This window comes from Athene noctua, chromosome 24 (assembly GCF_965140245.1).
Source record: "Athene noctua chromosome 24, bAthNoc1.hap1.1, whole genome shotgun sequence".
NCBI lineage: Eukaryota > Metazoa > Chordata > Aves > Strigiformes > Strigidae > Athene > Athene noctua.
The window spans coordinates 2,906,957-3,449,703 of NC_134060.1; the positions used below are offsets into that span (position 1 = coordinate 2,906,957).

Sequence of the window (542,747 nt, forward strand, 5' to 3'; positions counted from 1 at the left end):
GCTGAGCTGCTGGAATTAGCCTTGCCTCCCGGTTAATTAAGCCGGCAGCGCGCTGATTTATGGTAACCACGCGAAGGGAATAGAAGCCGTTTCCCCAGCTCGGTGACCGGCTGCCAAACCGTGTGTCGTGGGATGAGGGGACCCTGCTCCGGCCACCACGGCCTCTTCCGACCCCTCCTCTGCGCCACGAGCCCTCCTGCCCCCGTGAGGGTTCAGCCACGATGGCCTTGGGTGGCTCCACCAGCTCCGGTAGCCACAGGACAGGGACTGCAGGTCCCAGTACACACCGATGGGTCTGACTGGGAGCACTGGGGCCACACTGCGGGTGGGAGGTGGCGGGGTCTGGGCCGTGCGTCTGGGCGGCATCGCTCACTCGCTGTCTGTCCAGGCTGGGTGTTTATTTGCTGTCACCTTCCAGGGAGCCCGGCGTGGCCTGTGGGCTCCCAGCGGCGGCAGCAGCGGGATCCTCCCTCGCCGAGCCTGGTCCCCACGGTTTGGTTCATGGACTGGTGGTTTCTCTCCGTTCTGCACCAGCCGTGGCCACAGAACGGTGCTGGGCAAAGCGGAGAGAATTGGGACTGGATCGGGTGTGATGGGCCCAGCCTCGGCTCTTGCCTTCCCGCCCTCCCGCAGTGGCGCTGGGCACCCTCCGGCCGTGGTTGTGCTTGTGGATCACAGTGAGAGCTGGGGTGTCCCTGAGGGGCCCCCTCACCGCGGGGAGATCCCGCAGAGCTGCCGGCGTCTCCCCATGAACCGAAGCCCCTTCGCGGAGAAGCGACAGGCACCCACGGCACGAGAAAGACCAGAAATCCTCCGCTAGAGCCAGGAGACAGCCCTGTCCTGCCACATCCCAGCCCTGCATCGTGCCTCCGCTCTCTTTCCTCAGCTGGAGACGATGACAATTCCCAGCGCCGTGCCCGTGTCACAGTGCCAGGGCCGTGCCCGTGCTGCACCCACCGCAGGGCCGGAGTGCTCGGCTGCAGCCAGCTGCATCCCGGGGAAGTGCCCTTCATCCCCTGCCTGGCAGTAGATTAAAATTTCATCACTTCAGCGGTGGATAAGGTGCAAGGGGGGGAGCAGAACCCCCAGGCTGGCGATGGGGCTCAGCCCCTCGCCGGAGCAGCCTGCGCTGAGCTTGGTGCACACTCCAAATCCAGGCACACGTGGCTGGGCTCAGCTGGTGGAGCTGAGATTGGGGCGCAGCCAGGCAGGGGGGGCTGCAGGCTGGGCTCCTGCTTCCCCTGGGCCTTCCCTCGCCGGAGCACGAGGCTGGGCAAGAGGCTCTGCCAGGCCCTGGGCTCCTGTCGGCGCTTCCTCCGTGGGCTGCACACCCAGAGCGGGACCACAAGACCCCGGCTCCAAGCGCAGCCGAAGCGGCCTCAGCTGCGGGCAGAAACGCAAAGCCAAGGTCGTGCCTCCATGCTGCCGGCAGCAGCATTTCCCTGCCTCCGTACGGGGAGTCACAAATCCCCCGGCAGCCGCGAGATGGAGGGATTGTCACATAAAACCAGTAACTCCCCGCAGCTGAACTGCCCGGCCGAGCCTCAGGAAGGTGCTGCCTGGGCTGGTCCCTGTCCTGGGCCGACAACGGGCCACAGCCGGGCCCCGGCACACGGGACGGCCGGTGTTTTGCCCCAGTTGCTCCTGGCAGATGGGAGAGGATGGGTCCTTGTCACCACGCTACCTCCCAGGCTCCCACAAGAGGGTTTTTGATGTGTTCTGGTATTTTTTCCGGAGGCTGAACACAATTAACATCCTAATTCCCGGGTTTTAACTTTCCCCCTTTCCAAAAAAAGGGGAAACATTTGCTCTTTTCCAGTCCCGTGATGTTCCTCGGGACATCACCAACAGCACTGAGGTCCCTGCGGGGGGCTCAGGTCCCGGCTGTCCCCGCATGCGTGTCCCTTCCCTGTCCCTTCTCCTTTCCCACCATTGCCAAGGCCTTTTGGGGTGTCCTGACCCCCCCCAGTCCCCTCTGGGCTCCCGTTGCCTCCCTGTGCATTGCAGAGCCTCCTCCACCTCCCCAGCCTGTACCAGCACATCACTATTCAAGTCACGCGACGCCCATCGCGCGTCCCCAATGTGCCAATTAAGTCACAGCTTTAATTACGCACTTAGGCTCGCCAGTCGCTCGTCTTCCCTCTCGCATCACCAGACGGACACCTGGGAGGCTGCCAGCCACCCCCCTCCTTACACCCAGCCCCTGTTTTCTCCCACTTCACCCCAAATATGCTGGGCCGGGCTCTAGCAGGAGCCGAGCACCCAGACCACGGCCCCATGGCATGGAAAACTCCCCAAATCAGCGCTGTGGGGCCGTTGTGGGGGTCTCATTTTGGCCCAGGCTGCCTCCCCTGCAACCCGTGAGGGAAATGGATGTGGTGTGTGGAGTCACCACAGATGTCCCCCAAGAGGGACAGCCCAGCCCTGGGGTCCCCAAGGGTCGATGGTGGGACGGTGGGATGTTGGCAGATCCAGGGGACCCTCTGCTGTGGCTCCCCAGGAGATTCTGTGCCCCCCCCCCCCTCCGAGCTGTACTTGTGCCCCAGGTGCTGTTTGGTCACCCCACTCCTCCCTTGCAGCACCCCAAGCCCTCGGGGTGAAGGCGCCCTGCACCCCATCACTGAGCTCACCCCAGAACTGCTCCGCGGCCCCTGCCAACCCCCCCTGGCCCCCAGAGGCTCCTGCCTGGATGCCCATAACCACGGGGGGATGCTGGGTGTTGGGGGGACACTGCACTTTGGAGGGGCTCTACATGTTGGAGGGGTCACATGTGAAAGGGGGCAGGGCCGAGGGGGGGCTGGGTGCAGGGGAGAGCTGCACAGGGTGCTGCATGGGGAGCTGGGAGGTGGGGGGGGGCTGTGGGGGGGGTACCAGGGTGTGGTGCTGAGCAGATGGAGCTGTGGGGTGCAGGGGGGTGGTGTCTGGGTACAGAGAGTGCTGTGGGGGGCAGAGGGTGCTGTGTAGGGTGCAGAGGGGATGGTGGGTGCTGGGTGCCAAGCTGGCAGGGTGCTGCAGGGTGAAGGAGGTGCTGTCTGGGTGCCGGAGGTGCTGGGTGCCAGGCTGGCGGGGTGCTGGGGGTGCTGGGGTGCGGGCTGGCAAGGTGCTGTGGGGTGCGGTGGGTGCTCTCTGGGTGCCGGAGCTGCCAAGGGTGCCGGGGGTGCTGGGTGACAGGCTGGGAGGGTTCCGGGGGTGCGGGGTTCGGGGTGCCGGGCTGTGCCGGTCCCGGTGCCCGGCGCTGCCGAAGGTCGTTGCTGCCACCTGCCGACACCCCGCGGCGGGCCCGGCCCCGCACATCGCCGGGGGGGGCACAGCCAGGACACCCCCCTGCACCCTAATCCCTACGGGCCCCCCCAGGAACGGCCCCACACCCCGGCCCCACGTCCAGACGCGTCCCGCGGGGTCCTGCCGCAGGGGGCTGGGGATGCCCCCCCCGGCTCGGAGCCCCCCACCGGGGGTGTGTGTGTGTGTGTGTGTGTGTGTCCCGGACCCACTGTCCCGGCTGCCCCCCCCCGGTCCCCGCGGCTCCTCCGTCACCCCCTGAGACGGGCGAGATGCCGCGAGAGGGAGCCCGGGGCTCGCGTGTGGCCGTGGCACTGGTGGCACTGGTGACACTGGTGGCAGTGGCGGTGGCGTTTAACCCCTCCGGCCCTTGGGGAACGCGGGGGGACAAGGGTCAAGGTTGAGTCCGGACCCCTCTGGGCGCCCTCCCCGTCGCCCCAAAGCCAGACACCCCCCCCAGTCTCACCGGTGCCCACCTCAACAGGGCCGTGACTTCCCCGGGACAGCGGTGTCACCTCCGCAGCCCTCGAGCCCCGTGGTGGGACACAGCAGGGACGAGCTGCAGCCCCCCAGCCAGCTCTGGGCACGTCCAGTGGCCTCAGATCCTCAGGCGGGACAAGCTGGGGCAGGCTCTGGCCATGGGCCCTCCCCGCCACAGCTCAGGGAGCCCTGGGACCCCCCCGGACACGGTGGCAAACTGCCTCTGTGGCAAGGAAACCCCTCAGGGTTTTGCTCTGCTGCAGACGCTGCCAGGGAAGGTGGCAGCAAGAAAAAAAACTGGGCACCAAGATGCCCACAGCACATCTTCCCTCCCTGAGCTCTGCTGCAGCCCCCCCCACCCCCCCACCCCCACCCCCGGCCATTTATACACCTGCTTGTGCCCAAACTGCCCCCAAATCCATCCCAGCTCCGTGTCACGACGCTGCTGAACACACGGGTCCAGGTGCCAACAGGCCTGTGTCCCACTTGGACCTGGACCCGTGTCCCCAGGAGCCCTGACCTTGGCTGCCTGGGCAAGGTGAGCCGTACGTGCTGCGGGGTGGCAGCGGGGGTGTCACGGGGACGTGGGGACACACACGGGGACGCGGGATGGAACCGCTCCGTTACGAAACCTCCCTGCATCCCCGCGGTGCGCAGGCAAGGTTTAGCGAGCGAGAGGCTCCTGATCCAGATGAGATCGGGCATCACAAAGGGCTTTGTATTCCAGGAAGCCTATTAGAGATTTAAATTATACAAATGGGCTTTTTACCAAAGATCCTCATTATCTGGGAATTTGCTTTTAATCCTCGGCTATTCCTGCAGCCCCTGCCCCACGCCCCCGCCGCGGCACCGCTTACCTTCACCGTGTCCTCCGTGGGGCCGTGCAGGGCGTGGGGACAAGGGACAAGCTCTGGGTCACTGTGGGTTGATGGGGAGGGGGGTCTGCAGGGTATCGGGGAGACCCTGGCTGGGTTTGGGGATACAGCCAGGGCTGAGCCCCTCTTGCTTTGCCCTCGCCCCTCCCAGTTCATTCCAGCAGGCTGCGGGGACGGCATCTGTTTGTCTGACGGGCACTAACCCCCCTTAGGGCACGGGCACGGGGCACCCACGGCCACCCCGGCGTGCCTGGGCTCCTCCTGTGCCACCCCGGCTGCATTGGCACACGTGAGGGTGCTCCCACGGGCACGTGGGGCCAGCGAGGCCGGGGCGGCTGGTGGCCAAATCACCAAAACCCCTGAACGTCCCGCCGTGGTGTGCCCAGCCCTCGCACCCCCGGAACTGTTGAGCCACCCCAGGTTGGGGACAGCAGCCAGGGCCACGCCGAAGCTGACACCAACACACGCTGCCCGTGTGCACACGTGTGTGTGTGGCGGCCACAAGGACGCGGTGATGTGTCCCCCTGCCTCGAGAAGGTCTTCCCTGTAGCCCCATCCCACCCTGGCCTGCTACAGAGAAGCCTCAGGGGCTTCATGGCTGCTATGGCAACGCAGGAAATTCCCGCAGAAATCCCTTCCAGGAGGAGGAGGAGGAGAAGAAGGAGGAGGAGAAGAAGGAGGAGGAAGAGGAGGAGGAATCTCCCAGCCAGGACATGGCCAACACCCCACATCTCTCCAGCAGCCATTTCAGCATCCTCCTGGCAGCATCTCTGCCACAGGCTTGGCCACAAGGCTGGGGCCAGTGGGAGCCAGCTCTGAGCCAGCCCTGCTCCCCCAGGAGAGGGTCCTGCTCCCCGTGACACCACTGCTCCCCCAGAACAGTGGGTGAGAGCATGAGCCAGTGTGCCTGGCCCCCCTGCAAGGAGCAAGGGGTGAAGGAGGGGGCTGCATGCTGAAAAAACACCAGGTTTTGGGGTGGAGGGTGTGGGAGCCGGCAGGGGTGGGCTGGGGGACATTTGCCCCCAGTTCCAGGGGCCCCGTAAATCACTTCATGTCTGACGGCAGAGCAGGGCCCTGCCCGCGCCCCCCGCGCCCCGCATTATCCTCTCTCGCCTTCCTGCAATCCATTCCAGTGTGGGGGATTAGGTGGGTTTAGGGCCGGGTTTGAGTCGGAAATGGGATGCTTTCAAATCAGCCTGCGTCACTTGTGCCCTCTGTCACTCATGCAGAGGGGGATTAAAATAGATATGAAGATTATCGGAGGGGAAATGGCACCCCCACCTTGGGGGCCTGACTCTTCCCCCCAGCCTCAGCACTGCTGCGGGGGGGGGCATCACCCAGCTCAGGGGGTGCCCGGCTCCGGCCCCCCGGGATGCCTTCAGCCCCAAGGGCACAAATCCTTCCCTTTTCTTTCTGTTTCTGCTCACCCCAAGGCCCCAGTCCCAGTCCGCACCCCATACCCCTCCCCAAACATCTTTCCTAGGTGGGATGGGGGGACACACGGCCGCAGCAGCTCCCATCACCGGGTCCCCTGTTTCCAGCTCAATCCCATTCCCAAAACACCCCTTTGGGGTCCTGTGGGAGACCCCTGCCCGGACCCCACGGAGCTGCTGGCCCCTCACGGCTGCTGCAACGTGAGGGGCGAGAAGGGATCGATGGGGAGATGGAGGAGGAGGAGGAGGAGGCTCAGCACCGAGAGGTGCCGGGCAAGGGCAGGAAGGATCCTCTGTGGGTCTCTCTGCTCCTCCAGCAACAGGCAAGGACATTGTACCGCCACGAGGCTGTTAAGAAAAGGGGGGAAAACCCACGATGAGAGACCAGTATTGCCTTTATTATTAATAACTGCTTGTTCCTGCGGTACAACAAGGTCCCTGTGGTCCTCACGGGCCAGCACCTCACGGCAGTGGTTGGGGCGAGCGCTGCCCATCGGTGTTTCAGCTTGTGCCTGTGGATTTTGGCCACTTTTGGGCTAGTCCCTGTCTCCTGCCCTGCTTCAGGTTGGTGTTTTAGGCCTGGAGGTGCCACGTCTCCCTCAACGGGCACCTGCAGCCCCTCGGCCTCACTGATCTCTGCACCCAGCAGATTTTGGGATGAGTTAGCCTGGGTCTCTCAAGCAGTCCTCCCCCCCCCAGCCCCAGCCCCCTGTTCCACAGCAGCCACCCCGGTCCCTTCCCCGTTCCCCCCAGACCAGCGGCAGGGCTGTGGGTTTAATCACTTTATGCGTGTTTGTTTGTGTAATTCGGAGGAGAGTGCCTCTCCCTCCCATCTGCCCCTGCCATCTGCTCCCCGCGGCATTGCTGAACAATCCTGGGCTTTGCAAATGGATGGAGCTGGTGCAGGAACGCAGGAAAACCTGCCGGGAATGGCACCTCCTTAGAGCAAGCATCTGGCTCCACCGGAGCCTTTTCCCAGCGCTCGGAGCAGCTACAGAAAGCTGCTTTGCTCCAGCCCCTGGAACCACCGGGCAGGACACCACATCAGCCCCCGGCTGCGTGCTGGGGATGCTCAACCCAAAATGTCCCCTTCTAGCCCCAAAATGCCTGGCCTGGCACTTTTTTGGGGCTGGTGGGAAGGTGAGGGCTAAGCCCAGGAGCTGGGGGTGCCCAAGTCATGCACAGGGGGGGGTCCCCACGGCCCCTGGCTCACACTGTCCCTGCGGGGACCACCCTGGCCTGTGCCTTGGGCTCTTTCCGAGGGGACAGGGTGGGGACAGGTGTGACAGCAGGAGTGGCACACAGAGACCGTGCTCCCCAGTTCGGTGCGTGCACGGGGATGCGCGTGGGGGTGTTTACACCCCCCCTTAGGCTTCCCCATCCCACCCGCCCCGTGGCAGGATGACACCCCACAGAGGGGACAAGTGACATCGAGGACAGAGCCCTTGAAGACCCAACCAGGGGCACGTCGTGTCCCCCCAGCTCTGCAGGCAGCCTGACACCCGGCGTGCTCCCAGTGCTCCCAGTGCCCCCCAAGACCTCCCAGCCCTCCCAGAACTGCCCCAGCCCTTGCCAGTGCAAGAGGGACACCCCCCCGCCCCAACCCCTCCCTGAGCCTCAGGTCCCGGCTGCGGGGGGACCAGGGGTAGTGCCCCGGGGAGGGGGGGGGGTGGGGGGTGCGTGGGGCCCGGGGGCGGGTGGAGGATCCCGGTGGGGGTTGCTACCGGTGCCTCCGGTGCCCGCCGGTGCCGGTGCCCCCCCCGCAGCCCGGCGCTGCGGCGGGCACAACCGGCGGGCGCTCCCGGGCTGCGTTGGCGCACGGCGGCGGCGGCGGCAGCTCGTCCCCGGGCAGGTAAGAGGCGGCGGGGAGAGATAGGGGGGACACCCGGGGTGGGGGGGACACGACCACACTGGGATCCACTGGGGGACCGGGGAGACCAGGGCACGGGCACGGACCCAGCCCCCGGGCACGTCTCTCTCCGCCGGCGGCTGCAGAGCATCCCCCCCCCCCCCCCCTCCGCCCCACCGCATCTTGCAGAGGGTGTCTGGTACACACCCCCCCCCCAGCCCCCTGAGGGGACCTTTCCTTGGGTGTGTCCTCGGCAGCCCCTCTCTCTCCGGGGGTGTCCGGTTTTGGGGGGAATCCCCTGTAGCCCCCCTGCCCTGGAAGTATCCTCCCTGGGGGTGCACGATCACACTTCCAGGGGTGCCCGCTTTGGGGGGGGTCCTTGAAAACCCCTCTCTGGGTGCTGAGCCCCCCACGGGCTCCCCTCCCAGCAGTGGGAGCTGTCCTGGGAAGTGAGGAGGGGGCACAGCCCCCCCCCCCCCGGGGCAATGGGGCTGGGTATCGTGCAAGCCCCGGGGGGGCCCCGACTGGGACCCCTGAGTGGGGTGGGGACACACAGACCCTCCCCCGGGCTGCTGGAGTGGGGATGAAGCTGGGGTGGGGGGTGATGGACACTGTGGGGTCCCAGCCTCCCCTTGACTGGGGGCTGAGGGGGGGTTCCAGCCCTACTGGGCTGCTTCTCCTGGGGAGTCCTGCTTGCCCTGTGATCCCGAAGGACGGGGGGGATGGGGGATGCTGAGCCCCCTCCCTGTGTTGGGTAGGACAGCAGCTGCTCCAGGCACTGAAGCCCCCCGCCCACCCAGGAAGCCCCCTGTGCCCATCCTCTCCCCACACAGGGGTCACAACACAGCCTGGGGTGGGGGCAGATGCTGGGCACCCACCCTGACCCCCTCCCGGCCCCTCCGCGCTCCTCGGGGTGACCCTGGCGGGATGGGGTGCGCTCGCTGGGTCCCCCAAGGGTGTGGGCACCCTGAAGTGGGGAGGGGGCCCTGAGGAGAGAGTCCTGTGGCCCCCAGCCCTCCCCGGGGCTCCAGAGCCATCAAATATTAACGGAGGCAGCAGAGGAGCTGAAAATATCCCTCCCTCCAAGGGAGCTGACCCAGATCCGGCCAGCCCCAAAGCTGGGCTGGACCCAGACCCCCAGCCAGCACCCGGCCAGGGCCCAATCCGGCCCCTTCCCCTCCTCCAGGCTGCTCTGCCCTCCTGCTGCCAGCTATGTATCCCCTATATATTATGCAAATGAGCTATAAGGGCTTATTACGCAAACGCGAGGGGGCTGGCGCTGCCCAACGCTGGGTGGTCCCCGGGGCTGGCCCCGAGGGCTCAGAGAGGACAGAGGGGATGGAGGGGGCTGCATCGGCGTCCACCCTGGTGTCGGGGGGCTGCCAGCGAGCGCTGCCCCATCCCTCTCCCCTCCTGTAGTGCAGAGGGACCCCCCCCACCCCGAGCCAGGCCAGGCACCTGCCCCGCTCCAGCGCTCGCCCCCTCCCCGGGACGGCCGGCGTGTCCCAGCAGCATGGGGAAGCAGAACAGCAAACTGCGGCCTGAGATGCTCCAGGACCTGCGGGAAAACACCGAGTTCTCCGACCTGGAGCTGCAGGGCTGGTACAAGGGCTTCCTGAAGGACTGTCCCTCCGGCATCCTCAACGTGGAGGAGTTCAAGAAGATCTACGCCAACTTCTTCCCCTACGGCGACGCCTCCAAGTTCGCCGAGCACGTCTTCCGCACCTTCGACACCAACGGCGACGGCACCATCGACTTCCGAGAGTTCATCATCGCCCTGAGCGTCACCTCCCGCGGGAAGCTGGAGCAGAAGCTCATGTGGGCCTTCAGCATGTACGACCTGGATGGCAACGGCTACATCAGCCGGGAGGAAATGCTGGAGATCGTGCAGGTACCGGGTTCCCTTGCGCCGCTGCAACTCCCAGTCTGTGGTCCTGTGTCACCCTGGTGTGGCGGTGGCCGTCCTCTCCCGGGTTGGGAACACGCACCCTGCGTTACCCCCGGCACAGGGCTTGGCAGTTCCTGGGACAGAGCCTGTTGCTGTCTGTGGAGCCGCTCGCTGAGCTCTGTGGCTGCGGGGATCAGCCTATCCCAGGCATCCCCTGCTCCTTCCCTGTCCTGGGGACATCCCCTTGTCCCGGGGCGCGTCCCGCTGGCCCCACTCACCCTGCTCCCGGGGAGGGCTGGGGGCACGCAGCCGTCCCCGAGCACCCCGGGGCAGAGGGACAGTGGTTGGCAGAGCGACGGGAGATGTTCTCCTTGCCCAGACCCCAGCCAGGTGGCATCGGCAGCAGCGGGGCGACTCGTGAAGCCATTGCGGTGACATCTCGGTGGCATCTCCTCCCATCTGCCTCCTGCTGCCGCGTTCTTCCCGCAGGGCTGCCGCTTGCATCCGCCCTGGCTGTGCTGGGAGCTGAAGCTCCCCGGAGCCTGAGCGCATGGGGAGGGTGTTAAACACCAGCCCCGCTCCCAGGGCAGCGAAGCCCAGAGCTCTGTCCCCCGTTTCGGGTGAGCGATGGCAGGCGCCCACCTTGCACCCACCCTCATCCCCATCTCCCTCTCCCAGGCCATCTACAAAATGGTCTCCTCCGTGATGAACATGCCCGAAGACGAATCGACTCCAGAGAAAAGAACGGAAAAAATCTTCCAACAGATGGATACTAATAACGATGGTAAATGAGAGGAGATGGAGGGGATTAAGGGAAAGGTCTCACGACTAAATCCGGGGGTCTTAGAAGGAGCCGCACGCACGCTGATTAAATGGCTCGTGTCTGCTAGGGTGGCCGGGGGGGAGCCCCAGCAGCCGGAGGGGCTCAGGGTGTCCCCGCACCCCGGGAAGGGAGCCCAGGGGTGCTCATCCCGGGCAGGCGGGTGTCTGTGGTGTGTGCCGGAAGGTCTCCGGTCCCGTCAGCGCAGCCGGGATGGGGTGGAGGCCACCAGGCTGAGCTGTGTCCCCCCCCCGTCCTCCACAGGCAAGCTCTCGCTGGAGGAGTTCATCAAAGGTGCCAAGAGTGACCCGTCCATCGTGCGCCTGCTGCAGTGTGACCCCAGCAGCACCGTGCAGCTCTGAGCCCCGCGGACCCCCGCAGCCCCCCCACGGCCCCACAGCACCCCTTGACCCTGCAGCCGGCCACTGCCCACTGTCCCTTGCCCGGCCCCCGCGGTCCCCACCACCGTGTCCCCACAGCCCCTCGCGGGGAGAGAGCTGGAGCCTGGTGGAGGCTGGGGCAAGGGGGAGCCCAGGGGGGACAGTCCCCATTGCTGGGGGGCTCCTGCACTGGCTCTCGACTGGGGGAAGGATGGAGGCAGGGTCTGCCCCGAGCGAGGACGCTTCCCCTCAGCACCGGGGGCTCGGAGCAGGGGGACAACCCAGCCCGGCAAAGCCACCGCTGCATCTCCAGTGGGCACGGGGACCCGGCCCAGGGGACAAAGACCCGGTGGCTCAGGGGCCTCCCAGCACCCCCCACGCATGCACACACTGCCACGGCCGTGGGGTCTGGCCAGCCCCTTCACCACGGCCGGCGCAGGGGTGGGGGCCGTGGGGAGGGGCCGCGCTTCTGGTCTTTTAATACCTGCAGAATAAAGTTTGTGTCAGTGCAGTCAGTGGTGGGAAAGGGGCCATCGACGCCGAGGGGGAAGTTCCTCCCTGCAGGGTTTGGACCCAGCTCAGTCGCCTCCCTCGCTGCAGCCCCAGGTGACCCGAGGCCACGGGGATGGGCTCATGTGCCTTGGCTGGTGGCATCCAGGGGACATGTCCACCTGATCAGCGGCCTGGGGGTCCCACTGTGGGGCTGTGTGTGGGGATGGGTCCTGTGGGGCTGTGTCCTGGGATGGGTCAGGGATCCCCGGGGCACATCCACAGGGTCAGCCCTCAGGCCCTGCTCAGAGCCAGGCTGTTTCCACACTGTCCAGCCGCTGCAGGCCCAGGAACTGCCTGGGGGGGTCGGGGCTCTCCGCAGGCACTGCCTGCAAGGAGACCTGCAAACCAGAGAGGGTGGTGAGAAAGAGACTGGGGAGACGAGAGCTTCGGGTTGGCAAGTCTTATTCCAATCCCGGAGTCCCCGAGCCCAGCCAGGTCCGTCCCAGGCCAGCATGGGAACGGGTGGGTGCTGAGCCCGGGGACTGGGAGTCACCTTCCTCCGGCGCACCCTGCGGCAGCAGCGACCGAGGCGGAGGAGGTCGATGATGAGCAGGAGGCAGCGGATGCCAAAGACAATCTCCATCAAGTCAAGCAGGAGGGAGATGACCCAGAGGGACAACGTGGAGCTCTGCGGGGACACAGGGTGTCGGGTCCTCAACGCTTCACCCAGCCCCAGCCCACAGCCCACTGGGGACTCACGTAGACACGAGTGGGATCGAAGGGGCACTCGCGGGAGGTGGGGACGGTGCAGGGGGCCAGCAGTGCCCGGCCCCGGCTGCCCAGTGTCAGCCCGATGGAGACGGCCAGCCCCAGCAGGCAGGACAGGCAGCCCAGGCTGCTGCAGGCAGTCAGGGTGAAAACCCCCCATTTCTGCAGGAGGGGAGAGAAGAGGCAGCGCGGCGAGCCCAGGGCTGGGCACGGCCGGGTTCCTTCCCCGAGCTGTGCACGCTCCGTGGGATGGCTGCAGCCTGCTGGGTGCTGGGAGAGGGGCTGCGGGTGCTTACGAGGGTGGTGGGGGTGAGGTAGCGGGACAGCACGATGGCAGCTATTCCACAGGAGATGGTCTGCGAGGAAGCATGGGGACATCAGCCCCAGGGACATCAGCCCCTGTTCCCTGTTGACATTGTCCCTGAAAGCTCATCTGGCCAGTTTGGCATCACGAGGGGGGGCCTATGCTTTGTCTCCCCCAATCTCCACCCAGTAACAAGTCCCTGTGCATTTAACCCCCCTGGTTTTGGGGTAGAACAGCTTATTTAGAGCAGGGAAGGGGAGACAGAGCAGCGTCCATCCCACATCCCACCTCCTGCCCACCCTGCATCCACACCACACCCATCCCGCATCCTCCTGCATCCCACCTCCTACCCTCCCCTCATACATCTGCATCCACCCCAGATGCACCCCCCACCCCCCCCCACCCCGCACCCCGCGGTACCAGCAGCGCGGAGACGACGGAGGCGGTGTTGGCGACGGCATACTGCAGGGACACGGCGTCCCGGGGGTTGACCACAAAGCGGAGGACGATGCCGTGGACGAGGGCGCCGGTGATGAAGTTGAGGTGCCCGATGATGAGGAGGATGAGGCCCGTTTTCATGAGGACCCTTTGGTGGCTGCTGGGATCGAGGTGGCCTGGGATGGCGGGGAGAAGAGGGCTGGGCAAGGACGCTGCACGGTGTGGCGTGGCCGGCGCTGAGCCGTCCCTCCTGCCCTTACACCATGCTCAGCACAGTCACGGGGCAGTTGGGGACACCCCAGAGGACGTGCCCCGTGCTGGCTGGGGGACAAGCAGGAGGTGATGGGGAGGGAGGCAGCCGCAGGCAGCCCAGGTATGCAAACCGCGGCTCCAGCCGGCTCTGCTGGGACCGGGGCGGCAGCGTGGGGCCAGCAGCTGCGGAGATGGGGGACCCTGATGGGGCTGGGAAGGGCCGGGGCTCCCCGGAGCGATGAGGGAGCTCTGGGGGGAGCAGCTGCCTGTAAACGGCAGCTCCAGCGCTGGGTTTTGGCACCTGAGTGGCCACAGCAGCAGCTGTGCTGTGCTGGGCTGTTCCCCCATCAGGACCCACCCCAGGGCTGCTCTCCTCATGCACCCGCCATCACCCAGCTCCGGCCCTGAGCCCATCCAAACCCCCCGGCTTGCCCCCCTCCCTGCCTCCGTTTCCATGCAGGAGGGCAGTGCTGGAGCCGCGGGCAGGGCCGGGCCACCCTCCCACTGCAATCCCCACGCCATACCCAGACTCACCCACTCGACACATCTTCACCAGGCGGGGATCAGGCCCCCAGAGCCCCTCGATGTCCCCGGGCTGGCAGCTGGGACCTGCGTGTCCAGGCTGGGACTGGGACCAGGACCAGGCCACCAGAGCTGCTCACCTGCTGCACCCCACTGCTACTCCAATTCCTGTCGGACCAGCTCCCCGGGATGGACAGAGGGGTAACTCCACCTTCACCTGCCTCCGCCGAGGGGAACCACAACCCCGTCCCCACCCCTGCGCTCCCCTTGCTGCCGTGGGGATACACCACATCCACTTCTCCGTCCGTCCGATCCCTCTCCACCTCCCCAGCACGCTCAGGTCAGTCCACGCTAAAGCGATGGCAGCAGGCTGGGATCCAGCCAGGCACATCCAAGGCCACGGGCAGAGGGTCTGGGAGGGGGATGCTGCTGGACCACGGGGCAGAGGTGAGCACCGTCAGGGACCGGGGATCAACCTGCAGAGAGAGGGAAAAGCAGAGGGGTCAGGGGAGCCCTCCCTTGCTCAGAGATCCTCGCTAAGCAACACTGAAAAAGCTCATTGCAGACATGAGGCATCAACAATTCCAGGGACAGCAACACAGCCCTGGCTCCTAGGGCTTGTTCCCGGCCTCTCACCTGAATAATAATGTCCCACCCGAGCCCCCAGGCCAGACCTTGGCCCCCGCAGATCCCTCACACCTCGCAACACTGGGAAGTTGGCTCAGCACAGCGGGAATCCCCCTCCTTTCCCCCCCATAACCTGTGCAGCGAGCACAGGGAACACTCCCAGCCCTGCCACAGCTTCAGGACAAGGCAGGTCCAGCCCCAGCAGCCACAGGTGACACACACCCTGTCCCCACGGCCACTGCAGGCAGAACAAGGCTGTCACACCCCCCTTTCTGCCAGAAGAGGAGATGTCTCCCTTTCCCCCACGCCTTGGGCTTGGGCAGTGTTCACAAACGCTTGAGCAAAGGCAGCTGGAGGATTTCACCGAACATCGTCGGAAAGGACGAGCTGGATGCGAGTCGAATGACAACCAGAGTCTTTATTCAAATAGTCCCTTAGGATGTTTGCAGACATACAGACACACGTACATATTTACACTCTTACACACCTCACAGAGCTTGAACCAATAAATTAAAACAAAAAGAGGGCGGGGGATTTTTTTTTTTTTTTTCCTTTTTCTTTTTTGTCACGTAAGAAACAGCAACTCCCCGAGGCGAGGCTGGGGAACCAGCTGGAGAATCGCAAACAGAAGCCAACACGGACACAACCCTGCCCCCCAAAAAAATGCAACGACAGCGAGTGTGCTTTTCAGCAGGAGGCCATTTCATACTCTGGCTTCGATGCACTCCAGTTTGACTATTTCCTCCAGCCTGCAGCCCTCGGCTTGGGCACAGTGGCTCAGGGGGGCACTTGGGCTCTCGGCACCTCTAGACTTGGGGGTCTGTGGGCAGGCTGCCGCAGTCTGAGGGTGGGGGGACTCGCACTCATCCGAGGTAATGTCTGGCACGTCGTCCGACTGACTGTCGGAGCTCTCCAGGTCGCTCCGTATGCTCTCAGGCTGGGCCAGGGTGATGTCCCAGGTTTTGCTGGCCATGCAGTCCTTTTGCTCACAGCTTTGGTGTTTGCACATCTGCTCCTGCTCGCCGTCCTCCTCCTCTTCGTCGTCGTCATCCTCCTTCTCTTCTTCATTCTCTGCCATTTGGGTGTGGACATGCAGAGAGTCCTCTGTACTGCTGCCGCTGGCCAGCTGGTAGTGACTTGGTTTGGCTTCGATGTCCACCTGGATCTCCATGTTATTGCACTCCCTGCAAAAACAAGCACCCCTGAGTTACTGGGTACAGTTACTGGGTTCAACTGGGTTACCACGGGGCACTGCATCACTGCACCGGGAGGATCACGTTTCCCAAACATCAGCAAGATGCTGCTCATCATCCCACAGCATCTGGGAAACAGCAGCACTCGCTGCTCTGCTTGAGTCCTCTTAAGGGCAGCCAAATCGTCCCCAGGCTGAGCCAGGAACTCAACTGCGAAACCACCAGAGTCCCCACGAGCAGCCAGGAACAGACCTTGAGAGTCCTGGGCTGCAGATCCCCCTCCTCATCCTCCACACTGCACATGGAAGCTGCTCCCAAATTGTCCCCAGTTGTCCTCGTGTGCAAGTAAAAGGATCAATCCACTGCACCAGCTCTGCAGCTGGCAAACTACAGTCATCTCACCACCCACAGCAGCACCTTGCAGAGCAGATTTTTGCAGGACACCCACTACCAACACTCTTTTCACCACCACACGTCCTCCTACCTGTCCTGGGGGTTGTAGGAGCTGATGATGGAACCAGCCATGGCTCGAGTGCTGGCGTTGTCGCTGATAGCCCCCAAGCTGACCGAGTCTTTGGGGAAAATCTCCTTCTGGACATCTGCCTGAACTTCCAGCCTGCAGGAAAGAAAAGGATTCCTCAGAAATGTCAGAGGGGCACTAAACAGTTGCTGTTCATCATGGGAAAGCAAGAGGCCCTCTGTGCTGGCCCAGCTCAGCATGACAGAGTTTAACCCCAATGGTTCCTCTCATTTAGTCTCAATTTTGGCTCCGTTTAGGTAAACCCATTCTGTTTTCCATGACGAATGTAAAATTGTGTTGATATCTATGACTCATGCAATTCCTGCGAAGAACAGGATTCCACAGATCTAGCACACAGCCATGATTATATCCTGGCTGCCATATCAACTCGTGTCTCTAATTACCCAGCGAACTGACTCACAGGCAAGTTTAGAGGAAAAGTGTGGTGTAACCTCCTGACTTGGAAAGCAGCAACCCTGCTTGCTATGGGCCACTGGAGAACAGGAAACATCAGGGCCTCTGGGCTGAGATCAGAGGACTGGAAGATCTTTAAGGCCACGCAGGCATCTCTGCGCTGTTCCCAGTTATGCTGAAGCATCAGCTCTGCACTTTCAAGGAGCTCAGTAGGGACAGAAACTTATCTCTTGTCCTCCTTGTAAGAACCAGCCTAGCACTGACTCCAGAAGTAACCTGGTCTGCTGGGACTGGTTATTCTACAACAGACCAAGACACAAAAATACTAGGACACAACTCTCAGGTCCACGAAGGGCCACTCACAGTCCTGGAAAGCTCCCTAAAATAAGCCTGCTCAGCCAACAAACACAGGCCTTGGGAGCCTCTGCCCTTTGCTGGCTGCGCCCATCAGTTCAGTTACCTGCTGTACTTCCCCTTGCCTCCCGAGAGGACCCCGCCGCTGAGGGTGCCTCCTGAGAGGGCAGCAAAGCTGGCTGTCTCGCTGTAGTTGCCCTGCATCACGCTGAGCCCGTCGGTGGGGCTGCCGCTGGTGCTCAGCACACTGGTCAGCCCCTCGATGCTGCTTTCGCCAATGCTGGGGTTCTTCAGTGCCCGCCAGGCATCAGCCACTGCGGGGAAGAGAGCACGGGAATCAGAATCAGCCAGAGAACTGTTGGGCTGCCACGGCGCTGGCAGAGCTGGGGGCTAGACAGCAGGTGCCTCGTCTCTGACTGCCTCCCTGCCTCCTCCTGGGCGAGGAAGGGCTGAGATTTTGCTTTGAGAGCTACACAGCTGCTTCCGCACTAACTGCTTCCAGGCAAACCCAGGTAAAAACAGATGTTCAGAGCTGGGAAATGCTAAGATCCCCTACGCTTCATTAGAGGAGGCAGCGACAGGGTCATGCTTCATCCTCTTCCCTTCACCAGTTATCACGTTACCTGTGATTGGTCCATCATCTTCATCAAACTCGATTTTCACACCCTTTCCGTTGGCAGTGCTGACTCCACAGCCCCCGCCTCGGCACAGCGAGATCGGCACCACACCATAGACGTAAGCCAGCATGATGGGGACTCCAATACCTGGAGAGGAGGACATGCCGAGATAAGAGGAGCTTAAAGTTGAGTGTGTTGGGCACACAGAAAGGACTCTTCAGGGTAGGGACTCTTTTAGTTGTCTTTACGCTGCTTTTAAAGGTCCTAGTTGGTAACAGCTAGAGGAGGAGCCCTTTGTGCTGCTACAGTGCAGAATGAGGGAACCCCAAGAGCGCAGACAGCCTCAGCTGAACCCCCGAGACATCAGCCACCAAATGAGTCCATGGGTAAGAGACAGCTCCGTGTGTCAAGGGACTCCACTAGGGGCTGTGGCACCTGTGCTGGCTAGAGGCCAACTCAAGCACACGAAGATGTGCAGCCTGGATGTGAAACGGAGGGATGCGCCCAGAAAATGCACACAGCAGCAGTCTGCAAACTGTCCTTTGGCCACCCCATCTCACAGGGCTGGGCTACCCACTTGTCTCAGTGACTACTGGCCCACCAGAAGGGAAAGGGACTGCGCCCACTTACCAACACTGACAGCAGCGATGACGGGAGAGGCGATGACAGACAAGGTGACCCCACCAGTAATGGCCAAGTTTCTCTTGTGCTTAGAGGTTTTCTTTCCCTCATACCTGCTGTGGATCTGACGAAAGGAGAAGCACCAGGTGAGAACAGAGCCTGGCCGTGGGCAAACACCAGCAGAAGACATTAATAAGCTTGTGATTTTACAGCCTCGTCAGCTGCATTAGCCCTTAAAGAACCTTATCTTGACCACAGATCAGATCTAGCAGGTGGGTCTGTGTTTAAGAAGCAGCTACAAATATAGCGCTGACGTGCCATTTCTTCCCTCTCAACGCCTCCTTATCAGCACAGACACACAACATTATCCCACAGTTTGGGTCAACAGGTCAGCATCAAAATACGAGTGACTTACACAAGCCACAGCGTGGTGCTCGGGGGCCAGCCACTGTCCCACCATCACAGGGTGTGTTAAAAAGCCCAAAGATAAGCCAAGGTTTAGAAGAGACAACTGAATTTTGGTTCTATGAAATGAGCCACCCCCCATATCAGTTCTAAATCTCTGGTCAGATGCCTCGAGTACAGAGAACGCCCCCAAAGCCCCGAATCCCTCAGCTCCAATCTTGTGTTCTCCACACTTACCTTCCTCCCGACATACACGGGGATGCCAATGACCATCGCAGGAATGGCAATGCCAGCGATGAGGGAAATGCCTACAGGAGCACCAATCAACGTGCCCAGCTGCCAGAGAATCTTCTTTTTACGACTCCATGGCTTTTTGCCCCAGAATGTACAGCCAGAGGGGCTTAATGGAAGGAAAAAAAAAAAAAAAAAAAAAAATTACATTAACACCACAGCAATTCCTAAGTGTTCCTGAGAACCCCAAGTTCCAACTTCCACATGAATAAACCACAAAACTTAGGAAGCGGATAGACAACACAAAAAAATGTTTCCCTCTTTTTTTTTATTTCCCCCCATCAAGATTAATCTGCTCATCCAGGTGATCATCACGCTACTGGGACTATGTTTAATATTTGGCATGCTAAGAACTCTCAAATGCAACTGCATCAAGAGAAGCTTTGCTTGGCGTGGAAGAGCATCCTCCCCCTACAGCGTGGGGAGAAAGTTCAGATCTTTGGGTCAGCGAAGAAAATTTTTCTGTCTGATTGGAGAGGCAGGAGGATGAAAAAGGCAAACACACGGACCGAACTCCTGCGAGCAGCTTCAGGGAAGCGCGTGCTGCTCCCCTCCTCACCTGAGGTAATGCAGATCCGAGATCTCCTTCATACAGAGCCAGCAGAACTCGCAGCCACACACCGCGCACGTCATGTGGTTACAGCTCCCGTCGTTCATCTTGATGATGTAAGCGCTGCAGCGCGGGCACGGCTTGATGTCATCAGCTACGGGGAGGAAGCACGGGGTTCAGTTGGACTCTGCTGCGAGCATGAAGCCTCAATGAGGGGGAATCTCGAATCTCGTTACGAATTGAAACCTTTCTGTGCCGGCTGGACACCTTTGCTAATCACAGATAAAGCGGGGATGGCTGTAGCTTTAGTTTATCTTCAGAGCAAGAAGATAATATTGATGAGACAGATCCCACCAAAGCCATTTGCCTGGACAGCAGGGACTGAGAACAACACTCACTTTAAGAGCTTATTCTAGCCTTGAACAGGATGTATTCCAGAACATGTTTAAATGCTGGGAACAAGTCATACCTGCCCTGTGCTAGCCAAGGCAACAGCGTAAGAACAAACCATTACTAAATTGCTCCACTGAGGTGATTCATAAGCCAAGAATGACAGAGTAATTGGGGGAACAAGGCATCGGAGAAACTCCAAACCTGGCCTTCAAAAGCAGCCAAAAGGGGAACGGGGCCTGCAGCCACACAGGGAGCCCAGTGCAGGGCCTGCCCAGTGCCCAGTTTGCGGCTGGCAGCGCAGGACGAGGGTCCCTCATCTCATCCTTAATTCAAGCATCATCTGATCACAGTTATGCAATGGCTGTGCAGTGGTTCAGGGCTTTGCTGGCAGCCTCCACAACGCTCCACAATATGAAATCCAGCTGCTGAGGCCAGCTCGCACCTTATTAATCACTATGTTGAATCCAGCAAGAACAGGGTGGGGAAAAACCACTGTCTCAAGAACCTCCCTTTCAGTGGGTAAGTGCTAAGCTCTTCCTGGCAGGGATCTGCTTTAAAAGGATGAAAAAACTCAGGAACTATATTTTGCTTGCTGGTTTGTACCACAGGCTGTGGCAGTATTTATGCTGTCCATTATCAGGGCCCTCTAACTGGGGCGTGTTGAACCTTGACATACCACTAAGCCACCTCTGAACCACCCACGACAGCTCCGTTCTAAGTAAGCGCATTAACATTTAAACTCCTGACATAGAAGGAAAAGCAGGGCGTTTTGTTTGGGGGTAGGGTGGGACTTTACGAAACGGCCTTACTGCCCACTTCCAGAGTCAATACAGTTATTTTTAACGAACCCTAGCTCCGTAGACACAGCAGCTCCTACCAGGCAGCGCAGGAGTCTGTGGGTTGGCATTTTTTCTGTACCCGGTATTACTAACAGTGCACAGAGCAAGGCTCCCCACTCTCAGCTAGGCACAAATGCTACTCTTTACTACTGCAGCAGGCAAATTTGAAGTTGCAAGGCTAAAAACTGCCTGTTTGTTCCGGGTTTAGATCAGCCAGAAGTGAAAACATTCAAGATCAAAACAGCCACAAGCCTAGCTGGGGTGGATGAGGGGAGCTGCCGTGACGCGGAAGGACCCAAAGCACATCGTCACCCACTGATCTGTTTTGCGTTCTTGGAAGAACCCACCAGGTTTGTTCTAACACACATGAGAAGGGGAAACGACTCTGAGTTTCTCAGCTGTTCTCACCCGTGGCTGCTGGAGACCCTCAGCTGTGCAGCGTTCCCCGCAGGGCACTAACACTCCCCTGCTTTGACGGGACGGGGTTTTGCACACAGGTGGCTCTTTTTCAGCTTCACAGGCATAACTGCAGCACTGAGTAACCAAAAAAACCAACCGTGTGGATCCATACCCGGCCCGGATTCTTGTCCGTAACTGAGGCCCGACGTGTGCTTGGTCCGTACTCGGAGCGTCTGTGCCCGCTGCTGGCGGGCCATGTCGCAGGTTTGGTTGGGATGCCATATCTGTTTGCAGTGATAGCAGAACTCCGTCTGGCAGCCGTCCCTCTCGCAGGTCAGCTTGGGGCAGCTGGCACAGCCGTAGGCAATAACCGCGTAACTGGAGAAGGAAGACACCGGGTGAATTAGTAAAAGACAAAGTTATCAAGTGACAGTCCAGTGAGCCTGTTAATTCAGGCTGCCCAGGGGTGGCACGGGGGGCTGTCGCTGTCCGAGCTGCCCTGCTCAAAGCAGCTGGGAGAAGAGCTGGGGCGGCGAGCCCGCAGGCTACGCCGAGGACATGTGCTTTGGCCCCCGGAGCCTGCAGAAACGTTGCCCTGCGGGACAGGGCAGCCGGTGCAGTCGCTCAGCCCACTGCTCCCATCTCATTTCTTTCATCTTATTTCTGATCCCTGTCTGCTCAGCAGCCTCCACGCTAGACAAATTCCTGCTCTCTCCAGTCCTGTGGCTTGCGCTGCAGGGCCTGAAATTAAGTCATGCTAATTGGGTTACTTGGGGCAGATACCTTTTATACAGACAGTTTACAATATGGAATTCTCTCCTCAGTAACTGCTGGCAGTTCTCACTGTCAATTCACACAGACCAGATCTCTCTTGCCCGGTATGTCCCCTGCTAACAGCTTGTTTCTGCCGATCCAGGCTCCTAGGAAAGGCTCAAGCTGCTCTTTCCAGTCACCTGTGGCTAAACACACATACCCCAGTTCCTTAGGACTGGTATGGGTGGATGCTACGTGGCCCGGAGGAGTCTAGGAAAGCTGAGGTTGTCCTGGGCACTTCTATCAACCAAATAATTCTAAAAAGGGGATCAGCAGGGGTTTCCACATGCATCTATCTCGAGATAGCTGCATGTGGAAATCAACACCTTGTTCTCCACAGAATTTCCTTTTTTAAAGAGCAGTGAAGAACAAAGCTCTGCCTCTGGAGTAAGGCAAAACTGGAGTAAAACCAACTGACTGTGCAAGAGAGGGAGGCCAGGTTCAACCAGCTCACTTTTCTGATGGTAGTGTGACACTTCCAGGAGGAAGCGTGCTGTGTACACACAAGTCTAAGCAGCACCACCAAGCACTGCTGCAGGAAAGCTGACTTACAGTCATCTTAGGATGCGGCTGTTTCCACTGACAGGGGCTGAACTCAGCAATTCCAGAAGCACCTTCCCGTTCTGTGACACCAGTGTGGCAAAGGGTATTTTTGTTGTTCATCCTCAATATTGTTAGCGGTCAGAGGAGAAGAACTCCTATTTAAGGTTTTATATTTAGAGCTTGTGTAGCTCAAGTTGTATTGCCTCTTCTCAGAGGCAGCAGCGTGAGAACCGCTGAATGTGTCATACCACAATGATTCATATCCCGTGGGAGTTTGAGCAACTTCATCTTGCCAGTGTACGACATGATCGCCAAAGAAACAACATCTCTGCGCCGAGCGCGGGGCCGGGAGGCACGACTACAGGGTCTCCACGTGCATCAACGGCTGCACGCTCCTGCACGTGAAGCCAATGTTCAAGGAGAGGCAAGATAGAGATGGCCTAAGGGTTTGGGAGGGACAAACCTGGCCCATGTTGGCTCCTTGTGCATCTTGTCTAGGGAAAATCCCACTAAGCATCCTTACCCTTCAACTATCACACAGCCAAAGAGCTACCCCTGGCAAAAAAAAAAAAAAAAAAAAAAAAAGAAGTGAGCTTTATCTGACCAGCTGTGTTACGACACACTGCTGTTTCAAACCGTAACAGCAGGCTAGGAAAGCTCAGTGTAATATATTAAGCAACCCCATGCTTCAAATTAACCCCTCACTAGAGGCGTAGGGTTTTTAAGACACTGGAACAAATCCTATCAGAAGTTAAAACCGTCACCATTATATTTTATACCTAGAGCTGAAATGACAAATATCACAAACAAGCCCACAGCTGTGGGGAAACAAGCTACACGGCTGTCTATTAGGGAAAGAAAGAACATCTCTCTGAATTGAAGGTCAGCTAGAAAAAAGCTGTTGAAGTGATGTGCCTAGGATTAGCCACGGCAGGATCTGGATGGCCAGCACGTGCCCCCTCTTCACCTGACCTCAGACACATCGCTGTGTTAATCAGCCACTTCCAGGCTCAACCCCAGCAGACCAAAAGGGAAACTCTGACTTTTTCCCCACACAGCAACGACAGCGAGTGTCTTCCTGAGACCCCAGGAATCGCACAGCTCTGCTTCCAGCCCACTCCTTGGATGGCTGCAAGTTGCCTCCGTCCCTCCTCTGGCTGCTCTGCGGGAGTCAGAGCCTCCAGCCTCATTCACTGAGCTCAGCCCACACAGCTCTTTAAAGGTTCTGTTATTCTCCCAAGCTTCTAGGAGATGCAGTGTGACAAACACTAGACAGTGATGCCACCTGATTGTAGCAAGGGGGGGGGGGCGGGGGGGAGAAAAAACTGCAAACATAGAAAATGATTTGTATTGCGATTGATGGCGCATCAATTGACCGGGGTTTCCACGGCAACACGCACAGTGTTGTGTTGGTCCTCCTCCTCCTCTCTGGCAGCTCAGCCTGGCTCTTTCATTTACGAAAGACTGCGGTACGCGTGGAAGGCACAGGATGCTGCGTGCCACGCACACCCAGGGTTTTGTCTGCCATCGCCCAAGCAGCCCCTTGCTGCCGTCACCTCTGCGGTGGGTGACACCCAGTGCCGAGCATCCCTGTGCCCCCAGCCCCTCTGCTCACCACTACTGTGGGAAAGCCCGCTGTAAATAATTCATACGCTGACTTTACATAAGCACAGCGACACCAGCTCGCTGGGAAGAATGAATAGGGTGATTAATTTCTCTCCCCGGCCGGAGGGCTGATTCCAACAGCCTTTGTTCGAGTGCTACAGACACACCAGCAGCACTGGTCCAGAGCTGCCTGGTCTCCAACAGCCCCAGGGTCGCTTCTTGCTTCTGCCGGGCAGCTCAGAGGAGGAGGACACGTCGCCTGGCTCACCCGGCTAAGCGGGGAGGAGGCTTTTGCTCACACAAAGAGCCGTGTGTGACACCAGTCCGCCCAAAGCAACGGTCGGATCAGACTCAGGCTGGGTTACTGTCAAAGAGGCAACGCCCTCCGGGCCGTGCTGCGGCCAGCTCCTTCCAACCAGACAGCCTGGGTGACGTACGTCGCATTTACACCTTGTCCTGAGTGCAGATAAATATCCCAGCAGCCAAAGAGCTGAGATTTGGTAAGCAGGAACTGGATTTTCTCTAGCTGGTTAGCAGCAAGGGCATTCCCTCTGGTACAACCTGCTCTATCTCCTTGATCTTATCCCCAGCACTACTGAAATATCAAAATCTAGCTCTCAATTTTGCTTTAGAAAGGAGCAAAACTGCTGTTTGCTATTAATGTTGCTCTCTGAAGAAACAAGCCCTTATACAGTGATGCTCAGAGGCCATGAAATGGGTAACCTGAGCCAGGTTAACCGATTTGCATAGGAAGGCTATTACAATGCTCTGATTAAATCTTCACAACCCTCCCACCACGCTTTCCATTCTGACTACTAGGTCAGACTTTCCTTTCATGTTCTTGCTACCCAGAACTGCAATCCAAGCTGAGTTGTAGCTAAACTTCGCAGCACTTCTCTAAGTTTCCCGAACAAAGCCCTTTTCCAGGCAGCTTTGGCTTATGCTCAAATAGAAACCTAACAGAGTTCGTTTGAAGGAAAAGAGAAGAGAAAATGAAAGCAACATGCAGATAACTATAAAGTCATCAAGCTTGGCCAGATGATGTCTGGAGAGACAGACATTTCCTCACTTAGGCAATGGGTAATGAGTCAACATCACTCCCTGGTGCCATGGATTCACATCTTCTCCGGGAAAAAGTGACCGTTTACGGTTCCTTCTCCCCCACCATGGCAGCTGCAGGGTGTCTCCACACACTGACCCCACGGCTCGCAGTGATACATGTGGCTGGGAAACTCCACGCTTCCCATTTGTGCAGAAAATAAGCTTTCTTTTAAATTAGGGAAACAACGGCTCAGCTAAAACCCCCTTTGAGTCCTACCACTCATACCCAATTTGTCAGTATTTCCACAATCCCCAAGGTCAAATCCCAGTGCTCTAGCAAGATAGTAGGGACAGACAGAGTGTTATTTTGGTACCCAAGGCCCATCAACTGTCCTGAAGAGACTGCTGACAAGCAAGAGAAGCACCCCTACAACGAGGGTTCTTCGTGAGCCTTGGTAGGGACAGAAGCGTTAAGGCCACCAGCAGCACCCCACTGGGAGTGAGCTGCCCCTCCCTGTGCCGTCCTGGGACCCAGGTGGGGACAGCCAGCACCCCAGCAGGACAGTGGGCGGGATACCATCCCCAGGACCTGCTGGGGACAAGGAACATCCCACTGGGACAGTGGGCCCAGGACCATCCTAGCTGGGATGCCACCCCCAGCTGCCCCAGGAGCTGATGGGGACACACAGCACCCTATGGGGACAGCAGGTCCCCCCCCCTCCCCCAGGCTGTCCCAGGACAGAGGGGGCAGCATCCCACAGGGACAGGAGGTCCCACCTCACCCAGCTGTCCCAGGATCTGCTAGAAACACACAGCACCCCACCAGGGTGGGGGTCTCTTTTCCCCAAATCATCCCAGGACAGATAGATGGGGCAGCACCCTATGGGGACAGCGGGTCTCCCCCTCCCCGGGCTGTCCCAGGACAGAGGGGACAGCACCCTATGGGGACAGCGGTTCGCCCCCGTCCCCAGGCTGTCCCCGGGCGGAGGGGGCAGCACCCCACCGGGCCCCCGTGTCCCCGCCGTCACTCACCCGCAGTCGGGGGCCGGGCACCAGCGGCAGTCGGGGTCGGCGGCGAGGCAGCGGCGCAGCATGAACTCCTCGTACTTGGCGACGAGGTGCGGGGAGTCGCGGAGGAGGCGGCGGATGTCGGCGGGGTTGAGGCGCTCGCTGCACTCGGGGCAGCAGATGTTGACGCGGGACTCGGTGATCTCGATGCGCAGGTACTGCCGCAGGCAGGCCCCGCACGACCGGTGCGGGCACGACAGCAGCCGCGGGGCGTTTTCCGCCGGCTGCCGCACCAGGCACAGCGGGCACTCCAGCTCCTCTTCGCCGCCACCCTCCGGGACCACCGGCGCTTCCTCGGGGGGCGGCGGAGGTGGCGGCGGGGGGGGCGGCGGGGCCGGCGGGGCGGCGGGAGGCGGTGGCGGGGCGGCGGGAGGCGGCTCGGCCTTGGCACGGCGGCGGCCGCCCGCGGCGGAGGCGGCGGCGGCGGAGAAGACGCTCTGGAAGGAGAGGCGGCGGCGGCGGCCGGGCTTCGGGCACTTGGCGGCGGCCGAGTGGATGGAGGAGGAGCGCGGCGACTCGGAGTCCCGCTCGGAGCCCATGGCTGCCGGGGCGGCGGTCGCCAATCGACGCTGTCCGGACGCGACGGGGATCGTCCCGAGGACGAAGAGACTCCGGACACCGCGTCCCACCGGGCGCTGCCTCCGCCGCGCTGCAACGACAGCGGCCCCGGCGCCGTGAGAGCGGCCCCGCCCCGCCCCGCCCACTGCGCAGGCGCCCCGCCCCGCCCCGCCCACTGCGCAGGCGCCCCGCCCGTCAGCGGGCGCGGGCGCCGCCGCCGCCATTTTGGTTGCGGGCAGCATCCCCGGGCAGGCCCGAAGCCTGCGGGCCCTGGGAAGGTGGCGGCGGGCCCCGGCCCGCGGTAGCGGTGGCCCGAGTGGCTCTGAAGCATCTCAGCGGCATGAGGCGGCGCGGTAGTGCTGCACACCCCGCGCTGGGGCCTGGTCCCCCTCAATGCCCCGCCTCCCCTCAGCCACCCTGGTCCCCCTCAGGTGCTCCCCAGCTCCCCTCAGCCACCCTGGCTCCCCTCAGCTGCTCCCCAGCTCCCCACAGCCACCCTGGCTCCCCTCAGCTGCTCCCCAGCTCCTCTCAGCAACCCTGCCCCCCCTCAGCTGCTCCCCAGCTCCCCTCAGCTGCTCCCCGGCTCCCCTCAGGTGCTCCCCAGCTCCTCTCAGCTGCCCTGGCCCCCCTCAGCTGCTCCCCAGCTCCCCTCAGCTGCCCTGTCTCCCCTCAGCTGCTCCCCAGCTCCCCTCAGCTGCCCTGTCTCCCCTCAGCTGCTCCCCAGCTCCCCTCAGCTGCTCCCCGGCTCCTCTCAGCTGCCCTGGCCCCCCTCAGCTGCTCCCCAGCTCCCCTCAGCTGCCCTGTCTCCCCTCAGCTGCTCCCCGGCTCCTCTCAGCTGCCCTGGCCCCCCTCAGCTGCTCCCCAGCTCCCCTGGCTCCCCTCAGCATCCCGCCTTCGGCACTGACAGGGCCGCAGGACTTGCCTGGAGCATTGTCGCCCACCCTAGGTGGGCCATCATGGCCTGCTGGCCTCACCTGGCCAGAGGCTTCACCCCCATCCCAAGCCTGACGCTAATGGTGGGTTGTGAAGGAGCCTGGCACTCTGCTGGGGGTGAGTGGACGGCTGTTCTGCAGCAATTTGGTTTTTAACATGTCTCTTGTTGGAGTGGGGGGTCTATAATGGCAAGGAGGCACCTCTGAATTTATTCATGCTGCTGGGGCATCTTGTCCTGGACCACATGGCCCTCCATTGTAATATTTGCAAAGAGTCGTGTGGAGATGTACTCACCCAGAAACTCTTCCCCGAGTGCAGGGTTTAGCCTCTTTCATACACTGACAGTACAACCCACATTCTTACAGCAGTCATGCAGAAATTGAAAAGCCTCCGTTTCCTTCCAGGGTTCCCCCGTGCCCACAGGGGTCTGCCAACCTCATCTCCCCTTCAAAGGCAGATAAGCTAACGGGAAGGACACTGCCTCTTATTATGCAGGGGAGGCGAAGCAGAAATATCTGTGGTGTCTATGAAGTGCATGTTAAATCGGCACTGAAAGGGCTGCTTTCCCCGTAGACTGTCAGCTTCAGACTGGACAGACTGTAGTTATTCATGTGACAAGACAAGTGTAGCTTCATCACTGTCTCCCAGCTATCACCATTCCTGAAATAATTTCTCTCAGCAAAGCCTATTTGCATAGTTATTACCAGGCTCCTTCCCAGCTGCGGAGGGCCTGGTTCAATGCCTCTGGGGTGGAGAACGAGGTTTAACGAACCGAACCCAGGCTGACAGTCGAAAGCACCTGGGTTTCGGTGCTCACGCTGCCTGACTTGCTGTAGGCAAAGACCCCGTGCCTGTCTGTGCAGCAGGGATAATGATGATGCTTCCCCATTTGATGGGTGGGTGAATGAAGGCACAGAGGGAGTAAGAGCACACAAATGAAGCTTCCTCCTCTGCTAATACCCTTCAGCTCTTCTGTTACCTTCCCTGTATTTTCCTTCATTAATTCTATGCCTGCCATACACCCTCACTTAGTCGCTATCCCAAGATGCCTGCTGCACCCGAGTCCTTCCCTAGAGCTTATGTTCCCCAGACAGTTGCCACCTCTCCCTCACCTCTGCTGCACTCTGGCACTCCGGCCACAAAACACATGGCTTTGGCCGAGCTGGAAGTTTTGAACCACACTTAGGATTGGCCTCAGAGTGTTAAATCCCCACCTGGGATCAGGTACCCTGTTATTAGCAAACAAATTTAGCAAGGGACCCAAACAGTTCTTCTCCGAGAGAGGCAGGGATGCTGCAAGGGTGTCTGTGGAGCGCGTTGCCCCTGAGCAGTGTGAGTGGCTGAGCTCTGGTCCCTGGCAGGCCATGGGCAGGCATGAAGATGCTCAGCATTTCTCTGACACTTCTGATGTGGAGCCCCCAGAGTGAAATGGCCCTCTCCCCATTTCACTGGTGGGAAAGGAAGGCCAGAGAAAGAAAGATGTTGTACTGGTGTAAAACAAGATTATATTGAAATCAGCTATTCTTGTCCAAAACGAGCCAGGTATGAGGCATCTTTAAATGGCTGTCGCTACCCATCTGTAGCAGAGACTGTCTCGGTTTGATGATTTCACTAGAAAAATCACACTCCTGACTGAAATAGAGAAACCTGAACAGGACTTGTGTGTGGGTCGGATCTCCCAGACAGCGCTCTGACAGCTCAGCCCTACGTCCTTTGCAGCGCAAGAGCACAGACTGTAACTAATTGTGGGAAGGTTTCATCTCAAAAGCTAATGTGAGACAGGCCTGAATTACCAGTAGTGCAGACACAAACAGAGAGACAGAGAGCAAAACCATCTGGAGTCCCTGGGAAAGGCATCAGCTTGCAACGTGCTGATAGGGCAGAAATGACTCTTCATTCCCTTATATGAGGAATCACGATACAAACAGGACTGGGGGAGGCCAGGGTAAATCTGAGGGGCTCATGCTGACTTCAGAGCCATCTTCCTCACTCCTGAGCTGCTCAGACCTCTTGCCAGTCTTTATAAGTTTACAGAAATTCAGTTCTTTTATGGAGCTCAGAGATAAACTTCTAACTGTCCTGACCCTGCCACAGTCCAGACATACCATCTACTTGAAAACAGCTCTCCGTGGCCAAGATGTTTCTCCGTGGCGAGTTTCTGTAGTCCTTGCCAGGAGCAGAGACTCTTACTCAGTGTGTTCCTGACTAGGGAGCAGTTTGAACCCGGTAGTTTGTTTTGATTCAAACTGGAAAAAAAAACCCAACAGCCAGAACCTGGGGCTGGGAAGGAGAGGGCACGGAAGCAGACTGACGGGGAGGGGAGGAAAGAGACTGATTGGAAAGTTGGTGGATTGGGAGTGAGATCAGATCAGCCCCTCCCTGGGGCTGCAGGGAAACTGTCACCAGTCTGACCGTTTAACTGAGCGATATTTGAAAAGCTAAACAAAAAACAAAAAGAAAACATAGAGGGGGGCGGAATTCAAACGCTTCAGTGAACCGCTCCGCAAATCCCAGCTCCAGTAGGCAAATTTGCTCTTGCTTACGCTGGCAGAAAGCTGGAAGACTGCTGACTTCTGACCCTGCTGCTTAAATCAGGGCAGGATTTGGCACAGACGACTTTTAAAGCTGCCTGAAAATGCCGTATGTCCAGGAAGGCTTCCAGCAGCAGTGTGGGACAGGCTGTGTCCAGGCACAACTTGGAGCCAACCTGCACTGCCCGGTCCTGTTCCCGGCATGGACGGAGCAGCTGGGGAGACTGGGCTGGGCAGGAGGCACAGGGCCACTTTCCAGAGAAATACCCCAGCCACCCACACCCCAAAAACCCCCTGCAAAGTAGAGTGACGGCTCTGTCACTGGCTTCAAGGAGGAAGAACTTCTGGTGATGTAATGAAAACTCCCCTTCGTAATTCAGAGAGTGAAAGCAGAGGCTGGCTGCTGGGAAGGGATTGTGAAACTCAGCTCTCAGACTGGGAGGATTTGCATGGAGGAACTGGGGTGTGTCGTGGCCGGGAATATTGCTGTGGTGGGGCGCTGGCAGGCGGGCATGCCAGCTTTAGTTTGCAGCCAATAAAATAGAAACTCCGACTCCTACCATGTCCCCTTGGCCCACCTCCCCCTTTCCTGGTTACCCAGATATCACAGATGGTAAATGCCTGCCTGCTCCTCTCCTTCCTGGCCCGCAGGACACAGGGGATGTTGAAACAGTTATTTTGGGACACGCAAAGATTCAATCTGCCTGAAACCTGCAGGTCATCCTGGCGCTGAGGTGTGAACTTCTGCCTGGAACAGACTTTCTCTAGAAGTACATGGATCTCCCAGGGGTTTCTCCCTCTTTACCCAGGCAGGGATGGGCAGTTATTTATGGGTCCCAGGCTGCGTTGCAGAGCAGATAGAGTTCACAGGAAATCCAGCTCACGTTGCTGCTTTCAGAAACAGCCACAGACACGATGAAATGGGGGAAGGAAGGGAACAGCTTTATGCCAGGAATTCTTCCTTATTGTCGGGCAGGGGCACTCTGGAATGACTCAGCTCTGGTCTTGCTGGTCAGTTTGAAACCTTTGGCTCGGGTGGGACAGCCAGGGATGTTAAAGGGATCCAGCTGCAGCAGGATTCACCAGTGCCAAAATGCAGATGAGACTCTCAGGGGTCTGTCTCCTGAGAACCCACCAAGGGGCACAGCCAGATCTGTGCTGCAACACCTTGCAGACAAACCCGAGGGGCTGCTGTAGTCACAGCACCTAGAGGAAGGTGAGAGGGGCAGACAGACCCACGTAGTACAAAGGTAGCGTTAAACCTCTCCGAGGTGCAGTGGGGGGGCTCAGCCCAGCTCCCTGCCCTGAAGAGCCGTGCCAGGAGCACATGGGCTCCCCTTACTCCTCTTCTGGGGGCCCCAGGTCCCCTGTGTGCAGAGAGGGGGTGGCAGTCTTGGTTTGTCAGAGAGGTTCAGCGAAGCTTAACCCTGAGAGCTTTGCGATCTGTGGTGAGGGATACTTTGCAGTCGTGAGGTAGCAGCTGTGTATTCAAGAACTGAAGCTCACTGGGGTCGTTTTCTGCCAGGGCCCCGGGGAAACCCTGGTCTGTAACGACAGGCCCTCTGATCATTTCTGAGATGGAGATGTCATTAGCAGTCGTTTATGTCTCTCCAGGGAAGACACCAGTGGCTGAGGAGGGCTCTCCCCAGTGTGCAAATCTGCACAGACTTTCTGGGTTGATCTAGTTAGTTCACGTTCTGTTTGCCTCTCGTGGTCCCCTGAGATGTGTTTGGGGAAGGAAGAGATGATTCTGATTGACTCCCTTTTTCTCTGCTGGACTGAACAAGGATTGATGTTCTTTTAAATGAAGAGCAAAAGGCAGGAGATGGGAGCCCTGGGATCAGAAATTGAAGGTTCTTCAGAGAGGATTGTTCTGGTTTACTCTGCGGTTACACCTCCCCTCCATCTCCCCATCCCACTCTGCTCCCTCCTAACACCCACGTGCACAGCACAGCAATCTTCCACTCCCTGCTGTGACTTTCTGGGGAAGATGCTGTCATGTGAAATCCTGGGAGAGAGTTACCACATGGAGCTCTCTGAAAGCATCGTGCGTCCCTTGCAGAACAGGCCTGCAGACGCTGCGCTCCCCCTCCTCGAAACCCTGAACGTGCTTGGGGATGGAGGTGGGGGGAGCAGGGAATCATCTCGTAATCTTGGGAGACGCCTACACGCATGGCAAGGCTTGTCAGCGGCTGATAAAAGAGGTGGGAGGTGGGGAGATTTTGAGGGGGAAGAACTTGGAGGCTCGCATGTCCACGTCGCTCACCACCCTGTCTCCTCCAGGGCTCAGCCAACCGGCAGGGTCACGGGCTTGGCTCCGTTGCTGACACACGTGTCTTGAAAGGAGACCCCGAACAGGGATGCAGAGATAACTGCCATCTACTTCAGCAGTGACGTAAAGGTAGGGAGCATTAAGCAATTACTTATAATAGTAATCTGACATGCTTTCTCCTCTACAAAAGCAGCATTTCCTTTTGTAATAAAAGCACAGGCTGTTCCGATTTCTTTATATACCTGCTATCCTGCACACTCACTGTACAGCTTTGGTAATAAAAGTAACAATGATCTCCCATCTCAGTTCACTCTTACTGGTGACCTGCTATCCCTAATGATAGGGGATTTATAACTGAGAAGGTTTAGCACGGTTGGGTGCTGCCATCAGGAAAGTGCTCCTCTGATCCCTACAGTATGAGGAAGCAGCCAGACTCCCTCCTCACCCGAGTTGTTAAACAGACAATTATGTGTTTGGTGTTGGCATTAAACACAGGCAAATTAGTCACTGGAGAAAACCCCAGTGCCTGCGACAGCTGGTTGTGGCTAGAATAAGGTGCAGCTGCCTGTCTGGGGCACACTGTGCTGGGCTGGTGGTGGCCAGGCACGCAGCGGGGACGGCCAGGTGCCACCAGGCAGAGGCACGGAGATGGTGTGGCAGGGCAGGAACCTAGCACGGGCTCTGGAGGCTCTCCTCTCTCCTCACTCCCTGATGGCAGCTGGTTTTTGGGGTGCTCAGCATCTTGCAGGATGCGAGCAAACCTGGCAGCAGCAAAGGCAGCGAGGCTGAAGGTGAAATCTTCAGGAGGACCATGCGCAGAGAACTGAGGAAGGGCTTGTTCTACCCTCAGGAGAGCAGATGCAGAGAAGCTAAAGCACTGGCACGGGGCTTGATTTCTGCAAGGAGAACAGAGTGAGGCACTGGCCTGGTTTCCAGGAAAGGAGAACAGTGTGTCACAGAGAAGGCATTGAAAAGACCTGAGGCTTCTGCCTTAGCTTTCTGTCTCACTCCTGCAGACACGTGGGTGCTTGGGAGTTCAAAAGGCTGAGCTGGAGGCTGTCCTGCAGCTGGTGCAGGACAGGAAGCTGTGGGCTTCTCCTGCACAGACCACAGACGGTGTCCCCAGCTCCGCTGGACACCCCTGTGTGGTTCAGCATCTTTGTCCCTGCAGCACTGACTTTTGCAGTGGGAGTGTGGAAACCAGAGCTGGACGGAAAGGTGTGGTACAAGGCACTTGCTCTAGTGCCCAGACCCCAAAAGAGGCACTGGCAGCCCCTCAGCAGCATCTCAAAACCTCACAGGATCTTGTGACATCCTCTCCAGCTGCTGCATCCTACAGACACAAGTAGGGCTGAGCACACCCCACGTTTCCTCCATCCGACACTCCCATTTCCTATTTTCTGCAGACATGACAACTAGTGAGTTAATCCTGCAGGCCATAAACTAAGCTGTATTAGCAGACACCATCTGTCCTTTTTCATTTGCTGATGCACAACCTATTTTGCTGTGTAGTGGAGCAGGCGCTGCAGTTTTGGGGCTTGCATGTTGCAGTGTCCCTGTTGCCAGGGTATAATCCACTGCTCACAGTGACCTGCTAACAGGAGAAGGCTCCAGTGAACTGAGCACCAGAGGGACCTGCTGTCATGGGCTGAAGCCTGTCCCCATGGCTGCGTGGCCTCGAAGGAGGTTTGAGCCCCAGTCCCACTAAGCACCACTTAACACCTGGGAAGAGAAAGGTCTCAGCAGAACTCCCAAGGACGGGAGCATGACTATGCTCAGCAGGGCCTCTCCTTACCTGGAGCCCCTTCAGCAGTGGCCATGGGAAGGTTGTTGTGAAATAACATCCTCTTAGATCCACCACCCAACCTCCACAGCCCTGCACTGAGGCTGGGGACAGTAAAAACAAAATAAGAAAAGCAAAGAGGACTGTTTTCATCTTGGTAGGGGAAGGGACACATCCACACTCCTTCGCTTGCCAGGAGTTCACTGCCATCATGGGGAGAGTCCTGAACCTCTCAGGTCTTGTCAGGAGCATGTGGGAGAACATTAGCATGGGGCTTAAACCCTGTGTCTGCCCCTGAGGACACAGATGTACTTCTTCTTTCCTCTGAGTAACACTGTCTTGGAGGCAAAGTTTCCAAAACACCACCTCAGCACCTCCAGAAGTGCCGTAACACAGAGATCTTTCTCGTGCCAAAGTGGGGTTCATGGGAGCAGGCTATGTGGTGTGCTCAGCACTCTGGCCATGCTGCTCTGGCCTCAGGTAATTCCTGTGCATTGCAGAAACTGAGCAACGGCAATCACAACAGGACAGGGAATGGCAGGAGAATTCTTTGCTGATCTCTCTAAGAGAATCTGGTCATGTCTTGGAGCAGTCTGGTGACCCTTGTCTGGGTACAGAAGTACGGACATTATTAAAGGTCATAAAACCATCAGGATATTTCCAAGCTGGTCATTATATTCGACTTAACCAACTCTCAGAGCAATTCCAAAGGTTAGCACCTTGCTGCATGAAGCTGCATTTTGTCCTGAATTTACCAAGTTTTTATTTAACTCAGTGCTGGTGGCAGAAATTTTCCCCAAGCTCTGAAATAAAGAGCATGGAAATTCTGTCATTGTGTGCCCTTAGGAGTCAGAGAGGGAACTGAGCACAGGGGGCTCGGTGCTAACACCCTCGTCTATTAACGCAGAACCAGGACGGTCGCTGACCTCTGCCTGGGGTCCCAAAATCAGCTGGGGAGTTTTCAGCTTCCAGCCTCACCACACAACAAAAGTGGAAGGAGTTATTCAGACTGACCTTGGCATTAACCAGACAACTTCTGAATTAGCTCAGTTGCACCATTTGGGCTTTCCGAGGAACTTCTGTGCCATTGGTGGCCTCTGAGTAGCCACTGCTGGCTGCTGCAAGGACAATGCAAGTAAGCTCGTGTGGAGTCACTTCCCTTTCCTGCTAGTTCTGCTCTTTTCTCTTAAAAACTGACTTAAGCTCTGAACCCCGGTGTTTCTTATCCTGTTACAACTGTAATCGGTGGTGACTTCTGCACAGTCTCGCTGCCTACAGAGATGCTTGACCCCTTTGTAAATCTTTCTAAGCTTTGGACACCCACAGCTTCCAGTGGCAGTAAGCCCTGCTGTCTCCTGCTTGTCTTCGCTAAGCTTTGCCCAGCATTCCCTTGTCCGTGCTGTGGACACTCACTTGGTCTCTCCATCAGATGTGACAAGAAATAATGACTTTTCTGCAAGATGCCATCCTGTCCCAGCCGCTCTCCTGCAAGGTGTGATCTCCATCCTGCACTGCGGGGAGAGGGGGTGGTGACCGATGTGAGGATCTGTGCTGGGAATGAGGTTTACTTGCAGACTGACAGCTCAGGGTATAAATCCCCACAGCAGGACTGCTCTCAGTGTTTCTTAGTTCTTTCTTTGTGCTTTGGAAAGAGAATTGACTCAAGAATTGTATTGATCTGAGGCCAAGGAACAAACAGCCTCCCTTCACAGGCCACAGCCACGGGCCTTTCCTGTGCGCCAGGTGAGGAAGAGGAGTGGGGAAGGGCAGTGCTTCACCAAAACTAGAACGTACCCAAATCTGTGACTACCATCAGGAGGTGGGAAGAGGAAGAAACAGCCCACGCGGTCAGCCCTGGAAAGGGCAGTTCCTGCTGAGAACTGGCTGGGGAACATTCCCATTTTCATAACCAGCAACAGCTGTCGAAAAGGGAAAGAAGAGGGATTCTGGACCCCGCCAGCAGCACCTCTCGCCTGCAGCCGGGCCGGGAGAGCAGCAGAGTGCTCCCAGCACAGCCCTCTGGCCCCGCAGCAAGGAAAACGTGTGTCATTTTCCAGAGGGCTGAGCCAGCGCTAACCAGGTGGAAAATGTATGAGTGTCTCACTCTGAAAATCAGCTTGATCAGGGTTCCCTCATCTCAGATGAGATCTTTCCCCAGCCTGAGCCTCGTCTGCCAAGCCCCTGCCCACAGCCTGGTTCAGTCTAGGGCTGTTCCCCCAGTGCTCTGTTCTCTCTGCAGCAGAACAAGGTGGGAAGGGGGAGAGGGGAGCTGTAGTTTGGTTCCTCCTTCATTCCTGGGCCAGCATGGAAAGGTAAACCAGGTTTGTTCTGCTGGGGGTTGCTGCTGACCCACCGCTTCCTTCCCCAGCCTGAAAGCCTCTAACTTCTCCTCAAGCAGAGCCCACCTTTACTGTAGCCAGGAAATTCCTCTTCTCCCTCCCTCCTCTCCCTCACCCCTTCACCATCGTGAGAAACCCTCTTCCCTCTCCGGTGCTGATGTCATCTGTGGGTTGCCTTAGCCAGTGTTTAAGCAAACTAGCCCCTGTGCTGCCTGTGGAGGCTGGCCTGTGCGCAGCAGAAAATTGAGCAGGAATTTTCTGGGGTGACCAGCGTGCACCGAGACCTCAAATGCTTCCCTGGAATCAGGCCCTGCTGTTGCTCCATAGCATCCTTCTAGCAGGGAGGCAGCAGCGATGACTGTTTCTCATCTGCCCAGCTCTGCTCTCTCTGATCCAGCTGCCATCCCAGTTTCCCTGAGCACCAGGAAAAATCCAGTGCCTGCCTCTGTAACAGCAGTAGCTGCCTCCCAGCTGCCTCCGAGTTACAGGATCCCTCCCCAGCATAAGCCCTGCAGTCTCTCAGGGGGCAACTGTTGGCAATAACAGCCCTGTTTAAACAAAGCAGAGACAGCCTGGCTTTACACGGCCTCCTCTGCCTTTCCTTGCCCCCCTGCCATCATGCATATTTGGGGAAAAGCCTCTCAAGACAGCGCTGACTCCTGCGCTTCCCACTGTACGTGCAGCTCAGCCACAGCCACATGCTGGGGTTCACGTAGCTCTGGGTCCTGCTCCAGCTATTCCCGCCCACTTTCCGTGGATCTCCTGCAGGAATCACAGCCCAGCACCCAGGGGTGCTGCCCATCCTTAGACACGTAAGAACAGTGCTCTCAGCATGGGATGAACACCAAAATTGCAGCTGGAGAACCTGGCAGTGGACATGGAGCAGAGCCCTGTCCCCGGGCTGAGGACCAAGAATGCTTCTTTCCCATCTGACAAGCCAAGGCTTTGAGCCCTGCCAAACCCCAGTGTTTGTTCCTGCATTTGGCAAGCGAGAGATGGCAACAAAAGCATGTGCAAGGCAGAAAGAGGAGTTCCAGTGAAGGAGGGAAGTGGGTTTCTCTTGGGTCTCTGTGACCTTTTCTGGTTTAGAAATAACAGAGATGTGCAGAGATGCTAACAATGCACAGCGAGGGTGTTTCAACTGCCCCAGCAGCAGAACAAGCCCTGTGGTCTCCTTCAGTCAGAGGAAACTGGAGCTCAGAGCCACAGCCCAGCTTTTGGCTGCTGGGATGGAACCAGTGGAAATCCAGCTCCAGGGAGTCGGTGCCTTTGCCTGTTTGCAAGAAAAATTTATTTGCAGCCGTGGAGCCTTACTATGGGCACCTTGTCTTCCAGCCCTGGTTCTCTGGGATACAGGTCCTGCTGTGCAATGGGAACAGTTTTTCTTCTGCTGGCAGCAGCTGAGCCAAGTTGTCTTGGAGCCTGTAGACTGGGAGTTATATCAGCAATGCCCTTGGCCGTGAGGATCCCATTGACTCTGTCCTCACCGCCCTCCTTACAGAAGCGAGCACAGGGAATGAGCTGTTGGGGCAGAGCCAAGAGAGGGACTGAGACTGAAGAGTCAAATGGCTCCAGCAATTTCCCCGTGTGCTTCCAGCTCTTCTTGCTTAACCTCAGAGAGGAAAAGCTACTCTGGCAGGAGGAGAGAAAAGGAGCCAGGTTCTGCACAGGTAGGTCAGGAATGCACCTAGATCCCCCCAGAGATGAGAATTAAGACCAGATTTATAGCAAAAATAGAAATGCTGATTTGGCCAAAGGAGTAACATTTCTGTTGGGAAACAGAGAACTATTGATTACTCAAGTAACCTCAGCTATTAAACAAATAGCTACCTCAGCAGAAGGAAATGTCAGCCTGGGTTTCGGGAGAGGACGGAGAGGACGCCAGGGTGGCCAAGGCAGTGGTGGGAACACACCAACCCGCTCTCCTTGACTCAGCTGCCGCCCTGCCTGCGCTCAGTGGTACCAGATAAGGAGGGAAAGCAAACACAAGGTAGGTGCCTGTGAGTGCCTGCGTGTGCCGCTGCAAAAGGAACAGGAAAACATTCACTGCAGGGGAGTCACGGCCAAGATAGACTGGGGAACAGGAAGGATTAAAATGTCTCACAGGACCTGGCTCAGCTCCCAGAGCCCTCTCTGGACACTGGCACAAGGGCAGCTCCTCCCGGTGCCCAAGGCCTCTGCAGAGGCTTGCAAGTTCTCAGCCCTCTTTTGGCAGGAGGGCTTGTGTGGCAGGCTGGGTACCACACCCAGCAGAGCACAAGTTCCCATTTATTGTATTTCTGTTATTCTGTAGATCTAGCAGTGCTAGGCCATGGTAGGGACCAACACACAGGTAATACAGCACGGCCGTGGAACAGGATCGCATGAAGGCGCTAGGAGCATGTCAGAGACTCGGCTACTTCAGCTGATGTGCAGATGCCAGGCTGTGTAATATTCACATGATCAGCCCTTTTGCAGTGTAGGCAAGTATAGGGGGAAAAGCAAGGAGAGCCAGCTGAGCAGTGGAGAAGGTCAAGGACTAAGAGGGTTGGCTTGGCCTTTCTGCTTGTACGAGGTCCTGGTGCTAATCCCTCACTAAATTTTAGATAACTTTAAAAAAATCAAGTTGAAACAGGACTTAGAAGCAGTCCTAGCTGCGTTCGCAGCTGGCCATGCAGAACTGAAACCTCAGGGACTGAAACTGCAGGAAAGCAGCGTTAACTCCTCCCAGCATGCTTCCCAAACTGCTCCCGGGAGCCTGGTTCAGGCTGTGCCGGGCACAATCTCATCTGGGAGCACCTGGGCCCATCCAGAGCCAGCTCCCTGCCACGACAGCTGCCCTGTGCAGCACTGAGGGCTGGCACAGAGAGCTGCTAGCAGGTCCTCTCCTCCCCTGCCCACCCACATCCAAGGCATGAAAGGCAGCTGGCCACACAGCCACCTGGGTGACACCACCTCAGCCTGTTCCTAAAAGCCTCCAAGCGTGGGGTCTCTGACCCAGAAGTCCCACACAGCAGCACCAGCTGTTGCTGTTTGCTGAGTTACCATAAAATAAGCAGCACTGTGGCCACCCTGGGCCACTCCTGAACGCTCCCTATAGACCCAGCATCTGTGTCTTCATGGGGGAAGATCATGCATCTTGCAGCCTTCCCTAATCAAAGCATATATTTATGCTCATTATTACAATTCTGCTCTCTCATGTACTCTCAAGCATTCCTGGCTGCATCTACTCTGTGCCCCCAGCCCTTTAAATTACACGTGCAATGCGTGAAAGTTATTTCAGCAAAATGGTTGTGACAGGAGCGTCGGCCTCTCCCTGTTCTTAGGTTTCAAACAAGGTTTCTTCAGCCCTACTGAGTTTTGCTTTATGCCTCTTCCACCTCCACCCCAGTACTGGTTTCCCACAACCCACAGGGGTTACCAGCAATGGGCTTCTGACCCCACATGTACTTTCCTCAGTCAGATACACACTGAGGATCCTGATGGGTGAAAGTCACCTACACACAGATTGAGTGGGTGCTAATGAACTCACTTTCCAATTTGCTCAGGTACTGCAGGACACTGCTGCCCAGCCTGTGTGTAGGTGTAGAGTCTGTACACCCTCCTGCTGCGGAACGGGAGCTGTAAGCCCACCCGCTTTTTCACACGTTAAACAACGAGCCCAGCTTTTGGATTCGGAAGAGAGATAAAATTCACCCCAGGGCCACGGGCCAGCACAGCACATCGGTACCGCTGGGATGCTGCAGGGCACGGAGGTGACCGTCACCCCTCGCTCTCTCCGCTAGCAGATCGGATCCCGTTATGCAACCGTTAGGCTAAAAGGCAACATGACATCCAGAGCGGTTTCAAGGACTTTGTTATTTTTCTTTCAGGTCTGCAGATCCCCAGAATCCAAGTCCAGAGAGCTCCCGGCAATAACTGTGCACCTGGCTGCCTTCCCCAGAACTATTGCTTCCTGCACAGGCAGGGTGAGTGCTGATTCTGCTGGGGATGGGGATTTTAGGATTCCCACCCCAAACGCATGCTGCTGGGCTCGGTCCCAGTGCACCAGCTCTGCTTACAGCCTCCTATTAACTAGATGTGGCTTAGGGGGACCAGGTCTCCAAACTTCTTGCTGTCATTCATTGATGATTTGTGCTCCAGCCCTGAGGGAACTCTGGTCCCCTTCTCCAGAGAGGGACCACAGCTGCTCCCCAGTCCCTCCAGCCCATCCTGGAGGCGCAGGTACCCCTGGCTCTTGCCAGCGCAGTGTCAGTGACACTCACTGGTATCCTGGGGGGACACATTTGCTGTTTGTGCACCAGCCAGCCAGGCTGTCACCCAGTCTCACTGTCCAAGAACCAAGCCCTGCCGTGCCAGGCTCTTAGGGCATTGTATAATACTGCTGCTGCCCGAGAGCCATCCCACAGCAGCCAGCCAGATGCCGAGGCAGGCTCTGACCCGGCCGCCGCTCGCAGAGCCCACCCTGACCAGCTGCCCCCGGCGCGTCTCTTACCTCTCCCTGGAGCCCACTCCCGATGCAGCTCTCTTCCCTCCGCAGTCTCCCTCCTGGCTCTCCCTTTCCCACTCCCCTTCCCTCTGCGCCACCTCCCCGGCATGATGTCAGCGCAGCCCTGCCTCCGCAGCCTCCCCATCACACCCCTCCACAGCCACGCAGCCGCCCATCACACCCCACTGCTGCTTCCCTTTCCAACAGTTGCCACAGCGACAGGAGGGGGAATCCCATCCTCCCGTCCTCCACCTCCCAGGGCCTCGCTTGGTATCACCCACTGCAGCTCTTCCTAAAGACCCTGGAGACCACGGGAAGGACAGGGCGACAACTGGGAGCAGCAGCAAAGGCCAGTGATACCAGTACGGCCTTGGGGGAAGCCGTGGCTCAACATACCTAGAAGGGAAGGGAGAGCAGAGCAGTTGTGGGAAGCAGGCTCAGACAAAACAGGCACTCACCTTCTCCGCAGCCATCACCACCCACGTCCCCAGCACTGTGCCCACGCTCTTCCCACTTTTCCATCCCCTTCCCATCTTTCCACCCGCTCCGTTCATTGCTCTCAGCCAGTTCTTTGTTCCCCAGCCCCATGTGCTCTTTGTTTCAGGGCTGTGCACATGTACCACGATCATACACTGTCTACAGACCAGGGATTTGTGCTACTTGCCCACAGCATGCACTCTGTAGTGACTTCTTGCTCCCAGGTCAAGGTCAGAGATCAAGTATCCATCAGAAACTTAAGCCCAGCTCCAAACCAGATAATCAAGAGTCAGTGGACTCATTATTACTAACCACAAATCCACAGTGAAAGGTTTTTCTGCAATCTCTCTTTCGCAGATGGTTTCATCAGGAAGAGAGAAGGGCAGATACTGTATTTTTAGGACTGCAGCACATTTTTAATGGAAAGAGATGGCCCAGGGCTTTTCATCCCTCCCCCCCATCCAAGATGCTGCTTCTTTTCAGCAGAAATATTGCTGCATTAGAGAACAGGTCACTTCCTCTATCAGTGAGAATTCAGTGTCCTATTTGATGCTGGTCCTTGTGCTATAAATAGGATTTTTCCCCTTTTATAGTTGCTGAATAATTGTGTGTATGAAATATGAACAGTTTTCAAAAGAGTGCCTGATAAGCAGCTTGCTGGAATGAAATGGTTGAACAGAAGGAATTTACAGCACCTGCAGAGCATCACGTTCTGTGGAAAACATTCAAGGTCAACGTGACAGAGACAGGTCACAGAACAGATCCAGCTACAGAGGATGTAGGCTTGGGCTAACCAGCCTCCCCACAGCAGCCTTTCCCACAGCACCCCAACAATTCCTTTCACACTCCACACTTAGGCAAGGATCAAACGGAAGAAGCCCAGCTCAGAGGAGTCAAGACTTCTCCATCCCACATACTAGAAAGCCAGGAGGAGCAGGCAGAACAGGTTTGTAAGACAACAGCAGGCAGGTAGGAGAGGACACAATCCCAAACAACGAGGAAGAGCAGAGTTTAACATCCATCATCAAAGGAAATAAGGGAAGAACACCACAAACGCCAGAGAGGCACAAGCTTGCCTTCAAAAGAGAGGGAATGCTAATGGGAGGTACAGAGAGGCAATAAAACCACCAGAGCACAGGGAGACTGAATGGCGGAGGAGGGAGAGCGCCCAATTATGCTGGAGAAACCAGTCATTTCTGGAGGAAACTGTGCATGCAGCCTGACCCTTTGTGGTGCCTGTCCACAGTGCCAAAACCAAAGCCCAGAACACAAGCAGGGCTGCAAGGGTGGTACAACCCCTCCCTCAGCACATCCTGAACAGCCTCCCTCTGAGATACCTCAGAGCACCGGGCAGGGTCCTGTGAGGCAGGACAGAGGCCAGGAAATGCTCCTTGTTCCCTGCGTTAGATTCTGCTCTGTATATTTAGAGAGAAGGTATGAAAGGCAGAAAGCAAATGAGCAGAAACAGAAGGCACAATATGTGGCTTCCAGTTGCTGCAGGAGGAGAGGAAATAACATCAGCTCCTCTACACACTGGGGATGCAAAGAGAGGAGGGAAATGGCTAGGAATGACATCACTTAAAAACACCTGAAAGGAGCTCTGGCCAGAAAGGGTCAGGATACACAGGGGCTCAATGCTTTCAGCATCACACGTGAAGAAACGAGAGAGAAAACCAGCCAAAGACACCATTGCTATGGTGATACAAACCACCAGAACACACTCAGCAAGGAAGAGAGAGATAAAAGGAATTACAAGCCACATTTTCAGCCGCACAGAACAACATCCCCGAGATAGGATCAGGCCCGAGGATCCACCCAGCTCAATTGTTAGTTGGCTGTGCTGTCATCTGCCTCTCATCTTCCACGCTGTCTGCAGGTCAAAGAGGACACAGCAACAGATACAAAATGTAAAGGGGTTATTTTATTATTGATTCAGAGGTTAGACAAGGCACCATTTAATCTAAAAAGAAATGCAAAAAAAACCAATTAAGGGTTATTTTTGCAGTCAATTAAGAAAGTCTCTTTTGCATTTCTTCAGCATTTTGTGTAAATTCCAGCTTGGTCAAGATCACAGAAAAGCCACCCCCATTGCCAAGTAAGGCAGGCTTGGACTAGCGCCGTGGCCCCTCTGTTCAGCAGCAGAGAAACGTTGAGGAGTCTCTATGCCGGGGTTTAGGAATGCAGCAGAACAAGAAAAACAAAACTTCCAGGAAAAGACCATGGCATCTTTTTTTTTTTTTTAACTTTCCATTTCAGAAATGATGAATCATTTGTTCATTTTGGTCCTCGCTGACAGGAAGGAACTTTAGAAAACTAATCACAGCAAACCTTGCAGTGCCCTCAGAGTACTACGAGCCCATGAGACAAGCCTGGAACAGCACCTAGTCCTACCCTAACAGGTCAAGGACCTGCCTCTGAATGCTGGCAGAGATGTTTCACTCTGTACAATTGTTTTTGCCTCCCCAAACAGTGATTTCTAAGGAGAAGACCATCTCCTCTTCACAATGATTCTGCTGAATAAGAAATCCAAACAAAACCCAAACAAATCAGCCCCCAAGCTCCTTGTCTACCACCTCCTTTTACCCCCTCCCATCAATCATAACCCCCTCCCTGCCTCCCCTGCCCCCAGGGGAGGGCTGCAATGGGTGATGTAGCAGAGTGTGCAGCATTTGATGGTGTTTCATCTGGTTCACGGAGTCACTCAGCTGGAATAAATGGGAACAAAGAGAAAAAAAAATAGATTTAGGGAAAAAAAATTCAAAATTAATCATGGTTTATGGCAGAAAAAGACTGGTGAGCTAGATGCAAAGTGAACACAAGCAGGTAGAATAAAAGAAAATTATTCCTGCCATGGAGCACAACTTGACCAAATCCAGAAACACCAACTGACCGGAACCTTTCCTGCCATTACAGCAGGACACACGGGGCTGCAGCTCTCTGACTCTCTCAAGATAAAAGCTCCTTCCACTCAGAATTTCTTTACAGTCACCGAGATGCCAGAGCAGCTCTAACACATGCACTTTCCTCTCCATTTCCCTGGAGCACAGCAGTCCTATGCTAAACATTATCCCGACCTCCCAGCACGTTAACACCACGCGCCGGGGCTGCCCCTTCACAGGAAAAGCAGACAATCGACAAGGCACCGGCCATCTGGGGGACCTCAGGGGACTGCAGGCTGCTGACGAAACCAGCACCGTTTACTTTCAAACCCTCTCTCCCCGCAGTCACGTGCTTTCAAGTACAACAAGTCAACTGCTTTCAGTTCCTGGTGTTATTTTCAGTTTGCTGGAAGGGAAGAGGTTGTTTCCCTGGAAAGGAGGTACAAGGACAGAGAGCGGTTTCCCGACAAAAGAGAAATTATCAAGAAAAAGAGCAAAGGATTCCTGAGGATTAGGCATCTGCTCTGAACACCCAGCCCACAGCAGCTCAGCGCACAGGAGGGAGAGAGGCCATCTCCTTCAAACAGGAGGGTACTCAATAACACTAAATCAGTAAACATACATGAAAGGCCAAAGGACAAAGTTTCATCTGGGCCAATCTGCATTTACAGAGGGGTCCTCTAGGAAGGGCTGGAATCCTGCACGGACAAAGGTCATCACCAGCCTCGCAGGGTCACCGTATAGCAGTGTAACAGCCCCGAGAAGCCGGGGCATTAACCACACCACACATGGTGTCCTCAAATGGGCAGCCCCACAGCTGTTTGATTTGCTCAAGAAACAAGCACATTTCCATGATCTCATAACGAAAGTCATTGGCTCAAGGGCACACGAAGCCGGTGGTTAATAATGCTGTCTCTCAGGCCTTGAAAAATTATTTGTTTTGGAGTAAGGCTTTATTTAGACTTTGGGATCAGGAGAAGCTCAACACATCTTCATCTCCTCGGCCAAAGCCAAGGCAAGAGTGAAGAGATAAAAGCCAAGTCCTTTTTTTGTTCTCAGGAGATCCCAACTTGCCACACACAGTGACTGTCAGACTCTGAGCAGAGACTTCATATTGTTAAAAGCAAACAAAAAAAAAAAAAGCAAAAAGCATCTCACTAATATTTTCTATATTGGGGTTTGCAAATGAGGAGAGCCTGAAAACCCCCCAGCTCTCACACACCCTCTTTCTGCCCCACAAGCCCCATCAGGAAGAAGACAGGCTGTGCTCTCAGGTAACCTGCCATCCCACAGAGAATAAAACACACAGAACAGGAACAAGTTCTGACCCAGCCCCAGGCAGCGGGCAGCTGCACTCACAGGCACAGCCAAGCCAACACACGCCAACCCCCGTGTTTCATCTCCTGCAGCCGACAAAGAGCACCTATCCAGTGCTCTGGGAAGGTCCTTCCCCCCACTGCTCAGTCCTGATCTCCGACCTTCCACTAGTTCCCTGTGGAGCAGCCAGGAGGAGCTGAAAGTACAGCTCTTTCCAGGGAGCTACAGCTCTGGAACAAAACAAAAGCTTTTTGACCCAAAGTGGTGCAAATCCCATTTCTGGCAGCGGGCGGCTGGTGCTCGGGCTCGCTGCGACCTCTAGGGGCCAAATCTCCAGCATCCACAGACAGACAGACGTTCACATATACCGAGATAGAGACCGTTAACAGCTTCTTTAATAGTGAATTAGCACAGCCCTGCCTCGGGCTGCAGTGTCTGGTCCTCTCCTCTTCTACCCTGCTTAGCTCTTCACCCTCCCTGGCCCCAGAGAGACAGAGATGGAGAGACAGAGAGAGAGAGAAAAGGGAGAGCTCCGTCCTGGGACAGAGCCCTAAATGAACATAACCAGGTCTTTACATGTTGCTCTTGAGAAGGCTGCCAGGATGCTAGCAAACACCACGTCGGGAGACTGGGAGGCGTCCACCGCCGCGTGGATCCCTCGCTTGCTGTAGTAGGAGACCAGGGGAGAGGTCTGCGTGTGATAGGCCTTCAGGCGGGTTTTCAAGGCTGTTTCGTTATCATCCGAACGGCGGATCAGGGGCTCTCCAGTGACCTGGGAGAAGCAAGGGGACAGTCTCCAGCTAGCTGCAGCCTGGCACACTCCCCCCTTCTCTCCGCAGCTACGACAACCCCTGCTCCCCTCCTCCACGACAGGCTACAAGGTGGAGCTGCAGAGGCGATCCCCAGGTCCGCAGGGCAGCGCGGGGCGAACCCAGGGCAGCCGAACCAAATCCCAGAGCAGTCACTGAAGAGAGAAGGATTCAGCATCGTGGTCTTTTCCCCCCATACACCACTCTGCTTGCTGTAAGGAGCCTCAAGAGCAGACACCAGCTACCAGTTGCTCCCCAAGAGGGAAACCAGTCACAACCCACTGCAACTTGGACAGAGTCCAACAAGTTCTGAGGCTGGCAAGAGCCCGGGCCGGCTCTGCAGAACGGCCATACCCTTCACTCATCCCTCCAGGCCTCGCTCCCCGCAGTGCCGTCGGCTCAGGCTGCCCAGGCAGTTCCCCACGCTCCCCAGAAAGCCAGGACAGGAGGTACGAGAGAAGGAAAGAAATTAGTTTTTCCAGGAATGCTGAAAAGCATTAGCTAAACCCAAAGCAACGTAAGCTGTGGCCTTGGGAGCTCACATACATCGTCCTTCATGTGCTCTTTTGGGGGTCTGAACTCCTCGTGGTAAGAGCGGCCACTCGCGGGATGAATCAGCCTAAGACAGAAAGCAAGTGTCAGCAAAGGAGCCCAGTGCCAGGACAAGGTCTCCTGAAGCTGCCACTCACCAGCAGATATTACAGAAACATCTGCAATAGCAACCCGATTCGCCTCTCTCTCAATTAAGAAAAATCTCTTCTAGTTATTTCTGTACCAAGGGCCTCTTCAGGCATTTGAAAAAAACAACTGCACTAGGAGATGGAGAAGGGATTTTTATTTTAGGGTTTACTGGGGAAGGGGGCTGGCTCCTGGGGGCGTGAGGGTGACACAGCCCAAGAGCAAACAGCGGGGGACGGCTGTGCCTGCACGGCCACAGCTGAGCCTGGACGGGGCGCTCAGCAGTGCCCTGCACGAGGGAGTGGAAACAGCTCCAGAGAAGCAAGAGCAGAGACATTAACTCTCGGACAGCAGGCCTAAAGGCTGAGCTGGGTCACCAAGGGCACTGATTGGTGTCAGCAACCCCTATTTATAGGGCAACAAAGGGGCTATGATCAAGGCTGGCCCAAGCACGGGAGAGCAGGCAAGGGATCAGGGCAGGAAGGCTCGAACAGAGCAGAAAACTAAGAGAGAGCAGCCCTGCCGCTAGCCTGGAGCATGGTGAGAACGAGCTGGGATCTGAAACTGGGATAAGGAAACCCCAGCCCATGCACCGGGTGTTTGGGAGGGAAGAATTACCGTCCGGTGATTCTCCGGATCAGCAAGGAGTCAGGGATGCTGAACTCGATGACGGAGTCCAGCTTCTCCCTCCTCTTCTCCAGGAGCTCATCCAGCTGCAACAGAAAACACCCAACTCAGAGGGGCACCGAGGGACGCGTGTCCAGGGAGGGAGGAGATGTCAGAGCAGTCCCCAAGTGGGAGCCCATGTACCATTTCAGCCTGTTTCACCGTGCGTGGGAAGCCGTCCAGCAGGAAGCCGTTCTTGCAGGGAGGAGAGTCGAGGTTGTTCTCGATCAGCTCCACCACCATCTCGTCGCTCACCTGCGGAGAGATGGACACACGCTCAGGAGGGACACCCCGAATTTACACAGCTGCTGGACCCACGCCAGCGCCAGGGCTGCACCGGAGCCTTTTCACGGCCGTTGCTGGTCCCAGAGGCAGCAGCCACAGCGCAGGGTGCTGCTGTTAACTGGGTCAAAGCCACGTGTTCAGACCTGCCCTCCTCAGAGGAGCTCTCCCTGCCGTGGGTGTCAACACCAAGATGTTGCTAATGAGCCACTTCACACTGGGGACACCAAGGCCTGCGCAGGGCCTCGGACCAGCGCCGTGACCTCCCCGTTACAAAGGTTGCTATATTTCAAAGGAGACTGTCAGCTTGAAGACAAACTCCTCAGATTTATTTATTTTTTTTAAAACCAATTCATGATACAAAATATCAACGTAATCTTTATTTCCTGTTACTTTGTACCTTCACCCGGGCATCCCCCTCAGTAGGCAGGCCTGGCCAGGAAGGGCAAAGCAGGTGAGTTGCTCATTGATTCACATAAACCTTGTGTGAAGGTAAATGCCCAACAGCTGCTGACAAGCTCTGGCCTCACTGAATAGTTTTTTCCCATATGACAATCTTAGCATACTGCTGGGATGAGTGCCTTTTCTACACTGCAGCATTTAGAAAGTACCAACAGATGCTGCAGCCCTGACAATAACTGTTTATTTGAGAGTAATTCTCCTCAGCAGTGCGTTTTTCTCCAGCACACCCAGCTGGGAATCAGCAGGATTGGGGACCAGACTGTGACAACACACGTAAACAAGAGTCCTGGAGCAGGAAGCATACAGGCATGGGGCAGATTGGGTAAAGCAGCAAGTCACTTCTGCACTTCCCTGATTACCTCTTTCAGAGAAAGGGGTCCTGCGTTGTAATCAAGCACAAAAACCCACCCAGAACTCAGCTGTGCTCGCAGTGGGGTTATCGCAGAGCCAGAGCACGCTGCTGGGATACACCTGCGGAGCAGCCCGGTGCCGGCTGCCACACGCACACGTGGCAGATCCCACCAGTCTTACCAGATAACGTCCCTATCTTTCATAACCAGCTGGGATATCGCTGGCTCGGTGTTGCAATACAAGCTTTGAGCGAAAGCTGGAGATAAGCCACATCGCTCTTCCCACCTGGGGCCTGCAGACTCTCCGGGGGGTGTTATGAGTCCGTGACAGGCAGCAGCGATGCTCAAGATCTGCCCCACACCGCTTAACTTTGGGGCGAGTCACTACAATTTGCTGTCCCTCAAGTTTCCCCGAGATATTTTAGTTATTTTCGCAAGATCAGTAGACCTTCAGAAAATTAATGTGTCAGAGATCCTAACTCTTGTCTCTTGGGGATCCAAAGCATCTGTCTTGCACAGCAGTTATTCAACACCCACTGCAACTACTACAGCAACACCCCTAAATCTATTTTCACCTCACAGATGGCATTTATTCAAGAGCTGGGACGCAGATGAACCCTCTGAACAAAATCTTTTACCCCACAGGAGTGAGTCCAGGCATCATGTGAAGAGATATAGGAGTCACAAAGCACAGCTGTAACATCCTGCAGCTCCAGGAATAAACCTTTAACTCAAACAGCATTCCAGAGCCACAAAATCAGGCAGCCTGCCTGCACCCCGGGACCATAAAACCACCGTCGCAAAGACCCAACCCACGGACACAGGCTGCTGGTAAGCAAGGAGCAATTTTGAAGAGGAAGGATGATTTTTAGGGGATGTTTTTCCTGCAGGATAACAGCTCCCCACCCCAGCCTCTGCTTTCACCCTGCAACCTGCCTTCTCCCACTAATTGGATTTTATCACTGAGGCTTCTAATTACGAGGTGGATTTTCCCCGCTCGCATTCCAGGTGCTGCCAGACCATCTCCCCTCCCAGCACATCTCCCCGCTACCCACCAGCTTCCCCGAATCCATCGTCTCTTTGAGCCGCTTGCCCAGCTCAGACCCCGAGGCCACCATGGCCCGCAGCATGTCCCCAGTTGCCAGGTGGCAAACGCAGTAGGTCTCAGCCAGCTTCGGAGCCTGCGGGAGAGCACGGACACGAGGTGAGCTCGCTGTGAGGGTTTCAGAGCCAGGAGCTCGGGAACCGAGGCCCAGCCGGGGTTTGGGCCCCACCGTCCCGGTGAGGCCTCGTCCCTACTCGTAGCAGCGGGATGATCTGCGACCGGCCAGCACGTGGCCAGGCCGGGCACACACAGCCCTGAGGGCCCGGTGCTCCGGGAACCGGGCCAGGGCACCAGAGCCCCGCGGCCGGGCCTGGAGAGGGGGACCGGGACAAAGGGCCCCGGCGTCCGGGCCCCTGAGGGCGCCCGCCGTCCCGGAGGAAGGGGAGGCCCGGGGCACTCCGGAGCGGGGGCAGGCCGTACGCCCCAAGCCCTCGGCGGGGGAAGGGAGACCGGACACCCGGGGGTGGGGAGGGCCGGTCGGCCCGGTCCCGCCGGTCGCTCCTGGAAGGCGTCCCGGGACTCCCGCGCCTCTTCTGCGAAGGGGCCCGCATGCCCCGCCTCCCCGTACCCCCTCACCTGCGTGCCCTTGCCGGCGCCGGGCGGGCCCAGCAGCACGGCGCGGATGCCCTGCCGGAGCCCCGGGGCCGGGGCCGGGGCCTGCCCGCGGCCGCCCCCCGCCTGCGCGCTCGGAGCCATGGCCGCCGCCGACTGCCGCCCGCCCCGCGCCCGGGGGGCGGCGCCACGCTGGGGCCGCGCACCGCGTGGGCGGGGACACGCCGTTGGAGGGCGTGGCTTCCAGGGGGGGTGTAGTGGGCGGGGCGACGTGGGTGGGCGTGGTTTCGCAAGGACTGGACAGGGTTTCGTAGGGAGGGGCGGGGTGTCGCGGCTTGGGGCGGAATTTAGCCAATAGCAGGCGGGATTTCACGTGAAGGGGCGGGGTTCCGCTGGGAGTAGGCAGGGTTTGGCGGGTAGAAGGCGGGGTTGTGTGCGTAGGGGCGGGGTTTCACGTGAAGTGGGCGGGGTTTTGTAGGTGGGGCGGGCTTTTTCCTGTCGGAGTGGGCGGGGTTTGGCGGGGAGTGGGCGGGGTTAGGCTGCCCCGCATGTGTGGATGGCGCCCAGCCGGCAGCGAGCCGCGCTTGCCCTGGCTCCGCGTGGGTCGCCCGGCTCCGCGTGGGCTGTGCGTCAGGGCTCTGCTCTGCACCACACTGCCCTCCTCCCGGCGCTGTGCTCTGCGCATGGCTGCCCCCCGTCCTGCACGGCACAGTCCAGGGCTGGGTGCTGGGCCAGAGCACCGGGAGAACCGGCCAGGATCTCAGAGGAGACAAGAGCTTCCTCGGCCCTGGTTGCCAGGAGAGTCCATGGCAAAGCCAAGACCACAGTGTTGAATCGAGGAACCCGGGATATATCAGTCCCTCTCACCTCCTCAGCAGGGGCAGCTACCCTTCCATACACAGAACACTGTCTCCTCAGCGACATCAGGGAGGGAATTAAAAATTAATAATAACAAGCAAAAAAAAATTCCCCCCTCAGCCTGTGGCATTTGTGGGATGGAGCAGTGGAACTGTCTCCAAGTGCACAGGACTGACTGACCAGATAGGGCATCTGCAGCTATGGCAGAGCTGGGTCTGCTGCCGGGGAACCCACCAAAACTGGCAGCAGCACAACAAGGGCAGAAAATCAATCCCTGACATCTTCCCGACTACCTCCCCCGGCTGGTGTCCCAGCCAAACAGGCGCTGCTCAGCCTTTAATCTGCAGGAAGCCTCGTTTCCCTGGCAGCAGTATTTCAGAGGTATTTTTGGCTCTTTTTCCCCCAAGGGTCCCTGCGCACACGATGCACACGCAGCCACGAGTGCCCTCGCACCAGGGCCGGGCTGCAGGCAGGCTCGCAGCGCTCCGCACTGCCAGGCTGGGGATGAGCTGCTGGCGCGGCAGGGACTCGGTGAGAACCTGGGGTGTCTGCTGGGAAGGGGGTGTGCGAGGCGGGGAGCATTCCCCAAAAGGGATGAAGGATGCTCGGAGGCAGCTCAGCCAATGGGGTGGCTGGGTTTGGTTGCCATGGCCATGGTTGTGAGGCAGAGCAGGGAAGGGGGTGCTGGGATACAAGGGGTGCAGAGGCCCCCCCACTCTCTGCAGGGGTAGCTGATCCAAGGGCTCGGAGCAGGCAGGGAACAGCCGCTGCTGGGGGCAATTCTTCCTCTTTTCTCTGGGAGACCCATGGGCATAATCTGTTTAAATGCTTTCTAAGGTAACGGGTGGGGGGGACTGTGTGGGGCTGCTGGGGAAGCCTGTCAGGGTGAGGAGGGGGCTGCTGAGGGATGTCTGCAGATGCTGAATTTCAGGAATGGTGGGTGGAGGGTGTCCTGCTGTCAGTGCCCCTTGCTAACCCTTGCACTGCCTCTCCCCAGAAACCTTGGACCCCCAGCAACAGCTACTCCTCGGGGTGCTGCAGGAGCTCGGTGTTCCTCGGGGGGCCCCCCCGACAGCACGCCTAGACCCCCCAGAGCGAGGCGTTGGACCTTGGTAAGGAGGGAGGGTCCGAGGCTGGCGCTCCTTTGCCCAGGGCTGGCAGGAATGACCCATTTAATTGCTCATCGTTTCTGTGCCCAACCAGCACAGGATGGGTGCTGATTAGTGATGTCTTTGGGAAATGAAGGGTAAGGCTGGAGGAGTTGCTCTTCTTTCCTGAGTATAAAGCTCTAAGAGCTTTAAAACCTGGGTTTTTTTCTCCTCATTCCACATCTCTGGAGTTTGCTGGCGGTGGTTGCTCAATGCATTACAACACCCTGCTGCTCCGGGGTCAGCGTGGTCTTTCTCCTAGTGACCACCCGAAATGTCGTAAGTAGGTCTCTGCGGAGGAGGAGGAGGTGTGCAGCTCTGAAAAAACAAAACCTCTGCCTCCCACTCACTTCAGATCAGAGAGACTGTGTTCCTGTAAGAGCCCTGGAGCTAGACCTGGATTATTGGAGTGGAAATGTTTCCTGTCAGCTTGTGCCAGGTTGTCAGTGACCTGGGTTATGGGGTGGGCTGGATCCAAGGGAGATTGTTAAAACTAAGTGTGCAAGCTTAAAGCCAAAGCTCTGCTAAGCGTGCAAGCCAGGAAACACAGTGCAGCTTAACTTGTCCCCTTGTTCTACACCCCATGTTATGGGAGAGACGTGAAACTGGAACTGCAGCATGGATCGAGACCGGTGTCAGTGAGTGGCCTGTGCCGTGCTCTTTAAAGATGCCTCCCTCTTCATGGGGCTCGTGTGCTTGGGAAGGTGGATCTGTGAGACTTCAGCTATTTGAAAACTGCAAGGGAATTCACCCTGTGCAACACACAGCAGATTTAGCTACATGCCAGAGCGTGAAGGGACACGTTCTGGCATATATAGGCCATCCGCTTTGCAGTAAAGTTGCCTTTGTTAACTGCGTTGGTGCCTGAACTGCTGCTGAGGAACACAGGGCTGCTGTGTGCCAAAACAAAGCTTTGAGCTGCAGAGAAATGGGCCTCCTCCCCCTGGAGAAGATGCTTTCACCCACGGTAGGGCTCTCAGCTGAGGCGCTGGTTTGGAGGAGAGCAGCAGAGAGCTCTGCCCAGGGCAGGGCTGCCACGTACGGCCTGCAGGGGGGACGGGGAGCACCCTGGGGTGCAGGCTGGGTGATCTACGCTGGTAGAGCTTCTGCAGCCCTGCCTCTAACATTCCCTTTCTTTTTTTCCAGTGTGTTGCATGCTTAGAAGCTATACCCTACTCGAGGAGGCTTTAAACTAGCGTTATCCCACCTTGACCATGAATGGATACTTGAATGAATCCAACTTCATGATGGTGGAGGAGGGCTTCACCACCAGAGACCTCCTGGAGACCCTCCTCATGGAGCTGTGCCCGGCGGTGAGGGCTGGTGGCTCTGCTGCTCCCCGGCAGCCAGCACCCCCACGGCAGAGGCAGGCGTGGGGAGGCGACTGCTGCTCACTCCAGCTTTCTCCTAGAGCGAGCAGCAAGCCTTCTTCCTGGCAGACCTCGGAGATATTGTGAAGAAACATCTGCGTTTCCTGAAGGCCTTGCCCCGTGTGAAACCCTACTTCCCTGTTAAGTGCAACGGCAGTGAGGGAGTGATTCGGCTGCTGGCGGAGCTGGGCGCAGGCTTTGCCTGTACCAACAAGGTAGGGCTGTGGGAGGACAGCTCAGGATGACCATTCTTGGAGCATTTGTGGGAGATTGGCAGAGCTCACCCTCTTTTCCCAAGTTTCTCCTCATCAAATGACATGAGCATCCTGTGGGAATTCGTGGGAGACTGGCAGAGCTCACCCTCTTTTCCCAAGTTTCTACTGTTAAATGACATTTATAGGGGCAGGAGTCTCCCCCTGCTGTCAAAACCCTCCTGACACAGCCTAGAAATCCCCATCCCCGTTCCCTTTGACCAGCATTCCTGTCTCTGGAGCTGGTGTCCAGGCTGGCAGCCTGGCCCGTGGCAAGGCACGTCCCTGGGGTGCCACTGCCACAGCCATCCAACTCTTGGTGGCTTTAAGGCTGAGCCTAAAGCTCCCCAGCTCCCTCCTGCTTGTCATTTGCAATGCCAGATTTCCAGGCAGGGACCAAAGCTAAGCCACTTACTTGTATGTAATTTAATAAGACGTGTTACCAGGAGGAGAAAGTGCAAAGAGCAGCTCAGAGCAGCACCCGCGGGACACACGCACCAAACCCACACCTGCTAAACCCACTTGTTTCCTCTCCTCCTGGTCTCATCTTGTAAAGATCTTGCCCCAAGCTACCCCTGCCAGGACAAAGTCCGCTATGATCCCTTTGAGCTCTTGCAGATTTTCCCTGGACAAGCCCAGACTGCAAATGCTGGCGGTTTGCCCTCCGCAGTGCCGCAGGCTGGCCGGGGCCCAGGGCTGAGCGGGGGCAGCGCCGGTCCCCAGGACCTGCCCGCACGTGTGTCCTTTCCCCGCAGGCAGAGATCACCCGTGTTGAAAGCATCGGAGTCCCGGCTGACAAGATCTTCTACAGCAGCCCCTGCAAGCAGATTGCCCACATCAAATACGCAGCCAGCCACGGTGTGCAGCTGATGACCTTTGACAACGAGGTGGAGCTGAGCAAGGTGGCCAGGAGCCACCCTCATGCCAGGTGGGTGTCTGGCAGCATCGTTGGAGTGTGGGGCTGGAGTAGGAGCTGGCTGTGGGGTGATAGAAGGCCTGAAGACCCCTAAATGCAGTGTGGCTTTGCTCTGCAGGATGTTGTTGGGTATTACTGCTGATTCCAGCCCCGCTCCCCGTCTGAGCATGACGTTTGGGACCACGCTCGAGGCCTGCCGGCACCTGCTAGAGGCAGCGAAGGAGCAGGCTGTGGAGGTTGTTGGTGTCAGGTACAGCACAAGGTCCTTTTTCCATAGGGGTGCTCAGGTCACGTGGGAGGGGACTGTGGGGAGCTCTGCTGTCCCGAAACAACGCAGGGATCCACGGAGCCACCGGCTGATCTGCTGGGAGTGGGGTCAAAGCAGGGACCTGGGGAGATTGACTCTTGTTGGGTCTGATTTGAGACAGGTTTAGCCCTCAGAGAGGGTCTGGGGGGCTCTGCAGGGCTACAGGCAGTCTGGCTTGGGATGGCAGGTGGGAAGCGCAGAGCTGCCCCCAGTGAGGGATAATCCCGGTGCCGTGTCCCCTCGCTGCTCTCTGGGGACGGGCGAGTCCTGCTGAAACAGGGACTGTGCCCTCAGCTTTCACCTTGGGAGCGGCGGTCTGGAGCCCCAGGCCTTCGCTCAGTCGGTGGCTGCGGCGCAGCTGGCCTTCGAGGTGGGCACAGAGCTGGGCTACCGGATGCACCTCCTGGACATCGGAGGGGGATTCCCTGGCACCGAGGACACCAGAGCCCGCTTTGAAGAGGTACACGGCTCCCGACGCCGGCACTCAGCAGGCAGAGAGCGAGGCTGGAGCGTGTCTCTGGGTCTGGCTGCTCGCAGAGGGGCTGAGCTAACCCAGGGGGAATATCTTCTTCCCATCCAGATCGCTGCCGTGATAAACTCTGCCTTGGATTTGTATTTCCCAGACGGCTGCGGGGTGGAGATCGTCGCGACACCCGGGCGATACTACGTCACATCTGCGTTCACCTTCGCTGCCAACATCACGGCCAGGGACGAGGCTCCCGCGGAGCAGCCCGGCTCCGACGGTAGGTGGGACGGTGGGGACGGGCCCTCCTGTGTGCCCGAGCCCCCCCCCGAGCCCTCTCCCTGCTGCCCTCCAGAGGAAGAGTCTGGCAGCAAGAAGAGCCTCGTGTATCACCTCAGCGACGGTGTCTACGGCGCTTTCAGCTGCCTCCTGTTCGACAGCCCCTGCCCCAGGCCTCAGCTGCGCAAGGTGAGGCTCTGGCCCGGTTCAAGGGGAGCCCGGCGGGTCCCTCCTGTTGTGTGGCCTTGTCACAGCCGACCCTGCTCTCCCTTGCGTCGTGGCTGGGCTCAGGCTCCGTGCCAGAGAGCAGAGGCTGTGGGGAAGAGGCTGTGGTAATGTAAGGAATGATGTAAGGAAGAAATTCTTCCCTGTGAGGGGGGTGAGGCCCTGGCACAGGCTGCCCAGAGAAGCTGTGGCTGCCCCCTCCCTGGAAGGGTTCAAGGCCAGGTTGGACGGGGCTTTGGGCAACCTGGGCTAGTGGAAGGTGGCCCTGCCCGGGGCAGGGAGGTGGAACTGGATGATCTTTAAGATCCTCCCCAACCTAAACCAGTCTGTGAATTCACGCACCAGCAGAGCTGTAGACACAGTCCGTGGGCTCCTCGGGTGGGACCTTCAGGGCATGTGGAGACAAGACAAGTCACTGTGGCCCTGGGGCACCCTCATCCCCTGCCACTGCTCCATCTCTCCCCCACAGAGACCCTGCCCAGACCCCCCCTCGCGCAGCAGCTCTCTCCGGGGCCCCCCAGGACACGCAGGGGGTCGCATCGCCGATGGCCTGGAGCTGCCTGAGCTGCAGGTCGGGGACTGGCTGATTTTCGAGGACATGGGTGCCTACACCATCGCAAGTTCATCCTCGCTTGTGGGGTGTCCCCAGCCACAGATCACCTACGCCATGTCCCGCGTGGCCTGGTAAGAGACAGTCCGGGTGAGCAGGGTCAGGGGGCGGAGCTGAATCCCCTGGGAGATGCTGCTTTTCCCTCCACCCAGGCCCTTTGCCTGAGGGAGAAAGTCAAATCAGAGCCCTAGAACCTGGAGACTGAGGGTTAAAATCCTGACCTCAGAGGCAAAAACCTGGCTTCAGAGACAAAACTCATATTTTTTGTAACGCTGACACACTCGAGGCAGTTTTTCACAGCGGAAGCGGCACCTCTGGGTGCACAGATGGGGGATGTGAGACCCTCTGAACCCCCTTTTCCCCAGACCCATCGCGCAGCATTTCTCGAGGGTCCTCTCCCCGCTTTTCTCCCCCTCGGGTGTCTCCCGTTTGCAGGAAAGCCATCCAGCTCCTCCAAGGAAAACCACCACAAACAGAAGACGACCGCGAGAGCGTCTGCGCCCGGCTGTCCTGCGGCTGGGAGATGGCGGAGACGCTCTGCGTCACCCCGGCCTGCGCTCCCGCCGGCATCATCTGAGCCGCTCCCGCCCCGCCGGCATCGCCCCGCTCCGCTCTCACGGGGGGGACTCGCGTCCAGGGCTTTGAAGTTTGAGCCACGAATCCCGTTCCTCCTGCTCGTGCGCTGTGCTGCGCCTACCAAAGGGGTTTGGCGGGTGGCGCCGAGCAGGTTTGGGTTCTTTTTTTTTTTTAAGAGTTATGGTAATAAATGGTTGTCCAGCGCGGCTCGCGGTTTCGTGTGAAGAAGGCCCCGGTTCTTCCTCCCCGCCCTGCGCCGGAGGTGGTGGGGAATCGCCCTGCAATAAGCAGCTGCGTAACGAGGTTTTTGCTCGTTAGGGAAATTGGGGCTGTTCCCCTGAACCTTGGATGCTGTTCAGGCATCCGGAGGGACCCCTGGGATTTTGGGGGGGGATGGAAATAGGGGGGTGGGTTCTGGGATGTGGCTGTTACTGGGGGGAAGGCCCCAGCCTGGTGGTGTCTCCTTGGTCCCCTAATGAAGCCCCCAGCCCCTGGGGTGCGTGTGGGGGTCCCACACACCGCGGTGGGGGGGAGGTGGTGACCAGAAGGCCGTCAGTGAGAAGAACAGGGCGAGTGCCTGTTAGCCAGGGACTGGGGGAACTGGGGGGCGCTGGGAGGACCCTGCAGCGTAAGGGTGAGGTGCGCTGGAAGCAATGGGACGCTGCGGGGACACTGGGTGGGGGCGCTGGGAGCACTGGGAGGACACTGGGAATCCGGGGGGAGCCTCGCGGGTTGCCGCAGCGGCCGGCAGGGGGCGCTGGGGCGCGGCGGGCGGCCTGTCCTCCGACCGCCAGGGGGCGCTGCGGCGGGGAGGGCCGCTCGTGCCTCCCCTCTCGCTTCCTCTCAGCCGTAAAGCGCGATGTGGGAGTCGCGCTGTCGGTCGCGCTTGACGGCAGGCAGCGTCGTGAAAGGCCCGTGAAGGACAGCGGTGGGTCCGTGAGGCGCGACCGGTCTCGGGGAGGGGTGTCAGTGTCGCGACAGCGCCCGTGTCGCGAGGAGCCATGCCGTTCTGGGACCTGCAGCGCCAGCTGGGCATCGATGTGGACCGGTGGATGGTGCGGCAGAGCATGCCGCAGCCCTACGGCAAGGCCGCGGCCTGCCACGCCTTCGAGCGGGAGTGGGTGGAGTGTGGGCACGGCCTGGGCCAGACCCGCGCCCGCCGCGAGTGCCAGCCCGAGTACGAGGATTTCATGGAGTGCATGCACCGCACCAAGCTGGTGAGCGCCGCCGGCGGGGCCCTGGGGGAAGCAGAGGGGCCCTGGGGGGTGCAGGGGGGACTCTGGGGGGAGCAGAGGGGCTCTGGGAGGTGCAGGGGGGGTACAGGAGGGCCCTGGGGGGGTGCAGGGGTGGCCCTGGGGCACCGGGGAGGGGCTGGGAACACCCGAGGCGCAGAGCCAGGCTGAGAGGGTGCTGAGGGTGCAGGGCAAGCTCCTGGGAAGGTGTGAGGGCTCCAGCCCGGGCTGGGGAGGGGGATTCAGGTTGGGGAGCGCTGCCAGGGGTGTTCCTGGTCGTTAGGCTGGCATCGGGCAGGCAGCATGTGTGAGCTGCCTGGCCCTGCGGCAGCTCCTTACCCGAGGGGTGGTGTGGGCTGTGGTAGCAGCAGGGCTCTGTCCTCTGCAGTCCCTTCCTCCCTGCCTGCATAGTCCTCCTCCTCCCCAGCAGCAGCTGCATCCTCAGCTGCAGCAGCGATGGCAGAAAATACCTCCCAATGTGAAAAGCTCCAATTATCACTAGTGGTAAAATGTGTTGCAACAGCCTGAAAGGCCCAAAGTCTTTGGCAAGAGGCTCAAACCTGTGTGAGGAGCCCGAGGGCAGGGTTAGTGTGGGTGCCACACGCACATGGCTTCTGGGGGGCTGCCAGGACCCGCACTAGGGCCCACCTAAGTGCTCCCCCGACTGCTGCGACCCTGTTGTGTGTCTGCCGCGACCCTCTCGTGTGCGCTTTGCCAGGCTGTGCGTCTGAGAACCATCCTGGAGCAGAGGGAGAAGTTGATCAAGGAAGGGAAGTACACGCCGCCCGACTACCACAAGGGTAAAGAGGAGTCACGGCCTTGATTCGCAGGGGACGTGGCTGTTGGTCACCTGTAGAATTGTTGACGTGGAATTCCTCTGGGAAGAAAACCTGTGGCACAACGGAGTTCTGTAGTGGAGTCTGCGTGGGGACTCTACTGAAGGGGAGTGACCCCACGTCGGGCATCACTTGGGCTAGTAAATGTCCCCTTCAGAACAGCGTTTGGCTCTGTCTTGTTTTTCTTTCTGAATAAAGCATGGCTTGAGGGGCTCTCTCTGTAGCAGTGCTGCCAGGGGAGCTTTTGAGACACCCTAAAACACAGCAGTGGCACTGGGGACGTGCTCTTGAGGAGATCAGATGCTCCAGGAGCTGGAGCCACAGGCCAGCGCAAGTTCTCCTTTTGTGCTGGCAGCTTGTCCCTCCCGCTGACCTGTGGACAGGCCTCCCAGGCAGCAATCGCTGCTGGAAACGAGAGGAATAATTTTAAACTGAAAGAGTTTAAAAAGCAATCCGAGCTTGTCCTGCAGAATTTCATCTTACAGCCAGCACACAGGACTGGTGTGTGCTGGGCCGTTCCCAGTGGCTCTCCAGCTGGAGGTAGTGAAGTATGAGTTGAAAACCTGTTTAAAGCAACACATTTCCTCCCGGGTTCGGTTTCTCTCCTGCCCTTTCAGTGTGTTGGAGGCAGATCTCCTCGCTGGGGGCTTTGCTCTGAAATCCCGTGTGTCAGCGGGATCCATTGAGCTCTGGGCCCTGCTGACGGCGGCTGGCGGGCGGCCCTGGGTGGTTTGTCCCTCGGCGCCGGGCCCTGGCAGTGGGTGTTTTCCCCCCGTTCCCTCCAAATCCAGCGTGGTTTTGTAACAGCATTAGAGCAGGTGAGTACCTGGAAATAGAGAGGGGACATCTCTTCGCTTTAATCCATGTTTTTAATACCGGTGATTGTGGGTTTAATGCTTAATCTTTGATGCAGGTGGAGCTTCTGAGTTTCCTGATCCTCGCAAATCCCCACGCTGGGATGAGAAACGCTGACCCGAGCGTGGTGTAACCTCGGGCAGGCAGAGGCGGCCGGTGCCCAGCGCCGAGGGGCCGTCGCAGATGCAGGTCTCAAAACTCCACCAGCGCCTTTGTCCGTGGAGCAGCAGCACTTCAGACACACGGCTCTGCGTTGGCCTCCATCTGGGAAGAGGTGTCCTCTCCGAGGGCCGAAGGCGGCCGTGGCAGAGCTCCTCTGTCCCCAGACACCTTGTGAATGATTAACCAGGTGGGGGAGAAAGGCCTCTTCAATGAGTGGTCTGTTTAGATAGTGTATGCCTGAAATTTGAGGGTTTGAGGTTAAAGTATCACCTAACGTGGACTGTGACAGGAGCAAAACCCCAAACTCTCCCATCTGGGACCCTTCCCCTGCCCGCAGAGAGGGAACCGCCGCCGCTGTCAGCTCCCCGGGGCCTGGACCCCGCCGGGGGCACACGGGGAAAAGGCTCCCAGAGCCCTGACTCTGTGCGTGGACCCTGGAGAGCTGTGCCTCGGATATGAGGGGCCACAGCTGGGTGCTCTGTGTTTTTAGGGCGCTCTGCCCTGTCCTTGCATCATTCTGGGGGACCTGGAGCACTGGAAGAAACACTTCCCTGGGTTTCACCCCAGTTCCACACGCGCTGCGGCAGCGACGGTCTCGTAGGTGCCATCCCAGCAGGGTTTGGCCTTTGTAGGATTTCTGCTGCTCCTCATCTTGCTCCTCTCCTGCAGCTCCCTCCGAACCAGCCTCTCCGAGTGCCTCTGGGAGGTTTCTCCCTTCCCCCAGACCCAGATGGATCGATTACTACGGCCCAGATGGGTTCCCTGCGCACGGGCTGATTCACGGCTGCCGTCATCCCGGCGTGTGGGATGGAGCCACGTTTCTCCCTGGCAGGGGCAGGTTCTGGGGGAGGGCGACATCGGAGAGCCCCAAAATCTGGGTCTGTATCCAGTGAGGCCCTGGGGCTGCCGGAGCCGGGGAGCTGCTCTCCCTGCGTGTAACGGGCTGATAATCCTCAGGGATTTTGTTTGGCGCTTTCAAATATGAAAACTCTTTGGTGGTGATTAGTTTCAGCAGAGGAAAACTTGCGTAACGATGCCAACACTCAGGTGGATTACAGCGTTTTGGCTATAAAAGCAGGCGAGGGGGAGCTTCCTGGACAGCAGTGGAGGGAAACACCAGAAAGATGTGAGAGCAGCACAAAGAAACGGGCAGAAATGTGAAGGGTTTCAGGTGAAAACGCCCTGGGAGGCTCCTGGCACAAAGGCTGTGGGCTCTGCAGGGCTGGGGGGGGGTGCTGGTGGAGCTGCCAGAACTAATAAATAATGAACAGAGAGAAAACTGCGCCTGGGGATAGAAATTGAACAGTGCTGCGTGAGCCATTGACCGCTGAGTGGGTTTTCTGGGCAGCAGAGAGCTGTCTGGGGGGGCTCTGGGGAGAAGGAGGGGGCAGAGGGGCTGGGGCTGCGCCTTGGGGGATGTGGGGACCAACAGTGCAGCTCCGAGCTGGCCTGAGCTGTGCCGGCACGACAGGGAGCCCCCACACTCGAGGGGCTGATCCCCCCCCTAAACTGGACCACAAAATTCCCCTGGTATCAGCCCTGGGGTTCCAACCAAAGATGGAAATTTGGGGAGTGGGGCGAGCCAGGCAGTTAAATCTGCACCCCACCATTGCAGTGGCTCGTTACGGATGGTGATTAATTATCTTCCTCTTTCCTGAGAGGTGTATGAGGGGACGTGGAGGCGGCTTTGGGGAGGCAGCAGGTTCTCAGGGCTGATATTTGGCCCCACAAACGACTCTTCTGGTGGCAGCTTGGCTGCGAGGTTCATTAGCTCGGCAGCGTTGCAAAGCCCTCGCGGGCAGGCGGCGAAGGCTGGCAGCACCCGGGAACTGCTGGTTTGCAAAAAAGATTTAAAAAAAAAAATATGCTGTGAAAGGGAAGGGTTGCTTTTCCAGGGAGAGGGGAGGGGAAAAAAAAAAAAAGGGTTCAGCAAAAAACCCAGCAAGTTGCTGGTGTGTTGAGAGTGACTCATCTCATCGAGCTGTCCAGATGTCGGAGGAAATATTGAAATGTATCTAAACACTTCTGGCTCCCGAGTGGCTCTTTAGAGGAATCCAAAATCTAATTGCTCTGGCGATAGATGTTAACACAGCCAAGGGCAAGCGGTGAAATAGGAGGGACTGGGAGAAGCGGGTCTGTTTGTTGTAGTTAAAAGCTCTATTAAAATTTCAGCCCATAAGGAAAATAACCAAAGACTTGATGAAAACGATCAAATTCATTGAGAGATTTAAAAAAAAAAAAAAAAGAAAAAAAAAGCACCTCCTAGCTCTGGTGGGAGGAGAGCGTGGCCGAGGCTCTGGCCAAGCAGCAGCGATCGAAAATGAGTCTGATCATCCCAACCGAGTTCCCCTGGGCGAAAGGGATTTGGAGCATCCTCAGCTCCTGAATGTAGTTCACCACAACGCCCCGAACAAGATTCATTTCCAGCCTGTAGCAGAGCCAAATTTATATTTTTGCCGTTTGCTTTATTTTTTTTTTGTCATTTTTTTGGCGCGGGGCGAAGCCACGTCCTGGCTGGAGGGGAGGTCTGCGCCGGGCAGGGGCTGGCGAGGGCAGCTCCCGCATTGCTCCCCGACTGCTTTCCCAGCAGCTTGCTTTCCCCCAGCTCCCTCATTCTCATTTTCCTGTGACCCTCAGGCGCCCAGGAGCGGGAGCTGGGGTGCAGGGAGTGCGTGAGCCCCCACCTCCTGCAGCTCCCACAGCCCCGGATGTGCCAGGAGCCTCCAGCAGCATCTGCAGCTCCTCTCTGCCTGGGAAAAGGGGAATAAACAACTCTCAGGAGATGAATAATTTATCAAAAGTCAAGGGAAAAGGCAGGTTTCATCTGCGGGCTTGGGCAAAGGTTTTAATGAGGGAGAGGGGAGAGATCCTGGGGCAAAACCACCGCATGCTGACGGATTTGCACCGGTGGAGACGCCTCCCTGTGCCCCCGCGGGCGCCGGGCTGGACCCCGAGGTCTTGGCACCCTCCTGGGGTGGGTGCAGGGAGGGGGATCCCCATGGTCCTGCTGCACAACGCAGGAACGGGGAGATGAAATGATTTAGAGAGGAGCCCCCCCGCCCGCCTCCCCCCTTCCTCCTGAAATAACGATTCCCCGTCCCCACGTAGGCAAAACCGCGCACGATCTTAACCCAGATTCGCAGCACAAATAATCCAGCGCCGCCGGGCGCTGCGAGGGATTGCTGGAAAGGCGTTTCGGGTGTGAAATCCACGCAGGCTGGAACAGGCACCGTCTCCCGGCCGCCCTCGCTCCTCCGGGGATCAGCACGGCTCCGAGGGCACCGCGAGGGAGGAGGCCGGAGCGCGGCCGGTGGCACCGAGGATGGGGTGACGAGGGGACACGTCACCCTGCGGCCGGCGCCGGGGCCTGCGCTGAGCCCTGTGCTCTGCACCCTGAGGGCGAGCAGAGCCCGGCCGCGACGGGTGGGAACGGGGGCTGCGGGGGCCATCGCAGCCATCGCCCCGGCGGGGGTCGGGGGCCTCTGCACAGCCCAAATTGGCGTCGGAGCCGCCCAACCCGTCCGGGAGCTTTGGGAACGGCGCGAGCGGCGTCTGGCTCTCGGGGCACTTTCCTCCTCCCAGCGCCTCTGAGGTTGCCGGCCCCGGCAGGACAAACCCTCTGTGCTTCCCCCAAACGGATTTTGGGGTTCCTGGGGGTGCCGGGACCCACCGTTCCCACTTGAACACGGTGTTTATCCATCAGTGTCCAGCACGGACACAACCGCGCGCTCAAGGGAGGGAAGAGAAAGCGGTGCCGGGGCGGGGGGGCTGGCGGGGGGGCTGGGGCTGGCCCATGAGGACGCCATTTCCCGCTCCGGCCTTTACTCTGCCCGCGGTGCCCCAGCAGCAGCGCTACTGGGGGGTCCGGGGTGCCCTCGTTACCAGCCGGTGCTTGTGTCTGCGAGGCCTCGGCCGCCGCGTCCTCATCCCCGGCCGCGGCCTGGCAGGGCTGCAGGGCGACACGTGCTCGCTCCCAGCCACGACCCGAGTGTCCAGGAGCCGAGTGTCACCACACCCCACGCCCTGTCCTCCGCCGCGTCCCACCCCCTCGCTGCAGGTACTCGGAACACGACTGCTGGGGAGCCCAGGGACGCGTGGTTGGGATGAGATCCGCGAACTGGTGCTGGAGAGATGCCCACGGGGCAACCGGCTGCGCCGAGACCCCGGCGGGACCGGGGAGATGCCGGGCTTGGCCCGGCCACGTGGGCCGCCGTGGGAGCCGCCGTGCTGGCCCGAGGCTGGGCCCCGACGCCGCCGCCGCTGCTCGCCGGGTCCCGCCGTCGGTGCGGGGCGGGTGGATTTGCCGTCAGCCGGAGCGGTTTATCCTGCTTCAGTCCTGCCGAGCCGCTGGGGCTGTCGTGCGGCTCCGCCACCCCTGCGGGCTGGTGCTGGTGTCCCTGCCCCCCCCGCGCCTGGTGCCGCCGCCGATTCGGCGGGGGCCGGGATGTCTCTGTGCCCCCCAGGTGAGGCCCTGGGCAGCCCACGGCTTCTCCCGCGCAGCCCTGTGGCCCTTTCCACGGCTCACGCCCCCCGCCCCGCGCCCCACTCATGTCCCCCCCATCCGGCCCCCCCCCACCCCGCTCTGTGCTGGCCCCAATCTATGGGGGCTCTAATTACCCTGGGGGGGTCCAGAGGATGGGGGGGGGGGAGTGGGGTGCCCGGGGGGGGTTGTGTGGACTGTGGGGAGCTGCTGGGTGATTTGGGGGACCCCCCCTGAGCGATGGGTGGCTGTGCAGGCTGGGGGGTGCAGGGTGGGGTAGGGGCAGCCCCCGGGGGGTGCTACAGGCATCGGGGTGCCCTGGGGAGCGCAGGGGTAGGTTGGGGGGCGCAGGGTGGGGTGAGGGGGAGAGCGGGTTGGGCTGGCGCAGGGGCGGGCACCGGGGCCGGTCCCCCGGAGCTGCGCGGGGCGGGAGGCGGCCGGGACCCCCCCGCCGCTCCGGGCCGCCCCGGTGGGCAGGGCCGGGCCGGGCCGGGGGAGGCGCCGCGGCGGCGGGAGCGCACGGCGGGGCCGGGACCGGGAGCGGCTGCGGGACCGGGAGCGCCGCGTCCTGCCCGCACCGAGCCGCCGGGAGCGCGACCGGGGCCGGAGCATCGCCGGGGGGGGGTGAGCGGGACCGGGGCTGCGGGCCTGCGGGAGGGGGGGTGCGCACCGGGGAGGGACCGGGGAAGGGCGGCGGATGGAGCGGGGCTGGGCCGGGGCTGGAGCGGCAGGAGGCGGCGATGGAGCGGGGCTGGAGCGGGGCTGGAGCGGCGGCGGAGGGAAATGGGGATGGAGCGGGGAGGGGGGGGCCGGGCAGCGGCCCCCGGGGCTGCGGGCACCGGAGGGCGCCGGGGGGGGGGGGGCAGGACCGGCCCCTTGTGCCCCCGCAGTGCCGTGCCCGCACCCCGCTGCCTCCCGCACCTGCTGCCCCCCCCCCAAACCCGGGCTGCAGCCCCCGGCCCTGCCTCGCCCTGGGCACCGAGCCCCCTCCCTCCCCTCGCCCACCCGCAGCTCCCCCCCCCCCTCCCCCAGCCCCGCACCCGCGGGTGCCCCAAAACCAGGGCGAGGGCTGAGCCCCTCGGTGCGGGTGTCGGGGCTGCCGGGGGAGACGCGGTTTTGGGCCGCGATTCATTTTTTGCAGCTTTTCAATGGGGGGTGAATGACTCATGGAATCCTTTCTCCCTTTCTTTCAATGTTTTTTTGGGTCTCTTTGTTCCTGTTTTGCTGATTAAATGATGATAATAAGGAAAGGCTCCGCGCGATGGAGGCGGCTCCTCTGCCGCGGCACATCGGTTGTAGGAGTCTCAGTCATTTCATGTACATTTTTCCTGGTCGAGCTAGAGGACACAATGAGAATTATTTTAAATATGTCTCATGCAAGGTGCTTATTTGCCCAGCGTGTGTACGCAGCACAGCTCCCTCCCCGTGCGCTACAGAAAGCCCGACCATTTTCCCCTACCACGATTAATAGGATTTTTAAATCTGTTCCCACTCGGAGAGGGGCGAAAAACTGCCGGTACAAAGGGCAGTGCCGATCTGATGGCTTCTGCTTGTACCGAGCACAAAGAAATCAAACCCAAAAGGTTGGACTTTGCTTTGTGGGAGTGAGCCGGTGACGGGGATGCCGGTGTGGGCTTTGCTGGTGGAGTGGTGGCCGTGCCACTGTCCCCCTCCCCAGGATCCCCAACCGTCAGACCAGCAAAAGGGAAACTGAGGCAGTGTTTAGGAGCTCCAGGAGGGCTGATTCACCTGCCCGAGAGGGTGCTTGGGCACAGGCAAGAGGACAGAGTCATCTGTGGCGGGACAGTCCTCTCTCCATCACCCCCAGCACCCGTGGCGAGGAGAGGCCCGCGGCCGGCGGCCTGGCGTCACGCGCTCTTTGCTCCTGCAGGCTGCTGCCCGCGGGGACGTCCTGCCTGCCCTCCTGCCCGTCCTCCTGCCCGTCCTCCTGCCCGCGCCCTGGGCCATGTCGTCCTCCGATGAGGAGACCCTCAGCGAGCGGTCGTGCCGGAGCGAGCGGTCATGCCGGAGCGAGCGCTCCTACCGCAGCGAGCGCTCGGGCAGCCTCTCCCCCTGCCCCCCCGGGGACACCTTGCCCTGGAATTTACCCCTCCACGAGCAGAGGAAGCGCAAGAGCCAGGACTCGGTGCTGGACCCGGCCGAGAGGGCTGTCGTCAGGGTGGCAGGTAAGGCAGCGCCCTGTTGTGCAGCGGGTGTCCCCCCCCCCCCAGGGAGGGGCAGACAGGACTCCCCCGCGGTGGCTGAGATGGTCTCGGGGTCACCCCTGTCCCCCGCTGCTCCCGAGGGAGCCTGGGGGTGGGTGGGATGGGGAGGGGAGGGCTGGAGGTGCCTCTTGGTGGCTGAGGACCAGGGTGGCGGTTCGGCGCTGTGATGGCTTTGTCCTGGCTCGTCGTGGGTTGTTCCAACCCTCAGCTGGGGTTAAGGGATGACCCGTCACCTCCAATGCTGGCTGGGTGACATTAAAATACCTAATTAAGGACTAAATGGCTTCTTGGTGGAACAATGCCCTTGGCCAGGCTCCGGGGAGGAATTTGCCCCGGGAGGTTTGTGCTTCCCACCCGGCTCCAGGGCTGCTCCCATCGGCCGCCCCATCGCTGTGGTCACTGGGACACCCCGGTGTCCCCGCGCTGCTGTGGTGGAGGGGACACTGCCCTGGGCGTCCCCTCGCCGGCTGCTGTCACACCCCGGGGGGAGGGACAGGGATGGGAAGGAGAAACAAAGACGGGGATGGTCCCACCGTGGCTGATGGCTCCTTCTCCAAGCGCTGGCTGGCGGGGTCCCCACTCCGGGGCTGCCGGGGACGGAGGCTGGAGGAGCTTTGCTCAGGGTGGTGGCCCCGGGTGCTGGAGGCAGGATTTGCTTCTTCACCCCGGACAAACGGCTGCTGGGGGCTTTGATCTGCAGCTGTGGGGGTCTGGGCCCTTCTCCCCACACCCCGGGGCCTTTGATCTGCTCCTGCTGGAGCAAACGGGGGTTTGGGGCCGTGCCCAGGGGCCCTCGCCGAGCCCTGGCCGCGCTGTTCCCGGCTGTCCCAAGAAGGGAACCGCGGCTTTCATTTCTCTGGTGGAGCCAACACGAGGGTGGTGAGCTCCAGAGGCGCCCGCTCTGCCCTGCCAGCCCCTGCCAGCCCCCAGCCGATGGGCAAATCGGCCCCAGCACTGGGCTCTGCCCCGTCTGGGGACTCAAACTGGGAGCACTGGGAAGCGGTGGGAGCTGGGTCCCCACGTGTCTGCAGCACCCGGCACATGGGCAGGTCTCACTGGGCTATGCTCCCTGCCTGCGCTCCCTGCCTGCCCTCCCTGCCTGCGCTCCCTGCCTGCCCTCCCTGCCTGCCCTCCCTGCCTGCGCTCCCTGCCTGCCCTCCCTGCCTGCGCTCCCTGCCTGCGCTCCCTGCCTGCCCTCCCTGCCTGCGCTCCCTGCCTGCGCTCCCTGCCTGCCCGGCGAGGGCACGGCGGGGTGCGTGTGGCTCTGGCCGTGCCGTGGTGCCGCTCAGGCGGGTTGTGCCGTCCCAGCTCGCGGCATCTTGGGGCAGGAAGAACCAGTTGATTCAAATGATGGTTCTTGAACGCGCTGTCTGGGGCTGGGGGAAACAAACGCGCCGGGTGCGGCCGGCTCTGCCCCAAACACCAGCACCGCCGAGGCTGCGAGACGGTTCGGCTACCAGGACCCCAACGCGGCTCATGGAGCAGCTCTGCCCCCAAAGTCCCATCCTGCTGGGTGCTGAGCACCCTCCCGTGGCCCGGCGCCGGACCCAGCCAAGGCACAGCCATTTCCCCAGCTGCGTTTCTCCCTGCCTGCCCGGGATGCCGAGCGCTTGTCGTCATGCTGGCTGGATCCAGCCCGTGATTAAAGACAGGGGGATGTCACAAAATCTGGTCTCATGCAGATTCCCCATTAAAAATAACTCGCGAGGTGCAGGGAGACGGCGCTGAGCCGGGAAGAAAGAGTTTGGAGACAGTTTTGTGTCACCAGGTTTGAAAATGAGCTGAAATATTGATTCAGATCCTTGCATTATTCAGCGGGACCGTCTGCAGCGCGCCGGCCGCCCCGGTGCCTGTCCCTGCCGCCGGGTTTGGGGTCCCCGCGGGGTTGGGGACGGGGGACAGCGGCTGCTGGAACGTGCCCCGGTGGGTGCTGGGGAGGGGGACAGGGCTCAGCACCCGGCAACCCCCGAGAAGGGGCACTGGGGACCCAGCCAGGGGGGTCGGAGCCTGGGCATCGCCTGGGGCCGGGGAGCCCCGTTCCATGCGGGGCCGTGGTCCTTGCAGAGGTGGTGCGGGAGCACCTCGGTGGTTTTGGGGTGACGCAGGGAGCTGGGGTGCTCTCCCTCCTCACCCTGTGGGGTCTGGCGGTCTCTGCATTCCCTCCTGGGCAAGGAGAGGAGGATGTGGCTGTGCCCAGGGAGGGGATGCGCCAGCCAGGACCTCGCGGGAACGGCGCCGGGGGGCTGGAACACGCTGCTCCCCCCCTGCGCTGTGTCTGCGTTTTGGGTGTCCCCCCAACCCCCCCGGGCTGCGCCGGGTCCCCTGGAGCCGTTCCCTGCTTTGCTGGCAGGCAGGGGGGAGGCTGAGGAGGAGCGGGATGAGGAGGGCTCAGAGTCCGGCCCTTGGCCCCTCGTCGCTCCAGCCGCTGGGCAGAGGCCGAGGGAGGTGACAGGGACACACAGACAGACAGACAGACACACACAGACACACACAGACACACACACACACACAGACACACACAGAGACACACACACAGAGACACACACACAGACGCTGCTTTTGGAAGAAAAGGCTCTTTGATCCTAAACCTGTTTGTATTTAATCCTGCTGGGGGGTTGTGATCAGCTGGGGTGACGCTGGGGTGACAACTGGGTGATGCTGGGGTGACACTGGGGTGAAACTGGGGTGACACTGGGTGATGCTGGGGTGACACTGGGGTGAAACTGGGGTGACGCTGGGTGGTGCTGGGGTGACACTGGTGTGGTGCTGGGGTGATGCTGGGGTGATACTGTGGTGACGCTGGGGTGACGCTGGGGCAGGAGGACCCGGCGTGTGGGGGGCCACAAGGGTGCGAGGGGTGAGGAGGCAACAGAGGCGTCGCGGGGGCTTGGCGAGGGCGGCGTGAAAAGGCTCCTGGGAGCCCTTTGTCCCTCGGGAGCGTCACCGGGGCCGCGGGCAGCGGCGGCCTCGGCTGGGCCGGGGGGGGCCGCGGGAACAAGCCCCCTGGCTCCGCGCCGCCCCGGGAGCAGAATCGCGCCCGCGCCGCGGGCCGGGGCGGTTTTTGAGCCGCTCTCCCCCGTGGCCCAGGAGGAATTACTCGGTGCCAACTGGCCGGCGCAGATTTTCCCGTTCCCTGGGGAACGTGGCTGGTTTTTGGGTCAGCCCCCCCCTTCCCCTCACCCCCGGGACGGACGGACGGACGGACAGACGGACGCCTCGGCACAAAGGCGGCCGCGCCACGAGGCCGCGCCGGCTGCCCGGATTTAAACCCTCCTCCCCACGGAGGCACCGCGCCGTGTTAATTACTTCTCCTAATTAAGGCACCACGGTGAAGGGGAGATGCTCCCCAAGCTGGGGTGAAGGGGGTGATTTGTGTAACACCCCCCCCCCCCCAGGCTGGGGGCTGTGAGAGGAGGAGGAGGAGGAAGAGGAGGAGGAGGAGGATGACGGTGGTGGGTCACGGTGGCCCCCCGCCCTTCGCTGGAGGGATGTGGGGTGCAGCCCCCCCCCCCCCCCGGGTGTCACCGGGAGGTTTGGGGGCCCCTGGGTGATAGTGGGGGAGACCCACGATGTCTGCGCTGAGCTGGATGGGGCTTTTCTCGTTGCCATGGTTACCCAGCTGGCGGAGCCTGGCCCTCCGGTTGCCATGGAAACGGCGCAGCCAGGGTGAAAAAGCAACATTTTGCCTTGGCCAAAAAAGGCTGGGATTTGCCCCAACGGGTGTGGGGGGGGGGCCAGGGCTGCCTGGAGGCCCCGGGGGGGGGGGCGCGCTGGGTCCCTGGCCTTGCCTCATGGTGAGGGGGTGCCCTGGGGGCTGAGCGGGGGGACTGGGGTGTCCCCTGGCCTGGGGGGCGCCACCCAGTGCCCCCGTAATGGTCGTTTCTGTGGGAGGTTTCGCTCTGCCATGTCGAGTTACCGCGAGGGCTGAGGTTCGGGGGGGCTGCGTGCGGGTATGGGGGTGCCAGGCTCCGCACCCTTTGCCCCTGACCCTACTCTGCCCCTCTGTGGGGTCTTCCCGCTCCCTCCAACACCCCCAGGTGACGCTGAGGGTGCCCCCCCATTCCCTTCCAGCCACCCCAAACAATTCCGGGGGGGGCGGGGGGGCTGGCTCGCTCTGTGCACCCCCTGCACCCCCATTTCTGCCCTGGTGGGAGCCTGCGGGGACCAGAGGTGGCACCCGGGGACAGACCCCGACCTGGGAGCCCCCCCCGGGGAACAGACCCCAGGGGCTAAATCCCCGCCAGGCTCGGCCTCAAATCAAAGATTTTGCAAAGCAGAGTTGGGGGGGGTCCTCCCGTGCGCCCCATCCCCTGCAGTGTCCGACCCCCCCCCCCGGCCTTCGCCTGCGCGAGGTGCTGGGTTAAAGGACCCCTGGGGGGGGTGATGGCACCCGGCACCCCCCCGAGTGGCTCCAGCCGGGGTCACGGCCACGGGGGGCCCCTCTCACAGCCCCCCCGCCCCCCCCCAGCTGTTCTGGTGCTGGAGGCAGATTTGGGGCGCGGGGGCCCCAGCGTTTGGTGTCGGTGTCTGAAGCGGCCGCTCACCCGGTGGCCTCGGGCACGGGGTGGGAGCGGGACCCCCCGGCCTGGGGAGCAGCTGGTGGTCCCCAGCTTGGGTGCACTGGGATGTGCTGGGATTCACTGGGATGCGCTGGGATGGACTGGGATTCACTGGGATGTGCTGGGATGCGCTGGGATGAACTGAGATGTACTGGGATTCACTGGGATGTGCTGGGATACAGTGCTCTGGTCTTACTGGGTTGCACTGGGATGCACTGGGATTTGCTGGGATGCTCTGGCATGTGCTGGGATGTACTGGCATTCACTGGGATGTGCTGGGATACGATGCACTGGGATGTGCTGGAATTCACTGGAATGCTCTGGGATGTACTGGGATGCGCTGGGATATGCTGGGATTCACTGGGACGTGCTGGGATGCACTGGGATGCAGTGCTCTGGTCTCACTGGGGTGCACTGGGACACACTGGGATGTAGTGCTCTGATCTCACTGGGATGCGCTGGGATGCGCTGGGAAGCAGTGCTCTGGGCACAGTGGGAAGCAGTGCTTTGGGTGCAAAGCACACTGGGTGCACTGGGAGGTAATGCTCTCGTTGCACTGGGAGATACTGGGATGCACTGGGATGTGCTTTGGTTGTACTGGGTGCGGTGGGAGGTAATGGCCTTGTTGCACCTGAGGGCATTGGGATGCAGTGCTCTGGTCTTACTGGGCTGCAGTGGGCTGCAGTGCTCTTTTACTGGGATGTAGCACTCTGGTCTCACTGGGATGCACTGGGACGTAGCACTCTGGTCTCACTGGGATGCACTGGGATGTAGTGCTCTGCTTTTACTGGGATGCACTGGGATGTAGCGCTCTGGTCTCACTGGGATGCACTGGGACACACTGGGATGTACTCTGGTCTCACTGGGATGCACTGGGACGTAGCGCTCTGGTCTCACTGGGATGCACTGGGATGTAGTGCTCTGCTTTTACTGGGATGCACTGGGATGTAGCGCTCTGGTCTCACTGGAATGCACTGGGATGCACTGGGATGCAGTGCCCTGGTCTCACTGGGACGCACTGGGGGGCACTGGGACGCACTGGGGGGGCGGCGCTAGGTGCAGCGCTGGCTCTGGGAGGCTCCGGCATCACGAGTGGCACTGCCTGGGCGGTGTCACGTCCCGGTGTCACCTCCGGGTGTCAGTCAGTCACCTCCGGGTGTCACCTCCGGCTGGCTGTCAATCACCGCCCGGTGGCCCCGCCCCTCCCGCCGGGGCTGCCCCGCGCCGCCGCCAGGGGTCGCGGCGAGGCCGGGGCGGGTACCAGGGGGCGGGGCCGCTGCCGGGAGGGGGCGTGTCCGCCGGTAAGGGGCGGGGCCGTCAGGGGGCGTGTCCGCCGCTGTGGGCGGGGCCGGCGGGCGGCGGCGCGGGCGGAAGCGCTGTGGGCCCAGACCGGCCCTGGCCGCCGCGCCGGCAGCTGCCCCAGGCCGCCGGCACAAAGGCCGCCATGGCCGGGTACGTGCCGGGGCTGCTCCCGGCCAACCGCAGCCAGGAGAAGGAGTTCGTCCAGGCCTACGAGGACGTGCTGGAGCGTTACAAAGGTACCGCCGGGCCGGCGGGGCCCGCTGTGGGGCCTGGAGCGCGGCGGGGGCCGCCCTGCGCCGCGGGGTGAGGGGGCAGCCCGAGCCGGCGCCGTCCCCGTCCCCACGGTTGGGTCACGGAGGGGGGTTCCCGTGGGGTGTCCCCGTGCGCCCCGCTTGGGCGGGATGGTCGGTGTGAGCATCCCCGGGGAGGCTCAGCGGCCCTGCGTGAGGTGCCTGAGGGACAAGTGTCCCCCCGCGTGGGGTCCCCGGGCTCTCGGTGTCCCTGGGGTCCCTCTGCGTGGGGTCCCCGGGCTCTCGGTGTCCCTGGGGTCCCTCTGCGTGGGGTCCCCGGCCTCCCGGTGTCCCTCGTATCCCTCTGCGTGGGGTCCCCGGCCTCCCGGTGTCCCTCGTATCCCTCTGCGTGGGGTCCCCGGCCTCCCGGTGTCCCTCGTATCCCTCTGCGTGGGGTCCCCGGCCTCCCGGTGTCCCTCGTATCCCTTGCGTGGGGTCCCCGGGGCCGGAGTGTCCCCCTGTGTGCGGTGCCCAGGGGGAGGCTGTGACTCTGTGGGGTGCGGGGGCTCGGAGTGTCCCCAGATCTGAACTGCGTGGGGTGCCCGAGGGATAAGTGATCCTGGTGTCCCCCGAGTGGGCTGCCCGGGGCCTCAGCATCCCTGTGTGGGGCTCCTGGGGTCCCTTTGTCCCCTGCGTGGGCATCCTGGGCTCCCTGTGCCCCCCACATGGGTTGCCTGGCATCCCAGCGCCCCACCTTGCCGCTCAGAGCACCACAACCTCCATCATCCCTGTGCGCTCACCCCGGGCTGGCGGAAGGTACGTGGGGACCCACCGGCCCCCATCTCCGCTCCGGCTGCCCCGGTGTCCCCGTAACCCCCTGTGGGGCCGGGCTCCCTCTCCCTGGGCTGCAGCCGGGGCAGGGACGAAGGGTCGATGCTCTCTCAAGGCCGCCGTGTTGGCGGCTCTGCCGGTGTCGGTACCGGCAGTGAGTGTGCAGTTTTGATGTCAGTGGCTCATCTCTGGGAGTTGCGTTCGTTTCCATTCTTATTATTATTTTTTTTTCCTCCTTGCTGCAGAGATAGACTTGTCTTGGAGCCCAGATTTCAGCCCCACAGGGTTCCTAGTGCTCTGTTTTGTAAGTTTAGCAGCCAAGTCTCTTTTAAAATGCAGTGGCCGAGTCGAGAGGAGCCAGGCGCTCGCGGCGCCTGTTTCCTTTTCCTTTCTGCCTGCAGAGAAAGGGGAATAATGGATTCCCCGGCTCCCCGATTCAGGGGGTGCCACTCAAACCTCCCAGAGGTGGGAGAAAGGCGCAGCCTCGCACCGCTTTCATAAGGAGCCGGGAATAAAAGCTTCTTCGGGTGCCTTGGAAAGGCGCGGGATAACGTGACTCGGGCTCGTCCAAGTACTTGACAAACTTTTATTAATAAAAAGCCCCTTTGATGTAGTTGGGTTCAGCGTGGTGACGCGGAGGAAACGGTGCGGCGGGTGCCAGCGGCTGGCATGGAAAGAGCTGTCGTTTGCATTGGTTTTGCTTTGTTCCAAAAAAGAAATTGAAATTACAGTGCCTGTCCGTGCTGGTCCAGCTGCAGCTGCGCCGGCTGGCGGTGCCGGGCTGGACTCCCCCCGTCGCCCACCCCTTGCTCCTGCTGTCGGTGCCTTTGCTGAGCCACCAGGTTCCCCCCAGGAAGGGGAGAGTTTTTTGGGTAATGCCTCATTTCTACACCGGTTTATGGTAGAAAGCTGGTAGCTGCTTAAAAATACCCTGCTGGGTGTTGTTTGGTCTTGTTTGTGGTGTCTGTTTGGTGCAGGGGAAATGAGTGTTTATTCTCTAGGAAAGCTTTGCTTTGCCTTTGACCCTTTCCCAGCTCCTCACCCCTCCCGGGACATCCCACCCTGCGCTGTGAGTGCTGACTGGGAGCCTCCAGTTTGGGTTGCTGGGCTCTGAGCTGGTGGACGTGTAGCCTCTTCCCTGCTTTCCCCCATTGCAGCTCCTGTAAATGGTTTGGTTTTTCCTGTCCGGAACAAGTTTTCCACCAGTTCATCCCCTCCCCCTCTTAATCCTGCAAAAATGGAGAGTTTTTACTGAAATGTGACTGATGGGGTCTGAGCCACCTGGGGACATCTGTGGGGCTGGTGGTCACCCTGTACCCAGGACCCAACGCTGCTGGCACCAGCTCATGCCATCGGAGGGCAAGGAGGACGCTTGGTGCCGCCGAAGCTGGGATTGCAAATGCCTCTCTGCATTTCTATGAGACAGCTCCACTTTATTTTAAATAGAAAATAGCCTAGAAAAAAATCAATCGTAGCAGCGGGGCCTCTGTCATCAAGCAAGCCGGGACAGGTCCGGAGGCAGGGAGGTCGGCGCTACGGGAAGGGTCCCAGAGCCGGTGCGGTGAGCTGCGAATCCTGCCTTTCTCCGACGAGCAGGGGTTAACCAGCCGGCAGATCCCCGTGATTTCTTTCTTTATAAAAACACCCACCTTCGGCAGAGGAGAGCTGCCTGCGCGGAGGGGCCGGGGTGTCGGGTAGGTGTGCCGCATCGCTGCGGCGCCGGTGCTCGCCGGGATGCTCCCCCCTCCCGCTCCCAGGCGTGCTGGGGGAGGAGGTTTGCATCAACGCCGGGAGCTGGCGTGGGTGCTGCGGGGGCACCCGTCCCTGCTGCTGGTGGACCCAGGATTGGGTGCTGCGTGGTGATCCTGAGTGGGTTGGTAGAGCAAGGGGATGGGGCTCAAGGAGGAGGTTTGGGGGGTGTAGGTGCTTAGAGCGTGGCAGAGCTGCCCTGACTGTGGCTTCCTACATCCTTGGGGGGCACAGCACCCTCCAGCACCAAGGCCGTCCCCAGTCTGGCCCAGGTGAAAGCCAGTTTCCCAGGGCTGTGCTGGGGAGGGACGGTGTGGGGTGGCTTCCAGCCCCCTCTTGCCTCACTGCTGGATCGTGGTGCCGCGGCACATGCCGGGACGTGCAGCGCTGCTGCTGCTGCCGCGGGTGCCGGTGAGAATGACGGCAGCAGCGCGGGGGGTGACGGCGAAGCTTTTGGGTACCCCTCTGGGTGCTGCCGACATGGCAGAGCTGCCTGTCAGAGGCGTCTGGGCAGGAAGGGAAGGGTCCACCCTCCCCAGGGTGCATGGCACGATGAGTGGGGCTCGGCGGCTGAGGGCTGCTCTCCATTCCTATGGCGTGTACCCCCTGTCATCTCCTGGGGGGCTGCTGACACTCGCTGTTCCCTTGGGAAAGCAGGAGCTGGCATGTGGCTGAGTGTGGGTGCAGGCAGCACGTGGGTGCAGGCAGTGCGAGGGTGCAGGCAGCGCTGCTGGGCTCCACTCAGAGCACAGGTCACCCTTTCCCTGTTCAGAACACTGTAAACATTAACTAATCGATCTCGGTGAAATCCTGGCTTTTAGATCATTAACTCTTTCCGTGACTGGGGGTGGAAACCTGGAGCTGTGGTGTCTGAGAAGCATTTTCTCACACCCGGTGCGGTCTCTGCCTGCGCCGTGGTGCCCGGCACGTGGCCTGGCTTGTTTGAACTGGGACAGCACGGGGTGGCTTGTCACCTTGTCCACCTCACCTGAGTCGGTGTGAGGGAGGGGACGACCTTCCTGGGGACTGGAGAAGCAGGAGAGCTGTGGGACCCTTGTATAAAAGATGTGGAGCACGTCGGACCCCGCCTCGAGGGACTGGAGCCTTCCTGGTGGTGGGCAGCAGTCCTGGCCATGCCTATCTGTAAAGAAAACTTTTCTTCCCTTGTCTTCTGCTGTAAGAAATACAACTAGAGATGTCTGGACCCTGGCGCTGGGGTCTTGGGGCTCGAAGACCCGTTGCTGCAGGTGCCCGGTTGCTGCAGCTGAGCGGCTGTGCCCCGCTGCCGCCGGGGTTCATCCTGCGAGGATGACTGTGGTTCCTGGGTGGTGCTGAGCAGCTGCACGAGGCCTCTGCGGGCTGCAGGAGTGCTGACGGGACCGACGGCATGGCAGTGACTCCTCGCCAGGGAGAGGAAGCCCTTCTTCCTCTTCATCGCCGGGGAGGAGGGGTGGCTCGAGAGCCGTTGGAGCGGAGAGTCCCTGGCTCTGGGAGGCTGGGCTGGAAGCCATCAGGCTTTCCATCATCAGGCTGATTTTTGTAGGATTCCTGTGGGAGTCACTGATTTCCCTGGCACAGGGTGGGACACCAGAGATCAAGGGGGTCTCAAGAAGGCGGCAGGAGCTCTGAGGTGCCACTGGGGATGGCCGGACCCGGGTGTCCGAGGTGGAGCCTGAGCGCATGGTGGAAGCTGCTGTTTTGCTCGTGTTTGTTTTGGCCAACAGGGAAATGAAGTTGGTGGTTTTTCAGGTGAGAGGATCCACCCCGCCTCGCCCGGCCGGCTTTCTGCTGCCTTCACGGTGGAGTCATCACCATCCCAAGCACCCGAGGGTGCCTCCCGGGCTGGGCTCGCCTCGCCAAGAGGCACATACTTCCCCCCCCCATCACAAAATCGGCGATTGGCATCGTCGTCCTGACGCTCTATTAATGAACCAGCACCGTGGCTGAGCCCGACTCTCAGGTCCTGGGGCTGTCAGCTGCTGCTCCTCACTTCTGTGTGCTTCTGGTGCAGAGAAAAGCCCCTGGGGGAGCTGCGGGGTGGTGGGTGCCCGTGCAAGGTGACCGCAACTGCAGAACCTCCCTGACACTGGCACCAGGACGTGGCCTGACTCCCGCCGGTGTACGGTGCCGTGCCGGAAAGCTTTGATCTCGTTTCAGCAGCCAGTTCGTTGCTGAGCGCCTGGAAAGGACTCGCGCTGTTCTCTCGCTCCTCTCGGCACTGCCTGCACACGTTCTCGTCGAAGCCTTTTCCTTCCCGACTCATTCTTCGGGGCGAGACCAGAGTCTTTGACCTCCGTCTGCTGGTTTCTGGCCAATCTCCTTTCCAGGCTTGTCTCGCTTGTGTCAGCTAAGTTTAGACTGCTGTGGACATACCGTGGCTGATGCCAGTGGCAAGAAACCTCCCAGAGGGAAGTAGAAAAAGAGGGTTTATTTAAATTTAAAGTGTCTTAACACTGCTGTTTGAATACCAAGGTGATAAGTCCTTTTATATGCACCTAAAACAGATAAATGCAGACTGTGGAAGTAGCAGGGCACTTCAGTTTCCAGTTTCTCCTGTCTTGGTGCAGGGAGAAACTGCACCGGAGCTGGTGGTGGGTGTGAAGAAGCTGCTCCACGCTGGGGCTGCCCGAGTAAAGCTCCAGCTCTCCTGCGCGGAGGGGCTGTGAGCCCTTCCCGGGGCTGTGGGCTCAGCCCAGGCGGTTCCTGCATGGAGCAATGTTTCGCTGCCGGCTGGAGCGTGAGGGCCGGGCCAGGTGTGGGAGAGTGGGGAGGATGCACTGAGCGATGTGGCTCTTCCCGGGGCTCTGCTCAGCCAGGGAAGCCCTGGAAGGGCCCACGCTCCCCCTGAGCTCAAATCCAGCCCTTCCCCGCTCCTCTCTGCAGCTCAGCCCTTCCCAGGGCGTCGGTGCCTGGGGAAGCTCTGTGCTTTTGGACTGATTCTGGCAACGCCAGCTGAGTTTTCCAGGGCAGATGAGGCAATCACTGCCTGTGGGGCGAGGTGGTGCAGCGGTGGGTGTTGATGGCACACCTGGGATGGGGATGGTAGCCGGCTGCGGTGGGAGTCCTAATTTCTGGGGCTGGTGGTGGCCATCAGCCACGACGTGCCTCCCTGCCCGGCACGGTGGTGAGGAGCCAGTCTCTGTGGGCAGGACCTACAAACCGGCTCCTCTCTGCACCCCGACTGGTTGCTCACGCCTTTCCCAGTCTGCGGGTGGGGTGGGAACCAGTGGAGCCGCTGCTGGGTGGTGGTGGGAGAGCAGGGGGTGGAGGCAGGTGCCAGTCTCCCCGGCGCGGGGAGGAGAGTGGCTTCCTGGTGTCTTTTGCCTGCTGCCCGCAGGTGCTGACCTTGCCAGCAGCGGGCTCCCCTGCCTGGGCAGACCCTTTCCCGCATCCCAAGCGACCGGGCTTGCAGCATCCTTGCTGGATGCTGACCTGAGAGTCCCCCTTTTCCTTCCAGATGCTTTCTCGAGGCTTATCGGAAGCTCCAGATTTAACATCTCGGCACTGCTGTTCTCTGGGGGCTTGGGCCCACTGCTGGGGTTTGGGGGTGTTCAAACAGCCTCCAGCTCACAGAGGGAAACCGCTGAGGAAGTCCCCTGCACGGCAGTGTTTGTAAAGCACAGAGGGTGCTTGTGTTAATAAGCTGGGAAGTATCATTTCCAAGCTCGTGTTGTGGATTTTTGTGCATCTGAATGGATCCCACCCAGTTTGGCAGCTGGGGAGGAGGATCCTCCAGCGTCAGCTTCCCCAAGGAGGACGTGTGCGGTGGGGCTGGGAGGCTGGGTGATCAGATTTGGTCTATGTCTGGCTGCGGACATGGTAAAACGAGTCCTCGGATGTGATCCGAGATGTGTGCCCTGTCTCTGGGTCAGATAAGCCCAGCGATTCCTGGAAAGAGGGAAGGGGGGGGGGGGGGGGGGGGGGGATGTTGGGCAAAGATGGTTTGGGAGTTTTGGGGTGAGAAGCGGTATGCTGATCCCGGCAGGAGGGCTGGCAGGATGCACTGGGGCTCCCTTTGCCCTGTCGGAGCAGGCTCTGATGGTGCTGATGGGAGCGTGGGTCCATCGGGACTGGCAGTGGTGGGACAAGTCGGTCTGCAACGAGTGTCTTGTGCTCGTGCCTGGTCCCTGCGCCGTGGCCTCGCCATGCTGGGAGCATCCCTCTGTGCCCCCCCCCCCGGGTTTATCAGCAATCTGGGCCAGTGAGTTCTGGGTGCTGCAAGGACACAATCCTGTTTGTTGTTTCCCTGTGCGTGATATGCTGCATTTCCATTTTTCATTTCCTGTTGGACCCTGTTTCCCTCCAAGCCTGCCGCCCTGGACTGCGGTGCCGGTGCTTGCAGCAGCCGCCTGCTCTCCTCTGCTCAGACTGTTTTTTACTGACACCAGGGGAAGCTTTGCCCGTCTCCCATGGGTGATGGGTGCTGTTGTGCACCTCTACAGTGCCTACGTGGGTCTTAGCCTCTCCCAGACTCTGCTGCTGCCCACATTGAGTTTTTCTGGGACCCTTGTCCCCTTCCTCGAGCTCTGCTGGGACTGCTGCCCAGGGCGAGGGCAGAGTCTTGGCACGGTTGGGGCCAGAGCCAGCCCTGCCCTGTTCTGCTCCCAGTCCCTTCCTCTGCCCTTGCTGGCTCCCAGCTGGCTGCCCCGCTCCTGCGCAGCCATGGAGCTGTGCCTCGGTCCCGGTGGGATGTTTGTGCTGACTTGTGGTTGTGTCAAATAAGGGTGTAACTTCTGTCTTGGCTTTTATTTATCACTATTCAGGTCCATTGTGGCCTTTCAGAAGTGCTTTTGCCAGCAGCTTATTTTTTCCCTGCAGGAAACTGTATACAAGGGCTCCCGTGGTAGTGAGATTCGTGTTGACCTTGGGCAGTTTTGCTACAAGAGCCGTCCTGGTAAAACTATCCAGTGGGAGCGACTCCTTTCCATGCAGAGCAGGGCCAGGCCGTCTCCCCAGCTGGGCAGTCCCACACTGCGCATGCTGCCAGCAGCTGTCCCACCAGCTAATTAGCATGAATTAGCAGCCCCTGCACCACCTCCCTGGTTCCAACACCGTTCGGTTGATCCGAGGATTGAGTGATGCTGGGGACAGCTGGTGTGGCTGTGGCCATCGCTGTGTCCCCGCTGGGGGCTCGCTGGAGCAGTGATGGTGCAGCCGTGGTGGTGAGGCTCTCCTAAAATAAATGCATCCTGCACCACAGGCTCGCTCCTGCTGCTGCTGGGGGTCACACGTCTGTGCCCTGGCTCTGCCAACATCCTTGGCACGGCGTGACCAGCTTCTGCCCTGCTGCTGGCGATGATGGGCAAGGGCAGCGTGGCCCCCTGCCATCCCCCCGACTTGTGTGTGCATGTCAGGGAGCAAAACCCCCCCCGTGGGGCACTGCCCCGGAGCGAGCGTGGCTGGGACAGCCGTGGCGCAGGAGGTTTTATTGCAGGCGGCTCCAGACGCTGCACGTGGAGATATTTCATCCTCGCCGGCTGTTTGGGATGTTTCTCGTTCTTGCTGCGGAGGGCAGTTGCTGGGCTGGGAGATGTTGGGATTCCTCAGCCGGCCGGGTACACAGTGGCCGTCCTGGGAGCTGGGGGCTCCCCCCGACTCCCCCCAGCCCTGATGTGATCGAGCCAGCTGGAGTGATCCTCCCTGCACTGGGAATTCCTGGCGTTCCCAGGGGGGAGAGGGAGCCGGGATGCTTGTGGATGGGGTCTGGCGGCATCAGACCTGCTTCCCCTTAACCCCCTCGGGATGGGAGGAGGGAAGCGCCCTTCTCCCCATCTCTGTGGAGTTTGGGGGGGCCTGGCGAGTGTCAGGCTGCCTTCCCACCCCCCTGGCCTGCTTTGGTGTTGGGGAGTGGGGCAGGAGGGGAGGCACCAAAACCTACAAGTCTGGGGTTACCCCTCTGACCCTGTGGTGAGCCATGGTGGGTGCTGGGGGGAGAGCTGGGGTGCCGGGGGCTCCGGACTTACCCGGGGCACTTGTGTCTCCCTCCTGCTGTTGTAATTTCAGAGCAGTTGCCATGTCCGAGGGCCATCCCAGCAGTGCCTGGTCTCTCCCCTTTGCTGGGAAGGGGAGGATGAAGATAAAACGGGGACGCTGGCGGTGCTGCCCACTCCCCCGCGCGGGGCTCAGCTCCTTCCACCCGCACAAGGCCGGCTCCTGGCGCGGGGGTGGCGGAGGGGGCGAAGATGGTGTCCCCGTGCCCCTTCCATGGGGCTGTTCCTCCCTTCCTTCTCACAGCCCCTTTGTCAGCAAGAAGCAGGGGTTTTTTTTGTTTTGTTTTTTTTTTTTTTTTCTTTAGAGGAAAATTCCATTGTGCTATTTTTAGTGGTGACAACTTGGCTTCTCGCAACAACTTTATTCTGCTGCCGGCTCTGCCGGCGGGCGCGGGGGGGTGTCTGCGGGAGCGGCCCCGCGATGCCGGGGCTGCAGCCTGGCTGCTCATCAGTCCTCGACAGACGCCGGCACAACCGTGTGGCCGCTCACCGGCAATGGGCTCAGCTCCCTCTCACCGGGATGAACGGATCCCATCCTCCAGCTTCTGTGCACCCATGCGTCCCCCCGGCGCTGGGGCAGCTCCTTTCGATGGCAGCGGGTGCTCTGGGTGTCACCTCATCCCACCCGAGCCTGGCAGGGGGTGGGCAGAGGGCCCTGGTGTAACTGGAGCGTGGCGGGGAGGCACCTTGCCACCTGCCCCCCTTTCCCCCCTCGGAGCTCCTGGAGTGATTTTGACTCCCCGGTTCCCAGGCAGACAGCTGTCAGGGGCATGAGCAGCAACTGGCCTGTGGGGTTTGCTCTGCTCATGAAGGAAAACGATATCCCCCGGTGTGTGTCTGTCCCCAGAGCGGTGTCCGTCTGTCTGCAGGGTGGCTTGGATGAGCAGGCTGGTTTTATTAACGTTTTTGTGGCTAGCGTGGGGCACTGCCGTGGGATGCTGCTCGCTTTGGGACGGGGTGGACCTGCTCCCCCAGCACACGGCGAAGGATTTATGTGCCGGTACCTGTGGACAAGGGGAATCTTCTCGCCCCGCTGAGACGTGGGGAGCTGCCATCCCTGGTTTCTGGGGGGTGATTTGGCTCCTGAAGCTCATCCCCGCTCTGGTTCCTCTCCTCGCCCTCCGGCAAAGCTCAGATGTCGTGTGGCTGTGCCAGGACGGCTCTGCCGGGAGGTGCCGGCTGTGCCGAAGCCCAGGCAGGCAGTTCCTGCACTGTGCGGTGGGTCCTGCTTGATCTGCTGAGATCTTCCTGGAGAGGCAGGGAGGTGATACAGGGAGAGCGTGATCTGCCTCCATGACAAGCACATTTCAACACTGCTGATGATATTATTTGATTTTAACAGAAGTCTGAGGACGTGCCTGGTGGACTCCAGTCCTGCCGAAGGGCAGCAATGAGCAGAGCGGGCGTTCAGATCTCCTTGGATCACGCTGGGCTGGTTCCTGCTGCCAAAAATTCCTTTAAAACCAGTAAATCTCCTTTTCAGCTTTGTAAGTGCCTTACTGCCAGTGTGGGGCTGAGCACGTGGTGAGCAGGGGGGGCAAAAGCAGGACCCAGCCCCCATCTGCTCCTGGGTCTCACCTTTTTTCCAGAATTTTATGGCACTTTTCTGGTGGCTTCTCCCAGGCTGGTGGCCTGGTGTCAGAGTCACCTTAGTGTCTTTTCCCATGAAGATGGGGACCTTGTGCTCTGCCTGCTGACTGTGGGTTTTTTTCCCCATCTTCTGCCTGTTGGACTTAAATCCTGCTGGTTTTTTTCCTTCCCCTCCCAATTCCCTCAAACGTGCTCCTTGCTGGAAATATCCCCAGGACATACAATCCCTGAAACCTCCGGCGTGGAGGGGGGGGATAAGGGATGCCGAGAGCCCTGGTGGTGTGGGGCACTTGCTGTTAGAGCTGGGCTCATATGCAAAAAAGGGGGGTGGCCTCAGCCATGGGAGGTTTTTATGTGCTTCATCAAATAAGGAAACACGAGGGCCGAGCTGCAGCTGGGCTCGCTGTTGGTCAAAGGGCAACTGCTGGTGGGGCCAGTGGGGCTGAGGAGCTGGTGACGGCGGCTGGGGCTTGTGGATGCCCTGATGCCACCCAGCTGAGGAGCGGGGTGGACTCGGCTGGAAAATGAACTTGGAGAAGTACAAGAAGTTCCTAGATGGACTCGGCACCCTGAAAGGTATTTTTTCCCCCTCCGCGGTGTGGATGTGCAGCGGGGAAGGAGGCTGAGGCGCCCCGGCGTCGCCTCCTCCCCAGGCTCCAGCAGAGTCTGACCATCTGCCATCGATTGCTGATCGAGGCAAATCGAGTACCCCCGGGACGTTGAGGAGTCGCCGGCTTCCCATGGAGGCAGCTGGGAGGGGTGGTGCTTTCCATGGCTCTGCTTCACTTCCCTCTTTTGTCTTTTATTTGGATTTCGAGCGGTGTGTCTGGGCACAAAGCGAGCGCTGGGGCAGCAGCTAACCCAGCCCCGTAAGTAACGCAGGGAGGCAGGGGAAGCTGCCTTGCAAATCACAGTTGGAAAAGAAATTGAGCTCCAAATCCTGCTAAAGGAAGAGGAGCTGGGGGCTGATGTGGCTCCGATGAGGGTGTTTTCTGCATGGGTCCCTCCAGCCACGGGCGCACCGGGGTGCAGATCGGTGCTTTTCCCCTGCGCCAGCTTCTTTCCAAAACTCCTTCCCGCTGCTCTGCCTCTCCCGCCTCGCCGGCTGTCCCCGGAGAGCCGGCTGTGACACCCGATCGTGCTGGGCCTCCCCTGGCAGGTGGCTGGAGGCAGGCAGCCCTTGTCCCTGCTGCGGCCCTTGTCCCCGCTGCAGCCGGCAGCGAGCCCGGGCTGCGGGCACAGGGGCAGCAGGAGTGCAGCTCGCTTTACCTGGTGCTCCGGCTGCAGCAGGAGAGGATGCTTCCCTTGCTTTTTCCCCCTTTTCTTAATTTTTTTCCCTTCCTGCTGTCAGAGCAGCTTTTTGCTCTGGGACTCCCAGCCAGCCTCATCCTGCTGCAGACAGCTCTCGGGATTCGCCTGCTGGAAGGAAGGTGGGGGGGAAAGCAGAAGGCGCCCGGGATGCCATCGCCTGTCATCTAATAACACTCTTATTGATTCGCCCGTTTTTGCAGCCCTGCCTCGGCACGGCTGGGCTCCACCAGCTGATCCCGCTGTATAACAAAGGTGAATCAATTCAATGTTTAATTTAGCAAGGAGCCAAGGGAGTTGTCACCCGGCGGGCTGGCGGCCTCCCCACCCTCCCGTGCCGCTGCCGGGGCTGACGCGAAGGGTTAATCCCGCAGCTCTGTGGCTGACAGCTGCCCTGAATTATCGCGTCCGGGAGTAATATAATTCACTTTCTTATGCTGGCGTGGTGTCCATCATAAATTTTTCCTGAGCCTCACTGCAGCTGGCACTGGGAATCAATGTAAAAAGAGCCCCCAGTCACTGTGTGCCGTGATGGGGGTGGTGGCCGGCTCCGTCCCGTGGCCGTGCTCATCCCCGTGTCTGCAGCCCCCAGCAGCCAGAACACGGGTGGACGCTGGGCTTGGGTGCCAGTGATCCCCCCCTCTGCGTTTTGGGGCTGCTGCTAAGGTGCTCGTGCAGGGGTTTTGGGCCCCGTCTCCAGCTGCAGCTTGGCAAATTCCCCTTCTGCCTGGGAGAACGAGGTGTGAGGAGCCGCGATGACATTATTCGTAGCGTTTACAAGGTGACTGGTTGCAGGAGTTGCTCTGGCAGCCTTCCCCTCTCCAGGTGCTGCCCGCAGCCCTGCCTGGAGCTCTTGCTGGCTGCCTGTGCTGGCTCCCACATCCCAGCGCTGCTGGCACTTTCCGCTCTAACGGGAACACAAAAATATGGGTGGCAAGTCCCCAAGTAACCAAATCTGCAGTTTTTGGTCTGTTTTGCTGCCTCTAGCCTGAGCGATGCCGACTTGTTGGCTGTCACCAGCTGTGTTTACCGCAGCCCTTTGTGGCTTTAATTCAGAAAGTGGGGCAGGCAGGGAGATGGAGGAAACCGCGCTGTGGGCAGGGGAGACAGTGAGAGGGCAGGGGGTGCTTGGGGGAGGCGAGACGGCTCTTTGAGCGGGCACAGCCGCCCCTTCCGTGCTGCTGGGTGCTTCCCCATGGCAGCCCCACGGATGGAGAAGGGGTGCCTGCCTTTGCGGGTGGTTATGGTTAGCTGTGCCGTGCGTCTCGCTGTCGCCGTTTGGCATTTGCCGTGTAGCTAAGTGAGCTCTTCAGCGCTGAAAGCAGCCTCAGCCAGCCTGCCCTTGAGCTGCGGGGCTGGACAAAGCTGGAGGGAAGGAAGGTTTTATTGCTGGAGAGGTTGTTGTGGTTGGTTTTTTTCTCCCCTCTTCCCCCACTCATCTCTATTCATCTCCCCAGGGAGGTGGAGGCAGCAGCGGATATTGGAGCTGGGAGCATTTCATATGTAAATGCCCGTGTGTGTAAGTCCAGGCCCCTGACCCCCGGCGCGGTGCCAGCATCCATCGCTGTCAGCCCTGCCAGGTCCGAGCGAGGGGCTTGGAGAGCATCTCGGTGCCCTGTGCCCAACCCGGCTGGGATGGGGCTGGAGGCCCTGCCGGATCCCTGCCTCTGGGCTGGGGACGAAGGCCTCTGCTCCGGGATGGACCCTGTCCCACCAGCCGCTGCCCCGGTGGGTTCAGGGTCACCCGGCCTTTCCACACAGTCTCCATCTCGGGTTTCCCGGGGCAGCGGCTGTCACGGCCACGAGGCGACGAGAGCTGCTCAGGAAACCCATTTGATTACAAATTTATTGCTGGGTTAATTTTACCAGTGGCACGAGGACGCTTGGTTTCACTTTCTGAGGAGTTTGTTGTTTACTCAGCAGCCGGATAAAATCCAGCATCTTCTCGGCCTTCTCCTGCACATGCCGGTTAATCTCCAGGCTTCATCTGACCTTGTCACTGCCACGTGTTTTCCCCAAGGGAACCAAGCTCAGATTTTCTCCGTGACCAAGCAGCCACGAGTGGGTCCCTGCTTGTTCCTACCACATCATGCATGCGCCCAGCTCTGCTGAGTTTCTGCTGTTAAAAAAGGGGTTTTCAGATGTAACCTCCTGGCCCTGCTGCTGGAGGGAAGCGGGCGATGGGAGCTGGAGGCAGGAGCAACGTCCTGCCCTGGCGCCTGCCGCGGGGTCGGTGCTGGAGCGGTGCCGCAGCTCGTCCCTGTGCGCCGCCGTCGCCGTTTGCTTTCGTGCCCTCATGTGATGACTTCCCCGAGGAGCAGCCCCGGCCGGGGCTGCCCAAGGTGGCTGAGTGTGATAAGAGACCCAGGGCCGCCATCTGTCCTGGCCAGCGCGGGCGGAGGCCCTGGTGGCTTTTGGTTCCTCTGGCACAGGGCTTTCCCAGCCTTGTGTCCCCACACAGGGGAAGGAGGATGCGGCCAGTTGCTCCCGGGGAAGGGTGGGCACCTCTCGTCCAGCACATCCATTCCGTGAAGTGTCCCCTGGGGAGCATGGCCAGCTGGGGGGACTCACGGGCTGTGACCTAACTGAGGGTCCCCGGTGATTTACAGCTCTCCCACCACAGCCTTGCAGTGCCAGAGATCGTTTTTACTTCATAAAGGTCCATCTCAGCCTTCCTAAGAGCATCTGCTGGGCTTGGGCCAGGCTGGTGGGATCCAACAGATCTGGTACTGCACTGGTGCTTGATCGAAGCAGGCAGAGCAACGTTAGCAACTGGATTATTTCATTTGTTTTTTAGTGGGGATTAAGTTTCTCTGCAGGAGAGCGGGTCTCTAGGGAACAGAGGTTTCAGGCTCCTGCCTTTCCCTGTTTGGTTTGTTTTGTTTTTTATTTAATCCCAAATTCCTTTCTGCTGCTGCACACCAAGGCCAGGCTGGCCAGGAGCTGGTGGTAGCAGCTGGGGATGAAGCATCAGTTGAGAGCAAGGCACAGCCATGAGCAAAGCCCTGGCTCAGCCCAGGGGTATGACCCCCCAGGAGTGTTCATGCTCCGGGCAGATAAGCGTGGAAGGACCAGGGGCAGGTGCAGGACACGATGGGGAGGGAGCTGGGGGTGCCCTGCTCCCCAGCCCTGGTTTCCTCAGGGGGCCAGGACCCCCCATTTTTTGGTCAAAGGGTGCTGGGGCAGGCTGCCACCCCTTTGCCTGCCTCCCGGATGGTGCTAATCGGGTTTCACACTGCGTAGTTTGGGACATCTAATGAGATCAGGGCTCAAGGTCGCCTGCCTGCCCTCCATTTCCAGAGGAAAATGAGAATCGGCTGCTTGCTTCTCTTTGACCTCCATTTCTAAGACAGAGCTTTGCACATCTCCTGTCCCGAGCAGGCTGAGGGGATTGCAGGTCCACCAGGCATCTTTGCATCATGGTGAGGCCAGTTGAACCCTGAGCTGCTTTGTGGGGGACATCTAGGGGGTTGAAGGCAGCAAAAGAGGGGGACACACCTTCCTACTGGGACCCTGGGGCGCACGCTTGGGCTGCGGGGTGTGTGCTTGGGCTGTGAGATCCCCTCACCTTCCCTCTTGCCGTTTTGCATCGCTGTTTGCAGGGAGCAGGGCTCGGGGCTCGGGGGCCATGCCCGGGCAGCCCGGCTGGGGGGAGCCGGGCCCCGATGCCCCCACGCTGCGTGGAGCCTGTGCAAACACAGCGCCCAAGCACGCCCCAAACAAAGCGCAGCCAGTTCCCACTAGCCTAACGTTTTCCTATTTCTCCCGCTGCCAAGCAGCCTTTGGTTGGCGTTGGAATAACAAGCCTCTTTGCAGAGACACCGGGCCTTTTGTTAGCTGGTAGAAAAGGAGTTTTGATGCCGGCAGTCCCTCCGCGCCCCCCCCGGCTTTCCTGCTCCCTAAGCCGCTGCTGTGGGAAGTGCAAAGCTTGGCCTTGAGCAGCCCAAGATGATCCCAGCTCCGCGGCTCCGACCCGGGGCTCAGCTGTGCTGGGGTGCAGCTCCACACCCCAGCCGGCCACGCTGTCACAGGGTCCGGCTCCTCTGAGAGGGGATGGGGACTTATTTTGGGGGATTTTTCCAGGTTGCAGGGCACTTACTGGTGCTCAGCTCCTGTGCAGGAGGTGGGAGCGGGTGCAGGATGCGGCCAGGGCTTGGGCTGCTCTCCTGCACAGGGCTCTGCCTCTTGCCTTTGCCAGAGCTTCCATCAAAACTTGTGGTGGAGGTTTTTTGGTGGTTTTTTGGTTTGTTTTTGCATGGCTTTCTCCCCACTGAGGTGCTGTTGGGGCGTGCTGGGAATTACAGAGCGGGTGTTTACCCAGCCGTCGAGAAGGCAGCTCTGTGGAGGTGTGCGGCGTTGTCCCGGTGGCCGGAGGGGCAGGGAGGGACCTGGAGATGGCATCACCTTCCTCCTCCTCCCCCAGCTTGGGAAAGGTGCCACCTCGCCGTGTCAGCACAGGCCCCTGGAAGAGTGTGCAGACGTGTGTGTCCTCTTGCACATGGGTGTGCGAGCAAACCTTCCTCCGTGTCCAGACCTGGGCTGAGATTGTTCGCTCCCAAAAAGCCGGAGAGTTTTCTGCCAGGAGACCTTTGCTGTTCTTCCCTCTGTGCATCCCCATCCTGCTCACCTCCCGCACTGCTTCACCTCCTCCCTCTCACCCGGCAGCTCCACGTGCATTGAGAGCTGCCCTCGCTGCTGGGCCGTCTGCCTCCTGACCTGCAGCTTTTGTGTTTTTATGGTGTCCAGCTGCCCCTTGTCCAGCTGCCCCTTGTCCCCTGCTCCCTCCTCACCTTTCCTTGCAGGGCAATGCTACCGAGTTGATGCTGGCCCAGTGGGGTTCAGCGTTTTCCCAGAGCCCGGGCTGCATGGCCACGAGTTTAATGGCATCATTTAATGAGCAAGCGCGGTTCGGCTCCCTGCCAGCATCCTCGCAAGGGTGACAAACCCGGGGAGGCTTCTGAGAAGCGGGAAGCGATGAAATAATGCCTGAACCACTGCGTCAGCAAAACCCCAATGGCCTCGGCAGTCATCTGGGGAGGCTGCCGGGCAGGCGGGTGGATTGATGGAAGTTTTTAACACCGGGAAAGAAGCGGTGAGATCACCCTCAGCACCTCTTCAGTGTGACGTGCTTGGTTTACTGCTGAGAGGGAGGGTTCAAAAGCCCGGGCGGTGTTAGAGAGGCTCTGAATGGGACGTGTCTAGGATGGCATTGCGTGCGCGGTGAAGCGTGAAGGGATCCACCGGGGTCTGTGTTGCAGGAGAGGAGGGTTTTGGGGTTGCTCTGGGGGACACGTGGAGGAGAGGTAACCTCCCTGTGCTGGGGCAGCAGGGCCGGCAGCGCTGATGGCTACAGACACTCCTGGAAAAGGGGCTCAATCCGGGGCACCAAACATTGAGCCCCACCGAGGAGGGGAGGCTGGAGTTCCAGGCTGGTGCCCTTGGGGACACCGGCTGTTCTTCCTGCGGGAGTTGTAGGGGGTCGGGCGAGCCTCCCTGCTGGTTCTGCGAAGGGAAACGGTCTCCTTTTGGGTTATTTTGGAGATTCTTCAGGCCCTGGGCCCTCCTGTTGGCTCCGTCCGTCCCCTTGGATGGCTGTAGTTGGGATGTCACATTCCTGTAGAGCCCGTAACTGCTGGGAGATTTCCCCTCCTCCTGCCCAGGAGCTGGAGTTAAAGCTGAGCTGGGAATGATTAAACCATGAGCAGGTGGCAGTCCAGCTCAGCTGTTTGCTTTGCAGAATGAAAAAGGGCAGGAATGATCTTTGCTTCCAGCCTTACCTCGAACCATCTTATCTCTGCCGTCCGACTCCATCTCCCAGCAGCAAGGTGATCCTCAGGGTCCTGTCCTGTGTCCCCCCTCGCCGCCCCGAAGCAGCACTGGCCGCAGGGCGGCAGCTCTGCTATGGGAAAGGAAGTACTTTTTTTTTTTTTTTTTAAAGATATTCTTATTTTGGTGCCCAGACATCTGCTAAGAAAGGGGAACATCTCCATTCTTATCATCACCGCTTCCTTCCCCTGGTTCCTCGGAGCTCAGATTTTACTGCTGATGGTGGCGGGGGGATCTGAGGCTCCCCCCATGCAGCCCCTATTGCTTTACTGTGTTCAACTGACCTTTGGCAGCGTGGGCAGCACCTCTGCTGAGAGATTTGTGGTTAAATATTCACTTGTGCTGCCCTTTCGGTTCAGATGTTGGTCTGGGGCGGGGGGGCGGCAGGGGCTGGTACAGAACAGCCCCAAAGCCTGGGCTGGACGGGGCTGTCCTGGTTGTTACAGCTAAGCCTGGCTTGAGTTCCCCATGCAAACGTGGAGGGTGACGATGAGGCACTCGGAGGCTCAGCCCTCCACAGACACTTCTGGGCCAAAACCCCTATTTCCACAAAAACGCGATGTTGGGGAGGTTGGTTTTTCCAGTGCTACAAGGAGCGGAGCTGCCCGGGAGGTTTCACAGTCCCATTTTTTTCAGACATTTTGCAGCACTGGAGTTCAGCGGCGATGCCGAGGGGGCTAGCGTGTGACCCTGCAGCCTTGTCCCCATCCCTCCTGGCAGGGCCACGGCTGCTTGGGGATGATGAAAGCCAGAACGAAATGTTTGATGCGGGGAATGCACCCGCTCTGCCAGGAGCCGGAGGCACGCGGGCAGGGCCCGGCGTCGGGGCCCGTCGGATGGCGCGGGGATCGGCGCCTTTGCCCGCACACGCACGGGCAGGTGATTCACTGGCAGAAGGAGAAGTTTTGCAGTCGAAGCGGGGGAGCTCGTTTCGCGGGGATGTGCTGGGCAGCGCCAGGAGCCGCGACCTGCCTCGTTCCACCTTGTTTTTAATAGTCCGGATCATAAGAAACGTCATCTTTGTTCTCGCTTTCCTTTCCCATGGCTCCTGGCGCCGCGGGCAGGGTGGAGCGAGCCCCCGCGCCCCGGCAGGGCCCTGCCTGTGCTTGCCGGGAGAAGGGGGTGCGCCGGCAAAGAGGAGGTGCCCCGGCACGTGCGGAGGCTCTCGGCAGCTGGGGATGCGTCTTGCTGAGCTGTCTGTCTGTCCGTGGCAGCGTTTGCTGCTGTGTGTAAGGAGGGTGTGATGCTGCGGGTTTAGCCGGGTTCTGGGAGCAGCCTCCCGAGGTTTTGCAGGGGGAAAAAAAAAAAGTGGTCCGGGGGAAATGTTGGCCCCAGCTGAGTGTCGGTGCAGGGCGTGCGCTCAGTCACCCGGAGTGGGGTTAGGGGTGCAGTGGCTTTGCTTGTGCCCCCCATCCAGCCTCCACGGAGGCCAGAGCCCCACTCCAGAGCGGGTGACGTGTGTCTGCACTTTACCCGGGCATCTCTGATCCAAACCCCGGGGTCTCCTTCCCTTCCTTGGCAATTCTCAGCCGCTGCCAGAAGCGACTGAGATTTGCCCTCAAAGCTCCCAGAAAGGAGGAAAAAACAACAGAAAGGGGAAAGCCTCGCAGAGGAAGTGCAGCAGGAAACGTGGCTCCTGTACTGCAGTCACGAGTTTGTGCGTGCTCAGCACCGCTGCTGGATGGGCCCTTTACTCCATGGTGAGGAGCAAGGTTGGGGGGACTTCGCTTCCCGTTTGGGGCAGAGAAGCCCCACTGTAAACCCCCCCCCCCAGCGTCTCTGGTGTGCTCACAGCTGCTTCCCTGTGTAGTGGTGCCTGCTGCAGGTGATGGAGGGACTTCAGGGGTTGCTGATCTGCCCTGGGCACAGGGGGGGGCGGGCAGAGCCCTGAAAAGACGCTTCACCCCAGTTCGGTGCTGCCAGCGCTGGCTCTGGCCGCTATCCCCAGCACCGTCCAGTGCCGCCTGCTCCGGCGTTTCCACAGTGCCACCTGGCTGCCACCTCCCGGGGCTGGGACACGTGTCCCTGGCCCGAGCCTGTGGGGCCTCGGCTGCGTCCTGCAAGGCCACAGCACCCAGGGGACAGAGGAGCATCCCTGGGGCATCGCCCATCCCGATATTGGGGTGTCTGCACCCCCCCGAGCGGTGCCGGGGCGGCGTGGGCTGTGCCCAGCTTCCGTGCGCCGCTGCCCCGCAGCTTCCCCGGTCATATAAGGAGATGCCGGGGCTGGCGGCGGCGGCTGGGCCGTGGCGGCTGAGCATTACTCACCGGGGAGGCGCATGGCGGGGGGGGATCAGCCCCGGACACGAAACACTTGGCCGGAGCAGGGATGACTCAGCTCTGGCATGGCTGGAGCGAGGCAGGAGGGGTGGAGGGGGGGCCAGGGCAGGCTGTGTCCCCAGAGCTGCCCTGTGGGGTACCCGAAAATCAAGGGGGGGAGCAGGGGCAGAAGTGGGGGTAACACTGTTTTGGGTGATGCACAGGGCACCTTGTGAAACAGGGGGGTGTCCTGCAAGGGGGGACACCCCCCCACCCACTCTGCGGGGGGGCCATGGTCTCTCCACTCCCCAGATTTCTGTGCAGGCGGGAGATGTGTGTCCTCTCCCCACCCCTTTCCTTTCCGGGCAGAGGTGACGGTTGACACTGAAAAAGCCGCCTTGCAAGGAACTGAAATGAGCTGTTTGTGTTTCGGGTGTGCAGGGGGGGGGCAGCCTCATCCTGCGGGTGAACTAGCGGGGGGGGGTGGCAGATGCATTCGGGGCTGGGCAGCCCCCAGAGCCCCACCGGGTCACCCCAAACCCCACGGTTGGCTCCTTACGCTCCGGATCTGGCACCTCCTGCAGCCGTTATCGGCTTCCTGCAGCGGCGAGAGGCGGCCGGGTTGGCTTGTGCCGGGCGTGAGGTGGCAAAAGGGGGGGAGCAGCATTAAACTGAGTGGGATGAAGTGGGGGACCAGCAGCGTGTCCTGGTGTAAGGGAGAGATGTGTTTATATATAAAAATATGAATTGTTTATATCGAAAAATATGAATTATTTATATATAAGTTTATATATGTAGATATATATATATATTTATCTATATTTATATATTATTATATATGTTTAAAGAGTTTCTTTTACCCCAAGGCTTGTCTGGCTGGAGCAGCGGGCAGTGCCCAGTGCATTTTATTGGGCTGGGAAGCACAGGAGCGGGCGAGCCCCCATGGGTGCAGTCAGGGCGAGGGGATGGGGAAACCCAGCTCCTGCTTCCCAAAGCCTTTTTTGCCACCACGTCCCAGCGCCATCCCAGCAGCCCTCCGCCTCGCAGGACACTATTTACCCTGCTCGAGGTGGACCACGGGCCCATTTATGGTGGCCTCGTGCTTGCCGGCAGGTCATTGCTCCTGCAGCGCTTCCCCTGCCTTAACAGAAAGCAGATTGCTTTAGATGAAAACTATGCCGGGATATTTTTCATCTGGGTAGGGCTGAAGCTCTGGAAAATATATTGCAACAGCGTTGAGCCCTGGGGTAACTCTCTGTTTTCTGTCACCTGGCTTATTGGCCCGAGCAGCGTTAGGGGTGGTGGGTGGTGCAGGTGCCCCGTGGGGCGGTGCAGTGTTTGGATCTATCCAATTTTTCTCCATGTGGTTTTCTTGGTGGGCTTGACCAGCTTCTGGCTGTTGGGTTTGGGATGCTGCTCGGGGTTATAAATATAATTTAAATCTCTGCTTGCATCTGGGTGACACCCTGGACCTTGTGTGCTGTCACTGTTCCCGTGCTGCGGAGCCGGTGCTGCTGGACGGTGTCTGGTCCGGCTGGTGCTGCTGGGTGGTGGCCGGTCCAGCACTGGCCACGCGTGAGCCCTGGGCTCCTGGCTCTTTCCGTCAGCAAAGCCTGAGCCCAGCTGAGGTTTCACAGGCTGTCTTCACCTTAATGCCTCTCCCCTTTGCTGCTGAGCACTGGCAGGTGAACAGCCCTCTCTTATCTGAGCCCTTCTGGGAAGGTAAAGACAAAAATTGAGTATTTAATTCTGTACAACTTTCTATCTAAGACCAAGTTTCCTCCTCCAGGAGCTGGTGGAGGGACCCGGCACATGATGAGCTCTGAAATCAAAACAGGCTTTGTAAGGAGGGTTTTCATCTGGTTTGCTTGTGGTTCCAACGGCCAGCGGTGCCGCAGCAGGGCTTGGTGCTCTCGGTTTCCCTGTGCCGTTTCTGTACCTCTGCTGCTGGAAACGCTTCTGAAAAGAAGCGAAACTCCCGGAGTAACGCTCAGCACAGCACTAACTGTAAATAAATGGGGTCGGGCTGCAAAGTCTCACTGTGCCCTATGTGGTGCTGCTGATGAGAGGGGGGCACCTGGCTGCGGGGGGGGGCCAGGAGGTGGATGAACCGTTCATTTTGTGGTAGAGCATCTTTTGTGGGCTCTGGGGGTGTCCTGGCAATTAATACTTTTATCTACAAGCATCCAGGGAAACATGTTTGGGGTACCTGACTCGCAGAAACCCAAATTTGGTCGCCTTTACTTTCACCCCTCTTGCTGGGCAGAAGGTTTCCTGCAAACAGGCTGGCAGCGGGTCCAACCCAGCACACTGAGCCGGCAGCAGGCAGCTGCCTGCTCTGCCCACATCTCCCAGCCGCTCCCCCCTTAATCCCAGCTGCCCTTAACGTGTTGGCATCGCTGGGCAGCCGACTGTCACCCGCTGGGAGGGGCCCAAAGTGTCGTGCCGCTCCCAAGCCCCCCACGAGGAGCGGGGTGTTGCGGGGATGCCGGCGCAGCAGCTGCTCCCACCGATCCCCCCTCACCGCAGCCGCCCTTCCAGCGGGGCTGGGAATGGAAATCGAGGAGATGACGTCTCTCCCCCCGGAACGGGGGGGGATGAAGTTTGGCCGCGTGAACACCGAAGAAAGATGTTTGAGCCGGCCTGACGCTTGCTTTCTCCCTTTACCCACCCCCTCCCTGAGCTCCCAAATATCCCTGGCCCCATTCCGGCGACGCTGGCTGTCCCTGAGCCCTGCCAGCTCCGGGGACGCTCCGGGGGTGCAGCCAGAAGCGCAGGCAGGAAGTTTCGGAAGTTTCTACAGGCAGCGGCTCGGCCCCCTGTCGTCCCCCCCCCATCCCCTCGCCCTCCCAGCGATGCTGGGCTCTGGCAGCAGCAGCCTTGGGAGAAAGAAATTCAGAGCTGGGCTCAAGATAACGGGGTGGGAGTAGGAGACGATGCCTCTCTCGGAGAGCTCCTATCTGCCGCCCGCCGCCTTTGTCCTCAGCCACGTCCTGGGCATCGCCGGCGTCCTGTACTGGAGGAGCCGGAGCAGAGAAGGTAGGGGCAGCCCCCGCGGGGGGGGAGGCACTAAGATGGCCGGCGTGCCGCCGGTGAGGGTCACGGCTTGTTTTCCTTCCCCAAGAGCTGCGGTAGCAGCACGGGTAGGACAGACGTGGCCAGCGGGGAGGAGGGAGGAGGACACGGTGGTGGGGATCCTCCCAGTGGCCTTGGTCCCCACTGGGGGTGTGTGTAGAGGTTTCGGTGCCTAAATTTGGTCTTGCCACCCGTTCCCGGCCCAGGCGGGGATGGGAGCGGCTGGGATAGGGGATGTCTCGCTGGGGACGAGGCCGCTTTTTGTCTCAGCACAAGCCCACGACACGTGGCTGGTGTTCTGCCTCCCGGCTCCTGCCCCGGCACAGACGAGCGTCCCTCCCGCCCCTCGCCGTGACAGCAGCGTCTCCGTTAGCCATCGGCAGTGGCAAGACGTGGCCCCGGGAGCTCCTCTCAGTGCTGGCACAGGCTCGCTGAGCAGCTGGGGCTGACCCTGCCTCAGTTTCCCAAAATAGGGCTTGCACATGACCGCCGCCCGAGGAGGGCGAGGATTCTTTGTGGGGATGTGCGATAGCTCTGGGCCATGGACAAGGACTCAGCTCCTTCTCCGTCCCGACCTCTTCCTCCTGGGATTTGTTTGTTTTGATTCCTCCCTCTTTTTTCCAGCAGGGCTTGTTCTCTCCTGTGCCTCTGCATGGAGCCTTTTCCCTGTGTCTGTTACCAATTCCTCCTTTTCTTTGGCTTTTTCTATGTAGAGGAGCAGGACTGCAGAGCCGGGGCAGTGTGCAGGGAATTTGCCCCAAATACTGCTTTGGGATACTTTTCTCCCTCAAAACTACCGCGAGAAAGATACCGAGTTGCACAAACATGCCACCATGCAGAAATGCACCCTTTTACCCATTAAACCCAGCCTTGCTGCAATTCCTCCTGTTGACCCGCCGTCTCCTGGGCTCTTAATTAATCTCAGTGTCCGGGCAGTGTTGTTCAGCGACGTGCTCAGCTCCAACTAGGGACCTCCCGGCCGCTTCCCAGCACGACCATCTCCTCCCAACCCCTCGCCCCCTGTACCGCACCGACCCACCGCTTCATCCTACAGAAATCCATCCCTTTTGGAAAAAATCCTGGCGCCAGTGTTGCGAGTATTTTCAATATCTGTTTCCTTTCATCACTCCTTCCCAGTAAAGGTCAGCTAATACCCACCCCAGGGGCGCAGCATCCTGGAAGACGAGGGTCATCTTGCAGCAGGTTTTGGTTTTTGCTGCCCCATGATGCTTGCCCAGCTCTGCTGAGCAGCCACGAGGGTTTCCTTTGCATCACCACTTCTCAGGTGTCTCCCTCATTAAATATCTGGGTGCTGGATAGTTTTTCACCACAGGTATCTCTTGTGCATTCTTCCAGGCTGAATCAGGCACCGTTTCCTTTCCCTGTTTCGAAAGGCTCTGTAAATCCTGCCCGGTTGGCTCTGTTGTCATGATGGATTATGTCAGCCTCCGAGTTGGCAGCCGGCACATTTTAAATACCTCGTGCTCCTGAGCCAGCCAGGGTTTGTTCATATCCCCCATCTTAAAAGTACCGCGTTAAAAAAAAAAAAAAAAAGCGCGTTCCCATTCTCTGCTTGCCTTGAAGGAGTTCAAAGTGAAAGCGGGGGGTTTTGACACTTTAAAAATTTGTTTCTAGGCATTTATGTGTAACAAAACGCTCCTTCACCCCAGGGCTGATCCCCGCACAGAGCCACCCTCACGCTGAGTGTGGCCTTGGAGATGTCCCCAAGATCTCTGTGAGCTCATCCAGTGCCGTGCCCTGTGTGACATCTCCTGTATTACTTTGGTTTTAGCAGGAATTCATGAGCAGGAGCAGAAGGATTGGGAGCTGCTTCCAGGCTTTATTCCAGCAGGCTGAAGGAGCTGGTGGGGGCCAGTGAAACCCCCCCGGGTGCCAGAGGGACGGAGGGTGCCTGGCCAGGGTTGGGGACCGGGGCTGGGGCCGCGCTCTTGCAGCAGCAGCAGGAGGTGAACGGTGATGGAGTCTGGCAGCGAGTGAGGCCAGCGAGGATGGAGGAGGGATCCTGGGGGGAGCGGCAGCTCCCAACTCCCAGCTGGACGTGCTGGGAGCTGCTGGGGACAGGCAGGCTGCCAGCACCGCGGCTGCCGCAGGCAAATGGGGAGGGGGAATTGTCTGTGCAGGGTGTTGTGGTGATGGTGGGAGGGTCTCTGGCACCCGGTGTCTGTGGGAGCCCCCCCTGTGCTGATGGCGAGTGCCAGGGGACCCTGGAGTCTGAGGGGACAGTGAGTGGGAGTTTTTCTTCCCATGCTGAGCTGATGCCCCCAGTTTTGGGGTGCTGTAAACCAGCTGTGGGGCAGGATGGTGTTTCCCGTTCCCCCTTACTAGCTGGGTTTGCTTGGGGGACTGACAGCAGTGGGAAAACCTCAAAACTCCCCTTCCCCACCTGCGGCTGCCTCTGCTCCTTGGTCCTTGCTGCTCCTGGCCCCTCTGCGGGAGATTCACGCTGCCGTGGTGGGGGGCAGATGGTGCCCTGGTGCCTTTGGGATCCCCATTTCTGGGGATGCAGTGGACTGTGTGACAGGGGGAGAGGAGGTGGGGAGGAAATTAAACAGCACTCATGGTCCTGCAGAGGTTGAGGTACTGGCAGCTGGACCCTACTCCTGGCTTGCACTGGTATGTGGATGGCTACAGAACCATTGCACAATCGAAAGCCTAAACCAAACCAAACAAAAATAGGCAGGTCAGGGAGCAGCTGGGGCAGGTTTCAGAGCCCTGCGGTGGTCCCTGCGCCTCGGGGCTGGGCTCTGCCTGGGCAGGGATGGAGACGGGGCTGGCATGGCTGTGGCTCACCTGGGCTTAGGCTGGGTTGTTGCCTGGCTCGTCTGGGTTTTCATCTCTCCGCGTCTGACCTGTCCTGGGAAAGCAGCAACATGAAAGCACTTCGCTGCTGGGAGCATCCGTGTGGCTCCGATAACATCAGCGGCGCTGGAAACCGTTGAAGGGTTGTGTGGCACGTGGGCATGTCCAGTTACAGTGTGGTTTTCACTGGTGCTGCTGGCAGCAGGCTCGCCGTTTGCCACCGATGTTCCCTGTGTCACCGCCACCAGCCTTTGCTCTGTGCCCTGTGTGTGAGGGGACGCTCCGCAGTCGGCCTCTCCTGCTGCTGGCTTGTCTTTGGAGTGGTGCAGATTTCCTCTAGCCCCTGTTGCCTTCCCTCTGGCTGTGTCCTGCCTGCCCACTGCCGGGCCGTTGCCTCTGCACCCTGTCCCTGCCTGGTGACAGGGTGGTTCTTGGTGGCTGGGGCCAGAAAACTGCTGGTAAACAGGGGAGAGAACAAGCACAGGGGGGTTGCAACAAGTTGCTTATGGAGATGGCTCTGGAAAAGATTACCCAGGGAAAGATAAGCTTGCAGTCCCTTAATGGTGTTAGTAAGCGGTAACTGGGCGTTATTATTAGCTCGGATGATAGCGTGGGTACGGGGTAGGGAGGTGTAATCTGGTTAGAGCTCAGGAACCACCCAAGGGTGGTGGGACAGCGGGGGAAAAAAAAAAAAAAAAGAGAGGAAACCTCCTATTTCTGCAGGAGATGGGAAGAGGGAACACGCTGAGAAGCTGCTGGCCTGCTGGCACCCCCTGGATCCGGCGCTGGAGGTGCCTTGCTGCAGATTTTCCGTGTGGGACTCGGTGACGTGCCTCCATCCCCGCGTGCTCCCTGCGATGCTTGGTGACACGCTCCCGCCTTCCCCCGGCAGCAGCCCAGCTCCTCTCGCCCTCGCGGCCGGGGCGGCAGGGCTCCTGCCGGCAGAAGGTCTGCAGGGGGATTATATTTAGAAGAAAAGGAAGAGAGGTGGTGATAAGGAGGCCACCGTTATCTCCCCGCGTGCCGAGCGGGGCTGCGCCCGGGTCCTGGCTCCGGCGCTTCGGACCTGGGAAATGATTTGGGAAGAAGCTGCAAGCGGGCAGGCAGGAGCGGGGAGAACAGCCTGGCATTGTCCTTCCCGTCCCTGGTGCAATTAACTGGAAAACAAGCCACGGGAAAACAAGCCAAGAGCCTGTTGGCGGGGCAGTGCCCAGCTCCACGGGGCGAGTTTGCGTCCGCGCCCCCAGCCCGACGGCTGCGCTCTGCACCGCGCTCTGCACCGCTTCTTGCTCGCTTGCAGGAGGGAGCAGCTCTGCCTTTCCTTGCCGGGAGCTTTCCAAGCGGCTTTGCCGGCCATTGGGACCACGGGCCGGGGAGGATTTTGCTGGCACCTGTGGCTGGGAGCACCCAGAGAAGCGCGAGGAGCCGTGGAAACGCGAAGCAGCCGTTGCCATCGCGGTGGGGTTTGTGACGATGCCCCTGACGATGAGCGGCCGTTGGGAGCAGCGGGTGTAGGAAGTGGTGCGGTGGGAGGAGCCGCCACTGGGGAGTCACCCACCCGCTTTGGGGCCAAGGTCAGGGAGCGGGTGGTACCGCCAGAAGACCCTTCCCCAAGAACCGGGAGGCAGCCACCGCTTTGCCCGCGACCCAGCGCTCCCCATCCCAGGCTCGGGCGATGGAGAGGCAGGAGCTCTCCGGGGAGAAGTGGCGGCTCAGCGCCTGCCTGGCGTGCCAGATGTGCTGTCTGGGTTTGTACCCGCTGCCCTCCCCTTCCCAGCGTGCAGGCAGCCCCCACCATGCTGCCCGAGGAGCGGCTCAAGCTTTATCCACCCCGAATTAATGCCGGGTTTGGGAAGGGACCCGGCACCGCGGCTCCAGGGGGGGTTGGGTACAGGAAAGATCCCTAAAACCACGTAGGGGTGACGCAGCTTCCGTGGCTTGGCCGTGTGGCCCCACCATGCCGATGCCTGGCGGGGAGGGGAGGGAGGGTACCCATGGTTGAACTGGTGGGTCGTTTTTGGCACCTGGGTGCCTGCCCTGGCCGGGGGACAGAGCGGGACACAGGGGAGGTGGCGTGCCGGCCGCGTGGTTTAGTGCCGTGCTTTCCGATGGGGGAAGCTGTGGGGTGGATGAGGAGGATGGGTGTTAGATGTTAGATGGTGCTTTCAAATCTGCATGGATTGAGACATGGGGAGGTTTTCTGAGGGTCCCTGGGGCCATGGCTGGGTGGCCAGTGCAGGGACCCCCCCAGTGACCCCAGGAAGGGGGGTGTGGGGCCATGCAGGCAGGACACGCAGCCCGGGCCGAGAGCTGCTGCCTTTCTCCCTTTTCTTGATTTTTGGCTTAAAACTACAGCAAGGTGTGCTTCTGCATAGTGGACCGTGCTGTCAGAGGAATGTCTTGGGGTAGCAGGGCTCATCTGTTCGCACTCTCTCCCAGGGATGGGGAGCCTGGGGTCGCGTGCCGTGGGTCGGTGCTGAGGCACTCGCTTTCCTCTAGGATGATGTTAAAACCAGGCGATCCCATTCGGCACAGGGCTGACTGCTGGGCTTGCCCTGAGCCCTCCATGCTGCCCAGGCTTGGGGAGATGGGGGCTGAACAGGACCCCGCTGTGCCCTGTGGGACCCTCCAGCAGTGTGCTCCCATCTCACGTCCTCTCATTTCACCTTGTTTGCCTTTGATTTTCGTGTGGTATTATATTTTGCACCAAGAACAGGGCAAAGCCTGCCGCCAGGTCCCCCATCCCTCATCACTCTTTGGCATCACCACGAATCTCCCATCCTGTCACCCCATGGGGCTGGTGGTCACCCCTGCTGCTCCCTGGGGACGTTGTCACCCTGTGCCACTGGCATTCAGAGCTCCCAGCGTCTGGCTGGGGCCGTCTCAGCTGAGCCCTGGGACAGAAATAAACATTAAATCCTGACAATCCAATGAACCAAAAATACAGCGACGGAGTAAGCTGCTAATTGCACATGCTGCTAGTGCCCAGCAGAGGCCTGTTACGGGACATCTGTGGGATTTATATAATGTGTTAAAGCCTTTTGGGAGCGGACAGGGGAGGGGGACACCCTCCTAAAGTGGGGGGGCTCAGGCAGACCCCACCTCCCTCCCTGCACTGCCTCCAGTGGGGACGAGGAGGCATGGGGCTCCCATCCAGGGGGACGCATTTTGGGGGTTCATTTACCACTGCCAGCTGCAGCTATACCCATCCTAATCATCCACGCTGCTTTTGTTCGAATAACGCTATTCTCCCCCAAAAAAAGCAGCGTATTTGGTTCTAGCTCTGTGGATGCTCCTACCTCCCTGCTTGAGTGAGACACTGGAGCCGCGTGAATGGCCCCGTCCCGCGCTAGCCCGGGAATAAGCAGCCTCTGTTCCCCTGTCCGGGCGCAGGATCCATCCCGTGGTCCTGGCACTGGCGGCGATTCCTTCGTCTCTTCCCCTCATTTTAAAGTCATTTGAGTTTCTGCATGAGAAACACTGACCAAGAGCTGCCTTTGTCTTCTCTTGACAGATGAACGGGACAGAGTCCAAAAGAAAACTTTCACTAAATGGGTCAATAAACACTTGATGAAGGTAAGAGTCATGTATTTTATTATAAACCTGGTTAAATGACTGTCTGTCTGTCTGTTCTGGCTCAGGACTGGCAGATAAATGCCTTTTAAATTTTTTTTATTTTTTTAATTATTTTTTTTTTGTCTGGGAATTTTTGCATTGGTTTTGAATCTTCATACGTATCTGTACTCAGAGTGGAGCCCGTTGTGGTGGAAATGTGCCGGTGCCTATTGAGGGCACTGTAACATCACCACACAGCCCTTTTATTACATTTCCCTCCTGAGCACCCTGTCCTGGCTTTAACCCCAGCTTTGTGCATCCTCCCACCTGGGTTGTGGGCAGCCGGGTGAGCGAGGGGATCCCAGCGTGGGGCTGCAGCCCCCTCGCATCCCTCTTGCCAGGGCAAAGGGGTTTTTCATCTTTTGAGGGATGTTTCTGCATGGAGAGGAGCCTCAAAGTATGTGAAAGGAGCTGCTTGCAGCCGTAGCTAAGCAGGATTAACATAGCACCGCAAGGTTCCTCCTGCTTGGTTAATGCCGAGTGGTTTTTAATTAATTTTACATTTGCCAAAAAACAAAGAAGAAAAAAAGCTATTTCATCATCAGGTGTCACAGCTGTATTTTCCTGCCAGCTTTGACTCTGTGTCAAGCTTTTGGCTGTTTTCTAAATCTTACAAAGGAGGGAAAAAGGATAAATTCTGAGGCTGCTGTGGGAAAACATCTGAAAGTTTCCAGCTGAGTAAAACACCAGGACGAGGTCTGGGTGTCCGGGGGAAGAGCAGGTACAGAGGCTGCGCGAGGTCAGGCTGCTCTCACAGCCACGCTGCCCCGCAGAAGCCTCCTCTGTGCCCAGAGGGAAGCGAGGTGTAGTAGTTAAGAACTGTCAGTGTTGGCTTAATGGTTGGACCAGGTGGTCTTCTTTTCCAGCCTAGATGATTCTGTGATTCTGTGAGGTGCCGTGTTTTGGGGGTGCTCTGGGGTAGTACGAGCAATTAAACCACCGCCCCGGGACTGAGCTGCCCTTTCTGCAGAGGCCTGTGTGCAGGGTGATGGGATTGCCTGCACTATGGATGGTTTTAACAGTTTGATTTCGTGTGTAAAATTGGCAGCAGCTTCTCCCAGGTCGTTTGGGAGCCGGGAGGCTGCTTTCCTTAGCAATAGCTCTGGAATAACCATTTTAAATGGATGTGGCTCGAGGATGCTCCCGTCCTCCTGCGCTCTTGCCAACATGCCGGAGGGCGAGTGAGTCTGATGGCTTTTCCTGCCCGGCCCCTGCAGGTGCGCAAGCACATCAACGACCTCTACGAGGACTTGCGAGATGGCCACAACCTCATCTCCCTTCTGGAGGTGCTGTCAGGAGTGAAGCTGGTAAGTCCCCAGGGCTGGGCAGTGACCCCAAGCCCCCTCCATCCTCCCCCCTGCTCCCCTCCGCTCCCAGCTGTCAGCTGTCATTTCTTATGCCATAGTTTTGTTTTCAAATGTCTGTCATTGTTTCTTTTATTATTATTACTATTATTATTTCTTCTTACTATTATTTTATTTATTTTCACTCAAACCCTTATTCCCCAGGCTGGTCTCTTGGATACCACCAAAACATGTGATTAAAGCCACTGGCTTATGGTTCCCTGGGCAGAGCTCTCTTTTTGTCAAGGCTTGCACGCCTTCATCTTCTCGATTTGGCTCCATATTTAAAATAACGGATAATAGTGACTTTGACTAAAACTGTTTCTGTGACAGTGTGCCCAGCAGTTTAGCTCAGATTTAACACTCCTGCCCTGTGCTCGGCTCCCGCACGAGCTGGATTTGTAGCAGTCGGTGGTGTGCAAACCTCTTCTTGCATCTTGAGCATCGTAGAGTTCCCCCCTCCTTCTCCTCCTCCTCCTTCTCAGACTGACACATTCGCTCAGCTCTGGGAAGATCCCGATTGCTGCAACAGGGTAGCACAGCAGGAATTATTTTAGTTTTTCCCTAAAATAGGATCTGGGCAAAGATCTCCTAACTCTCTCCGTTACCCTCCAGAGATGCCAAATCAATTTTTGTGGGGGCTGAAAAATTGGATCAAGCTACTTGTGATCCAGACAGCTTCCTTCGCTTCGGCTTTCAAAGCCGGGGGAAAATTTCTGTGCTTGAGCCCAGAGTGTGCTCAGATCCAGCTGCTTTCGTCCCCGCTCTCTTTTTTTTTTTCCTTTTACCTGGGTGTTGCATTTTGGTTTCCATTCTGTCTCCCTGTTGTGTCACCCTCCCATCGCCGCTGTCCCTCCCGTCCTTGTTAGCAAATAGAGCCGCCAGCTCAGAGGAGCCTTCGCCTGGTGAGAGCGCCGGCCTGGTGCCGTGCAAGCAGCGAAGAGCGTGAGGAGGAAGATGATGATGATGAAGAAGTAGGTTGAGTCTGCCCCGGCCGCAGCGTATCCCTGGCAGACACTGGAGTGCCGTCAGATAGTCCAGTGCAGCCCAGCGTCGCTGGGGCTCCGACCTTCCCCTCGCTTCGGTTTTAGCCGAGGTTTTGGATAAAACTCGCCCGGGGTGGTCGCCCTGTGGAGGGGAAGCTGTGAGAGCAGAGAGGCACCCGACGCCGTGGTCCTCGTTACCGGGCTGTGTTCCCGTTAACTGGATTATCTGGGCGTGCGCTACAGTGTCGGCCCGCAGGCAGGGCACGCCACCCACCCGGTGTGACAGCATGTGTCCCCCCCACGGGGCGGGAGGGGACAGGGACGGGTCCTGCACACTGCTCCTGGCTGGCCCCCCCCTCCCCAAGCCTGCTCGGCCCTCGGGGGGGGCCCGCTGTGGCGGCTGTTCACCTCGCACTGCATGGACAGGCTCTGGGCACAGGCACCTTCTTGGGGCGGGGAGGGGGTGGCTGGTGCCACTGTGGGGTCCCGGGAGTGTCCGACAACCCCGTGCATGTGAGTGGAGGTGGGAGTCAGCCCAGCCCAGCCCTAGCTGAGGGTTACCCCGAAGTGGCTGGACCCCAAAACCTTGTTGAGGTGTAAGAGAGGGTGTGTTTTCCAGCCCTCTTGCTCTGTCTGGGTGACATTCCCTTGTGCCTGGTGTCACCTCCCACCTGGAGCAGCGCAGGAGTTGCTGGGGCTGTAGCACCTTCCCACCGACCTCCGATCCCCTGCAGCCCTGGAGATGTTCCCTGTGCAGGGACAGCTCTTCTCCTTCAGGCTGGGGAAGGGAGGGGACTCGGAGGACTTGGGGTGTCCTAGGAGTTCAGAGCATCCTGGTGATGCCTCATGTTGAGGCTGGGAACAGGATTTGGGCATTGATCCTCCCCCTCCTGCTGATTCAAAGCAGACCCAGCATCCCATACCCTTCCCCTGGCCACAGCTCAGCTGCAGGGCACCTCAGAAAATCCCCTGGCATGAGCACAGCCCAGGGTGCCTCATTTCTCCCCTCCCCAGGGGTTCAGAGATGGTACCTGGAGCAGCAGCCCCTGCCCGCATGCGGGAGGAGCTGAGCTGGGTCTGCAGGGGCCGATGCTGAGGTTGGGGTTTCTCTGCCATCAGTGGGGACCCGCGGCTGGTCCCTGCCTGGTCCCCATGTCCTGCTGCAGAGCAGACATCCCTCTGATTCCACCCAGAGGGGTCGGACTCTGTACTCTCTGCTCAAGTAAATCTCCCTTTGCTGAGCCCTCTTCCCAGCTTGTCTGCCTGACAGTGGGGTGGGTGAGATCCTGCTCAGGCATCTCAGAGGCTGAGCCAGTCCTGCCTGCAGAGCACGGCCTGGACACAGACCCTCAGGGTCTGCGAGGAGATCGAGATCCCACCTCCGTGCCCCACCGTGGCCTTTTGGCCCTCTTTCAGCAGGATTGTGTGGAGCAATGACATTATTTGCCTCCGGAGCAAGAAGATAGAGCAGGATGTGTGGAGTGCACGGGGAGGGGGGGGTCACAGCAGCACGCTGAGTGCGAGGGGGCTGCCACAAACAGCTCCTGGGGGCATGTGGGGGGTGGCTGTGCATGCGGGGGGGCTGCTGGCCCAGCCCCGTGTGAACCTGACCTGAAACTGCGGCTTCTCTCTTGCAGCCGCGTGAGAAGGGGCGGATGCGTTTCCACCGGCTGCAGAACGTGCAGATTGCCCTGGATTTCCTGAAGCAGCGCCAGGTAAGGGCTGATTTAGGCTCATCCAGAAGCAGAGCTGGGTGATTTGCTGTTCTCTCTCCTGGCCAGGGCTCAGGAATGGTGTCGAGAAGCAGCATCAGCCTGTGCTGGGGCGTGCCTGTCCCTGCGGTGCTGGTGCTGCTGCGGCTGTCAGGGGACTTCCCCTGTAGGCGTTGCGCACCCTCAGAACCACCCAAGCGGTGCAAAAGCTAGTATCAAAATGAGGGACTGGACTCCAGTTCTGGGAAGGCGTTTGCAGATGTCACAGACACTCACTTCTGCACCCCGAAAGCCTCACTTGGGGCTCTCTAACAGATCCCAGCAGCAGAGACGGGTGGCTGTGACACATCCAGACCTTCCCACCAGCTTTGGGGGAGACGTGGCAGCTGGCTTGTACCCAGCCCCACGCAGCCGTGGCCTTGGTGCTGGCACAGCCGGGTGCCTCTTTGTGTGGCATCACCCCCCTGGATGGCAGCATGGACATATCGTCCTCCCACGCCGCCCCTGGGCACCTTCGGCTTTCAGCGGGCAGGTTCCCTCCGCTGGGATTTTGGGGGGGTGCTGGCCCCGCAGTGCCTGTGCAGCTGGCAGAGCCCAGGAATCTTCCACAGTCCAGAGCAGATCCTGCCCGGAGCAGTGGGATACATCCCGAGACTTGTTGGTGAAACCCCCGCAGCCCCGGGGCCGGGTGTCCTGTTCCGCCTGTTGGGTCGGGTCTCCCCACCATGTTGCTCCCCAGATATGCCAAGATGATGATAAATTGTACCAGTTTGTGCTGAAGCAGAGAGTTTTCTCTCTCTCTGGTAGCCTGAGGGCAATGAAGAAATTTGAGCACGTGCCCCACTCCTGGGAGGGTGAGCTGCTTCCAGCCCCCCCGCTCTCCTCCCCAGCCCCCTGATACAGACATTTTGCCAGGGGGCTCCTGGGAGCTTGTTTCTCTACTTGGATGAAACAGTTTTTTTCCTTTGAAGCGTGATGGCCTGGTGGCAGTGGCCTTGCTGGGACATCTTACCCCAGACGCTTCTGCTAGAGACAGATTGTGGGGTCCCGTTGAGTGTTGGGGAGCGGGGAGTCCCCCAGGGGGAGAGGAACCCAAAGCAGGAGCAGCTCTGGGGAACGTGGCTGCCCGCAGAGCGGGAGCAGCACCACTCCTGTTTGCATCTGCTGGAAGCATCGAGACCAGCGCTTCTGGTGCTGCATCTCCGAGCAGTTCAGGGACTGCGTGTGCATTTAAACCAGCCCCAGAGCAAAGCAGCCGGGGGGGAGCAGCTCTGGGACTGCGTGGGGCCGGATTCTGCCAGGACGGGTGCTTTTGGTGGGTGCTGGGTGAGGACCCTCGGTGAGGGCAGCGCTGGTGTCCCGGCCTTTGTTAGGGCTGATTGGTTAGCAGCTTGGTTTTGAACCCAGGAGGGAATTAATAAAGCTTGCCCATCCTTTTTTAACTGTGCTGTGGTCTGTAGCTATTAAATTATGCAGTAGTGCTGAGGGCTTCGGGGACGAGGCGCTTCTCTGGGTGAGCTGAAATAAAGCCATTAAGCACCGGGAAAGCACTTCTGAATGGAGAGTGCTAGAGATGTGAAAAATTCTTCCTTCCTGAGCTGTGGCACAGGGCGGCCTCGCTGCTTTGTTGGGAAATGCTGGGGTCTTGCATGTCCACTCCCTGCTGGGAACTGCTCGGGGTGACCCTGGGGACAGCGTGGTCAGGGACGTGTCCTCCGTGGGTGAGGCTGATGGGGAGCTTTGATCCTGTTGTTTCTCTTCCAGGTGAAACTGGTGAATATCCGCAATGATGACATTACGGATGGCAACCCCAAGCTCACCCTGGGGCTCATATGGACAATCATCCTCCACTTCCAGGTCTGTCATCAGAGTTTCTTGCTGATGGACGCGGGGCGGGAGTGCATTGTCTCCCCGGGGGTGCTGGCATCTCTCTCTGCGTGTTTCGTGGCGATGCTGGCACGCAGATTGGGCCGGAGGATCGACACACGTTGCAGTGTCATGGAGACTGGTGTCAGAGAATAGCAACACCCGTTTCTCATCATTTACATAATGAAATCATTAATGATGGGTTGTGTGCAGTGGCCTCCTGGTTGGCACCAGGGTTGTTGTTGGTAGCTATTTGCTCAGCTGAAGCCTCTGGAGGAGAAGAGCAAATTCAGAGGGACTGTGGGGGGGCAGGCTGAGCTCCCACCCACACAGGGCTGTTATCCCGAGGTGCTCCCGGCCCTTTGGGTGGTCAGCGCAGCCACGGGATCTCTCTTTGGGATGAAAAATGTCAACTGCCTGACGGTGGTTCAGGACAGGGGTGGGAGAAGCTCTCTGACCCAGCTGGGGTGCTGAGGAACGCACTTCGGACCGTCTCCAGCAATCGTGTGCTGTAGATGCTCGTGCAAAACAGGGTCTTGGGTCTTTAATAGCCTCAAATTATCCCATTGTAGCTTTGGTGTCCTCAGAGGATGATGTGGGACCCCTCATGCCACCAGTTCATTGGCATGTGGGCCTTGCTGAGTGACGCTGCTGTCAGCAGCTCGTTAGCGACGTGACATTAGCTCTGGGGCCGCGGTGGGAGCTGCTGTGTCCTGGCTCCCTCCCGTAGCCCTGCTGGCATCTTCCAGACGAGACTACCGCTGGCTTTGAGACCCCATAAGAAAGATTTTCGTTTTTGGAGAGGCATCTGGGGGGAGCATGGGGATAAATCGGATGTAAGTCCGCTGACGAGGCGCTCAGCTGGTGTTTTGGCCCTGGGGAAGCAGCCCGGGTCAAGCAGGGTCTGGATGCTGATGAGTCACCATCAGCTCCAGTGAGGCCCTGGCTGGTGGCATCCTGTCCCCACTGTCCTCGGGGTGGCCCTGCCCAGGTGCAGGAGACCAGGGAAGGGAGATCAGGAGGTCCTGGGTCACCTCTGTGCCCAGCTGGGAGGGGACACTGCCACCCTGCCTTGGGGGGCCCCCAAGGGAGCTGAGCTGGTGCCGGTGAGCCTGTGCATCCTCCTCCCGCTTGCGCTAACGGGATTTTTTCTGGGGTTGTAGCTCCATTGTGAACCTCTTAATCTCCCGTGTCCCAGTGCCGCTGCCCGGGGGCAGGCGGCTGGGAGAGCCCCGGGGAGAGGTTTGGGCTGAGCTGGTGCTGGTGCAGAGCCCTGGGCAAGGTGAAGGCGTGGGGGCTGCCCCCCCGTGTCCTGGGAGCTCTTGGGGTCACTGTGTCCCTTCATCATCTCCCGTGTTGCTCCTCATTGTGGGTTTCTCCCCTCCCATCCCTGTTTGCTGGGGTTGAGTTCACTGTCCCCATTTTTATGATCCTGCTCCCCGTTTTCTGTCTCACCCTCGCTTTCGGTGCGTGTTACCCTGCTGTGGTCCCTCTGAGCTGGCGAGCACAGTTGGGGTGCTGGATGCTCCCCAAGCCCTGCCCTTGTGGCAGGAGAGAGGGAGGGCATGGGGCTGGACTGGGACGGGGAGCATCGGCGCTGCCGTAGCCTGTGGGACCCCGCGACTGCGGCTCCCTGAGGTGATGCCGGGTCCCCGGGGCACCTTGGGCTGCCCCTCTGTGCCCTGAGCTGGGTGGGCACGTGAGCCGGTCTCTTGGGGTTCTTGGCATTAAGAATTAAGGAGCAAACCTCTCGAATTGGAGAGAAACACCCCTGCGGGAGCCGGCGCGGCGGCTCCGCGTCCCCGTTGGTGTGCATGCAGAGCTGCTCTGACTCCTCCCTGCTTTTTTTTTTTTTTCCCCATTTCTCTCCCACCCCTTCCTTTATGCTACCTTTACCAACCTTCCCCGGGTTTTGTGTTTTTTATCCCCCTGTTCCCCACCCTCTCCCATCTCCCTCCCCACTCCGCTGCCTGATTGCTGCTCCCTGTTTGTGTTGGCGAGGGCCGTGCTCCAATTACCTCATATTTGGAGAGAAGGACGCCGCAGCCAATCCCCGCTCCCTCTGCTTTTAGGTCAAGTGATTTCTGAACTGCAGTGAGATGCTTTGAATTTGTCTTCTCGCAGCGCCCAGGCTGTAAGATGGCTGTCTGGAGCGGCGGCGGTGGCGGCGGCAGGGCTGGCGGGAGGGAGCGGCGGCGAGGGGCACTCCGCGGCACGCTGTGTGGCCTGTGTTTGATCCGATGAAGCCCAGCTCGGAATTTATTCGGGAGCCGGCGACTCGCTTAGCTGCGTTACTGCCGGCACTGAGGAGGAGGAGGAGGAGGAGATGGGGAATTCTCTGGGCTGCGTTAAAGAGCCGAAGGAAAAAGCTGTGGGAAAGGCACCCCTGTCTCCCAAAAAAAGGGTCCGCTTTAAACGGCGGCGGAGGGGGAAGAGGAGAGCGATGCCGGAGGCAGCTCCACAGGAGGAGCCCCCAGCCCTGGAGGTGGCTGAGGATGAGGAGGCACCGAAGTCGCAGGCAGCCCCCCGGCAGGAGGGAGGTGAGGAGCCGGCCGGGAGCTGGCCCGGCGGAGGGGACCCCAACGCGGCGGCCCTGCAGCCCGGGCTCATCGTGCAGGTGAAGGAGCGGTTCCAGGGGGAGGTGCAGAAAGCTCGCCTGGTGCTGGAGCCGCAGCGGCGGGGCGCGGCGAGGGCTTCCCCGGAGGAAGGCACCACCGTCATCGCTCGCTTGCTGGAGAACCCGGCCGAGAAGGACTGTGAGAAGGCAGTGAGCCGGCTGGTCGAGCTACAGAGGAGCGGCGCGGGCAGCTGCCGGGCCGTGCTGCTGCCGCTGCGCGGGGGGAGCGCCGGCCGTGCCCAGGGGCTCGTGTCCCCGGCAAGCGCCGTGGTCGGCGAGGAGCCAGCGAAGAGCCGGGAGCCGGGGGCCGGCAGCGCCCTGGATGCCTGGAGGAAAGGAGGCAGCAACGATCCCGGTTCCAGCACCACATGGACTTGCTCCTCCGCCGCAGAGCCGGGCACCATTTCGGAGCTGTCTACGCCGTCCCCCATGGTGGAGCAGCTGGAAAACCCCAGCGTGGGGAGAAGCTCAGGGTTGCCATCGTATCGGGCCGGGGAGGGAGACGGGCAGGGACTGCCGGCCTCCCGCAGCCCCTCCACCTTCAGCGGGCGCAGCGGCGGCGCGGCCCGGAGCTCCTCGGGGTACGGCAGCGACCCGGCACGGCGGCCGGCCAAGGGCGCCGGAGCTGCTGGGACCACGGCGTCTCCCTCTGAAGGTGGCCGCAGGCTCGCTGCTGAGGGCTGGGCTTGGAGGGGGAGCTCGGGGACAGCCGGAGGAATGGTCAGTGTCTGCGTGTAACCTCACCCCCTTTTTGGAGCGGGGTGGGGGGGACCTGGTTCAGTGACCCTCTGGGGCCTCTGGTGGCCTCTGGGGACGGTCCTGTCAGCGAGGCTGAGTGCGGGACGAAGGACTCTGGTTCATAAAGCTCCCAAAGCCTTTTCCCTTCCGAGCATCTCCACCAGGAAAACATCTCCTGGGGACTGACGTGTCCTGTCCTCTGCTCCTGGCACAGGCGGCCAGAGAGCAGCTCTCGCCGGAACCGGTGGGGGCAGCTGGTCGTCACCCGGGCTTTCGGTGCCGTTGCATTTGCCATCAGCAGTGTGTTTGCTGTTGCTGGTGGCACATGTGTCCTTGGGTGCAAGTTTGGGGTGTCACCTTCCTTCTGCCCACACTCAGCTCCCAGGCGGGCGGCAGCGGGTGAACGTGGAGGTGTCGGGGCTCTGCCTGCTCCGAGGAGGCTCCGAGAGGAAGAGCAGGGGATGATGCTGTGTTTTGGAGCCGGTTGTTGCTGTTTGGAGGCCGCTCCTTGGGGGTGACTGGGTGGGCTGAAGGTGCCCCTGGGTTTGGCCAAGCTCTGCACGCCCCAGGACATGCGTGTGGTCGGAGGGGCAGGAAGGGGGTTGTGGCCCCTAATACCTTTGCTGGGTTGGGACCAGTGTCACAGCCACCACCTGGCCTTCAGCATCCTGCCACCAGTTGCTTGATGTGCGAGGCTGATGTTGATGGGGTTTGGAAGGGGCTGGACCCAAGTCCTGCGAGTTTCCGCTCTCTCTTCTCTCCTGTGCCTCCCTAAATCTTTGTCCTGACACAGACATGTGAAGAAAGAAGGGTGGAGCTGGTGCCGCATCCTGCACCTCCGTAAGTGCATCTCTAGGAGGGTCTCCTGCAAGGATGCCCTTGGGGAAAGGCCCAGCGGTTGGAGAACCCCAGTGCTGTGTGAATGATTTAAAAATAAAGGATTTCTCTGAGCTGGGGTGCTGTGAGGAGCTCCCTGATGGGCAGTGGTGCCGGACAGCCCCGGTGGGGCGCAGCCGATGGGTGGGTTCACAGAAGGTGGCATTCAGCTCTAATTAAAAGCTGCTGGGTGATCAATAAGGGGGTGCTGAGCAGGTGGATGTTTGTGGGTCCTTCCCTGCTCCCTGCAGGCGTGGAGGGTCCCATCCTGCTGCTCACCCAGCACATCGCTCTATCCATCCTGACTCAGGTGCCGGGTCCTGGAATCCCAAAGGAAACCCGGCCCCGGGGCTGGAGGAGTTAAAGGCAGCGCCGGCGGTGTGGCAGCGGCTGACAAAGAGCAGTTTTGTGTGTGATGAGCGTATCAGGCTGGGGAGAGAGAGGTGAGCTGCAGAATACCAATTACACCGTGGCTCGCCGAGCCTCGGCAGCATCCTCCCCGCCGGCGGGAGCGGCGGCTCAGCCCGCAGGTCCCTGCATCCAAAGAGATCTCCGGCAGCTGAGACCTGTGTGATGCCAGCACCCAACGGGGTGTATTGGGGGGGGGGGGATAAAGGAACTGGGTGTTTTCAGGACGGAGGGGGCTTGGAGGGGCGATGGGCAGGGCTGGGTCCTGGCACACCTTCTCCCTGCAGTGCCGGGGAGGAGGAATCCAGCGAGCAAACAGCCTGCGTTGCCTTTCCACAGGCGCCCCGGAAAATCTGAGCAGCTCACATCCTCCCCTTTGTCTGCCCCTTAATTAAGGGGGGGTAATTGTACTAATTGGGGAGCTGAGGGCGGGGGGGATGGGCGAGGAAGAAGCTGTGCCAATCAGAAATATGCTGGCATGTGGAGACACGTGCATTTTGTCACGTGCGAGTCTGGGATTCGCAGTCAGTCCTGTGTGTCTGTCTAAGAGGGGTCTGTGACTGTCGGTCTCTTTTGTTGGGGAAGTGGGTCACAGCACCCCTGCCCCCAGCACCCCCTGGCACCTGCCTTTCCAGGCACGGGGAGGCAGAATTGGGGATGCGAGAGCCTTCTCTCCATCCTCTCCTTTCCCCCAGGATGGAGGCAGTGGCCCCGCTCTAAGCGGCTCCGCTGGCTGGAGGTTGGGGAGAGGCCTCTGCCCCACATGTCCTCTCAAACAGCAATTCCAAGGGCTCTTTCCTGCTTCTTACGTTGGTATTTTTTTTACGATGTGATGCTCCAGATGGAGCATCCCCTGCCGCGCGGCAGCCCCGGAGAGGGATGGCATCTCTTGGGTGCTCCCTTGCTGCCGAGCCGTGGGTGCTGCAGGGCGGTTCCTGCCTGAGCCCTGGGTGTCTGAGGGTGCCGGGGCTCCTCGCAGCAGGTGCTGGGCAGGAGTGGGCAGCAGAGCGGGTTTGTACAGGACAGGAGGGTGCATGGGCATTGCTGGGGGGGGCAGTGCTGGTGTAACGTGCTGGTGTGTGCCGTGGGCTGCTCGGAGCACGTGTGGCAGGAGCGGCTCTGGTGAGCTCGGCTGTGGCTGGAAGGTAGGGTGCAGCTCCTGTCCAGCTGGGCTGAGCTTGGCTGGGCTGGGCTGGGCTGCACGTGTGCCCAAGCAAAACCTCGTGCCCCTGTGAAGTGGGCTCGGCAAACGGCCGTGCCTCCCCCTCTGCCTGGATCTCCAGCCTGCCCAAACTGTGCCACACCTCAGCACTCTCCTGCAGGTCCGTTCCCGTGTCTGTTGGCTGGGGGGGGGTCCCCTTTGCCCCACAGTGACCCCGAGTTTCCTCCTGCCCTTCCTGGCAGCTGCCAGATCTTGGACAAATTCACAGAAACTGGACATGCCTGGTGGAGCCTTTTCTGTGCTGCTTCCTTACAGATCTCCGACATCTACATCAGCGGGGAGTCGGGGGATATGTCAGCCAAGGAGAAGCTGCTTCTGTGGACACAGAAGGTGACAGCGGGTTACATTGGGGTGAAGTGCACCAACTTCTCCTCGTGCTGGAGCGATGGGAAGATGTTCAACGCGCTCATCCACAGATACAGGTAGGCAGGGTGGAGCAGCGGGGAGCATCTGGGTGGGAGGAAGGGCTGGGGATGTCTCGGGGGTCCCTGCCCACCGCCGTGGTTGGTGATGGTCTGGAGTGCTTGGAGGTGTGGGTGAGGCTTTGCAGGGAGCAGGGTCTCTTTTACCTGGAAATCATCTCTTCTCCCAGATAGCTGGGGGGTGAATGCTTGGAAAGAGCAACAAATATAAGAAAAAAACATTTTTGAATGAGGCTGGGGAGAGAGGCAAAAAAGAAAAGCTTTTAAACTGAGAGTGCTGCAGTGTTTTACGTGTTTGTGCTGCCCTTTCTGCTCTCTGAATAGTAGCACTTTCATCCACGGATCTCAGAGCTCTCCGGAGCAGCAATGAAACCTCTCACTGTTCCTTGAGAGACAGCACAGCTCCACATGCCTCCCGCCCGCTCAGCGCAGGCAGCGAGTCAGAGCTGGGGCCAACAGGGCCGGCTTCTGCCCTGGCTACTTGGTCAAGGGCACTTGGCACAGCCTTGAGAGCCTGCAAAGGCCCCGTGAGAAAGCATCTGGAAAATAACCCTCCCTTCCTGCGCTGCCTGGGGCTCGCTCGTGGCTGGGAGGAGCGGGCAGGGTTCAGCAGGGAAGGACACACCAGGCTCCTGCAGGCAGGAGCAGGCAGGAGATGCTCTGCCCCGGCTGCCTTGCTCTGTTTGCCAGTGTTGTGACTCTGGTGCATGTCTTGCAGGCCAGATCTGGTGGACATGGAGAGGGTGCAGATCCAGAGTAACCGGGAGAACTTGGAGCAAGCCTTTGAGATCGCCGAGCGGCTGGGAGTCACGCGGCTGCTGGATGCCGAAGGTGGGCGGCCGGGGGACGCGGCTGGTGCAGGGAGATGCTGACCTCTCTGCCTGCTCCCGTTCCTCACTGCCTTTCTGCTTCCCCCTTGTCAGACGTGGACGTCCCCTCTCCGGATGAGAAATCCGTGATAACTTATGTGTCTTCAATCTACGATGCCTTTCCCAAAGTCCCTGAGGGAGGAGAAGGGATCAGCGCTATCGTAAGCATCACTGCGGGTTGGGAGGCTGGGACGGCGGTTTGGGGGGCAGCTGGTTGTTGTGGGAAGGGTTTGGAGGTTCCTTGTCCATCGTAGCAGACGGTTGGTGGGTGAAAGAGGCTCAGAGGGAGGAAGGAGCTTCTCCATTAGCGTGTTTGCCCTGTGAACTGCCGGTGTGCCGCAGCGTTCTGCAGGTTCTGCCGTGGGTTTTGAGCTCAGGAAAGCCTAGCTGGCTTCCAGGGAAGCAGCTTGCAAGGGGGATCCTCCTCCTCCTCCTCCTCCTCCTCCTCCTCCTCCTCCTCCTTCCTGTACCTGGGGTGGCATCACAGCAGGGAGGGACAGGCAAAGGATCCACTCTGTAGCTGTGACCTCGGTTCCCTGTGGGCTCTTCTCGGCCAAGCCAGGCTTTGCCTCTCCCCCACGGAGACCTGCCCTTCAGCAGTGCCCTGCAAGCGTTCTCTCGCCCCACAGGAGGTGGATTCAAGGTGGCTGGAGTACCAGAGCCGCGTGGAGTCCCTCATCTCCTGGATCAAGCAGCACACGATACTCATGTCAGATAAATCCTTCCCCCAGAACCCTGTAGAGCTAAAGGTAGGTCCTGGACAAGGTCCATCCGCAGTGTCCCGTGCGCTCGGTGCTGAGAGCTGGGTGGGGGCATCCCCAGGGTGGTTTCTGATGAGCTTTTCTCATCCCAGGCACTTTATAACCAGTACATACACTTCAAAGAAACTGAAATCCCAGCAAAAGAGCAGGAAAAAGGAAGGATAGAGGAGCTCTACAAACTGTTAGAGGCAAGTATCATCATGGCTACCTGGAGGCTTGTAGGTGGGAGCGTTGTGCTTTTAGCAAGACTGAAGTGTGCTCAGTTCAGGTTTATTTTGGAATGGAGAAGTGGAAATAACCCTCAGGGTGAATGATGGAGAAGCGACAGGCTGCAGGAGCGGAGGCAGAGCTGCTGCCTTGTAGCCCCACTTTCCTTGCTTTAATCTCTCTCCAGCCAGCTGGGGGAGGAGGGAGGGAATGCCATTCTGTTGATGTTTTTCCCAGGTCTGGATTGAATTTGGACGCATCAAGTTGCCCCAGGGCTACCACCCCAACGACGTGGAGGAGGAGTGGGGCAAGCTCATCATAGAGATGCTGGAGCGCGAGAAGCTCCTGCGGCCGGCGGTGGAGAGGTCGGTGCTCTGCCCGCAGCAGGCGGAGTCCCTGGTGGGGACATCCCCCGCTCCCCTGCCTGAAGGGACACCCCAAAACCTGCCTCTCATTCTCTGTCATCACAGGCTGGAATTGCTGCTACAAATCGCTAACAAAATCCAGAATGGTGCTCTGAGCTGTGAAGAAAAACTCACTCTTGCAAAGAACACGCTGCAGGCTGTGAGTGGGGGGGTGTGATTTTTTTTTTTTTTTTTCCCCTTGTAATTTTTTAAGTTATGTTTTTGTTTTCCTGCCTCTTCTTTTATGCCCATTTCTTCCCCTCTCTTCTGCATGGGGTGGTGGGCTCTCCTGGACAGGTTTTCCTTCTCTCCTGACATTGAGCCTATCCCAGAGGGGCCATAGGGGTGGTGGTGGGTACCCGGTGATCCGTGGCACGAGGACCGTGGGGACAGCAGGGCACGGGAGCGTGCAGCAGGCTGCCCCTGGGGAGGCAGCGAGTGAGGTTGGATTTCTGAAGAGATGCTGGTTTGGCGGAGAGCTGCAGTTCTGGGAAAGCTTGTTGTATAATGAGTCTTAAAAACCCCAAAATCTGTTTTATTTGTCTGAAAGACTGGTAGAAAGGACTCAGTTGCAGACTGTAGCTATCTGGGTAGGGAGTAGATTTATGAAGAGAGGTATTTTGTTCTGGGAGAAAGAGATGTAAGGGTTGGGAGCTAAAAATGGTTAAACCCAAGCGAAAAATGAGACGCGCATTCAAGTGTCTGTCCACGGGACTAACCGCAGGCATCACTAAAAGCTTTCAGTTCATCTGCGGGAGCTTTTCAAAGGGGGATGTTCTGGGTGTGGGGTGAGTGACGAACTCATGTGCTTCTGTTCAAGTCAAGGCTTGTGGATCAAAAGGTTTTTTTGGTCTTAAAGTTGGTGCTGGGCTGGTGTCGTGCTCTCTGTGCCCATGTGCCTGGGCTGAGGGGACCCAGCCCTCAGTCTCCTCTCTCTCGGCGCAGGACGCTGCTCACCTGGAGTCAGGCCAGCCCGTGCAGTACGAATCCGACGTGGTCGTGTATCTGCAGGAGTGTGAGGGGCTCATCCGCCAGCTCCAGGTGGATGTGCAGATCCTCCGGGATGAGAATTACTACCAGCTGGAGGAGCTGGTATTCAGGTGAGAGGGCCATGTCCGAGATGGTCTGTGGATGGAGAAATGCGATCAGGGGCTGATGCACGGGGCTCCTCTGCTCCGCTGTGGGGAAGGAGGGAGTGGGTGTGTGTCTTCTCACCCATTCCTTCACTTGTTCCTCTAGGATCATGCGGCTGCAAGATGAGCTGGTGACGCTGAGGCTAGAATGCACTAACCTGTACAGAAAAGGCCACTTCTCTACCCTGGAGCTGGTGCCCACTTCCACGCTGAGCACGACGCACTTGAAGGGCGAGTCCCTGACCAAGGGGCTGCACACCTCCTCCGCCTCCTGGTTCCGGAAGCCCATGACCAGGACAGAGCTGGTGGCCATCTCCTCTTCTGAAGATGAAGGCAGCCTCCGGTTTGTGTACGAGCTGCTGGCCTGGGTGGAGGAAATGCAGGTGAGCGCTGGCTCTCTGGCTCTGCCTCTGCTCACACTGATGCGGGAAGGCAGGAAGCTGGTCGGGGCTTTTTCCTGCCTTTATCTGTGAATAATTGCTTTGGTGGTTCAGTGTTTCCAGAGAGCACAGATGCTTTTATCTTGAGTTGGGTTTTCTCTCGTGATCTCGCTGCTCAGTGGGTGTCAGAAGTTCCTTTCAAAGCTGGAAGCAAATCTGTCCTGTTGCGGTCAGTCCTTTGGTTTTATGTGGGCGTGAAGCCTGTGTGGGTTGTCCCAGAAATCATTCAGTGTTGGAGCACTGGCTTAGGGCCTTCTACCAGGACTGGCATGGTGTTTGTTCCCTCTTGAGTGACCTAGGAGGTTTCCTTGCCCTCGTGTCCTTTTGAGATACGCTCCTGCAGATGAGGAGTGCTGACTTGGACCTCTTGGCCTGTTTCAGATGAGACTAGAGCGGGCAGAGTGGGGCACTGACCTGCCGAGTGTGGAAACTCAGCTGGAGACCCAGCGGCACGTCCATACCAGCGTGGAGGACCTGGGCTCCAGCGTAAAGGAGGCCAGGATGTACGAGGTACAGTGGCCACGGGCTGGGTGACACAGTGTGCGGCACAATGTGTGCGGGAAGGGATCAGCTCTTGGGGGTAAGGGTGCCTGGGGCAGAGGTATTTTTTAATCACAGAGCTTCTGAATTGCTGGGCCGGTGCAAGAGGCTGCTGCCCTGAGGCATCCTCTCCACCTCCTCTTGCTCACACAGAGCTGGGGCAAAAGATTTGGAGATGGGGGTTTCCAGTGATGCCACCCTGTGGCAGGTAACAGGAGCATTTTTTCATCCTTCAGGGTAAAATGTCTCAGAATTTCCGTGCTAGCTACACGGAGACGCTCGGCAAGCTGGAGACACAGTACTGCAAGCTGATGGTGAGTGGGCTTCTGGCACTGCCCGGGGGGCCACCCTGCTCCTGAGCATCCTGCTCCTGAGCATCCCTGCTCTGCTGCTGGGGAGGTGGGAAGAAAGTGGTCACCTTTAGAGCAGGGAAGAGGAATCACGCTGCGTTTTGTCTTCAGGAAACCTCGAGCTTCCGCCTGAGACACCTCCAGAGCTTGCACGGGTTTGTGTCTCGGGCCACTGTGGAGCTGATTTGGCTAAATGAGAAGGAGGAGGAGGAACTGGCCTATGACTGGAGTGACAACAACCCTAACATTGCAGCCAAGAAAAACTACTTCTCGGTGAGTGACCCCGGGGCAGGGCTGGTGGAGTGGATGCTCTCTTGGTTGTGCTGCTGCTGCTGCTTTTGATCCACTGTGGGACCCTCAGCTACCAACAGACCTGAAGTCCCCAGAGGTTGGCTGCTCCCTCCCTCCTTGTAGTGAGTGCCACTGATGAAAGAGCTCTCCCTAGAGCAGAAAGTGCAAAAACTTGTTTGTTCAATAGAGTTTCAATCGAAAAGGCATCAAAAGATGTCTTTATAATGCTATTTGCAATGAAAGGCATCTTTAACTAGTGGGGGGGAAAAAAAAAAAGTCTGAGATAAAGAGGAAAATTTATTCCCCTTTAAAGCAGTATAAATAAATTGCTCTTTCCTTAATTGCGCTGTCTGGAATTGAAAGGTGCCCAGGCAGGTTTTCAGTATCTCTGTTCTATCTGCCCCGTGTGTTTGGTGCCCTGGAGGTATCCTGATGGCACTCAGCTCTGGTGCTCCCCTAAGCTGTGCTGGTCTCCCTGAGACCCACTGGTTTTTACCGCGGCACTTCCATGCTGGACGCGTTGGACACGCGCTCCAGGGAGGCTCCTCCCCACAGCTGAGGTTTGGACTTTGCTTGTGTCCTTCGTGCAGGAGCTGACAACGGAGCTGGAGGAGAAGCAGGATGTCTTCCGTTCCCTCCAAGACACGGCCGAGCTGCTCTCCCTGGAAAATCACCCGGCCAAGCAGACCGTAGAGGTGAGTGGGTACATGGAGGAGCTGGGACGAGCCCCGAGGATCAGCTGGCAGCAAATCTTCTCACCTGGGATTGGGAAACTTGCACTTCCATCCCATAGTGACAGCCAGGACTGATAAAATGTTTTATGGTGTTTTATCAGTGCAGTGATAGAGCTGTTTTATTCTGGGGAGTGCAATGAGAACCTTGAGGTCATTCCCAAATAATCCCCATCTCAAATTAAGACACAGATACATTTGTACAGAGCACGAGGCTCTCCTACAGCGAGGTGAAGCAGGGAATGGCCTCGGCTCCCTTGGGGCTTGCAGGAAAACAGTGGTGGTGGTGAAGCAAAGGGCTGTGGGGACGTGTTTCTCCCTGGTGTTTCTCTCTGGGGTGGGAGAAAGCAAACGTGGTATTGCTGGTCCAGGTCTGCCATCTCCTGCTCTTTGTGCCTGTGTCCAAACCCTCCTGGTTGCAGCCAGATCTTACCCATTTATAAATGTCCCTCCAGCCAGAGCTGTGTCCTTCCGGGGACCCTCCTTGGCTGGGAAATCCTCGTTATTCATCGCCGTTTGGTGCGTGTGTTTCCCAGGCCTACAGCGCTGCCGTGCAGAGTCAGTGGCAGTGGATTAAGCAGCTCTGCCTGTGCGTGGAACAGCACGTGAAGGAGAACGCTGCCTATTTCCAGGTACTTGGGAGGGGCAGCCCAGATTTCTCTGGTCACCATCCACTGCATGAGCTTCCGACACTGCTGCTGCCTTTGGGGGAGAGGGAAGGAGGGATTTGTGGTGCTCATGGGGGCTGCTTTCTCCAGAATGAACTCCTTCTCCTTAGCTGCTCTCTGGGGATTTCTCGCTAGGGCAAAAGGGATCAACTTCCACGTAGTTCTGGCCATCCATGCTCGCTGCCTTTGCAGCCCTAAGGCCAGAACAGCAGCGGGAGCTGCTGGGTGAGATGTTGGGGTGGTCCCTCGCCACGCTGCCGGCTGCTGGGTGGACTCATGCAGGTTTCTGTGACCCTCTTTGCCTTTGCAGTTCTTCAGCGACGCCCGGGAGTCCGAGACCTACCTGCGCAACCTGCAGGACTCCATCAAAAGGAAGTATTCTTGTGACCATAACACGAGCCTGACGCGGCTGGAGGACCTGCTGCAGGACTCCATGGTGGGTTTTCTGACATCCCCACCACCCTGAGCACGCGATGGGTGGCCTTGCTCCAGTCTGGCAGCACTGCTTGGGGCACCTCTTGCTTCCCAGGGAAAACTGGGCTCATTTTATTCCCGCAGCGACGTGTAATGTGGTTTTTTTCCCCATCTTGGTTAATGCTCTGCTCTTCGTTAAAGCTGCTGTTTGTAGGCAGCTGTGGGATGCAGGCTGGGGGTGACCCCAGCTGCGTGGGGGGAACGCTGCTGGGGGTAGCTGGATCTTGGTTGTTGCAACAGCCGATGGGTTGCTTTTCTTTAGAGGCACCGTCCAGCATCTTTTTGGTGTCCTCTGGGTGAAGAGCAGGCAGCGTGTGCCGTCTGTGCAAACTCACAGCTTGACGTGTGAGCTGGTTCTTCCCCATCGGTGCCCGTCGCACCATCCGGGTCTGCACGGAGCCGGTTGGGTTCTGCTGACAGGGGTGTCACTCAGAGCCTGTAGGATGCTCCAGTTTCTGCTTTTGAGCTGTTGGGATGCAGAGAAACACCCCTGCTTTATCCAGACCAAATCCTGTGCTAATCCATCGTGCTGTGCCGGTGGGGGGAGAGCCAGGGCAGCCCAGCTGTGTGTGGGGACGGGGGCTCGGGGGCTCGGCACTGCTGATCTCCGGACACGTGGCCTGGCTTAGCTGTGGCGTAGCAGAAAGCAGACAACGGGCAATCACGCTGTGACCTTGTCTGAATTGACCTGAAAAAAAAAACCCAACCAAAACCCAAGGAGCAAAGCATCAGATAGTGTTTGAAACCAGGGACGGGGGAGGATTTGGGTTGTGGGTTAACCGCTGAGCCGCGGGTGGAAGTGCCAGGAGGTGACATTTGAGTGTGTGGAGGCAGGTGGCTGCTTCGGCTTCGCTCTTAGTGCACAGCGCCGATCTCCGGCGTGTCCCCAGTGGGGCTGGGATGCCGTTACGAGATGGGCTAGGGCTCTTGCTGTCTTCTCTCCTGGAGGCCTGGGGGCTCCCATCCTCTCTGTCATGCTCTCGGGGTTGTCCTGGGCTGTTCTCCAGCTCTACCAGGCCACGGAGCAGCCGGCCTGGCTCCTGGGGTCTGTGTTTGCGAGCTCTGCAGCACCAGGGGTCTGGCAGGCGCCGTCCGGGGTGGGAGAGGCTCGTCCGGGCAGCTGGAGAGTGGCCACGATCTCAGGACTGGGGCAGCTGCCCTGAGCTCAGCTATATTACTCTTTCTTACCTAATAAGTTAAAGTTGTATTTCTTCCAATCATGCTCCCTGGGACAGGCACAGGTAGTTTATTTAATCATTTATTCTTTTATTTTTCTTTATTTTTTTACCATTAAATTATCCTTCACTGTTGTTAGCACACTAACCAACCCCCAGAGTACCAAGCATGAGGGAGAACATTTTTCTGGGATCCTTTATAAACTTTTGCAGCCAGAATGGGTTGAGCTGCCACTAATCACATGAGCTGCCAGTGTCGTGATCCGCACACGTCTCCATCAGTGCCGGAGGCTGTTCCAGGGAAGCTTTGCCACCAGTCCCCTGGGTTGTCCCATCACTGAACCCAGCAGGGACTTGTGGGAATCAATTATGCAGCATCTTCTTCCAACTGGCAAATTTCTGCCCAAACCCAGAGACCTGTGCGATCACTCCACCACTAGCCCCTTCTCCTGAGATGTTTTATCTGCATAATTCATCGTATCCTCATTCCAGTCATTGGTTTAAACATGCCTTCATCCTTTGCTTTAGGAAAGGGAGCATGCTTCTGTGGTCTCGCCTCCAGACAACTAAATGTCCCTGGCTTTGGGGTAGAGCTTGTCCTGCTCTTGGCCCCTTAAACTTCCCGGGACTTTAAGTTTGGTGTATGCTGTGTTCTCTTTTTTCCCCTCGTTCAAAATAAAGTGTTTTCTTGTCCTAACAGCAAAAGAGCCAGAGCTGTGCATGTGGCTTTGCAGGGCAGTGGGAGTTAGTGAAGAGGTCCCACCCTGACTTCAAGTCTGTTCTCCCTTCCATCCCATCTCCTGACCCTTCTTCCCATCCCGTTAGGGCAGCAGGATCCTCCTGATGTATTTGTTCAGCCCTTGAGATCCCAGCGTAGGTCTTGCAGGGCAGTGTTGGGGTGGGGGGTGCCGAGATGCCTGGGAGACACCTCCTCAACCCTGCCTCGAGCAACCCCTCCTTCATCCTTCTTCCTGCCAGGACGAGAAGGAGCAGCTCATTCAGTCGAAGAGCTCCGTCGCCAGCCTGGTGGGACGGTCCAAAACCATCGTTCAGCTCCGGCCCAGGAACCCGGAGCACCTTGTGAAGAGCACGATCCCCATTAAGGCTGTTTGCGACTATCGGCAGATCGAGGTGAGGGCTGCAAGGGCGTTGGTGTAGCTTCAAAAGGGGAGGCAGGGACGAGGCAGGGGAGCAACGCCCGCGGTGGTTCAGGCTGAACTTCACGGTGTCTGTCGGGGGAAAGCGGGAACGGAGTGGGAAGACAGAAGGAGGGAAATAGCACGGCTGTTTTTCCTGGAGCAGATTTCCATGTCTCAGATTTATTCTGGGCAGGAGCTAAAGTCCTGTTCCCCAAGGAGGACGGGCTTCACCAGCCTCAGCCAAATAAGTACGTGGGTGGTAGCCAACTCCGTTTAACTTCCTTGTCCCTTCCTCTCCAGACATGAGTGTGCTGCTCTGCTTGGCACTATACCAGGCTTTTGCTTGATTCAAATATATACATATTTATATATGTATTTATGGAAGCTGGCTCGCCCCCAGGAGGGAAGCCGGCAGCGAGGGCAGCGTGTGCAGCCCTGCTGCTGGTTTCTGACGGGCCGGGTGGTGTCGATGCCCCTGCAGATCACCATCTGCAGGAACGACGAGTGTGTCCTGGAGGACAATTCCCAGAGGACCAAGTGGAAGGTGATCAGTCCCACGGGGAATGAGGCCATGGTGCCTTCTGTCTGCTTCCTGATCCCCCCGCCCAACAAAGAAGCCATCGAGATGGCCAACAGGTAATTTGCTGGTTTCTGCTGCAGGGGGGGTCCCAGAGGTGCGGTGGCAAGGAGATGGGGACAGGGGGTTGGTGGCACAGGCGGGGACAGATTGGGGTGGGAATGGGAGAGGAGCTGGGGTGAAGGAACAGGAGAGGGTGGCACAGCTGATTTGGGGCAAGGGAAGGAATCCTTCATGGTTATCCTGCTGCAGACTCCGTCACAGCAATTGTTACAGTTGTTTGCAAAAGAGAAAACGATGATTTGGGAGGGGGGAACCCTCCAGGGCTCTCTGACACTCAACAGCAGGAGCACTGCTGGCTGCGGGCCACCGGGCTGGGATCGCTGGCCTGACAGGCTGCTGGCTACCAGCGATGGTTCGTGGGCTAACGGGGTCAGGGCTGAGCGTGCCGGGGAGACCCAGGGCTGACGGATCCGCTCCTTCCCCTTGCAGGGTAGAACAGTTGTACCAGAAAGTGATGGCTCTCTGGCACCAGCTCCACATGAACACAAAGAGCCTCATCTCCTGGAACTATCTGCGGAAGGACATAGCCCTGGTGCAAAGCTTCAGCATGGAAAAGGTACAGTAGGAACTTTCCTGCCTGGCTCTGGGGTTGTGTTGGTCACTGTCCAGGCCCCCTCATGTGGCTGAGGAGGAAGAGCAGAGACTGCAGGGATGGGGGAGTCAAGAGTCTTTGCACCGTGAACTGTGGGAAAACCTGACCTTGGGGGTTCTGTGCAAAATGATTGCAGTTTTTCCCAACAGAGAGAGAATCAGCAGTTTGCTGCTGAACTGTGATAAGATTGTGGCCTTAGTGTTTCATTAAGGAGTGAGTGAGGCTGGAGGGAGGCGTGAGGCTGACACGGAAGAGCTTGCCTCTTCTCCTCTAAAGAGAAAATCCTCACTTGGCACAGGAAGGTCGTTAAGCTGAGGAGGGTGCCTTCAGGTGGTGTGTAGGAAGTCGTTCCCCGTGGTTAGATGTGCTGCGTTTCCACTTGCAGCTCAGATCCTTAGCACAAGGGGAGTGCCAGCAAGCCATGAAGAGCCTCCAGGCACACTACGAGGACTTCCTGCAGGACAGCCGGGACTCGGAGCTCTTCTCCGTGTCGGACCGGCTACGCCTGGAGGAGGAAGTGGAGTCTTCCAAGGAACACATCCGGCACCTGCTGGAGTCCATGGAGAACGGTGAGCTTCAAAGGCCTGATGGATTAACCAGGAGCTGTGGGGACTCATAAACAAAGGATTTATGGGATGGCTTCATTTTTGGTTTGGGTTTTTTTTTTTTTTTTCTGAGCTAGCTACTTGATGGTGTGAGCAGCTGCTCTCCTTAATTCTCCATCCATTCAAGCGTTCAGCCTTTGTGCAACGATGTTCCTGCAGAGAGGGCTTGGCTCTGCAGCTTCAGCTTAACTGCTGAGTCCTCTTGCCCTAATATTGTTGGAGATGGGTTTAGTCATTAGGATGCTTTCTGAGCAAGGAGTTCTTCCTGCATTTAATCTTTAAGAAAATATACGTGGTGGTGATGCGTGTGACCCAGCAGCACTGTGAGTCTCACTGTGACCAAGGGCTCCAGCTTCGTCATGTGCCGTGCCCTGTGGCTGGACTCATTCTCAGCTGTGTTTGAGTGAGATGGTTTTATTTTAACTTATTTTCTGTCTGAACAGAGACCCTGGTGTCTTGATGTCAGCACGATGCCGCACTCGGCTCTGGGGCTGCCAGCAGGTCCCATTTGGGTCAGGGTTGTTTGAGCTGCTGTTTTGGTTTGTCTGTGACTTGCAGAAGACAAGGATGAGACCGTTGCCAGGACGTATCTCTCCGAGCTCAAGAACATCCGTATGCGCCTGGAGGAGTGTGAGCAGAGGCTAGTGGGCCGAATCCAGTCCCCGAGCAGCGCCCGAGCAGATGGTGACACTATCCAGGAAAACACCATCCGCATTGCAGAGCAGGAGGTCAGTCCTGCTGCTGTGAGATGTGGAGGGGAGGGAGGTGGCGGCTGCTGGTCGTTAGCATGTGCCAAAAATACCTTTAGCATCTCTGGGGTGAATGTGTGGGTGGTGGGTGCGTGACTGTGCGGAGTTTGAGGGGATCTTCCTGCACAGAAAGTAGCAGGAAACCTCTCCAGTGGGCTCCCTGCTTCTTTTCATAGCATCTCTGCTTTTTCTCTGCCTGCCCCTGCTTGGGCTCTCAAGTTCTTTCCCTCCTTCCCGTAGCACATGCAGGAGGATCTGCAGCGGCTGCAGTCAGACCTGCGGTTTGTTTCTGAGAGATGCTACAGCTTCCTCAACAAGGCGCCCGCGGGGCCCAGCACGCCCCACTTGCGTTCTGAACTTGACTTGGTGGTGAACAAGATGGACCAGATGCATGGGTTGTCTTCCATCTACTTGGACAAGTGAGTCGGGACGTGCCTCTGTTGCCAGATACCTTTCTGAATCTGCCCAGTTTTGCTAAAGACCTTTCTTCTGGCCTCAAACACACCCTGTGCTGGGCTGCAACAGCTCCATCCCTCTGTGGTGTACGGTACGAGCAGCCTTGCGACCAAAAGGATCACTGCCAAATCTTGGATGTCATTGTGCTGCCTCTGTTTGATTTGCCAGGTTGAAGACGGTTGATGTTATTATTCGGAACACTCAAGGAGCAGAATCTCTGGTCAAAGGGTACGAGGTGAAGCTGAGCCAAGAGGAGGCAGTGCCTGCTGACCTGGCAGCTATCCAGTCTCACAGAGCAGCCTTACAGGTTGGTGCTGTTCACTTCCCAGGGTGGGCCAGCAGAAACCAGAGCTTTGGCATTAGTCAAGCAGACTCCTTCTCTATTTCTGTGGAATTTGCACTGTGTGCCATTTTCCTTGCCTTGATGTAGCTGCTGGGAGGATTTTTTGCTGTTTATGTGATGCCTTATTGCTTTGTAAAGGAAGAGGAGCTGCTGTGGCTTGTGCTTTTGATTGTAGGGCACGTGCTGGCACAAGGGAGCATTTTGGAAGCTACATGTCCTGTCGCTGCAAGGACAGGGGCTGAATCAATCTGACTCGCTCCAGGCTGATAACGTGGTCTCATCCATTTTACACCTCCTATAATCAGCCGGTTCTTTGCAGGTTAAGGAAAGTGGGAAGATAAACCCCTTCTCAGGCTTGTCAGCTGCGGGCAAGAGGGCATCTCTGACTTAACGTGCCTTTTGCTTTCTGTGGCGTTGAACCGGTGCCGTCTCTTGCTGGTTTTGCAGCAGTGGCTCGGGGAAGTGAGTGACAAGAGCTCTGTCTTCTCCACGCTGGAGGAGGAGATGGCCAAGGCGAAGGCAGTGGGAGAGCAGCTGTACAGGCTGAGGCAAGAGCGCAGCATCGACCTCGAGCGCTATCAGGAGAAGGGAAGCCAGCTGTGGGATCGCTGGCAGCGAGTCTGCGCCCAGATCGAGACCCGGTGAGAAACCTTCTGCCTCTTCACAGATTTACCTCCATGCTTCAGCTGAGAGCTTGGGCAGGGAGGTTTTTTCAGATGGGATTCCTGCTGGTGACTGGGACGTCCCTGTAGCCTATGGTGGCATTTCGCCCTCTTCTTACTTGTCTTGGTTCTTCTCTCAGGCACGTGGAGCTGGAGAGCATCCAGGAGGTGCTGGGTGATTACAGGCAGTGCCACAGTGCCCTAATCCAGTGGATCGAGGAGATCACGGTGCAGCAGGAGCTGATGAAGCCCGGGCAGGCAGAGGACAGCCGGGTACTGTCGGAGCAGCTGAGCCAGCAGACGGTAAGGCAGGACCTGGTGAGGTCTCGATAGCACAGTTGCTGCAGTGACTGTGTTGCCTCTTTTACTAAAAATCCTTTCATGTGCGAGTTTGAAATGATGAAACACGGTGGGAAGAGGCTGCAGGCCTGAGCTGGGTGTCTGAGAAGTGAAAAAACTCTGCTTAGCTTGAGGTGGAGATGAGGCCTTGCATAAAAAATTGAAGAGGATAAAGGGGAGGGGTGGGGGCTGAAATTCAGCTCGCCACCCGCAGCAGCTGTCCTGACAACATTTTTTGCTTTGTGTTTTGTTGAAGGCTTTGGCTGCAGAAATCGAGAAAAATCAAGCCAAACTGGACCAATGTCAGAAATTCTCCCAGCAATACTCAGCTTCTGTCAAGGTACGGGTCCCCTCCTGCACCTAGATATGGCCGGCTGGGCAGAGCCAGCCCCAGCACAGTTTGCATCCTGCATGCTCCGTGTTTTTCCCCCTCTGGTTGCGTTTGCAGGACTACGAGTTGCAGCTCATGACGTACAGGGCGTTTGTGGAGTCGCAGCAGAAGTCTCCCATGAAGCGCCGGCGCATGCTCTCGTCCTCGGATGCCATCACGCAGGAGGTAGGATCCCCCCCCCCCCCGACCCTGTGCAGGGGGTCCTTCGATGCCGAGTGGCCTTTGGGAAATGAATTCCTTTCTGCTGAACTCTTGTATAAATAAAATTTCCATCCTCACCGTTTTTTCCAATAGCCGGAGGGGATGGCTTAGTGCTCTAAGCACCGGGAATGAAATATCTCGACTCCTGGGAACCCCCTGGGTCAAATCCAGCGGGGTTGGCTCAGCCCCTCAGCCCTGCGTGGTGAATAACCAGAGTGCCAGGCAGCGTTACTGTGTGTGGGTCTTGGGGAGGAGACCTTTTGGGACACAAGGAACGTCCTGTTTGCTCCGTGTGGATACTAAAGATCCTGGTAGCCCTCTTGTAAGAGTTGAGCACCCAGCCCAGTGTCCGTGAGCGGAGCCTCCCCTTCTCTCCAGTGCTGTGCACCACGCCGTGTGTGGCCACGACCCTCCCCGTCAGACTGTTTCACTGATGCCAGAGTGGGTCTGCGAGGAGCCTGGGGGGGCTTCCCAAGCGAGAGATGGTGCATCCGTGTCATCTGCTGTAAAGTCCCTCACTCCGGATCTATGGGGCGTGACTGATGTGGCCGTTTCTCCCTGTCTCCCTTTGCAGTTCATGGATTTGCGGACTCGTTATACAGCTCTCGTGACATTAACCACGCAGCACGTCAAGTACATCAGCGATGCTCTCCGGCGGCTGGAGGAGGAGGAGGTAAGGGGGTTGGATGGAGCTGAACTCTGTTCAGAACGTGCAGGCTCATTTCCCAGCATGGCCTGGGGTGCTGCTCCATGTCGAGGTTACATCTCGAGTGCTGCTCCTGAGAGCCTCTCCCCCTCTTTGGAAATCTGAGAGCCCTTTGACGTGGTTATCTTCTTTTCTCCTTTGTTTGTAGAAAGTAGTGGAGGAGGAGAGGCAGGAGCATGTGGACAAGGTGAAGGAACTCCTGGGCTGGGCCCTGGGCTTGAAGCAGAGTGTGCAAGGCAGGATGGCTGCTGCTGGGAGCAGAGAGCTGGGTGACCTCGAGAAATCCATCTCGGAGCAGCAGGTAAGCTAGGGACAACTGTCAGACAGTTTGTTACTTCTGCTCTTTTTCCGTAGCTGAATTAAGCCTCTTTCTTTTTTATCAACAGGCCCTGAATGAGGAGCTGGCTGCAAAGAAGGAGCAGGTCTCTGAGGCCATCAAAACTTCACAAATCTTCCTGGCAAAACACAGCCACAAGTGAGTGTGGCCCAAGGAGGGGATGGTCAGTGGGGGGAGATGAGATACCTCAGAGCTGGTATTCCTGGGTTCCAGTGCCCTACTCCTATTAAAACTAGCGATGAGCTGCACGTGACAGTTGTCATCTTTCTTATCTGCAGCAAGAGCTATGAAATATGCAACCCATTTATGCTGTTGGGGCAGTACTAATCCCCATTATCAACGATCCAGCCCTGTATATTTGGGGATTTAATCGTTACAATGCAGGCTGGCCTTTGCTGAGCACAATTACCCTTGCTGGTTTTAGCTGAGTGAGAGGAGAGGACTCACGGTGGGTTTGGCTTTTTCGTTCGCCAGCCAAACATGTTAATTCCGCAGAGCTGGGAGCTGGTCTGTGCAGTTTCCCTGAGAAATTTCCTCTTCCCTTTGCAGACTTTCCCACCCGGAGAAGGAACAGATTTCTGCTCAGATCGGTGCCCTCAAGGAGACCTACCAGGCACTCTGCAGCGACTCCATGGAGCAGCTCCAGCAGCTCCAGAGCCAGCTGGCCCAGGAGACAGAGCACAAGGTACTGGTCCCCACTCGGTCCCACGGCTGTGCGGACACGGGGCACTCCTCAGAGTGTGGAAAGGGTTTTGCTTGGTTGTGTGTCTCATGGCTACCAGCCACTTGCAGCCCGTCGACTTTCTTACTTGCACGTGGTTGCCCTCCCTTCTCTTCTGTCCATGCGTGACCCGAAACATCCAGGCTGGCGTGGTCCCTGGAGGTCAAGCAGGAGCCGTGTCCCTGCTGCCTCCCCGGCCAGTGGCAGAATTGTTCTTTGCAGTGGTTTTCATCAGAGCTCCGCTCTGTGCACAAGGGTTGGCTTGCTCACGCTTGGTGGGCAAGGATGTAGGTGCACCTCTGTCCTGGAAACGGTCCCCTTAGCAAATCTGTGTCCTCTGAGCCGTGCCGTCGCAGTGCCTTAACCACAGACAGCTCCATCTCGCAGCTGCCTGCGCTCAGGAGATGCGAGGAGGTGGGTGTGTGCAGAAGGGCATTTGCCCGTGCGCTCTCAGATCTCAGGCTCTGGGTGCGAGGTTGGTCTCAGCTGTGTCCGGATGAAGTTGCTCTCCCACTGGAAGGCGACTGCATCGTCCAGGCCCTCGGCTGACCTGGGGGACCGTCACCACCCGCAGCTGGACCCATTCACATCCCCCAGCGCTCCCGTCAGCCCCGTCCTCGTTTTGCTGGATAGGGAGGGCTGAAAGCGCGTCCTTATTGCCTGTTACCAGCTGTCCTGGGTCAGTCACAGATATACGTGTACGTGTTCTATAAGTGTATATACATGTGTCGATGGATATATTTGTGTGTTTGCTTGCTGGCTCCCTGTACTCTGAAGCACTGGCCCGCTCAGATCTGGATGTGTGATGCAGGATTTGGCTGTCGGGTCTGTGAGTGAAGCCCTGTTCGAGCCGCTCATGGGAAGAGGGCGACGGGGCTGCTTGTTTGAAATCTGCCTGTCCAGCTTTCACCTAAACATAGTGTTTCTCTCCAAATTGGACTTTATAGCACACTTCAGGTGTCTAAGTGCAGTTAAACACTTTCGATTGCAAGCCCTTTAGCCCTGGTGCTGGCAGCAGAAAGTGATTAAACCGACTCGTTAGTCAGCACTAAGCCATCACAGCTTTGATGCTCCTGCTGCTGCTGCCAGGAGAGCAGCTGAGAGCAGCCTGCCTGTGGAAAGGATGTTTTCTCCTTTCCCTATTCCTCCCTCCTGGGCAGGAAAATGACTTTATAGCAAAAGCCTTCTCCAGGGCTTGCCGGGCTGTTTTTTTTTTACAGCATGAGCACGCTTTGGGGCTCAGGCTAGAACAGTTTTCACTCACTCTCTCGACGAAGCCCAGGAAACAAAACGAGATGGCAGTGGGGCTTCACCGTAGATCCCCGTCTACGAGATGATCCCCGCAGCTCTTGTGCGGTGCAGTTGCTTCACTGTAGAGGGAGCATGAGGAACTCTTTTAACATTTGCTTGCTGGAAACATCCAACTGTCAGAGAGAAGTTATAAAAGACAAAAATGCAAAGCAGAACGCGCTAAATTGAGCATGATGTGTCCCTGTACAGTTTGTGTTTCATGTCAACTGTTTTTAAGATTAACTGACATCCTTGCTTACAAGTTTAACTAACCCTCCGGGATTTAAAACAAACAAAACACATAAAAGTGAAAGAGGACGACCTGTGTGTGGGGTTCTTTTTGCAAACAAAACAGTCGCATGCTGGACGCTAACACCAAGCTTTACACTGTGTGTGATACGGCTGAACTGCTCCATAAGGCTCTGTCTTTAACTGCTCAAGGCACACCCTGCAACTCGGGTAAGTAAAAGCCTTTTACTCCCCTCCCTCCCATCTCCTTTTTTCTTTCTCCTTTTTTCCCCCTCCCCTTCTCTGTCTTTCCATGGCTTGTTCATCTCTGAACGTGCATGTCAGAGTCTGGTGACGGTGGTGGCGAGCTTAGGTTTTCCCAGCAGGTTCACCCTGTCTGCAGGCAGAAGGCAGTGAGGGGATCTGAAACCAGAGTGGTGCAGGCTGTATCCTCTGCTGAGCCATAACCGAGCTGTGGGCAGCTACAAACCCTCCCAGCTGCCTCTGCTGTTAGAGTCACCGATAAAAAAAAATCTGGGAGTCTTGGCGATGCAAAAGGAAATCATTCCATGCTCCAGATTCCCTCCTCCCTGTCCCCACAAAAATCTTTCAGTGCTTGCACCAACCTTATACCAAATGGGACAGGGAGAAGAAACCCAAACATCCAAATAGTTGTTAGTCTTTATTATCCTAATTATCACCCTCCCTGTGGGGATAGCAGCAAGAAGAGAAAAGTCCCTCCAGAAGCACCAAAGTAAATGGTCTGTTCCCAGTCTCTCACTGTTTCCACGCTGGGACCTCCAACTTCTTCTGTGCCTCCCCTTGCCCTGAGCATGGCTCCTCCGAGGTGCCGGAGCCGGGCAGAGCAGGTGCTGGTGGTTGTGCTCAGGGAGCTGCCCTGCATGCAGCACTCCTGCCCTGGTGCATGGCCGGTCTGTGTGGCTGGCGAGCTGCTCTGTGGCACAGCAGGTCTGTGGTGGTCCCCGGCTGTCCTGGCACTGGAGATCTGCTTGGGGATGTGGGATTTAAAGCATGGCAGGAGTCAGTGTGGAAGCTGCGCTGCGAGAGAGTCCTAGATACCCTGAAGTGGACATTTTTGTTTTTTTTTTTTCTCTTCTATGAGTACACAGTGGGATTTGTGTGTTATCTTTACTTTATAAAATTGGAGTTGTTGAATGGCTTTGGTGTGCTTGTTGGTCTCCTTCCCTCTGTTTCTCCATGGAGCATTAGGAGCACTTCTGGGTTTTGCTGCTTGCTGCTTTGCTGCGTTACTGTTGGTGGATGTTGGAAGCATCTCAGTGCTGCTGGTGGTGGACTCGAGGAGCATTAAAACTTGCTGGCAATGTGCAAGCTAGCAAATGCACCAGTTTGCGTGCTATGATGCCTTTGGAGTTGCATTTCAAACACTTTGGGACTCCTTTCTAGCCTGTTTAGGGGTTTTTAACTTTTTTTTTGAAACTGAGACCTCCCTGGAACTCATTCAATCTGAGTGCTGGAAATGCTCTATTTTGGTTTAATTCTTCTTCTTCTCTTTCTGTTCTAGGGGAGCGAAGCAGTGGCAGGAGTGATCGATCTTGGCACAGTAGAAATATTCCCTGTCTTTGGTGCCATGCAGAGAGGTCTTATAGATCAGGACACTGGCCTTGTCCTCTTGGAGGCCCAGGTTATCACATCTGACTTAGTTGTTCCAGAGACCAATGAGAAACTCTCCTTGGAGAAAGGCCTGGCAAGAAATATCATCGATCTCAGGACGTTCCGGGTGCTGCAGGAGTTGAAGGATGCTCTCCACCGGGTGGAAGAAGTCAGCTGTGAAAGGAGGCAGCTCCTACCTGTCGTTGCTGCGATAGAAGAGGGGAGGATCAGTGAGAGCATTGGGCTAAAGATTCTTGAAGCTGAGCTTGTCACTGGGGGTTTTAAAGTCCATCAGGGCAGAATCAGCATGGAGACAGCGGTGCAAGAAAAGCTTCTTACCCCCCAGCTTTATTCCAGACTTCTGTCTCACCTGGAGAGCAGCAAGGATTTGATTGACCCCAACACTGCTGAGAAAATCAGTCTGCCCGAGCTCATGCACCGATGCATCATCCACCAAGAGACTGGACTGAGGCTGCTCCCCATCAAGCAGCTGGCGGGTGGGATGGTGAGCCTGAAATCAGGCAGAAAAGTCAGCATCTTCCGTGCTGTCCAGGAAGGGCTGATAGACAGGCAGGTGACGGTCAGGTTGCTGGAAGCCCACCTCTTTGCTGGTGGCATTGTTGACCCCAGGACAGGGCACAGGCTGACTGTGGATGAGGCTGTGAGACATAATTTAATTGACCAGGATTTGGCATGCACGCTTCTTATCCGGCAGCTTCAGACAGGTGGCATCATCGATACTGTCACCGGAGAGAGGCTGACAATCGATGAAGCTGTAAGGAAAGAGTTGGTAGCACCAAGGATTGCACTGGTGGTCCTGGAATCCCTGTGGTCCTTCATGGGGCTCCTGTGGCCAGAGACAGGGGAGATCATCCCAGTTGCTGATGCTTTAGAGCAAGGAATCCTGTCCACAGAGTTGGCTTACAAGATTCTCAGCAAGAGGCAGCTCGTTAAGGCTGTCTTTATACCAGAAACCACTGAGGTGTTGTCCTGGAAGAAAGCAGTTGAACACGGCATCTTGGAGAGAGATGTGGCGAAGAAGCTGAAGTCAACAGCCATACCTGATGTCATGGCCGGCGTGCGGCTTGCTGGCTCTCCAGGCAGAAGCAGGCATGGCCAGAGCTCTTCTGAAAGGAGTCCCACAGGTCACAAAGAGCCAAGTGAGCCTCTGCTAAGCAGTGAAGATGAAAGGCTGATGTTCCACTTGATGACCCACAGCTACATCAACATCCATGATGGCCAGAAGCTGCTCTTAGTGGATGGCGAGTTGAACAACCTCACTAAAGCCCTCATCCAAACCCGAGAAAATGGGTCCCGTGCACACACGTTGGAAGGCAGTGAAGACTTTGAGGAGACAAAGGCAAATGCAACTCTTGAAAGAGAGCCGTGCAATGACTTGGCTTTGCAGCAGCTTGAGTTTCAGTTTTTTCCTTCAAAAGAACAAAGCGAAAAGGTCCTGCTACCTGGAACTGCTTTGGAGAATGGGGAGGTGGTGATGGGACCTGAAAGCCTTCTGTTAGAGGATGGAGAAGATATCCTGCTTGTGGAGGAGCAAGAGGAGATTTACATCCAACAGGCCACCATCAAAAGTGAAACTGATGCTGGATTTGGAAGAGAGCAAGTAGCTCCTACAAGCCAGCACAAACATCAGGACAAACATCAGGTAAAATTATCAATGCCAGGACATCCCGGTGACCTTGGTAGTGGATTCAGAGAAACAGAGGATATCATGATTGAGGCAGAAGAAGAGTCCAAGCCTACTCCAGTAGGTGGAGTGGAAAATACTGAAGATGAGAAGAGGGCATCGGAAAGTGGGACAGTTGTTGTGAAAAGTGAAATCTGCACATTGGTGGATGTTTCAGAAAGTAGAGATAGACTGGAAATCATGGCAGAGAGATCTCAGGGTGTGGAGGAACCTCAACTAGAGGCAGAAGATGTTAGAGATATTTATTTGTTAAACGAGGAAACAGTTGAGAATGGCATGCTGGGAGGAGAGGAGGCTGTGCTCCCTAAAACCAGAGAGGCAGAGCAAGCAGAGAGGCAAAGTGGAAGCATCAAAAGTGTATTGGAAGTGCAAGAAGGAGAAGAGGAAGAAGTATTAAATGATGAGAGTGTTGATGAAATGTTCCTGCCAACCCCTGCAGAGCGGGAGGCGGAGGACACTTTGGAAATGCTGTTGATGCAGCTCCGAAGTGGTGGCATAATCCACGAGCAGACAGGGAAGACTCTTCTTCTGAACGAAGCAGTAGCCCATGGAGTGGTGCCCAGCCACACGGCTGTGAAACTAATGGAGAAGATGAAGATGTTCAGTGGCTTCTTTGACTCTCATACATGTGAATCATTAACCACTGAGGACGTCGTTGAAGAAGGTCTGATGGATGAGAACCTTCTCCAGAAGGTACTCGCGTCTGACAAAGCAATAAGTGGTGTTCTTGACCCAGGCAATAACTTTGTCTACTCTATCAAGGATGCTGCTGCCGTTGGCCTTCTGGACAAGGAAACAGCAATGAGGATCTTGGAAGGGCAAGTGGTTACTGGAGGGATCGTTGACTTGAAACGTGGCAAAAAAATATCGGTCACTTTGGCTTCAAATCTGGGCCTCATAGAGCCAACAAGTCAGAAAGAGCTGGTCAAGCTGGAAAAGGCTTCCAAAGGGAAAGGCACTGATGAGGTGACCAGACAGAAGCTCATTAGCTTACAAGCTGAGACCAGTGGAATTGTGGATCCTAAAACCAAGCAGCCTTTGACTGTCGCACAGTCTGTTGAAAAAGGGCTCCTGAAAAAGGAAAAAGCTTTTCAGCTCTTGACCAAGCAGGTTGCTGATGGGGGAATCATCCATCACGTGTCTGGAATGAGGCTTTCCGTAAAGGATGCACTGAAACATGGTTTGATCGATCAAGATTTATGTAACGAACTCAGGAAAGCTGAAAGCGTGTGCCTGCAGGACTATGTTCATCCAGTTACACAGGAGAAGCTGCCCTTGCTTCAGGCGGTGTCGTTAGGGCTTCTTAGTCCAGACTTCCAGAGGAAAGTCCAAGAAATACAGGCTGGGAGTGGAAGCATTTTTGATCCTGCTTCAGGCCAGAGACTGGCACTCTGTCAAGCGGTAAAGGAGGGTCTGCTGCCCGAGCAGGTTGTGGAGAAAGTCCTGTCATCTTCGGAAATGAAAGAAGGAATTGTAGATCCTGAGACCTGCATGGTCGTTCCCTACTCAGAGTTCATAAAGAAGTGTAAAATTGACATTGAATCTGGCCAGAGGTACCTGGAGGTCCATCCCTTCAGAGCCATCCAGGATGAGGAGACAGGGAAGAAGCTGACGTGTGCCGAGGCAGTGAGGCAGGGGAAGGTGGACCCTCTGCCCACTCTGCGGCTGCTGCAGGCTCAGGCAGACGGCGGGGGGGTGGTGGGGGGTACTGTCAGCAAGAGGCTCTCCCTGAGGGCTGCTGTGGAGCAAGGGCTGCTGGATGAGGAGATGGCCAAAGTCATCGCCACCAACCAGATGAGGAGTGGGGGAATTGTTGATGCTAGCAGTGGGAAAAGATTGGCTTTAAAGGAAGCTGTTGAAAAAGAACTGATTAGCCAAAAAATAGCTGCCACTCTTCAGGAGGCACAAATATCCGAAGACAAATATGGTCCTGAGGTCTGCAAAGTAGATAAACCACACCTTTTCCAGGAAAAAATGGAGAAATTATCTCCCAAAGAGGAAGATGTCATCATCTCTACCAGTGCTGCTAAGAAGTCTGATGGTGCTGAGCCCGGAGGTGGATCTGAAGCCGTGAGCTACGACACGGCTGGAGGTGCAGCCTCTGCCACCAAGAGATCCCCAACAACACCGACAGAAGGGAAATCAAAACCTCAACAAACTTCAGAGGATGGTCTAACACATCAGCCCCGAGAAAAGGTTGAACTGACTCCAGAATACCCCTCAGTGTTAGGTACAGCATCTCTCCCTGAAGAGACGGTGGTAGTGAGAGCTATGGAAAAAGGGGCTGCAAAAAGCAGCTTCCAGGTGAGAGCAGCGTGGAGGAAGGAATCCAGGAGGGAAGAAGTAGATGGAGGGACAGAGAAAGTGTCGGAATTGGGATCGGCAGAAGAGAAGTCCATGCTGGACATGGAGATGCATCACAGTGCGGAGGAGAGTGAGGAGAGCAGGAGGAGAGGGTTTGTAAGTGCAGAGGGAGTTGTGGCAGGTGAAGAAGGTGCCCTGGTGGCTTCTGAGCAAGGAGAGCGAGCGGGCAGCCCGGGTGGGGTAACACCAGCAGCCCCGAGGGTGTCTGTTAGTGCGGGTCGAGGGAAGGGACAGGTGGGTGCTGCAGAGTCGGGAGAACCCCCAGAGGGTGACATCCCTGTGGAGCCTGCAGGAGACGAGCCTGCAGGTAAAAAAGCAGTCAAGCACATCGAAGGAGAAACCCTGAGACTGGGTGCAGAAGGTCCAGTTGGTCCAGAAAAAACAAGTGAAACTGAGCTAAAACCTACCCAAAAACAGAAAAGCAAGAAAAAGAAAGCGAAGCAGATTGGTATCCCAGGAGACCGCGCTCAGCTGGAGAAATCTGTGGAAAAGCAGTCCTTTTCTTTTCCGATGTCCAGAGATATTCCAGGGAAGGAGGAGGAGGACTTTGTCTCAAACACACCAGAACCAAAACTTGAAACCGCCACCAGGATTACTGCTGGCTTGGTGAGGGACGCAGCCGGGCGCACGGGGAGCAGCAGGGATGGAAAGGCGATTTCTGAGAGAGGTGAAGGAAACCTCGCTGGGGGTCAGGTGTTCCCTGTTCCCCCAGGACAAGGGGAAGCTCGAGAGGTGATGAAAGGTGGGATCAGAAATGGTCACGACTCCTCAGTAACATCAAGGCTGGAGCAGGGGGTGATGCAGGAAGGCACCAAGGTGGAACCCACCAGTGACGTGTCCGTGGCAGCCCCTGCAGCAGATGAACTGCCCGATGAATTAATTATCAGAGAGGAACCCAGAGAAGTTCAGGAAATCTCTGCAGTTCTTGAGCTCAGAGAAGAGACACAGCAAGAGCAAACTGTGGAGATCAGCACAGGCCAAGGAGGTGCCCCTGTTCCCCCAAAATCCCAAGGAGAAACACCCCAGGAGAGGACCAGGCAGCTGCCTCCGGGCGAGCGGGGCTTGCTCTTGCCTGTGATAGTGGAGGGGGAGCTGCTGGAAACCTCGAGAGAATCCACGAGACCAGCCCAGGTAAATTGATGCTTTTTGCTATTTTGACATTTTTTTATGAGCTATTTGTGTAGGTTTGATGATAAATGTGTCCGAGGTCCTCAGCAGAGAGGACAGCCAGAACACGAGGAGGGGATGTGTGAGCTTGATGTTACAGCATCAGCTGCAATGGATTTGGCAAAGGACCCGGTGATGTATGACTGAAAACACTCAAGGCTTAGTTGTGGCTTCTTTTTGCTAGAGCATTACTTATAAATGACTAATAAGTAGGACTCTCTTTTTGGCACTTTTCTTGTAACACCAGAGATCTCTTGCCATTTATAAGCTTATGTTGGAAAAAGAGCCATGTGTTCTATTTTTCCTGTAGTAAATCTTGTAGATAAGACTAGCGAGTGGAAAGTCCCTGAAATGGAATGTTGTTAACAAATTTCTTCTTTGAAAAAAAGAATAATACGTAATCCTTTGTTTTCTTTTCTGTCTAAATCTGAGGTTTTGTTTTACTGTTTGATTCTGTAGATCATGTTCAGCAAGAAGATGTGTCTGGAGCACGATGAGAAGCTGATATCGTATCTCTCCATGCTCCGAGATATCGAGATGAGAATCAAACGGGTACAGCCAGCAGAGCAGAATTTGGCAGCCCTGCACGACCTGCTGCAGCAGGCAGAGGTGAGCGAGGCTGGGCCAGGCTTAGCTAGGCTTGGCTGGTGTTTGGAGGACAGGGCTCATCCCCCTCTCCCCAGCTTCGTGCACAGCCGTTGCACCTCCTCCCTGCTTCTGGGAGCCAGCCAGGGAGGGTAGTCTCAGGTTTAACAGGCATTTAGATGCAAACCCCATCCCTCCCCGCTCTGGCACTGCCTCTGGCTCACCTTCTCCTCCCTGCTTAGACAATAACCTAAGCTTGGCTGAAATGAATTTTACAGCCTAGAGAAAGACAGGGGAGTGCTGGCAGCTGAGCAGGGCTGGAGGATGGTGATGAATCTTTCTAGCAGATAGACGCAGTGTTTGGAGCTGGGTCTCCAAAACCTCTTCTCAGTTTTGGCAGCGGGAAGATGAAGTCACCGTGTCTTAGACATAACGATGCTGTCTTGCCTCAGGCCCTGGGCGCTGAGCTGCAGGAGCTGAGCTTCCCAGTGAATCAGGAGTTGGATGCTGTGAAGTGGATTGTGGCCAACCCCCCTGAAGAAGTCCCTGAGCAATTACTGAAGGCTTTGGAGAAGGATGCCAAGAACCTCCAGAAGTCTCTGAGCTCTGCGAGTGATGTCCTGGAGTCCCGGCTGCAAAACCTTCGTGGGGCAGCAGAAAACGAAAAGGTAGACCTGGCAGCTGTCCCCGCTGCCTGCTGCGCCCCGAGCAACCCAACGCTTCTTCCCCGGAGCGCTCTGCTCCTTCTTTAAATGATGCATTTCTGCTTTTAAGGCTAAAATCCTGGCTCATCACGAGACTCTGCAGGGCAGGCTCCAGGAGCTGCTGAGCTGGGTCTCTGGCACCGCAGAGTCTCTGGACAGCAGCGATTACCACCACGCGACTGATGCCAACAGCTTGAGTCGCTGCCTGCAACACTACAAGGTAACCATGGCAATGACCCTAATCCTGCCTGATGAAGTTGCTGTCCTCTGTGCAAAGGAGCAGCTTTTAATCCTGCTTCCTTCCTGGAGCCTACCAAGAGTTTGCCCTCATGCTTTGTTGCAGGAGGAGCAACGATATTGTACTTGCTCCAAAGTCCTTTGTTTGCACAATACACAAACCATCTGCTTGGGCCATTTGGGGAATGGGCTCAAATACAGGTGTGTGGGGGGGGCTGAGTGACCAGGAGGGATTCCCGTCAGGCTGTTGAGCAGAGAGCTGCTTCCTCCTCTGAGAGCCCCCTCCATCACACCCGCCCTGGCCTCCAGCAACTGTATGAGGAGCCCCAGCTCCCCTCCACATTTGTTCATCATCTCTTGGTAGCTCTCAGGCCTCGGCCAGTTCAGCATCTCCAGTTTGCTGGTAGCACCTTGGCATGGAGGTCAGGGGATTGAAGGCTTTGAGAGGTGGTGGTGGCACAGGGAGTCACCAGGGATGCACAGGGATGTTGGCAGCTCCAGGTCTGGGTCATCTTCAGACCCAAGGGCAGCCCTACACGCAGGGTCCAAGCAACCTTTTGGCGAGGTGCTGGAGGTGCAGAGGAGCATAGGAAAAGTGCTGCGGTGAGATGCTGTCCCCTCGGTGCTGAGCGTGCTGCTGGGAGCATTTGACGTTTCTGGAATATATTCTGGTGACAGAGAACTTATTCTGGGTGCACGCTGCTGCCTGCCCGTGTGTCCTGTCTGAAGCTGGCAGTGCAGGAGAGCACTGGCTGCCGAGTCATTTTGCCTGACAGGTCTTTTCTCTCCCGTTCAGGAGCTGAAAGAGCCCCTCGCTGACACCAAGTCTCAGCTCGATGCCACTGCCTTCGACATCCAGTTCCTTATCTCAGAGCACGCCCAGGACTTAACCCCTCAGCAGAGCAGGCAGCTGCTGAGGTTGCTCAATGAGCTGCAGAAAGCTTTCCGGGACCTGTCGGAGCGCGTGACGGCGCGGGTGGAGGTTCTGCAGGTCTGTCTCCAGCAAGTGGAGCAGACGGATCAGGTGAAGGTTGTGAGACATCTGCTTCCTGGCTGCAGTTGGCTCGCTGAAGCGCTTCCCAGCCACAAGAACGTGCGCTGAGACACCTCGTAGCTGGGATTTCATGTGCATGCTACTCACAGTTTATGACTTCTCATTGCACATCATGAGCTTCCTCTAAAGTCTTTCTTCTTCCTACCACGTAACTCCCAGGTGGAAAGTCACTTTCCTCCCAAAAGATGAAGCCCACCCAAGCTCTGGGTAGCACAGCCGGGCAGTCCTCTGCTAGACATCAAGTTGCTTTGGGCTGGGTGGAATTACCCCTGATCTCTGTAACCCCACCAGAAAATCCCTGTGCAGCGGGGCCACCACAGACACCTGGCAGTTTTAATGTCTTTATTTCCACTGCACGAGTCAGGTATCAGTGTCCCAGAGAAACAGCTGATGATGTATCAAGGCAGGTGGCAGCTACAAAAGCAAGTCCTCCAGTCTGCTGTGTCGCTGCAGCACCCATCACTGCATGGATCCTCTTATCCAAGACAGGATTAATGTGGTTTTTATTAACAGTTGCTCTCTGTAACTCTTGCTTGTCCTCTCTGGAGTGTGTGTGTATATTAACCAGTTTGCTTTGCTTTTTCAGATTGAGTGTGCGCCCATCCTAACCCAGGAAGAACTCGCTTTGCAGCTGAAGAGCTCTTAGGAAGGCTCTTTCAATATGCTTCTGTTGTTTATCTTATGACTGGGAGAAACACAGTGTTTTGCACAAGTTTGTACCTCACCTTGCTGAAATGCCCAGTGAAACTCAAAAAGCCTTTATCTCCCTTGGGACAGGGGAACAGGAAAATGTTGCAGGGACTCTCAGGTCACATCATGCTCAATTGCTCAAACAGGCGCTTCTGTATTGTGCTCTGGCAGCAAAACAGAGAAGCTGGATCAGCTACAGAAACGTTTTCTCTCTCCCAGGCTCCCTCTCCAACCCCAGGATCAAAAAAACCCAGCCTACTTAGGTTGTTTGGGGCTCCACAGTGGTGCTACCTGACCTCAGGTTGTTGTTGCCTCTCATTTGATGAGTTTCTGCTGCAGTTTTAATGTTTGAAAGTTTGAACGGAAAAGGCAGAGAAACTTGTGGTTGAGCTCTCCCGAGAGAGGAGCGCGTGACCTGGAGCGTAGCTCCACGTTGGAGCTCAACGGCCTTCTGGCAGAGAAACCTGCTGGAATGGTGGCAAACATGCAGGGAGCAGCCTCTGCTCGGCAGGGACTCGGCACCTCGGCCCCTTCCCGCAGCGTGTGAGCCTGAGAGGGAGAGGGAGCACGTGGAGAGCTGCAAAAGCCGTTTTCTGTGCTGCATCCTCATCTTCAGGAGATGCTCCAGCTGTAACCTCTCGCCTTGCTTTTCAGCGATGTGTGTGACCGCGGGTGCCCCCGGCACTAACTGTCCCCTCTCCCCTCCCCTCTGCCCGCAGACGCTGCAGGAGCAGCAGGCAGCCCGGGCGCAGAGCCTGGCCGAGCTGAGCCGCTGGCTGTGCCAGGCAGAGGACACGCTGGCAGAGCAGCAGAGAGCAGCCAGCGAAGGGGACCTGTCTGCCTTGCAGCAGAGGCAAAGCGACGTTAAGGTCAGTGCTTTAAAAAATGGGGGGCAGGAGGCAGAGAGGCTCAGTGCTGCCTCAGGAGCGTGTGGAGCCTGACAGCGTTCTCTGCCTAGGAGCTGCAGAGGAACATGCACACCCGAGCTGCCTCCTTTGCCAGCGTCCTGAAAAGCACAGAGGAGTTTTTGGAGGAGAACAAGGCGAAGATGGAGCCTGGAGAGCTGGCAGCGCTGCAAGAGAAGCTCCAGCGTGCCAAGGAGCAGTACCGGTCCTTGCAGGAGAGGACGGAGATGGCCCAGAAGGAGCTGGAGAGTGCTGTGACTGCTGCAGTGCAGCAGGAGACTGAAAAGGTGACGTGCAAAGAGCTTAGCCCCCGGGCTCTGCTTGAGGTGGACAGTGAGGTCCAGTCAGCGCAGATTCATTTTGGGTCGTGGTATTCATCTGGGTCATGTGGGGTAAAGAAATTTGGTTGGATTAAATGATCTTCAAGGTCTTTTCCAACCCAGATGATTCCGTGATTCTGTGAAATTTACAGTTCCTCTCTGTCCCCTGGGTGAGGTGGGGTACTGACGCTGTGCCCCCTCGTGAAATGCTTTGAGAGCTGCAGCTGAGCTGGTTGTGGAGGAAATGGGGGAGTAAAAGGCACCTTGCTCTGCCCTCGGGCTGACCTTTAGTGCGAGCGTGAGCATCGGGCACCTCCGTGCTGGTGGGGACGGTGATGCTCACACCACTGCATGTGGAGTTGCAGCCCTTCGGGGCAGAGACCCTGGGTTAGATCAGGGTGAGAAATGCAACGTAGCAGAGAGGTTGAGTTTATTCACAGCTTCTCTGCACCTTCCCTCCTTCTGGAGAGCCACGAAGTGTTTTGGAGGTCTGTGAGCATCTCAGCCATTTGCTGTGGCTGGAAAATTGTTTGGGTTTTTTCTTTGGTTGATTTTTGTCTCCCTCCCCCATGCAGCAGTTTGCTGAACATGCAGAAAATGGGTCATTCTCATCTGGAGCCTTTGCACTTTCAGGTGAAAGCTGCCAAAGAGCTGCAGGAGAACAGCAATAAGATCGATTCCCTTTTGAACTGGGTGGCATCGCTGGAGCAGAAGGGAGGGCTCCTGGAGTACAGAGCACACCCCATTGAGCAAGCGCCAAGGGCACGAGCTGGGACGGGCACTCGGGACGTCCCCGATGGCCACATCGTGGGAGCGGACAGCGCTGCCGAGAGCCTGGATGAGCAGTACGAGAGGCTGAAGGTCAGGGCTGACACCTCGTCCCTCTCAAAGCTTTCTGCCTGACACACTCCCCCTGCCTCTGGCTGCTGACGCAGCTGGGAGCAGGACGGGGTGTTGGATGGGTCTGGCCTCCGAAACACGTGTTCAGGGTGATTTTCCCTATGGAAAGGGAAAGGGACTTGGGAAGTCCCTGCTTGGCTTCCTGGAGGAAGCCCTCTCTGTTGGGAGGTGGGTGGCACGGCATGGTGCAATCAGGGTAACGAGAGAAGGTGCCCCTCCTGGTCAGAAAGGGGTTACCCTGCTGTGGGCAGAGCCCCAGCCTTGGGGTGTTCCCCCACCTCCCTGGCGCTGCTGGGGGGCGCAGCGGCTCAGCCACATGCGTGGCCGGTGAGCAGAGACCCTCGGTCACAAGCATCCCCTTTGCTTGCCGGCATCTTTCAGGCCCAGCACCAGGAGCTGCTGTCGCAGCAGCAGGATGTCATCCTGGCCACGCAGTCGGCGCAGGCTTTCCTGGACAAGCACGGCCACAGCCTGGCTGGAGAGGAGCGGGACCAGCTCCGGGGCCGGCTGGCAGAGCTGAAGGACCAGTATGCAGCTTCCCTCTCGCAGTCAGAAACGCGGCTGAAGCGAGTGCAAGTCCTGCGGGATGAGCTCCAGAAATTCTTACGGGATCACGGGGAGTTCGAGGCGTGGCTGAAGCAAGCGGAGCAGGATCTGGAGGGGATGTACAAGGGGGACAGCGACCCCGCAGCCCTCCGGCAGCTGCTCGTGAGGCAGGGGAGCTTCTCAGAAGACGTGATCTCCCACAAAGGCGACCTGCGGTTCGTTACCATGTCAGGGCAGAAGGTGCTGGATGTGGAGGGAGCTGCTGGGGACGCGGGGTCCCAGCCGCCGGTGTCTGGGAGTGTGGTCAGGAGCAAGCTGGAGGATGCGACGCAGCGATACACCACGCTACACTCTAAGGTACAGGAAGGGCTTTGCAAAGCTGCAACTTGAACCCTGGGAGCTGTTTTCCTCCTGTGCACGTAAAACGAGCAGGAATGGCAGAGGGACCTTTCTCTTGAGTGTCTGGCTGGACTTCTAGCACATATATAGATTGTAGGACAGGGATTGTCTTCTTCAGGGCTTGGGCAGGAGTAACACCCTCTGTTTTGGTGTTGCTCTACATGTTGCCTCCTGTAATTCCTTTAACACATATGGCAAGATCATTATTTTAATTTTTTTCTTTCTTGATGATTTTTGTGCGTTTTTTGCTGGTGCCCAGGTTGCTCTGTGCTCTGTTCATCCTCCCGTTACATCTTGTTGCTCCTTTGCAGTGCACCAAGCTTGGCTCCCACCTGAACACCTTGCTGGATCACTACCAGCAGTTCCAGGAGGTGGCAGAGTCTCTCAGGACGTGGCTGCAGGAGAGCGAAGCTGCTGTTGGGAAGCTGCTATCGGAGATGGTTTCTTCAGATCCAGCCATTCTGCAAAAGCAACTCGCCAGCACTAAGGTTCGAGGTCCCTGGGCGATCTCCCTGGGGGGGAGTGTTGGAGCCTGTTTGGGAATTTGACCGAGCAGTCAGCAGCAGGAAGGAGACTCGGCCCGTTCACTTTTTTAGCTGCTTGAGTGCAAAGATGAACCTGCAGGCTCAGCAGGTCCTGGTGCTGTGAATCAGGTGGAGCCAGACTCTTCTGAGAGGTGCTCAGAGCAAGGGCAAGGAGCTGGGTCACAGACTGCCACAGGGGACATCCCAGCAGGACATGGTGGGGACATTCCTCCCCATGAGGGTGGCTCGGTGCTGAGACTGCCCAGATCTCCTGATCCAGCTCTGCCTGCAGTGTGGGGTTGGACCTTCCAACCTATATTATTATTTTTCTTAATGATTTAATTCAGTCTGGAGAAGAGGAGGCTGAGGGGAGACCTCCTGGCCCTCTGCAACTCCCTGCCAGGAGGGGGCAGAGAGGGGGGATGAGTCTCTGGAGCCAAGGCCCCAGCGCCAGGCCCCGAGGGAATGGCCTCAAGCTGCCCAGGGCAGGGTCAGGCTGGCTCTGAGGAAGGATTTCTGTGCAGAAGGGGCTGTTGGGCGTTGGAATGGGCTGCCCAGGGCAGGGGGGAGTCCCCGGGATCCCTGGAGGGGTTGAAGAGTCGGGCTGAGCCAGCGCTGAGGGATCTGGGGGAGTTGGGAACGGTCAGGGTGAGGGTCATGGTTGGGCTAGAGGAGCTTCAGGGGCTTTTCCAGCCAAGATAATTCTGTGATTTTGTGATTGAGTGAACAGGATCCCTCAGCAGGGTTTAAATGGAGCCCTGAGCTCCCCATGTGTGACCCACCACTGATTTTGCCTTGTCTCGTGTCAAAGCAGCAGCTGCAGGGAGACCTCGCTGAGCATCAGGTGCCAGTGGAGAAGCTCCAGAAAGCAGCTCGGTCCCTGCTGGAGGTTCAAGGGGAGCCGGCCCCAGACCACGGGCACATTCAGGAAACAACAGGTACAGAGCAAAGCAGCCAGCGGTGTCAGCAGGGGTGGCTGGGGAGAGTGTGAAAACAAACCAGGGAGGGTTGAAAGATGAATTGGGGAGAAGGTGGGGCGAAGGCACACAGGAGGGCTGGTGTTTGCACGTGGCCGTGATCCAGGTTGGCTGTTCATTGGGTTCCCTGTCTCCCTGCTGAGTTTGGACATGGGGATTAGTGGCCAGTGAGAGTTTGGCGGGAGCCAAAGGAAATTCTCGCCGCTCTCTGAGCACCAGGCAAGAAGCTCTTTGCCGCTGACTCTTCTCTGCGCTGAACTCTGCAGATGCCATCGTGAGCCGCTTCCAGAGCCTCTCCCAGCAGATGGCCGAGCGCTCGGACCTGCTGCAGAAATCCATCGCCCAGTCCCAGAGCGTCCAGGAGAGCCTGGAGAGCCTCCTCCAGTCGGTGGCTGAGATCGAGAAGAACCTGGAGAGAGAGCAGCCAGCCGCGCTCTCCTCCGCCTCCATCCAGGACTCGCTTGCCACGAGCGCGGTAAGGCTGGTCCCTGAGCCCCCTCGCCTCTGATCTGAACCCTGCAGGCAGTTGGAGGGGGTGTTAGCTACAGTGTTCTAAAAGCACAAAAAAGCCCTAAAAAGTGATGTGAAGAGAATCTTTACTTAATTTCATTAAGCCAGAGCACAGACCTGTTGAAAAGTCTCCTTTCTTCTTTGCTAACAAGCAGAGTGTGGATATCAGGCACAGGGGGGATAGGCAGAGCAGGTTGGGGAGAGCAGAAAGGAAAGAAAAACTGGGATAGAAAACTATTCCTGCCCGACCCTGGTTGTCTTTAAAATGTGCGCTGCTGTTCCCAAGAGCGGCCCAGCCTCTTCGTGTCAGTTCAGTTTTGCTCAAGAGCCTTCCTAAAATGGCATCCCTTCCTCTGTGTGCTTACCACAGAAGCTGAAGCAGGACATTGCCAGGCAGAAGAGCTGCCTGGAAGCCACCCGCGAGATGGTGACACGGTTCATGGAGGCGGCAGACAGCCCCACGGCCTCTGCCCTGCAGGGCAAGCTGGCGGAGGTGACGGAGCATTTCGGCAGGCTGTGCCAGCAGCAGCGGGAGAGGGAGGACGTGCTGAAGGGCCTCCTCCCCAAGGTCGAGCAGTACGAGCAGCTCTCGGAGAAGTTGCAGCAGTTTACGGAGAGCAGAGCGCGGATGTTGGCGTCTGGGAATCAGCCGGACCGGGACATCGCTCGCTTCTCCCAGCACGTCCAGGTGAGATGCAGGGGGAGAAGCCTCCGCCTGCCTCAGGGTTTGGGGAAAGGGCCTTTTTGCAGTCATTTCTTCCCAAGCAAACAGACCCAAGTTTGTTCCCAGGCTGGCAGGAGCCGCAGGCCCTGTGCTGGCTCTTTGCTTGGGGAAGGGAGCGTGGCCGGAGCGGCTGAAGCTGTTTCTGGCAGTGAGAGAGGGAAATGGCTTTTCCCTGGAGCCAGGCTGGTTTTCAGAAGGGATCTTTAGCCAAGCTCTTGGAGGCCAGTCCACATACAGCAATGTTTTACCAATTAAAGACTCCATGGGGTTAATACAACAAAAATCCCGAGTGCTGGCAGCAGGCACAGTGCGGGATGTGACAAAGCCCTCGGAGATGCCGTGGGTCGTGCTGGCTGGTCACGGCTGCGCGAGATTCCTCCCTCTGGCTTCCTACGAGTGCTCTGATCTGGGGGGTGGTTTGGCCACAGCCTCAGAAATGCTCCAAGCTGGCATAAAACCCGACACTTGTGCTGGGGGGCGGGTTGATTTGGCTTGTCCAGGGCCCCCCAACCCATTCACTGTGTGGCTTTACACCAGCACCGGGGAAGGTGGAACTTGCTCCTGCAGCTGCTTAAATTATTTGCTGAGCCAGAGCTGGAGGAGCAGGTGGGACTGGGCCGTGCCCACCAGTTTGCTACTGGTGCAGTTCATGGTGCTGCCCACAGAGGGTCTCTCCAGCTCGCCAGGACTCAGGGCTGTCTGGTTCATCCCCTCTGCCCGAGTCTGCTGGCAGGAGCACGGTCGGCATCTCCCTTTGCTCTTGGCAGGAGCTGAATTCGGAGCTGAGGCAGCACCAGGAGGATCTGGCCACCCTGGAGCACCTCGCTGCAGAGCTGGGCTCCTTCGGCTTTGCCCCTGGCACCTCCCAGCAGCAGGAGAAGCTGCAGAGCCTGAAGAAAGACTTCCTGCAGCTGCAGAAGGTGGCAAAAGAGAGGTGAGTCCCAGGGACCTGGCCACTCCCTGGGGACGTGAGTTTGGGGGTGACTTCGTGGTCAGAGCAAGACCCTGTGGAGATCTCCTTTCCACGGCAGGGCACGGGCGAACTCTTCCTGCCTCTCTCCTCCCACGCCAGGTGACGTAAGGCAGCTCACTCCAGCTGACACTTTAAAAAAAGCCTTGGCTGGGGGCGTTGTGAAAAATTCCTGGTGCTGCAGGAGCTGGCGTTGGTGCGTTTCCCGGCGTGTGGGCTGCCACAGCTCCATCCCAGAGCATCTTGCCGGAGGGGAGCGGGGTGCTGGCAGAGGATCGGGAGCCTGCCCCAGGCGTGCTCTCTGGGAGGTGACAGAGCAGAGCAGCCTGTCCCCAGAGTCCCCCTAAAGTGGGGATAAAGCGGAGCTTTAGCAGCAGCTTGAGCTCAAATCAGCCATGGCCGCTTGGCCAGGAGTAGGGTGAAAGCTCGCCTGTGTCCCCAGGGGGGGTCACACCTCGCAGGCTCATATCTCCAAACTCCCTAGGGAATCCAGGGAAGGTGATGAGGAAAAGCAGATGAATCTCATAATAATCCCCAGTAATTCAGCCCCACGCAGAGAGCTGCCTCCGGCCAGCCCCGTGCAGGCTGCTCGCAGCTGCGGCCAGCGAGTGTGAGCCGGAGGGGCCCGTGGCTCCTGTCCGGGGGCTGCCTTGTCCCTCCAGGATGGGCTGAATAGATGGGAGCTGCGGTTGGGGAGGAGGGGCAGCACGGCCGGGCCTCCCCGGGGCTGCAGCTGGCTGGGGCGAGTCGACATGAATGAGCCTTGTCTTCCCGAAAGCTTCGCATCCCTCAGGACAAAGAGCCCGGTGCAGAGCCAGCACAGGTTGGCCATGGTGGTCCCGTGGCTGTTGGCTACCGTGGTGGTGCTGGAACGGCCCCCAAAGTGCCCCTGACTGCAGCTTGAGGGGGGCAGCAGCAGTGAGGGGCAAGCTGCAGCGTGCACCCCACTTTGGCTGGCACTGCGTGCGCCGTTCCTAAGCAACATCTAATAATAATAATAAAAAGGGCTCCTGCAGACACAACTGTGCTACATTCAGGCGGGGGTAATTGCAAGGCAAAGCACGAGCTCTGACTCTCTGAAACCTTTTCACTCTCAGAGAAAAGGATGCGTCGTCCTGCCAGGAGCAACTGGATGAATTTCGGAAGCTGGTCGGGGCCGTGAGGAAGTGGCTGAGGGAGAGCGAAGGCAAAATGCCGCCTGCTGAGACCTCCCTGGGCACCCAGGAGCTGCACCAGCACAGGCAGCAGATCCAGGTGGGCAGAGGGAGCCGGAACCAAACTGGGAAAGTTGGCAATTGGTGTGAACGTGCTGGAATGTGGAATAAATCCCAGAAAGCAGATTTCTGGGAGGTGTTTTATGGTCTCAGGAATCCTGGGCTCCCCTGTACTTGCTGTGGGGCTGCAGCCCCTGGGGTGTGTGCAGCCAGTGGTCCCTGGCTTGCAGAGAAGGGAGCAGTGTGAAGGTCCCCTTGGGCCCTGCCTGGTTTCCCTTCCCTCCCCACTGCCTGCTCTGGGCGGGATTTGGGAGCGGGAGACCCCGAACACGCTCGTTTTCGCTGAGTGTTTCCCCTTGCTAGACGTGGAAGGTGGCCTGCTGTCATCTGAGCCCCCGCTCCTCTCTGGCACCGTGATGGTTTAAATCAGGATATGCCAAGGGTTTGACTCAGAGGCAGAGCAGCGTCTGCTGAGTCACCCGCAGCCCTCGCACCCCACGGCACGGCGCCGGGCTCCCGCATGCTGCCAAAACCTGCCAGAAGCTGCGGGGACTGGACTAGCACGCGGCTGGGGGGGTGCAGAGAGGAGGAGGGAGGTCCCTGAAATGACAGGAGGAAGAAGAAGGTTTCCTTCAACAGACCCACTAGTTAGGGAAGAGCTTTTCCTCCCCGACAAAAATAAATGTAAAGTCACCCACTTTCCCGGCGCAGTCTGCGCCGGTTCCCTGGGTTCTGTGTCCCCGAGTCACCGCGGGGGTGATGGGCGAGGGAAGGAGGGAGGGCTGCGGCCAGGCAAGCACGGCCTCCAGTCCCGGCCTTTGCTTCTGAGCAGGATCTGCTGGAGGAGTGGGAGGGGAAGGGGGCCCAGGTGGAGGAGATCGGCCGCAGAGGGACCCTCCTGGAGAACCTGATCGTGGAGATTACAGCCCCCGACACCCCGTCCAAGGCAGGTGAGTCGCAGCTCGCTCTCCCGACGATGCCTCTTTCCTCATCACTCTGTTTGCTCTCACCACTGCAACTTCTCTGAGCCTGCCTCAAGCAAAAAATGGGGTTATTTCCCCCTTTTAACAAACTTCAGAGGACCCGTGGTGGTCTGAGTGTCGCGGGGCTCAGCCCTGTGGTCAGGTCACCGATGCTCATTGCATTTATGCATCAGCTGAGCGCTCAGAGCCCGCCAACTTGGCTTAATTTGCTGTAGCGTAACGAGCACTAAATTACCCTGTGTTTGCCATGAGCCCAGCGTGGGGACACGTACTGCTGCTCCAATGGAGCAGGGGAGCTTCTCCAGGCTCTTGGCCCCGCAGGGAGCTCATGGAGGTGACTTCTGCTTTCTCTTGGTGATGTGCTTCAGCCTCCTGAGGGATGAGTGTTTTGATGAAACTCCAGTATTTGGGTTTCCTATCTGGATGAAATTTAAGGCTGCGATATTCAGACGTGATTTACAAGTTGCCTTTTTGGCTTCAAGTCGGTGAAGCAGTGAGATTATGTCTGGTTCGTTTGGAAACCAACTAAAAGATGTCTTCCAGCTTGTGAGAACAAGTCCCTGGGCTCTCATCACTGATGGGCATTTATGGGAATTCATAGTCTAGATAGGTTTGTTAGGCTTAATTTGAGCAGTTCAGTGGCAAACCTCCAAGAGAATTGGGGAGAGGCTTCTTGTGGGTGACCCACATGGTCACCCACGTGGGGTGACCGAAGCTGCAGCCCCTCACAGCCGTGAAAGCTTTTAAATGTGTGGTTAGAAAGAAAGAGACCCGATGATGTTTCTGATGAATCCTCCTTCAGCTGTGAGCGTAGCTGCGATATCTGCTGTCCAAGGAGAGGATGCTGGCGCATCCCGCGTGGAGCCTCTTGGCAAAGAGAGCGTGTCTGTGCACCAAGGCGGGTTTAAATAGATTCATCCCATTAGAAAAGGAGAATATGGGGGAGTTAATCTCTTTCAGAGGAGTTAATCTCTTTCAGGGGAGGCATTTAGCCATCTCACTTGATACTCTAATTCCCAAAATCATGCTCAGGGTAGCAGCTTTCCAGATGTGGAGAGATGGCCAGTGGTCACCAGTGTGACAGTCCACTCAGGAGCCACATCCAACCCTGGTCTCTGGGCGAGGTTGGGGTGGGTGCCCAGCTCCAGGCAGCTTCAGCTCTTCTGCTTTTGGTCCAGCCAGGCAGGAGGAGCTCCCACAAAACGAGGGCTGCAGGTGTGTCAGGAGGAGGAGAAATAAACAGACTCCAAATCGTTGGCGATTGCTCAGCGCCGAGCCGTGGGCTCACCAGTGCCGGGCGGGCTGGGCCCGTGGAGACGCTGCGTCTGTGCTTGGTGGCCAGTGTGGTCCGTGTCGTGGAGGGCCGTTCATCGCTTGCTGTCTGCATTCCTAACGTGTCTGTCTTGTCCCTCTGTCTGTCTCCGTCCCCTCTGCTCAGGTGCCGCGCTGCCCGCTCCGGGAGGGTCGGTAGGCAGCGTGAACGGATACCACACGTGCAAAGGTGAGCTCGCTGTCACCGCTGTGCCGGCACACGCGTGCCGAGGCCGCCTCGCCAGCTCTTTGTCCGTTTTTGTCTGTGCATTTCCATCCGTGAGAATATAAACCACCGTGTGACACCCTCAGCAGCCCGCCGCAAGGGAAACGAGCTTGCCAAATAAGCTGATGGATTCTCAGCCGTGCCGCGGGACGGGCAGGCGGTGATGGAGGATGTAGGTCAGGCTGAAGGACGGAGAGGGGCAGCTTTGGGGAGTGACAGCACCCTGACACCCCATCAGGTGGTGTTGAGCTGATAAATGGGAGATCGTTTTAAGGCCTGCAATTAAATTTATTGGTTCTAAGGGATTATAATGGCATCCAACCCTTCAGTTTGAAGAGCAATTTTAATTATTGCCCGTTATCTGCTGTTAGTTTGTCGGTTCAACGAGATAATAGGTGCATAAAAATGGCTTTATATTTTGGTGTCAGGTTATTTAACACTGTATTAGCAGTGACATTGTGAAAGGGGGGCTCAGCTTGCATCAGTCTCACGAACATGAAGGCATTTGCTTTGTTTGCAAACTGTCAACATGCATCCGCGGTGCAGCTGGAAGGGCCCCTCTGAATGAGAGGTGAGGATGATCTGCCATGGCTCTGCAAGCAGACGGATGGCAGCGTGGCCTCTTGCTCCTCATGCTTGGCTGACTCTGGCTGCCCGGGGATAGATTAGTGCCTGATAGTCCAGGTTAGGACGGGCAGCGCAGTCAGCCGTCCTCAGCTCAGGCTGTTTTTTGGAAACAGATCTGACCGAGATCCAGTGCGATGTGTCGGACGTGACCCGGCAGTACCAGGGCCTTGGCGTGGCGCTGCAGGAACGCCAGCAGCAGCTCTCGGCTATGCTGGAGAAGATGCAAGAAGTGCAGGAGGAGGCCAGCTCCATGCTGAAGTGGCTGGAGTCGAAGGAACGAACGTTGTCGGAGCTGGACGCCTCCTCCTCACCCACCAAGACGGAGACAATGAGAGCGCAGGCTGAGCACAACAAGGTAATTTCTCTTCCAGAGCAAAAAACCAGGGATTAGAGCGTCTCCTCCCAAAGGAGCTCAGAGATGTGCTTTAATGCAGCAAGACTAGAAGGATTAGCAACAAGGATCTGCCCTAGGTTAAGGAAGGGTTTTTCTCAGAAGGGATCGCGGGCAGGTCTGTGGAGCAGGAGCCCACGCGCTGTGCTCGACCTCTTTGCTTCTAGACCTGCTGCTTTCAGGCATTTGGCTCAGCAGAAAGGAGCTTAACTATAGCCCTTGTTGCTGGGTCACTCAACTTCTCCTGGAAAGCAATTCCTACCCTTCCCCTGCTCTTGGAGCCAAGTTAGCTCACAGTATTGCTAAAGAACAAAAATATTGCAAAGGACAGAAATCGTCCAACTCCAGCTTGTAGCTGCTCCTTCATTCCTACTTGGTGACTTCATTCTTTTGCCCTATATCTGAAAAAGTTCAAATTATTATTTTTCAGGCATTTCTGGCTGAATTGGAACAGAATTCAGGGAAGATCCAGAAGGTAAAGGAAGAGCTTTCTGGCTTGCTGGAGAAATATCCAGATTCTCCAGAAGCAGCGAACTGGAAGAAGATGCAGGAAGACCTGAGTAAGTGCCTGAAGCACTTAGTGAAGCTTCTGTCTTGAAACATCGCATTAGAAGCGGTTCAGGATTGCAGGGCAATTCCAAAGTCACAGCAGAGCAGAGTCACTTCTGATTAAAATTCAGTAAATAACAAACTGATCTCCAAGCTGTCTGGTGTACAAGGTGTTCCTGAGACGAGCACTGTCGTGATTAATGAAATCTCTGTGATGGATGTATATTTTAAAGACTTGCCTCCTTAAATTACTTCTTAAAAAAAAAAAAAAAAAGAAAAAAGAAAAAAAAAGCATTAGCAACATGAGTTGATTATTTTGATTAAAAGCCTCACTGCTTGATATAAAATTCTAGTCATTAGTAAGGCTATCCTAGGTAATTAAATGTTGACTAAACAAGACTGTGTATTTAAAAAGAAGCCCAGAGATTCTCTTCTTTGAAATAGCAGGAACGTGTTTACGGAGTTCTCCGTCCAGGAGATCTGAATGTGCTGTTTGAGGACTGATACACATGAGAGTATCCTCATTTATCGAGCCAGGCATGTGAGATGGCTCACCCAAGGTCAGACCAGCTCGTGGCAGTAGTGACTTAGAGCGCAGAAATCCTGCTTGCAAGGTTTTTTTTTACTATGAGCTTCAAGACTATGTAGCCATTAGAAATGGGTAACGGCTTATTAGATGGAGAGTGACTAGAGCCATGGTAGTTTTATTGAAAAGCTGAGGAGATTTCCCATCGGGGAAACCATGGGGAGGGTAAAAAAAAAACAAAAACAAAAACAAAACACCTCAATGAAGGGGTGGGCTGGCTGGGAGCACGACCAGCGCCAACGCAGCCGGTGCTTCAGATTGCAGGTGGGAAAGAGCCAGCCAGGCGACGGCCGAGCGGCAGCAGAAGCTGGAGGAGTCGGCGAACCAGCTGGCCACCTTCCAGGCTGCTGAAGCCCAGCTGCGCCCTTGGCTCATGGAGAAGGAGCTGATGATGAGCGTGCTGGGACCCCTCTCCATCGACCCGAACATGCTGAACGCACAGAAGCAGCAGGTCCAGGTGAGCTGGGAGATGTGTAGGACATCTCCATGGTGGGTTCAGAGCAAGGAGGGGGTGAGGGGGTGTCACATCCAGTACGGGGAGGTGGAAGATTGCACGCGGGGTTATTTGTCTTGCAAGTGCTCTGCCATGCAGCGAGTGTTGGGAGACCTTGTGGCTCCTCTCCCAAGTCCTCCAAACCCCGCTGAGTGCAAACTACTGTGAATAACTTGAAACGGGTGCAGCGCTCGAGCTCGCTTCCCCGCACTGGATTGACTCATCAATGAATCACTTGGCCCCTCTTGGAGAGTGAAATTGCTTTAAACAAGACCTGGGCTGACGCTCTGCAGGACTTATTAATGCTGCCCCTCTGCCTGGCAGCCTGCCCTTTCCGTACCTCCTACTTCCAAATCCTACTAAGTCTGTAACCGGCCACATCATAAAATAAAATGCCCCAGTTAACATAATTAGATTTCCTTCTCATCTAACTGGTTTATGTTACATTACACAGCAGTAGGACAAATAAGAGAGAGAGCAAAGTCCTGGAGTCGCAGACCTCTCCCAGCTTTTTTAATTGCAAGGTCACAGTAAATCGTGGTCTACCCAACCCTATTGCCATCCCACCCCTGGCCTTGTTCCTCCTGGTGCTGTGGGCTGGATAAAGCCCCTGAAGGTCTGGTTTGTTTTGACTGTGTGTATTCGGAGCTGTCAGTTTTGTGCAAACATTTTTATGTTATTTCTGTTTCAGTTTATGCTGAAGGAATTTGAAGCTCGCAGACAACAGCACGAGCAGCTCAACCAGGCAGCTCAGAGCATCTTGACTGGCCCTGGAGATGTGTCTCCATCCACTAACCAGGTGCGGGAAGAACTCCAAGGGGTTAATCAGAAATGGTCTGAGCTAATGGAACGCCTCAACTCCCGCTCCAGCCAAATTGACCAAGCCATAGTAAAGAGCACCCAGTACCAGGAGCTGCTCCAGGGCCTCTCCGAGAAGGTGAAGGCGGTTGGGCAGCGCCTGAGCAGCCAGTCTGCCATCAGCACGCAGCCCGACGCCGTGAAACAGCAGCTGGAGGAAACCAGTGAGATCCGCTCGGACCTGGAGCAGCTGGAAGAGGAGATTGCAGAGGCTCAGACCCTCTGTGATGACCTCTCCGTCCTGATCGGCGAGCAGTATCTCAAAGATGAGTTAAGGAAACGTCTGGAGACGGTGGCGCTTCCTCTCAAAGGGCTGGAAGACCTGGCAGGTGAGACAGCAGACAGGTTGCTTAAGAGATGTCGGGGTGTCAGACTCCACCCCTGCTTTTTGCCAAAGGGCTCTTCTACCACTGGGTGTCTAAGAATAGTAGGGGAAGCACCATTTATCATTTTTTAGGGTGCTTCACGGGTGTTTTAGATGGGACTAAGCAGAGGAGAGTTCACACTCCAGACATATCCGAGTCTGGAGAGTGAGCAGAGATGTTCATTCCCACTGATGTGGCTCTTCAAGAAGCCTGCCTGGCTTGCAGCAGCATGGCATGTGCTGTGCTTGGGAAAAACCAGCTGGTTCCTTCTTAATTTTGCCGCATTCTGAAGAGAAGACCCAGTGGCCACCTTCTAATCTTGGGAAGCCTCTTCTGGTTTCTGAGAGGTTGCATTTCAAGACTGGTCAGGAGAACTGAGACTACTGCGTCATCATTGCCTGTTACTACTTAAGAAATTTATGAATCAGTGAGCAAAAAAGCTACTGATGCAATGGAACACTCCTTCCTGTTAATCAAAACACAGTTGGTGCATCTGAGATGATTTTAAATAATTGCACTTTGCTTATTTGATTTCAGCTTAATTGTTGCATTCTAATCTTATTTCCGTTTCAGCCGACCGGATGAACCGACTGCAGACTGCGCTTGCAAGTTCCCAGCAGTTCCAGCATATGTTTGATGAACTCAGGACCTGGCTAGATGACAAACTGTGCCAGCAAGCTCGGAACCAACCTATTTCTGCTAAACTGGAGAGGCTACAGAGCCAAATTCAGGAACAAGAAGAGTTCCAGAAGAGCCTCAACCAACACAGTGGCTCCTACGAGATGATTGTAGCTGAGGGAGAATCTTTGCTGCTTTCTGTCCAGCCTGGGGAGGAGAAGACCACTCTGCAAAACCAATTGGTCAGCCTCAAAACGCACTGGGAAGAGCTCAGCAAGCAGGCTGCTGATAGACACTCTAAGCTCAAGGACTGTTTGCAGAAAGCTCAGAAGTACCAACGGCACACGGAGGATCTCCTGCCTTGGGTGGAGGACTGCAAGGCAAAGATGTCAGAGCTGGAAGTAACTCTGGATCCGGTGCAGCTGGAGGCGACTCTTCTGAGATCAAAGGCTTTGCTGAGTGACGTGGAGAAGCGCCGCTCCTTGCTGGAGATGCTGAACAGTGCTGCCGACATCCTGATCGACGCTTCTCAGACCGACGAGGACGACATTCGGGATGAGAAGGCCGGCATCAATCAGAAGATGGATGCTATCACAGAAGAGCTGCAAGCCAAGACTGGCTCCATTGAAGAAATGTCACAGAGGCTCAAGGAGTTTCAGGAGAGCTTCAAGAACATTGAGAAGAAGCTGGAAGGGGCGAAGCACCAGCTGGAGATCTACGATGCGCTCGGGCCACAAGCCTGCAGCAACAAGAATTTGGAGAAGCTCAGGGCACAGCAGGAGGTGCTGCAGGCCCTGGAGCCACAAGTGGATTATCTGAAAAACTTCACTCAAGGTCTAGTAGAAGATGCCCCAGATGGGTCTGACTGTTCCCAGCTCTTAAGCCAAGCTGAGGTGGCTCAGCAGGACTTCAAAGCTGTGAAGCAGAAAGTAAATGACTGCTGTACGCTCATGGAAAACAAGCTTGAGGGGATCGGCCAATTCAATAATCGGGTCAGGGAGATGTTCTCCCAGCTGGCGGATCTCGATGACGAGCTGGACAGCATGGGCCCCATCGGGAGGGACACCGACAGCCTTCAGTCCCAAGCAGAGGACGTTCGCACGTTCCTGGGCAAACTGCACAGGCTGAAGTCTGACATTGAAGCTTCTGAAAGTGAATGTAAGAAGATGCTGGAGGACGAAGGGAGCCCCGATTTATTAGGACTGAAACGTGAGTTGGAGACGCTGAATAAACAGTGCAGCAAACTGACGGAGAGAGGCAAGAACCGTCAGGAGCAGGTGGAAACGACGCTGTCTCGTGTCGAGGACTTTTACGGCCGCCTGAAGGAGCTGACCCACATGACAACCGCGGCGGAGGAGAACGAGGCGTTGCAGTGGGTGGTGGGAACAGAGGTGGAAACCATCAACCAGCAGTTGGCAGACTTCAAGGTAAGTCTTTATGCTTATAACGTTTCTTAAGTGGTATTTGGTGTTTGAAGGTCTGTCTCGTGTTGTCGCCTCTTATGTAGAACCTCTGGTCTTCAAGTTCTCGCGGCTTCATTGTTTGTTGCTGTGTGTCAGCATTTTCGGCGTAGTAAAATATCCTGGCTCTGGAGAACAGAAGATCAACTGCTGGACTTGATAGACTGCGGTGAAAAGGCGCAGAAAGATTTTGTGATTGGGAGGAAAAAACCTTTTCGCTGTTCTCCTTGTGATATGTAATGTTGGTGTGCCAGTACCCCGTGGGCCTGTAGAGGTGGTTGGCATTTCAGTTTGGGGGGAGGGAAGGATGTTTTTGAGTCCATCTGACTGTAAGTTGTCATCATCTGAGTCAGATCAGACCATCCTGCAGGTCTTTTTACCCGGCCCACCATTCCTGCTTGTTGTTCACTTCATCTGGGCCACACATGATACCCATTCTGGGGTCCTTGGGTACAAATAAAGCCATAGATAAACTGTGGGACGAGGGGTACGCACAGGGAATAAAACCAAGGCAGAGTTTTGCTGTGGGCTGTTCGTGATTCTAGCAAAGAGCTGATGGAGACGGTCATGGCTTGCATGAAATGCTGAGAGAGGGAAGAGTTGGAGTGTGATATTTTTTTATACAGTATTACGGTGCTGGGTCATGCTGTTACACTACATTAATTATATTAATACTGCTTAGAAATTCTCTTGCTGTGAAACTTCTATTACTGATGTGCTCGGTAGCTGATGATTGGGCTGATTTACATCTGGCTGCTCGTTTCCTGGTGTTAATGGGGGGGTGGGAGGGGGAAGCGTTTTTACAGCCATTTACTTTTCATCTCATGGTTAATTGATCCCGTTCCACCACTTGATAGCTCTGTGAAACCTTCACCAGGACAAGGTACTTCTGTTTCAGGCGTTGCCGATCCGAAAAAAAAAAGAGCTTGGAAGTGTTATTTATGGGGCAAACTCAAACTCACCTGATCGTGTTGCTGTTAACTCTCGTGTTGGGCAGTGTTTGGGCTTGAGCTTATATTGATGGAAGGGATTTAACTTCAGCATTAAACACCACACAATCATTTGGAACAAATATATCCAAAAAGGAGTTTCTAGTCCTGAAAACGAGTAAAACTTTCCTGTAGAGCAAGGGATTATTCCCGGCTGAGCAGCTCTCCTTAGAAACAATGACGAAACCCAGCGTTGGTGCTTGGTTGGCGGGGCTGGTGAGCGGGGCTGGCAGGCGCAGCTTAACCCATCGTAGTGCTTCCAAATGGTTTGTATCTCAGTGACCTTGAGAAGGACCCTTTTCAGGCAGCGGTGGCCTGGCCTGCTTGAGCCAAGGGTGCTTTGGGGGTGACGTGTCCTTACCAGGAGTCATTTGTTGGCCATCGAGGGCATGCGGTGTAGCTGGGGTCTTTGTTTGTGGAAAAAGAAAAGCTGCAGCAGCGATGGTCGGGTTTTACCGTGTAATGGCTGAGAGGAAAATGGGGGAGAAGCAAGAAGGGTGGATGGAGCAGGGGCAGCTATGCAGCAGCATTCCTCCCGTGCACAGTTCATCCAGACAACGAGCGTTTTTGCACAAATCGTCCACGTTGCAGAGCAGATCTTTGCAAAGCCTCACCTTACGGTTCTGTCTAAGGGCAAATGCAAGCCCAGATATTGATCTGCACGTGGAAGAGCATCGCAGCATGCGGGCAGAGACCGTCTGTACTCCGTACATGCAGGAGGGAGAGCCGGGGAGAAGTCTGGTTTGGGCACTGGGGGGAAGCAGGGAGCACCAGGGGCTTTTCTTGGTTGCACCAGGCTTTTATTTCTCAGCCCCTAAAACAATATCACAGCTGTCTCCCTTCTTGGATTGTGAACAAGCTGCATGCCCGGTGTGTCCGGGGGGACCGGAGGCAGCTCCTCAGCTGGGAATTGCTCCCCAGGGCAGTGGGGGGACGATGCAGCTGGGCGTGGGGAGGAGGATGGGGTGACTGGGGCTCTCCAGGAGCGGTCGCGGTCCGTCTGTCCAGAAGGCTCAAGTGCAGGCAGATATTATGTCTTAAGGCATTAATTTTAATGAACATCTGTGTAAATGAGATGCAAATTAGGCATGGCCTCCGGGCTGCAGGCAAGTTGCCAATGCAGCCCTGACAAAGGTGGGCACTTCTGGACTCATTGTGTCCAGATTTTAATAAAGAAGATATATTGAAAGCTCTGACGGAGGCCGTGAACAGATGACTTCTGAAGCAGCTTGCACTTGAAGCTTCCCATATATTTTTCTTTTCCTGCCTGCGAACACCCCTCAAACTCGCCCCAAAAGGTCACAACCTACAACAACCGCGTAACTTTTGGAGAACTACCACTCGTGCAATTCCCCTCTCCCCCCCAGCCCCTTTCCCAGGTCACAGAGGGACTAATCCTGGCTACGGGAGGGGTGAGCCCTCTCCCACTCTAAGTGCTCCTCCTGGCCGGGCTTCTCAGAGGCGAGAGGCTGGGAAGCAGCTGCCGGATCTTGCTCTGGGGGGGAAGCTTTGTTTGCAGGAGGTGTTTCGGTTCAGCGAGCGGGTGTGAGGGTGGGGATGGCTACACCAAGGGGCTGAGCCCACACCGGCTCCCGTGACAGTGGGAAGCCAGGATGGAGATGTGGAGTGGACCTGGCCTTCAGCAGGTGGGGGAAGACCAGGTAGGGCCTGGTTCAGAGCAGCACGTTGCTAGAGGATTGTAAGAAACCCGTCTGAAAGTGACTTTAAGGGGTCATCTTGTTCAGTCCCTGGTTTTATGGTGAGATCAAGTGCAGCTGAAAGGCATTTCTGCGGTTTGGAGTCTGTGCTTATATGGACATCCTGATGGATCGCTTCAGATACAGCTATGCTGCAAAAGAAATAGCTTGGGTTTAGCTTATGTTAAGCTGTCAGAGCAAAGGAACCTCATCTTTAACTCCTGGTCTTCAGCATGAGTTTAGCCCAAGTGCCTGTCTTTCCATTGCTGCCTCTCTGAGGAGCCCCTTTTTTTGTGTAAAAGGGTACTAAAAGTTGGAAGAATCTTTCTGTGCTGTGGCTCCACGAGCATCACACGGCTGAGTCGGGCTCTTGGGCACAAGGGACAAGTGACAGCCACCAGCTCTTCCCCTCCGCTCTCTCTGCTGTCAGCTCAGGTTTCTCAAAGCTTACGCTAATATTAAATTTTAATGACTGGAATCAAATGAGCTACAGTTGAAATGTTACTAAACATAACAGCTATGTTGATTCAGTTTAGCAAACAGCAGAATTCCCCGGGGAAGCGATTCCCCAGGTACAGGAGGGTCACACAGAGACAAAGGGGCTTTCTCCATCGTGTGCTCTCCAGCATCAGCAACCCCTGAGCTAGAAGACCCTGAATTACAACCCTTCCTCCCAAAGATTAGGAAACTAACGCTGTACTTCAGATAAAACAAGGGGCTGATCTACCTTTACATGCTCAAGAAGCAGAGATGAAGTGTGCTGGTTTGGAGTGACGGTGCCAGAAAGCCCCAGGCACGGGCTCGTCCCGTCTGGCCAAAGATCATCCACAGCCTGGGCTGCGGAGAGCTGATGGAATCAAATTCTTTGGTGTTTTTTGGGAAGACGTGTGCGCTGGGGGGTGGTTTGGCCTCCTGGCTAAGTGAGCTCAAGCCTGGGTTTTGTTTACTTTATCTTTTATACAGTGGATTTTGAACTTGGGTTTCAAAGCCTGGCTCGTACTTAGCGTTGGCAATTCTGAGCTGGGACCCTTTTTGATTCACCATGTTGTTTTTGGACAAGCTCTAACGTTGCCATATTTCACCTACAAAGCAAAGTGTAACGCTCAGCCCTGGGTCAGAGGCACTAGCAGAGATTTTTTAGGCTTGCTGCAGTGCAGAGTGATGCTTGGGACTGGAAGGGTGAAGTTGCCTCCTCAGTTGTATCATGCCAGAGTGGTTTTGCTTTGCTGGGGACACTTTCCTCTCTGTGATAAAGCCGAGAGCAGGAACGGGACAGCCTGCCCTTTCCAGTTGTGCCCAACGGCCAGAAAGGATTTCTGCAAAACTCTGGAGAACTTGACCCAAAACGAAACGCAAGGAAAAGCATCGAAGTCGATGTGACCAAACGGTCGCCGTCGCGTTCAAATCGGTGCAGGGAAGAGGCGCGGCGACCCCTCTGAGTGTGGCTGGACCTCCATCGACTCGCCGGCCCCCTCCTGATGCCGGGCAGCCCCCCCTGCGCCCCCCGTCACCGCAGCTGCCCTTCGCCCCACGTCTGCTGGCGGCGTTGGGGCACGGCGGAGGAATGCCGGCGAGCCGGGACCTGCCGCAGCTGGCACAGGCCGCGCCGCTTATCCAGCATCTTGCCTCCGAGTATTAATTAAACCCCACCCTTGCCCCAGCTGGAGAGCGGGGAGGGGGGAGCAGGAGGGGGTCTGCTGCGTCCGATCCTTGCAGGCAACGGCTTTGCCGGGGCAGGTCATGGGGAGCGGAGGGATTTTGGGCTCCTGCCTCTCCTCCTGCGGCGGGTTTTTGGGGAGGTTATTTGAAACCGGAGTTGCTCAATGCAGGGAACTCGGGCACTGCTCCTCCACACCAATAAAAGTTTTATGCTGGAGGATGGAAAGGGGGAGGGAGGATCCCTAGACAGCAATAACTGAAGCTGCACTCCCATTTTATTTTAGAGTGGGTCAGGTCATCCGGGGCCCACAGAGCCCTTGTGCCTCCAGCACCCTCTTTGTCTGCTTAAATAAAAAAAGAAATCAGGAAAGAAATCCCAGGAGGGGTGATGCAGTGAGTGAGTAAAGCCCTACGCAGCATTACTCACCCTGCCATTCAGATGCTGCTCTGTCTAACCCTGCTCCAAGTCCTCCCCGCTTCCCCCTAAATAAAAGCAGCAATTAGCCAGGGCTCGTTACAAGCCCGCGCGCGCTCCTGCGCCCTCCCTGCCGCTGCCCCCTTTGCAGCAGGAGGATGTCGGCTTTCTTCGGCGCTCTATTTATGACTCTCTTCATTCCCCCAACCTTTCAGACAGGGAGCTGACTCAACGGCGCTATCACCAATGTCGCTGTTGCTAATAACTGTTTGCCTCGTGCCCGCTGTCCCTGGGTTCCTCCTGGGTGCCACTGCCCGAGGGTGCTGCTTCTCAGGAGAGGGGGCTGCCAGCAGCACGTGGCCTTGGGGGGTACGAGGGGCATCGCATCCCCCACGTGAGCTGTTGTCGTTGCATGGGGCTTCGGTGACAGGGACAGATGTGGGATGGGGTGTCTCACGGGGGTTGTTTTGCAGGAGGACTGAAATGGGTGGTTTCCTCCCAGAAGTTTATCCCATTTATGTTGGCTGGGGACAAGCACGGTCCCTGATTGCACAAGGGGTGTTTTGTGATTTTCCTTTGTAACATGCACGTGTGATGATCTTAGGGGTCTCTTCCAACCGAAATGACTCTGTGATTTTATCCCTGGGACCGGCAGCTCTGCTCCTCCTGCCACAGAGCTGCTCTTGAGGATGGGCAGCGGAAAACCAGCGTCCTACCTCGGGATCGCGGGGCTGAACCGGAGCGCAGGAGCAAAGCTGTGTGCTGATGAGGCAGGGTGTTTGCACCAAAGCATTTACACACCGAGCCTTCATTTCTCGAGACTTGTTAGCAGGTGATGCCCAAGCACCCAGCCTGTGCCTCTGAGGGAGCTTTTTTGGTAACTGATACAGCCAGAGACCCCGTAGCCTGCGGGGGCTTCAGGGCTGACTGGGAGAAGGGAGGTGGGTTTCTGGGATGGGATGGGGCAGGGAAGGGACACACTGCCACTTGCTGTGCCCCAGCCTGGCCCAGGGTATTTTTAACCCTTCTGTGCCCCCGGAGGAATGCGTGCGGCTCCCGACAGTCGTCCAGTTGGGAGCAGCTGGGTGGGACTGGGCTGGGAGCAGGGACAGGCTGCACGACGGTGTCTTCTCGTTGAACGCTTTCCAGACCTACTTAAAGTATCTCTGGCTAGTATTTTCAGCATCAGCAACACACGCAAAAATGCCTCCTCTCTGACAGCTGTTAAGCTGCCTTAAAGGCACCATCTCCCCTCGTTGGAGAAGAGGATGATAAATGGGGGGTGATAAGCGCGGGCTGTGCCGGGTGACGGGGCTGTCACCAAACCTGGCTGAGGCGAGTGGCCCAAGCGGAGCTGCAAAGCCTTGGTGGTGTTTGGTGGACTTTTAACCTGGTAATCTGGGGGGAAGGTGTAAATAAACATGTTAGCATAAGAGGCACTTGAGCGCAAGTGGCCCCTGCAGCCTCCTTGTGCATCGGAAATAAATTTTATTGCAAAGGGAAGAGCAAACGTGCCGCCGGAGCTTGTCCTCCCCGGACAGAGCGTTGCTGGTCACTTGTTCCTCAGCGAGCTGCGGATGGGTTTGACCTTGACTTGTCAGCAGACAGGCACTGCCCTGATCCTGAGCAAGCTGAGAACAAGAGCAAATTAAGCCAAGAGCTGCTGAGACCGACCAAATCATAGCAAGGCTTTTTCTTTTTTTTTCATTGACCATAAAACAATTAGGCTGTGATCAAATGGTCCCTTTAGGAGCCAGCTTAGGTCACTGCTCCAAAGCCACCCACTTGCAGATGCTTTGGTGACCCTGCCAGGTCTCAGCTGAGGGAGGTGGCCGTAGGAATGTCCTCTCACAGGAGCACTCGTTAGCTGGTGGTGGTGACACTTTGCAGCGTTTCCAGGAGATACTAAAAATACCAGCTTTGCATAAGATCGGGAGAGCTGAGGATCCGAGGGAGGAGGAGATGGGAAGCTTTTTGTCTGTAAGGGCTGAGCAGAGGAGGGAGAGGAGCCTGGTCCCGGTGGGACGCAGCCGTGGAGCGGGGGATCCGTGGGGAACCGCGTGTGGAGCGGACACGGGATTTTCCCATCACCCACCGCATCCCAGCGCGTCACCGTTCGCTGACGGTGAAGGGAGCGACTCTGGCCGCTGGGTCTGGAGCAGACGGGGGCTTCTCTGGGGAAAGGCTCGGGCTTGGATTAGTCACCGCAGCGTTTCAAGAACAATTGCCAATTCTTCTGCCGAAGGAGTGGTTTAAAATTCTCCCATCCAGAGGATTCTCTGGATGATAACACGCTTACCTCACTTCCTAAAGAGCCTCTGGAGCAGTTTATTAATCACCCTATCCCTCGGCTCTCCCTGCTGTCCCCAATTACTCTGACACTGGCTGAGGAGCAGCTCCTGCAGTTTTCCATTTCCCCAGGGTGGGCAGTGGGGTGGCACCACCCTGCCATGGGTGCTGGGTCACTGACAGCATGAAGTGAGACGGCCAGAGAGCCCAAGATGCTTCATCCACTCTTGTGCAGCACCAGAGCAAAGCCTGGCAGCCACGGAGGGGTATTTGCAGGAAAACTGAGCACAAAAATGGGGCATTTCAGCAGGTTGCACCTCCTGTGCCCAGCCAGGCTCCCAGCTGCGAGGACCCTGGCACGTGGCTCTACGCTCGCAGCCCCAGCTCAGGTTGCTGCCGGGCTGTTTTGGGGTGCTTTGTGCACACAGACGGGGTCCTAGGGGGGCCCCAGGCTCCGCAGCGATTGAGCACTGAATGCCACGGTGTGGGGCTGTGCCTGAGCACCGCTGGAACACGTGGGCTCCAGGCTTCGTTTGGGAGAATTATTTATACCAACATCTATATGAGCTGCCTTGCAGGGCAAGCACTACAGTGCAGCTCCTGAACCCGTGGCAAAAATAAAATAAATTTTTAAATGCAGTGCTCACTGCATCTGTACATCCAAACTGCAGAACGTTTCTCCAGGAGTTTGGTTTTTAGCCTCTTTCTAAAACTTTTCCCGTGGAGATACAGACCCCTGTGGAGCCCACTGAGGTTTCCTTCTGCAACGCCGCGGAGGAGAGTCCCGAATAAACGGGCTCCACGTTGCAAATTGCTGCTTGAAAGGCTCCCTGCATCCCCAACAGCCGTAGCCTTTGAAGAGAGTCATTGAGTGGTGGCAGAGCCCGACATGAAATCAGTTTGAAGTCAGCTGTAAGCCAGGGGAGCACCCAGCCCGGCACGGTGGGATGGGATTAGCCCCGGAGCTCTTGCCGGGAAGAGGCTGGGAGCTCGGGGCTTGCCCACGCGGCACCGAATCGGCAAAGATTTGGCAAAAGGAACAAGTTTAGGAGGGCAACAGCACTGAAAGGGAGATAAAGAAATCCCTCTGACCGTCTGACAAGTGCAGCAAAAGCTTTAAAAAGCATGAATCCTCTAGTAAAAATGCTTGGACTAGATGATCTTCAAGGTCTTTTCAACCTAGATGATTCTGTGACTCTGCGATTCTGTGAAAACGCCAGCAAAACCTAAAAAGCAGTTTCTAAGGCAGATTTTGGGTGTGCGTGGTTTGGCTTTGTGCTTTTATTGCAGTGTCCGAGGGAGGCTGAAACCTGCCCCAAGTCTCTCCGTTGGGCTGGAGGCACCTGGGGTTAATCCCCTCTGTCTTGCTTGGACATGGCCACATGTCCCAGCCCAGGTCCCTCCTGCCACCACCATCTCAGTGACCCTCACCGAGTCAGATATGGGGGACATGGTGACCTAGACAGAGTCAGGGGGATACGGTCAGCAAGACCTGTAGGGATAAAGCTCGTGGTGCAAAGACAGGAGCTCTCCTGCACCCACCTTTGGCCAGGTTGGGTCAGGCCAGGCTGCCTTCCTGCCCCAGGCACCAAGGTGAGGATTAAGGAAGGTCTGAGGATGAAGAAGTCCCTTGGTTGTACCCTGGGCTCATCAGTGACGTGTCCATCAGAGATCCTGAGTTGTCTCGGGGCTCTCTTGCCCGTCACATAACACAGGTCTCTCATTTCCAGCTGCAGAGATGCATTAAAAGAAAGCTAAAAATATATTGGTTTCCAAATACTGCTTTCCCATGTAAACAGTGGTGGCAGCGGCGGGCTGGATGTAGTGCAGGCGTAAACAGGGTGACATCACCCCGTGACGGGGAAGGCACACGTCCCCGCAGGCCGGGGCCGCTGGCCATATGAGGAAAGCTTGAAACCTTCGGCTCTGGGAGGCAACCGGGGATGTCTCTACTTGGAGCAAGTCTGGGGAAATCTCTTGGGTGGGTTTTAACTGAGGGTCTTTATCTGCAGGACGTGGCCGGGGTGGCTTCGGGGCAGGGTCTGGGCTGGTGTTTGGTCCTTCCCTGCAGCGGGCTGGCTGCTGGAGCACGGGCATCCCGGCGCCGAGCGCATCATCCGCAGCCGTGAACCTCAACTTGGGTTTGGCCCAAACGTGCTGGTAATGAGGCAGGCAAGAGGAGGTTTGGTGACTGAACAAAAGCCAGATGAGGGGTCCTGGTGGTCCGTTCTGCCACCTGGCGAGCTGCGAAGCGAGCAGGTGTGCTCTCCCAAGCTCAGGCCTGTGGCTCCGGAGCTCTGTTAGCCCTTTATTTCAGTCCTGGCACTTGCTGTTGGCAGGGCTCTGCGTGCCGGAGACACCTGAAAGGACAAAATTTCAGACAGTTCCTTCACATCCTGCCCTGTCCGTCCCTCGCACCACCACCAAGCTCAAATGAAGCCCTGAAATTGGAATTCCCAGCACCCTTTGGCTTCTGTCCCCATCACTGAGGTGGCACTTGGTGGCTTAAAGCTGTGACTTGGGGAACCTGTAAGAGCTCCGGCTGGGATCTTCAGGCCAGGCACAGCAGGTTTTTAATTGGCTTTAGTACTTGCCGAATATTTCCCTAATGGTTTTAGAGACAGGGGGGATGTGTTGGAGGAAGACTTGGCTTGCTTTTGACACGTGACTCGGTGAGGAAATTGGAAAAGAATTTCTGGCTGTGAAACGGCAGCTCCACGTCGAGATCGCTCCTTCTTCTTCACAGTGGAACAAAAAGCCTCCGCGCCCCAGCCCGGATGCCTGGGATTCCTCACGGAGGGGCCCGGGAGCAGTAACGGTCCTGCTGCTGCCCTGCCAGCTCCCGGCCAAGGTGGTAGCGGGGTGGCCGGGGGCAGCTTTGCCGGGGCGCTGGCACAGTGCAGCCCCCCTGCCCCTGTTGTTTCAGCTGTGCTGGATTAATAACAGGGACCTGTGTCCCCCGCCAAGTGTAAAAATCTGCGGTTTGGGACACTCCTGCAGTGCTGGCAGCCAGGGCCGGAGGAGGCGGCGGGGCCAGCCCTGACTGTCCGTCTGTCTGTCCGTAGGGTTGGGGGGGATGAGGAGGGGTAAAGGGGCTCCTGGGGGCTGCTTGGGCTCCCCCTCACGCAGTGCGGGGCTGTGGGGGGGTGCTGCTCGTACACCCCTCTCCCATCCCCGCTCTGGCTTTTTCCCGTGGTCATATTTAATGACGGAAATAAGACGAGGAGTTTCCAAAGCTTTCCCGGTGCGCAGCCAGCCCTGCCGAGCGCTTCGTGGCCCCAAACCCACCCCTTCCCCTCTCTCCCAGAGGAAAAAGTCTCTCGGGGTACACGTTGCGGGAGCTTCTGCATGTGTGATTGGTGCCGAGACCCTCGGGAACAAAAACTCTGAGGCCTTGGGGACGGGGGAGACGGGCCCCCACCGTAGCCGTGCCACGACCTTGGCCGAGCCCCAGGGTTTTTCGGAGACAGCAGGCACCTGCAGCGCGTCCAAAAAAAATCAGGCTTTTCATCTCCCTTGGCTTCAACCTCTTGGCTGTAGCACAGCCACGGCTGGGGGGGGGGAAGGCTTTTGGTGAGGCTGGGGCACAGCAAAGCGCAGGCCGAGGTCCCAGTCCCGGCGTTGGCACTCCTGGGATGCACGGCGCAGGCTTTTATGTCTTAAAGCACCTGCCCAGCCTCTCGTATTTTTATCCCAGTGCTATAATCCATCCCCAAAGTAGCAGGCCGGGTGGCTGGTGGGGTGGGTTGTTGCCTGGAGATGCGTGGAGGCTGTTTCGAGCCCTCCTGTTTTCTCTTCCCAAGTCTGTGACTTCCCTCAGCATCACTTCGCAGCGGTGATTCACGCCGGCGCTGCCTCCCTCTCCCATCCCCACCGCAGCCGCTTTAAACGTTCCCCCATCTTTTAACCCCAAATCGCGAGGGAGGGGGACGGGACGGAGCTGGGGATGGGGAGGGGGGGGGGGGAGAGCGTGATGCTGACCCAGAACTGGGGCTGCAAAAATGAGTTTTTGAGGCAAAGGAGCCTGCAGCGGGCGAGCCGTGCGGTGGCGAGTTGCGGGTGGGTTTTTTGGCAGAGCGGTTGGTGGTGCCGGCAAAAATGGTACTTTGGGGTTTGGGTTGGGTGTTGTTTGTTTTTTTTTTTTTGGGGGGGGGGGTGTTTGGGGATTTAATAACTCAGTTCTTTGTGCAAGGGGTGGGGGTGAGGAGAAATGGGGACCCTGGGGGGGGGGGGGGGGGACACGACAGCAGGCCCCCTCCCGGCGCGGGGCTCGGGCTGGGAAGCGCCGTATCGGGGGGAAGCGGGGGCCGGGCCGCGGACAAAGGGCCGGGGGGGAGCGCGGCTCGGCGGGGCCGGTGCGCGGGGGGAGCCGGAGCCGGAGCCGCCGCCGAGCCAGGGCGTTGCTGCTCTTTGTCGGGGGCTGCCGCCTCCCCCCCCCGGAGGAGGGGCCAGCCCCGGCGGGGCGGGGAAGGGGCCAGTCCCGGGCTGCTACCGGCCGCGGAGACACCCCCCCACCCCCCAGCCCCCCTCCCCGCGCCCCGGTTGGGCTCCGGTATCCCCTTCCCGGGGCCGGGGGGAAGAACGGGGGGGGGGCGGGGGGGGGCGCGGTGCCCGGGGGGGAGGGGGCGGCCCCGTTGCTCCCCGCCCCGCTCCGCCCCGCGGTGCCGCCCCCCCCGCCCGCCCCCGCCTCCCCCCGCCCTCCGCCGGGGCTGGCAGCTCCGCGGGAGCCCGGTGCTGGCGGCGAGCGGCGGCGGCGGGGCCGGGGCTGCGCGGCTCGGCCTTTTGTTCCGCCGGCGGGAAGGCGAACGGGCGGCGGAGGAAGAGGAAGAGGAGGAGGAGGAGGAGGAGGAGGAGGAAGAGGAGGAGGAGGAGGAGGAGGAGGAGGAGGAGGAGGAGGAAGGCAGCGGCCCGCCATGCATCCCGCCGCGCCGGCCGGGGGCTGCCCGCGGGAGCGACGCGGAGCCCCCCGCCCCCGGCCCGGCCGCTGAGCCGCGCACAAAAGGGGCGAGAGCGGCGGGGAAGGACGGGCAGGGCGGCCCCGGTGTGTCTGTGTGGCCCCCGCCGCGCCGCGGGCACCGGCCCCCGCCGACCTCCCCCCCGCCCTCCCCATCCCCGCCATGGCCGGGCCCCCCGGCGGCGCGGAGCCGCCGCAGCCCGCCACCGGCCGCCGGGAAAGTTAGTGCGAGCGGGAGGAGGAGGAGGAGGAGGAGGAGGAGGAAGAAGCAGCAGCAGCCGCCTCCGGTCGCGGCTGCTCTCCGTCCCCCCCGCCGGCTCCCGGCAACTTGGGGGATTTTTGTGCCGCTCCGTCCCCTTGCCATTTTTGGATGCGTTTTATAGCCAATTTTTTTTTTTTCCTGGGGAGAAAGAGAAAAAAAAAAAGCGAAGACCCAGCAGCCTTCCTCCACCGCAGGACTCTGCCACGCACCGACCGGCTGGATTTGGGGGTTTCGGTGGCCCCGAGCATCACGGCGGGGTGACGGGAACAACAATGCCATCATGTTTTTGAGACAGGAAACCTCCGAGTTTGCCCTGAATGAAGAACTTCCTGTGTTTAAACTTGTACGAATATCCGCTGACAAGCTCGGTTCAAATGAAAACACGAGAGTCGGGGGGAGAGGCTAATTCAGACCAGCTGGACTTCCACGGGACTCAGAGCTGGGCAGAAAATGCGAGGAGCCGCTCGCCGCTCCGGCTGCGATACGTGAGCGGCCGGGACAAGCAGTGCCTTTGTTACTAAAGAAGGACGGACGGGAGAATTTAAAAGCTTCAAACTCTTCCACGGTTTCCGTCGCAAACGGCGATTGGGAATATTTTATCGAAGCTGTGGGGTTTGGCTGGTTTTTGCTGATGGATGGGGGTTTTTTAGGGGGGTCGGGGGGATGAGATGGGGCGTTTCACCGCTCGGGACCGCCGGTCGGGCTGCTGAGCACCCTCCCGTCCCCGTAGTGTTGCTGTTTTGGGATTAAGAGTCTGCCACGGCGGGGTTGGGACCTGCTGGCCGTGTGATGCTTCCTGCGGTGGCGGGCAAAAGGTTGCCGGCACGGTTTCATCCGTAAGGACGAGAGCATGGGCAAACCACTGAGCCGGCCAGACTGTTTACGGCAGAACCGCACTTGCCTGGGGAAGGGCGAGGAGGAGGATGGTTATATAGAGGATTGCTACGTGCCCCAGAGGTCGATATACGACACGATGAGGATTAACGAGCAAATCGATCAGGGATCGAAGCTCAACCAGCTTTCCAAGAGCACCCTCGGCAAGGGGGATGGCAGCACCATATCCAGCAACGGGACCCTGGGAGCTGCCAACGTCTTCGAGTCCAGGGCACCAGAAACGAAGAAGTTGGACGAGCGAGTCATCTTCGACGCGCTGAAACTCAGCAGCGACGTCTCTAAGCCAGCACCGGCTCCACCGAGGAGACGACCAAACCCTGAGAGGAAGGAGAACGTCAACCGGCGGTCATGGAAATCCTTCATGCCGCCCAACTTCACCGAATTTGCAGAAAGGATGGGGGCTTCGCTGAGCGAGGTGTCCGAAGCGGGTGCTTCCAACCCTTCCCTGCGGGATAAGCGGGAGTCGAGTGCCATGCTCACCGAGCGCCCCGGCCAGCCCGATCATGGTGAGCCCATGACCGAGTCTCTCACCTTGGAGCACGTCTCCAAGTCATCCGGCGTGGCGGAGGCTCTGACGGCCAAGCAGTTTGGCGCAGATGGCTACGGCGGTCCCCGGGATGAGCACCAGACCCTGCTGAATGCCGGCAACGGCCGCGGTCGCGTCAGGGACCTGGCCAGGGCTCACCGGCTCCCCAGTGCCACCTGGCCACGAGCCAGGAAGAATTTCATCAAGGGAAGCCTCAGCGATGGGCACCAGGAGACCCTGGAGGCCTCCGGGTCGGACTGTACAGTGGAGAATGTCAACCTCTCTCCGTGCCTTAGCGAAGAGCTGCTGGATGCAGGACTGGATATTCTCATCACCTCCAATCTCAGGGAGAAAACGGAGTCTGAGCTGAGATTTGAGGAGGACGAGCGCTGGGTGATGATGGAGGAGTGGGAGGAGGCGACGCTGTCAGAGAGAGGAAAGGCTGTTCTGGTGGCAGAGGAGAAAAAGAGCTGTTGCTTGGCAGATATTTCTGAAGAAAGGGAACAATTCACTGTTCCAGCGGATGGCTCTGCCCCCAGCCCAGGGACCTCCCAGTCCTGCCTGACCCCGGGGGGTGCTGGCAGCCCCCTCGCCGGCAGCATGTGCTGTACCGAGGACGCGGCGGTGCAGTGCGAGGCCGAGGACTTTGCTCCGGGTTCGGAGCGCTCGACCAGCCCTGTGGTCCCCGAGTTGTCTGACACAGACTCGGTGCAGATGTTCCTGGAGCTGGAAGAGCAGTGCCTGAACGAGAATGAGGGCGATGGGGCTGTCCCTGGCCATGCAGACATTCAGGTCTCTCCGATGGACTCGGAGGGACTGGACCCAGATTCGGCCAAACTGGCCGGGGTGGTGGTCGAGGCGTGCCAGCGTAGGGCCCCTTTGGACATCAGCGCTGCGGACTCTGCCGTCGTGTCGGATCTGGAGGACTTTGATGTCACCTGCAGCTCACAGGTGCTGAGCACGCTGGAGCCGGCAACGGAGCCCTTTTCGGAAAGGGACACCTCAGCCATCACCCCGACAGACTCGGACGGAGGGGCCTCACCCAGCCCCGTGGCTGCGGCGGGGCCGGGCTCCTTCCAGCAGTGCTCTCTGGCACCGGAGGAGGAGGAGGAGAATGAACCTGACCCACAGGTGGACGTGGAGCTCGTGGACAGTTGCGCGGTGGCAGTGCTGGTGGCTGGTGGGATGCCGTCTCCTGAGACAGGCACTCGTCCAGCTTCTGGGTTGGAGGGAGCTGGTTACCCCAGCGCTCCGGTGGGGTGGGGTGAAGATGACCAAGACTTCCTGGTCTCTGATGGTGAAGTATCACAATTTCCCGAGGAGACCTGTCCCGGCCAAGCGTCCCCGGCTGGGCTGTCCCCCTGCCAGCACCACGTTCCCGACACAGTGGCGGAGGAGCTGGGGTCCCCCTCCCAGCACGAGGGCAGTGGTGAGGGGACGGATCCATTTGGGACCCATCACCTTCTGCCTGGAAGGACAGAGCTCACCAACTGGGATATCCCAGAACTGGTTTCTGAGGATGAAGCCACAGATTTTGGGTCAGAGAGTTACGGAGCTGAGGGCCAGACTCCTCCGGCAGAAAGCGGGGATGTTCACTGCGCTTCTCTGCCACCTTTCCACGCCGGCTCTGCATCAGAGCCGGGCTCCGAGGCTCCGATCACATCCCCGGCGCCTGCTGAGGGACTCCCATGGGAAACGGTTCCCCTGGGCCAGGGCTCGGCTCTGGAAGGGGCTTCCCATGCCGAGGGGTCCCCAGTGGAGGTGGCTCTCGGGCGTGGGGAGGCTCCAGCAGCCGTCCTGCAGCCGGGAGACCTGGACTTGCTGTTTGCCGGCGCCTGGGAGGAGCGGCTGGTGGCACGGTGCTGCGCCGCGGTGCTGGCCGAGGGGATCCCACGTGCTGCCAGCCCCACCACCACAGAGGAGCCTCCCAGCATGTCACCTGCTGTGGGGCAGCCTACTCCTGATGCCACCCCATGGGATGTTGGGGGGCTTTCTGCTCCAACCGACCCGCCAGCACCAGGGGATGTGGCTGTCCCAGAGCCTCAGGCTCAGGAGACACCACCAGCCACTGGGGATCTTACCACGGATGCTGAGGAACCGTGTACTGAGCATCCTCCCCCAGATGCCACCACCGCTGCCACCTCCTTGGCGGTGGAAGAGCTTCTGGATGCCCCACCACCCTTTGCTGATGTGCCTGTTGCCACCGTGCCACTGCAAGCGACTGACCCTCTTGTCTCCAGTGTCGGGGATCTCGGTGGTGGCCCTGCACCGCTGGCAGCGGGGGGGCTGGTTGTGGCTTTGGGGGATACAGATGACTTTGCCAACATGGTTGACTTTGCCAACATGGTTGTACCACCCATTTTGGAGCACCTTCCCACCGAAGTGCTGGCTTTGGAGGATGACCCCGTTGCAGGAGCAGAGGTGGCAGCTTGGGACAGTGCCTGCATGCTGTCGGGCATGGAGGGTCCCCCCTTTGCCTTCCCATCCCCCCCGGAGGGACCCACCACCCCAGAGCTGCATGAGCTGCCAGATGCACCCTCTGCCAAGGCACCCAATGCACAAACCCTCCCCAGGGCCACCCTCCGTCCCCCCAGCCGTGGGGGTGCCCCTTCCCCAGCACCCGGTGAGGGAGAGGTGCCTGCGAGCACAGAGGGACGTCCCGGCACCGCTCTCCTTGCAGAAGGGCCTCCTGCTTTACCAGATGGATTCGTTCCAGATAACGAGGTATTTGTTGCTCAGGCGCTCGCAGACGGGATTTCAGGCGCAGAAATCGCTTTATTTTCTACTTGAGGGGTGGGTGGGAGATGGGAGCTCATTTGGTAACTCCCAGCCGTGATCTGCAGGGCTCAGGCTTCGAAACAGCCTTCTCCCTCCTGAGTTCAGCTTGAATTTAGCAGGCAGAAAGTTTCAGGGGGCAATTGTGTGTTTTTATAAGTAGGGGAGGCAAAAGACTATTGCTGCTTGATGACCTAAACTTTTTTGGCTTATTAAAGTACATTATGGTCACTCAAGATATAAATAACGGACTTCAGAAAAACCTTCTTGCTGACTCCTGGCAGGGTGGTTCCCATCTTTGAAGCTGAAAATATATTAGAAGAGAGAATCCTGTGAAACAAATTAAGTGCAAATAATTCCTGTCCTGTGCAGTCACCGATTTCTGTAGCCTTTTAAGTGAGCAATGAGGTGCTGAGGCTCTGAACATGCGTGGGAAGGGGGTCAAATTCTCTCTGGCGCTTGGGGATTTGCTTTACCGTGCCGTGCTAGTGGCTTTTGCCTGGAGAGACCTCGGTGGTGGAGTTCCCACAGCCGAGCGCTGATTTACTGCCATCTGGATTAGGAGAAATATCACTAAGGAGACATCAGAAGTTAGTCAGCCCCCAAAATCCCGATTCGGTAGCAATTACTCATCCTTTGGGCTGTGCCACCCGTTTATGAAATGCACGTGGAGGGGTTGGGAGAGGTGTTTTCACATGGGGGGGCACCTGGTGTGCGCCTTGGTGAGGGAAAAGCCATCACATTGTTGCCGTTGTACATCTGTTGTCTGAAATTCACTGTCCTTGCTGGTGGGACCCTTATTTTAGGTACAGCATCTCCGATCGTTAACCCCATAAATCTTCCTCTTGTTCAAACGTTGTTGAAGGCGTTGGCAGCTCCGGGGCGATGCTGGTTCTTCCCACGGTGGGGCTGGGCTCTGCGTTCGGCAGCGGTGGGGTTAAGGAGCGCGGCCGCCTGGGAGATGAGGGAAGCAGAACACGAGGGGATGCTTTGGGAAGCATTTCTGGGAGCGAGGAGGAGGTGTGGTAGAGCAGATGTCCTTCTGCTCACCAAGATGTCTGTCCAGCCTCTTCGCTCGGGCAGGACACCTCGCTCTGTGCCTTTCCCTGCCCAGCAAAGGGTGTATGTCAAATATTTGTTTCAAAGCTGAGTCACGCTGAGGTTAACGAACTAATGCACTGGAATTTTTCATGAGCAAAGAAAAACAAGTGTGTTGGACATGCTCGCTCCTGAGGCCATTAGTATGATTATCTGTAATGATCCTTGGGCAGCGTCGCACTCTGGGGCTGTACGGGTTGGGGTGTTGCAGGTAGCCGTGGTCTGATGGCCAGGATTTCTCAGGGCTCCCTCCCTGTCCAGCTGCTTCGAAGCTCTGGAGTTTGTTTTTGCAGCATGCAGAGGGCTGGGACCCAGCCCGACATGCCAGACTTATCAGCCTGGTCCTTTTGTGGGTTTGGCAGCTCTAACAGCCAACTCCATATATAAACAGTAACAGGAGAAACGTCCGGGCAATTGGTGATTTTGTGTCATCATTTATTTCTTATAACCATGGCATAATTCTCCCTGAGCAAACAGCTCTGGACGGTGTCTGCCAGCACACCCTTCGGTGCGTGTCCTGGAGCGGTGCCTCCCTGCCCTCGAGTTGCTGAGCTCTGGTGGGAAGAAAATAGCTTTTTGTTTGAAAATGGGGCAAAGAAAGTCATGGCGGCCCCTCTTGCTCAGACTGGGAACTTGGGGTGTATGTGTTTGGAGTTTGGTTTTGTGTGTTTGGGGTTTTTTTTTGCCTTGTGTTCCTTCAGAGGCACAGCGGTTGTTGGGTCCGGAGAGCTGTGCCATCCACCAGCCGCTGCTCTGCTAGGAGAGATTTTGCATCTGAGTGGGAATTTTTCAAAGCCATGAATGTTGGTTTATTCTCGGGCGCGTGAGGAGGAGGAGGCACGCTGGAGAAAGCAGGCAGCTGGCTGCAATCCCCTCGGCTGCCCAAAGAGAAAACGTTGCGACAGGGCCAAGGACGCCAATCCTGTCCAGCGCTGGGGGCAGGGTGACCCGTGCTCTGGACGGGCTCGTGGTCCAAGGCCCCAGAGTAAGCGATGAAGGAGATTCCGCTCCCTTTTTTTGGGGGCTTATGCCGTGGCTGTGGGGAAGCAGCAGCCTTGTCTCTTGGGACCGGGCTGTGCGGCCGCCCCAGCAGAGCCGGAGCGGGACCGTGCCCGGGCGGCTGCGTCAGCCGGTGGTTACAGCAGATCCACAGCTCTGATAAAGGGCACTTATTCCTTCGCGGAAACAGGATTTTCCCTGCTGCCTCTCGTTACAATGGGAAGCTTCATTCCCTCTCCTCCCCCTTTTCTATCAAATCTTTTTGGGTTTAAAAAGCTTTTCCCCGCAGGATTCCCAGGCAGGACCATGCCAAGTACGCGGTGTGGTAAACGACTGGCACATTAATTGCCTCTTGTCTTTGTCTTTCGAAATACAACTAGCTTCTCAGTGTCTGTAATTTCATGGTTAACAAAACTCATGTGATGTCAGGTCCCTGTTCTCAATGGCATCACTGTGAGAATTGCTTCGAGTTGTTCCTCAGGAGCGTTATTTCCCAATCTGGTGGCTGACCAGAGCTGATGGTCTCATTTCTTCCCCGATTTGCTCTCCCCACCTCACTCCAGTGCTTGGAAAAAAAGGGGATTTACCCATTTAAAAGCAGAGATGGATGCGTATAGATTCTGAGCTGTGCTCCACACCAGAGGATGCTTGCGACATCTGTGTTACTAGGTCAAGGCCAGGGAGGAGTTTAAACAAACTTGCACAACTCTAATAAAATCAGTGCAAGTAGCTACTGCATCTTCCTAGAGAAAAAAGTCTGTTGTAGCTATTGAATGTTGGAGGGGCTGTAAGAGCAGCTTACGGGTTATAAATACCTTTTCTCTCACACCCTTCCCATCCCCAGCTGTTCCAGAAGGAGCAAGTGGATCCCCTCCAGCTAAAACTACAGCAAGTCAATGGAGTTGGTCAAGGGCTCATCCAAAGCGCCGGGAAAAACTGTGACGTCCAAGGGTTGGAGCATGACATGGAAGAAATCAACACCCGCTGGAACACCCTCAACAAGAAGGTGGGAGTGTGGGGAGGGGCTGTAGCTGGTTTTTTTCAGCCTCATTGGGGTCTGGTAGAAGAAGGGGGTCACTGAGAGGGAGTTGAGGCTCCGGCGTTGATGCATCACCAGCCTGACGGTGCAGTGGGGTTGTGTTTGGGGTGCAGGTGGCCCAAAGAGTTGCTCAGCTGCAAGAGGCCCTGTTGCACTGCGGGAAGTTTCAGGACGCCCTGGAGCCGTTGCTGAGCTGGCTGGCGGACACCGAGGAGCTCATCTCCAACCAGAAACCTCCCTCTGCAGAGTACAAGGTGGTGAAAGCCCAGATCCAGGAGCAGAAGGTGAGCAAGCACAAGGCAACGATGGGAGGGGGAGCTCTGGACAACCAGACAAGATTTTGGGGGTCCGTCTGTAACAGCTAAGGTGTAGCTGGGATATCCACAAGCCTCCTTCTTTCCTGGTGACTCTTCTGCTGGTTCCCCACATTCTAATGTAATCAACAGGCAGCTCGTTTGCCCACATTCACTATCTCCATCATCTAAATCACCAGCGTTACTTATAGTCCCGCTGCCTCTTGAAGTTTGTTGCTGGTTTTGCTGGTCAGCCGTGTTTTTCCAGCCCTGAGTTTTGTTTGTGCTGGTAATTCTGCTGCGTCAGGAGCAAGCTGGCGTTGTAGGTACCGGTTTGGGTATTTGGACAAAACAAATGTACAAACTGTAAGAACCGACCGGAGGCGTGCTGGTGTTTGCAGAGATAACAGCCTGGGTCGGCGCCTGCCCTTGTGAGCAGGCAGATGAAAGTTCAAGTGTAGTCGGGGTAAAATATTTTAGAAATGAATTCTTACCAAGGCTTGGTCCGATGTCTTGAGACTTTGAAGAGGAAATTTATTTAAAGTGGACGTTAAAACCTGATCTTGATAAGCTGGGGGGGGGTGGTGGTGTGGGGTGATGGGGAAGTCTCTGAATACTTCTCTGGCACAAAAGTGCTTTGAATCTCTTTTAGAATAGAATATTTCAGTTGGAAGGGACCTACATCCAACTGCCTGACCGCTTCACGGCTGACCAAAAGTGAAAGCATATTACTGTATTACTATTCTTTTTTTTTGAACTGGTTTTGATGGCAGAGGCTATCATGCTGGGCTGGCTTCGGCCTCAGCCCCATGCTTATGGTGGTTTGCAGCCACAATTAGAGATTTGCTATTTCTGAGGGCTAGAAAAGGTTCTGCTGATCCAATCTGGTAACTTTTATCCTCCTTTGTTTCACTGCTGATGCTAAAGCTGCTCCAGCGACTCCTGGATGATCGCAAAGCCACCGTTGAGATGATCCAAGCGGAGGGAGGGAGGATCGCCCAGTCAGCTGAGCCTGCAGACCGGGAGAAGATCGTGGGGCAGCTGGAGAGCCTGGAGCGGCGCTGGGCAGGGCTGCTGGGCCGGGCGGCCGGCAGGTGAGGGGGGCTGTCCACTGGCCAGAACCACGGGGCCAGCTCATCCTGCGACTCACGGTGCCCCGGAGCTTGGGCTTACAACACGTGGGGAGCTGGCAGAGCTTTCTGTGCAGATACATCCTGGAAACGTGGAAACAGCTGGAAAACATGAGAAATCAAAGTCTGTTTGGGGAACTGAAGTTGATAACAGTGGTTTACAATGGCAGGGAAGAACTCAGATTAAATAAATTCCCTGCAGGGGATGGATGTTATTTTTATTCCTTTAAGCATTAACATTTAGCTTTAGCAGCGACATCCTGTTGACACCTTTCTGCTGCCTGCGTCTTGTTTACGAGTCGCTTGTTGCTACATAAGCCAATATTTGAGGTTAGGAAGTCACTTCTGAGGGCCAGATTTGACCCTCCCAGTGTTTTAAATCACTGCCAACTAGATGGGCTAGGACTTGTACCAGTGCCAGGCTGTCTTTGAACAGAAGCTCAGCAGCTCTGCAACACCGAGAGCCTGGCCGCAAGCTGAGCATGTCAGAGGATCTCCGAGATAGTGATAGGAACAGAAGAAGAGCAGCACGGGGGGGAGCCTTTCTGTCACCTCCCCAAGGGGGATAAACTGGACCCTAAAGGCACAACTGCAGGAAAAAGCTTATTTCGCAGTTTCTCCGCTTTGATTTTTGTGTCTGCCTTTGCAGCCGTGCTGTCTCACCTCGCTCTGAACAGGGCTGCTTTAGTTCCTTCTTCCTAATGCTCGAAGCTGCTTCCAATGCCGGGCTCCAGCAGGGAGCTGCTTCTTAGTGTTTTATTCCCTACTATAGGCAGAAGCAGCTGGAGGACATCTTGGTCCTGGCAAAGCAGTTCCATGAAACCACGGAGCCCGTGTCGGACTGGCTGTCGGTGACGGAGAAGAAACTGGCCAACTCTGAGCCCATCGGTACCCAGACTGCCAAAATCCAGCAGCAGATCAGTCGGCACAAGGTAGGAGCCATGCATGAACAGGAGCTGCTGATGGAGGTGGTTGGTATCAGGCCCCACTCAGGTGGTTGTTTCTGCCATGGCGAGGGGGTTTTTGGCTCGAATGAGTATTGGAGGAGTTATCCAGGCTGCTTTATGTGCAGAGAAGGCTGCAAACCCTAACCCGCCAGTGTGGGTAAATACTAAACTGATATCTTTGCACCTCGAAAGTATCTGGCTCTGGATAGAAAAACCATTCCTGTTCTTGTGTTTGTTTTAAATTTTTTTTTATTTTGCTGCAGTTTGCCCATTCACGGGTGGGTTTCATGCGTCCTTCATTCCTTCAGTTGCGTTCATTGTTTCTGTTTCCCCATTTACCTTTGTTTGTTGTTTGTTTGTTTGTTTTTTTAATCCATTTTTTTCACTCATTTTCCTTTCTGTTGTCCATTTTATCCTCCCGGCATTCAGGCTCTAGAGGAAGAGATAGAGAGCCACGCGGCCGACGTGTCTCGGGCGGTCGGTGTCGGGCAGTCCCTCTCCTCCCTGAGCTGTGCCGCTGAGCGGAGGCTGCTGGCAGAGAAATTAGACTCTCTGCAGAGCCGCTACGGCGAGGTCCACGACCGGTGCTGCCGGAAGGCAGCGCTGCTGGATCAGGCGCTCTCTAACGCCAGGCTCTTTGGGGAGGAGGAGGTGGAAGTGCTCAACTGGCTGGCTGAGGTCGAGGACAAGCTCGGCTCGGTATCCGTAAAGGATTACAAACGGGACGTCCTGCAGAAGCAGCATGCCGACCAGCTGGTATTTTCCATTTTTCTCCCATGTTTATGTTTATTTTGTTGCATTTATCCGGTTTTATTTTTGTTTCTGGGTCTGACTTTAATTTTGCAAAGTTTGTTCCACTGCTGGTTTTCTTCTAGGCTTGGAGAATTGTAAAGAGATTTCATGTGTTAAAAAACAATAATTGTGGCCCCAAAAATGGGTTTCCCGGGGTTGGAGGGGGGTGGGGGTGGGGAACTTCAAATGATTCATTTGCTTTGTGAACAATGCCTGAGCAAGCTTGGCCACCCCATGCCTTTAGAAAGCTGGATGCTGTTTCCAAGAATGAGAGCTTGAAAAGCCCAGTGGGTTTTTTGAGCCAGGCTGGCCACCGAGGAAGCCGTCTGCTTCCGCTCCCCGGGGGCCGTGCAGACTCTTTTCAAGAGTGAGGTTATGTCTGATACAAGGGCAAGTTCTCTGCTAACACGTATCCGATGGGTTGGGCTGGGTTTGCTCTAAGATTTGAGCCTTTGGGTCCCAGAAGTCCCAATAAGTCCCATAGCAGGAGGAAGCTGACTGGACAAGTATCAGATCTGTTGTCCACCCTTCCCGTGGTCGGTGAGAGCAGTTTGTGCTCTGCTTCGTGTCTCTGGCCAGCAGGACGTGGGGATCTGCCTGCAGAAGGATAACCTCGATTTGCCTTTCTGTGCAGGCCTTGAATGAGGAGATTGTGAACAGGAAAAAGAATGTGGACCAAGCCATTAGAAACGGGCAAGCTCTTCTGAAGCAAACCACAGGTAACACAAAGATCTGGGCATGCTCTGGGAACTCCCCCCCATCCTCGGCATGTTCTCCCTCAGGTCTAATTTCCTTCTGGATACTCCCAAAGTAGCTGGTTTCTATCCAGACCTGGATGCTGAGCCACACGCTCTCCAGCTTTAGCCCTTGGTTGGACTTGGTTGGTCCCAGGTACCAACCTCGCAGCTTTGTGAGCGGGTGATTCCCACCACCAGCACGGTGATGCTCGGCACTGAGCAGCCCTGCAACGCGAGGGAGGGTTTTCTCATCGCATCCAGCTGCTAAATCACATGGAAAGAGGTTAAAAATACACCCAGCCCTTTCCTAATATTGCTTTCCCATACTGAGCAGTTGTTGCTGTTGCCACGTGGGTGTGAGTTTGTGTTTACGAGTGGGAAGAAAGGTCGGGGCGATGCATTTCCTTCAGATGTGGTGTGCTCGGAGCAGATGTACAGACCTCTGTCCTTGTGGGAGACTTGTAGCAGGAAGAGTGATTACAAAGAATTTGGCTCGCAGTTTCTTGCCCTCTTGGAAATAGCAGTAAAGAGTGAACTGGACCTTTTTTCTCAGAGCTGTGACATGTTAGTTGAAAACTTGAGTTGTGGTGGCTTTGGGGCTTGTGGCAAAGCCGGGCTCCGCGACACGCTTCCTTCCTATTACAGGGAGGAGGTGGACGTTACGCTGGCTGGTAGAAAATGTCAGTTCTAAGAGTAGCTTCCTGGCTGTAAAAATAGGCTGTGAAGTTCCACTGACTTACAGAAAAGTGAGACTGAGATCAGCTATTTAAAATGGAGGGGAAGAGGGCAAGTGGCTGCTTGAACCTTCATGCAGCCCCCCCGCAGCCCAGCATCATTGCACAGAATCATCTGGGTTGGAAAAGACCTTGAAGATCATCCAGTCCAACCATTAACCTAACACTGACAGTTCCCAACTACACCAGATCCCTAAGCACTATGTCGACCAATTTGCCCCGTGCTGCTGTCTCGCAGGGGAGGAGGTGTTGCTGATCCAGGAGAAGCTGGATGGAATTAAGACCCGCTATTCGGACATCACCGCCGCCAGCTCCAAGGCTCTGCGCACGCTGGAGCAGGCTCGGCAGCTGGCCACCAAGTTCCAGTCCACGCACGAGGAGCTCGCCAGCTGGATGAGTAAAGTGGAGGACGAGCTGGCTTCTAGTGGGGGACAGTCCCCCGCCGGCGAGCAGATACCCCAATTCCAGCAGAGACAAAAGGTGGGGGCTGGCAGAGCAGTACCCGGGGGACAGGGACACGAGGGTGGGAGTCGGTGGGGGTTTGCTCGTTGTTTTGAGAGGCTGGGGAGGAGCTGGAGGGAGGTGAGCGCTGAGAGGGACACGTGTCCGTGGGTGCCTTCCACAGGAGCTGAAGAAGGAGGTGATGGAGCACAGGCTCGTCCTGGACACGGTGAACGAGGTGAGCCGAGCTCTCCTGGAGCTGGTTCCCTGGCGAGCCCGCGAAGGGCTGGATAAGCTCGTGTCAGACACCAACGAGCGCTACAAGCTGGTCAGCGACACCATCAAACTGAGGGTGGAAGAAATCGATGCTGCTATTCAGAGATCTCAACAGGTGATTTAATTACGCTGACGGGTTTTCTTGGGAGAGTGGGAGCGAGCGGCTCGGCAGCGCAATGGTGGTGGGAGGGATATAGCAAGCACAGCCCACCGGGAGGGCCAGATCCCATCAGCAATGCCAAAAAAAAAAAAGAAGAGGCCTCGCCGGCGGCGTGTGGCAGCGGGGCTAGTCTCTGACCCGTCCCACGTGTGTGGCTTGGGTCGGAGAACTCTAGTGCAGCGCCACGTTATCCTGCCAGCGGGCTTTTGCTTGCATGGGTGATGTAAGATGGTGTAAAACCAATGACAGGTGACTTTCAGGCCTGGAAAAATGTCATTCCCGGTAGTGATAGCGCAAGGATTTGTTCCAGGCGAACAGTCCTCTCAAAAAAGGCTCGTTCTGCACGGATTGGAGCCTGTGGAGTGCTGTGAATAGCTGCCCTTGCTGGCTTTCACCGCTGACTCCACGAAGCTGAACGTGCAAAATGATGGTGTAAAAGAGAGGCATCCCTTTCCCCGTGGGCAGGGAGGGTGTAGAAGGCGGCGGCTGCTCGCCGTGCCCCAGAACCAGCTGCCGGCCGTGGGACAGCGGCTGCTGCTCCTCTCGGAGGGGAGCGTGGAGTCAGAACTCTGTGTCCACCCCCATGTCCCCCTCTCCTCCCCACTTCTGTACACCCGGGTGAAGCATTTGTCCCCTGTGTCTCCCCGGCTCCCCTCACGTCTCCCACTGTCCCCAACGTGCTGTGTGCCCCATCCCTGCTGCCTGTCACTAACCTGCCTGTCCTGTCCTCCGGGTGCCAGTACGAGCAGGCGGCCGACGCCGAGCTGGCCTGGGTGGCTGAGACCAAGCGGAAGCTGATGGCCCTCGGTCCCATCCGCCTGGAGCAAGACCAGACGACGGCTCAGCTGCAGGTGCAGAAGGTACGTGCATGGCTACAGGCTTGGGGAGGGGTGCCTGGAGCTGTCTGGGAGAAAAGGATCTGGGGGTTCTAATTGACAAAGAGCTGAACATGAGCCAGCAGTGTGTCCAGGTGGCCAAGAAAGCCAACGGCATCCTGGCCAGCAATAGTGTGACCAGCAGGAGCAGGGAGGTGACAGTCCCCCTGTGCTCGGCACTGGGGAGGCCACACCTGGAGGGTTGTGTCCAGGTTTGGGCACCTCAATCCCAGAGAGATCTCGAGGGGCTGGAGCGAGGGCAGAGGAGGGCAACGAGGCTGGGGAAGGGCTGGAGAATCAATCCTGTGAGGAGCCAGGGAAGGAGCTGGGAGTGTTCAGTGTGAGGAGGAGGAGGCTGAGGGGAGCCCTCATCCCTCTCTGCAGCTCCTGACAGGACATTGCAGAGAGGCTGGGGCTGGGCTCTGCTCCCAGGGGATCAGGGACAGGACAAGAGGGAACGGCTGGAAACCGCAACAGGGGAGGGTCAGGCTGGGCAGGAGGAGAAAATGTTTCCCAGACAGAGTGGTCCGAGAGTGGAACAGGCTGCCCAGGGAGGGGGGAGTCCCCATCCCTGGGGGTGTTTAAGGGCCGTTTGGATGAGCTGTGGGGGGATGTGGGGTAGGGGAGAACTTTCTAGAGTCGGGCTGAGGGTTGGACTCGCTGATCCCGAGGGGCTTTTCCAACCTGAAGGATTCTGTGCGTGCTCGCTGCTGCAGGGGGGGCAGCGAGGAGGGATGTGGTTGGGCTGCTGTTTAGGGGGGCAGCTGTACCCTGGAGAGGCTTCTGGGGTTTGTAGCGCTGAGCACGGGGAAAGATGCAACACTTGTCCTTGGTAAGCAAAAGTCAAAAACAAGGGAGAAAGAGGATTTAGAGAATGAAAGTGTTTGGCTTCTAAAGGAAGAAGCCTCCTGTCCGTCTGCAGGAGCCAAAACCTTTGCACAGCCCTTCAGGGCTGCCTGGATGCTCTTACCTGGTCTCCCCTCGAGAGAGAGCTGCTCCTTTCAAAGCCTCTCCCTGGGGCCGCTGGAGCAAGCTCTGCCTGGGTCTGCAGGCGCTGGCAGCAGGAAGGGTTGAGAGAAATGTATATATTGATTAATGAGGGTGCTTTTACATTTGTTTTTTGCTCATTGTTCTTTGCAGTGGGGGACTCCTCGTTTCCCTCCCGCAGCCAGACGTGGAACAAAGAGACACTGGGGGTTTTTTTTATATCTTTGAGATGAGCTCATGCCTGAAAGAACGTGCACTTTAAATAAACGGCCCTTTTCTTCCTTTACCAGCCTCGGCAATCAGAGCAGCATACGGGCTTATTGGATTTTTTTAAAAAAAAGAAGAAAAAAAGAAAATAAGACATTGTTATAAAGGAGGGGGACTGAACCGTCAGGCATTAAGTTAAATTGAGCTCAGCTTGGCTTCCTGCTGTTAATCGCGTGGACTTTGGGAATGGCAAAGTTCTTGGTAGATGCAGTTCTGGAGAGCATCGTTGCAGGGCATTAACGTGTTTGCTAATGAATGGATGGTGGAGCTTTTCCTCCGGCGAGGACCCTGAGTGTGGAAGTGGACTGACACCTCATTTTAAGAGCCGTTTTCTGGCCTTCGAATGAGAGAGGTTGATGCAGATGAGTCATGAGAAAAACATGCAGTAATCTGCATTTTCAGCCAGATTTTCAGCGTGCTGCAGGACGCTGGTGCTGAGTTTCGCGTGGTCTCTGCGGCGCTGAGCTCTGCTGCCTGCTGCAGCTGGCACAGGCAGGAGGGTCCCGTGGATGGGCTGGGGGGAGAGGTTGGGCTCGGCTCTGATTTCTTTCCTTTCTTTGGCTGTTTCCTTTCTGCAGGCTTTTTCCATCGACATTATTCGACACAAAGACTCTATGGATGAACTGTTCAGCCAGCGCAATGAGATCTTTGGGACGTGTGGGGAGGAACAAAAAGCTGTTCTCCAGGTGAACCTCCCTCTGCTATTTACTGCGACGGGGGAGACAGAGAGGGGAGAGAGGCGAATGCTCAGTTCTTGCACAGCCTGAAGTAGTTTAAAATTACTCCATCTTCAGTAATTCCCACCAGCATTAGCAGAAATCTCTTTACATTTATTACTCTCCTTTATTGCATGTTTTTATTGCAGTGTTTGGGGATGGGGGTGGGGTGGGACAGTGGAGATTTCTGAGGTTGCTTTAATTGGAATTACAGCTTGCACGCGTGGAAGGCCACCAAAGGCACCTCCTGCTCTTCCAGCTCGCAGCGTGCAGCTGGCGCTTTTCCTGGGCCCTTTAACATCTCTCACTATAACTCTCCTCCCTCTTTTTTTAGGAGAAAACCGAATCCCTGGTGCAACAGTACGAAGCTGTGAGCCAGCTCAACTCAGAGCGTTACGCTCGCTTGGAGCGCGCCCAGGTCCTGGTTAACCAGTTTTGGGAGACCTACGAGGAGCTGAACCCGTGGATCGAGGAGACACAAGCCCTCATCTCCCAGCTGCCCCCTCCGGCCATCGATCACGAGCAGCTCAAGCAGCAGCAGGAGGACATGAGGGTAAGAGGATGCGGCGTTTGCACCTCCTGCGCCATCGTTTTTTCTACTTCAAACAAAAGCGCAGCACTCATAGGGGCAAGAGTGCCTTTTTACTGAATTTTTCTGATTTTTCTTCCCTTTCTCTTCTTTTTGGGGATCCTGCCTATGTAATACAAGTGTGCCACGAGCGTACCATGTGGAAATCAGTAGTTACGTTGGAGCACTTCTTGCTAAAGTACAGATTGCACCCAAGGGAGCCTGGCTGCCTTCGGATCTCCTGCCTGATTGTGGCAGGGAAAAGCACTTTGTGCTTTTAGGGTAGAGAGCTGCAACGCGAGTTTTCTCAGTGGTGTCCCCCATGGGGAGGGTCTGGAGGTGGCCGTGCCGGGCGATGTGCCGGTGCGTGCAGAGCCGTAGCCATGTTAGGAAGAGCTCAATGCCATGTGCTTGGCAGATGCTGGGTCAAGAAATCAGCGGTGTGAGTTCACTACCAGATACATTCGTTGCTCTTGGAGTGTTGCGTGAAACAAATAGGCAACAGCTTTCAACAGATTTTTAAACCAATTTTTTTTTTTTTCCCCCTCTATTCCCTAGCAACTGAGAGAGTCCATTGCTGAACATAAACCTCATATTGACAAGCTGTTGAAAATCGGACCGCAGCTCAAGGACCTCAACCCCGAGGAAGGGGAGATGGTGCAGAAAAAGTACTCGACGGCTGAGGCCATGTATGCCAAAATCAAGGAGGAGGTGTGCCAGCGGGCTCTGGCGCTCGACGAAGCCGTCTCGCAGTCCACCCAGGTAGGCTGGGGTGCAGAGGAGCCGAGTCTTCGCGTCGCAGTCCCCTGGGGAAGCCACGTGCTTTGAAATGTGGTTTTATTCTGAGCGTTATGATCGTAAAACCCTTTATAAGGCACAAAGTGGTCAGACACCTCCAGGGAGGTTTCCAGCTGCTCAGCTCTGGCTGTGAAAGCAGGGGCAAAGGCGTTTGAGTCTTGACATAGTAAATAGGGTAATAAAATTTTTACAGCCTCAATAATGAGGCAAGTTCAAAGGGGCTGTTTTGGCATCCACCCAAGGTTGGAAGGGCCCGGAGAGCCTCTTGAAAGAGCTTGGAGAGATAAGTTTCATTTCTGATAAGCTGTGTGTGCAGTGAACAGCCATGGGATCCTTTGTATGGGAGAGTTAACGGTCGTCTCCAGGGTCTGGGCATCTCCAGAGAAGGTCAGTGACTGCAGAGGCAGAGATAGGAAAGGAAAGGCAGAGGCTGTAGGTGCTAAAGTCCAGAGAGGGGGTGAAGAGTTTCTGCCGTGGAGGGTTTATGACCCCTAGTTATGTTTCATTTCACCCCGTGTTACCGTAGCACAGTTGGTTTTTGTCGTGTCTGGGTGTTTATTTTCTTTTTTTTTTTTATTCCTGTATTGTGTAGTCACTTCTCTTGGTTTGCACTTGTATTAACTCCGAGTTTTTCCCCCCACACCCCCGTCCCGTCTCATCTCTCACTCCCATTGTGGAATGTGTTATCTGTGTGTGTTGCTGCCTGTGCCCGTCCTCCCCACATGGTCCCATTTCATTCTTGTGTTGACTGCGCCCCACCATTGCAGATTACAGAGGTAAGCCCCACCACCACAGATGTTCATTTACGCTCTTTCTTTGGCCTGATTCTATTTTACACCCGGACTTTTATTTCTGGTCCGTGCACAGCCCAGCAGAACACGCTTAAAAATTAACTCCGGGGGCCTGAAATCACATTTGTGAGATGGCTGTTGTTGCGTTGCTGCCCGGTCTCGGTGGGAAGGCCGCTGGGAATGCTTCCCGCAAAGCTGAGGTTTTGCTTTCAGAGCGATTGACGCCGATGCACAGAGCTTTCTGCTCTAGCTGGACCTGCTGGTTTGCTCTTGCTTGTTGGCTGAGCCAAGCCTGCCCGGATCAACTTTGCCCTGAGAGCCCGTCTCCTCTCTGCTGCTAGAGCCTGGCACTTGGCAAACACCGGCACCGGTGCCCTGCAGAGAGGGACCAGAGCTGGCAACCAGAGCGCAGAGCTGTCCTCCTCACCAGCAGAGATGCTTTGGGATCTTTAAGGCCAAAGTTGACTTTTCTTTAAAAAAATAACGATAAACCCTGCTAGACCCGCTTCCCCTCTCACTCTTGGCTTTCTGGTTCTGCTTTTGTTGAAGCCCCAGCTCCGTGGCAGCTCGCTCCTCCCCGTGCGCATGCAGCCTGCCACCATCTCCCGCTGACCCTGCCGGGGTGGTTTTCTTGCTGGCATTGGCACCAAGCGGGAGATTTTTCCGTCAGCACCAAAACCAGGCGCTTTTCCAGCAGCGTCTTTGCACGGATGCTCAAACAACCGGGTTTTTCTTGCCACGGTGCCTGTCCTCAGGAAGCAGGACAGCGGTCAAAAAATGTGAATTTTGTAAGGTTGAATCCGGTGCCGAATCGCTGCCGCGTTTGGTTGCCGGTGCCGGCTCCGTGGGTCTGTACGGCTGACGTGGGGTTTGAGCTGATGCAGCCTGGGGCTGTTGGCAGTGAAGGAAAGCAGAGGCAGGCGTGAGCAGGAGGCTGCAGGTTTGGTTGCTGTTGCAGGCAATGTTTGTCCTCTCCGAGAGGCCGCTGGGCGCAGCGCTGAGGGCTGGCGCGCACGCAGGGAGCGCTGCGGCGTTGCTTCATCTCCTCTCGCCCGCCCTGATGGAATTGCTCTTCTCCAGTTCCACGATAAGATTGAGCCCATGCTGGAGACGCTGGAGGCCCTCTCCTCCCGCCTGCGCATGCCGCCCCTCATCCCCGCCGAGGTCGATAAGATCCGGGAGTGCATCAGCGAGAACAAAAATGCCACCGTGGAGCTGGAGAAGCTGCAGCCCTCCTTCGAGGCTCTGAAACGCCGCGGGGAAGAGCTGATCGGTCGATCGCAAGGAGCGGACAAGGACCTGGCAGCAAAAGGTATCTCCAGGTGGATTGAACGGGAGGTGCTGGCTGGGCTGGTGGCAGTGCCCAGCTTCTCCTACCCAAATCGTGGCTCCATCACTTTGATGTCCCAGGGGTGTATTTCAGAGGCTCTTCCGGCCTTTGGAGGAAGGATGAATCCTCTGTGTGGAGAGATCTGGTGGCTGCTCCAGATGGGAGCAGCCAGGGTGGCATCAGCCAGAGGAAAAAGAAGCCTTTGTGAGCTGAGCCCTCACGCTGAGCTGGTCTCTTGTGGCAACCATTGGTGGCCCCTGTGAAATGATTTGTTGGTGTCGATTCAGCATCTAATGGAGGGAAGGAACATCCCCAGCACAAAAAGTCCTGTCAACACGATTGGCACTAATTGGCACCTTTCTTGGCAGCTCAACAGCCAGCTCATGGGCTGAGTGAGCCTAGACTTCACGCTAGAGGTGGCCAGAACAGAGGTTCGTTGGAGGAGAGTGTATGGGCAAATTTGCCCTGAGCTAGCCTGCACATAAATAAAGGCTTTATTTCTGCAAGCTGGAGTTTCTCATGTCCCTCAGTATCTCTCAGAGTTAATGCTCTGATAGTCATCTGTAATCCCCATTTGAATATTCTCTTGGCTATTTCTAAGAGGAAAGTGTTTGCAAAATGCTTTTGAGTTGTAAAAAGGTTTTCTTCTTCACTGAATGTTTTTACTCCCTTCCTCAGTAATCCAGGATAAGTTGGATCAGATGGTCTTCTTCTGGGAAGACATCAAAGCTCGAGCAGAGGAACGTGAAATGAAATTCCTTGATGTCCTGGAGCTCGCAGAGAAGTTCTGGTACGACATGGCAGCCCTCCTGACTACCATCAAGGACACACAGGACATCGTCCACGACCTGGAGAGCCCAGGCATTGACCCCTCCATCATCAAGCAGCAGGTGGAAGCGGCAGAGGTGAGGACCATGGGACTGTACCTCAGCCTGGAGCTTGTCTGTACCCAGCTTGTAAGCTAAACTGGGACAGATCTCACACGTGAACGTGGCTGTAAAATAGTTTTGTAGGCAGGCAGTCGGATTATGAGATGTTTTTTCCATCGCAATTTGGAACTGCCAGGAAAAAAAAAAAACAGAATCTTATTTCACATATCCCTCCCCACCACCACCACCACCCCCTGTTCCAGACACGGAAATGATGCTTAAATCACTTTATCTGCTGCTGTTTTGGGAAGTTTATCAAGCGTGTGGCCAGAGTCGTGTGCCCACTTGTTTTGAGTGATGTGAAAGTTTGCACGGTTCTGCTCCCAGTCTGAGCCGAAGGCATCTGAGTGCTGTCTAGCGTGGGAAGTGTATATTTAGCTTTTGGTTAGACTGGAGATAAGTGTGAAGCTGGATGGGCTTGGATTTGTATGTTGTTGGTTGTTTCAGAAGTGGTGAAATCCACTTCAGGTGGATTTGACTTGACTTGGACCTGGGGGAGCAGGGATGTTTCTTTATGCTTTGCTACATTTGTCCTTGCTATTTCCTTTCTATAACCATTCTGACTCTGGTTTGCCGCTCTTGAGTCTCAAAAACCTAATTCCTGTACTGACAAAATACTCCTGTAAACAGTACATCTCCTGTAAACAGCATCCTCAGCCAGGCAGTTCAGGCACGCATCAAGGCAAATACAGATGTTCTTATTTTAGTTCCCCCGTTGCCACTGTGGGCAGAGGTGGGAGCAGACGATGGTGGGGGCGATGCTGGTGAGCAGGATGCAGCCGAGTCCCGGGACGGGCGGTCAGGGTGCAGCACACCAGAGCAGGAAGGACTCTCTGTGCTTTAGCCTTCCTGTTCAGGGGGCAATTTTGGAAGAGCATTTAGTAATAAACATTTTTCTTCGGTGACTTTGTTACATGCAGACTATTAAAGAGGAGACGGACGGCTTGCATGAAGAGCTGGAGTTCATCCGACTCCTTGGAACTGATTTGATTTTTGCCTGTGGCGAAACTGAGAAACCAGAAGTGAAAAAGAGCATTGATGAGGTAGGAAAACCCAACAGTTTTTCCTTCAGATAACATCAGGTAGGAGCAAGCGGGAGCTCCAGTTGAAGGCCTAACGAATTTTGTGGGCAATCTTGTGTTCCGCAGATGAACAACGCGTGGGAAAATCTAAACAAAACGTGGAAGGAGAGGCTTGAAAAGCTTGAAGAAGCCATGCAGTCGGCTGTGCAATACCAAGATACTCTTCAAGTAAGAGGCGGAGCTGTTTGTGTGGAGTGGGTGGACCTTGGGAACACCACTGCAAATCCTCTCCCTGGGGTGCACAAACACAAAGCAGAAAACATCTCCTGGGCGAGTGTTTGCAGCCTCTGATAGGGCTCAACAACCAGCTCCAAGGAGGAGCAGATATTTGATAGCATTTGGCTTCCCAAATCTGCTTCATTTCCCCACGAAGGGGCAGGATGAGCCTGGCTGCTGTCAGGTCCTCGTGCTGGAAGCAGGAGAGGGGAGGAAAGCACTTGCGAAGCGAGTGCTGGCCAAGCAGACACCTCTGCCCCCAAAGACAAGTTTTAGAGCCGTAGGGTTTCCCCGACCAGCGGCCGGGGAAGCACGCTTTGCCATTCCCTTTGCTCCTTGCAGGCCATGTTTGACTGGCTGGATAACGCCGTGATCAAACTCTGCAACATGTCTCCTGTCGGCACTGACCTCAACACGGTTAAGGAGCAGATGAACGAGATGAAGGTACACGGGCAGAGCGGGACCGGTTCTTGCTTTGCAGCGCAGAGCTTGTGCTCCAGTGATTCATTTTGTTCTGGTTTTTGTCCTGCTTGTTTTGGCAGGAGTTTAAAATGGAGGTTTACCAGCAGCAGATTGAGATGGAAAAGCTTAATCACCAAGGTGAACTGATGCTAAAAAAAGCTACAGATGAGACAGACAGAGACATCATAAAGGAACCACTGACAGAGCTGAAACATCTCTGGGAGAATTTGGGCGAGAAAATTGCTCACAGACAGGTAGAGAGGAGATATGGGCTTTTCGCAAGTGCGGGGCTGAAACTCGCTGGGATGCTCCCCCTGCTTCATCACTTAAACTTTCCTTTTCCATCTCTGTCCTTGCCCAGCACAAGTTAGAAGCCGCTCTCCTGGCGCTCGGGCAGTTCCAGCACGCGTTGGCAGAGCTGATGGCCTGGCTGACCCACACCGAGGAGCTGCTGGACGCACAAAAACCCATCAATGGAGACCCCAAAGTCATCGAGGTTGAACTCGCAAAGCACCATGTGAGTACTCCCACTCCAGGTCCATTTTCAGTCTATTCCTGTTGCAGGATTTTATTTCTCATGAAGGGTTCAAGTCCGTGAGAGCCTGCGGGAATTAACAGGGGGTTTTAGAGAAGCGTCCAACACATTTAGAGAGGTTTGCCCAACGCTTCTCTCGTAGGTGCTGAAGAATGATGTCCTGGCCCACCAAGCGACCGTGGAGACAGTGAACAAAGCGGGCAACGAGCTGCTGGAGTCGAGCGCAGGGGACGACGCCAGCAGCCTCCGGAACCGCCTGGAGAAGCTGAACTCCTGCTGGGAGTCGGTGCTGCAAAAGACAGAGGAGAGGGAGCAGCAGCTGCAGTCCACGCTCCAGCAGGTACACCCTGTGCAGTGGGTTGCTGCTGAGGGTCTGCTTCCCCCTTTGCTTTGGGAGGAGTTGAAGAGGAAAAGAATTAGAGAGATGCTGGAACTTTTTTATGCGAGTTTTTCACGTAACTCTTAGTCCTGGAGTGGTTCGGTGCCTGCCCAGAAGCAATGGCAGGGCCCAGGCACACCCGCGTGGTGAAGGATATGCCATGTATACCCCTCCTTAAGGCACTGGTACATCCAGCTCTGCCTTTTTATCTGATTTTGAAGCAAACACAGCGTTAACCCTGGCGCATGATCAATGGTGGCTGATGTCATCTGATCCGTGGCCGATAATATGTTCCCGAACAGGCCCAGGGTTTCCATGGTGAGATTGAAGACTTCCTCCTGTGGCTAACGAGGATGGAGAGCCAATTGTCGGCATCAAAACCCACGGGAGGTCTGCCAGAAACTGCCCGGGAACAACTCAATGCCCACATGGTAATTTCTTAGGAGAGATTTTTAATGCTTTTAATTCAGCAAGCTCCTGTCTGTCAAATACCAGCAGTAAAACTTCTCCTTTCTATATCTAATGGGAAGAAGAGTGTTTCTCTGGTCTTTTCTTAGAGATAATTTCGCACTTGATGCCTGGGACAAGCATCATGATGCTTTAACCACCTTTCTCTGCTCAAAGTGACCCACTGCTGTCACTTTGCTGCCTGCCCTGAATGTAATTTTCTCATCGCCCTGAGTCTCAGCGAGCTGTGGCCCCTCTCCGAGCTCTTCCTTTGTGTAACGTTTGGGTGATGCCTCCCTTGCAGGAGCTGTACAGCCAGCTCAAGGCCAAGGAGGACGTCTACAGTCAGCTGCTGGCCAAGGGGCGACTGATGCTGCTGAACCGCGATGACTCTGGCTCGGGCTCAAAGACGGAGCAGAGCGTAGCACTGCTGGAGCAGAAATGGTGCCTGGTCAGCACGAAGATGGAGGAGAGAAAGGTAGAGAGACACTGCCCAGCCTCACCCCGTGAGCTGCTCTGACAGCACGTGCTCCCTGCTGCACTGCTTGGCTTTCCCGGGAGGGATGGAGCCGCTCGGGGCCGAAGAGGAGGGCTGGGGGTGGTTCTTTTAGACAACCCCTCTCTTGGTTGGACAGGTTTGAGTTTGTCTTTCAGATGGTGCTGCCTGAGCGTCAAGCTGTTACTTTTTTTTTCTAGATAGTCACCAGAGTTAGTTAAATCGCACAGAAAATGAGACTGAAAATTTGCATTTTGGGTTAATTTAGAGGAAAGGTGGGAAGAAGCCTCCCGCGGGCTCTGAAAGGCAGGCTTTGTTGGTCCTCGATGAGACAGCAGGCCAAATCCTCCTCCGAGCTGACTCTATCCTAGGCTTTTGGCCGGTGATGAGATAAAACAAGGGACGCAGTGGCCTCAGCCCAGAATAAATTTGCAGCGCTGCAGCTGTTGCCATCGAAATATCATCCACCTCATTTACCGAGCTGCCCTCCCCATGGCGATCCCTTTCTTGGGCTGAGGGTGACGCAGCTGCTCGTGTGCCGATGAAGATCTCCCCTTTCAGGGATGATTCTTGTTTTGAAAGAAAGCAGTGGCTTTCACGGAAGCCCCCTCCCCTCGGTAAACAAGTCGTGTTCCCGGGCCGAGGCGATGAGGTTCCTGTTAGAGGGATGTTTCAGCAGGGACACAAAGGCTGCCTCTGTCTGCGAAACGGCGGATCGTGAGCTCTCACCCTCTGTGTTGTGGTTTTTTTTCCTCCCCCCCTTTCTCCCTCCCCGTTGCGGCAGGCAAAGCTGGAGGAGGCGCTGGCCTTGGCCACGGACTTCCAGAACTCCCTCCAGGATTTCATCAACTGGCTCACGCTGGCCGAGCAGAGCCTGAACATCGCACCCCCGGCCAGCCTTATCCTCAACGCTGTGCTGGCCCAGATCGACGAGCACAAGGTACCAGTGCCACGAGCACCCAAAGGCTCCCTGGGGTGAAGGGAGCAAGGGTGGCACCTCATCTCCCCTGCACCCACGGGCTGCTCGCAGGCCCGTCTGGCTCCCCTTACAGACACAAGGACACCTTTGCTGTTCACAGGTGTTCGCCAACGAGGTCAACGCTCATCGGGATCGGATCATCGAGCTGGATCAAACTGGGAACCAGCTGAAGTTTCTCAGTCAAAAGCAGGATGTGGTGCTGATCAAGAACCTGCTGGTGAGCGTCCAGTCCCGCTGGGAGAAGGTCGTCCAGCGCTCGGTGGAGCGGGGACGGGCTCTTGATGATGCCAGGAAACGAGCCAAGCAGGTGAGAAAAGTGGGAAAGGTGCAAGAGACCCCAAGGGCCAGCCCTGGAGGGCAGGAGGTCCTGAGACAAGAAAGGGGCTGGGGACACCACCAGTGTTAAGTTTCAGACTTACTCCTGTTTCTTTATAGTTCCACGAAGCTTGGAAGAAACTGATTGATTGGCTGGAAGATGCAGAAAATCACCTGGACTCGGAGCTGGAGATTTCCAATGATCCCGATAAAATCAAGCTCCAGCTCTCCAAACACAAGGTAGAGCTTTGCCAAAGCAAGTCTGGTGCTGGACGCTGGGTGGAAGGGTGCTGCGCTGGGAGGGGGAGCAGGGCAGCGTCTCCTCTGCCTTAGGACAGGGGAGAGGCATGTCCATGCCTACCACTGCCATGGAAAACATCCAGCTGGGGATCTTCACAAGCACCACGTGTCTTCAGAGAGCCAAGGCCAGGCTTTCTGAAGCAGTTTTGTTTTCTCTCTGGTTCCCAGGAGTTCCAGAAGACACTGGGCGGGAAGCAGCCTGTCTATGATACCACCATCAGGACAGGCAGAGCCCTCAAAGAAAAAGCCTTGCTTCCAGATGACACTCAAAAGCTGGACAATTTACTGGGAGAAGTCCGGGATAAGTGGGACACGGTGTGTGGCAAATCTGTGGAAAGGTAAGTCCAGCCCTAACATTGCACCAGCAGCACTCGTTTGCCAAGGACTTGTCAAAGGGGAGAGCAGAGCAGAGATTTCATGGGGTGGTTGGAGAAGGTCACTGGGACATGACAAAAGGAGGGGAGCTTGTTCGTGGCAGTTCACGGGGCTGTTTGCTTTGCAGGCAGCACAAGCTGGAAGAAGCCCTTTTGTTCTCTGGCCAGTTCATGGATGCGCTGCAGGCCTTGGTGGACTGGCTCTACAAGGTGGAACCCCAATTAGCTGAAGACCAACCTGTCCATGGTGACCTGGATCTGGTCATGAACCTGATGGATGCTCACAAGGTGAGAGCACCTTTTCCAGCTCTTCTCAGAGACATGAGTAGGGCTTGTCTTCCCCAGGAGCCAAAGAACAGAGGAGCCAGAGTTGGTGCCTTGCTGCAGAGCCGTGTGTCTCGCTGCTCTTCTTTGCTGTGGTGGACAAGGAGAGCAAAAACAGGGCAAAGAAGTGGGAAGAAACTTTTACGTTACTGGGAAGGTTATAGGAGCTGGAGCTCTGTCCTTTCGAGCTGCTGTCAGTCAGCTCTGTTGAGGGTTTATTCTTGAAAAGGTGCCTGAATTTATAGTCCTCTATAAACTTTGGTCTTGGCAGTTCTCTCTGGCGTGTCTTGGTCACACGTTGAAATCCCCGGGCAGGGCTTGGGCCATTCAAGACAGCCGCTGTGTTGCAGCCTGAGCAGGGACTAGAACTTGCCTGCCCCAGGTCTTGACCACTTCTGCCAGGGTGGAAAGCTGGGGCTCCTACCCCAGAACGCACTCAGGAGCTGCCTGCACTGTCCAGCTCCCTGCCTGCCTGCCCTCCCATCGCGCCGGGTTGTGGTGGATCCATGATGTGGCTGCAAATCCCATGCTCCAAACTCTTTCAGATGTTCCCTCCTGGTTTTTTTTTCCTCCCCCACATGAAACAACCTGCAGGGACTGACTAGCCCTGCTTGACTGCTGCCCTCTCTCCCTCCAGGTCTTCCAGAAAGAGCTGGGGAAGCGCACGGGGACAGTCCAGGTGCTGAAACGCTCCGGCCGGGAGCTCATCGAGAACAGCCGAGACGACACGACCTGGGTGAAGGTGCAGCTGCAGGAGCTGAGCAACCGGTGGGACACGGTGTGCAAGCTGTCCGTGTCCAAACAAACCCGCCTGGAGCAGGCCTTGAAACAGGTGAGCAGAAGGTTACGGGTAGAAACGACCTCACAGAGTTTTGCTGGACTCCAGGTTTATGCCAGGAGGTCAACACAAACAAGGCTTTGCCCAGTGACTGATCTCCTGGCCAAGCAGGACACCCCAGCCCTGCAGCAGTTACCAGTGAGAACTGCAAAGCGATGGATTGTGTCAGTTATTTATTCTTTTCCCCAAAGAAGAGCCAAAAAAGGCTGATTTGAAAAGGGAAAATGAAAAGATCTCACTGATATGCACAGCAGGAATAGAGTGGTGATCAGAGACTGTCCAGGCTGGTGTTTGCTAATGTCCAGTGCAAGAGAAAGACCCAGATTGAAGCTAATTAAAAAAAGGTGAAAGTAGTTTTTATGTCAAGCAGGCAATTTACAGAATAAACTGCCCAGGTGCCAAATTGGTCAGAGTGCAGGTAGTTCTTTTTAAAAACATTTAGTTCTTCAGTGCAGCTGACGCCGAGGGGAGGGAGGTGCCCGGCCATGGTGGGACCCATCTGCTGGTGCTGCACAAACCCAGGCCAACAGACAAGGCTTTTTCACCCCCCTTTTAAAATTTATTTATAAAGTCCCTTTCAGCCCTTTGTCTGTTCAGCTCAGCAGTGAACAGAGCGGCCCGTTTTGGGAGGAGGAGGGCTAACACCTCTGCTCTTGTGGCTGCAGGCAGAGGAGTTCAGGACGGCCGTGCAGATGCTGCTGGAGTGGCTCTCGGAGGCAGAGCAGTCCCTGCGCTTTCGGGGAGCGCTTCCCGACGACGCCGAGGCCTTGCAGTCCCTCATCGACGCGCACAAGGTAGCGGGGAGCTCTGAAAGGCAACCCGAGCAGAATTTACAGGGGTCGATACTGCAAAATAATTCATTTGGGCCTTTTTCAGGAGTTCATGAAGAAAGTGGAGGAGAAGAGAGTGGATGTGAACGCAGCGGTGGGCATGGGGGAAGTCATCCTGGCTGCCTGCCACCCCGACTGCATCACCACAATCAAACACTGGATCACCATCATCCGAGCCAGGTTTGAGGAGGTGAGTCCTTTGTTCCGGGCTGATGGCGAGAGGGGCTGGTGGACACCACCACCACCAGGGACGGCCACGGGGCGGTGGCTCCTGCGCCAGGTTTCCCACGCTGGACTGACACTGTCTCTGTGTTTCCAACAGGTCCTCACGTGGGCGAAGCAGCACCAGCAGAGGCTGGAGGCTGCGCTGTCCGAGCTGGTGGCAAACGCAGAGCTCCTGGAAGAGCTCCTGGCTTGGATCCAGTGGGCTGAGACAACCCTGATCCAGCGGGACCAGGAGCCCATGCCACAAAATATTGATCAGGTCAAAGCCCTCATCTCCGAACACCAGGTGAGCCCAGTGCTGAACGCAGCAGGCGCTCAGGAGAAGGGCAGGGGGGTGGATTTTCCTACCCCTCCGTGGAGGAGGCAGTGACTTCTCTTGGAAGTCCCTGTTCAAACAGCATGTGGCCCAACCAGACCTGTCACCTGGGAGCAAAGTCAGCCCAGGGGATGATCTCCAGCATCTGCAGATCCAAGCCACAGCTTGACCCCAAGCCCCCATCGCTTAACACTCACGTCTCTGCTTGGGCTTGGCACATCCCAGCGAGGATCTGGGGCAATGGGAGACCAAAAATATCTTGAAACTGCAAAGGTTTTCTTGTCCCTTCTGTATTTTGACAGTCCTTCATGGAGGAGATGACACGGAAACAGCCAGACGTGGACCGGGTCACAAAGACATACAAGAGGAAAGCTACTGAGCCCCCCCACGGGCCTTTCATCGAGAAGTCCCGCAGCAACAGTATGTGTCCGCTCGATGTGTCAGCTTTCAGTGAAACGTGCTACCGTGGGAGGAAATGAAACGCATAGGAAACTAATTAACTTTGATTATCAATTAACAAGGCATCCTGCATTGACGGGCACCAGGAAGGCAGTTGAAACTTGTCAGGAGGGGAAAACCCAGGTGGCATTTGCCAAAACACCCGTGCTGGGGTGTGCGGCGCCTGGGGAAGCTTGTGCTGTCACTGCTCTTTCTCTCTGCAGTTGCTTTATGATGAGGTTTTGGGGCCTTTTTTTATGTTGTTTCTCGAAGCCAGAGTCCGATGTGAATTCCCAAGTGCAAAGGGAGCGCTGGGGGTGGGAGTTGGGTGTAGAGCCATCCATCACTCCATCCTCCTACCTGGGGACGCTGCATCCCTTTGCAGAGCAGCCAGCAAGGCCGTGGGAGGTTTTCTATTTGAAAAATATAATTTATTTCATTACTCTTCTTTCCCGGACCGCTCAGACTTGCTGAACCCATCCACACCACCTCAAGCCAATTCCTTTTTTCCCTTTTTCCAGGAAAATCTTTGAGTCAGGCCGCCCCCCCCAGCATGCCCATTATCTCCCAGTCAGAAACAAAGAACCCCCGGATAAACCAGCTCTCGGCCCGCTGGCAGCAGGTCTGGCTGCTGGCGCTGGAGCGGCAGCGGAAGCTCAACGATGCCCTGGACAGGCTGGAGGAGGTAACGGCCACCGGCTGCTCAGGGCAGGGAGCGGGGAGCAGTGCTGGGGGTTGAGAAGTGTTTTAAATTCATGCTGCCTCTTGAATTGCCCGGCTCTTGCAGGTGGTTATTGCTGCCTTTCTGAAAATGCCAAAAGAAAAAAATACTCCTAAAATATTAAGGCAGAAAACTACCTTCTGTAATTAACTGCACATTAATGAACTGTTTTGTGGCCCTGCAGTCGGTATCTGTAGAGGTAATGACAGCCAGGCCTGCTTTACTCCTAGTAATTAGTTTTAACAATTACTGTCTATATCTTTTCCAAACATCTAATGTAATTTTTGTTTTTATTTATGCTTAACAAAGCAGCTATGCCCAGAAGTGAGTGTTTTTGTTTTTTGTTGCTTTTGCTGTAGGTCAGTTCAGTTTATACGTATTAATGTTTTTTCTTTGTTGCTTTGAACTCCAAGAATGTTTAGAGAGAAAGAAAAAACAAAAACAAAAAACGCTAAAAATTGTTGCATTACCTTGCTGTGAGCTGCTTGAGCTGGTGGGGTTGTGGAAGTCCTGTCAGGGGGGGATTAAATGGGAGTTAGTTTAAACTGGAGGGTGACTGGCTCGTCTGAGGCTGGTGGCAGAGGCGCAGGGCTGGGTTTTGCAGAGCTGAGATGTGCCCCAGGCACTGTCTTACCTGGAGGATGAGCAAGAAATCCCTCCTCAGCTCCTTAGATGGAAAGGGAGAGGGGAAACACGTGCCCAAAATGGGGCCAACCATGAGTATTCCTCCTGGGCAGAGCCTGGCAAGTCGTTGGGCGAAATCCCGGGTGAGGAACCATCCCCAAATGCCCGAGCAGAGACTGGGGGGGGACAAGGGGTGTGTGTGTCTGTGTGCAAGTAGCTGATATCTCTGCGTATGTGTACGTACAGCAGCGTGGGGGTTGCTGCATCCCGTGTCGATGATGCGTGGTCCCCGTGGTGGCTGTCGCCTACGCTGTGTGTCCTTCTGTTCTGGAAAGTCCATTGGAGCAGCCCCCTCGTTAACGGGGCTCGTCTGGATAAACCCCGATTAACCTTCCCGGGGGTGGGGGGGTGAGTGTTAACGCCAGGAGCTCGGGCACGGGCTGACCTGGAGGCCGGTGTTTTAGGGTGCTGTAGAGCTGGGGGTGCTGCTCCTTCGGGGATTTCCCCCGCTGACTCTCACAAATTTCCTTCCAGTTGAAGGAATTTGCAAACTTTGACTTCGATGTCTGGCGGAAGAAGTATATGCGCTGGATGAACCACAAGAAATCCCGCGTCATGGATTTCTTCCGGCGCATCGACAAAGACCAGGATGGGAAGATCACCCGGCAGGAGTTTATCGACGGCATCCTGGCCTCTAGTAAGTCCCTCTCTGCCTGAAACCAGCTCAGCAAACGGCCACCTCAGCGTGACAAGAGGTTGTCCCCGCTCGAGGACTGAGAGGCAGCTCCGACACCTCTGATACCAGAGTGAGGTCCCTGCATCAGTCACTCATTTCTCTCTTTTTCCAGAATTCCCCACCACGAAGCTGGAGATGACGGCGGTGGCTGACATCTTTGACCGTGATGGCGACGGCTACATCGATTACTATGAGTTTGTGGCTGCTCTCCATCCCAACAAGGATGCCTACCGCCCCACCACTGATGCCGACAAGATCGAAGATGAGGTAAAACACCAGAAGAGATGGGTGCTTGGGGGCGTTGGGGTGGTTCAGGCTGCGGGTTGGCAGTGGGGAGAACAAAAAGGGAAAAAAAAAAAAAAAAGGATTGTGGTGGTGCTGAGCCCAAAATATATTTGACTGGTACTGCCAGTACCTCCCATGTTTTTGAAGGAAAGGCTGCTTAGGGCTGTGCGTTATCCAAGCAGTGCCTTGTATTTGGGGGAGAATCCCGAAATCCTGAGGTAACTCTGTTGTTGGTGATGGCAGGTCACCAGGCAAGTGGCCCAGTGCAAGTGTGCCAAGAGATTTCAAGTGGAGCAGATCGGCGAGAACAAATACCGGGTAAGGCTGAGGGGGCCAAACGCTGCCCCGGCAGCACAAACCCTGCTCCCCCTTCCCACTCGGGGGGGGCTGATCACCGACGGGGTGCCCAGCCCGGCGGCAGGGGACCCCCCTGGGCTCCCCGGGGTGAGATGGAGACCTCTTCCTCCGGCTCCCGGCGGAGGTGGCTGGGCTGTGTTTGCCCAGCGTCATCCTCAGCCCCAGGGCGTTCCCCGAATCGGGAGAGCATAAAAGTGCCCCTGTTCTGGGCCCGCCGGCCCCGTGAAACGCCGCATTCACTCCGCCGCCAGCCGCCCTTGAAGTTTTCCTCGTGGATGAGTGTACCTTACGCCTGTGTTTTTCTTAGCTCGGTCCCGAAGAAGGGAGAATAATTTCCTTAAAGAATCTCTTTGTAACGAGCTCGCTGTTTATGTTTCAGATCGTTCACCGAGGTGAACTGGTGACAGGAGCTGGCAGCAGCGCTGCCGCTTTCCTGCCCGATGCTTTGGGGGCTGATGCTCCGGCTGGGAGGAGCCGAGCTGCAGCCCTCACCCCCCCCCAACCCCTGGCTGCACCAGCCCAGGCTCCCCGAGCTTCTACCCTACCCCCAAATAGCATAAACCCCACAGATTTCTAACGACCTGCAGTTAACAGTTTTCATGGTTATTGCACTGTTAATCCCATAAATGTTTTTCTTGTTTTTCTTTCCCCTCCTTTTCCTCTTGACTTTCCTTCCCCCCCGCCCCCATTCCCCATCCCTTCTCCCTCCACAACTCTTCTCTCTCCATAGTTCTTCCTCGGCAATCAGGTACAGTTTGCCTTGCAATGCTGTCTCTCACCTCTTTTTATTTTATTTTTTTTTAAAAAAACCTATAGCTTTGTGTGCCTGTGATGCTGCTCTGTCCTTTGTTGCTGTGGGAGGATGTGATCTGTGAGCACTGCTCAGCAGAGCCTGGTACAGGGGAGTGCCTGAGCTGGGAGGGCCACCCCCCAAAAAAAGACTGCACTGGGCAGAAAAAAGATAAAAGTTCCATGGAAAAAGCAGGATTTGACAAAAATGGACAGATTTTTCTCTCCATGGCTACTTTCTCGGATACACTGGGGGTGTTGATGGTAACCAGGTGAAATCGCGGGGGTACAACTACCCGCACGAGGGCTGTACCAGGCTCTGGGTGGGTTTGGATCGCAATCACCGTGGAATGAGAATGCCGAGTCCACCCTTTAATCCCCTGGGTAACGATAACTAAACCCTCATCCCTGCTACACCCACTGAGTAACTCCTAACTGGAGCAAGGCTCACAAAACCTGCATGTGTCCCCGCGACCCGGGATGAGCGGGGCAGCGTGCCTGAGTGTGGCTGGTTGGAGGGGGGGCAGAGCTATTTTATTTTATTTTATTTTATTTTATTTTATTTTATTTTATTTTATTTTATTTTATTTTATTTTATTTTATTTTTTAACGGGACTGAGGCATCAGGTGTTGTTAAGATGTGCCCACTGCCCCCGCTCGAATAGAAAAGCATCTTTTTCATGTGGAATGATGTTGCCCTACCAAAAACATGCCCAAAAAGAAACAGACTTGGATGTTGGCAGTGGATGGATCCAAGAGAGCTCTGGCTTTAATTTAGGCAGTTGATTAGAGAAACGTTTTCAACAGCAACCAAAAAATAACGTACCTGTGGCAGTGGAAATGAGAACTGACTTGTTCCTGGTGCAGAACTAGAGCCCGGAGAGAGGGAAGGCAGCTCCCCTGCCCTCTCCCTGCCCGCGGGCACCGTGGCTGTGCCCAGTGTGGCTCTTTGCTGGGACCAGCACGTTTTGGTAGGACCCCCGAGCAGGGAGAGCCCCCAGTGCCCGGCCCAGGGTCCCATCTCCCTGCGGGAAGGAGGGTCAGAGACGCTGTTACCTCCTTCCCCTCCACCTGCCATGACCCGTCTCAGCATGGCTTTGCACTCTCTGTTTTCATTTAATCTCTTGGGTTTTGCGTCCCAGGGAAAATGTTGCTGCTTTTTTTTTCTTTTTTTCTTTTTTTTCTTTTTTTTTTAATTCGTCTGAAGATGGTCTTGCTTTCAAAGCCTGGTTCCCCTGTTCTCTCATCACAGCAGGTAGACCTGGATGCAGAACTGCTACATCCGAGCCAGGTTCCCGGTGTCCTGCACCAGCTCTGCCACCTGCCCAGTGCAGACGGCAACCAGGAGCCTGGACTTGGCTGTCCAGGAGATTTAGGGAGCTTTGAAAAACAGACACGTGCTTCTGATTCAGGGTGCACTTGTTTGATATTGCAGGTGTTTAAAATCACTAATGAACATTGCAATCACTAATCAACATTGCTGCGGGATTCCTGCCTGGATTCCCATCACTCTGCACTCACCGAAACATCCTCACTGGGTGATCTCTGCAGCGGGGGCTTTCTGGCTGGTGGGGTCAAGTCTGAGGCTCAGTGAAATCCCTGGGCTTCAGACTTGATGATAAGAGGTTTCTGGCTCAGCGGTGACGCAGCACTGCTTGCCTTGCTGATTCACCAGCACTCAGGGGTCTGAATCAGCCGACTCTTTTCCACGTGGGCTGCACCAGGAGGGTGATTGCATTGCCAGCCTCTATTTCCTTCAAAATCAAAGGACAAAAATACAATTTTGGCTGGTAAAACCTATCCAAAGACCAAATTCCAAAATCTTATTTGCTGCTCTAAAAAGTTCTCCTCCCAGCTTTAAAACTAAAGCATTTGGATAGCGGCATCATCTTAAAACCGCGCAGCAGAAAAACTCCTGTAAACTGGTACTGGCCTGCGCTTATCCCAGAAGAACCTGTCTGGAGAAAATTTAGAGGTATTCAGTAGATGGATAAAAGCATTTGGTGCAGCCTGCTGTGAGAAGGAGCCAAGTGTCCCTCGTGGTGTCCCCCTTGTCTGAACCGTTTCTCGGCTCCGCAGTTCGGCGATTCCCAGCAGCTGCGGCTGGTCCGTATCCTGCGGAGCACGGTCATGGTTCGCGTCGGTGGAGGATGGATGGCCCTGGATGAATTTTTAGTGAAGAATGATCCTTGCAGAGGTAAGGCAGTTCCTGGGGTTTATACAACTGGTGTCTTCTCGCCGGGTAAGGGGAGTTTGAGAACTTGGTCTGCTGCCACTGTGAATGACCGGAGAGGGTCTGAGTTATCCAAGTAACAGGCAGGAGCTGGAGGGAACGGATCCAGAGCAAACTACAGGACTTAAAATCATGACATTTGGCAATACTGGATCAACTCTCACAGCGTTTAGCCAGGTGTCTTGGGAGCAGGAGAAGGATGGGTTGTGTTTCTTATTTTTAAGACCCCGGTGAGCGGAGCTGCACTGCCGTGCTGGGGGTCTCGGCTTCGCTTTGAAGCCATCGGTGTGTACGTGTGGCTGGGGGTGATGGAGTGAGCTTGATAAAGCTGACCTGACAGAATTCAAAAGGTTTAAAGCCAGGAGATGGTAAAATCCTGATCAGAGACACTCTGGGGAGAAGATGCTCTGGCCCAGGGTCTGTGAATCTGTGGTACTGCCCCACAGGGCTGTGACCACGGGGCACTGATGGTCCAGCTCGTCCTAGTGAATAAGGAGAATTTCTCCTGTCGCTTTGAACTACTTGATTTCTCTCTGATGTATTTCTCATACAAGTTTTCTCAGCTCATTTTGTCTTTGGAGCAGTGGCATAAGGAACTAATTTGGACACCCTGAGGTGTGCAGTACCAGGCACCTTAAACACCTGTTTGCAGCGAGAGGTGCTGCTGGTGCTGGGTCTTCTAGTGCCTTAAATTAACTTTCTTTCCCCCAGCTCTGCCCGCGAGGGTGGAATGTGGCCCCCCCTTCTTTTTTCCAGATTACCACATGTCAGATTAGAGTTGTAAAAGGGGATGCCTTCGGACATTGTTGTCTGTGGGGCTGTTCAGGGCTGGGCTGGATTTCTTTAGGGGATTTTGTGCACCACAGCCTGCTGTAAGTGTGTCAATAAGTGTCACCTTACACAAGTGTGTCCCAGAGATTGACCAGCCCAGCACTGAAAGAAAAAAGATGTTTCAGTTCAGCATTTAAACAGGAAAATTCAAGTGCAAGAAGCTCCTGGATGAACTGAGCTTAAGGAAGACGCAGCAGCACATTGGAAGGGAAGAACCACCGAAATTTTGGGATTTTAGGGCTGAGCAGGGTTTGGTGGGAGCTCGTTTGGTGGGACACGTTTGGGAGGGATGGTTGGGATAACGCAGGCTGGGGTCACATAGCGTGGGTGCAGAGAACCGGAGTTGCCTCCTTTCCAGAACCTTCTGACTTGAGGTTTTATCGTGGCCAGAGCTGGGGGCTGGAAGCGACTCTCTGCTGCGATGGGCTGAGAGTTGTGACCGGGGGACAGAGAAGGATTAGCCAGGGGGGCTGGCCGGGAGTGAAGTGCATCAGGGCTGTGTGTTTTGGAGAGCTTAGGTCTGTGCTCCATATGTCCCTGTCTCACTGGGGTCTCCGAGATGTTAATTGCTTCGGATATGTCTTCCTCAAGCTGCTGCCTACCCACTCCTTGCTGCTGCTGTCCCACGCTGTTGCTGAAAGCAGCAGGATTTACAGCCTGTGCCGCTCGCTCCGGGGAACCTCCAAGGTTTTCCTGCTCCTCCAGCCTCCCCCGTTCATGCTTTGCAGCAGATGTTTTACAGCGCTGACATCGAGGTTATTTCCATCCCTTGGTTATCTAGCGTGGTGCTTCCCTTCTCCAGTTGCTTTCTTGGCTTTCTGGTCCATCATGTATCGACTCCCATGTCCCCTAAGGGTCGGTGCATGCCCTTTGCTCTCTCTTTGAACACCGTGAGCATGAAACCCACGTCAGCTGGCCCAGGAGCTGAAGTCCACAGGCTTTCTGCCTGCTTGGTTGCCCCTTTCTTGTTGGAGGGAGACCCTCCAGCTCTCTGAGGCGTTTCGATGAAAATTTTTAAGTTGGCTTTTAATGGTGGTCACTTTTCTCTCACCTCTCCTCAAAAATTGCTGAAGAGCTGCCCAGAGCTGTGAGAGAGCAGAATCTCAACCCTTCAAAGCTGCTTTTACTATTTTTAAGCCATGTTAAAGGTGACCTTGGCCACTGTTGTAACATGGTTGTGTTTAAAGACCATCAGGATGCTTTCCCCAAGACCCAAGAGAATAATAGAGCATCCAGTATGAATTCATGGGCCTCAGGCAGCTCTTAGTTGGCCAATTTCTCCAAGAGCTGATCCATGGGAGGAGGTGGTTAGGGCAGAGCGGGGAGATGGGCTTGGGGAGACATCGGGAGGACACGTGCTCCGACCCCTGGCGCCTCCTGAGCCCTGGTAACGATGTTGGATTCGTTCAAACCTCAGGTCTCCTCTCCTTTGTCCCCTTCCAGCACGAGGACGGACCAACCTTGAACTCCGAGAGAAATTCATCTTGCCAGAAGGAGCCTCCCAGGGAATGACGCCATTCCGGTCGCGAGGCCGAAGATCAAAACCCTCCTCCCGAGCAGCCTCCCCGACGCGGTCCAGTTCCAGCGCCAGCCAGAGCAACCACAGCTGTGCCTCCATGCCATCCTCTCCCGCCACTCCGGCCAGCGGAGCCAAGGTGGGGCTCGCGCGTGGCACCTTCCTCCTCCTCTCCTTTAGAAACCAGCAGCCTCCAAACCCCTCCCAGAGAAACCAGGAGCTGCAGGTGTATGGAGGAGGAGGAGGAAGGTTGGGGCTTGATGGTTACTGCGGTCTCTAGGGGACGTTCATGGTGTCTGCAGGGAGAAGCCCGCTGTCCCTGCGGGGTGGGGGGGTGGGATGGTGCAGGACAGGTTTTCAGCCCCAGTGTGGATGCTCGTGGCTCCTCAGGAGGGTCCCCGGCGCTCGTCGTGCAGCCGAAGGCTCCTGGTCCCCAAGGCAGGGCCAGGCCACAGCCTGGCAGGACGAAGCCATCACCCATCGTCTCTCCCACCACATCATTCACCCATGCATGGCTTATTTCATCACCCTTTGGGTTTTTTCCCTTTATTTTAATTTATATATTTCCTGTTTGGTTCTCATTTCGGTTTAGTGCCGTTTTCGCCCCATTCCAAATACTTTTCCATTTCTTTCTTTTTTTTAACTCACTCCTACTTCTCCCTCCCCCCCCCCCCTCCTTGGATTTTCCATTTCACAGACTCCACATCACTTCTCTCGATGTTATGACAAACCCTGGTTGATAAACAGTAAAGCGGGCACCCCCCTGAGGGGATTCGATTATCCCGACTTCCAGCTCCCGAGCGCCGAGGTAGAGTATGGTCTCACAGCCCCAAGGACCTGCTGACAGGCCGGAGTGCCACTGGCACGGAGAAGTTCCTGCTCCCCTGCCTGTTTTAACGCTTTCCTTGTGGTAGAGCAGCGCTTGTTAGCACCGCCAGCGCTCGGACTGTTAGCGTTTTTCATGGGTTTCTAACTCGGATTAAATAAAACATAAAGCACGGTGGCTTGCAACTCACATTCACCTGCTTTCAAACAGAGAGAGCGACATTTATCCTCTTGTGCTTTAAAAAAAAAAAAAATTCCAAGCTTTAAAAGCTTTTAAGCATGGGAAAGCAGCTGTGTTTGGCTTTTAAAAAATTGAAATCCGGCAGCCGAGTTGAGACTTGAAAATCAGCTACAGCGCATGCACAGTAACCACGTCGCCTTCATTTTTATGAAGCGCTTGTTTTTATCACTGTGTTGAAGCACGTCTGGTGTGTCCGGCACTGTCACCAGCTTGATGCTCCCAGGAGGATGAATTCAGGATGAGATTTTGATCTCCCTAAAGTTTCAGCCTCCCTGTGGACTTTCCTGACCTTGTGAATCGGCGATGAGAAATACTGGGTAGATCTCGGTGATTCACTGGCAAAATAACTGCGTTTTGCTCGGGGGTGCTTTCACGCAGAAAAGGAATTCTTTTTAAATCGTCAGAAGGTCAGAAGCACTTCCCCAGTTGCTCTAAATTGCCTGCTTGCTGCTGTTAACATGTTTATAAAGTAGGATCAAGGACGAGAATCGAAACCTCCGATGGTGGACGGGGTACCTTCGCAATCACGTGTTAATGGATTTGAATTCCTGCGGTGCCCGAAGGGGAGCCCCCTGCCCGGCTGCCCCTCTCCCACCCTCCTCTCCCCCACTGCAGCTCCAGTTTCATGACATTGCAAGATTTCCCAGTTTCCCCAAAAATCCCAAAATTGCAGGGGACGGAGAGAAATCTCCCCAGCTGTTGCTTTAAAGCTCATTGGGAAATGCCCTCTGGTGTTAACGTACGTCTGTGCGGGGATGCAGCAGGGCTGGAGCTGTCCCTGCAGCGATGTCCCCGCAAGCCCCGGGGGACAGGGGACACCCCGCAGCGCTGCCCCAAACGCAAGAGCTTTGGTTGGTGTCCAGAAACTGGAGCTGCCCTTTCCAGCTGGATCCAGGTGCCCTCGCCCTGCTGGCACCTTCCCCTTCGCTTTCGTCCGCAGCGGCGGGAGCGGAGCTGCCTCTTGCGCTGCTTTCCCTGCGTTTTGCAACATCTTAAAGGTCAGGAAAAGCACCGTTTCAGGAGGCGACCGCAGCTGTGTCGCCGTGGTTTGTGTCCCTGTTTGTCACTGGTGGCCTCGCTCTTAAAATTTGTCTGCCCTTGGGTGCGTGGACCCCCCCCGGGGCCGCAGGGTGACGTCCCTCCACCTCGCAGTCACCCTGTGCTGATGCCTCCCTCCAGCGGGACGCGTTTCTCACGACACCCTGTTGCATTTGACCTTCCAAAATGGTCCTGAGCTGCTTAGATGCCAAAATACCCGTTTTTACAAGATTTCACGTTCTCTTTGTGGAGCTTTTGAACCCAGATGATGCTGTCCTCTGGCTGGATAGCAGCTTTGCTCTTACGGGGTTTTTTTTCCAACAACCAGCTGTGCATCAGCCCGCGGCGCATGAACTGCCGTTGCCCTCCGGATTTTCAGGATCCAAGCTTTTTTCTTTTTTTATTAACCGCTGCTGAAACGACAACTTGTGTTCTCCTTGACCATTAAGATGGGTGTTCCTTAAAGATCCGAAGCTTTTTTGCCGAGGTGCTGATCTCGGGCGTGATCTTGACCCGTTACAGCCCAGGTGACACCTGAAAGATGCTCTGTGTGTGCTTCCTCCCAAGGTGACCCCCTCGGCGGGCAGCAAGCTGAAGCGACCCACCTTCCACTCCAGCCGAACCTCCCTGGCTGGGGACACCAGTAACAGCTCCTCACCCGTCTCTACAGGTGCCAAAACCAGTCGGGCAGGTAAGTTAGGTGTAAAAACCAAAAAACTCCTGCCGCTGCTCTTCCTGCTTGCTTAAACTGGCAGAGAAAATAATATTTTGGGAGCTTGGAGTGAGTGGAGGGGGCTGATGGCCACTGCTGTGTCCTGCCTGGGAGAGGAGATGCTGCGGCGGTTTTGCAGCGCAGATGCTGCTGCTTTGTTAAAATCTCAGAAATGAAACAGTTCTGGTGCTGAACCCCCCGATCCAGGGGTGCTGGGGGGGCGGTTGGAAGCAGCCGCAGCGGTGCTGGGGGTTTGGGTGCCGGTCGGTCTGGGGATGGAGAGGAATCCTCCTCCTCCTCCTCAGCCTGCTCACAGCGCTCTCGGCTCCCCTCGCAGATCCTAAAAAAACAGCCAGTCGTCCCACCAGCCGCGCCGGGAGCCGCACGGGCAGCCGGGCCAGCAGCCGGCGGGGGAGCGACGCCTCCGATTTTGACCTTCTGGAAACGCAGTCGGCGTGCTCGGACACTTCGGAGAGCAGCGTGGCCGGCGGGCAGGGCAGCTCGCGCCGGGGGATGGCCAAACCCTCCAAAATCCCAACCATGTCCAAGAAAACAACCACTGCCACCCCAAAAACACCAGGCCCTAAAAGATAATACTGTACCCACGCCCTCCTGAAAGAAAGAAAATACAACCTGTGTCCAATTTTTAACCCTGCTACGTACATTGGATGTATATTTATTCTAAATGGGAGAAACTATATTGTTAAAAGTGTAAAAGAAAGTTGTGTTATGAAGCTGCCTTATTTGGGTTTTTTGTTTTGGGGTTTGGTTTTTTGTTTTTTGTTTTTTTTCCTTTTTTGTAAGTTACTATTTTCATGTGAATATTTATGTAGATAAAAATTGCCTCTCGGTGACCCCTGTTCAGAGAGGGGCCTGGAAAACTGAAATGTGGGAAAGAAAGAAAAAAAAAAAAAAAAAAAAGAAAAAAAAAAAAAAGAGGAAGCAAAAAAAAGGTCAAGATGTGAAAGTGTAAAGAAAAACTAAAATATAAATAGGATTTCTGCGCGGTGCAGGGTGTGAACCTGCTTTATCTTTTAGGATTGTTTCCTAAATGCATCTTTATAAACTTAACTTGCTGTCTCAGCAAGGTAAATTATATTTAAAAACAAAGACCTGAATCCTACAGTGTTCAAGGAACTCTCTTTTTGTAAATCACAGATACCTCAACCAGAGAAACATGAGGTGAGGGGACTTGGGGCTTATGTTTCCATTTTTTTAAAGCTATGTGGTTTTACCTTGAAGAAAGCGGAGTTTGACTTAATAAAAATTTGCACACACTACAGCGAAGGTCATGACAATTGCTGTCTCGAAAATACTGTCCCGACAACTTCGTTTGTAAAGAGCAAAGCGATGGTGATGGGTTTGGGGAGGGGGTTCACGCTGAAGCTGGCCGGAGGAGAGCGCGCGGGTGAGGTTGCAGGTCTGGATCACTCCGATACGTCCCTTAGCGGTGGTGGGGCCGACAGATTAGAGGATTCTTCTGGATTGATGGCCTGAGAGACCAAGGTGTTCCCTACAGAATCACTTATTTATCTGCATCTCTTTTTTTTCCTATTTATTATTTAACTGGTCATTCCACTTCCAACCAGGCTGAGATTGATGTGACCTCTGCTCCTAGAAGAAATCTGGACTTACACGCACAGTTGCTTGTCCTTGAAATGAGTCTCACCAGCACACTTGCTACAAGTCCTGTCTCGCTTTTGTACGCTACTTTTTCTTTGTAATAAAATCAAACTGACCAAGTGACCAGGAGACGGGCCGGGGGAGTGGGCTCTCCAGAGCTCCTGTATTTATTAAATATTGTTCCTCTCCGGTTCTGACCGTGTTGCTGTGTGATTCTCTCAATTGGTTTAAATTGAGGCAAAACTGAAGCTCTACCAATGAATTGTTTAAAAACCAGACACATTTTTGTATTAAAATTGCTTGCGGTAATAAACAATCTTGCCTCCTACTTTATTCCACAGTGTTAGCTTTTTAAGTCTGAGAGCTGGAGCTGTTTATCCCGTGCGAGGAGGCGACGGCTGCGCCAGCCCTGGGGTGTCTGCGCCCGGGTTTCCTTGCAGAACTGGAGCAGGGAACCACCAGCCCCACAATTAAAAGGCCCAGGTGGGTGGGTGGGTGCTGGCGAGGGTGCTGGGTGGGGTGGGTGCCCACCGCTGGAGTGGGTGCCCGCCGGCTGACGGATGAGGGTGGGTGTTTGCCTGCGTGGTGGGTTGGGTGTTGGTCAGGTGGGTGCTCGGTGAGGTCTGTCCGTGGGGGTGGGTGCACAGGGTGAGCACCCATTGGGGGGGTGCCCATAGGGATGGGTGCTGCTGAAATGGGTGTCTGTGAGGGTGGATGCACAGGTTGGGTGCACGTGGGTTTGGGTGCCCACAAGAGTGAACATCCGTAGGGGTGGGCGTTCATGGGTTTGGGTGCCCACGAGGGTGAACACCTGTAGGGGTGACTGCCCACGGGTTTGGGTGTCAAGGGAGGGGTGCCCACGGGTTTGGGTGTCAGTGGGGGTGAGTATCCATAGAGGTGGGTGCCCAGGGGTTTGGGTGCCCATGAGGGTGAACATCTGTAGGGGTGGGTGCCCGCGGGTTTGGGTGTCAGTGGGAGCGTACGTGCATGAGTTTGGGTGCCCACGAGGGTGAGCGTCCCTAGGGATGGGTGCCCAAGGGTTTGGGTGCTCACAAAGGTGAGCATCTGTGGGGGTGGGTGCCCGCGGGTTTGGGTCTCAGTGGGGGTGAGTGTCCATAAGGGGGGTGTTCGCGGGTTCGGGTGTCGGTAGGGGCAGGTGCCCACGGGGATGAGCATCGTTTGGGTGCTCCTAAGGGTGAGCATCCCCAGGGGTGGGTGCCAGCGGGGGTGTCTGTCTGTCCGTGGGTCCGGGTGCGCACCCCCAGGGCGTTTGCCCGCGCCTCCTCCCGCCCAGCGCTGCGCCCCGGGGCCCGCGGGGCGGGGAGGGCCGGGGCGTCCCGGAGCCGGGGCCGGGGCGGTGCCGCCGGCGTGGACCGTCCCTTTCCCTCGCCCCGCCGGGGCGGGCCGGGGCCGGGGCCGGGACCGTGCCCGTGCCCGGGGCCGTCCCGCACCGCACCGGGCTGGGGGGGGGTGTGGGGGGGGGGGGGGTGTGGGGGGGGGGGGAGGGGGGGGCGCGGCCCGGGCGGCGGCGGCGGTGCCATGGGGCCGGGGCGCGGGGCGGCGGCGGGCCGGGGTCCGTGGCGGGCCCTGGCGCTGCTCTGGGCGGCCGCGGTGCTTTGGCAGCTGGGCAACGGCAGCGTCCTCCGCCGCCGCCTCCACGCCGCCGGTTTCCTGCAGCGGCGGCTGAGCGGCGGCGAGCGGCGGGACGTGCAGCGGGAGATCCTGGCCGTGCTGGGGCTGCCCGGCCGGCCGCGGCCCCGCGCCCCCGCCGCCGCCCGCGCCCCCGCCGCCGCCGCCCCGCTCTTCATGCTGGATCTCTACCACGCCGTGGCCGGTGAGGAGGAGGCGGAGGAGGAGGAGGAGGAGGCGGCGGTGTCGCGGCCGGTGCTCACCGGGCTCAGCACCCAGAGCCCCCCGCCCGGCAGCGTCGTCAGCCGCGCCGACACCGTCGTCAGTCTCGTCAACTTGGGTGAGAGCGGCACCGGGGGGCACCGGGGCGTGCGGGGACATCGGGGAGTCGCGGGGGTATCCGGAGCTCTGGAAACACTGGAGCCTGCCGGGGGACCGGGGCTCACCGGAGGGACCGCAGCCTGTCGGGGCACTGGAGGCACCGGAGCCCGCCGGAGCACCGGGAGGGATCGGGGAGAACCGGGGAGTGCGGGGGCACCGGGACGCACCGGGAGGACCGGAGCTTCCCGGGACACTGGAGGCACCGGAGCCTGCCGAGGCACCGGGGGGATCGGGGCTTGCGGGGGGACCGGGACGCACCGGAGCGACCGGAGCCTGCTGGGGTGTGCGGGGGCACCGGAGCCTGAGGAGGCACCGGGCGGACTCGGACGTGCGGGCAGGATCTAAGCGACTTGGGCAGGACCGGGACTCACCGGGGAGACCGGAGCTGCGGGGGCACCGGGACACACGGGCAGGATCCAAACGGCTTGGGCAGGACCGGGGGCACCGGAGCGGACCAGGGCGCACGGGCAGGACCGGAGCCTGCGGGGGGGACCGGGGGGGGACCGGGTCTCACGGGCAGGACCGGAGTCCGAGCCCCGGGTCGTCACCCACAGCACCGGGGAGGCACCGGGGAGCACCGGGCAGGCATCGAGGGGGGGCACCGGGGAGCAGCACACGCAGCCCCCGCTGCCAGCCCAGCCCGGGCCACTGAACTGACCCCGAGCCAAGCCTGGCCCCTGGCCCAGCCCTTGGCCGCGGGCTGTAGCCGTTGTACCGACAGCTCCGAGCATCCCCCGGTGCCGGGGTGCTTTCTCCGTGCTCCCCTCTTGAGAAAAGCCTCTTCTGCCCAGAGCTGAGCTGAATAACCGCGGGAGGGGACACGGTGGCCCTGGGGCTGCACCCTGGGTGCGGGGAGAGAGCCGCTGCGGGCCCTGATGGAGAGCGGGGGGGGGGGGGCGTCGTGCAGCGAGGGTGGGCTGAGGGCTGGGGCCAAGCTGGGGCAACTGGGCGAGCTTGTCCCCAAGTTGCAATGAACTGGGCTGCCCCCCCCAAACGCTGTCTCCGAGGGAGGCTGCAAAGCGCCGCGGGGTCAGACGGGCTCGTCCAGCTCCAGGGAGCTGCGTCGCCCCCCCCGCACTCCCCGGTTCGGGGAACAGACGGGACTCGGTTGCGGAGCGAGCGGGAGGGGCAGGCAGGACAGCAGCGCTCTCGTGCCAGCAGCAGGGTGGACAGAATTCCCCGCGGTGGGCCACTGAATCACGGTTCAAAATAAAATCCTCAAGGTTGCTAATTATTGCTGGAATCCCGTCCAGCTGGTTACTGAGCAATGCCAGGCTCCAGCCACCGTCCTATTTCCAGGCGGTTGCGTGAGCGGCAGAGCTATTTCCAGCCAGCATCGGTGGGGACGCAAGCACTCGGGGTGCAAGGGGTCCCCTCGCCCAAAAATGCGCAGGCACTGGGGTGGCCTGAACGCAGCGGGACGCACAGACCAGGCGTTTGGATACGCAGCTTTTCCCTGCCAGTGCTCACAGCTTTAAGGGGCGTTTGGGTGTCCCTCTCCAGGCCAAGCACAAAGCTTTTGGGGAGCATCTGTGCCAAGGTTGGGGGTGTTCATAAGCTCGGGGCAGCGTCCTGGCCCGTGAGGCACAGATGGGACTGGAGTTTCAGGCTTGGGGATGCCTCTTCAGAGCAGGGCTGGGTTTGGCTGCTGCTTGGTGCCAAAGGAGAGCACCACCTCCCCTGTACCCCTCCAGGCCCCGCACGGGGTCCCCCACAGCCAGTGCTCTGAAAATGGGGAGACACCCTCCCCGGGGGTCCCAGACAGGGAGGGAACCTGCACCCTAGGGAGGAGGGAAGAGTGAGTGAGGGCTCTGACGGCGTCTCCTGAGTCCTCTCCTGCCTCCCCTCTGCCACGTGTGGGTGTAAAGGGTCCAGAGAGCTCCTGGGACAGATCCTGCTGCTCTGGGTGGTGCTCAGGGGAGCAGGCACCCAGCACCCATCTACAGCCTTTGAGGATGTGGGGGCTCAGCATCCCGGGGAAGCCGGGACCGAGGGAGGCGACGCTGAGGCACCAAATCCCAGCTCCCCTCAACACTCAAGACAACGCACGAGCACCAAAAAGTGCTTTGAAATGGCCAGGTTTGATGACAGCCAAGAGTGGGATGTTTGGGGGGGGGGGGGGGGGGGGGGGGGGCCTCCGGGGAGGGGTCGGTGCCGGCTCAGGGGTGCTGGCGCCGCTCCCCTTCCCAGTGCTCCTGGAACAGCCGGGAAAGTTGGGGCGCACAGTTCCAGCCTTCAATTTGAATGGCTTTGATTTCTGCGGCTTCGTCAGCCCCTTCATGTTAATTAAATAAATTTTTGTGGGAGAAGGCTAACTTTCATTTGCATGCATAATTTGCTGCACAATTACCCTGATGGGTCATGCAAATGGGGTAAGTCTGTGCTCCATTGGGCACTTGGACCTCGTTGCTCGCAGCCACCCCACGTAGCGCTGTGTGAGCCGGGCCGGAGCGCGGCTCCCAACGGCACACCTTTTTCCTGGGAAGAGGGAATGACAAACCTCCCCGGCGCACAAACACGTCCTGGTTCGGGCAGGCAGAGCACCCTGCCTGCCTGCTGGCCTGGGCAAGTGGTAAAGCCGGGGGCTACGAGGGCCTCCAGGCCGTGGGTGGCCACTGGGCACCTTCAGTTGGGTTTGGTGATGGTGGATCCACCCATCGCGTCCTGCTCGCTGCCTCTCGGCACGGAGATAAAACATTTCATATAAACCTGACCCGTGCTATTTCTGTGCGCTAACTGAAGGAGTCAGGTGGGTTGTATTTTTAAGCCTGGGGTTAGGATGGGCTTTGAGATTTCTACTCGGCCAGGGCTGAGCCACCGGCTGTGAGTCACGGTTATGTGCAGGGTATAATCACAGAGCAGAGAGGTTTGTAACGGGAAGGTGAGGAGGAGGCTCGCAGAGCTGCAGTGTGCCCGAGCCCCCTGTGACCACCCGCCGGCACCACAACACACTCATCCTCCCTTTCCCTCCCCAGCATCCGTCGCTGCCCCGGGATGTGGCCAAACTCCCCCCGCGGCCCATCTGGGTGAAGCCGTGGGGCAGCTCTGCCCGCAGCCTGACACCTTTCTGGCAATTCCTGGCTTCCCGGGGAGCGCTGGGACAGGAAGGCACCTTTGCAAAAAAAGCTGCAGTGCCCTGGGTGCTGTGTTGGCGCGGGGTGGGAGCTCACGGCAACCTCTTTAATTTAGCCAGGGAGTTGGGGTGTGCTGCTCCCCGCGCTGGCCTCGGCGGCCAGGCAGGCGCTCACCTTCACCCCCACACAGTCACCACCGAAATCCAACTGCTGTCAGCAGCAGGGACAGGATTTTCCCACTCTTGACTTCATTTCGCAGCCATTTGCACCTCCGGGTGTCCACGGTGGGTCTGGCACAGAGGGCGAGGGACACAAGGGAGGTGCGGCGGAGCAGGACGAGCCCATGCAGAGGTGTGGGTGCTCCCTACGCACCCGCCGCGTGTGTTTTCAATGGGGAAAGCTTCCCATTCCAGAGACACCGTGCTCTCAGCTGGCTGTTTGTAGGGCTGGGGGAGCAGGGAGGATGCAAGATGGGGGCCAAGCAGCCACATGCAGCCAGGCTGGGGTGCCCAGTGCTGAGCCCCGTGTCCTGCAGCTCCCCAGGTTCATCTCAGGAGGATGGAGGAAGCACTTGTGAGACAAAGTGGGAGCCTGGCAGAGGCTCGGCTGCATTTCACAGCCCTTCGGATAACTCCTAAATCTCTCCCCACTTCAGAAAGCCGCCGGAACTTATTTTTTCCTGCTTGCAAGCAAAGGATAGCATCTTCCTTGCATCTCCTTTAAGCCTATTTTGGGATCCAGAGCACTTGATGTGGTTGAATATCCTGGCATTTCCTTTTAATTTAGTGTCTGAAATGATCATGGGGACCATTGGGAGCAGCCAGGACCAGTAATTATGACTGATGCGCAGTTTATAGAAACAGAGACAGTTTACAATGAAAAAGTGCAGCTAAAAATAACCTGGGGAGCAGGGTGAAGGGCAGGCGGCCCCATCGCCCCATCTCTGGGAAGAGATCAGGAGCACGCAGGGGCTGGGACACACAGCAGGGCTCAGCCCAGCTGGAGCCAGGGCTTGCATGGCCCCACAGCCATTTATGTACATCTATAATATATTTTTTTTAATGATTTTTTTTTTTTTGGTGTGGTGGGAGTACGCGGCATAGTCGTGGCATTCAGCTTTGGGGAAAGATGCGGCAGCTCTTAGGGGTGAGACAGTAAATGCCAAAGGAGGGGGCAAAGAGACCAAAGAGCTTGGGTTGGGTTTTTTTAGTGTGTCTCATCCACAATCCGGATAATCCGCCCACAGATAATTGAGGGTTGGCGGCGCGGCTGAGTCAACCCTCCTCGAATCAATAGCAGCTTCCCAGGCGCGACGGGCTCGCAGCTGGGGGGGGGGCCCATCGCCCGCGCACCCCCATCACCAGCAGCACTTTCCTTGAGCACCCACTTTCCTGCCTGGGCAAAGGGTGCTGAGCGCTTTCGGGATGCGCCACGTGCTCCCTCGCTGCGCACGGTCAGTCATTTTGCAGCCGTTTATAATTTTGCCAGAAACCAGGGTGATGTGGAACCTCCTCCGACCTGCTGAGCATCACCCCGGGGTGCTGTTTGCTGAACGTGGTCAGTCCCACCCCCATCGCCCGCCTCTGCCCCAACTAACCCCACGTCGGCACCGGAGAGGACGCTTCGCCCTTGGTCCTGCCCTTCCGAGGGGGTTCCCTCTTCTGCTCCACAAAATGGGGGAGAAAGCAGGGATTCCTGCTAGGCTCTCATCTCAAATACTAGGCAGCTGGATATTAAGTCTGGATCGTTTGCTTCGTCAAGGTGCAGAGCTAATTGCCATCCCCTTTAGCCTTTCTCACTCCTGGGTGTCCCCACAAGCCCACCCCACCTCTGCCTTCAGCTTGACTCCTCCATCACATAGATGGGAAGATTTCATGACAAAGCAAAGGTTTTCACCCTTCTCCAGGGGCCAAAAATCACCCTGGTGTCTTTTTTTTCTGTGTTGGTGGGTCCCTGTGACCTCCTTGGCTCTGCCACAAAACTCCCCCCTGCCCTTCCCTGGATGAAGGTCCACCCGCAGCTTCGTTTTTGTTGAAAACACGATGATTTCTGAGCTGGTATTTGGTTGGGTCTTGCCTGATGCCGGGGAGCAAAGGGGTGACCCAGGTGTCCAAAAAAACCCAAGGGGATGCTGCTTTGACCCTTGGTCACCGCTGGATCGACTGCAGGACCTCCCACAGGGGTTTATTAAAAAAAAAAAAAGAGGTGATTCCTCTGGTTGTTTTGGGGGGATTTAAGGATTTTGCAAGAGCCGTGAGGCGTCGGTAGCTTCGGCAGCATCTTTAACAGCCCTGGAGTGTTAAACCGTTAGTGATGGGTTAGTAGAAGAAATGGAAAAGCGCAAAAGAGCCCAAGGGGCTGCAGCAGGATTGGGGGGCTGGTGTGTGTCCCCTCCAAGGGGGTGCATGGGCCAGATCCAGCTCCCGGCAGCATCGTCCTGCCCGCAGCTGGCCGCCGGCCGGGCGGCCTCCCCACGGGAGCAGGAAGCGCTCTCCGCATCCGCCCCTGCCCGCCTGGCCCCGGGCTTTTTTTATAACATAACTTGTGGTGAGCCCAGTAGCTGGAGGGAATGTGGGGTTTTAAAAAAGAAAAAAAAAAAAAAAAAAAAAAAAAAGAAAGAAGAAAAAAAAAAAAGAAAGAAGGAAAAAGAAAAGGAAAAAAGAAAGAAGAAAAAAGAAGGAAAAGAAAGAAAAAAAAAGAAAGAAAAAAAAGAAGGAAAAAAAAGAAGAAAAAAAGAGAAAAATAATAAAAAAGACCTGCAGATGCATAATTAAAATCTCAGCGTTCAGTCTGGAGGGGTGCGCTGTGCTGCTCCCCCCATCTAAATGGGGATGGCCACTTTATGGTGTATTCAATCTGGAATGTGTTTTCCCCCAGAATGGGTTAAAAATCGCATTTAAAACGTGCTCCTTCAGTTAATTAATTATTTGTTTCAAAAAGTAAGCGCTGGGTCAGATTTGTTGCATTGCTTTTGTGCCTGAAGCAGGAGGAGCTTTAATCACTTTAATTATATTCAGTCATGGCAGCTTGGAAGATTTTTAAAGAACAATTTGAAGAAAATAATTACATATTAGAGAAACTGTGTGGGGCTGCATTACTGTAAAGACAGTGGGTTTTTCTTTATGGACTTTAAAAAAAAAAAAAGAATCGCCAGATTTTTCCTTTCCTAACGTGCACTGGATTTCTGCAGAAAGTAGGTATTGTCAGTAGAAAGGGAGGTTTTATTTTTGCAGAGGGGTGACCTGACAATCCCCTCCCCGCCCTCAGTCTTGCATAGGCTGAAAATCTTTACATTTAGCAGCCCAAATCTTTACATTTCAGCAGCCCAAAGCCTGTGGGAGAGGGGACCTGTGACTCCCTGCGATGGCCCCACCAAGCCCTGGGCTGTTCAGATTTTGTTCCCCACACTCCTGCTGCCAGAAGGGTTTGCAAAATCCTCAATTCCTGCTCCAGACAGTCCCGCTGACCCCCAAAATTCGGCTTTTTGGGTGGGTTTTTCACTCTTTGGTGAAGTGCAAAGGGCTGCAGCCGCTAAACTGCAGCGTGAGGGGCAGCCTCTCTGTGCTCCCGCTGTAGCCAAGCTTTTGTGCTTTTTGTTTTATTTTTTTTTTTTAATTAATAGTAAAGAAAGAGCGCTGGAAGACTGGTGGGTTTACAGCAAAATAAAGTTTGGGGGGGATTGTGCGCATAAAAATTATGGAGAGGAGAGATGGGAGTTCGCAGCAGAGTGAGGGACCCGGAGCCAGTGGGGATTGTCCCCAAATTGGGGGAAAATTGGGTCAGTGGGACTTGGGGGGTGTCTTCAGGCTTTGACCAGCCCGTTGGGGAGGCTGGTGGTGCAGCAAAGGCCACGGCAGCCGGGCACAGCCCTCCCTGACCCCTTTGCCCCACAGTTGAGCAGGACCGGGACATCTTCTCCCCGAAGCCGTACTGGAAGGAGTTCAGGTTCGACCTGACCCAGGTGCCCACGGGCGAGTCGGTGACGGCCGCCGAGTTTCGCATCTACAAGGCGCGGGGTGTAACTCGCCATGCCAACACCACCCTCCATGTCAGCATCTACGAGATCGCCGCCGAGCACTCCAACAGGTGACGGGGACGGGGATGGGGGAGGAGACAGGGATGGCGATGAGGATGGGGATGGAGATTGTGGGGATGGGAATGAGGATGAAGATGGGGATGAGGATGAAGATATGGGGATGAAGATACGGGGATGGGGATGAAGATCATGGGGATGGGAATGAAGATCATGGAGATGAGGATGAATATATGGGGATGAGGATGAAGATATGGGGATGGAAATGAAGATCATAGGGATGGGAATGAGGATGGGGATGGGGATGAGGATGAAGATATGGGGATGAGGGTGAATATATGGGGATGAGGATGAAAATATGGGGATGGGAATGAAGATCATGGGATGGAAATGAAGATCATGGGGATGGGAATGAGGAAGGCGATGGGGATGAGGATGAAGATATGGGGATGGGAATGAAGATCATGAGGATGAGGATGAAGATCATGGGGATGGGAGTGAAGATCATAGGGATGAAGATGGGGATGGGATCCCCTGTAAGCACCAGCCCCAGCACTTTCCCCTCCCACCACCCTGCAAACGCCGAGGGCAGCAGCACCGCCGCAGCCGGCTGTTCCCACGCTTTCCCACCGGGCAATGCCACACCTCAGCTTTTCGGCCAGGGCTGGGTGGATGCTTTTCCCAGGGCAGCTGCCAGGGTGTCACCATTATGTCCAGCACAGCCGGAGGCACTGGGAGCCACCGTCCTGACCCTGTTGTGCCAGGACCTGTACAGACACAAGCACTGAGGAGTCATTTCCCTGAATTATCGCTGGTGCCCTTTGGGTACTGTTACTCACCTGCTCATTTTTTTTCCCCATTTCCACAGGGAGTCTGACCTGTTCCTGCTGGATGTCCAGGACCTGCGTGCTGGGACTGAGGGCTGGCTGGTGTTTGACGTCACGGCCGCCAGCAACCACTGGTTAGTGGATCGGAAATACAACCTGGGGCTGCGACTCTACGTGGAGACTGATGATGGTAAGCCTGCCTAACCTACCAGCAGCGTTTGGGGCCAGATGCCCAGGAACTGGAGCCCTCTTGGTGCCACAACGGGTGGGGTCCGTCTCGTTGCAATTTTAAATTTCCAGCTGTGATGGAGAATTGCGGGTGCCAGAAGTCAGTTGGGTTTGCAGGCAAGAAGCCTCCCAAAGGCGTTCATGCTAATGGGGTTCCTGGTGTGGGCTGTAATAACCCCATTAGCACTTAATGAACTCCTTACCTGGAGGGATCCTCGTGTGTGTGCGCTGGAGGATTAACCCTCTTCTCACCACGGGATCAAATCTGCTCCAGTGGTGCCTTTTGCACGTGTGCAGGCACGGTGCTGAGGGCCACAAAGAGCATCTCTGCTCCCAGGGCGGGGAGGAAGCGCAGCCATGAGTGCCCCATCCACCCCCTTCCCTCCCAGCACACCGAGCTTTCCTCCCCAGTGGCAAAAGGGGATAATCAGTCGCTTGGGGCTCACTTGGTTTAAACCCCTGACTGGCTCTGTGTGACCATCGCAGGGTGACGGCTGGGCAGGATGAGGCCGTACTGCCCCTCACGCACCCTCCTGGGGGGCAACAGCAGAATGGGAGTGCTGGGGGGGCGCCCAATCACTTGGGATGCTGAAACCACAGCTCTCTGCTGCAAATTTCCTGTATGTTTTTCTCCTTGCTTTAACGCAATGAGTTTATTCTGAGAGTAAACCACCGCGTGCTCCTGTCCCTGTAGGGCACAGCGTCGACCCGGGCTCGGCAGGGCTCTTGGGGCGCCGGGGACCCCGCTCCAAGCAGCCCTTCATGGTGACGTTTTTCCGGGCGAGCCCCGGCCCCACACGCATTACACGGGCAGCCAAGCCCCCGAGGAGGCGGCAGCCCAAGAAGACGAACGACCTCCCGCATCCAAACAAGCTGCCAGGAATTTTTGGTAAGAAAAAGAGCTTTGGCAAGAAACCATCCCTGTGGAAAACACGGGGCTCTGCTGCCACCAGGGTCAAGGGACTTTCTGTTAGTGCCTTGCCCTGTCAGAACTCCCAGTTTTGGCCCCAAGAGAAGCAGAACAAAGCACTCTGGGTTTTTAGGATTGGGGTTGTTTGCAGTTTGGGAGGTGCAGGGGGTCTGGGGCGAATGCCCTCATGGCAATGCTGTTACGTGGGGTTTTCAGAATAGCTGAATGTCAGACTTATCGCATTCTTGCTCTTGGCTTTGAAGCCACCCTGGAAGGGCATCACCCCAGGAGGGTGTCAGGCAGGAGAGGAGCAGAAAGCCCCAGCTCTCCCGAGCCCACTGAGCTTGGGAAAACCCCTTGAGGCCAATCCTCTGTGAGCAGAGCTGGGATTTAGCCATTCCCAGGCTCAATCCCCTTGTCCTGATGTGGGAACATTAAATTTTCCCTTTATCCAACAACGGAGGCTTCTCTTCTTTTGTTCCTCTGGCCTAACCCTGGTTGTACGGGTTCAATCCCACCCTTGAGCGGGGATGGCTGCGGCGGGGGGAGCGGGATGCCAACACCATGGGGCTGATGCTGCCTGTCCCCTTCTTCTGCAGACGATGTCCACACCGCGGACGGGCGGCAGGTCTGCCGGCGCCATGAGCTCTACGTCAGCTTTCAGGACCTCGGCTGGCTGGTACTTGTCTACTGGGAGAAGTAAATGAAAAAAAAAACCAACAAAAAACCAACAAAAGCCATCATCTTCCCCCCCTGGGCTCTCTCCAGCCTGGCTTCTCCTGCCCATAAAGTGATCTGCAGCCGTGCAGGGCAGCTGGGTGCGGGGAAGGCAAACATGAACTGCCACAACCCCAAACCTCACCAGTGACCCTGAACAACTCACGGCTCAGTCCGAAAAATCAACATAAACCCTTGCTGCTGGCACAGCTGCCCGGGGAGGAGCTGGCTGGGTTGTTTTTGCAGGTGGGGAATGGATGAAGGGGCACAGAAAGGGTGAAGCCCGTGGCGTAACTGGTGGAAACCCTTTTTTTTTTTTTTTTAGGACTGGGTGATCGCCCCGCAGGGGTACTCAGCCTACTACTGCGAAGGGGAGTGTGCTTTCCCGCTGGACTCCTGCATGAACGCCACCAACCATGCCATCCTGCAGTCCCTGGTCAGTGCGACGCCGATGGCAGCCCCGGGGGGGGACACTGGGGGCCCTGCGGGAGCAGTCAGAACCTGATGAAAAGCTGGATTTGGGGCTGGGCATGCCTTGGTTTGAAAGCATTCTGGTCAGAGGGTGCAGTTTAGCTCCAGCTCCCACTAAAGCCCCGGAGGGTGCATGGGATGGGTGCTGCCCTGTCCGCTGGTGGAGAAGGGCATCGTGTCACCCGTGCATCCTCCTCCTTGCCAGCCATGTGCGAGGCTTTGGTCCGAGGTCCCACGAAGCGCCGCTGCAGCTCAGCACCCAAATGTTGGGCTCAGCATATTCCAAGCAGGAAGGCTTTAATGCCCCATTTTTCCCAAACCCACCCCGCATCCCAGCCGGTGCTTTAATTTCTGGAATTTCCTGCCCTGTGAGTGTTTGATTTCCCAATGGCAGCCTCACACCAGCTCCGGTGTTCGCGGTTAATTACAGGGAGCGCCGAGTCCTTGGCCGAGCCTTTGAAGGTGTCGCCTGGCGGGGTTTAATTTTTGCATTAACGAAGCTGCCAGAGGCCCCATCCGGGGCTGGGCATGATCCTGGCAGCGGTGGGGAGGGGTCCCCTTCCCCCCTACACCCACCCATCAGCCCTCAACCCAACACTCTTCCCGAAACGGAGCCGTTTGGGCAGGATGTGAATCACCTGGCGCCTGGATCTGGCCCTTCTGGGAAGCGCCGGGGCAAACGCAGCTGGGGAGCCGTGCCAGCCCCGGCCTGTGCTGCAAATAGCAGGGTTTGACAGCAAAAACACCGGACTTCCGAACTGGGAGAGCTCGGCTGCCCCTGCAATAAATTAATCGCACATGTCGGGTAAAGCCAGCAAGGGCTGAGTCTGTCCAGCAGCCTGTGAGCCTCCCAGCTGCTGCTGTACAGCGAATTACTGGGAGAACGTGTGTCCTGAGCAGGGGATGGACAAGCCGAAGGACAGCTGTGTTCAGAGGGGTGTTGTGTGCTTAAGATTTTAGTGCGGTGTGTTAAATTTAGGGCAGCACTGAGCCCTGAAGGAGAATCTCTATTGCAACAGCATCCAGCATCCCCCACCCACACAGGAGCGAGACCCACGCTGCCCTTATTTATTTATTTTTTTTACCCGTTTGCTTATTTACAGCGAGAAAAGGGCCCAGAAATCCCAAATTAATGAAGGGGCTGCGCAGTGCCACGAGCCCCGATCCAATATAAACTGCAACGAGGACTGCCCAGAGTTTAGAATAAATATTTTTGCAAAAAGCTAGAAATAATCTCCCCATTCACCCAGGCTTTTTGCAGTTAAGAGCTGGTTGGTGCTTTTTCTTCTGCCCGGAGCCACATTCACTGGTGCTGACAGGCTCCATCCATCCCCCCAGGTCCACCTGATGAAGCCCGAGGCTGTGCCCAAGGCGTGCTGTGCCCCCACGAAGCTCAGTGCCACCTCTGTCCTCTACTACGACAGCAACAACAACGTCATCCTGAAGAAGCACCGCAACATGGTGGTGAAATCCTGCGGCTGCCACTGACGGCCGGGTCCCATGCCCATCCCATCCCCTCCCCATCCCTATCCCATCCCATCCCCACCAGAGCAATGTGACACTGGGTTTCTGCTGCGTGTGTGGAAGAGGAATTTCATGGGCTGCATCGTAGCGAAGACCATTAATAAATAGTAAGAATAAATCCCTCCCACCCCTTCCTAGAAGTGGATGTAAATAATATAAAATTTTTATTCTCTTACCACACTTAACGAGACACATACATATATACATATATATATATATAAATATAGGAAAGAGAGGATTTGTGGCTGGTTCCGTGTCTGTTTTGTTCGTGGCTGATGTGTTTTCCCCTCACGCTGCTGGCTCACAGGCTGCTGCAGTCTCCGGTGGAGGCAGTTTGGGCTGAAGGGTAATTAGGCCAAGGGAGGCGGCATCTGAGTTGCTCTGGGGTTGTTTCTAGCCATGTATGTCTAACTAACCCACCTCTACCGAGCGCTTTTAATTCCTTTAATGAAAACACCGTCGGCCAATTAAATAGCTGGCTGACTAACCCGCTCCTGTTTACGTAAAGTTCAGAAAATTCAGCCAGTTGGAAAAAAAAAAAAAAAAAAATCCATATTGAGCTACAACTCTGTTATAAAATAAACGCCTAGTTTGGAAAGTAAACACGTAGTTTCTCTTGCTCTTTGTTTTTTAATAAATGTCACGGCACAGCAGCGCTCTGTTGGGCGGACGGGATTTCGCAATGAAAAAATACACAAGGATCGGCTAAAATTGTACCTATTTGCTTGAAAACGAGCCCTGCCAAAGTGTTGTGATGTGAGTTTTAGGTCAGGCTGTGTCTCCCCAGCCAGGAGAGCGGCTGTGCTCACCGGTGGATGCTTCCTGTGGGCTCACAACAGGGCTGCGACCGCACCGGCCCCAGGCACCTTCCCTGTGCTATTTGCACAATTAAGTTACTTATTTGCTGTGATTTTAAAAGGAAACGGCCTGGCCTGCTTCTCAGCTCGGGTACCCGGGGAACCTTGCGTCACTAAACAAATAATGAACCTGGCTTGGCCAAACGCAAAGGAAAAACTCCCAATAAACCCACCAAAATAAGAAAGATCTGCTCCCTGCCGATGCCCAGCTTCCTGAGAAAAGGTCTCGCTTCTCTGGAAAGATTTTATCTGCTGACTAATTCCACATGAAATCCAGCTCAGGATGCAATCGCAGCTCCGTGCAACGTGGTGCCTTTTGCAGAGAGAAAGCCCAGGGCTTTCCTCAGCTACCCCTTGAGCGAGGGCTCTCCCTGGTTCAAGGTGTGGCTGAAGGTGTTTGCACAGACTGCCTTCAGAAATGTGAGATTTAAACAGCAAAAAGAAGGGATTGGGGGGCGGGAAGTGCTGGGTTGGTTTGTCTGTCAGGTGTCATGTCATCTCACTTTGCCCCATTTGTAGGGCAATGCACGAGCCCCAAACAGCGTGGAAAAACAGCAAGTGAATAAAAGCCACCCAGTGTTTATTATGGAAAAAAAAACCCCACCCCTCATCTGTGAGCAGCTGGGTTGGCAAAACTGAAAATCCCCAATCGCACACGCTCTTAAAAACATCCCCTACACCCCAGCGCTGCACCCTGCACCCTCCTCTCTGCCCAGGCAGCCCTCCTGCCAACGCCTGCACAAGCTCAAAACCACACATCCCTTCCTCCTCACCAACACCCGTTCCCAAAGTACCCAGTGCCACCATTTCCTAGGAAACCCCAAATCAATCACATCCCAACGCTGCAGTTACCTTCACGGGGCACAGCCAGAGCCACCCACTGACGGGAACTATAAAGAGTAGAGCTCTCCTGCTCTACAAACCACAGTTTGGAAATTAAATCCCTTCCTACAGCCTCATCTTTTTTTTTTTTCTTCCTCTATCACCCAAAGGGTTTCTTCTTTTCCTGGTTGCTTCTTGTCCAGACCTTGTTCCCCCACTTACACATCCCAGTAAACGCCCTCCCTCTCGGATGGAGATGATGGAGCAGGCTGGCTTCCCAGCACACGGCTGCCAGCAGGGACCTGCCTCCCTCTGCTGCTGGGAAAGGACACTACAGAGCTTGGGACATGCTCAAAACATCTCCACAAGATCCTGCTGTGGAAAAAAAATGAGAGATTCAGCTCTGCTCTTGTTCATTCACAGGTAACTTCCCCTGAAGCCAGGATTTAGGCACCAGGTTGGAGGAGAGCAAACGCACACAAAAAAGCATCTTTGCTCAAAAGCAAAGACTGTCCTCACACGGGGAGAATTCAACAGCCACGAGTAGGTCCTCAGTATTTTTAAAACTAGGCTTTATTTTTACCAAACATACTTTCTAGAAGACAGCAGCAGAACCAGCCCTGCCCTGCTCAGGGCAGCAGAGGGCAGGGCAGGCAGAGAAGCGATCTACCCTCCACCTCCCCTCGGGCGGGTGGGGGCCCCGCAGCGCTGCCCGCAGGCACACTCACATGAAGCTCTGCAGGGGGATTTCGACAGAAGTCGCAGGAGCTGGACACTGCGGGGGGCCCAGGGTCACCCCATCCAGCCCCCTCCAAGAGCCGAGCTCACGGGCACTCCCCGCAGTCTGAAATAATCACCTTCTGCTTCGGTTTCCCGTCTTTGGTGCCCTGAGCCTTTGGAAAAGGAGCAGCAGGAATTAAAGGCAGGAAGTGCAAGGGCAGAGAAGGAGGTTGGGCCCTGCCCAGGCCACCCCGGGGGGGGTCGGCACCTACCTCGATCTGTCGCACCACGTCCATGCCCTCCGTCACCTCCCCGAACACCACGTGCTTTCCGTCCAGCCAGTCTGTTTTATCACAAGTGATGAAGAACTGGGAGCCGTTGGTGTTTGGGCCAGAGTTTGCCATCGATAACAGCCCTGTGATCAAAAAGTGCAGTTGTTATGGCTGGAGAGGGAGCAATGAGCTCCAGCACATGAGCCATCGTTTCAACCCAAACCCACTCCCATGCCCTGCAAAACGCTGCTGGTTCTCAGAAAGTCTCTGAATATTAAACTCCACAGGAACTACTGGAAACCAATTATGTCAAGAGAGAAACACCTGCAAGCACGGAAAATGGAAAGGGGTAAAGATTGCTCATCTATTTTTAGTTGCAGTAATAGAAAAGCTGTTTGTACGGAGATAAACCTGCTTGCTTTTTGCTGCTTTTCACAGTCACACTGCGACATTCCTCCTTTAAAATCAAACAGGAAAGCAGCTTTGAAACTTTCTCCATCACATAATACTGGAAATTACCAGTGGATGGAGAGTGAACGATGCATTTCTGCTGGCTGAATGCCAGCGACACATGACAGTCTGACACGGCAGATCACACCGTGGCAGAAGCGTTTGGCCAACACAGATTATCATTCAGGGCTGCTACTATCAAGACGGTCTAGATCAGAACAGCCCAAGTGTGGCCCTTAAATGATATTGAGCCACTTTACTCTTCAGCCCCTGCCTGGGGAGATGGCTCTACCTGGCCCCGTGTGTTTGAGAATGAAGTTTTCATCATCAAACTTCTTCCCGTAGATGGATTTGCCTCCGGTGCCGTTGTGGTTGGTGAAGTCGCCAGCCTGACACATGAACTGGGGGATGATGCGGTGGAAGCTGCTCCCTTTGAAGCCGAAGCCTTTCTCGTGGGTGCAGAGGCAGCGGAAATTCTCTGTTTTGGGGGCAAGGGGGAGAGAGGTGAGAGCTGCACCGCAGCTGGAAGCCACCACGCTGGGGAGGCTGACCCTCTCCTCACCTACGGTCATGGGCACCACGTCTGAGCGCAGGAGGATCTGCAGCCGCCCCGCAGGTTTGTTTCCGATCTTGATGTCCATGTAAACCTGAGGGTTGACCCGGGATTTCTTGGCAGGAGGCTCACCCTGGGCAGGAAAAGAAAAAAAGCAAGCTGACATTCCTCTGCTCTGTCTCCATAGACAGCTGGCCCCACACTCTCAACCTTCAGGACAGCAGGATGGCTCCAGTTGTTTTTCCTACCTCCTGCACCTCTGGTTTGGGGGCTTCTGCTCCTCCCTCCTCTGTGTTTTCCTCCAAAGTCTTTCCTGAAAACTTCTTCAGCCAGTCATCATCCGACCAGACTGTGACAGCAAAAGGGAGGGTCAGAGCACGGGAACCAAACTAAAGGGCCACGTGTGAGCACACAAGGGGCTGCACGGGTCAGGGCACAGCATGGCACCGGCAGCAAGATTGCACCCAAGATGTGGGAGCACTCAGCGGGCAGCAGACTACCCCAAAAGACAGCGTGTGGGGAAAGAAAGGAGAAAGTAATCTCTTCTCCCTCCCAGAGGAGGGCAGTGCAAGCTCATGGCCTGATCCCTGCAAGTACCCCCACGCAGGTATCTTTTACAGGTATCTGCTTTTACAGATGTGGCCAGATGTGTGGGTAATTTTGCCTGACGTGTGTGTGTGTGTGTGCTGTGTCCTCTGTCAGAGGGCATGAAGGCAATTAGAAGTGCAGCCAAGAGTGTTTCCATGCAAGGACTTGAGGAGTATTTTTGGTTATTTGGTTATTAGGATGCTGCTCAGATCCTTGAGATCCACAAATGGGAGGCAGGATGCAGCCTCCGGGTCTAGGAAAGCAGAAAGGCTGATGCACAAAGCTCAGAACATCCACAGGGATGTTCTCCCCTCCTGAGCACCCACTCACCAGGCCTGGATGATCCTTCTTTAATTCTCATTGGTTTGGCCAGGTTCACACGAATTGTCCTGCCAAAGAGCTCAGACTCATTCTGCAGAGGAGAAAAGCAAAACAAAGCCCACCAAAAGGTAAAAAAAAATCACCACGTCCCCCAAACCCCTGCAGAGGTCAGAGGAAAAGAGAGCTTGCTTTCTCTGTGCAGCCCACACCACACAGGGCCTCGCTCTGTGCTACGGGAAGAGGGCAAAGCCACACATCTCCGTGGGCGAGGGGGAACGGGGTCCGTACCATGTTGTCGATAGCTGCTGCTGCATCCTGCCAAAAAAGCAAGAGAAAATTATTACTGCTGTTTCTTCTCTCCCTGCTCAGCGTACACATGATCCAGCGTTTCGCTGCAATAAAGACTGACAAAGGGCCATTTTCCTAAACCCCATCTACTCCAGGGAGGCAAGCACTGATGGATCTTGCATAAGCAACATCCAAACCAGTGTCTGGGGTTTGTCTTCCCACAACCGATCCAGTAAACCCATTTTGTGTATGATGCTTTATCGCTTACATAAAGTATTTGGGAAAAGAGATCTCGTGTATGAAACCCAGAACAGATTATAAAATGGCAAATATATGACAGCCCGTGCTGCCCACGAAGGAAAGAAACACCCCACCGCTGCTGAGCTCCAGGGGCAGCCCGGGAGCAGCGTGGGCTGGCAGTGGCCGTGCTTCAGCCCGAAGGAAAATAAGAAAAGCAAATGGGAAAACGGGAAAGGTGGAACAGCAGCTCCAGCTGCTGGAGACAGATTCGAGGCTGTGGCCGGTGAACCCGCCTGCTTCCATCAACTGCAGCGTCCCCACCGGGAAGAGGCTCCAGCCCGAAAGGGTCCGGGGAGGAAGAGGAGGGCCCCAGGATTTGCCCCTTTCTCACCTCTGCCAGCTCAAATTCAATGAAGGCGAATCCCCGGTGCTTTTCTGGAGAGAGAGAAGCGAGCGGTCACGGGCAGCAAACACACAGCGGCCCCGCGGCCCCCCGCCTCGTCCCGCTCCGCCCCGGGAGAGACCGCGGGCCCCGCGGCCCGGGCCACGCACCCGTCTCGTAGTCCAGCGGGATCTGGATGTCGGTGATGTCGCCGAAGGGGATGAAGGCGGCGTGCAGCACCTTCTCGTCCACCTCCTCCGCCAGCCCGCCTGCGGGGCGGACAGCGCTCAGCGCCGGCGGCCCCCAGCCCCGCGCGGGGCGGCCCCGGGCCCCGGCACTCACCCACGTACAGCACCCGCTTGGTGGCCGCCATCTTCCCGCCCGCCCCGGCCCGCCCCGGAACCAGCGGCGGCTGCGCCCGCCCTCACCCCCCCCGGCCCCGGGGCCGCTCCGGGCCGGGCCCAGCGGGCTCAGGCGGCCCCTCGCCGCAGGTCCGAGGGGATTCGGGCTTGGCTGAGGGGCACGGCCCGCCCTGGGGGAGCGGGGGCAGCGCTAACAGCCAGGAACCGCTCTCTGCCTCTCCCCGCAGAGCCGGAGGCTCAGCTCCACCGGGGAGCAGGTCTGGTCCCCTCAGGGTAGACACGGCGGCTTAGGGAGCCTCGTTCCTTCGGCAGAAGCATCCGCAGTGGCCAGGGCAGCTGCGCTTTTCTTTCGAATTACCGCGTGCTACAACCGTTCTGAGCCCCCGGAGGATGATCCAGAATAGTTTCACAAAGCGTTTGTCAAGCCCCCCCCCCCCGCCAAAAGGCAGCCACTTTCAGAGCATAAAACACAAGCATTAGGTGTAGAAATACAGAGAACAGCAAAGCTTCTGCTCTCCAGCTGACAAGGAAAAAGGGAGTCAAACCCCTTCTGCACTTCACCAGAAAAACCCCTCCCAAACCCTTCTGTTAGATCACCGCTTACCTGGGTTCATCACCCATTCCGATACCAACCAAAGCCAGCATATGGAGACTGTGGCATAATTTTAATACAGCTGCTTCAAAGCAGTGATTGTCCAAAATTAACAAGCAGAATCACTCCATTAAATAACAATTTTAATCTACCAATCATAGAAAAACTGCCCATCAGTTTAATTTTACTAAGCCATATCCCGTTTACTCAACTATGACAAACACACTGAAAGTTTATTCCTTTATTGATAAATGCTTTCCAGACTTTCCAAACTGGATTGTTCAGTTAAAACCAAAACCACAAAATACTTTCAACCTAAAATCCTTAAAGTCCTCCTTAGAAGACACAAAAACAGGGGTCTGTTCTGACCACAAAGGAAAAGCTTGCAAGCCCAATTCTGGTTTTGGAAATCTAGAGCTTCAGAGTTGGCTTATTTAAATAAGACCTTAAAGATTAATTTACAAAATGCAATATAACTATGTGATATGATGCGTGGCATTGAGATCTGCAGGACAGTGAAGAATCTTCAAACATCTTGAGCTGATGTCTATGAAGGGGCTATTTGGCTTCTTTGCATCCTAGAGAAAGAGGAAGACAAGTTACAGCACACCTCACCTCAGGCTAGTGAACCTTTCAGTGCTACAAACCATAAGGGCTCCCAGTTAATTCACAAGGTACAGAGGAGCTGTTGTCAGATAATCAGAAATGGGCATTATCCACGACTGTAAAGAAACTCAAACTCTTTAGCAGACAAGCCAGAAATACATGGATGAAAATAGAAGAACCCTTCACCATTCTGAGTCGCGACATCTGACCACAACAGCTTCACAGATACTGAAGATGTCAACTCCAAATAACCCACAGAAAAATGGATCATCAAAGGAGACAAGAGGCAGTCAAAAGAATCAAAAAAACTTATTCTGTAGTTAAACAGCAGGCAGCTCCAAACACAGGAGATCAGATTTGCTTGGACAGACGGATGCAGTGAAGTGACATTCCTGTCACCAGCACGTTAATAAATACTGTAGGCAGATGATTGTCAGGATATGGAATGGGCATTAGCAGCCAATTTAGCCTCGAAGTCACTAGAACATCTTGTGCCTCTCATTTTATTTCCCAGATTAGCAGTTTCACAAGACTCATCTCAATACATTACTCCTTCCTTGACATGTCAACCGCTAGGAACACTTCAGGGACTTACGCAACATCTTTCTGATGCTTAATTAAAATAAGATTTATAAGGAGTATTTCTAAAGCTTCTACAGTAAGGATTCTGTTGGAAGAAACTTGGAAGGGGTTTTTTGTTTGTTTGTTTTGTTAACAAGTGGATTAAAATCAGACAAGTGCTGCACCCAGGCCTACACAGGCCTCCTGACCAGCTGCATTCACTAACAATCCCTCTTTATTTGCTCTGATTCTGGAAGCTTTTCACTGAAGCTAGGGACCAAAACACTCACCAGTCTTCCTGGTTTAAGAGGTAGCAGCAACCACACCCACCTTCTGGGCAGCTTCCTTCTTGGCTTGGTGAGCCTGCAAGACTGCAACAGCCTCCTCCACCTTGAGGAGACAAGTTATCTAGTGAGAGCTGCTCTCTGGGCCAAAGCCACCCAGAGCCCACCCCATGTAAAGGAACAGGCCAGTCCACCTTCGAGCGGAGGGACTCTGGAGACTCCAGCATGTGCAGCAGCTCTGAGTTGTCAATCTCTAGCAGCATTCCTGTGATCTTCCCTGCAAGGCTGGGGTGCATAGCTTGAATCAGAGGGAACAAGCGTTCTCCTGGAAAAAAAACCAGCGGTTCAGCCAGCCGAGTTTCAATTAAAAAGTCATCCTGAAACCTGAGGGGATTTTCAAAGTAAAACATAATCTGTAAGAACTGGAGTTTCACTCACCCAGCATCTGTTTCTGCTCCTGGGGAGGGGCAGCAGCCAGCATGGAGGCCGTTAGTGGTTCCTGTCCCTGCACGTGTACCGCAGGTTGAGGTGCCTATAGAAGGGCAGACATGAGGGTTTTGAAGTAAGTATTGAAGCAATCAGCCTAGTAAGCAATACAGTAAGATATTCCCGCCTTCTAAAACACAATCTTTGTCAAGCCTGCATCAGACTTAAGTTTCAGAGAAGGACAGGTAAGGTGCCCTTGGTTCACAAACATGCTCCCTCCAAGTCCTGAACTCGAACCCCATAATGTCACACACGGGCACTGTAAATACCTTGCAAAAACTGGATCAAATGTTGAGAGACAAATATCACAACTGAAAAAGCAACATCCATGCCTGCTTATTTTACAACGCAGAGGTTTGTGGTAGAAGCAAATGGTGCCTTCAGTGATACCTTAGTGAGGATCTGGCAGAGATGAGTATGAATGGTTGCAAAATGGGAAAGAAAAGAGCCAAGAAAAATACCCATCCAGCAAATCTAGGTAAAAAAGGGCTTGCAAGTACAAGACATAAATCAACTAGGTTGCTCCTGGCAAAGGTACAACCGCCAGGTTTTTAAATTCCAGCTTATGATGCCTGTCTGGGTTACATAAGTAGCTTGAAGTTTCTGTAAAACACTTCAGCTGCATGTAAAACCTGTTGGACTGCAGGAACTTCCCAGCCCAGACCCCTGTGTTACCTGCAAAGGCTGTACAGCTGGGTGTGGGCTGCGGACACTTGAGGCATATTTATAAGGAGGAACTGCTCTGGGAGCAGGGGCAGCTACAGGCGGACGAGGAGCTAAATTCTGCGCTGCAGTGCCAACGCCTGCAAAAGAGAACAGAATTACAAACACCTGTAGCAACACGCAAGCAAATAAATTGGGATGTCTGATATTAACTGTTGAATTCAGACTATGCCCTGCAGAGTCTAATACTTCTTTAGAAACTGGTCTCCAAAATGCAGCTGGCTACTTTAGGAAAGGGCTGTTCTCCCTAAAACTAAAATATAGCATCCATGGTTAAGATATTTTCTAGCTATTCACTGGAATAAAATTAATTTGGATGCTCTACTCTGAAAACAATATTCGTAACCTACACAGACTTTTTTTTTTTTGAGTGGTAAATGTTGCAGAGGTGTAGAGATGAGTTCCAAACCAGCAGAAAGCAACCCATCTGGATTTCCACTGCTGTGCTGTAGCACCTACTGTCCCCAGACCTGCACTGCACAGCAAGGAACAGGAAAGATTCAGGTGCTGTCTCTGCCCCTTGCTCCAGGTGGCTTTTAGTTCTCCGTATCTGAGGACCATCTTTGGAACCAGAAATCAGGTCTCAATAGCATCCTCCTCCCTCACAGACAAGGGAAGAGCCTGGGAGGAGACACCTTACCAACTCGCTGGGCAGCAGCAGGGAGGCCACGAGAGGCCGGGGCGTTGCTGGCAGGGGCCAGATGGCGCAGTGCTGGCCGTGGTCCAGACTGGCGCATGGCATTTGGCATTCCCTGGAAGCCTAGTGGAAGAAATGAGGGGAAATCCTCAAACCAGAACCGACTGACAAGTCAGGACAGTCAGCTACAGGAAGCAGGTTGGGGTTGTGCACAGAAAGGAATGTACAGCCAAAAGGGTCACACAACCAAACCACTGTCTCTAGCATGGTCACCTTGAGGTCTTCCTCCTTGCTGCCAGCGTGGGTTGGGTCTCATCTGCGTCATTTGATTGGGTGCATAGTAAGCGGGTCTGCTCTGAGCCTGAGGAAAGATCAGACAAGCTCAGAGGCAACATCCAAGTGAATAACGAACATGGTTTACAACATGTGTTGGCAGCTGTTGCCAGGACTCAACACTCAATTCACATCAAGAGAACAGGCAGCTGGGAAGTCACAGAATTCACCCCACTGACTGCAGCCCTCCTTAGACATTATTTGCTTCTAGGCATAAGAAAGTCTCAGTGAGATCACTGCAGCTGAACCATCAAAAGACAGGTTGAAAAACCACCCCAGCTCAGCTTACCTGGGGCACAGCAGGCATGAAATACCCCCCAGCAGCAGGCTGGAACTGATTAATAATAGTGTTGGCAGGCAAGGCTCTCATCCCAGCGATGCGCTGCATGTACTGATTAGTTAAATGGGCCTTTCGCTCTTCTTTCCTTTGTGCAAGTGCAACATACAACGGCTTTGAGCCCACAATTCGCCCATTCATCTCTGTCACAGCTTTTGTAGCTTCCTCTGGAGAGGAAAAGCAGACAAAGCCAAAGCCTTTGCTCCGTCCATCTTCCAGCATCACCTGCAGTAAAGATCAATTGCTAGTGGAGTGCCATTACAAGAACTCATGCCTAAAAATCGGTATTTTTTTAAGTGTCAGATGTCAGACAGGTAGGATATAACTGTTGCAGAGGTGTAGAGACAGGTACTCGATGAATGAGTCACCTGTCTGGATTTACTCTGCTGTTCTGTAAGCACCATGTGTCCCCAGGCCCACACTGCACAGTAAGGAATGGGAAAGATTTGGTGCAGCCTCTAAATGCACGTAGGAAAACGCCATTTCATGCTTATTGGGAGTCACCTCAAACAAGCATGTCTGCCACTTCCTGCCTCCTCTTTTGATGAGGGAATGAAGCAAGTTTCCACTAAAATCCCACCAAGACACAAAGAAATCTGTATTTACTAGTCCAGATCTTCTCAGGACCACAATGACCAGAGGATGCAAGAACTGCCCTTCGGTCCCACGTCAGGTAACAGTTCCTTCTTGAGGCTTTAAAATCCAAATACCCCCAAACCCCACAATACCTTGGCACTTGTTATTGACCCGAAAGGCGAGAACTCCTTCCTCAGTTTTTCATCATCTATAGTGTCATCTAGGTTTTTAATGTATAGGTTAACACCCTAGAAGGGAAAGAACAATCAGACATTTGTAATACTAAAGAAAATCTTGAGCACGTCGACTGTTACCACCCATCTGCCAGAGCTGTAATTTATCTGAAAACTCTTAATTTAGCATAATGTTCCTTTCGTACCACCCAAAGCTGAAGGCAATAAATGTTGCAAAGGCGTAGAGACAACTCCCACGGTGGTGAAAGGGAGCTTGTCTGGATTTCCTGTGCCTTCCTGTTGCACCATGTACCCCCAGTCCAGGACTGTATTGCAAGGAGTGGGAAAGATACAGATGCGATCTCTGACATGACCCACTTTTGCCAAAAATTAGAGACAACAGTACAGGGTTTATGCTGTCTCTTTCCATCCTTCTAAGTACGTTCATTTGAAAGCAAAGGAGACTGCATGACTTCATGTCCTCCTAAACACTTTCATTGACAAGACTATGCCCCGAGGCCCCCGTTGCTCCCAAATACCATGGAGTCACCTTTACATTTTAACTCCCAGGATCTCTCATCGAACAATGACTGACTGTCAATTCTTTTCAAGTCTGCCAAGAGACAAAACGGTGCTTAAATTCAGCAAAGGAACAGACTATTCACCTGGTACCGACTGAGCCTCTCTTGTTTCAGCTGTTCAAACTTCCGTTTCAGCTCTGCCTGGCGCTCGACCTTCTTCTGTGCTCGGCCTACAAACACCATTTTCCCATTGATATCCTTTCCATTCATTTCTTCTACTGCCTGGACAGAGGGTTCAAGAAGAAACCATCAACTGCTGAAGCAAGACAGCATCTGATCCTGTTAAGAACAGGACTGTCCAAAGCTCATGTTCTATCCCTGTCTATTAGCCAATAAACCAACGTTGCCACATCACCTTTACCTTTCTTCCCTGTAACAACAGGCTAGTTAAAGACAAGCTGAAGTTATCAAGATAGACCATGCTGACATCCCCACTGTAACCATTAGTCCAGCAACTTGTGAATTTATCCCCACCCCTTCTTGCAATTAAGGCCAAATTTTAACAAGCATACTGCTTAGAGAAAACTGTTTCTAAGCAATGTTCTCACCCTAGACACCTTCCTCCTCCTTAAGCCCTGCATGTTAATCTTCAGCAATTAACGTTCCTGATTACACCACTGCATTCTGTGTGGATCTAGTAATCTGGAGAAATGCCAAGTTACCCTTGAATGTCAAGCTAGTAAGGTGCAAAAGGTTTCAAAGTTCCCACATCTAAAAGAGGTTATGCCTGAGGCAGAGTTCTCTCCCATTTTAGTAACAGGCTCCTATGATAAACCAAGTAAATTTTTCTTCTCTGAAGATGCCCAAGCAGCATAGAAATCAGTCATACCTTGTTAGCATCTTCATGCTTTTCAAAGCTTACAAAGCCAAAGCCTTTGGATTTTCCAGAGGGGTCTGTCATCACTTTAACACTCAGAGTTTTACCTGTTACCAAGGGACAGGTTTAGACAATTATTATAAAACTATTTCAAGACTACTAAACTCCATGTAATAGACCCAGCTCTCCCTCTCTCATCTGCTGGGCAGCCTCTGCCTCCTTTCCAGCACCTGGCACAACTGTTACCCACACCTCAATCCTCTGTATTCCTCAGCCTCAAAGTGACCGTGATAAACTGTTAAAATACCAGGGGTCATGAAATTCACAGCCTCATTAAAAACATTTCTGTATTTACCATATTTGCTGAAGAGCTCCTTTAGTCTTTCATCATCCATGTCATCCCCGAAGTTTTTAATATAAACATTGGTGAATTCCTTTGCCTTGGCTCCCAACTCAGCCTCCCGCTCTTTACGAGACTTGAATCTCCCAACAAATCTGTAAGAAAGAATGAAAATCCCAATAAGCAGCTTGTTTTCAGGAGCGGAAGAACAATGTGTGACTTGCGGCAAGGCAAAAAATGAGTGTGTAGAAGGAGCTGGGAATGGGGATAAGAAAGGGTGACAGCAGAAAAGAAGGACAGAGAGGCCACGGGCCATCCAGAAAAATCACCTGTCCTATGGTTGGCCAAGGACACCCACCCAGCTCTGCAGTGGAGAGAGTACTGGCCACAGACACCCACCCCAGCCCACTGGCGGAAAGACAGCAAATCAAGGCTTGGTTAGGGAAACCCACCAGGCCTGTAATGGAGGGGTAGCAGGCCATGGCTTGGGCAGGGTCACTCACCAGCCCTGTAGTGGAGAGGCAGCAGGCCAAGGCTTGGGCCAGGAGAACCAGTGCCTTGTGTGTCCCTGTTAATACCGAGATGCATCACGGTTCATGCGATCGTTGCTGCTTCTGGCTGTGACACTCACACTTTGCGGTCGTTTAGCAGCATGCCGTTCATCTTCTCGATGGCTCTATCTGCAGCATCCTGGGTCTCAAAGTGCACAAATGCGTAGCCCTTAGAGCCATTCTCATCACACACCACCTAGATATGTGGAAGGAAAACAGAATGTCAGCTCTCTGGACACGTTCTCTCCTCTGCCATGCTCAGACACAAGGCCAGCACATAAAAATGGGTTACTGCCAAGGTTCAACACTAGGAAAACATCATCTGTGTTCAGACTTGTGCACTTCATGACCAAATCTGATGTAACTTCAGCAATCCCTGACCTTTTGGCCAACGCTGCTCTGCCTTTCAGACTCCACTCCTTGCCTGGTGAAAAGTGTCCCCTTTTGCTTCCTATGTTGGATGTGTCTGATCATGTCACCACTATAACAGAATTGGACAAAGTAACCACATCTCACCTTGCAGGACAAAATATTCCCAAACGCTGAGAATGTGTCATAAAGTGCCTTGTTATCAATGGATTTGTCCAGGTTCTTAATGAAGACATTCCCAACCCCTGACTTCCTCAAGGAGGGGTCCCTCTGAGACCACATGATGCGAATGGGTTTTCCTTTGATCACATCAAAATTCATGGTATCTAGAGCACGCTCAGCTGCAAGAGAAATCAAGAACAGATTTCTGTGGTTTGTTAAAAAATTAAAGGTTTCCATCATGTGGTGATCACTTTCTCTGAATTTTGCTCAGCTTACAGAGACATTTGGGGTAATACCACAGGCAACCAATTCCAATGACTTTTTAACTTAATGTTTCAAGGGAGGTGTTTGCAGCACAGACACTAGACATGTTTAAGTATGTAACAGGTTTAGCAGACTATTTTAGGTTTATATTACAGTAACATTTTAACAACCAGAGCAAAATGAATGTCAAAATGCCTGGGGTTTATTAGTTATATTCTTTATTATTATAAAGGTAAATTGTTCCACCCAAAGACGGAAAGGAAATACAGGAAACCCTGGGGAAAAAAGGGAAGTAAAAGTTACTGGCTTGTTTGCTTTTCATGAAGCTCACATCTACCCATACTCATTTCTATTAAGAGAAAAGGATCATCTCCCTATCAGGTCAGGAAAAATGTGCACAAGCACGTGGCTGGCTGGGAAGAAGACATGAGTCAGCCTCTGTAACTTGTGGCCAAAAAATTATTTCCAAGTTGCTCAATCTAAAGATGACAGCAAGCATGGACAAAACTCTGCAAAAAAAGTCCATACACCCAATCTGATTAATAGGGAAGTGTTATCTAAACTCTAAAACCCCAGCACTGTCATTCTAACCTACACTGAAACCCCCCTCCATGATTCTATTTCTGCTACCTACTGATATATTAAAAGGATCATTACGTACACACATTAGGATCTTGTTCATAAAATTGAGATGCTTGGGACTCTTCTGTGCCAGAAAACACTCCCAGCATGGAGTGAGCAGAGAAAAAGAAAGACTGTTAATTCCCAGCATGAAGCAGGGAAAAAAGAGGGATAGATATGCATTAAAACCAAGGAATATTAACAGGGCAGAACCCAAGTTTTCCAAATTTGTTTGGCTCAGTTCTTCCAGGCCAACTCCACTGAGTGATACCTAATTAGATTTCAGGAGCAGCAAATTCAGAGAAAATGCCAATTCGAACACCTCCTTTCATGGGACTCTGCTAGTGCAGCCAGAGTAACTACTCAGCATTTCACCAAACTACCTCTAGGAACTCTAAGGGGACATTGCCTACAGAAGGCTCCTGAACTCCCTACCTCCAAAGTTAGTGTCAACTACTGCATGGAAGTTACTCAGAATTTTTCCACTTGCTTCGAAACGTTTTTGTTGTTGTTGCTTTTTAAACTGAAGTGGTGCCATTGCTATTTTCCCCAGTCCTTCACACATAAACCCCAGCTGGGAAACAAACTGCTGGATGTCATTCCTGAAGTAGCCAGGCTTGCAAAAAAAAAGAAAATGACTTAAGGAGGGAAGTTATACTTGCTAGGACTCTACTAGCTCTGTTTAGTCAAAGGTGTTACATGCAATTAACTGCCATGCTAAAATGATTCCTCAGCTGCTACTCTGAATCAATGCAACCGAGGTTCTTCCCGCAGTCCATTCCTAGTAGGCACTTCAGCAGGCGACTTGGTCCAGGCTTGTCAAATTTGGCAGTGTTTATTTATAGCAGGGAAAGGTCCTCCAGAAGTATGCATTGGAAAGGACACAAACTAGTTGTATATACCATCTGCAGCAGAAACAGAGCTCCTGCTGAAAGGCGACAAGCAGATGAAGCAGTGGCATGCAAGCAGAGGGAACTGCAAAACACTCTGCAGCGGCTACTGAGAGACTAGTTATGAACTTACCCCCAGTTCTTTCAAGCCTCCTCAGCATATACTTAAGCAGATAGTATTGCACTGCTCTTTCAATAACTTGCTAGTCTTCCACTCTATTATTATACTCTGCTTGAAATTCACTCAGACACTTCTTGTGAGCAGTGGTGTAAGAAAGCCCTAGAAGGATTCCCTGACCTGAGGAAGCTCTGCCATACCCACAGGTGGAAATGCAATCGTATTACACCAGGACCTAAGAAAACCTGTACAGGATCAGCATGAGTTATGTGAATGACTCAGACTAAGCACATCTGATTCGTGTCCTTAATCTGAGCAAACACCTTCTCATTTTCTTCTATTTAAGACACAAAGCCTCAGCCATTTCAGTTCCTGTATCTGTTTCTCTCCCACTGGTTCCTGTCATCCTTCCAGCAGACTCAACTGCAACTCATATACATTACACACACTCTCAACCCCTTTCGGGCTTCCTTTTCATTCCTCTTCGGTAGCCTTCTAGATAGGGAAAGCATATGAACACTCCTTGCAGTTTGCCTCAGGCCTCGTAGTAATTAATGTCCCTTACAGGCTCCCTGATGCAGAGCTAACACAATGCTGGAATTAGCAGCTGTGGTTGAGCAGCATAAAGACTGATAACCCCCGCCACACACACCCCCCCCAAGATTCACCCATGAGAAACTCTGCACAAGGAGTTTTATTCTCTAAAGATGGCTGCTCCACAAACCTCTGGGCTCTTGCTGACTAAAAAAGCTAAGCAAAAAAGACCTGACAACAAAAGCACATAGATCAAATTTAACCACTTATTTTTTAAAGAGAGGTTGCATACAGAACAGGTTTAAATCCCTTGATCGCTGAGGTTAGAAACAAAATGCTGCTGGCAATGAAGCATATGTAAGTAACTACTCTTCCCTTTTAACTTCACACCTGCATTTATGTTACACAGGTCTTATTTAAGGAAGAGAAGAGACAGAAAGTCTATCTATACTCTTCTACACCTTGCTTCTTCATAGACACTTATCCCAGCTTTGGGTTCCTTCTTGGTTTGGGAAATGTTATTTTCTCTGTTCTTCCAGAACAGCTTATCTCTACAGCCATTTTAAAGTTTCTCTACTTCATTATCCAAGTTGTCATGTCGTGACTGTTGTCAGTGTTATGAAACCCTGGAACGAAATTAAATTACATGAGGAACATATGAAAAAAGAAGTTCAGGTTTTCTTTCAAATGAAATGAGTTTGTTTTCTTTCCTTTCTTCACAGTCAAAAAGAATAAATATTAACGACCATAGCTGAGCCTGAACTAGTCAGAACTTTGAAGCATTTCCTTAATCTGCCTATCACAGTATGACAGATTCAGTATTCAGCATTCACTGGTTACTACACCAAAGAAGTGCAATCGAAAACAGCAGAGCTTATTTTCACTAAAAATAACCCCTCTGCAGCAGACTACATTAGACAATGCACATCCAGGAAGCAGACCCTTTGAGGGTTAAGCATCACCCCGTTAGCTAACAAAATTGTAAAGAAAAAAGCAAGCTTTGAACCAATTTGGGAACTCTGGAAGTGCAGAGCACGTTTGGGATGTGACAGCATGAGCTCCTGGTGGCCCCGCATAATGGAGATGAGTTCCGGCTACTTGACTTGCTCTGTGGACATTCTCTAGCCATAGTGACACAGTCCTATTTACCACACAAAGAAAGTTAAAACGTAGTTTTCTTTAGATTTACAAAGCACTCAGCCTTTCCACAAAAGGTGCCAGGGAAATGCAAACTATCATACATCAACTTCTTTAACACCTACTGCCACTTCAAGCATACTAATAATGAGTCCACGAGAACTTCCATAACAGTTTTCAGAGCAAAAAGATTCCTGATTACTTTAAGCGGTATTTTGTAGCATGTACTATCACCCATCCATCAAAACAGACCCCTACAGTGCTACACAACACTTGCCATCGTTTCACAGATTAAGTAAAATGAAGTCCAAATGCATTTCTGATTATGCATTCCTGGGAGAAAATACAGATCCCTCCTTCTCTCAGAAAGCCCTCGTGCAGGCAGTATTGAGTACTGCTACCTTGAAAACAAAAGCCAAATTTCTGCATTTGACAATAAGAATTATATTCTTCATGTTCAGGTCTTTGTTCCAGAGAGACCACAACACACCACCAAGTGGGCTCACCTCTCCGAAGTTACCTTTCCAAAATTATCTGTTTATGTTCTGCTGCATTACATTGAGTACAGCAGCTGTTTTTCAATTATGCAAAGTAACACATGCTGCAGTTTGCCAGACAGAAGAAATCAGGAGCATTTTAGAAGAGATCTCTTCATGACCAAGTCTGAATATTTCTCCTTCCTGATATTAACTCAATGATTAGGTTTAAATCACTTGACCTTCTCAGACCTACCAGTAACAAGACACCACTTACTTGGCAAAGTATCACTCGAAGTACTGGGACTTCGTAAAATGTCTGCTGCCTCACCAGGAGCCCAGAATGATGCAACCTCCCTCTAAATTTCTGACTACTTATCACTATAAAAGATTACCTTGAAATACTGGAAGGCCATGTCTTTGTATCAAGAGCAGAAATTTTCTGCTACAGCACGCACCAGCACCAGTGACTAGCCACTTTTCCCTTTTAACCTCAGAACTACACATATTATACAGGTCTTCTCTACTTTAAGAGAACTTTATAATCCTTGGCACCCCACCTCCCCAGCATTTATCTAATCTGAGCTCCTTCTTGGCTTTATTTCTGCTGCTTGCTTTTATTTCTCTTATCCTGCAAAATGAGATGATAGCCTAGACAAAGGCAGGTAAGCCTGGGTAACTGCACCCTTGCTTGTACAGCACATGAACGTACCAAGGTGGTTTTAGAAGAGGGAGACAAAACTGACCGAGAGGACCACATATACAGGCTCTCAGGTTCCTTCCTTCTCATTGAGAAGTCTTAAAACACAAATACATTACTTAGCCGGCATAAAAAGCACTTCTGAGAGTTCCATGAATGTGAAATTATTCACTGGGGTGGAAGCCAGGTTTTATCAGCCTAGCGAGAGAAGGGATCAGAAGTGCTCAATCAGATCAGTCCACATCCCTGGAAAAAGGACATGCAGAAGGTATTCTGACCTGGGAGAGTAGGGAAGCTAGGATGGCACATAGTCACTACAGACAGTAAAATCCAAACATTTCAGCCAACAGCTCAATCCCACAGGCTCTGATGGCTTGCAGAAATACAATTTTGTAATAACGTTTTTGTTTTCTACACAACAAATACTTTGATCTGAAGTCAATTTATTACCTTGTGCAACAAACCACTCTGCTGTCTCTAAAAACATAAAGCAGGACAAACCTACTACAGGCTAATGGAAAGTTTACTGGCTGCTGAAGCCTGTGCTGTTACGAACTGATTAAGAATTTAAGGGAAAAGTTCCCTCATCTGTCCTTTGGATGTCTCTATCGCATATAGATACTACTAAATCACAGCACAGAACAGTAAACTTGCACCAGCCGACAAGCTCTGAAAACTAGGGCAGAAAACACCGACCCATTTTTCTTCCAGAAAAGGCATGTTCCAAAATGACCTTTTCTGTCCCATCTTTCACATGCTACTGCTGCTTCAGCTCTGAAAGACCTACTTGAGCAGGAACCAAACTAAAGTACAAAAAAAAAGTCTGGCAAGAGCAAATCAACAAGGCTTCTGCATGTGAGACAGCCTGGTTTCTCACACATTGAAGAAGACAAAACATCTTTCCCAATAACACAAGAATACCACTTCCCAGACTGAGAGACCCATCCAGCTGCTTACACAAACACAGCAACCTGTAGTCCACCAGACCCCCCCCAAATACTGAGGTGAGTGAGCAGCCAGAGGCTCTGCCAGTCAAACTGAGCATTCAACCAGCGCTGACAAGTCTTTTCTGCTGGGAATGCACAGAGACCCCCACAAATAGCCCAAACCTACACAAGAACAGAAGAGAACACAGCAGAGATTATTCTCTTACGTGAGGAACAAACCCAAGTCTCCAAAGTTTAGTATCAGTAAGAGAGAAATAGGTCTATCAGGGATGGTACCAAGATGTGCATTTGCAGAGTATTTTGGAGACACCAAGTTGTAAAAAACATTCCAGCTTCACCAACAAGTGATTACTTACCCTGTAACTAACACTCCGTAGGCAGCTACATAGCAGTACACGCCCACAGCAGTGTGAATTAGCGGAAAGAAGTGAAGAAAAGTGAAGAAAAAAAAAAAAGCACAGATGTGGCTGTTTATGCCACTTACCATCGGCTGGCTGCTGGAAGTTGACGTAGGCATACCCGAGGGACCGGCGGGTGATCATATCCCTGCAGACCCGAATGGAGAGAACAGGCCCAGCGGGGCTGAACTTCTCGTAGAGCATGGCCTCGGTGACATCGGGGTGCAGGTCACCCACGTAGAGCGATGCCATCGGGTAACTGCTGGCAGCCGTGTTCATCTTCCACCCAGCACACGCTCCCACCGGGATCTAAGAGGCGTTTCTTCTTGGGAGTTTCTTTAAGTCAAGCTTTTCGTAAATATTTAAACCTGGGAGAAACTCAAAATCTTATTTAAAAGCCTCACTAAGCGGGGGCCTCCAGAAACAGCTGGGGGGGGTGGTGGGAAGCTGGCAGGAGGCCGGTGACCAGAGGGAGGGCACAGTGGGGGGGACCGGGGGACGGCTGCTCCGTCACGCCAGGCCCCGGGACAGAGGGCAGCTGAGGGGGAACGAGAGGCCTGGAAATCAGGAAAAAAAAAAAAAAAAAAGGCAAAAAGTTAAGCCTCCAGGACAGCTGCGCTCAGATATGAAGCTAAAATTTATATGCCAGCTCCTGAGCGTTTCTCCTGTCAGCTCTGGGGCAAACCCCTCCTCGATCTTCCTAAAACCACGTCCCGAATTTTGCTTTAAGAGTCTAATTTAGCCCAAGTTCGCCAGAGCAGAGGCCGTTTGATTTTCTGAGGTTAAAAAAAAAAAATTAGAAAAAATAATCCTCTCTGTAATATATATTTATACGAACCTTTCTGTTAAAATTAAGTCTTCTCTGCCAGGTTTATATTTTATATATATATAATAGATCCGGCTCTAGCGGGGCAGTAAAAACACGCGGCGGCGGCTGAGCGCCCCGAGGGGCGGCCGGGCTGACAGGAGGGAACGGGCCGGAGCCGCGCTCGCCCGGCGCCCCCGCGCTTCCCCGTGCCCTCCCTGCCCTGCGCTCCCGGCCCGGGGCGGCGCTGGGCCCGACACCGACTCACGTTCCGCGGCCCGGCGAACGGAGAGGCGGCGGCGGGCGGCGGGCGCCCCTTTATAGCCGCCGCGGCGGCGTGAGCGGGCCGCCGTGCCGCGGAGAGGAGGCGGCGAGGCCCGGCGGGGAGCGACCCCCGCCGCCCGCCGCGCCTTCGCCGCCCGCTGCAGCGACCCCAGCGGGGGGGAGGACCGGTACCGGCCCGAAGCGGGGCGGGGCCAGCCCGTGCGCCCCCGCCCGCCATTTTGGGGTCGCCGGTCGACGACCCTCCTCGGGGACATGGCGGCCCCGCAGGATTGCTCTGGCTCCGGCCTCCTCACGTCCCCCAGGGCAAGCTGGAGCCTCCATTTCTTTCCAAAACGCTCCCAGCACCAGAAATCCCAAATCCTCCGGGCGGTTCTGGCCCCTCACCTGCAGCGGGAGGGACTAGCGCCAGGCTGCCAGGGGCTCCCCTTCACACCCCAGCCCCTCGCCGCTCCTCGGCAAGCCCTGGTTTCCTCAGGCTGGCCAACAACATCTACCCCTCACCTCTCAGGGATGTCCACCTCCCCAGCAACCATCTCAATAAATAAGCACAACAGCTTCCTAATCCTTCAAATCTATGTGGTTGCCACAAAAAAATGGCACCCGGGTGGCGTTTGGGGGACAGCCGTGCAGCTCACAGCTCAGTCCACGTGCAGATCCCACGGTGGCTTGAGCAACACCAAAGTCTTGTCCCTGAATGGGGATAGTGGGCCAGATTGGGGGTGAAACAATCCTCTGCGGGTAGCTGGTGGGGACACACACCCACAGCAAGACCCCCTGGAAGTGGTGGGAAGTTTGGGGGTTTTTTTCCATCCCATCGCTATTCTCTGCATGCCAGTGTTTAATGGGGCAGCTCAGTCCCACCATGAAACAGGAGGGACGCAGGGGAGCCTCCTGGAGAGAGCGGAGCCGTGGGGCTGGGACTAAGGCAGGGAGCAGAACGAGCAGAGGAATGCACCAGGAGAGCGAATAGTTCCTCTGGGATAATTTTTTCTTGCTGCTCCAAGCTACAGTTTTGGAGGTGTTGCTGATGGTGAGATGAGGAGCAGTTGTAGCTGGAGCTGTTCCCACAGCCTCCTCCTCTTCAGAGCATAATTTTTCCTCAAATAAGTGCGAGTTCCTGCAGCAGCCCCGGCGCTGTGCCAGCTCATGTCATGGGCCACCCTGGAGCGGGACCAAGGGTCCTCGACATCTCCCCGTGGAAGCAAGCTGTCAGTCCCTCCTCCCAGGGTGAGGGCTGAACAACCTGAATGCAGAAAAAAGCCACTGGAACAAGAGAGGGATTCGCCCCCCTCCACTGTCCCACAGCTTCATGCTCATGAGATTCAGCTCCAGGGAGACCCATAATTATCTATTTCCAGCATCTTCAGCAGAGCATGAGGACACAGCAGCACAGGATTCAGTGATTCATCAGTGACCCTCAGGCACCATGGATGTCCTGTTAAGGGGGACCAAGATAGCCTACAGAGCCTAGTACCTTGTCTGCTGTGACACTTTGATTCTACATTACACTGCCTTTAATTTGCTTTAAAAGAGGATACGATGTTGTCATAAAAATGGAATACGATACCTATCCCTTCATTACAGTGGAATAATCAAGAGAAACAGAATAAAAGGTAACAACAGCAAAGTAAATTGTAATATTTTGCATTATTTTCAGTTCAGGTTATTTTCTAAAGATGCAAATCATCCTCCTCCTGAGCTCATCATCTTCTTTCCAGCAGCCGGCTGTGTTGGGAGGCAGTACTGGTACATACTGGTGGAATCACGCCTGGCACCTGCCGCTGTTTCATGGCTCAGTCCTCCACAGCCCAGCATCTCCTCATCTGGGAAACCACCCAAGAGACAAGAGTCTCGCTGTGGAAGGAGTTCGGAGCAGCTCCTGCTCTGACAGCTAAAGTCAAAACACAGCAGAGCTTGAAGAACATGTTTCCACATAAAACGCCCTTTGGCTGCAAGCAGCCGCTGTGGCTACACTGAGAATGGCTTTTATTTGAAACATATTTATTGACATTTGCATCCCCTCCCAGGGGACACCATGCAGACAACACAGTCCTGTGTCCTCCTTGGTCCTTTTCACTCCCAACACAAACTGAGAGGCTGGGGGTACCCTCTGCCCATGAGGGCCCCAAACTGCCCCAGGGACCCCACTACTCTTGGTACCCTCAACACATGAGTGCAGCTACTCCTGGTGACCAACGATGCCCAAGATCCTCCCAGCTGACCCTCTCAAGACCTTCAGCAGTGCCTGGAGCAAAGGTTACACCTTTTAATGTCTTCATCTTCACCAGTCCATCCCCATCGATGGGCACTGCTGTGAGGATCATCACCCAGAGGCCTCCCAAGCGGCTTTGCTATCCTGTGTCTGAGCTGCATCTCAGTCGCTGGTGGTCATCGTAAAAGATCTTCCATTTTTGAACACAGATGGCAAATTTTCAACCAAATGCTGACCCTGGTTTAGGATTTCTCCTCCTTAGCTTTGGGATTTTACCAGCAGAGGGCAGACCGGGATTGCACCAGGAGCAGAAAAACGCAGAATCGCAGGAGGGAGAAAGTTTCACTCAGGGCACGCAATAGCAGAACCGAGATAAGCACCATTTTCCATGCAGGGGAATTTGGGAGAGCAGGACTCGCCCACTGCTAGAGCACCTGCTGCGCAGCAAATCTCCCTCAGCCTGGAAGTGGCCTTGTCCCCTCCGAAGTAACAGGTGAAGGCTCGTTCATCCCAGCCCCATTTCGTTCCAGCCTCACCACTCTCGGAGCTGGAGTGGTGTTTAACACCACCGTCTGCCACGGAGCAACCCCAGCCGGACCGCGCTGAACGCAGCCCACGCGTTCCCATAGGCCTCTTCATTATGGCTTTTTGCCTGAAGAACAAGGATGAAGAGAGTGCGTGGAGAGTTCGGGGATTTCCCCTACAGGGTAGATCAAAAGTTGCCAGGATGTGTTAGAGGAGACGTTTAGGCTAAAAGAAAACCCTGGGAAAAAAAATGAAGCCTCAGTCCCGGGCTACCGCTCTAATCATCATGTTGCTGTGGGGAGAAAACCCCACGGGCCTGAACTGATGCCCTCCCACCCGCTCCTGCTCCTGTTTGATCAGCAGAGATCAGGAAGTGGTGGGGTTTTTTTTTCACTGTCTCTGTTTTGTTTTACCACTGTAGCCCGCGGGGCTGGTTTGTATGCCTGCCTCCCACGGAGGGTAATTTGGTTCCTCTCTCTGGCCAAGGCCACACCAGAGCACTGAGCTCCCACCGCCGCCTCCAGCCGGGTCGGGGCAGCCCAGGCACCAGCGGGGCGACCCGTCATCAATAGCCCTATTATTGCTCTTGAAGTTTCTCTCGGCTTCCAGACGGATGCTGCGTTACTCCATCACAGCTGCAGTTGCTCCCTTCCAGCAATTCCCAACGCAGCACTTAAGGCAGGGATTTATGGGCGGTTTTGAAAGGCATTTTGGAGCGAGAAGGAGTTATGGGAAAGGAAGTCAAATTCCCACCATTCCCCAGAAAATTCTCCCAGCATCTTTCACAAGAAGGATCATTTACTGGTCCTTTCCTCAGAACAGTCCTCAAACTCTCAGCTGTGGCTCTTTGTTTCGTCCGAAGCGTTTCCCAACAGCAAGATGCACCAGGGGTTATTCTGGTCCCACTTGCAAAGGGTCAGGAGACCGAGGCGAGCCCTCGGCATCTGGCTGCAAGGCTCTGCTGGACCTGATTTGTTCCCTGACATTTTTGTGGACGCTGGTAGCTAAATGAAATTATTTGTTCTCAAGCCACAGATTATCACCAATCTCAGGGCAAGCGTTGCTGACTCTCCGGATGATTTTGACTCACATAGTGGTTTGCGAAGTAAAAAGTCATGGGACTGGAGTTACCAAGAGCAGCAGCTATAAAACACCCAGCAGGGATGTTACCTTACACCCTGCATCTTACCTTTTTTGAAGCTTTTCAGGAATTCAAGCTCACCCACTGCAAACCTAGCAGTCATCCAGGCAGGCTGGATTAGCAGAAAAGATTCACATCAACACTACGTTTCACAACCAGGACGGGGGTTTGAAAGACTTTATTTGACACCTTTGCTGGATGTCACAGCTCGTGAATCTAACAGCTCTGCACAGTGTAAAGTGAGGCCGGGCTACTTGCTGTGAGCTCTAGCGTGCTGACCAGCTGCAGGAACGACCAGAGTCCGCGAGGACCTCCTCTGACTTTATTAAAAGGGAGTATGTTGTTCCTGGCTGATTCTGGCACTTCAGGACAAGGGTGAGGAGAAGTAGCGGAGGCATTTCTGTGTGTTAAGTGCGGTGACTTTCATCAAAACAACTGGGAGGGACTCACTTTCAAAACAATAGCAGATACATACATTGACATGCACATGGCAGATACAATCTGTAGGAACGCAAAAACACCAGCTCATCCACACAGTCTAACCGGCTGTGCGTTTGACCTGAGGCGTGGGGAGAGCCTCTCCCATTCAAGAGAGATTTTCTCCCTCTTTTTTACCTTTCTTTGCACTGACCTTTCCACACTTTTCTCTCTTTTCGTGTCACAGTGCTGTAGAGGTGGGCGAGACTCCTTGGGGTGGGCATGCAACTGGGTCCAGGCTATTCTGCACGTGTATCCCAGCAAGTCAAGGCACAGACGCAGGGAGCGAGGGCTGTTCAGATGAGGGGGAGCACTGGGAGACCCTGCCCTGGCCACCACAGGAGTTAGGGACATGGCACAGGAGCAGCGTGGCTTGAGAGCTTAAAGTTTCTGTTCTTTCTGCCCAAAGAAGAGAGGAGGGGAGGACAGCTGGAGGAGCAGAGGCAGATCAGTGATCTAGGGGCACACAGGCCAAGGCAGAAAAAGCTCTCGGGAATCAGGACAAGTGCAGACCCAGAGCTTGCCGAGGTCTGCAGTGAAACCTCAGTGGCTTTTGGTCCCAGCCCAGGGAGAGGGATGAGCAATGCGAGAACAAAACATGGCATTGAATAAAGAAAACAGACACATTGTGGGAGGAGAGGGTGAGGGATGCAGGGCTGAGAGAACGATGGAGGCACTTCAAACGCAGGCTGGTCTGAGCCATTGCCCCCCTCTGCAGTCACAGCTGTTCAGCAGGGGATGGAGGAGAGACAGCTCCAGCGGGGAGACTGGCAGAGGGAAAGGCTTTTTCTTCTCACTCTGGCCATCAGAGCCTTCCCCTCCTTGACAGACGTCCCTTTGAAATCCTCCGTCTTGCGTCTCTTCACACCTCAGTGCGGAGCAAGGGCTGCAGAAGCCTCCCTCTGCCCAGGCGGCCTGGCCAGCTGCTCCTGCACGGTTTGTGTGGGGACCCAGCGCAGGCCCTGCAGACCCGGCAGCGTTTTGCCTCGGCTGTGGGAACGAGCTCTGTTAAGCTGTTGCCTCACTCCACCTTAAGGGCACATAAGTGGGAAAAGCTGGTAATGCGGCAAGGAAGGCATGGGGATTAGCAGGCAGGCAGGTTGCTAAGGGAGCTGGGGGGGCTCTAGCCTGCCTTGTGGGGTGCCAGCAGTGCTGGGGAGGGGGGGGTGAGCTGCGTCCGTCCCACCACACCAAAATTAGGTGCTGCAGCTGGGGGACACATCGCAGGGAATCGGCGTGAGCAAGTCTCTGGCAGCTTTGAGTCCCCAAGGAAATAAGACAGTATTTCAGGGCTGGCTGTTTTCCAAAGGAGAGCAACGCTGGGCTCTGCAGAGGGGTTTGCTGGAGGAGGACCAGGGTTGGGATCTGCGTGTGCCCCCTCCCTTGTAGCCAGAAGGATCTGGAGTACAGCCACATGCAGACAAGTGCATCGAATTGGATGTGATTTATGTTTGCAGGCGTCACGAGGGAGAGGACGTGTGATGGTGAGGCAAGGAAGGCGTGCGAGGAGGGAGGGAAGAGTAAAGAGAATTTTCTTTATGGATCCTTGGCTTCTGCAAAGCAGGAAAGATGCCTTTTCAGCTGAGTTTGTTCTTAGGCCTGCGGGCAATGAGTGCTGAAGAATTCCTGTCTCCGAAGGGGAGGGGAGGGTCAGAAAGCCCCAATTTCAGTCGCCCAGGAGCGGCAGATCCTGGATGTCCCAACCCTGATCCCGGGTCCCTGCGTGGCAGCGCCCAAGGCAGGAGGCGCCGCGTAAGCCGGTGGGACAGGGATGCCGGCGGAGGCTGGTGAGAAGAGGAATGTTGCAATTTGGCTGCTCTTGGCCGAGCCCTCTCTCAACACGCCTGCTGGCGACGGCATCCTGGGCACGGCTGCTACGGCCGTGGACGAGCCCGCGCCTCGGGCCCTCCGGCTAGAAGAAGCCATCCTGCTGGCCAGGAAGCTTCGGCGGGACGGCAGCATGTCGCTGGGGACACGGCGCAGTGGGGCTGGCCTCACAGCAGGGCTTGGGTAAGCCAGGGAAGATGCAGTCAAAACAACCGGAGCGGGAGCAGCCTCCCTCCTGGGGATTTGCACGGGGCCAGCAGCGCTGTGGAGGAAGGACCATGGCCACGTCTGGATGGGCAGGAGGGAAGTGGCCACGGGAGAAGGCTCCATTTCTGCCACGTAATTATTCAGGTGGGAGAGGAGTCGCAGCCGGATGGGGTCGGCGGCGTTTTGGCCCTCGAGGATGCCCAGGTACCTGACAACTTCAGTGAGACATTCGCGGAAGCCGATGCTCCTGTAATCCACGGCCAGAGCTCGAGCATCTAAGAAGCCTGTAGGGAGAGGACATGGGTGACAGTAAGTCCATGGAGAGCTCAGGAATGTGCTTTGATTTCACTACCCTCTCTAATGCACAGTGTATTTCACTTGAGGCACTTTGCTGCTGTGTGATATTACTGAAGCAGATAGCCAAGTGGGTGTCCGAAAGGACTGGACGTTTGCGTGCGTGAGAATAGCATCTGCGGTTATCTCATCGGGATAAAACTGCCAGGGTCATGAAGCCTCTTACTCCAGCATGTGAGACGAGTAAGAGGTTTCATTAACTGTGCTCAGGAGGAAATTTTTCCTATTGGACTCTACCAATTAGCACTGCTGGAGACACGACTGTGGGCTAGATGGGCACTGGGTCCCTCTGTGCAAACGAACCATCCCTGGTTTTGCAGAACAGCGGGATGCTGTGTCCCCTCAGCACACACCTTAGCACCATTTTCCTCTGCCTGGATCCCAATCTTTATACTTCATGTAAACAGATGTCTGGCCGAAGGACACGGGACAGTGGCAGAACCAAAACCACTGGGCCAAGGAAGCTCAAAGCCACAGAAATCAACAAGATAAAACGCAAGCAGCGGCTGGTTTTTAGGCTTCTGTTCCCGACTTGCAGCTTCATGAGACGATAAGCAACAAAGCAGAGAATGTCACAGCACAGTGAAGCGCTGGACCACTTTGCTTGACGGGGTCTCTCGTGACAATACAGCCCTTTGTTGCAGTGCAGTCAAACTGAATATCTAAACAAATGTTCCAGACCAAGTTACAGCTCTGAACCAAAGCCTGGATGCCAGCAATGTCCCCAGCAAGCCAAAAATGGGTGGTAAGCAAGCCAGAGGCTTCTTTACTAGAGCTGTGATCTCCATCCTGTTAACTGGAACAGGACAGAGGGTCTGTACTGAGGTCTCAGTACAAATAAGACCTTTGTTGAATTTTGCACAGGGCTCTCTCTCTCTTCTTATAACAACCAAGAGACACACACACAGGAAAAAAAAAAAAAAAAAGAACAGAAAGGGAAAAAAGCCTTGTTTATTTGCAGAGTCCCCATGCAGAATCCAGCCGCTGCAGGAAATGTATCCCAGGGAGGAGGTAAAGAGTTTAATAACGTTTTTCTGGAAGCAGGCTCCATTTCTGAGCAGGACTAAGCACGTCCCTGGCTGGGCAGCTTTTAGTGGGATGTGTGACAATGACAGCGGTGCCGTCCCTGCGGGTCTGTGGGATTTGCCGTCCCACATCCCCTGGTCTGCCAAATGGATGCTGACCCATATGAAAAACAACAGGGCAGGAAATGTCCATCTGCCCTCCCTCAAAAAATATTTCCCTTGGGAAGCAGGCAGGGCAGCGTTCATTTTAGTGCTGGCTGGTGTCAGCAAGGCACAGCAGCATCAAGATACTGCTTGCTGCTGAGGCTGATGGGGAATTTTCCTTCCAGGTTTTCACCTTCACCTCACCACTGTGCTTCTAAGAGTGGTTCTTACCTGTTCCTCCCGTGGCATGAAGCATTTTTAAGTGATCTACAGTCATTTGTAGAATTTCTGCCTTCTCCAGCTTGGAAGACCCCTGTGTGTTGGGAGCAGGAAAAAAGAGCAATTCATCATTTTATGATCTAGGGTTTTGTGGCTCTCAGGGGCTGAGTTTTGCTCAGTGATGTCCTCCCCAAAACCTTCCTGAAGCCCAGGAGTGCTCGGATTGGAGCAGGACATCCATCCAGGGCACTGGCTCTGGTTTTTACATCAAGTGAGAGCTCCTCCCCAAGATCCCCTGATGCAAATTGAAAATCCCCATTTCCGTGCATCCTCATATCTGCAAAACACTTTCTGGATTGAATTTATCCTCCCCAGGGCTCCTGGATATTTGTTAATATTGTTTTACCACCCAGTTTCACCACCTACTTACTCCCTGAAGTGATGATGATAAGAAAGACCTAGCATTGCTCCAGATTTTCTCATTCTGAGAGCTCTACCCTTAATGCTGCCGAAACGTGGCTCGTGCAGGAGGATGGATGGAAATCATGGACACACGCACCTGCTTCTCAAAGGCGGTGGGCACCAGGCGCCGCAGTTCAGAGAGGCTGCTGTTGATACGGTCACGGCGCCGCTTCTCGATGATCTGCGGGAGATTTCCAAGTGGAGAGAAGAAACCACGGTCATTAAGGACCAGAGCTCGCGGGTCTAAAGCCCTCATTAACAGCTGTGGCAGGTTGAGAGAGGCGCTTTCAACAGGGCTTTATAAGTAAATGTTTTGGGTGCAAAAGCTGAGCAAAGAAACATTAACTAACTGGGGTAATAACCCCAGGTGAGATCACCCTCCTCCCCCTCTATCCTCACCCCTTTCTGACAGATTTGAGGCCAGATCTCTACAAAAAAATGGCTTTGGGGAGAGTTCTGCAGGAGATGGAGCAGGAAATGGTGTAAAGTCAATTTTGCACTGTGTCCCCTCAGTAGGGATGTGCCAGCAGGACCCCCCCACACACCCGGGGTGTCCCAGGGAGCCCTAGCACACAGCCGGGACCAGCCTGACCCCCCCGGGGACACACAGCACAGCCACCCTGGTCAACGTAGATGAGACTCACCCCTCTCCTCTTCTTCCTGGCTTGTATCTGAGATGTCGTAGTGGGAGACACAGACCTGGAAACATGGCTGGAAAGGAAGAAGAGGGAATCATTTCTTGCACTAGCTGGAGAGAAACCTCCATTGCACATATGCTTTACACACGTTTGCCATCTGCAGTTCAACACCACCCCCCCCCCCCCCCTAATATCTTCTGTCGTTCCCATCTCATTTTTACCCACAACACAGAGCTCAGGAATTGGGGACGGGGAGCCAAGCAGAGACTGGAATCCTACTCTCTCCCCTTCAAGAGTCTCCCACCAGCCGGGGACAGATTTCTGCACCAGACTGTCCATCCACTACCAGGCACACATCTCCAATCTCAGCCCATGCTGGCATCTCCACAGGGCTGGAAAAGCAGCGATCTGAGCTCTGGAGTCGTGGTCTCTTTTTTTTTTTTTTTTTTTTTCTCCATGTGCAAACCTCCTGGCTCTCGTGTCTGAGCCTGCCCTGTCTGCAGGGCTTTGCATCTCGGAGCTGCGATAGCACGAGCTTCTATCTGAGCTCCCACCCAGGGCGGCAGCAAAGGGCTGGGTGCTCCTCAGGGTGAGGCTAACAGCAGTGTTGATGTGGTTTCTGAGGGCTTCCTGCAGAGTCGCTTCACAAACCACAATTTTTGGGGTGGGCCTCAATAGTCTGAGTGCACAGACACCCCTGAACCAGACAGAGAGGGGCCAGAACCTGGGCAGGGGGAACACCCGGCAGGAGGTGACAGAGCAGGGACCCTGCCTGCTGGCTGACAGCCCCCAGGGACCAGCTCTGCTCAAGAGATGAGGGACAGGGGGGGGAGCCAGGCTAAGGAAAAGGGCCCCACAAACCATCCTCGGCCTGGTGGGCACGGGTGAGGCTAAAGACACCAAAGGTCAGCACTAAACACGCACAGGGAGGCAAAGTTCAATCCTTAGGTCCCCGCGGCGGTGAGGTCTCCATAACGATGGATCACCGGGCGTGGGAAACTCCTTGGAGCAAACCCCCTCTGCTCGGGGGGAGGTCAGCTGGGCCACCTTCCACCTGCCCCAAGTGGGGTTTCTCCCTCCAGAAAGCAGGACTGGCTCGGGGCTGTTTCTGCGCCTTACGAAACTCGGTGCAGCGCTGTTTAACACGCAGGCGAGACAGCAGTCTGCAACCCCGGCCAGCCCAGCGCTCCGGAGGGACTCGGTGACCATGCAAGACACACACAAATCTGGCAGGGGGCATTTGGGTTCACCCCATCAAATCAAAATATTTTTCAGTTTGATGAAACATTTTAATAGCAGTCTATTAAAGATGTTTCTGCCGAGACAGCGCTGTCTGCGCAGCACGCCAAAAACTAGACCAAACTCAGCCCATTAAAAATACATCGTGTTAGGCCCAAGTGAGGTGCTTTCAGAAGTGGTTTTACACAATCAGACGAAATAACACGTTCTTCTACTGACTGCTCCACTCATCTCCGTGCAGGTACCCGATTTGAATGTCTGCTGGGTGGGCTTTCTCTGGGCAGAGGTGCTGGCTGGCTCCGCAAGTATGAACACGCGTTGCCAGCACACGTAAAGGCACGGACGGCGTGAAGAGGGGCTCTGCACGGACGCTGGGCTCTTACACATGCAGGGGGTAGGCACTGAATTTGCCTGGCAGCGCAGGAATGTGGAGTACGCACTCAAGGAGTCTGCAACAGCGAATTTTGAAAGTCTCTTTGCCGAGCTGTCTGAACGCGTCGCTGTTTGTGAGCTACGGTACCAGATGTGGAAATAAAGACTTAGCTTACTGCAAAATACATTTTTAAAATACGTTTGACAGATTTGAACCACATAAAAGATACCGTAACTATATTCTCTGATGATTAAAATTTCTGCATTGCTCTTTGCTCGATTCTATAATTTACGGCGTAACTTTGGCTGTTTATTCGAAACAAAAAGCAAAAAAACCCACCACCCCAAACCAAGCAGTATCTTGCACTTCTGCAGTGACCCCGGAGTCTAAACTTGCAGCACACACTGAACCAAGCCTCACACCCGGTGTGACTCATCCCCTCGTACAGGGGAACTGGTTTGCCCAAACCACCCAACCGGTGGGTAATGGGCTGGGAACCCCGGCCAGACAGCCCGACTGCCTCCTGCTGCCCTACGCGCTCCACCTCACTCCCCACCTGGAAGTGTTTCATTTAACCCAATCCGCCAGGGTCCCGTGCAGGGCTGCCCGCCTTCCTCGGGCTGTAAGCTCGTCCTTTTGGCCATGTGTTTGTGTGACATGAGCACCAATGTACACGTACACAAATACCACCAGATCATGGCGCTGCCTGGTTCTACAACTGGCTTGAGAAGACAAACGTATTAGCAGCACCAGCGAGAGATCAAAAACTCATTGTTACTGTTCACTGAAATAAAGTGTTATGACAATTCCTTTCTTTCATCCATCGGGGTACCATAGACTTAGTGTGCTGCACTGCTGCAAAGAGGGGGGATGTATTTCACGTGCAGCAAGAAGGCAAGTTAAACGCTGATGCACTTAGAAACCGCATGGATCAGTGAATTTGTGCAGGACGTTACGTGTTGGACAAGCCCAACTCTGCTGCGACCGTATCAGTGAGAAGCAGACTCATGAATTTAATCCCATGAGAACCTGAGCTTGGCACCAGTCAGGGCAACTTCGCCCGGGATACCAAGCAGCAAAAGGGAATTAATTCATCTGGGGCCTCGCTGGACGCAGAGGGAGGGGGACGCTTGGCTACTGAAACAAGAGTTGAGAAGCAGTTGATTTTTGGATGAAAACAAATAACAGAGCCCTTCCTTCATCACGCTCAGAGCCCGGGCGTGCCCATGAAGGGCCAACACAGCATGGGAACCCGGCCGCCAGCGCAGGGGATGCCCTTTGCCAGCAGAGCCAAAGGGTGGGGGAGCGGGGCGAAGCCTGAGGACATCGCCTGGGGAACCACAAAGAGATCCTGTCCTTTCTCTTCCCCGTTTCACCAAGCAGCAAAGCTCCAGAGCCGAAACTGCAGCTCAGCAGCGATGGGATGGAGCCTGCGAACTGCGATACTGAAAGTGCACGCCTAAAGCAGGGCAGCCTTCGCGGGCCAGACCACACGGGCTCCCTCTTTAATAAAGATCAAAGCCCCAGCTGGTGCATTACAAATGCATCAGCAGAGCAGAAGCGTTTCTCATGCAAAACCTCCTTGTTTCTTCCACATTCCCCGGAGCCCTTGGATCGCTGGGACTGCAGCGGCATCCAGGCCACTGACCAGTGCCTTTGCTCTGGGGGGGGGCACTGCCCCAACTCGAGGTGCAGAGCAACCGGGCTCCTGCTCAGAAGATCAGAGCTGCCCTTCTCCCCACCAGGCAGGAGAAGGCAATCGCGCTGGCTTTAATGAGGCATTTTCTTGGTTGCCATCCGCTCGTAACGCAGCTTTACCACTTGTGCCGCGACTTGGGTCTCTCGCTGGGTCAGTCCCGACGCCAGCACACTGGATCCAGCCAACCTCCCTCCCCGTCCCGGCCCACGGCGGGACCAGCCCAGCCCGAAGGGGTTAAGCGAGGTGCCAGGGGACTCCCGGCGGGTCGGTGGCGGAGCCCGGTGCTCTCCGGTGCCAGGCAGCCGCTGCAAGCGCCGTGCCCGGAGCCGGGGACCCCCCCGCTCCTCTCCCCGCAGGATGCCGAGCTCAGCCCCGCTGCCGGGACCCCAAACCCCGACTCGGGTGGCAGCGCCGTGGGCCGGAGCCCGTCCCCGCGGGTGGGAGCTCACCTGTACTCCTCCTCCCGGCCCACGTCGATGGTGCCGTCGGACTCCGTGTCGGACGAGCTCTCCTCGCACAGCCGCTTCATCCTCGCAGGCGGCTCCGGGCAGCCCCGCGGGGCGCTGGGGGAACAAGCCGCTGGGCTCGACGAAGCTGCCCTCCACGCGTGGCCCCGGCGGGCAGCGCCGTCCTTCCCCGCCGTCCTCGGGGAAGTGCGGTCCCTCCCCGGGCTGCGCGGCGGAGCTGGCCCCAGCGCGGTGCCTGCCTCGCACGGCTCCTCCCCTGCCCGCTCGCTGCCTTTCACACCCCCGGCTCTTCCCTCGCTTCTCCTCCCAGCACGTCCCCAACCTCCCCGGTTAATGGGTTAATGAGACATCTCCCGGGAGTGACGGATTACGCGGCCGCGCCGGCGCTCCCAGGTTCCCAGGCCCCCCCCCCCCCCCCCCCCCTCCGCCTCCTCCCGCTCGCTGGTCGAAATCCCAAGTCTTCCTGTAAAAGGAACAGTCTGTGTGAACCGTCTCATGTCCCCCCCCTTCTGCCCACGGCCCCCCTTCCACCCGCTGCACATTGGCCTCAGCCCCAGTTTAAAGGGACCAGTGACCTCACTGGCAACAGAAAACCGTGGGAAAGAGATGGGACTGATAAAGCCTTGAGTTGTTTCAGGGAAAAATCAACATCCAGCCCCACACGCACACACATGTCTGCCCGGCTCTGCGCGGCGCAGGCACTTTTGGAGACTTATGATTCAGATGGAAACCAGCTTATTCGAAGCGCTGTGCTGTTTGAGGACGCCGCTCAAAGGGCCCTCGCCTGGGATTAATCAACGGCCACGGCCCAGAGCCGGGATGGCAGCGGTGGCACCGCTCTCTGAGGCGTCGGGGTGGGTTTGGCACCCCGGCACTGTGCCACGGTGGTCCCGCCAGGAGCTCGGCCCCCTGCCATGCTCCCACAGCCTTGGAGTGTCTTCAAGTGCCAGCTCATGGCACTGCCAGGGCATTTGAGACCTACCCTGTAAAACAAGCCGACCAAAGCCCAGCTTTAGGTTTTATGACACTAGGATAAATTGCTGTTTTCTTGTCTCCTTCCATAATGCTGGAAACTTTGACCCGCAGCCTGGCATCTAGAGAGCATCTCGCTCTCCCTGAGCTTGCGGGAAGGAGGTAGGAGTCTGTTTTTCAGAGCCCTGTGCTGTTCAAATCCCCCAAGGCAGCAAAAAACGTGTGCATGTGGGAGAGAGAGAGAGAGAGAGGAGGAGAGAGAGAGCTCAAGTGGAGGTTTGCAGTACAAAAATAATGCCTTTTATTTTGAAAAAAATAATCAGCGCTGAGATCTGGCAACATGTGGGTTTCCCAAAGCCTTTTTTGCAAAGACCGTGGCGGCGATAACAGCCCATCACTGCTCGGGCCAGCCAAGCCACCCCACCACCCGTCTCCGGTGCACGGAGGCCGCGTGGTCGGGTGCTCCCTATCTGCCTCAGCCATCTCCGCCAGCTCACCCGCGCTGCACCCGCCAACCCCGAGACGGTTGCGATCCCCCAGCACCGCGCAGGCAGCTCCCGTCAAAGCCAAATGCCAGCTCCCACCTGCCCTTCACCCACACGTGCCCCAGCCCAGCTCGCAGGGGCTGAGCCAGGCACGACCCCCGCCACCCATTTCTGGGACTGAACCACACCGTCCTCCCTCCCGAAGTAAAACAACAGAGACCTGAACCTGCATTGGAGGGGAAAGCTGATGTTTCAGAAGTGTTTGTAAACCCCTCAAAAATGAAAATAAAACATTTGCTTTAGGTTATAGCACTTTGTTTCTATAATTTCGATGTTTTGTTTTAATTTTCACTATAAAAAGTGGTCAAGAAACCGAGATGTTATTAGCTTACTTTTCAAAATGAAAAGTTACTTTGAACCAGAAGAATTAAAAACGTGTTATTTTAGCAGTTCTGAGACCCACTCCTCCTCCCTTTCCAAAGTGATTTCAGTTAAAAATACATACATCTCCAAACCAAACTTCTCATAAACATGTGTTTTTGAGAGATTAATACTCTTTCCACTGATAAAACCATTTAAATGGGATCCAGAGATTCAGGCTCTTGCTCATGTCACAACGAGCCTAAACCAAGCGGAGCCCAGACCTGCCACGGAGGAACACTTTTCTTCCCCATTAGAAAGGAATTCACTGTCCAGACTCCATCTTTTCTGGGCCTTGTCTAAGCATCATTATCTGGGTTCAATTGAAGTGTAATTGGCAACATGTTTTTCTAGGATTACACTTCATTATGAACAGAGCAGGGGCCCCGAAACCCACTTCTCCTGTAATTGGATCCGTTTTCCAGCCTGTGCTCCTGGAGAGTCGTTTATAATCGCCCCCAGCGAGCCCTGGGGGATTGCGAGGGCCATCTGAGCCACCCCAGGATTAGCCACGCTGTGCAGCAGCCGAAGCCCAGACCCCTCGCAGGTCGCTTCAATGGAGACAACAGGGAAGGATTAAATGGGTTTAGCTGCGTGCGAAGGAAGCCAGGTTTCAGAAAGCATCATCCACGTCTCGCAGGAGAGAGCGGACAGACCTACCCCGCTGCGGGCAAGGGGTGATGCCAGCGAGGGGGAGGTGGGGTCCAGCTGCAGAAATGGGGTTTCTGCCGCCTGTTTGCCTCTCAGGGAGCGTCCGCGCAAGCTGTTCCCATGGGACACTTTCCTGCGGTGGCAAAGCCTGGCCCCAAGTGCAGAGCCACAAACAGTGGGTGACCAACCTCTTCCCAGAGCCGGTCTGCTCTTCCCCAGAGAACTACGGGCTTTGCCACAGCCAAGCCAGGGAATTACTAGAGGAAATCTCTTCCCAAGCCCTGAATTATCAACCCTGGCCCAGCGTTCAGGGCTGGTTCCCATCCTGCACGATCTCTGGGAGCTCAGCAAGCATTGCTGCAGTGCCTGTCCCCATCCCTGGGACCCCCGTGAGACCCTCTGGGACTCCAGAGGCTGGTGAGAGCCGTCCCTCGCTAGGGCTGGCTGTGCCTCTGCGTGGTGGGAGCCGATCCCAGAGGATGGGTGTCACGAGGACGGGGCTAAGCCATCCATCACACCCAGCACTAATTGGCTCCCCTGTTTCGGAGGCCAAGGAATAAGTGAGCTGCAAAGATTGATGTCCCTTCTCTGCAGCAGGAAAAACTCTCCGGGCCAGGGCTGAGGGTGGATCCCTGCCAGGGACCTGGGATTGCCCAGGTTTGCCTGTGCCAACCCGCTCCTGGGGGGGAAGGGCTCCAGCCTGAGGTTCCCTGGGGGGGGGGGTGACGGTCAGCCCAGCCACCAGCCCCCCTCCCGTGCTGGGACCAGGGCTGCTCCCTCCCCTCCCTCCTGCTCAGCTCTGGGAAATGTCCCCGGAGAGCGGCCAGCTGTGAAAAGCTGCAGCAGCTGGAATGTGGGAGGGAGGGCAAACGCTTCTGGAAAGCCAGAGGCAGCGAAGAGCAGGACGTATCTGTTACCTCCCCGTGAACTGACACCTCTGATTTAACCCCGTGCATGCCTGGAATGCCCTGTCCTCACGTCTTCAGTCAACATCACCTCCTAACCTCAGGTCCCACCACTGGCTGCCAGATCCACAGCTGTAATTTCAAAAGCAGAGGCCTCGCAGGGATGCTGGACGGGATTCCTGGCTGCAGCGCTGTGGACAGGCTGTCTTGTTCTGTGGCTAAGCAGAGGGATTCATCACAGACGGGAGAATCATGCAGGGCTTTCGGGAGGTGATTTGGGATGAAAGCATGTAGGTACGAATACGATATCACCTCCATGTTTTGTCAGATCTGGAGCGCGGCCAGGAGAGGATTGTTTGCCGTGGCTGCGCTCCAAGCCAGAGGCACTACAATTGTTAACTCCCCCCCCAACTTCCCCGGCCCACGCAATTCAGAGCCGGCCCAGCCGACTGCTAGGGGCAGTCCAGGGGAGGGAAAAACAACATTTTCCCACAAACCCATGGCCTCACCCTTCCCCAGGCAGGGACAGGGCAGATCCTGTATCTGCTCAGGGCCCGACTGAAACTCGGCACTACCCCGGCCGCCCTGGCACGGCTGCCTGTGTCCTCACGCCTATTGCCCCGCGGCGGGTCTGTGCCCGGCCCTGCTGCCGCGGCCAGGAATGCGGCTTGGCTTGGGCAGCCCTGCAAACCCCGCAGGATGGGGCACCGGGAGGCTGCACCTGCCACGGCCGGACCACCGTGGAGGTGCTGCTGTCTCTGCAAGAGCTTCTGCCCCATAAAATGGTGGTTTTTTCCCCCTGAGCTTGTGCCCAGAACAAGGCCGGGACCCTCAGCTGTGAGTGCCAGGCATAGGACGGCTCTGTCACTGTGTCCCCAGGTCAGTGGGGCTGGAGGACGGCCAGGGGCAGGATCACCTTCCTGCTCCAGAATCAGCAGAGCATCCCAACGGTTAGCATCGGATGACGCCAGCGTTTCAGTCCTGACTGCCCTTGATATGCCTCAGTTTCCCCACCCATAATGATACTAATGTGCTGGGCACTCACTTTACAGAGAAGGAGCGATGAGTGATAATTAATATTGCACCAGCCCTGCTGACAGCTGGGGTTACTGGCTCATCCGGGAGCCCAAATCGAGGTTAGGGCTCCCCTGTGACTACACAGAGACGTCCCAGAAACTCACTGTCGGTTGCCACAGGTCTGTTCCTCTCAAGTTTTAGATCTGGGGAGGGCGATGCGGACAAGGCGAGCTGCTGCGGTACAGGATGGTCTGCACGAACGCTGCAGCCCTCCATGCTGTGGTGGGCAACTTGGCTCTGGGCTGTCAGGGGCAGTGAGCCAACCCCGGAGGTGCCAGCCCCGCTCCTGTCTCTGGGCACTGGAAGGACACGGGTGGCCTTAAGGCTGCACCCGTGCTAAAGCAACCAGAGGAGCTGGGATGGGAAAACCCACGGCTGGTGAAGCGAGGCCCTGGCCTTCCCCCGGGGCCAGTCCCCGGGGCTCCGGGGAACACAATGCCTTTGTTTGTGACTTGGCCTGCGCAAGGAGCCCTTCCCTCGCTCAGCCCCAAAACACCAACCCTTCAAAAGGCCTGTTCTCCCCCTCCCCTTCCCCCAGCAATGCTAATGTGCCAGGCCTCTTCTCATGAACCCTGGGAGAGATCAGGCTGGTAGACAGTTTCACCACTTGTTAAATGTGTGTTTAGCGATCTTGTGAGTAGACAAGAACAAATACAAACAAGCCGGGCTGGAGAGCCCCTGCCCCTCCGCCCTGCCTGGAACGCAGCAGCCCCAAAGCCTTTCTTCTCTAACCACTTCAAACTTTCATTTCTTCTGAAGCCACAACAAGGCACACTTTGTAAAGCAAATGAGTAAACAGTAACTTTCAGCTTAAAAGGAAAACAAGGGGGAGGGACTGTTTTTAATTACTGGATTTTAAAAAGGGCTTTATTCGGTTAATTGCTTTCTGTTGTAAAATGTTCTTCTGCGCACAGCCCTGGTTCTAGCTGCATTGCTGCTGGCCAGATGGCATTGCAGAGGTAATGACAGCATGTGCGTTCACTGCTTGGGTACACAAGTGCCTTTAACTCCCAGACATCCCCCCCCCCCGAGCCCTCCCAGCCTCATGGAAATGACACGAGGCACCAAGTTTTGCTCAGACATGACCAGTGGTTTGGCATGTCCAACTCACATCACTTCCAAAGGACCGGAGGAAGAGCAACCGGCACGCACAGAAAAGCCTCTGCAGCATTTCAAGTCGAGTTCCCAAGAGGGCTAATTGCCGTTGGTTGTCTTGGCTGTAGCGTGTTACCTTCCTAGTCTGGGGTAATAACTGATGTTCGTGCGAGGTGCTGTGCTCAGCTGGGTCCTGCCCAACGGGGCGTCTGTCTTCTCAAACCGGGGAGAGTGACAGTGCTGCGACGTCTGGCGCGGCAGCCAGCGTGCGTGTAGGCATGTGAACATATACGTGTGCATGTGGCTTGATGCAGCGATGGAAAACGGATTCCAACTGTATCCTTGATGATCACAACCAGCTTGGAAGATGCCCCAAGTCTCTGTGGAGACAGAAGGATTAAAAATAGAAAGCCAGCTAAGAGGTGCACAAAAGGACTTTTAGCAGAAACGCCACCAGCGCAGAGCTGTGAAGTTGTTGCTGTGCTGGGGACAGATGGCACGGGGAGGGACGGGGAGAGGAGGCAGCGGGAGACTCTTCTCCAATTGGATCGGCTTCAGGAGGGGAAGAGTAAGGAAAGGAAATGGAGCAGGAATGGCCTTGGGCTCCCAGCACATGGAGCTGCCAGGAAGCCCCTGACAGTCCCGTGGCACCCTGCTGCAGCCTGGGCACTGCTGGGGATTCCACGAGGCCTCGGTGAGCGGGTGCCTCATGGGTGGCTCAGAGTCAGCACAGGGAAAGACGGAGGCAGCCCTGTTACCAGACATGGAGCTTGTGGGAGCGTGTGCTCTCTCCTTCCTCACCAGCCTAGAAAATACCATGAGGGAGCACACACGTGCATGGGGAAATAGAGATAAGGAGGCTCCTGGTCCTCATTCAGTAGGGACAGGGATCATCTTCTGCCGCTCCACACACAGGCCAGCGTCTGCTGGCTTAGTCAGGACAAGCTTCAGGCACAGAGGAGGGGGAGTGCACATCCAAAGGACTTCCAAAGCCACCAACCCTCAGCCACAGAGGCCCCAGGCTCAGGGATTGTGCAGAGTTCAGGGCAGAGGCTGAATCTGCAGGGATTGGGCTGGCCTGGGGGGAAGCCACTGTGCTGTCATTCCCTCCAGCACCGCAAGCTCGTGGCTTTCCCTCCTTGCGTGGCTGCTCCCCGCTTTGTCCCCCCCAACCCACGCTGGCGCTTTCCAGTGTGGATGCTTTGACCAGGCAATCATCTTTCCGAAAACAACCCCAGGAGAGAACATCGACTGCAGCACAGGACCGGAGAGGAAGCATCCTGCCCTACCTAGAGGCTCTTTGGAGCAGCCCTGGCAGCCGGGCCGTGCGGGGAGCCCGCCATGCCCGCGGCAGCAGGCAGCTTTCCTGCCGATTAGAGCTTTTCCTGCGCCCGCCGCGGCGGGTGGGTCTGTTCCTGCCAGCAGCCAGCAGCTGGTGATGAATGCTCACTTTCTCTAATTGAATAGCAGGAAGTTAAATCTTGTTTCTTTGCCTTTCAGGCTGTCAGCTGGAACAATTGCCCACCTGTGGCACCACCCCGGGGATATAAATAAGGAACAAAACACAATGCTGCCAGAGGAATGGACTGCGTTCCCAGAAGATCTCCCGATACTCTATGCCATATTGTGTGCCCACACAAGAGAGAGGTATCAGTGCTGCGGCGGGCACGCAGGCAGCCCCGCGCCGTTTCCAGGCAGCCGTGCAGGCAGGGTGCTGTGGGAACGGGTTGCAGGGCGAGGGGAGTGAACACGCAGGGGCCACGCAGGGGCCACAGCCACGGCACGCGGGGAGGTGCGTGGACGAGCTGGCTGCCGCGTGTGCACCGGCTCATGCGAGCGTGTACAGCTATGCAAGCACTCTTGGGTGACACATACCGCCGCGAGATTAAGTGCCGGGTGTTTTGCAGCAGCTGGGATGACCGGTGCTCCCATCTGGCACGCTGGGTTTGTCGTGCGGCTGCCCTGTGTCTCCAGCACCCTGTGCAGGCAGGCGCAGAGGCAAGCGTGTGCTGGTGGCTGCCCCGCGTGCTTGCCTGCCAGCTCGCTTTCCCATTTCGCCAAGCGCTCTGCCAGACAGGCTGCAAAGCCGAGAGCTCCTTCCTGGAGCTTTGCCTTCCCTCCCCGCCACCCAACGTGCTTCCCCGCCACCTCCGGCACTCGCATCATCAGTTCACAGCCGGGCCCAGCGCTCCCGCCGGGATGCTCCCAAGGCAGCGGCCGTCACAGCTGGGCCGAATCTGACAGTTCCGCACAGCTGGAAGGAGCCCAGCTGAGGACAAGGATGGAGGAAGTCCGCTGCAAGCAGCGTGGACCTTCCGTGCACGGCGGGGAGAGGGGAAAACGCGGTTGGGAGGGCAGTGGGAGACACTGACACACACGCACACGCAGACGCACAGGCCAACATTGTTGCCACGAGAGGAAATTATTAATTTGCTGGGAATAAAGTCGGCAGCGAGTCAAAAACCCATCCTGCCGAAGCGCTGGAGAAAAGCCTCCCACCCTCCCCCTCGCACCCTCCCTGCGAGCAGCCCTGTCGCCTTTGTACTGAGAGACAGCCCCGACACAAGGGCGTCTGTCTGGGCACCACGTCCCCATGCCGGGATGAAACGCGGCCCAGGCTTCGCCCAGACGCCGAGAGCCCCCGCTCCCCCCCGCGGGACTCGGGGCGCCCTGACCCGGCGCTCCCGCCTCCCCGGTCCAGTGGTGGGGGGAGAGGCGGCCACCCCCCCTCCCAGAGAGCCCTTTGTCAGTCACTGTGGTAACAGCCACGGCTCAAATGCCGCTTCCCTGTTTGTTTTCCCTCTGCCTCCATCGCGGGGGCGGCCATGGCCTCCCTCCTCCTGCTCCCCGAGAGGGAGCCGGGGTATTCAGGGCTCTGCAGCCTGAATGAAGCCAGATCCCTGGACACATTCCTGTGGTTGTTTTTTTTTTTCTTCCCTTTTTCTCTTTATTCCCCCCCCCCCCCCCCCCCCTCTTCTCCCTCGCTTGGCACAAGCTGAAGGATTCAAAAGGAAGCCAGGCTTGGCAGACACAGGGGGAGGAGGGAGTGGGGAGATGAAAGAAGGCCTCTCTCCAGCTTTCTCTTCCAGTTCCCACACTCAGCCCGGCGCGGAGAGCTCCTAATGATTCCCAGCCGCACCTGGAGGAGGCCGCCCGGCCGCCGAGGAAGTGGGGGCCTGTTTATACAGCCAGCAGGAAAGGGCCCCCATCACCCTGGCCATGCCATGGGGGGTGGCCCCACAGCCCGGTCACCCCGGGTGACAAGGTGCCTGAGATGGCAGCTTTGCCGTGGTGCCCGAGATGGCACCCAAGATGGCGGCCCTGCCTCGGCACCACGGTGCTCAAGATGGTGGCTCCACCTCCGTGGCACATGGGCACTTAGGGACACAGTGCCCCATGGCGCAGATGGCACTGAGGAACACCTCTCCATTCCCATCTCGGTGGGCTTCAAGCAGCTGTCCTTCCCCATGGAGGACATACCCCATGCAGTGATGGGTTGGGGACTGCCTGGGGGCTAAGATGGCCACCTGGGCTGTGCTGAGGCGGAGACACCCGTTCACACCCTCCCCAAACCCAGGCCTGAAGGGGAAGGAGCAACAGGCAGCACCACGGAAGGTGGCGATGCCACTGGGAACACGTTGGCCCACGAAGGACGCCTGTTAGGGGGGGACACCTGGCACCATCGCACCCCCCCCCCACCGCCGCACCGCACAGCCCTTCACGCCCTCTCGTGGCACCCGCTCGGCACCACAACTGTCCCCGTCCCTGTCCCCATGGCTGTGGTGGCAGAAATGGGCCCAACCTCGGGATAAACACATCCCTGCCAGGACGGGTGTGAATTCCCAGTGCATGCGACCGCTTCCACCTGTGCACAAATTCCCGACAGATGCAGCCCCAAAAGCAAGCGCCAGCGGAGCAGGGTTTCCCTCACAGGGCAATCAGAACATGTTTTCCCTCATTTACTCTCCCCTCTGACAAGGATTCCCCAGATAAAGACTTTGCTGGTCCTCACTCAGGGCTTTACCACCTCTGAGCAGCGCTTTGTAAGGCGGTTGTTCTGGCGGTTGTGATGGGAAGCGGTTCCCATTTTGCAGGGGACGGTGTCAACTCCGCTGCCTGCAGATGCCAACTTGCACGGCCCTGACCGGGTTTGCTTTATCTTGAGGAGGAAACTGCTGGTCCCTGCTCCCTGCTGACGGCCGCGGTGACAAGGACACAGCCACAGCACGAGCGTGGGCTGGTTCCAGCTGCGGGGCTGCTCAGGGGTACCGCTGGCCGGAGGGACGTGAGCTCCCACTGAGTAAAGCTTAAAAATTCAGAGCCAGTCCTGGGCTCTGCATCCTCTTTTTGCTACAAAGAGAAGGGATAACTGTGCAATGTGCCCTAAGAGAAAACAAGTGAGAGTCTCATCCTGTGTGCAGGACTGCTGGATGCGATCCCTGAGGATTTTATTCGTATATTTTTTTTAAACACTAATGCCCACCTCAAGTCATTCAACCAGAAATTTTGGCACTGGTTGTGTCAGAGCAGCATGGGGCTGGCCATCGCTCCCTGGAGAGCCTGGCATCTGTAGCCCCAGGGCTGCGGAGACCCCCTCCTCTTCTCCTCGGTGGGATTATGTGCACAGTCCTATCCAGCGCAGCACTGGCAGCAAAGCTTTGAAGTGCAGCCCTGGTAACGAAGCTTTCGCTGCAGGAATGGGAAAACACCAGGACAGATTGATCTCCACCTCCATCACTCACTGGTCTGGGCAGAACTGGGAAAACGAAGCAGTTTTTTAAAAGGCAAGTCTCCAGGCAGGGAATGGGGTGTATTTGCTCTGCAGTTACAAGATCTTTGCCCTCTTGCATTTTGCTCCAGCCCAGTAACCGAAGGGTTATTTCCACCAGCGTGGGTAACACACAGAGCTATCCCTACAGCTACCTTAAGGACCAGCATCAAGCTGTGGAAACTGCTGGCTCCCAGACAGAGCCAGACAAGCCCCAGTTCTGGGGGGAAAGAAGCAGCGAGGTGGAAGGAGGGTCTATTTACCCCACTGACTCTTTCTGGCGAGAGGCCAGGCCTTAAACAGAAACCGTCTGGTGCATCTTCCAAGGAGCTGGCCCAGCGTGGAGCTGCCTCTTGGCAGAGGGAGACGTCGGCTTCCTCCGTCAGCGGGGTGATGAGCAGCTTCACACACGCTCCATTGAGTCACCGCTTCGTTGGTGGCCTCCCCAGCGCAGGATGAGCGAGCCCAGCCGCCCCGGGTGCACACAGGGGAACCATTTTAGGCTCCGGTGACAGAGGCATCAACGAACACTGCTATAAATAGCGGTGTCGAAGGAACGAGATGGTCAGGCTGTTCAAATCCTGGCACGGCCCCGCTAGCGCTGATAGCAAGTGCCCTTTGCTTATTCTCTTGCCGGCAGGTCCTCTTATCTATTCTTCCAACTCCGGGTGTTTCTGTCACCCTGTCACCAGGTTCCCTGCCCTGACATTTTAGCCTCCTGGGATGGCTGCAGGTCCCTGCTCACATTGGTTGGCCCCTACTCTGCACTCCAGAAAGGACATAAAATGAAATGCACTGCAGGGACAAGGTGGAGTCCCTGCCAGCACAGCCTGGGACCCCTCACGGCCAACACCACGGGGCGGTCGGGACAGCCCTGTATTTGCATGGCCCCTACACACCGGGACCTGCTGCTGGGCGTGCAGGCATCGCTGCAGAGATACAGGGTTTCACTGCACTCCTGGATTTCTGCTTTTCTTCTGCAAGGAGCTAGAGTCATCCTCCAGATCTGATTTTACCTGTGGATCATCCTGATCTCTGATACAGTGATGGGGAAATTGAAGCAGGGAGATGTCATGATTTACCCTGTGTACCAGGAGAGCAGAGTCCACACTCTGACAGACCTCCCTGTCATGCAGCTGGTCACCGGGGGTGTCACACCCTCACCAGGAAGCCCCACAAGTTCTTGGGGTTAAATCCTGGATTCGTCATGAAAAGCAGTTCTTGCTCTTCAAAGGCCATGATTACCTTGTGAACATCTGCGCTGACAATAGCTGAGTGGCAGCATAATTCTCCATCAGCTCTGCCTCCGCTTTCTCCTCCTCCATGTTCTTTATTTCAAAGCACACTCATTGCAAAGTCCTTCGATGCCTGATGAAGGAAAAAGCTCAGAAAACAGGCAACAGAAACAAAAAACTCAGGCTTGCAGCAAACCAATGACAAGACATCACAGACACAACTGCATAAATCTCCCTGTTCCCTCCCACCATGGCCTTGGACCGTATCTCTCCATGACCTGTTGGGTCCTTGGCCCCAGTGCCAACGCTGGTCCCCAGGAGTGAGTCAAGGGCTTGGGGCAGTCTTTGCCTTGATGAACATCAGAGGCAGCTCTTGGCTTCAGCATGAACATCCTGAGCTCTCAAGGCTGGGTGGGCCCACCTGGACTTTCACATGAGCCTTATCAGTGCTGGAATTTGATTTTTCCTCCAGGCATTTGGTGGAAGAACATGCAGGATCGGGGATGGGTGAGGGGGAAAGCATTCCAGCAAGCAAGGCTGCACAAGAACACTCTCTGCTGAGGGCCACCCGTCCCTTAAAACGAACACCCATAGCAGAGATGCTGCCCTAGGGCATATGGACATTCCTTGGCTATATTTGGTGAGGGATGGAGAATTTGTTGCTTCCCCTTAACGCATGTGTTCTCCTTATTTGCAGGGAGGAGCTAACACCAGAACTGCAGTGTCGCTATTCGGATAAACCCGGTACTTCAGCAGCAATAAATCTCCTCTAAAAAGCTTTTGCTGCCTCCCACCTGTTGGCTGGGAGAAGATCAAGTTGACAAAAATCTTCTGCCAAATTGTATTTTTATCCAGGACTTCATCACGATCCCAGGTTACAATAAAAGCCTGTTCACGAGGCAGAGGGAGGTAGCTGTATCACAGCACATCTCTCAACTCCGGAATCCCACCTCTCCCAGAGGTCTCCAGTTCCCAGGTAGCTGCTTTTATTACATTTTCTGAATTCCCACAAATCCCAAAAGGCCCTTTTCCTTTTCGTCACCGCCACCCCTTCACCAGGGAACCCAGACTCTCTTGCTGGCTGCACCAGGGAGCCAAAATCCCCATTGTGAGAACGGCAAAAGAGAGCCCGGCTGGGACCAACACAATTTATTACAGAAAAACACCCAGAGGGTTTTCATTAACATGGCAGTCCATTCACAAGAAAAAACCGCTGGAGGACAATGAAGCGAAACCCACAGCAACAACACACAGCAGGGAAAGTCCAGTCGTTGGCCAGCGCAGCACAAGAGGCACAACCGCACTGGCCCATCAGGGTGGGAGATGTGCCCAGTCCATGCAGCTGGTCCTGGGGACCACACTGCTCCCCCAGCCCGAGGGGGTGTCACAGATGGGCACAGGAGGAAAGTACACAAGCAGCAAATCCACATCTGCCAGTTGTAGTGATGGAGAAGGAAAAAAAAAAAAAAAGAGTAAGAGGCCATGTGGGGCCACAAAACCAAAGGGGGGCAGCTGTTGTAGGAATGGAAAATCCTCCCCACACGGAAAGGACTCAGGAGGTGCAAAGGGAGATCTACCTCACTCGGGGCCTGTTTCCTGAGCCCCACGTCTCGCAGTGAGCCCCTGGCAGCAGGAGGACCCTGAGCAGAGTCACTAAAACTCCTGCCTGCACTGTGTCCCGGCGCCCCAGCTTGCACCCAGCTCCCTGTGCATCTCAGGGCCTGGAAAGGCAGCAGTGAAAGCTGCTGAGATCCAGGGCCCTGCCCCAAAACCACAACACATTGCTTCCCTGCAGCTAACAGCACTTCCAGGCAGGGCTTCTCCTCCTGCACAGCCCCCTGATCCAAAGTGCGCATCCCCCCCAGCACCAGTGCAAGCACCTGTATGGGATGCCATCAGCACCCTGCCCCGGCTGGGGGGGGGGGTTCCTCAGGGCTTGCTGACAACCCTATTCCTCTTGCAACATCACCCCCCAGGCTGGCAGGAGGCCCCAGTGCAGCCCATTTGCGAGCTGGGCTTGGCTGGGTTTCTACAATGGGATCCTCAGGAAACACCTTGGAAATGTTTAATTGGGAGGCCAGGCTGTTCTCCCCCTCCCAGCTGCCAAACAGGTCTCGGAGATACAGTTCAGAACCCAGTATCTGGGGTTCACATTAAAAACATGAGACCTTATTATAAGCCTGTATTGAAAATGTGTTACTGAGATACTCATTTCTTTCAAGACTTTTTGTTTGTTTGGATTTTAGACCTTCCTCTAAGGTGCTCGTCACTCAGATGTGACAAATAACAGTCTGTCAAAATGAAACTTCAGGGGGGGAAAAAAAAAGTGCAATTTGCTTTTCACTGCTAGAGCAGGATTTAGTGCAATGAGAAAACAGTCTCCCGAGCCACCGAAGGCATCACTAGCTTGTTTATATATTCGTCAAAAGTGCGATAACTCCAGCTCTAGCCTCACTGTCGGGAAGGGCTGAGCTGGTTTAGCTGAAACCTCCCGGCAAAGTTAAGCCAGAGGCAGACACATACCTCAGAAAACTTCAGCCCATGGTGTTGGTGGTCTGTAGAAAACTGTCTGATAACACTGGGCATCCTTTGTGCCCAACCGTGGGGTGTACTGCCTAATAAAAAAAAAGCAACAAACAAACAAAAAAAATCCAAAAGCAAAAAAAAAAAAAAAAAAAAAAAACCAACACAAGAAATAATCTTTGTATTTTAGTTCTGTGTCCTTTGGGACAGGGCTTTGTGCAGAAATGTCAGTGTGATTTTCACACCGACTTTGGAGCAGCTCTCCAATTGATTTCTCTTCCTGTTTTTTTAATCGGAGATTTGGTTCTCTCACAGCATCACTAGCAGAGGTGTCTATTTTAGGAAACACCAGAGGTTTTAAGAAGCTGAGGAGAAAAAGATTATCAACTCATATGGGCTCAGCCTAGAAAGAGGGAAAAAAAAAAAAAATTCCTTTAATTAAAACCCCCAGGCTAAAATTCTCTGCAGATTTACCTAAATGGACTTCAAATGATGTCCCTAATATATTAAGGCCTGCTTTTAACTTAATTCAAGCCCTAGACATGTGTCTGCAGACCCTGGATGGTTCACACACACAAGAGCTGGGCTTTGGATGCCTCACTGACATTATTATTATTTTTAAGTGCTAACTTACGCAACTGTGAAACCCAAATTTTAAAACCTGGGCCAACAATACACTAGCCCAAAGCTCCAAGCAGGAAAGAGGATTATTCTTTTTTTTAACATATATTACCGTTTGTTTCTATTTTTCAAAATTTTAGTGGAAATTTTTTAGGAAAGCTGTTCAGCTGGCAAAATCTTGATGAAAGACATGAAAGATTTTCTGGTTGGAGAGCAGGGGCTGGGTCTGTGAAGGAACAATATTACAGTTTAATTTTAGTTAAAAGAAATATTTTGTTTTAAAGCTGCAAGAAGGGTTCTTGTGTGCTCCCAACTTTCCAGTTCAACAGTTCAGCCTGAACATTTGCTTCGTAAATCAAAGGCTTTGGGAATTACCCAGGATTTTAAAGAAACACCAATAGGTTAAACCTGCCTGGCACAAACAGTCCACAAAAGGCAAGATCCATCCTCGAGGAATTTTGCCTGAAGCAAGTGCAGAGCAGGAGGAACAGGGGAAAAGGCTCGTGGGGCTGCCTAACGCGGGGCAGCCTCCGGCCCCACGAGGAACGGGGACAACGCCACGACACTGCAACAAACACAGAGGCAAAACGAAGCCTTTCGTCAAGCCCCCCCCTCCATCTATGCCCCCAACACGGCTCCCGCTGGGGAAAAACCTTGCACTTGCCAGGGCAAGTGCTCTCTGCCTTGCAGACCGCAACGCAGGTCAGAGCGTGGCGCACAGGGTGAAGTCTGTGCCGGGGGCCGTGGGACCAGCCAGCTCTGCTACTTGCTGTTCGGGGTTTGTTTCTCCTGCGCTGGCCGCTTGTGCTTCTGGGCGATGCCGTAGGGGACGTGGGCAGCGACGGTGCCCATCTCCTTGGCTCCCTCCACGTGGAACATCTGGTCATCGAAGAAGATGTGAGGACGGATCTTCTTCAGCAGCGGCCCCTTGGGAGCCCCGGCCAGGAACAAAGCCTCATCCGTCTCCAGGCCCCAGCTGCGCAGAGTCTTTAGGGCTCGGGCTCCCGAGCTGGCCGCGCTCCTGGCAGTGACCAGGTAGGTGCGAATGGGACACTCCATCCTCAGCCCCTTGGAATAGAACTTCTTCTGCAGCTTCCCCAGGGCCTCCAGGAAGCCCTTCAGGGGTCCCTGCCAAAGCAAGAAAAAATTTTGCAGGTTTTCACGCTATCCCTTCCTCTGGGCACCCAGTCCCAGCAGAGCCAGACAGGCTGGCTAACCCCTTGTCCCTGTGTCCCCCAGAAATGACAGCGAGGGGCCAGTCGTACCAGGCTGCTGGCCCACCCCACCTCACACTCCACATGCTGACCCCTGACTTGTTCCCAGAGGTGAGAGCATCCCTGCGGGCTGTCTCTCTCCCAGAAGCTTTTTCTGGCTGCACCCCAGCACTACCTGTGCCAGAGGCTTGTTCTCGTGAGCCTTTTCATGCTCAAAGAACATGTCCAAGCCGTGAGCCTTCACGATCTGCTCCGACTCATCAGAGAAGAGCACGGCGTCACCATCAAACGCCACCCGCAGCTGGTTCTCCGACACCTCCAGGTCTTTGCTGGGGCTGAAGATGGTGGCTGCGGCGATCCCTGTGGAGTAAAGTGTGAGGCAAGAGGTGGCAGTTACCCAAGGACCTGGCCTCGTGGCTTATCTGTTGAGGAGCAAAGCAAAACACGATGGGCTGGAAGTAAACGCTGCAAGGAAATGCACGCACCCAGTAGCGCCTGCAGCTTGGCCCCAGGACCTTTTACAGCAAAAACAAATCCCCAGATGACAAACCTCCCTTTGCATACAAGAATTAACGGGGAAAAACAGTGCCTTTGCCTTGCAAGAGCTGTGGAGCTCGAGGAAAGCCTTATTTCAATGGAAACCAGAGGCTCTTTGGAGCACCCGGGATGGGATGTGGGACAAGGCAGATCCTAGACAGACACTGGAGCTACCACTCCTGGCACCAACCCCCTGAGGGCTCCAGGCTCCCCCCACTGCCCCCCTCCACACTGGACCCCAGACTCACCCTCTTCAATGGCCCCACTCACTTTCTCAGCATCGGAGGAGAGGTAGAGGTTGGTGTGATAGGCCTTGAGGTAACAGATGGGGCTGTTCCCTCCCGTCATGCAGAACCTCTCGATGAACAGATCTGAGGGCAGATGGACCCTGGGGTGAGCCTGACTGCCCCCCAAACAAGCCTTGATGCTGCTCCCCTGAGGCCTCCCAAGAGTCAGCAGGACAGGAGCTGATTTTGTTACTGGCGCTCAACAGCATGGCCAGCAGCCAAAGCATCCTCACCACCAGCCAACTTCCACACAAAGCCCAGGAAATTCGGGAGAAGTGGGTTCAGTGTGTGGCTTGGAGGAAGAGACAGGAGAAAGTGTCTCCTTATCCTGCTGCCAAGCAGTAACACTCTGCCCAAAAGCCATCGGCACCGCGCAAAGGATGGTTTGCTCTCAGCTTACCGTAGTGGTTGATGCTGTTGATCAAGCGAACCCCAACCTGGGCATGGTTGTTGGTCATGAGGACAATGTCGAAGAGCTCCTCGCTGTCGGGGTAGAGCTCACGCAGCTGCATGTTCACCGCTTCCAGCGCCTGCAGCACCCCAGGGCCAGGGGGGTGGGTGTCAGCGCACCCCACGCATGGCCCTGACCCCCTTCTCACTCAGCAAAACACTTCTGTTCACCAAAACAAGGGATCTGGCCCAACCCCAGCTACACCCTGAGCCAAGCTGACATCAGCAAGCAGCTTTAACTAGGGGAAAAAAAAAAAAGAGTGATTTGCGGGAAAAAAGACTCTTCTATTTTCAAACATAAAAGGTTTCAAATTTTCATCAGGAGATGAGAATAAATTAGCTCAAAAGTTACAGACAAGTGTTTTTCAAGCAATCAGAAACAGAACAAGTCTCTCCACCAAGTGGATTAGTTTATTCATTGGGAATGGGCAAGAGATTGCTTTCAGTGAGGGCCAGCATGCAGAACTGCACTAAATCCAGTGAATCTGGGGCAGAAATTGGAAAATATTTTTAAAGTTTGAAATGTCTCAGTTCAACATGTCAAAATGAGAAATTGGCCGACTCTGTAGCAAGGCTAAATACAGCCAATTTAAAAGAATAAATAAATTGTAATTAAAAAAAAAAAAAAAAAAAAAAAAGAGAGAATTCCCTAAAGGGAAACTTTAAATACGGTCCAAAGAGATGATCTCTTCAATTCTTGGGCTCAGTTGCCAATTTGGAAAATTCAGCGTTTCCTCAGTCCCGGAAGAAGCACGTCACTTGCCAGGAGGTTTATTTGACCTCTGTTTGCTCTGTGGCTACATCCCTTCTGCCACGCTGCTCATTTCCAACCCCTTCCCCACGCAAGCACCCCATAGCACTCCCCTCTCCCCAGAACTTTTGGGTCAGGACCACGGTGCTGATTCCCCGTAGGCGGGTGGATGCTCACCTTGACGAAGGGGAAGGCAGCCCCAGGGAGGAAGGGCTCGTTCTCATGGTCCAGCTGGTATTTCACGTAGGCCTCCACCCCTTGCTCGTTGTAAATCTTCTGCTCCTCCTCCATGCGGAAAAGTGCTCGCGACGACACCGCGATGGTGATGGCGTTCTCGGGCTTTGGCTGCAGGGAAAGAGGGAGAATGAGGAGGCAGCCCCTGCACCCAGCCCCGCTGCCCGAGAAGGCATCTGTTAACTTTCAACATGAAAGGCCACGGGGTGGATGACACCTCTATAGCGATTTGAAGGATAATGGGGCAGCTGCAATCCTCATCTTCCAATGCTTCAACAGATGAAGCCCTGGTGCACCGTCCCCACACATTCAGGATACCCAAGAGCCTTTTTCCACTGCTCGTGCCATGCCCAAGCACTCCCACTGCAAACAGGCCCCCAGGACCCATCCAGACCCAACGTGCTATCCGAGGAGTACCACTCAACCCCATGCAAAAGGAATTTGTGTGGCTTTCCCCCTCCCAGCCAGGAAAAACCACACGCTGCGGCTCGGCCAGATTCACGCTCCCACGATGCTGTCCAGATGTGACAAACAACTCGTGCCAGCTCAGCTTATAAAAACACTTGATATAGTTATTGTGGGCGGAAACATGACAAACAGGTGGCGCAAGCAATGATTTATGAGTCATTATTATTAATGTTCAAGAGCTTGATCCAAAATCCACTGAAGTCAACAAGAGGCCTCCAGTGGGACTTGGCAGCGAGAAAGGGGACACCAGGAAAGTCAATCTCATCTTGACCCCCACCCGCCTGCCCTCTTCCCTTGGAGGGCAGAAGGGTGTTAATCCTCGTGGATGAAAGCAAATTCATTAGTGATGGCCAACAAGAAATCCTCGCTCTTGGAACAGCAAATCCCAAGGAGGGACAGTGGCACAGGCAGCCCCGTCCCCAGCAGGCTCAGCCTGGGGAGCAGGACGGGGCCTGGGGGCTCACGCGGGGGATGCTCCCTGGGAGCAATCCCAGCCCACGCACTCTCTGGCTGCGCTCAGGGATTCATCTCCTCAGGGAGCCTGTGAAATCCACTCAGCGCTTCAGAAACACCTCAGCTCCTCTGTGATTTCCAGGATCCTCGTGTAGCACGTTGCTCCGTGAGTAATCCTCCGGCAATGCCGTTTGCCCAGGGGCAGGCGGGCGCCTTTGCCAACTGCTCCTCACACCCAGGTGCTCCAAAGTTCAAGGTCCCACCCTGCCTAGGGCTGAGCTTTACAGAAACAGCAGCCTGGCAAGGACAAGGTACCCCATCGGCACCGGGAATCCTGGCTCCCCGCAGGGCTGGGCCTGCCCTGGGACTCGCTCTGCCCCCATCCCGGCCCCGCTGATCCTGCCCAGCACGGAGACGCACCCAGGAATGAGTCAGTGGCAGCCCCCATACCATTCCCAGAACTGCACCCCCCCTGTAAGCAGCGCCCAGGGCCAGCCCTGCAGCGCAGTGGGTCCCAGACACCTCTCCAAGGCTGCTGCATCAGTACCCAAAATCCCCAGCACGCAGATTAGACAGTGGGCAATTAGGACTAGACACAGATTAGCTCAGGCTGAGAACATCACTGTGGCCAGAGGGATCCCTTTCCCATGGCATTTGCAGAGATATAAGGTCCCATTTGGAAGCTGCTCTTTTGAGAAAGCAGGTGAACAACCCCCAGGACACGCAGGATCACCCAGGTCCACGCAGAAGCTGAGCAGCGACACCAGCATCGCTCCCACTCGTCAACCACAGCCAGGTCCCCATCTTACGTTTAGCTACCCAGTGGGTGTTAGCTATTAACTTGTCATGGGCCAAGTCTTGGCACTCCAACTCATTAATTAATAACTCTGGTGTCATGGGCCATTTATTAACTGAAAATATTAATAACTATTAAAGGTCTTGGGACATCCGGCCATTAGCCTTCAGCAAGGAGTCCTGCCACCGCTCCGTGCTGCTCCCGAGTCCCCGCGGCGCTGGGTTATTTATCCGGGTGTGTAGGAGAGCTGCCGGGTGTTTGCTCCCCGCTTCTGGTCCCCCCCAGACTGCAGGGCAGAGCATCCTCCACAGCCAGATCCACCAGAGGATCCCCAGCCCAGAAAGTAGGTCAGCAGCACGCACCGCACAAAGCCACGTTCAAGGGGGTGAGATGTGTGTGCGGGGCCATAAGCCGAGCCTAGCCCGGTGTCCAGCCTGAATTTGCATCTCTATCTCCCCACGGCACACACCTTGCACCCGGAGGGTGCCCAGAGCACAGGTACCTTGCGCAACAGCAACAGGCTGCTCAAGGTCCCTTCCCTGCCATTTAAAGGCACCAGCCTCCGGGAGGTTAATTTAAGAGGCAATAAACACAGCAATAAAAATAACCATAAACTCGGGGCCTAACTCTGCCCCGGCGTGGGCTGCTGGAGCCCCGGCTGCCTGCGGGAGGGAAGCCCGGCCTCCGGGAACGGGACCTGCTGGATCCTGTTTGCTCCTGCCAAGGAAGATTTGCACCTTTGGAGCACTTTCTGCAGGAAAGTCTCACCCGGGCGCTAAGGCAGCTCCCAGCTCCGGCTGGGCTGGAACAGCCCTGCTGTTTTCTGGGAAACGCTGACATTTGTAAAAGAAGGCAATTCTGTTCTGCGAGGAAGGAGCCACATTTTGACATTTCTTTGAAGTGGAGATTTCATTTGGGAGCGTTCCCTCCTCAAGGTTGTTTGTATGCCTCTCCATCCCTACTAGTACTGCAGATGATCATTACTACATTCAAAAATGGGCTTTAAAAAGTCACAGCACCTCAGGAACCCCAGCACCTCAAATCCTCCATCGGAGCGCTGCGAACAAAGCAACAAGCCCCACTTCGCCTTGAAATGTCACAGTTTTGGGGGAAACACACCCTTTATTTTTAACAGGAACTACGTGCATGGGAGAGGTCCTGCTCCCAGTCCTCGTTGGGACATGTTTAGTCCCACGAGCTGCTGTGGAGCCTGCACAGCACCCCATCCCCACACAGCCTCCTGCTCTGGCTGCCTCTGTCCCAGAGGGTCTGGGCACTCCGAACGACAGACCCTGTTTTACCCTCAGAGCATCAGCCAAGGTCAGCCAAGGTTGATTAAAACTCCTCATCCAACATAAGCCCAGGAAGCGGCTGTGGGGCTCTGCTCAGCTGAATCCAACCCAATTTGTTGCCTGGGGATTTATGATGAGCTCCTCTCTCTTCTTCCCTTCCCATGGGAAGTTCAGACCCGACCCCATCCTGAACCATCCTGAACTTCAAGCAAGAGATGAACAATGTGTTTAACAAAAGTGTGAGCAGGGCAGCGTGGGGGAAGGTCCCATCCCAACCCCAGGTCCATCTCCGGGCTCACCCAGGCAGGAGGGATGAGCAGGGACACATCCTGCAGCCCATCCCTCTGAAGAAGAACATCAGCCAGCTCCAGGTGGTCCACGAGGTTCAAACCCCATCTCAGAAGCATAAGTGACCTTTCCAGCAGGCTCTGGCTTCATAAAGTGCAAAACCCATCCCAGATCCAAACACCCCAGTTTTGGGGTAAAGACCTATTCCGGTAATGACTGGAAATGGCACATTTTCCTCTGCAGACCCAACAGCTGGCAGGCCTTTAAATCGCCCTCCTAATCGGATGTAAATCCTAAGCAGCCCCCCAAGGATTAGGGGCAGACATTTGGAAATCCCACACGCTCCTGGGATGTGCCGCGGGGCTGTGCCCTCCACCCACGAGAGCCACAGGTGCCCACAGTGGCACCCCACACCAGTGGCTTTGTTGCCACCCCTGGAGGCCACCACTGGCTGGTGCTGAGGCAGGAGCCGCAGTGGGGACCCCATTCTGCACCCCTTGATCCTTTTGCATTGCCGAGGGCTGAATTTGCTTGAGCCACATCCATCCTAAAAATTTGGAGGAACTCTGGGCACTTCCCTGGATGCTGCAGAAGACCAAATCCTTGTGGCCAAATGAAAAATTTGGAACTGAATTTTGGTGTGAGATTTAGGCACGGAAAGGGAAGAGGAAGGGCTGGCTCCAGGGTCGAGCATGGTCCCCACCCCAGCTAAAGCACCCCAAAAATGAGGCACCCTGGTGAGCTGGGTGGGTCCCCAGGGGCGCAGGGACTGGCAGAGCAGGGGACGAGGGGGGCACCCAGGGGAGCAGAGCTCACGGGAGGCCAGCTCCCACCGACCCAGCCTCTCCTCTCCGCGCGGCGTCACTGGAGAGGCTGGGGGACATTTTCTGCATTGCTGAAGGGTGACAAGTCTCATCGCTGACCTCCCCAGCTGGCAGCAGCGAGGCCGGAGCAGACATGGGAGCCGGGGCGTGGGAAGAGCGGAGACCCCTGCAAAGCGGGGAGCCCTGTGGGCTGCGGGGATGCCCTGTTAACCCCTTTCCCAGCCAGCAACAGGCTACCCAAAAATTCCCCCCCAAAATCACGCTGCCTCTTGCCATCTTACGGCTCATTTCCAGGAGGGAGCAGCCCCCACAGCTCGTGTCTGCTCCCCCACTGGTACCTGCCCCGGCAGGCAGAGACGTTTGGCCGAGAAGCCGGACAGGGCCAGCACCTGCAAGGGCGCAGACAGACGGCAGCAAAACTCCATTTCCCTCATGCGTGAGGGAGCCCTGGGCGGCCGCGAGCCCCCTGCTCGGGATCAGATTAAAGTTCAGGGCAATGGCTGAGATATTTTTGAGTTTTCCAAACACATTATTTATAATACAGAAAAGCGCTTTGCAGCCATCTATCACGGGGCGTGACAGCTGCCTGGCAGGGCCCGGCAGCCCAGCTGTGTGCGAAGGCAGCCGAGCTGCCTGGCTGCGGGCACGGGGCCCCCAGCTTGCCCCGGCTGAGGGGCACGGGGCTGGGCAGGCACCACAGGCATCGTCCCCAGCCCCGCAGGGGTGGATGGCACAGCCTCACTTCAGGGCCCGAGTGCCTGGATCTTGGCTCTGCCACTGGCTTGCTGGGCAAGCGACCCACATCACTGCCCCGTGCCTCAGTTTCCCCAGGCCTACAGCAGAGAGGGGCGTGCTGGTCACCGAGCTCTCTGCAGGGAGAGGAAGAGGAGGAGCCTGGGCTGACATCCGCAGGAGGATGAGAGCATGGCATGAAAGATAACCAGCCACATCCCGCCACCAAGCCTGGCTGTCCCTCTCCTGCGGGAAGGATGCAGGCAGCAGCGCTGCCAGTTGGCAGCAGGTACAAGCCCGGGGGCTGCAGCCAGGCCCCCAGCGGGGAAAGCCAAGGGGCTGCTCCAAGCCGGGCTCCGCAGCGCGGGGCTTGGCCGTCTCCCCTCGCCGCAGAGGTCACACGCAGAGCTTCGCCGCGAAAGGTGCCGGCTGCCCCCGGGCTCCCGACCTCGCCGCGGGCGGCACCTCTGCCTCAGCCCCGCGCTGCAGGGGCACCGCAGCCCCGAGGGTGGCGGTGGCTGGGTGGGCTCGCAGGCTGCTAGCCCTGCCCGGCTGCCAGCCCCGCGCTGCCGCAGCTATTCCGAGATCTGGCCACGCTTCCAGGCACTCCCATGTTTAAACCCGGCAGGCTCAGCCTCGGTTAGATAACGCAGGCTTCCCCTCTAATCTCCCGGAGCAGGCGGGCCTGGCGGGGGCGACTACCCCCCCGTGACACCCCGCTGCCCCACGGCAGGGATTGGGCCCCCGGGTTGTCCCCCTGTTCTGCCACTGCCACCCCTCCTGTCCCTGGCAGGGCCTCCCGCCTTGGCGCAGGGGACAGGCAGCTCATGGGGCACGGAGCCGCTCTGCAAGGACACCTCAGCCTCGGGGGGGGACCCGGGAACACCCCGGGCACCTGCAGGAACCCACAGCGACTGGGGGGGGGGGTCCAGAGAGACCCCAGGCAACCAAGGGCAACCCAGGGATGCCATGGAGGAGCGGGGGCACCCAGAGACACCCAGAGCTTCCCCAAGGACCTGGGCAGAGACAGGGTGTCAAAATAAACCCAGAGACACCCAGGAGGAGATGGGGCACCCAGAGGGTTCCACAGGGGAACCCAGAGAAGATAAGGCACCCAGGAGGACTCCAGAGAACCTGGAAGAGATGGGGCACCCAGGGGAGACAGAACACCCGGGGGCACCCAGAGGGGCTGGCTCCCCCCGCCCCGGGGTGGGGAGCGGCTGCCCGGCTCGGTACCTCGGGAGCTCTCACCGATTTGGGTTTCTTCTTGGGGGCGAGGTTGTCGTAGAAAGCTTTCGCCTCCTCCCAGGGCCGCCCCGGCGCCCCGGCCGTGCCCGGAGGCTCCATAGCGCGGCGGCTCCGGGGCACCGGCTGGTCCGTGCGCGGCGGCGACTCTGCACGTACCGGGAGCGCCCGGAGCCGCGCCGGGCCGGCGGAGCGCGCTTTATAAGGCATCCCATGAAGCTCCGGGGTTTCAGCCCACCGGGACACGGTTTAACCTCTTCGGGACCGAGCCCGCCCCGCCGCCGGCTCCCCTCCATCGCCGCCCCCCCCCCCAATACCGGGGGGAGCGCTCCGCAGCCCCCCCCGGGCAGAGTCAGCCCCGGGCGGCGAAGGGAAGGGGCTGGGGGAGAAAAGTGCCACCAGCAGAGAGTCTCGGGAGGACCCGAGAGAGAAGGAGGTGACAGAGCACCCGCGGGAGACACCAGGTCGCTCTCGGGGGTCAGTGGGGTTTGCCCCCCCGATGCCAGGGCAGCGGGCAGAGGGAAGGGCACAAGGGTGGGCAGCACCGCGAGCTGGAGGGGAAGGATGTGGGTCACAGGCACGCTCCCACTCTGCTCCCTGCCAGGGGAACCTGTGGGCTAGAGAACGGCAGGAGTGTGGATATTCATAATTAAGGCTCTTCACTTAAACGTTCTCCCACGAGTGCTGGTGGGATGGAGTCCAGGCGCAGAGCTGTGCACAGAGCCCAGCTTTCAGCTCAGGTTGAAAGCTACACCATGACCAGCACGCACCCCCCCACCACCCTGCCCCGAGGCCCTCGGGGTGCAGGGAGTGTACCCCAGAGACCAAAACTGCTCAGCCAGGAGGGGCCAAGTGATGGAGGAGCCCACCCCGTCTCACCTGGCCCAGGGCAGCGCCCGGGAGGAGGTCACAGGGCCCCAGCGCTGAGGCCAGCAGAAGGGTTTTACCCAAGGCTCTGGGCCAGCAGCTGACCACCAATCCTCCCTAGGGACCATGGCCTCGGGGGTCCCCGTGTCCCTGCCCATGAGACCCATCAAACACAACCTCACCTGCACTGAGGTTCAACCAGGAGTGCAGAGCCAGGGGAAGCTGGGTGCTGGTGAACAGGGCTGGCTCCAGGGCTCGCCCAGCTGCCTGGATCCCAAACCCTTTGGGATGCCCTGCTGGGAATTTATCATCATTTCAGCCTCAGAGACTCCCTTTCCCCAGAGCCTTTGCTGGTCCCTCCTGGGAAATAACTAAGCTCCTTTTGAGGTAGCCCCAAGGGGAGCAGGAGCTCTGAGGGCCCCAGGATCACCGAGGCTATTCTCAGAGTCCCCTCTCAAGCTTGAGTTGCTGCCCTTTCAGCCCTGGCACATCCCCAGGCTCCCACACAGTGGTGACGACCTGCCCCGTCCCTCCTTCCCCAGGCACCGCTGAGCTGCAGACACACACACACACTCCTGGAGAGCCCAGGCGAGCACGGCCGCCAAACCCAAGGTGCAGAGTTCTCCCCTCAGCAGCACTCCTAAAAATACACACACACTTCTAACGGTTTTGGCATCCTCCCATCTCTGTGCTCAGGTGCTGGCTGCTGCAGGACAGATGAGATGTTGGTGATTTGCAGGGTGGAAGCCAAGTCACACACCTCCCCACACGCTGGAGCCAGGCGGGATGGGGGGAGCAGTTGGGCTCGCAGCCGGGAGCCAGCGCTGCCGCCCAGGAGCCAGCCCTGCCTGATTAACTACAGAGGAGTATTTAAAGTTGGTGAGAGCTCCTTAGCAACAGCCACCGTCTCTGCAGGCTGCTGATGGAGAAGAAAGGCCAGAGGAAAATATGTGCAGGGAAGATGGGGGTGGAGAAGAGGAGGCTGAGAAGAAGGACAAAGATACAGTGATAGCGGGTCCCAGTTCCTGATGGCGTGGGATGGGACCCAGGACAAATCCACCAGTCCTCCGGCTGTGCCCAGCCCTGAATGGAGGGTGCAGCCAGGGTCCAGCTCCTGGTTGACAAATTAAACCTATTTCCAGCACAGACCAGGGATGTCTGGTCCTACCTGCCCCCCAGGAGATAACATTCCCTTCCCCAGAGCTGCCTGCGTGGCTGAAGGGTCACACTTCCACCCATCTGCAAGGCTCCCCAGGCTGAGCCCCACTGTGCTGTCCCCAAGGGCTTCTCCGTCCCTCGGAGTGTCACAAGCTCAGATGAGACCCATAAAAGATGCTCAGGAGTGCAGCGTTGTCCTCTCAGTCTCCCCATAGCTGCCGCAGCCAGCTGCCCCCCAAGTCAGTCATTCAGGAGGGAACACCACACATGGGGGACAGTTTATTTTTCCATTAAAAAAATAGATAACAACATCACCATCTTCTAACGGATATTACAGTCATCAACACCACGACGTGCAGACTAAATACTGATCTGTGACAATATTCCTGTCCTGGGGCAGGAGGGATGGAGGCAGCAGGCTGGGATGGGGGGAGGAAGGAGATAAACATGTTTCTTGTGGCCTCAGAGCCTTGCCAGGAGGCTCAGCAGGTACAGGACCCATCCACACCTCTCCACAGCCCCAGTCCAGGACCCGCCAGTCCCCACACACCAGGAGCGGCACCAGAACTTGCCTTCAACAACCCACACTGCCGACCTTGCCCCAGAGATACTGGGAAACCTCTACCTTCAACTGGGGACCCCAGGTATCACCTCAATATGCAGGATGGCCAGAAACTCCACAAAGCCTCCAAGATGCTGCCAGGCCAGTTGTGGTCACCCGCTTGCTCTGCCAGCTCACACTGGTGATGGGGTGGGAGGTGGCTTCTGGAATCAGACACTGGCCACAGTCAGGGGTGGCCCTGAACACTTCTGCTCTCCCCTAAAGTCCCCTGACCAACCCTGGCTGCTCCCAGCAGCAAAAGCAGAGATGGAAAAGCTAAAGCTGGGCAGGGGGAGCCAAGGCAGCAAGCCCTCGGGGAGGGTGCAGCACCCTGCCCAAGCTCCTCAGCACCCTGGGGCCAGCCCTGGCCCCTCTGGGCAGCTTTGCAGGGAATTGCCAGTGAATGAAAGACCAGGGCCAGGACTTAGCACGTTTCAGCCTCCCTGGAGGCATCACAAGGAATGAGGGAGGGGATCAGCAGAAAGGGGAAAGAGCTGTTTTCAGTTTGGATCAGGGAATGGACCAGGCAGAGCAGTGGGGGAAAAGCAGGGAGAAAGCAGCAGGCACATGGGAACCGTTGGCCCTGGGGAGCCAGGACACTCACTGTTGGCTGCAGGGAGTCCAGCTCCAGGATGGGAGGGGGTTGATTTGGGGGTGACCTCAAGCCAAAAACACCCAGAGCAGGCTCTACCCATCGAGGGAGAGCTACAGCCCATGGAGCATGGGCTGCCCAGGGCACAGCCGGGACGGGAGGCGGGTGGGTGGCAGGAAGGTGGAGCATGGCTCACAGCTGGGGCCAAGCAGGCATGGGGGGACTCAGCAGAAAATGGGGATGGAAACCATCACAGGGAGCAGAGGTTGGCTGCAGCCAGTCCAGAGATGAACCCCCAGGGCTCTATTTCTGCATGTCACACTGCAGGAGGAGGACGATGGAGGGGTCGCTCTTTGCTGCCTCCTTGAACTCCTCCAGGGAGATCTGGTCGTCCTTGTCCTTGTCCATCTTTGTGAAGATCTTGTCAACACGCTGCTGGGGCGTCAGCCCGTCTTGGTTCATCCTCATCATGATCACAGTCCCCACCATCTTATAAATGGCCTGGAGAAAGAAGAGAAGCAAAGTACCAGAGCAGGAATGTTGGATGAGTGCAAGATCCCAGGACAAGGCAGGGGACAGGAGTGCTGCTCTACTGGGAACCAGTTAGCTGCTGGCACAAGCTATGCTGCTGCACAGCTACAATCAGGTGCACCCCAGGTACCTATCAGACAAGGCTCTAGGCAGGAAAACTCATTCTTTGATGCCAAAAGTGACCCAATAGCTGGGAAAAGCAAGTTACCCCTGCTGATTTTTATCACTGGTACCTCAATAATCTCCAGCATCTCCAAGCGCGTGATCTTCCCGTCCCCATCCAGGTCGTACATCTCAAAGGCCCAGTTGAGTTTCTGCTCAAAGGTGCCCCTGGAGGTGACAGACAGGGCACAGATGAACTCCCTGAAGTCGATGGTCCCGTCACCGTTCTTATCAAAGGTGCGGAAAGCATGCTGGGCAAACTTGGAGGCATCTCCGTAGGGGAAGAACTGCAGGGAGGAAAGAAGAGAGAGATCGAAACAGGGAGGGGGAGCTCAGCGTGGAGGCTGCACCTGAAGCAGCACCCTTGCCCCAGCAGGAGCAGGGTGCTCCAGCCCCGCAGGCAGCACTCGGACCCCCAGCTGGAGCCCACCTTGATGTAGAGCTGCTGGAACTCCTCCAGGTTGAGGATGCCAGTGGGACAGTCCTTGAGGAAGCCCTTGTACCACTGCTTCAGCTCCTGCTCACTGAACTCCGTGCTCCTCACGAGGTCATCCAGCATCTCCGGGGCCAGCTTGCTGCTGTGCTTGCCCATGGCTGCCCCTGCGAGGGGAAACACACGACTCCTACACACCAGGCATGGGGACGGCTGGTGCTCCCAGGCCCTGCTCCACGTCAATGGCTGCCAGACCCCACATCGCTCTTCCCCACACTGGAGCTGATCCACCCAGCATACGCCAGGACAGTGACTGGGGCACTGGGACATGCTTGGTGCCCACGCTCAGCTGGAGATGTGCAGGAGCTGGCCCTGGGGCAGCCCACCAGTGCAGCCAGCATCACCACCTTCAGTCCCTGCCATCTCCTAGGCTGGCTCCCTTTGGACCACAGAAAAACACTCAAAAAGCAACTGAAGACCCAGAACTCACATGACCTTTACCAGGCCATAGTGCCCAGCTGCTCTCTGTAAGGATGAGGCATAGACGAGGCAAAAAAAACCTCACTGGCACCATCTGACCTGCAGCATCCAACGGCTGCAGCGATGCCCGACCCGCTCCAAGGGGTGAGGAGGGGGTCCGTGGCCAGGCACCCCTCTGCCGTGGGGCAGCCCGCGGCACGGTGCGCCGGAGCGCTGGCAAGGCTGCAGCTGCGTGGGCACGACGCGGAGCTGCTCCGATACACGCCGTGCCCGCTCCCACGCAGCCTTGGCTACCGGCGCCGCTCAGCCCGAGCAGCAGATGGCTTGCCGAGAGCTCCTGGAGCTTCTCTCTCCAAAAGAGAAAGTTGTGTAGAAGTTCACCTGGAGCTTGACCAAGCACCATCTCCCTTCCGAGCATCTGATTTCCTGACCGTGTGGGCTGCAGGACACGGGGGCACCCTAGGACGGGCACACGCCTCCCCCCGCAGCGATGTGGGGCTCCTCGTGCTCCCGGCCAGCCCCGCTCCCAGCTAATCCCGCAGGCAGAGGCTGTTTCCTGCCCCATCATCCCACCAGCATCTGTCACCGTCTGCCGCGGCAGCGCTGAACCCACCACCCCTCGGCAGCCAGAGCCGAGGAAACATCCGGACGCCCACGAAGCACGACGCTTGCCCAACAATCCCCAGCTCGGCTGTGGAGCTGCATAAAGCCCTCCCGGAACCACAGTCCGGCTCTAAACCCGCAGGGAACGATTCATCCCCACCATGGGTCACGCTCGTGTCCTCCCGCATCTCCCACCAGCCCGCGCAGCCTCTCACCCGCACAAGGGGCGGCTTTTCCCGTGAGGGAACGGCAACACGGACCTTGGGTAGCAGCCCCACACCTCACCCTGCAAGCAAAGCCCTCGAGGAGGCCAGGACTCAAGAAGAGCATCCTTTGGACCACAGACCTCGACTCCCCCCGCACAGGCCACAGGGATGTGGCTGCTGGGGCCAGCAGCCAGAAGGGCCATCCCACGCTTGCCACGGACCACTTGGCTCAAAGCCCCGATATCATCATCGGTCACCGGCTGTTGGTCCCAAAACGGGACAGACGGGGGGGTTGCCACGGGTGTCCCCCCCACCCCGGGGCTGCACCCAGCCTCCAGCGCCACCGCGACGGATCTGCACCCTGGGGAGCGGGGAGGGGGCACAGGGCCCGGCCCCAGGGGATGGGGGGGGCGGCCGGGCTGGGGGCAGCAGCACCCGTGGGTACGGGGGCTGCTTTGCACACCCCCGGGGAGAGGGGGGGAAGCTCCGGGGCACCGGCTCCGCACCGGGGAAACCGGGTCCCAGCCCCGGGAGGGGGGCGGCTCCGGCCCCGACGGCCCTTACCTGTCGTGCGGCGAGGGCAGGCGACGGCTCGGGTTGGGGGGGGGCCGGGCGGGACACGGAGCCGGTGCCGGTACCGGAGGGGCCGCGGTCCAGCCCGCCGGCTCCACCCGCGCCGCTCCCGCCCCTCTTGTAGCCGCGGGCCGCCCGCCCCCCCGGCGGCAACGTTCGCCCATTGGCTGGGAGCGCTGCCAACCAAGCGGGAGGGGCAGCAGGGGGGGTCGAGGTGGGATACTGGGGGGGTACTGGGATGGGAAACGACACTGGGATGCTGAGGGGGGGTGGAGGGGATGCTGGGAGCGGGATGGGGGGGGATGCCGGCAGTGGGATGGGGGGGGTGCTGGGTTCAGCACCGGGGATGCTGCCGGCCCAGAGGTACCTGCCTGGTCCCCAGTCTAGAGCAGACCCCCCCCGCCCTCCCTGCTGCTGCTTCCCTGCTTCCTCCTCCTCCTCCTCCTCCCTCTGCCCCACTCACCCACCTCTGGCTCCTGTCCCTGGTGGTGGCTGATCCCAAAACACCCCAAAATCTGCTTCCCTTGGGGGGCTTTCAGGGCTGGCAGGGGCCACGCTGCCTGCATCCCCCTGCCAGGCACCCAGGGCAGGGCCCCGCTGCCTGCACCGGGGGGGCCCCGGGACACACCTCGGGCCTTGCTTGGCAGAGCCGCAGCTGAAGCGCAGCGGGAAGGGGCCGAGAAAACCGCCCTGATCTCAGAACCAAACGTGGAGCGTTTCCATGGCGATCGGTGGCGGCTCTTCCCAGTGACCTTGGCCATCCCAGTGCCACCAGTGTGTGTCCCCCCCGACCAGCAGCCCCTCCGCAGCTGGTGGCCACTGAGCTTGGATGAAGTTTCCATCCAGCCATGGGCTGGTCCCTGGGGGGTTGTGGGTGCTGTGGGGTGCTCTGCCCTTCCCCATGGCTCAGCACCCCCCGGCCCAGCGCCGCTCTTGGGGTCACCCACCCTCGCTGCATGAAGCTGCCCCAGCTGGAGGCTTTACAAAAAGACACAAATATTCGCAGCTGTGTATGTGCAGCGGGGGCTGCAGGGACCCATCACTCACCCCCCCGGGGGGCAGGAGGGCTGGGACCCCCCTGCCATGGATGGATGTGGCCATGGCCCCGCTCCGGGGCTGGGCCCCCACTCGGGGTGGGGTGATTGAGCCCCGTGATTTTCAGGTCACTCCAGCAGGCTCCGCCGGGCGCTGGGCACACGGGTCTGCCTGGCCCCAAAACCTCTCCATGACCCTCTCCAAGAGCGTGGGGGGGACAAGTTGTCATGTGTGTGTCCCCTTTCCCCCCCACCAGTGCTGGCTGGGCAACCTGCTGCTGGTTCTTACTCGCCAAAGTAGAGAAGACATCAATTAGCGCCACTGCAAACCGCCCGTGCTCAGGGTGCGCAGGGGGACTGAAAAATTAATTAAGTGCTTAATTGAGGCACCACGGCTGCCAGGGCTGAGACCGGCACAGCTCAGCTCATGGGACGGGCTGTGACAAAAGGGATGGGGCAGCTGGAAGAGATGGGGGAGCACTGGGGGGGTGGTTTGTGACAGGGATGCCCTGGAAATGGGGACAAGGGTGGCTGTGGGGTACTGGGGTGCCCAATATTTTGGGGCTGTGACATCCCAAGTCCTGGTGCTGCGGAGATGCCCGGGCTTGTGTGGGGCTGGCCACACTGGGGACCTCAAGCACACGGGCTGGAGCACCCAGATCGGGGCACCCCAAACCCCAACTTAAGCCCAAGCTCAACTGGAGTGTTGGCCCAGGGATTGCAGAGGGGACACCAGGCTGCCGGGGGGGGGACACACAACCGCCTCTGCAGGCAGCCCTGGCTCCGTGGCAGCCCTTTGCTCCCCACTCCCGCAGCAGCATCACCCCAGCTCCCTGCGCCGGGGTGCCCAGGGTGCGGAGCTGCCAGGGTCTCCCCGTTTCCTAAAATCCTCATTATCCAGTGACGCTGCCGAATGCAAAGGGCTGCAGCTTCCCCCAGCGGCTACGGGCTGCAGCAGCGCAGCTTGGGGGGCTGTGCCCAATGGGGGGGACCCCGCAGCCACAGCCCCCCACTGCCTGGGGCTGCTGCAGTCGGAGCAGCCCCCCCAGACTGTTGGGAGCCGTGGTGAGCAGGAGTCACAGCCCTCGTCCCGCTGCGCCGCCAGCGGTGACACAGTCGGTGCTCGGGGCATCGGCAGCTCAACCAGCCCCTCAGTGACCCCCAACGCTCCTCTCCCACAGTGTCCCCATGACACGGTCCTGAGCAGGACCCGTCACCCCGGGTGGGTTCAGCTGGGCAGGGCTGGGGACGCGGATGGCCCCTGTCCCTTGGGGCCAGTGCACAGCATTCGTGACCAGTCCAACCCCACAAAACCCCCCATTTTCCAGTGGCACACTGGGCAGCAGCCACATGGCCTGAGCAGAGGGTTGGTGGCCCGTGGGCACGTGCTGGGACAACGGGAGGGGCTGTGGGTGGCTTTTCCCCTGGCATAGCCCTGTCACGGGTGGCACATCCCAGGGGGAACCCTGTGCCAGCCCAGCTGTGGGCAGCATTTGGGGTTCAGCTGCGGTTTGCAGAGTTTTGGAGCAAAACGGGGGTTTCTCACTCACTTCCCCGTTTCTTTTGCTGCTCCCTCCTTTTGAGCCGTGTTTGCCAGCAGCCTCAGCCTTTCCCCAGTCACCCACCACCCCCAGAACAGGTCCCTTCGCTGCCCGCTGCACCCCAGGGCTGAGGCTGGGTGCCAGGTGCCCTGGTCGGCAGCAGGGTGCTGTAGGGTGGGCACCCCTGCAGAGCTTTGCGGTGCACAAATGCCCTTGCAAAGGAGCGAAGAGCTGCTGTCACCCCCCACACCGTGTCCCCAGGGGACACCTCCGGGTGCCACTGGGCAAGCTGGATCTGGGGTGACCACAACACTGGGGGTCCCTCTTGATTTCCCTACTGTGATGCCCTGCACTGGTCTGGGAAAAAGGGGGTGCAGGGTAGAAAAGCAGAACTGCTCCAATTTTGGGTTCCCCACCTGCTTCCCACCTCCCCCTGTGGGAACAGCTCTGTGCCAGCTGTGGCACCCAAACCCCTCCTGGCCCCAGTCCCGGGGGGGAGCCGAGGGGGGATGGATGGTGCTGCCTGGATGAAACGGGGCTCTCCATGCGTGCATCTGGTTTGGCCCCGTGGCAGCGGCAGCGGGTGGGTTTGGTGACTGTCCCCCTCCCCAGAGAGGGGACCGGGGGGGAATCGGTACCGTCCATGGGCTGGGGCAGGAGCAAAGGAATATTTGGGGCTTCCCTCCCGCTGCTCAGAGCGAGCTGCGGGTGCTCCGGCTGCTGGGGCTGAGCCGGGCTGGCTCTGATGGAGGGGGACACACACACACACACACACACACACACAGAGGCACCCTCCTAGTGTCACCACGTCCCCCCAAACCAGGGAGCATCACCCCAGCGGGACCCAGAGCCCTCGCCCAGGCAGGCCGTAGAGGTTCTCCGGCCGGCACTTAGGGGGTTAAGCGTCCCCGTCTCCCTCACACTTGAGACGTCACCGTCACCAGTGGCGTGGGGGGGGGGCTGGGGGGCTATGGTGGTCTTTGTGGTGCATTCGGCAGCTGGCGCAGGGCGGCTCACGCACACGGCGGGCGGCTCTTCCCCGACACCCCGCGCTCCGGCAGCATCCGCAGACAACCGGCAGCGGCCGCCGCCTGCCCGCGCCTCCAGCTCCACCGCCACGGTGAGCGAGGGCCGCCACGGGGCGGGGGGGGGACGGGCGACAAGGCTGCCACCAGGCCTGAGACCAGGGTGGGGGGCTCTGGCAGCCGCTGGCTGTCTCCCCGCGGGGACCCAAACCGCTAAGCAGCCCCTCGCAGGGGGTCCCTCTTGGCACCCCCAAGGCTTGCTGGGTGCAGGGCTGGGGGTGATGGGGTGGGTGCAGCTCACCCCAGCCCACCCCCCCCCGCACCCCCCCCGGGGTTGCTGCAGCCCCGCGGTGGCCCTGGGTGGGTGCGGGTGCGGGGCTGGGTGCTCGCCCGCGCCGGCTGGGTGCTGCGGCTCGGCGCCCCGGCAGCCCTGCGGTAAATCCTGCCGCTCACCCGCAGCCGCAGCACGGCAGAGGGGAGGCCCCCGGCACCCCACCGGCCCCACTCGGGGGGGGACACACACACTCAGCCTCGCGGTGGGGGTCCCACACCTCCCTCCAACCAGGGAGGTTCCCAAACCGCGGGGGGGTGACAGCCCCAAGAAGCCCCAACTCCACCCTGGGCAGGGCTGGGCGTGCTCCAGCTCCCCCTGGGGCAGGATCTGGCCCCAGCACCCTGATTCCTGGGACAAGGTGTGTGTCCCCCCCCCGCGATGAAAAATCCTTCAGGCACCGCGTGTCCGACCCTGCAGCGGCTGCGGCGGTGCCGGCGCGGCCATGGGTGGGGGGCAGCGGGCAGGAGGGGCTCGGCGGTGACGGTGGGCACCGGGCCCAGCACCCAACGGGCACCCAGCGGGTGTGGGGGGGGCGCTGTGGGATGTGGAGCCGAGCCGAGGGGAAGGGGCACCCCAATCTCCAGCTGGGGGTGCGGCGCTGCACCAGGCTGCGGTGCCCACAGCGATGCTGCGCCGGCGGCGAAGGGGCACAGCCCCAAAAACGACCCCGGGTGACATGGGGGTGGGTCTGATCGGGGGCATTGCTGCCCCTTCGGCACGGCCAGCCCAGGCTTGGGGGGGTTGCGATGCTCCTGGGTGCAGGATTTGGCCCTGCCTGGAGCAGGAGGAGGGTTTCACCCCATCAGCTGGGGTGTCCCCATGGAGGGGACAGCCGCTGCGGGGTCCCCGTGGGGCAGGGTGCTCACGGGGAGGTGGCGGGGCAGGGTGCTGAGGGGGTGCTGGAGCAGGATGGGGGTGCAGGGAGGCCACCACAAGGAGGGACACAACCCGGGGCCACCTCGGGTGTGGCTGGGGGGGGGAACCCGCTGCCTCTGGCCCTGCACCCCTCACGGGCAGCCTCCTCCGGCAGCGCACCCCCCGCGAGAGCGGTGCTGGGCTGCGGGGCCTTTCCCGTGGATTTGGGGCGCGTGGTTCCCCCAGTTCAGCTTCACAACAACGGGCAGCCCGCGCTGGGGAGAGCCCCTCGCCCTCCCCACTAGCCACCCAGGCAGGGGGACATGCCATGGCTCCCTGGGCAAAGGGCCAGCACGGGGTGTCAACACCCAGGGCCGAGGAAACGGTGCAAATCAGGCGCTGAGCCCCAAGAGGAGCCACCCCTCCATTCCAGGGGGGCTGCAGCGATCCCCACCCTCCCAGCCGGCACTGAGCCCCTGTGCCACGGCTCCGGGCTCACGCCGGGGCGTCCCCACACCAGGGACTGCGGGGACCCGTCCGTGCCCCCACCCTGGGCACAGGCAGAGTTCAGCGGTGACAAATCCCAGCCCCAAGCCACCCGTCAAGGACAACCGCGGCGCGGGCACGGGGACACCCGCACGCTGGTCACAGCACGTGTCGCAGGGGAGCGGGTGTGAGTGTCCCACCCCACCGGCTGCCCCAGGCACCCCAGGGTCACCCAGCACCACCCTGCAGGGCCCAGCACCCCTCCAAAACACCCCAGCACCCAGCAGGACAAACCCCGGGGTCACTGCGCCGGGGCCGCCTCGGGTGTCTTTACACCCCACTGTGGGGTACGAGCACCCGCCACTCGTGGGGAAACTGAGGCAGGGGGGTGCTGTGGGTGCCCTGGCTCCCCAAAGCAGCTTGAATTTTGGCATCAGGCTGGTGCATCCCATGCGGCCTCAATGTAAAGCCACCGCTTACCGGGCCTGGGAGGAGGAGGAGGAGGGGGAGGAAGGCAGAGCCATCCCTGTTGATGCCAAGGGGCTGCGCTGGGGCTGAGCTGGGAGTGCTGGGCTGGGGGGGCAGCAGCCCCATCCCGGGCACGAGGCTGCTCCATCCCTCCCCGCTGCTGCTGCCTCCCCAGCTCTCCCTCTCCCCTTCCCCAGTCACGTTAATTAAACCCAAAGGCTTAATTACGACCTGCTGCATCCCATGGCTGCTTCCTGGAGCCTGCTAACACCGTGGGGCCAACTCCAACCCCCCCACATCCCTGTAGGAAACATAGGGACCGGAGGGACCTGGGGAGCACCCCAGCGCCTGCAGGATTTGGGTTGTGGCTCAGCAGCAGCATAAAGGGATCTTCGTAACGCGTGGAAAACCCGACCAGCGGCGCCAGAAAAGTCAACCCTGGGGGTCCTGGTCTCTCTGAGGAAAGATGGGGACAGATGGCTCAGCCCCGGGGTTGTCCCCGAGCTGCTGGCAGGTCCCCCACGGGGTGCGGAGGGAAGCCCAGCGAGCGACACCGGCTGCTGGCAATAAAAAAATAACGGAGGCAAATAAGGTGAAGGCTGGCGGCAGCGTGCAGGGCTGCGAGCCGGGGCGGGGAGAGCCAGCGTCCCCCCGCGCTTCCCTGCCTGCTCACCCACCTGCGGGTCCCCAGGGTGGGGGGTGCCTGGTGGGGTGTCCTGACCCTCCCGCCCTCCTGCCCGCAGGTCCCCGCCGGCCCATGAAGTGATCCAGGCGGGTGGCACAGCCCCTGCTCCTGCCGTAGCCGCCACCGTCACACCGGGCACTGAGGTAAGGACCCAGGGCCGTGGCTGTGGGGTGGGTGGGACGCTCCGGCGCAGGCATCGGACCCCCAGATAGAGTCTGTGGGGTAGAAATCCCAACTGGGGTCTTCCCCAGTGGGGGATGCCCACCCCCGTCAATCGAGGGGGGAGTTGCCATGACCCTGTGGGGGTCACTTGGGGCAGCCCCCCATCCTCCAGCCGAGTGGGGGGGGGGGGGGGGGCCAGGGCGGGGGAACCGGGGTGCCTCGGGGGAAGCGGCGTGGCCAGGGGCACCCACAGGAAGCCCGACGCTCGCGCCCCGGCGCCCCGCTTCCCTCCCCGCCCCGGCAAACGGCAGCGGCAGAAGCGCTGGGGAGAGCCGCCGCGTTTTGGTGGGCGCTCACGCCCGTGTGCCTCGGCCAGGAGGGTGCGGGGCTGGGGACGGCAGGGCCGTGGGGTGCGGAGCCCGGCGGGACGGGCGCAGGTAGGTGCCACGGCGGCGGCCGGCGGTGGGGGCTCGGGCGTGCCGGGGTGTCCGGCCGGCGGCGCCGGTGCTGTTCCACTCTGTTCTGTTTCTCTCGCTCAGGTCTGCTGGCCATGGGCAACCTGATAAAGGTATTGGGCAAAGATTTAGAAAACTGTCCTCATTTTTTCCTGGATTTTGAAAGTAAGTCCCGTGAGCAGGGTGGGCGCGGGGAGGGGGCCGGGGCCGCCGCTGCGGCTGCTCTCCGGAAGATGGGGACAGACACGGTGTCCCCAAGCAGCCCAGTGTCCCCACATGCCTCGGGGCAGCCCCAGACGTGCCCCACAAAGGCTGAGTGGGGCAGGGGAGCAGGACCCCGAGAGACGCCCCATCCTTGGAAGCGCAGGGGGTCATTCCCAGCTGAGTGGCAGGGACTCAGGACACGTCCCAGCAGCAGGACCTGGCCCACGAGGACCTCAGGCACGTGCCCGCTGCTGTTAGTCGATGGCCCGGGTGGCCATGTGGCATGTCCCCTGCTACCGTCATGATGGGGACAGCCTGGAGGCCGGGGGGGGGCTGGGGAAGGAGGAGGGAAGGATCCGTGCTGCCTGCACTGCCACAAAGGACGGGGATCAGGGACCCCGGTTCCGCGTGGGGGACCTGCCCCTGGTTCCCACTGGCCCGGGCTAACTGGGACAGGAGAGGCTCTCAGACCTCCGGGCGGGACACGGGAGCGTGCGGGAGATGGTGGCCGCTGTGGCAGGACGCTAGACCCGGTACAGCCCCTGTGGTTCCTCCTTCCTCCCTCTCTCCCTCTTCCTCCCGCCGTGCAGCTCAGAGCAAGAGCGAGGGGGGTAAAAATAGTGCAGCAGCAACCGCTCGCCCCGGGCCCGGCCCCGGCGGGGAGAGGCCGTGCACAGCTCGCCACACCGCCTCCGGCACCGGCACATCCCAAAATAGCCGGGGCTGGGGTAACGCAGCCACCCCGCTCCCACAGCCTGGCTCCTCCTGGGTCCTTCGAGGCAGCAGAGCCTTCATCCACCTCCAGCCTCCTCCGCAGCCCCCCGGCACAGGGACGGGGCTGTGGGGGCTCCCCCAGACCCCCTGTTTTGGGGCTGGTTCAGCAGCTAGAGCAGGGGGACGCCTGTAGCCAAGACTCCGGGGACTCGCTCACCGCTTCGCCCTCCTCGCCGGAGCCCGGCGGCTCTCTCCTCCCTTTGCTCCTTCCTCTTCATCACCCCATCTGCCAGCGCTCATCACCATTGGGGGGGGGAAGAGGCTGCAGCCCAGGGCCGGCAGCAGCTGTGGGGTCACCCCCCCAGCCAGCGGGGAGCCCCCCGAGCCCCCCGGGAGCCCCCTGAGCCCCCTGGGAGCAGCGGGGGGAGGACGGGGGCTCCGGCCGCCGGCGGCCGCTGCCCGCAGCCCAGCACCTCTTCCCCGAGCACCACCTCACCATCATGCTTTTTTCCTCTTGTTTCTTCTCTTGCAGGTTTCACATGGGGAACCTTCTTAAAGTGTTGACTTATAACGAACTTGACCAAGGCCCTAATTTTTTCCTTGACTTTGAAAGTGAGATGGGATTTTTATTTTCCTTTTTTGTTTCGTACTTATTCTGAGTTCCACATCCACGCCATTTTGAGTTCTCGTACCCGTCGCCCATCGCATCGCGCCCATCCCAGACGTCCTCCCCCTACCTTTGCTGTCCGGGGGTCTCCCCGGGGAGGGGGGGGCCGTGGCCGCCGGGGCAGACCCATGGCCGGAGGCTATCGCTCCGCACCTCTTCCTCGGGGCAGTTTGAAGCCCTTTGGGGCCAGCCCAGGGCTGGGGGCTGCTCGGGGACCCCCGTGAGCAGGACCGCGGTCGCAGGGCAGCCAGGACTCACCCCCACCTGCCCCCCCCTGCTCCGCGGCTTGGCTCAAGCTTGGGCAAGGAGACGGATCAGGGGCAGAAACCCCGCCAGGAAGGGCTGCGGGCTGGCGGGAGAGCTGTGGGACGGGGTGCTGGCACCCCACCCCGGCTCTCGCCGCCCAGGGCCCCGCTCAGAGCCCTCCGGGTTTCTCTCCCCGGGGCGCTGCCCTGCAGATGCGCAGCCGACGGAGGCCGAGACGGCGGTGTGGAATCAGGTGAACGCCGTGCTGGAGGAGGCACAGGCCGTCCTGGCCGAGCTGCAGTCATACACGGGCGCTGGGCAGGAGATCCGAGAGGTGGGTGCACCCCGGCGCCCGCTGCCCACCCACCCACCACGGCTTGGGGCGACGGCTGGTGCTCTCCCCCCTCACAGGCCATCCAAAACCCCGGCGACCTGCGGCTGCAGGAGAGGGCCTGGAGCGCCGTCTGCCCCCTCGTCGCCAAGCTGAAGCGTTTCTACGAGTTCTCCCTGCGGCTGGGTGAGCACCCAGAGCTCCCCCTTCCCTGCATCCCCCCCGTTGCATCCCGCATCCCTCTCCAAATGCAGGAATGGGGCAGGTTGGGGGGAGCCCCAGCCATGGGGTGCACTCAGGTGTGGATGCTGTACTGCCCTGTGCCTCAGTTTCCCCATCTGGGGCTAGGGAGGCGGATGGGAGCGGGGACAGGGACCGGCGGTGCTTTGTCCCCAGAGAACGCCCTGCGGAGCCTGCTGGAGGCCCTCACCAGCCCCCCGTACGCCCCGACCCAGCACCTCGAGCGGGAGCAAGCCCTGGCCAAGCAGTTCGCCGAGATCCTCCACTTCACCCTCAGCTTCGATGAGCTCAAGGTACTTCGCCGTGCCCCCCCATGCAGGACGAGGGCTGAGGGGGGCCCCACGGCATCCCCACAAGTGGGACCGTGCAAAAGCTGTGAGCCAGCACAGCTCCGTGCGACCCCCGAGGCTCACCCCCCATCCCAACCACTGGACTCCCCTCCACAGATGACCAACCCCGCCATCCAGAACGACTTCAGCTACTACAGAAGAACCATCAGCCGAAACCGCATTAACAACCTGCAGGTGAGAGAACGGTGCTGTCACCCCCCACCCAGGGATGGCCTCCCCCTGGGGCGGGGGGGTCACAGGACTGGGGACGGCTCAGCCACACCAACAGCCCCCGTCATCCTCCCCCCCAGCTGGACGCAGAGAGCGAAGTCAACAACGAGATGGCCAACAGGATGTCCCTCTTTTACGCCGAGGCCACCCCCATGCTCAAAACACTCAGCAATGCCACCACCAAGTTTGTTTCAGAGGTGAGCGAGGCCGGGGGGGGACCCTCGGGGCGAGGGGAAGCCCCCGCTCCAGCCCCAGCCCCACCCAGGGCTCAGGAGGGGAGATGGCAGCCGGGACCTCTTGGCTTTCAGAACAAGACTCTCCCCATCGAGGACACGACCGACTGCCTGAGCACCATGGCCTGCGTCTGCAGGGTGATGCTGGAGACCCCGTGAGTACCCTGAGTGGGGTGGGGGGCACATTTCGATGCTGGATCCCTGTGCCACTCTCCCCCCGGGCTCAGCCAGCCCCCTCTCCTGGCGCAGGGAATACCGGAGCCGCTTCACCAACACCGAGACCCTCCTCTTCTGCATGCGGGTGATGGTCGGCGTCATCATCCTCTACGACCACGTTCACCCCGTGGGGGCCTTCGCAAAGACCTCCAAGATCGATGTGAGTGTCCGTGGGGTGCACTGGGGGGGTCTCAGATGAGGGCATCCCAATGTAGCTGTGATGCCTGGGGGTCCCTCTCCCTGGCTGTCTCCTGTGGGGACGTCTCTGTCCAAGCTGGTCCAGAGGGGAATTCATCCCCGCACAAGCAGCGAGGAGGAGGACGGGGAGGAAGGGGGGCAGCCCCTCACGGCGTATCCAGGCTCTCACAGCCTCTCTCGCTCCCCCACCCGCCCCCCACCAGATGAAAGGCTGCATCAAAGTCTTGAAAGACCAACCCTCAACCAGCACAGAGGGGCTCCTGAATGCTCTGAGGTGAGCCAGGCTGGGGGACACGGCGGGGTGGGGGGGGGGGATGTGGTGTCCCCCGCAGCGCTGTGGGGTGGTGGCAGAGCGGGTTGGGGCACTGCGGGGTGACCGTCCCCTCTCTGCCCAGGTACACCACTCGGCACCTCAACGACGACACCACGTCCAAACAGATCCGGGCCCTGCTGCAGTGAGCGTGGGGCGGCCGCCGGAGCTGGCCCCGACCCCGCGCCCGTCACCGTGTCACCTACGCCCATGACCATACCGCTCATTTTGTACAGAGGGAAAAGGGACCATAACAAAGACACAGAAATAGAAAGAAAAACCCCGAACCAAAATGGCCCGAGGTCACCCCACTATGCGCTCCTGCACCCCTTCCCACTCCCACCCCCTAAATTAACACCCACTTCTGGACACAAGGTGCGGGTGGCACCATGGGGACACCGTGCTGGGGGTGCTGGGGCCAGGCAGGATGGACCCAGGCAGGGATGCGCCGATGGGGCCGGCGGCAGCGAGCACCCACGGCACGGGGGCACCTTGGGGAGGGGGGAAAGGGACACGTGTCACCCCTGTCCCCATCCTCATCCCCGAGCATCCAGCTGCGGAGGAGGAGGAATAAACATCCCTGCAGATCTGCACTGACTCTGGTGGAAACGGCTCAGTCTCACCTGGTAGATTTTTAATGAGAGTAATTAAATCTCCACTCACCTCTTCTTTTCTACATTTTTTTTTTTGGGTGTGAAATAAAATGACATTTAATCTGTTTGTGGCTGGAGTGGGGCCATCTCTGCTGTGTCCCCTCCCGCACTGCACAGGCTGGAGGCACCTGGATCATCGTGTCCAGCCATCAGGGTCCATGGGTCTGTCTGTGACACCCCTGGGACCGAACCCCCCCTCCAGGGACCACGTCTCCCCTCCATCACACCTCGGGGACCGTCCCTGCTGGGACAAATCCCATCTCCCAGCCACGTGTCCCCCCCACTGTGACACTGCCAGTGACCAGGAGCTCCTGGAGGGACAATGACCCAGGACTGGCACCCAGGTTGCCCCCCCCATGGTGGTGCTGCCCCCAAGCCAGCCCATCCATGGCACCCTCCTCCCCCAGTGCCCCAGCAGCTGCAGACTGGGAGGACTGGGAGGCAGCTGGAGGCCACGGCTGGCTGCCACGGCCCGTGCCTTTGCCGGCAGATGGCCCTGTGACACCGTGACAAAGCAGCCCCGGCAGCCCCCCCTCGTGTCAGCTCTACTGCGGGGGCACCCACTCGGCCTCGAACCCCCCCTGCAGCCCCCCGAGCTGGGGGGGGCCCCGACGGGCGCCCCGCAGCGCAGGGCCCGGTGCCAGCCCTCGGTGGGGGCTGCGTCACCCCCCCCATGGGGACACCCCCGGACTCGCTCCGCTGTGGCCACAGTCCTGGGGCGCGGGGCCAAGCCCCCCGGGGTTTGGTGTCCTGCCAGCCCGCCGGCGCTCTCCTCCCCGCAGCCTTCTTCCCCCCTGCGCTGCTGGGGGGCGATGGGCACCCCCCATGTGATACCAGGGCCCCAGAGCCCTCGTGCAGGGCAGCTCTCTGGTGGCATGCCTGTGCCTCAGTTTCCCCCACCTGTGCAATGGGTGACAACCGCTGCCCAAAGCATGAGCTGCGGGGCGCATGGGCAGGGTCCCCACAGCCCCCTGAGCTCTGGACCCCCCCCCCCGAATTGCTCAGGGTGACAACACGGGGACACCCATCCCACCCACCGCAGCCCCGGAGTCCCCAAAGCTGCACAGGCACCCCCAAGCCACGGCAGCCCCAGGGGATTATGAGCAGCACAAGAAGGGGACAAAGGCAGGGGGAGACCTGGCAGCCCCCAGCCCTTGGGTTACCGACATTTCCCGGGCCCGATGCCAGGCTCTGGCCGCGCACACCCGAGCTTTGCCGCCAAAGCCGCCGAACTCCCGCGCGCCACGGGGCGCACACGCTGTTGCACAACCTCGGCCAACCGCTCCTTTTATTTTTAGGCTCTTGCAACACGGCTTCCTCGCAGCCCGCCCAAAACCCCGCCAAGGCGTAAGATGAGCCACGGGCTCCGCAACGCCCTGCTCAGCTCTGGCAGCTCTCACAGCAACTCCGTGCACCAGCCGTGCCTCAGTTTCCCCACTAGTTATCTTTGCCTGCCAGCCCCCCTGAGGGCTCCCTCCCACCCAGCCCATCACCCAGAGCTTCATTCAATGCCCCTCATGCTCTGCAGCACAACGATCCCACCTGGGAACAGAAGAGGCCAGGACACGGCTCAGTTTGGTGGCTGCAGCTGCCACGTGTCTGCAGGAGCCACCGTCCCCAGGTGACACCATTCCCCAGATGGTCCCCAGCCTGTCCAAGGAACCGGGACACGATCGTCCTCCCAGTGTGGGAACTGGGTTGGGAAGAGCTGGGACAGTGTCATCACCCAGAACCTCCAACTGGAGCTAAGGGACAGCCGGATCCTTTAAACCCACCAGCAAACACGGGCACAGACACCAGCTGGTCACCGGTGCCGGGCGAGATGGCAGCTGTGCCACCGTGCCCCGGTGCCGGCCGGCTCCTGCCGCGGAGCTGCCGCCTGTAACGTCCCTCCCGGCTCCCTGCGGTGCTGCCTCTTCCTTACGAGGGGAGGGCTGAGGCCAAACTCATGCCCCATCTGTGGCCTCAGGTCCCGCTGTCCCCCCCAGAGCGCTTTGCAGCGCAGAGCAGGGGGCACATCCCACCCCAGCACCGCACGGGTGAGAAATTCCCTGCAGGATGAGCCAACAGGAGCCTTTTATAGCCAAAATATAGTAAAAAAAAACCAAAACCAAAAGTTGGAGGAAACAGTGGCAAGTACAAGTCCTTGAACAGCACAGACAGCTGTGGATTCTGAGATCAGCAAAGGGGTTTTGGGTGGTTTGAGCTCTGGGGATGGAGGCCACAAACGAGAGCAGCGGGGCTCGGGCACCCCCACAGCCTGCGCGGGCAGCGAGCAGGGGCCCAGCGTGGCGCGGTGCCACGGCAGGGGCTGGGGGAGCGGGAGGCAGCGGGCGATGGGGATGCGGGCGGGGGGACGCTGCCTGCGTACCTCTGGCTGCCAGAAGTGAGAATTGGGGCTGCGCTGGCTGCCAGCACCCCTGTGCTCCCCCCGGGGCTGGCCCCTGGGACCTGCATCACCAACCCCGCCTGGCACCCAGCCCTGCCGGGGGCCGGGGGCAGGAGCTCACCCCAGCGCCAGGCCAAAACACCAGCACCCGAGTGAGGGGACTCCTCGGACAGGCAGCGCCCCGGGGACGATGCCCCACCAGCCAGGGGACGGGTCTTTTCCAGCTCAAGCTCTCCAGCTGCGACGCTCAGCCAGGCCAAGGTGCTGAGGACTTTGACTGATGGCGAGCCAAACCACGCCAGGCCTGGACTGTTTTCTAATCCCTGTGTAATTAATGACCTTATCTTTGGCCAAAGCCATTTAGATTAAGTGGCTGGTGTGATGGGCTCGGCGGCTCCGGCTGCACAGATGGAAGAGCTGCGTTTGTCTGGGGATTAGCGGAGGGCAGATGGAGGGAAGTGCCATTCCCCATCCCCAAACCTCTCCACTGACAGCAGCCTGAAACCTGAGACCACAACAACTTTCTCAGAGAGTCCTGGCCAGGACTGGAGAGCAATTTCGCATTGTTTTGTCCCTTCTGCAGGAGACCAGGGAGGCGGGCAGGGCCTGGAGCGAGAGGAGCAGGAGCTGAACAACCTGCCAGTGCCAGGAACTGGTGCGACCCTTGCCAGGAGCTCGATCCCAGTCCCTGCCTTGAGTCCTTCGAATAGCAGAAGTAAAACAGACACCAGTTTCTTCCTTGGAGAGCAAACCATCGCCGAGATGCTGGCAAATAAAAACCTGTGTCCTCAGCAACAGCCCCTACCTCTGCGAGAAAGCAAACTCACCTGCCTCTTGCTCCTGGCAGGCTCAGGGTGTGCTTCCACCGTCCATTTCCTAGTCCAGCCACAGCATGAACAAGGAAGGATGACAGAGCCCCGTTCTCCTGGGACACCCAGGAGCTGCTCCCTGGAACACAAGACACCGCAGCGGGTGGCACGAAGCAGGGGGAAGGCCTGGGGGACCCTGCCCAACCCTGGCTGCAGCACAGCCTGGTAGGAGCAGGGCTCATGGCCAGAAGAGGCAGACTAGCAGCTATTGTGGTAGAGGAATAACATTTATCTGTGGGGATAACAAAGTTCATATTAAACCGATTAAGGATATTAAATCCATTTCTAACAGTATGGTCATCTGACTGCACCCAGGAGACAGAGCAGATAATCCCACCCCTCATTCACAGAGCTGCCCCGGTGATCCCAGCCTGCTCTGGGGAGATGATTCAACGTGTCTGTGCTGACCGTGCTCAGCACATCGGCGGCAAATGGGGCCTTAGACCCGGGCCTTACACCCGGCCTCACCTGCACCTCATCCACCCGAGCCAGGAGAACACAGACCCACACCGTGACCCCCCAGCTGTGTGCTTCAGCGCTGGGCTGAGCCCAGAGCCACATCGCTTGAGTCACCGGGGACGGCAAACAAGTCCGGGCTGGAGAGGAGGCTCAGCTGGCACAGCACAGCCCCGAGACATAAATGCAGCGCCCAGCACTTCAGAGCTGATGCCCAGCTCTGTCCAGTGCTGGCACAGAAAAGCCAACCCAAATTCCCAGCTCTTCCCTGTGTATTCCCTTCAGTCTGAGCTCCGAAGCCACCCCACACCCCTATCAAATGGCCCGACGCATCCGCTCCACAGAAATGATTCACAGAATCCCAGACTCATCTGGGTTGGAAAAGCCCCTGCAGCTCCTCCAGCCCAACCATGACCCTCACCCTGACCGTTCCCAACTCCCCCAGATCCCTCAGCGCTGGCTCAGCCCGACTCTTCAACCCCCCCAGGGATCCCGGGGACTCCCCCCTGCCCTGGGCAGCCCATTCCAACGCCCAACAGCCCCTTCTGCACAGAAATCCTTCCTCAGAGCCAGCCTGACCCTGCCCTGGGCAGCTTGAGGCCATTCCCTCGGGGCCTGGCGCTGGGGCCTTGGCTCCAGAGACTCATCCCCCCTCTCTGCCCCCTCCTGGCAGGGAGTTGCAGAGGGCCAGGAGGTCTCCCCTCAGCCTCCTCTGCTCCAGCCCGAACCCCCCCAGTTCCCCCAGCCGCTCCCCAGCAGACCTGTGCTCCAGACCCTGCCCCAGCTCCGTTGCCCTTCTCTGGCCACGCTCGAGTCACTCAATGGCCTTTTTGGGGTGAGGGGCCCAAAACTGAACCCACTCATCGAGGGGCGGCCTCCCCAGTGCCGAGCCCAGGGCTCAGATCCCTTCCCTGTAGTGATCAGTGCTGAGGAACACAAAGCAGAGGTTTAATCTAATCAATCCCCACCAGAGCAGGCATCTCCAGAGCCCACACAGCCCTTCCCCTCGCAGGCTGAGCCCCGGGAGATGGCTCTTCCCACACGGTGCATCGCAAACAGCTGAAGGAAAGATTTGTGCTCTACCAACCCAAAACCCTCCCAGGAGGAACCGTCTTGATTGCATTTGCCAGGAGAATCCCAAATGCCCTAGGAAAGGCCCTCCTGGTCACACCCGGAGCAGCACGCCGGGAAGAGGGGGGGCACAGACGGGCACCCGCGTCCTCCAGAAACGACGCTGCGGAGAGCAAGTGCCTGGCGGATGCGGCACAAGGAATTCGCTGCTCAGCAACACGGATTCAAATGCCGGGCCGGTTCCCACTGCCAAACCACAGTGTAAACCCCCGGGAATTCAGCTTTAACTAGGACAGACTCATCTGTTGCAAACTTGATGAGATCATTTCCAAGTTCCTGTTTAACAGGTGCCAGCTCCTTCTGCACCTGCTATGTGCGTAGGGATCAGGCTGCCTCCACCGAGCTGAGAACATCTGCTCAGCTCCCTCAGAAGCTGCAGAAAAGGTGACTGGAAGAAGGAACCAGACCTGGACATCCTGCCCCATGCCTAGAGCGTGGGAAGAGCAAGAAAACTGCACTTGTTAACAGGGAGGGGAACCCCCAAGAATCTCACAACTTTATTTTTATATAAAAGAAAAAAAATCTCCTCTCCACAATCAAGGCAGTAAGAGTTGACCCAGCTCTGGAGTCGCACTCCTGGCCAAGCCAGAGGAGCGCCGGGTATTTCTGTCTCAGAGAACAACACGTTTGGGTGCCAGCAAGATCAGCTCAACTATTCCAAGGATAACGCTGCGTCTCTGGCAGGGATTAACGCTTGGCATGGGAGGATGCTCCCAGCAGCCTGGCCCCGGGGCCCAGCCCTTTCCAGGCAGGGCTGGGGAAGGACGGGAACACGGCACGGTGAGGCCGCGTCAAGAGGATCTGACGGAGCCGACAGCCTTTGGCCGTCACTTACACACCTGCCTCATCCTGAAAAAAATGACTCAGTTCGTTCGGTTCAAGGGCACCCAGGACTAACTGGCTCCCTCACCGTGAGGGTGGAAGCACGGCTGCTCCCCTTCGCCCGCTGGTTTGCAGGCCTACGGCAAAAGCAAGCTGCTGTCCTCGCCCGAGGTCTGTGTGCCCCCACTGTGCCCCTCTGCGGCACGGCTGGCAGCCTCCAGCTTCCTTCTTTTCTTCAGATGGTGCAGGTGGGATTTGGATCGTGTGTGAGCTGGAGGAAAAGGCAAACAGAGCGCTTAATTCTGGGGAACTTGGAGGAAACACCCAATCTGATCCCCCCTGCGCAGCGCAGAGCACCCTCCCTTCCCACCCTCCCTTCCCACCCTCCTGCACAATTCGTTCCCATGGAAAAGCGAACTCCCAAGCCCTGCCCTGGCCATTTCTCAGGACACTTTTAAGCCAAACTATCGGGGCTCAGAGGGGGACAACCCTTCCAAGCCTTCTCCCGACCACAGGAGGGACTGGGAGAGGGAAAAATCCTGGTTCTCTATACGCAAAAAAAAAAAAAAAAAAAAAAAAGGCCAGATTGTCAGGACTCAACTCTCCTGGCACGCCTGCTCCCAACTGAGACACGACGCCGGGAGGATGGGAGAAAGGAAAGTGTTACCAAAGAGGTGGCACATTGCAGGATGCGGGTGAGGTTGTGCAATTCTCCGCCACCCCATGGAGCACTGCCAGATCATTTGTAAGCCTAGATGTCTGCACCACAGCACCGGGGATATCCTGTACACCTACAGAGCGGGTAGGGATGGAGCCTGGAGCATAATTACACTTTTGCATAACTCCAGGGCAAGGCCCTCAGCTACGAGAGCGCTTTGGCAGGAATGGGATGGGAACAGAGGCATAATCCCAAGGGTGCAACTTGTACTGACACAGCAGGGCAATGGGAGATGAATTTCTGTTTGAAATCACATAGTTAAGGACAGTAAAACCTCCTGCAAAACCTCCTGTATCAGTGGTATTATCTAAGTAGAAGGCGCTTTGTCTAACCAGACCAATGCACCATCCTAGCAGGGTGGTTTTGCTATTTCCAAGAGATCAGAGCAGCAATTAAAGCAGCAAACTTTTCAGGCAGGGCCTTAATTAAGCAAGGGTATGTGCTCACTGAATCAAGGCCCTCAGGTGTTTTCCAGTCATCCTTTTCTGCCAAAGGATGAAATTACACGCAAATCTGCTGCTTTGTCACAACGCTGTAGGGTCACCCTCAGCTCGAAACAAGTCTCACCTCTTACAATTTGTCTCAAGCAACACCAGGGCTTACAGTGGTCAGAAGAAGAGCTGACTGCTGCTGCTGTCAGGGGAGATGTGCTCTTTTAAGCCCATATAAATTGTAAAATCAGATAAAATTTTAAAATCTTCCAGAGCCAGTGGGGTACTGGGAAGCAGTTTCCAGAATTATTTGTAACTCGACTTAAGAAAACAGACCAGATTGCAGATCGACTCAGCTCCCACTACCGTTTTCACTTCCCTTTGAGCTTTTAGATTTTGCAGTTACTTGTAACAACCAGGTTTTAGACCATTTTTCTCGCACCATCTGGGGATTTGAGCCAAATTCAGCTGGATGCAGAGAACAACAGCTGGTCTTGGATGAGGAGGATATTGTCGTCATCTATCAGAATTTGGGATGACATCGCTGGAGCACACGCGGTTGCTGCTGTAGTGTGTGGGGAAATCTTGAGGAGTTCCCACTTGGTCACAAAACCTGCTGGGCCTGGGAGGAGGGCATGGGGACCCCCAGAGCTTTCAGTCCTCTAGTTCTGGAGTAGGCAGAGCTCCTTCAAAGCCCCTCCAAACTGAGACTGGCTAAAACAACATCTCCACTTACAAACTGATCTCACCACAATGAGCTTCCTATTCCGAGCCAACTCCCATCTTTGCTTTCAGCAGCTCTCTGGCTCAATAGGAAAAAGCGACTTGTTCAAATCCAGCAACCAACAACCTGGGAAATTTATCTCTGCATTGTGCCTGCATCCACTGCATTTGGGCAACACATGGAGATTTACCAGTTTCACTTCTGCAGCCAGTTTCTCCACTACTTTTTGTTTCTGGTTCTCAGCATGAGCCTCACAACACAGATAAATTCACTGCGTTAATCTGGTTCCAGCTGAGCTCTTTTAAAGTAAGTCTATTGAAAATAGAAAATCCCTTTCTATTTCCATTACAGCTAGGAATACTTTTTTTTTTTAAAAAAAAAAAAACAAACAACAAACCAACACATGAATAGGAGATATTGGAGCAAAACAAAACGGAGCTATTAAAACATTAAGAAACTTTCACTTTAGACAACAAAATTTTAGAAGAAACCTATTTTTTCTGTGTTTTTTGACAAAGTATCTAAAGCGCTGAAAAGGACCAGCAGCTCTGACTAAATGCAAGACTGAGGCCTGATGCTACGTACAGATCCCCACGTCTGGCGTCAGGGCAGAGAGCAGCAGTGTTTACCGGGTGCCGGGGAAGGGGGGGAAGCCTGACAGATGGCTGCTGTGGCACAGCTCCTGCACCCCCTCCGGGCTTGCAAATGGCTGCTTTCATACACGGGCTGTAAACAATCCTTGAAAGCCCAAGATCATGTGCCGAGGGTCATCCGGCCAAGCGGAGACAGCCAAGGAAGCAGCTCTGCTTCAGAGAACTGCCTCACTCCATCTCTCCACATAACTGTGCTCGCCGTGCTCCCCCCGGGCCCTCTCCTCTCCTCCCCACCGGATCCTACCTGCCCACTCCCTGTCCCCGATGATGATTCTGTCACAGAGCTCACACACGCGATGACTCCGTTTGTTCTCATTTACATCGTACTTCATCTTCACGGGCTCTGCTGAGGGCTCACGTCCCTGTAGATTAAATAATGTCTCGAGTTGGTGTCTACTAGGAAAATTTGCTGCCTGGGTTCACTTTGGTAGAGTTTGGGATGTGAACTTGCCATACCCAGACACTAAGGTTAGCAGGACAGACGCTGCAGTTTTACCATGAAGATGAGCAGAGCACTGTGCATTGGGAGAAATTTTCAACTTAGAAAACAACCCTCTGCCACTGCAAGGAAAGCCCAAGGCTGGACAGGTACACAGACAGCCCTGCTCATGGGAGAGACTAAGTGTGAAGTTATGGGGCCTGGAGACTATCAAGAAGTTGGCTTCTCAGCCACAGCTCACATGTTAACTCCAGTTACCCAGTACCTGGATGAAGCTCTCCACAATCTCCAGAGCAGGTTTCAGCACATCTTCCTCCCACCGCAAGAGATCAGACACCTCCAAGCCATAGACTGGTGGCACGTTGGGCCCGGGACCTACGGAGACACAGAAAGGCAAATCACAGCCAGAATCCCACCAGCACCCACGGGGCTACGCTGTGAGCTGGGGGGGATCTGCTCTTTCCCCTCTAGCTGCATTCAGAGCAAACAGCACCAGCCTTCCCAGAACCAACATTACCAAAGACTCAGGGGAGTTGAGCCAAAATTACCAAAGATTCAGCTCAGGGGGGACCACTCTTGCAAACAGCAAGAACACCCAAGACCTCAAGCAAGCATCTCCATGGTTGTCTGCCTTCGGGACAGCGTTATGAAATCCAAGCACGCCGACAGCCCATCATAACAGCAAACACTTCATCACGGCTGCGGTCCACAGGAGGCTGCAGAAGATCAAAAGCTACATCCAGGCACAAAGCCATCACACAAAGCTTACAAGGAGATGCAGGCACGAGGTCTGAGTGTGGGTGCTGGTTCCCATTCAGAGCTGTAATTCCTTGCGTGGCTGCCGGGGCCAACGCTCCTGGCTCACAGTAGCCGGCCACGGCCGGAGATACTTCACTAATGCCTCGACCTGACAAGGCAGAGTTTCAAAGCCACCCCTTCGGCCTCAACCAGCCCGGCACAAGGGCATGGGGGGGGTTGCTGCAGCCCAACTGGGGTGAGATAGCTGCAATCAGAGAGCGCCTGCTCCCTGCGGCGATGTCGCCGCCGTGCCGCGGCTCACCTGCCCGCAGGCACTGGGCACACGGCCCCACTCGGACAAAGCCATCAAAGGCTGCCGTGTGCCAGCCTCCGGCAGGTGCTGCTTTTTATTGCCTTAACCACAAACAAGCTCCCGACTGGGCTGATCTGAAGCACACCTGCCACCAGAAAGGTGAGACACAGCCACCAAGCACATGGCTCCAGGAAAGCTCTTGCACCTCGTTCAAAGCCCGTCTTTTGATTCGAGTTTCTCCCTGCCTTTTGTTTTAATATATTTTATTGTTGTTTTGCCCCTATGAAGCACCTTTCAACAAGTGCCCGGCTCCCAGCTGCTGCTACTGGCCCTGCTCCAAAGCTGGGGCTGAGATGGGGAAGTCCTGCTGGCTCCCAGCCACCGCGGTGAGTGCGGCCCAGGCTACGAGCAGCCAGTGGGCTCCTGTTCCTAATCTGGAGGGCAGCTGCCAACTGGGCTTTTCATCCTGTGCTGGGATCATGTGGGGGTGTGTGGGGAGAGGGACCATGCTGGGTACCCCTTCCCCGAGCCCCTTGGGAGCCGTTGGTAGGACAGGCTGCAGGGACACTGTGACCATCATCATCCACTGCCGCCCGGCACGGAGCGGGGCCTTTGCTCGCCCTGTTCCATTGGGGTATTGGCCATCCAGATGGCCAGTTTCTGTTGGAAGGGGAAGATCTGCCCTTGACAGGCAGTGAGGGGTCCAGAGGGAGCAGCGAGAAGGAGCTGGCGTCCTGTGTGCCTGGGCAGAGAGGCTGAGGGCAAAATAAACATGGACAGTGCCAGGTGGGCTGCCTCAGGAGGGCCAAGCAGCTGCTCTGCAACCCAAAAATGTGGGAAGGAATCGAGGCAGAGCCCCATGGCTGGACTGGGACACTCAGTGCCTTCCTGTAGGGATCTGGCTGGCAGCAGACACCTGCAGAGCCAGGGCAGCCCAGGCCAGCAGGAAGGATCCAGGCAGGATTGTCTGATCTCTGCCAGACTCACGTGCCCCCCATCACCACAGCCCCAGAATAGAGGAGCCACCACTCTCCTCTCTCGAGCTGGGAGCAGAAGATGTGCTGAGGAGGGATGAGACGAGATGCAAGAGCAGGGATGGCAAGGCAGGGCTGGAAGAGAGGACTTACGACTCAGGAAGCGGTTTCGGACCCATTTGTTCTGTCTCCGAGCATATCTCTTGGTCACCTGTTTCAGGGCCTGGATCCCTTTGAAACAGAAGGAGTGAAAAATAAAAGCTTTGTTTTTATTTTAGGAAGTAGGACAAGCTGTTCAGGGGCTGCACTGCTCTCGTAATGCCTAACTGAATATTTGTCTGCACAAACAGAGTCCAGGACTCCTTGTCCTACCCACGGTGGGCCCAGAGGATGGTTTATCACTGTACAACCTTTCAATATTTAGTAGGAGACTTATCGTATCCCTGTCCCTCCATAACCATCTCCTGAGCAGACACAACAAGCCCCTTCTGCACCAGACTTGTTTTTAAGCCTTTTATCATTTATGTGGCTTCCTCAGCCCCCATCTCCACTTCACACTGAACCCTCCTCGACGCAGACTGACTTTGCCCAGGACCTCCACTGTGCTGAGAAGCAGAACAGCTCTCCCCTCTAACAACATTGTATCCGAGCAGACACTCCAGGACAACACAGTGCCATCAAAGAGCACATCCCCGCTGACTCATCTGTGATCTGCCAGATCCCCAGATCCCTTCCCACCACCCTGCTGCCGAACCACATGTCAAGTTCTGCTTCATCCCTTCCTTCTAGCCTTGTTCTCCACAGCACTCACACTCCAGGTGGGGTCCCATCACCCAGGTCACCTGTGGACCAGCTCCAGATCCCAAATTATATTGTGCCTGGTACATCTTGCAAGGAGGCCTGGGGGAAAGGAGGGAGGAATTGCTCCGGGTATGCCCAGAGATGCTCTCCAAGTACTGAAAAAGGAGTCCCTGCCCCTCTGGGCTGGCAGAAGAGGAAAAGGCACAGAGAAAGGTGGAGCTCAACCCCAACAAGACCTGCCCTGGATTTGAGCTTGGTTCAAAGCATCAAGAAGTGTCACCTGGAGCTGTGTGGGGCTGAGGAACATAGGGCACGCAGGGTGTTCCTCCCACCTTTTTGCAGCAACAGGGCACTGGTTTCAGGTGAGCAATTCCCCTCACTGATGAGGTACTCATGGAACTCCTTGAAGCCGATGGACTGGAAGATGCCATGCTGGTAATCCTGCCTGGAGAATAAGAGAAGAGACAGGGCTCAAGGCTGTCTCCTTCAGTACAGTGGGAGACCTCAACCCACCCCATAATAGCTGAGGTCTCTGCGTCTCACCACAGAGGACCCCCCAGAGGTGACACAAGCCCATGGCCTCAGGGGACGAGCCAAGCCAGGCACACACAGGAACAGAGACTGGTGCCATCAGTGCCAGACCATGTCACCTTTGCTGTGTGAACACTCAGACAGCATCAGGTAATTTTTACTGAGGGGAAACGGTCGCCACTTGGCAGGTATGGTCCAGACAAAATTAATTCAATGCTGAGACCCACAGGGAGGATCTGGAGGATCTGGAGCTCTGGGGGCTGGAGGATCTGGCTGGTTCAGAGCTCCCTGCTGATGGTGCCCACGCAGAGGCGGGCACCCAGCCCGTCTGCGGGCACAGGCGCTGCCACGAGAGGGCTGGGAGCAGAGATACGTTTGAGATGCTGCAGGGAGAGTCGGTCCAGGCCCTGCATGGAGCAGAAAGGGAGCTGGTTTCTCACCCACCGGTTCTCAGCCACCTTCTCTCGGTTGTAGCGTCGGTGGAAGTCCCGCAGCTCCTCCAGCAGTCCTGCAGCTAACATGTCATCCACCCGCTTCTCCAGCCGCTGGTCCAGAGCTGGGAGGAGGAGAGCAGGACACGCTCAGCCACTGGGAGCCACTGGGAGCCGTGCCCTCGGGAGGCCCACGGCTGCACAACGTGCCAGGACACGGCTCAGCACTGCCAGGCTCCCGACCCACCCGAGGAGGGCAGAGCCCAGCGGGCGAGGGGAGCGAGTCCTCTGCCGCGCCCACTGGTGCCAAAGGAATTGCTGCCTTGTTCAGGGAGGAGGCTGGGGCAGGAGCAGGGAGTCAGCCCTAATCCTGCATCCCCTCAGCCAGCCAGCTGGGAGCCCCCTCTCACCTGCCTGGTCTGCATGGAGCCACAAGATGCAGGAATGTGGGTATTTCAGGGGCCCACCTAAGGGCCCCCCACCTTCCTCCTCCTGCTGCTGGTGCAAGATTTCACTGTGGGGGATCCCCGTCTCTTCAAACACTTGGAGGCTCCTGTAAGCCAAGACAGACAGAGCTCAGAGGCTGGGTGAGGATGAGCTTTTCCATTTCCCCAGCAGCCCCGGGGGCTCCAGCAAAGAGAACCGCAGACATTCGCTACAATCCAACCCTCTCATGTGGGGGGAGGGCAGGTTTCTGCCCCCTCCCGTGCCCAGCATCCCGAGCACACCCAGGTCCTGGGGGTGCAGCGCAGAGCAGAGCACAGCAATGGTACCCAAGGAGCCCAGAGCACAGCCACCCACTCCTGCCTGGCACTGGGACAAGCCCTGCAGGGAAGGGAACGGGGTTCTGGCTCCAGCCCTGCCCTTTCCAGCCAGGCAGAGCTGCAGGGAAGGGGCCAGCGTTGCTGATGCTGCGAAGCACCAGCTCAGCCCAGCCCAACCAGGGAGGTGGAGGAAGCTGCACAGGGTGCCCAACCCTCCGTCCCCCTGCACCGTGCGAATGGGGTGGGTGGTGTTCTGCTCCCCCAGGGCCAGGGCTCGGCTGGGATGGGCCCGCCAAAGCAGCAAGCCTGGTCTTGCTGCAGTGCTGTTCCCACAGAGCTCAGGTATGTTACTCAGCCAGCACAGCAGCTTGCTCTTTAAATAGCTCCAGATAAACCCTGCTGCTGGGGCACCACAGTGGGAGCAGCCCCAGTGCACACAAGCCAGGAGCAATGTGCTGTCCTGGAGCCCAAAGGCAGTTCAAGCTGGGGGCTGCGTGGCCAAAGGTCTCAGATCCCAGAGAGCTCCCCAACACCAGCGCTCCAAGGTCCCCAAGCACCTCGCTAAGGGCTTAGGAGCACCTGCCTGGGACACAACACCCATCCTGCCGTGCTCCCAGGTACACAATTCCCTCAGAAGGGGGTGCTGGGCCCTGGCACCCGCTGCCCCCAGCAAGGCAAGCTCACCTGGCCAATTTGCGCTTGTCGTGGGGGTGCAGCTTGGCCGCCATCTCAGGGTCCACCTGGCTCAGGCGGCGATGGAGCTCAACGCCGTCCAGCTGCTCCAGCTCCACTTTTCTGTCAGTGACCAGCCCGGGGGCTGTGCTGGCCTTCTCCTGTGGGGCACGAGACAGCCCTGAATCAAGCCACTCACCCACGTGCAAGGCCAGCACAAGCAAGAAGATCCCCCAGACCCACGGGGTGAATAGGGGGCTTTTGGTTCTCCTCGCCCTCCTCTAGCAGGGGGGGCACCATGCCTGGTGGCAGGAAGCCTGTCCTGAACATGGGGCTCACACTCTCCTGGAGGGATATGCAGCCCCACAACAGTACCTTGGTGTTGATAAGGACCTTCCAGAGCAGGGACTCGATGTAGTAGTTGGTTCCTCCCACAACAATCGGGATCTTGTCTCGGGCAAAGATATCTTCTATGTGGCACAGTTAGGGAGTGTAAGCAGAGATGCACGGCAGGGAGGGAGGGCTGTGGGAAGCAGCAGCCTGGGGCCCAGACCCCACTCTCCCAGCCCCAAGGACCCAGTGAGGCTGCAGGACAGGGTTAAAGGTGTCCCTCAACTCCCACTCTCCTCTGCTACCTGTGCCAGCTACCACCAAAATTCAGGGACACGCAGGGACTGCCAGGGAGGGCAATACCCAGCTCGGCACTGCTGTGGTGCGGTAGAAATCTTCCCCAACCAGCCCTGAGGAGGGGCTGGGTAAAAGAAGCTCCAAGCCCCCCTCACCGGCAGCATCCTCTGAAAACTGGAGTCAGCTGCAACGTGGAAAGCCCAAGGCTGATGCAAACACTGACCTCTCTTGCAGGCCTGGCTGTGGACGGGGGAAGTCCGTATCTGCTTGGCCAGGCAGGCTGCAAGTGTGAAAGGATATCAGAGCCACGGCTTTGTCTCTGAAATCCACCACCGTGTAGTTCGAGACGAGGGGATCCACAAAGCTGATCATGTGGTGTCTGCACAGACGCTGCTCCTGGGGAGAAACCTTGTTGGTGATGATGTCCAAGCCCTTGTACACCTGGGGAAGAGGAGAGCCTGTGATTCACCTCTGCGTCCCGTGAAACCTTCACTGTCCACTGCTCCTTCACCCACGCACCGCCACTGCCTGTTCCAATCACCCCTCCAAGCCCCTCGCCGGTCTCTGGCGAAGGGAGCGGCACAGGCAGGGGCACATGTCCTGTTCAGGCGAGGCAGCAGGAATCTCGCCAACGCCTGCTCCTGCCAGGGCCAAACTGCCTCTCTCTGGTGTTTGTTCCTGCCCACGGGAGATGAACCATGAGTCCAACCGCTCACAACTGCTTTCCTGCTCTGATCTAACCCTGCAGTTAGGGATGGAAAGGCTGATCGAGTGATCAGAGCAGGGTGTCAGAGCCCGGTCAGCGTAACCAGCCAAGCCCAGCTCTGAAGCACAGAGCTCCGAAACAATAAGGGCAGCTGCCTCCAAGCTGCCATCTCCTCATCTGCTGCTGTTGCAGCTAAAAGCTCAGGTGTGCCTCTCTCTGAACACACGTCTCCATCACAGCACCAAGTCTCGTTTGGGGACAAGGATCACCGCTTCCCGTAACCACACAAAGATCTCTCTGGATACAACATGCAACTTCACCGAGCCTCTCAAACACACACAAACGGTCTCAGCTCATGCACACGTTAAAAGCCTGGCATGCTGCCTGCTCTCACTGAGCCAGCCAGATACAGAGGGGAGCAAAACACATCGATGCAGGTCAGTGACCCCCAGGGAAAAGAGGCACTGTCCTGCACCAAGGTGCCAGGAGACACTGGTGAGCACAACCAGCAGCACCTCGCTGCTTCGAGGCACATCTTCAATCCTGAGTTTGGGATATTCACCCTGGGAGAGCACTGCCAAGAGATGCTGGCACTCAGTTAGAGAACACAGCAGAAAGAAAAGCCACCCAAACCAACTTCTTGGGAGCATTCTTGGGAAACAGCCAAGGCAACCTGTGATCCCAGCAGCCCGCATCCGAGCCACAGCCCAAATCCCCCCTCCAGGCTGCATAAAGCACCGGCCACAGCCCAGCCCACAGACCCAGGGGTGCAAGTACCAGAGCTGCCTGAGCTTGGCATCCCATCCCCACAGCTCGGCTGGGTCCCGTGAGCAGAGCCCTTCCCAATGAGAGCATCTTTCACCCAGCAGAAGGCAGGAAGGTTCCTTGCTCTGCTCCCCACAGCATGCAGACACAACCCTCCTCAGCGTGGGGTGCCCCTGTGCCCCAGCACCGCCCTGGGCACACCTGTCTGTGGGTGCTGCAAGGCTCTGCAGAGCTGCAGGCAAACAGGGATCAGAGCATGGACCCGCACCCCGAGGATGCTGGCAGCAGGCACGTGATCACAGTGGGGCACATAAAGCCCTTCTGTCCAGCCCAGCGCTGCGCCGTGCCAAGGACCGAGCGCCCTCCGTGCCAGGCGGTGGCTAAGGCTCCGCTTCGTGCCGCAGTCGCAGGGAGGACATGTTCAGCTCTCAGCACCTTCCTGCACGGAGCAGTCTCCCAGCTTGGGATAAACTAAGCTGATGGGAGAAGGGACTGGAAATGGCTGTACTCATTTTCTCCTCCATCAGCCAGAAACCACCCCAGCCAGAGAGCCAGACTTCCAGAAACAAATTTCCCTCTAATCCCCTCAGAGAAGCTGCCAAGTCACTGGCTACAGTGCAGCCTCCACCCATTGCCTCCCCTTGTCCCAGACAGAAGGACAAGGTGACACAGAGGTGACCCACGGGCAGAAGGCACAGAGTGGCAGCAAGGGACGATCCGAGGTTAGTGGAGCAGGGAAGCCCGATCCCTGCCTGGAGCAGTCATGCGAGCTGCTGGGGCGGCTGAACCGGCTGCAGCCCGCCAGACACTCCCCATCTTGCTTAACTCTTGCTCTTGCTGCTTGGAGGACCAGGACCAGCTCCTGCTCCTGGTCCCTCGGCAGAGAAAGGCTCGCCTGGGGGCAGGAAGTGACGGGGGAGCAGGAGGGCAACCAAATGTTCTTCCTTTCTGCCCTGTAGAAACCCAGCTGGCTCCAGGGGATGGCGAGCAGGCAGGAGGAGAGGCCCCGGAGGCAGATCTCTGCCAACGTGCCCTGTGGCTGGCTGCAGCCTATCAATCCCCTTTCACTCCCCAGCATGGGGACCCAAAGCCTTTGAATTTGGTGAGTTTTGGCTCAGTGCCTTCTCTCCCCCAGCAAGGGCCAGTCCAGCCCTCCAGCTCCTCTGACTCCCACTTGTCTGCCTGAAATCACAGTCAATAGAGAGGGCTGACCTGGAGGCTCGGAGGCAGCCAGGAGCTCCCAGTGCCCTGCACGGACAGAGCCAGGATTTACAGTTCAGGCTCCAATCCCCCAAGGTTCTCTCGGAGATTAAACACCGAGAGCCTCCCCGAATATCTGGCAACAAGAGGAGGAATGCGGTGTCAGTGTGTGGGCTGGGAGGAAACAAAGGCGGCCTTTTACACACACCCAGCAAAGCCCAGAGAAGGTTTCCACCAGCTGGCTGTCGGCAGGGCCTCGCACCGAGACGTCCTCCCAACGCTCATTTCTATTTTCAGCAAGCGGCTCAGATAAGCCTTTGTTGCTTTCTAAGGCCCCAAAACAGATTAGCGACAGCCTGGAGCAGCAGGCCTCCGAGACACCAAATACAAGCCAGGGACTAAAGATGCTTAGCCTTGAAGGCATCCTCCCACCTCTGCTGCTGAAAGCCCCGGGCAGGTCAGCCCCACTGCTCACAGCGCTTTGCCGGCAGGCCAGTGCCATCTCCCCTTTTAAAGGGTGGGGAAACTGAGGCAGGAGACAAACCCAGCAGCAATCCTCAGGGAACGGTGCCTGTGAGAATCCTCAGCCCGCAGCCCAGGAAGGGTGGACTCTCCCAAACCCTCACTTTGCCACCAGTTTTGTGCACAATCCCAAACTCTGTCTCTTTGTCACCATCTTCACTAGAGGGGGACAGGCACTGTCCTTGCCGTGAATGCAGGGAGCACAGTAGAGAAGGTGACACAATGGCTGTGAAGCACAGGGACCCCAGACACATCCAAGCCACCTACAGCCAGGAAGAGCGTGAAGATTTCACAGGGGCCATAGGATCTCCCAGCTGGAGAGTGGCATGGAGGACCCAAACCATGCCAGGGTGCAAGGAGAGCACAATTCACTCCCTGCTCTGATTCCCACCATGAGAAGGATGTCAGCAAAGGCTCTGAAGATGTCCTGACTTGCACACTAACTGGCAAATGTACCCAGTGTGCTACAACATCCTCTGGACAAGGGCTGCGTCGCCAGTCCAAGGTGTGAAATCCAGAAGGGACAGTGGGATCGGGAGCAGATGGGACCCTGGCACCGGGATCCTTGCGCACTCACTGCTCAGCCAGGACTGAAGCAGCAGGACTGGCTTCACCCTGCCTAACTTCCCCAGGGAACGACTTACTCCTAAAGGAAACTCACTGGGATGACAAACGGCAACAGAAAGGACAAAAAGAAAGATTAAGAGGCCATCGGATTAACCAGAGCTCCTGAGCTGCACGCAGGCAGCAGCTAAATCTGTAATTTGACCACAGAGACTCAAGGCGGTGACGAAAACACCCTGGAGATAGAGGGGTGCCTGTGTGCGGGAACAGGTGGGCTCGGGGCTCCCCGGCCCCTTCCCCAGCCTGGCTCCAGCTCCAGCAGCTGCCCAAAACACTGCCAGCATTTGTCAGAGCTCCGCCGAGCCCGCACGGGCCGCAGCGATGAATGGACAGAGGGGGCTGAGGGCGACACGGTCGCTGGCAGCTGTCAGTCGAGAATGAGCAATGGGATTTTTAAACCCCGTCGACTCTTCCGCAAGGACACCGGAGCCAGCTCTGCATGGCAAGAGGGATATGCAGCGGGGAGACGATATTCCACGGGAACAAAGCCAGCAAGAAAACAGACCCAGTTGGCTGGCTGAGGCCGCCTAAGCAGGGCACGGGGGTTAGTGGAGCGCGGTGGGGGAGGCGCAGACGCACGCTGCTGCGGGCTGTGCCTTCAGGCAGCCGGGGCCGTGGAGAGGCAGGGCTCCCGTGCCCAAAGCATGCTGCGCCACGGGATAAAGCAGCGAAGCTGCTCGGCTCTTGCTGCACAGTCACGCTAGAATGAGATTAAAAGGAAAGGAGGACAAGAGCCACTCGAGCCCAGATGCCATTGGGCGCCTGCAGACAGAGTCCTCCCAGCGCCTGCATTCCCATAGTGGGACCTGAAACAACCAGAGCACAAAATACACGCTTCAAAACATCCACCAGCGTGAAATGAGAATTCGCAGTATGTCAGGCGGCTCCAGCCACGGCGGCAGAGCTGGGGCTGCACCAGGAGCCTCGTGTTTGCAGATTCACTCAAGTCAACAGCTGCTTCCCTGATATTAAAGCCTGCTGTAGGCTGGACTGGTGGTCACCGTAAGGTCTGAGAACCTCAGCATTCACAGTACACAAACAGGCACGAACAACCAAACAAAAGCTCTAGGGCTTGTCTGGATCAGGAAAGTCAGTACCAGTAAAACCTCACCAGCTGACCTCTGCTTAGAGACGTTTCTGATGTGGACACTAGAGCAGAGTAACTCGCCTTGGAAACTTAACAGCAGCTGCCTAAAAGCTGCCCCAGCCCAGACTGGGCTCAGGCAGTCCCACCCTGGGCTCAAGGAGACCAAGATGGACGTGCCAGTCCTTCATTAGGGAACACGCATTAAGGGCTTGCAGCACCAGCAATGCCCGGTGGTTCACAATGGCTGGGCCAGGCAGCTGCCCACAATCAGGCAGCTGCCCACAACCAGGCAGTGCTGGACAAAAAGCTCATGCATCTTGCACAAACATTTTACCCCTGCAGGATTTTGTCAGTTCATCTCAGACCTCAAACACTCTTTCCCCAAGAGCTGAAGGAAAACGTTACATAAAATTAAAGCTTTCCGACTGCTTGCTCCAAATTCAGGCGAGGGAGTTTTTCAATTTCTCTCTCTAGGATACAAACAGGCCCCAGTATCAGCAGCCCAGTGTAAGAAACCAGGAGGTGGCCCACAGGACAGTGAGAGTCAATCTCTGAGCAGCACAAAGGGCAAAGGGTGTTGGCAGAAAACACCCTTTTAAAAAGCCTAATAAATATGTTAAACATTAAACTTGATGGAAAGCTCAGGCATTATAGAAAGAGAACAGTGAAAGTGTTGATTAGGAAGGAAAATATTTTGCTAAATAACAAAAATCCCTGCGGTGGCTGAAATGTACATCTCGTAACAAAGCTCTTGTAGTTGAATGCAGTTAGGACCAAAAAAATGAGGCTCGGTTCCTCTGTGTTTAGCGACCCTGACCGTACGGCTGATATATTCCACGCTGCCGCTTGCAATAAGAGATGAGACCACAGAGACTGTCACTGGCAAGTAGCAAATATCATTTTTAACATTCTTTCCCGTATCTCTTGGTGTCCCTTTGCTGGTGACCGAGGAGGGAAGCGCTTGCCTTCAGCTGCCGTGTTAGAGCCTCACTCAGCGCTGCCTCGCCAGGTCTCCCAGCTGGGACGCCAAGCACGACGCAGGGACCGGCCCGGGCCGACGGGAGCACCCCAAGGCCCGGGTCCAGCTGCAGTTTCTTGGGCAGGACTCGCACCACGTCCCGACCCAAGGTCCACGGCAGCAGATCCAGGTCTGCAGGAGCTGTCCTGGCTATCGCTTACTAACGACTACCTCCAGCTGCTGCGTTCCCTTCGTCTAACTGCTCCTTACACCTCTGCGTAACTTTTTGGGGGTTAAAATTAAAACACCTTTGCTTTGGTTTCCTTTCAAAAGGCAAATTTATTGGGGGGAGGGAGGTTGAAGAAGCCCAGCTCTGCAGTTTTGGTTGTGCCGCCTCGTCCAGCGCGCACAGGTTGAGGCACGGGACGCTCCCCCGAGAGCAGGAGGGGGGACGGTGACACCGCTCACTCGAAAACAAACAACTGATCGCCCGGACGGGGGCACCGGGGCCAGGCCGGGCCCTGCACCGAGCAGGATCCATCCCCCGGGGCTGTCCCCCACAGGCACCCAGCCACGGGGCTTGGGGTCCCCGGGGGAGCCGGGCCTGCAGCCCCGCGGCCTCCAGGCCCCGACCAGGCCCTACTGCCCCGCCGGCACCCGGCCAGGCGCCGCCCGGCACCCTCAGCGAGGCCCAGGGCCCCGCCGGGGATTCGGGGCCTAGCTCCGGCCTTCCCCGGCCCCCAGGCCCAGCCGCGGCCCTCCCCGAGCCGCAGGCCTGGCCCCGGCGCCTCCCGGTTCCCGGGCCAACACCGGGCCTCCCCCCGCGGGCCGGGCCCGGCCGTACCTGCATGGAGTCGGCGCTGACGATCTCTCCGCCGAGGCGCAGCCCGAGCTGCAGCGCCAGCGCCGACTTGCCGGTGCCGGTAGCGCCGAGGATCACCACCAGCGGCCGCGGCGGCGGCGGGGCCCGGCCCAGGCACAGCGCGGCCGCCGCCATGGCCCGGCCCGGCCCGGCGGCTGCCATGGGGACGGGCGGGCGGGACGGGGGCGGGACGGGGCCGCGGCCGGGGCCGCCCGCGGGGAGGACGGGGCCGAGCCCTGTGCCCTGTGTCCCTCTGCCAGGCGGGGTTCCTGTCCCCAGCACGGGTGCCTGCTCTCGCCCCCGGGCCTCGGCCCCATCGCTGTCCCCGGCCCATCCCCACGGCACCGGCCCCTTTTCCGGGTCCCCCGGGAACCCCTCACCTTCAGACCCCCCCGGCCCCCCGCCCCCGGGACGTGTCCACATGTGGGGTTCTGCCCCATGGTACCTTGAAGGGGGGGTAAGATGGGGGTGGAAAGGATGCTGTTGCCACAGCAACGGGGCAGAAAGATGAGGAGTGGGGCTGTTGCCATAGCAACAGAAAGGAGCGCGTTGCCGTCGCAACCGCAGCCTCCACGGAGGCTCCCCATCACCACGGCAACACGGGGAGATGGGGAGCGGGCGACTGTCTCCGTGGCAACAGAAAGGAGGGAAGGCAGGGAGACGGTTGCTATGGCGATAGCGGGAGGAGGGTATATCTCCGAGGTGCCTCTCTCCCTGGCAACACACATCCTTTGCCATAGCAACAGGGAGCAGGAGGCTGTGGGCCAGGGAGGGGTGCGGGCAGCCATCCCCCCTCGGAGGGGAAGGGATTATCACCGCCTCAGGAAACTGTCCTAAAAATTTGCCAGCCCAGGCGTGAAGGCGGCACCGAGCCCGCAGCATCCCCGGGCCGGCTGAGGCTGCCCCACACCAAACCGGGGCTGGCAGGAGTCAAGCTGCGGTGGGAAGGCAAGAGGTGGTTTGGGGGGGTGTGGTACCAGGGGCAAGGGGAGGGGTGTGAGTCACAAGAAGAAGGGCGTGAGCAGGGCAATGTGCGTTAAAAAAATAACTGTCAGGCCTGGAAAATGCTGAATTGTGATGGCTACAGCCAACACTTGCAAATTGCAGCACTGAACCAGCAAGGAGGAAAAGCCCTGTGTGTTTATTTTGTTCACTTAATTGCACTGTCAGTGTGCTTTCCTGGTCCTTACTGTGGCAATATGAGAGGAGGCACCTGCTTTAGTAACCACAGAAGTTTCAGGCAGATAGATATTTATGTATGTGGGCTTTAAGCAGGAGGACTCAAAGGTATGTGCAAAACTGCAGCTGTTCCTCAGTTTGATTTGAGACCAACTACATTTTCCACCGATAATGGTCTCAGCTCAGGCCACAGTATCTGCACATCATTTCCAAGAAAGAAAAAGAACATTTTAAGCATCCTGTGTGCCTTCAGCATGAAAATGAAAAGCACACCTTAATAAAAACATTACTGGGAGGGTCACCTTGAGCTGAAAAAAGACACCAGTCTGCAAGTGTCAGTGTACACACAACAAAAATAAACATCTGAGGGACTGGTATATCTGGGCTTTGTTTTCTGCGCATGGGCAAGGTGTCAGATTTAGGTCACCCTGCTTCATGTTTAAGCTGTGGTTCCTGCAAGCACCTTTTAATACAGCTCTAAAAAGCTTTGACACAGCGTGATGCAACATGCAGAAAGTGTGAGACATTGCCGGAACTGAAGGGAACGGGTATTTAAGAGCTTCCGTGCAGAATCATTGCTTTTTAAGGCTGACTTCCCCCGGGTGATTGAGTCTCCTGCAGAAGCAGCAGCAGCTCCTCTCTTCTGACTTCTCAGCAGTAACAGGATCCTGTGTCCCTCCTGCATTTAGAGTAAGACTTTTGCCACCAGCATGAAGGAAACCCAAAAGCATCGGGTTCAGGGGCGGCAGGGAGAACACACATATATATAATTTCATCCACTCGGCAGATCTGGGTATATGAAGTTCTCCGATGCCCCTCGAAGCGAGCGGATTGCATTCCCCCCTCCCTATAGGGTTACTGCCAACCACAGCCCCGGCCCCTGACCCGCAGGGCAGCGATCGCCCCACACCGACCGCCCCGAGCCCCATTAGTGGGGTTTACAGTTACACCAAAGCCTTCTCTGAGCCCAGCGTGGGCTCTCTACCCCTCCTTGCCAATAAAGCCACTTAAAAGGAGGAAAAATAATCCAGGTGATTTGTTTCCCTGGCCCCACCACCGTGACCACTTGTGTTTCGATCACTGGGAGAAAGTCAAGACAAAGAGCTCAGTCTTGCTGGCAGTGAGGCAGCCAAGGCCCGGTGCAAAACATATTAATTTCTGTTCATGGCTGGGACACCCCAAAACACAGCAGCCAGGCCAGCCCCCCCCCCCCCCCACCCCCCAGGAGTATCGTGATGTGATGCATGGAAACCCACAGCCATCTACATGGAAAAAGCCAACCCAGGCTGTTGCAAACTTATTTATTTATGAAGTGTGAGGTAATGAAGAAAGTGCTAAATCCGACCACAGTGTTAACTCTAAGGGTTCTCAGCAGGTCAGCGGGGACCCAAGGGTGCCATCCTGTGGGGCCACCCCTGCCAGCATCCTGGGGAGGGGACAGTGAACTGTCACCCACATACCCCACTGCAGGTTGGGCAGCAGGATGGCACAAGCAGGGGGAAGCCTCAAAGACAGCACCCCCTGTGCACTCAACCTGCCCCCTCCAGCCAGGCTCCCTGAAAAGCCCAAAGCCTAACTGGGGATTTTAAGTGGCTGCTGGTGAGGGGGGGAGTGCTCACAAGGGTGGGAAAGGGGGTCAGAAGGATGGGAAAGGGGGAAAAACCCCCTGTTATTGCAAACGGGTGGTTTGGAGAGCTGCAAGGGGGGAACTGGCCTCTGCGAGGACTCAGCTCAAGGGTCCAGCAGGAGCCAGCCCCTTCCTGATCTCCCTAAAGTGCAGCAGGAACCCCCCTCCAAAAAAAAGTTTTTATATATATAAAAAAAGCAAACTCTTTACCAATACTTCTCAAAAAGTGGTACAAAAATACAGTATAAAAACACAGCCTCCAGTATAAGACTCGCAGTTACAGCAGCAGTTTCTAGAACATAAAATCCAAGACAAGCTACTGCGTGAAGTGGTAAGAAAGTGAGGTACGGTCCAGCCGAGCAGGGGGATTGCCCACGGGGTGCTGTTAACCCTGGTGAGAGACACCCTGCCGTCACCACCTCCATGGGGACCCATCTGGAGACGAGCCCCACACTGGGCTCTCCGTGTCCACCTCCACCTGCTTCCATGAGCTAGAGCAGACCACGGTTGCTGGGGATATTTAGGGCAAAATGGTCGCCTGGGGTAGCTCCCAGAGATGCTGTCGGTGGCAAACGGCAGAGAGGGGTGCAGGGGAGGGGGAATGGAGTTGAGCCCGCAAATCAAAGCGGTCACTTAAGAAAGCTTCACAGCGGGGACAGGGGAAAATCTTGCAACACCTGGTGCCAAGCAGCCAGCCCCAGCCAGGCGATGCCATAAAGGGGGGGCCCTGCTTTGGCCCCCTTCCCACCGCCACCCCACATGCAAGGACTGCCACATGCTCCAGCCCCCAGGGCCAGCAGTTCAACAAACAACCAAAAAAAAAATGTGCAAATTGAGAGGGAGACAGGGGTCATGGGGACCAGGGTGGGGGGTACGTGGGGTGCTAGTGCCCCTTGAGGTGAGCAATCCGTTTGAGCAGCTGGGTCTGGCGCAGCCGCAGCTGCCGCTTCTCGGCCGCCATCCTCCTCTCGGCACTGATGAGCGACTGCAGGTACTCAGAGGATTTGCTCAGGATCACCACTTTGGGCGTCTTGGGGCAGCTGGCGAGCCCGGGCACCTGGTCCCGCAGGGCCAGGAAGCGTGAGCGCAGGTCGTTGCGCCGCTTGCGCTCCAGGTAATTGTGGTTTTTCCTCTTGGCCACGTCCTCGCTGTCAGAGCCGGGGCTGCTGCCGGCTTTTAGCAAGCCAGGCTCAGGCAGCGTGATGGCAGGGGCTGGCTCTGCGGCGCTCGGGGCCTCATCCTCATCCTGCTGGGGCGGCTCCGGCGGGGGACAGGCGTCTGGTGGGGAGCGGGCGGCGTAATTGTGCTGCTGCTGGTGGACGGAGATGTGGAAGCGTTTCATACAGGGGTCCAAGGGGTCAGCACGCAGTGTGATGGTGACTGGCTTCCTCAGGCTGAGCGATTGTCTCTTCTCCACCGTCACCACATCAATCTCCTCACCTTCTGCTCAAAACAGATGCAGAAAAAAAAAAACAAACACAAACCAGAAGTCAGCATCAGCTGGGACCCCCTGGTCACCCCACAGTCTGCAGAGGATCTCCCTGCTGCCATCCCACAAAAGTTTGTTCACGCGCTGCAAAGCCACTCGGTGACCTCCAGAACGGATTCTGTGGTTTCTAATGCATGGGGGGGTGGGGGTGGGGGAGCTTTCCCTCCACACTCATGTACCCCCAATCCCCTGAAGTTGGGATGGGGCTTTACTTCTGACTCACTTCTGCAGCAGGAGCAACATGTGTCCAGGATAAAGGCTCATCAGGCAAGAAACACCCGAGCCCACCTGCCCGGGGGGGGGGACAGGAGGAGGATGCTGGGGACCTGGGACCTAACTCCAAAGTTCATCCTGATCTGGCGCTTTCATGGCCCATTGGAATTGTAAATGAAGGACGTGGGGGCAGAGCTGCCCTTTGTTCCCCTTGGCTCCAGCTTCCCACTTCGGTGACTTGTTACTTTTCACAAGCGATAAGCCCCATTCAGGCCAGGCTCCCCGGGGACAGAGGGGACAGTCCCCCGCAGTGCAGGGGGGGAGGGAGAGCTGAAGGGGTCCCTCCTGCAGACTCGGTGAACCTCAAAGCCCAGGAGTCAGCAGAGGGGGAGGTTATCAGAGCTGTGAACAGCAAGACCCAACAACTAGACCCAAAGCACCCTGCCTGTTGTCCCTGCAGCTTGTCCCCACGCAGCAAAGCCCAGTGGCACGAAGCCAGCCCCTTGGGGACAGGGTGGTGACCTGGCTCCAGAGATGCCCGCGATCACTCTCGCTTTAGGGATGCGCTTTCACCTTTTTTCTTAGATTTTGGGGGAAAGCAGAACCGCTCACTACAAGTCCCCCAAGATGCTCAAACCCCCACCAGCATCTTGAGCAGAGGCCTGGCCCCCACCCCGCCGGCAACAAGGCGGTGGCCGCAGGAGCAGGGCTCCAGGGCACGCTCCTGCTTGTGGTCCCCAACCCACACCCCTGGGGCCACCCTGCTACTGGAGCTACTGGGAGAGGGCACCCGCTGCCCCTACACAGGCCGACGGTATCGCTCATCAGTGTCACAACCCGTCCGGTCTCAGCCACGTGTGTGTATACACACACACACACACTCACCCCCCACAACGGCTCATTAATAAAAGTCGGACAGCGGGGCCCCGCCCCCCCGAGCCCCCCCCTCTCCCATTGGCCGCCTGGCGGTGCCGGCCGGCTGCCTTACCACCCCATTGGCCCCCGCCCCTGTCCATCAGCTCCGGCCCTCTCATTGTTTGCAATCTGTTGCTTTTTGTTCGGCGCCCACGTGGCGCGGCCGGATCCGGATCGGGACCGAGCCCGGGACCCCCACGACCCCCCCCATCCCTCCAACCACCCCCCTACCCCCCAATTCGGATTAAGCCTCTTAACGCCCGCGACCCGCTTACCGTCCCCGCGCTCCTAATGGCATTAAGTCCCCGTCCCGCGCCGTGACTCACCGGCGCAGGTCGTTGCCACCGGCAGATTTATTAACGGGGTCAAGGGGCCGCGTCAGCGCTTCCACGGGCAACCGAGTCAGTCCGGCTTCCGTGGGAGCGAGGGAAACAGCCCCCCCCCCCCCCCCCCCGCGGGTGGGTCTGGGGAGACCGCGGCGGGGGTGATTGTGCCAATAATAGGGACTGAAAATAGGTGTTATGGCCTGAGATGCGGGGAGGGGGGGGGGTGGCTCCGCATTGCCCTTGGCTGGAAGGTTTAAGAGGCATCTGCTTTCCTGCCCGACCCCCCCACTCTGTATAAACACACCCCCTCGCCCACGCGGGACAAGCAGACGTGCCCCGGGGTGGGCTGCGACGCGCCAGGGCGATGCGGGATGTTCCTGCGCATCCCCCTGAGCCACCGCCGCGGCGGGGGGGGGACACACAAGCGGCCGCAGCTCCGCAACCCGCCGGCTTCAAGGAATATTTTGCCTTTTGTCCCAAAGAAAACTCGAGTGGGCCCTGTGAGGGGGGGGGGTGTGGGGGCAAGGGAAGTAGCCGAGGTTACGAGCCGGCGGTAAAACACGCTGCAACGCTCGGCAAAAAAAAAAAAAAAAAGAAAAAAAAAAAGAACAAACTTTGCACGGTGAGGGGCAAAGTTGCCCCTCATCAACCTGCCCGCGAGGCTCCTGGGGGGCCGTGGCGAGCGAAATGGGCCACCAAACCCCACGCAGCGGGCGGGGGGGGACCCCCACGCCCCCTCCTGCGAGGGCCAGGGGTTTCCCGAGCAGAAGCCCCGCGGGGGGGGAGCAGCCGAGCCGCTTTGTTCGTGGGGCCGGGACTGGGGCTCGCCTGGAGCCGCAACAAAGGCGCTGGGAGGCTCCCGACACGCACATGTGTGGACACGCGTGTCCTCCACGCCGGGCTGCAGCGAGGCTGGAGGGGGCCGGCCCGGGGGGAGCCCGCAGCCGGAGGGATCCCTTACCAGAATCGCTTTGGCCCTCGGATCCCGAGGATGCGGGGATCTTGCTCTCGGCCAGCGGGCAAAGGAAGACGGCGGCGGGATCCACGCACTCGCTCACCGAGCTGCTGAACCCCAAATCCTGCGCGAAGGAGGGTTTGTGGGGGGTGGCCCGCTGCGTGCCCGTGGAAAGTTTCTCTGTCATCGCCTTCTCCAGCCTCTCCCGGGCTGAAAACCCGCTCCACATGCAATCCTTGAGGATGAAGGCGCTCAGGTTCCCGAAGATCTGCCCCGTCCCGATGAGATATTCCGGCTCTTCCCCGGCCAGGCAATAGCGGGAGAGCCAGCCGGAGCGCTCCTCCGCCCCGGGGGGGCCCAGGGGGGAGAGGGGGGGCGTGGGCACCAGCTCAAACTTCTTCCAGATGTCTTCGCTGGGAGCCGTGGAGCGGTGGAAATCCTCCTGGGCGTCATGGTCGTAGAAGTAGTGTTGGTACGAGTCAAACTCCATCTCGGCATGGATGGAGGGGGAGCTACAGAAAGAAAAGGGGGCGCGCACACACACTGCCCCCCAGCACGATCCGCGAGCCCCGCTCAGGGAAGGGGCACCCCCAGCCCCATAGATGAAGGCGGGGGAACCCCCGGCGGACCCACCTCGCCCGGCGCTGAGGGTCGCGGCGGCACCAGCCACCGAGCCGGGACGGCGGGTGCATTGTTTTCCCCCCCGCTCTTATAGTCTGGCTGCAGCGCCCGGCCCCGCCCGGCCGCCAATCGCCTGGATGAGATTTACATAGAGGGCGGGGATATACCCTGTTCACCGCCCCCTCGGGGGGGCACGGTGTGAAGGATGCCGTGGTCCCCCCTCACCCCACCGGCCCGGGTTCCCCGGTCTTGCTAACGGGGATGCTAACGGGGCTATTAACCAGCCACCCCCCCGTGCGCTGCCCCCCAGAGCGTCCCACCACCTCCTGATGCCATCCTCAGCCCGTCTGAAAGGCCGGGGTTTTCCCCCCCCCGCAAGCGCCAAGGGAGGACTCTTGCAAAGAACATGTTGGCTGGGGCCACCCTGTGCCACCAGCCTGGGGACATTCGGCTGAGCGCAATGACAATCAGGGGAAATGGGGACATGTCACAGCCAGGCGTCACCCACTGCCAGACACCACCCCCGGGTGCCCTTTCCCACCCAGCCCCCCCCGCCTGGGTGTCCCCCCACTTCCCCTTGGGCTCCCCACACTGGGGCACGGCCACCACCCTCCGCCGCAGCCGCCCATCGCTGCTGCGTGGCTGTTCCCTGGGGACACGGGCAGCAGAGCAGCTCCAACCCCAGCAGCGGGGTCACCTCAGCATCTGCATCCCGCCCAGGGTGCTCCCACGGGGGTGCCCCCACAGCCACCCAAGCCCTCGCAGGCCCAGCTGAGAGTGTCACCCGTCCGAGAGCAAAGCCAGGAGCAAGGGGCTGGGCTGGGGGACAGCAGAGCCCTCACACACACACACACAGCTCCCACCACCAGCATTTTGCCCCAGCCTTGCTGCCCAAACTCGCCTTGGCCCCAGCCTTGGCCCTGGCACATCCAGCCTGGGGGTCCGGAGAGACACGCTGTGTCCTCGGGGAGCGGTGGGATGCTGCCTCTCTCCACCGCCAAGGGCCCTCCGGGATGGGCAATAAAAGTTGTGAAAACACAGTGAGGCTTCCGCCTCGACCCTGGCATCGTCAGGCACACACCTGCCCACCTGGGACCAGCAGGTGCCCCCCAGCAGCGGGCGTTAGCCCACTTCAGCCCCAGCACCCTCCCTTTGGCACCCAGTGCGGTCGGGTCTGCAGGATCTGCCCCAGCTGGGGGCACTGGGAGCTGGGGGGGGGGGGGAGGGGCTGGGGCAGCATTTGGCCCTGCAGGGAGCAATCAGCCCCAGTCGAGTGACCAGCATAGCCCAGTACAGCCCAGTGCAGCCCAGCCCCGGCAGAGCCCTGCACGGCCCTGTATGGTCCTTCATGGACCAGCACAACTAAGCCCAGCCCAGTGCAGCCCAGCATAGACCAGCACGGTCCAGTACACCTCAGCACAGCCCAGTACACCTCAGCAAAGCCCAGACCATCACAGCCCAGTGCAGTTCAGCTTTTCCCAGCAAAGCCCAGCATGATTCTGCATGGACCACTACAGCCCAGTACACCTCAGTAGATCACAGCCCAGTACAGCTCGGTGCAGCCCAGCATGGACCAGCACAGCCTAGTACACCTCAATAAATCACAGCCCAGTACAGCCCAGTGTAGTCCAGCATGGACCAGCAGAGTCCAATACACCTCAGCAAAGCCCAGCCCAGTACAACCCAGTGCAGCCGAGCACAGTCCAGCTTTTCCCAGCAGAGCCCAGCATGACCAGCATGGACCAGCACATCTAAGCCCAGCCCAGTACAACCCAGTGCAGCCCAGCATGGACCAGCAGAGTCCACTATGATCCTGTGTGGAGCAGCGCAGTTCACCCCAGCAAAGCCCAACCCAGTCCAGCCCAGCATGGTCCAGCACATCCCAGCACAGCTGAGCCCAGCCCAGCCCCGGCACACCCCAGCGCTGCCCAGCGCGGTCCAGCACCGCTCCCCCCGCACCCCCCGTCCCCCCCGCCGGCCCCGGGCTCCGGTCGCCGCCACGGGCGGGCGCTGGGCGCCACCTGCTGGACTCGGTCAGCACCGGGGCCCGTGAGGGACCGACGGCCCGTGGGGCCGCGGGGACGGGGGGGACACCCCCCACACACCCGCCGGGGCACCCCCGGCCCCGGTCTGCTGAGCTGGAGCAGGGCCCGGCGGGGAGCGCCGAGGGGGGCCGGTGCTGCCGCTGCCCACAGCTCCGTGCCTCAGTTTCCCCATTGCCAAGCCGGGAGAGGGCAGGAGGGCGGCAGAGGAGCCGGGCTGGCAGTGCCACCTGCCTGTCCCCAGGGTCCCCGAGCATGTGGGGTGCCCCAGGGCCGCCTCGGACCTTTCCTTGCTGGCAGGAGCTGCAGCTGAGCTTGCAAAGCTTTGCCAGCCCCTGGGTCAGTGCAGCGGGAGGGTGCTGGGCGTGGGGCTGCGGTTTCCCAGCCATGAGGGTGCCGTGGGGTCCCCGCAATGGCTGCAGCACCCTACATGCCCTCACGGCCTGTCCAGAGGAGCCCTGAGCATCCCCATCCCACCTGCATGCCCATGGGGCTGAGGCAGGAGCTCTGGGACTGTGCTCCAGTCCCAGCCTTGGCCCTGGTCCCCAGCCAGGTTGGGAGGCCTGGGCTTGTCCCCAGGGTGTCCCCAGCCAGGCTTCTCCCACCCTAGGGCTGCTCCCAGCCCTTCGTCCTCCTCGGGAAGCACGGGGAAGTCCTCTCTGTCTTTTTAGGAAACAAATCGTCCTGTCAACATTAAAGGCTGCAGAGGTTCGTCCTGCCCCAGTGCCGTTGGGGTCATCAGGGACGGAGGGACAGGACTGGGGACATGGCTGGCACTGCCCCGACACCAGCATCCCCGGGCACAGGAGCAAAGGCTGCTACAACCTGTAGCTCTCGGCCACGTCTCCTTCTCCTCCCTGCTGGCCTCGGGGGTGTCTCTGGCTTTTCCCAGGGAGAGGCAGGAGCTTGTCCTGGCTTCAAGGGGTTCTGGATGCTTTGAAGGTGCAAAAGCACCGCTGGAGAGGGCTGGAGGAGCTGCACAGCCCTTTCATCCCGGCCTCTCCAGGCGCTCGGCAAACAGGACCCGAGAGCCTCTCGCTGCCAGCAGGGCTGCGCAAACAGGGCTGGCTGGGTGGGTGGGTGAGCGCCCCGGGGAGCTGTGGCACCGCAGGTGACAGGGCTGGGGGGAACCACCCACAGGTCAGGCCCCTACCTTGCCGCACCCCGCAAGTCGCAGGGCGCTGGCACGGCTCCACAGCCAGCACTGAGCACGTGCCCCCGGCGCTGGCACAGCTCAGCGGGAGCTGCCATGACCCGGCCGGCGGCTGGCGAAGCTCCGGCACATGATGCAAGGCAGCTCCCGGGGGCCCCCGTGCCCTTTGGATCCCCATTGACAGCAGGGCTGGACTTTGAAGCTCCAACCCCAAAGCGCTTCCTTACAGTGGACAGCCACCCCGAGCCAAACGGGTGTCCCCAGGGGCACCCTGAGCTCTGCCTCCATCTGTCCCCAGCCTGCTACAGCAGCAGAGTCACCCTGTTGTCCCCGCAGAGGTCCCCAGGGACAGCGGAGGCTGTGAGCCCCTGTGACAATACACCCCAGCCCTGTCTCGTCCCCCTCAGCCTCGTGACACTCTCCCCAGGGTCCCACGCTGGAGAGTTTTGGGCAGCACAGGGCGGCTGCCACGTGCTGCCATGCAACACGTTCCCTTTGTCCCGGTGAAGCTGTCCGGCAGCGGCCATGGGGACTGGCTGGGCTCTTGTGAAACGCCTGCCCGAGTCCCCACGGGGTACGGGAGCACCACAAGATACTGCCCAGCCCCACGGGGACAGCGCTCGCTGCCTGGTCACACCAGGCCCAGTGCCCTGGGGGTGCAGCCACCCGCTCTGAATTTAGCAGGCAGTGAAGTCCAGAGAAGGGGAAGGAAAACGCACCATTTGCTCCCGCCCTGCTGCCTCCTCACCCCTCCCAGACCCATTTTTTCCCCTGGCACATCCTGCTCGATGCCAGCAGAGACCCTGAGCCCTGGAGAAGCTCTGCAGCGCACGGGCAAGCGTTCTCCCCAAGCTGGGGAGCCCCACTGGGGCTGGCCTGCAATCCACGGCCCCCCAACAACTCCGGGATGGGCTCGCTGCCATGTGTCCCCAAGCTCGTCCTCCCTGTGCCGGGTGGCCCAGCCTGGCAGGGCTGTCTGGTTTCGGGTGCACTCACGCTTGCTCAGTTCCTGCTCTGGGCTGTGCTGGCTTCACAACAGCAGGAAGACGTGGGTGGCAGGAAGGATGGCAGAGCCATCATCTGCTGGAGCAGGTCCCATCCCTATCCCTGTCTCCAGGGCCAGCATTTGGGTCCCGGTCCCTGAAGAGTCACCCCCAGACTGGATGGTGTCCCCAGCTCGGGGAGGGGGAGGCTGGGATGGAGTAGCATCACCGTCAGTGGGGTATTGGAGCTCTGGTCTTGCCCATAAAACCATCATACTGGTGCCAAAGGTGACCCTGTGGATGGCCCAGCCCCAACCACTGTGGGGTCCCGAGGGTCCCCAAGCCTGGCGGGAGCTGCTGCACTGACATCCCCACTGGGATCAGCCTTTGATGGCTCATTTATCAGTCTGAGGATCCCCCGGAGCATCTGTTTGGGAGGAAGGTCTAAAATCCCCCACCGGAAATTGTGCAATACCAGATTTGGGGGAGAAAATCCTCCTAATCCAGGGAAATCCTGGCCTTTCTACTTCTCCTATTTCATATGTAAGGCAGAGCTATCCCTATCTGCGGTCTTTCTGCACAATCTCCAGCACAAAGGGCGGCTCATTGTTCCCCTAAAGCCGTGTTTGCCCAGGAGGCAGCTTCTCAGCGCTTTACTCAAGGACAGGAATGCCAAAAGCATCAGGAACTGGGGAGCCCCTGGGACAAAGGGAGCAGAGCAATAGCGCTGGGTCCAAGCACAATGAGGACCTGAGGACGAGATTCCACTGTCTGCAGGGAGTCCTGGCCCCCTCTCCCCCCTCCCCGGGCAGGCAAGTGCCACCAAAGGAGACCCCTCTGCTCCTGTGCATGAGGCCTTCTCTGTGGAAAGGGAAACTGAGGCACGGAGCAGGGACCCCACATCGAGCCTGGAGGGTGCTGACTCCAACATGCCTCCCCCGCAGATCCCTGGTTACGTGTGTTGGGGGAGCAGAGCGCTTCGGGGTATCCAAATCTGTGCTTTGGGGATGGCGAAGGACTGGGCTCAGACAGGGACACAAAGCCGGGGGGATGTCCTCAGCGGCCACACTGCTGCTGCCCGGGGACATGGTCATCCCCAGGGAGAAGGTGTCCAGGGCCCTCTGCTCCACGCCAGCACCCAGAGCCAGCAGCGAGCTGGCCACAGCCACGCTGAATGGCCACACACCTCTCGAACACCCAGCACAGGAGGCAGCACAGACCCCAAAACCAAGAGCCCTCAAAGCCTTCGTGCTGCTCACTGCAGCGCAGGGTCACAACGCTCATCTCAATCGCCTGAGCTCTGATGCTCAGGGAGAGCAGAGCCCGTCCAACTCATGACACAAGTGTGCCAAGAGATGTAGGCACAAGCCCGTCCCCAACACAAGGCTCTGTTTTACTGGGGGGCTTCCAGTTCACATCGGGGTGTCACACACCAGACGCACACGAGCCAGCACGGCACAGCGGGGTGAGGAGCCAGAGGCAGGTCTCTGCCCAACTCTCCGGGCGAGTGGCATTGCCCGCACTTTACTTCCCTCTTGTTTCGCAGTATTTTATGTCACTGAACAAATTTGGACAGCCTGAAGGCTCGCACGGGCCCCCCGACCCCAGCAAGTGGCATCCCTGAGCGTCCAGCGTGACGGAGGCGCAGGGCTGTGACGCGTGGCAGCGCCGGGGGAACCCGCTGCAGACGTACGAGGGGCCGGAAACCGTGAGTCAACGGTGACACGGGCCCAGCTCTCCAGAAACCGGGGAGTTCCCAGAGCTGCTGTGCCCCTGCTCCATGCCAGGAGCCACCCACCCCGCTCATCCCCAACGCCTGCTCGGTCCCTGCTCAGTGCCAGCTGCCTGTCCTGCCTTTCCTCCCTGCCTGTCCCCGTCCCAGGGCAGCTCCGAGTGGCCATCAGGCGATGGCACCGGGTGCCACACTGGCCACGCTGGCTCAGCCCCGCTATGCAGCTGCATCTCGTGGCACATCTCGGGGTGATCTTTGAACCCCAGTGGCCTGAGCCGAGCGGAGTCGGTGGCTGTCACTGTGGTGACATGGCACTGGCACGGGCATACTTGTGCCCATTGGTGGGCAAAGAGCTGAGAGGGGTTGGGATCGGCGCCCATGTGGCCGTCCGGGGGGGGGAACACACCGCCGGTGGCCCAGGGAGAGGTGCTGGGACTCACTGTCACCTGCTGGCGCTGCTGTACAGCAGCCAGAGGCCATGGGTGCTGATGTTGGGGGGCTCCTGCTCCACTACAGCCCCCTACGGAGGGGGGGTAAGAGTGGGGCCATGCTGAGGCTGGCACTGAGGGTCTCCAGCCCCCAACCCCCCCTGGCTGGTGCCACTGGGAACCCGTGGGACAGGGAGGGTGACGGTGCCTCTTCCAGCCCTGTGCCCTTGTAGCCTCTGCATCAGTGGGGGCACCTGGGGGGGAGGATGGAGGGGTGGGGGGGTGCAGAAAGGGAAGGGATGAAGGGCTGGGATGGAGTGGGGGGATGAGGAGGGGGGTTGAGGGATGGGGATGGAGGGTTGGGGGGTGGGGATGGAATGGGGGGGATGAGGGGTGGGGGTGAGGGGTGGGGGGTGAGGAGGACAGAGAAGACGTGGAGGAAGGATGGGGCCGGCGGGGTGGCAGGACGAAGGGAAGGGGCTGGGGGCTGGAGGAAGGGCCGGGCCAGGAGGAGGAGGAGGAGGCGGCGGCGGCCGCTGCTCTGAGAGAGGGAAGGCGGGGAGGGGGGGGGGGGGGGGCGGGGAGCGGGGCGGGTACGGCCCCTCCCGGGGCGGGGAGGTGCCGGTACAAGGCCCGGGCGGGCGGCGGCGCGGCCCCATTCATCGCACACGGCATGGCCGGGGGCGGCGGCGCGGAGCGGGCCCGGCCCGGGGGGCTCCTGCCGCCCGCCTGCCGCCAGCCCCGCCGCAGGGTGAGCTCCGGGGGGGGTCTGGGGGCGGTCGGCTTGGGGGTGAGGGTGTTCTCCGGTAACTCTAACGCCGAGCCCGGTTGCAGGAGAGCCGGGAGCGGCTGTCGGTGTGCAGCAAGCTGTGCTACGCCGTCGGGGGGGCTCCCTACCAGATCACGGGCTGCGCGCTCGGCTTCTTCCTCCAGATCTACCTCCTGGACGTGGCGCAGGTACGGCCGGGAGCGGCGGGGGGGGGCCGGGGCTGGAGCGATGGGGGGGCCGGAGCCCCCGGTGCCGCTTTGCCCGGGGCTTAGCAGTGCCCCGGCCCCCGCTGGGGAGATTGGGGGGGGGGGGGGTGGAATCGGTCACCCCGGAGTCGCGGGCTGGGGGTTTCCAGCGGGCTGGCTCCAGGCGCGCAGCCGGGGTTCCCCAGGCCGTCACACGGGTTCGTGGTGTCGGTCCTGTGGGATGTGGGATCCGTCCCACGGAGCCGCAGCGTTCCGGGTCGGTGTGAAAAAGGGAGTGAAGCCACGAGGAGAAGCGCCCGTGGAGCGGCCTCGTGCTGGCCGTGGGGTGGGTTTGGGGGAGATCCGTGCCGAAACGGCAGGAGTTTGGTGTGGAAGGAGCGTGGTGGGAGGGACCGCGCCTCACATCCCGCGGTACGAGGGGGAGAGGCCGAGGGACCTGTCCCCTGCTCCCAAATGCCGGTGGGGTTGGGGAGGGCTTTGAGGAGCTCGGGAAGGGCAGCCGGGGGCACGGGGGTTTGCGTTCCCTCACGTGAGACCTTGTTCCTGCAGCTGGACCCTTTCTATGCCTCCATCATCCTGTTTGTGGGGCGAGCCTGGGATGCCATCACAGACCCCATGGTGGGCTTCTTCATCAGCAAAACGTCATGGACCCGCTTCGGCCGCCTGATGCCCTGGTAAGAGCCGCCTGTAGCACCCCGCATCCCTGCCTGATGTGTCACAGCGCTTCTGGTCAGCCTTGGGTGTCCCTTGGCGTGAGGTTTGCAGGGCAGGACATACTGATGCCCTATCTCATCCGGATGAGATGCCAAGTGTCCCAAAAAGCCCAAGGTGCTGCCAAAAGCTGGGGCTTCAAGTCTGCGCCTGTTACTCTGAGCCTAAGTCGTGCCTGTATGAGCTGGAGCTGGCTTTCTTCTGTGTCCCTGCGCCTGCAGCAGCTGCAGCCTCCCTGAGAGCTGCCCCAGTGCCACGCTCCGATGTTGGACTTTGTTTCCGTGGCGGTCGCGGAGCCCTGGCCAGTGGCCGGGCCACGCTGCCAGCAGAGCAGGTGGCCTCGCACCCAGAGGGAGGAGGGCTGGGGGTGTGAGCGGTCGACACGCGGCGGTGGGGTGCTGGCTGACGGTCACGAGGATGCTCTTCTGACAGGAAAAGAGCTGTCATGGATCTGGGTGTCTGTGCGTGGGCTCTTCTGCTGCCCTTGGGAGCGGGGTGCTGTGTGAAGGGGTGCAGAAGGGAGTTGGAGTGGCTGGGAAGGGGTTTGCAAAGCCCCAAAAGGCTCCTGCCTGCACCCAGGGCAGACTCGGGACATCTGTAAAACCTGCCCCTGTGCGGGACATGGAGCGTTGCAGGGTGCTAATGCCTAAGTGGGGACATGGCTGCGTGTCCTCTGCTAAAATAACCCACATCCTGGGTGCCTGCGGGATTGCTGAAATACAATGCAGCAATGAGGGAAGTGGAGTTAGAGGGACGCGGTCCTTTCCCCTGCAGATTATACCCTCTGTTTCTGGGCTTTCCTGGAATAGCTCTGGGCAGCGGCAGTTGGCTGTTGTTAAAGCCAGGCTCCACACGCAGCCTGAAATAGTTTCTCTGCAGCCACACGTGTGGCAGGGTCTGGGGTCTGGAGATTAGAGCAGGGCTGCCTGCGCGGAGCCGCCCGGGCAGGGCTGTGCGGGGGAGCCACGCGTGCTCGGATGGCCGCCGCCGCTCCGCTCTCCCTAACTTCTCGCCCTCAAGACGGGGTGGGAATGGAGTGGCTGCATTCCTCCAAACGGCTCCTGCTTCGTTAAAATTAGCTGGAGCTTTTGACTTGTGCTGGGCCCCTCAGCAGTGCCAGGGCAGCTGGCTGCGTGGAGCTTGCTGCTGTTGTACATGGCTCAAGGGCAAACTGTTGAGTCCAGTTCGAATGGAGTTGAGCTGAGTTTAAAGCTCCCAAACTCGGGGTTTGTTGGTCGCAGTGGGGCTGCACAGCCTGGTGTGGCTGCAGAGCTGCTTGCTGCTGCCTCAGTTTCCCTGTGTGCAAAGGCAGGAGCTGCAGGGCGATCTCAGAGGCTGCTGCCTGACCCCAACCTTCGGCACCTGTGAGGTGACCCTGTGTAACCCCCCTGGGTGTGAGGCTTTATTGTCTGAAGTTTCTGCCGGGCTCTGAAAGGTCTGATCTGCGAGGCCAAGCCCCAGCCGGCTGCCGGCAGCTCTAGCTCAAAGCTCAGGGCTGCTCTGGCTCCTTGGAAGGGAGAGGAGACCTTCCCCGGGGGCAATGACCTCTCTCCCTTTCAGTTCTTTCATTCTGAAACAATTTTGGCACATTTTGTCCCAGCAAGTCATCCACAGGCTGCTGCCTCCTCTCCCCTGGCTTTGGGGACCCTGCTCTGTCCCCAGCCCTGAGCAGTTCCCCGTTTCCTTGACCACTCCAGACTTTCCAGTGACTAAACTTTTTGTTGATGTGTTGGTGACTGAAAAGCCCTGGCTTTGACCTTCCTTCTCCGGGGCAGCAGCCGTTTGCAAACGGTTAACTGCCGGGCCGGGAAGGGGTGTGCAAGCCGTGGCACAAAGGAACACACCATCGCGCCGTGGCCAATGAGCGGGTGAGCGCGTCACTGCGGCGGCGGCCTCCTCCAAGCGTCTTAATCACCTCTGCCTGGTCAGGGGTAACTCGCAGTCACTTGTCTACCACTGCCAGGAGCTGCTTGGCCAAGGCTCAGCACCCAGGTCCCAGTGCTGGGGTGGAGCAGGGAGGGGGGGATTGGCATGCCCGACCCACACACGCTGGCGCCCATGGCAGCGTGACATGGTTCTCACTGCGCACTTGCGGTGACTCATTCAAAATTTCCCTTGGCTCCACGTATGCGTGTGGCGATAAGCGCGCGGGAGAGGAGTGGCTGGGGCTGGCTCGCCCCTTTCCTCCCCCCACCGGGGTGACGTGCGCTTGGAAAAATGTGCATGTGTTGGGTCCTGTGCAAGCCTCTGCCGGCTTTCCATCCATGGTGATTCAGTTTCTCGCTCTCTGACTCCCCCCCCCCCAACTTTAAATTTAAACTTTGCGTCCTGTACGTCAGCCCAGACGGAAAGATCTGGCTGTACCCTGGCAGCCGAGCGGTGAAGGGCTAGCCCTGACCCTGTGTGGCTCTGTCCCGTGTCCGGTTCTGCTGGCTTCATTTCAGGATGCGGCCTCTGTCCTCTAGTTTGTGGAGCGTGGGGTGCTTGTAAATCCCTGAGCAAAATTCGTCTCCTAAACAGATGTGGATGCAACCTCGACACCTGGCTTGCTTCCCTCCAGGAAGAGGAATTCCTTCCGTGCCCTCCCGAGTGATGGGGGGATCTGGGTGCTTGTGGTGTCCCCGGGCTGCCGGTGCAGGGTAGGGCTGTTCCCTGTCTGGGATGCAGCAGGACAAGGGTTATGAGATGTGCTGGATGAAGCAGGGAGATGCTCTGAGTGGCTTCTCGCTGTGATCACCCTCGTTGGCCCGTCCTGCTGGGACAGCTGCCAGCACTTGAGCAATCCCTTCCTATCCTCTGTTGTGTTTTGCGTCCCGTGTCCCTTTGCCCACAGCTCCGGGAAGCTGAGCAGGGGTGGAAGAAGGAGCCAGCCTGCTGCTGGCTGGTGGTTTGCCCCATCCCTGCCAGCAGAACGGAGGTGACCCCAAGACCAGGGCTCGGGGGGGGGGGGGCTGACAGCAAAGCCAAGCTGGTGAGAGGCATTTGGCTGCGGGGCTGTGCTGCCTGGCTGCTCCCCAGCCCTTGCCGGGACAAGAGAGGTGACTACATCCCGCTGAACACACAGCAGTGCTGCCTGGGGGAGAGGTCGGGGTCGGGGGTGGAAGCCGAAGGCAGGAGCAAATCAATCTCTTCCATCCAAGCAGGGATGTCTGTTTTTACAAATAAAGCTCTTCTTCCCACCCTGTGAGACCTGAGCTGGTGCCTTCAGCCTGGTCTGAATCGCCCCTGTGGCAGCCACCTCCTGTCCAAGTGCTGGAGCAGGGTGGGCCACCCTGGGGCAGCTCAGGACCCCCCAAAATCAGATGCCTGAACCCCACTGGGTGTGTGGCAGTGGGGAGAGCCGGGCTGGTGGGGTTACCCAGGCGCTGTGTGCTTGCAAGGCTGACACTGTGTCTTCCCAAAGGATCATCTTCTCCACCCCATTTGCTGTCATCTCCTACTTCCTCATCTGGTTTGTGCCGGACATCTCCAGAGGCCAAGTGATGTGGTACCTTGTCTTCTACTGCATCTTCCAGACCCTTGTGACGGTGAGTTGGGCTCTGCACGCACCAGGGCCGGTGGGTGAGGGATGAAGAGGACAAATCCTGCCTTCCCCTTGCTGAACTATGCAGAGGTTCCCACCATCCCTGAGGTAATTCTCCTTGTGCTGTTGCAGTGCTTCCACGTGCCCTACTCGGCGCTGACCATGTTCATCAGCAGGGAGCAGAGTGAGCGGGACTCAGCCACTGCCTACCGTAAGAATATTTCCTTCCCTTCCTCACCATGGCTGGGGGGAGCCGGCGCTCAGCTCCTTTGCTGCAGCTCTCACTGGGGGATGATCCTCCTCCACATGCCTTGCTGGAAGGGCTCATTTGGTCCCACCCCAAGGATGGTGTGTGATGAACATCATTCAGGGTTTGAGTTGCAGCTGGTTAAGCTGTTCCTCTTCCCCAGCTCCTCCAGCAGACATCCTTACCTAGTCTGGGAAGAGCTAGGCTGGTGGGGGAGGTGGTCCCTGTTACAGCCACCTGCCCGGAGCAGATGATGGGGGATCCGAGCTTCTGAGTCTTTCCTTCTGCTCTGTCATACAGCAGTGGGAGCAGCATCACCAAGTCATGGCCTCTCTCCCTGCCTCGGTTTCCCCAGCAGACACTCTCCTTCCCCATGGCTTTATCACTTGGCGATTTGGAGGGAACTGTAGGAGAGCTGGGCTGGCTTATTTCTCCTGGTGAAGCACAAAGAATTGCAGCTGGGGAAGCTCTGCTGCAGAGAAGGGTTTTGCAAGGTTTTGAAGGGCTGTGCTCAGTCCTGCTGGCTTCTCCCTCCAGGTATGACAGTGGAAGTGCTGGGCACCGTGCTGGGCACTGCCATCCAGGGCCAGATCGTGGGCAAGGTGATTACTCCGTGCATTGAGAGCCCCCTCTTCCTCGGCAAGACCAACTCCTCGGTGGCCATGGAGGAGCTAAACATGACCCGCAACACCGGGTCGCTCACAGACACTGTAAGCTGGGGGGGACCTGCTGGCAGCCCTTGCCATACTCTCCTTGCCTTTTCAACTGGGCTGGCTTCTGGGACGAGCCCCTTCCCTCACTGCTCCCCCCTCTCTTGCACAGAGAAATGCCTACATGATCGCTGCGGGGGTCATTGGGGGACTCTACATCCTCTGCGCCGTGATCCTGTCGGTGGGCGTGCGGGAGAAGAGAGGTGAGGCTTGAGACATGCTGGAACACTCCAAACTCATGGGAATGCTGTGGCTCCTGCCAGGGGCTCCCTGGGAGCCTGGCTGAGCTTTCAGTCCCTCATTTGTGGGTCAAGCCCCAGAGGAGAGGGGCAGGTAGAGCTGAGGTCTGGCTGGGGAAGGCGCTGCAGAAGGGCAGCACTGTGGGCAGGAGGCCAGAGCATCTCCCGGGTGCATTAGAGCACAGCCCTGAGGACTTAGCTCTCTGCTCTGCACTGTCAGAGATAAAGGTTATCTGGTGAAGTTTTTGCCTGGCCAAGGTTGCTGGTGCCAGTTGGGGCATCCCAGGGTGAGGTGATATCCAAAGTCCAGTAGCTTCTGCCCTTCCCTCCCTCTGCTTTACAACCAGCTCTGCTTATCCTGGGCGAATCAGCCAGGCCATCTTCTCCCCTCCGTGTGTGAGTCCCTGACTCCCTTGGGGGGAGATGCTGTGGGTGGGCAGGGCCTTGGGCAGGGTGCTCAGCAGCAGGCGTGAGGCACTGCCCCCCTTGCACCCAAGGGTGCTGTTTCAGTGGGTCTAACGATGGGCTGATTTGCTCTGCTCCCCAGAGTCCTCTGAACTCCAGTCGGATGAGCCTGTCTCCTTCTTCCGGGGGCTGAAGCTGGTGATGAACCACGGGGCCTACATCAAGCTCATCGCCGGCTTCCTCTTCACCTCGCTGGCCTTCATGGTAAGCACAGCCGGGCTTGAAGGGTTGGGGAGAGGGAACAGCAGCAGCACAGCTTGGGGAAGGTTGGGGGATGAGCAGCGTAGGGCCCAAGTAGGATCCCCGTGGGCTGGGAGCATGTGAGGTGTCAGCTCAACGAACTGGAGCGGCCCCAGGCAGAGAGGAAGGATGTGGCCTCGTGCCCTCGGATGGGTCAGCGGATGGGTCGGTGAATGGCCGCTTTCTTCCCCTGCTTGTGCTTTGGGTGCAGCCTTGTGAGGAGGAGAGCATCCCTCCGGGGTGGCTGGGGTGCCGGTCCCCACCTAACCGCTGCCTGCTTCCTCCACAGCTGCTGGAGGGTAACTTCGCCCTCTTCTGCACCTACACCCTGGGCTTCCGCAACGAGTTCCAGAACATCCTCCTGGCCATCATGGTGCGTACGGCCCTGTCCTGGAGCCCCTCGGGGCTGGGACTGTGGTGGGAGTCAGGCTGAGGGATCCTGTGGGTTCTCCCCGGGACCTGGCATGGGCTGAGGGGAGGGAGGCCGTGGGGCTGCGATGGTCTGCCATGGGGACAGTGGCTGAAGGTCCCCTGGGAGGAGGGGAGGGAGAAAGAGATGCCAAATGTCCTGTAAAGGCCAGGCGGGTTGGCAGGAACAGCGAGGCCTTTGTTCCCCTGTGAAGGCGGCCAGAGACGGGGGAGACCAGGAGCCGTGGGGGCCTTTTGTCCAAATCCTGCCACTTATCTCCCTTCCCCCCTGCCTTGAGAAAAGGATCTCAGTGTTTACTGCAGGAAGATGGAGCAAAACAGCTCCTTGGGAGCCCTTTCCAGCTTGCCTTATCCCTGGGAGCTCTTCCCACCCTCCCTGTTCAATGGGGTGGGAAGGTCCAAGGTGCCAAGGTCCTCACAGAAGCCTGGCTCTTGGCCATGCTGTGTGCAGGAATCACTGACAAGATCAAGTCCCTTCCCAGCAGCAAGGACTGAGTCGGGCCCTCGCTCTGTTCGGGCAGGTGTGCTGGCACCGGCCGGGTGCCCTGAGGACCGGTGCTGGGTGCCAGGGTGCTCCACACGCCCACTCTAATGCAAGCTCTCCTTCCTGGGAGCAGAGGCAGGCGAGGGATGGGTGAAGGCAGGAGCAGACAGCGTGGCTGTGTGCCAGCTTGGAGCATGTGGAAATCAGCTGCTGGAAAAAGCTGGAAACGTGATGGAGCCGCTCCTTGTTGGGAAGAGCTTTTCCCCCAGAGAAGAGTGTGGCCAGCATGTGACACCACAATCCCCTTCTTTTCTCATAGCTCTCGGCCACCTTGACCATTCCCCTCTGGCAGTGGTTCCTTACTCGCTTTGGGAAGAAGACAGCTGTCTACGTGGGCATCACGGTGAGTGGGTCCCCTCGAGCACAGAGGTGCACCTGAGGATGGTGTTTCCCATGTGGGCTGAGCAGAGCTGTGTCCCTCAGAGGGCCCAGAGCTGGTGCCTGTCCTTCATCCTGCTGTTTGCGCTGTCGTGGATGTGGCCCAGGCCAGCAGAAATGCCTGCGGTGGGGCTCTGGGAGGAAGGCTGCACCACTGCTTCCCCGGCCATCCCTGCAGTCAGAGGGCTGGCACGGAGGGGAGGGAAGGGGAAAGGCCAAGGAGTCTGGGTCAGGCACTGCTGACGCCATCCTGGTTTCTGTTCCCTGTCCAGTCTGCCATCCCCTTCCTCATCCTGGTGGCTGTCCTGGGCAGTAACCTCATCGTCACCTACATCGTGGCTGTTGCAGCTGGGATCAGCGTTGCGGCCGCCTTCCTCCTGCCCTGGTGAGTGTGAGGTCCTGGTGCCCTCAGCACTGCACCCTGAGAGCTGGGCAAGGTACTTCCAGGGCCTGCCGGAGTGGTTCGAAATCCTTTGGAGGGTTTTTTGCAATGTTTTCAGCCCAAGATGAGGCACTCGGAGGGAAATCCTCTCAGCAGGGAGAGGAAATGCTTTGTTGGCTCAGTCCTGGTGTTCACCATCCTGCTGTCTGCACAGGTCCATGCTCCCAGATGTCATAGATGACTTCAAGCTGCAGCACCCTGACTCCCATGGCCATGAAGCCATTTTCTTCTCCTTCTATGTCTTCTTCACCAAGTTTACCTCTGGGGTGTCCCTGGGCATCTCCACACTCAGCTTAGAGTGAGTTCTTGCATGGGAACCGAGGGGCAGGGAGGGAGGGAGGGAGGCAAGACTTGTACCTCTGCACCCAGGGCTGGGAGGGAGGTGGGGGATGTGTAAATTCAGTTGTGGCTCCAAACCTCTCCTTGCAAGGTCAGGTTCGCCTCCTACAAACTGTTTCCTTTGCCTGAAGGTCCCTTTCTGTCTGCAGCTTTGCAGGGTACCAGACCCGGGGCTGCTCCCAGCCCAGCGAGGTGCACTTCACCCTGAAGATGCTGGTGTCTGCTGTGCCTGTGGGGCTGATCCTGCTGGGCCTGCTCCTGTTCAAGCTGTACCCCATCGACGAGGACAAGAGGAAGAAAAACAAAAAAGCCCTGCAGGACTTAAGGTGAGTGTCAGTTTGTGCTACGGAGGTAGTGAGCACAGCACGCCAGCGGGGTGTGTGGGGGCAGGATCAGGCCCAGACAGGTTGGGACACCCTGTGACTTGTCTTGGAGGATTCTTGGACCTGTGGGTGGTGGGGTGAGGGAAGGCTTGGCTTGTTTTTCCAATCCCGACTTCCAAAGAAATGGCGTGAAGTGTTTGAGATCGACAGGAATCTGCCCCAGTTGCTAAAGAAAACTCGTTTGGGAACTGCGCAAGGCGGTGCCGTCCCTCTTGAGCCCTTCAGAGCCTCCTCTGCTCCACGGCAGAGATCTGCTCAGAGGCAGGCCTTGCTCCGTGACTAAGGCTTTACTCCATGCCTCCTCCCCAACCCTTTGCCCCCAGGGAGGAGAGCAACAGCAGCTCGGAGTCGGACAACACAGAACTGGCCAGCATCGTGTGACCCGGGCTGGGTCCCTCCGCTCACACCGGGGCTCTCCGGAGGACTCAGCCCCTCCGGGGCCGGAGCAGCCGCGTGCCGCTGTAGGTGTGCACCGCCAAGGAGCGCCTGGGAGAAGCCGTGCAGAGCAGCCACCGACTCAAACACGAGATCTGTGCCGGTCTTGTGCCTTCCACGGGATCCACAGAGCGCTGGTAGTGTACATTACACAAATTGACCCTGTGGTACTTGTGTGCTGCACGAGAAACAAGCACTATTCCTTGCCGGGTCCCGGAGAGCAGAAAAGCCCGAAGTGGGATCCTTTTGCTCGGAAAAATCGTGCCCGCTGCTCGTCCGTGCCTGGCCATGCGGGGCCGGTGGCCTGGGGGACCCGGGGTGATGGTTAGTGTACATTACACTGTCAGTGTGACCGCGCCAAGGACGTGAGCTCACCTCTGCTGTCTGTACATACGACACTAATTTGGAAAGCTGTTCTTTTTTTATAGAGCCTAATTAACTTAATGATGTAAATACGAAACTATTTCCTATTTGTATATATTACAGAAACTGAACTTGAGGACCTATTAATATTAATTTACATAAAAGTGGGCGAAGTTAGCAGTGTGGATGTGGAGGAATTTTTTTTTTTGGCTGCTTTTTTTTTTTTGTGGATGTCAGCAAGCCCAAGGTCCCTTTACACACCACAGGGTGCAGGATTGACTTCCCCTGAGCCGAAGGCACAGGAATGCTGTAATCCAGGCAGGCGGCTGTGCCCGGCAGCCCCTTACCCCTGTGTGGCTCCTTGTTCGGTGTCTGCACCACAGCAACCCAACAAAGGCTCTATTATTTTCTCTCTTTCAAGAGGGAACGGGGGTGGAGGGAAGAATGAAATCAAAGTGCTGCCTGTGGAGATTGTGAACCCAGGGCTGGAAACAGGAGAGGCAGCTGGGGAGCGGAGAGAAAGGGAATGCGGGCTGTGGGTGACACTCAACACTTTCTCCCAGGGCAGAGTGCTGTGCAAGCGCTAATCTTCATGGATATTTATACCTTGCTCTCACATTCCCCTCTCCACAGCAGAAATAGGGAGAGCCCTGCCCTCCGCGTTCCACAGGAGCACCACGCTCCTGCGGCAGCAAGGGTAACACAGAGGGGAAAAGCTGGAGTGAGTGCAGGGAGGATGCACCAGAGATGAAGCAGCCACCCGTACAGCTGGGGCAAATGCCTGGTGTGAGGGGACTGGGCTAGCTCTGCTGCTCTGTCCCCATGGCCACTGCACTGGGGGACAGGGCTGTTGCCTTTTAAGCCCATTTGTCACACCGAGATGTGTGGGGTCAGTGCCTGAGTTGAGAGTGGCCCCTCTGCACAGGGGGGCTCAGAGGAAGGATGGTTCATCCTTTGTTCCACATTTGGGTACAAAGAACTGGAATGAGGGTGGGGTTTTAAAAATAGCCAGAGGGATTAGACCATAGCTGGGAATGCTTAACTGGGCCCCACTCTGCCACCGCAGTGTGGGTGATGGAAAGAAGCAAAAGGGATGATGCACGGAGCCTGGGAGCTGGCTTTGTGCTGAGCAGAGGGCAAGAGGCAGCTTTAACCAGGGCCTGGGTGCCCCCTGCTCTCCCAGGGATGGAGCTTGCAGCAGAGGAACAAGGACTGGACAAAACAAGGGGAACAAAGCCAGGGCTTTCTGAAGCCCCAGTGGCAGGGCAGGTAGGTGCCATGTGCACTGTCTGCAAGAGGAGGAGGAGGAGGAGGGCAGCAGCGCTCTGGCCAAGCACAGAGCTGGAGATTGTCACAAATGTACTGACCTCTGCCCTGCTCCTGCCCGGGTTTGTGAGGAGTCATCCTGGCCATTGCTATGACCTGGCTGCCTCCGAGGGGTGTGGGCAGCCCTGCTGTCTCCAGGGATTTGAAAGACTGCTGTGAGATTTTCTTCTCAGAGTTTCAACAGAAGTCGGGGACATTTTATTCTTTGCCTCTTTTTTTTTTTTTTTTTTTTTTGGCTCTGTGGGGTTCACGAGGAGTCTCTGTTCAGGTCTTTTGCAGCAGGCTCAAGAGACCAAAACCATACTGAGCCTGAACCAGGGTCTGGACATTCCTAGCTGAGCACACCTCTTCTATTTGAGGCTTTTAAGAAAATAGATGGGGGGGGGGAAATGACCATGGGAGGTGATAGCACTGAGGCCCCAGGCAAAACTCCAGCCTTGAAGCAGAGGCCGTGTCTTGCTTCAGTTGTGATTACAGAGGGCTTTCACTCCAAGCATGAAGAAATCTTCTCTGACAGGGGAAGTCTGCCTGGCCAGCAATGCACGGGGAGATGCTGCCTTGCACCTACAGCTGGCCTCAAGCAGCAGCTGTGCTACAGCTTAATCGACACTAACCTTGATGATGATGAAGCAAATGCACCCAGGCATCTGGGAGGCACCTCCCTGAAGAGCTGGAGTTACATGGCTGCTGCCTCCTCCACACGCCGCGTGAGCCACGGGTCGGGGCTGATGTACAGGCAGCGTTGGCCCTGTGAAATCAAAGCCAGAACATGGAAAATGCAGGGTGTCAGCTGTGTGCTCAGCACCTGCTGAGCTGATGCCTGCAACAGCATATGGGCTGGGGCTGTGCTGCCCAGAAACCATATGTGGGTGCCGGTAATCAGCCCCGAGTCCCAGCTGATGGGCTTTAACAGGCCAGCTGGGGCCAGGGGCTTGGGGAGCATTCCCCTGAACCTGGGGGGAGCTGCTGCCCATGCTGGAAGAGAGCAGAGGGTTTCTGTTCTGCTCAGGGAACCAGGTTGGCTGGTCCCTTTTGTTCACAAAGGGAGGAGCCTTTCACTGTGCATCTGTGAAGGTGCAGGGGGGAGCAGTGGGGTTTGAAAGAGCCTGTCAGGGTGCAGGCCCACGTCCCAGCACCCAGGGCTCGCTCAGCAGGGAAGGCAGGCTGCTGTGGGCACCCCTCTCTCCACTGACACACATTACAGTACATCAGTGCACCCAAAACCCTTCCCAGGGCCTCGGGAGTCAAGCTGCAAGGCTCCCCTTGAGCCCTGGGGAAACCAGCTCCCAGTGCACGTGGCTGAGCCTGGACTGGTGGGCAGCTCTGCCTCTCCTGCAGCACAGAGCTCTCAAAGGGGCAGTTCAGGAGGATGCTGCCCTGGCCACACCACAGGGCAGCACCCAGGTGAGCCAGTGACGTGCCAGCAGGGATGGATGTGCCAGGAAGAAGGTGGAGAGGGAGCTGGGAGGTGATGGGGCACAGACAGACCTTCACCCCAGCCACAGAACACTCCTTTGAGGAGGTGACTGCAGAGGGGACAAAACCAAGCCAACGTCAGTCAGTCGTAGCCTCCAAAGGGCAGCACGTGAACCTGCAAAATTGGGCTTACAACCTTTGTGTGTCACCAAAGGTGGCTTTGCCAAGATGCAGATCCCTTCCTGGCTGAGGCAGTGGGAGGCAGCAGGAGTGAGTGGAGGGGCAGTCCCCGAGGTGAGAGCAGCCACACTGCATCTATATACCCTACAGGGGATAAGTGGAAGTGTGAAAAGTCTCTCCTTGCAGAGGGTGAGGAATAAACTCCCCTCCTTATCCTCAGGGAAAGGGCAAAAATCCTTGGGTTTATCTTGCAGCAGGAGAGATGTGTGAAACATTCAAACAGGTTTTCCTTCGTCCCCGGGGCTGGAGGGACCTGCGTGCCCCACACTGCAGCAGAAATCACCCAGGGCTGGTTTCCCAGATGCTTCAAGCTGAACCAAGCACAGGCTCCCATGGAAAGGGGTGTCTGACAGCACAACCACCCTGCTGTGCTGATACAGTCTCTAGAGGGGCTGCATCAGGGAGCAGATCCAGCTGGAAATTAGCTTGGCCTGCGAAGCTCTGGGGAGAAGCGGGATTGCTGGTGCTGTGGGTCAGGGTGAGCAGGTCCACCTCCCTGGCACGCTGATCCCCAGGTGTGCTGGGATCTGTCACCAGCTGGGGAAGGCAGAGTTAACCCAGGCCAGCTGTGCAGCCCAAGGGGTGCAGGACAGAGGCATTCAGCTGTCTGCCAGGGGTCATCTTGTCTGTGTCACCCGTCTGAGGTCACTCACTTTGTCTGCAAACAGAGACTGAGGGCACCGACCTATTTTGGTGGGCTTTAGTTAATGGTTTACAAAACCACTGTTGCCAAGGGTGTAAGCAGCCAAGGTGTTACAGTACGTGGCCAGAAACTAATGGGGCAGTGAGGTGGTTTCCTGATACCAAGAAACTCCCTTTTCCCAGGGTTGAAGCTTTGCTGGGAAATGAAACGTTGCATGCCAGGCGGCACTCAGGCTCAGCCTTAACCAAAAATGTCTCGAGGAGCTCTGAAAGCACAGGACTGCCTTAGCCCCTGCCAGGATTCTGTTTGTTCCTGCAGAGGAGTCGGAGGCTGCTGAGCACAAGGACCTGGGCTGGATCTTCAACAAGTGCCCTCCTCACACCACAACAGAGCAGGGACAAGTGCTCTCATTTGGCTGCAAGAAGTCAAAGGGCGCTGTCTAGGGAACACACAAAGGCATTTTAGACATATCATGGCTAAAAAAAGAAGCAAATATTCCCGTGGAGGAAAGGGGCACGAGGCACCAACCAGCTGGCAGCAGCATGCAGAAGCTGTAAGCTTTTCCCTGGAGACAGGACAGTGATGGCCACAGGCTGGCATGGTTTAGGGGCACTGGGATCCCCCACAGAGCATTGACCTGGTTTATAGTCTTCCTGTAAACCGGCAGGTCTTCCATGACCCAGCCTTACCAGGAACTTGATCTTTGTTCCTTTAGGAGCCATATTCAGGTGACTGGACCCACCCCAGAAGCAAACACACCGGCCTGGGCCTGGGTTGAGATATCCCCAGCGAGCCATGGTCTTCCTCTTCTCCGTTCTCAAGTTATTTCTAGTTCCTCTCCCCGGTCTCACTTCCTCCTCACGGATGCAGCTCAGGAGGACAGCTCCTGCCTGTGCTGCCCCCAAGGATTACTGGTCCCCCCCAGCGCCAGTGAGACAGGACAGGGCTAGTGCTTCATTGCTGTGACCATTTTAGGATGCTATAAAACCTAAAGAAAAGAGCTGGTTGTACTTTATTTTCTATTTTGCATCATGTCAGTTGATCCTAAGGTGTCTGGTCATGATGGAGACAGCTGCAAGAGGCAGATCAGGAGTTAGCAGGGTGGAAAACGAGGCACAAAAACCCAGAAAACCACGCAAACAGCATCAGTGACTGCAGGGAGCTGCTTGTCTCCTCTATAGGCTTCAGCCTAGCTGGGAAGGACGATACGAGGGCAGCGGTGCAGGTCCTGCTTGGCTCCATGTGCTTTGGCAGGGCAGCAGCTGGGAGCTGGGGGGGGCTGCACAGAGGGGAGGGGGGCCAGTAGTGAGCTGCATCTTCACCAAGAAGACACATAACTCCTCTCCACTGGCTGCTCCGAAAAACCAAACCCTCCCGGGGGTTCTGAACGCCTCCCCAGCTCGCAGGGAGCGTGAAGCCAGAGATGACAACCTCACTAGATGTCAGCAGAGCCACGCTCCTGGTGATCCCGCTCCCAGCCCTCGGCCCATTCCAGGCTTGGCCCCACTCCCGCCTGGGATCCCCAGAGAGCGCCCGGATCTCCGCTCGGGAGCTCGGCGGCGGACAGGCCCCGCTTCCCCCCTGCGCGGCGGCAGATGTGACCATCTATGGTAGCGGAGCAGAGGGAAGGAAGCGGTGAGAAAGTCACCCGACCTCGCTGGGTTTTCTCCTCCTTCCCATCCTGTCAACGCGTCCCAGCCCTCGCCGGGACAGATGCTCTGTCTGTTTGTCTGCACAGACCCCCAGCTCCAAGGGCGGCTTCAACTCCCTCCCCGGGGCTGCTGGGACACAAAAACACAGAGCAAAGCCCCAGTCCCTCACGGCAGGCAGGGACAACTGCTGCCCTTTCTCTAACCACGGCAGCAAATACCTTTTCAGAGCAAGCCCTGCCCTAATGGTAAAAGCAAACAGCAGAGCCTTCTGTGGGAACAATCCCATGTAGCCTCCAGGGACCTCTTCCTGACTCCCGAGTTACGTTTCCCCTGACTGTCCTGGTCTCAGTCTCTCCAGCAACAAAGCCGGGACAACAATATTTATATCCCTTCTGCCAAGTGCTTCAAGATCCTCGGATCAAAGAGGTTCTGTGAGCACAGGGCTCCAAAGGGCTCCGTACCCAGGGAAGCACAGGAGCCTTGCAGGAGTTGTTTGATGTTCGGGGTGAGCCGGCACACACCAGAAGTAAAACTCTCTTTGCTGCACACAGTCAGCAATGACAACCACCCCTGGCACAGAGCCCCCCAGGATTTACCCTGAGGCGAGGGTGTAGCTTTTTTCGATGGTCAGCAGTTCTCCAGAGGGAACTTTTTTCCATCCTGTACCCACCAGATGGAGCTTGGAGGGGTCTTGACCTCAGCTGCCCCCAACGCAGTCAGATACCATTTGGGAAGACCCGATGTGCCCCTTCCACCCCCTCCTGGCCCCAGCACAGGCCACACCGCGCCCCAGCCAAGCCCTGACTCTGCAAGACTGAGCCGATCCGCCTCCCCACGGGGGGCTCATCCCACCCAACCCCACCCCAGGGGCCCAGGGCACAGCCCCCAGCCACACCTCTAGGGCCCCAACTCCCAGCCCAACCCTTCTCTCGGGGGTCCCGTCTCCTCCCAGCACCCCAAACCACCCTCAAGCCCTCTCAGGGGGTCTCAGATGTCCTGAAGACCCCAACATCCCCTCCTGAGGGGTCTGCAGCCCTCCCCCAGACTTGCCCTGGGGGGGTCCCGACTGCCCCGCTGGGGCTCTCAGCCTTCCCCCAGACCCTCTGTGGGGACCTGGGGCACCTCAAGGATCCCGGACCACCAGCCCCCGGCCCTCCCTGGGGGTCCTGGGCCCCATCCTGACCCTCGCCCCCCCCCCCCCAGCACCTCCGTGGCTCCACCCCCAAGCGATGCCTCGCCCCCCTCCTTCTCCGGCCACGCCCCCAACCCCCCACCAATCGCAGGGCGGTGGCCGCCTGAAGCTCCGCCCCGCGCTGTGCGTACTTCCGGCGCGCGGGGCGGGGGCCGGAAGCGGCGGGCGCGGGGGGTGCTGGGCGGCGCCGGGCGCGGCGGAGCGGGAGCGCGAACGGGAGGTGAGAGCCGGGGCGGCGCGGGCGGCGGGCCCTGTCCCGGGGCTGGTACCGGCGGGAGGGGACCGCTGGGGGGGAGCCGCCAGCGGCAGCGCCGGGGCCGACCGGGAGGCGCCGGTGAGGGGTCGGGCCCGCCCGGTTGATGTGTGGGGGGGGCTCGTCCGCCGGTGTTGGGGTCGCGTTGGGCGGGCGCAGGGAGGTGGGAGCGGCTCCCGCGGGCTGTTGGGGGTAAATCCGTTAAACGCGGTGGTTTCGGGTTAATTCATCACGGAATGATGAAAACTCCCCAGTGGGGCTGTTACCGGGGGCCGCTGCCGCCGTACCGTGTGGTACCGTGTGGGGCAGCTTCGGGCCTCCGTGGGGCTTCCTGCGCCGAGCGGAGGCGCTTCCTGCCGCGGGGGCCCGGCCCGGGGGTGTCTCTGCGCCCGAAATCTGCCCCGGGGCGGCGGGGGGTACAAATCACCGGGGGCTGGGCCGCCGTGGTCCATCGCTGCTCGGCCCTCTGCGGCGGGGTTCGCCGTCCCGGGGGGGGGGGGGGGGGGCTGTACCTGCCCCCACAGCCCCACTGAGAGGCTTTTAGTCCTGTTGGTTATGGCCTCTCTGGCTCCGTCCCCTGGCAGGCGGGGTCGGGGCGTGCGGGCGGCATTCGGTCAAAAGCCGCCGCTCCCCGGTGATGCGGCGAGCGGGAGGGTCGGAAAGCGGAGGGGCCGGTGCGTTACCGGGGCCGGTAGCCGCTGGGTGACTCGCAGGGGCAGGGAGGTGTGTGTGCCCAGATGATGCATCCAGCTTTCTGCGACAGGACCGATCTGCCGCAGCCCGAAGCGAGGATATTTCTGCAGTTTGTGCTCCCAGGTAATCTCCGTCTCATTGGGCTGGGGCTAGTTCTTGTCTTTAGCCTGTTGCTGGCTTTTCTTCTGCCTTTTTGAGTTTCGATGGTGGTTAGGATTGGATAAACCTGTAAGTGATTGCTTTGGATTTTGTGTTGCTGAAATGAAAAAAACCGCTACGGACGTTTCATGTGTCAGGTCACGGGATTTTTGCGCATCGGATTCTGGAATTCTTCGAGACTTGAGCTATAGATACACGTCACTGAAAAACCAGGAATCTGTGGCGTCGAGAAACTGCTGTATTCCCTTTCTCTTTCCGAGACGATCCTTGTGTCCCCGGAATATTGCTGAGCTTTCTGAAAGCCAAAAATATCCCCTATTATTCATGTAACAAAGTTCAGCCAAGCAGCCTCTGCTTGAGCAGGCACGGCTCAGGAGGGATGCTGACGAGGGGCGATGCTCTGAATTCCTGATCTGGAGCTTGGTACTGTGTCCAATTTAGCTTAGATCTGAGATCCTCAGTTACTTCCCTGGTGGATTCATCGCCCTGACAGGGAATGGAAATGAGAGGAGTGTAGCAACAGAGTCTGGCGAGTGCAAATTTTCTATTTCATATAATTGTGATTGAAAAGGAGTCCTTGTGCTGGCTGTAGTATAGAGCAAAGTGATACTTTAACTGTCTCTTAATGTTTGATTAAAAATACCAAAAACCGCTTTTAATGACTTCAGTAGAACTTGTTATTTGGGAGAGCTTAAATAGGGTCCAAGTGGATTTTTTTTTTTAAAGCACTTCTGATTTGCTAAACAAAGTAGATCTGAAATACCAGAAGTAGACACCGTGGGTTCTGGACGAATGTCAGCAAGTATTGTTGTACTATAAACAGCAGAGATCTCTGTCTTGGCAGCTGCTGGGACTAGCAGTAGCTGTCTTGTGTTCGTGGCTGGTCCTGACAACTGACTAAATTCAGGCATTTGTGTCCTGTCTTGCTTCAAATAATTCCTTACTTGATGAGCTGAACTGTTTTAAAAAAAAAACAAAAAATCTTTGGACTTTTGGAAGATATAAATGTTGGAAATCATCTGGTAGCTGATCCCCTGAGATATTCCAGTGTCAACTCAGAAATAAACTGTGGTATGTTCTTAATTTAGTCGCCCCATCTTTATTCCTTTTGCCTGTAGAAACAGGAAGTAGCTGATGCAAATTTCGTGTGCTGACAGCAGTTTGTCAGGCTTCACAAAAGCTGAATCTAAACAGAGGCGTAGGTTTGACTTGCTTTGGCTATAAAACTAACATTTGCGTCTTCCAAAATGTCTAAGTGAGGACTCAGGTTGTGCTGTCTCAGGCAACCGGAAGAATTTAATTTCTGCTGGTTTTATGAGCACTTGCTCACTCCTTTGAGGACCTGTCTTTGGCTGAGAGACACCGACTCCTTGATAATGCTCCAAACAGGAAACTCTTGCTGCGTTGTTATACAGGATCAGCTTTGGGATAGCTAGTGTTTTTACAAAGAAAATCCCTTCCCTTTATTGCTCTGATCAGTATATCGAAACAGTCTAGTTGTAGCTGAAAGCCTCTTTGCTGTACAGTGTGTTCAAAACCATGCTCCCGAGCTTTGATGGAAATAAAGGCTAGTTAATAGGTTAACCAAATGTGCTATGAAAATGAATGGACTCTCTGGCCCAGGGTGAAATATGTTTGATGGGAGTCCATAGCTTCCGCTCCATTGGTAATCAGAAGTTCAATTGAATTTAAACAAGACCTAGATTGAAATCCTGCAGTATAGTCCCAAAAGGGAGCGTTTCATCTCAAGCTCCACGCCTGGCAGCTGGAGAACTCTAACCCTCGGCTGCACGGCACAGCTTGAAAGCCTTTCTCATTCCTCCTGAGCACAGGACGATGTGCTGGACAAAAATGAGTCTTCAGTGATCTGTGTGTCTCAGCTTCCTCTTTAAAGAAGGCAAATGAGATGAGATTATATGTACTGAGATCTGTGAAGTCAGTTTGTCACTTACTGACAAATTCTTCTGCACTCAAAGTGACCAAACACTGTTTAGATGTAGCTCAGGTCTGCTTTGTGATGCTGGTTTGGTTGTTTTTTTTTTTTTTTTTCCCCTTGCTAAACGTTAATCTCTGGATTGCAAACTCAGACTGCCAATGTTAGTTACAACTAGATTTTTTATTTCATTCTGGATGGGTATGTAGGTAGCAGAAAGAACTGCATCCACGGGGCAAAGAGCATAGTAAGGGTGAGTCAGGATAGCTTGAGCGAGGAGTGACTGAGCTATGCTGCCTGCTCTAGGACTTTGTGCTGCCTCCACTTAGTTCTGATTTTGCTACCGGTTTACCAAGTGACTTATCTTGCAACTTGTCCTAATGCTGCCCATTAAACAGAAATTAAAACGAGTTCACCATCTGCCAGATAGCGCTACGTTTACAAAGCTGGTGCCAAGCTCTGTGAGTTTATGGCTTCTGTCAGGAAAACCCAGGAAGGACGTGTCAAATGGCAAGGGGACTGGAAGGAACATGAATCTCAAGGAACCCTTTCTTGTTAGGGGACATTAATCCCGACAGCACATTTAGAACTGATGCGATCTGCTCCTCGCAACAGCGTGTTTTATTGCGGGGGGTCGGAAGCAGCTTTCCATCTGGACTTTCTGGTTTGTAATCCTGATTTGAAATGCAGTTTGTGACTCGGTAATGGGGCTGATCAGATTAGAGCCTCGTGTGGAATGTGGTGGGGATCAGTGGTGCAGAACAGCAGCTTTGTCTGCCTGAAGCTCAGTAAACCTGGTGTCCTTCCTGAAACCCCTGCGTTACACCCCTCTAGCTTGCTGTGCTCTTGAAGCATGGGAGTTTCTTTAACAGGTGGCTCTTTTGCGGGGGAAAAAAAAAAAAATCACCCTTCTTTTAGTGTGCTGGGAGCGGGGGAGGCAGAGCCCAGCTCTTGGCTGCGCTCCCACTTGAAGACGTGAGCCCCATTCTGGATGCGTCGTCCTCGGCTGCAGCAGAGCGCTGACGATCCTGTGGTCAGGATTTCTACATTGTACAGAATTTTAAAAAAAAAAAAAGGTATTCATTGCTGTTGATTATATGGGTGACCGCCCACAAGTTTCAGCCTCTCTGTACTTTTTTTATATCTGGAAGTCATCCAGTTACTGCTGTCCAGTTTTATGCACAGTGGCTCTTCTGGCTCACTCTTGCACAGAGAAGGAAACCACACTCTTCCTCTAGGACGGGGGGTGGCCTCTCCCCCCCATCAGTGCTGCTTCTCATGCAAGCAGGCAAAAGAAGGGTGGCAAACGGCCTTGTTTGTCTTGTGACATCAGTGCTGCTTGTGACTAATGCTGGATCTGCCCCACATCCTTTGGAAATTGGGTGAAAACATGCACTTTGGAGCAGGGTTGAGAAGACTTGTGAGCAAAAGCAAAACCCTAGTTAGAAACTTCAGGTTTTGTTTCTGAGGGAGATCTAGCATCAGTTCATCGGTGCAGCTGGGTAAACCCTGCCTTCCTTTTTTGGGTGTGCTGGGAAGGACCTTCCCTTCCAGGCAGGGTTTTGAGCTCTCGCAGACTGTTGCAGTAAGAAGGAAGCTGTGTCCAGGCTGTAGTCGTGATTCATACTCTAAAATCTTTGGATGAGTGGTGATAAGATAAAAATGCAATTGGTGACTTGCTGTTCCCTCCCTGCATTCCCTGTGCATTAGTGTGTTTGGAGTGTGACTTGTCTTGTTCCTTGGTGCAGAGTCTCTGCAAAGCAGTAATTAATGGAAAGTTTATATGACTTTTAAGACTTTTGCAGATGAGACACTGCAAATGATTTACGTACCTAAATCTCTTTCCTGTGCAGAGTCTGTTCTGCAATTCAGATACCAAAGCCTGCAGAGGGAGAGGATGAACAGGGGCACATTGTAGTAGAAGCCACGATGCTGCCTTTGCTTCTGCAGCTGTTCATCTTTGCATGTGCCAGGGTGGCTCATTCTGCACGCTGATGCTCTGTACTGTAGCGAAGCTGGAGTTACAGATATTCCTTGGAGGAATTCAGGACTCTGGGAGGTCCCTGCAGATGCAAACCCAGAAGTTCTAACCTGAAGTCTGTGAACTCCCAGTGAAGCAGTTGTACTTGATTTGCTGTATGGTCACAGCTGGGACTTTGGCCAAGCACTGACTGCAGTGAGATTCTGTGCAGGCTTCTGTTTTCTTGAGTGGTGTCAGTACAAGGTTAGAAAATGTAAGTTTTAGTGTCCTTGTACATGTAAGAAGTCCTTACAATGGAATAAGACTGTGGCAATAGAAAGTGGCTGTGTGCATGGCTGTTATGTAATCCGAATGTTCCTGCTAATTTGAGGGTATCTTGCTACCCATCATCAGGGTGCTAGGTAGAAATTATTCTTCTGGAACTGGTAGAGCTTGTACCAGACAGCAGTTAAACCCTCTTCAATATTTGGCCTATGAGTTTTATACCGTCAGAGGACACGAATAATTCTTCTGTCTGTGCAGGTTGTGGACAGCGGTAGATATGGAAAGACTGGTTGAACGGTTGGAGAAGGCTGTGGAGCGCCTGGAGACGGTGTGCCAAGGACCTGGCATGTGTGGAGATGTCCCTTCCAAAGGTGAGGCCCAGAGCACGCCCCTGTCACCTCAGGGGAGTCCCAGTGCTGAAGCCGGGCGGTGCTGCAGCGTCAGGTGCCGGCAGTAGCTGTGGCAGAGCGGGTGGCACTCGTGTGGGGCGTGCAAAGGGCTCTCGGATGAGCTGCCAGCGTGCAGAGGGGAAGTGAGTTTTGCAGCAGATGCTGTGCAAACGCAGAGGTGCCTGCGGTTACCATCCTGCTGAGATAAGGGCTTCCTGTGCCTGCAACACTCCCCTGGTCTGCGTTCAGCTGCGTGCTCGGGGCTGAGCCTCCTGCCTCTCGGTGATACCTGTGCTCTGGTTCCTTCTCCGCAGGGGTGGCTCAGTACGTGCAGGCTTTCGATGCCCTTCTGGCTGGCCCGGTAGCTGAATACATCAAGATCAGCAAAGAAGTTGGTGGAGATGTGCAGAAGCACGTAAGGACTCACGTTCTCCTCCCTCTGCTCTAAATAGATGTTGCTTGTTCTTCAGAGCTGTTAAGGGCTAAGTTTGCTGTCGGTGTTTGTGCTCCTTGAGCGCCGTATTCTAGGATGTTTATAATCCCTGAGGATTCAAAACAGATGCAGATGCATGTTTATAATCCCTGAGGATTCAAAACAGATGCAGATGCATGTTTATAATCCCTGAGGATTCAAAACAGATGCAGATGCATGTTTATAATCCCTGAGGATTCAAAACAGATGCAGATGCATGTTTATAATCCCTGAGGATTCAAAACAGATGCAGATGCCCAAATAACCTCCAGCAGATTGCCACCTACACACAGCCCCCAAATCAAACCTCCTTCTAGAAATCTTGGGCAGTCAGGTGTCTAGCTCTCTCTGTAGACTTCGGTGTGTGCCTTTGGGAGGCCTGTGCACTACCCAGCCCGAGAGCTGTTGCACTCTTGTGAGTTTTCTCAGAGGGTGGGTGTCTCTAAGAATATGTGCTTTGAGATCAGTGTAGCAGCTTCCTTACAGACTAGGAACTCACTCAGTGAGTGACTGTTAGTGTTACGCTGAGTACAAGGGAAGTGCTCTCATGTTTTTCTCTATTAGGCCGAGATGGTTCATGCGGGCTTGATGAGCGAGAGGGCGCTTCTGGTGATGGCGTCTCAACATCAGCAGCCAGCAGAGGTAAGTGTGGGGAAATCACATCTCAGAAACCTTGTATGCTCTTACCTCGGAGCTGGGGATGACTGCAAGTGTAGGGGAATCTGGGCCGTTGCAGCTGCTCCAAGCGAGGAACCGGAGGAGGACTGGTGGCACTTGCTGAAAGCGTGAACTGTTCCGTGTGCTCACCCAAGACCGGGCAGGATTCTGGAGGTTGATTCTTAGAGCTGCGGAACTGTCGTTTTCCAGTCATTAGAGCAACAAGTTTTCTGTAGCTGTCGGAGCAGCTTGTGAGTGTCATCTCACAGCGTCTGTCTCGAGTTTCACCTGGCACCAGCACGGCGCAATCACTGTTCCCTGAGATGCAGCTTGCAGACAGGAACTTATCACAGACAGGAGCCACAGTGGGATTTGCCTAGAGCATGCTTTTCATTATGTGATGCTTATAGACTTTCAGGCATCAAACTCCTGAAGTATAACAGACACTTGTCTCTACTGAATGGCCTCTGAATAATAGCTAGGCTTTTAGGATTGATTTGTCCTTAGTGAGTAATTTAACACTTTACCCTAGGCTGCCGCTTCTCAGCAGGATGTGTGACTGAGAATCTGATCCCGAATGCATTGGCTTTTCCCTGCTGAGAACTGTTTTTTCCTGAGCAACAGGATCTCACCTGGCTTTTCTTTGCAGTTATTATCTACCTCAGTCATGGCTTCTACTGTTACATTGTGGTAGCTGGATTTCTGTGCTACTTTTCTATTCACCACAAAATAGATCTGCATCTTTTTCCCCAAACTCAGCACTGGAGTGTGGTTTATCTTTCACCAGGCTTGCTGGGACGCTGCCCTGCATAGTCTCTAGTCTGAGAATCTGCTTACAAATTCTACTGACACATTATTTAAATAAAGGGTTATGAACAAACAACAGCCTTAATCTAGCGTAGGTCTTTGTGCAGGTTGTCTTGCAGGAGTCTAGTCAGTTCTGGAGTAGACAGGTTGAAAAGCAGAATGTGTGAACTCTCATTGCTAGTGGCAAAGAATTTCACCGTCGTGTTACTTGACAGTGGCGCTAGGCTGGAGCTCCTGGCAGCCTGGCCAGTGATCCTTGGAACCTCTCTGTTTTCATCTAAACAGAGGAAGGGACAGCAAATGGAAAAGCCGAGGCTTTAAAAAGAAAGTTTTGCCCAAATTTGTCCCTCGCTGCTGCCACCAGCAGGAGACTTTCTGATCTTAAAGGAAAGAAGAGTTGCATCTCTGGAAATGTGTAATTGGCTGCTCTGCTCTGACCGCAAAAGACTTCTAAGCACTTTCAGTCAGCATTCCAAGTGGACAGCACAAAGAAAAAATCCTACCATCCAAATCCTGAAGGCTTGGATTGACTTGAGAAATAACTTGAATCCTGAAGTTTAGCTTGATAGGGTGACTTGAGAACTTGCTGCGACTCAGATGGGAATGCGGGCTGTAGATCCCAGCCTGCAAAAACCTGCATAGCACCCCTTTCTCTGAGGGTTTGTACGGGAGAGGAAAAATTTGACAAACTGTCTTGGAACAAAAGAATTCAGGAAAGGCAAATGCTATTTCTGTCTTCGTTACTAACAAGCTTTGTCAGTGTCTCTTGGATTGAACATGAGTCACAGTTCTTGGCGTACTCCCATCGTACCAATCCAGTTGGGAGCTATGACTTCAGCCCTGGGGGAGCTAGGTGGTGGGATCGAGCTCTGCTCGTGGGGAGGGCCGAGCCTGGACAGGAGCTGCAGCAGTAACTTGTGCCAGTTGGAATCTTCCTCCGAGTGACCATCATCTCAGCAGAGCCACCCATGAAGATGTGCAGCCATTCCAGAGCAATACTAATGTACTTCATTGCTCTTGTCTCTCTTGTCCTGCAGAATGCGTTCTCATCGCTTCTGAAGCCGATTTCAGAGCAAATCCAGACGGTGCAGAATTTCAGGGAGAAGAATCGTGGTAGCAAACTGTTCAATCACTTATCAGCAGTCAGCGAGAGCATCCCCGCCCTGGGCTGGGTGGCCATGGTAAGAACTCCAGTGGGAAGTGGTTTCCTTGGGCTGGTGGGAAAAGTCTGGCTGCTCCCTGGTCAGCTCTTCCATGTCAATGTGTTTTTTCTTCTCTAGGCTCCAAAGCCTGGTCCTTATGTGAAGGAAATGACTGATGCTGCCATGTTTTATACCAACCGGATCCTCAAGGAGTACAAGGATGTGTAAGTTCACCTTCTCTCTTAAGTATGCCATTGAACACAGCTAACAGGGTGTGTAGGGGCTACTCCAGTATCTAACCACAGCTGCCTCGGTCCTTAATTCATTCTTCTTTTTAAAGGCAGGATATATTTATAAAGCCTCACCTAGCTGTTCTTTCCTGATCCTTAGGGACAAGATTCCTTGCACTCCTGCTGCAGCTGGAATCTCTGATAGCAAGTGCATTGCTGCTCACTCTTGTCTCAGCATCATCTGGGGGCTGAACCATTTCCTAGAGCAGCAGGTTGTGTCTGGGGAATGGGTCTTGTTGGAAGTACCAGACTCCCCAGTTAAAATGGGTCAGTCGGGGCACAGAGCAGGGCTGGGGCCGCCTGCCTGCAGCTGCCAGGTTAATCCTGCAGCTGGAACGCAGTGCTGGGGGTGTGAGGCTGCTGTGCTGCTCCAGGCTGGGTCTTGCCTGTCAGCCGAGAGGTGGAGAGCTGTAAAGAACTGTAGTCCTTGGGTTTTAATGGCAAATGCACCTCATGATCTCCTTGTGTCCTCAGAGATAAAAAGCAAGTGGACTGGGTGAAAGCTTACCTGAATATCTGGACAGAGCTGCAGGCCTATATCAAAGAGTATCACACCACAGGGCTGACCTGGAGCAAAACAGTAAGTGCTGGCTGCATCTGCAGGAGCTTCTTAGACGAGTATTGCACGATTATTGCAGCAGTTATGGAGCTTGTGCAATTGCCTTTCCTCTTGCTGGCCTCTTACAGGGTCCTGTAGCAACAGAAGGGACTAAATCACCGTCTGCTCCCCCAGCGGGAGCTGCGCCTCCCCCCCCAGGCCCTCCCCCCCCACCTGCTCCTGCCCCCACGAGCTGCAGCACAGACGACTCTGCCTCCCGCTCCGCGCTCTTCGCCCAGATCAACCGGGGAGAAGGCATCACCTCTGGTAGGTGGAAGTAGCTCGGGGCAGGAGGGCAGCCACCAACGACGGTACTGCTGTGCTGCGAATCCTTGTTTTGCTGCTGTGGCTCAACACACCTGCTTAGGAAGTAGGTTTGCAGTAACAAAAGACCCTCTGGTCTGAGGACGAGGCTGTGGGAGGCAGAAGCAGCCCTGAGGCAGTTCACAGAGACAAAGGGAGTACATCTGAGAGAGAATTCTCAGTCTCATCTGTCAGGTGTAGCAAGCGATCAATCTAGCTGGAATGGAGAGAGGGAGCCCTTTGGCTGCTTGCACATCTCCAGTACAAAAGGTGCCATTTTTCACCTATTCATATTTGCACAGAACTTCTTTTGCGTGTTACCTGGTTCACGTATCAGGACAGACATCAAACAAAGGTGAGGTGCTTGGCTTGGGGCTTTTTCCAGCTGCAGAGTGAAAAGAGCTGGTGCCTTCTGGTCCTACAGTACATCTGGTGTTCTCATCAATACTGCATCAGTGTTTCTTGCTTGCTCTTTCACTTGCTGTCACTCACTCTTGGGCTCAGCTTAGACCCAGCCTTAATTTATTTGCATTTTGAAAAATGTTACCATGCTGGTGGCTGTAATTACTGCTGTCTGGTGTTTGTGAAATGGCATTCTCAGAGGAAAGCTGCATCTCGGGTTTGATTTCTTTTGCAGGCTTAAGACATGTGTCAGATGACATGAAGACCCACAAGAATCCAGCACTGAAGAACCAAGGGGGTCCTGTGAGAAGTGGACCCAAACCTTTCACTGCTCCCAAACCAGCCTGTAATGCTAATCCCTCACAAAAAAGCTCTCCGAAGGCCCCTGCATTGCTAGAATTAGAGGGCAAAAAGTGGAGAGTGGTGAGTGCCTGGTGTTGGCATGAGGGGGTTGGAGGGATGGGAGCTCTGTAACAGGGGAGGGGGGGGGTGTCTCCTGAAGACCTTTCTTGTAAGAAGCACCAGCCTGAAGGTGCTGCAGTTTGCTTTTAAAGAAGCTGCCCTGCTGTTCTCATGGATTAATTGGTCTGCGTTCCAAAAATCAAGTGTGTTTTTCCTGCCTTTTCAGGAAAACCAGGAGAATGCCACTAACCTGGTAATCAGTGACACAGAGTTGAAGCAGGTAGCATATGTTTTCAAGTGCACAAATAGTACACTCCAAATCAAAGGCAAGATCAACTCTATCACCCTCGGTAAGTGGAGAAACCCCAAAAACTGCTTCTAGGTGCCGGGGTGTATGTGTGCAGAAGGCTGAATCTCCAAAACCTTTCTGTGACCTGCTCTGTCTTTGCAGATAACTGTAAGAAGCTGGGTCTGGTGTTTGATGACGTGGTGGGCATCGTAGAGATCATAAACAGCAGGGACGTTAAAGTTCAGGTGAGTGCCTACAACCTGTTCTCTGCCTGCAGTGTGACTGCTGCACTGTACAACAGGGCGTCTGTAGCATCTGCTTCTTGGAGTAGTTTTATTTCTGGAACGGGAATGTGCATCTGTGGAGAGCGTTTATGAAACACCATCTGTCCTGCTGCTCTGCAGCTCTCCTTGCCCAGCAGCTGGGAAAGGACTGAAATTTGCCTCGCTGAGCTGCCTCAGGGCTTTAGGTAGAAGATTGGTCTCTTGAGATGGGCGGCAGTAGAATCTACTCTGATTCCAGTTTTGGTATCTGATTTGGGATGGTCAGCTTGCCCAGTGTTTGCTGTAGTTTTAGTCTAAAGAGACCAAACCAAGAAATAACTTCAGATTTTTGCCAAAGGTGGGAGTATTTCAATCCAGCTAGTCTGGGGTGGTGAGGGGTTGGGGTCAAACCTCTTGCCTTGAAGGCAGGCGTGAAAGAAAAATGTCGTGGTTGCCTGGTTCAAGCTCCTTTAACTGTTGCTTTGACCACTCTGGTAGGTAATGGGTAAAGTGCCAACAATTTCCATCAACAAGACAGACGGTTGCCATGTGTATCTGAGCAAGAACTCCCTAGACTGCGAAATCGTCAGTGCCAAGTCATCAGAGATGAACGTCCTTATTCCCACAGAGGGTGGTGACTTTGTAAGTGTTAATTCTAAAATCCCTGGGGAGATCTGCTTGGGGTTGGGGTAACACGGGGCAGAATTAGTATTTTTGAGCCCTGCAGGGAATGTCAAGTTACAGTGAGGTCTGGAGGGACAGTTCTAGACTGGAGGTTGCAAATGATGACCAGATGTTAAAAACAGCAACTCAAGTCGTTTGTCTTTATAGTGAGATGGTTTTGGGAGCTGCTGTTTGCTCGGGATCTCTCAGGGGCAGAACAGGCAGTGTTTGTGGTACAGGAAGGGACCCAGCATGTATCTAAGAAGAAATGCCTGAAGCAGTGGGAGTAATTGCTGGTCTCAGTCATAAACTGATTTTTTGACAATGGATTTCTATTTTTACCCTCCAGACTGAATTCCCTGTCCCAGAACAGTTCAAGACAGTGTGGAACGGTCAGAAGTTGGTTACCACTGTGACAGAAATCGCTGGCTAAGCAGAAAAGCTCCAAGGCTCACACCCTCCCCTGGCCCTGCTGTGGGACAAATCTGCTTTCAGATGATTCTCTTAGATTTCTTGTACCTTTCTGCTCTCAAACTGCTTCTCTTCTACCCGAGAGACACAGCTACCTGCCGTCACTGAAATACCTCTGCCTGGGGTGTGGTGTAGGTGGCGGGTCAGTGATTGTCCACATCTATTAGCAGGAAGGTGTATTGGTTGGGTTTTTTTCTCCCCTTGTCTGATCTAACTGCACCAATTGATCAAGTCAGATTTTCGGTGAACTTCACAGCCAGTACTGGCAGTTGGCTTTCAGAGTGTTGTTCGGGTTTTTTGTTTTTTTTGTATTGCCTTTTAAGCAAACTGTTCATGTGAGAGGAATGTTGTCCCCTTCTTAAAAAATAATGGTCTGTCAGGGTCCAGAGTACCCAGTTGCTATGGCAGATGTCTCAAAGTCCTGGAAGCTGCTAATTCCAGCTCTATGGAGCTGGTGGCATTACAGGACCTGGGAATGGCTTTGTTGGACCAAAGGCTGAGGTCCTGGGCCATAGCATTCCACCCTCATTTCTCTTTCATCATTCCTACTAGCTCAGTGTATTTCTGATTGTGCCATGACAGGAGGCTTTATATTAACCAGTGCCACAGGAAGACTGCAGTGGAGTTAACGGTGGTTACCCCCCCACCAGCAGTCTGGCTGGTAGCTTGGAGCTGAGCACCTCTTATTCCGTGAGCCCTCCACCCTCAAAAGGGAATCTTTGCCCCAGGGCTTCCTTCTCAGAGCAGCTGAACTCAGGTTCAGTCTTCCAGGATGGTTCTTCTGAACCTGTCCCCTTCTGCAGAGGAAGGGTCTCCTTCATTCCAGGGTCAGTAGTGCAGTATTGTCAAATACCCGAGTCGGATCAGGTGGGTTCATCACTCTCTTCCTCATCTGCCATCAGTCCCCATAAAGTGAATCCTCTCGGCCTGCCCCTGCCCCTGTTGCTTGGCTCTTTCCTTTGGTGGAAGCTCGTAGCCTCTGTTCCAGGGCCCTGGAGCAGAGTGATGGATCTAAGTCACACAGTACTGTACTGACCCATAAAGGGAGCTGCACGTGCTTTGACCTTCATTTTTCCAACGCCTCGGGTGGCATAAGCATATCTTAAAAGCATTTCCTCTGTAAAGTGTCAATGTTCTTTTACTCTAGGACGAAACTTACAAAAAAAAATATGCAATTTTTTTATTTTGAGACTGTCCTGTGACTTGTACTCGTCTTCTCCTGAGGCTTGTGAAAAAACCTTTCTTATGTACTTAAGATTATACAGAAGATAGAATAAAGTTAATGCCAACTTGCTCATTACAGTGGCTCTTGTTTGCTCTTTGGGGGCACACAGGACCTCAGGGAGGATGCTCCTCGCTGCCTGACCCTGCCTTGACTGCTTTGCACACTGTCCCCCCGGGGAAGTGTGGACTTTCCTCAACTCCCCTCAAACCAAACTGGCGGTAGTTATCAAATCTCACCTCTCTTTTTAGTTGGTTAGATGTAAAGGTCTTTATTGATTTCAGTTGCTGTACAAAAGTGCACAAAACAAGCCATTAGTTGAAAACTGTTCAAGCTGTTAATACCTGCTTAATCCAAATCCCTCCTTTTTCCCCCAAAAAAACCCTAAATTTGGCCCTTTCCCCATTTGAAGGAGAGGCTGCGCTGTTTTCCCTCCGCATACAGCCCTGTAAATCTACTTGCTGCTCCCCTTAAGAGGTGCGGCCTCCTTACACTAGTGCTCTCGGTTAATACTGCTGTTGTGACCTGTGAGGAACAGGCGATGGGGAAAACGCCCCTCTCGTGGCAGATAATCATTTTGCCAGTGCCAAGTGAGCTGCAGCTCTGAGAACTGAAGGAAGATTTACCGGGGCCTGTGCAGGATGGAGTGCTTCAGGGTTAGCGCAAGGCCCAGTCCACCCACACTGCAGCATAATCGCATCCAGACAAATCCCGGGCTCTTACTGCAGCGTGGAAGTGCTGAGCTACACCCCTTCTTCTTCCCCTTCCCCAGCTCCCCGCAGGTTTGCACGCAGAAAGTGCTGTTGCACAGTAGCAGCTGCATTAACTACAGTGGTAGACCCTCCCCAGTGTGCTCTCTCCCAAGGTGCCTCCCCTCGGCTTCACTGGAGGAAGGGGAGGATAGTGGTGTAAAACCACTCTTCAGAGAAGTGCAGGTGATCCCCTTTCACCCCCAGGAACACCAGTTTTCCTGCTTTGTCCATCTCCTGCAGCCCCAAGCGATCCTGCAGAGAGAAGGATGCCCGTAACTTCCCAGGGCCCTGCCGTGGAGGAATGCCCCGATGGTCAGAGAGTGCTGGCAGGCTGGAGGGGTTCACCTCTGCTCTTCAAAGCTTCTCCTCGTAGAGGGGGGGAAAGCTATTTGGGATGCTTTATACAGAAAGCTTTAAAAAGGAGCAGAGTTCATTGAACACATGCTGAAGGAGACAACCACTGTAATTCCCACTGGCCTGGAGAGAAACCCCTTCCCAAACAGCTACTGGTAAGAGGAGGCGATGCCCCAGGAATGGCAGAGATGGTGAGGAGGGCAGAGGTGTGGGGTTTGGAGCTCCTCAAGGCCCCAGAGACACCACAGAGTGGAAACAGCAGAGACCCCTCAGCCCCCAGCAGAACGTACCTCTGTGTACAGCGAGGTCTCCTTCAGCGGGATGGTCTCCTTGGCTTGGCCGCTTTTGTAAAACCCAAACCACTGTTGGAATAAAAACAAGGGAACGGTTTCTGAAGGGCTGCCAGGGGATAAGCAGGCTTTCACCAGCTTGTGCTGGTGACAGCGCACTATCAAGCCTGTGTTTGCATTCAGCCTGCTCCTTGCCACCCTCAAGTTCTGCCACCAAAGGACACACCAGAAACAAGCACCAAAAACGCCACCCAAAAGCAGCACCCGCCCTGCCTGCCTCACCTCGGAGATCGGAGGATCGACCATGGTATCATTGAGAAATTTCACCATCACAAACTTTTTCAGAGCCATCAAGTTTTTCTTGTACGTCTCATTGATGCCCTGGATGAGAGCAGCAGAGAACAGACCCAAGTCACCGGAGAGTCCACTGAGGGAAACCACCTGCAGAGAAAACCCTGGACAGCAGCAGCCGTGGAGGCAGGAATATGTGTTTTTGCCAGCAGCCTCCCTTGGCTGTGCTCGTGGCATCCAGGCTGTAAAGAGGGGGTGGCCTCCCCCACTGTCCCAGGGGAGAGAGGGGATGCACCCACTTGAAAGGTGACGGGTGAACCGAGCACGTGGCATATTCTACACCAACGGCTCCGGAAGAGTGTGGTGACGCAAGAACTGCTCTGCCATGGACAAGTCTCACTCATCAATCTACCAGCAAAAACACTTTGTATGCTCCTGGCACGCAGGGCAAAAATGTTCCCCTCTGACCTCCAGCTAAACTCCTGCCAGGGAGAGCTAACACAAATAAACTCAGCGCTAAGGATTCTGCTCTCCTGTTACATCATTAGCCAGGTCCTTACCCTCTCCTGATTTATGTCAGCCAAAAAGATGCTGTTTTTCCTGTAGTCCTCCTCCTTCAGAGGGTCGTGCCAATACTCTGCTTGTACCAAGCTGGAGAACAGAAAAACCAAAGATCAGAGCGGAAGCCTGGCGCTGCTCATGTGGGCCCGGCTGCCGTCACTGCCGCCCGGTGACTGTACTCACTGCTCCTGAACAGCTTGTGTGTAGGCGCCCAGATCCAGCGTCTTCCGGATCCAGTCACAGATATGGGAGCTCTCGCCAGGACAGCGTGGCAACCCGTACACCCCTGCAGCGTGGAGACGTGGAACAGCTCCCTGAGCCAAACTGAAATCCCTTAATCCCTCCGGCTGGTAAAGATCCAACCTCTTACAGAGCAGTGGCAAGAATTACCCAGGGAATCAGGCAGCCTTTAATCCTGCAATCTCATTAGACAGCCCTCCTGGCCCTGGGCTCTAGTACACACAAAGATAATGGTTGGTGTTCTCGAGCTGAGGGTATTGCTCTGGAGAATGGGGGCATGCAGACAAACCATCCGGCTCGCCTGGTGCGTTCCCAGAAGGTCTCAGGATGGTTCCCTACGACCCTTCCCACTACGCTATAAAGAAATAGACTCAAGCCATGAAACTTCTCAGGGGAGAGTATTTGAAATTCATTGCCAGCTGCTCTTAATTGTACACCTCTTAAATTCCATTTCATATTGCCTCTTTATTAATCTGCTGCAAAAATCAGTTCCCTTTCCTTGGGGCTTTAGGCTTCCAAACACCGATTGCAAAATATCCTTGTGACCCAAAAGGTTTAGTTTCACAGAGGCTTTGCTCTGTAATTAGTAATTTCTTCTCCCAGAACAACTAATCCCAAGTGCTTCCAAAGTATATAGGAATTCCACCCAGGCAATAAGTTGTCTACTTACAGAGGCCCCTTCTCACTGCCATTAAGCAAGACCAAGACAGACAATAATGTAGTTGGCTAACAACTGGGCCAAAGCAGATCACCAGATTCAGACAAGAACAAAGGGGCAGCTTAATTCAGAAGAAAATGGTCAGATTTTAGGAAGAAGCCCAAAAAAAAATCATTCCTCCTGCCAACAAGAGCCCCCCACCCTTCAAGACAGTTAGGAGTGTGATAGTTTCAGAGGACACTACCTTGGTGCTGTCCCCCAACGGAGATCAAATTGAGCATGGGAGGAGAAGGACATCTCTGGGCCACTGCCCTCCTGTGGAGAAAGAGGGAGGAGCTGAGCTGGCACTGGCCTGCCCAGGCCACCAGCGCTGGTTCCCACAGAGCTGCACTTTGGTAAGGTTTGCAAAGAGAATTAACCCCTCCTGGTAGGAGGGCTACAGGGAAACACGTTCTTGCCTCCTTTGGAGCGTTCCTAACTTTATGAAGGGGTTTGTCAGTTTACATCTGATTAGTACTTCAAAAGAGTTTTAAATCAGAAGCTAAAGCCCAACGAAAATGGATGGAAATGGAAGAGAAGTGTAAACTTACAGGAACTGGCCTCCTTGGGAGAAGCCCATTGCGTTGTAGCCTCCTTTCAGGCGAGGGTCCTTTGCGAGCTGGCTGCACACTTCTCTCACTTGATCATTCACATTCATAAAGAAGCTGTTCTCCATATCCTGATGGATTAGCAAAATTAGAAAGTGTAATTTGTCCCTTTATGATGTTTTACGCTATTTTAATCTCTGCAAATAGATTGGTAACAGTTCTGCTTTTGGAAGAGGACCTTAACTTTCACAATGACAGAAGTGAAATTCAAGTTTTGAGACTTCCCTTCACCACATCTTTGTTCCTACTCTGCCTGGCAAAACTGTCTCATATGAAAACAGTGACATTTCCCCAAACTTCCTGACAGTGAGTCCCTTCAGATTTTGTGTGTGTGTATATATATAAAGTAATATATAAATATTATATATATACAATTAAAAAAATAAAAATCAAACTTCTCCCATCTTCTCCAGATCCCACAAAATAACACACATTGCACATTATCTCAAGACACTATTTAAAGAAATTCTGTAGGGCTACATAAAACTGTCAAAAAACATGAAGGCGCAGAAGAATGTATGTTTATTATACTGAAGATGTATGGTGAATAAGGCTAAATCAGTGGATTTTCATATTAATCCAGTTTAGATTAGGGATTTGGGTTTCCCCAGTTCTTTTCTGCAGGTATTATCTAGACTTTATTGGTTTCTACCTGTCAAAGCTGTTTACTTCACAAAGAAGAAAAAAGTGAGCAGGGAAAGCACAACACGAATCCTCGTGGAATCGTGTTAATAACAGACTGCAGTAACTATCGCCCGCTGGCCACCGCCCTGCCAGGCAGAAACGTGAGTGCCAGCCGAGGCAGTTACCTGTATCAGATTGCTTCCAATCTTGAGAGACAGGACATAAATCCCTGGTATTTTATTCTCCACTATTTTCTTAATGTAGCCCATGCTCTGTGGATTGCAGCAACTGTCTCCTGTGAGGGAACACCGCGAAGCACCGTCACGCCACCGCCCAGGCCCTCACCTCGCCTCCACGATCACACCGGGACCCACCCCCCCCCGCTGCAACGGGGCCAGGAGCTGCCAACGCACACACGGACCCCGGGGAGGAGGGTCAGCACCTCCCGGTCTCCGCAGAAACCCGCAGCCCAGAGGAGGGGGACACCGGAGCGGGGCCGGGGGCGGCCTGCGAGCTCCCCTCGGGCCTGCTCGGGTCCCAGCACAGCTCAGCCCCGCCGCCCCGCCCACAGAGCCGTTACCGGAGGATCGGCGCCGCCCCCCGGTGCCGCTCCCGGCTCACCCATGCCGTGCCAGATAACCAGGGGGACGGCGGCAGCCGCGCAGCGCAGGCACAGCCCCAGCAGCACCACCGCCGCCGCCCTGAGCGCCGCCATCTTGACTGGGCACATGACCGGCGCCCGGCACGGGTCAGGCGGCGGGGGCGTGGTCTGGCGGGGGCGGGACCAGTCGGGGGCGTGGCCCGCGGCAGGGGGCGATACTATAGGCTGATGGGAGATACTATAGGCTGGTGGGCGGTGCTATAGGCTGGTGGGCGGTGCCCTAGGCTGGTGGGCGGTGCCCTAGGCTGGTGGGCGGTGCCCTAGGCTGGTGGCGGGCCGCGGCGTTCCCTGCCGAGGTGCGGGTTCGAGCCCCGGCGTTGCTCCATCCCAGCCAGATCCTGGAAGTCCCAAATCCTGCGACAGCACGTGCCTGCGTCCCGCTCCCCGCCCGGGACACGGAGCCAGGAGACTCACGACCCCGCTGGTCCCTTCTGGGCTGGGGGAGACACCTCTCCCTGTACGTGAGCTACCCCGGGGGGACGGGACGGGGCGAAGGAGGAGCCTCCCTCTACACCAGCCAAGGGAGGGCAGCGGGTACCCCGGGGCGTCTGCAGGAGCACCCTGGGGTGGGAGAGACCCCGCTGCCCTGCCAGGCTGTTGTGGTGGAGGGTTATAAACCACAGGTTCAAACAAGGCCGACCCAGCGAGGTGTGAGGCTGCTGTAAATCCCTGGGCTCATAAAGCGTTTGTGCCGGCAGCACAGGCAGCTGTGACCCGAAGCCAGCTCCGCTCTCTCCGTGCCGGTAACGGCGTTGGGAGGAAAGGTCAGGGGTCACTGCCCAGCTGCTCCTGTGTTTGTTGATGTTTGAGATTTGCTTCCCAACAGGGCTGGATGTTATCTTGAGGAGAAGCAGGCAGCAGCGTTGCAGGCAGGAAAGGATGCAGCGCCACGCAGACAACACGCAGGCAGGGGAGGAGCCGGAAGCAAAGCAGGATGAAGCCCCTCTGCTTGCTGAGCAGCCCTCCTCCCGCACAGGTAAATCCACTCCCTGGGGAGGAGAGGGCTGAAGTGCGGCCTTAGCAGGGCCTGGGAGCCAACAATGTCAGGCTTTGACGTGTCCCCTCTATTCTCCGTCAAGTCTCCTTGCCTTCCTGCCCCTCCATTTTCCGTCGGGAGATAGGAACTGCCGTCCCTGCCAAGGAGGAGGGCAGGGCCTCGGTGCCAGATGTCTGGAGGGTACCTGGAAAGAGCCATTTGTTGCTGTGTAAGGTGACACAGATCTGTAGGAGGGGGTGAAAGGCCTCGCTGACCAGCCCTGGTTTGTGGGTGCTCTACTTTCACAGGGCTCTGCTCCGCTCGCTGTGGCCTGACCCTGGTCCTGCACGTCTCTCTCTTCATGGCCTACGGGCTCCGGGTCAGCCTCAGCATCGCCATCGTCGCCATGACTAACGGCAGCCATCCCCACGGCTGGTCCGGCAGCGCTCCCCACAGCTCCTACTCTGGCTTTGCTCAGGATGTAAGTGGAAAGCAGATGTAGATAACTGAAAGCCACTTCCCGGGCTCAGTCCACTCTTCCTTTTGCATGAGGACAGACTTGGAAGCAGCAGCAGACCAAAGCCCTGAGGACAGAGCGGGGTGAAGGAGCAGAGAGCTCAGCTTGTTGTGCTCAGGGCTGCGTTTCCTGATTGCTTCTCCCCTTCTGGAGGAGTCTGTGCCTGGACAACAGAGATCTCTGTCTGACAGACAAGTTCTGTCTCCCCCAGGCCCCTGTGTACAGCTGGAGCCCCGAGACTCAAGGAATCATCCTCAGCTCCTTCTTCTATGGCTACGGCCTCACACAGGCCCTGGGCGGGTACTGCTCGGGGCTGTATGGGGGGAAACCCATCCTGGGCAGCGGGCTCCTGCTCTCCTCCGTGCTCACCCTCCTCGTGCCCCGAGCAGCAGAACTCGGCGTGAGCTTCCTCATTGGGCTGCAGGTGCTGCTGGGCTTGGCTGAGGTCAGTGGTGGCTACAAAACCTGCGCTGGTTAGCCCTGGCTGCACTCCCGTGTCTCTTCCCTCCACACCCCCTGTTCTCTTTGCAGGGAGTGATATTTCCAGCTCAGTACACACTCTGGGCAAAATGGGCCCCTCCGCTGGAACGCAGCAGGCTCATGAACATTGCTGATGCTGGTAAGACACAAAGATTTTTTCCTACCACCGATTGAGGAAGTGCAGGATCTCCCCTCACCCCCCTCTTTCCAAGCCAGTCCTTGTAGCAACCTCAAGTTCAAGTCTGTAGGTCCTTGGCAAAGAGTGTTAGCAACGTTCAGCTTTTCCACCTCTCCTCCTCCCATCCTGTGTGTTCTCTGTCTCCTCAGCTCAGGTCAGCTTGAGGCAGAAGAGGAAACACAGACACTGAAGGGAGCAAACCTGGATACAAGGGTGCTTGTTTGCACAGGCACTTTATTTGTGCTACCACATTTGCCCATCACAAATTGGGCTGGAGGTCTGTCCCACTCACTGCTGGTCACACAAAGTCCCATTAAAATTATTCTCCTGGTTTCTGATCCCTAGGATGCACCTTTGGGACTTTTTTTGCTCTCCTTGTGGCTGGGATCATCTGCCAGAGTCTGGGGTGGCCTTTTGTCTTCTACATCTTTGGTGAGTAATGGCCCACCATGTCCCTCTACTCCAAATCCGCTGCAGACCATTTGCTGCCAGAGCTCCCAAAGGTTCCCCGTCAGAGTCCTGTGGGAGCAGCTCCATCCTAACCAGTCCAACACAGAGCTCCGGGCTCCCCTCTCACCCTCCAGTCCAGGCTGAAGCCATTTTGCTGGGGTACTATTAGAGAATGTGCCTTTGCTGAACTTTTTGTGCCATCAACGCAGCCATTTTCCCTGTGAGCAATGGGTTGAGGGGAGTTTGTCCCTTTCCATCTTCCCACACTCACCATTTCACTAGCGCCAGCCTCCATCCTGCTGGCTCTCCACTGCTGCAGCTCACCGTAAGTGGAGCTGGCACGGAGAGCCCCGCTCCTCGCAGGTGCCGTGGGCTGTGCCTGGTGCCTCTGCTGGTTCCTCCTCGTGTACGAGGACCCTGCGCGTCACCCGTGGATCAGTGCCAGGGAGCAGGAGTACATCGTGTCGTCGCTGGCTCACCAGGTACACGCAAACCTTTTAACTGCCACTGACCACGCTGCGGACACTGTGGCAAAGGGAATGCTCCGAGGCAGCGCAGGTGGGTTCCTTGTGCCATGGCTGGTGCTAGTCCCAGTCTGCTCAGCAGTAGGTAGAGAGGCCAAGGAAAGCCTGGACAGGCTGTCCAGGGGATGTGAGACAGGAAAGGAGGCACTGGCTGATCTGTTTTATTCCTTCCAGGGTAGCTGTCATGGCCACTCCCTCCCACTTGTGGCCATGGCTAAATCACTGCCTCTTTGGGCAATCACCATTGCCTGCTTCTGCACTGACTGGCTGTTCTACATGCTGCTGACCTCCATGCCCACGTTCATGAGCACCATCCTCCACTTTGACCTCAGAGAGGTGAGTGCTGCCCTGCTCTTGGCTCCGTTGCTTCGTGCCGTGGACACGATAATGCCTGGTTCTCTGCTCTGCAGAACGGGCTCCTCTCCTCCATGCCTTATGTCGGGAATGGGCTGGGGCACATCCTGGCTGGGCTGCTGGCCGATTTCCTCCTGGCCAGGCGAATGCTTGGCACAGCAGCCGTCAGGAAGCTCTTCTCAGCACTCGGTAAGGACGAGCTTTCATCTGCCGTCTAGCCTTTCCAACACACTTGTGTGGCCTGTTATAAAACACGTCCCCTTTTCCTCCCAAGGGATGCTGCTCCCAGCTGCCTTCCTGGTGGCTGTGCCTTACATTGGCTGCAGTTCCACAGTTGCTGTGGTCCTTCTAACGCTGGCCTTGACAATAATCAGCCTCACAGGGGCAGGCATCAATATTAACCACATTGATATAGCACCCAGGTAAGCGGGTCTGACCTCTGTGCCTTCCCTAGCTCTGTGTCCTTCCTGTTCCCAATCCCCCAAGGCCTCTGCAACTCCTACTCTCCCTTTCCTTCTCTTCTGTAGCTGATGGCATTGTAATCTAAGGGGTAGAATAAAGGCCTAAATTCTCCCCCGGTCTTGCAGGGAAGATCCTAGTGTTGCTCAGCATGACAGGCAGTATTCATGCAGATGAGGGAAGGGACTGGCAGCACCTACTCAACTCCCTTCTTGTGACAGTTTTCTCTCTGCCTCACTCAGGAAATCTTTGCTTCCTCTCCCCAGATATGCAGGGTTCTTGCTGGGAATCACAAACACCTTTGGCATAGTCGCAGGAATTATTGCTCCTACCGCAGTTGGACTTCTTGTCAGCCAGGTAATTTGGGGCTGCAAGCTGCAAGCACGTCCCTGGATGAAAACACAGGTCTGCTCTCAGAAATGGATTCCTTTCTTTGCACTGAATCAAAAATTACTCCAAGCCAACCCCCTCTCCCAATGAACACATGCGATGTAGCACCTAGCAAACCAGAGCTCTGGACCATTTTGAGGACATGGGGATGACTCAGAAAGCAGGAAGAGCTCCACATGGGCCCCATCTGGATATATGGAGATGGGGAGAGGGATGAGGGAGTGGGGTGAGGGGGAAGCTCTGCGCCAGGAAGGAAAGCTTCCTAAATTCAGCACAGCACACAATGTTTCCAAAAATGCCAAGGCAGGAAATGCGTCTTCAACAAGAGGGGGACTGGCATATGTCTTGAGTTGAGCAAAGCTCTGCTGTTGTTGGTATTAGTAGCAAGCAGAGGATGGAGATGAGTTTAATGCCAGTGAACCGGGTGGCAGTAGTTGGATGATCACTACGTGGAGATACCTGGAAGGGTGACACCATCCTGATCTGTCCTTGGCCCCACAGGATCTCCAGACTGGTTGGAGGAATGCCTTCTTCGTATCTGCAGCCCTCAACCTGTTTGGCCTGATCTTCTATGTAGCCTTTGGCAGCGGAACCATCCAAGACTGGGCTAGGGAGGATGCTGCTGGGCAGTGAGAGCCACGAGCATGGGAAGGTACACAAGGGAACGGGCTGCAAACAGGCATGGGGCAGGCAGGACCCCCCTCCACTACTCTGCTCTCACCTGCACAGCAAAGAGCCGTGTGTTCCTGCCTGCTCCCGGGGCTCTTGCAGCATCCTCGGGCAATGGCATGAGCTACACAGCCTTGCCTGCACTCTGACTCTTGGAAGTGCCCAGCTCTGTTCACCTTCTGATCCAGATCTGCTGCCCTGGGGAGGCACCAGCCCTTGACCAGTGTCACCTGCTGTGCATTTAACCCTGCCCTCAGCCTCTGCCCGTGGGAAGGAACACTGCAGCATGGGCAGATCCTAAATGAGATCCATGGAGAGCTGTTAAAGCTGGCTGGCAGCCGAGCTCCGAGGAGCCCGTGGCTATTTCCGGCAAAGCTGTTCTGAAGTAAATCAATAATGAAGTCGTGGAGTAACGTTACTTTTTTAACTAGCAGCTTCTCACGTGCTCTGCACAGAGACTCCTGACATTTCTTTCTCTTCTTAATGAGACAAGCTGATTATTCATTCATTTTTTGTCCCCTTTTAGAAGCAACTGGGGCAAAAAGTAGGAGAGAGCATTAGAGTTCAGCCTGTCAGCCCTGAGTGTGGCCCCTGAGAGGCAGGGAAGGGGATAAGCAGGAAAAGCCTTGAGCTGGTATCATCCTTCCTGAGCGAGAGCCTCATTGCAAGCATTCAGCTCAAGATGTGGCCACGGAAAGAGTTTGTTGGACCCCAAAAGGGGTGAATCCGGTTTGCCCCCTTTGCAGAGAAGCTGTGTTATGCTCCACTCCCAGCTGACTGCACTGAGGGAGTAGGCTGCTGATACATCACTGCAACTCCTCACTTGCTCCACATTAAGTCAAAATGCTGCAAAAAGAGGATCCAGATCCCAGGCAGAGATCTGAAACCCACAAATGCTTCCCTGAAAGAGTGAAGTGAAACTGAAATACATGCCCAGGTCCGGTTTGAGGAACTCAGGGGTGTGGGGGTGGGAGAAGCTCCAGGAGCCAGGCACAGGTAAACTACATGTGATGCTACTTGGGAGTGAAGAAGTCTAACACCTTCTGGTGAGGCATCTCCCAGCAAAATCGCTGCGGCTCATCCCTCCCGGCCTCAGCATCAGACCGGGACTCCCGGCAGGACCCCAGTCCCCTCCACCACCATCTCCCCCAGCGCTCTCCAGAGCAAACCCTGCGGCTGAGGCAGCAGCTCACGGGCCCTGGTCCCAGCCTGGCTGCGGGGCACGGGGTGAGAGCGGGCAGGGCCGGCGGCCTTTCAGCGCCTCCGTCCCTAGGGGCCTGGCGGACAAAATGGCGGCGCGGGCTCCCCGGGGCCCGCTCCCGCCCGCGGTTGCCACGGCAACCGGCCGCGGCGCCCTCCGGCCGCCAGAGGGCGCCGCCGCTCGCGCCGCGCCCTCTCGCGCCGTCCCATAAGACCCCGCGGCGGCGCCCGGCCGACCTCTTCCCCGCCCCCGTCATGGCGGTGAGTGGCGGCGCCCGCGGGCCGGGACCGGGCTGCGCCGGCTCTATCCGCCGCCATCCGCCCTCGGTGGGGCCCGGCCGGGCCGGTGCCCGTGCGGACGGGAGCGGGGAGGCCGGGAGGGAGAGCTGCGGGGCCGGTATGGGCAGGGAGGAGCCCGCGGGCCGCCCTGGGGAAGCGGCTGCCATGACAGGCCGCGGCCTGCCCGGTGCCTGGGCCGCCGCGTCGGCGCTGGGCTTGGCCCCCGGGGTGGAGCAGGGCTCGGTGTCAGGCGGCGGTAACGGCCTGGCGGAGCGTTCTCCGGCGGCTGGGGCGAGCGGGCACCCGTCTCCCGGGCACCCTCCAGTACCCCCGTATTGTTTCTCCGCAGCAAGACCAAGGAGAAAAGGAGAACCCCATGCGGGAGCTGCGCATCCGCAAGCTCTGCCTCAACATCTGCGTGGGGGAGAGCGGGGACAGGCTCACCCGAGCGGCCAAAGTGCTGGAGCAGCTGACGGGCCAGACCCCCGTCTTCTCCAAAGGTGAGGGGAAGGTTCTCCTGCCGAGGGGGGCTGCGTGTCCTGGGGGTTGCAAAGGAGCAGTTTGGGGTTTGGCTTCAGCGGTGGTTGTTTTCCTTCCTCTCCTGAGGGTGCGGAGGGTGAAGTGGCCGTGCGGCTCCCAGGGGAGTGAGGAGCTCTGCTCTGATGTGGGCCTTGTTGTGAGCATCGGGGGCCTTCAATATCGAGGTGCTGGTGGGCATTTCTGTCAGGTCAGGTCTGCCTCCAGACATGGGTTGCTGTTCTGCCCTCATCCCCAAAGAGAGAACATACGGTTGCTTTGGTTCTCTTTTTCTTTCTTTTAAATTATTTTTTTATCTCTTCTTAAACCAGCTCTAACTCCCCTGAGTGGGAGTTCTTTGAATAGCTTTTAATTGTAATTATTGCTGCCTACAGCACGATACACTGTAAGATCCTTCGGAATCAGGAGAAATGAGAAGATTGCTGTTCATTGCACAGTTCGTGGGGCCAAAGCAGAGGAGATTCTGGAGAAAGGGTTGAAGGTGAGAATCTGGCTGGTCTGGATCTTTGATTTGTGAAAGAACAAAGCTTAATCTGTACCAGCTGAAAAGCTGTGTGCTTTGAGATGTTGCACCTGATTTAGTTACAAGTCAGTTGTGGATGTTAAGGGTTGGAGGAGCAGCTTTGTCCAGTACACAGGCTATTGTGTTTGCACTGCTTCTCTGTCTGGTTGATGTTTTATCCTTCTTTAAGAGCTAGTGGGTGCAGGTGCTCCTTTCTCTTGTTTTTATCTTTGCTGTGATTTATGAGCAGCCTCTGGGAGCAAAATCTTAGAGCTACTAAAGATTTTGTTGCATGTAAGTTGTGGGTCTGGTGGCAGCTGGAACACACAGGACTTCTTATTCTGTTTGCAGCCAATAATGAAATAGTGACTGACAACAAATGTTTCAGGTGCGAGAATATGAGTTGAGAAAAAACAACTTCTCAGACACTGGGAACTTTGGCTTTGGAATCCAGGAGCACATCGATCTGGGGATTAAATACGATCCCAGTATTGGTATCTACGGCTTGGACTTTTACGTGGTGCGTATTCCCTGCTTCCGTGCAGCTCCTGGGCTTGTGTGAAAGCTCTGGAAGGAGCCTAGAATGATACCTGGCTGGGTTATCAATGAACTTGTGGCCGAGTGCTGGAAAATGAGAAAAGTCAACAAAATCCAATCTAAATTGAGATTCCCAAGGCTGTTATAAAGTCCCTGATATATGACATGGCTCACAAAGCCTCTTCAGAAACAGATCTTACTGGTACTTCTGGGATAACACCGGAACAGCTGTGCCAGGTGTGGGGAAGGAAAGAGCAGCAGTGGGAAGCGCAGCAGGCCCTTCAGGAATGCTGATAAAGATGGGCTGCAGTGCTGGAAGATTCTCTCTGCATCTAGAGGGCTGTGGTTGGGTCACGTAGCAGTGGTGGTGGCTAGTGTGTGTGACTCGTTCCGTTCTGCTGTGCCTCACGCCGAGTCTGAAGTAGAGGGAAGCTGTTCCGTCCGTGTTAGCAATGCTGTTTGGTGTATCTTTTCTCGAGAGCTGAAGCCTCTGAGTATGGAATGGTGCATCTTCCATGCTCATTTTTTACTTCTGAGTCAGTGTACATGCTCAGGTGTCCAACCTAGGGGCTGTCCCTGTCTGTTTACCTGGCTGCTCAGAAGTTACTTAGCTCTCAGTTTACACTGAGGTAGTAGAACACTCAATCGTGAACATGACTCAGACAATGAGAGGTTACTGATGTGGAAATTCTAGCCCTCCCTCCTAGAAAACTCTTTAAGAGAAATAAATAAATGCCAGAATGAAATAGTGCTGTGGGTCTCCTCTCCTGGCAGGTGCTGGGCAGGCCTGGCTTCAGTATTGCTGACAAGAAACGCAGGACTGGCAACATTGGTGCCAAGCACAGAATTGGAAAGGAAGAAGCCATGCGCTGGTTTCAGCAAAAGGTAAAGTCCACCTTTATTTTTGTATCCCAGGAGTTTCCTAGCAAGTATCAGCAAAATGCTGCACTGTGGAAGGGGTGGAACAAGTCACTGGGCAGGAGGAGATCTTGATCACTGCTTATGCCATTAATTTTTACTGTTCTGGAGCACTAGAGTGCTGTTCATGCCCCTTTTTTGTGTGCTGAACTGAAAGAGCAGCTCTTGCAGGATAACTGGAAGTATCAGCCCTTCGTAAATCTGCCTCCCACAGTTTTTGGAGGTGGTGTGTGTACGTGGATCACAGGTGACAAGGCAGGGTTAGGATTTGTTTATCTGATGCAGCTCCTGGCTCAGCTGCCAGACTTGGAGGATGGAACGGTCCAAATAAAACCAGTTACTTGGTGTATCTGCCCCTAGTGTTCTCTGACACAGATAATGAATGGGAGATGCTGAAAGCTTGATTGGAAATGCTCAGAGATGGGACTACTCATACTTTTTCAGAGGTGGAAAGGGTGGACAGTCTGTCTGGAGGCTCTTTACTGGCTACTCTGCCTAGATTACACAGGTCATACCCTGTGCAGGGCAGGCTCCAGCTGACTCCTGCTGAATGTTTTGGGTTGTTTTTTTCCTCCCTCATGCTAGTTCTGCTTGCTGTGGCAGAGTTACATCCACGAACCAAATCCTGGGACTGGAAAAGGGAGGAGTGTAGGCTGGATCAACCTGTGAAGGGTGGGTTAGCTTGTTCAGCTGAGTTTAATGCCGCCCTTGGAGGTTAACAGCACAGCAGCGAGGTTGAAAGGCTGCAGGAGAACTGGTGTTCCACTTCACTGTTGTCTGGGGGGCTTGGAATGGATAGGGTCGCTCAGTTTTCACCACAGTGGTACTGCACCTTTACCTGACAGTGCTTTCTCTTTCTTTTTTTTTTTTTTTTCTCACAGTATGATGGCATCATCCTTCCTGGTAAATGAGAAGTTCCTGTTACCAAAAAAGCAAATAAAATTTTCTAACCCCTAACTTCTGTTGCAAATTTTGTGGTTGCTCCTCCTGACCTGGGAAGGTGCTGGGAGCAGAAAGTCATGGACTGGTGCTGTGCACTTGAAGAGAACACGCTGTTCTCCAGGAGCAAGTGTTGGATTTGCATGGATACACTCTCCACTTCTGTACTGTCCAACAGCACAAATAATATGTAGAATTTTTACTAAAGTCTTCAGATGGACATAGAAGAAAAAAAAATACTTTTGACCAATGGAGTTGTAGAGCAGAATTTCTGGAGGGTTAATTGCCAAAGGGAACTAAGTGTGTCGGTGTGCTGGTCCTGATCCTCTGCAGATCAACCTGCTGTCTTAGGGCTGCCTGCTCTTTAGTAAACCAGGGGTTCGCAATTAGCAGAGCAATTACTGCCTGTGCTTGGAATGTAGAGGATGAATCTTCACTGGTTTGTTAAAATGTTTCAGGAGTGTGAACTGACACTGCTTTAATTATACAGCCAGACAGTTTTTCCCTGCAAAGGAATGGCCTTTATTGTTTAAAGAGAAAATTCCCTGCAGGACAGTACAGCTCACACAAGTGGAGTTTGGCCACACCCTTGCCTCTGCCTCTAGCGGTTGATTCTGCATCTTACAGTAAAAAATTATAATAAAAACTCAAGGAACAACCTCGCTTCCATCCAAATCTGCCCACAGTCCTCCATCGGTGTTTGTGCAGTGTTGTCTCAAAGATTAGACTGTTCCCTTGTCAAGTCTGGTTGGACTTATAAACCAGGGGAGGGTGCCAGTGCTGTTCAGGACGGAGCCTGCTCCAAAATACCCGGGGCAGCATGTGCTGTGCATGCTGAAATACACCAAGGAAAGTAAAATTCAAACAGAAATAATGTTTTGCCTCAGTATAGCTTTATGTTTGATGTGAACTCTTTATTGGAGCTGGTGAATTCTCAAAGGTCAGTACCTTTTTGTGAACTAACTTCTGCAGGCTGCTCAGTTTTGGTGAGTTGCGAAAGGAAGTGAAAACCAGCCTGCTTTGCTGAACCTCTTGGCATCTTCATGGTACAGTGGGGTTCCCTTGAGTGGCTCCTTGGCTTCTTTTATGCGGTTTTTGTCGTGGTTTTCAAAAAAAACAACCCCCAACAACCCAGAAGCATTTGCCCAGATGCTCAGCAGCACGTAGCTGCCTTGGCTGGAGATGAATGTGATGAGCCTGACCAGGGTCACGTGTGAATGTGCTCCAGTGACAGGGACCTGTTCTCAGAAGATGCTGGCCTCAGCGTGTGGCTCTTGGGCACTGTAAAGGCTTTGGGTTTGAGGCTGGGAGATAACCACCCTTCTCCTGCCTCCTGCTTGTCACAGGTTGTGGCTGCATCTCAGACCCACCGGGGCGGGTTTTGGAGTGCTGTGGTGCAGTTGGTCCTGATGTACCCAGCCTGGGAGCCCGAGTCTGCTCTGCAGTGCTGTAAGGGGGAGTCTGTGACCTCTGAAAAGGCAGGCAGGGTTTTAACAGAGACTGGTAACTGTCTCAGATGCAGCGATGGGAGGACCCCAGGCACTGAGCAAGTGCTTGCCCCAGGGAACTCAAGCTTCTCAATCACTTGTGTAGGTCAGACTCTGCTTGTACAGGAATGGGGAAGCACTGATTGAGTTCAAACCCAAGTTGCAGCTTGATAATACAAATAACAGGACCTGGCTAGGAATATATCTGCAGGGGCTCCTGGTTCAGATGTGAAGGGATTCTGTTCCAGCTGCTAACTTATTTTCAGGGCACAATTTGCCTCTCAAATCTGGAGTCTCATAGCATCCCCAATCCCTCTGCTTGAGCTAGAGCACAGCACTTGGAAGAGCAGATCTTGGCGAGTTGTTCTCTTCCTTGCTATCAAGATTTGTTCTGTTCCTGGTCTGAAGGTGTCTAGCTTCAACAAATGCTACGTGAGCAACAGGTTCTATTCTAGAGCTGTCACTCTTTTGTACCTAACACCAATACTACTGTTTTGAAAGTGTCTCACAATACTATTCCTACAGTAGAATTTCTCCTGCGTTATTCTAGTTTGTTTTTCTTCTTTTTTTTTCCCCATTTTCCCAGTCCATACTGCAATAGTGCTGCAGGCTGAAGAGAAAAGCTCTTCTGTCCTGCTTGCTTCTGTGGCTGCCCTGCCTGAGCAATCCCTGCTTAAGCTGTGGGATGGAGATGCAGGCAGCTCAGAAGACACTTTCCTAGAGTCCAAAACTTGCCATGACAAAACAAAAGTGTCTGAGACTTTGCAGTAACTCCAAACACCAGCGTGCCTCCCCATCCAGCTACCCCACACTCCTCAGGTCTGTCTCCTTCCCTAGCTGCTGGCATAAGCCGCGTGGCACACAGGCCTCTTTATGTGCTGGCTGCTGCCGAGGCCACGGAGCTGGCCCGGGACCTGGAGCTCAGGGAGCGCGGGAGGGTGATGGTGCAGCATGAGACACCCACGGTGGCCTCAGGGAGCTCCTCATCCTCAGCCCACTCGTTGAGGTCAGGGTTGTAGCACTGCACGCATTTCTGATACCTCTTCCCGCTCTCGTTCCAGCCACCCACCAGGCACAAGCGCCCCTCGAGCAGAGCCACCCCAGCCGTGCTGACCCCCGTGGGCAGGGGTGCCACGTAACTCCACTGCCCCGTCAGTGGGCTGTAACACTCCACGGGCATCACGTCCACCCGCTCGCCCTGGGGACCCAGCTGGCTGCCACCCAGCACGTAGGCTCGGCCGGCCGCGGTGGCGGCGCAGTGCCAGCCCCGTGGGGTGCTGAGCCTCGCCTGCTCCCTCCAGGTGTCGGTGCTGGGCTCGTAGCAGCAGACGGTGCGGGAATAGGCGTGGGTGATGTAGCCCCCGGTGACCAGGAGCTTGCCGTCGATGACGGTGGTGGCATGGCAGCAGCGGGGCGTCTCCAGGCTCGCTTTGCTCTGCCAGCTGTTGGCAGTGGGGACGTAGCACTCGACAGATGCCAACGCGCCCTCGGCGTTGCGCCCTCCGACAGCGTAGAGGAGCCCGTTGCAGGTGCTCAGGCTGAAGTGTGTCCTCCTGTGCTGCATGCTGGCCAGGTGCAGCCAGGTGTTGAAGCGTGGGTCATACCTGGGGGACCAAGGGCAGATCTGTCTGTCCAGGACCAGCATCAGAGCCGTGGGGAGAAGAGGGGCCTGACAGACATCTGCCTTCAGAGGAGACAACTTGTGCTCTGAAAGAGCCTTGCTGTCTTCTCCAGTAGTAAAAAACCATCTGGACAGGCAGCACAGATGGAGACGATGGCACTGCACGGGACTGGATCCTTCCTGTACCTGCTGGGGTTGTTGCTGCTCTAACCCTTGCGACAGCCCAGCATTGCTCCTGCTACCACAAGCTCCAGCCTGGCTTGGAAATGGTGAGTGCTACCAATCTGAGGTGTCCCCAAGCACTGTCACTGTCCCCTCTGTTGGGTCTTTGCAGGTAGAAAAGGACCTAAGGACAATTGGTCCTTGCCCACCCTGACAGGCCAAAGCCAGGCACATGATAAGCAGATGGCAGAGGGAACTGGAACTGCTGTGGGGAGTGATGCCACGGGGACTCAGGCCAGGCTGGGAAAGGTGGATAAGCCAGAAATAGAAAGGAGACCTGCCAGTGGGTCCTGAAACCTCACTTGGTGCAGGAGAAAGAGCCCAGTGACAGATCCTAACCGAGAGGTGGTGACCAAGGGACGTGAAGGGCTGGCCTCGAGCAGTGCCACTGCCTACGTTGGGTGTGGAACCTCAAGCAGCTGAGCCAAGCCGTGGGCAGAGCCACTGGGAAGTTTAGGTTTAGGCTGCAAACAAAATACTGCATGTCAAGTTGCCATGGTTACTCCTCCTTTCTTTGAATAGTAATCCCTTGGTGATCCAGTGACAGGTTTGTGGGGATTTAGGAAACAAACCTTGTCACTTAAATGATGAAGAGAGAAATGGAGGTGGAAAGAGAAAGCCTGAAGGGCAACAGGAATCCTACAGACAGTAAATCTTACTTAAAAGGAATTCCAGGAAACCAGAGGTTGGGTCAAGGCTGGCACTGGCTGGAGGAACTGCCAGCGGATGAAAAGGGGAGCTCCCCAGAGTAACTACTGCTAAATAACGAGCCCTCCCATCTCTCCGGGGGCCTCACAGATACAAAGAGGCCCTGCCTTGCCCTCATCCTGCACTGGTGCTGTGCGCTGCTGGAGGACGTGGGCAGCACAGCCCCAGTGCCACAGTCCCCAGGGGAAGCCCAGGCCAGGCTCACGCAGAATAAACACCTGGAAGTGGTTTCTAAGTCTCATGTCCCGCAGTGCAGCACCCTGTGCTGGGCCTCACTGCGTTTGTCCGTCCGTGGCAGCGTTACCCCAGAGGCCAGACCCACCTCCTGGTTACTGAGAGCAAAGAACCTTCCTGACGCACTCATCCCTCGCCCCATGGGGAATGCTGGGGTGCAGGCAGACATGGCCCAGCTCTGAACCCCTCGCCAGGCTCTGCGTGGCCAGGTGGAGCCCATCTTACCTGCTCAGGCTGCTGACTGCATGCTTGGCCTGATTCCTGGCATCATTTTGGTCTTCACCACCTGCAATATAGATGAATCCATCCATCACCACCACGCACTGGTTAAAACTTTTTGCTGGCATCTCCGTCAGCTTGTTCCAGTTTCCCTCTGCATCCCTGTAGCTGATCTCCCTACTAAGAGCCTTCTCGGTCAAAGCTGGACGACCTCCAACTGTGACAAGCACCCTCTGGCCTCCCCGTATCCTGGTTCTCCGAGACTGAAGACTGTTCTGCTGATGGGGGAGCAGGTGGTAATTCATAGCATCCACGAGGAGCTTGTGGCACTGCGGGTCTTGCATCATGCGTGGCACAGGTTGCACGTGGTTGACCAAGTCTGGAGCTGAGATTGTGCCGAATCGAATGTTGCTCAGGAGGTCAGCAGCATACCGGACCCGTTTCGGGTCAAACTCCAGCCACTTGACGGCGATCTGGAAAGCTGCAACCTCGCTGGGTATCTGCAGGCCATCATCCATCAGCAGCTCATTGATCTGATCGAAAGGGAGTTTCATGAACTGGTCGGTTTTGGAGAACTCCAGGAAGTTTTCCCGGATGAATTTCCATGTGGCATCTTTCACCTGGTTGAGGCCGTAGGTGGACGAGATGTTGGCGATGTACACGCAGTTCTCCACGGCCATCTCCCGAACAAGGAAGTCGCTGCACAGGTTCAGCAGTGCTGGCACCTGCAGCTGGGTGGCCGCGGCGATGGTGCTGCCGATGGTGTACAGCGAGAGGCTCAGCTTCCCCGTGTAGGCGTAGGTGATGATGGTGGTCAGGCCCAGCGGGGAGATGTCGTGGAGCTCCACCCGGTGCAGCTGAGGGTCTCTCTGCAGCAGGCGGTGGAAGTACTCACTGCAGGAAGCCAGGACGAGTTTATGCACCTCGAAGGACTTTGTTTTGGTGGCAATGGTGAGATCGCAGAGGAACCGCTTCTGGCGCATCTGGTTCATCCTCTCCAGAAGGTTGGCTCCGTGGTCTGGTGCTTCAACCTCCGTGGCCGTGCAGTGGAAGCCGTTGGAGCCGCTGTCGTACAAACTATTCAAGTGGTTGAAGCGTTCAACATCTAACAAAGCATCTTCAACCATCACTGGGGTGATGGATGCATCCTCTTTATCCACCTTGGGCTTCTTGGGGGATTTCTTTTTAGGTGCCATCTTGGCAGAATCAGAACAGGACCTGGTGAGAAAGGAGAGGCAAGGAGCCTTGTAGCAGGAGTAAAGGTGTCCTTCTGCTCTTTAAAATTCAGTTAAGCAAAGGAAAAACTCTCACTGACACATATACTCTTTGGGTCAGGCCAAGGGAAGGATGAAAACTACCTCCAAAGCCCTGTGCCCCTCTGAGCTGCGTTCAAGGCATTGAGGGCCATGACTGCAAGAGGGGATCCTCAACTCTCAACCCGTACAAGCACCTTTGCTGTGTTAAAAAAGGACTGTGGATTTTGGGTGGTTGCACTGGGAAACTGGGAGCACCCCCTGGTTCCTGGGGTGCGGGTCTGTGCTCAGCCCTGCTGACAGCGCCGCTCTCTGGGGTGACACAGACTCCAGGCAGAGCCAGACAGTGATCACAGGGTGTGTTTTGCCTGACTCGAGCGCACGTCAGATGGGGTGAATCAAGTCCCAGCAGCTGTGACAGAGGTTCCCACACAGCAGCAAGGTGAGATGAACCCCAGCACTGCAGTGCCATACAGCAAAGGGTGTTCTTTTCCCCCTCAGCCCCTTGGGCACTGCTGGGTAACTGGTGGGGCCAGCTTCCCTTTGGGGTGACCAGTTCAGAGTGCAGGTGAAAGGGGAAAAAAACCGATCAACAACAACAAAAATCCAGCTTTTGAATGTTCCCAAATTCCAGTTTGAAACTCCAGTCTGAAACTCAGCAGTGACCTCAGCTCCTCTGAGGGAGCTGGGAGCAGCCAATATATGAGGGAACAAATCTGCCAGCCAGAAATAGCTGTTACTGTGCTGTCTCACATGTCTGGGTACTGTTTATTATGCTTGGCCATAAAGATCAGGTTTCTTGGAACTGAGTAATCAGCTCGTATTTAGCACCAGGCAAAGAAGAAGGAGGGCATTTATGAGACTTGAGCAAAAGTATGGAGAAGGGAAAAGTTTAGTGAAAGTCCCTGCCAGGAAAGAGGATTCAGGGCTGAGTCCGAGGGGGAGAGCAGCAGCACCAGCCCGGCTGAGCTCAGCTGCCTGGGATGAGCAGAGGGAGCAGGGACAACACAGAAGCCAAGGGGATTCAGGAGCAAAGTCCCAGGCACTTGAGCCATCCCTGGTATTGCGGTGTTTCACGGGACTACCCCAATTTACACCACTGAGAGCTTGTCTATCAGTGTCATATCCTGGAGCAGGCTTCAGTCCTCCTGAAACTGGGATGCAAATGCTGCTCTCTCTGTGTGTTTGAACATGAAACAGTTTCCAACACCCAGCTCAGGATTGGAAAAAGGAAATGGGATTTACCCTTTCAGAACAAAAACACTTTCATGTTTCCAAACATGCATTTTGTTCAGACTATCCATTCCCCAGGAAAATTTGCAGTTTCAGCTTTTCAGCTGGATTTGAAGTGAAAATACAGGTTAAATACTGGAATTTCCCAGGAAATGAAAATGTTTTTCCAGGCTTTCTCTCCACATCCCTCAGACCTGCGTCTCTCTGAGATACAGCACTGCAAGAACATCCTTGCTGCCAAACAAACCCAAAGAGAAGCAGGACTTGTCCTGGAGGGAGGTGGCCATCCTGCTGCCCCCACGCTGAGACTGGTCCCAGCAGGACAGATGCCAGGTCGAGGTCGGCAACCTGCCAGGGCAGGAGGGTTTGGCCCTGTGAAATAAGTGATCTGGCTGTCAGCTCCCACCAGGCTGCACGGAGGATCTGCCCGATCCCTTCTGCTCCCTAGATCACCTTGATTTTGGCCTTTTTGTCACAGAATCAAGCACAGTGTCTGCAGCAAGCCACTGCTTCTTCCATAAAACCACTCACCCCTCTTTCAGGGACTCCAGACCCATTTTAGAGAGTGCTCAGCAGCTCCTGTGGGCCTGGTGTGGAGCCCAGCATCACAGCTGGGCAAGCTGAGCTCTGAAAGCCTTCTTAACTCCTTCTGGAAAGCCCAGCAATGCAGCTGGATTTCTCCATCCCCTGTCCACCCCACCCAGAAGTCAAGGGGGGAAGTTGTTCCTGGATAAGAGATTTTCTAACTGCATTACACTTTGTACAAGTACAGTGGAGCCATGAGAAGTTTCGGGCTCATATTGATGTCTGTGGGATCCTGCCTGTCCCCTTGGGCACCTTTGACAGACTCTGATTTGAAGCATGTGTTCATGTTATGCCAAGTGTCTGGCTGCAGGAGGGCAGAGTGACCTTTACTACCTGCAGTTAATTTAAAATGGGACATCATTGCTGCTTCTGATTGAAACACCACCGTAGTGACTTGAAAGGGATATTTTTCCTACAGATTAATCCTGGCTGCTGGATTAACCAAGGGAGCTGGAATAGTTTGAAGAGATTTCAAAGGGCCCAGACAAAAAAGGAGGAAAGACAGGGATTTTTTTCTAGCTGTGTAAACTTCTCTTAATAGACAGTAGTTGTCCTCACAACCTCTCAGACCTGCACCATATTACGGAATTAACAGCAAAGCAAGACCTATGCAGGGTGATACTGTATCTTTGGAAAGATGTCAGGCTTGTTTTCTTTAATATCTAACCAAACAGACAGAGTCCCTCTCCTTTACCTGCCTGTGCTCCCAGCTCTGATTCAAGCAGGGTCTGGGTCATAGCAAACACAAAGCTGGCCTGGCAAACTACCTGGACACTGCAGCTCTGGGTACTATTTTGCTGCCAATAATTCCTCCAGCCCCATTTTAGAAAACAACAAAGTCTTTCCCCATGCCATTATTTCCATTATTCAGCAGTTCCCGTGCCCCACACAAGGTCTCTGCAAACCCTGCTAGGCGAGTCCTGACTCATCTATAGGCTGGGTCTGCTCCTTACCTTGCTGTTAAGACCGGTTAGTCCAAGGGGAAGCTCTGGCCAGCACAGGGCTCTGCAAGTTGAGAGACAAAGACCCTCAACTTTCCCCACACAACATCCTCCTCCCTCCTCTCCCCTCCCAGCCAGCTGACTGCTCTTATCACTTCTACATTTACAGCAGGCTTTTGGGGTGATGTGAGGACAGACGCCCTCAGCCGAGTCCCCAGAGACACGGGAAGGGCTGGATTCAGGTAGCGCTGCTGCAGCCAAGGGCATCGTCGCAGCCAGCACCAGGAGAAGGCAGTAAACCAAAGGCTGAGCACGGTTACCTGGCCACTGCCAAGGGTGAGGCAATGTGGAGGCAGGCAAAGGCCTGGCTCCACTCCTGAGGGGTCACCAGGACGTTTGGGGATGACCTGAGGGGACATGGTCCTGCTGATGCCTTCCCCGCTTTCCTGAATGAGCGGCGGGGGTGGCAGCTCCGAGCCCCTGAACTGAGGAGCCCTCAGCCTGGGCAGCTGCCGCCCTCCTCGATTTGCATGAATTTAGAAACCTACTTTCCATTCACTCCCAACAGCCGTGGTGGAGCTGCTGGGACGCAACGGGAATAGGCATGATGAGACATTTGTCTCAGACAAGACTGTGCTGTCGGCGGTAGGGCCGGAGGTGGCTCCGCTGCCCCAGTGATGGGCGGCCATGGTCCCCCAGGCAGCGCCCTGCCAGCACTCAAGATGGCGCTGCTCGCCGCCGTTGCCAGGCCCCAAGATGGCAGCCGCTGAACTCTGACCTCACCCGCCATGACCGCCACGGGCCGGTGCAATGGCTGCGCCACTTCCGTTTCCTGCCCGCAGCCAAGATGGCGGCGGCGGTTGGGGAACGCCGTGTGGACAGCGGGCGGTGAAGCCGCTTCCGCCGCGGCGGCTTCTCCAGCAGTAAAAATGGCGGAGTCGGTGTTGGAAGTTGTGGGCAAGCTGCAGTCGCGGCTGGCGGGCAGCTCCGAGCCCAAGAAGGTGACGGTGGCGGCGGCGCGGCCGGGGCTCCCCCCTCCCCGGCGGATGCGGCGCGGCGGGGCTGGGGGTCGGGGGGACACGGGCCACCCCGCGGGGGGGCGCGGGGAGCGGGGACGGGCAGGGCCTGCCCTCCGCGGCCCCCCCGCCGAAGTTTCCTGCCCGGCCGTGGCCGCGGTCCGTGGGCCCACCGCCTCCGAGCCGCGACAGCGGGGCAGGCCCGGGGGGTTGTCACCGGTGGGAGTCCCCGGCGCTGCTGCCAGCCTGGGCTGAGCTCGCAGGCCCCGGCTGCCCCGCGGGAGGCCCGCTGTGGCGTTCAGGGGTCCTCGTGTGGGGTTCTCCCCGTGGCATGTCGATGGGGTGCGGCTTGAGAGGCAACCGGGCAACGGGAGAACTTGGCCGGAAGAGTCTTGCCCTGGTGACGTGTTCATGGTGGAGGATCCACGGTGCCCGATGTGAGGTGTCAGGGAAGTGCAGCCCTGCCATGGGACCAGGGAGGGCCACAGCCGTGGCAAGGCCGCCACGATCGCTAGGGAGTTGGGATCAGGGCAAGTAATTGCCGAGTTTGAACTCTGCCCCGGTGTGGGGAAGTTGCTTGATGCCTCTCGCTCATCTCCACGAGGGAACGTGTCTGCTGCTGCCAAAATCTGCTGCCCGCAGCAGCTGTCGCGGAGCGGCTGCCGTGCGCGCGTGGCCCTGGTCTGCGCTTGTGCTCGAATCCGTTCGGTGACATTCGGCTGTGTCTGTTGCTGGCATCAATTCTCAGTTCTGTTTGAGCTGTTTTTTACAACTGACATTTGGAATTAGGGTCGAGCTCCGGCGTGGACCCGCTGTATGCTGTTATCCCATTCTCTAGGCTGTCATATTTTGAAGGGGGAGCATCTGTTGTGACTATTTACAGGTGTTTGGTTCGTGTTTCACTTAACTCAGGTGAAAGAGGAGACAGCGAGGGCTGTGCAGCCACGCTGCACTCGGCAAACTTTGTTTCACAGAGGCAAATGCCTGCAGAACCACTTGCTGTCCGAGACCTCACGCTGCCTGTGAAGAAGGATGGGTACTGCGGTGCTCGAGTGCTGACCCTTTGAAACAGAGGCCGCTGTACCCAGCTCCAGCCTAACTGGGGGTGAAGCAGTGGGAGGGTCTGGTTCCTGTTCTCACCCTCTCAGCCAAGAGCAGGGTTTAACCGGTGGGGCCCCAAAACGGAGCTGAGGGACTGCTGAGGAGTCAATTCCAGGGGATCTTGGGCTCTGTGGTGCTGAGAGCACAGGCATCACTTCAAATATTGGCTCAGCACGCTGTGCACAGAGAATTAGTGCTCTTGTTTCCTGACCCTTGTGTCAGCTTGGGGCAATAACTGCCTCTCTGTGTTTCTTGGGCATTGCAAGTCTTTGTGCACTTTTTGCACAAGCTGACTTTTTCTCCCGTAACCTTGCAGTGTTAAGTCATTTCTTTCTCTGTTGATCCTATGCGGTTTTGTAAGGGGAGGGAGAGGTGGTAAGCATATTGCAAGCTTTTACTAGCTAGGATAGTGACTTTAAACCTTTTTATTCCTTTCCCCAGCAGAAAGGTCCCATGCCCTGTACTCTTTTTACTTCTGATGCCTTTTCAGCTATATCCTCAGAAGTATTAGTGTTTCTAGGCTTGAATTTAGTTGCTATCGCATTGTCTTGATAGACTGTCTTATCTTCTGAGCACCTTTTTATGTCAGAAAAAGGCTTTTGATTCTACTGCTGTAACTGTTTCTCCTACAGTTCTGTAGCAGCTACAGCTTTACCTTGTCAGCAGGACAAATCCATAGCATGTCTGGGTGCTACCCAAGTGTTACTCCATTTCCAGTCTTTGTTTTTTTTTGCCTTGCCCTTTTGAAATATTTTATCAGTAATGTGAAAGAATATTATTTGCCTAGTATTGTGTACAACTCTCTGTTGCCTTGCTGAAAGGTGTTAAGGATTAATATTGGTTTTGGGTGAAAATGAGGCTGCTGGCACAGAACTGCACGAGTGAAACTTTGAACACTACTTTAATGGTTTGGAAATGGTGTTTTTTTTCTGTCAGAGGAGATAGCTGTGCTGCAGGACTGAGGGAAGAGAGTAAGGGAAACATGAACATGAGAGCATCTTCACAGAGAGGAAGAGGCCAGGCTGTGCTGTAGTAATTTGATATTAATGTGTGTTGTTAGCATTGTAATGGTTTGCCTGTCTTCTTTTAGAAGAAGAAAACAGTGCACCCATGTTAAACAAAACTTTATTTGAGCTAGAATTATGTGAAGTTTTTATGGTTTGTGTCTTGTGGTTGATTGACTGAAACTCTACCCTGCGCTGGGGTGTTTTAAAAGAGCTTTCTCATATGTATTTTATCTGGTGTCCAGCAAGATACAAGCCTTGTGTTTTCTGTCTTCTACTTGGTCGCCTTTTTATCATAGAGCTTGTGGGGTCTCAGTTATTTTGGAGATGAGCTGCCAGATTGGAGTCAGCTTGGCTGATTTCAGCTGAAGGCAGCGAGGTGTACTCCATCAGGTTGTTTCCATAGGAAATACAGATTGGTACAAGTTCTTCAGCCTCACTGCATCCGAGTTGTCTCATTTCATGAGTCTCATGCACATGGACCTGTGGTCCCCAGAGGTTGCAAGCAGAGTGAAGCTTTGCTGTGCTGTGTGAACGCAGCTCCCAAATCTGTCCCTGCTTGGATATTGCCAGGCTGCAGGCCGCTTGGAGACTGTCAGTAAGCACAGGTTTTGGTATCTTAGATTGTCAGATAAGTGCATTACTGGTGACGCAGGTAACAAAAATGTCTTGTTTCCTGATGGCGTCATTTTGAGATTTACAACTTGCCTGGGAAGTCTGCTGAACATAAACTGTGTTAACATTTCTAACAAATGTGCAGGCATAAAAGCTTGGTAACGCAACACTTAGGCAAAGATACGTGTATGGTGGCCTCTCAGAAAGCCAGCTTTTTTTTTTTTTTTTTTTTTTTTAAGGTGTGTGCAGGTTTCCAGTCACTGACTGCAGTGTGTGTGGTATAAGCCAGTTCCCTGTGAGACATGTTCTGGATCAAATTTGTGGGTCCCCTGGTTTCAAACCACACTTTCCCTAGCTATACAAAATCCAGAGATGAGCTCCGTTGAGAATAGAGCTTTTCTTCTCGAATTCAGCCCTGAAGGCAACAAATAACTAAAGAGCAAAAAGAGCTGTGGAAGATGCTACAGTGGGGTGTAGCTAGAAAATAATTGGGAGGCTTTAAGGATACCATAATGAGTTTTCCCTTGACTCTTCCTCTCATGGTGGGATTTTGTAAGCTCTGAAACAACCCTCTAGGAGGGGAATCAGTTTACAGAGATGCTTTTGTTTTAATATTGCCCTGTTACTCCTTTTCTGTCTAGTACGAGATTCATCCTTCTTCCTCTCCTTTCCTGCCCCCTTCCAAAAGGGCCTTTGCACACACTAGTCCGAGCCCCTGCGTTACCGATGCCAGAAGGATCTTGGCCTTCCTGGGGGCATCCCGACCTGCAAGCTGTGGCAGGCCTTGCTGTGGCAGTGTGAGGGGAGGCAGCAGAGGTGAGCTGTGTCTCTGCCTTTGCTCTGTTCGATGGCTTTGCTTGCCAGTGGGCTTGTTGAGCCACAGGCAAAGTAACAGGTTCTGAAAACTGAAAGGACGTTGGGTTTTTTTAGCTCAACTGGCTTCTTTCCCCGCCACGCCCACCGTCAGCTGAGGTAGGTGGTGGGGCACATTACCTGCCCCAGATTGCATGAATCCCGGGGGAGACTTCATGTTACTGTGAGCCTGGAGTTGGAGGGACAGAAGGCTTGAAGATCCGATTAGCTGTGGTTACAGCACTACTAGAACTGTTGCATCCCGCTCGGTGTCCCAGCTCAGGAGTGCTGAAACACCCTGTTACTGTTGGCGTCTGTTTCGTTCTTCTAAAATAACTATGAAAACCTAAACCTTTGGTCACAGCAATGAAGTCCTAAATATAATGGAGATGAGGCAGCGGTTTCTGGTGAACAGAAACCGTCCTGTGGTTCTGCTTAAGCCTTATCTCTGTGTCAAGGAGTATTTTCACTCTGAAAGTAATAGCACTCTTTCAATAGGTTAAAAGAACTTACTTCCTTCAGAAGGAAGGAAACCTCTAAAGCCCTCTGATCCTTGCGCGGGGAAGTGGGGGTGATTGGAATAGCTTAGGCTGACAGTACTAATTTGAGCATGAGAGCAGTGCTTTAAAGAGAAGATCTTCTGGATCAGGGACAGCCCTTTGTATGGCATATAGCACAGCAGCGCTGAACAAAGCCTGGGCTGTATAGGGGCTATAATAATGAGAATGCTGACAAGGCTGCTCTGTGGCTATAGCTGAGCTGCGGGAAATAATGTGAGGGGCAGTGGCGCTGTCAGATGCGTGCTGCCGTGTACTGCCACTAAAAACTCAGTAGACATCTCGGTGGTGTTCAAAGCCGTCTGGGTGGCAGAGGTACAAGTGCGTCCCCTTCAGCTGCAGCCCCTCGTCAGGGTGCAAGTTGGGCAGGGCTCCTCTTCCCTCTCCGGCCTGCGGAGCAGCTGTACGTGCTGGCAGGGCCTTGCTTGGCAGCGTGTGTGTGAAGGAAAACAACATTTTTCACTGGTTTATGGTGAAGGGAAAAAGAGTGGGGTGAGAGGCAGTGGCTGCGTAAGGGATCAGTTGCCTGTAGCACAGCCTGTAGCTGAGAGGAGAGGCTGTCAGCAGCACTGACAGTCTGCAGGGGAGACACAGGCTCCCTCTTGGATCTTTAAGAGTATCTAGAAATCTTCCTGCCCTCAGTGTCTAGCTTGCAAAACTTCAGAAAGGAGACTTAATATTTAATTTTATTCCCCTCCTCTGAACAAGTGATGCGATTCTCGGCACCACCTTCCGAGAGTCACAAGTTCCCAAGTTCTTTCTTCCATTTGCTGTGCAACAGAGTTGTGTGTGTCTGTTCCTGATGCTTTAAGCCAAAGTTAAGTTGCAGTCCTCTGTGAAGAAAGCATTAATATTTAAGTGTGTTTTAAGAGTCTCAGGTGGGCCCTTGTAGGCAAGGAGATGATAATTTTTTTTTACAGTCGGTCCTCATGTTCATCTTCTCAAGAGCTTGATTTGGAGCAAGACAGCAGCTTGGATCTTTCTAACAAGCTCTCACGCAGTGCAGAATTTTCTTCCTTTTTAATTGCAGTGTGGTTCAGTATGAGAAGTCTGAACATTTTCCTTCTTGTCTTTGCAGCTGCTGAAAAGTCTGAAGAGGCTGTCTGAGTTGCCCATCACGGTTGACATTCTTGTGGTAAGAGCTGTGAAATCTCTCGCGCTTTCATCGTGTCTGTCAAGTCACAGGATAACTGTTTGCCGTGGAAGTGCCGCTCTCCCTGGAACAGGGCGCGTTGCCTCGGCCACCTGCTACAGCCCAGTGTCACGGGCACTGTCGTGATATAGTTCTGGGGATTCCAGGCACGGGGAGGGAGCTTGTCAGAGCAAGTGGGAAGCCACGGAGGACAGTTTGTCATGCTCGGTTCTCCCAACAGCTTAACGCTTGACTATGAGATATGAGAGTTGGAACAGTTCCTTACGATAACTGAATCGGCAGAAAATTAGAAAGTGCTAATCCTTACCGTTACTAGTGACTTCTGTCTTCAGATTTACCAACAGTCATGGTAAATACTGTCTTGGTTTATTAATACAAATAATTAGTGTTTGGCTAAGGTAGAGTTAAGTTGTCTTTGACTTCTGGAACTGTAATAAATGATACAGTGTCTGCTGATGTGGTGGTCTAGACCCACCTGACAGCCAAACACCCCACAGCTGGTCGCTCACCCTCCCTTACCCCCAGGGAACGGGGGAGACAATTGGAGGGGTAAGGGCAAGGAGACTCATAGGTTGAGATAAAAACAATTTAATAATTGAAATAAAATTAAAATAATAATGATAATAATAGTAATAATGGAAGATACAAATTCATAATGCACAGTGTGACTGCTCACCACCTGCCGATTGATGCCCAGCCCATTCCCAGCTAGTGATCCCAGAGAAGAGGGAATCCTGAAACCACAATCCCAGCAGCCCGAGTGAGCTTCCCAAGCAACCCATATCTCTATACTGAGCATAACGTTAGATGATATGGAATATTCAGTTGGCTAACTTGAGTCTGTTGCTTTGGCTCTGCTCCCCCCCAGCTTCTTTTGTACCTGTGCACTAGCAGGACATGAGAAGTTGAAAAGTCCTTGATTTCTTAGGAACTACTAAAAACATCAGTGCGTTATTAACATTCTTTTCGTATCAGATCCTGGACTGATCCAAAACACAGCACTATTCTAGCTACTAAGAAGGAAGGGGGGAAAAAAAGCAATTAGTTCTATGCCAGCCAAAACCAGGACAGCTGAAAATATAATATATGTGATATTTTTGCCATTAGATCAAGGAAGTTTATTTCTATCTAGCAGCAACAGGTAGCGGGGTTAACTTGATTCACTTTGTAGAGAGTTTAGCAGAGGTAAGAATGCTGACTGTTTTGCTGAGATCAATTCATGTCTTGGCTCTCTCCTGAAGGAGACGGGTGTTGGGAAGACTGTGAACAGTTTACGGAAACACGAGCTTGTAGGAGACTTTGCGAAGAACCTTGTAGCCAGGTGGAAGAAGCTGGTGCCAGTGTCCCAAGAGGCAGACAGGTAAGTGAACCTGTTTGGTTATCTTGATGGATAAGCTTTGTTATTTTTTTTGCAGTGGAGATCATAAACTTCTCTGACCAAGGAAACGAAGTGATGGCTCTGGAAAAACTTGTAACACGAGCGTGCTAACTCTGCATGGAGTTTTTGCCTTGTTTTGGCATAAACTTCCTGTCTCTGCTAGCCGCAGAGCATTAGGTTGCTGATGGCTGCAGTTTTGCATGAAAGTAGGGGCTGACTTTCAAGAAATTGCAGTTTGATGAAGAGATTAACACTAGATGCCAGAGAAGTGCCCTTAATAAATCAAGACATGCAATTTGCTTGCTTCCCATTTTATGGTGCTAAAGAGAGGAAATTCTAGGCCCAAATAAAGGAAGTGGCTTGCTTTGAAAGAAGGTTTTTATGTGCAAAAAATACTATGGAAACTGAAAGTTAATGCTAGCAAGGATGCTGCAAGTGATAAAGCTGTGTTGAACCCAGCAGTGAGATCGTTTAGATGTGGGTGATAAAGACCTAGTTATTCATGATATCTTAGTGGTGGTGGTATCCTTCCGTGCTTAACTGGCAAGCTAGGGGACATGTTTCCCATAGGCACCACACAGCCAGGAGCATGTAGGCACAGAGAAGTCTCTGTACGTATCTGTCTCCACTTTCTGGTGAACTGTTGTCCTGATCCAGTGTCGGGGGAGGTTTTGATATGACCCCAAGAGCGAGATTAAGACATAAATGAGGTCAAATGCCATATACCTAAACCAGGTTTTTATTATTTAAAAAAGTGAAGAGGGGTAGAGATAGGACAGAATGGAAGGAAAAGACAGAAATAAAACAAGGATGTGGGATAGGGCTGCAAGAATAGTCACCACTGTGGATCCAGTAGCATCCTGTTGGTCCTCAGTTCTTCAGTGGTGGGTGCACACAGATCTAGCTTCAACGGTGGACACACAAGGAGCATAGTTTATGTTGCCTTTTTAAGTTCAGCGTATCTGCTGATTAGCATATCTGCCCAGCTTTAGGTTTTTTTTTCCTCTGGTCCCACAGGTTTTGTTGCATCTGGCTTCTGGGCAGAAACTTTTGCCTCTTGTCAGTTCATTAGCAATGCATGCATGGGGTCTGGTGCACACAATAGAGCCACAAATGGCTACACGATGCCCCTCTGAGACTTGTCTAAGGGACTGCAAGGAAGTGGGGGATGCATCCTTCAACACACTCCTGCTTCCCTGGGCAACATTCCCCAGGTTGCAGCAGCTTGTCTTGGAGGTTTGCACAGACACAAGCAAGCTTTGAGACAGTCATATGACATTTCAGTCTCACAACTGTGAAGACTCTGGTCCTAATAAAAAGGCTTAATCAATTCCTGCACTAAAAATGCAGTTTCTAAATCCCTGAATGTTACTGTGCCTGAGAGAATTAGTGGTATTCTTGCCATGAAACTTACCACAAAGGAAAGACCTGTCACATTAGGAGAGAGGCTGGAGCTGAGTAAGGCAGCCCAGTCTGCTCCCCATGTAACAACCAGCACAACTAAGAGGAGGTGATGGGTGATAGTAGTAGGTGACTCTCTCCTGAGAGGTACGGAGGCACCATCAGCTGACCTAAGGCACTCTGGAGAGGCGTGCTGCTTACTGGGGGCTCGTATCAGGGATGTCACCGAGAGGCTGCTGAGCCTCATACGAGTACTGTCTGCTGGCGCTGTTTCACTTGGGCACGAGTGCTACAGCCAGGAGCGGTCTGGGGAGTATCAGGAAGGGTTACAGTGCCCTGGGAGCAGTGGTAAGGGACTCTGGGCCCTGGTCAGAGGTTTGAAAGGGCCAGTTGAATCTGGCAAATCAACAGTTGGTTACGGGACTGGTACCACAGCCAGGGGTTCAGCTACTTAAACCGTGGGACTCGCTTTGAGAAAGCTGATCTACTGGGGGCTGACAGGATCCGTCTGTCAGAGAAGGGGAAGAGCATTTTCTTGCCAAGCTTTAAACTAGAGTTGCCAGGGGAGGGAAACCTTAATCCATCCCACTCCTACCAGCTTGATGCCAGTGCCAGCAAGAGATTCCTAAAGCCTGGAGAGGGGTCACAGGCCAGCAGGAGAGCACCTGGAGAGCAGCACAAAGGAATTCCAAACAGCAAGTCAGCTTCATCGGGGGGCCCAACTTAAATGCCTCTGTGCAAATGCACATAGCATGGGGAATAAACAAGAGGAGCTAGAGACATGCGCATGCCTGCAGGGCTATGATCTTACTGGCATCAGGGAGCTGTGCTGGGATGGCTCCTATGATTGGAGTGTTGGAATGGAAGTATAGAGAGTCTTTAGGAAGGACAGGCAGGAGAGATGAGGAGGGGGTTCATCTTCTGTGTCAGCAACCAGCTGGAGAGCTTGAAGCCCTGGAGATGGGTGAGGAGCTGACCAAGAGTTTATGGGTCAGGGTTAATGCGAAGGCAGGGACAGGAGACGTTACAGTGGGGTCTCCTACAGGCCACCCCACCAGGAAGACTGAGCAGATGAGGCCCCCAATGGACAGATAGGAGCAGCCTGATATTCACAAGCCCTGGTCCTCATGGGGGGACTTCAGCCACCCTGGTATCTGCTGGAGGAACAACACAGCAGAGCATAAGCAATCCATCCTGGAACATATGGCTGATAACTTCCTTCTCTGAGTGACAGAGGAGCCAAGGAGGAGAGGTGCTGTGCTGTTCACACCAAGGAGGGGCTGATGGGGAGTATGAAGCTCAAGAGCAGCCTTGGCTGCAGTGAGCATGAAATGGTAGAGTTCATGTTAAAAATATAATGACTTTAATATGAGGAGCATGGGTGCTGCTGATGTTTTGCTATGTACGTAAGTTGAAAGAGATTTATTGTCGTTTAATTGTTAAAATGGTTTGGAGGTTTTTTTATCAAGTGAATACAGACTCATACGGACAATTATTGCAAATGTGGAAAAGTACTGGAAAAACCCCTGTCAGAAGGACTCTCGTTTTAGCGAGAAAAGGAGTGGAAAAACAACACACACCCCCCCCCCCCCCAACAACGCCAGAAAAGCTGAGAAGATTGGAGAAACTCCGCTGCACTTGTGCAGACTAAACCACACCCATCTTATGAATATGTATTAGAAAGACTATAAAGAGTGGTGGGTTTGTTTACGCTTTGTCGTCGTGCATCCATCCATGCGGCGTCCTTGGTGCGTCGGTGCGGAGCGGAAATCCCCCTGCTCCCCCGGCATACCAAACCTTTTTTTGTTTTGCTTGTTCTCATTTCAATAAATTCATAAAAGTTATTTTCTGGTTCTGCATTTATAACAGTTCCCATCCACAAGGTCTGTGGGGAGTGGCTCTTTTCATTCATACTGGGAAGTTTTAATCTAACTATTTTGTTTTCTTATCCCTTCAGAAATAACCTAGATTCTGAAGACCGTGACTATGAGAGGAGCAGCTCAAGGAAAAGACATCAAGAACCCTCCCTCAGAGAGGATGAGGAACCTGAGCAGGAGTATTCAGAACCCTTCCAGCCGTCTTGCAGCCAGTCCTATAGCCCAGATCATAGGGAAAAGAAATCCAAAAGGTATCCCAGGCCTGAGAGAGCCCATGAGACTTATGGCTATAGCAGCCACGAGGGGAAGGGTTGGGGCAGATCTTCCCCAGTGCTCTCTTCAGATCAGGAGTACTCGGACTATGGACAAGGTGTGTCACCTGAGCCAAGCGAGAGCCCTCAGGATATGTACACAGACCCTTATGCCTCTGAGGAGCAGGAAGAACCGACAGTATTTCGTAGGAAAGCCAGTAAAGGCCACAGCTTTCAGGAGAAGCTGGGGGGAGGCCGGGAGAGGAACTCTGGTGAGTTCTACGATAAAGGGAACGTGAGTCGAAGCAAAGAGCACAAGTCTTCTCACAAGAAGCAGCGACTTGACGGCAGAGGGGAGGACAGGACCTCTGCCTTCAGCCCAGAAAGATTGCACAAGACCTCTTTTAAAGAGCAGCTCCGAGAAGCCCCCGTGGCAGGGGGCAGCAAGGAGAAGCAGAGGATGTCAGATGGCACCAAGAAGGAGAAGAACCGAGAAGGCAGCACCTCCAGAAAGAAGAAGTTGCACACGTTGCCGCACTTGGAAGAGTCTTTGGACGTCCCTGTTAAGAAGCAAAAACATCAGGACTCTGAAAAAAGTAAATTGGAAAAGCCCAAGCTGAGCCTGGAGACCTCTAACACAGAGCGGGAGAAACGGAAAGCTGAGAGTGACTCGTCAAATAGGATTAAAGAAAAGGGGGTTTCTGGGAACTTAAAAGCTTTGGAGGGGAAGCGCAAAGCCTCTGATGTGGACAAAAAATCAATGGGCTTTTCCTCCAATTCTGGGGAGGGGGAAGTGGAGGATGAATTTGAACAACCTACGATGTCTTTTGAGTCGTACCTCAGCTATGACCAGCCCCAGAAAAAGAAAAAGAAAGTGGTCAAACCCTCTGTGCCAGCTGGGGAGAAAGACCGAGGGCACAGCAAACAGAACGGATCCAAAGCCAGCACCAACAGCTCAGGCTCGAGTCGGAAAAGTCCAAGCCACAAGCGAACAAGTGAGAAAAGGGCAGAGAAGAAACTACCAGAGGCTCCTGAACCAAAGAGGGTAAGGTTTTGACTGATCTGAAAGTGAACAGAGAAGGTGGGATCAGCTGCTCTTGGTCCTTTGCCATCTGGGGCGTATTAGTTTTCCGCTTGGAGATGCTGGGCTGTGATCTGCATCAGAGTGTGCTTGTGGTGGCTCACTGGTATCTAGGGCTGTGTGTCCTGGCTCCTGCTGGGAGACAAGGTGTGTTGTGCATGCCCTGTGCCACAGGCGTTCCTTTGTGCTGTTTGAGTGGACGTCTGCTGGAAAAGTGGGTGAAGAGGGAGGGGGAAAAAAGAAACGCAATAGGCGAAAAACCCTGTTGGTTCAAAAATGGGGAGAGTAAAAGAAAACGCCTTCAGCTAAATACGTATTGGACATGACATGCTTGTTACACATATAGAATATCTTTAGATGTGAGTCAGTTTAAAATCCAGCCTAACAGGTGATGCATCTCCACCTGCTAGCGAGGTTCTCATGTCTCTCCTCTCAAGTACTTATGCTTCTCTAAAATGGACCTTTTCTTACCTGGGTCAGTACTACAGTTTTGTTAACTAAATCTGTTGGGTCTCCAGAAATGGGGGAGAAATAAGAGAATTGGTGTTACAATGCAGCTTATTCTAGAAGACAGACCTTCTTTTGTGAAAGCTTGAAAAACAAGCAATATTTCTGTACATATTCATGGCCACATGGGTGCCAGGGTTTTGTATATAAACAGGGACTAACGTGTAAAACCTTTACTGCTTTGTCTTTTGACTCAACTTTGAAACAGTGCTCCACAAAAACTGTTTTTATAATCTTAGCAGCATTTTAAAATCCTGCTTTAACATTCATTCTAGTAAGTGTCTCCTATCAGAGTTTTAGGTTTCCCTCAGTTTGTGAGGTTCCCCTCTCCACACTGTGGAGTTCTTTTCAGGAGGTGGAGAGAAGGAGAAAAGACAGAATGGGTAAATGAGTGTTTGAGATCAAGGAAATGTTTGTGCCAGCTTTCTCTTCCGTTTTTTCTCTAGTTCTTTGCATTGTTAATCTCTCTTGGGTTCTTGCCAGAGGCCTTCAGCACTGTACCTTGCAGGTTAAAGATGTGGATGGCTCTTACTGGAGAGAGCAGAGTGATTCAGATCCCAAATTTTGGCTTCTTTGTATTGACAGCCTAGACCAGAGCCACAGTAACATCACACAGTGATCCCAAGGGTCTTTTCTAACCTGAATGATTCTGTGATTTTGTAACGTGGCTTATTCAAAATACCAAACAAAATGCAGTTCAGTGCTGTTTGTAGGCTGGCAGGATGTAACACTCTCCTGTATTCTTGGCTTACTTGCATGTACATCCTCTGCTTCCAGATACTTTTAGATGTGGTACCAACGTTACCAGACATCCCACTGCCCCCGATCCAGGCCAATTACCGCCCTCTCCCTTCAATCGAGTCCATTACCTGCTCCCAGACAAAAAGGAAAGGTATGTTGGGCATGAAAATAGGTTTGAAATGGGCTATGGCCATTGTTTGTGGGAGGTAGTGGGAATGGATGCTGCCTGGGTTCAAGTCTTTCTGTTGGGGTCTGGTGCCCTGCCCAGAGCCTAGGTTTCAGGGGGAGGCAGCTGCTTCCCCACGTGCTCTAGCAGAAATGAGGAAGGTCCTTTGCTGAACTTCCCTGAGGCTTGGGCTTTGGGCTTGCTCTTCCTGAACTAGATTGCAGGTCTCTTAAGAGAAGACTTAGCCCTTTAGGTTGCCTCTGGGTGACTCCCAATTTGTGTCTCCTGTGCCATCCATCAGAGTGGGCTCTTCTTTTCTCTGTCCCCTTCTTACTCCAAGTCTCTCACTTTACAGCAGTGTCCTCGCCAGTTGAAGAGAGCGAAGCAGGTTTTACAGGCCGCCGGTTGAATTCAAAGATGCAAGTGTATTCAGGCTCTAAAACTGCCTACCTCCCAAAGATGATGTCTCTCTATCAGCAATGTATCAGAGTCCTCAGTAACAACATTGACTGTAAGTACCTTTCCTCATCTGTCTTAGTCATGTTGCCACGCGGGTTGTACTGAAGTCTTGGTAACTTGTTTGTTACATCCCACAGCATCTGGCTTGGAGCACAGGAACAGTTAGTTGTCCTTTGTCGCAAGGCAAGCTAAGTAATAGGGGAGAGATCTTACTGAAAGCTCAGGTCCTGCAGGAATCAGCACCCAGTGTGCTTTCAGGGAGTGCTAAAGCATAGGAAATAGTGGTAAACAGAGCCTTGTGCAGGCACTTAACTTGGAGATACTGGTTCCTGATGACTCAGGAGAGCTATTGCACCTGTGGTTCCTTTCTCCTTCCCCTCGTATTGTGTAGTATTGTGCAGCACTGCATTTTTGGCTGTCAAGCCCTTTCCTTGGCAAGGAAGGAGCAGGATAAATACTTTTTCCATCTTGCTTCTCTCTAGCAATCTATGAAGTGGGTGGTGTCCCTTTCTCAGTGCTGGAGCCGGTATTGGAGAGATGCACCCCAGAGCAGCTGTATCGCATTGAGGAATGTAATCATGTGAGTGCCCGGGCCTGGGGAAGGGGTGGTGACACGTGGGAGTGATGTTCTGTCCTCAGCTGCAATGGCAGAATAGTAAAGAACAACACTTTTTATAACAAGAGAAGGTTTTTGCTAGCCCTGAGTTCTTGGATTTTCCAGCTGCCCATCTCTTGCTGCAAGTTGGCCCCTAAGCCGTCTTGCCCTCTGGTATTCCAGTGGTGCTGAGGGTGAGGGGAGCGAACCCAGCTTACGTGTGGGTTTGCTTCAGGTCCTCATTGAGGATACGGATCAACTGTGGCACAATCACTGTCTCCGAGACTTCAAGAACGAGAAGCCAGAAGAGTTTGAGTCCTGGCGGGAAATGTACCTTCGACTTCACGACGCACGAGAGCAGCGGCTGCTCATGTTAGCACGGAACATCGGCTCAGCTCATGCCAACAAACCCAAAGGTAAATTAGGGCTGGACGCTCAGAGAGGGGTCTGGGAATGCTGCCTGGGGGATGTCTTGGTGTGGAGAAAGTCTTTTGGAATGACTGGTTTAAATCTAGTCCAATTTAGGAGTTGCTTAGCTCTCTGTTCTTTATGTGACGGCCTTTGCTTCATGGCTTAGGAGGCTCTTGAGTTCATCCGCCGTTGTGGTGATGGAAACCAGACTTTGCAGCCCTACGTGTTCTTGTTGTAGAGGCACCTCCTGCTCTAGAGTGGCTTCTCCATGCTGGGGTTGAAGCACGTCAGGGTGGGGGAACCATTCCTGCTCTTTTGATGAACATAAGGAGAGCTACTGATCTGATCAGTCTGATTTCTCACAGCCCATGTTGTGACTGCAAGAGGTTCAGCCCCTAGGGAGGAGGCTATCGCCAGAGCTTTGGAATGGATGGACTGGGGAGAGGTGGTTGGAACTTGCTGTAAGAAGACAAGCACCGAGGAGCCTCCTTTATAGTAAGTTGAATCTAAGCAATGTTTTCCTCTGGCCTCCTACAGGTAGAGTGGCCAAAATGGCGTTTGTGAACTCTGCAGCAAAGCCCCCCCGGGACGTGCGGAGACGACAAGAGAAGTTTGGAACTGGAGGACCTCTTCTGCCAGAGAAGACCAAGTGAGTGTTTTTCAGTGGCACTTGCTGTTCAGGGCACTCTCTTCCTGTGGGCTTCTGCCAGCTTCCCCCTGTAGCTCTCCGTCCTGGCAGGGAAGGATAGTGTGTCTGGGAGGTCCTTTTGCAGTGAAACTTGTGCTGTAACCGCCTCATCCTGCTGGGAAGCGCAGGGATCCCGGTCACTGCTGGTTCCATGTGGTATCGGTCATGCTGCTGTTCACAGATGTGGCTTGTGTCTGAAGAATTGTGTCAAACCACAGTGGCTCCTTTACTGAAATGTCTGTCCTGTCTCTCTTTCAGAATAAAACCAGTCCTGTACACATCTAGCAAAAGCCACACTCGTGTGAGTGAGGAGCAATCCTATGATGGGCCCAGCACCAGCAGTGCCCATTCTGTCCCATCTTCAGGTAGCACCTTCTCCTCCTACGACCCCAGGAAACCACCGGTGAAGAGTAAGTACAAACCGCAGAGCATCCGTGTGGTCTCCTAGAGCTCCTTTACAAATGCACGAATCTGCTGCTTCTGCTGTAGGAGAAATCCAGGCTGTGCAGGAGGGTTGATGTCGGTGCCCTCTCCCTAAGGAGGGGGTGATAAAAGTCTGTTCAAACTCCCTGCACAAGTAAAACCATGGGGGAACGTCCGATTCGCCCACCTGCTCAGTGCTGACTGTATCATCCTGTCCTAATGGTACTAGAGGCAGAAACCTGCTGTCCTCTCCCCTCCTGCTGTCCTCCTGCGTCTGTCCAGCTGTTTGGCACAATGAAATTGTAGTGTAGCTCCCTTAGGGAGGAAGCAGGGAGATTTCAGCCAGAGATCTGTGTTCTTGCAGTGCAGATAGCAGAACAGGCTCTCAGTCTGTGACCTGAAAATGTGACAGGCTATGATCAGAGAGCACACGCTTACCCCTGCCTTGCATCTGCTTTGCCAGGGCTGCGTTTTCAATTGCTCTCTGCTCTCCTAGGTTGTGGCTGCTGCTTTAATGTGTGGGGTTTTTTGTTTGATTTAGGGTTGTTTTGTTTTTTTTCTCCTTTCTATTGCAGAAATTGCACCCATGATGGCAAAGACTATCAAAGCGTTCAAAAACAGGTTCTCTCGGAGATAAGTTTGCAGTGCGGATGTGGGACTTTCCCTCTCGTCGGGGAGTGGCACTGAAGCGGGAGAAGGTACCCAAACAGCCCTTTTCTTTGAACTCTTTGGAGGCTGCAGCTGCTGGGAGAAGCTTCGATCTGCACAAGACGACAGCACAGTATTTTATCTTTTATTCTGGTCCCTTTCTCAGTGTCAAGCCCCCCCTCTTTTCCCTCTGCCCTTAACATCCTGTTCTGGCTTTGTCATCCGTCAAAAGAAGGGTGTACAGAATCTCCCGACACAAGAAAATGTGAAGTCTTGGCACCTGCTGAGAGTGGAAGATCCAGAGACTATTTACTATTTAACCTCTTAATAAATTATAAAATGATTTTAATTAATATTTTGCCCCTCTATCCCGCTGATATTATTTATGTTGCTCCCAGTAGTCCATCCCCCCCAAGTCCAGTACAAGGGCCAGCATCAGACTGGAGCTGGCAGAAATCCATCTGAGTGGACACTGGATGTCACGGGAGTCTTTCCTTGTGATCTGGTACCTGCTGGGCACAAAGTCCCACCTGGACTCTCTGGGACAGGTGGGACCCGGTGGCCCATCTGCTCATCGATCCTTTGGCAAGCGCATCAAGTCTTGAGGCTTTGCTCTCTACTCGTGTATGTTAATAAAATCTTAGCTCTCGACCTTCTCTCTGCTGTTACTGTAGATCTTGTACAGATGCTTATGTTGTTGTGCAGGGATGCCAAGAGCCATTGGGGACTTTTTCTCTGCTGCTGTTGTCTTCTGCTGGCTACTGGGAATGAAACTACGAGGGGTTTGGGGAGAAATTTTACTGTGCACCAAGTCAGATTTTAACTTTTTCCTTTTTTTTTGTTTTTGGAGAGAGCTAGGGGTCTTTGCCTCTGGAATTTAAAACAGTTTTTAAATATCAATGGAGGCATCAGTTTGCCTCTTTTAGTGGAAGGAAGGAATACTTTTCTCTGGTTTTCTGTGTGGAATTGGGAAGGATTTCTTTCCAGTTTGGAAGCTGGTGCTTAAATCCTGTCTTTTAGCTGTATGTTTTGCTCAGCCCACTCTTTGGAAAGAGCAAGGATTTTAGTCTTCGAACCTGAAACCGCTTGTCTGCGGTTGGAGGGAAGTGAATAACGGACTGTGGTTTGGTTTTAATGCGTGCATACTTCATAGCAGGAGTTCAAAAAGCTCGGCTGTGCTTGGTGTCTGAGGAACTGGAAGGAAAATGTGTGCTGTGACCCGGCTGGTGGCAGTGAGGCTGTGCCCTGGAGCACAGCTCCACTGGGGAGGTCGGGAGCCCGAGCGCTGCCCGAGGTGTGTGATTTCGGGTGGACTCGCCGAGGCCGCAGCGGAGTGCGGGGAGGCAGAAACAACTGGGCGCTCTTAAATGTGAAGCTTTATTGTGGTGAATGTCTCTGCTTGAGGGTTACGTCTGCCTCGAAAGTGAACTTCCCTGGAAGTGGTGCCAGCAGAGGATGGAGCTGGTTAGACGCAGGTCATGGAGTGAGGGAGCCAACCTCTCCATCAGGGCTCAGAGGTCCCGTGGGATCGGAAAAGGGAGAGATTCTCCTGTTCCAAGCCATATTTGCTGCCCTAGGACTTCGCTGTCTAGATGGAAGAGGTGCTGGTAGTGGGTGCTGTTGGTGGTGGCAGTTCTTGGGAAGCTCTGCTGCTGGCTTTCTGTGGCTGCCAAATCCCCAGCTGGTGGAGTTGTCTGTGCGTGCTGATTGGGGGGAAAAATCATGCTAGGAAGAGTCCTCCCTGGAGGGCTCTAGAAAAATCCCTGTGTGCTTCTGGTTTCTGTTGGTTTGCTTCTTTTTTTTTTTTTTTTTTTTTCCTCTCCCTTCCTTTCTTTAGAACCATTCTGAACACCTGTCTTGTTTATTTGGTCTGTTCTTTTCTTAATTTGAAAGTCTTGGAAAAATGTTCTCAGACTCTCACGTGCTGTAAGTTTGTTACAGTCCCAGATGCTTTAATGTTACCGTGCAGCATTTCAGTCTGTGTTGTGCTGTAAAGTAATGGCTCCTTACTCTTGCATTTTTGCTGTATTTAATTTTTGCTGTATTTTTAATTAGATAACAATATATTATCTTCTGCTGATCGTTGTGCTACCATTTATTTCTCCTCTGTACTTGGGGTAGGGGCAGAGGGGAGGGGAGTCTGGCATTGTGTTCAGGCTGTAGCAGAGCCTTGAGCAAAGGACCTGGGTGAGGCCCAAGAACAATCTTGGGCACTGCTCAACTGCCACTTGATTAATACCAGAGCTTGATACTGGGCTGTGGGTATTGCCCAGAGCGTTGCTGTTAGGGGGTGATGTACCTTCTCTCCTGGATCAGCCTCTTTGCTCTCGGCTTTGCCAGCTGTGTCTGTGTTTTAGCTTGGCTGGATTGCAGGCGGAGGGGGTACAGAGAGGATCAGGTGGGACACTGTGTCTGAACCGACTCTAGTCGGCGCTGAGTGGGTCCCACTGGTCCTGGGACTGATGCCAGCCACTCTCCCTTCCCTCCCCTGCCTCTTGCTCAGACACTAAAGCTGCGAAGATGGAAGAGGGGGCAGCAGCCCTCAGCCAGGAAGAGAGGGGGGGGTTACTTCTGTGAGACATGAAGCAAAGTCTTGGGTGAAAGCACTTGCTCCCGTGTTTCTGTGCTACACCACGCACGGAGGCGCTGAGCGGAGCTGCTGCATCTTCCCTCTTCGCCGACCCGCTGGTGGTAGGATGAGGGATGGGGGCAGGAGGGGGAGTGACCGGGACTTGCATTTGTATTTTGGTCCCCGACTGTGTATATACAATTTTCTATGTTCCTTTTTTTTGTGGTAATGAAGATGAATATTTTAATTAGATAAGTTATACAAAAAGAGGAAACTCATGTCCCAATAAAAGGCAAACCCTGGACCGTGTCTGCTTCTCCTTTCCCGTCTCTGAGTAATAACCGTAATAACCGTTACCCCCCCCCCCGGCCCAGCTCGGTCTCCCCGCGGCCGGGGGGGGGTGTCGGTGCTCCCGTTGCCCCTCGCGGCTGGAACCAGCCCCAGGCCTCAGCCCCACGCGCCTTTCCCTGCGCTGCTTCACTCTTCGCCCAGCGGCGGGTGCGGCCCGGCCTTGTCCGGGGCTGGACCGGCCGCCCCCTTCCCCGCCCCGGGCCGCGTCTCTCGCCGGTGCCCGGTTTCAGCGGGGGCCGAGCACGTGTGCAGCGCCGAGCACCGCCCCCGGGCGGGCGGGGCGGCGGGAGCGCGCAGGCGCAGGGCGGGAGCGCGCAGGCGCGGCGCGGTCATGGCGCACGGTGCCGGGCGCTGCCGCTGCTGCTGCGGGGAGGCGGCGGCGGTCGGCGGGGAGCGGGGCGCGGCCTGGGGGCTCTACCTGCGCATCGACCGGCAGCGGCTGCAGTGCCTCAACGAGCGCCGCGAGGGCAGCGGCGCCCTCGTCTTCCGCGCTTGGGAGGAGCGCGGCGACCGCGCCCAGGTGGGGCCGGGCCGGGGCCTGCAGCGGTGCCGCTGCGGGAGGGGGTGCGGGAGAGACGAGGTGCTGCGGGCCCCCGTGTTGTCCCCGAGGTTACCCGCCCCGCGGTGCCTGTGCTCCCCCGGTGCGACACCCGCGTCCCCGCACCGGCCCTGACCTGCTCTTCTCTCTTCCCAGTTCGTAGAAAGCGACGACGATGAGGAGCTTCTGTTTAATATCCCGTAAGTTCTTTCCCTGAGGTGTCGTTGGGGCTTCTGCCTCGCCTTTGTGTGCCTGGCAGTGAGGCACGGCTGTGTGCTCCGGTCACCGGGGCTGATGTGGAGAGAAGGGAGGTGAAAACGCCATTTCTGCGTCTCTCGGCAGGTTTACGGGCAACGTGAAATTAAAAGGAGTAATTGTGATGGGAGAAGATGACGGTACGCATCCGGCAGAGATGAGGCTGTAAGTAAAAGAAACATTAACTTTGCTGGAGCCTAAGCTGAACTGATTGATTCGTAGCCAAAGAGAAAAGCGATTCTCGGGCTGTTGGGTGCCCGAGCAACTGGCGAGGGTGCGCAGTGTGGGTGAAGGCAGTGTTATTCTGCAGCAGCTCCGTCATTCCGGGGCCCCAGGAGGAAAAAAACTGTAACTTGTACAAGGATGAGCGTGGCTACTTGCTGCCTTTTCTCTAGAGAAATGAGGTGCTGATTTTACTTAGTAGAGAAGGTTTGCTTGAGACCCTGACTGTGCTGTGAAGAAACCAACCTGCTGGCGGCTTAGTGGGCTGCAGAAGGATCAGTGGGCCAAGAGGGGTTATTTTGGGGGGAAACTCTGAGGCCTGGGAGGGAGGGACACAAGTGACAGAGTGTCCTGCAGTCAGGTGACGTTTGTGAGTGTTTGGCAGTGGTGCTGCTGTGCTGAGCTGTGTGGCCTGCTTTCGCTCCTGAAGGGAGAGAGATCCTTCTTAATGCTGCCTTTTATTTTCACATGAAAGAGTACTGAGTACTCTGCAGGTCTTGCTTGTGGGGAAAAAATACACCTTTATAGAGCCCCTATTTTCCTTGGTCTCCAGTGTACTGGGGTCTGGGTTTCTTTGTGTATCCAAGCATGCTGAGATCTGTATCTCCCCAGCTTTGTTCCTTGTTATTTCTTCAGGGTGTTGGGCATTCTGGAACATGATGATGCTTTGTGGTGGTGTCAGTATTTTTCCTTTAGAAGACAAAGCAAATTGTTTCTTGTTGTTGAGAAGAATCTGGGTAGTGCTAATGGATGGGGAGGAGACCAATTAGCTGACCTGTATGTTAATAACTTCCTGAGTTTCCTCCCTCTTTTCTCAGGTTCAAGAATATTCCTCACATGTCCTTTGATGACGCAGCCAGGGAACCGGACCAGATGTTCAACCTGAACCGGGATCCAACGGGGGAGCTGGAGTACCCCACCAAGTACGATGCGGACTGACGCACCTGGGGGGTGCGGGGGGCTGCTCCTCCCCAGCACAGGACCTGCACTATATCCAGCCTGCTGCTGTGCTGCTGAATTTTAGGAAGGTGTTAGCAGAGGGCCATTCCTTCCCTTGTATCTCGAAGCTGCCCACAGTAGATTTTGCTTCCCCAGTTCTGTCCTGCCCTTGTCAGGTGAGAGCTCTGGTCTGAAAACCTCCTCCCCAGAGCCAGTGGGGTGCCTGCACCCATGGCCCAGGGCTTCTCGGGGTGCAGAATCATCCTGGTGTTGTGTCCCCTGCTCCTGGCCCCAGTGGCAGCTTGTTGCTGGCCCACTCGCTGCAAGTGTGAGGGAAACTGCTCCTCCTGCATCCTCAAGTCATTTGCTCCCAAGTCTGACTCGGATTAGGGCAGGAGCTATGCAGTGTGGGGCCACGGCACCGTGCTGGGAGGAGGTGACAGTGCAGTGGAGTGGCAGCTTGTATGCACAGCTCCAGTTTCAGAGTGTGTTTTCTTTCAGAATTGCCCGTTTCTCCAATGTTTACCACCTCTCCATCCACTTTCCAAAGAACTTTGGAGCAGAGACAACGAAGATTTTTTACATTGGCTTGAAAGGAGAGTGGACAGAGGTAGGTGAGAGCAGAGATGAGCAAAACTGTGCTAATAGCGTAAAAAGGGCTTTAAATTGTAGCTTAAGCTGAGCTCTAGCGATGGGGAAGTAGTGGGAGGAGTGTGAGGGCATCTGTGATGAAAAGTCCAAGATGGGAACCTGCTCAGCTCTTGCCAGCCAGGTGTTTTAGGAGGGACTCATGTATTCTGCTCTCCTCTGGACTAACACGTTTAATCTTCGTACAGGCTCATCGCCACGAAGTCACCATCTGCAATTACGAAGCATCGGCAAACCCAGCTGATCACAAGTTGGAACAAATCACCCCACAGACTCACTTCATCTCCTAACAGAGCTGTCGGCAATCTCCAGAGGTTGTGGTGCAAGCGCATGGATGTGATGGGCTGACTTGGACAGAAATGGCTTCCTGAAGCCCCGGAGAGTGTTGGATTAGCTTTACATTTCAGTCTTTGCCTTGGAAAGCAGAGCACTGAGTGTGTGCAAGGCCTGGGTGAAGGTGGCCGCTGAGGGCAGCGGCATGTTGGGTCCTGCAGCAGGGAGAGTCGGTCTTTAGGCAGTGGCGAGCTCGTGTCTGGTGTCTTTTACTTCTCTGCCTGCCAATAAAACACACACTGAGGTGCAGAGCCGTGGCCTGGTCACCCTGACGCCTGTCCCGGAGGGTGGGTCACAGCCGGGGGGTGGAGCGGTTCTCCCACCCCGGCAGGCGGCCGGTGGGTGCGGGGGTGAGCGAGCAGCGGGGACGGCTCCGGGCCCGAGCTGCCACCGGTGGTTGTGTGGCAGGAGCCTCGGTGCCTCGCCAGCAGCAGAGACGGAAAAGCTGGGCGGGCCCCGGGCCGCTGCGGTAACGACGGGAACCGGGGCCTTCCCCCCGCTAAGCCCGTGGCAGCTCCAGCCGCCCCGCTCTTCCCCTCTCGGCCGGGGCCCTCGCTGCGAACATGGCGGCTCCGCGAGGGGCGGGCGGCGCGTCACTTCCGCCGCGCTGACCCCGCCGTGACCCGGCGGGCGGGACTTCCGGTGGGAGCGCGTCGGGGGAGCCGGGAGGAGAGCGCGCGCCGGGCCCGCGGGAGAGGTGCGGGGCGGGACGGACCTGGGGGGGGGGGGAGTCGCTCCGTGAGGGCGGGAGCGGCGGGAAGCCGGGGCGAGGCGAGGGGGGGCCGCTTCCCCGCGGTGCTGTTCGGGCGTTTAACGGGGGCAGCGGGACGGTAGATCACCGGCTGGTGCAGCTGCGGGCCGGGCTCCGTCAGAGAGGCCGGAGATCCGGGGCTGCTCTCCCCGGCCCCCGCCGCTGCGGTTCTGGTTGGCGGGTCCCGGGTGGGCCCCTGAGGCCTCGCGCTCGGGGCGGCGGCGGGAGCACGTTGCCGGTAACGGGGCCGCTCCACGCAGCGTGGAGCCGCCGCCCCCCCCCCCCCCCCCCCCCGCCCGCCGCGCACCCACCTCATCCCACGCCCAGAGGCCTCCCGGCGGGTCGGTACGAGCCCTCCGGATTTCCAGCCTTTAGGAAACCCCTCAAAAAGCCCCGTTTCCGCCGAAAATTGGCCTTCCCGTTCCAGCCGCCGCAGGCGGGAAGCTGACGGGGCGGCCGAGCCGTGCGTGGGGTTCAGGCCTCCCGTCGGGCCCCCGCACCCCGCCACGGGCCCTCCCGTCCCGGTGGGGTTTCTCCGGCCTCCTGTTGCCTTTCCCTCCCTGCGGCGGTTCCCCCGCGGCCGGTCCGGGCCTGCGGGCGAGGCCCGGGCACGTTAATAACGACGATTAAGCGACTTGATCCCCTCCTGACAGACGCGTAACTCCGGGGCTGGGCCGTGGGTCCCACTGGCGTCACTCTCGTGGGCGAGGGGTAGGTGTGGGGTGTGGTAGCTCAGAGGCTGGACAAAAGTTCATCCTTTTTTTGCGTGGGGGTGCTTTTGTGCAGGCAAAGCCGCGTTTTGGGGGGGTTTATCCTTCCCGTGTTATGTTTTGGCCTCGGGGCTGCCTGTGCTTGAGCTGTTCTTGTGGTGGCAGCTGTGGACCCTCCTGTAGATACTCCGGGAGTGGGGCAGAAACACCCCAGAAAAACCTTGGGTGTCTCCAAGGGGTGTCACCTGGGGGGTGCTTCGGGCAGCCTTGACCCTCAAATCCCCTCTTTTCCGTGAAGCCTCAGTGAATAAAACAAAGACGTGAGTCTGTGTCTGCTCAGGGAGCACGTTTCAGCATCTCCATCTGTCATGGAAGATGCTTTTATTTCTGGCTCTTCTTGCCAGGATTTTTGGCAGGTGCTGTTTTTTTCTCGCTGGTTGTTTTGACCCTGGAGTACACACGAGCACGTGGGCTGTGCGTCTGCGAGGTTCGCCAGACCCGAGGAGCTTGTTGTTCCCCGTGTTTTTATTTGAGTCGGGGAAGCAGCTGACGAACAGTTGGTGAAACAAGTTGGGCAGGTCTTGGTCCAGGCTGGTAGAGGAGGCGGCTGTTTCCCTTGGGTAAGGCTGTCTGCCGGGTACCGGGAGTTGGGGGGGGGGGTTGAGTGGTCCTGTGCCATCCAAAACCCTCTGGGGATGGTGCTCACTGCGAGATGTGAAGATCTGAGCAGACCGTGGGGGGCTGATCTTGCTCCTGGCAGTAGCTGGGAGGCTGATCTTGCTCCTGGCAGTAGCTGGGAGGCTGATCTTGCTCCTGGGAGATGATGCCAGCACTCTAAATGTGCTCTGATCTAATTAGTCCTGGGTGGTAAGCGGGGGTTAGGGCCTGTCATGGGAAGTGCAGTAGTTTTAGTGATTTGTGCTGGACTGGGAACAAACACCATCGACTGTCGCGTCTGAAGGCGGTGTCGTGGGGGCTGTTCGCTCTGCAGGAGCCACCCGCCTTGCAGGTGACCAGGATCGGGGAGGTGACAATCAGCACTTGGCGCTGGCAGGAGGCTGCGGTGGTGGGGACAGCGCGGTGGGGACGGCGTGGTGGTCCTGGCTGGCTGCTTCGGGGAGGGAGGGGGATGCCATTGCTGAGGGGGGGCACAGGCTCTGGGAGGCAGCGCGGGGCTGGGTCTCGGGCCAGCGCCTGAACGCTCCAGTTTATCCCTAAATGGCTCCATAAAAGAGGGCTGGACCTTTTATTAGTGCTGTAAAGCCTGTGCTGCAGCGTGCCAGGGGCCGGCGTTTCCTTCTTTCCCGTCGGAGCAGATGTGGGTCAGGCTCCTCCTCGGCTCTGCTGGCAGCCGGGAAGGGATGCTGAGGCTGCGCATCGCCCGGCCGCCCTCTGCCCACGTCGTTACAGTCACAGAAATAACTTTGGCTTTGAGGTGTCACAGAAAGAGCTAATTTTAACACTTTCAACACCCCACGCGCGCATCCCCACTCACACGCATCTGGTGCTGCGACGTGGAGGGTATTTGGTGCTTTCTGACTCTCCAGCCTTGCCAGGCCAGGGATGGAGTGGGACTGTCCCAGGGCTTTAAACACCAAACCCTTCACATACTCTTTAATTTTCCCCCAAATAGCTGGTCCCTCTGAAGCACATAGTTGCCAGGGGGTAAGAGGGGTTTATTTTCCTGCCTTACCTTTGTCCCTCTGTCCCACAGGTGCCAGTGTCTGAGTCCCTCTCGGTGTATGTGTGGTAACAACATGTCTGTCCCCCTCCTCGCTGATGCCGTGACTGTCTCAGGGGCAGAGCGGGAGACTGCCGCGGTAAGGCTCGGACCCCTCCTGCCTCACCTGCTTCTTCCCTTTTAGCAGTCTTGAAGATAAGGAGCTGCTTCTGTGGGGTTTAGAGGAGCCATGAGCTGAGCCCACAATCCCTCAGCTCCTCAGGTGCATGTCTTGATGCATCAGGGGGGATGCAAGACCTTGTCTTGTTGTGGAAGAGTAACTGTCCTTTGGGCTGGGCTGTTTGTTTCTGGTGCTTGGTCCAGGGTGGCAGCACAGGCGCAGCCTTGCAGCTAGGCTTGATCTGCAGGGAAGTCAGTGGGAGATAGAAGTGATTTGGCTATTTTAAAGTTTTTAAAAGAAAATCTCCCCCAAAGAAAATCCTCTGTTCCTTCCCTGGGACCAAGCAGGCTGCCTTCCCTCTACTCCCCACCGCTTAGGGGTTGCTCTAGCCTTAGATTAAAAGCCTGTAGGTGTGGGTTTTGTGAGACTTTGGGCAGGCTCAGCCTCCTCTCAGCGTGGTGCCGGGCAGCCTGGCGGGACGGTCCCTCACCCACTGCCCCCCTGCTCCGCTGGGCAGCCAAGGGGCCACCGACACCCACGGACCTGGCCGTGACAGCAGACTATGCATGATGATGATGATACGCCTGTTCCACCCATCCGTCATGCTCAAAGCTGCAGAGACATCTCATTAGCATCAGCTAATTTCTGCCTGTTTTGAGTCTCTTCTAGTTAGTGACTAAGTGGCCTTTTGCCGCCTCCCTGCGAGCCCAGCCCTGCCTCTCTCCCAGGGCACCGGCTGTCGCACTAGCTAATTCTTTTGTTTTTCTGCTTAATTTAACAGGTCATTTTTTTACATGGCCTTGGAGACACGGGGTGAGTATTCCTGGAGCTGACTCTGGCTGTGACGTGGGCTTTGCTGAACACAGACCCAGGCCTGGCCGTTTGCTGCCAGTGCCGGTGCTGCTTTCCCCAGGGGCAGCTCCAAGATTTGTCTGGGGCTTTGAACTCGACCCTGTAGCCGTGCCTGCGCCACCCTCGCAGGGAATCACCGGCCAGCAGCTGTCTGCACTTGAATATTTATGATCCCGGCAGCCTGGCAGCCCCCTGCCTCCTGCGGGTTTGATTTTCTGCTTTCTTTAAGACAAGCAGATAAGCACTGCGGTTTTTGCAGTCCTTGGGAGGGCTGGGAGTTGGGTTGTAGCTCCGTGAGTGCATCTCTCAAATGTGCAAGGCCACCTTAAAGGACAGCAGGAGATACAGCAGTAACAAAAGGCTTCTACCGGCACAGGAGATTCTCCCTCCTGCCCTGCTGACAGCGGCTCCTCTGCCTCCCGCTGCGGGGCTTTGTGTGCTGCTCTGCCCTGCCACGGAGGAGATCTGTGCTGGGGATTGGCTCTGGGATTCAGGCTGCTGGGGTGGGCAGAACCCAGTAAAATAACATCAGGGCAGGGGTCCAGCAGCCTTGGAAAAAAAATGCCCTTGGGGGAAATCCCTCACCTTTGCCAGCATCCTCCAAAATGCAAAGGCAAGCCTTGAACTCCCTGCTCTCCTCTCTCCCCAGGCACAGCTGGGCTGACGCCCTCTCCTCCATCCGCCTCCCCTACGTGAAATATATTTGCCCTCACGCGTAAGTGTTGTCCTTGCTTGGGGAAGGGCCTTGGGGGGCCTGGGTGGGCTTTGACACTGGTGCCCGCTGCCAGGACTGTTTGGGGAGGCAGACAGTGGTCTGTGCCCTCACCTACCTGCGGGGCTGCGCAGTGAGACTTCATCTCTGGCTGTGGCTGGTTCATGCAGGGCCCCACCCCTGGCATTTTCTGCCTGCAGGCAGCGGGGTTCCCCTCAGAGCTGAGCAGCACAGGAGCTGCTGCTCTGAGTGTTTTCAGACAGACCTGCTGTCCCTTGGGAGCCTCGTCCTGCAGCTGCGGGCAGAGAGCCGGTCACCCTGCTCCCCTCGGCTCGGACTTGCTTCTCTTGCACTTGAACTAAAACACCCCAAATTTTTTTTCTCTGCAGGCCCCGGATCCCGGTGACCCTCAACATGAAGATGGTTATGCCCTCCTGGTCAGTGCTGTGGGTGGCAGGGGTGGGTGGGAGCCTTTTGGGGGTGTATTTTGGGGAGTGAGGAATGGGGGGGCTGAAGAGCCAAAATATGCTGCCCTGTAGGAGTCAGGGGAAGGACAGAGCACACCCAGCTCCTGCCTCCCCACACCCTGGGTGCTGGAGAGGTTTTGGGACTGACCCTGCTTCTTCTCCCAGGTTTGACCTGATGGGGTTGACTCCGGATGCCCCTGAGGATGAAGCTGGAATCAAGAAAGCTGCAGAAAACAGTAAGTGGCTTTGGGGAGGGGGAAGCACCAATCTCCTGGACACCTCTCCCTCTCTGGGACAGGAGTGGGCTTCTTCCTTCCACCGCTCCTTCCCTTCTGCTCTCCTCTGATCTCAGCATGCCTGCTCCCTGGTGGAAGCCAAGTGCATTCCACCCCTGGGAGCTCTGGGCACCTGCCTCACCCTGATGTGCTGAGGGTCCTGTGTGTACCCCCAGGCCTCGGGTGCTGCTCTTCAGCTCCCCCCCCACCCCCCAAACCCTTCACTGACCCTTTTCTGTGCCTTCTCCCAGTTAAAGCAATTATTGAGCATGAGATGAAGAACGGGATCCCACCCAACCGCATCATCCTGGGGGGCTTCTCACAGGTGAGCTGGGCTGCAGGGGGCTGAGGTGGGACAGACTAAGGGTTGGGGTGTCTAAAGATGGGGTGAGGTGGGTGCTGGGTGAGCCGGGGCTGCAGATCCACAACCCCCCCATCCCCGTGGCACTGACAGACCTTCCTCATCCTCTGCAGGGCGGCGCGTTGTCGCTGTACACGGCTCTCACCTGCCAGCACCAGCTGGCCGGCATCGTGGCGCTCAGCTGCTGGCTCCCGCTGCACAAGGCCTTCCCACAGGTACCCTGCGCCGCCACGTGTGCCCGCGGGGGGGTCACTGCGGGGGGCTTTCACATCCAGAGTGAGCCCGGGGCTGGTGTTGGGGCTTAATCCACCTCCCTCCTCCTCCGAGTGGGCACAGTGGAGATCAGGGCTCTGCCGCCGATCTGGTGTGGGCACCCACGAGCCGATCTGCTCCCTGGGACTCCTCGCGCCTGCTGGGCAGCGGCTCGGTGGTTTGGTGGCCGTGGGGAGGTGTTTGGTGGCCAGGCAGCAGGCGCTGTGCGAGCAGCTCTCCCGCCGAGGAGGGGAGCTGCCAGGGGACGCGGACAAAGCACCTGCCCCATTCCCCACCGTTGATCCCCTCTGCTGGGCACCCCTGAGCGCTTTTTTCCTCGCTGCAGGCGGCGAATAACGGCGTGAATAAGGACATCGCCATCCTGCAGTGCCACGGGGAGATGGACCCCATGATCCCCGTCCGCTTCGGGGCCCTCACTGCTGAGAAGCTGAAATCTGTCGTCACCCCCACCAAGGTCCAGTTCAAAACCTACCCTGGCGTGATGCACAGTTCCTGTCCTCAGGTCAGTGCCTCGGGGAGGGGGGATGGGGCCCTTGGGGGCTGGATTTGCCTTTGGGACTGACCCCAGCACGGTGGGTCGGGCAGGGCAGGGAAATTGCAGAGTCCAGGACACACGGGACGTGCAGCCCCTGCGCCTGGGGGGGGACACGGCCCTCGAGGAGCCCCGGAGCGACGGGCTCTGTCCTCTCCGCAGGAGATGATGGCGGTGAAGGAGTTCATTGAGAAGCTGCTGCCCCGCATCTAAGTGGAGCCAATCGAGACTGTCGCAGGGAAGGACGCCGAGGTCGCAGCCACCGATCTTTCCCCCCGTGACCTGTCCGCTGCAAACGGAAGCCATGGCACCCCACTGCACCTCCCGCCGCACCCCTGGCCCCTGCCTCTCCCCGTCTCCTCGCACCGCTGCGGCTGGGGGTGCCTCATCTCTCCCTGCTGCTCTCGGAGCTGAGATTGGAGCTAAGGCGAGTTTTCGAGTGGCCTTTTCTCTCCTCTTGCTCCGAGCGGTTTCTGTGGGGGTCACCATCCCCCCGACTCCCTGTTCAGGCACCGCAGTGTGTGTGGGTATGGCGCGGCGCGGGTGAGTTTTTGTTTTGTTTTGTTTTTTGTTGGGTTTGGGTTTTTTTGTAACAGTATTAGGGGTGGGACGTGTCCCCGTGCGGCGGGAGGAGCGGTGCGGGCACAGGGCAGGGCTGGGGCACCCTCCGGAGCCCTCTGTGGCCCAGAGCAGCCCGTGCTCCTCCTCTGCCCTCGGCCCGGCCTCTCCGCGGCTGCTCTCGGCCTCCACTCAGGCGACTCACGGGTTTTCAATCAGAGCTCAGGAACCCGGGACTCTCCTGCGAGTGCCTCAAGGCCCAGGGGAGAGGCTCTGCTTCGGGCCGGTACCGCCAAAGGCTGCCCCGTTTCCCGGGTCTGGCAGAAAAACGTCCACACAGCTCCTGCACCTCCTGGCACGGGGCCCCGGCCCCCGCCCTGTCGCACACGCACACTCCCTGTCGGGCTCGCCCCGTGCTCCAGCAGCCTCAGCTGTCGGCCTGGGGCAGCTCTGCCCTCCTTGAGATAATCGCTTCCTTCCTCCTCCTCCTCCTCCTCCTCCTCTTGTTGCTTTTACAATCTCCCAGCGGCGTCTCTCCCTCCCTCGGCCTGGCTCTGCGCCCTCAGAGCCCCAAAGCGCTGCCGTTTACAGCCGGTGTCCGAGCGGCTTTGCCACGGAGCCCGCCCGGCGCTGGCCCGGTCCTTTATGTCTCTTTTGCTGCTACTTCTCCTTCCCTTTGAACGTGGGCTGGCTCGGGGAGGGAGAGGCGAGGCGAGGCCCCCTGGCCCTCAGGGAGGGCTCCTGGCGCAGCAGAAGGAAGCAGCTTTGCTCCCAGCCATCATCTCACCAGCATCTAACACCCGGGTGCCATCGCACCCCATCCTGTGGGGCAGGGCTTTGTGCCCCCCCCCCAGGGGCTGTGGGCTCTGTTGGCCTTTCTCCGTGTACAATCACAGGTTTCCGCGGAGCCTGCGGCCGAGGCTCGTCCTTCTCAAGCGGGAGCCTGGCTGGGGCACGAGGCCAGGACCGTCCCCACCACCAGTCCCCGGGGATGGGGCCCTGAATGTCTCCTCCAGGGGTGGGGTCCCGGCCGCCCCATCCCCTCCCACAGGGCCGAGGGCACTCGCTGTTGAGCAGCGCTGCCCTTCTCCTCGCCTCTCCTCCATGGGCTGAGCCCACAGCACTGTTGGGCCCTTCCGGGGGCTGGAGCTGTACCTGTCTTTTAAAAAAAAAACAGCAAACCAAACAAGCCAAACCACCACAAAACCCACCTAGCCTAAGGGCCATCGCTCCCTCCCGCGTGCTCCGGCTCTGCGTGGGGCCACCGTGTCCTGTCTGGCCCCTTGCCCTGCGGCCTCTGTTCGGTTGCCCTGTGGCCAGCAGCGGGCTGTGGCTGGGCTCGCAGGGCTGGCACCTCCCCGAGGGCGAGGGCTGCTCTGGGGGCACAGGCGGGGGGCTCAGTGGCAGCAGCTCTGCTCCAGCCATGTCCTCCCTCCCTGCCCGGGATGCGCAAAGCAATAACCCGCTCTGCGGAGAGTCGGATCTCTCAGACCCATCCTTGGTTGGTTTCTTGGGTTGTTTTGGGTTGGGTTTTTGTTTTTTCCACCCCCCACATCCCTTTAGGAAGTCTTAAACCAGCAAACCTGCTGCTGGCATCGGGGCGAGCCCGGCTCTGCCCCTTGGCTTTTGGGGTTCAGTCCTGCTGTTTCTTCTACTTTTTGTCTGTTTTAAAGCTGCTGTGTCCTCCCCTCCCGGCGCTCGGTGGGTGGGGAAGGCGGGAGGGGCTGGCTGGGGTGGGAACGCAGCTCCCCGCGGGTTACCTGAGGGCTGGCGGACGGACAGACCGACCTATTCGACTGTGAACTGGAACCGTGTGCGTAGCGGGGGCCAGCGGGGGCCCGTGACTCGTGGCCGTCCTTGGGCACGGCCACGGGTGGCCGCGCTGGCCCCTTGGCAGAGCATTCCTGCTCGCTCCCCGCCTGAGCAGCACGTGCCTGGCCGGGGCCGTGCTGAGGACCTGGGAGGGAGAACGGCTTCTCTCCATTCCTCAATACAGCTTTTTTGTTTTGTTTTGTTTTCCTTCCCTCTCTTTTGTCTTCCTTGTAAACGTTTGGGGTTTTTTTGTGTGTGTGTTCCACAGAGTCAGATACAAGGTTAAATAAATCGTAAACCTCTCCCAGAGCTGAGCTGGCATCATTCGTGGTTGGGCAGGAAGCATCGTCAGCACCCCTATAACTGGTGGGGGGGGGATTAGCATGAGGCCCCAGGGACAGCAGCTCAGGCTGAGTGGAAGCAGAACAGAGCTGCCACTTAGAAAGTAAGAAAGTTTATTTAAAAACAAATCAAAAGCTCGATTCATAATTTAGTAGCATAAGTTATTAATCTAACTGACAGCAAACAGGGCTGACTGCGTCATCGCTGCCTAACGAAGCCATTAAGAGCTGCCAGTAATAAATAGGACCAGTATTTGACAGCAGAGCTGGGCAGCCTTTGGCACCGTGATGATGGAACTGGCTGCCACAGGCAATGAAGGCAAACCAGGCACCAGCCACATCTAACAGCAGCCAGGCAGAGCCGGCCGTGCCCAGGGCTGGCACAGGAGTGGGGGGGAGATGAGGCTTGGTCCCCAAAACTGCCCTGGGGGGGCAGGGGAGAAGGTGTGTTGAGGGAGGGGAAAGCCCCTGGCAGGCATCGGGGCCTCGGCCCTGGGGAAATGAGCCGTGGTGGGCTTGGGATGGGTCTGGTCCCTGTGGGGGGTTCCTGGGGCTATGAGGTAGGGGCTCAGTAGCCCAGGGCAGGGGGCAGCGGGTGCCCCGGGGGCAGCGGGGAATGGGTGGGTTCCTCAGCAGTTTGGGCTCGACAGGACTTGGTGTGTTTTAGTGCTGGATGTGGCCACTTGCCAGGGCACAGGGAGGGCCCAGCCAAGCACCCCCTCCCTGCTAGGGCCAGCACCAGCCCCTGTGCATTCCCACGAGGTGGTTTTGTGCCCTGGGTGCCGCAGCTGGGCCCTGGCTCTGTTCTTCCTTGGGTTTCTGCTCTATGAGATGCAAAGGACCTGGAGGGATGAGGATGAGGAGTGGAGAGAGGCTGGGGGGGTGCTCCTGCCTTCCTGCCCCCATGCAAGAGGCAGGAGGGGGAGCTGGAACTGCAGCCAGGATGATGACAGCCCCGGGGGGGGCTGGTCCTGGAGCAGCCCACAGCAGCCAGGAGAGCCCTCGGGCCACGGCTCAGTTCTTGCTGAAGCCTGTGGGATTCTGCAGCTGCCACCGCCACAGGTCCTCGCCTGCAAGAGGGAGAACGGCGGTGAGGGGGGGGCCAGGAGAGGGGCAGCCAGTGGAGCACGGCCTGTCGAGGAAGGGGATGATGCTCTTACACATCCTGTCCAGGTCAAAGGCAGCTTTCCAGCCCAGCTCGCGCTCGGCCAGCGCCGGGTTGGCGTAGCAGGAGGCCACGTCTCCCTCCCGCCGGCCCGTGATCTTGTACTTGATCTGCAGGGAGAGCAGCACCGTGGGGCCTGAGGGCTCCTGGGGCTCAGCAGAAGGGACTCGCCTGGGGCCCAGGAGCTGAGGGAGCGGGTGCCAGTGGCTGCTGCAGACACAGGCCCAAGGGCTGCCGTGGCGGGGACAGCTGGGGGCGGCCTGTGGGAGCAGCTGGCTTTGTGCCCACGGCCCTGCAAGCCGCAGGTCAGACCTTACCTCCCTCCCTGAGGCTTTCTCCATGGCCCGGACCATCTGCAGGACGGAGTAGCCGGTGCCTGTGCCCAGGTTGTAAATCTGGGAGGAGGATGAGGGATGTGGGTCAGCTGCTTTTGTGAGAGCAGAAGGGCCAGGCCCCACTTTATCTCCCCTAGGGCTGTGAGGGCCCGGCCCTGAGCGCATCCCAGACCCCAGCCCTCTTGGTACCTTGCAGCCACAGTTCTCCTTGAGCTTCTTCAAAGCAGCGATATGGCCCTTGGCCAAATCCACGACGTGGATGTAATCCCTGACGCCTGCGGGGACACAGGAGGTGAGCACAAAGCCCTCCCACCCGGGGTGCAACCAGGCTGAGGAGCTGGGCTGGCTCTGCTCCACCCGTTCTCCAACGCACCCGTTCCGTCGTCCGTCGTGTAGTCGTTCCCGAAGACGTTCAGGAATTCCCGGCGCCCCACCGCCACCTGCACAGAGGGACAAGCCCGTGGGAGCCCCCTCAGCCCGTGCCCTGCGCAGGCACCACGAGCCCAGGGCTCCTCAAAGGCTGCGGCGGGGCCGTACCTGCGCCACGTAGGGCATGAGGTTGTTTGGGATCCCCTGAGGATCTTCTCCGATCATCCCAGACTCGTGGGCACCGATGGGGTTGAAATAGCGGAGGAGAACGGCGTTCCAGTCCTGGGGAGACACACAAACGTGGCTGCCCCGAGACAGTGCAGCGCTGTGTGGTGCTGCGGGGTCACCCCCGAACACTCCACTGGGAAAAGATCGCGGTTCCCAGCCCTGCGGGCAGCTCCTCACCCTTTCTGCTTTGCAGAGATCTCGAATCATCTCCTCAATGAAGTACTTGGATTTGCCGTAGGGGTTGGTGCAGCCTCCAACCGGGTGGTTTTCATCCAGGGGCAGGTATTTGGGGTCCCCGTAGACGGTGGCGGAGCTGCTGAACACGATGTTCCTCACGCCGTGGGCCCTCATGGTCTGGGGAGCAGGGACCAGCCGCCACTGAGCCAGCAAGTTCTGCCCCCTCCAGCTCAGCCCACCCAGCTCCCCCCGTGCAGGCACCCTCACACCCCTGGGAGCACGCAGGGACCAGGCTGGCAGGCAGCGCAGCCACCCCAGAGCAGGATCGGGGTCACCCAGCACCCCTGCAGCCCCCAGCACCACGTGCTGCCCCCCGGCTCTGCTCACCTCCAGCAGCTGGATGGTCCCGGTGAGGTTCACCCTGTAGTACTCCAGGGGCTTCTGCACCGACTCCCCCACTGCCTTCAGCCCCGCAAAGTGCATCACGGCTGAGAAATGGTGCTGCAGAAGGAGAAAGAGCTTGGCGTTAGCGCCACAGCAACGGGAGAAGCCAGTCAGAAGTCTCCGCAGGTGTTTCATTCAGCCAGCCTGTGTGATCCCCATGGCCCAGAGAAACATTTGCTGGTCACAGCATCCCCTCAGCATTGTCCTCCCTGCTCAGCTCCTGCATCTCCCTCCCGGTTCCCACCTCCAGGAGCCCACAAAACCACCTTGGGGCACCACAGCTTTTATTCTCACCTTACTGAAGAGCTCCTGCAGCGCTGCCTCGTCGGTGATGTCCAGCTCCTGGAAAAGGATGGGCTGGCGCACGATCTGCTGCACACGCCGGAGGCTCTCGGGGAGCGCGTCTGCCCCTGGGGAGATGGAAGGGGGTGGAGGCACGGGGAGAGCTGGAGGTCCCGACACGGGCCGAGCCCCTTGCACGGGAAGGGAGGGAGGCTCTCCGTACCTCGGATGGCGTTGTGGAAGTTGTCTATGACCACGGGGACATAGCCAGCCTCCACCAGCTCCAGCACACAGTGACTGCCGATGTAGCCAGCTCCGCCGGTCACCAGGATCTTCTCTGCCATGGTTCCCTGGGGGAGGAAAGGCCCTTCAGTGAGAGCACTGTGTGAGGTGGCCCGGGGTGGGCACGACAGCCAGGGGCCTTGAGAGGGAAGGGACAGGCAGGGCTGGGACACTGTCACGTCAGCACTGCCGGCCGGCACTCCCTGCGTTAGAGTCCGCCATCCGGGCTGGGCAGGCTGCAGCACACCCTGCCGATGTGGCTCACACCTCCAGGACAGGGAGGGCTTATCTGACACTTGTCACATACCTGGGAAAACCCCTTGTTCTTCCTGTTAAATCCAGCCAAGATCCTGGTGTCACCCATTCCCTCAGGCTAATTCACCCCTAAGCACAGGGGCAGGGAGTCATCTAATGGTGTTAACTTGGGTGGTCTCCTCAAGGGGCATCAGGCATCACCTCTGCCCTCTTCCCCCATTCCCTGTTTTTTTCTCCAGCTCTGAAATTCCCTCTCTACAACAGTCCCAGCACTCCCTCCAGCATCCCTTCCTTTGCCCAACGCTGGCCCAGTTCTACCCGTTTCCCAGGAAGGTGGGCACTGGGTCACTGCTGACTACGGGGGCATTTGCTGGCGTACACAAAGTGGAAACCTGAAAAATAACCTGCAAGAAAGCCCCTCATCCCTGGGAACCGACAAGCAGGTCCTGCCCAGTGGGAAGGAGGCAGAATCCACTTTATCACCAAGGCATGTGGAGGCAGCACAAGGAAAGTTTTCTCCCTGGATGACTTTAGTCATTCTCTGAGCTCCGTCTAAGTTTGAAAACTAAACTGAAATCACGAAACCATCCTAGTCTGTGTCTGCTGCCGGCCTCAGGGCTGCTCTGGCAGCCGGGGAGGGCAGCTCCAGGGAAGGCCAGAGCCTGAGCCAGGCAGCTGAGGGCTGGAAAAACAAAATAACGCTGCTTTCCAGCAGGCAGGTGAGCAGGCAGCGGGACGGGGCACGGGCCTGTGGGACAGGGTGTGGACGCGGGACAGGGCGAGGACGTGGCACAGCCATGGCGCGGGGTTCCCTGCGAGGCTGCGGCCACCCACAGGGCCAGGGATACCCGTGGGTCTGGGCTTGGGGCCGGGACCAGGGCTCCCTGCGGGGCCGGGGGTGCCCTGAGGGGCTGCGCATGGCCGGGGGGGGCCGGGGCCGGCTCCAGGGTTTACCTGAGGCGCCGGAGGTCCCTGAGCGGCGGAACGTCCCTCAGGGGCGCGGGGGGTGGGACCCCCCTGCCGAAGGAGGGCACGGCTGCGTGTCCCTCCGCTCGCCCCCCTCCCCGCCCGCACCCCCCCGCCCGCTCACCCGCCGCTCCGGCCGTCTCCCGCCGCCGCGCTCGCGCTGCCTCTGCGCCGGATGCGGCCCCTTTAAGGCGGGGCGGGGCTCCCCGCCCCCCCGCGGTGCCACGCGCACGCTCTCCCATGGAAACGCGTCACGGCCGCGCCCGCTACGGGCCGGCGGCGGGGACAAAAAGCCGCGGGGGAGGCGCATGCGCAGGTCGGCCACGCCCCTCTCGGGGCGGAGACTAGCGCAGACAGACGGCGGCCATTGGTGCGCCGGGGAGTGGGCGGGGCTACAGAGCCCACCCGCGGGGCTAGCCCGGTCCCATAGCGCCCCCCGGCGGCGGGAGGAGCCCACGGAGCCCCGGGTTTAAAACAACCCCCCCACACCCCCGATTTATCCGATTCCAGCTTATTTCCGCGTCACGGTTTACTGAAGGGTTACGGCTTGTTAAGCGATGTGGAGAGACCCGGAAGGCCGGTCCCATATGCGGCAGCCTGGGACAGTCAGGGAAAGGTGCCGCACGCAGCCACAAACCAGGCCCACCCCACGGAAGGCCGGGGGCTCTGCACTTGTCTCTGGTCTCACAAATAAACTATTCAATGAATTATCTTAAATAGAAGACCGGGGGAGACTTCCCTAGGACCGCGAGGAGTACGTGTGTGTACACAACAAGCGTGTTTCACGCTGTTTGTTCTCCAGGGATGGGCCACAGCCCACCCTGATGCAGCATTTCCATGTCGAGTGCTGGTAAAAAAGGTACTTGGAACCAAACCAGCAGCAAAAGCTCTTTCACTGATTCAGTTAAACCAAATTACTAATAGCGTAGAATATTAAATAATGTGGTTTATTACTGCTAGTATTTAGAAGTATCTTACAACAGATACAGTCCGTTATTACAATCCCTAAACACTAAGACAGAAGGCCCAAGGCTGCCCCTCGACACTTCAACGACGAAGGGGGAGCCTTTCGATTTCAGTCTTAACATTTGTAGTAAGGAGAGAGAAGGGAAGAAGGGTCATGCCTGACCTGGAGAAGTGCTCTAACTAGAAAAGCTATGGTTTATCCTTTGCTGGTAGTTTATGGCAACAGTCTCGAGGTAGAAGTTACACAGGATGCTGTTCTGAGCTGGTGCTACTCCTCCCTCGGCCCATCCACGTCCTCCCTTCTCTAAGGCAAATGGCTAACATCTTCAAGGTTGAATATAGTATTTGGGTTTTTTTTTCATTTCTTCATAGATTCTGATGGATTATGCATTTCCTCTCAAGTGCTGAGCCTGGAAGGAGCACTGAAGATCAGAGGCAGAACGGAGGGGAAACCCAGCCAAGGCTGGATCCTTGCTTTCTTCTTGATTCAAAGAGAAGCTCGATTTGAGTATCACAGTCTGCAAGATGCCTGGGACACTTTGGAATTGGTTCGTCTGTTGAGAGCACTGCAAATAAACGTGCCTGTGTCCATCAGCTTCTGCAAATCCACACCCTTCATGGGAAAAAAAAGATACAACATGCTTTGTTACCAGTTCTGCCACGTAAAGCTGCCCAGTAACAACTGGCATCACTGGGAGAGATGAGCAGGGGGTGAGGGAGCCTTTAAAGGGTACTTTAACGAGGCCCTGAGCGCTTGCTGCTCGCTGGTGTAATTCTGAGTGAGGGTTCAAATTGCAGAGCGTGGAAAAAGGGAGAGGAGGCAATGGGCCTGGCTGTGGGGGTGGGCCTGCCGTGGCAAGACAAGGCCCGCAGGCTCGGCCTGCCTGACCTGCACGGCAGAGCCAGAGCCATCCTCCAGCTGAACCCGCTACGCTCGGGCTCCCTGGGCCTAATCTCGAACCCCTGCTGAAGCCTGAACTGGCAAAGGCTGCTCGTGCTTACCGTGTGGATGCCCAGGCCGTTCAGCATGTACACCAAGTCCTCTGTAGCAACGTTTCCTGAAGCTCCTTGGGCGTAGGGGCAGCCTCCGAGGCCAGCAACGGAAGCATCAACCACGCTCACACCCATCTGCAAACAAACCCACTATCAGTAAATTCCTCTTAAAGGACAAACTGTGGTCCTGCTCCTCAAATCACAGAATCCCAGAATCATCCAGGTTGGAAAAGTCCCTGCAGCTCCTCCAGCCCAACCATGACCCTCCCCCTGACCGTTCCCAACTCCCCCAGATCCCTCAGTGCTGGCTCAGCCCGACTCTTCAACCCCTCCAGGGATCCCGGGGACTCCCCCCCTGCCCTGGGCAGCCCATTCCAACGCCCAACAGCCCCTTCTGCACAGAAATCCTTCCTCAGAGCCAGTCTAAGTGGTTCTGAATCTACGGTCTACTGGTTCTGAATCAAAACCAAGGAAAGATGCTTTTCTTCAAAGCAAAAATCTCACCTGAAGTGCCACCAGGATGTTGGCAAGAGCTTGCCCGTAGGTATCGTGGCAGTGAACTGCAAGAGCCCCCACTGGCACCTCTTTCATGACTGCTGTCAGCATCTCCTTCATGCTCCCTGGGGTCCCAATGCCAATGGTGTCACCGAGGGAAATCTCGTAGCATCCCATCGAGTACATCTTCTTTGAGACCTGTCCAAAAGCCAAGACACTTACTGAAAAGGTGGCTTTGTCATTCCCTTCCCCAGAGCTGGAGACCTGCTGCACGGAGGGATCAGTGCATGCTTCCCTGGAGCACAACAGCCACAGGGACAATAGCCAGGAGAGTTTTCTCTGGGATCACCAATCTCCAGGTCCTCACGCCTCCCTGAATTCCCCGTCCATCTCAGCGGGACTCAGTCCCCCCTCGCTGTGGTGGTACCCAGCTGTAACCTTCCCCAGTTTCCCCTCAGTCTTTGGTTAAATGGTTTGACACATCCTTCAGCCCCCTGTGCCCCACTCACAGCCATAAAAGTGAGCCAAACACCTCTCAGAAATTCTGGTGGTGTTTATAGTGAACTCACCTCTGCAACTTTAGCTGCAGAAATCTTCCCTTCGTAGGGACATCCAAGGACACAGGAAACGTATCTATGGTTAAAAAAAAAAATACACATTTTTAGCTAGAGAACTGAAGTGAGATTATACTAGCTAAAGTCATCAGGATTTGTGCTGCATCTTGCATGCTCTATACAATGAAAGAATTAATTTCATATTCTAAAAATCAGTCCGATGGCCACAGCTTACATAATTAACGATTCAACAATTACTTTTTCTACGGACATGAAGAATTTGCAAGAGGAGAATGCACGGGACTGTTAGGTTTGTGGATTTATGTACTTTCATGTGAAATGCTTGCCAAGAAGCTAGTGCTATTTTCGATCATTTGGTAAAGCTGAAGTCAGAATAATTACACAAAGGGGGAAACTGTCAGGAGTGGTACAGGCCACCATCTGAAACATCGTTAGTGTGGCGGTGTTTCCAAATTTAACACTTCTCAATGCACTGAGCTCACATCTGCTTGCACCCTTTCACATAGAGAGACAGTCCCCCTCCCAAAAAGGTAAAGTTTAAAAGAAATCCCACTCCCTAGCACTGCACGGGATGGACTCCAAAGAGATAAACTCAAGCAGTCACATCTCTCCGCGCGACCTGTTCGATGGTAAGTTCGCAGCAGGAACTTCTTACCCCCGGACAGGAATGCTGGCTGCTCTCGCTGCAGCCATCACTTCATCAAATCTCTCCAAACTCTCCTCTATGGAGCAGTTGATGTTTTTCTTAGTGAAGAGCTCAGAGGCTGCTCCAAAGATCGACACTTCTTTGGCCCCTGCTGCCATCTGCCAAAAGAGAGTATAAACTAACGTGAGCCGATTTCTCCTGCAGGGGAAATGACAAACTCAACCATGAAAACAGTTCTCTCGTTTTATAAAAATTATTTTTTCCCCAGTTCTTCCCTGAATAACCCAATCCTCTTCTCCATTCATTCTACAGCAAAAACATGACACATCCAAGTTAATCTTCGAAAGAAGCGTAAAGTTACAGATGCAGCAGTAAAGCCACATCTGCCGGGTGCAGTCAGGAGAGCTGTGGGACACGCAGATAAGACTGAAAGCATCACTGTCACAAATTATTTTTTTTTACAATAGAAAACATATCAAGGTATTTTCTATTATAAACAGCAGGTTTCTATTTCACCTGCAAAACAATTCCTTGTAAAGGAACAAGATGAGACTGCTGCCTGCCAGAATAAAAGATGCATTTCCCACCCTTAACCAAGTGTTCTTTGTAGGCAACCCTGCACGAGGCCCCGTGAACAGCCAGACGCTGCCATCTCTTACCGCTGCCTGAAATCCTTTCAGATTAGGGGTCAGCACAGGATAACTAATACCCGGCAACTTATTAATTCCTTGCATAACTTCAGTATGGTCAGCCATCTGCAAAATAAACAAGGAAAGGTTTCTAGGGGTGACAAGCTGCGAGTTACAGAATAATTTTTTAAATTTGATTTTATGTACTGGGACAGCAATATTTATAAATAAGAGAAATGGCAAAAGAGCCACTAAAGAGCAAACAGCATTGTACCCTGTGAAGGATCATAGTTCAGTCACCCAGGGCCAACAAGTGCTCAGCCACCTGTTTGTATTTGAGCTGTACATTCCCCCTTTCGCAGGGTCCAAAGGGAAGGCTGGCATATCGCAACCTCTTTTATTTGGTTTTGCTGTTTCTTGCCCAGTTACAAGCCACAGTAACAAGGATTTTGGAGCAAGCAGAATCTTTTTCTTGGATCACTATCTATTATTAGGCATCTTTATAACATACAGTTGTAAATCCTGTCTGATTACTGACCTGAGGAACCCACTTGGGGGAAACAAAGCTGGTGGCCTCTATAACCTGAAGCCCCGTCTCTGACAGCATATTGATTAAATTGATTTTCACCGCTGTCGGTACAACATTCTAACAAGGAGAAGAAAAGAAAAATGATCTTATTATTTTCACAATAAACTTTTCCACCACTGAAAAAAAAAACCCAACAAACCCACCCTTCATCTTTCAACATCAAAAAGCGGCTTTTAAAGAAACAAGCCCCGTCGGTGGGGCACTATGGCACGTTACGGGTGTTCGGTGAGTGAAACCCCCCGCTAACGAGGGGAGGTGCTGGGGGCGCGGCGGGGGCCCCGGCCCGCCCGTACCTTCTCGTTCTGGAGCCCGTCGCGCGGCCCCACCTCCACCACCTTCACACGCCTCGGGAAGGCTCCGGCCGCCGCCGCGGCGCTGACCTGGGGACAGAGGGACAGCGTCAGCCCAGCCCCGCGCCCCCCGGCCCGGCGCCCCCCTCCCCGCCCCTCACCGGCCGCAGCGACACCGCCCAACGCGAGAGCAGGCCCCGCGCCGCCGCCATGGCCGCCCACGCTCACGTGACCGCGCCCCCCCAGTCCCACGTGACTCCCGCGGCTTCACGGTCACATGACACCCGCGGTCTGCAGGTGGAGCCGCGACCCCCGCTGCGGGCCGGGGCTGTGCGGCCGCCGCCGCCTCTCCGTCCGCCCCGGCGGCGAAGGGCCGTCGCTGCCGGTCCCCGAGGCCCGCCGGGGGAGCGAGGGAGGCCCAGCCCGTACCTGTCCCCGCGGGCCGTCCCGCGACAGCGACCCAGTGGCGCACTGTGGCATCTTCCCCTCCGACACCGGCACTGTGCGGCCCCTCGGGAGCCGCTTACTTATACGATGGCTTTTCTGCTGGCTCCCGCCGCTGAATAAACACGGCGTGTTTGTTTTGGATGGGCCCCCACCCTGCACCAGCAGTTACCAGCGTGATGGGGTTGGGAGACAAAAAGGCCATCGCTCTGTTGTCCCTTTTTTTTTCCCACCTCTCTGTTCATAACGTCATCACCGGAGCCGGGGTGATGCTCCTGTGAGTAAGCGGGTCTCTGGCAGTCAGTGCCAGTTCTCTGAAGTCCACACAAGTTCGTCAGTACTGATGATTATTTGTCAATTGAGTAACAGCTCCAACACCACCAGCTCAGGAGCCGTCCCAGCGCTGCGGCTTAGCTTGAGCTAAACTCACAGTGTTTTGGCAACTTTTGGCTTGCACCACATCATACAGTAACAAAACACAGCCCGTATGCAATGTTGTGGGGCCTACGCAACAACTGCGCTGCAGAAACACGCATCATTAAGGGGCGTTTCGTCATTTAAGTACGTATTGTTCAGCCCTTTTTAGAGACGTTCAACATCAGCGCAGGAAATCTTACCTCACTGAAACAGCAGAACTCAGAGGTTCAGTTCTGAACGGTGGCTTCTCTGTTAAATTCATACAATCACAGAACGGGTTGGTTTGGGTTGGGAGGGACATTAAAGCCCCTCTAGTCCCAACCTCCTGCCCCAGGCAGGGCCACCTTCCACTAGCCCAGGTTGCCCAAAGCCCCGTCCAACCTGGCCTTGAACCCTTCCAGGGAGGGGGCAGCCACAGCTTCTCTGGGCAGCCTGTGCCAGGGCCTCACCACACCACAGGGAAGAATTTCTTCCTTGGATCCAATCTAAATCTGACCTTTCTCAGGTTAAAACCATCACCCCTAGTCCTATCCCAACTCCCTCTGATCCAGAGTCCCTCCCCCTTTCCTGCAGCCCCTTTCAGCCCTGGGAGGTCTCCAAGGTCTCCCCGGAGCTTCTCTTCTCCAGCTGAACCCCCCAACTCTCCCAGCCTGTCCTCACAGGGGGGGGCTCGAGCCCCCCCAGCATCTCCGTGGCCTCCTCTGGCCCCGCTCCAGCAGGTCTGTGTCTTTCTGCTGTTGGTGCCCCCAGAGCTGGACCCAGCACTGCAGGGGGGCCTCGAGAGTGGAGAAGAGGGGGAGAATCCCCTCCCTTGCCCTGCTAGCCACACTGCTCTCACTGCAGCCCAGGACACAGGTTGTTTTCTGGGCTGCAAGTGCGTATTGCTGGCTCACAGTCAGTTTTCCATTCGTGTTTTCTATTGTCTTCCAAATTCATGTAAGAACAAGAACTCTTCTGCTTATAGCTGTCTCCACCAGAATTTCATCAAAAGTTTGTTAATGGATTTGTATTAATTATGTTTTTCTACAGTTGATTTCTTCTAGACCTCTTCAAACAGCAAATTTTCATAATATTTGTGATTAAAGTATGTGATCATAATTGTTTCAGTCAATACCAAAGTCATACAATACATCCTATCTACCTATTTTTATGCAAGTCCATCACAGGCAGGAACCTGCAGCAGCACTGTGGTTGGTCTTCATCAGAACGTGCCCATCACATGCATTCATGATTCTGTATATGAGTATCACATTGGTTATCAAAATTAATTTCAATGATTATTAAGCCAGGGAAGTGGCAGAGCCTGCTCCTGCCTGGGAGGTGCAGACCCTGCTGCCGTGCTTAGCCTGGCTCACCAGCACTGCCTACACACACGTGAACACAGACACAGCTCCAACTGCTCCACGTCCTGTGAGCTGCTCCAACAGCTCAAATCCTCTCAGCATTAACGTGTGCGTCTCCTTGTGGCAGACAAGACATCTTCTTGGCAGCTCCATGCACTAATACTTAGGTGCCACGTGGCCTGGCCTGAGGCCCCAAAGCAAGTCCTCTTAACTGCCCCGTACTAACCCTGTTCAGCCTCCCACCAACTCAGAGTCTGTCCAACATCATCACCGATAATCACAGCAGTGAAGCAGTAGCATCTGCCAAGAAGCCCAGCTTTACATCAAAAAACCCTTGTTCCCAGTGTAGGTGTTTGGCTCACGGGCTGTCACATCCCAGCAGAATATTGCAAAGGACATCCCAGCTTCCCACTGCTGAGCAGAGGGGTCAGTCCTTTGCTGCCAGCCAAGGTCCACTGATAGCCAGGTCGCTTACAGAGAGAAGGGATTGGAAGAGAGATTCTCTTAAGAGAAAAACAATTTATTCAACAATAAATGAAAAATCCTCAATTTAAAAGAAAGGCAGATTGATGCTTTCATCCCACAGCCGTCACTTCACACCCTCAAGCTTGATAGTCCAGCCAGGCTGAGGAGGCAGAGGAGATGGAAGCATGTAGGGCAAAGTTACGAGCAGTCCTTTACCTGGGGACTTCTGCCACTTCAGAGTCCCTGCAAAACCCAACATCGTCACCTGCAGAGGAGGGCAGGGGAAACACTTAGTTGTAGCTCACACGGGTGCTTCCCATTTAACACCCCAGTACACCCAGAACACGTCTGCAGTCTCTGTACAGCATTTCCCACCTGTTCAAAGCAGTCCTGCACATTTCCACCCATCACTCACAGCCCACGAAAGGGCCAAACATCTGACTGGAGTTTGCTGTTTGTTTTTTTTGTGTTTTTTTTTTTTTTTACTGAGAAGGCTTTACCTCTGTTTGTTTAGAGCAAAGGGCACTCCAGCATTTGCGTCACTTACAATTACATTTACAATTAGTGGGTCAGTTACCCGATTTGAATTTGAGATGCAATGCCAGTGATCCCTTCTATGTGTGAGGCTTGTTATTTACTTCACCTCCCTGTGCCAACAGGATCAAAAGCCTCTGGGGGAGAAGTGTCTCTGCCTATTCCGTGGCAGACTGTGAGCCTCTCCTGGCAGGTCCTATCCAATGTTCTGTGTTAACAGCGAGCTGAAGCCTGGAGAATAACCTGGGATGCTGTGAGGACCTGGAGGGAGGCCAGAGCACCCCAGAATAAGAAGTATGGGATGACAACTTCTGCACTCTCCCCAGTTTCCAAATGAAGTCAGGTTGGACCTTCCCAGCCCACATGTGCCCAAGACAGGCTCTCAGAGTGCGTTACGGTTTTTTTTCAAGCTCCTTACTTGTGTAGCTGGGGATGGAGTGGGTGAAGACAGTTTCAAAACGTTGTCCCGAGGCCAGATCAGAAAGATGGCATAGACAGCTGGTCCCTTAGAAGTGTACCTAAGAGAGCAAGAGTTCAGCAAAGTCAAGAGCCTCATAAGAGAGAGAACCAGACATGAGCTTCACCTTTCCAGACAGCACGAGAACACTGGCTTGCCTACTGTCACCGCACAGGGGTCACCTACTTTCCCCTCATTCCAAAATCTGTCACTTTGGACCCACCATTTACCCAGTCAGCACTGGCTGATGAAACCCAAACAAAGTCCGCTGTGCTTCTTAAAAGCAAATGTCATTTGCAGAACTGTCTTTGCCTCAGCTTCTGGTCAACAGAGTGGATATGCTGCCTTATCTCGATCATTGCTCCGCATCTCTAGATTTAACACACTTGGGCACACTTGAGGAAGAAAAATAACTGTTTTGTAGCAATTTCTGGCTCCTGACTTACTCTGCCCTTCTCAGTCAGCATAAAACTTAACAGTCTGGTAACAGTGATTAGTACTGTTATATAACAGCTTAAAAGCAAGCACCTCTACATTTACAAACTGTGTGTGTTTACATGAACTACATTTGTGCAATTCAGACTAGCCAGGACCACTACTTAAACAATCCTGACAGGAGCAGCATGGAAACTTTTTTAAAGGAAGAGTTGGGGTTTTTTTTCAAATCAAGCAAGATGGATTAAGTCCTGATTTTTATTCTCTTCTTTCAAGCAAAATATTCCTTAGATAACACCCTGGGGCAGTAACTGAGCACTCCAATGGTAGGATATTACTTAAACACCATCTGCACCTGATGGCAACACTTCAGAGTGTACCAAATTTAAGAACAAGTAAGAAAGAAATGTGAGCTCTGGAAGTCTCAGCCCAGATGGTACTGAGCAATGGAGTCCTTACCAGACTGTGTCTGTGCTGTTCTCCATCTGCACTCTCCACGGCTTGGATTCATAAATTGCCTCCCCATTAGTGTCCAGCCACCTCCCAAGGGCCAGAAGTCTTTCTTGGAAGATGGGAACAATCACCCCTTCTTTTGTAGGTCCCACATTGAGAAGGTAGTTGCCTCCAAAACTCACAGTCTGCACTAGCTCCTGTGACAGATAAATCAACGTATCCTCGCTACTGACAACAAAGAAACCCGAGGAGGGCTTTGTCCTCCTCAACGGCTCCTTTAACTCCAGCCTGACTGTATGAAACACAACAACTCTTTCAGCAAGTAGAAGGATGAAAGAAACCTCTAATTCCCAGTAACTCCTCCAAACCTGTTACTTTGATTTCAGATTTCTTACCTCAATGATACTTGCTTCATCCATTAACTCAGCAATGTTCATGTTGCTTCGATAGCCCCAGGAGAGCTTGTCAATGGAGGAGCACATCTCCCACTTGTGAGTTAGCAGGGTCCCTGGCTTGTATTTGTCAGCACAATTGTAGTAGCCTCCGTGATGGCACGAGCAGTTATTACACCAACGATCATTAACAACAACAGTGTCCTGAAAGAAGAAACGCAACTCAGTAGGGAGAATATTTTGGACTTTTCAGCTTACATTTGCCCCCCTCCGCTAAGTTTGCAGAGGCATCTAAGTTAGGAAGGCAGCTAAACCCCCCTGGGTAATCAGTGGAAAGAGAGAGGGTCCTCCAGAGGAGGCTGAATCCCTCTCTGGGAGAACCTCTCTCTATTCAATCAGGTAGAAGTTGAGGCAACAAGATTCCTCACCTCTGAGCCTCCCGTGTGTGTGCTGTAAAGGACACCAGAGTCTTCTCAGAGAAGCACAGTAGAGGCTGCTTTTTTTTTTTTTTTTTTTTTTTTTTCCCCCCCCACAAAAGAATAAAGCACATTTGGCATCTGCCAAGCAGGTTTCTGATTTGATCACATTCATTTCTCACTGCTGCCAGACCTTCCATACCATAAAATGCTAGCAGCCATGCAGGGGAGCTGAAAGTGATACCTTGACAGGACTATCGTTATAAAGCCAGGCAAGGAAAGAGGTAGAATTCCAGTATGACTCCGGAGCTTCCCAGTCTCCATCCGACCAAATCAAATCTGGTTTATATCTAACAGAGAGATGAATGTTATTTCAAAATGGCTTATTTTCTCCTACCATGAAGGAAGCACTGTGTTTTTTGCATCTGGAGTCTAGCTTCACTTCCTCTTCCTATTGCTAATGTTACCAGGAGCTTTATGCTATCACTTTCTGCTTCAGACAAAGCTTTAAGTAAGGCTCTTGCAGCAGCAAAGAATGATGTGTTGATCACGGCTCAAGAGAGGATGCAATTCTTCCAAATACCAGAAGTTTGCATCTCAAAGGCAATTATGAGGCACATTCTTTTCCTGATAACAGATATTCTGAGCAACACGTGTCCAAGCCTCATATTTTTGTCAACAAGGGGAAGGAAGGCAAAGATGTAAATTTGCAGTAAAATCACTCCTCCACTCTGCTAAACACGAAGCAGCTTGCTTTACTTTCAAAGCCACCCTGCACAAAGGCAGTAAGTATTAATGGAAATTGCTCTTGCATGAAAAAATTATCTCTACCTTATTCTACAAATTAAGACTGTCCACAGGGCAAATGTGAACCCCTCCTCTAATTACCACAAATCATTACTGATAAGTAAACAGATTTGCCTTGGCAAAAAATTAACATTTGTCACCTCTCTCCTCTGCATCCACCTTGCATCTTTCTCTACAGTACTGAAACCAGGAAATGCTTTTGATTCCTAACTGGTTGCAGCTCTTACTTCAAGACAAGATCATAAAGTTCTGGCATGGTCTTCTTTAAAACGAAGTTCTGGGTCTTGAAGTCACTTTCTTTGTCAGCTAGATAGAGTGGATTAAACCACTCTAACAGAGAGTGATAAAGTCCATAGCGTATGTTGCTGAAAGACAGAAAACACAGAGGAAAGAGTTAGGCTGGCAGCAAGGATTAAGAACCAGTGACAGATTAGATTACTGGCATTATTATTTCACATAAGATATCATGAGTTTGCAAGCATTACTTTCTTCATAGTGAACTCATTGTTTTCCACTATTTGCCAAGAACAGCCAGGAGAATTCAATGCACACAGGTGAAAGCAACAGCACGGTTTGGCAGTGCTGTACCTCTCCCTGAGGGCTTGTCCCAGCTCTCCTACAAGATCACGGTGGGGCCCCGTATCCAGAGAATTCCAGTTCCAGGACACGGACGACCCCCAGTTGGTGAAGCCTTCATGATGCTTTGTGGTCAGTACCACATACCTGAGGGGAAAAAAGTACTTGATCAGGATGACGAAGGAACTACCTAAAATATTCCCCAGCCTCACTGGCAAACCCAGTCACTAAAAAAGCAAGGGATGGAATAACCATGCTGGGAGGAGCCCCCTTTCACTGCCCTTTAAATTTAGAAGCGACTACAAGAATAATAGACATTTTTAATAGATTTTAATGCTGGACAAGTATGACAATTGAGACTTAGGAAGTAGGAAGGCCCATCAACTTCTCAGCACTCTGGGCATGACCCCTCAGGGAACTCCAGCACTGCTCAGGGACCCCAGAACCCTCAGGGATCCCCAGATTTGGCCCTTCCATCCCCTCAGGGACCCCTGCATCCTCTTGGGGACCCCAGGCACAGCCCCCCATACTCTCCAGGCCTTTCCATCCCCTCAGGGACCCCCAGACATGGCTCCCCCATCTGCTTGGTGACCAGGGACCCCCCTTCCCCTTGCAGACCCCCAGAAATGGCTCCCTCACCCCCTCAGGGACCCCCCATCCCCTCACAGACCCCCAGAAATGGCTCCCTCACCCCCTCAGGGACTCCCCATCCCCTCACAGATCCCCAGAAATGGGTCCCTCACCCCCTCAGGGACCCCCCATCCCCTCACAGACCCCCAGAAATGGCTCCCTCACCCCCTCAGGGACCCCCCATCCCCTCACAGATCCCCAGAAATGGCTCCCTCATCCCCTCAGGGACCCCACATCCCCTCACAGACCCCCAGAAATGGCTCCCTCACCCCCTCAGGGACCCCCCATCCCCTCACAGACCCCCAGAAATGGCTCCCTCACCCCCTCAGGGACCCCCCTTCCCCTCACAGACCCCCAGAAATGGCTCCCTCATCCCCTCAGGGACCCCCCATCCCCTCACAGATCCCCAGAAATGGCTCCCTCATCCCCTCAGGGACCCCCCATCCCCTCACAGACCCCCAGAAATGGCTCCCTCATCCCCTCAGGGACCCCCCATCCCCTCACAGACCCCCAGAAATGGCTCCCTCATCCCCTCAGGGACCCCCCATCCCCTCACAGACCCCCAGAAATGGCTCCCTCACCCCCTCAGGGACCCCCCTTCCCCTCACAGACCCCCAGAAATGGCTCCCTCACCCCCTCAGGGACTCCCCTTCCCCTCACAGACCCCCAGAAATGGCTCCCTCACCCCCTCAGGGACCCCCCTTCCCCTCACAGATCCCCAGAAATGGCTCCCTCACCCCCTCAGGGACCCCAACCGCCCTGGCCAGCACCTGACACTGACCTGGCACCAGCCCGCTGGAAGAGCTGGGCCCACTCGCGGGGCTGGAAGTCATGGGCGGTGAAATGGGGGGCAAAATCCGCGTAAGTGGTGTCGGGCGGGTACCGGCGCTGCACGAAGCGCTCATAGTCGGGGCGGTGCTCGCCCCGCCAGTGCCACCAGAACCACTCGGAGCCCCAGGCCGGGACAGAGAACACCCCCCAGTGCACAAACACCCCCACCTTGGCCTGGTCGAACCAGGCCGGCAGCGGCCTCGTGTCCAGGCTGGCCCAGTCCGGGCGGTAGCGCGGCACGGCCCAGCCCGGCCCCAGCGCGGCCGCCAGCAGCCACAGGAGCCCGGCGGCCGCCATGCCGCCGCGTGACGTCAGCGCGGCCCCGCCATGGCTACCGAGGCAACTGCGCCGCGACGCCGCCATCACTACCGGGCACCGCCATTGCTACAGCGCCGGTTCGAGGCTGGGGTCCGCCTGGCAGCGGGGCTGGCGGCCCCTTTCTTCCCCCCCTTCTTCTTTCTCTCCCTCCCAGCCCGGCTCTGCTCCGCTGGAGCTGCCTGTGTGACTCATCCTACGGTTTGAGCCTCTGTGTCCATCCCATGAGGAGGCAGGAGAGAGCCCACAGGGGTGGCCCCATGGCTGCTCAGCCTCCATGAGGCCTCTCTCCGCCGGGCCCTCCTGTGCAGGCAGAGCGGGCCCAGGGCCTGGCTCCAAAACCCCCATGTGAGGGGCAGGTGCATCCTCTGCGGAAACAGGGCAAAGTCCAAGGGCCTCGTGGCCATGCCCGGGGCCAGGCTCAGCCCCGTCAGAGGCATTTGGCAGCCCCACTGCTCTACAGGGCACTGGCAAAGGGCCCTGTCCCACTTTGCTTTCCTTGCAGGTTTTACACCTAAAGGTGCTGCTTTTGTGTCCTTCGGAAAAAAAAAAAAAAATCTATCAAGTTCCTTATGCTCAGAGTATCTGCCCCAGCTTGGGCTTAAATTTATCACCTGGAGGAGTTTGTGTCCCAGATGTTAATGGAAGAAAAGGCTGAAAAATGGCTTTAATGTTTAATCACATAACATCCATCAAACATCTTCGTGGCACAGGTTAGCCTTCCTTAGATTTGCTGCAAGAAATGTGCTCCCTGCAAGGTCCTGTCCACCTCGAAATCCTCAACTACGGCAGAGTCCATCAGCCACAGTGAGAGCATTTCAGGTTTCCATAAGGAATTAGATGCTAAAATCAACATGATCCTAAATGCTGTGAGACACAATTAGCCAGGACCATCTACAAGCAAGCCCAGAGAAACTGTCTGCACCTTTCCGAGCAAGGGCAGAGGTACCTCCTGCTGCTGCCAGTCCTGCTCCTGCATGATGCAGCGAGCCATTCACTGTCAGCAGGAGCTTGTCATGACTTGGTGGTGTCTCTGCCACCTTTACCAGGACCTGATGACCTCTTGTCACTGTGCTGTTAATACATAACACCCCAGGATGGCATTCAAGTCTGGTATGTACCTCTGCTAAGCAGTGATGTGATATTATCACTTTGCTGGTGATGCTTGTACAGCTCTGCCTGTGCCCAGTTAAGGGGTTTAGAGAGTTAAGTGATGCCTGGGGATTTCTACAGAAACTGAAGGTCTGTGGAGTGTTTTACTTGAAGTTAGCTATATTTTAAGAGAGTGTAAGGAAGACAGCACTGAATATAAGAAACATTGGCTTGGAAGTGACTGGTGAACAAGTGGGAGGCCAGGCAGGAATAGTTGTCATAAAATATCAGGATCTGCTGTTCTGGGGCATGGCATTATCCTCTGCCTTATGGCTGGCATGCTGATGTGGCACCCGTGTCTCTGCAGCTCAGGGACTGCCTGTCTATCTAAGTCTCTGCACTGTATGTCCCAGCATCTAAGAATAACATCAGTGGGAGCTGGCCCTGTGACGGGCACCTGATCCCTCATCTCCCAGGACAAAGGAAAGGAAAGGAAAGGAAAGAAAAGAAAAGAAAAGAAAAGAAAAGAAAAGAAAAGAAAAGAAAAGAAAAGAAAAGAAAAGAAAAGAAAAGAAAAGAAAAGAAAAGAAAAGAAAAGAAAAGAGAAAAGAAAAGGAAAAGAAAAGAAAAGAAAAGAAAAGAAAAGAAAAGAAAAGAAAAGAAAAGAAAAGAAAAGAAAAGAAAAGAAAAGAAAAGAAAAGAAAAGAAAAGAAAAGAAAAGAAAAGAAAAGAAAAGAAAAGAAGTGATCCAGACTGTTTCTGCCAGCCTGAGCACAGGCTTTCCACAGCTGCTTCCCTATGTTACACGCGTGTCCTCGCAGACAGTCTCTATCACGGAGGACTTGTGCGTGGTCTCTGTTTCTGGGCTCTCCTCAGAGGTCTTCAGCTGCCTCCTGAACTGAGCAAAGACCATCCTCAGAGAGGAACATAGCTCCTTGCTCCGCAGGGCATAAATAATGGGGTTCACCATGGAATTGAGCAGGCAGAGGGTGCTGCAGAAGGCAAACACCTTGCGCAGGTGATTGCTCAGCCTGGCGAAGATGCTGTAGATCATAAGAACGAGGACAGGAGACCAGCATAGCACGAGGACAGTCAGCACCATGACGAGGGTCTTTGCCAGCATGACATCCATCCTCATCCTGGTGTTTTGCTTTCCCACCTGCGCTTGGTGCTTCTCCATGTAGGCCACGTGCTGGTGGGCCCTCCACAGCACATGCGCGTAGGCATAGACGATGCACCCCAGCAGGACCATGATGAAGCAAACCCAGCTCGACAGATAGTTGCCATCCACAAACGGGAACAGCTCGGAGCAGGTTGAATCCAGCGTGCAGCAGTTCCAGCCCAGGAGGGGCAGGGAAGCAATGGCTGCACATGTCACCCAGAGCACCCCCAGGGCTACCCATGCTCTCTTCCTCGTCATGAGGAGTTTGTATTCGGAGGGGCGGCTGATGGAGATGTAACGGTCCAGGGCTGTCAGCAGCAAGCTGCTCAGGGAGGCAGAGAAGGATGTGTTCACCCCTCCCAGCTGCAGCAGGAAAGTTTCTTTAGAGAAATCAGTTTTATTAAAAACATGGAAGTTAACAAAACTGCAGACGAAGATGATGCTGGCCAGGATGTCAGCCAAGGCCAGGCTGCTGATAAAGATGTAGGAAGGCTTTTTCCTGGTCCCAGGGGAAGAGAAGATCAAGTACAGCACCAAAGAGTTCTCAAAAACACACAATGTCCCAAAGAGGCCACACAGCGTGGCAATGCTTATCTTCTGTGCTTGTGTGCTGAGGACCATGAAGCACTCCATAGTGTTCACGGTGCATTTGGAGGAGTTTTCAGGTATCTTACAAATATCCATTGTAATTAACTAGAGCTAGGAGCTTGCGGAGAGCCTTTCTGCTTCCTTCTGCCCTTCTTCAGATGCTCTGAAAAAGACTTGAGATGAAGAGGACTTACAGAAGCACAATGAGCAATAAATTCAACCCACTCAGACACATCCCTCCCTTTGGAGGGAGGCAAACAAAAGGAAAATAGTACAGGGAAACCTACGTTCAGGTCCACAGCCCAAATGCTGGAGCCAGCTTCCACCCTTTCCCAGCAGATATCTGGGCTTTGTCCCACCAGTGATTTGGCTGAGACCCGTCTAGCACAGCCCATGGGCACCACGTCCATACCACGCCACTTGTCCGTACCCCATCTGTTGTCCGTACCCCGTCCGTCTCTCCAGCTGTTTCCTCACCACAAGAGGGAAGCAGCAACGCTGAGAATTGTACAAATCCTGGGCCAGCTCCTACCAGTCCTCTGGGATTCACTGCTCAGGACCAGCAGCAGTGGAAGGGGCTGCTCATGGGGACACAATGCTGTGGCCAGGGACAGGCCCTGGGGAACAGCCCGTCTGAGTGACGCTGTGCCGGGACATGGCTGGGATGGAGGAGGGCGAGGGATACTGCACTGCCAGGAACTCGGTGCGGCTCATCTGGGAACACAAAGTGCACTTTGAAGCATTTACTCTTCACCAAAGCTGTTTGAACACATAAAATTACAAGACTGGTTTTATATTTAAGCTTGCTCGTTGCAGTTTTATAAAGCTCAGCCTCATTAAAGTTGCATTTCTCCCCCCATAACCCCTGTGTCATGAGTCAGTGTGTCCTGTGGTCAGAGTGATTAAAAGTAAGTGTTTCACATCAATATTAGAGTGCTGGTTGGACATCAAAATGGGGACATGCAAAGAGTCAGACCACCTGAACCTAAGAATCCCTGTCTGTGCCCAGGATTAGGTTAATTTTACCATTTTTTTTTTTTACTTTCATCAGAGATGTGATAGAGGGAAGTGCCTTATTTTCCCCTAGGCAGATGTTGAGCTGCTCGGTGCACTTCTGCAGCTTAATGCATTTAAATCCCTTCATCTTCATTAGACTGATGAGCTTGTCCTTCAAATGATATTTTTCTCCCATTCTTGCTGTTGATTATACTCGTGCTTTAAACCCAATGGACCTTCACTGAGGGCTCAGCTGCCTTGTGTTGCTTCATGTACCAGGGGGAACAAGGTCATCCTGGACTGAGTTATAGAGAGCAGATGACTAGGTGGTTGTCGGATACACTAAAGCTGCCTTATAGCAGAGAGATGCTGTGTCCTGAGCGCCGTGCACTGGCAGGTTGTACCGACCTGCTACAGAAGCTCATGGCACAGGACCCCTCTTCCCGAGAGCATCTGCCTGGCTTGGAGTATCCAGGATCCCACATCCAGGCAATGGGACCATGAGCTCCTGCTGCTGGGGGAAAGCACTGAGCTGACAGCGTTCCCCTTCCCCCAGTACAAACAAGGCACTGCCTCTCCCTGCCCTCAGCTCTCTTTCAAAAGAAGAAATGTCCAAAATGCACAAGCCACAGCAGATGGGAGGTGTGACAGCTACAGCTACCCGGGGAGTGGAGCGAGTGCCCAGGCGGTGCAGGGGCCAGGCTGCTGCACTGCTGGGCTCCAGCCACCTGTAGCCAACCATTTGTGGTTTCTCTGTATGTTTTCTGAATTTCAGCAAAGGCATCGGCTGTCTTAAGAGGCGACAACAGCCAGCAGTGACCAACATGCTGAAAGCCTCTGTCTGGAACATCTTAGCAGTGACAGGTGTTTTATACCTGTTTTCATTACTTCTTTCTCCGCTGATTCTCCCATCCCCTGACACTCATCACTATGTCTGTGTTTTACAGCAGTTGCAAAATACTCCCGAGAGCTTGAGATGCTGCCCAGAAGGTCACAGAGAAGAGCCTGAGCCCCACACTTTGCTCCTGTCATGCTCAAACATCGGCAGTTGCAGGGCGTTTGGTGCGTGCTACAGCCAGAGCAGTTCAACCCTGATTTGCATTTCTTGGCATATCGGACTGGAGGAGGCCTGGACTTTGGGCTGAAATGTGGCTCAGCATTGCAGCAAGCCTCTCTCCTCTTACATCAGGCTCTGGCATGGGGTAATCGTGCAGGACCGGAGATGTTACACTCTAATCTCGGCACTCTTGTTTCCTGCAGCTTTTCGCAGAAACACCCCAAGTGCAGCAGTAATTACCAACTGCTGTTATTAAACCTGACAACATCTCTCCTTCCAGAGAGAGATGGATTTAGCGGGCAGATGGACTTTGACATATCTCAGGGCTCACCAGGGGCCACCAGGGCAGGAACTGCCTCCTCGAGTATCCAAAACTCCCCAGCCAAAACTCCAGCATCCAAACCAAGACATCTCTTAATTAGGCAGACTCCAGCATCACCCTGGCTATTAATTGCAGACAGTATTCCCGGGACCATCTTAAATTCTAAGTATCTGCAGTTGTGCAAAGTCCAACCAACATACTGAGGAGCTTGGAAACTGTACTGAACACCAGAAAAGAGACTGAAGGCCAGCACAATACTATCCCTCATGTTATGTTGTGTGGGGAGAGAATTTGGTTGTAATGGCAAAGTAACTCCTGCACTGACTGATACACTGTTCTGGTGCAGCTCTCGGTTAAGCTGACATATTTCAGATAAGCCCTCAGGTTCAAAATATTGTGCTGGGCTCGTAGCAATCAGCCAGCCAGCTCAGACCTTCTCTTTCCACATCTGTTGTGTCTTGGGCTGAATGACAAGGATGAATCTCTTTGCAGTTTTGTCTGAGCTTCCCAAATCCCCCTTCAGCTCCCGTGTCTGTGATGGAAAGCACGGGGCTTTGCTCCAGCACAAGATCTCTTCTGTAGAGGCTCCAGAGCATGAAAACACAGGCAGTGCCAAGAGCCCCTCTCCTTGTACTGCCTGTTCCTGGGGTTTTTTTGGCCATAAGGCTGCTTTTTCCTGCCCAGGGGACATTTTTCTCTTGTCAGATGGGCTCCTGGATTCAACCATTTGTTTGTTCATGCCCACTGCCTCCTGCATGCTTCAGCTCCTGGGAAACAAGCCAGCCCGTATCTGGATCCCAGGGGAGAGCTGATCTGAGGCATCCTCCATGGGGCAAGTCCTGCTTCCAGGGTGGAAACCCCCTTCCGAGGGGCAGCAGCTCCACCTCCCTGGGAACTACAGCCGCAGGCACCACTGGAGATCCCCACCACAACCAGCCCACCAAGCCCTGAGAGTCCCTGCCCTCAGGGCTGACATTTCAGCTCAGTAAGAGTGAAGGGGCTTCTTGTCCTCCTTCAGAGCCAGGAGGCTGTGGCACAGAGGGATGGGGTCCCTGGGAGCCGTAGGATCCAAGCAGGGATTTCCTGGGCCTCTGTGCAGGATCAACTCTCCTCCCAGCACAGCAAAGTGTCTCCTGTCAGCAGGATCTCCCAGGGTGGGGAATATTCTGCCAAAATAAAGCAACGGAAACCCCGTCTCTTGCAACGGAGAATCCCCCCAGACAGTGCCAATAACAATATCCCCAGGAGGCAGCAAATGGAGGCAATGCAGTGAATGCACAAAAAGCCCAGCTATTAGGAACAAAATGCAGATATTTGGGAAGCAATATATATTTCTGATACAGCCTCATTGACTGCAAAGTGCCCAGAAGCAGCAGAGAAACCTTCCCCCTATTAGATCTGCTTGTGAGTCCACTCACTCCAGCTTAATAACCCCACTGGCTTCGGGGGAAATTAAATCTACAAGTGAAAAAGTCCTTTTCCATTTCAGTGCATTGCTAAAATTGATTTCAGTTGTCGGACTCACACTGCCTTGCATGCAGCAGCATGGTTTCTGATATCACTTGGGATGGTTTCTTCATTTACAGAGACGTCTCAGAATCCTTGTGATTAATAAGTTAACATGGTGGTTGCTTAGATAATATAAAATTAAATTTTCCAGCTGCAATCAGCCAGTGCAATGTGCCTGCAGCACTCTTAAAGTGCCAGTCTTGAGTATTTCATCTCCAGAATTTCTGACAGATTTGATCTTTACAATAAAATAAAATGGCTTAATCGATCACCTAATAGGAACAAGTGATTGATGCAAAAATTTTCATTAACGCTTGGACATTTCACTTGCTGCAAAAGTAAAATATCTTTTCATTTACAAATATTTTTGTTTGCATACGATTTCTTGGTTTAGTTGCAGGAGAGGTTTTGCCATTATTTTGGAAATATCTGGTCATCCCAGTTTGTCCCTCCAACCATATTAAACAATGCTGAGCGGAGTTAAGTCCCTGATGGAAGAACTGGCTAGCACAAGTGCCACACTGAGGATTATATACTTTATTTCCATTCAGAGTCCAGTTCTGTCCTTGTGTGACTGCTTGGGGTGACAGCATTCGAAGCACAGGGGTGCGTGGGTGCAGAGCAGCACTGCGAGTGCCAGTTTGGGTACAAAGCATGGCAAAACAGAGCTTCTCTCACTCCACCAAAACAACCACACGCGGAGTCATAATAAACACAGACTCGAGCAGAACGCTCAGCCTGAGAGCTCATATCACACTAATGCTTGAGAGACATTTGGAAATAACTCTGATATATCTGACATTAATATTTCCTAAAACTAGCTGTAAAGAGTTAGTCCCCAGTCTGTTATTTAAACACTTACCTTTCATGTTCTCATTAAGAAAACGTTCATTCTAAAGAACAATTTTCCCACCCTCTGGGAATAACACCGGGAATCTCCCCGTGCAAAACCCTACGCAGCGGAATCTCCCCACGCAGCACCGTGGGCTGAAAGGTACGATGTGTTTTACTGCGAGGAAAAGGATCTTTGGCTGCAGGATCTTCCCATGGGTTAGCAAATGCAAACCACTCACCTCCTCTTGCTGGTGTTGTGGGCTGGGGATGCCTGGGGGCTTCCCATCCCTCCAGCTCTCAGGGCAGTTTGTGCAGCTGCGGAAGGTGCCTGCTTCCCTCTCCTTTCACATCACTTCTGGTTTCATCTGGGTGTCTCATACCATTCTGGTTTATTCCCCTGGGCTGGAAATCCATCAGCACAAATCCTTCCTCTGTGTTCTCGCTCTCTTTCGCATTCTTTTGGTGGACGTGTGTCAGGTTTTCTTTCCTTCCCCACTTCCCCTCTGGGTCTCGAGTTCTGCTTCTGGCTGCCAGTGCCACATCTCACAACCACCCTAACCCTCCGACTCGCCGAAATTATTTGCTCAGTCCCTCCGATTCTTCCATGTACCTAAAGTGTTTGAGGCAACAGACATTCAGGGTCTTTTCCTGATTTCTCCGGGGAAGTGGAAGAGAAGGGGAAGGAAAAGAGCTAGGAGGCAGACATGGGAAAATCTGGATATACCTAGCTGTGTGCAGGTCTAAGGGCAAGCTCAGAAATCTGCTGTCTGCGTGCTCACCGGCGCCATTAACAGCAAGAACCCCACCTCTCTGTGCCCCTGCAAGTGGGCCAGCCACTGCTCTGTACACAGATGTGCTCTGCTAATGCCAGAAGAGTGAGGTGATTTTCTCTTTGCAAGTGGAAGGCAAAGGAAATGGCTTAAGGTCTTAAGTTACACAATCATACTGCTGTGGTCATGGTGGACCCAGGGCTGCAGAGGCTGAGGTCTCTGCTCTACCTGCTCCCAGCTATCCTTCCTCACAGATAACTGCTTCTTCCCCTCAGGTGGGCAGCAGCAGCCTGTAGCGGGTTATTTCCAGGTTGTGCTGCTGCTGCTGCTGGAGAGCAGGGACAGCTGCTGGGTGACACCAGAGCAGCGGGGAGAATATCGCCTGTTACTCAGGGCTCCGTGTCGGTGGGTAGAGGCAAGTTTGCCCCAAATCCCAAAGGAATTGGCCACATTATGGTGGTGTAAAGACCATACAACCTATAGTAGGGAGCAAACGCTGTGCTGGCTGCAAAGGCAAGGCTGTGCTCCTTCACCCCGACACCCTGCCCCGCTGCAGGTCCTGCTCTGACACCCAACAGGACAGCCCCAACCTCCCCCCACAGCCCCATCGACCTGTCTTCTCCCAAGCAGGAACTCAACCTTCCCTCCCACTTGGATCCCAGCTCCCCCCATCTGGTGGATTCACGATGGTTTTGAATAGCGGTTACATCTCCTGCTCTCCAAGTCTTTGCTTCGTGTTATTTCCCCTCAGCTTTTATTTGTGGCTCAGGAGTTTCCAGCAGCGGCTGGAGCTCAGCCGTGCGCCCGCGCTCAGCAAGGCTCGGCTGCCCTCTCCAGGGGAGCCCGCAGCACTCGCGGGGACATGGGCCTGTGGACGCTTGAGAAAGAGGCAGAATTGGGAACCCAGCTCTTCCTCTTGGCCCCTGGCTCAGAAAAGGGGGTTCCCCTGCTCGCCAATGTGCTCAGGCACGGCTGGGACCTGGCAGCCCCTGTTGATGCTGCTCAGGGCTGGGTGGTTTTCAAAGCCCCTCTCTGGATCTCGTGAGTGGAAATCACAATAAAGCTGAACGGCATCACAGACAACTGTACAAAAAAAAGGAGGAGAGGCGGGTGCTCTGTCTGAAAAAATAACAGCTTCCATTTCGATTCCCATGAACCTACAAATTTTCCTTTGCAAGAACAAACATGAGACTGTAAAGAGCTACTGAAAAACAGAAAGATACTTTATACTAGTCCTGAGCTAGAAAAGCAGCACTCAGCCCCAAACTATTCACTGCTGTCACGGCTTCACATCCAGCAGGATCCTGTGAAATACAGACCCGAGTTTCCTCTATCTGCTCTGTAAGAAAGAAACATTATTATTGCAACATAGCTAGAAGCTTATAATTTGGTTTCTGAACTCTCTTTTATAGTAAAAATTGTCCTGCGAGAGTAAAAGAAAACCATTAAAGGCTGACTTTGTAATGTAAGGGCTTTTTGTTCCCCTCTAGCTTGGATTTTTTTTCCCTTGGCATCAGCTGCAGCTAACACAGCTGTGAATAGCCCCACTTCGGGAAACCCCCATACCAAGGCCAACATCTGGGATCAATAATCTGTTTTGCATGCCCATAAAGATCATGTTCCGCTTCTGTCTTTCTGCCTGCTGGCACTGAGCAGAAGTACAGGCAACTCATAACCACAAGGAACTAAAAAAACCACCATTGCTGAGAGAAGACTCTAAAATGAAACTGCCTTGGCCGGGTGGGCTTTAAATGGCCTCGGGCTCAGCCGGACGGGGTTGCCTGAATTCAGTGCACCTGGTTTCATGGTACTTAAGCCAGGAGCACAAGGAGGTGTAGCTGAGGTGTTATGGACATGATGGGATTTTGTTGAGGTCTTCAGGACAGGCCTGGCAGTGAATTTTTTTTTTTTTTTGCCTTGCTGTTAGTAGCTGTACCAGATCTCTCCAAGTGAATGATGCTGAGCAGAACTGGTAAGGGGGGGAGATGACCTTGGAAGGGATCCTTCCCTGCAGATTTTATGCAGGAGCTAGCTCTGACTGCAGAGCTGGTGGGCACCTCGGGGTGCAGGATGGGCTGGGACTGTGTCTCTGTGAGCTGCTGGCTCTGGTTCTGCAGTGTGCTGGAGGGAAGGCTCAGAGAAAAGCTGTGGGAAAATGAGTTTATGAGCTTGGTCTGGCTCAGTGCTTAGTGGCTCTGTCTCCACAGCAGTAGGGAACAACCCCTGGGGCTGCTCTTAGGACAGAGCCCATGTGAGAAAATGTGGTTGTGCTTTGTGGGAGGACAGTGACTTGCTTGTGTTCCTCTGACTTTGGTGGGGCTGAATTTGAAAACTGAGTGGCCCAGACAGGGCTGAGGGTGGAGGCACTGCTCATGTAGATAAAGTATGAATCAGAGAGCCAGTGTGACTTTATACTGACCTCTTAAAGGAAATGCTCAGAAAAACAAACAGGTTTAGTCTCTGGTATGGCACAGCTCATGTGAGCAGAGTGGGTCTCGTCTGATGAGTTTGCCCTCTGTCCCTGGGTGATCTGTCCTGCTGCAGAGCCACTTCTGCTTGCTCTTGTGCTGTGAGGTGGGTTGAGGGTGGAAATGTTTCTCCTGCTGCTAGGGCATGAACCAGGCATATTGATTTAAATGGCCCAAGGTTCCTGCAGGCTTTTGTGACTTGGTACTGGTGTGGATTTGACAGAAAACCTACAGGGTGTGACTCAGGAGTCATGCCTGGATGTGCTTTTATTTACAGAGTTTGGACATCGGCTGCAATGAAGCTGCTTCAGCACAAGCCCTTTAAATCCCTCTGGGCCATAAGGATATGGCTGGATAACTGATCTTCAGGAGCTGTGTGTGTCTGTGCTGTTTTTACTCTTGCTGCTGAGTTTGTTGTGTTCTGTGTATCTGTATATATACAAATGTGCAAGCTGTAGTCATGCAAAGGAGGTGCGTTCTCAGAGACACTCCTGAGCATGGAACCAGTTTCAGCAGCACAGAGGAAGAAACTGGTGACAATGCAACTTGGGTACAGATGGACACTGACAATTCATAGGTACAACTTATATAGAAAGTATCTTTAAGTATCCTGCCTCTGCTTTATTTAACAACAAACTTATAAGGAGCTTAAAGTAATTAAAGTACCTAGTTTTATTGAATTGTTGGGGTGCTTGCTCTCTGTTTACTCTGGAGAGATTCAAATATCTGCCTAGTTCCTGTAGATCACAGCTGTGGATTTCCTGAGCTTTATTTGATTGAGAAACAAGGGTCCTCTGCCAAACAGAATTAATGATATTCTAAATGCTACTGTATACTTGATACGTTGAGTTTGGATTTTCTTAAAAATCTGCATGAAAGTATTTCCCACAGGAGGAAAACTTAGGTAGATTTTTACCCCAGTTAATGTTTGGCTCAGATGGAAGCATCTAACTAGTTTCAAGAGTGTCACAGGACTCTTAGTAACCTCAAGGTATTTACTTTTTATGGCTCTAAAAATCACATACTCCCGGAAGCTCATCACCTGTGGAATAAAACTGGGGCAATGGTTCACTATTGACTTAAGAAATTATTCATCTGTGCTGCTTATTTCCTGCAGTGTCCATCAGTGGGCAGTTCCACTGAAATGCTGTGGCATGAATATGAGCATGGTTAGATCCATCTTGATCACAGCTGGAAGCATTTTTCAGTTTGGGGCTAATGAAGCTCTGGGGAATTTGTCTTCCCTGGAACTTCTGTGCAAATTGCTAGTTGTTGCAATGTCAGCACAGATGGAGCTGCTTCCCTGGGCTGGCATTAACACTTGCTTTAAGAGGGAACGGAGATGCCGAGTGAAAAATAATAGTGGCTAGGAAAAACCTTGAGTAGTCATCACTGTGGCACAAAAGTATAGTGGAGGGATGAGAGGAAGACTTGAGTGATGTAGATTCTGTTGAAGAAACTGGCTCCCTGGGAACATGAGGAAATGCAGTAGTTATTGCACTCAGCCTTGGGTTACCTGGAGGAAGTGGAATAATCCAGCCCGAGCAGACACTTGCACAATAGAAAATGTACAACGGGTTGTAAGAGCATGTAGCAAAAGCGTAGTGGAGCTGAGGTTGTTAAGTCTGTGTTGCCACATGGCAATGCACAGCAAAGTCGGGTCTGGAAGTACCACCCTGCTCAAGCAGCAGGTTTGAGGACACTCTCTTGCACCTTTTTAGCAGAGGGAAGGCTGTGGGGCATGAAGGGTGGGCATGAGCTGCTCCTGGAGGCAGCTCACGTGTTGCTGCAGCCCATATAGTGCCAGAGGCTTTGGAACAAGCAGTCTAGTGTTGAGGCCATTGGGGAAAAAAAAAAAGCTGGTTTAAAAATTAGTATTTGAGGGGGTGAAGTAGCTTCTCTTGAAGGGATCTCAGATCTTGATGATAAGGGATCAAGACTGCACCCTGGGACTGAGGCTGTGCTGCGTCTTCAGGACATGGCAGGCACTCAAGTTCTTCTGTACATGTTGGGGTTGCTGTAGCTCTGGGAATGTCTCCTTTTCTTCCACTGCAGGAGAGGAAACCTGCCCATGGTTTTAACAGCTGAAGTGTGAAGCAGGGGTAACTTTCTCTTTGCTTGCAAGTTGGGCATTGTGGTGTTTTGGGTGTTCTGGACTGACTGCCCTTTTGATTTAAAAAAAAAAAAAAATACCCTTTGCGTTCCTGCTTGAACTAATGACACAAACTGACACAATTTACTGTAGCATTCAACTGGTTTCCTGGTGTGTTCCAGTGAAACAGCTTCTGCACAAGTACAGGATTGCTTTATCACTGACGTTTCCTGCTCCCCTCCGGCTAAATGTGTCAGCCTGACCTGAAAACCAGTTCTGAAAGACAAGATGTTTTTTGAAATAACTAAAAGATAGTGAGGAAAAACTGCCAGACCTTGTGTTATCCTTGATCTGAATTGAAAAGTACATGGCTGTTCTGCTCCCCAGACAAGAGAGCACAGTTGCAGCCAGTAAAATGCTATTTCTAAATCTCAGTGACATGCCCTGACTTAAACATCTACACGCTGAGATGAGATGATAGTTTTGGCAGATATAAACACACTAAAGATAGAACCAAAGCAAAAATCTGCTGATGTGCATTATAGGAGAGTTGTTTGAGATAATTAGAGGAATTTCAAGGCTTAAGTGTTTGGCTACAGCAGATACTGTTGTCTTCTATCTAAATGAAAGCTATTAAGAGGATCTTAGCCATAACATTTATGCCAAGAAATACAGAGCAAAGGGAGGAAAACAAATTAATCTCAGCCTGGTTTATGCAAACATACAATAAAGAACATGAACAAAGGTCTGGGCTTGGTTATGTCAACACATCTTGTATATTAAAACATATCATGGCTTTTTCAATAACACTGCGTAATTAAATACAAACTTTTTAAAGTTGCAGCTTCTCTTTGGAGTACTTGCTTTTGTCCTGTTAATGCCTGAAATCCCTGTGATGGGTCAGAACCCTCTAATACTAGGTGCTGGTTGGTAAGAAACTAGCTCTGTTCTAAATGGTTTACACATAAAGGAGGGAAGTGTAATTTTTCCTTTCTGTAGCTGAAAATGCAGGATACCTCAGTGAACTCAAGGTGTCTGTACCTCAAAATAAAAACTTTAAATGTTCGCGTGTTCTCAAGTTTAAACTGAATTAGTGGCTTCATTTTCTTTTTAGATTCTTTATTTTTGGTCCTTGATACAGCGTTCGGTGCTTACCTGGCCCCTCAGTGGTGGAGAGGGAGCCAGGAGCTCTCAAGTGTGCAGGTTTCTTGTGTATGTGGAATTTTCATTCAGCCTGTGCAGGTAAAGGCCAAATCTCTTGGGTTTCAGTATAAACGATCCCTTGAAGCAAAATAAAAGTATTGTGAATATAAACACAAACAGCAGCCGGAGCCAGGGGCGCTGCAGTTTTGAATCCTTTCCCACAACAGTTTTAGACCTGTGGAAGCTTTTCCCTTCATGCATTTCCCTACATTTTGACGTTTTAAAAAAAAAAAAATCCCTTTCAATGCGTTTTAATTTAAATTTTTAAAATGATTTCATTTAAATAAATGTAGGTGTGGGCTCGCGGAACTCGATAAGCTCCATTTAGCGATCTGAAGGCTGCGGGGGATTTCTGCGGGGCTGGATTTCGCTCTTTGTTCGCTGTTCAGTTGAACCCCCCTGCTCGCTGGGACCCTCTCAGAGCCGGGGGGGGGGGGGGGGGGAAGGCGTTTTTGCGTGGTTTTTTTTTTTTTTTGTCGTTAATTATTTTACCGCTTTGAAGCCCCAAGCGGCAGCTGGCGCGGTTACCCTCACCTTTTGTCGTGCTAATTCTCGAGCGCTGGCTGCACGGCCGGGGACCCTCGGGCCGAGCCCGGAGGAGGGACCGGCCCCGGGACAAAGGGCCGCGGCCGGGGGGGCCGCGCTCCCGCCCTGCCCTGCGCTGAGGAGATTCAAACGGCGGCCCCGCCCGCCCGCGGCGGCCAGTCTGCCCCGGCCCCTCCCGGCAACAGGCGGGGCTTGGCTCCCATTGGCGGAGACAGCGGGCGGCGCGCTCCTATTGGCTGCAGCACGGTGAGGAGGGGAGGGGGGAGGAGGGTGAGGGTGTTATACGGCGTAGGGAAGCGGCCGCCATTTTGTGTGGGAGATAGAGAGGGGGCCGGTCGCTGGAGCGGTTCGGGCTGTGCTTTGCGGGAGGGGGGGGGTTGTCGGAAAGTGACGGCGGAGGAGCAGCGGCGGGGTCGGTGCCTAAAGGCCTGTGTGTGTCTGTGCTTGTGGGCGAACGAGACGGACAGAAGTCGGTAAGGGAGGAGCGGTGCGGGAAGGGCCGGGCGCTGTCGCCGCCATGTTGTGTTCGCTGGGCGGCTCCATTGTTGGGGGAAGTGGGGGACGGGGGTTTCCAGTTCCCTGAGGGGTCGGGCGGGACGAGGGACGGGGGGGTGTAGGTAAGACAAGAAGGAAGAAAGTTTGGAGACGACCAGATGGAGCTCTGGCAAGCGCTGAGCCCTTGAGGGCCGCTCCGGTGGGAGCAAACAGCAGCTTGGGTTCTGCTGCGAACGTTACTTTGGCCCTTTGGTTTTAGTCGCAACAAGGAAACGAAGTGTGTGTGTGGGGGCTCTTCCTGGAGCTTTTGGGGAAGAGATGGGCTGGGAGTGCTGATGACTGAAGAGTGACACATCGATTAGGGGGTGGTGAACAGATTTGAGCGCTTTAAGATTCAAAAAAAAGAGATTTCGGGAGAGGATGAGCCATGGGCTAAACAGGAAATACTGTAAGAGTTGTGGAATTCCTTTGCTAACAAAGGTGAAAAAAACAGCCGACAGATTAGAAATGGCTGGAGGAGGGTTTGGGGGTGCCATTGGTGTTAGGGGAAGTGTTGGGACACTTGGGGTCAGTTTCTGGGTGCAGTAAATCCTGGGCGGTGCTTTCCTGTTGTGCTGCTCCCAGCGTTGCATGGGCGAGTGCTCGAGGGGCAGTTGTCTGGGAGGGTTTCTTTGTGCTCAAGAGTGATGTATTGAAGCCCTTGTTTCCTAAGAGTTCATCCCAAAGTATTTTCCATTGTATGTGATGTTTTTCCCTATTATTAAAAAAAAAAGGTTCTTGCCTATTAAAATACTTGAGATACATAGAGCATGATAAAAATTATATTCTTTGTGAAATGCTAAGTGTAATAGTAACGTTTATGTAAATAGAATAAGATAAATACTGCTGTGTTTTTAGTTGGTTTTTTTTAGTATATTGTAATCTTAAGTAAGACACACGACTGACTGAATTCTCTGAACTGTAACAGCTTTTTCTTTTCACCAAATTTGAATTCAAACTTCATTCTCATTTATGCAGTGGGACTTCTCCCTTGGAGCTTCTGTGCCGAGAATCCGATGTTGGGCTCGGCTGCCTGGCTGAATACAGCAGATCAGCCCATGAAAACTTCTATTCCTAGCCAAAGGAAGGAGTCCAGCAAAAGGCAGCACCTACGCTTTCAGGCTTGGAAACAAGAAAGGGGGCAAGAGTTGGAAAGTGTGGAATCTGAGAAGACAACTGAAAGGTAGGTGGGGGTGGGAGAGGAATAGTACTAGAGGAGAGTCAGCATGAAGGTGCCAGGTACTGTGCGATAGTATCTGGCTGTCTGCTTTGGAAGTTGTCACAATTAGTTGTTTTCAATTCACTTTGGGTTTATCAGCAATTCTTGGGTTTAGCAGAAAGACTGGGTTTGTGGCTTTATCAAGTGCAAACTTTGCCCAGATCTTTAGGTGTAACAAGCTTGGTTTAAATGTCCTCAGGATTAAATACTAACACCTTAAATTTGACGCTTTTTTTTTTTTTTTTTTTTTTGCGAGCAACAGGTCTTTCACGTTCTTCTAGTAACACATTTTGTTGAGGAGAAAAGTGGTGTATTTAGTGGTTGGGCTGCCTGGAGGAGCTGAATTTTCGTAATGTGGTAGACAAAGCTGTGACTGATAAGGGGATGGGGTACATGCTGCTCAGCCATCAGCAGCAGAATTGTTTAACCACTGCAGAGTCAGTAATCTCTCACTGTTCTCTGGAATCAGAACTGCCTATGCTCCAAGTGTATATTGTTATCTTTAACAAATATGAGACACAACTGACTTTATGAATTCTCTCAATTATATCAGCTTTTTTTCTTTTTGAATTTGAAACAGTTGTTTCTTTAACCTGAATTCAAATTTAGGATTAGGTTCCTAGGTATTACTGAAGTGGCATCCAGTAAAGAAGAACCACTGCTTTTCGCTGACATAAATTTTGGTTAGATTGATTTCGGTCTCCTTGCTTAGAATCTAAAAATTCTCTGAAATACTTGGTTGTTTTTTTGGTGGTTGTTTTTTTTTTTAAAGTAGTAATGCAAACTCCACTGACTTTTTCCCTGTTTTTACAGGTGACATTTAAGTTGAAGATGGGTGGTGGAGAAAGATTCAACATTCCAGTTCCCCAGTCTAGAAATACCACCAAGAACCATCAACAACTTAAAAACAGACAGAAGAATAAAGACCAGAATTCGCAGATGAAGACCTACATGAAGAAAGAAAGAGGACACGGATCCAACTCATCATCTGGTGCATGGCAGGCCATGCAAAAAGGGGGAAAGAACAATGTTCATTTCCCCAGTAATCAAAATTGGAGTCCGACTTTATCGAATCACAACCTGTTTTTCACACCTCAAACCAATCAGAACTATGCTGGAGCAAAATTTAGCGAGCCACCCTCACCAAGTGTTCTTCCTAAGCCACCAAGCCACTGGGTACCTGTTCCTTTTAAACCTTCTGATAAAGAAATAATGACATTTCAGCTTAAAACATTACTTAAAGTCCAGGCTTGAAATGTGTAACTTCTTTTAAAGTTACTTAAATTTACAGGGTTTCAAATTTGAGAATTTTATTCCTAACTCCAGGTGTACAGAACTAGATGTTCTTGCTGCATGTAGTCACTTGGAAGAGGAGGGTGGAAGTTTACATTCCCCATATGTTTTACCTCAAAAGTTGTGTGCTGTGTTTGCTTCACTGTGAAATAGGTATTTTCTCTAGAATCAATCTAATCAAATCCTGAACAGTCACTGTTTATATTTATTCTAAGAGTAAATGGGACTGTCTCCCAAAATTGGAATTGTGACTACTTTTGCTATGGTGTTAGAAAACCAGCTTTTACCTAACTCAATGCAGCATTAACTGGAAAAAAAAAAAAATGCACTGAAAGCTTTAGTCAGGTACTTTGCTGCTTTTCAAACTTGTATAAAATTTGCTAGTTACATAAAAACTCTGCAGAGCAGATTTGCTGAGCAGTGGAGACCCCCCCACCTAGGCCTGAGGTAAACCACAGATTATTCTCTTGTTTATACTTGTGAGCTTTATTTGGTGCTCTTGAATTGGTGGACAAACATTTCAAGCCTGTGACTTAAAACTGAGATCTAGGAAACATTGGTGTGTGTTCTTGAAAAGACGGAAGAACGCATCGGGCAAATGTGTAATTGCCTCTCTCCAGCTCTAGCAATACTGCACTGAAATACCAACGTATCAGACTGTGCCAACTAATGACGTTGCATTGCCAGATGACTGCCAAAAAACTCCAAAAAATCCTTTGTATTCCAGTTGCACTGATGAGTTCTAAAATGTTTTTGTATCAGTTTTTAAAATTGTGAAAAAAGTGGAGTAGTTACTTAGACTGGTCTTAAATTGGCTACCCTGTAATAATTGTTTTAAGGTACAGTAGCTTGTGGCAGGTATTAAAATGTTTTAATTTTGTAAGGGAAGACAGAGCCATGTAAATAAATGTAAAACTTTGTAGCATATGTAAATTTATGCTGGGCTTTCCTGCACAGAAGTATTTTTAGTACAAAACTGCTGAATGTAAGATGACCGTGTTGAATACATGGCCTGATTTAAAAAAAAAATATTTTTGTTTAAAAAAAAAACAACCCACATTTGTGGCTGTGCCCTTGCACTTAACATACGGTGGATATGCACGTTTTACTCGCTTGTGATCTCATTTTTGAAGTAAACTCAGTGCAAAAAAGGCTTATTTAGAATTTTTTAACAAAATAAAAAACCTAAAAAAAAAAAAAAGCTGCTCAAGTTTAAGATACTTGTTCTGAATGTATAGGAGAGGTGTGTATTATATGATGAAAAAACAAAGGTGTTCAAAAAAATCCCATCATGTTTCACAAGAAATGCAGATGGCTGAGTTTAGGTACTTGATAAAACCAAAGTACTGTAAATTTTCTGTTTCTAAAATGCATTAATGCTGCATTTTGTCCCAGTATTTGCTAGAATGTCAACTTCAGAATGGGGACAGGGGCCACTGCCAGCGGGCGGCATTCAGCGCTGTCACAGTTCAGCTGATCCTCTAATAGAAGCAGCGGAACTGTCATAACGGAATCCAAGGTTATTTAAAAATACAGTAATTACTAAAAAAAAAGTGCTTTAAGTTGAAAGGAGTTTTGCAGATTGCGGAATGTTCTTTGAGATGTCTTTCTGTACATTCAAAATGCATTGGCAGCTGGTTGAATGTTTACAAATCTATTGCTCCAAATATGATGGAATTGGCAGTTTTAAAATTTTAACCAGTGTGTGAGCTGTATCCCAGTTACGATTGTGTATACTCGACTTCAAATTGTCAATTATTAATGGTGTATGTAAAAATTGGAAGCAACAAAAATTTAAATAAACTAAACTTTTTACCCCCTAAAAGCATCTATTTATTTTAAGATGGTAATGGAGAAGTGGGATTACATCATTTTGGCTGCTTGAGGAGTTTTATAAAGCTCTTGACATTTTAGAATACGGATTAATGTATTTAAATACCCCCTTTTGTATCCTTAACTGGCAAGGAACTCTTTTAAAAAAATTATCTTTTATTCGACAAGAATCAGCAGCCCAGGCCCTGTGTGCTGCCTCAGGCAAGTGTCAGAACAAGGGAGGCTTAACTACAGCCCGGCCTTTGTGAAACAAATCTCAGAACCAAACCAAAGCCTGCTAAGGGGCTGCCAGGCTCTGCCCAGGAAAGCTAGACTTGTAAGACAAGCTACTCTCAAGTAGATGCAGCTTAAGCTTAGCTAAGTACAGTTGTGAGCTGGTCTTGAGTAGATGCAGTTTAAGCTTAGCTTGAGTTACAGTTGTGGTCAGGCTCTCTGCTACCTCTGAGGCCAGGGCAGTGGCTCAGGGCTGGGCTAGACTCGGGTCTACTCAGGTATTCAGTGCTTGGTGATCAATCTCAAACAGGCTACAGCTGTATTAATTAAGTCAGAAGGTGCTCTCAAGTTATAGTCAAAACTTGTACATTTTATTCCCAATTCACAGGGTTATTTGCACAGATGGAACACAAAACTCAAGAAGAAAGGATGTGTATGAATAAAACATTAGCATCTTTTGATCAAACACACTACAGGGTACATAGTCTTCCCTTCCTATAATAGTCTCATCAGTAAGAGCATCTTTAGACAAATATTATAGCAATGGACTACAGACTTTTTAAGCAAGTTACAAGATAAATGGAGAAAACCAGCAATTATTAATGGGTGATTATGTCCTAAAAATGTGTAAATTTATCCCTTTGTACTTCAAAATGTTAATCTGCAACATCCCTGCCAAAAAATCAAGTAGCAGTGCTGCGATGTCGATCAATCCAATTGCCCTTCTCTGAGCATATTTCAAGCTGTTACCTCAGACTAAACAGTAAGAAAAAAAAGCAGCTCTTTCCAAGAAGAGAGCTCAAAATAACATTTAAATTGAAAATTTCCACTTTGAATAAAGCCATTATACTGTACATTTAAACATCTTTAAAAGACATAGAAAGGATAACATTTAGCTTTCAGAGACCAGTCTATTATAGTCCCTAATTTAAACACCCAGCTACTTAACCACTAAATTTAAGATTTTTAATTATCAGTTGGGTGCATGGACTTTTGGTGAAAAAGAAGTTCCAATAGAGCCTTCTATTACTGCTGAGATAAATCAATACGCTGCAGATATTTTGGAGCACAGCCATTATTTTCAGCAGAATTTTTACATACTACTTCAATTCTACAAATTTTGCAGGAATGACAAAAATCTAGTTTACCACAGAAAAACATAATTCCCACCGTTCTTGAGACTCCAAAAGAAAGATGCCTATACATGATCTTTTGTAGCCTGCGTATGTTCTTGCATTCCAGCTGTGCATAACCTGCAGGTAGCTTGCACAAGACAGGCTACTGCTTTTTTTAGAGCAGGACTAGGATACCTGCATCAAGGAAGGGAGATGTTATCTAGATGGGCTGTGGCTTGACTTGCATGAATGCGTAAACATTCCCTGCCCTTTTGGCCACATCCTGCTAACTCGTCCCCAACTGAAAGGCCCACAGAACAGCTTCTTCACAATTTTTCCATGGGAGCAAGAACTAGGACAACATCTTTATTCATGCACTCTTGAAACATCGTGGGTTTGTGTTCGGCTTTTCTGGCTTGTTCATATACACAAGTCAAGTCAAAGTTTAGTCCTACCTCTGGGAGAGAAAGAAAGAACCATCAGAACTGTCAGATACTACATTATACTTGCAATGAATTGGATTTTCAAAACAAAAAAAAAAAATTTAAACTGTGCTATACATAAATGTTGAGGTACACAATATAAGGACATGCTGACAAAATACTTCAGGTATAGTTACTGTTACTCTGCAGTCTCAAATTAGAACCTCAGCCTGGACACAAAGATGCTCTGCACCCTCCTCCCCACCGATCCAGCTGTAATTCGGGCTGGTCTAACGTGAACATTAATTACAGCAATCCCTCACGGGTTGCTGACAAAAACAAAACCACACTTTCCCACGACACAGGCAGGTGGACCACTTTTAAGTAGGATTTCAGTGATGAAAACTACATTCATTTAAGCAAGCTGAAAAAGGGTGGGGTTTTCTGCTGTTAGAAGCAGAAAGCTACAAGATAATCACAGCTCAATTTACAAAGTGTAAGAGTGGGTTTATCAACGACATCAGGTACTTTTCAGAGTTGTTATGCCTTCAGTGGCATAAGAACCACCAGTTGTATATACTACAAGTGCCAGGAGGCAGCTCCATTTCTAAATGTCATCAGCAGAGTTTTACCACCTTCTAGAACCACTGCTGGCGTAATTTTTGATATGGCAAATATAAATCATTAAGGTGATACTAGAAATTTGGTTCTATATGAATCTTCAATTGTTGATTTTCATTAGTTCATAACCTGGCTAATAACATCTGAATTAGAACCATAGGGCAGTCCATCCAGCAATAATGAAAGTTAACGGAAAAGAAATTTCAATATATTAGACTAAAACATATGCTTATCATTCTTATTTAGTCTAGTACCCCTTTAAAAATGTGAAATGATATTTATTCAGACATTAAATGATAAAATCCTGACTTTACTGAAATACCATAGTAAGGATTTTACTCCATAGTAAGGATTTTACTCCATAGTAAGGATTTTACTCCATAGTAAGGATTTTACTCCATAGTAAGGATTTTACTCCATAGTAAGGATTTTACTCCATAGTAAGGATTTTACTCCATAGTAAGGATTTTACTCCATAGTAAGGATTTTACTCCATAAGGGATGCATAGCTCTAGTCCTAACCATGCTCTGGAGTCAAATTCTATAGCTACAATAATTCCAGTGGATCAGTATTTCCTTCATTTTTTTATTACAGCATGTTTGCTAAATTTACAGCAAGCAGAAAATAAGCTGGGTCTTTAGTTATTTTGATCAAAACATTGATGTTTTAAAGGTAGTACACAATATTTGTTAAAAAGAACATATAAAAATACCTTTTTAGAAGCCTCTATAAGAAAGGAAATACAAAGTTTAATCCCACAACTTTCCTCTGCTAGAGCTGCACGCTACTGCTACAGTTTTAAATAGACTTTTTGCTGTTTTTAAACTATACATCCAGGAAAGTCTACAAAATTAAAGGAACGTGCATATAAATGATTGCATAGCAGAACATGAACATTAACTGCAAACAGTAAAGAAAAAGTTAGAAATACTATCAAATGTACAAAGATTCTAGGATCAACCTCCTAAGCACGTTCCACTGCCAATATTTAAAAGCCATCTGTGTTTCTTTAAAGGCCCTGCTGAAAACACTAAAACCAAAACCTAAGACATTTCTCTAAAAAGGAACTTTTTGAAATCAATGTCTTTATATGCTACTACATAAGACAGTGAGGAACACTAGGTGTTTGATGCTGGCTTTTGAAGGTAAATAGAAAAAAAACAATGCCAAAAGCCATTTTCATAACAAAGTATCTTGCCTTCTAGAGAAATACTGGTAAGATTACACACTGGTTTTGTTATTTTTCACATTCAATTTACTAAATATACTGTATTAGTGATAAACTAAATAGCTAGAGATGCAGCTCTTGTTCATATCCAACTTCAAACATTTGCTCTTACGTAAAATGAAATCTTGTAACCAAACCACTATCCATTCTGAGGAAGAAGTGATTCAGACTTGCTTGACCAAATACTTTTTGATGTGTAAAAGCAAGCCTTTGTTACTCAGGAAGAGAGATGGCTACAGTTTTATACCTATGAATACACCAACTAACCACAGGAGTCATTGGCATAAAAGTTTAGTTCTTATATACTGTACACACACAACTTGAAACAATCTACTTGTATCTAACAGCAGGAAAACTAAGCAATTTTATGGTTAACTGCTCACTAAAATTTAGAATAGATACAAAAACTGCATAAAATGTACACACAACCTAATATTTTGTTGCTCTGCCATTTGCTGAAATCTGAATTTAATTTTCCATTTCCAGGTGTTTTTTTTCCCCTCACACGTTTAGTACTAGCAGCCAGGTCGAAGGCAGTGAAGCCTCTATCCTGACAAGTCACGACACTGCATGAGTTTCCAAGACCAACTCTCTCCCCATGTAGTACATGCAATGTTAGTACCATCTCTCCAGATGGCAGGGTTAAAGAGAAATCTCAAAAATATCTCTCCATAGAGCTCCATTTACCAACCTACTTGTGTCAGTGGGCACGGAGAACACAGAAACCTGCCTTTGAACAACGGAAACATAAAATTGCCAGTCTGCATTTCACAGCAGTCAGTGTTGCACTACAGCTGTCCAGTTTTCCATTTTATCACAAAGTTTAGCATTAAGGAACAAGTTAAACGGTTGGTTTAACTGTTCAGCACAAACTGGTACCAATTTCTCTATGGGTATGACATTTTTAACAGGACAATGTTGCAAGTTACGATCAGTCAAGTCATCACCAATATCTAAGCATTAAAAATGCAAATCTTTACAAAAATATACATAGAGACACCACAACCAAATCAGTAGCTGCCCATGACATTTAACCAAGTGGACATTCTCTCCCTCTCTCTCTCTCAGTGGCTTCTCAACACTGTTTTAATTTTAACCATTGTCGGCTACAGGGAAAACTGACAAAGAAAGTATTTTTTAGCACTGTTGCAACATCATATTCCTGATAATTTAAGTAAACTGAACTGTGTGTAAATGAATCTTACATGCCTAAACCAACATGGATACACTGTTAGTGGCCACTGGACTTGGGACTAGTCCATGACCTTGATCTGGATTTTGACCTAGATCTAGAATGTGATCTTGACTGTGATTTGGATCTAGCTGGTTCTTTTTTCCTCGACTCCTTTTCATATCTTGAGCTGGACTTATAGTGTGTTTTAGAATCTGTTTTAGAGGTGCCTCTAGATTTGGTGTGAGATGCAGACCTAGACCGTGATTTAGCCTTCATTTCTTTCTTGGGCTGTGACTTGGATCGTGATCTTGAATTGGACTTAGATCTTGAAAAAGATCGATTGCGGTGTTTGAACCTATCAGAATAAAGGGGAGAGAGGAGATTTGAATGTAAAAACACTATTCTTAGACATCTAGTACATCAAAAATTGTTTACCGTTTTTTTCAGGAGAAACTTTTTTTTTTTAAAACCTATAGTTAAAGGAATAGAGTCATCTAGTTTCAATTTAAAGAGTGTAAAAAGTATTTTACCTATCATTGTCCGAATGGCTTCTGCTACGACGAGGTCTTCCAGTAGGTCTACTGCTAAAAAGGTACATCAGAAAGAGTAAACAGTGACAAATACCTATGTATGTATACAAATGCTTAATAAATTCAAGCTGTGCATTTGCTTTTAATCATTCTTCAATGAAGCAGAAAATCATTTCAGTCAATATTTCTGATCTGATGTAGCATGCAAGATACATAACTCCCACAAGTTACTCCCACAATAGAAAAAGATTATTCAAAATTTTAACAACTAAATAGTCAATGTGGTGTTTCTCCTCCAACAGACTGCTGTGCAGTTAAAGCCAAACACATACTACACTTACTTTCTGGGACTATACGATCTTCTATAGCTGTAATCAAAAGAACGACTTCTAGACCGTCTCCTTTCGTAACTCCGACTTCTAGATCGCCTATATCTGTCATAGTCATCGTAACGAGAAGAACTGTATAGGTTTCTCCCTTCCTTGGCTTTCATTTGGTTTGGTGCTGTAAAAAATAGCAATATTTAACATTTTAAGTTAACAAAAAAGATGCCCTGCTTTCCCTTTAGTGACATTACTAATCCATATATTTGGTATTTAGCAGAAAGCCTAATTCGTTACTCTTAGCAGAGATGTTTATGAAAAGGACAATGAGACATTGCTGTATGCTGTTTGGTTTTTTGCTGCTTTAACCACTGGACAAAAATTAATGCAGCCTTGCGGGCATTATAAATCTAGGGAGAAAAACAAACCAACCCAACCCAGCCAAAAAACAGTAAGAAAGGACTAACACTCCATAAAACAAGAACACAGAACTGGCTGAGGTGATTTCAGGCCACCTGGAAATTGATATGACAGGCCAAACCCATGACTGAAACATTCCTGAATTTACCCAAACAGTGAAAGCTAACAGGGAATTAATTAAACATCCATTTTCTTGACTACACAGCACCACACATTACACCTGATCCACAGTCGTCTTTAATGATTAAAAGACAGCTTATGCAGAAGCATCAATAGATGCCACACAAAGGTAAGTTTGAGTCTAAAAGCACCCTCCCACTAGTACAACAATGCACATTCACTCTGTCGCTTACTCATTAATTAAGAATGAATGAACTTATTAGTCTTGTTGTATTTTTTCTAAGCAGTACAGCTATCTTTCCTTTAAATCCCATTCTTATTCAAACCCCCAAATCATGCTCAAAGTACGTGAAACACACCATGATGTAATGAAGATTATCTGTACTAAACAGCTACAATTTCTGTAAGTGCTGCCATTTACACCACTAAGGTAGATTTAGTTAATTTTTGTTCAGAAACTTATCAGAATCCCAATTCTGAAAGGACAAATTTCACAGAATTTTGTCCTTCAGAGCATGTAATTTCCACTGACTTCCATAAAAGTGAGTTGTGCACATTTGAGGGAAACCTGGACTGTTGGGTTGTTTCTTTGATAGCTTTAACTGAAAGGTCTTGAAGTGCTTTTACTCCCAAGCTGTGTATGAATGAATATTACAGACCTGGTTTAGATCAGTAAGTATGTGTTAGGTTTACCAACAGCATGTTTTATTTTTAGATAATATCTGTATCTATATATTAATAATACGTATACAAATAACAGATTTCAAAGACTTAAGTTCTCTTTACAATTATCTGCTCAGAAAATAAAACTTCTGCTCCATCCTGAATGGAGATACCTTGAAATCTATGTTTATCCTGAAGCCAAATGAAAATGAAGAGATTGCCTCAATCCTGGAAATGACTGCACTGGGAAACATCACCACAGAACCACTAATACACTTCAACACAATATAAACATTGCTGTGTATTAACACTGGGCTACTCATTCTGACAGGGAGACTTCTCAAGAGTCAAGCTTTCTTTGCAGAAACACAGAACTGCACAGAGAGCTCGTAAGAATTTTCAGCCAGCAGCAAGAATCAGATTGTGGTAAGTGACCGTTGTACTTATTTTAATTAAAAACAGATAACTGAGTCATTAATAGTTACGGGATAAAAAGAAAACATCCACATACTCTTTATATACAAGTAGGAATGCATCACAATTAATAACACATGGAATGTTGCCTGGCAGTAAACGTTAAGGCTAAAACCGTAGTCTGATGAAATACACGCAAGGCACTTACTCTTCCGATCCCCCTGTGCAAACTGGATTTCTATTTGCCGACCACAAATCCACTTTCGATCCAAATTATGGAGAGCATCTTCTGCATCACGGACATCTTCAAATGTGGTGAGTGTTAAGGTACTTGGGAATTTGAGCATTTACAGATTTGGTATTTAAAATAAAAAAAAAATCCGTTATTTTCTAATTTTACAGATTTTGGAGGGGGTTGAGGGCTTTTTAAAGTTATTTTGGTCATACTACATACACACTAGTAATTTTTTTTTTTTTTTAAATTAACCACCAGCTATCTGAGAACTACAATAAAGTTAAAATCTCATAATATGACCATGAACTTATCCATCATCAAGCAGTTGCTACGCGATACTCTAACTTTCTTCTTCTCCCACTTGTACTTATGCAAGGAAAAAAACCCAGTATCCTTTTCAAAATACATTTGTTAATGGTCATTCAGTTCTCTCCACTACATTGACTTTACTAAAATGAAACCCTAGTTCTAAAATTATGTTAGGCATACCAACAGTAAAAATTAAGAGGTGTCTATTAATTTTAGAATTGGGATAAAGCTTTCCTTTTTTTCCACCGACTGACTTTAAGTTTAAGTTATGCAATGCCATGGACATGTATACAGACCTTCAACAGTCTGAGATAAAAGCATACACTAAAACCCCTAAGCTATCAGTCAGGTCAGCTGTTCAGTAACACAGACATTACTAATTTTAACCCACGAGATCAACCACTATTGTAATTCACACACCTTCTTCCAGCTATGTGACCTGAAAGAACGAATTTCCTTTCTCCTTGTAGCAACTCAGTTCATCATCAGCACCATCTATGCAAAAAATCAACTATCGCGTTGTAGGTATATATCTTGATAAACCAAGAACGAATGCACTTTCATTCAAGACCACAGTTACAGTAGCACTCACAAGAGAAATATTACAGGTTTCGTCAATGGACTAAACCAGAATCATTCATCAAATTACTGCTTACATGACAAACAGAAGAAAAACTGTTATTCTGTAGGATACATCAGGTATGACTCCTTTAATCTTGGCCACCATTCAACTTCATCTTGACCTTTAACTCTTTAAGTGCTTGTCAGAAGGACTTGTCATGAGATGCTTGGCCAAAAATGACAGATGGCTTTATCTTTTACTTTGAAAAACAACCTTTTCCCCCTTTTGTAGATAAAGCGAAGCTTTGTCTCCCATTATGGCTTGTCCTTCTTCCAGCTTTTCTTTATTTTTTCTTTTCCCAAACTCTCCCTTCTCTTCAAGCCTGATCCTTAAGAGGTCTTTGGCTTGTCTACTTGCCTTAATTGTTGAACTCTACTCTAAAGGTTCTTTCATGCTTTCTCTTTGGGGTCGCCATTACTGTACAGCTTTACATTCTGAGGCAACAACAGAGGACAGTAAATTAGGGGACAATATTAAAGAAAGAAGTTCACCTCATTTTTTATACAATCTGATTTTGATCAAGTGATTCCAGTTTCCATTCGTTAAATTAACAATGAATACCAGCCACAGTTTGCTAAGCACAAGTTTACTTACATACCAGTGATAATAAAAATGTGCTAGACAATTTTGAGTCAGTGATAAGCTTTCATTTAAATCATATAGTATTAATTTCAGTGATATAAGCAAGCTTTTATATTACTGGACTTGATTTACGATTTGCAAAAACGCAAAGAACAATTGAGAGAAGTTAATCTTCAAAAATAATGAAACACCACAATATAAGTAAGACACTTATTAGATACAACACAAAAGTAAACTGCTTTTTCATTTAGATTTGTTACCTCTTACACAAACTTGAATTTCAAACTTCAACACCCCTCACTAATCAGCCATCTGAAGAAAGGATATTGAACATAAGCAAATCCTCTGGGACGACGAGTGTAGAAGTCAAGTGGAACGTATACATCAACTATAGGCCCATAACGACCAAATTCACGGCGCAAGTCTTCAGACCTAGAATATCACAAATATCTTATATGTCTTTTCACTATTTAAGGTGTTACAAAACATCCACCAAAATTTTTATTTTAAAAATTTTAAAATCTACAATGAAAATGACCACCCGTCTTTCTGGAAGCAGTTGATAGAGGATGAATGTAGCAAAACATTTTGTGGAAAAAAGTGCTTGAGCAGTTCATTGTTAAGCAACACACTAGGCTTTTCTGAAACTCAAGACTCAGGATGCTTAAGATATACCCTGGCATTCTGAAACCAGTGTTCAGCATAACTCTACAACAGAAGTGTAAACTGAGAAGTGCCACATGCTAGTCAATTCAATGGAGGCTGTACTAGCAAAGGTTGGCAGAAAGTGAAAAGGATCTAAGAATTATTCAAGTACCTCACGTAACGCTTGACAATCATTTTGCAATATGGGAAACATCAACTGTAAGATCCAAACAAATAGTACGATAATAAACCAGTCACACAAACTCATTTCCAGAGAATAATCAATACTTACAACCACATCAAATAGAACAAAACTTGAGCGAGCAACCACTGATGCCCTTAGGATAGCTTTTCCAAAGAGTTGGCTTTAGAGAGCCGAGCACAAAACTGTTCAACAGATCTGCAACTACACTTGGAACAACTATCGTCTCAGAGAGGTTTCTTAATCACATCAGCTTCTTTACATGTATTTTTGTGTCATTTAAGGACAATAAGACGTATGAAAAAGACTGATGTATTACCACATTTATATGGTATGAAAGAGTTACTACTATTCTCTTTCTCATCAGTTGGGAAAGAATCTACAGTGCATATAGTCAATGACGGCAGAAGGAAACTACGACAAGCAACATCAAGATCTCACAATGGTACCACCTCTGAGAAGAATGTACTGCCTAATCGCAAGCTTATGGTGAAAGCCTCAATATCACGCACATTATTTTAAAAAGTTTGGAAGAAATAGTCCTCAACTAGTCTCACAGTAAAATAAAACTACTGGGAAGATAGTGAATTCACGCCAAAAAAAAAAATTTACAATTTTTAATTCGAAGCTATTTACACTTTTGATCACAATAACGTTCTTAGTTCATTCCATTCCATCGTGCCTACGCTACTGTTATGTGCTAAACAACTTTGGTGCACGCTGCCCAGGCAGCAAGTTCAAACACTCCTGCTTGCGTTTTATACGGCTAGCCCTTACTGGGACTTCCATACAAATTCTTTAATACTTAACAACGTAAGAGTGCTCTAACTCACATCTATATTAGTATATTCTATACTAATATACTCTATATTCTATACTAATATGCTCTATAAATGTTTCACAGCTGATAACAAACGCAAAAGGGACATGATAAGCTGTAAAACAGAAACGGAGAAATCTAGCAGTTTACTAAAAATATCTCAAATAATGAGCATAAAAAAAGAACTAATTAAAAAATATGAACCTGCCCAATATATATTTTTAATTCCCTACGAAAACTTATTTCACTAAGTTGCTGCAGATATTTAGTCCTTACGGAACCTTGCTGCAATACAATTATTACGGAGAAAAAGCACTGTTTCCCTTCCCCACTCCATACTGAGCGTCCTAAGAGCACACGGTGCATAATAATTAATGCAGTAACATTCCACCTGAACTGGCAGCAATTACCATACTAACGGAACCAACTACGCCATGAATATTGGGGACACCCACAAGGTTTTCTCCCTTCTAGTAACAATCGCTGTATTTCAGAAGAGCATTCCAAACTCCAGCGGCTGCCGAGCATCGCTAAGGGGCACAGCCGGCTACCCCTCAAGCGGGGATGCAAATCCCGCCTCGATCTCCCGCTGGACAAACTCAAAGGCGGGTACGAGAGTTTCACTTTCTTCCGGCCCAGCTTTGTTCTTTCTGGACGTTGTTTTGAAACCGATCCTCGTGGAGAGGAGGGAAATAGAGCAGCATCGCGAGGAGGGAAAGGAAAATGGAGAAGGGCGCGGAAGGCAAGGCACGGAGAAAGGTAAAACAGAAGAAGGGAGCAGGCCGGCCTCCCCCCTCCCCTCGCTCCCGGCGGGCCCTCGCGCCCCTCCGGCGGCAGCCGCCCGCGCGGCCTAGCGAGCCCGCCAAAGCCTGCGCAGCCCCCGCGCCCCGCTGGCGCCCGCCCCCACTTACCGGGTGTCGTCGGCCACGTTCCGCACGAAGAGCGAGGTGTTGGGGGGACGCAGGTAGCGGGACATGGCGGCGGCGGCGGCGGCGGGGGGGGGGGGTCGCGGGGGAAGGGAGCGAGCGAGCGGCAGGGCCCAGGCGCTGCGGGGAGCCGAGCGGCTGAGGCGACCCTCCGGAGCTGCACGCAGCGCCACCGCCGCCCGCCCGCCGCCTCTCGCGAGACTTCCCGCGGGGCTTCCGGCGAGAGCCGCGCGCGAGGAGGGAAACCGCGGGGAAAGGGGGGGGGGCGACACACACCGCCGGCGCCAAAAGCAGCCCCGCCCTCACTGCGCAGGCGCACTCTGCCCGCCGGGGGTGTGCGCATGCGCCGAGCGCGCCCGCCCGCCGTCACTCACAGCGTTTCCACGCCCCCCGGCGCCGCCCGCGCATGCGCCTTGCGCCGCCCGCGCGGCCGCTGGCGTTTCCCGCCGAAAGAGGGGGAAGCGCGCGAGGTGGGCGCCTCGCGCGGGTAAGATGGAGGCCAGGCCGCCGCTGAGAGGGGAAGGGGCGCTGCCTGTCTCCCGCAGTCGCCTCTCGGCGCCGCGGCTCGCTCCTGTGCAGTCAGCCAGCGCAAGGCTGGCGCAGCAGTGAGTTGGGGTGTCAGGTTGTAGGGCTCATTGCGTGAGGCCTTTTCCCGCGGGATCGCTGTTTTGTGGACCCGTTACCAACGGCATAATTGCGCCCCAGGAATTTTCATCAGACAGTTGCAGAGCTGTGCTGTTTGCAAAGGACTAACCCTTTTTTTACTAAAGCCATTTGTGTGATGGAGGACAACAGACGGGTAGAGAGATCATTTCTCGTGGCTCGCCAACAGGTACGTTGGCAGATAGGTGGCAGATCTGTGACTGAACAGTTACAGGTGATTTGATGAAGGATTCAGTAAAGCAGCGTGTCTGCATCTTTGCTGGTGTGAGGAATTTTTGGTGAACTGCAGATGGGAGAGAGAGAGTTGATGCAGTCCTGATGTCTGTCACTAGTGGATTTTCACTATTTTTAATGGCAGAATATGAATGAAAACTGGTGGGTGGATGCTGCTGTTCATATGCTGGCAATCTCACACTCAGAATTGCCTGACATTATTCTACAGGTTTTGAATGACAGATGAAGTTCGATCACTGACACAGGAGGTGTATGTCAACTATCTATGCTGCTCTTCCGAAAAAAAGAGAAAATCATGGTTGTATGCACAGTGGTCTTGTTCAGGACTCTGCAGAGAACAGATGGGGTCTCTGACAACATTTTCTGCTTTTAGTATTTACAGTTAACATTCTGTACTAAGTACGCTAGCAACAGGTTGAGTTTGTTAACTTGTACAATATATACACAGATCTGCTTACACAAGTCATCAAAAGAACGTGAAAATCAAGCCAAGAAAGCACATTAGACGCTGAAATTATGGTGGGAGTGCGTGACAGAAAGCAGAAAGAATTCCTTCTGTAGACATTCTGAAAAACAATGGAAGCACCACTGGTGATAGATAGAAATACTTGCTGCCAGGATTACCCTTTCAGAGCTTTTCGAATTGGAAATGAACAGTTTTGAACAAGATCCAAGTAAGATTATAAGTACTCTCATTAAGACCTTCACAGAAAAATTCTCTGGTTTTGTGAGAGAATGAATCCAGTGCTATCATTGAAACCTGTAAGAGTTTGTCTTACGGAAAGATTACTTTGGGCAATGGGGCATGGTTCACAATCCGATAAAAATCCTTCCGGTTTTGACTGCTTCATGTAAGGAGCTGCACTGAATGTTTCGGCTAAACCTGAGGTGTCCTGTGGCAGAAGAATATTGCTGTTTGCTTGAAAAGATTGGCACGGTTGTTGGAAATACGAATCACTGCAATTGTGAAGTATTCTTTTAAGAAATTTTCGCCCTTTGAAATTAAAATGGTTTAGCATCAGTTTAAGTTCTATATGGGATTAGTGTGTAGCATCTGCAATCTATAATTTAAACCACTTTTGTGTACAAGTTGTCACGTATTGAGGTTGAACTTTGATAAGGGGTTGAATAGGGAAGAAGCAAGTTTGCAAGGCAGATTATGTCAAGTGAGCTGGAAATATTTGAGTAGTTATTGAACCAAAATAAGACCTTCATGTTTCTTCTAAAAGCAAACAAATATATGTGCATTTTGCTTTAACATCATTCCCATTTCATGTCATAATGTAGCAAAGCAATAATTGTTATTTTGTAACAGACTTTAAAATTGCGGTGTTCAGAGTAATGAATCATCTCTGAATTAGCTTAAAAATAAACCTGAAATGTGTCGTATTTTGTGTCCTACAACTTACTGATGCAGCGTTTGATCGTTGAAGACTTGCAGTGTTCTGTGACTTTACTGCTGGAAAACTGTGCTCTGTTTTGTAGCGTTTCATTGTGTAGTTAGCAGCAGTTACCCAGCAACTTCCCAAACAGAAGTGTTTCAAGCTCTTATATGGCTTTTTTGCAGTACCAGTGCTTTAAAGCAGCCTTCTCCCTGAGTTTTACCAGTGTCTTGATTTGTCTTCTGTTGGTCTTATTTATGTGTAACTCGCAGGGAATTTAATTTAGTCTGCAAAAGTGTCTCTAAGATTAGAACTGCCTGAGAAGCAAATGGACCCAGTGATACTTGTATGGTTATGCAAGTAACCGTGAGGACGGCCTTATCCCAGAATGAGAATACACTTCTCAGAGTGCTTACATCATGTTGCAAGTGTTATTAAATAAAACACAACCTCCCCCTTCTTCTCCTAGCATATGAGGATGTAGACTCAGCAGTCTTGATTGGAAGAAAATGTCCAAATGTCCCCATGAGGATTTTAAATGGCATAATCAGCCCAGCGACTTTTTTCTTGGAGGTCTTACACCCAAGACCAGTTCTAACAAATCTGCGGTGATTTATATAAGTATGAAATAGGACTCCTACTATAATACTGGGTTTAATCACCGGTGAACAGAGAAATGGTTATAGGAATGGGTCCTGTGCATTTTACCTGTCAGTAGATACACATAATCTGAACATAAACAGTCTGGTTTACTTGGGCTTCACAAACTTGAACAGCGACAAGCAGATACTGAGAGTATGTTGCAAACTGGAAGAATGTTTCATTCCCTTTGTTCTTGTAGTGCCTCATTTTTGTTTAATTATACTCTTGTGTACTTCAGTTTAAGACGAGTCATTCCTATTATTACTTTGTTTATGACTGTTAAATACTTCATAACTTATAAAATATTACTGTTTCTATTCCTGTTACAGACACGTGGTGCAGATCAACTAAACAAATATCTAATTGTTCTTTGCTGGCTGGATTATAGAGAAAGGATTGTAGTAGAAGACTAAAGTTTGTTAGACAAAGGAACTGAAGCTGAGTATGTTCTCTGAGTATGTAAGAAATCAAGAGCATTTCTTTCAGCTTTTGTCCACTCCCAAGGATTATTATGATAAATCATATTGTTCCAGTCCCAGTGTGGTTGTCTGGGAGGCAGACTTGTATCACTTTGAGTATAAAAGGGATCTGTAAGCATACTCAGGGAAAACAGTCTTACAATAATGGAAAGTGGTGTGTGTGAAATCAAAATTATTTTTTGTACTATTTTTTCAGATAATAAAGATCACGCCTGTGGAAACTGCACTTTATTTTAGGGATGTAAAGATGTCACAAAAAAGGTGATATGTCTAAATTCTCTTGCTTCTTCTGACGAGTGTTACTCCACCAACAGTCATAGTCTGTAGAATATAAATAAGCATAACTTGTTTTTTATCTAGACTTTGGGAAATCTGTTTATAGCTAAGTGGTTAGACATTTCTGTAATTCATATATAAATCCATCTTCCACAAGAAAATACGTTTACAGTACCTGCCTATAAATATGTGCATAACATTCATACCAAGGTAAATTTTTTTTACAGAATCAGGCCTGAAGACAGAAAATCTAAACATAAATGCCATAATTGACTACATTTTATCACTCTGTTTTAACAGGTATCATAGATACTACCAGAAGGATATGCTTCCTGTAATAGAAATCCACTGTCCCAAATAGTAATGGGTTCTTTTGCCTGGTGTTTTGATTACTTAATGTTAGAAAAGTAGTTTGAGACACTCAAAATAATTTTAGGAAATTGTATGTCCAAACCATCTAACTTTAATGTCGTTACCTGTCATTCCTGTAGTAGTCTTTACCAGGTGGACACTTCTTAGAAGCCTGATGAGCTTAACTGTAGAGAAAAGCTCTTTGCCAGTACTGAACAATTTAGAACTAAAGAACTTTAAAGAATTGTAGGTGGAAGGAGTATATTCTAAATTTTCAGGTTTGACTCAGCCTTTACTTTCTTTTCAGATTTAATGCTGTGGATAAAGCTAAGGGTGGAAACACTGCTATAGTAATCTAGAGGAATTTATAAGGAGTCTTTCTGCAACATGCTCAGCAGCTAAAGCCCTTCACACTTCAGTGCCTAGAATTGGCCCCAGGGTAGTAATTAATAAAAAGATTTGTTGAGCAGGATGCATTAAATATATGACCAGTGTTTAAAGGAGAGTTGTCTAAGGCAGTTGGTTTTAATAAGAAACAGGAATAATAAAGTTTACTAATAGTATTTTCCACTAACTGTGCTTAGTTTGAAATACTAAAATTCTGTATCTGTATATTTAAGCACCCACAAGGAATTCTGCAAGTTATGCAGTAATTTAGGGGCCAGGATTTGCTTAAGGTACTGAGCCTACACTAAGAGTTAAGCAACAGAGAACACTTTTTCCTTTAGTATTTTTCTTAATGTGCCATGATTTTCTAACACTTACCTCCACCATTTCACTTCCTTTAATTTCTTGCTCATGAGAGAATTTTTCTGACTTGCACACAAGCTTCCCATTTACCATGTTCACAGTGCACTGTTGAAGCAAATTTAAAAGTTATAAAAAACCTTCAGATTTTGGAATTCAGTTGGAATAAGTAGAGGACTACATAAATAGAAAATAAATTATACTGATGTTTCATAATCACATCTGCAAATTTAAACTGGAGACCACAGCATTTGAATAGGAGTTTTAGCAGAAATATTTATCTTTGTTGAAGTGAAAGAAAGATATGCTAATGGAAATGGTACAAACAAGTTTTGCTCATACAGAAACCAAAGTACAAGGATGCATAAAGAGATGCACCCATCTCTGAAATATATTACCTTTAGCTTTTTGCCATTTAAAGTAGTAATGTCAGCTTCTTTTCCAAGTGTAAATGAATTAGTTACAGATTGCTTGGGTGTTTTTGATGTCACAACAAAGTCATCTCCTTTTTGTTGTATTTCAACAACAGGCTTAATATCTTTGGCGACTCTGATAATGTCATCTGGCAATGCTGTAAAAAAAGCCAAAAAAGGATTTTTTTTCTCTTACGAAGTAGTGTGTTGATATGAAATAGCAAATTCCTTTCTCTGATAAAGGTACAAAAGATATGAACCAACAATTGAAAGGGATATCCTAAGTTAAAAGACAAATCCTGTTTTGGATCCCTCACTTCTCTATGGGCATGTTGCTCCATTTCATCTAATCTGTGCAGATTTTGATATTATATTTGTTACTCCTGTGTCAGAATAGCTATTGTGTCTTTCAGTAACGGCTTGCCACGTGATGACATTTCTCCATGACAAAACCCATGTGTGTACTGTTTTATTTCCCTCACCTCTTCCCAGAGAGGTTGGGGGTGGGGGTTATCTGTCTAGTCAGAGCTGCAACAGCGCAATTAGCCTCAAACTCCCTTATCGGGGTGTCTCTAGCATGATTTGAGAGTACTGTCTTCATCAGCAGAGGGATTGTTCAGGCACTGTACTGTTGGAGGAGGCTTTTCAACTGTAAGTGAATTTTATTCTACTGAATACCTCTTATAAACTCTTAAAAACCCCAGTGTGAATGTTTTGTCAAGACTGTCAAGAAACTGAGGGCATTTTTATTAATGTAGGCACCTACTAAGTCATAACCATCAAATCTATTCCTTACAGATTACTAACCTGCTGTCAACTATGTTAATCACCAGCTCTGCAGAAAGTGCCTGCGGTACTAATTGGAAATCTGTATACATCACTGGCAACATGTTTCTAATTACATGTATTTATAAAGTTATGAGTTAATTAAAACAAACTGATTTCTGATATACCTCTTCTTTCATGAGAGACGCATCTCATGTTAAGATAGGGATTTTGGGGTTATCTGTAACATTTCTACATCGATTTATACGATTTTCAGCTTCTTATCATTTCCAAATTAGACGTAACAGGTTTACCTGGCAGGGCGCAGTTTGTCGTACAAACAAAAGAAAAAAATCCAGAAATACAGTAATAAAAGATGTCATGGAAAGTGTGTGTTGCAATCTGAGCAAATTATTTCAAAAGTAACTAGAGACTTACCAAGAGCTTTCAGAAACTCTTCATAGTTCTCTTGAGCATAGACCTGCCAGGTCCCATTGAAGGCCATTGCGGATGTTATAATGCAGTGTAGGATGGTGATGCTAGCAGGGAAGTGAGGGCTCTCCCTGTCCATTCGGATGCTATTTATGGAAAGGGAAGAGCCAGCTCAAACTGTGAGATGACTGGCTAATTATTAACCCATCAGGTTACAATTATTAATCATTTATTTGTTCTTAATGATCATAACCTCTAGTTCATTCTGTTTTGGAGAGAGTCTTACCTTGACCAGCTGGTTTGGGATGTTATGTTTATTGTGGGTAACTGAACTCGGGTATTCATAATTGTTGTAAAGTGTTGCATAGTTTAATTTGTTTTCTTTTTGTTCATAAATTCTGTGTTTAATACATTTTCTGTACTTTGGATAGAATTCTTAGATAAAATGCTGTAATTTACAATAGATGTGAGGTAATTACTGTCTTACAGCAGGCACTTCATAATTATCACAATATTCTCTTCTATGGGCACTTGAACTTTAAGTGGTGGGAATAAAATTCACAGCTATTTCTTCCAAAATTGTCGGTATCCAATTGCTTGAGAACAGGGAAAATCCTGTTGGAGTGGGCAGTCAATCAGGACTTCAGCCAGAAGATGTCAGTAATGTGCATCTAAAGCTGTATTAGATTCAGTTTATCTTTTTTTTTTTTTTTTTAAATAATCCACACATAGAAGATTAAAGGTAAAATAAAACATGAAGCATTGCTTGGAGGCCAAAGAGAAAGAAGTATATACGATCTACTATTTTTCTTCTCACCAATTGCGCCAAGAATTCCTCACCCATTATAGCTATTGAGCGATATTCCTTGCTGTCTTTGCAAGCATGACTGTTGATTTTGGAAGACATTCGTTAGATTATGTGTCTTGCAATTATATTGCTTAATTCAAATAGAGCCTGTATCCCAGGGGTAGCTGACCTTTCTAAGTTAATTTTTATTACTCCATAGGAGTCAGTAATTCTATTTAAATAGAAAACCAGTGGTGACCTTTTACTTACAAATTAACAACTTCTTTTTTAGCATGTATTTTTTAAAAAAAAATCTCACACAAAGAGCCAATTTTGTAATTACATTTGCATATAATAATACCTGAGTAGCGAGGATGAGGTACTGATAATGAATAAGGCCTTATTTATGTGTGGAGTGTAACACACGTGGCTCTGAAAGGTACATGTTTATATTGCAGTTATTCTAGGCTGTGATTAATCTGTTTTACCATAGAATAATGATGCTATCAGAAGGGCCTGCTTCTCTTCACTCGCTGTAAGATCATAGACTCATGGAATGGTCTGGGTTGGGAGGGACCTTAAAGAACATCCAGTTCCCCTCCCCCTGCCCTGGGCAGGGCCACCTTCCACTAGCCCAGGTTGCCCAAAGCCCCGTCCAACCTGGCCTTGAACCCTTCCAGGGAGGGGGCAGCCACAGCGTCTCTGGACAGACTGTGCCAGGGCCTCACCCCCCTCACAGGGAAGAATTTCTTCCTTAGATCCAATCTAAATCTCCCCTCTGTCAGTTTAAAACCCTTACCCCTCATCCTATCCCTACTCCCCTGATCCAAAGTCCCTCCCCGCTTTCCCGCAGCCCCTTTCAGCCCTGGAGGCCGCTCTAAGGTCTCCCCGGAGCTTCTCTTCTCCCGCTGAACCCCCCAACTCTCTCAGCCTGTCCTCACAGGGGGGCTCCAGCCCCCCGAGCATCTTTGTGGCCTCTTCTGGCCCTGTTTGAGCAGGTCTGTGTCCTTCTGATGTTGATGCCCCCAGAGCTGGACACAGCACTGTAGGGGGGGTCTTCTCAGAGGGGGAGACTCCCCTCCCTCACCCTGCTGCCCACCCTGCTCTGGGTGCAGCCCAGCACACCGTTGGCTTTCTGGGCTGCGAGTGCACATTACTGGCTCACAGGCAGTTTTCCAACCATGAACACCCCCAAGTCCTTCTCCTCGGGGCTGCTCTCAGTCCACTCAGCACCCAGCCTGTGTTTGTGCTTGGGGCTGCCCTGACCCGTGGGCAGGACCTTGCCCTTGGCCTTGTTGAACTCCATGAGGTTTGCACGGGCCCCCCTCTCCAGCCTGTCCAGGTCCCTCTGGATCGATCCCTCCAGCATATTGACCACACCACACAGCTTGTTGTCTGCAAGCTTGAATCTAGACAATTAGCTAATCTCTCACTTTTTAATATTATGACATTTAAGAATATAAATTATATACAGTTAATTTAAAGTAATGTCTGAAATGTAACTGCCTTTCATCAAATGATTGGTAATCCTGTAGAGGATTGCTCTGCTCATTTACATTGACACTGGAACAGCAGTGTCCCTCAAACAACTGGGAAAAATACTGCTATTGTGAGGACAGTTTGTAGTAGTTTGTGGAGCAAGGCAGAATGCAAGGCAGGATAAGTTTAGCCTGATGGCTGTATTAGGAATAGAATCACTTTTTTATCTCTCACTGATACGGTTTTACTGGTAGAAGCTGGGAGTTTAGCTGTGGCTTCAGAGCAGTTGAAAGACCAGTTTCTCCTATATCTAGAATAATTTAACATAACTAATAAACCTAAAAATATCTTTAGTTCTAAATAATATAGGTATCCAGTAGGATGGAAGGATCTGAGTTCACCTCTGTAGACTTTCACTCTACCCTTTTGTGTAAACGTCTTACTGCATGTCAGTGCATATACAGAAGCTGAATGTGTTCCTCCGTAAAGCCCCAAGCCCTGAAAATGTCCCTGCCTCGTTTTCTTCCCCTGTGGCTTAGGTTTGTAAAGGTGCATACTTCAAGGCCCTGATTCTGCATGGTACTTAGGAAAATTCCTAACTTCCCATACACACACAGGCCGACTGATTTCAAGATGGATGTGCTTGACAACAGTGCTGAGGTGTCACCAAAGATAGAAGTTTAATAATACACACACACAAGCATTTGTCAGCTGCAAGATAATCAGCAACACGTGGCGATTTAATACAGAAAAACTCCATGAAAGCCTGGTTCTCATATGTGAATCCTCTGGTATTTCCCACACAGATTTACTAGGACAGAGTTTCTCTGTAAGGTGAACATGCATGTGCACACATACACACACACAAATTGTTTTCTAACAACTGTACAACTACAACAGTAAAAGTACTAAAATATTACTAAAATAAAAATAGAGACATAAGCCTGAATTTTAGGGCACAGACACTGACAGGAATCCAAAGGAGTTAAATTCCTTTTATAAATTCAATGAGACATAATTGATTAATTCATTTAGGCTTTTTCATTATAGTCCCACGTGGGACTTCCTCTTCCTCCAGTCCTGCTGGTATCTCTCCGTGCTTGTAGACACTGATAGTAACCTGCCCTGTTTCAGAACCATACTTATTCTTGACATAGATGCTGTATTTTCCCGTGTCTTCATTGCAGACTTTCTCTATGGTAATTGTGACAACTGTCCCCTTCACATCCATTTTGTAACGATCTTTAAAGACAATAACCTTCTCATTTTTCAGCCAGGTGATTTCTGGGTAAGGATCTCCAGATATACAGCAAGTTAAACACAGGGTCTATTGTAAAACAGATAGCATAAATAGATTATGAAGGTAGAAATGAGCAAGGAAATTCAGTTGATGAGAAATTAAGAAAACTACAAATCAGTTCAGGAGAGTGTGGCTTAGATTTCCTTTTCCTGGTATCTTCCAATATAATCAGGATTAACCTGACTGAAATCACCGGGCCTGACTCATATTTGTGCTACTGTCTTTTTACAGCGTTCTTACACTGTCAAGTGACACTTAAATAGGCACGTGGTGAATTTGCAATTACTTTACAGAATTTTTATTCTGCTTGTGTACCAGTAAAGGGGAATGTAACTCAGAAATGTAAGCAGCAAGTTGATATGATGGGAAAATCGAGTCCAGCACTTAAAAGGCCTCAGTCTAATCCTATGAAATGGGAAGGCAACAGAGACGATCTGGCTGTGAAACAGACCTAGGAGGCCGTAACATCCAAAACCTGCAAAAGGAGGTTCCGAGCCACAAGGAGCACCTGTATGTGCAGAGGCACATGTGTGGTTGGAAGCACCGTCAGCAATACAGGGGGCTGGTGCAGGTATTGTGGAAGGTACCACTGCACACCTTTGGCAATTGCTGAACATACAGGAGGGGAAAACGAGTAGTTTTCTCCCCATCAGTTATTCTTCTGTGCCTGTGCAAGGGCCAGTTATACGAACAGTTACTCAATGTTACCTTGTCCTCCATGATGGTGGCAACATCTGGCAGACCTTGAACAACTCTGGCACGACCTGGGAATGAACAAATATGACCTTTTAGTTTTACTTATCAGCATATCACTTGGCTTTGTTTTGCAGAAGGAAGGAAATTACTTACGCTTTTCTGCTATTGCTGCTTCCCTGAAAGTAAGAGAGAGAAAATTATAGTGGTTATTAGGCAATCATTATTATTAGGCATTGTGTTCTTGGTGCAGAATATGACACCTGGAATTGATTTAGATGTGAAAATATTTAGGCAGGAACTTACTTTAGCCTTCTGTGCTCAGCCAGGGCTTCTTCAAAGGCTGCAAGGAATGAAAAGAATTTAGGGAAAGTTGTTTATTTCATTTGACTTAGTAGATTTAACATAATTCATCAGTGTTGGAATTACAGGTATCTGGGCACAGAGGCAGGTATAATCATCATCTAGACAGTGTCTATATCTGCCTTAAGGAAATAGGACTCTATTTATGTACTACAGAAATAAGTGGGACCTAGTACTCCCTTTCCAAAGAGAAGTCCAGAGGAGGAAAAAAAAAAAAAACCAACTCAGTTTGGAAAAGTCTTTGTAAACCTTAAGCCACATTTTCTTTTCCAAGATGCGACCTGTAAGCACCTGTTGGCCTGTGGAGGAATCGGACACATCGCAGGAGCAGCTGCCCTCCCACTCATCCTTTCTGCAGGAGAGCCTTCCTCTGTGGCAACAAGGCTCCCTACAGGCTTCAATCCTTCCTGCTGCACACTTCTCCTCTCCCCCTGTTCTCTCTGACTCCTGTGGGCACCTCATTGTCCTTCTTAACCCAATTTCGTAGTGCGCTATCACAGAACTGCAGCTCCAGCTCAAATAAAGGAGAGAGGAATCACTGCCCATGATTTGAAAGAATCTTGGAAAGCAGCTCAGGTATATCTCATTCCTCTGACTCAGCTTACCTTGTCCAGACAAGTCTGTTGACAATTTGTGAGAGTTGTTCCCATCAAATAACTCCAGGGTGTATTTTCCCTTATCTGCATCTGTTGGGTTCAGTATGTGAAGCCAGATCTGATTCATTGTGCTCCCAGCTTTCAGTCTGTCACGGCTTTCCAGTTGTTTCTCCCTAAGTAAACAAATGATATCATTTTAATAGTATTTAGTAGGGCTGTATAAGTTAGAACGTTAGCTTTATTTAGACCTATACTGGTTAGAATAAGAGAGTGGGAGTCAGGACCTCGCTGTTAATTTCATGGGGAGTTATGTACTCAGTCACTTTTGAAGATCTCATGGGGCATCTAGCTATGCTTTTAGGCAGTTTGCCAAAGCTCTACAAACTCTACAAAGACCTCTTAGTTCTTATTTTAGAGATTAAATAGGATATAGATGTTGAGTATTTGTAAGTGTTTAGCCCTTAAACGTTATTAAAAATTGGCCTCCTTATAGACATGTGTAGGTGGTATCTAATAAAACGCCATTTCTCTATTTTACACAGACATTATGAGGCTAAATTAGCTAGTGTTTGGAAAGAATTTTGTATGTTTGGGAATATTTGTTATTCAGAGTGGGGGAATACAGTGGTTTAGAGAAGTACAAAGCAGTGGAAGTAAAGAATTTTAAAAAAACAACTTCTTTTCCTGTCTGTAACCGAGGTGGCTGTAACTGAGCAGTACCTTAAATGCATCATTATTATTCGAGTAAAGATGATCACTTTTTTTTTTTTTTCTGCAGTGCTAAGATAAAAATAACATGACTGCTTATTTTGGAATTCCCAGGCATGTTTCAGGTTGCAGAGTGCATTGTGTTTTTCAGCCCTTGCTCAGACAAACCTACCATTGCCTTTAAAAGCTGCTGGCTCACGCCCAACTTGTTTAATTTTGATGATAAACAGTTACAAGCAACAGTACTGCAGAAGCCTTGCAAATATCTTTTGGGGACTTACTTGTGATACCAAGTTGTCTTCATGTAGTCTGTGTAGTACTTCACATCTGTGTAGATTTTGATGCCTTCTTCAGTAGGCTGAATTTTCAGAGGTGTAGCAGAAAGAGCTAATAGTATAATTGAAAGACTGAAAATGAGGGGGATGTTCAGGCATGCACAATTTTACACGTTATTCAGACAAAATCCCAAGGAACCTATTAACATTTCTCTCTGGAGAGTGTGGCTAGCTGAAAGTGAAGTGGTATTCTACCTCTTGAAGACCCTGGATCTTTTAGCAGCTGGTAGAAAAATGTCAGCCTCTCTCCTCAAGACTTGGGTCTGGAATACACATCTCATAGGCAGAAATAGTACAACTTGGCCAAATTCACATAGCGAGTGATGTGACAAGGAGCAGGCTGCTGGCATGTAAAGGTCACAGAATTAATTTTAATTTTAATAAGTGCAGAGGGGTTTATGTCCCTAGATTTATTGATTGACCATCCTCCTTGACCATTTGAAGATGCTTCTAACACTAAGGAGTAGTAAACGGGTGGTATTGTACTGGGTCCAAGCCCAGGGGCAGCTCCTGAGCAGTTTGCTCTGATGGTGGCACCGCACCTTTCTCCCCTTCCATTATTACTGTGTCAGTTGATGAGAAAATGACATACCACTGATCCTACACAGCTCCTTGAGAAGGTCTTCAAAGGCTGCAAAGACATAAAGATTTACATGTCTGTAAATACAATAATTAGCAAATCACATCTGATCTACCGACTTAATTTGATTATGTTTAGAATGTAGTATATCTAGTAGTTATTAGTTGTCTTTTTCTGTTGCAAAGCTTACTTGGAATGGAGTTTTTGCCACTGACTCCTTTATTTTTAGATGCTGGGCATTTCGTACTAAATTTAGATGCTTCTATCTTCCTTAGCACTCAATGTGTGCAACAGACTGCCTCACAGAAAGCAGATTTATGTATCAGGTTTAAATGATGGATTCCAGATGTCAGGGAAGGATTTAATCTTGGCAAGCAGAATCTTCGGATTGATGCTGAGTTGAAGTGACTGAAACATTACTGAGCTTTTAACTGTGGTGCTTGACTGAATTTATAATGCAGTCATAGCTTGATAAATGACTATATATGTAAATGACATTAGAATGTCAGAACTGCATATTTATTTTTGCAATTTCCAGACCATATTCAGAATACTGAAAAGTGAAGCAGAAATCTGCAGTAATATATAATTGTTTTTCCACTTGATGTTGTCTTTAACAACTATTCGGTCATGATTCAGCCTAGAATTTTTTTCACTGGTGGGGGATGCAGAGTGGAAATGGAAGTTTGTTTTCCTGATGCTTCAGAGGTCTGGCTGAACTTCCAGGAGTGAAAAGTTGTCTGTGGATTACCAAATGTAGTATGGACAGATGGAAAAAACCCCTCTGAGATCAGCTACAAACAAGACTTCTGTTCATTGGGCTCTGTGTAACACTTGCAGAATAAGAGGCTGTTTTACATAGTGCATTTTATGACTCCAATCTTACATGAAATACTTGTGATCTTAAAAATTATCATCATCTCTCTCTATATATATGCTATAGTAGATCAGAAAACTCTAAAGTTGACCAGTAACTTTTTATTTGGGTTTTAGTCCCTATAAAACCATGTAGGTACTATGGTAATTAACAACGTGGTAGAAAGTTATGAAATTTGTTTTTGAATCCAAAATTAATCCCAGGTAGGGGTGTGAATGCGTATTATTGCCTGATACAAGGTTCTCTTACCTCCTTTTGTGAGATCGAGTTGAGTGTAGTCCTCTCCTCGGTCATCTGAAACAACTGCTTTGTACTGGCCCTCATCTGCTTTGGTTAGCTAGCAAATACATATGTAATATTTATTAAAAAAACAAAACAGAACCCAAAACCAAACACACACACCCCCCCAGCAGAAATTTCACATATCAATAAGACAGGGCAGGATTTGGAAAAGGGGGGAAAAGCTGAGATTTTTTTCTTCCCTCACCTGCGTGAGCAGAGATTCCCTTTCACATACATTTATCTGCTTATTTTCTATAGGTGATTTGGCTGTTTGAAATTAAGGTGAGAAATCAAACCCTGACAAGATTCAAATTAGCCATGCAGAGATTGCACTAAAATTCTACTTGCACCAAGTTCCCTTTCTTCAGCGGTATCTTCTCTGAGGCAGAGTTAAGATTACAAGGAGCATTATATCAGCTTGTCTGGCCTTCTCTATAGGTCAAGCCATAAAATTTAATTCAGTTACTTCTGTAATGAGCTCAACAACTTTTTTTTTTTTCTTACTGAAGTTCATCTCCAGAATAGACAACCAGTCCTGATCAGAAAACCTGAAAAGCCCACACTTCTTTTTTAGCCACTTGGGACATGTTGAGCTTTTAACAGCCACTCATGGTTAAAAACATTTTATTTCTAATTCACATCTGTCTGACTATAATGTTAAATTGTTTCTTCTTTTCTGCTTTTCTCAGCATTTGTTCAATTTCTTTCATTTAGTGGGCACCACCCAAAACACACATGGACAACGCATATTTTTTGCATTTTCATGTGATCACCAAAGCCTCTGAGTTATTTTACATTTTTCACCTTTTTAATAGGAAGAGTTCCTATCCCAGTCTGTGGATCAAACGCACCGCCTGCTCGGGCTTTCTTATTGAAGAACCATTGGAAGCTGGTGTCCTTCCTCAGGTTTGTTGCCTGTTTGAAGTCAACAATTAAAAGTCAGTGTCCCAAATACCTTTTATTTCTGAATGTCTGGATGTCCTTTTAATATGAAACATCAATTGTGTTGGGGGATTGCTCCAGAATCTTAGAAACTTCATTCTTTATTAAAATTTCTGTCCAAGATAAACTATCTCTTAACTCCTTTGTCTGCAGATAAGCATTTGGATGAGCACTTTCCTTACCCTTCCCTTAAAATTCACATCTAAAATGTAGTGCTAAAGGCATTCAGACTGCAGTTGCATCACACAGCTGTATGTACCTTACAGGTAAGGAGTACTTCACAGTTCTCAGTAACCTTCCATTTCAAGTTCTCTATGAAATGTGGACCTAGAAAAAGAAAAGAAGTCTTTTGCAATGCTTTTCCACAGCTCTCGAGAGTTCTCTGCAGAAATGCCTCCATCTACTGGGGCATCCCCGCAGTGCGGTCTGTAGGGAACGCTGCGTGGTACTGAGCTTTGCTGCAATAGGCACCACAGTTTACTCCGGGTAATTATTGGGTTTGTAATGTCCTTAGGTAATGTATCTTTGTGGAGAAATCCTATCTCAAAATGTAGTTAGGGACGCTTCCTAACCAGACCTTGATGACTCTACTTTACATCAAGTCGCTGTAGGAGTTGATCGGTATTTCCCAGGTGAATCGCAATAGAATAGAAGAGCCATGTGCTTTCTGATTTTCTTTCTGATTCTGGAAGGGTGAACTGGGGAACTGATTACTTTATGTACACTTTCCTCTTATTCTAAGCATCTCTGAAAACAGGATACTGGACCTGTAGTCTAGTGTGATATCACAGTTGTTACTACGTTAATATTTTTATCTCTGCGAGAAGGGGATCACCTTTGGCATATTTGGAATATGGGAATATTTTTTCTCTGAAACTGTTTTATAAACTTCCTTATTCATGAGTATAAGATGGGAGATAAAATGAAAGTGGAATGCGTAGTCCTTTTTAAACTTAACTAGAGAATCTTGTTTTCTACAAGGAAAGTGAGCGGATCTTAATTACATAGTATATATTCAGATTGGATAATTTTCAGAATTCAAAAATGTTCAGTGTTACAGCTCTAATGCAGAAGATCTATACTAAGGATTGTGGCTAGCATGGCTAAAACTTTAAATAAATTCTTTAGATTTTTAAGAGCAAGGCAGAGTATCTTAAAATAAGGAATCTTATCCTAATGTATTAATCGGCTTAAATAATATACTTTTAAAAGATGATAAGGAAATGTATTTAGAGCACTCAGTGAAACAGCTTTTCTCAGGTTTTGCCATCCTGTTGGCATGGTTCTGACAAGTCATTAACCTTCAGCTTATCTTACCCTGCTTTTTCTTCCATTCTCTCCGTTTTGCAGCAGCCTCCTCTGCAACTTTAGCAAAACCTGCAAGAACAGCAATGGTCACAGTCAACAAACTCCCCCCACTATTTCTCAATGTAACACTTTAGAAATTTCTCATCACGAAAGGTATTATGTTTAGAGCTGTGATATTTATTTGTAAGACATCTCTAGGGCATGAGTTACCTCTGGCCCCCACTGAGAACCCTGAACAGATTAGTGCCATCATTCTTTCATTGTACCGGTTGCTCAGAACCTAACATTTTCATTAAAACAAAGGATTCTTTGAAGACCTGACCGTTATGCATTGAGGAAATTAAATAGGAGTTTTGATCATACAAAAAGGTAGGTCAGAAACCCTGAAATTAAAATATTTTAAAACTAAGAAACACACAAGACGGAGAGCATAGAGTTTACCTCTGTTATAGACAACTGCATGTAACTTTAGTTATCTTCCTTCATTGTTGGTAAAGAAAAAAGGGCACTTTTAGAACACAGTTAACTAAATTTATATCCTGAACATAGCATGTGCTGAATCATTCTGTAAAACTGCCAGTTCCTATCCACCGGTTGTAAAGGGAATAAAGCAGACTGGACATTTTATAAACTCTGTTCAAAAAGTTTGGAAGCTTTAGAAGGTCACTTGAAAGCAAACTGTTTGCAAGAACTGAAAATAGTGATAGACACTCTATGGGGAAGTACTTGAACGAGAATTTTATTACTTTCTATTTTTAATTAATTAAAAAGGGCTCTCTGTACTAGCATATACAAGGAGCCTGTGTGTCTCATGTTCAGTTTTCTTTGTTGCTTGGACTTGGCCTTGAGTGTAGTTGACACTGGGTTTTTTTATTGCATTAAATTTAATGCAACTAACCAGCTGTTAAATACACTGAATTTTCAACCTGATCCTGTTGTGAGATAAATGAATACATGTAATAATATGTCACACAGTTTACTGCCAAGACACAGACAGTTTGCTATAGCAAGATAATATGGAAAACATTTGAAAAAAATAACAGCACTCACTGGATATTTTGCTTTAGCAGACCATTTTTATCGTCAAGGACCCTATTTATAAGACCAAAAACTTCAATTTATGTAAAAGAGAAATTCAGATAATTTCTTACTTGATTCCTGGACTTTAAATGTGTGCTAAAATAAGTATTTGTTCTCCCCATTCCCAGTGTGCCATTATAACTGTCGGAAATAATTTGAAGCCTTAAGTGCCTAGAAAACTTTCCACTGAGCATGGCAGTCTATATTTGATCCTGAATTTCCACTTACATTCATCCATCAGAGCTAGGGTGAATTGATTTTTAGCTTTCCCATCTTTCAGCTGGGCTGTGTACATCCCTTTGTCGTCATCACAGAAGTTCTGGATTATCAGTTCTACGAGACCTTTTCCTTTGACAAAGTTTATTTTATGTGTCTGTGTAAAACAAAGGAAATATCATAAAGTGAATAGTTTTTCCACAGCAGAACTGTTCCAAGTCAGAGCCTGGCACAGCATGTTCTACAACACTCAGACATTACAGTCCTTTTATGTATGTATCCTTATGTACTTCCCTCATTTTACAGAGGAATGAAGCTAATGCACTCCGATATTCTATATTCTGGGATTCATCTATTATTTGTTTATGTATGTAGGAATAGTAGAATTGCTTACAGCAGAACTTTTCTCTGGTGGAAAGTTTCTGTTAAAACCACAGAACACAACACATTTGTGCTGTTGGATATTACAGACTTCAGCTTAGCAGAATCTGTATGATTTTTAGTATAATAGAAGTGTCACGGTTAATTATACATCTGTGGCAGGAAATTACATATTTGGGCAATGATGAGTAATATTGCCACCTCCTTCACATCATGCAATTACTACGGAACATTTATACATGCGTCCTGAAACCTGCCAGATGCTTAAACATAAATATCATCATTATGCCTTACTGCCTTGTTTGCTCTAAGCAAATATTATCGTTACAAAGAGCTTGACAAATACTTTGTGTGTAACCATGTCAGTTCTTCAGTGTAGAAAAGACAGTTCTTAGAATAGACAAAGCCTTCGATAAATTTGCTATACATTGCTTTAAAAAACCCCAACATCATAATTACAGCTCTGAAATTCTTTGGCCTAGTCCTATCCCTTTTTTTATATCTGTTCTTTTTGTTATCTTGGCATTGCTGCACTGCATTTAACTGACAGGCGAATGATTTATATTGTTCTTCATTCTCATCTGTTCTCCCCTCTGGTCCTGTCATTCCAAATACTTTTTAAATGTTATAATATTAACTTGATATGGGAAGACAAGGAGGAGGCTAGAACATTTTTTTTAATGTATCAGAAGGTTGAAGAGCACTGTAACACATGATGCAGTGTTATTTCCAGTGCCTCAGACTGAGATATAAATCACTTTCATCTGCTCTTAGAATTCATGAGATTTATCCATATTCAGTTCAAAGAGTTAGGATGAAAAGCTTGCAGCTTTGCTTGGTAAAGCAGAAGAAAAATATCCTGTCTCATTGTGAGAGATGGCATTTCTTTAGCATCCACTGAAATGAGTTGAGTTTGTTCATCCAAGACAAGGCTCTCTGCCCTGCACAGGTGCCTTTGTACTATCAGATGAATTACACATGGCTCAGGTTTGTTGTCAGAAAATTCCCTTATAAAAGGGAAGATTCTGCTGCAGCAAGATTGTCAGAGGCAGCCTCTCAGGAGGAGGGGAATAACAGGAAAGCTGGATAAGGAAGGGATGTTTTCTGAGTATTAGCACTGAAGATTTTGCTGGACATAGCACTGAGGAATATTAGACTGTCTTTAATTAACAGCATCAGTGCTGAAGCCTTGCTTCATACTAGGACTGGACAGCTTTTTATGCACAGTGTAAAACCAAGCCCTAGAGTCTTCCAAAAACACACATCAAAATATCTGATGGGAATTTATAAAACTGGGAATGTACCCATTTGCTCTATCTCCCTGTTCAGCAGGGGGAAAGTAAATCAGAATTAAAACCAAAACAAAACATACTGGAGTACTTGTGAGTTCCTTATCATTGAAGATTAAATGCAGCTCTGCGTTTGGTGACAGCTTTTCAACCTCCAGCCACAGCCGCACTTCTCCTTTCTCCAGTACATCAATGTTCCATCCAGATATCAGCTTGATCACTGGAAAACAGAGAGCGCCACGGAGGGGAATTCATAGGCAAACCACAGAATTTGGCTCAGCCAGAGTTACGCCAGGGTTCCCCTTTCAGAGTCTACATAGAGTAGTGGCTTCTTACTGGTTCAACTTACATGGGTTCCTGATTTCATGGCTACGTTTCAGTAATTTGTCCAGATCTGAAATGCAAAGAATAACGAGTCATTTAGATTAGTACAGCTAGGCCAAAACCAATTCATTGTATCAATTTAATTTAATTTGGTTTTGAGCTTTATTTGTGTCAAGAAGAAGATAATAAGTACAAAACATTTGATAGCAGGGAGGACTAGAAAAGGTTGTGAAGATAATTCTTACTTATGACTGAATAAAATGTTGGCTGTATCAATTCAAGAAACATGTTAAAGAAGTTATAAATCACTGTGATAGTGTAGCTGTGGTGTGTGAAATCTGAACCGTAATGGAAAAATGACCTTCAGGAGCATGGAATCTTTCCTTAGGGGACTGTAAATGAAACTATCCTTGAGCCTTCAAGGAATGGGAAACATCTTTCTAATGATGCCACTGTCATTAAGTGATGTCAGTCACTTACTATTCCTCTACAAGAAACTTTCCTCTAAACGTCTAATATTAGAAAATTACAGCACGTTAGATTTTTGTTCTTGTTAATTATTAGTTTTTACCTTCTTTTGTTAAAGTGCAGCTGGCAGAGATATCATCATCTACATCCGTGACCTCCACTGAATATATCCCCAGATCCTTTTCTGATGGGTCTTTCAGTATAAGCTTAGATCTTAGAAATAAAAGTAATAATAATAATATTACTTATTTCTCAAAAAATGTCTCCTGTAACAGAAAGCAATACATTTGTGACATCCAGAAAATTAAATATAATACTCATTTATAGATGACACTGAGGAGCAAGGCAAAAATATTAGTAACATGAAGTTTGTGACCTGAAGATTCCACTGAATGCCCTATTTCATGGACACCAGAGCTGAGAACTGGGGACAGAGATTTGCAGGTGTTCAATTGTGTAGATGTGTTTTAGCTGAATCTTGGAAGTAGAAGGAAACATTTGGCTTCATGTTTTTCTACGTTTTTAATGTGTTCTCCATTTGACAGTCCACAAATAATTTTCTCAGTGTGCATTGTATACTCACTTATTGCCTTTCTCTTCAATCTGAACTCTGTCAGCATCTGGTGGTCCTTCATAGTCCTTTGACCAGATAAATTCAGAGGAGTCATTCTTTTCAGGAGCTTCAAAAGCCATATAAATGAAACCCTCTTCATCAACCCCAAGTTCAATTTCATTTGTGCCTGTATAAGCAAAAAACCCACAAAACATTCCTTACCAAAAGAGATCAGGGCTTAGCTTCTGGACATCTAACTCAAAAAAACCCCAAACCAAAACCAAAAAAACCCAGAGTGTACAGCTAGAGTAAGTTAATTTGGGCATTTTGATCTGCTCATCTTTATTTTGACTGAGGTTGTCTTGCTATGAAACATGTAGCTGATGTTTCATAAAGCAGTTTTTTACCAGAATCATCACAGTATTTACAGACTCGCGCAATCTCATCGCTTTTGTACCGGGTTTGGTTTTAGCCACCACAGGATCTGAGGGGAGTGAAGGGGGTCCAATTCCAGCCTTGTTCAGTGCTCTTACTCGGAAAATATAGCATTTCCCTGTCTCCAGATCTGAAACCTGCAGGAAACAATGATAGGAATTAACGTAAGACTAAATGAGAAGCAACACTTGGATACTAAGTGCATATACAGACCTTCATATGGGTGGGGGCTACGGGCTGCTTATTTATTTGTTTCCATTCCTCTGACCCTTCTTCACACATGTCTACATAATACCCTGTAACTGGACCTGCTCCTACGTACAATGGTGCTTCCCAGTGTAGCTTCAGGGATGAGTCTCTTACTTCAGTGCACTTCACATCATAAGGAGGGCCTGTTCAAAGAAGGGTAGGCTGTCAAGCAGTAACATTAAAAGATGAAACCAGGTGCACTTTTGAGTTTGAGATCAGGAAGCAGAGAGTTTTAAGATAACAAGTGAATAGTGGCTCCACAGGAGATGCTTTCTATGCGAATTAACTGTAGAGGTAGGTTCTAGAAAAAAAGCATACATCAGCTGGTTTAATGTTACTTGCTTTGGTGTGATATACAAAGACATTAAGATATAATTAGATCCAGATTCTTCGTTCTCTGGAAACAATATTATTATAAATACCTGGGTGCTGTATCTGTGTAATGCAGAAATAATACTCTACGTCTGAACTGGAACTTCCCCAGAAGTGTTTGTGTGCTTTTCTGTACTGGGAGCCACCTTTGTACAGAACTATAGTTTTCACAAGTCCCTTGGATTCACAGAAGAGTGAGGAGATCACTAGTATACCTGGTAATATTTTTCTGGCTGTTGTTTCTACATGAGAGATACCTGGTTCTGGCATTGTCCATTCCTCACATTTGAACAAGTCACTTGGTTCAGATACTTCCCCAACACCAGCCATGTTCACTGCACAGGCACGGAATTCGTACAGGTGACCTTCCTCAAGGTCGCTGACCTTTGGGTTCAGATGTGCAAACAGAGGATTAGTACAGCCCTGCGTGGTCGGAATCTTGTGAGCATAGGAAGAGAGTTCTAGACTAGAGGGAGTAGAGGGAAAACAGCTCAACCGTTGTTATAACTACATTTCCCACTATGTTTAAAGAAAACCAGTATTATATCTGAAATGAATACCGTGTAAACTCGTCGAGGAATTGGCTGAACATTGACTTCATGCCAGTCTAGTTCAGATGTGTCGTGCTGATCTAGGAAATAACCCAGAATCTTTGTTCCTCCCTTGTGCTTCGGGGGTTTCCAGCCGATGGTCATGTCAGCTTTCCCACAGTTTAGGAGAACAAACCCGTGTGGTGCTGATGGACAAGCTGCACAGCAAAGGGAGAGAGAACACAGGGAATGTTCAAAGCAGGCTTGGGATCTAGGGATCGGGAAAAGATAAGTATGGGATGAACTGGTCTGAGGAAATCTCTCTGTGCTTATATCAGATGCGATTCGGTTTGTGTTAAGGCCCTTTAATACCACTTTTGCAGTGTAAAATTATTTTTAAATGACCAAATTATTCTTTGAAAGTCACAGCAAAAGTCATGGATGTATCTCAGGATGTTTCTTGCATGTTGCTTTGTGGTTTGTCTGACAGAAAAGATGGAAGCAGTGAGTCGATAAAATGGAGAAGATGGAGGGGTTAAATACTAACTAATGTGCTTGGTAGGATTTTATAATTGCCCTGAAGAAACTCACAATGCTGATTTCAAGAAACCAGCATAACTGAGCACTTAAAATGGTCACGGGTGCCAAATTAATGCCGAAAATGTAGCACACTGCTAAATCAAAATGCTAATTAACTCTGTCCACCCTTGACAAGTGTAACTGATGACAGAAGCTGCAGGGTACAAGAAAATCAGTTCCCTGTTGCTTTGCTTATCTGCTCAACATTATTAACACTACATGTAATAATAGCTATGCATGATAGATACATTTTTGAGGGATTCGATTTTTGTGTGTATGCACATGTATATGTTACTACTTACCAATAGCTGGCCTTACAACGATAGGATCTGTTTCTGGTGAGCTTTCACTCAGTCCTGCCTCACTGACAGATTTCACACAAAAGACATATTCTTTTCCAGGCTTCAGCCCAGGAACTGTAAATCTAGAAGAGGAAATTAATATGTTTGTGTTTGACTGTTCAAAGTACAGGTAAACATTTTTTTGAACAGACAGCAATACATTTTAATAGGGCACTGTTACTTACAAAAATTATTATTTGCCATTACAAATTACAGTGCACTGTGTCACATAAATGGCTACAATAAATCAGACAGTAAGTATAGATCAAATAAAGAGGTATCACACTGCTGGCTGACATTGTCAGTAGAATAAACAGGACTTTTTAATGGACTTTTTCTGCTTGACATGAGACCCCCACAGCTAGAGAGATATTCTAAATCCTGTGTGTGAGTGACACCAATTTACTCTACTGGAAAGCAAGCAAAAAAATGGAATGTGGTTCCACTGGTGCCACAAGGTCCATCTACCTCCTGCAGCTCCACAGCCTCTGGAGGTATACACAGACTTTGCTGTCAGTCTGGCTTTGGATGTAAAAGTGAGACTTTGAGCAATACGTAATTCTAAAAGAGGACGTGGTGTTTGTGTGAGTGCAAGCCTATGTGTGTGCCGTGAAGGAAATTCTTTTTTTATCTGAAATACGACCCCAGCCATAAACAGATTCCAAGTTGGCACCCTGTCTTCTCTCTGTGGAGTATAATAGCTGAACTCACTCATTACACGTCACGGGCTTATTATTGACAGTTTGCCATTCTTCTGTGCCAGTCTCCTGACAGTATATGTAGTAGCCAAGAGGCTCCAGACCATCCTTTAACTTATCCCACTGCAAAACAACAGATGTCTTGGTGTCTCTGAAAGCTAAAACTTGAGATGGTGGAGGCAGAGTAGCTAAAAAAAAAAAAAGAAAAAGAACACAGAGAAAAATAGGGGGGTTTAAAATTTATAAATTAAAAAAAAATTATTATAGGTGAGTTGGCCTGTTTGTTTTATTCACCTTTTCCAGAACACCATTTTCAAATTAAAGCAAAATACCATGGACATTGTCCCAGTCTACAGCCTATATTTTTATGTTTGGGTTTGCCATATCTCATATTCCTCTCCCTTACAGCCCATTGATTTCTGCAGAATTACACCTCCTCAACTTTCTCTGAGGCAGAGGAGAAACAAGACTCGTATCTCTCATTAACTCCACCATGAAATGGAACCTGCTTCACTCCCAGAAAAAAGGACAGCATGAATGAACACTAGGGCAACTTTAATATGGGAGAATATCAAAAAATAAGAGTGAGTGCTCATCTCTCTGCATAACGGAAACATGGGCATGAGCCTTTGGGTCACTTAACTGTTGTCAGCTCAGTCTGGGAAGAAAACAAAACAAATCAGCACTGCAAAAACTGCTGTTGTGTCTGAAGCCCCCAAAACAGGCTGCATCAGCAGTTGTGTCATTCCTTCCAGCACTGCTCTGTGTAACCTCTCTCTTACACAGTGCTGGAAGCATACTTGGATTAAAAGCAGGCTTCAACTGTTTCTTATTTTATTAAATATAATTTCCCCATCATTGTTTGATTAGATTTACACTGCACTGACCAACTGCAAAGTAATTAAACTAAATTAAAGGATTTAAGGCTTTAAGAGATTTCCTGATATCAAAGCAACTGCTATGTAATCATATACCGTGAAGTTTAAAGGAAAGAGGGGGCAGAGGAACCCACGTGTTACTTTCATAGTACATCTCCTCATTAGTGTAGAGTATATTAATGAAATAATTACCCAGTTTTGTTCCAGCAGTTACAGGCTCACTGGGCAGGGATGGATCACTGATTCCATATTTGTTAACAGTTCGCACGCGGAAACGGTATGATTTTCCTTTCACAAGATCAAAGAGTGCAAATCTTGGGGAATTAACTGGCATATCCAGATTAACCGTTTGCCAGGAGTTGCTGCCTACAATCGACTGTAATGAAAAAGGTGATGATTTACAACTCATGTGGTGACTCCAACTCCTGAACAATAACGAAGCTGGGCTTTACAGGAAAGTAGCTTTCGAAACAAACAAAAAACCAAACCAAGAACATAAATGACGTATTTCTTGTTGATATACCCAAACTTTTCTTTCTTGGCAACAGAGGGCCCCTTTGCAGCGGAAATGTTACAGCAGGTGGGAAATGAGTATGTTTGAAAGGAGATTGGTAGAAGATGCTAATTAACTGGCCAAAATGATTAGTGGGGAACGGGAAAGTAAACTATGGTGCAATTCTTCACAGCTTTTCCACACTTAAGGTCCCATAGGGCAGAATAGCCCTTTTGCTAAAACTCTGTTACTGTTCTGTGGGGTAAAACTTGTTTATTCTTTGATAATCATTACTGCGTGAGTTGGTGTCAAGAGTCAGGATCATAGCTCAAGTAAACTGTGGAGCTGGAGAGAGGCTGAGCGAGCCATTTTTGAGCCTGTAGATCTCCGCTTATTGGCACAGTGAATAGCCTTGTCTGTGTTCTAGACCATCTGAGAAATAAATGATTGTGTTTTGCAACTTCTCTTCCATGTGATATTATTGTCTTACCTTCTCCACATAATAAGTCAGTGGCTCTTTGCCTCTTGGATCTGGTTCATCCCAGGCCAAAGCCACATAATCTTCTCTGACTTCACTTGCATGAACATTGGTGGGTGGCAAGGGAATTTTAATATGTCCTATGGGAAGTCAGAATAGTTATAATGTGGCAGGAGAAAAAAGTTCTTTTATAATGAATTATGTTTTCCCACTATAGAGTAAGATTCTTCACTATAAAGGAGGAGACTTAAACCCTTTGGGGACATAGAGGCAAACCAAGATTATGATAAAAGGCTGTGCTGTTTTAGGGTAGTTTCTGATCCTTGTGCAGCTTACAACGACGTTTCACCATATATTTTCCTAAGTGTGTTTTCTTGAGAGTCATGTTGTTACAGATCTCGTTGCTGGAGAACAATCGTTCCTCTCTGAGAGAACGGCTCGGTGTCAATTTGAACTTACCTTCCAGGTCATCCTTGAAAATTTCTATCGTCCTGCTGTCGTCATATGGAATAACTGTAATGTCAAACAGGGCAGTGTTATCCACTGAGAGAAGATGCTTGAGGCTTGCCAAGAAAGACAGAGCCCAGGACTGTGTTATTTCGTTATACGCATAGTTACATACATTTCATTACACATACAACGAAATGTCGTAACTGCTATTTTGATTTTCTCTGTTCAGAATAGTGCTAAGGTGGGTTTAGCAAAGGGTTAGGGTATTTGTGAGAATGAGGAGCATCTGGGCAGACTGCGTTCATTTATACCTTCAGCCTCACATTGTACTTAAGGAGTAAATTTTCCTGGTTTCAGTACGAACCTGTCAATCTCTTGTCCTTGCTGGGGTCATATGTTGTAACTGGATCACTGGTTTTTGAAGGATGACTGATGCCCTCATTATTGGCAGCCTTTACTCGGAACTGGTATGTCTGTCCTTCAGCAAGGCCCAAGACAGGGTACCTGCAGGTTTTCACAGGCTTGTCGTTGCATGGGACCCAATCCTCTGACCCAGCGACACACCTGAAATGAAACACAGACCATGGAGTTCCTTCGTGGTTTTTCCACAACACAATCATGAGATGTTTTTTTGCTCAAAGATGATTAACACAAAGACCTTTCAATATAGTATCCCAGGATCGGACTTCCTCCATTATCACTGGGTGCTACCCAAGAAAGAATCAAGCAGTCTTTATTTACATCATGGCATTTCACGTTGAGTGGGGATCCGGGTGCACCAGCTGTTTCTGCTGCAGCATCTATAGAAACACCAAGTGGTGGTGGTTAGGGTTTTTTCTTCTCTGTACCAAATTTTTCATTCAGTAGTTTAATTGTAAGTGTCTATGGTCTACATCCCAGTAATACAAGTCCTATTTTCTAATGCCTAAATCACAACTGAAAATAAGATTTGGACAGTTTGATAATTGTATCCATGCACAAAATTGGGAGATATTTTCTTGTGTATGAGGCTGTGAATCCCTTTAAGCCAAGGTATTAGGAAAGAAGCTTTTGTTCTAAGTAGGATGGAATCCTGCTTGTACCTCTAACAAACACGTAAGTGGTCTGCTCTTTATATCCATCCAGTGAGGGGACACGGATAGTGTAGAATCCCTCGTCTTCTTTGTAAGCACATGACACCGTCAGAGAGGCTTCCCGGTCTTGGTACTTCAGTTCCCGACGTGCAGAGTTCTGCAGCAACTCAGCTGTGAAGCATGAGAAGGGGTAAAGGAACTCCACCTGAATGGGTTAAGTCAGGGGCAGCATATTTCCAGATACAAAAAAAGCCCACAGAGCAAGATGAGGGATCTGTAAGACACTCCTGATATAATTATTTCTCTTGAGTTATAGTTATGATCTCTGATCCTACTTCGCTGCTATGACCCTCTCTTCTCTTTGTATGCAAATGCAGAGCAAAAACCATGGTCCTTTTAGTCCAAGCAAAAAAAGAGTCGCTTTTTCAGCTTCAGACGAATTAGTGTGTAAAATGTACTCTTCACAGCAGGTAACTGGATGCTCTGAAGTCTGCTAAATGCCAGCTCTAACTGAGGATACATTACTGCTCAGCATGCAGGATCTTTTGTCCGAGTGTTGCTTAGAACCAAGAAAACGGAATGGTGCATACTGTGCTTTTTGTGTGTATTTATCAGATCTGAGATACAAACTCTACCCAAATTCTCCTCAAATCACTAAAACTCAGTAGGTCCTGCTATTTTCACAGCTGATTCTGGCAGAAGTGCTGGAATGTCAAGAGCAGTCTTACTGCATTGCTTCTGCTTTTTCAAAACTGAATAGCACAGGAAGATTACCAGTTTGGCGAAACTTGACATCCTTGATTATCAGCGTAACAACACAGATTATCCAAAAGGTTTTTTCACTAGAGAACCACTGGCTTTTCAAACACTTCATGCTTTCTTTGTATAGAACTAAGGCTTTAAACTATTCTTACAAGCAGAAAAGTCTTTACCGCCAAAACATTTTAGTGGTATCATCCTTTTACAAAATGTGTAAAATAAATAATAATATCTGTAGCTTGAGAAGAGCTGGTCAAGAGCCCTGAATTCTAATTCTGCTCTGTGAACATTAGATCACAGCTATTAATTCATACAAGTATATGTATATAAACTTAGTGTTGCATACAAACCATCTCTGAACCAGGTAATGTCTCGCTGGTGTTCAAGTAAATCAGAAGAGAAGTAACAGGAGAGGGTGAAAGGCTCCTTTTCTCTTGAAAATAAGGGTTTTAGTGGAAAAGCAAAATCTGCCTCTCTGGCCATCAGAGATCCTATGAAATAAAAGTCAGCATGATAAAAAGACTTCCCAGAGCCTTCCTCCTTGCAATATTTTTATTATTGTATGTTTAGAGTGGTACCTGAGCCTTGCACTTTTCATGTGCAGTCAGGCTAATAGGAAAAGCTAGAGCTCAGAAAAAAAGAATCAAGTAGCTTCAGGCTATAAAAATCAAATAAATAATAATAACAACAATGATTTACTCACTTCTGTATATTTCTGAATCAAATCCTGACTCCTTTCCATAATATTCTACAAGACAAGAAGAAAAGACATTTAGCACATATCATGCCAGTGTTTATCTTCCCTTAAAAAACATACAACGATGCTCAACAAACTGTTTTTCCCTCAAACCAGCTCTTAATGTGAACTTTCCAAGTGTCGTCATGTGGTAAAACTTTAATTCATTTGACAGCTGATGACCTTCACAAACAACTGAGGATGCGTCTGCGTAGGAAATCGTTCGTATGACTATACTAGTATAAGTAATACTGCTTTAAATGCTCATGTGCACACATTATTCATAGTGAAGGAGGTTTTTGTTTTTTTTTCCAGTTTGGCTTCTTCTTTTTAAGCTGCACTAGGGAAGTTTGGCTGCATAAAAGCATTTATACACGGAGCTACAACTTTTGTCATAGGAGTGTACCAGTATGGTACCGTCCAAATTAGAAGCGTGACAATCTAGAATCCCCCATAACTGAAATGCTTCAATTATGTCCCTCTTTGGAGACAACATTGCCACATACAGCATGGAAAAGGAAGGAAAAAAATGTGTTGGTGTTCTAAACATTACTGAAAGTGGCCAAACCCCTGGGTTTAAACAGCATTCCCAGAGGATGATGTGGGATTCTTGAAGACTACCAGTGACTGGGACTTCAAGCTTTAACCAAGAGAAAGGATATCTGTCCTGAGACACCGAGGTAATTCCTGGAGCTGAGGGAAGTGTGTCTCCTGCCAAATCACTTGGTTCAACAGCCGTGGGCTCTTTGGGGGCATCCTACATGAATGCTGGCCCGCTTCACCTGACCTAGGCTGCACAAACTGCTGGCCTCACAGCACGAAATGAAATGATTTGGAGCTGAAACCTCAGAACCGATGCACTTAACATGGGATGAAGCTGAGATACTTTCCTTTCTTTATGATCCATAAGAAATGCACATAAAATAATGCCTATTTTTTCAGTGAATGAAGCTTGGCCGTAGCAGAGCTCACTCATAAGCAAAAGATGAGGACTGAGTGTTAATAGGTGAAGAGGAAAGAAACACAAAGCACACGAGGTAAAGCACAGCCTCATCCCAGGCCCTGTGAGACCCTCAGTGATGTCTTCAGGGAACGTGAACTTCTGCCGCAGATCCCAGAGACCCTCCCCTGGCACCAAGGGCATTCCAGACAGCGTGGGGCCAGGAGGAGAGATGCCATCGGCCTGCCCGGGGGACGAGGAATGTTTCCAGTGGAGGCAGGATTAAGGCCTTGGTGTAGTCTCTATTTTCAGCATGTTAAATGCAAATAGCAAAAGGAAGAATCATGTTACCGGGATGGCATTAGACAGGGTTAAGGGAGAAGGAACAGCGTGGGCCTCTCACCCGCAATCACAAGGGATAATGTCTGCAAGCTGTTTGAAATGCTGATCGGGCCTGAGGAAGGATGGTTTAATCAGGCACTTAGAGGTGAAGAGAACAGTCCTATCCAGGGTTTTCTGTGGTAGACCACAGCCCTTATTCTATCATCATGCCTGCTCTGATCCTAAAGATTCTGACGGGAACTGGGAGGAGTATGTGATTATTGCCATGGATTTTTTTTCTCAGGCAGCTGCTTTTGCTTTATGACTCAATTCCTGAGTTCTGGACGTACTGTAAGATCCTTTATAGAAGAGAAGCATTGCACACCTGGTAACTTTTTCTGTATTTCTGCATTAGGGTAAGGGGAATTTAGGCATCTGGGAAGGCTTGCAAATGAAGTGTTTCTGGGCTATTATACATGTCCCTGTAGAACTGGTAAATGTGTGCTGCATATTTCCAGATACGCTGAACTTTGACACTGTTTAATTAAAAGAATCTGAAAGATACCATAAACAATACACTTCTATTACGATTCTGGAGTCACATGCTTCCGTATGCATATGTATCCCCAAGCAATATTCAGATGTGATCAAAATACGGCATGCAAAGAATAAGTATGATAATAACATAACCCATGACAGAGCCAAGAATATATTAAAGTGCTAACAATAAATATCATATCTAAACCAAAGAAGACCCCTTCTGTCTGAAAAAAACAGTTCAAGGTGGCTTTGCGATTCAATCAGTTGAAGAAACCCATCTTTTCATGACCAGTAAGATGTCCAAAACAACCCTGTTCCCTTTGAATTACTCCGTGGACTGTCAGCCACACAGAAGTGTTTACTTGCCTACAGTTCTGTAGCTCTGTTGTGTTCAGGCTTTTTATGACAAAATTGTTATTTCTTTTATGTATCTATATATATGAAATGTGAACAGCTGAACGATGATCCTATGAGACTGCACTGCGTATTTCTTAAAGCTTGATATAATTTCCCTTTTTAAGTACCAGTAGTTTACTTCCTTCACCATATGTCTGGATTTGGCTTGTGCAGAATGTGTATCTACAGAGTCTATGCCAGTTATTTTAAGAACAGCACAGATCAAAGAAGAAAATCTTGTATTTGCTCTTGGTAGTTACTGGCTTGAGAGAGAAATATGGTGTTCTATGCAATATTGCCCTGAGAGATCCCTTTGAAAGCCACAGTACTTGTTAACCAGTTTCCTGCTTATCTTTAGAAATGCAGCAGACTCTTCCTAAGCCTGTTATGTTTTTAACTGTATGGCTGTTTCATATCGGTCCAGAAGAAATAAGTACCTAAATTTAGTACAATTTTAGCACAGTGGAAGGACAGCTGTGTCCTTCCTGAAAGATTTTGCCTGAGTCCAGAAGTGACTGAAAAAGAGAAGCCATTATATCAGCCATATTACATATTAGTTAGTGGTAGCTAACGATTATTTTAGCCACTTGTGCTTTCTCCTCACTAATAACTGAGAGAAGGTCTCCCTCCTATTAACAGAACACTCACTTCTTTCTCTGTTTTTCCAGGGTGCTTTTTTGTTCCCATGATATAATGTTTATCACTGAAAATATTTTGAAGAATCTAAAGAATTTGAAAAATTAAAACCAAAGGAACATTTTCTACTTACTCCTGACAAGCACTGTGGCAAACGAATACGCCTCGCCGTATTGATTCTTCACTTCAACACTGTATTCAGCAGAATCTTCCACGGAACATCTGGAAAAAAACACATTTCCCCTCCTTTTTAGCTTTCAAGTTATTGTTCATACTTCACAGGACAAATTCAGACAGGTTCAGCTTTAATCCCAGAAGTTAGAAGTAGATATTTGCTTTTCATCAAGAAGCTGCTTTTCCTTTCAATTACAAGGATTTCTTATATTTAGTGGTAATTTTTTTCTCTTGATACCCAGAAGCAAAACATTTCAAGTAATGAACAATCAAAAGACCTGTGGAACACTTGGTTCCACTGAAGATATGCATGTATCATTATCACATGTATAACTCACAGAGTTGAACTAACGTCAGATTACATTGATCCATCCTGAATCACATTGGTATGTCTGCTTGGGAAGTGCTTTTAATGTGCATGGCCTTACCCTGAACGAGAAAGTGTTGGCCATGCCTAAGAAGAACAAAAATAAATAAGGGTCTCTCTTTTTCTTTTAAGATGTTTTAAACCTCGTGAACTGCTGTTGAGATTGCTTCCTCATGGCAAAGATTTAGCTCAGACAAAACACACTAAAGTCAATCAGGGTCAGATTTCAGAAGAATTATGTTCGGGTTTTTTTAGCATACACAAACTGGGAGTTTCAGGAGAGCAGGTCTTATTCAACTGCAGAAATAGCTCAGATGAGCACATGCATTACCTGCTGATGTCCAGGGTCAGCATCCCAAACTTGTTTTTTATCTTGTATTTTCCTGCTGGGGCTAGGCGAGGATCAATGCGGACTCCATTTTTATACCTAGTTGAACACAAATAAAACATGCTGCTTAGGAAAGAACGGAGAAATTGACTGGTAAAATGAACACTTTATTTTAAACTTAACCATGTCACACAACAGAGACACAACAGAAAAGAGGAGTAGACACAATTCCCTCTTTTACTGTCTCCTACGTCAGCCCAAAACCGCCTTGCAGCTAACCTAGATCCCCTCCCATAGTCCTGCGTGTGCTCCTTCTCTAGAGCCGCTTGCATGCTGCCTACGGGCAGCTTAGCCTTGGCTTGTTGCTTCCTCCTCAGTTTATGCTCCCTGCTTCGCAGGTTGTGTGAGGGAGTTTGAGCAGATGTCTCTTGCTTCTTTGTGTTCATTGGGGATCTGTGGGAGGTTCATATTCCCTTTACTCTTTCAATAATTCAAACAGGTTTGTTCTGGAAGGACACAGGACATCAGGAGCTCTGACAGTAGTGGTGTTAGCTGCCTACAAAGTCATTAGTAATCCAAATGTTTGCATACTTCAAACCTTCCATGGGAGCAGTGGTCAATCACTTTAACAAACTGATCAAAGTACACGTTGAAAATTGTTTTTTGAGGTGATCTTTCATTTATTTCCGTCCCTCTGTTATTAATGGTAAATGCAGCAGTCAGGCCCAGTACAGAACACTTCCTCTGCTGTGGTTTGGTAAACATGCAGAGCTGAGTAAACGAAACAGTTGACTTGTATTTTACAAATTGTAGAAGTGATAGCAGTTTAATGCTAAAACTTGTACGGTATCCAAGGTAGCCAAGCCTTGATGGTGTGTATGTGTGAGGTGATTTAGTGCTGGCAGTAGATTCTGGTTTCTGAGACTTAAATCCCAAGTTTGCCTGCAGGACAGAGGGCAGCACCAAGGGCAGCAGGGAAGTCTACATGAATACCAGTCCTGACCCAGAAGGAGCCCCATAGGACTGCGCGCTGCCTCCACAGCCCACTAAATACTTAATGTCTTTACTGGTCCTAACAGTGGAACTGGAGAATTGAAAGTGTTTTATGCGATTTCTGAAGCTCTTCCTTCCTTCTTTGTAGCAGGACGCACCTGTTACTCCTCTGGTTGGTTCCTGCAACGCACACAGTGTTAGCCACAGGGGCAGCACGAGTCATGGCTCTCGACTCACATACCAAGTGACGTGCGGCGGTGGGGAAGCCAGGACTGTGCATGCCAGCTTCACTTCCATCCTCTCCCAGACTGTGTGTACTCTGAGGGGGATCCAGAACATAGGTGGTCGCCCCGAACGCAGCTCAATGTATTCCTTCTCCACGCGTGCCTTTTCTGCAGCCTGTGACAAGGACAGACTACATAAAGGCAACGGAAAGGGATTATGTTCTAATCACACAAAGTCTTTCACAAAAGGGACATGTGAGATAATGCTTAAGTGGCAGAAGTATAAGGCCTCAAATGGTTTTGAGGTTATCCTAACACCTGATTACTGCCCTCTCCAGAATGCTAGCTAGTCTTGGCAACTTTAATCCTGATGGCACTGATGCTACTAAAAGAGATGTTGATCTGACCTTCCTCCGAAGGGCCTTCCGGTCAGCTCTCACACGCAACAGTCTGCAGCTCCGAATAACGTCCTTTTCAAACTTTTCCATGTCATTCCCAAACAAAATTCTTTTTTGCCCCCTTTGTTCCAACTCTAGTATGGCAGCTTCTCTTCTTATCTTGTAATCCCTGGAATGCAGGATGATAAAAGCCGACAGAAGTTAGGATAATGCTTTGTATTTCCTTTTAGTCTTTTTTGTTGTTTTGTAGCACATATTTTTGGTTAAATCAGAACGTTAAGGACAGAAACATCAACTTGCATGCAGTATGGATATGAATGTCAGGCAGTTACACCTCATAAGAATCAGCAGCACTGCCATGAGAGATACTACTTCAATGGCACAAGAAGGGAACCCACTATTTGACCACTTTTCTTCCCTTGCAAGGAACTGGGAGAAGGATTAAAGGGAGGAGGGATGTTTCTAACTACTTAGGTTGTTCAGCCATCACAGAAGGATGGACAGCAGGATCGTTGCCAAAATTTTCTAGGAAAGAGAGGGAGTGCCATCTGTTACCATTAATTTATTAATCTGACTGTGTTTTCCATTTATTCCTATAAAATCTGGTTTCTCTTAAGCCCTTGCTTGTAAGCAGGTCAATATTACTCATTATCACAGGTGCCAATGCGATATAATTTAATTTCCTGCATTTTAGTTGAGGTCTGGCAGTTTTCCTTTTAAAGGAAGAACCTCTTGATTGAACCTGCTCTTTTTGCTTCCAACGAAATGAGCTGGAAACTGTGACCCGTATATACAGAGGGGATGTTGCATACAATGGTTTTGTTTGAGTTACAATGATTTCTGACTTACTGTGGTATTTCGGAGGTCAAGGCCAGGGCAGCTGCTATCGATAACTCTGAAGGGCTGGAAGTCTCTTCTTCCTCACTTCCAGAGGCAGACACATGTAAAAGAATCCAGACACGGTTCCATAAACTCAAATTTCAACAAATCTGTGAGTGCACAGTGCCAAGTGTAGAAAGTCCTGTCTGGACCTGATTGATTTGGCCTACCCCTAACTCTGTGATTTACCTGGTTTTGAACTTTTTCTTTCTAGTTGTTGAGGTCATTTGCAAGCTCTGTTGCCTCTCCTCCTTTTGCTCCTCCTCTCTGTGGTGGAAGAAGGTTCGGGTTCCCATGCTGGGAAGTCAAAAGCAGACTTTCTTGCTGGAATAGAATAAAACATAAAGTGGCTTTCAAATAAGACATCTTAACAGAATCTCTTTAAGTTATCATTAAGTTCTTGCTTTGCTTTGATGTTCAAGGGATGTGAATGAAAGTTCATATAATACTATCTTCTGGCATTCAAACTACGAAAGGGGTTTGTTTCATGATGCTTCTGTAAAAAATGGAATCAGATGATGAATTTAAGTCTTTAAAGGCAGCTGGAGCTGTAACAGAATAGTAAGTAGGCAGCATTTTCAGTAGATTTGGTTTCCTAGGACTGATCTTATGCTCTAAATCTGGTGGGTATTCTTCCAGGGAGTTCCATTAGATCAGACCCCCAATATAGCATGCAGACAAATGAGGAGCATCATGAGAAGGGAGATCAGAGGGACACGGAAGACTAGGGACATAATAAAGTATGGAGCATCAGATAGTGAGATACGGAGGAAAAGTTTAGAAAATAAGCAGATTTTTAGTCTGGAAACTATGTTGTATGATGCCAAAGAGCCTGTGACCTGCCACCCAGGTTGTGATTGCGCCATGTTCTGACCCTGCCTGGATGTGCCGGGGGTTAGATGAGGCAACGCTGCTGAACTAAACACACAGGCAGCTGTGCAGAAATCCCTTAGTGTCTGTGATGGTTGGAAAATCCAAACGGATTTTCTGGAACTAAGCAGTTCCAGTTGCCATTGTCAAAACAGAGCACTTCTTCGGCCTGTATTCCCATCTGCGGATCTAGGCTGCTGACAAGAACAGTTATAGTTCAATACTTCAAGAGGGTAATGCTTTATCCAGTCCTCTGAGTGCATTCTGAGAGATCAGTTGTTTCTTCTTAGGTCTTATAAAAAAGGTTGATAAATCACGGAGAAAAGAAATCATCTTTCATAAGGTTAGCCTTAAAGGAGCTGCTCAGTAAACAGCATCATTTTCCCTGCGGTGACCGGAGAAGCCTTCCCAGAGAGATCCCTCTCCTACAGGTGAAACACGGGGAGCAAACACCAAGCGGTCTTGGCTCCCATCCATCCCCTGCATTAGCTGCTACAGAACCAGGCGGTTGCTGCAGCCTCTCCTCTGGGAATAAGCAGCGTTGCTGCTTTTAGGCACTGACTAATGAGTGGGCATTCAACAAAAGGAGATTTTAAAAGCGTATCATCCCTCCGTATCTCGTTCTATCCTGTAATTTGTTCAGAAACGTACAGCACAATCCTTAAACTGTTCAGATTTTCAAGTTCTAAGAGCTTAGGTTACTTTATAAAAACAGGTTTGGAAATGTTGCTGAACAATATTTGTTCCAACATACTTGTAAATCTTTCCCTAGCTCATATTCCTTTATTGAAATTTTCCTTTGGCAAATTATGCACCTGGATTTTAGTTTTACTGCTTTCTAATCTTAAAATGACAAAAAATACACCCCCCAGCTTTTACTAGTAGTACAATTTTCTGTTAATGTACATTAATTTCTTAAAACAGCACAGTTGTATGGAAAAGCACAGTTGCAGTAAATGCAAAATATCCCAAAATGCAAATGAAAAAACAGAATTATCACAATAATGTTTCCTCAGTAGAACAAATGTTGGCAAGTATAAGAAAGAGAAAATCAAACAGGCTTTTTATGAAAAAAATATCTTAGTAATTTCATAGAATACTACTCCCTTCAGTACTATTTCAGCTGCAGAATGACTACTGGGCATCGGATGTTTGTTTCCATGTTCATGAGTTGTTTACTGATCCAGGTTAATTTTTACTATATAATGTTTTTTATTTTTCCCTGGAAAATTTTCAGTGCTCTATAATCTGGTGTTTATTGTAAAAAATATAAAGTTCTGATCTTCTAAAATCTACACTTTTCAATCCAAGTATATATTTTTTCTAAACAGACCAGTAAAACGGAATAGATTTTTGTGAGAAAACTTAAAGTAAAACTATTTTCATAAGTACAACACTGGGAAAACAGTAATTACACTTTAAAGCAGCTATAATCATGAAGCACAGTCTATGTCTGAAGTGCAATTCAATTGAAGTGATCATACAAAATAACTGATGCTGCTATGGTGATCTTATAAAATCTTACTATAAACAGTAGATTACTTACAGATAAATGAAACTCACCCTGTGAAGACTACAGTGAGAGTGTCTGTCCTCATGAAAGAGAAGGGACAAAGGAGCGTTTCCTTCTCCCTGTTGATGACACTAAGAATGACTCTCCCCAAAAGAATGTTCCCCATGTTTGAGTGCCCATCCTGGAGTCTTAAATATAGCATCCTACCATGCCATCGCAGTGACAATGGGGAGACCCGTGCAGGGCGTACGCAGTTGGAGCTGTTTACCGCAATGGCAACTGATCACAAACTCTTTCAGATCAGGCAAATCATTGCCTTTGCCAAGTGATGTAAGGAAAGACAGGTGCCTCCAAAATTCAGGCATCAGAGTATTGGATTATCCTCTGCTCATTTAGGATAGAAGCTCACAAAGCATCGAAAATGAATTATGAATGTTTTAATCTCTTCCAGGAATTTCCCTTGGGTTAACGTTGCCATTGCTGCATAATGGAGTGAAATCACTTACTTTGACGTCTCTTTAGTGAATGGCAACTCCAGCCAAATTATGTCAGTGTATAATTAGATCAGGAGCTAACAGCAGTTCTTATATTTTGGTTGGCTGAGACTATTATACTTTCTTTATTACAGGCAAATGAAGGCTTCCTGCCACAACAGCAGATGAGCTGATATTTCCAGCTGCCCATGGTGGTATCTAGGAGTCTGGGGTAGGGTAAAAAAAAACAGAGACTGCTGTATTTCCATTTATTTGAGATAGGCTTGCAGCTTCAGCATTCGGGATAAACCCTTCCTGGCAGTGTGAGAAGCAGGTGATATTTTTTGTGGTGACAGAAGGAGAAATGAAAGTTTGAAAGTAGTGAAGCTCTGAGGCTGCAATAGCAGTTTGTGAGCCAGACGTTTTCCAGCTACGTTTTATTAGTTGAGGAGTCAATGCATCCATAGTGGCTTCTCAGAGCCGCCAGAAGTCTGTAGAGGGGATATGTGAGAACATAAGATTGCCATACTGGAGGAAGCTAAAGGTCTGTTCAGCCCAGCGTCCTATCTCTCGGGAGTGGCCTGTAGCTTTTCCCAAGCTGGACACAATGCTTTATTGCTGCTAATAGTCCTATCCCTGTTAAATTGCCTAATTCCTGTTTGAACACTTCCTGATTCTGCCCTCCACAAGGCCATGTGGAAATGAATTCCACCACCAAATCTGGAACAGTTTGAGTCACCCTCGCCATATCAGTAGGATCCATTTCTAAGAACCTTTCTTTGTTTCGCCATCCAAATAAAACCAAGGTGAACTCCAGTAGGATCAGCACTAGAACTCCAAGGACTTCTGTGCGTGAAGTTTATTTAGCGTTTGTGTTTCAGACATTCTTAAGAAAGCAATAAACAGGTACTACTGGGCAGGCTTGACTGAATACGTTCTGGTACAAGCTGAGCTGTCAAAGTGAGGGAACACTTTTCTTTCATTGGTTTTGAACAGTTGCATAACCACTTGAATGCTCTCTTGAATTTTGTATTATGAGAAGTAATGAGTAATTATCATCTGTTCTGCTTAATATTAACAAGTTCATTCACCTTTGTCATATGAACCCTCCGTTGTGTGTTTTAAGAAGAGCTTTAACTTTTGCTCTCCTCACATGGATGCTGTTTCAAATCTTTGACCACATTTTCCACCTTTTTCTTAGAAATTTTCTTAAAATCACGTCTCACAGCTCTCGTTATCTCAGCCTGAGAAGAGAGAAGCTATACAAGGGCATTTGAAGTCCTCTGAACCAGCAAGCCTACGGCCACTGGTTAGCACTGTGATCCAGCTGCTGTGCAAGTTCTTTTCATGTAGTTCTGCTGCATCATACCTCCCCATGACTAACAGCAGTGCTGTTAGGCCAATGTGATGCCAGAGCTAAGATATAAAGTCTATTTTATCAGAGTCCCTAATACTTTCAGAGCTGCCCCTCAGCTAGGCTTCATTCTGTTTCCAGAATTTGGAGCTTATAATTTGTGCCTTGAGTAAGATTTTCCTCAAAGGACTTGTTAAAAAATCATCAGTGATTTTTTTAATAGTCTCCAAACAGGGCACCTTTCAATGCCCAAACAGACAAGGAAACAGCAAGGGAGAACGTGAGCCTCAGTCTGCAGCAACACGTTCATCCCTGTGCAAGGATCCCTGGTGAGTTCATCCCTGTGGAAGGATCCCTGGTGAGTTCGTCCCTGTGCAAGGATCCCTGGTGAGTTCGTCCCTGTGCAAGGATCCCTGGTGAGTTCATCCCTGTGCAAGGATCCCTGGTGAGTTCGTCCCTGTGCAAGGATCCCTGGTGAGCTGCGAGCGGGGCTGCCGGTGTGGGGAGTGGCTAAGTGACAGCTCCCAGATTTAGTTGAGAAGACAAAGAGTAATACTTTGCTATAGGGTTACAGCTGCCACCTGCTATGCTGATATCCTTGTGACAACTGGAACTGCAGTGCTCACCTGTCATGGTCGTGACATCTGTCAAGGAATAAGCACAGTCTTTGTGGCAAGGCACTTCTAGTTTTTATTATCTAGAGCAATCAAAACTGTTATCTGGAAAAGTCAAGATAAATGAGGAACCGTCTGCTGTTAGATACAGATGGCTTGCATGGGAAGACCTTTGAGACAATGTTGAAATCCTGCTGTTTATCTGGAAATGTCCTTACACAGAATGAGAATGAGATAATTAGATCCTACTGTAGCTGCTTGCTGTGATGCATTTTGAAACAAACAAGGCTATCAATTTGATTTTGAGAAGCAATGAAGCAGAAGGCAATAAGGTCAGCACATGTCGATGGGGGACGGATGAGCACTTTGCTTGCACAGCTACAATAAAGCTCAGCAGTGTCAACATCTGTTTTCAAGCTTTTCCAAAGAGAAATAGTTTTAGAAGGGATGATCTTCCTGTTAAATTTAAGAGGTGACTCAGGAGACAAGAACTGGTCTCCTCCTGTTAGTATGTCAAGGCCCAAAAGGTAAATACTGACTTAGTCGTGATCAGAGCAGGAACTTGAGCCTATTGCTGTCAATCACCTCCTTAAGACGTGGCTTACACAGTCTCTCTCTTGACTGTGTTCCCTGTTTATTACAGTTTCTACTGTTAGGAGTAGAACAGATGGGGATAGGATGGTGTAGTAGCTCAGTTGTAAGTCTTTAGGATCATTCCTACTATATGCAGCCTATGTGTGTAGTCAGAGGGAATGTAGCTTTCAAGGTATGTAGGTGCCCGAAGAAGAGACCAACATCCCAGCCACGGGACACTTTGCATCTCTAGGCACCAACACACATTCTAGAGATCTGGTCTAGGCTTTCTGTGCCTCAGTTCCCATCTCTCCTTCTGGGGAACCAAGATGATACCTTTATTAAGGGCTGGACAAGATCAGACCCTGTGACAGGGGGTCTGCAGAGGAATTTGAAAAGGGTGTTAAATAGGAAATGTACTTTTTAGCAGCATCTTCAGATGCTCTCCTAAGACTCCCTTCCGCACTACACTGCCCATACTGACCCCGTGCTGAGGATTATGTTTCAAAACATGAGCCAAAATGTTGACATTGTGGCATTTGATTATTCCCTGAGTAGCATCATTGGGAATGTTGTTGACACAAGATATGCAGCCCACAGGCAACTCTGAATAAGGTAACTGGCATCACTAGCTTGAAATGCAGCATCTCCAGGGGGGAAGGTAGTGGGGCAGAATGTTACACCTGGGGTCTGACACTCCTTGGAAACAACACAGCTGGGCTGCTGCAACTCCTGTGACTGCAGCGATTCTCTGTGTGTTGGTTTTGAAGGTATAGTTTGGACACAGAGTACACGAAACAGCCCAAACGACATTCCACAAACCCTTTGATACGGACTGGTATGAAGTAAAGCTAGGACCAGTGGAAATGGCCTCCCGGGGTGCTGCCCAGACCATGCACACATTCACACCTTTCACACCCTGTGCTGTGACACCTCTTCACCACATCTGGCATTTTGGCTTCATATGACATGGCCACAGCACTTTGTTTGTTATTGTTGCTGGCGTTAGGAGCTGAACCTTTGCCTGTAAAGTTTCTAACACTATTCCTTTAATCCTGGGTTGAATCATCAAACCCCTTTACTTCAATAAGGCTACAGTTTATTTGCAAAATCACACTAAAGCAAGTGGAATTTAACCTTTAGCCTCAGTTTCCCTGGACTGAGAAAACACCTAAATTCATTCATGGTGAGAACTGCTGTTTTGCTTCTGTTCAGCCTTTCTCTGGCAGTGCTCAAGTGAGTACTTCCCCACAACATTCAAAGTCTTGCTTATTCCAATAGTTTCAGTTCTCCTCTAAAACTGATATCATCAGACACGCTTTTTCACCACACCAGTGGAAATCAACACACTGAACTACACTTTCCTCTTAATGGAAGATAATTGCCTCCTCTGTCCCTCGAATAAATACCATTTAGCTTGCTTTTGGTAAAGGTGCAGTGCTGAAGGAATCTGGCTCTCAGTTTATGCTGGTCTTGGTTCATTCCAGCCCTGGAGGTTCATGTGCTGGTAACAGGAGCAGAGGAGGGCTCGTAGACTATTGTGCAAATGGAGCATGTTCCTCACTGATAATGTCAGCAAAGAGTGGGAGGAAGCAGCTCAAGACCTCCCTAGTCTCCGTCGTAAAGTTTACTGAGTTCGTGAATTGAGATTAGCGTAAACTGAGATTAGGGTTGAACTGAGATTAGTGTAAATCCCCACGTACGTGGAATGTGATCCTAGCTGGATTTCAAGGGAAGGAGAGAATGTGCGACTGTTTCAGAGAAAGAAATGAGCAGCAGCTGAGAAGTATGTCAGAACTGGGCCAAGACGACATTAATCTGTTGCAGAGATGAAAAGGGATTTATCTTTCTACAAGCATTAAGGAGCACAGCAGGACAGGGGACATGTAGTTTCACAGAATTGCTGCATCAGGAGCTATTACACAGTTTCAATGACTGTTTTAAAGGCAAAGTCCGTTTCATGGAAGTAGCCTACTTTTGCACGAACCATAGATACAAGGGTCAAACTCCAATATATACTTAATTCTTTTACTGTTGCACAATACATTTAATTTTTTTTAGGTTTGCATGCATCTGCACCTGAATTTCTTCAAAGGGTGGACATATTGTGGACCTGGATCTTTGGTGTTGGTAAAGAGCAAATACAGTTTCTGTAGTGAATTTTTCTCAATTTTCAGTAAACTGAAATCTGGAATTTGAACTTTAATCTTAACTCACCTTTTAAAGTAGTCCAATTCATAATAAATATGAAGGATATGCAAGAAATAAAGGCCTGTTATTTAAATGCAAAGATAGAGTACTGCACTGTACCAAGAATTAATTATATCAGCAAAGATCCCTATCTCCACGATGCAACAATCGAGTGGGAACGCTCTGACAACTCTGTGCCGTGTTAGTACATCCAAGGTCAGCTGTGTTTATTTACATTGCACTGTTTGCAGGGTAGGCTACTATTTCATGCAAGCAAACATAATTTGGATTTCGATATCATTAAGTCTTCCTAATAACATTCTGTGTCTTCATCCTGATGCCACAGTACTTTTAAGTCCAAATCTTTGAACAGCATAGTGAGAGGAGTGCCACTGTCCGGGTCTGAGATTGTGTCTTGGGACACACCATTATTCAGTTTTGTGCAGCCTAGCTCCTTTGCTGCTGTTAACATTTCTGTTTCTTGAGTCTCTGGGAGCTGCAGTTTATTCACAGAATGTGCGAATGAATCTGGCACCATCCACCCCTCTGGGATGTTCTCTCCAGGGAAGTTGTTACCAGTACTGACTGAGAAAAGGAGGGTTGCTGGCAGAGGTGACAGCGATTCATCCTCTGCAACAGAGTCTGTGTCAACTTTCACTGAAGACAATAACAGTGGCAGTTCTGCTGTCTGTCGCCTATAGCATCCTTCTTGTTCCAGCAAAGACAGTGACAGCTGGGACACATGTACTTTACTTTCCACCCCATCAGTCTGCAGCAGCAGATGCTGTGTTTGCCCAGGGCTCCCCTGTAAGAGACCCGACTCTCTCGTGTCACTGCTGTCCCACAGTGCCAAGTTCGGCCTCTGTTCTTTGTAATTCCAACGGCTGCAGCTCTTGCCCAGCATCTGGGTTAGGAGCTTTCCACCAACAAAACTATCTGGAGAAACTTCCTTTAGCATTTGGTTTGGCTGCAAATTCTTCTTGTCAACATGGTCTGTGCCTTCGACACACATGCCATAGGTTAGGGGTAGAACATTGCTGGCCGGGGCAGTAGGAACACTTTGCTCAGCTGCCTGAGGAGCATAACCAGCAGGAGCTGTGCTGGCCAAGCAGGGCGGCTGAGTGGGCAGCCGGAATGTTGGGACATCCATCTGTTGCTGATAGGCAGCTTCTGGTGGACAGAAAGACCATGGTTGTTCCAGTGCTCTGTCCAAATATTGGCTGATCTGTGGTAACTGCACTTCAGGGATGAGAAGTGAAGGCTTGGATAAATTAATGGGCTTTATAATATGCTCCACTGTCAGTGTAAGAGGCTGGAATGATGAAATCCCTCTGAAGTCCTGTTGAAGTAGATAGAAAAACGTTAAGTTATTAATAAGAAGCTGTGACTTTGAAGGTTTGCTTTAGATTCTTTAAAATTTTCTTTGGAAATACATTAGTAAAATCCAGTAACAACCAGAGGGATATCCTCTGTTGACAAAAGAACTCTGTTGTTTTTTTCTGGGGAATGACCCTTCAGAGGAACAGACATCTCTCATCATGCATCAGGGCGATTGTGCAATCCTAAAATCTGCAGAAGAAAAAATCCTGCTTTGATTTTTGCAAAATTTAGCCTAAATCCTAGAGCATGGAAATAGATTGCCCTTAAGCTCATTTAGCATGCAGAACTCATGCTTGGTACAGGAGGTGAAGGACAGGTAAGAAGGCCCAGGGTTTCAAGAGGAACTAGTGATTTAGGATCCTCGGGTTTTAGCTGCCTCACCCGATATCTCCTTTAACGGGCCAGTTTGGGGGAAGATCTGAGCACCCATCTTTAAACTACCAGTAGCCTGCAGTGATTGCCTAAACAACGCCCGTGTCTGCTCATTCATCCTCCTCAATTAGTGATGTTATTTAAGTGCACGCACACAGTCCCCCATTTTAAAAATTTGCTGCAGTGGCTTAAGAAGACTTACCAAAGACATAGGCTGGGCACTGTGTTGCTTGACGTATTTGTAGATGACATAACTAATTGCAGCAAACACCAGTCCGGCACAGAATGCGAGTGCCACGAAACAGTAGAGGAGCCACGTGTTGTCTGGTTAGTGGGGAAGAGAACAAGTGAAAAATGTCGTTTCAGAGAGTTGGATTAGAAAAACTGCCTGAGATAAGCTAAATTAAGTGTTTGGTCTAGTCTCACAGGACTAGAGTTTTAAATTAGGAAAGTCAGTGTTGCTTCAATATCTTTAGCACGTCTATGTTACGATATACCAGCTGAAAATTGGTTTCTTTTGTGTATCCAATACCCCACCTGGACTTTTAAATTAGCAGAGTTAACAGCCTCACCTGCTAGTGTTTTCACCCAAAATACTTGAGATTTGCTGCTTCTCTGGAGGAGATATATATATATTGTTCCATTATATTCGGTGTCTGGGTCCAAGTTGGAAACTTCAAATTCTTTGTTGTGCTCATTCTTTGTCCACTATTTAAAATAAAGGCAAAGTCTGTATTTTAGAAAGATTAAATGCACACATTTTCTTCAAACGAGATTGCAAAATTCAGCAGAAAAATTTATTTACTAATAAGGTGTTACAGGACTAAAATAATTCTGTATATATGCAATTTAAATATATAATTTGCTTTCTGTTACTGTATTTAATTTTTGAATTTCAGTTCCTTAAGACTTGCACTAATTAAGTCTTTTTTTAGTCACCAACAGTTTTACTTTTTGCTATTTATACAGTACCCTTGGAAACCCATTTCTTTTCCAGAATTTTAGAGGAACGCTTAAAGTTCCTCTTGTCTACTGAGAGGCAAAGACTGAGACTATCCCTTGTAAATCAGGAATTTCATCCATCATGTATAGCCTCTGAAGTCCTTCTCCATCTTATGCAAAATGTGACTGACAGAAGTCAGTGGCCAGAGGTTGTGATTTTACCTTTTGGTGTGTCCTTTGGTTGAATATTGTTAAGTGATAATCAACAGCACCAAATTTGCTATAAATGTCCTCTATGGTTAGCTGGTGGTCATCCTCACCTCTCAGTGGAGTATAGGGGGGGTGTATAAGAAACTTTATGGACCGTACATAAGGAATATACTCCACTTCTGGTGCTCCAATAATAGCTAGAAAAGGTAGAACAGGCAGTGTCAGCTGTTAAGATTAAAGCATTACATCATCTTATACACACACTCCAGACTCACTGTAAATTATTACTTCTGTTTATATACAAAAAGGAATATGAGCTGTATTTCACTGAGATTTAGGAAAAGTCAGGCAGCTGGAGATACTGTCTTCCCTCAGGGCTCTGCTATTTATCCAACACATATATCAATATATGTTTCTTTCCCGGGTTAAGTAAAGGTGGCCCGTCCACCTTTTGTCAAAATCGGTTGAAATTGACTCATTAAAGGTTTTTAGGCCAGTTTAGAATTTCGGATTTCAATTGGCTAACACGTCTTGTAACGTCGCGGGATTCCCATCCTACTATCCGACTTGAGACATGAGAGTGTATTACAATCAGTATTAAAATTACACAGGGTGCTTAACAACATAAGTGATTTTTAACAAAACTAAATGTGTGATTGTGAACTACAAATGATAAGTTATTAACAAAAGTTAATTTGTGATTGAGCGAGATTTACTCGCAAAAATATGTAGCATGTCGACTGAGGAGAATAGAGCCATATTAGATAATCTCCTCGCAATTCTTTTCTGTCTGGATTTAGAGATGCCCAGGTCTGCAAGCAGTGAGTAGCCTTCAGCAGTGTTTGTCCTTAGAAATTCTTGCCCCAAGCTTTTCCTTAGGACCACGCTTCCATGCTGCTTCCCTGTCCTGCACAGGGACATCCTCCTTCATGCGGGTGGGATGAGTGTGAAATCCCACCACAGGGCTCTCAGTTAGCTGCTACCTAAATTGTTATTCCCACCCTACATCAGATTTTGTCTTTGGAGTAGTACAGCTCTTTTGTATCTACACTTATCTTCAGTGAAAGGCACATGCTACACCCAACATTTAATCAGAGGTTTAACCCAATCTGCAACAGCATATTTAAAAGCAGCATTCAATATTCCTCCAAGGCCATGTGGCTTGAAAGCATCAAACTGAAAAGAATGGCTCTAGTGGATAAGATCATCACTGTGGGTGCTAATGCTGCATTGAAAAGTGAAGGTTTAAGGATCAAAGTAACCTATGGCTCTTTCACACTTTATTTTGTGCAAAGACCTGAAGGCTCTTCATAATCATTGGCTGCTAAATGCCACCTCAAATGATTCTTGACAAATATTCAGTGGGAAATATTTTAGTGACAGAGCCAATAGGGCTCCCACAGGCTATGTTGTGTGTCTGTGATGGAGCTCACTTAGGGGTTGGGAACGTTACGTATCCATTGGTCTGGCTGCTTATCCTGATTTTCAGGAGTTCACATTTCACAGCTTCTCTGACTGTACTACTGGCTGTCCTCAGGCTGCCCATCATGTCTCTTACTAGTTTCCTTCTGCCTCTGGTCAGCCTTAATAGTAGTTCCTCCTTTAAGGACATCTGGCTTTTCCTTTTCTCCTCTAATCCCACTTTGGTGTCAGACCTCAGGGAAGGCTCTGCCTATTTGCTCATTTTCCTCCTTGCCCAATAACAAGCCTTCTTCAGGCCTTCACTCCCTTCATATCAAGCACAGTCTTGCCGTACTGAAATTAGAGAAAATGCTGTCGTAAACATCAGCGAGACTTGAAATGGATCCCTAGCAACCAAGATTTAATAGATTTCAGCAGCGGTACATACTCTCTTTTCTGGGTTCAAATCTTTCTGAGCGCACCCAGTTGGAGGAGCAGTAGTTCTGGCCAGTGGCCCTCACCCTGGCGTAGTAATGCTCCATGAAGTTTTCTGTTTCACGAGTGAGATTGCAGAAAAGTTGTGTGATACTCTGGCACTCACGCTTGTTAAGCCAGGATTTTTCTCCATACCTTAGGAAAAAAAAGCACTTTTAGTCTGTTTGGTAGAACAGATGCAATAAAACCCTTCTCCAGAACGATCCAAACAGGCTGTTTTGCCAACTCTCAGTAGTTTTTAAATTAATTATTGCAATTAGGAAGTAGCAGGGAATGGAATGGCAGAGAAACTTCCTCTGGACTACAGCCATTAATCTGTTCCCGTTGATGGCTTGTGCGTGGGTATCACTCTGAGGAAATTTCAGGGCACACACAGGAGTGTCCTGTGAGTTGGTGATTGCAGGGTTCTCTGCCCAGCCGTGGCACCACATGATGGCATGCAAGTTTGCTGCAGTTTGCAGACTTACCCAAAAGCAACAAAGCTATTGTGTAGCACTGGCCTGATTTCTTTTAGCTCTAGTGACTGAACCAGAGGAAGACAATTGCTTTTACCTGTATTTACAGGTGAAGAAATTACAGAATAGAGAGATGTTGCTGAAAACAGAGTAGCAAAGTAAAAGTAGCTCAGTGTAAAGCTGGCAACCCAAGATGTAAAAGTATTTACTTAACTGAGCACAATCTACCAGTTTAAATAATGCTGTCCTTTACCGAGTTCTCGTCTAAGCAAAACCATTTCCGTAACAGTAGAACAAGCAGCAGAAACAGCAGAATCTACTTTTGTTTCTTGGCTCTTCTCTCTCTGAGGACACTGGCCCTAAGAACAACAGAACTCCACAAAGAAGCAAACTTTACATACTGTTTATATTGGACATCAAATACAGTGCCAGGGGGAATATCTGCTTCAGTTTCCCATGTCAGGATATTCTCAAAGTTTGTAGAAGAAAATGTTGCACGTTTCAGACATGATGACTTCTGTGTAGTCACAATGCCTAGGGGAGCAAAAAAAATAGTATTAAAATGCATATTCTGGCATCTCAGCCCTCAGATAAATAAGGGTCCAATGCTGCTCAGCCTTTTAGGGAACAGAAATACCAGGCATGCCACTTCCAGTTTGCTAGAGATGGGGTGCAAAGCAGAAGCTTGAACAGAACAGGAATTCAAACTATGCAGACATCGCCATACACACCTTGCAGACTGTTGACTCATCACAAAGAAAAGTCAGGAGTTCTTACAGACAGGCCTCAAAAACTCAGGAGTCAGAAGAGAATCCTTGAGTTCCTTATAGGTTACTTTTAAAGCTGTTAAATGACTGGAAAACTATGAACAATAACCTGTTTTCAAGGCTAGGTTCATGTCTATGAACATCTCTTCTTTCTGCCCATACTCAGGGAAGTAGTATGCTGAGATCAGTTTCACAGCGTTGAAGATGTGACTGCCGTTAACCTCTCGTGCTCCACGTTTTATTGGATGGAGACTGCCTGTACAGAACAACACGCGAAGACCTGATGCCTGGACTCTGATCTGGGTGTGCCAGGGTGAAGGCAAACAACTCAGCTCCCTGCTTTCTGAGTCATGTGCCTCTTCCCCACGGAGGATGGGTTTGGGCTTTGGTAAGCAGAGATATCACTTGCCCCTTACATACATGCCCCTGGTCTGAGCTGCCTCTGTAGAGCAGAATACCACCACGATCCACCTGCAGCAAACTGGCTCTGAGCAGGCACCGTGGAAGAGTGTCCTAGTGTCTCCTGTCATGAGAACACACAGAGTAAAATTTTCTCGAGGCTGATTCACAAGACCTTCTAACTTGTACAGTAACCTTCAGAATTCATAAGCTCCGTAAATTTGAATTATAGACACATCCTCAAAGATAGACAATTTATGCATTACTCAACTCTTGTTTTGCAGTATTGATAAACACCTTGAGCACGCGTGGGCTTCAGCCTGCACTTGCTGAAAATGAACAGTCCCATTATGGTGCTGGTAAATGGACACCCAAAATCAGTCCCCCCATGAAAAAATGGCGTGATAAGCGAGTAAAAGTAGCACCATTTTACAGATGGAAAAACTGAGGACCAGAATGGGGGTGACTTGGACAAGATCACATTGAGCAGCTGTGGTAGATCAGGGACTAAACCACAGCAGTTCCTGGGGCCTCACTCCAAGCTTTCCCTCCACCTGACTCCATGGAAGAGAGCTGAGTGTCAGCAGTTTAAACTACCCTGCTGAACAGGAGGGGAATTAGGCAGAAAGACACAGATCACTTTCAGTCTTGTGGACGGCATTTGGGCAGGGAAGGACCACAGAAATGGATTGCAGTTTAGTCAAAATTTTGTCCTGACCTCATCTGCAGTTCAACAATTGCCTCTGCTCATGCAAGGCTCAGCACAATTTTCCTGGCGAGACAGAAGTGCAGCAGTTGGTATAAAGTGAGTGGGTTTCCCTGTCTGAGCACCAGGAAAAATGAGTCACCAATACCCTGATCGTATCTGAATTAGGAAATCTCCATCTTCCCACATTTATCCATACTAAAACACAGTTATGCAAAGCAGCGTAACACAAGCACAGTCAAGTGTGGGCAGGGAAAATCCAGGATAGTTCACAGTGTGAAAGTCCCTCTGTTTTAGAAGTCTCTGAAGGTGCCTTCCCTCCAGTATGAGATCACAGACACACGAGTGGATGAACGGTAAGTTTGCTTGCTGAGAAGCTGGCATTTGAAAACATAGCAAGTTTGTCCTTAATTCACCCAGGAGTGAGTTTGCCACATCTGGAGTAGGATTAAATGAATTTTAGGGATAGGTTATTTGTTTGTACCTCTTTTACAATCAGGGCTTTTCTTGTACACACTTGTGACTCTGCTTAAGACACAGGGGCACTGATCCAAAGCCTCCTGAAGTCAGTGAATATCCTTTACTCCTGTAGGATTTGGGTTCAAACACATCAGTGGCAAACACTTTGAAGTGAGATAATCTTTTCTTCTCCTTACTAATCCTTAAATCACTGAGCACACCAACCGTACTTTGCAAATATTAAAAGGAGAGAGCAACACAGAAGAGAGCTTTTGAACAACCTCAGACAACAGCTCATTCTCTAGCTCCTATCTCAGTAAACAGGACAGAACTACCTCCCATACTACAGGATCGAACAGAAACAACCGCTATCAGTGACCGAAAAAGAGAAGTCAGGACTTACCGACCACTGAAAATACAGCCAAGACGATCAGAAATTGCTTCATGAATAACTATGCAAGCAGGGCTGGGAGAGCAGGCAGCTGATCCTGCGTGGAGGTGAATCACCTTTTACAAGAGCTAAATTGTTGTTTGTGAGGCCGGGTTGGATTTGTCTCTCAGTAACAGGCTGCAGAACTACTGTCCCGCCTGCATTTGGATCCAGGATCACCAGCTGAAGATCGGTGCGCATGTGTAAGAGTGACAACAGGAGCACCTCTCCCCTTCTGAGTATACACACCTAACTGTACAAAGGTGCACAAGGCAGTGGCTTAGAAAATCCTCAGCTTTTGAAAGAGAGCCAAATACCATTTTGCTGATAAAGAGCTTCCTGCCTGAAAGTTCTCCCTGAGGTTTCTCAGTTTTTGGGCTTGCTTTTCTGGTCAGGTAACTTTGCCTTCTTAAAACTCCAGAAATTAAAACTTAGTGTCGTGTACCTAGTTGGTTTTATAAGTGCTGCAAGCAGGACACCTACTTCCTTAAGAAATACCTTTGGATATTAAAGTCAGCCAGATCACTAGTTTTTAAGCTGTTCTATTGTTCATATTGGCCTTGGATGGGAACACGAGCTCCTCAAGTCTGCCATGACTCTGCACTACCAGGTGGCACCTGCTTTTCTCAGAAGCCGCCGTAGACCCACAGTTTGGTTTTGCGGCTCCTTGCAGTATTAGGCTCAGTTCTGACTATCATGAATGCCATATGCTAAGAACTGGGAGTTTGTGTGAAATCTGACCAAGAGAGAGATATAGTTCCTTTTCGATAGCATTAGTTTTTTAGGGTGTTAAGTTACATTTTCAGGCTTTTCTCAGAAGAGGGAGAGACATTTCCTTCTCTGGTCAGAAGTGAAAGCTAACCTGTCTCCAGGAGATGCGGATTTAGAACCACCAGATGTGTATAACAACTGAAGAACTGGTACAGCTGCATAACACTTATTTTACCCGAGATGTCCTAAGCAGAGAAGCTTCATATATACAGCCTGTATTTGAAGCTTAGGAAACTCCCTCAGCCACTGCTTTTGAATTTTTATAGTATAGCTATTCCCTTGACACACACTGGATAACATCCCTGGCTTATTTTTGTGGTTTACTTTATCCCGTGGTCATAACTGTTCACAAAATGGGGAAGTCCTGTCCTCAGTCCTCAGTCCTGCCTAAGACTAACTGGACCATTGCTTAAAGCTGAGGTTTCACCAAAGCAAAACCAACTGGACTGTCTTTCTAAGCGCTGAGAACTGTTCAAATTGTGATTGCTTCAGCCCTAGAAAAGCTTTAACAGAAATATCTACCCTAAACCACACAGGACAACTGCATTAGACAAACACCTTGTGAGCAGTGCTCTTATATTGTCTAAAGTCTATGTAAAGCTCCTAAATGCTCGATTTTTTTTCTTCTTATTACAAGTGAGTCCCATAAGCAACATCACAACTGGAGACAATTTAATCAAAATACATTCCATGTGCGCTTCTGAAACTGAAAGCACACTGCTTTCACTGTTCTATCCTTGTGGCCAAATGTGACAGGAATTAGTACACTTTTCTGCTCACCTCTTTATCTCATGGATTTTCTGTTCCTGAAGTTGTTTCTATTCCTTGCCCTGCTTTAACGGGGCTGTATGCTTCAAACCATGCCACGGATGCATAGCTGGCAGTTTGGCTTTCTCATCTCACTCGGACAAATGCAGAAGCCTCACAGGTTTATTAAACAAGACACACCTATCCGCCAGTATGGCCTACATCTAATTAAGTATAACTCTATGTTAGGGTGTTTCCATTTTTTTTCCTCCCTCACGTCACTGCCTCATGCTTCTGCTGTGTGAGGACAGAGATGAGGGGAATTGTAGCACACCTGAGACTTTAGCTTTGAGAATATAACTTAAAACTTTATTTCTGCCCTTATTTCTAGAGAGATGTTACCTTTTGAATAGCTCTGAATTTTTAGGTACCTGAAGATCTCCAAAAGTCTAGTTCCATGTTTAAAATGAAACACTTGGCTTTCAGCTTCCAAACTGTAGAGCCTGAGCCTATGTCAGAAGGTAGTTCCTAAGGATGAAAACAGACTGAGAGGTTTGTAATACAGACTTTCCATGGAACTCTGCTTATAACTCGGCCCAGCTTTGGAAAGAGGGGAAAGATCTTGCGTGCCAGAGATTTATGAAGGTAGTAGATTAAGGCCAAACAGACCATCTCCTCTGAGCTACTGCAGGGCTCAGGCTGCAGAACCCCTCTGTGAGGCCAGTGACTCACAGTCCCACCCTGTGAACCCTCACGACTGCTGATCCAGGGATGTAGGAGATTTGATTCCAGCTCTTGCACTTAACCAGTAGATGAGAAATGTCCAGTTTTTTTGGCTGATTGGATCATACCTCTCCCAATGAGAGGGGAGGGCTGCTTTCTCATTGCACAGCTACAGCTGTTAACTAAGGTGTAAGATAGGGACTGATTGCTGTGGAAGAGGGAGCACTGTGACCCTTTCGGAGTGGAAGGCAGGTCTCAAGCCCCAGTGAAAGAAAACATGGAGGAGTGGGATGCTGGCTCCACCAGTAGAGCTCAACTGGCCTGCAGCCTTTCCTCCAGCTTCCATATGGACAAGACAAAAGAACTGATCCCAGGCCCTGTTTGCAGAGCTGTGACATGTCAAAATAATTCTGTAGAGGTTACACAACTTCAGAGCTTCCTGTAACTCAAAGCCCAGGGGTTTTTCCTTGATTGCACAAGAAAATGGGTGGTGATTATATTTGGATGATCTATATCTTTCTAAATGAACCAGAGGGATTACAGTGCAGAATGCACCTAAGGACACTTTGTGGAGGACAGGTAAGAAAAAAATCATCCAGTTGATGAATCTTTTCTCTCACCTCTCCTTTTAACTTTAATTCAGGACCTTATTTAGTCCATCTTGCATTTCTCTTCCTAAGCAGTTCCCAACCCCTCCTATCACCTCTTTCTAATCTCGTTCTCCTGATTCTCTGAAGATGTCAGCTTTAAGACCCTCACTGACAACCTTCCTGCATCTGAAACAACTCTCTAAATGCAGAGAATGGGTGTTGTGTGTCTCCCTCTTTCTTTTAACACTTTGCTCTTCTGCATGTCCTCTTACTGGTATAAAGTGGGAGAGTATGTTTCTGTGAGATGTGAAGAGCTCAAAATAAAAATACACTGAAAAGCTCAGTATTGCCCAGTCAAGAGAGGCCTTGTGTCTCCTCTGCCTTTTGCTGGTGGACTTCTGATTTGATTCTTTGCTCAGAGAAATGGTCACAGTCCTGGGCTTTCAGTGACCCAGAGTGACCCGGCTGGGAAGTCTCATAGGATTCCTCAGACCGAAGCATTAGGAAGCCCATGATGGGGTCCTGTTGTAAAATGGAATGGTTTTCAGGATGAGCTCTGTAGTTCTAGGAAACATAAAAACACACACACACACAGAGTTATATATCAAAATATTATTGCCTCTGCATAAAGCAGCTCTCAGACATTCTGCACAGCAGGAGAACTTTCAGCTTCAGTAAGTACAGTTGTATAAAAAAAGTAAACAAACATGCTGCACCTTCATCACTTTGACTTCACTTCACCCCGTGAAACACAGGTGATCTCTGTAGATTGAGCTGGAGATCTCTTCACCCCACAAAAAGCAAAAGTTGTTAAATGTCTCTCTAAGGTCCTTCTGGTCAAGCAGGGGTGCAGTTTTGCAGTTACAGAAAAGCAAACATAACGTTAGCAGTTCATCCCGGTTCAAAATCAACATGCAAGCATAACGACTGCGTTTTCAGAACCCAGCTGATGGTTTCACACAGGTCCCGGTTGTGTTTTTGCTGTCTCAGAGGTGGTTTTGCCTTTCATTACTCAGGTGTAAAAGCTACCCTGCTCCAAAGTCTCACGTGAACACAAGGCACTGCGTGTTTGCTGTGCAATACCTGTGTGAGGAGTCACTGCAAGCCTCACCCCTGGCCGGGTTCTAACAGCGTGCCTCATACCAGAGCCTTAACACCTTATCAGGCTGCACCTGTCCAGAGGGATGGTGAATGTACATTGGTTACTCAGCTGTAAAAATACGCCTTTCGTATCCCTAAAGCCATATGACTTGATAGGCCAGACATCAGTAGAAAAAAACTGTCTAGGTGAATATATACAAAAAGCACCACGTTCTTGCTTAGGTATCCTTGCCTTCAGACCTGCTAGGGTACTCTAGCTCCATCCCATGTAATGTGTGTGCTCATAGCCCTTGCATTTAAACTTCTGATCGTATTTTTCCTCTGTATTTGAAATTTCAAACGTGTCGCTCAGCACCATGGATGCGGGAGGTGTTCCTTCTGTGAAATTACTGCTGTCACAATCACTTGCAATCCCTTCGTCTTCTGCCACCTGTAATGTTTGAAAGGAAATGAGGAGCTCGGTGCTGGGATCCTCACTGAGCTGGGATCCCTCACCGATCTGGACATCTGGATCAACTACTGGTTTCTGGTCATACTTGGTGAAATGATGAGCCTTCCTATGCAGGTAGTGCTCATTGGCTGGAAGTTTGGCACAGATCCCCTCCATCAGTGGTTGAAGAGGGATCACTTCCAGGCTTTCATCCCTGTCTACATCATGCTGTCCCTGCTCCCTGGGGCCTGGCAATCTCACATCAGGGAGGGATATTCTTCCCAAAGAGGAACTTCGAGAAAGGGATGCCTTCTCATTTCTTTGGGATCCTGAGGTGTCCACCTCATTCTTTGTCATTGGAAAGAAAGAGAAACCCAAGGTCAAGCTTAGGTCAAGCACAGATTCACTATCCACAGAGAGACCTCCAGATCCAGAGTCCGAACTAGTTTCTTCCTGAGCTGTTCTGGATGGCTGACAGTTGAGATGTTTCTTTGGAAACTTCAGCATTTCAGTGTATGGGATGAAAGTACTGCTGTCCTCTTCTTCTTCTTCTTCTTCTTCTTCTTCTGATGATGATGATGATGATGATGATAATGATGAGGGGAAAGAAGCCATCCATGGTCCGTTGTTTCCTGCTAAGGCTTTGTTTGTCTTCCTTTGTGACACTGGCTTCTCTGTGCAGATAAGATAGTCCCTGAAAAATTCCTTTTCACTGAGCTCACAGTGAAAGGCTGGTCCAGCAGCTTTTAAATGAGAAAGATCCTGTAAGGGAAAAGAAACAAGACATGCAGATCAGTTGATGGTTTTTAAAGAAAAGTTTGGATATAGGAAAACTTACTTATAATGGGACTTATGAATGCAACACTCCTCCCCAGTTACCCTCTGAAAATCAGCAAGACTTTGAGCCAGGAAGGGAGCTCAGCATTTGGGCCATACCAGAGTATGAGGCATCTTCTTTCGCTTCGCATCTTGTTTCAGCAAACAGATGATGAAAGCACTTGTCAGAAGGATGGGGAGGACAAACACAGGGATCATGGCAGAAGGTGGGAGCTTCCATTCCACTGCTGAAAAAGACAAAAATAATCTTCCGCTGCTGGTGTATTTTATAGTAATAATGGGCTCTTATACTCAGCTCTTCTTTCAGAAATCTCAGCAAATGTTAGGCTTAAGATCCGTATTTTACAAATGCAGAGAAAGGATAAGAGGCTTGCCTAAGATCAGACTCTAAGTCAGAGTCACATCCACAAATGAATGTTCATACCAGCAGGTAAAAAAATGAGGCTTTATTCACATATTTTTCAGCATAAATTAGAATATTCCCAAAAATGTCATTGTAAGCATAACTCCAGTATAATATTTCAGGATTTTCAGAAAATATTTCAAGGTTGGATTTTTTAAATGAAAATGTTTCTACAGGAAGCAGGAACTTTTCACGAGAAAATCCACCCAGTCCCTATAACAGGAAGCCCATTTTTTTTTGTTGTTGAAAAGCTAATTTTGGTGGAAATCTTTGACTTGCCCTAATCCTGTTTGATGTCTCACTACATCCTTTTCCCATCAGGGCCATACCTTTGTGGTTTAATAGCACGCACATGGGTTGGGAGAATTTGCTGTACTTGAAGCCAATGTTTTGGAAGGAAGATCTGGCACTTAAGCAGTAGTTGCCTCTGAGTGCAGTGGTATTGATAGTCACTGATGTCTTCCTAAGGATGTGTTCGTATTTCTTCTGTTTAGAAACAAAAAGAACAGAGGGTTGGAAAGATGATGCTTTCATTATTTGGGTTTCATTATTTTCTCTACCTTTTTAGCCCATGATTTTCTTCATTATGTTGTGTGGCTCCAGTGGTTGGAAGGTGCATGGAGAGGCGCTTCATCCCTTGCTTGCTCTTTGTAGTAAGCTTCTCTCCTAGGGCTTATGGATACTAGGGTGGGATATCCAGCCGGTGCTGTGCTCTGTTCTGCCACAGCATGCTATTAGCAGTTCTTGAACTAATTCTTTAAAACCTCAGACATTGCCCCATTATACTGGCTATAGTGTCACCTCCCCATTACATCTTCCTGATAAAAACAGGGGACTACCAATAAAACAAGGATGCACACACACACATCTACTTTTTTTCTCTGACTTTAGTTTAACTCTGGCCATTTCATTTTCTCCAGGCTCTGGATCCAGTCCCTCCCTGCCCAGAAATGTGAAGCTATTTCAATTCAAGCTGGGCATCATTCCTCCGTTTCACCTAAGAAGTGCCACTTTTACTGACCTTGTCTTCAGATCCAGCTTCCCAAAGGTTCAAGTCATACATCCAAAGCAAACTCTCCACACAGGTGGCCAAAGGGAAGGAGGCATTCACACGGATTAAGTTCTCCTTGACATCCACGTTTAGCAGTGGGGGAGCCAGTTCCACTGTAATCGAGGGACCAGACATAAGAATAGTGCTTGCTTGTGTCTTAGCTTCACAGAAGTAATGCTTTTCTGCGACTGACCTACACTTCTGTTATCCTGCGATAGACGTGAAGGAAGGAAGAAGGCAAAGGAATACCTCTTTTTTATCTCACGTACCCCTGCTGATATGTGGAAAGCTTGAAGCCAGTTTGTTCACCGAGAGCATTGATGAACAAATTCTGACAGTTGCTACAAAACTCATTTTCAAATGATCATGGCTCCTTGTTGTTTGTGCTCCCTCAAATCTCTTGTCATTCATAAAGTTACTTGTTACTGTTTCTGTGGTCTGTGGTCTATGCGTTTGCTCATGCCAACACTGTTGTTGGGATGTCCTTTCATCCAGGCTGTAACCTAACAGACACTTACCATCCAAATGATATTCCTTGGATTGTGATTCTACCCACGGTGACTGGAATTGTCCAGAAACAGCTTTTACTTGAGCCCGGACTTTAACAAAAAAGTTTGGAAGCACGCAAGTCAGGTTGCAAGAGGTTCTGTGAATATTTTTGCAGTGAGGAACCTTTATCCAGTTGTCCATGTGTTCCTGGCTAAAAGAAGAAAGAAGCACACCATAATATTAAACATGCTGGTTTGTTATCATTTATAGAGCAAGAGAAGGAAGTGTTTTAGAGGATGGGTACCAAATCTTGCTCAGAATTTGGAGCACTTTCCAGACAGATGAAGATGGGTTGTGGTGAAAGGATGCAGCCAGGTCACTGATCATAATGACGTTGTTTAATACACACACAGAGATGTTTGCCTTGCACCATACTTTCAGACATCCTTTGTAAGCACTTACCTTTCATACCTCACAGTGTATGTCACATCTGGTGGAGAGCCTTCTCCTGGAGTCCATGTCAAAATCATGTCAAAATCCTTTGACAGTAGCGTAACATTTTGAGGAGGGGGAGGTTGAACGTGGCCTGATTGAAAGGGAAAATTACATGAATGATTTCAAATATCTTTGGAGATAAGAAATATCACCTGGTTTTGACCAAGGTGGTCTCAAAATTCAGGGCAGAGCAGCTCAGTTCATTTAAGACTGGCAATAGGCTATGGAAGTAGATGTGTCTGGTAGCTGTGTTTTCCTCATCTCTTACAAACCATTCCATCTCAACAGCTTTCAGAATTAGGACCTACATTTGTGTGAACCATCCTATTCAAGAATTTTGAGTGGCTTCCCCCATGGTCTCACTGGACTTCCCTATGACCTGGTTTACAACCCCACAAACTCCAACCTGACTCCTCTGCACTCCCACCTCCTAGGGCAGGACCAGGCAGACACAGCTGGCTCACGCCGCTCATGCAAAAGCAGATCCTACCACAAACGCAGCATGCAGGTTTGCCACTTGTACTTTCCTGACATCTGTTGTTTCTGGTAGATAAACGTAGACATTGCTAGCCTTCAGCAGGACACATTCTATAGACAGATTTTAAATTGCCAATTTCTTTACAATGGAGCATTTTACCTTATGTGAATCATTCCCACTTTAAACTGCTTAAAATTTCCTTGGACATGGCTTCCCTCCTACAAGCAAACCCTCACAGCACAGCGAAATGAAAAGTCACAGAAATACAGCTGTACTTTACCTCTAGTCTGCCGCAAGAAGCACAATGCCATCAGGACTCTGAGTCTCCAGGTAGACATGCCAAAGCAGAATTTTTGCACTTGTAAAATATTTCTTTCCTTGCTACCTTTTCATCATGTTGTTTTCCTGTATTAAGTTGTGTGAATTCCGAAAGAGCATGCGCTGGCACGCACAACCTCACTTCCCGGTACGGCCCAGATGTAGCGTTGAATGTTGAACGGGGCAGGGGAAGACGTGGGAGTGCTTTTGGTGAAAGAAAAAAAAAAAAAAATCATGTAAAGATTGCCGTGCTGCGCCCTCCAGTGTAACGTAACTGATGTCTGGCACAGGCTGTGTGCACGAGGAACGGGGTGAAACAGTGCGAGCTTTATCTTGTTGAGGGACCTCATTAAAAAATTGACCTTTGGAATTTACCTATGTGAAATATTAATAGAATTCAAATAAGGTTTTACTGCATGAGAACCTAGCAATAATAAAAAACAGTAATCAGTCAGTAGTATGTGATACTATGATGGTCTTGGGTTTACAAGAGATTAAGGATTTTCCCTTATGTTGCCAGGTTGAGAATGTTTTTCGGAAGTTAGGGAATTGCTCCACTTTACAGGTGGGGGAAGCAAAGTGCAGAAACAGGACAGGGATCTGTTCCATACACAGTGTGGGCGAATGAAAGGACATGGATCCCTCCGATAAATCCTGTGGTTTTGTTGACTGCCAGTGCTGCAATTCCCTTATACCTTAGTTATCACCAATAATTTGTCATCAACTCCAAAACATCAGTCAAAATCAGGACCAGTCGCCAGGGCTGTGCCAACACACGGATGGTTCTTTGCCCCTGCACTGCCTCATCGATGAACACATTGGCTGTTGGCCTTGGCATTTGCAGCTGTGAAGCTCTCAGGGTGTCTGTGTTTTCAGCACACGGTACCTTTAAACTCCAGAGGAAAAAAAAAAAAACAAACCCAAACAGTTGCTGCTCTATGTTACAGCCTCACACATCTTCCTAAAGCAAACAGAGACAGCAGTTTTGTTCTGTGTGTATCAGAAACACAGCAGAAAACATCCCGGTTCAGCCATGAGCTACGGTACCAAGTACAATGTGCCCAGGTGTATGTGCTTGGAATAGCTGTGCCATGGTGACTCGGGCAGAGGGAAAAAATAGGGGGGCAAAATTAGCCGGGTCAGTCGTGCTGTTTTATTGGCACATCTACTCTCCCGCTCTTCCCATCACAATCACCTCCAGGCCTGTGTCATGAGGAGAGAAAATGATTCACTGAAGTTACCACATACAAGATAACACTGGCATAGAGAAAAGAGGCTTTTCTGGATCTTCCCCGTATGGAAAACTCACCAAGCTCCGCAGACAGCCCGCTGCTCTACCTGTGAGTGTTAGGTGCTGGCTACTAAGTGGGAGAAGAGCCGATGGAACTGGGTTTGTATTGACAAAAGCTTGTATGTTTACCACGAAGTTATCAAATATCTCATTTTCCTGAGCATGGTATGATTCAAGCAGTGGGAGCAGATGCAGTGACAAGTTTCTTCAGTTACAACTTTCTCCAAAAATCTCCATTTCTTCTTACCAAGGGCTTCTGTTACTAGTACTTTTCTTGTTCCTTGGCTGTTTTGCTACCTCTGTTTAATTTCTTTGAAGTTTGACTTTCTCATGCAAAAAAAAATACAACCCTTTATAAGGAAAAAAAAACCAACAAACCAAAACTAAGGGTCTGGAAGGTGGTAGGTCTGTTCCCCTTTAGCATCCAAACTGCAGAGCTAACACATGGCTCTTAATGCTTCCTGTAGCACCCTGAACAAAATAGGAAGCAATTCTAGGGCCAGTCTCATTCAGGTCTTGCTAAGAGCCCTCAGGCAGCTTCTCTTAAAGATGACGTATGATTTTTTTAGTAAGCGTTTGCAAGAGGTGAATCTTATCATCATCATCATCGTTTCCTGTGAAACATCTACCCTGAAATCTGGGCTCCACCGGACTCTGTGGGAAAACTCCCCCTGATTTTAGCATGACTGAGAACCTGTCCCAGGAAAAACAAGTGTCCTGTTGACAGCAATCCGGGGAGAGGGGGGGGGGGAGAGGTCTGTGCCACGAGGTGTCGCTGCCTATCAAACAAAACACACTTGTTCCTCCAAGTGACAGGATCTCCTCTAGACCAACTGAAAAACTTGGCAAGCTTCCCCAGCACTCCTTCCCCCTCTGCGCTGCCTAGCAGCCTCCTGCGCGCTGGCCTCCATGAGTATTTCCACCATCATCCTCTGATGGTGGGCACTGGGTTTGCCCTGGACACACCGAAGTTTCGCTCTCGTCGCCCACCGGTCTTTGTCTCTCGGGTGCCAAGGCGGGCAACAGACCAGGGGCTAGCAGGAGTGAGACTCATTCCCCGTGTGTGGAGGGTGGGAAGCGCCTGGGAGCCTGCTGTGGGGTCTCCTGGCATGTGATGACTTTAGGAGGGCTGGCAGGGATGCCTGTGGCTGCAGAGGACTGGGCTTGACAACGCTCTCCACCGCTGGGCAGATGATGCTGCTGTGCCTACGTCCTCCCACTGTTGTCCTCCTATGGAGCAGAAATGCTTTGCGCTGGGGTTGTCGTTCCTTAATACAATGCCTCACCTGTAGGTGGGTTTTTGCATGCTGCCGTAATACCGAGGATACTTGGGGGACTCTTCGATTTGCCACCTCTTGCCTCTTTGCGTGCAACAAATGATTCAGACCACGAGGGCAAACCCTGCAACCTTTCTGAGTCAGACTGACTGGTATCTTCCTTTCTTGAGGAGGGGCACTGCAGGAAATACAGTCTTGATCTTGTGAGGAAGGCACAGTTTGGGCTGTGGTTTGATTTTATGAAACTTTTGGAGGCAATAGGCAGCATAAAGTACTGTCATCCCAGCTCCTTCCTTTTGCTCTTACCCCACCCACGTAGCTGTTCTGGCAGAAGTGTGCGCGCCGAGTTCTCTGAGCTTGGGAGGATGACTGATCCCGCTGAGAAAAAACCCACATATTAAAAAATTTAACAGGGCATTTCTGGTACAAATGGCACCATGGGAAACCAAACCACTGATCCATAAGTGCAGCGTGCTTCACATTTTCAATGTGCTCTTACATTGCCATAACTACCATATTGCGTGAAGGGATGGCTCAATGTTTTAAGTGTTTCTTAAAATGTGAAATAACCTTCTGAAATAACCTCCCCGTGGAGTCTTCTGCCGTTGATTTTTGTTTCTTTCTGAAATGTTAAGAGCTTTTTTTTTTCCTGAATGAAATAAGAAGATGTGTTTGGAGAAGGTTTCTACTGAAACACTGAGCAGTTTCAACCTACCATTTTTGGGAGAAAATTTTCAATTTCTGCAGGACAAAAATCATTCTGCTCTAGCAGCTCTCATAGTCCTGTGCTAGGTGAGACTGCTCAGCACGCTGCAGGTGAAGAGAGGAGGTGGCAGTTGTCACAGACACTGAAAGTGTCAGGGAATGAGAGTGACGTCTCCCAGTAGTTCTTGCTGGATGATTTGAGAAATTTCTTAAAGGAACGTGATCCAGATAAAAATTATTTTAAAAGGAGCTTTTGCCTAAGATCTTTGTAAATGAGTGACTAAGACCTTTAGTCATCAGACTCAGCTCTTTAAATGGTCCTTTCCTTTCCTGCTATTTAATTAACTTCTCAGCTTTGCTAAGGGCGTGATGCTGCAGACAGTTCTGGCAGCACCTGCTATCTGTCCTGCTCCTGCAGCTGAGCTTGCCGCCCCTGCGCTTGGTGCTGTACGTGTGCTCATGGCTTACGAGGCAGCCCACACCCCACGTAGCATTTCTCGCCGTTTCTCCAGAACGTAGCCATATATCCCTCTCAACACGGATGTGTACACAGGTATTGTGCAGGTAGGGACTGAGACGAAGAAAAAATAAGTGACTTCCCCGTAGCAGTTCAGAGCCCGAGGCTTGGCGGTCGGAAAGTAACGTCTTTGACTTAGGAAGCTACCTGCAGAGCTTCCTAGAGGAGGTGCAGTCTTCATCAGTGTGAGATTGCTTTTCTTGGCTTAATGTCTTTATTTCTGGAGGTGGTGGAGCTGATGTAACTGTGGTGGCAAAAGTGTGCAGTACGGGCCTGTCTTCAGAGCTGGGCAAAGTAAAACCCGAGGGCAGAAGAGGAAATTTTTCCTTCAACATTTTTCACCACCTCTTTGGAAAAGTGACTGAGCATGGCAGTGTCTCAAGAGAAAATACTCATTAGCCCCAAACTAAACAAAAAACATAGTCTGAAATTGAAAGTGAGACTTCACCCAGTTCCAAAGTTTTCCCTGGAAACCACTTGTCATTTTTGTGGGGAACATACTGTTCTTCAAGGAAACCTATGCTTCAGGGAGGGGCAGAAAATTTATGAACAACTCAAAAGTCACCAATTTTGGAAGCTTCCTTCCATGTCCCAAGTTTCTCACACCAAGAGGACAAGTTTGGACCTGAGGTGCAGGGATTGCTCTACCTCAGACAGTGTTCACCTCTTTGGCAGTTCTTCTGCCCAACTCTCCCTTCTTTCTCCCTGGCTTATGTAGGTCTGTAGGACGAGTTGTGCGGCAAAAGCATTCGTACCATCCAGGAACGTGGAGTGTGGAAACAGCCACCGCCCCTGTGAGCGGCTGCAGCTGTGGCTTTGGCAGCAGGGTGCAAGGCACATACTCTGAGAGGAGATATATCAAAGTGACAGCCTGAGACTGTAAACACCAAGGAGCTTTAGCAGTGAGCCCCTGAATCTGGCTTTAGTGAACTGGTTTGGTGAACTTGAACCCTCTTGCCTATCCCTGGAATATGTTTTTGTTGAAGATTAGCTCTGTTAGCTCTGACCTGGAGCTGGGGACACTTGATCTTCTGCAAGCTCGGGAGGGGAAATATTTTCCTCTTTTTGCTTAGAAACTAGCCTGACATACAGGATGCTGAGTGTTTGGATTTGATGGAAATTATGCTGAAAAGCTTAGGAAAGCAAATATGGGGAAACGATGGGATGTACAAAGAACAAAATGCGATTGGGAATTAAGAGGTTAAAAAATCTGCAGAGCTGGATGATACCAGATGGTAAAATAGAATGCAGCAGTGTCCCCTTGACCCAGACAGGCATCTGGGCAACCTGTCACCAGGAGGAAGAGAAGAGAATGGGCTTGATTTGTTTTTAAAACTGAGTCTGAAAAGACTTAAAATGAAAAGCAAAAGCAAAAACAAAACCAGAATCTGTTCCCCATACAAGCGCTATGAATCATTTCACGCCCTTTATTTTAGTTCTGGGGCAGGGTTTTTAAAGGAACTCAGGGCTTGCCTATACACAGCAGCTGTAGCTGACACAGTTCCTGATACAGGCGTCACATTTTAAAGGGTGTCTGCTCCTGCGTGGTGAGGAGAGAACAGTAATTCTGTAAAGACACCCGGACCCTGTAGGTCAACCTTTATGTTAAGGATTGTACCTGTGTCATAGCTTCATTAGACCATCGTACTCTGAAGGTATTAAGGGTGGTTAGACAAGGCCTTAGGAGCTGCCTAAGGAGAGCGTAGCGTTTCACAGCTGTTTCAGACCTGCACAGGCAGCGTGTAGTCACAGGTCAAAGGACTCTTCTCCTCCCTTGTAAGCCTCATTACCGTTAATATTGCAGTCAGGCAGACTGGATGCCACTGCGATGCTGGTGGAGGAGGGCTGCCCAGCTGCGGGGTTGTGCCGGCAGAATCTGGGAGCTCGGGCTGGATGGACCAGTGCTACTGTGGGGAAAAGGGGGACTTCACAGGCATCTCCATCCCTTCCAGGTTTAGGTCTTCCTCTGGTTCAGGGGGAGCTGATGAACTGCATGCCTGGGTCCAGAGGGGACAACCTTCCCTCATCTCCTCCCCTGGATCAGTGATTCAGCCCATCCTTCCTGCGCCGTCCCTCACTGCTTTATCATTTAGCAAGTGCAAATCTGCAGATTTTTATTTTTATTTTCCCTCAGGAAAGAGAAGCCCCTACTAAAGCAAGGCACAAACCTGCACTCGTGGAGTGAAATCAGTCCTTGCAACAGGTTTCATTTCCCTCACAGCAAATGAATGGGGAGAAGAATCTCTTATGGCCATGTTTATGGGATGCCAAGGGGGCCTTGTCCCATTTTGTAGCAGCGGTTACTCATGCTGCAGCTCCGAGCTGACTTCATTTTTACCTTCCTTGTGACCTGCTTTTTGTGTGCAACTCTGTGGTGTGCACACACGGTGCTGCTTTACTGAAATCCTCCTCTAGCAACCCTCCCTGGGTAGCCGGCTGCGTAACATTAAAGGCAGCAACCTGCCTCTTGAGCAAAGGCAGCACCTCTGTGTCAGCTGGCAGATCTGATTCCCCAGATCCCACATGGACCGGTACGGGAAGGGGGCAAAGTATCACCCCTGATTTTACTTGGTTGCATTGGGCCTCCCAGCAAGCAGAAGAATCCTTTTCTACCACAAATAAATTAAATACAGCAGTTAAACAGATCTCAGTTAAAGTCCAAATTACAACGACGTAGACACAGTTCGGATCCCAGCCTGAGATCAGACAGACCTCTCCCTTCCCTCCATGCCTCCCTAAGCAGTGGGGCAGACGTGTGGGCTGGTGCTGATTAGCCAGGGGACTCAAGCCGATGGCCCGTTTTATGCTGCTTCTCTCGCTTTTCCTGAAACCTGTCCCTTCCCCTTTACAGTGCCTTTTTATTCATACTGAAAGCAGTTAGGGAGCTTGCCTGGACATGCAGCAACGGCGAAACTGCAGTGCACACAGAGTAAAACATGTGCTAGCCCACAAGGTGCAGATATAACAACACGGGAACGTCCTGGGGGCACCGTGCCTCCCGAAACCCCTAGCTCTCACCGATCAGCGTGGGAAAAGCAGTGGGGACCCTGCATGTTCCAACAGAGAGAGAGAGAGAGAGTTAGTTCTAGCAATCTGTCTGTTGTACTCGCTGAGCCAAACTGTGCTTTTGGGGGTCATCCCACAGGCTTTGGAGCTTATCCATCTTCGAGAGCATTTCCTTACTGTGGGATATGACGTCACCCTGCCTGCTGTGAGGGGTTTCTCTCTTGGCTTAGGACTGTGGGGTGCTGGTATGCTGGCCCTGGGTGAGAAGGGATGTCTGGGTCCCTGCAGGGATCTCTGCATACCCCATTCAAGCAGGACATAAATTTTATCTTGTGTTATTTCACCCAATGGTAGAGTGAATGCACATGCTGGGAAGGAGGAGTATGACATGGGGAAGCCGTGTATGTTCTGTATGTTTAATTTGAACATCATCAGAAGAAGGTGAGGGAGTTATCTGCTGATGTGGATATGCAGGAAGTCCAGGCAGCACGGCACAGCGATTTCCACGCACCTTGGCGCGGGCTGTGAGATGCTATTCCCCCGCAACCACTGGTGGCAGCAGCTTCCTGGTGGGGCGGGTAGTCTTTGTTTGAATGTTTGCAATGTTTTGCATTGCAGTATTTGGATGCCAAAGCTATACAGTGCCGTAAAAGTTAATTAGCCAGATAACTAATTAAAGACTTCTCCCTTTTATTGTTGCCAACTTGCAATTCAATTGTGTCAAAGTAAATCCAGCCACACAGCCCAGTGAAAAAAAGTGATAAACCAGTCAAGATGCAGTTAACCATTTGGGGGACTGGTGTGGGGAAATGCCATCACTGTCTGGGGGGAGGGCATGTCCCAGGCACATGCAGCATCAGCACAACAGACCTGGCTTTGAATGCCTCTCCCAGAGGGGCTCGTGCTGTGGAGGGGAGGGTGGTAACTGGAACTCAGCCTGGAAGTGAGTGTGGAGGACAGGATTTATAGATGCCAACAGATGCTCTGGTGGTGGAAGAGTTTCAATGAGGGTGACATGTCCTTGGGGACCCGGTTTGATGTCCTGAGGGTGACATGTCCTTGGGGACCCGGTTTGATGTCCCTGGTAAAGGTCCAAGATGTGGATTTACCGGGCTCTGAGCTAAGAGAGGCTGCACGGGAGGCTGTAAGGACACCGGCTTGTGACACTTGCTGGTGGGTGGCTGCTGGTGGCTACACAGCTCTCCTGCTCTCAGAGAGAGTCCCCACCTGTTGAGGGTTCTTACTGGAACGGAGGAAGAGCTCACTGGCCAACCAGACCTTGATAATCTCCAAGGCTGTCACTTCTCCATGGGTCACTTCATATGAGATTCATAACATTTTTTTAAAAAAAATAATCAACAGCAACACATTTTCATTGATATGGGCCAACTTTGCCAGTGATATAAGAGAGTGCACATCCAGTCACTTCAGCAGTGTCCTGACCTGACAATTCCTGGGGTCATTTTGGCCCTAGGGAATATGCAATTAGAGGGTGGAGGGTAGAAGAGCTAAGATGAGGTTCAGACTCCTGTGATCTGGCCACCAGCCAGGAGACGTGCTGTAACTAAGTGGCACCGGGCCCAGAATTTCCAGGAGGGCTGAGCTCCCATCCGAGATCAGGAGAGGGGCCCAGATTTCCACCAGCACTTTGCACGTGCTGGGTGCGCACAGGGTCTGGGCTCTTGTGAAATCCCAACCCAGCTGAGGGTGGCTGAGTGTTTGAAATTCCACCCAGCTGCCCGGCCCTCCCTCTCCACTGAAAAAGAGGTGAATTGAGCAATTTCAGCAAGTGTTCCTAGTCTGTGGAGCTCACGTACTCTGCAGGTCGGACACAGAGAGGATGATGCTGGTTTCACCCAGCAACCTGCTGCCTTGCAGAGAGGGGAGTGTTTTAAGGCTTGTAGTTTTGATGACATGACTGCTGAGATCAGGCCACTGGCACACGTTTACACCAGATGAGGATCTGGCCAGTGTCCCGATACTGGGAGAATATGCTTCCCACCCCCGCTACTATCAGGCCCAGCCCTCAGATGACAAGAATTTAATTTAAAGGCTCAATCTCTTGTCTGAACAGCTCCCTCCCTCCCCCACTCTGATGAGAGGAAAATCTTCGGAGAGGCATCCAGGCGAGTGGGAAAGCTTTGGAGAGAGCTGTCTCTTGCCCTTTAGCCATCCAGAGAGGAAGAGCTCATCTGAATGAAATGAGGATCAATCAGAGAGAGGCATGGGAAAAGTTGGGAAAAGGAGCCTCCAGTGATGTATATTCATGGGGGGGAAAACCTCCCCCAGACATGCAGAAGCTTTGATGAAAACCCTCCCAGCTGTGCTGTGCCTTTGAAGTGACACAGCAGAAGTGTATTCACGATTACCCAAGAGATAGAAGCAGATGAGTTCTCAATCAGCTGAATCCTTATATTTAGGATAGACTTTAAAGCTTACTTTTTATAACTCCTTCCAAAATTAATGAGAATCATCTGCACGGCACCCCATCGTTCCTCTCCCCTGCTTCCTCCCCCACCCCAGATAACCTACAAAGCCAGAATCACATTCCCAGAGGGCAGGGGATGAGGTGGCCTCAGTGTTTCATGCTGCAGAGGGTAACTGGGAAGAGTCCTGAACCATTATCAGGAAATAAAAGGCTGATGGAAATAGGTTCCTTTTTTTTTTTTTTTTTTTTTTTTTAATCAAAAAGGGGGTTTCTGAGATCTCCCCACATAGCCTGATCGAAGTGTCATAGCATTTTATCAGCAGTGTGTCTCCTATCTGCTGCCCTAATCTGAGTCTTTAAAAGCTGAGTCTAAAATCTGTGCTCCTGTTCTTGAACCAAGCAGTGTTAGAGTTGTTTTCAACTGCAAGGGCCTTTGTATGCAGGGAGACTTGTGCAGGGGGTGGGAGGGATGAATCCCCACCACAGCATGTCCAGCGTGGCATTCTGGATCACCAGCACTGACTGGTAGCGCCTGCTATCCAAGGAGTTGAACCTCATCCGCTGAGTTTACATCAGCACCTAAAGCTCATGAGAGCTATTGAAGGTTTTTTTACGGCTAACCACAGTGGAAAGGTCAGTTCTTGCCGAAAGCTTATTCAGAAATGCACTTTCACCTTGCCTTTGCTTACCTGAGCTGGGTGACATGCTAAACACAAAGTGCTGAAAGTTCCTGCTATGAAGAAGCTCAAGGAGTATCCAGTAACCCAAACCCCAAGTCATTTCTCCCTCACGCTGCCCCTGCTCAGCGGGTGGCTCCCTTGCAGATGCACCTAATGGAAACAGGCAGATGCAATCAGCCAAGTCGTATATGTTTAACACGCTTCAAGGTGCGTTGGCAGTTCCACATGATCAAAGCCTCTCTTGTGATGCAGTGGCATTGCCAGGGTGTTTTCTTTTAACTCTATCAGATAAGTTGAAAGAAAGTCAGTAGTCAGTTTTGATGTTGTAAGAAACCAATTTGGGAATGGTCAGAGACAAAAAATTGCTCAAGAGGTCAGTTAACTGAGAGCATGGGCATTGCCAAGGCTGAGAGGGGGCTTGCACATACGGTCCTTTTGGTACTAAAGTGGCCTGGTTTCACTTTCTTCGGTGATTTTACAAGTTCGCAGCTGACCTGGAAACGTCACCTGGAAACGTCAAGTGTCAGTGATTTGAAATGGGAGGTCTTAATCCCTGAGAATCACCCTAAAATCTCCTTTGATGACCTGGCACTGTGATAAGCCTCCACCCAAGAGGATGGGTCTTCCCAGGCTCTTGTTATTTCTCTTTAGTGCTAATGGCAGTTGGGCTCATGCACCCAGCAATGAGGAAATGTCTTCACCGCGTGCCTTTGTGCTCCTAGGAATGCGTTTGCATTAAAAATACACATTTCTCATACAGATTTTTCTGCGCAGGATGGTGCAGGCTGTGTCTAGTGTTTAACTACCAGGTGAGGCAGTTGTGGTAACAAGTAATCTGTATAACCAGGCTTGAG

The 542,747-nt window shown here is 53.8% G+C and overlaps 36 protein-coding genes and 3 non-coding genes across 73 annotated transcripts; 14 read left to right on the forward strand and 25 right to left on the reverse strand.

Annotated features, from left to right (window-relative positions):
- The first annotated feature begins 7,766 nt into the window (after positions 1–7,766).
- HPCA (hippocalcin) lies at positions 7,767–11,536 on the forward strand. 2 transcript variants are annotated; one of them, XM_074926226.1, is made up of 4 exons: positions 7,767–7,919; positions 9,336–9,807; positions 10,483–10,588; positions 10,889–11,534. In XM_074926226.1, the coding sequence occupies exons 2-4, from the start codon at positions 9,430–9,432 to the stop codon at positions 10,984–10,986; spliced, it is 582 nt and encodes a 193-aa protein (XP_074782327.1). In that variant the 5' UTR covers positions 7,767–7,919; positions 9,336–9,429; the 3' UTR covers positions 10,987–11,534. The 2 variants fall into 2 exon arrangements, with proteins under 2 accessions (XP_074782327.1, XP_074782328.1); XM_074926227.1 differs by lacking the exon at positions 7,767–7,919 and having other exon boundaries at positions 9,173–9,589; positions 10,481–10,588; positions 10,889–11,536.
- Positions 11,537–11,766: 230 nt separating this feature from the next.
- TMEM54 (transmembrane protein 54) lies at positions 11,767–14,460 on the reverse strand. The gene is made up of 6 exons (XM_074926222.1): positions 13,793–14,460; positions 12,989–13,182; positions 12,561–12,620; positions 12,256–12,426; positions 12,050–12,184; positions 11,767–11,894 (listed from the first exon to the last, which is right to left on the reverse strand). The coding sequence occupies exons 1-6, from the start codon at positions 13,803–13,805 to the stop codon at positions 11,799–11,801; spliced, it is 669 nt and encodes a 222-aa protein (XP_074782323.1). The 5' UTR covers positions 13,806–14,460; the 3' UTR covers positions 11,767–11,798.
- A 345-nt stretch (positions 14,461–14,805) lies between these two features.
- Positions 14,806–41,055, reverse strand: RNF19B (ring finger protein 19B). Of its 2 annotated transcripts, none has more exons than XM_074926117.1 (10): positions 40,964–41,055; positions 26,038–26,722; positions 21,176–21,381; positions 19,382–19,526; positions 18,769–18,931; positions 18,136–18,250; positions 17,512–17,652; positions 16,995–17,202; positions 16,085–16,216; positions 14,806–15,591 (listed from the first exon to the last, which is right to left on the reverse strand). In XM_074926117.1, exons 2-10 carry the CDS (start codon positions 26,610–26,612, stop codon positions 15,111–15,113), a joined length of 2,166 nt encoding a protein of 721 aa, XP_074782218.1. In that variant the 5' UTR covers positions 26,613–26,722; positions 40,964–41,055; the 3' UTR covers positions 14,806–15,110. The 2 variants fall into 2 exon arrangements, with proteins under 2 accessions (XP_074782218.1, XP_074782217.1); XM_074926116.1 differs by having other exon boundaries at positions 21,161–21,381.
- A 2,280-nt stretch (positions 41,056–43,335) lies between these two features.
- AK2 (adenylate kinase 2) lies at positions 43,336–50,706 on the reverse strand. Of its 4 annotated transcripts, XM_074926177.1 has the most exons (7): positions 50,559–50,706; positions 49,933–50,058; positions 47,928–48,038; positions 47,736–47,830; positions 46,986–47,058; positions 46,207–46,402; positions 43,336–44,139 (listed from the first exon to the last, which is right to left on the reverse strand). In XM_074926177.1, exons 1-7 carry the CDS (start codon positions 50,676–50,678, stop codon positions 44,132–44,134), a joined length of 729 nt encoding a protein of 242 aa, XP_074782278.1. In that variant the 5' UTR covers positions 50,679–50,706; the 3' UTR covers positions 43,336–44,131. The 4 variants fall into 4 exon arrangements, with proteins under 4 accessions (XP_074782278.1, XP_074782279.1, XP_074782277.1 ...); XM_074926178.1 differs by lacking the exon at positions 43,336–44,139 and having other exon boundaries at positions 46,004–46,402; positions 47,760–47,830; XM_074926176.1 differs by lacking the exon at positions 43,336–44,139 and having other exon boundaries at positions 46,004–46,402.
- Positions 50,707–51,814: 1,108 nt separating this feature from the next.
- AZIN2 (antizyme inhibitor 2) lies at positions 51,815–57,846 on the forward strand. Of its 5 annotated transcripts, none has more exons than XR_012635115.1 (11): positions 51,815–51,923; positions 52,390–52,504; positions 53,687–53,853; positions 53,952–54,125; positions 54,917–55,089; positions 55,178–55,327; positions 55,679–55,844; positions 56,008–56,127; positions 56,203–56,315; positions 56,821–57,035; positions 57,397–57,520. XR_012635115.1 is itself a non-coding variant. In XM_074926142.1 (11 exons), the coding sequence occupies exons 3-11, from the start codon at positions 53,755–53,757 to the stop codon at positions 57,536–57,538; spliced, it is 1,395 nt and encodes a 464-aa protein (XP_074782243.1). In that variant the 5' UTR covers positions 51,815–51,923; positions 52,390–52,504; positions 53,687–53,754; the 3' UTR covers positions 57,539–57,830. The 5 variants fall into 5 exon arrangements, 4 of the variants coding, with proteins under 4 accessions (XP_074782243.1, XP_074782244.1, XP_074782245.1 ...); XM_074926142.1 differs by having other exon boundaries at positions 55,965–56,127; positions 57,397–57,830; XM_074926143.1 differs by having other exon boundaries at positions 55,196–55,327; positions 55,965–56,127; positions 57,397–57,828.
- A 571-nt stretch (positions 57,847–58,417) lies between these two features.
- NDUFS5 (NADH:ubiquinone oxidoreductase subunit S5) lies at positions 58,418–59,822 on the forward strand. The gene is made up of 2 exons (XM_074926146.1): positions 58,418–58,754; positions 59,488–59,822. Exons 1-2 carry the CDS (start codon positions 58,539–58,541, stop codon positions 59,590–59,592), a joined length of 321 nt encoding a protein of 106 aa, XP_074782247.1. The 5' UTR covers positions 58,418–58,538; the 3' UTR covers positions 59,593–59,822.
- A 7,246-nt stretch (positions 59,823–67,068) lies between these two features.
- On the forward strand, positions 67,069–212,489 carry MACF1 (microtubule actin crosslinking factor 1). Of its 3 annotated transcripts, XM_074926110.1 has the most exons (100): positions 95,881–96,010; positions 102,381–102,442; positions 103,699–103,788; positions 104,694–104,798; positions 106,448–106,525; positions 108,287–108,379; positions 114,505–114,671; positions 115,390–115,502; positions 115,595–115,701; positions 116,170–116,289; positions 116,394–116,489; positions 116,746–116,873; positions 116,979–117,072; positions 117,858–118,012; positions 118,152–118,428; positions 118,867–118,995; positions 119,262–119,339; positions 119,487–119,648; positions 120,257–120,361; positions 120,934–121,029; positions 121,376–121,501; positions 123,693–123,845; positions 124,335–124,489; positions 124,923–125,049; positions 125,471–125,654; positions 126,249–126,418; positions 126,680–126,858; positions 127,064–127,202; positions 127,686–127,879; positions 128,041–128,203; positions 128,496–128,579; positions 128,688–128,795; positions 129,406–129,504; positions 129,686–129,838; positions 129,924–130,012; positions 130,424–130,559; positions 133,657–138,945; positions 139,441–139,590; positions 140,019–140,234; positions 140,341–140,490; positions 141,304–141,537; positions 142,971–143,120; positions 143,210–143,443; positions 144,110–144,337; positions 144,758–145,279; positions 145,633–145,809; positions 146,660–146,783; positions 147,089–147,297; positions 147,703–148,020; positions 148,824–148,990; positions 150,124–150,280; positions 151,073–151,190; positions 152,662–152,724; positions 153,501–153,742; positions 154,209–154,338; positions 155,171–155,370; positions 156,098–156,593; positions 157,203–158,674; positions 178,109–178,270; positions 178,417–178,587; positions 179,524–179,690; positions 180,499–180,658; positions 181,103–181,429; positions 182,100–182,184; positions 183,175–183,416; positions 183,562–183,768; positions 184,554–184,673; positions 186,521–186,628; positions 186,993–187,211; positions 187,785–187,988; positions 189,896–190,127; positions 190,824–191,050; positions 191,995–192,117; positions 192,223–192,324; positions 192,715–192,816; positions 192,915–193,088; positions 193,196–193,351; positions 193,512–193,709; positions 194,051–194,179; positions 194,500–194,673; positions 195,476–195,631; positions 195,771–195,977; positions 196,106–196,225; positions 196,454–196,623; positions 196,788–196,947; positions 197,621–197,815; positions 198,487–198,615; positions 198,698–198,841; positions 198,974–199,162; positions 199,495–199,612; positions 200,152–200,315; positions 201,510–201,672; positions 201,824–201,978; positions 202,240–202,314; positions 203,084–203,101; positions 205,222–205,442; positions 207,624–207,861; positions 208,420–208,530; positions 210,394–210,517; positions 210,876–212,489. In XM_074926110.1, exons 1-100 carry the CDS (start codon positions 95,908–95,910, stop codon positions 211,130–211,132), a joined length of 22,566 nt encoding a protein of 7,521 aa, XP_074782211.1. In that variant the 5' UTR covers positions 95,881–95,907; the 3' UTR covers positions 211,133–212,489. The 3 variants fall into 3 exon arrangements, with proteins under 3 accessions (XP_074782212.1, XP_074782213.1, XP_074782211.1); XM_074926111.1 differs by lacking the exons at positions 95,881–96,010; positions 104,694–104,798; positions 133,657–138,945; ... (4 more) ...; positions 203,084–203,101; positions 208,420–208,530 and adding exons at positions 67,069–67,288; positions 188,792–188,800 and having other exon boundaries at positions 205,222–205,339; positions 207,650–207,861; XM_074926112.1 differs by lacking the exons at positions 95,881–96,010; positions 104,694–104,798; positions 133,657–138,945; ... (4 more) ...; positions 181,103–181,429; positions 208,420–208,530 and adding exons at positions 67,069–67,288; positions 200,664–200,675 and having other exon boundaries at positions 205,222–205,339; positions 207,650–207,861.
- LOC141969902 (uncharacterized) lies at positions 97,096–100,541 on the reverse strand. 2 transcript variants are annotated; one of them, XR_012635113.1, is made up of 3 exons: positions 99,575–100,541; positions 98,858–99,321; positions 97,096–98,719 (listed from the first exon to the last, which is right to left on the reverse strand). XR_012635113.1 is itself a non-coding variant. In XM_074926113.1 (2 exons), the coding sequence occupies exons 1-2, from the start codon at positions 100,318–100,320 to the stop codon at positions 99,102–99,104; spliced, it is 966 nt and encodes a 321-aa protein (XP_074782214.1). In that variant the 5' UTR covers positions 100,321–100,541; the 3' UTR covers positions 98,729–99,101. The 2 variants fall into 2 exon arrangements, 1 of the variants encoding a protein (XP_074782214.1); XM_074926113.1 differs by lacking the exon at positions 97,096–98,719 and having other exon boundaries at positions 98,729–99,321.
- A 1,211-nt stretch (positions 212,490–213,700) lies between the features above and the next one.
- On the forward strand, positions 213,701–226,472 carry LOC141969838 (bone morphogenetic protein 8B-like). Its single transcript, XM_074925991.1, has 7 exons — positions 213,701–214,130; positions 221,139–221,331; positions 222,147–222,295; positions 223,028–223,222; positions 223,843–223,922; positions 224,286–224,396; positions 225,770–226,472. The coding sequence occupies exons 1-7, from the start codon at positions 213,701–213,703 to the stop codon at positions 225,917–225,919; spliced, it is 1,308 nt and encodes a 435-aa protein (XP_074782092.1). The 3' UTR covers positions 225,920–226,472.
- A 1,727-nt stretch (positions 226,473–228,199) lies between these two features.
- PPIE (peptidylprolyl isomerase E) lies at positions 228,200–231,832 on the reverse strand. The gene is made up of 10 exons (XM_074925917.1): positions 231,791–231,832; positions 231,619–231,717; positions 231,458–231,501; positions 230,827–230,853; positions 230,548–230,629; positions 229,878–229,978; positions 229,639–229,762; positions 229,369–229,554; positions 228,627–228,769; positions 228,200–228,527 (listed from the first exon to the last, which is right to left on the reverse strand). The coding sequence occupies exons 1-10, from the start codon at positions 231,819–231,821 to the stop codon at positions 228,459–228,461; spliced, it is 906 nt and encodes a 301-aa protein (XP_074782018.1). The 5' UTR covers positions 231,822–231,832; the 3' UTR covers positions 228,200–228,458.
- Positions 231,833–232,458: 626 nt separating this feature from the next.
- On the reverse strand, positions 232,459–247,217 carry PABPC4 (poly(A) binding protein cytoplasmic 4). 4 transcript variants are annotated; one of them, XM_074926186.1, is made up of 16 exons: positions 246,862–247,217; positions 246,110–246,391; positions 239,924–240,117; positions 239,488–239,603; positions 238,872–239,011; positions 238,529–238,623; positions 237,784–237,921; positions 237,098–237,193; positions 236,322–236,594; positions 235,973–236,060; positions 235,703–235,822; positions 235,015–235,142; positions 234,292–234,385; positions 234,048–234,178; positions 233,860–233,959; positions 232,459–232,980 (listed from the first exon to the last, which is right to left on the reverse strand). In XM_074926186.1, exons 2-15 carry the CDS (start codon positions 246,300–246,302, stop codon positions 233,873–233,875), a joined length of 1,893 nt encoding a protein of 630 aa, XP_074782287.1. In that variant the 5' UTR covers positions 246,303–246,391; positions 246,862–247,217; the 3' UTR covers positions 232,459–232,980; positions 233,860–233,872. The 4 variants fall into 4 exon arrangements, with proteins under 4 accessions (XP_074782287.1, XP_074782289.1, XP_074782286.1 ...); XM_074926188.1 differs by having other exon boundaries at positions 247,097–247,167; XM_074926185.1 differs by having other exon boundaries at positions 246,110–247,217.
- Positions 235,438–235,570, reverse strand: LOC141970064 (small nucleolar RNA SNORA55). The gene has a single exon (XR_012635144.1). It is a non-coding gene; the product is annotated as a small nucleolar RNA SNORA55 (small nucleolar RNA).
- Positions 236,693–236,822, reverse strand: LOC141970065 (small nucleolar RNA SNORA55). Its single transcript, XR_012635145.1, has one exon. It is a non-coding gene; the product is annotated as a small nucleolar RNA SNORA55 (small nucleolar RNA).
- On the reverse strand, positions 237,345–237,477 carry LOC141970066 (small nucleolar RNA SNORA55). Its single transcript, XR_012635146.1, has one exon. It is a non-coding gene; the product is annotated as a small nucleolar RNA SNORA55 (small nucleolar RNA).
- Positions 247,218–251,158: 3,941 nt separating the features above from the next.
- On the reverse strand, positions 251,159–260,471 carry HEYL (hes related family bHLH transcription factor with YRPW motif like). The gene is made up of 5 exons (XM_074926315.1): positions 260,105–260,471; positions 256,351–256,417; positions 255,804–255,887; positions 255,257–255,338; positions 251,159–253,786 (listed from the first exon to the last, which is right to left on the reverse strand). Exons 1-5 carry the CDS (start codon positions 260,182–260,184, stop codon positions 253,119–253,121), a joined length of 981 nt encoding a protein of 326 aa, XP_074782416.1. The 5' UTR covers positions 260,185–260,471; the 3' UTR covers positions 251,159–253,118.
- Positions 260,472–272,864: 12,393 nt separating this feature from the next.
- NT5C1A (5'-nucleotidase, cytosolic IA) lies at positions 272,865–284,604 on the reverse strand. Of its 2 annotated transcripts, none has more exons than XM_074926272.1 (6): positions 284,437–284,604; positions 278,291–278,458; positions 277,313–277,442; positions 276,874–276,996; positions 276,264–276,448; positions 272,865–276,002 (listed from the first exon to the last, which is right to left on the reverse strand). In XM_074926272.1, exons 1-6 carry the CDS (start codon positions 284,545–284,547, stop codon positions 275,637–275,639), a joined length of 1,083 nt encoding a protein of 360 aa, XP_074782373.1. In that variant the 5' UTR covers positions 284,548–284,604; the 3' UTR covers positions 272,865–275,636. The 2 variants fall into 2 exon arrangements, with proteins under 2 accessions (XP_074782373.1, XP_074782374.1); XM_074926273.1 differs by having other exon boundaries at positions 284,452–284,557.
- A 2,128-nt stretch (positions 284,605–286,732) lies between these two features.
- Positions 286,733–290,751, reverse strand: HPCAL4 (hippocalcin like 4). The gene is made up of 4 exons (XM_074925994.1): positions 290,643–290,751; positions 288,787–288,956; positions 288,428–288,643; positions 286,733–288,164 (listed from the first exon to the last, which is right to left on the reverse strand). Exons 2-4 carry the CDS (start codon positions 288,946–288,948, stop codon positions 287,967–287,969), a joined length of 576 nt encoding a protein of 191 aa, XP_074782095.1. The 5' UTR covers positions 288,949–288,956; positions 290,643–290,751; the 3' UTR covers positions 286,733–287,966.
- Positions 290,752–294,190: 3,439 nt separating this feature from the next.
- On the forward strand, positions 294,191–302,310 carry LOC141969836 (CYFIP-related Rac1 interactor A-like). Of its 6 annotated transcripts, none has more exons than XM_074925985.1 (13): positions 294,191–294,346; positions 297,138–297,222; positions 297,781–297,861; positions 299,147–299,226; positions 299,689–299,861; positions 299,939–300,044; positions 300,255–300,391; positions 300,545–300,622; positions 300,739–300,855; positions 300,967–301,046; positions 301,141–301,267; positions 301,509–301,579; positions 301,701–302,310. In XM_074925985.1, the coding sequence occupies exons 4-13, from the start codon at positions 299,154–299,156 to the stop codon at positions 301,762–301,764; spliced, it is 1,026 nt and encodes a 341-aa protein (XP_074782086.1). In that variant the 5' UTR covers positions 294,191–294,346; positions 297,138–297,222; positions 297,781–297,861; positions 299,147–299,153; the 3' UTR covers positions 301,765–302,310. The 6 variants fall into 6 exon arrangements, with proteins under 6 accessions (XP_074782086.1, XP_074782089.1, XP_074782091.1 ...); XM_074925988.1 differs by having other exon boundaries at positions 299,740–299,861; XM_074925990.1 differs by lacking the exon at positions 299,147–299,226 and having other exon boundaries at positions 299,740–299,861.
- Positions 302,311–307,571: 5,261 nt separating this feature from the next.
- TRIT1 (tRNA isopentenyltransferase 1) lies at positions 307,572–323,653 on the reverse strand. 3 transcript variants are annotated; one of them, XM_074926332.1, is made up of 11 exons: positions 323,458–323,653; positions 317,052–317,192; positions 316,500–316,598; positions 316,137–316,282; positions 315,099–315,241; positions 314,702–314,813; positions 314,059–314,171; positions 313,079–313,156; positions 311,166–311,275; positions 310,706–310,823; positions 307,572–308,206 (listed from the first exon to the last, which is right to left on the reverse strand). In XM_074926332.1, exons 1-11 carry the CDS (start codon positions 323,635–323,637, stop codon positions 308,073–308,075), a joined length of 1,374 nt encoding a protein of 457 aa, XP_074782433.1. In that variant the 5' UTR covers positions 323,638–323,653; the 3' UTR covers positions 307,572–308,072. The 3 variants fall into 3 exon arrangements, with proteins under 3 accessions (XP_074782433.1, XP_074782434.1, XP_074782435.1); XM_074926333.1 differs by lacking the exon at positions 313,079–313,156; XM_074926334.1 differs by lacking the exons at positions 316,500–316,598; positions 317,052–317,192.
- Positions 323,654–325,938: 2,285 nt separating this feature from the next.
- MYCL (MYCL proto-oncogene, bHLH transcription factor) lies at positions 325,939–330,851 on the reverse strand. Its single transcript, XM_074925881.1, has 2 exons — positions 330,186–330,851; positions 325,939–327,724 (listed from the first exon to the last, which is right to left on the reverse strand). The coding sequence occupies exons 1-2, from the start codon at positions 330,667–330,669 to the stop codon at positions 327,165–327,167; spliced, it is 1,044 nt and encodes a 347-aa protein (XP_074781982.1). The 5' UTR covers positions 330,670–330,851; the 3' UTR covers positions 325,939–327,164.
- A 6,928-nt stretch (positions 330,852–337,779) lies between these two features.
- On the forward strand, positions 337,780–347,738 carry MFSD2A (MFSD2 lysolipid transporter A, lysophospholipid). The gene is made up of 14 exons (XM_074925880.1): positions 337,780–337,889; positions 337,973–338,095; positions 338,663–338,787; positions 342,228–342,351; positions 342,480–342,558; positions 343,132–343,304; positions 343,417–343,507; positions 344,091–344,212; positions 344,538–344,621; positions 345,481–345,564; positions 345,872–345,984; positions 346,196–346,339; positions 346,530–346,706; positions 347,087–347,738. Exons 1-14 carry the CDS (start codon positions 337,812–337,814, stop codon positions 347,142–347,144), a joined length of 1,575 nt encoding a protein of 524 aa, XP_074781981.1. The 5' UTR covers positions 337,780–337,811; the 3' UTR covers positions 347,145–347,738.
- A 6,374-nt stretch (positions 347,739–354,112) lies between these two features.
- Positions 354,113–367,761, forward strand: CAP1 (cyclase associated actin cytoskeleton regulatory protein 1). 2 transcript variants are annotated; one of them, XM_074925900.1, is made up of 14 exons: positions 354,226–354,250; positions 355,047–355,099; positions 359,572–359,684; positions 360,017–360,117; positions 360,739–360,816; positions 362,676–362,819; positions 362,919–363,004; positions 363,545–363,650; positions 363,758–363,935; positions 364,609–364,796; positions 365,002–365,125; positions 365,227–365,309; positions 365,826–365,969; positions 366,340–367,761. In XM_074925900.1, the coding sequence occupies exons 3-14, from the start codon at positions 359,591–359,593 to the stop codon at positions 366,421–366,423; spliced, it is 1,410 nt and encodes a 469-aa protein (XP_074782001.1). In that variant the 5' UTR covers positions 354,226–354,250; positions 355,047–355,099; positions 359,572–359,590; the 3' UTR covers positions 366,424–367,761. The 2 variants fall into 2 exon arrangements, with proteins under 2 accessions (XP_074782000.1, XP_074782001.1); XM_074925899.1 differs by lacking the exon at positions 355,047–355,099 and having other exon boundaries at positions 354,113–354,250.
- Positions 366,778–372,829, reverse strand: PPT1 (palmitoyl-protein thioesterase 1). The gene is made up of 9 exons (XM_074925901.1): positions 372,722–372,829; positions 372,286–372,395; positions 371,420–371,547; positions 371,074–371,144; positions 370,115–370,217; positions 369,931–370,021; positions 369,362–369,460; positions 369,080–369,151; positions 366,778–368,687 (listed from the first exon to the last, which is right to left on the reverse strand). The coding sequence occupies exons 1-9, from the start codon at positions 372,813–372,815 to the stop codon at positions 368,565–368,567; spliced, it is 891 nt and encodes a 296-aa protein (XP_074782002.1). The 5' UTR covers positions 372,816–372,829; the 3' UTR covers positions 366,778–368,564.
- Positions 372,830–373,065: 236 nt separating this feature from the next.
- Positions 373,066–378,156, forward strand: LOC141969877 (sodium-dependent phosphate transport protein 3-like). The gene is made up of 12 exons (XM_074926067.1): positions 373,066–373,218; positions 373,588–373,737; positions 374,046–374,218; positions 374,466–374,699; positions 374,786–374,873; positions 375,258–375,344; positions 375,726–375,844; positions 376,061–376,222; positions 376,297–376,429; positions 376,515–376,662; positions 376,966–377,056; positions 377,591–378,156. The coding sequence occupies exons 2-12, from the start codon at positions 373,641–373,643 to the stop codon at positions 377,720–377,722; spliced, it is 1,464 nt and encodes a 487-aa protein (XP_074782168.1). The 5' UTR covers positions 373,066–373,218; positions 373,588–373,640; the 3' UTR covers positions 377,723–378,156.
- Positions 378,157–379,179: 1,023 nt separating this feature from the next.
- On the forward strand, positions 379,180–382,688 carry RPL11 (ribosomal protein L11). Of its 2 annotated transcripts, none has more exons than XM_074926269.1 (6): positions 379,180–379,219; positions 379,587–379,737; positions 380,149–380,255; positions 380,665–380,796; positions 381,588–381,698; positions 382,613–382,688. In XM_074926269.1, exons 1-6 carry the CDS (start codon positions 379,214–379,216, stop codon positions 382,640–382,642), a joined length of 537 nt encoding a protein of 178 aa, XP_074782370.1. In that variant the 5' UTR covers positions 379,180–379,213; the 3' UTR covers positions 382,643–382,688. The 2 variants fall into 2 exon arrangements, with proteins under 2 accessions (XP_074782370.1, XP_074782369.1); XM_074926268.1 differs by having other exon boundaries at positions 379,201–379,285.
- A 2,340-nt stretch (positions 382,689–385,028) lies between these two features.
- On the reverse strand, positions 385,029–388,357 carry LOC141969766 (kelch-like protein 31). Its single transcript, XM_074925845.1, has 2 exons — positions 387,168–388,357; positions 385,029–385,761 (listed from the first exon to the last, which is right to left on the reverse strand). Exons 1-2 carry the CDS (start codon positions 388,355–388,357, stop codon positions 385,029–385,031), a joined length of 1,923 nt encoding a protein of 640 aa, XP_074781946.1.
- A 3,657-nt stretch (positions 388,358–392,014) lies between these two features.
- ELOA (elongin A) lies at positions 392,015–410,968 on the forward strand. 2 transcript variants are annotated; one of them, XM_074926235.1, is made up of 11 exons: positions 392,015–392,174; positions 397,397–397,453; positions 398,713–398,831; positions 402,208–403,423; positions 404,744–404,858; positions 405,229–405,384; positions 405,815–405,912; positions 406,163–406,343; positions 406,876–406,987; positions 407,285–407,436; positions 408,025–410,968. In XM_074926235.1, exons 1-11 carry the CDS (start codon positions 392,103–392,105, stop codon positions 408,084–408,086), a joined length of 2,340 nt encoding a protein of 779 aa, XP_074782336.1. In that variant the 5' UTR covers positions 392,015–392,102; the 3' UTR covers positions 408,087–410,968. The 2 variants fall into 2 exon arrangements, with proteins under 2 accessions (XP_074782336.1, XP_074782337.1); XM_074926236.1 differs by having other exon boundaries at positions 405,232–405,384.
- Positions 410,969–411,340: 372 nt separating this feature from the next.
- PITHD1 (PITH domain containing 1) lies at positions 411,341–414,203 on the forward strand. The gene is made up of 6 exons (XM_074926125.1): positions 411,341–411,537; positions 411,712–411,755; positions 411,898–411,975; positions 412,851–412,955; positions 413,473–413,581; positions 413,808–414,203. Exons 1-6 carry the CDS (start codon positions 411,349–411,351, stop codon positions 413,907–413,909), a joined length of 627 nt encoding a protein of 208 aa, XP_074782226.1. The 5' UTR covers positions 411,341–411,348; the 3' UTR covers positions 413,910–414,203.
- Positions 414,204–414,558: 355 nt separating this feature from the next.
- LYPLA2 (lysophospholipase 2) lies at positions 414,559–423,403 on the forward strand. Its single transcript, XM_074926234.1, has 10 exons — positions 414,559–414,649; positions 417,128–417,233; positions 418,036–418,067; positions 418,756–418,821; positions 419,208–419,255; positions 419,451–419,521; positions 419,812–419,885; positions 420,035–420,136; positions 420,520–420,696; positions 420,889–423,403. Exons 2-10 carry the CDS (start codon positions 417,156–417,158, stop codon positions 420,937–420,939), a joined length of 699 nt encoding a protein of 232 aa, XP_074782335.1. The 5' UTR covers positions 414,559–414,649; positions 417,128–417,155; the 3' UTR covers positions 420,940–423,403.
- Positions 423,404–424,308: 905 nt separating this feature from the next.
- GALE (UDP-galactose-4-epimerase) lies at positions 424,309–428,135 on the reverse strand. Its single transcript, XM_074926040.1, has 11 exons — positions 428,065–428,135; positions 426,661–426,787; positions 426,450–426,565; positions 426,099–426,212; positions 425,712–425,888; positions 425,475–425,588; positions 425,311–425,377; positions 425,127–425,212; positions 424,920–424,997; positions 424,598–424,712; positions 424,309–424,507 (listed from the first exon to the last, which is right to left on the reverse strand). Exons 2-11 carry the CDS (start codon positions 426,779–426,781, stop codon positions 424,452–424,454), a joined length of 1,044 nt encoding a protein of 347 aa, XP_074782141.1. The 5' UTR covers positions 426,782–426,787; positions 428,065–428,135; the 3' UTR covers positions 424,309–424,451.
- A 731-nt stretch (positions 428,136–428,866) lies between these two features.
- On the reverse strand, positions 428,867–433,610 carry HMGCL (3-hydroxy-3-methylglutaryl-CoA lyase). Of its 4 annotated transcripts, none has more exons than XM_074926046.1 (9): positions 433,553–433,610; positions 433,127–433,213; positions 432,783–432,890; positions 432,275–432,370; positions 431,625–431,773; positions 430,964–431,027; positions 430,404–430,592; positions 429,909–430,034; positions 428,867–429,519 (listed from the first exon to the last, which is right to left on the reverse strand). In XM_074926046.1, exons 1-9 carry the CDS (start codon positions 433,601–433,603, stop codon positions 429,418–429,420), a joined length of 972 nt encoding a protein of 323 aa, XP_074782147.1. In that variant the 5' UTR covers positions 433,604–433,610; the 3' UTR covers positions 428,867–429,417. The 4 variants fall into 4 exon arrangements, with proteins under 4 accessions (XP_074782147.1, XP_074782148.1, XP_074782146.1 ...); XM_074926047.1 differs by having other exon boundaries at positions 433,547–433,603; XM_074926045.1 differs by lacking the exon at positions 433,553–433,610 and adding an exon at positions 433,285–433,371.
- Positions 433,611–435,850: 2,240 nt separating this feature from the next.
- On the reverse strand, positions 435,851–441,625 carry FUCA1 (alpha-L-fucosidase 1). 2 transcript variants are annotated; one of them, XM_074925964.1, is made up of 8 exons: positions 441,274–441,625; positions 439,875–440,009; positions 439,514–439,651; positions 438,724–438,829; positions 438,067–438,267; positions 437,678–437,868; positions 436,745–436,844; positions 435,851–436,057 (listed from the first exon to the last, which is right to left on the reverse strand). In XM_074925964.1, exons 1-8 carry the CDS (start codon positions 441,618–441,620, stop codon positions 435,917–435,919), a joined length of 1,359 nt encoding a protein of 452 aa, XP_074782065.1. In that variant the 5' UTR covers positions 441,621–441,625; the 3' UTR covers positions 435,851–435,916. The 2 variants fall into 2 exon arrangements, with proteins under 2 accessions (XP_074782065.1, XP_074782066.1); XM_074925965.1 differs by lacking the exon at positions 439,875–440,009.
- A 1,705-nt stretch (positions 441,626–443,330) lies between these two features.
- CNR2 (cannabinoid receptor 2) lies at positions 443,331–445,102 on the reverse strand. Its single transcript, XM_074925966.1, has one exon. The coding sequence runs from the start codon at positions 444,574–444,576 to the stop codon at positions 443,527–443,529; it is 1,050 nt and encodes a 349-aa protein (XP_074782067.1). The 5' UTR covers positions 444,577–445,102; the 3' UTR covers positions 443,331–443,526.
- Positions 445,103–456,597: 11,495 nt separating this feature from the next.
- PNRC2 (proline rich nuclear receptor coactivator 2) lies at positions 456,598–461,165 on the forward strand. Its single transcript, XM_074926355.1, has 3 exons — positions 456,598–456,750; positions 457,790–457,994; positions 458,844–461,165. The coding sequence occupies exon 3, from the start codon at positions 458,862–458,864 to the stop codon at positions 459,282–459,284; it is 423 nt and encodes a 140-aa protein (XP_074782456.1). The 5' UTR covers positions 456,598–456,750; positions 457,790–457,994; positions 458,844–458,861; the 3' UTR covers positions 459,285–461,165.
- A 523-nt stretch (positions 461,166–461,688) lies between these two features.
- On the reverse strand, positions 461,689–472,946 carry SRSF10 (serine and arginine rich splicing factor 10). Of its 3 annotated transcripts, XM_074926354.1 has the most exons (7): positions 472,727–472,946; positions 470,474–470,580; positions 468,609–468,710; positions 466,802–466,964; positions 466,461–466,514; positions 466,184–466,285; positions 461,689–462,941 (listed from the first exon to the last, which is right to left on the reverse strand). In XM_074926354.1, the coding sequence occupies exons 1-7, from the start codon at positions 472,789–472,791 to the stop codon at positions 462,923–462,925; spliced, it is 612 nt and encodes a 203-aa protein (XP_074782455.1). In that variant the 5' UTR covers positions 472,792–472,946; the 3' UTR covers positions 461,689–462,922. The 3 variants fall into 3 exon arrangements, with proteins under 3 accessions (XP_074782455.1, XP_074782454.1, XP_074782453.1); XM_074926353.1 differs by lacking the exon at positions 461,689–462,941 and having other exon boundaries at positions 462,948–466,285; positions 466,461–466,511; positions 468,609–468,712; positions 470,476–470,580; XM_074926352.1 differs by lacking the exon at positions 461,689–462,941 and having other exon boundaries at positions 462,948–466,285; positions 468,609–468,712; positions 470,476–470,580.
- A 3,408-nt stretch (positions 472,947–476,354) lies between these two features.
- Positions 476,355–479,667, reverse strand: LOC141969956 (fatty acid-binding protein, liver). The gene is made up of 4 exons (XM_074926199.1): positions 479,132–479,667; positions 477,914–478,086; positions 477,534–477,623; positions 476,355–476,462 (listed from the first exon to the last, which is right to left on the reverse strand). The coding sequence occupies exons 1-4, from the start codon at positions 479,262–479,264 to the stop codon at positions 476,412–476,414; spliced, it is 447 nt and encodes a 148-aa protein (XP_074782300.1). The 5' UTR covers positions 479,265–479,667; the 3' UTR covers positions 476,355–476,411.
- A 2,494-nt stretch (positions 479,668–482,161) lies between these two features.
- On the reverse strand, positions 482,162–510,473 carry MYOM3 (myomesin 3). The gene is made up of 37 exons (XM_074926196.1): positions 510,387–510,473; positions 508,143–508,277; positions 507,924–507,998; positions 507,084–507,243; positions 506,694–506,851; positions 505,463–505,558; positions 504,724–504,812; positions 501,725–501,769; positions 501,372–501,512; positions 500,272–500,433; positions 499,848–499,989; positions 499,554–499,753; positions 499,199–499,252; positions 498,752–498,879; positions 497,961–498,144; positions 496,904–497,078; positions 496,154–496,275; positions 495,303–495,490; positions 495,000–495,126; positions 494,335–494,513; positions 494,144–494,258; positions 493,717–493,873; positions 493,237–493,346; positions 492,691–492,735; positions 492,425–492,561; positions 490,684–490,828; positions 489,385–489,444; positions 488,327–488,394; positions 487,930–488,040; positions 487,093–487,180; positions 485,979–486,017; positions 485,333–485,438; positions 484,353–484,516; positions 483,691–483,727; positions 483,541–483,563; positions 483,400–483,455; positions 482,162–482,718 (listed from the first exon to the last, which is right to left on the reverse strand). The coding sequence occupies exons 2-37, from the start codon at positions 508,247–508,249 to the stop codon at positions 482,419–482,421; spliced, it is 4,293 nt and encodes a 1,430-aa protein (XP_074782297.1). The 5' UTR covers positions 508,250–508,277; positions 510,387–510,473; the 3' UTR covers positions 482,162–482,418.
- A 5,377-nt stretch (positions 510,474–515,850) lies between these two features.
- Positions 515,851–523,572, reverse strand: IL22RA1 (interleukin 22 receptor subunit alpha 1). Its single transcript, XM_074926197.1, has 8 exons — positions 523,530–523,572; positions 521,197–521,329; positions 520,294–520,475; positions 518,457–518,641; positions 517,865–518,000; positions 517,790–517,792; positions 517,495–517,616; positions 515,851–516,879 (listed from the first exon to the last, which is right to left on the reverse strand). Exons 1-8 carry the CDS (start codon positions 523,570–523,572, stop codon positions 515,851–515,853), a joined length of 1,833 nt encoding a protein of 610 aa, XP_074782298.1.
- A 3,439-nt stretch (positions 523,573–527,011) lies between these two features.
- Positions 527,012–532,071, reverse strand: IFNLR1 (interferon lambda receptor 1). 3 transcript variants are annotated; one of them, XM_074926349.1, is made up of 7 exons: positions 531,952–532,071; positions 531,170–531,284; positions 530,728–530,909; positions 530,180–530,322; positions 529,488–529,644; positions 528,855–528,982; positions 527,012–528,680 (listed from the first exon to the last, which is right to left on the reverse strand). In XM_074926349.1, exons 1-7 carry the CDS (start codon positions 532,007–532,009, stop codon positions 527,742–527,744), a joined length of 1,722 nt encoding a protein of 573 aa, XP_074782450.1. In that variant the 5' UTR covers positions 532,010–532,071; the 3' UTR covers positions 527,012–527,741. The 3 variants fall into 3 exon arrangements, with proteins under 3 accessions (XP_074782450.1, XP_074782451.1, XP_074782449.1); XM_074926350.1 differs by having other exon boundaries at positions 528,855–528,979; positions 531,161–531,284; XM_074926348.1 differs by having other exon boundaries at positions 531,161–531,284.
- Positions 532,072–542,747: the final 10,676 nt, after the last annotated feature.

Bases quoted from the DNA above. Each gene is read 5' to 3' on its own strand.
- IL22RA1 (XM_074926197.1), bottom strand. From the start codon at position 523,572: ATGAAGCAATTTCTGATCGTCTTGGCTGTATTTTCAGTGGTCG. The intron at 521,330-523,529 runs GTAAGTCCTGAC...TTGCTCCCCTAG, and splicing joins GGCTGTATTTTCAGTGGTCG to GCATTGTGACTACACAGAAG. The intron at 520,476-521,196 runs GTATGTAAAGTT...TTTTTTCCTAAG, and splicing joins TTTGATGTCCAATATAAACA to GTATGGAGAAAAATCCTGGC.
- FUCA1 (XM_074925964.1), bottom strand. From the start codon at position 441,620: ATGGCGGCCGCCGGGCTCCTGTGGCTGCTGGCGGCCGCGCTGGGGCCG. The intron at 440,010-441,273 runs GTCAGTGTCAGG...TTTTCCCCTCAG, and splicing joins TTCCAGCGGGCTGGTGCCAG to GTATGTGGTACTGACCACAA. The intron at 438,268-438,723 runs GTATCACTTTCA...TTCTTCTTTCAG, and splicing joins ATAACGATAGTCCTGTCAAG to GACACTGTTGTTGTTAATGA.
- HEYL (XM_074926315.1), bottom strand. From the start codon at position 260,184: ATGAAGCGGCTGTGCGAGGAGAGCTCGTCCGACACGGAGTCCGACGGC. The intron at 255,888-256,350 runs GTGAGTCTCATC...AATCTCCCGCAG, and splicing joins CCAGGAAGAAGAGGAGAGGG to ATCATCGAGAAGCGGCGCCG. The intron at 253,787-255,256 runs GTAAGAACCACT...CTCTCCCTACAG, and splicing joins TCATGCCACGGGAGGAACAG to GCTTCTTAGATGCTCGAGCT.
- RNF19B (XM_074926116.1), bottom strand. From the start codon at position 26,612: ATGGGCTCCGAGCGGGACTCCGAGTCGCCGCGCTCCTCCTCCATCCAC. The intron at 21,382-26,037 runs GTGAGTGACGGC...TTCCTTCTCCAG, and splicing joins TGCCCGGCCCCCGACTGCGG to TTACGCGGTTATTGCCTACG. The intron at 18,932-19,381 runs GTGAGGAGGGGA...CCTTCCATTAAG, and splicing joins TCGGATCTGCATTACCTCAG to CCCCTCTGGCTGTACATTCT.
- PPIE (XM_074925917.1), bottom strand. From the start codon at position 231,821: ATGGCGGCCACCAAGCGGGTGCTGTACGTGG. The intron at 231,502-231,618 runs GTGCGTGGCCCG...CTCTCTCTCCAG, and splicing joins CCCGCTGGACTACGAGACGG to AAAAGCACCGGGGATTCGCC. The intron at 229,979-230,547 runs GTGAGTGGGTGC...TTGCTGTCACAG, and splicing joins AGAAGGATCATCCAGGCCTG to TCTGGTCGGATGATGACTGG.
- CAP1 (XM_074925899.1), top strand. From the start codon at position 359,591: ATGGAAAGACTGGTTGAACGGTTGGAGAAGGCTGTGGAGCGCCTGGAG. The intron at 362,820-362,918 runs GTAAGAACTCCA...TTTCTTCTCTAG, and splicing joins CCCTGGGCTGGGTGGCCATG to GCTCCAAAGCCTGGTCCTTA. The intron at 363,005-363,544 runs GTAAGTTCACCT...TTGTGTCCTCAG, and splicing joins CTCAAGGAGTACAAGGATGT to AGATAAAAAGCAAGTGGACT.
- TRIT1 (XM_074926332.1), bottom strand. From the start codon at position 323,637: ATGGCAGCCGCCGGGCCGGGCCGGGCCATGGCGGCGGCCGCGCTGTGC. The intron at 316,283-316,499 runs GTACTGTTGTGG...GCCCCACAGGAG, and splicing joins AGGTCCTTATCAACACCAAG to AAGGCCAGCACAGCCCCCGG. The intron at 314,814-315,098 runs GTGAGAGGGGGC...TCCTCCTCCCAG, and splicing joins GCTCCATGCAGACCAGGCAG to CTCTGGACCAGCGGCTGGAG.
- PABPC4 (XM_074926189.1), bottom strand. From the start codon at position 246,302: ATGAACACGGCTGCCAGCAGTTACCCGATGGCATCGCTCTACGTGGGT. The intron at 239,012-239,487 runs GTGAGTGTCACA...TCTTTCTTACAG, and splicing joins CTGCTAAACGACCGCAAAGT to ATTTGTTGGGAGATTCAAGT. The intron at 238,624-238,871 runs GTAAATACAGAA...CCTTGGTAACAG, and splicing joins GGAGCTCTTCAGCAAATATG to GTAAAACTCTGAGTGTTAAA.
- MFSD2A (XM_074925880.1), top strand. From the start codon at position 337,812: ATGGCCGGGGGCGGCGGCGCGGAGCGGGCCCGGCCCGGGGGGCTCCTG. The intron at 337,890-337,972 runs GTGAGCTCCGGG...GCCCGGTTGCAG, and splicing joins GCCGCCAGCCCCGCCGCAGG to GAGAGCCGGGAGCGGCTGTC. The intron at 346,340-346,529 runs GTGAGTTCTTGC...TTCTGTCTGCAG, and splicing joins ATCTCCACACTCAGCTTAGA to CTTTGCAGGGTACCAGACCC.
- LOC141969766 (XM_074925845.1), bottom strand. From the start codon at position 388,357: ATGGCACCTAAAAAGAAATCCCCCAAGAAGCCCAAGGTGGATAAAGAG. The intron at 385,762-387,167 runs GTAAGATGGGCT...TTGGTCCCCCAG, and splicing joins GCAGTCAGCAGCCTGAGCAG to GTATGACCCACGCTTCAACA.
- LOC141969838 (XM_074925991.1), top strand. From the start codon at position 213,701: ATGGGGCCGGGGCGCGGGGCGGCGGCGGGCCGGGGTCCGTGGCGGGCC. The intron at 221,332-222,146 runs GTGACGGGGACG...CCATTTCCACAG, and splicing joins GCCGCCGAGCACTCCAACAG to GGAGTCTGACCTGTTCCTGC. The intron at 223,223-223,842 runs GTAAGAAAAAGA...CTTCTTCTGCAG, and splicing joins CAAGCTGCCAGGAATTTTTG to ACGATGTCCACACCGCGGAC.
- HPCA (XM_074926226.1), top strand. From the start codon at position 9,430: ATGGGGAAGCAGAACAGCAAACTGCGGCCTGAGATGCTCCAGGACCTG. The intron at 9,808-10,482 runs GTACCGGGTTCC...TCCCTCTCCCAG, and splicing joins AAATGCTGGAGATCGTGCAG to GCCATCTACAAAATGGTCTC. The intron at 10,589-10,888 runs GTAAATGAGAGG...CGTCCTCCACAG, and splicing joins GATGGATACTAATAACGATG to GCAAGCTCTCGCTGGAGGAG.
- PITHD1 (XM_074926125.1), top strand. From the start codon at position 411,349: ATGGCGCACGGTGCCGGGCGCTGCCGCTGCTGCTGCGGGGAGGCGGCG. The intron at 411,756-411,897 runs GTAAGTTCTTTC...GTCTCTCGGCAG, and splicing joins GAGCTTCTGTTTAATATCCC to GTTTACGGGCAACGTGAAAT. The intron at 411,976-412,850 runs GTAAGTAAAAGA...CTCTTTTCTCAG, and splicing joins CATCCGGCAGAGATGAGGCT to GTTCAAGAATATTCCTCACA.
- LOC141969836 (XM_074925985.1), top strand. From the start codon at position 299,154: ATGGGGAACCTTCTTAAAGTGTTGACTTATAACGAACTTGACCAAGGC. The intron at 299,862-299,938 runs GTGGGTGCACCC...CCCCCCTCACAG, and splicing joins CTGGGCAGGAGATCCGAGAG to GCCATCCAAAACCCCGGCGA. The intron at 300,392-300,544 runs GTACTTCGCCGT...TCCCCTCCACAG, and splicing joins TCAGCTTCGATGAGCTCAAG to ATGACCAACCCCGCCATCCA.
- LOC141969877 (XM_074926067.1), top strand. From the start codon at position 373,641: ATGCAGCGCCACGCAGACAACACGCAGGCAGGGGAGGAGCCGGAAGCA. The intron at 374,700-374,785 runs GTCAGTGGTGGC...TTCTCTTTGCAG, and splicing joins TGCTGCTGGGCTTGGCTGAG to GGAGTGATATTTCCAGCTCA. The intron at 376,430-376,514 runs GTAAGGACGAGC...TTTCCTCCCAAG, and splicing joins GAAGCTCTTCTCAGCACTCG to GGATGCTGCTCCCAGCTGCC.
- PPT1 (XM_074925901.1), bottom strand. From the start codon at position 372,815: ATGGCGGCGCTCAGGGCGGCGGCGGTGGTGCTGCTGGGGCTGTGCCTG. The intron at 369,461-369,930 runs GTAAGGACCTGG...GCTCTCATCCAG, and splicing joins CTGACATAAATCAGGAGAGG to GGCATCAATGAGACGTACAA. The intron at 369,152-369,361 runs GTGAGGCAGGCA...TTATTCCAACAG, and splicing joins TCGATCCTCCGATCTCCGAG to TGGTTTGGGTTTTACAAAAG.
- LOC141969902 (XM_074926113.1), bottom strand. From the start codon at position 100,320: ATGGCAACGGCTGCTTCGCGTTTCCACGGCTCCTCGCGCTTCTCTGGG. The intron at 99,322-99,574 runs GTTTCCTCTCTT...CCTGTTTACCAG, and splicing joins ATCTCCTGCAGAAATAGGAG to CAGTTTTCTGGCCCCAGCCA.
- GALE (XM_074926040.1), bottom strand. From the start codon at position 426,781: ATGGCAGAGAAGATCCTGGTGACCGGCGGAGCTGGCTACATCGGCAGT. The intron at 426,566-426,660 runs GTACGGAGAGCC...CCATCTCCCCAG, and splicing joins CTTCCACAACGCCATCCGAG to GGGCAGACGCGCTCCCCGAG. The intron at 425,378-425,474 runs GTACGGCCCCGC...CCCTCTGTGCAG, and splicing joins TCATGCCCTACGTGGCGCAG to GTGGCGGTGGGGCGCCGGGA.
- IFNLR1 (XM_074926348.1), bottom strand. From the start codon at position 532,009: ATGTCTACCTGGAGACTCAGAGTCCTGATGGCATTGTGCTTCTTGCGG. The intron at 531,285-531,951 runs GTAAAGTACAGC...CCTTTCAATCAG, and splicing joins CTTCTTGCGGCAGACTAGAG to GCCACGTTCAACCTCCCCCT. The intron at 528,681-528,854 runs GTATGGCCCAAA...TTTCCCTTACAG, and splicing joins AGAAGATGCCTCATACTCTG to GATCTTTCTCATTTAAAAGC.
- MYOM3 (XM_074926196.1), bottom strand. From the start codon at position 508,249: ATGGGAACCCGAACCTTCTTCCACCACAGAGAGGAGGAGCAAAAGGAG. The intron at 494,259-494,334 runs GTCTGTATATGC...TGTTTCCTGCAG, and splicing joins TAGCCCCCACCCATATGAAG to GTTTCAGATCTGGAGACAGG. The intron at 482,719-483,399 runs GTAACATTGAGT...GTTTTACAATAG, and splicing joins CCACCATCATGGAGGACAAG to ACCCTGTGTTTAACTTGCTG.
- LOC141969956 (XM_074926199.1), bottom strand. From the start codon at position 479,264: ATGGACAGGGAGAGCCCTCACTTCCCTGCTAGCATCACCATCCTACAC. The intron at 478,087-479,131 runs GTAAGTCTCTAG...CTTTTTTTACAG, and splicing joins AGAGTTTCTGAAAGCTCTTG to CATTGCCAGATGACATTATC. The intron at 477,624-477,913 runs GTAATATATTTC...TTGCTTCAACAG, and splicing joins TAAATGGCAAAAAGCTAAAG to TGCACTGTGAACATGGTAAA.
- TMEM54 (XM_074926222.1), bottom strand. The intron at 12,621-12,988 runs GTACCGCGGGGT...GCTTCCTCGCAG, and splicing joins CCGTCGTCTCCGCGCTGCTG to ACCATCTCCTGTGGAATAGC. The intron at 11,895-12,049 runs GTGACTCCCAGT...TCTGGTTTGCAG, and splicing joins GCAGGGTGCGCCGGAGGAAG to GTCTCCTTGCAGGCAGTGCC.
- CNR2 (XM_074925966.1), bottom strand. From the start codon at position 444,576: ATGGATATTTGTAAGATACCTGAAAACTCCTCCAAATGCACCGTGAAC.
- NDUFS5 (XM_074926146.1), top strand. From the start codon at position 58,539: ATGCCGTTCTGGGACCTGCAGCGCCAGCTGGGCATCGATGTGGACCGG. The intron at 58,755-59,487 runs GTGAGCGCCGCC...GCGCTTTGCCAG, and splicing joins GCATGCACCGCACCAAGCTG to GCTGTGCGTCTGAGAACCAT.
- PNRC2 (XM_074926355.1), top strand. From the start codon at position 458,862: ATGGGTGGTGGAGAAAGATTCAACATTCCAGTTCCCCAGTCTAGAAAT.
- MYCL (XM_074925881.1), bottom strand. From the start codon at position 330,669: ATGGAGTTTGACTCGTACCAACACTACTTCTACGACCATGACGCCCAG. The intron at 327,725-330,185 runs GTAAGGGATCCC...TGTTTTGAGCAG, and splicing joins CGAGGGCCAAAGCGATTCTG to AAGGTGAGGAGATTGATGTG.
- ELOA (XM_074926235.1), top strand. From the start codon at position 392,103: ATGGCGGAGTCGGTGTTGGAAGTTGTGGGCAAGCTGCAGTCGCGGCTG. The intron at 405,913-406,162 runs GTGAGTGCCCGG...GGTTTGCTTCAG, and splicing joins GCATTGAGGAATGTAATCAT to GTCCTCATTGAGGATACGGA. The intron at 407,437-408,024 runs GTAAGTACAAAC...TTTCTATTGCAG, and splicing joins CAGGAAACCACCGGTGAAGA to AAATTGCACCCATGATGGCA.
- HMGCL (XM_074926047.1), bottom strand. From the start codon at position 433,603: ATGCCACAGTGCGCCACTGGGTCGCTGTCGCGGGACGGCCCGCGGGGA. The intron at 432,891-433,126 runs GTACGGGCGGGC...TCTCCTTGTTAG, and splicing joins ACGGGCTCCAGAACGAGAAG to AATGTTGTACCGACAGCGGT. The intron at 431,028-431,624 runs GTAAGAAGTTCC...TTTTAACCATAG, and splicing joins GCCAGCATTCCTGTCCGGGG to ATACGTTTCCTGTGTCCTTG.
- HPCAL4 (XM_074925994.1), bottom strand. From the start codon at position 288,948: ATGGGCAAGCACAGCAGCAAGCTGGCCCCGGAGATGCTGGATGACCTC. The intron at 288,644-288,786 runs GTGGGCTCCAGC...TCCTCCCTGCAG, and splicing joins TCCAGCAGCTCTACATCAAG to TTCTTCCCCTACGGAGATGC. The intron at 288,165-288,427 runs GTACCAGTGATA...TTCTTTCTCCAG, and splicing joins AGATGCTGGAGATTATTGAG to GCCATTTATAAGATGGTGGG.
- AK2 (XM_074926176.1), bottom strand. From the start codon at position 50,678: ATGGCTCCGAGCGCGCAGGCGGGGGGCGGCCGCGGGCAGGCCCCGGCC. The intron at 50,059-50,558 runs GTGAGGGGGTAC...GCTCTCCCGCAG, and splicing joins GCGCCGGCAAGGGCACGCAG to GCTCCGAAGCTGGCTGAGAC. The intron at 47,831-47,927 runs GTACATGGGCTC...TTTCTGTTGCAG, and splicing joins CGGTGAAACAGGCTGAAATG to CTGGATGAGCTCCTGGAGAA.
- NT5C1A (XM_074926272.1), bottom strand. From the start codon at position 284,547: ATGGAGCCTCCGGGCACGGCCGGGGCGCCGGGGCGGCCCTGGGAGGAG. The intron at 277,443-278,290 runs GTGAGCATCCAC...GGGGTGCTGCAG, and splicing joins CTGCCTTCCCCTTCGTCAAG to GCGCTGGAAGCGGTGAACAT. The intron at 276,003-276,263 runs GTAGTGCTGGGG...TTGCTTTGGCAG, and splicing joins AGAACAAGCCTCTGGCACAG to GGACCCCTGAAGGGCTTCCT.
- SRSF10 (XM_074926352.1), bottom strand. From the start codon at position 472,791: ATGTCCCGCTACCTGCGTCCCCCCAACACCTCGCTCTTCGTGCGGAAC. The intron at 466,515-466,801 runs GTAAGTGTAGTA...GTACCTTTTTAG, and splicing joins AGATCGTATAGTCCCAGAAA to CAGTAGACCTACTGGAAGAC. The intron at 466,286-466,460 runs GTAAAATACTTT...TTATTCTGATAG, and splicing joins AGCCATTCGGACAATGATAG to GTTCAAACACCGCAATCGAT.
- AZIN2 (XM_074926145.1), top strand. From the start codon at position 53,755: ATGAATGGATACTTGAATGAATCCAACTTCATGATGGTGGAGGAGGGC. The intron at 54,126-54,916 runs GTAGGGCTGTGG...CTTTCCCCGCAG, and splicing joins GCTTTGCCTGTACCAACAAG to GCAGAGATCACCCGTGTTGA. The intron at 57,036-57,396 runs GTAAGAGACAGT...TCCCGTTTGCAG, and splicing joins GCCATGTCCCGCGTGGCCTG to GAAAGCCATCCAGCTCCTCC.
- LYPLA2 (XM_074926234.1), top strand. From the start codon at position 417,156: ATGTGTGGTAACAACATGTCTGTCCCCCTCCTCGCTGATGCCGTGACT. The intron at 418,068-418,755 runs GTGAGTATTCCT...CTCTCTCCCCAG, and splicing joins CATGGCCTTGGAGACACGGG to GCACAGCTGGGCTGACGCCC. The intron at 420,137-420,519 runs GTACCCTGCGCC...TCCTCGCTGCAG, and splicing joins TGCACAAGGCCTTCCCACAG to GCGGCGAATAACGGCGTGAA.
- RPL11 (XM_074926268.1), top strand. From the start codon at position 379,214: ATGGCGGTGAGTGGCGGCGCCCGCGGGCCGGGACCGGGCTGCGCCGGC. The intron at 379,286-379,586 runs GTGGGGCCCGGC...GTTTCTCCGCAG, and splicing joins TCCGCCGCCATCCGCCCTCG to CAAGACCAAGGAGAAAAGGA. The intron at 379,738-380,148 runs GTGAGGGGAAGG...TGCTGCCTACAG, and splicing joins GACCCCCGTCTTCTCCAAAG to CACGATACACTGTAAGATCC.
- MACF1 (XM_074926110.1), top strand. From the start codon at position 95,908: ATGCCTCTCTCGGAGAGCTCCTATCTGCCGCCCGCCGCCTTTGTCCTC. The intron at 119,649-120,256 runs GTGAGTGACCCC...TCCTTCGTGCAG, and splicing joins CCAAGAAAAACTACTTCTCG to GAGCTGACAACGGAGCTGGA. The intron at 201,673-201,823 runs GTAAGTCCCTCT...CTCTTTTTCCAG, and splicing joins CGACGGCATCCTGGCCTCTA to AATTCCCCACCACGAAGCTG.